The 472,537-nt window shown below is 41.3% G+C and overlaps 14 protein-coding genes and 2 pseudogenes across 22 annotated transcripts; 9 read left to right on the top strand and 7 right to left on the bottom strand.

The window, feature by feature from the left end:
• Positions 1–9,017: 9,017 nt before the first annotated feature.
• On the top strand, positions 9,018–10,236 carry LOC113157798. The gene is made up of 2 exons (XM_026353420.1): positions 9,018–9,632; positions 9,720–10,236. Exons 1-2 carry the CDS (start codon positions 9,018–9,020, stop codon positions 9,954–9,956), a joined length of 852 nt encoding a protein of 283 aa, XP_026209205.1. The 3' UTR covers positions 9,957–10,236.
• A 38,125-nt stretch (positions 10,237–48,361) lies between these two features.
• On the top strand, positions 48,362–53,506 carry LOC113157797. Its single transcript, XM_026353419.1, has 3 exons — positions 48,362–49,096; positions 49,187–49,284; positions 53,308–53,506. The coding sequence occupies exons 1-3, from the start codon at positions 48,362–48,364 to the stop codon at positions 53,504–53,506; spliced, it is 1,032 nt and encodes a 343-aa protein (XP_026209204.1).
• Positions 53,507–63,248: 9,742 nt separating this feature from the next.
• On the bottom strand, positions 63,249–68,279 carry ankrd46b (ankyrin repeat domain 46b). The gene is made up of 4 exons (XM_026353576.1): positions 68,159–68,279; positions 66,220–66,562; positions 64,373–64,531; positions 63,249–63,776 (listed from the first exon to the last, which is right to left on the bottom strand). The coding sequence occupies exons 2-4, from the start codon at positions 66,528–66,530 to the stop codon at positions 63,560–63,562; spliced, it is 687 nt and encodes a 228-aa protein (XP_026209361.1). The 5' UTR covers positions 66,531–66,562; positions 68,159–68,279; the 3' UTR covers positions 63,249–63,559.
• Positions 68,280–69,053: 774 nt separating this feature from the next.
• Positions 69,054–155,682, bottom strand: col4a6 (collagen, type IV, alpha 6). 4 transcript variants are annotated; one of them, XM_026352476.1, is made up of 49 exons: positions 155,599–155,682; positions 155,306–155,470; positions 155,098–155,143; positions 107,838–107,915; positions 95,788–95,922; positions 95,574–95,618; positions 95,070–95,189; positions 94,878–94,940; positions 93,798–93,833; positions 93,498–93,560; positions 93,307–93,342; positions 93,162–93,203; positions 90,392–90,475; positions 88,379–88,432; positions 88,179–88,241; positions 87,919–87,963; positions 87,435–87,488; positions 86,819–86,882; positions 86,375–86,476; positions 85,777–85,929; positions 85,316–85,351; positions 83,767–83,850; positions 83,464–83,621; positions 83,096–83,278; positions 82,822–83,005; positions 80,142–80,213; positions 79,880–79,987; positions 79,187–79,405; positions 78,841–78,999; positions 78,442–78,450; positions 76,408–76,578; positions 76,189–76,332; positions 75,895–76,017; positions 75,572–75,753; positions 75,376–75,439; positions 75,213–75,287; positions 75,005–75,112; positions 74,810–74,917; positions 74,650–74,721; positions 74,309–74,428; positions 74,060–74,176; positions 73,734–73,895; positions 73,533–73,631; positions 73,284–73,430; positions 72,898–73,014; positions 72,614–72,805; positions 72,081–72,252; positions 71,871–71,985; positions 69,054–71,274 (listed from the first exon to the last, which is right to left on the bottom strand). In XM_026352476.1, exons 2-49 carry the CDS (start codon positions 155,314–155,316, stop codon positions 71,014–71,016), a joined length of 5,055 nt encoding a protein of 1,684 aa, XP_026208261.1. In that variant the 5' UTR covers positions 155,317–155,470; positions 155,599–155,682; the 3' UTR covers positions 69,054–71,013. The 4 variants fall into 4 exon arrangements, with proteins under 4 accessions (XP_026208261.1, XP_026208259.1, XP_026208262.1 ...); XM_026352474.1 differs by lacking the exon at positions 90,392–90,475 and adding an exon at positions 89,055–89,147; XM_026352477.1 differs by lacking the exons at positions 78,442–78,450; positions 90,392–90,475 and adding an exon at positions 89,055–89,147.
• Positions 155,683–156,759: 1,077 nt separating this feature from the next.
• Positions 156,760–197,267, top strand: LOC113157634 (collagen, type IV, alpha 5 (Alport syndrome)). Of its 2 annotated transcripts, XM_026353223.1 has the most exons (51): positions 156,760–157,195; positions 172,680–172,736; positions 172,962–173,051; positions 173,291–173,335; positions 173,708–173,752; positions 173,844–173,906; positions 174,141–174,194; positions 174,291–174,317; positions 175,076–175,156; positions 175,530–175,592; positions 175,683–175,718; positions 175,885–175,926; positions 176,032–176,124; positions 176,468–176,521; positions 176,685–176,741; positions 176,947–176,991; positions 177,141–177,194; positions 177,293–177,334; positions 177,789–177,882; positions 178,000–178,284; positions 178,513–178,602; positions 178,800–178,870; positions 179,273–179,464; positions 179,554–179,722; positions 180,394–180,486; positions 180,578–180,682; positions 180,896–180,993; positions 181,078–181,228; positions 181,340–181,453; positions 183,580–183,747; positions 184,619–184,708; positions 184,970–185,113; positions 185,267–185,365; positions 185,464–185,553; positions 185,846–185,985; positions 186,081–186,207; positions 186,470–186,649; positions 186,746–186,796; positions 187,091–187,276; positions 189,105–189,113; positions 190,747–190,755; positions 191,881–192,014; positions 192,167–192,239; positions 192,358–192,429; positions 192,559–192,687; positions 192,959–193,057; positions 194,408–194,620; positions 194,722–194,899; positions 195,001–195,115; positions 195,208–195,380; positions 195,666–197,267. In XM_026353223.1, exons 1-51 carry the CDS (start codon positions 157,115–157,117, stop codon positions 195,745–195,747), a joined length of 5,052 nt encoding a protein of 1,683 aa, XP_026209008.1. In that variant the 5' UTR covers positions 156,760–157,114; the 3' UTR covers positions 195,748–197,267. The 2 variants fall into 2 exon arrangements, with proteins under 2 accessions (XP_026209008.1, XP_026209009.1); XM_026353224.1 differs by lacking the exons at positions 189,105–189,113; positions 190,747–190,755 and having other exon boundaries at positions 156,761–157,195.
• A 1,801-nt stretch (positions 197,268–199,068) lies between these two features.
• On the top strand, positions 199,069–213,929 carry LOC113157636 (tripartite motif-containing protein 16-like). The gene is made up of 2 exons (XM_026353226.2): positions 199,069–201,461; positions 213,834–213,929. Exon 1 carries the CDS (start codon positions 199,157–199,159, stop codon positions 200,711–200,713), a length of 1,557 nt encoding a protein of 518 aa, XP_026209011.2. The 5' UTR covers positions 199,069–199,156; the 3' UTR covers positions 200,714–201,461; positions 213,834–213,929.
• On the top strand, positions 203,766–209,066 carry LOC113157796 (annotated as a pseudogene).
• LOC113157635 (E3 ubiquitin/ISG15 ligase TRIM25-like) lies at positions 211,474–213,929 on the top strand. Its single transcript, XM_026353225.1, has one exon. The coding sequence runs from the start codon at positions 211,498–211,500 to the stop codon at positions 213,079–213,081; it is 1,584 nt and encodes a 527-aa protein (XP_026209010.1). The 5' UTR covers positions 211,474–211,497; the 3' UTR covers positions 213,082–213,929.
• A 4,380-nt stretch (positions 213,930–218,309) lies between these two features.
• Positions 218,310–222,999, top strand: LOC113157795 (annotated as a pseudogene).
• A 2,161-nt stretch (positions 223,000–225,160) lies between these two features.
• LOC113157794 (E3 ubiquitin/ISG15 ligase TRIM25-like) lies at positions 225,161–230,288 on the top strand. The gene is given in 3 exon segments (XM_026353418.1): positions 225,161–226,849; positions 228,080–228,170; positions 228,172–230,288. Coding segments are annotated over 3 exon segments (3,234 nt in total). The 5' UTR covers positions 225,161–225,189; the 3' UTR covers positions 229,655–230,288.
• Positions 230,289–231,944: 1,656 nt separating this feature from the next.
• LOC113157686 (insulin receptor substrate 2-B) lies at positions 231,945–255,425 on the bottom strand. 2 transcript variants are annotated; one of them, XM_026353286.1, is made up of 2 exons: positions 250,688–255,425; positions 231,945–232,312 (listed from the first exon to the last, which is right to left on the bottom strand). In XM_026353286.1, the coding sequence occupies exons 1-2, from the start codon at positions 254,877–254,879 to the stop codon at positions 232,212–232,214; spliced, it is 4,293 nt and encodes a 1,430-aa protein (XP_026209071.1). In that variant the 5' UTR covers positions 254,880–255,425; the 3' UTR covers positions 231,945–232,211. The 2 variants fall into 2 exon arrangements, with proteins under 2 accessions (XP_026209071.1, XP_026209072.1); XM_026353287.1 differs by lacking the exon at positions 231,945–232,312 and adding an exon at positions 239,853–240,525.
• Positions 255,426–260,885: 5,460 nt separating this feature from the next.
• Positions 260,886–270,370, bottom strand: gc2 (guanylyl cyclase 2). The gene is made up of 23 exons (XM_026353417.1): positions 269,876–270,370; positions 269,640–269,768; positions 269,332–269,511; positions 269,109–269,226; positions 268,677–268,978; positions 268,439–268,570; positions 268,120–268,223; positions 267,223–267,341; positions 266,968–267,052; positions 266,743–266,839; positions 266,346–266,468; positions 265,990–266,070; positions 265,701–265,877; positions 265,419–265,575; positions 265,148–265,297; positions 264,907–265,055; positions 264,465–264,628; positions 264,179–264,371; positions 263,907–264,081; positions 263,697–263,795; positions 263,514–263,608; positions 263,348–263,433; positions 260,886–261,030 (listed from the first exon to the last, which is right to left on the bottom strand). The coding sequence occupies exons 1-23, from the start codon at positions 270,368–270,370 to the stop codon at positions 260,886–260,888; spliced, it is 3,555 nt and encodes a 1,184-aa protein (XP_026209202.1).
• A 6,575-nt stretch (positions 270,371–276,945) lies between these two features.
• On the bottom strand, positions 276,946–285,845 carry rasl11a (RAS-like, family 11, member A). The gene is made up of 8 exons (XM_026353524.1): positions 285,147–285,845; positions 283,286–283,342; positions 283,015–283,097; positions 281,129–281,169; positions 280,908–281,037; positions 280,510–280,585; positions 280,129–280,205; positions 276,946–279,553 (listed from the first exon to the last, which is right to left on the bottom strand). Exons 1-8 carry the CDS (start codon positions 285,304–285,306, stop codon positions 279,407–279,409), a joined length of 771 nt encoding a protein of 256 aa, XP_026209309.1. The 5' UTR covers positions 285,307–285,845; the 3' UTR covers positions 276,946–279,406.
• Positions 285,846–288,236: 2,391 nt separating this feature from the next.
• usp12b (ubiquitin specific peptidase 12b) lies at positions 288,237–304,487 on the top strand. Its single transcript, XM_026352654.1, has 10 exons — positions 288,237–288,385; positions 291,870–291,950; positions 292,236–292,319; positions 293,707–293,836; positions 294,475–294,740; positions 295,433–295,509; positions 295,672–295,755; positions 297,032–297,229; positions 298,059–298,137; positions 300,184–304,487. The coding sequence occupies exons 1-10, from the start codon at positions 288,338–288,340 to the stop codon at positions 300,283–300,285; spliced, it is 1,149 nt and encodes a 382-aa protein (XP_026208439.1). The 5' UTR covers positions 288,237–288,337; the 3' UTR covers positions 300,286–304,487.
• A 492-nt stretch (positions 304,488–304,979) lies between these two features.
• Positions 304,980–354,774, bottom strand: arhgap36 (Rho GTPase activating protein 36). Of its 2 annotated transcripts, none has more exons than XM_026352652.1 (12): positions 354,506–354,774; positions 329,962–330,118; positions 322,199–322,267; positions 314,709–315,022; positions 310,888–311,104; positions 310,683–310,738; positions 310,187–310,337; positions 309,803–309,951; positions 309,144–309,314; positions 308,935–309,023; positions 308,622–308,848; positions 304,980–308,114 (listed from the first exon to the last, which is right to left on the bottom strand). In XM_026352652.1, exons 1-12 carry the CDS (start codon positions 354,602–354,604, stop codon positions 307,816–307,818), a joined length of 1,998 nt encoding a protein of 665 aa, XP_026208437.1. In that variant the 5' UTR covers positions 354,605–354,774; the 3' UTR covers positions 304,980–307,815. The 2 variants fall into 2 exon arrangements, with proteins under 2 accessions (XP_026208437.1, XP_026208438.1); XM_026352653.1 differs by lacking the exon at positions 354,506–354,774 and adding an exon at positions 335,291–335,472.
• Positions 354,775–358,449: 3,675 nt separating this feature from the next.
• Positions 358,450–465,831, bottom strand: nhsl2 (NHS-like 2). 3 transcript variants are annotated; one of them, XM_026353064.1, is made up of 10 exons: positions 465,300–465,831; positions 393,447–393,659; positions 379,173–379,315; positions 375,360–375,609; positions 368,250–368,447; positions 366,787–367,891; positions 365,467–366,625; positions 364,946–365,255; positions 364,253–364,367; positions 358,450–363,659 (listed from the first exon to the last, which is right to left on the bottom strand). In XM_026353064.1, the coding sequence occupies exons 1-10, from the start codon at positions 465,598–465,600 to the stop codon at positions 363,320–363,322; spliced, it is 4,134 nt and encodes a 1,377-aa protein (XP_026208849.1). In that variant the 5' UTR covers positions 465,601–465,831; the 3' UTR covers positions 358,450–363,319. The 3 variants fall into 3 exon arrangements, with proteins under 3 accessions (XP_026208849.1, XP_026208850.1, XP_026208851.1); XM_026353065.1 differs by lacking the exon at positions 465,300–465,831 and adding an exon at positions 410,964–411,211; XM_026353066.1 differs by lacking the exons at positions 393,447–393,659; positions 465,300–465,831 and adding an exon at positions 379,963–379,987.
• Between the last annotated feature and the right edge of the window lie 6,706 nt (positions 465,832–472,537).

The raw sequence follows: 472,537 nt of genomic DNA, 5'->3' as shown, positions 1-472,537 counted from the left end.
CATCTGTGGGCTGCAGCAACTGGATCAATGCGATTAAGGGTCTTTCTCACGCTTCTTCTTCTTGGTACAACAATCCCCTGAGCATGGAGGTATGCTCTCATCATCTGAAAGAAGTCAAGACAATTAAGATAAAGTACATTTTGCATTTTTTAGGATACATATAAAAGTTGCGATAAATGGATTATGCTTTAGTTTTATTACTTCTGAGCCTGATCTTGAAAACTGGGTGTGGAGTCTCCTGGTGTGCTCCTCTAGGTCAGCATCAGCAATAGGAGTGAATCTGGTTGAAACCAAAATGTGAAAGGACTTCAATTTTTTCTGCATGTATGAGCAAGAACAGCCCGACATTCCTGCCATGGCTCTCACTGTAAAACCTTGAGCAAAGAGGAACTTAATTTGATTCTTTGTAATATCAAGGGAAAGTCTCCCTCGTCTTCCTGAAATATGAAAAACGATGAAGGAATATTTATGAACCTCATTATTAATCTGAGTTCTTAAAGTTCTTAATCAGCTTACATCAGGCGTGGGCAAACTAAGGCCCGGGGGCCACATGCGGCCTGTTAAACTTTTTTATCCGGCCCGCCGAACTACAAAATTTAATAAATAAACTTTGTAAATGTTTTATTTTACCTTGGCCCGCTCTACATAAATTGACTGTTGAGGTTCCGGGTTCTCCACGTTTGCTTTTTGCTCCCTCAGCACTTCTGCCAAGATGAGCGGACCTAAGAAAAGGAAAGTAGACCGATCGACTGCTGTCTGCCTGATATGTCAGGAAACTGTGGCGGTTTTTAAAGAATATAATATTAGCCGTCACTTCACCACAAAGCACGCTAATTATGGTAGCAAGCTATCACCAAAATAAGATAAGATAAAGCTTTATTGTCATTGTACAGTCACACTTGGTACAACAGTAAAACGAAATTGCGAACTGTCCCACATTGGTGCAAAGAGAGAGAAGAAAACAACAACAACATAATAATAATAATAATAATAATAATAATAATAATAATAATAAAACAGCTTACAAATGATGAGCTGGCTGACAAGTGAGATCAACAGCACTGTTCCCACTGAAAGTAAAGGTTTCTCCGTTGTATTATGTGAAAAATGCATTATATAGTTATTAGGTCAACGAGCATTAGGCCTATGTGTTACATGTCTTTTCTGTCAAGGAGAGCGCATAAGTGGTGCGAAAATGAAAGCAGGTTCTTAAAATAAACAGCAAAAAGTAACTTTTTATTTATTTAATTTTCAGCGTTTTAAGACTAATTTCAATAAATAGCTAAATACTCTGAATTAAAAGGCAGATCTTTTGTTGTAATGGCACAGAAAGACGGTTTGACAAAAACCTGCTCGACCCTGTACCTCTCCATGTGCCAAAGCACATATCTATGATTAGGATGAGTTCTCCAGCTAAATAACCGCCCACACTTCTTATTGTCAAGTCATTAAACACCAAACGATGTTAAAGAAGCACACGGACATGGAGATAAAATGTTATTTGCAGTTTTGCGGCACAAGCTGATTGATTATTAAAAAGCAGTAGCGACAGGATCTTTATCATGTTGAGGATAATATACATGAACGAATCCAAAACAGCTGATCGTCATTTTTACTAAATAAATAAATATAAACAAAAGCCCAAAACAGTAAACCAAACAAAAAAAAACTGCATAAATGTATGTGCATTTTACAATTTAGATTTAGGTTTATAATTAGAATTTAACGTTTAAGATTCATATTTAGGATTTAGGCGTTTAAAATTATTGCAGCAAATCTACTTAAAATGTGTCTTCAATTTTCTAAATGTGGTAAAACTTTACAGTTCATGTCCTTTAGTCACAGTCACACACTGTGGAGACAGGGTTCATAAAGCCTCATATCATATGACGATGTTGTCTACCTTGAAATTATAGTCTGATCAGGTTTTTGCTAAGGTAAGAATAATAATAAAACGTAGCCGTGTAATATATTACACTGATACATGGATAAAGAACATTTGTGGCCTAAAAAATAGATCAATCCAGCTTCAAGTCTACAGGCCCAGTAGCTACTGTATATCAGGCCGAGTCTACAGGCCGACTGTAATTATCTTTGAAGAGTTAAACGGTGGATTAACTCCTGGTAAAATATAAAATACTTAACCTGCTCCTACTGTGTCAAGGCCAATTCTGAATTTGTTCACACATCAGAGATTTTGTGCTTTAAATGACTGCGTTTCCCAAAGAAACGAAGCTATATTTACAAATCCGACAGTCTGAGGTCATTATGACAATGTCATGAACAGACTTTTAATAGAAACGAAAATGGATGTTCAATCTGAAATCAACATCCAATACTGTGGCAAGACAGCACAGCGCTGTTACAGAATAGAATATATATATATACCTATATATATATATATATATATATATATATATATATATATATATATATATATATATATGTCGTATATATATATATATATACGACATATCATTTATTGTCGCAGCATATCGGGGTACAACGAAACTCTACGTACACTGCGCAGCGATCGGTCATAAACGGAAGAACAATAGACTTGTACGATAGAGTGGGGTCAGGTACACTGTAAGAAATATTTGTAGAAATTAGGGTAAAAAACTGTTAAATAGCAACAGTATGTTACTGTTAAATGCAAAACAATATATCACCGTAATAGATAAACTTTATTACTGTTAATCAAGAAACAGTATGTAACTTTACTTTTTACTGTGATAATATGTAGAAAACACGTTTTTACTGTTAAAACATAAAATCTAGCTAAAATTAATGGGAAAATACCGTAAGGCCACAATCAAGTAAATACTGTAAAATTAATCGCATTATTTGGTTTAAATTACAGATTTTGCTGACGTAACATTTCCTTCTTTCTACAGAAAGATGTTAAAAATGTGTATTTATGTTGATTTTTAAATAAAAATATATGTTGTATGTTACTGTTATGTACTGTTATTAATTGTCATTTTATGTTATGCACTTGTAAAGCTTTAATGTGTAATGGAAAACACATGATTAATACACTTCTTGAAGAAATTAAAGTGGAACTCAGAAAAAAGTGCCAAATATCTCATGTATCAAGATTCTGGAAAGGTTTGTCCTAATTATGTTGTTACTGGTTTAGCTGTTGACCTTGTTGACCTCTGACCGGCTCTAATGTAGCTACAGCACAAACTGGAAATATAATAAATAAGATTTGAAATGCGGCCCACACTGGGATCAGCCTCCATACTGCTGATGAGCACCGCGGTTCTTCTGTGGAGATCAGTCTCCTAAATGTTACCCTGGAGGAGCAATTTGTGGAGGTAAGTTTGAGGTTTAAAATAACGTTTCGTTAATTTGACTGTAAAAGTTACGCTTATTGTAATTGACATTAAAGTGGCGTGTTCCCTAAAACGTTATTTAGTTAACGGTAGCGGCTAGCTAACCTTAATGCTAATCTTACAAGTTAACTTGCTAGCTAATAGTTGTTTTAGATATATTTGTGTTAAACATTAATGTGTTTAGCTAGCTAGCTAAGTGTACAACAAAATGTGTAGTTGTCATTTCTGTGACAAGTTGCTTACAACATTGAAGTACCTTAAGTAAGTGTAAGTCCTTCACAGCAGACTTCATCATAATGAACCACATTGTTTATTTAAGTGTCGAGCTGGTTGCAACCAGACATTTTGTAGATATGGAGCATTTATAGGTCACATTTAATGGAGGCGCAATGTATCTGCTCTTGTTAATGTTAGTGTTACTGTTGGGACGCAGTAGCGCAGTACCTGTGTGAAAATGTATAAGAGCTAAAAGCTCACTGAAAGGAGCAGATTGTAGAAGGACGAGCAGTGAACTGTACATTAACAGGATGTACTAATGTTTTCAAGGTCAGATCTTCCTTTACTGGCCACATGTCACGAGAACATAGAGATTTCTCTAGAAATCTCTTTTAAGGTAAGTAAGCTGCATTTATATTTAACATGTTAAAATGTTGTTTAGTTGAGTCTTAATTATCCGTACTCAGTACCTTGTGTAACAAGTTGTTTTCTGGCTGCAGTGAGGATCATAACAGTCCAGAACGTAAACATGATGGACAACTTGAGTCTTAAAGCCAAACTGGTGCAAACATCTGCTCATTGTTCCAGTTTCAGAACACCCTTCCATGTCTGTTTTCCATCATGTCAACGCCAGTGATGTCAAGGCAAATTAAGTAAGCTGTGGTATAATTTAGCATAGCAAACAATATGTAAATGCAAGCACAATTTAAATTTTACGCAGTTTATGTTCCTCAAGAAAACATCCTCATCGTACACATAAGAAACGAGCAGTCTGGAATGTGACTGTGGATTTTCTGACTGCTTCAGTGAATGTATCATTGTATTCAGGTGGCTGTTGATGGCTTAGTGATAAATATGTTAGTGTCTGTGTTTCACCCTGATACTGTTGATTAAAATATGACCTGTAAAACTACATATCAGATATCTGTGTTTAGGTGTTATGCTATGTTTCAATGTAACATTTGCTTTGTTTGTGTTTTCTAGCTGCAGAGAGATCATGCCAGTCCACGTCATCCTTGTGTCAGTCTTATTAGCAGCTCTTCTTCTCATTCCTGTGTTTTGGGAAACATATTGTTTTGTCAGTCGCCTTGGAGATATACTTTCCAGTAGAATTCCGGCTGAACTGGTGCCAACATCTCCAGTTTCATTCCGCATGGACCTCAGCAAACAGCTTGTACCCTTCTCCTCCACCCTGGTCCTGGTAGTGGAGCACACATAAAACAGTGTGTGTGTGTCGCTGTAGACAGATTCTCTCCCCTCAGTGAGATAACTTCACTCCTTCTGCTCACAGCAGAGAGCGGCAATGGCTGGATCACAGAGCTTCTTTGTACTCATCCTCCTCTTTTCGTTTTTCGATCTTAATTTAGGAAAATATGCAGAGGTGATTTTAGGAGACCCGTTTACTTTTCCACAGGATGCGTGTAAGACGGAGAGACTGGTTAGGAGACTGGGACTGAACATCAACAGGTCGGTGGCTGGTGGCAGAAACGGTATGTGGACACCGGATGATTATTACAGGGACAGAGTTCATTTTAAGTAGATTTACAGCAATAATTTTAAACTGTGTAATATCTAAATGCTACAGCTAAATCCTGAATACACATATGAATCTTAAACGTTAAATCCTAATTCTACATCCTAAATATACTAATATATTTACTAAATACTAAACATAGCTTAATGAGCTCCTCAGCTGAAAATTGTCTTACTATATGAATCACGGGTCAAAGAGGGAGAAGAGGTCAAACTGATGTGTCACTACGACTGTCCAGGTAAAGACGTGAAGTCTGTGAAGTGGACAAAAGATAGAAAACTGGTGCTTGAGCATAATTTCACCGGGACGAGATCCAAGGAGGAGAAAGTATCTGTGTCACCTAATGGCTTTAAAGAAGGAGACCTGTCCCTGACGATGAGGGGGGCTCAGGAGGAGGATGCTGGGGATTATATCTGCTCTGTCCACACTGGTGAAGGACAAAATGGAAAAGATGAATCTGTTACTGCTGTGAGAGTCACAGTGATCAACAGGAGCGTGGATCAAACTACAGACTCCACAGAGCAGCCTGTGAGTTACTACCTGTATAGAAACACTCAGCTTCACTGTGGAACAGCTTCTAACATGAACATTTGTCACCTCACATAGTAACTTTAAGTTTCCCTTTGTCTTTTTTTCTGTCTTCTCTCCTCTGTAGCTGACCCCTGACGCTCCTACAGACAAACAAATGGAGAATTGGCTCGTTGTCCTCATCACAGCAGCGGTGATGTTGTTGGTGTTGGCTCCTGTATTTACTCTGTTTGGCTGGTGGCTGAAATCTCACCACTCCAGCGTCTCATCTGATCCTGGATCAGAGGATCAAGGAGTCACTAAACATTTGAACTGTACAGAGCTTCCAGTTCAGGGTAATGGATGTCTACCATCAACTAGTCCTCATGCAGACTCCAGCGTCTGAAGACATCTATAGACTAATGTTCACATCCTGGACATTTCACACCAAACTAACAGGAACAATTAATTAAATAGAACAAATATAAAACTAATATGATCCCATACATGGTCTGACCTGCTGGCTGTTTATGAACTTGTATTCTTGTTTGCACTGTATCCAGTATTTAAACTATAAATAATAAAACTATTTACTCTGACCTGCTCCTTACTGTCTGTGAGTCTGTTTCTAATTATAATAATAATAACCACACCCCACAGGCTGAAGACCCTGGGCATGGAAATCTGTCACCCACAAGTCTGCAGGATTGTTTTTACTTATATACTAAGATGACTTTTAGATTTGACAGGCCAGCCCTACATGTAGGCTTTTTGCATCTATTCTTGGACACATTATGTGCACATTAACATTCCTAATAATTAGCATGAAAAAACATCAACTTTAAATCCAATGTCGCATTTAAATGGTGTGAGGTTAGCTTCACATTGTCATATTAAAACGGTGTTGATGTGTCATGTATGTATGTTTCTTATAGCTGGTGTCAATCACCTTCACAGTGGATCAAACATTAAAAAGTAACTACACTTAACACGACTTTCATGTTGAAAAACAAAATGAAGCTAGTTGTACTGTGACTCATGTATATCCCTCTTTCTCCCAATAATCAATGAGCCTAACAAGAGAAACTTTCTGCATGAGTGCTGTGCAAACAGTTAGGACAACAGCTTTTTGAATGGAGCACCATAAGACTGGATGGTGTCTGGAAAATGAGTCATGGCAACTGGACTTCAGTCTCACTGAAGACTGAAGAAGCTACTTGGATGAGGAGCGAAACGATTCAACCTAAATAAAGGAAATCCAGTTTCCATGACTCATCTTCCAGAAAACTTTACCTGGAATGTGATTAATAAACATTTTCCGAATATAAAAATGTATGTAGCCCACATATAAAGCATTAGCCATGTGAAATGATAGGAAAACATGTTAGAGGCATGAACATGAAATACTTCTGAAAAGACAAACTTACTGTTTCTTATCATGAACTCAGTGCCTCCTGGTCTCTTTCTTTACACATAAAGGTTGTTTTCAGATGCATGATTCAAGGGTTACTTCTAACGTGTCTCCATGACATCAACTTGATTTGGATCAATGAAAACAATCAAGTTGGGAAAACTTGGAACAGCTGTATTTACTCGGGTCACCTTTGTCTAATATTAAAATTAATTTGATGATCTGAATCAAACAATCTGCATACTTTTTCACAGTACTGTTATCTTACACTGAAATTAAACACTACAATAAAACGAATCTCCTGAATCATCTAATGTCTGTTTAAGATAGATGTGTTTTTTAACCCGCAAGTTTGTCAAGACAAACATGGAGGAAAAGCAAAAAAACAAAAAAACATGCACTATTTACACAATGAATGGGAAGAAGAGGTTTTTTTTTTACTACAGTGAAGTGCTTTTGTCTCATTTGTGGGGCAAGTAGGAAATGATAGATGTCCCGCTGGGGAAAGTACCATGTGACGAGTCAGTGAACAGCAAAGGTAGACACCTAGAGAACATTTCTCTACAGAAGAAGGACCTTCGAAGCCCCTGAAGACGAGCCTGGCTACCAGAGCTGCAGGTTTTGTGCACCTATTGAGCCACACCTACCTCTTGAGAGAAAAGGAGAGCTCAGGAGTGTATTTGTTAGTCACGCAAATACATACACACAATCCCACCCAACAGCTAATAAAGACTCCCCCACCTCATCCACTCCTGCATCTTGCCAACACTAGGCTGCATCTTCCCACGTAAACAAAAGTTTCCCCCAGAAACTGTTGACAGAAAGAAAACCAGATATTTTTCCCAACACAGGACAAATTTCAGAACAGCTTCATCTACAGAGCCTTCAGTATTGTGAAAGAACCTTTTGTTCACTGGGATCTATAACTACAGCCAGTGTAGTGCCCAGTTTTTCCATAACACACCATGGTAAAAAACACAAGAGGCTTAATGAAGCCACAGACCTTCCACAGGACACACAAACACTGCTGCATTGTTCTGTAGTGTGAGAAGGAACTGCAGCAATACACCACTGAAACCTATCGCCAAGGATGTAAGATGCCACAGACATCACGTCAGCGCTATGTTACTGTGTGTGAAAGAAGATGACAAATAAGTCAATAAACATTCTGGCCCGCGACTTCGTCCCAGTTTTTAATTTTGGCCCACTGTGAATTTGAGTAACCACAGTAAACAGTTAGAAACCAACTTGTCCTATCCTTTTTCATGTGTTCTCTTAAATAAACATCATCATGTTGACCGCATCCTGTCAAGGATCGGGGTGGTACCTCTGCATGTGCCAAAGCACATGTGCCAGATCTTTGTCATGTTGGGGAAAATATCCATGAACGAATCCAAACAGCTGGTCGTCATTTTTACTAAATAAATATAAACAAAAGCCCAAAACAGTAAAAAAAAAAAAAAAAGAAAAAAAGAAAGAGCTGAACTGCATAAATGTGCATTTTAGGATTAATATTTAGGTTTATATTTAGGATTCACATTGAACTATATTTAGTATATATATATATACCCTAACCCTAACCTGTATATATGTATATATGTATATATAGGATGTGTGATTAGAATTAGGATTTAACGTTTTAGATTCATATGTGTATTTAGGATTGAGCTGTAGCATTTAGATATTAGACCGAGTCTAAAGACCGACTGAAATTATCTTTGAAAAGACGATACCTGAAAACTAGAGTTTGCAATAAACAGGTTAACACAATACGAGATCCTGATGGAAAATTATTTTACATTGAAGCTTTTCTCTTAGTTGTTTTGGATGATGTATGGTTATAATGATAGATAAAGAGGGTAATACAATCTTTAAATAATATGTTTACTGCAGCCTGTTTGTCTATCGCGGATTGAAACAACAGTTTTTGCCATGTTTGCTGTGGTTTTAAATAATCTTCAGTGGGTGTAGTGGTTGTGCTGCTGGGAACTCTCCAAATAAATTTATGATGTCCATCAAATTCTTCAAACTGATTCATGTGAATGATGACAGAGAGCTCATCGTGGCTCGTCGTGTCGATGGCACTTGGAAAACACCAACATCCTCCAGTTCTGGGTTGAATTACACAGACCGGGTTGAACATCAGTCCTCTTCCTCTCTCGTCTTAAGTCGTCTAAACTACAACGATAACGGATTGTACGAGTTCCTCTGCAGTGATAAAGTTGTTGATCGTATCCAGCTGGACATTGTGTTTCTCATACCGGTTCCTGTGACTTTGGGGGACACAGCCACACTTTGGTGCCATTTCATGACTGCAGGTGGATCAGATGTGAAGTTTGTCTCCTGGGAAAAAGGAGGACAGCAGGTGGTGAGAGCGGACCTCTGGTCTGGGAATGTGACTTATGGACCAGGATTTGAGACTAATGTGTCTGTACCATCAGACTGGGTCTCACAGGGAGACTTGACGCTGACTATAAGTCGGGTTCAGCAGCAGGACCAGGGTGATTACTACTGCTACACTCATGATAAAGAGGGAGAGAAGAGGCCTGGAAATCCAGGTCCTGTGAGGTTGACAGTGAACCAGAGACTCTCTGCTCAGACCAGCACTCCGCATCCTGTGTGTGTAAGTTTGCCTCCATCCTGCAAAAACTTAAACTGTGATATCTGTATAACTGTAAACTGAATTGTTTGGTTTCTTGTTTGTTTGTAGCTGACACAGACTGATGAAGACAGAGGAATGGCTGCTTGGCTCGTAATCATCATAACACTCGTGATATCTGTGGTTGTTGGAGCTCTCTGCTTTGGTCTTGGCTGGTGGACTAAACCTCAAAGATCAGATGTCTCATCTGGATCCGGTCCAAGTTCTGACACAGCCGTAAACCTAACACTTCTCACTGAAACAGTCCCTACTGATGCTCAGGTTAAGGGAAATAGCTCTAGAGGATGACTTCAGTAGTAATGTACATATCACTAGCTATTAATTATCGTATTAAACTATAACATCGTGCTTATTCCAGCTTTCTTTGCACCATCATGTTGTTTTTTTCTTAATAAACCATATTGACTTTAGGCCTCGCTCACGCTCACCCTGTCTACCCTTGTAACCTACTTGTAAATCGCTTCGGCCTAAAGCTTCTGCTAAATGTAAATCTCCACCATCCTGTAATTTCCTAACAATAAACCAGATGTTATTATTTTTTATATTATTTTATGTTTTTGTGTTTTAATGGTAAAAGAGTATATTTATATATTAGTATATTTAGGATGTAGAATTAGAATTTAACGTTTAAGATTCATATGAGTATTCAGGATTTAGCTGTAGCATTTAGATATTACACATTTTAAAATAATTGATGTAAATCTAGTTAAAATGTGTCAATTTTCTTAATGAGGTAATACATTACAGTTCATGTCCTATAGTCACAGTCACACGGTTCAATAAGCCTCATATTATATGACGATGTTGTCTACCTTTAAATTATAGTCTGATCGGGTTTTTACAAAGGTAAGAATATTAATAAAACGTAGCTGTGTACAATATTACACTGAGACATGGATAAAGAACATTTGTGGCCTAAAAACTAGATCAATCCATCTTCAAGTCTACAGGCCCTGTACTGTATATCAGACCGAGTCTGTACTGTAATTATTATTATATTATGTATAATTACTTAACCTGCTTCTACTGTGTCAGGGTCAATTCTGAATTTGTCAAAACGTTCACACATCAGAGATTTTGTGTTTTAAATAAATGCATTTCTTAAAGAAAAGAAGCTACATTTACAAATCCGACAGTCTGAGGAAGTGTTAGACAGCACAGACTATCACATTAAGACAAGAGGTTCATGAACAGACTTTTAATAGAAAAGAAAAACGATTTTCACGGTGCAGCACCACCCTCCGACTCCGACCAGGCATCTGAACCCGAAACACCACCTCCGAGAGCAGATCCACCACCTCCCCCGGCCCCTGCCGGTGGCTGCAGAGCTTTGGTGAGATCCCCCTCTTTCTCACCGTGCAATACACCCACACTTTGTCTCCAGGTGCAAATGTGCGCCCCTGGCAGCGAGCGTCATACGCTCTTTTCTGTTTGACCCCAGCGTCCTTCTGTGCGCGTCGGGTCAAATCATGCAACAGTCTGAGTCTCTCTCTCAGGCGCCTGTAATAGTCCATCTCCGGGCCGCCAGCCATCTCCAGTTCTGGCGGCGATCCAAAGACCAAGTTGACTGGGGTGCGGAGCTCTCTGCCAAACATCAGTGCAGCAGGTGTGCACTGGCTGGACTCCCGTACAGCAGTCCGGTATGACCAGAGGACCAGGGGCAGCTGCTGATCCCAATCTCGCTGGTGATGGCTGGACAAGATGGCAAGCTGGGTGGCCAGGGTGCCGTTGAAACGCTCCACCAGCTCGTCGCTCTGTGGGTGAAGTGGAGTGGTCCGCCTTTTCCTCACTCCCATCCTCTGGCACACCTCACTAAACAGCCGGCTCTCGAAGTTACGTCCCTGGTCACTGTGGAGCTCCGCAGGAACCCCAAACCTGGTGAACATCTCGTCCACCAGTTTCTGTGCTGATGTGATGGCGCTCTGGTCCGGCACCACATACGCCTCTGGCGTGCAATAATCCATTGCAACAAGGACATAGCGATTACCGGACTCTGTGAGGGGAAACGGCCCTAAAATGTCCATCCCGACCCTCTCCATCGGGGCTCCCACCAGGTACTGCTGCAGTGGACCCCTGGAGCGCTGACAGGGTGCTTTCTGGGCGGTGCAGGTGTCACAGCATTGGACATGGAGCTCCACATCCTGACGACAGCCAGGCCAGTAGAACCTCTGCATCAGACGGCGAATCGTTTTGGTGTTGCCGTAGTGACCAGCTCCTGCCGTTCCATGGACCAGTTGGAGGACCTGGGGCTGCAGGGAACGAGGAACCAGAAGCTGCAGCCTGTCCGACCCCTGGTCTGGCGCTCGCCACCTTCCCTACAGCACGCTGTCTTGAAGCTCCAAGTTGCCCCAATGGGAGTGGAGGACCTCAGGCTCCTCTGCAGACACTGCTGGCCAGTCTGGACGCTGAGCTTCCACCCAGCCCCTCACCATTAACAGCACAGGATCGGCCCCCTGGTGATGGTGTAACTGTTCCCCAGTGAACAGCTGCTCTGCCTCTGAGCTGCGGACTCCTAGGCTGGCCGTGGCTGCCTCGGTCCTCGCTCCCGCTCCTCCTGACGCTGGCAGTGACGACACTCCTCTGCAGCGCAAGGTCGCCTGGAGAGGGCATCGGCGTTGCTGTGCTGTGGCCCCGGCTGATGTTGGATCTGGAAGTCATACTCCTGCAACACCTCCAGCCACCTGGCCACCTGACCCTCAGGCTGCCGGAAATTGAGCAGGCATGGTCAGTGCCTCAAGTGAACCAGTTGCCAAGCAGGTAGGGTCTGTAGTGCCGCACAGCCAGAACCACGGCCAGCAACTCCCGCCTGGTCACACAGTAGTTGCTCTCTGCTCGGTTCAGACTGCAGCTGTAGAAAGCCACCGCTCTCTCACCTGCCTCTCCCCCCTGGGAGAGGACGGCTCCGACCCCCACATTGCTGGCATCGGTGTGGAGGATGAAGGGCTGCTGGGGATCGGGGAGAGCCAGGACCGGAGCGACAACGAAGGCTGACTTCAAATGCAGGAAGGCAGTGGTGCAGGCGCTGGACCACTCGAACCACTTGCCCTTCTCTGTCAGCCGATGCAGCGGGCTGGCGATAGTGGCGAAGCCCGGGACAAACCTCCGGTAAATACCGTGGCTGGATCTGTGGATACTGTGGACACCCCGTGTGCGCTGATCATGTGCCCCAGGAACGCCTCTTTCTGGCCAGCAGATTGCACTTTGCCGGGTTCAGCCGAAGCCCAGCCTGATGGATGACAGTGAAAACCTCCCGCAGGTTTGCAAGCGCAAACCTGGCCAGCAGATTGCACTTTCCAGTCCACAGAGCCGCCAGCCACCCCCTTTCTTCCTCACCATCACCACCGGGGCCGCCCAGGGTCTGTCCGACGGCTGGACGATGCCGTTCGCGGCCATGGCGGTGATCAGCTCCGGTGATCAGCTCCGCTGCCGCTTGGCGTTTTGAGAGAGGCAGCCGGTGGGGTCGCAGGCGGATGGGCTGGGCCTCACCATGAAGTTCGTGTAAACTCAGCTCCTCCCGGGCGGCGGCAGGAAATGAGGGGTAGCCCCGCCGCGAATACAGTTGCAGATCGGCGGCGAATGTCCCCAGACTGTCCCCCTCACTATGGCGACGAGCCTGCTCTGTCGAGGTCCGCTGTCCGGTGCGACATCAATTAGCACCTGCAGAGCGGGACCCTCCAGAGCCAGGACCAGCTGTGTCGCCGTGTCTTTGCCGCTCCACCCACCGTGCAGCGCGGCGAGCTGGACTTGAGCGAGGTAGGGCTCCAGGGGAGTCAGCCCGTTGAACCTCGGGAGTTTGACCGGTGTTCGGTGCAGCGCTGTCAGGGACTGTCTCTGTTTGTGATGGTTGTTCACCACTGTGTGCTTTGCTCGTTTTATGTAGATGAATCCTGGGGACGCTGGAGCCGTCGGGTCGGTCTGGATCGCGGCAGCCCCGCGTTGGTCTCCCCCGCCTCAGTCTATCCAGAAGCAGGCTGCTTTCCAGCACAGCTCGCTCCAGCTCCCGCAGTTCTTCTTCCATGGTCTTCTCTTGCTCTTTACCGGTCTAACAAGACAGGTTGAATATCCCACTTCTGACACCAATGTGACGAGCCTCAGAGTGAACAACTCTTTTTATTTTTATAATCAAAGAACAGACAGTGACAGCAGGTCTTATTGTAGTATTCAGTCACCCTGGAATCACTGAATCTCCCGCCTCTTTCTCCCGGGTCCCCTCATTCCTCTCCCCCCGGAAGTACACCTAACGTCCCTCAACTATGTACACTACAAAATAAAAGCACCAATCAAAAGAACCACACAACACATAACAACAGGAACTGGAACTGCAGCATCAAACACCAAAAGAACAATGTGCCCCACCTCTGGGTCGCTACAATATCATTTAATGGAGGGTACAACGAAACTCTATGTACACTGATCGGTCACAATAAGAAGAATAATAGACTTTTACAATGGAGTGTGGTGTGTGTGTCATATAAAGCTTCATAGACTCAATATGTTTTTCTTATAGCTGGTGGAAAACACCTTCACAGTGGCTGTTCGCAGTCAAATGTATGTGGGTGTGGGACTATTACAGGGACAGAGTTCATCACGAGTCCAGCGTCTGAACACATCATTTCTCTACAAAAGAACAGCTTTTGACACGGACGCGCAGAGGTTTGTGGAGACTAAAGGACCAATGGAAAAGCTGGTTTCGCGCTGTGACCGACAGACACACAGGTTTATTTCACAGTGCGATGCATTACAACTGCATCATTCACCAGCAAGTGATTTGTGCAAAAGTGATTAGTTTGGATCATGTAATGTTATTGGACTGTGGCTGGCGTGATAAGCTCACATGCAGGAAACGACTTTACCACAAGACAAAGTTGAAGTGTCAAATTATCCCCCACATTACAGTGAACTGGTGAACTACATGCAATGTCAAGCTTCCCACAAACAGACATTTGAAAAGAAAGAAGATAACACACCGTTAAACTCCTACAAACATGTGTTTGTCCATAAAGTGGAACGATTGCTCTAATGCTAAAATGCTCTAATCTTGATCCTCTTAAAAATGTACTAATGTCATTAGTAAAAATAAAAGTTTACAGAGACGTCATATTTAACTTTCTATAGTAGACGCACTCACCGCCTGCTGTACCCACCATGTGAGTGAAATCCTTTGCCAGTGGTTTACCACTTTACTTTGATACTGCAGTTCACTGGTGGTCACATTGTTAGTCTACAGCACATGTAACCACAGCGTCTGTTGACTCATCCACTCTCACATTAAAACGATCAAGGGCTGCATCTCATCATGAGAGCAAAACTTTCTTCGGAAACTTTGGCCAAAAAAGGTTTGGTAGTCAGTATTGTTTCTCAGCCTTCCAGGACAAATTTCAGTACTGCTGTATCAACAGAGCCTTCAGTATTGTTATAGAGTCCGTTCACCTCCTTCTCTAACAACACAGACACAGGTCGGTTATTTAAAAAGGACGTTTATTGCTTTCCGTCTCCAATTATTTGTAGGCCCTATTTGTAGTATTTGGGAACAGTGAGTATTACGCAGTGCATTAGACGTTTACACAGCACCTAGAATGTACAAAGGAAAAATAGACACACTTTAAATATATTAAACAAAGTACATAAACAAATATGTCATGAAAAGAGCTCCATAAATCATTGAGTCTCTTTGACTGTGTGGCTTTGGCACCTTCAACTCTGAGTACAATACAGCAGAGTCTGAGCAGCAGATAGAGATATTCAGCAGATTCAGAAGACAACAACTATGTTCACAGATTAGTCAGTGTGTCAGTGAACCTCTCCACCTTCCTCTCTCCTCTAAGTTACACACTTATACATGTAGGCTAGAGCACATGCTAAAATACCACCCCCTGGTCCCGCTCCTCCTCCTCCTCCTCCTCCTTCTCCTCGGGGAGTGGAGCGCAGATAAAACAGTGTGTGTGTTACTGTACACAGCTTCTCTCCTCTCAGTGAGATAACTTCACTCCTCCTGCTCACAGCAGACAGCGGCAATGGCTGGATCACAGAGCTTCTTTGAACTCTTCCTCCTCTTTTCGATTTTCGATCTTAATTTAGGAAAATATGCGGAGGTGATTTTAGGAGACCCGTTTACTTTTCCACAGGATGCGTGTAAGATGGAGAGCAGACTGGTTAAGATACTGGGACAGGACATCACCAGGCTGGTGGCTGTCGGCAGAAACGGTACGTGGACACCGGCTGATTATTACAGAGACAGAGTTAATCAAGACTCCTCCGTCACCTTCAGTCGCACAGTTTTCACAGACACTGGTACGTACGAACTGACCTGTGACGACGACGATAAGTTCACTGTTATTCAGCTGAAGATTGTCCCACTGTATGAACCATGGGTCAAAGAGGGAGAAGAGGTCAAACTGATGTGTCACTACGACTGTCCAGGTAAAGACGTGAAGTCTGTGAAGTGGACAAAAGATGGAAAACTGGTGCTTGAGCATAATTTCACCTCCGATGAAAACAAGTATGGGACGAGATCCAAGGAGGAGAAAGTATCTGTGTCACCTAATGGCTTTAAAGAAGGAGACCTGTCCCTGACGATGAGGGGGGCTCAGGAGGAGGATGCTGGGGATTATATCTGCTCTGTGCACACTGGTGAAGGACAAAATGGAAATGATGAATCTGTTACTGCTGTGAGAGTCACAGTGATCAACAGGAGCGTGGATCAAACTACAGACTCCACAGAGCAGCCTGTGAGTGACTACCTGTATAGAAACACTCAGCTTCACTGTGGAACAGCTTCTAACATGAACATTTGTCACCTCACATAGTAACTTTAAGTTTCCCTTTGTCTTTTTTTCTGTCTTCTCTCCTCTGCAGATGAAACCTGACGCTCCTACAGACAAACAAATGGAGACTTGGTTCGTTGTCCTCATCACAGCAGCGGTGATGTTGTTGGTGTTGGCTCCTGTATTTACTCTGTTTGGCTGGTGGCTGAAATCTCATCTGATCCCGGATCAGAGGATCAAGAGGTCACTAAACTGTACTGTACTGTACAGAACCTCCAGTTCAGAGTAATGGATGTCTACCATCAACTAGTCCTCATGCAGACTCCAGAGTCTGAACACATCTATAGACTAATGTTCACATCCTGAACATTTCACACCAAACAAACAGGAACAATTAATTCAATAGAACAAATATAAAACTAATATGATCCCATACATGGTCTGACCTGCTGCCTGTTTATGAATTTGTATTCTTGTTTTCACTGTATCCAGTATTTAAACTATAAATAATAAAACTTACTAATAAATTTACTCTGACCTGCTCCTTACTGTCTGTGAGCTCACATCCATTCAGCAGTAACCACACCCGACAGGCTGCAGACCCTGGGCAGAGGAATCTGTCCCAAGTCTGCAGGATTGTTTTCACTTATTTACTAAGATGCCTTTTAGATTTGACAGGCCAGCTCTACATGTAGACTCTTTCCATCTATTCTTATGGACACATTATGTGCATATTAACATTCCTACCGCCGAAAATAATTAACACGGAAAAAAAAGAAAGAAAATCAAGACAAATAACTTTGATCAGTTTTCAAAGAGCTCTCGAAAGAACAACACAAGCTATTATAAGTGAAAGAGTGGAACAATTCAAACATGATTCATGGGATTACGAACAGCCTAAAGTGCAAACAAGCAACAGCAGCCTACACCTAGAGACAGTCCTCCCAACACCACCCGACTCTCTCCCTCCTCCACTGCCAATGCTCTGCCCACAAGCTCTTCCTCCTGCCCATGTATGGGCATCTATTACCTCTAGCAGCGCAGGCCTTTTCAGCCTGTCTCTGAAATGAACCTCATCAAGAAAAAACTGAGAACGCTTACATATACACAACTACAAGACTGACTGAGAGTTGCAGTCATTAGTACAAATGATAGTGATGTTAATCAAATAGTTTTCTATCTTACATAACAGAACATTTGTGACAAAGTTCATGATTTGTTTAAAATTGTTATAAAGGTTGTAAATAGTTCAGATGGGACATGATTTGAAGTTGTTACATATGATGAGTTCCTAATAATGTGATAATTTGCACATAAATGTATTTTAACAAAGTGATACAAATGTGCTCATTCATACCAAACTGTCAAAGATATTTTCTTTTTCAATAATCAGTCATGTGATAAAAGTGACCATTAAATGTTCAATAGAATAATAGAAATAAAGGTTTTGTTGAAACATGTGGTTCCTACCACAGTAAATATTTGTCAGTGACTCCTGTGAAGAATTAACAGACAGTTTATCAACATGAGTATGTATTAATAATAGTATTTTAAGTAAACAGTGACAACATTTACATCTTAGAAACTATAACAGACAAAGAAAGTATGAAGTGTCATGTAATGTTCTGGGCGTCGACCGTACAAAAGATCACACTGGTCTATAGTGTTTGTCCAGCTTTTGATCCAGCACAGGAACCTAGAAGGTTTACAGAGACGTCATATTTAAATTTATGCTCACTGCACATTTAACCACGTTAACTAATCTGTGTCTCAACTTCACACAGAGAGTGATTTCAGAGGAAATGACAGATTATAACGGCTTTATCTTTCTCAACCCACACTCCTGACAAAGTTGTTTATCTAGTCTAGTCTACAGTATTTATCTGCTGTACACACTTTATTGTGATATTAATGCAAGTAACAAATGTCCCATTAGCACTGTGCACTGACCTCATGGGCTGGTATGAAAACTAAAGAGATTGCTGTCTTTTAATTTCAGTAAAACTAGACTCGGCTTCAGCAGTCCAGTTAAAGTTCAGGTCAGTAGAGTCTTTAAGTTTGGCACGTAATGGTTCATAAACCCCTTATGATGAAAATGAAATCAAGGACTGTTACATCGCCCGGATCGGCGTCACCGGGACCCCACCCTGGAGCCAGGCCCGGGGTTGGGGTACGTAGGCGAGCGCTTGGTGGCCGGGATCTTTCTCACGGGACCCGGCTGGGCTCAGCCCGAAGGAGCGACGTGGGACCGACTTCCTGTAGGCCCACCACCCGCAGGAAGGAGCATAGGGGGCCGGTGCAGTGTGGATTGGGTGGCAGCCGTGGGGAGGTGCCTCGACGACCCAATCCCTGGACAAGGAACCTGGTGATTGGGACATGGAATGTCACCTCACTGGGTGGAAAGGAGCCTGAACTTGTGTTGGAGGTTGAGCGGTACCGGCTAGAGATAGTCGGGCTCACTTCCACACATAGTCTGGGCTCTGGAACACAACTCCTTGAGAGAGGTTGGACTCTCTTCTACTCTGGAGTTGCCCATGGTGAGAGGCGGCGGGCAGGTGTGGGCTTGCTTATAGCCCCCCAGCTCAGCTGCCATGTGTTGGAGTTTTCCCCAGTGGACGAGAGAGTTGTTTCCCTGCGCCTTCGGGTAGGGGATAGGTCTCTCACCGTTGTTTGTGCCTACGGGCCAAATAGCGGTGTAGAGTACCTGGCTTTCATAGGGTCTCTGGAAGGGGTACTGGAAGGTGCTCCGACTGGGGACTCTGTCGTCCTACTGGGGGATTTCAACGCCCTGAAGGGGCGTGATTGGGAGGAACGGCCTCCCTGATCTGAACCCGAGTGGTGTTTTGTTATTGGACTTCTGTGCTAGTCACAGCTTGTCCATAACGAACACCATGTTCAAGCATAAGGGTGTCCATCAGTACACGTGGCACCAGGACACCCTAGGTCGGAGGTCTATGATCGACTTTGTGGTTGTGTCATCTGACCTCCAACCATATGTCTTGGACACTCGGGTGAAGAGAGGGGCTGAGCTGTCAACTGATCACTACCTGGTGGTGAGTTGGATCCGATGGCGGAGGAGGGAGCTGGATAGACCTGGCAGACCCAAACGTGAGGGTCTGTTGGGAACGTCTGGTGGAACCCTCTGTCAGAGAGGTCTTCAACTCCCACCTCCGGGAGAGCTACAATCAGGTCCCGAGGGAGCCTGGAGACATTGAGTCCGAGTGGACCATGTTTTCCACCTCCATTGTCAATGCGGTTGTTCGGAGCTGTGGCCGTAGGGTCTCTGGTGCCTGTCGTGGCGGCAATCCCCGAACCCGGTGGTGGACACCGGAAGTAAGGGAAGCCGTCAAGCTGAAGAAGGAGTCTTATCAGGCCTGGTTGGCCTGTGGGACTCCTGATGCAGCTGATGGGTATCGGCAGGCCAAACGTGCCGCAGCCCGCGCGGTCGCAGAGGCAAAAACTCGGACCTGGGAAAAGTTCGGCGAGGCCATGGAGGAGGACTATCGGTCTGCCTCAAGGAAATTCTGGCAAACCGTCCGGCGCCTCAGAAGGGGAAAGCAGTTTCCTGCCAATACTGTTTACAGTGGAGGTGGGGAGTTGCTGACTTCGACTGGGGACGTTGTAGGACGGTGGAAGGAATACTTTGAGGATCTCCTCAACCCCGTCGACACGCCTTCTGTTGAGGAAGCAGAGGCTGGGGACTCGGAGGTTGATTCGTCCATTTCCCTGGGCGAAGTCACCGAGGTAGTCAGTAAGCTCCTCGGTGGCAAGGCACCAGGGGTAGATGAAATTCGCCCCGAGTACCTTAAGTCTCTGGATGTTGTACGGCTGTCTTGGTTGACACGCCTTTGCAGCATCGCGTGGAGATCGGGGACAGTACCTCTGGACTGGCAGACCGGGGTGGTGGTTCCTCTTTTTAAAAAGGGGGACCGGAGAGTGTGTTCCAACTATAGGGGGATCACACTCCTCAGCCTCCCTGGGAAAGTCTATTCCAGAGTGCTGGAGAGGAGAGTTAGGCCGCTAGTCGAACCTCGGATCCAGGAGGAACAATGCAGTTTTCGTCCTGGCCGTGGAACACTGGACCAGCTCCATACTCTCGCTAGGGTGCTCGAGGGTTCATGGGAGTTCGCCCATCCAGTCTACATGTGTTTTGTAGACTTGGAGAAGGCGTTTGACCGTGTCCCTCGTGGCATCCTGTGGGGGGTACTCCGGGAATACGGGATTCGGGACCCTTTGTTAAGGGCCATTCGGTCCTTGTATGACCGGAGTAGGAGCTTGGTTCGCATTGCCGGTAGTAAGTCAGACTTGTTCCCGGTGCATGTTGGACTCTGACAGGGCTGCCCTTTGTCACCGATTCTGTTCATTATTTTTATGGACAGGATTTCTAGGCGCAGCCAGGGGCCGGAGGGAATCCGGTTTGGGAATCACAGGATTTCATCTCTGCTTTTTCCAGATGATGTTGTCCTGTTGGCCTCATCAGACCGGGACCTCCAGCATGCACTGGGGCAGTTTGCAGCCGAGTGTGAAGGGGCTGGGATGAGAATCAGCACCTCCAAGTCCGAGGCCATGGTTCTCAAACGGAAAAAGGTGGCTTGCACCCTCCAGGTTGGGGGGAGATCCTCCCTCAAGTGGAGGAGTTTAAGTATCTTGGGGTCTTGTTCACGAGTGAGGGAAAAAGGGAGCGTGAGATTGACAGACGGATTGGTGCATCGGCAGCAGTAATGCGGTTGGTGTACCGGTCCGTCGTGGTGAAAAAGGAGCTGAGCCGAAAGGCAAAGCTCTCGATTTACCGGTCAGTCTACGTTCCTACCCTCACCTATGGTCATGAGCTTTGGGTCATGACCGAAAGGACAAGGTCGCGGATACAAGCGGCCGAAATGAGTTTCCTCCATAGAGTGGCTGGGCGCACCCTTAGAGATAGGGTGAGGAGCTCAGTCACCCGGGAGGAGCTCGGAGTAGAGCCGCTGCTCCTCTGCATCGAGAGGGGCCAGTTGAGGTGGCTTGGGCATCTGTTTCGGATGCCCCCGGGAAGCCCCGTAGGGGAGGTTTTCCGGTCCTGTCCCACCGGGAGTAGGCCCTGGGGAAGACCCAGGACACGTTGGAGGCCTGGGAACGCCTTGGTGTCCCCCCGGAAGAGCTGGAGGAGGTGTCTAGGGAGAGGGAAGTCTGGGCATCTCTGCTTAAGCTGCTCCCCCCGCGACCCGGCCCCGGATAAGCGGATGAGAATGGAATGGAATGGTTCAACAACAGTAGCAAAGTTAGGAATAAACTTACTGTACCAGGATGCAAGACCAATGAAAGATCTCAGGGATCCTGGATCATGTGGGGCAGGTGCATGAGCCACTGCACTGACTCGTTCTTTGTCTGGGTGGAGGCCCTCCTTGGATATTGTGTCCTAAGAAAGACAGTGAACTCTAATTGAACTTACATTTATGGATGTTCAGCTTAAGACCCGCATCATTTAAGGCATGCAGCACTCTCTGTAGGTTGACATCGTGATCTTGCTGGGTGGTGCCATAACATATGATGTTATGAGTGACAGCAGCGTTGCCATGGAGAGTTTTCTTCTGTGCTGCTGCCTCGTCTCTATGAAGCTCAGGCGGACATTCGTCCCAGCGCTGCGTTGACAACGTTTTTTTTTCTAAGTTGCTGCCCAGGGGGACATTATACACATGTGTACGTATATGAATGTATATAAATATATATAAATATATATAAATATAGAACATACTGAGGGTCTCAACTGCTTCGTCCCTCAACCCAAATGTTTCTAGCAGCAAGGAGTAGACAACGGAAGCCATGTTCAGAAGAAGGTTAAAGGTTAATGAACTGTTAATACAGACATTTTTTAGAGAAATCAGATTATTATTATTATTACTTCCATTATTATTATTGTTATTGTTGTCATCGTCGTTGTTTTCATTGTTATTATTATTTTATTTATTTATTACTAATTTATGTTTTTATTAATTCCTAATTAGCTATTTTTTTTCATCTTATTTTGTGTTAAAAAATAAAAATACAGATATTTGAGAAGATGCGGCCCAGGCTCTGCCTCCAGCGGCCCCCGGGTTGCTGATCTAAATCCTAAAATCCACATACGTTTATGCAGTTCAGCCTTTTTTTGGGGGGGGGAGGGGGGCTTTTGTACATATTTATATTTATATGTCGTTTTCTGTTTCTTTCATACACAGTAACAGTGTTGGGAAGAATATCTGGTTTTCTTTTTGTCAACAGTTTCTGGGGGAAACTTTTGTTTCCATGGGAAGATGCAGCCTAGTGTTGGCATGATGCAGGAGTGGATGAGGTGGGGGAATATTTATTAGCTGTTGGGTGTGGTTGTGTGTGTGTATTTGTGTGACTAACAAATACACTCCTGAGCTCTCTCAAGAGGTGGGTGTGGCTCAATAGGTAGAACAGATGTCTTCCAATCATATGCTCCCACGTCACATGCCAAAGTGTTTTTGGGCAAGATACTGAACCCCAAGCTGCTCTTAGTGAGTCAGATCAGTGCCATCGGTGTCTGTGTGTGTGAATAGATGAATGTGATGGAGTGTAAAAGTAGGTAGGATGGAAGAAAAGCGCTATATAAGTGCAGGTCACTTTAGTGGGGAAATCAATTATTTCGTTTAGTTTAGCACACTGGAAGCACCACTAACTGCATCTTCATGTAAACATTAAAAATCAGCTACATAAACCAGTTGTTATAGTTTTTCTGTGCATTATTCTTGTAGTGGAGGCAATTTAAAGTAATACACGTTGTAAATAAAAATATTTATATAAAAAAAAACTAGAGCTGTGAGATCATTGAAACGGGATAAAAAAGTATTTACAATATTTTCTTTAAGGTTCTGTGGAGAGCCACCAGAGACCAGCTCAAAGGACCAGATCTGTCCCAGAACGGGACGGATAAACGCAGGGCCAACAAACAGGACCAGACCCGTGCTGAGAGACACGGACAACCAGGGGTGGGGAGGTGTCAGGAAGGAGGAGGGCAGAGCCTCCAGCTGGGGCCTCAGCTCAGGTGAACCACAGGCAGCTTCAGCAGGTAGTCCCCAAACATGGCTGCTGGGACTGAGACATGATGTCACGCCACCCAGAACGAAGCGAAACAAAGTGTGAGTCATTTTCAGTGATTTGTATAGTGGTTTACAGCAGGGCTGTGGTTTTTCACTGTTCCTGTGACAGGTCCAGCTCTGACAACATGACAATAGTAGTAACTAAGACTGCAAATCAAAATGTCTCAAAACTCATGCAGTAATACAAAATCTTTTCAACACCTTCTGGGTATACAGAGAATTTCATGTCATGGAGACAGATGTGAAGTAACCTTTGACTCATGTGTCTAAAAATAACCTTTTTGGGCAAAGACAGAGAGTGAGAGCAGAATTTCAGGACCAAAACACGACACACTGACCCACAGAAAGAAAAGGCTGAACTCTTTGTATCACAGGTTTTAATGTTACAATGCATCAAAGTGACTGTATGTTTCCCCATCACTTCTCACAGCTAATGCTTAACATGCCAACACACAGCAGGATAAATACAATTGTTTATAACTTCTGGAATAAAACTTCAGGTTTAAATTCACAAAAACAGAATGAAACACGTGCAGAATAGCCGAAAAGATCAAATGTGTGTGAAGCCTTCAGCAGTGAACCAAAGACAAGCTTCAATAAAACACACCACACATTGAATATTAATTTTAAATTCATATTTAATTCCATGGGAAAAGACAGTTTCCCTCCACCTCTGACCTTTTGCTAAGGACAGAGTCAATATCTACTCACACATGCGCCTCTGTGTTGAGCTGAGCAACAAGTCTGAGGAACTGAAAATGCTTTAAAACACTAACCATCATAATCAAACAGCCCACAAAAACAAATACTGCAGTTTTCCTCCATAGATGTTGTAACATCAGTCTATTATTAGTGCAGTAGTTTAGTTAAATTGAATAGTAATATGCTAATGTGGTGATCTCAGGGTGTTCATGTTTAGACAGCTGTTGTCAGAACTGTTACCATATTACTCATGCAAACAGTTTGTAGTAGAAATAATACTCACAGGTTTTTGGGTCTAAAGGCCAAAGATCAGTTTAGGAGTAATTGTCTGCAAACTGAAATTCTGCTGGATCCAAGTTACATCACAGATGTAACAGGGTTTTTTTTACACTTTTATGCTTGAGATTATTTGGGAAATCAGCTTGAATTCATACAGGAAGGTGTATGATGGTATGATATCTGTCGTCAGTAGAAAACCAGAGAACAGGGAAACTCTGCACACAACATGTGAATGTGTCTGAGACCCTGAGCCTCAGACAGTTCTGCAGAAACAGATACAAATACATGGAAGAGTGTTGCATTCATACTTTATGAACAAACATGTTTGTAGGAGTTTAACATCCCTTTTTCTTTTCAAATATCTGTTAGTGGGAAGCTTAGCATTGCTCTGTTTCCAGTGAACTGTAACCTACAGTGTAATTTGATATTACAGCTCTCAGTCAGTCTTGTAGCTGTGTATGAGTAAGCGTTTTCTGTTTTTTTCTTGATGAGGTTCATTTCAGAAACATTCACAGACAGGCTGAACCAAAAACTTAGAACACAATTTTATAGCCCCCATACACTCACCCTGCCCCCCCCCCCCACACACACACACGCTGGCATTTCCCACTTGCCCCACAAATGAGACAAAAGCTCTTCACTGTAGTAAAAAACAACTCATTCATTGTTAAAATAGTAATTTTTTTGCTTTTCCTCCATGTTTGTCTTGACAAACTTGCGGGTTAAAAAAACGCATCTATCTTTAACAGACATTAGATGATTCAAGGGATTCATTTTATTGTAGTGTTTAATTTCAGTGTAAGATAAAATTACTGTGAAAAAGTATGCAGATTGTTTTTTTATTATGAGGAAGATGAGTCATGGAAACTGGATTTTCTTTATTTAGGTTGAATCGTTTCGCTCCTCATCCAAGTAGTTTCTTCGGTCTTCAGTGAGACTGAAGTCAAGTTGCCATGACTCATTTTCCAGACACCATCCAGATGTCAGGTCTTATGGTGCTCATGTTCAAAAAGCTGTTGTCCTAACTGTTTGCACAGCACTCAGAAAGTTTCTCTTGTTAGGCTCATTGATTATTGGGAGGAAGAGGGAGAGACATGAGTCACAGTACAACTAGCTTAATTTAGTTTTTCAACACAAAAGTCGTGTTAAGTGTAGTTACTTTTTAATGTTTGATCCTCTGTGAAGGTGATTGACACCAGCCATAAGAAACATACATACATAACACATGAACACCGTTTTAATATGACAGTGTGAAACTAACCTCACACTATTTAAATGTGACATTGGATTTAAAGTTGATGTTTTTTTCTTGTAAATTATTTCGGCGGTAGGAATGTTAATGTGCACACAATGTGTCCAAGAATTGAGGCAAAGAGTGTACATGTAGGGCTGGCCTGTCAAATCTAAAAGGCACATAGTAAATGATTAAAATTCCTCTGCCCGGGGTCTGCAGCCTGTGTTAATAATGTGGTTATTGCGAAATCATTGCTCACAGACAGTAAGGAGCAGGTCAGAGTAAAGAGTTTTATCACATGAGTTTAAATACTGGATACAGTGCAAGAATACAAATTCATAAACAGGCAGAAGGTCAGATATTTGTTCTATTACATTAATTGTTCCTGTTTGTTTGGTGTGAAATGTTCAGGATGTGAACATTAGTCTATAGATGTGTTCAGACTCTGGACTCTGCATGAGGACTAGTTGATGGTAGACATCCATTACCCTGAACTGGAGGCTCTGTGTCAAGGGACGTCTTGATATCCAGGAAGAGACGAGACGCTGGAGCGGCGAGATTTCAGCCACCAGCCAAACAGAGTAAATACAGGAGCCAAGACCAACAACATCAGTGCTGCTGTGATGAGGACAACGAGCCAAGTCTCCATTTGTTTCTCTTTAGGAGCGTCAGGGTTCAGCTACAGAGGAGAGAAGACAGAAAAAAAGACAAAGGGAAACTTAAGTTACTATGTGAGGTGACAAATGTTCATGTTAGAAGCTGTTCCACAGTGAAGCTGAGTGTTTCTATACAGGTAGTAACTCACAGGCTGCTCTGTGGAGTCTGTAGTATGATCCACGCTCCTGTTGATCACTGTGACTCTCACAGCAGTAACAGATTCATCTTTTCCATTTTGTCCTTCACCAGTGTGGACAGAGCAGATATAATCCCCAGCATCCTCCTCCTGAGCCCCCCTCATCGTCAGGGACAGGTCTCCTTCTTTAAAGCCATTAGGTGACACAGATACTTTCCCCTCCTTGGATCTCGTCCCATACTTGTTTTCATCGGAGGTGAAATTATGCTCAAGCACCAGTTTTCCATCTTTTGTCCACTTCACAGACTTCACGTCTTTACCTGGACAGTCGTAGTGACACATCAGTTTGACCTCTTCTCCCTCTTTGACGCATGTTTCATACAGTGGGACAATCACATCTCGTCACAGGTCAGTTCGTACGTACCAGTGTCTATGAAAACTGTGTGACTGAAGGTGACGGAGGAGTCTTCATGAACTCTGTCCCTGTAATAATCATCATCAGCCGGTGTCCACATACCGTTTCTGAGAACAGCCACCAGCCTGGTGATGTCCTGTCCCAGTATCTTAACTAGTCTCTCCGTCTTACACTCATCCTGTGGAAAAGTAAACGGGTCTCCTAAAATCACCTCCGCATATTTTCCTAAATTAAGATCGAAAATCGAAAAGAGAAGGATGAGTTCAAAGAAGCTCTGTGATGCAGCCATTACTGTGTGCTGTGTGCAGTTATCTCACTCAGAGGAGAGAGGCTGTCGACAGCGACACACACACTGTTTTATCTGCGCTCCACTCCCTGAGGAGCAGCAGGAGGAGGAGGAGGAGGAGGAGGAGGGCTCTGTTGGCTGAGGTCCACACGGAGTGACAATGTCATTGCCTAGTTCTTGTCTTCTTGCAGGGACGGGGTGGGACCTTGTGTTTTACTGTAAAACGTGCTGAACATGTGTCAGTGGTGTCAGGGTGTCTACTCAATCCCTACATTGCTACTTATAGTTCATCACCAGAACCTATTTCATTTGAATTCAATCCCACTGCAACATGCTGGAAAACGACTCATGCTACAGTACACAGACTATAACTGAACGCTCATGGAGTCAGGTTACACTGTAAAGGAAAAACATACCAACTTACATTCTTTGGGTTCCATTGTGCAGTAAATGAGGAGGTTTAACTTAAGACAACACAATGCTACTTTCACATTTTTATTACTTTCCCTCACTTGATGTCAATACTGAACACATCAACATCGTTTTAACATGACAATGTGAAGCTAACCTCAAACCATTTCAATATAACATGTGGATTTAGGGTTAATGTTTCACATAATTCCTCTGCTACGATCTTTTTCCTGCTCCTTGTTTCCACACAGCTGCTCTTCTCTGCAGAATGACCTTAACTCACATTGGGGTTAAATCAGGACACGTTCACTGCCTGAGAAGTCAAAGCCTTGACGTCACTGTCAGTGTTTTCTGTGTCTACATCGTGGTTTACAGCACCACTTTTTTCTGATATATGCTAAACTGCTTCTTCTTCTTAAAGTAAATCACATGTTTATATGTTCATATTTGAAATCTAAAATCTGAACCTGTAATGTAAAACTCATGTTGCTGTTGTTGTTGTTATTATTAATTATCAGTCAACAAGTTTGTAAAGACAAACACGGATATTTTCACAATGAATAGGAAGAAAAGGAAAAGTGCTGAGCAAGTGGCCTAATGTGGAGAGATATTTCGGAACATGACAGCACAAACACAAACACACACAGCAGCCGTTTTTCACAGTGTTGGTGACAAAGTCACAAAGTCAACTGAAGCAAATGAAGCTTCAATTAAAGCTGCACATTTTCAGATGAAGAACAAGAAGGCCTTTTACTCTGCAGATCTTGAAAGGAGCAATGATGATTATTGCACTGACGTGTTTAACCTCTTGAGCTCCGAGCTCTAATTTAATATGCATTTTTTATATCTCTTTGCTATTTGGGCTTATTTGAACCTGATAAGTATAAAAACTAAGCATCATTGTTTCACAAACAGTTTCAGGAAGACATCATACGCCTACAACAACAAATTATAACACATTCAAAACATTTAGCATTAAAATCTAGCAATGTCCTTTTCTTTACACACCTATTTGTGAAAGGCTGTGTAACAGTTGCGATCAGCTTGCACGCACAAGAACCCAAAATGTGATGTACATGCATGTGTACGCCAGGTCCTAAGAGGTCACAGATGAAAAGAACGGTCCCGGTGTCATCTCCACTCTCTCCACATGTCCAGCTGGGGGTAAGTACCATGGTTAGACGAGAACTTGACGGAGCAGCTGGATCCAGGGAGACGAGTCAGTGAACAGCAACAGCAGCCTACCTCAGGCAAGTAAAACTGGTAAAACCAGTCAGGATATGAACATTTTTGTGTTAGACAAAGTATTTGTATTGTTCAAATAAACTCATTAGCCGCTAGGTTCTGCTGGCTAATGGAGGCCTATAGTGGCAGGAAAAAGTATGTGAACCCTTTGGAATTACGTGGAGTTTTCCATGAATTGGTCATAAAATGTGCTCCGATCTTCATCTAACTCACAACAGTACAAAAACACAGTCTGCTGAAAATAATAGCACACAAACATTATATGTTTTCATGTTTTTATTGAACATAACATGTAAACATTCACAGTGCAGGGTGGAAAAAGTATGTGAACCCCTAGCCTAATGACTTCTCCAAGAGCTAATTGGAGCCAGGAGTGAGCCAACCTTGAATCCAATCAGTGTGATGATATTGGATGTGTTGCTGTCCTGCCCTTTAAAAACACACACCAGTTTTGGGTTTACTGGTTTCAAGAAGCACTGTCTGATGTGAACCATGCCTCGCAGAAAAGAGCTCTCAGAAGACCTACGATGAAGAATTGTTGACTTGCATGAAGCTGGAAAGGGTTACAAAAGTATCTCCAAAAGCCTTGATGTTCATGTGTCCATGGTAAAACAGACTGTCTACAAATGGAGAAAGTTCAGCACTGTTGGTCGTCCTGTAAAGATGACTGCAATAGCACAGCGCAGAATGCTGAATGAGGTAAAGAAGAATCGTAGAGTGTCAGCTAAAGGCTTACAGGAATCTCTGGCACATGCAATAAGTTCATCAAGACATTTTACAGGAAAACGTGCCAAAGATGGGTCAACAAGTTATTAAGTCCAAAGGTTCACATACTTTTTCCAATCTGCACTGTGATACATGCTATGTTCAATAAAAACATGAAAACATATAATGTTTGTGTACTATTATTTTCAGCAGACTGTGTTTTTGTATTGTTGTGAGTTAGATGAAGATCGGAGCACATTTTATGACCAATTCATGCAAAACTCCACTTAATTCCAAAGGGTTCACATACTTTTTCTTGCCACTGTACAAGCTAAGTGACTGTTACATGTATAGCAGCTACTGTAACTCCGGTAAGACATGTAACAACGCTTTTATGTGTCAGAATTGTTATATGTGATGTAAAAATGGTTAGAGTAGATGTGTTTGTTGTGAATTTGGTGAAGAAAAGGAAACGTGACAGCTGTGTTTTATGTTTATATATATATATTTTATTGTAGTATTGTATTTTATTTAAAAGCTATTGAAGGTTGAAGTAAACTTTTGGACTCTGTGATAATTGTTCTGCAGCCTGTTTTTTTTTTTTTTTTTTTAGGGACAATTCTTCTGCTGTCGTGGAGCTGAAGTCTTCTCATCATCACTCTAAGGCCATGGTAGGAACCAAATTAAAGGAAACTCACTTGGAGGGAAATTCACCCTTTCATTCTATTTTTTCCATTTGATATCTCTGATATAATTTTGGCGTGGTCTTTTTACTCTCTTTGTACAGTTGCCAGTCTCCTTACCGAACCTAGTACTTGATAATTCGTCACTGATGTCAGCAACCACAAACTCTTGGCTCAGCACCCAGCTGGAAATTGTGTTTCTCATACCGGTTCCTGTGACGGTGGGTTATCAACTGACTGTTATTCCAGCTTTCTTTGCACGATTATGTTTTTTTTTTTTTTTTTTTCTTACTAGACCATATTGACTTGCCTTTGTTTATCTCAATGTCCACCATCGTGTAATTTCCTAACAATAAACCAGATGTTTTTATCTGATTATTTGTTCATGTTTTATGTTTTTGTGTTTGAATGCTGAAAGATTTTAAGATGTTGTGGAGCAGAGATCCAGAAGATCACAGACATTCTCCCAATACTGTGTTTCGGCCTTTGTGCCAGATATTTCTTTATGTTTAGGACGAGTTCTCCAAGTAAATAACTTCTTACTGTCACATCATTAAACACCAAATGATGTTAAAGAAGCACATGGACATGGAGATGAAATGTTATTTGTATTTTTGAGGTACAAGCTGATTATGGAAAAAGCGGTAGAGACAGGATCTTTGTCATGTTGGGGATAATATACATGAACGAATCCAAAACAGCTGATCGTCATTTTTACTAAAGAAATAAAAAAAATAAAATAAAATATATATAAAAACAAAACAATAGAATCAAAAATCCAAACAAACAAAAAATTGGAGCTGAACTGCATAAATGTATGTGCATTTAAGGATTTAAGTTTAATATTTAGGATTCACATTAAGATATATTTAGTATTTAGTATATATATTAGTATATTTAGGATTTAGAATTAGGATTGAATGTTTAAGATTCATGTGTATTTCGGTTCATTATTTCATGTCCTACAGTCACACGGTTCATAAAGCCTCATATCACATAACGATGTTGTCTATCTTTGAATTATAGTCTGATCTGGTTTTTGCTAAGGTGAGAATATGAATAAAACGTAGCTGTGAACAATATTACACTGATACAGAACATTTGTGGCCTAAAAACTAGATCAATCCATCTTCAAGTCTACAGGCCCTGTACTGTATATCAGACAGAGTCTACAGGCCCTGTACTGTATTTCAGACCGAGTCTACAGGCCCTGTACTGTATTTCAGACAGAGTCTACAGGCCCAGCACTGTATATCAGACAGAGTCTACAGGCCCAGCACTGTATTTCAGACCGAGTCTACAGGCCCAGCACTGTATTTCAGACCGAGTCTACAGGCCCAGCACTGTATATCAGACAGAGTCTACAGGCCCAGCACTGTATTTCAGACCGAGTCTACAGGCCCTGTACTGTATTTCAGACAGAGTCTACAGACCCAGCACTGTATTTCAGACCGAGTCTACAGGCCCTGTACTGTATTTCAGACAGAGTCTACAGGCCCAGCACTGTATTTCAGACCGAGTCTACAGGCCCAGCACTGTATTTCAGACCGAGTCTACAGGCCCTGTACTGTATTTCAGACCGAGTCTACAGGCCCTGTACTGTATTTCAGACAGAGTCTACAGGCCCTGTACTGTATATCAGACCGAGTCTACAGGCCCAGAGTCTACAGGCCCAGTACTGTATTTCAGACCGAGTCTACAGGCCCAGCACTGTATTTCAGACCGAGTCTACAGGCCCAGCACTGTATTTCAGAGTCTCATTGACTAAATACTTATACAGATCCAGCTACAGGCTGAAGAAGAAGTAGTTTGGTAGATATCAGAAAAAGAGTGGTGCTGTAAACCACGATGTAGACACAGGCAACACTTGACAATGACGTCAAGGCTTTGACTTCTCAGGCAGTGAACGCGTCCTGATTTGACCCCGATGTGAGTGAAGGTCATTCTGCAGAGATGAGGAGCTGTGTGGAAACAAGGAGCAGAAAAAAGATGATGTTAGAGGAATGATGTAAAACATTAACCTTAAATCCAATATCACATTTAAATGGTTTGAGCTTCACATTGTCATGTTCATGTGTGTTGAAAAACAACATTAAGTTAATTGTACTGTGACTCATGTCTCTCCCTCCTCTCCCTCATTGGGCCCCACTTCCTGTGTCAAATCGACCAAACCTTCGCACAAACGGTGCAAACGTGGGACAGTTGTATTTCCTATCCCTGAGTCATGTTTTTAGAAGCAGCGTGAACTGAGATCTCAATTTAGTGTTACAATACTAAATAATATAGTCATGATCTCTGCCTGCCCCTGTTTACTACTTCTCTCTCTGCCTCTGCTCACATAGACCCACACCAATATTCACCTGACCACACCCCAGCTGATCTACTTCCTTTTACACCCACACTCACACAGACACAACTCTCTGGATTATCTCTTGCCATCTCTCCTCTGCAGCCCCAGCTTGCATGACCAAGTTTGTCAAGACAAACATGGATATTTTCACAATGAATGGGAAGAAGAGTTCTTATTTACGGCAGTGAAGGAAAAGCGCTGAGCAAGCGGCCTAATGTGAGAGACATTTCAGAACATGACAGAAAAGCTTGCTCTCAGCCAGTTTACGCTGCTCTCAGCGTGCTTGCGCTGGCTTTCAGCCCTGCTCCTAGCCGTCCTCCTCAGCCCTGCTTTCTTCTCCCCTGGAACATCTGGACTTCTGCCATCAAGCTGTGGTTTTCTGTTGTGCTTTGATTTCTTGTTTTGTTACTTTGTTCCTGCCACATTGGTACTATAAAAATTATATATTATATATTATATATAAATTAGAATTTACTTCAAATGTGTTATTGTACACAGACAATCAGCAAATGACATCTTAAAACAAATACATGGTTTACATGGACAGTAAGATAAAAATGAATATACAACAGAACAAGTAATGACCGTTAATCTGCAGCCGTTATCCTACAGTCTATAAGCATTAAGTTAAATACATGTGTCAAAAGATTTTAAAAAGTTTAGCTTCTTTCCATTTGCTCAGTCCTGGAATTCTAGTCTCAGTTGCTTTCCTTGTACAATAAAGGTTATTATCAGACACATGAGAATTATTTGCCTAAGTTCAAACATAAGCTTAGTTAACTGAACTCAACCTATATAACAACATTTTTCTACATGTTCCTTCCACCCACCAGTCAGGAATGATTCGTCTATGCACAAACCACAGTACTGAAACATGTTTGCTTACTTCCTGACTTTTTTATTTATTTTTGCATTTTGCACACCTAAATGATTCAATAAAATCTAATTTTTATATTACACAAAAACAAAATTGAGTTTTAAAATGGTGACCTCATGGGAAAAATGTCTCCAAACCTGCTTGGCCTCAAGTAATAGCCCCCACTTGCTAAACCACCCAGAACGAAGTGGTGCCTTTGTAGCTGTAGAGTTGAGGTGTGAGTCATTTTCAGTGATTTGTATAGTGGTTTACAGCAGGGCTGTGGCTTTTTACTGGGTCTGTGACAGGTCCAGATGAAGCTTTGACAACATGACAATAGTAGTAACTAAGACTGCAAATTAAAATGTGGGGGTTAAAGTGTTTAATGAACACACTTTTGTGTTGGTGTGTTTTAATGAATTATTGTCTCTGAATTATATTATAAATGAATATAATTTGAGGGAACGTGTCTCCAGTGAGACTGAAGTCCAGCTGCCATGACTCATTTTCCAGACACCATCCAGTCTTATGGTGCTCCATTCAAAAAGCTGTTGTCCTAACTGTTGGCACAGCACTCATGCAGACAGTTTCTCTTGTTAGGCTCATTGATTATTGGGAGGAAGAGGGAGAGACAACTAGCTTCATTTTGTTTTTCAACACAAAAGTGTTCTTTTTAATGTTTAATGCACTGTGAAGGTGATTGACACCAGCTATAAGAAACATACATACATGACACATCAACACAATTTGAACATGACAACGTGAAACTAACCTCACACTATTTAAATGTGACATTGGATTTAAAGTTGATGTTTTTTTCAGGCAAATAATTTTGGCGGTAGGAATGTTAATGTGCACACAATGTGTCCAAGAATAGATGCAAAGAGTCTACATGTAGGGCTGGCCTGTCAAATCTAAAAGGCATCTTAGTAAATGATTAAAATTCCTCTGCCCAGGGTCTACAGCCTGTCAGCGGGTGTGGTTATTGCTGAACGGATGTGGGCTCACAGACAGTAAGGAGCAGGTCAGAGTAAAGAGTTTTATCACATCAGTTTAAATACTGGATACAGTGCAAACAAGAATACAAATTCATAAAAAGGCAGCAGGTTAGACCATGTGTGGAATCATATTAGTTTAATATTTGCTCTATTTCATTAATTGTTCCTTTTTGTTTGGTGTGAAATGTTCAGGATGTGAACATTAGTCTATAGATGTGTTCAGACTCTGGAGTCTGCATGAGGACTAGTTGATGGTAGACATCCATTACTCTGAACTGGAAGCTCTGTGTCCCTTTTGTCCTTCAGCAGCAGTGTGGACAGAGCAGATATAATCCCCAGCATCCTCCTCCTGAGCCCCCCTCATCGTCAGGGACAGGTCTCCTTCTTTAAAGCCATTAGGTGACACAGACACTTTCCCCTCCTTGGATCTCGTCCCATACTTTTCATCCTTTTCATCGGAGGTGAAATTGTGCTGACGCACAGTTTTTCCATCTTTTGTCCACTTCACAGACTTCACGTCTTTACCTGGACAGTTGTAGTTACACATCAGTTTGACCTCTTCTCCCTCTTTGACGCATGATTCAGACAGTGGGACAATCTTCAGCTGAATAACAGTGAACTTATCGTCGTCGTCACAGGTCAGCTCGTACGTACCAGTGTCGGTGAAAACTGTGCGACTGAAGGTGACGGAGGAGTCTTCATGAACTCTGTCTCTGTAATAATCATCATCCGGTGTCCACATACCGTCTCTGCCAACAGCCACCGACCTGGTGATGTGCTGATCCCAGTATATTAACCAGTGTCTGTGTCTCTCTGGCATATATCAGAAAAAGAGTGGTGCTGTAAACCACGCTGTAGACACAGGCAACACTTGACAATGACGTCAAGGCTTTGACTTCTCAGGCAGTGAACGCGTCCTGATTTGACCCCAACCTGAGTGACAGTCATTCAGCAGAGAAGAAGAGTTGTATGGAAACAAGGAGCAGGAAAAAGATCATAGCAGAGGAATTATGTAAAACATTAACCTTAAATCCAATGTCACATTGAAATGGTTTGAGGTTAGCTTCATATTGTCATGTACATGTGTTCTATACTGTATGTCAAGTTGATAAACAACATTAAGCTAGTTGTACTGTGACTTATGTGTCCACCCCCGCACCCCCCTCCCTTGTAGGGCCCCACTTCCTGTGTCAAATCGACCAAACCTTCGCACAAACGGTGCAAACTTGGGACAGTTGTATTTCCTAACCCTGTGTCATGTTTTTAGAAGCAGCTTGAACTGAGATCTCAATTTAGTGTCACAATACTAAATAATATAGTCATGATCTCTGCCTGCTCCTGGTTACTACTTCTCTCTCTGCCTCTGCTCACATAGACCCACACCAATATTCACCTGACCACACCCCAGCTGATCTACTTCCTTCTACACCCACACTCACACAGACACAACTCTCTGGATTATCTCTTTCCATCTCTCCTCTGCAGCCCCAGCTTGCATGACCAAGTTTGTCAAGACAAACATGGATATTTTCACATTGAATGGGAAGAAGAGTTCTTATTTACAGCAGTGAAGGAATAGTGCTGAGCAAGCGGCCTAATGTGGAGAGACCTTTCAGAACATGACAGAAAAGCTTGCTCTCAGCCAGCTTGCGCTTGCTTTCGGCCCTGCTCTTAGCCGTCCTCCTCAGCCCTGTTTTCTTCCCCCCTGGATCATCTGGACTTCTGCCATCAAGCTGTGGTTTTCTGTTGTGCTTTGATTTCTTGTTTTGTTACTTTATTTCCTGCCACATTGGTACTTTTATGTTGTTACTTTGTCTTAGTGTTTTGTAGTGTCTGTTGTTGCTGTTTTCTGTTAATAAATCTTGTTTCAGTTCACACCTCCTTCGTCCCTTTCCCTTAATTTGTGACAAAAGTTAAAATGAACACACAGTGACACACCAATAGTCCACTTGATGATAATAATCATACATAGACATGATTTTATTCATCTTCCACATTAAATTAGAATTTACTTCAAATGTGTTATTGTACACAGACAATCAGCAAATGACATCTTAAAACAAATGGTTTACATGGATAGTAAGATAAAAATGAATATACAACAGAATAAGTAATGACCGTTAATCTGCAGCCGTTTGTCACAAATCTGGGGTCGGACTCCATAGCCAGAGAAGAGACTCAAAACAAATATATGAAATAGAAGGACTTTATTAACAATGCCGTGCAAGGGGATGGCAGATACGGGGGTCCGACAAGGCAGTCGCCGGTGGGAACAGCGCTGGGTCGGCAGTAAATGCGGTTGGACGGTGTGGTAGCAGACGCCCAGGGGCAGTGTGGCCTGGCAGGGCAAGCGGGGAGCGCTTGTGGTGCAACCCCCAAGATGGCGGCCAACTTCCGGTGCGACCTCAAAGATGGCGGACCACTTCCGGTGCGACCTCCAAAATGCCGGACGGCGGGAGAGCACGTGGCGCTGCAGAGGCTGCGGAGAGAAACTGGCGAGAGAATAACGTCAGCAGTGGCACACATCAGAGTCGCAAGGGCAGACCAGAAATCAGGTGTCCAGGGGCAGTCCAGATCATACACAGTTCACCAGGGGCTAGGGCAGAGCAGCTGAGGTCAACACACAGTCCAGGTCATACACAGAAACCAACCCAAAAGAGTCCAAAATCCAAAACCGTAAGCAATCCGGGTCATACACAGCAAGCCAACAGAAGGAAAATCCAAAAACCACAACCGAGAACAGTCCAGGTCAAAACCAGGAATGGGTCAGAACAGGCGAGCAAAACTCACGTAACTCAAGGAGCAGGCAGCGTCAGGGTCAGGTCAGGCAGATTTGGCAACAGGTAGACGAAAACAGAGAAATGCTGGATAGTGAGTATTCACAATAAGGTGTGAGACTATCTGGCAAGGGTAGCCAGCAGACAGACCTGCTTAAATAGGCAGAAAGGAAGCACATGTGAAGTGGCTGGCCAATCAGTGTGCAGGAGCAAGGAGGAGGAGCCAACAACATGGAGGGCAGATAGGTAGACCCGTGACAGTACCCCCCCCGCCAGGGCCGACTCACGGCGGCCCACCAGGCTGGTCAGGGTGGGTACGATGAAACTGCGCAATGAGGTCAGGATCCAGAATGAAGCGGGAAGGAACCCAGGACCGTAGCCCTCCCAGTCCACCAAGTACTGCAGACCCCGACCCCGGCGGCGGGAACGGACGAGGCGCCGCACCGTGAAGGCAGGGCCACCAGCAATGAGCCGGGCGGGAGGAGGGGGCCCGGAGGCGGGCACGAGGTCACTCACAACCTCTGGCTTCAACCGGGAAACATGAAAGGTTGGGTGGATGCGAAGTGGTCTGGGGAGGCGCAGACGGACTGCCACCGGGTTGATCACCTTGGTGATGGGAAAAGGTCCAATGAACCTGGGAGCCAGTTTGCGATTGTCCACTCGCAATGGAATGTCGGAGGAGGAAAGCCACACCCGCTGACCGACTCTGTAAGGAGGAGCAGGCCGACGTCGTCGATTGGCCCGTGTCTCATAGGTGCGGACAGTTTGGACAAGCGCTGCACGGGCCCTCCTCCAGGCCAGGTGACAACGTCGAACAGACGCTTGTGCAGATGGGACAGTCGACTCCTTATCCTGGACCTCAAACAAGGGTGGTTGGTAACCATATACCACCTGAAACGGCGTCAACACAGTAGCTGAAGAAGGCAGTGAGTTATGGGCATACTCCACCCAGACCACCTTCGACGACCAAGATGTCGGATCCCGGGAGCACAGAAGGCGTAGGCCAGTCTCCAGCTCTTGGTTAAGACGCTCTGTCTGCCCGTTGGACTGAGGATGAAACCCGGATGAGAGACTGACCGAGATGCCCAGGAGGCGACAGAACTCCGTCCAGAAATGAGCAGTGAACTGGGGACCCCTATCTGACACGATGTCCCGGGGTAACCCGTGGATGCGGAAAACATGATGGAGAAGCAGGTCTGCCGTCTCCTTGGCTGATGGGAGTTTGGGTAATGGAATGAAGTGGACCATCTTAGAGAAGCGGTCCACGACGGTCAGGATGGTGGTCATGCCCTGGGAAAGAGGAAGTCCCGTAACGAAATCCACTGAGATATGTGACCAGGGCCGCTTGGGGATGGAGAGTGGATGAAGATGGCCTGCAGGGGCTTGGTGAGACGGTTTGGCTCTAGCGCAGACAGAGCAGGCAGAGATGAAAGTCCTGACATCCGCTGCTAGAGTAGGCCACCAGAACCGACGTCGGACCACGAAGAGGGTGCGGGCTGCCCCGGGATGACAGAACAGATGGGAGGAATGGCACCAGTCCAGGACCCTTGAACGCAGGTTGTCAGGGACATACAGTTTACCAGGTGGACAAGCACATGGTGATGGTGCATGTGAACCCAGTACCTCTTTTTCGATGTCTATGAGTGTGATACCAAGGCGGGAGACAGGTGGGAGAATGAAATCCGGTGGGTCCGGGCTGTCCGGGGGTTCGAACTGGCGTGAAAGTGCATCAGCCTTGACGTTGCGGTTTCCTGGAAGGTATGAAAGGGAGAAGTTGAACCTATTAAAGAACAGGGCCCACCTGGCTTGCCGAGCATTGAGTCGTTGGGCAGTCCGCAGGTATTCCAAGTTCTTATGATCTGTCCAAACGAGGAATGGCTGATCAGTGCCCTCTAACCAGTGGCGCCATTCCTCCAGTGCCAATTTTATGGCAAGGAGCTCCCGGTCTCCGATACTGTAATTGCGCTCGGCTGGGGTCATGCGTCTGGAAAAGAAAGCACAAGGGTGCATTTTACTATCATCTTTGGACCTCTGTGAAAGCACTGCTCCCACTCCCTGGTCCGAGGCGTCAACCTCCACCACGAATTGGCGGTCCGGATCAGGGAGGACCAGGATAGGAGCTGACGAGAATCGGACCTTCAGGAGGTCGAAAGCTTGTTGGGCTTCTGGAGTCCAGGAAAACCGGGTCTTGACGGAGGTCAGGGCATGGAGAGGGCTGGCGATCTGGCTGTAATTGCGGATAAACTTTCTGTAGAAGTTAGCAAATCCCAGAAACCGTTGGAGGGCCTTGCGGGACTCAGGAACAGGCCAATCCTCTACTGCCTGTATTTTAGCTGGGTCCATACGAATCTGTCCTGGAGACACGACAAATCCTAAGAAGGAGACAGTCTGGGCATGGAACTGACATTTCTCGGCTTTGACATATAGATAATTCTGTAACAGACGTTGCAATACCTGCCGCACGTGTTCCACATGCTCTGTTTCCGTCTTGGAGAAGATAAGAATGTCATCTAGGTAAACAAACACAAACCTATTCAACATGTCTCCCAAAACATCATTAACCAGGTTTTGGAACACGGCGGGGGCGTTGGTGAGTCCGAATGGCATGACCAGATATTCGTAGTGTCCAGACGGAGTGTTGAAGGCGGTTTTCCATTCGTCCCCCTCCCTCATTCTGACCAGGTGATATGCGTTGCGAAGATCAAGCTTCGTGAAAATGGTTGCATCCTGCAAGAGCTCAAAAGCAGAGGAAATGAGGGGCAGGGGGTAGCGGTTTTTAATGGTGATGTCATTCAAACCTCTGAAATCGATGCAGGGGCGGAGGCCTCCGTCTTTCTTCCCTACAAAGAAGAATCCCGCTCCCGCTGGGGAGGACGATGGTCGGATCAGTCCCGCCGCCAGTGCCTCATCCAAGTATTTCTGCATGGCAAGACGTTCAGGACCCGAGAGAGAAAACAGGCGTCCTCTGGGAGGTGCAGTGCCTGGAAGAAGGTCAATGGCACAATCATAAGGTCGATGTGGTGGAAGCGAGGTGGCTTTGACCTTATTGAACACCTCCTTGAGGTCCAAATATACGGCCGGGACGGCAGAGAGATCGGGGAATTCCTCCACCTGCTCTGATGGCCATGACCCGGACTGCGCTGCTTGGAGACAGGTAGTGGAACAGGTAGGACTCCAACCTAGAATCCTGCCCGATGTCCAATCCACATGGGGGTTATGATGTTTCAACCATGTGGCACCTGAAATTAAAGGTAGGTCTGGAGAGTGAATAACATGAAAAGAAATGTTCTCGTGGTGATTGTCTATGGTCAGTTGAACAGAATCTGTGAGAGTGAAACAAGGGTGCATAATGTGACCGTCAAGAGCCTTTACCTGTATAGGCCGAGGAAGGGGATGGAGCTGCAGGCCAAGGTTCGTAGCCAGCTGCTGGTCCATGAATTCGGAGTCTGCTCCTGAATCAATGAAGGCTGGGATGCTAAGGAGCCGACCTGGAACTCCCAGCTGGACCTTGGTGAGTGGACGGGCCCCGGAGGAATGGTTCAGGGTGCGGCTCAGCAGCGCCCCCCGGCCGGCTGCTGAGCCCTGGCTTTTACTGGGCAAGAGGCAACACGATGTGAGGAACCCCCGCAGTAGAGACACAGATTATTCTGCATGCGTCGTTGTCGCTCTGCCACACTGAGCCGGGTCCGCCCCACCTGCATCGGTTCTGGTGTGGCAAGCTCAGATGAGGGAGAGGAGGAGACAGGGACTGGACTACGGGAGACGGCAGCATGAGAGTATGAACGAGGAGGAGGAGGATGGGTCTGCAGGCGCTCCCGTACTCGCTCACTGATCCTACGGTCAATGCGTATGGCCAGATCTACCAAACCATCTAACCGTTCAGGGAGCTCCCGAGCCGCCAACTCATCCTTTATTTTTTCGGTTAATCCTTTGTAGAACATAGTAAACAGGGCAGAGTCATTCCAATCGCATAATGCTGCAAGGGTTCTGAATTCAATAGAGAATTCCGCCACTGACCTGGAGCCCTGCTTGATCTCGGATAATTTGATGGCAGCCTCTTTATCTGGTTTGGTTGGGTCAAAGATCTTGGTCAATTCCTCAGAGAAGCTCTTGAAGGAGGAGCAGCAGGCTGATGCTCTGCTCCACTCGGCTGTTGCCCAGGCCCTGGCAGGTCCTGTCAGCAAAGAAATCACAAACCCCACCTTGGCTTGTTCTGAAATGAAAACCGATGGTTGAAAACTGAAATAGATGTCGCATTGGGTGAGGAAGGGTCTACAGTTCTCCGGGTCACCATTGTAAGGGGGCGGTTTGCTCAGTGCTATCTCCCGAGGCAGAGACAAGGGAGAGAAAGCTGGTGCAGGAGCCGAGGGTGCCTGTGCCTCACGGGACGCAAGTGTGCGATAATTCTCGCCCAAACCCTGAATAGCGGTGGATAGGGTCTCTAGACGGGTTCCAATGTCGGCTAGGGCGCCCTCTACCTGTCCCTTCCAGGCCTGGTCTCTGGCGGAGTCCGTCTTGTGGCCAGATAGTTCTGTCACAAATCTGGGGTCGGACTCCATAGCCAGAGAAGAGACTCAAAACAAATATATGAAATAGAAGGACTTTATTAACAATGCCGTGCAAGGGGATGGCAGATACGGGGGTCCGACAAGGCAGTCGCCGGTGGGAACAGCACTGGGTCGGCAGTAAATGCGGTTGGACGGTGTGGTAGCAGACGCCCAGGGGCAGTGTGGCCTGGCAGGGCAAGCGGGGAGCGCTTGTGGTGCAACCCCCAAGATGGCGGCCAACTTCCGGTGCGACCTCAAAGATGGCGGACCACTTCCGGTGCGACCTCCAAAATGCCGGACGGCGGGAGAGCACGTGGCGCTGCAGAGGCTGCGGAGAGAAACTGGCGAGAGAATAACGTCAGCAGTGGCACACATCAGAGTCGCAAGGGCAGACCAGAAATCAGGTGTCCAGGGGCAGTCCAGATCATACACAGTTCACCAGGGGCTAGGGCAGAGCAGCTGAGGTCAACACACAGTCCAGGTCATACACAGAAACCAAATCAGCCTCATAGACTAAATGCCTATTTCACCATTTACAAACATAAACCTACAACACAATCTGTCAATGCACACTGATATGGACACACTGATGTCTTTGTGAGTCATTCTGCAGAGTGGCTGTGTCAAAACAAGGAGCAGGAAAGTGATCATGGCAAGGGGATTTTTGTAAAACGTTTTAGAGGCATGAACATGAAATACCTCTGATAGGACAAACAGTTTTGTGTTTCCTGGCCTTCTGGTCTCTTTCTTTACACATAAAGGTTGTTATAAGGAAAACTTGGAACAGCTGTATTTACTCGGGTCATCTTTGTGTAATATTAAAATTAGTTTGATGATCTGAATAAAACAATCTGCAAACTTGTCACAGTACTGTTATCTTACATTGATATTAAACACTACAATGAAATTAATCCTCTGAATCATCTAATGTCTGTTAAAGATAGATGCATTTTTTTGTGTGGAGGCAGCAGTGCGTACGAGAGAGAAAGAGAGAGAGAGAGAGAGAGAGAAAGAGAGAGAGAGAGAGAGAGAGAGAGAGATAGTGGCAGCTGTAAAATTGTCTTTTTCAATTATCAGTCATGTGATAAATGTGACCTTCAAATGTTAAACAGGTTAATATAAATAAAGGTTTTGTTGAAATAAGTTTCCTACCACACTCCTGTGGGTTAAGGTTATAAACACGTATGTATTAATAAGTATGTATGTATTATATTAGTATTTTAAGTAAACAATAACAACATTTACATCTTGGAAACTACAACAGACAAAGAAAGTATGAAGTGTCATGTAATGTTCTGGGCGTCGACCGTACAAAAGATCACACTGGTCTGTAGTGTTTGTCCAGCTTTTTGATCCAGAGCCCAGCAGGTTTACAGAGACGCCATATTTAACATGCTCACTGCACATTTAACCTGGTCTGGTATGAAAGAGATTGCTGTCAACGATGTTTATTGCACTGACGTGTTTAAAGATGAAAAGAACGGTCCTGGTGTCATCTTCACTCTCTCCACATGTCCAGATGGGGGTAAGTACCATGGTTAGACGAGAACTTGATGGAGCAGCTGGATCCAGTGAGACGAGTCAGTGAACAGAAACAGCAGCTCATGGTTTTTATTCGAGTGGACTTGGGGATAATTTCTCTACAAAAGAACAGCTTTTGACACGGACGCGCAGAGGTTTGTGGAGACTAAAGGACCAATGCAAAAGCTGGTTTCCCGCTGTGACCGACAGACACTCTGGGTTTATTTCACAGTGCAATGCATTACAACTGCATCATTCACCAGCAAGTGATTTGTGCAAAAGTGATCGGTTTGGATCATGTGATGTTATCTGACTGTGGCTGGCGTGATAAGCTCACATGCAGGAAACGACTTTACCACAAGACAAAGTTGAAGTGTCAAATTATCCCCCACATTACAGTGAACTGGTGAACTACATGCAATGTCAAGCTTCCCACAAACAGACATTTGAAAAGAAAGAAGATAACACACCGTTAAACTCCTACAAACATGCGTTTGTTCATAAAGTGGAACGATTGCTCTAATGCTAAAATGCTCTAATCTTGATCCTCTTAAAAAAGGAACTAATGTCATTAGGGCAAATGAAAGTTTACAGAGACGTCATATTTAACTTTCTATAGTAGACGCACTCCCCGCCTGCTGTACCCACCATTGGATACTGCAGTTCATTGGTAGTCACATTGTTAGTGTACAGCACATGTACCCGCAGCATCTGTGGACTCATCCACTCTATTTAAAAAGGAAGTTTAGTGCTTTCCGTCTTCAATTCTTCAGTCACACAGTGAGAACTGTATTTGGGAACAGTGAGTATTACGCAGTACATTAGTAGTTTACACAGCACCTAGAATGTACGAAGGAAAAATAGACACACTTTAAATATATTAAACAAAGTACATAAACAAATATGTCATGAAAAGAGCTCCTTAAATCATTGAGTCTCTTTGACTGTGTGGCTTTGGCACCTTCAACTCTGAGTACAATACAGCAGAGTCTGAGCAGCAGATAGAGATATTCAGCAGATTCAGAAGACAACAACTATGTTCACAGATTAGTCAGTGTGTCAGTGAACCTCTCCACCTTCCTCTCTCCTCTGAGTTACACACTTATACATGTAGGCTAGAGCACATGCTAAAATACAACAAGTGATTTTTGCCGCAAGGATAAAAATAGCTCAGACTCCTCCTAGTGTCGACATCCTCTCTCCTCTCAGTGAGATAACTTCACTCCTCCTGCTCACAGCAAACAGCGACAATGAATGGATCACAGAGCTTCTTTGTACTCATCCTCCTCTTTTCGATTTTCGATCTTAATTTAGGAAAATATGCGGAGGTGATTTTAGGAGACCCGTTTACTTTTCCACAGGATGCGTGTAAGACGGAGAGACTGGTTAAGACACTGGGACAGGACATCACCAGGTCGGTGGCTGTCGGCAGAAACGGTATGTGGACACCGGCTGATTATTACAGAGACAGAGTTCATCAAGACTCCTCCGTCACCTTCAGTCGCACAGTTTTCACCGACACTGGTACGTACGAACTGACCTGTGGGAATAATCTAACAATTATTCAGCTGAAGATTGTCCCACTGTATGAACCATGGGTCAAAGAGGGAGAAGAGGTCAAACTGATGTGTCACTACGACTGTCCAGGTAAAGACGTGAAGTCTGTGAAGTGGACAAAAGATGGAAAACTGGTGCTTGAACACAATTTCACCTCCGATGAAAACAAGTATGGGACGAGATCCAAGGAGGAGAAAGTATCTGTGTCACCTAATGGCTTTAAAGAAGGAGACCTGTCCCTGACGATGAGGGGGGCTCAGGAGGAGGATGCTGGGGATTATATCTGCTCTGTCCACACTGGTGAAGGACAAAATGGAAAAGATGAATCTGTTACTGCTGTTAGAGTCACAGTGATCAACAGGAGCGTGGATCATACTACAGACTCCACAGAGCAGCCTGTGAGTTACTACCTGTATAGAAACACTCAGCTTCACTGTGGAACAGCTTCTAACATGAACATTTGTCACCTCACATAGTAACTTTAAGTTTCCCTTTGTCTTCTCTCCTCTGCAGCTGAACCCTGACGCTCCTAAAGAGAAACAAATGGAGACTTGGCTCGTTGTCCTCATCACAGCAGCGGTGATGTTGTTGGTGTTGGCTCCTGTATTTACTGTGTTTGGCTGGTGGCTGAAATCTCGCCGCTCCAGCGTCTCATCTGATCCTGGATCAGAGGATCAAGAGGTCACTAAACATTTGAACTGTACAGAGCTTCCAGTTCAGGGTAATGGATGTTTACCATCAACTAGTCCTCATGCAGACTCCAGAGTCTGAACACATCTATAGACTAATGTTCACATCCTGAACATTTCACACCAAACTAACAGGAACAATTAATGAAATAGAACAAATATCTGACCTGTTGCCTGTTTATGAATTTGTATTCTTGTTTGCACTGTATCCAGTATTTAAACTATAAATAATAAAACTATTTACTATAACCTGCTCCTTACTGTCTGTGAGTCCACATCCATTCAGCAATAACTACACCTGACAGGCTGTAGACCCTGGGCAGAGGAATTTTAATCATTTACTAAGATGCCTTTTAGATTTGACAGGCCAGCCCTACATCTAGACTCTTTGCATCTCTTCTTAAAAGAGAAGTGAAATTGTCTTCCTTTTTTTGTTTCAGCCTGTCTGTGAAATAGAAAACGCCTACTCATACACAACCACAAGACTGACTGAGAGTCATTAGTAAGCTACGAATGATAGTGATGGGAATCAAATAGTTTTTAATCTTACATAACAGAACATTTGTGACAGAGTTCATGATTTGTTTAAAATTGTTAGAAAGATTGTGAATAGTACAGATCGGACATGATTAGAAGTCGTGACCTATGACGAGTTCCTAATAATGTTATTTGCCCATAAATGTATTTTAACAAAAGGTTACAAATGTGCTCATTCATACCAAACTGTGAAACAGATTAATAGAAATAAAGGTTTTGTTGAAAATGGTTCCTACCACAGTAAATATTTGTCAATGACTCCAGTGAGGAATTAACAGACAGGTTATCAACATGTATGTATTAATATGTATTAATAATAGTATTATAACAATAACATTTACATCTTGGAAACTATAACAGACAAAGAAAGTATGAAGTGTCATGTAATGTTCTGGGCATCGACCGTACAAAAGATCACACTGGTCTATAGTGTTTGTCCCGCTTTTTGATCCAGCACAGGAACCTAGAAGGTTCACAGAGACGTCATATTTAACATGCTCACTGCACATGTAACTACATTAACTAATCTGTGTCTCAACTTCACACAGGAGAGTGATTACAGGGGAAATGACACAGATTATCAGCTATAACAGCTTTATCTTTCTCAGCCCATACTCCTGACAAAGTAGTTTATCTAGTCTAGTCTACAGTATTTATCTGATGTACACACTTTACTGTGATATTAATGGAAGTAACAAATGTCCCATTAGCACTGTGCACTGACCTCATGGGCTGGTATGAAAACTAAAGCGATTGCTGTCAACTTTAGGAAGAAACATGCAAAGTCAGTCATGTTGTGCAGTGCCCTGGTAGCCAAATGGCTGCAGCACATGACACGTGACGGCAGTGTCGACGGTTTGAGTCTGGCTACATGGGAAAGGAAATACCTTAGAAAAGACAGTACAGAGTTTTTAGGTAATTGTTAATCACAAAAATACACACACACACACACACACACACACACACACACACACACACACACACACACACACACACACACACACACAGCAAACAGCAAATAAAGAGAACCAGAAGGCTAGTACAGCACAGGCATCTTTAGAAAAGGATAAAGTTAAAATGAGGTTGTCCACTTCTATTTCTGTTCAGGCAATTCACGCCTCCTATCATGCTAAAAGGCTGAAGAGGTGGACATGAAACACAAACACACACACACACACACACACACACACACACACACACACACACACACACACACACACACACACACACACACACACACACACAGATGTTAAAAAGGTTTCTAAGTTTCTTTCTTTCTCTGTCATTTGTGTTTCACTGCTCTGGATATATTTGTATTTTTATTTTAGAATTCCAGTTTTAAGAACTAGAGGATTCACTCCTAGTAAATCTCTATTAATGCTGCTGAATTAAAGTCAAATCAGAAAAACAAAACAAAACAATGACACATCATAGACATTACGGGTGATTTAATGCTTAAAATGATTCATTTTAAAAACACACGGCTTGACTGACTGACTTTTTTTACATTCGATATCTCGGATATAAATTTCAATACTTAAATGAATGCAACTCAGTGAGACCGTTAAAGGAATAAATCAACAAGGATTAAGAAACATAAAAAAAGAACAGTAAGAACTCACAACTGAATATTTAGGTTGACCTGACAACAATTTTATTTATCTACGTTGTGTTGATTATTTTTTTATCACTGTGTTAATCTTCTGATCATTTTGGTTATACTCATCATTTTGTTTGAACATCTAATTTCTTGTGAGTGATCTAAAGGACGTTTTTGTTGGTCTTTATCACTTTTGTTATTAATGTTACATTTTCTAAATACATTCCTTTTTCCATTTTTATAAGTGTGTATGTGTGAAATTCTAGTGGGATGGAGGTGTTTTTACTCTCTGTGTACAGTTGCCAGTCTCCTTATCGAACCTAGTACTTGATAATTCGTCGCTGATGTCAGCAACCACAAACTCATTGCTCCCCCACAGCCCCGTGCAGCACCCGTTTCCGCCTTTAACTCTGTTGCCGTGGGGGTCCACCCCTCCGTGAGTGGATCCACAGAGAGAAAGTTTCAGTGACAGGGTGTAGCTCAATGGGTGGCGTGAGTGTTCCCTCCCTGCCTCACTCCGCAGGAGTTTCTCTGCAGTGGCCCGGGCGGTGCGCGGCGAGACATCCCCGTTCATCAGAGCGGAAACCGGCACGCTCACACTTTGTGTCTAATCAAAGCCAAAGTCCTTTGACGCTTCAAGACTCGGTCTTTTGTCAGGATCAGCGATGGCACAGACACTGATTCAGTGTGTCTTGTTTGCAGCTCTTCTTCTTATTCCTCACTGTGTTTTTGGGATGTTTGTCGCTTTTGGAACAAACTTTACGTTTTCATCGATTAAAACCTGCGCGGACAGTGAAGAATTCAAACTGATTCATGTGAATGATGACAGAGAGCTCATCGTGGCTCGTCGTGTTGATGGCACTTGGAAAACACCAACATCCTCCAGTCTTAGGTTGAATTACACAGACCGGGTTGAACATCAGTCCTCTTCGTCTCTCGTCTTAAGTCGTCTGAACTACAACGATAACGGATTGTACGAGTTCCTCTGCAGTGATAAAGTTGTTGATCGTACCCAGTTGGACATTGTGTTTCTCATACCGGTTCCTGTGACTTTGGGGGACACAGCCACACTTTGGTGCCATTTCATGACTGCAGGTGGATCAGATGTGAAGTTTGTCTCCTGGGAAAAAGGAGGACAGCAGGTGGTGAGAGCGGACCTCTGGTCTGGGAATGTGACTTATGGACCAGGATTTGAGACTAATGTGTCTGTACCATCAGACTGGGTCTCACAGGGAGACTTGACGCTGACTATAAGTCGGGTTCAGCAGCAGGACCAGGGTGATTACTACTGCTACACTCATGATAAAGACAGAGAGAAGAGGCCTGGACATCCAGGTCCTGTGAGGTTGACAGTGAACCAGAGACTCTCTGCTCAGACCAGCACTCCGCATCCTGTGTGTGTAAGTTTGCCTCCATCCTGCAAAAGATTAAACTGTGATATCACAAAGAACTCAGTTGTTTGGTTTCTTGTTTGTTTGTATCCGACACAGACTGATGAAGACAGAGGAATGGCTGCTTGGCTCGTAATCATCATAACACTCGTGATATCTGTGGTTGTTGGAGCTCTCTGCTTTGGTCTCTACTGCTGGTGGACTAAATCTGGTAGATCAGATGTCTCATCTGGATCAAGTACAAGTTCTGACACAGCCGTAAAGATACCACTTTCCACTAAGACAGGCCGTACTGATGCTCAGGTTAATGGAAATAGCTCTAGAGGATGACTTCAGTAGTAATGTATATATCACCAGCTATTAATTATCTTATTACACTTTAACATCATTATTATATTCCAGCTTTCTTTGCACCATCATGTTGTTTTTTTCTTAATAAACCATATTGACTTTAGGCCTCGCTCACGCTCACCCTGTCTACCCTTGTAACCTACTTGTAAATCGCTTCGGCCTAAAGCTTCTGCTAAATGTAAATCTCCACCATCCTGTAATTTCCTAACAATAAACCAGATGTTATAGTTAGATGTTTTAATGGTGAAAGAGTATATTTATATATTAGTATATTTAGGATGTAGAATTAGAATTTAACGTTTAAGATTCATATGTGGATTTAGCTGTATAATTTAGATATTACGCAGTTTAAAATTATTGCTGTAAATCTAGTTAAAATGATGTTGTCTACCTTTAAATTATAGTCTGATCGGGTTTTTACAAAGGTAAGAATATTAATAAAACGTAGCCGTGTACAATATTGCACTGATACATGGATAAAGAACATTTGTGGCCTAAAAACTAGATCAATCCATCTTCAAGTCTACAGGCCCTGTACTGTATATCAGGTCGAGTCTGTACTGTAATTATTATTATATCATGTATAATTACTTAACCTGCTTCTACTGTGTCAGGGTTAATTCTGAATTTGTCAAAACGTTCACACATCAGAGATTTTGTGTTTTAAATAAATGCGTTTCCTAAAGAAACGAAGCTAAATACTCGCAAATCCGACAGTCTGAGGATGTTAGACAGCTCGGACTATCACATTATGACAAGAGGTTCATGAACAGAGTTTTAATGGAAAAGAAATGGATGTTCAATCGGAAATCAACATCCAAACTGTGGTTAGGGTTCAGTGCAGCACAGCGCTGTTACAGAATACAATATATATATATATAACATATAATTTATTGGGGGTACAACGAAACTCTATGTACACTGATCGGTCATAATAGGAAGAATAACAGACTTGTACAATGAAGTGGGGTCAGGTTTATCATATAAAGCCTCATAGACTAAATACTTATACAGACCCAGCTACAGGCTGAAGAAGAAGCAGTTTAGCAGATATCAGAAAAAGGAATTATGTAAAACATCAACTTTAAACCCCACTTCATATTAAAATGGTTTGATGTTAGCTTCAGATTGTCCTGTTCATGTGTTCTGTATGTAAGTTGAAAAACAACATTAAGTAAATTGTACTGTGACTCGTGACAAATAATAACAGTATATGTAAACATATATTCATATATTTCAAATTCTACATAAATACCATATTTGTAACATCTCATTTCGGTAGAAAGAAGGAAATGTTTTTGTTGAATGGTGAAAGGTTTGAAACCGTAGATTTCAATGTAGGCTATACGTCAACAAAATCTGTAATTTAAACCAAATAATACGATTAATTTTACGGTATTTCCTTGCTTGTGGCCTTACAGTATACAGTATTTTGCATTCATTTTAGCTACATTTTTACGTTTTAACAGTAAAACTGTGTTTTCTACATACTTGATGAACAGTAATGTGATATATTGTTTTGCATTTAACTGTAATGTGATATATTGTTTTGCATTGAACAGTAATGTGATATATTGTTTTGCATTTAACAGTAATGTGATATATTGTTTTGCATTTAACAGTAATGTGATATATTGTTTTGCATTTAACAGTAATGTGATATATTGTTTTGCATTTAACAGTAGTGTGATATATTGTTTTGCATTTAACAGTAGTGAGATATATTGTTTTGCATTTAACAGTAGTGTGATATATTGTTTTGCATTTAACAGTAGTGTGATATATTGTTTTGCATTTAACAGTAGTGTGATATATTGTTTTGCATTTAACAGTAATGTGATATATTGTTTTGCATTTAACAGTAATGTGATATATTGTTTTGCATTTAACAGTAATGTGATATATTGTTTTGCATTTAACAGTAATGTGATATATTGTTTTGCATTTAACAGTAGTGTGATATATTGTTTTGCATTTAACAGTAATGTTCTCTTACTATTCAACTGTTTTTACCGTCATTTCTAGTGCGGCCCTCGAGTTTCATGTTTGACACTTTACAGTGTTGGTGCGGAGCTGAACGAACCAACCAATCACGGTGGAGTATATGGCTCTCAGGGGCGGGACATCGGCCGGGCTTAATCCAATCAGAGAAAGATTTCTCGATGAGTGACAGCAGCGTTGCCAAGGAGCGTTTTCTTCCGTGCAGCTGCGGCCTCGTCTCTATTAAGTCCCAGCGCTGCGTTCACAGCACTTCAAAAAAAGTTTTAGTATATAAATATATATAAATATATATAAATATATATGAATATATATATAAATATATATAAATATATATGAATATATATAAATATATATTAATATATATGAATATATATAATATATATGAATATATATAAATATATATAAATATATATAAATATATAACCATACTGAGGGTCTCAACTGTTTCCTCCCTCAACCCAAATGTTTCTAGCAGCAAGGAGTAGACAACAGAAGCCATGTTCAGAAGAAGGTTAAAGATTAAAGAACTGTTTATACAGAAATTTAAATTAAATATATCAGATATGGAACCACAAATAATCGCTTACTAGAGAAATCTGATTGTTATGATTATTATTGTTACTTTCATTATTTTCATTGTTATTAATAGAAGATTAAAAAAGATTTCTGTTTTTGTTAATTCCTAATTTGCTTATTTTATCTTATTTTGTTTTAAAAAATAAAAATAAACATATTTGAGATGATGCGGCCCAGCCCCACCCAGGCTCTGCCTCCAGCGGGCCCCCGGTTGCTGATCTAAATCCTAAAATCCACATACATTTATGAAGTTCAACCTTCTCTTTTTTTGTTTTTGTTTTTTTTTTTTGTTTGTTTTTTTTTGGGGGGGGGGGGGGCTTTGTATATATTTATATTTATATTTGATATAAATATCATATAATATACATTTATATACATACATATGTGTCCTCAGGGACTCAGTGAATGTCTGTGGCTACATGATGCCTTTTTGCATGGTGTGTTATGGAAAAACCGGGCAATGCTACACGGACACTTGTCAAACTTATGTAAACATATGTTGATTACATTTGTAAACATATGTAAACATATGTAATCAACAACAAATAACATCACATACATTGCAGTTACAGAAGTTACAGGACTTGTAACTCTTTCCCTATACTGAAGGCTCTGTAGATGCAGCTGTTCTGAAATACTGTGTGTCCTGAGATGTTAAAACCAGAATATCTGGTTTTCTTTGCTGTCAACAGTTTTTGGGGGAAACTTTTGTTTCCGTGGGAAGATGCAGCCTATGGCATGATTCAAGGGTGGATGAGGTGGGGGAGTATTTATTAGCTGTTGGGTGTGGTTGTGTGTGTGTATTTGTGTGACTAACAAATACACTCCTGAGCTCTCTCAAGAGGTGGGTGTGGTTCAATAGGTAGAACAGATGTCTTCCAATCATATTTTGCCATGTCACATGCCAAAGTGTTTTTGGGCAAGATACCGAACTGAAGTTGCTCTTAGTGAGTCAGATCAGTGCCATCGGTGTGTGTGAGTGAATAGATGAATGTGATGGTGTCAAAGTACCAGAAGGTAGAAAAGTGTTATATAAGTGCAGGTCACTTTAGTGGGGAAACCAATTATTTCGTTTAGTTTAGCACACTGGAAGCACCACTAACTGCATCTTCATGTAAACATTAAAAATCAGCTACATAAACCAGCTGTTATTGTTTTTCTGTGCATTATTCTTGTAGAGGATGCAATTTAAAGTAATACACGTTGTAAATAAAAATATTTATATAGCAAATAACTAGAGCTGTGAGATCATTGAAAGGGGATAAAAAAGTATTTACAATATTTTCTTTAAGGTTCTGTGGAGAGCCACCAGAGACCAGCTCAAAGGACCAGATCTGTCCCAGTCCCAGAGGTAAATGCAGCGTCCCTTTAAGGAAGCGGAAAACCAACAAGCGGGACCAGACCCGTGCTGAGAGACACGGACAACCAGGGCTGGGGAGGTGTCAGGAAGGAGGAGGGCAGAGCCTCCAGCTGGGGCCTCAGCTCAGGTGAACCACAGGCAGCTTCAGCAGGTAGTCCCCAAACATGGCTGCTGGGACTGAGACATGACGTCACGCCACCCAGAACGAAGCGAAACAAAGTGTGAGTCATTTTCAGTGATTTGTATGATGGTTTACACCAGGGCTGTGGTTTTTCACTGTTCCTGTGACAGGTCCACATGAAGCTGTGACAACATGACAATAGTAGTAACTAAGACTGCAAATCAAAATGTCTCAAAACTCATGCAGTAATACAAAATGTTTTCAACACCTTCTGGGTATACAGAGAATCTCATGTCATGGAGACAGATGTGAAGTAACCTTTGACCCAAACTTTTTGGGTAAAGACAGAGAGTGAGAGCAGAATTTCACTAGAACCAGAAGATATGAGCACATCACCCCTGTCTTATCTACACTTCATTGGCTCCCTGTGAAACTTCGCATTGATTTTAAAATACTACTTTTGACATTTAAAGCATTAAAAGGTCTTGCGCCGCAGTATCTAAGTGAACTGCTAGTGTCTTATGATCCACCACGCCTACTTCGATCAAAGGATGCTGGCTGCCTGTCAGTACCTCGTATCATAAAACTACAGCTGGGGGCAGAGCTTTTTCTTACAAAGCCCCAAAGTTATGGAATAGCCTTCCAAATAGGGTTCGGGACTCAGACACAGTCTCAGTGTTTAAGTCTAGGCTGAAAACCTATTTATTTAGTCAAGCATTTTGTAAATAGATCTGGGAAGGACTCATGGACGTAGAGCATTATGGTGAACTGGTATGTTTATGCTCATCAGGGACAATCTCATTTCATGATTCATACACATTCACTGTTCATGTACTGTTCTTTGGTTGTAAAGCTGCTTTGTGACAATGTCAATTGTAAAAAGCGCTCTACAAATAAAATTGAATTGAATTAAATCGAATTTCAGGACCAAAACACGACACACTGACCCACAGAAAGAACAGGCTAAACTGGTTGTATCACAGGTTTTAATGTTACAATGCATCAAACTGGCTGTATGTTCCCCCATCACTTCTCACAGCTAATGCTTAACATGCCAACACACAGCAGGATAAATACAATTGTTTATAACTTCTGGAATAAAACTTCAGCTTTAATTTCACAAAAACAGAATGAAACACGTGAAGAATAGCCGAAAAGATCAAATGTGTGTGAAGCCTTCAGCAGTGAACCAAAGACAAGCTTCAATAAAACACACCACACATTGAATATTAATTTTAAATTCATATTTAATTCTATGGGAAAAGACAGTTTCCGTTGACCTCTGACCCTTTGCTAAGGACAGAGTCAATATCTACTCACACATGCGCCTCTGTGTTGAGTTGAGCAACAAGTCTGAGGAACTGAAAATGCTTTAAAACACTAACCATCATAATCAAACAGCCCACAAAAACAAATACTGCAGTTTTCCTCCATAGGTGTCGTAACATCAGTCTATTATTAGTGCAGTAGTTTAGTTAAATTGAATTGATTGAGTAGAATAGTAATATGCTAATGTGATGATCTCTGTTCATGTTTAGACAGCTGTTGTCAGAACTGTCACCATATGACTCATGCAAACAGTTTGTAGAAGAAATAATACTCACAGGTTTTTGGGTCTAAAGGCCAAAGATCAGTTTAGGAGTAACTGTCCGCAAACTGAAATTCTGCTGGATCCAAGTTACATCACAGATGTAACAGGGGTTTTTTACACTTCTATGCTTGAGATTATTTGAAATCACAGCTTGGTGTATGATGGTATGATATCTGTCATTAGTAGAAAACCAGAGAACAAGGAAACTCAACTACACACCTTCTCCACAACATGTGAATGTGTCTGAGACCCCGAGCCTCAGACAGGTCTGCAGAAACAGATACAAATACATGGAAGCGCATTGCAAACATGTTTGTAGGAGTTTAACATCCCTTTTTCTTTTCTATCTGTTAGTGGGAAGCTTAGCATTGCTCTGTTTCCCAGTGAACTGTAATCTACAGTGTAATTTGATATTACAGCTCTCAGTCAGTCTTGTAGTTGTGTATGAGTAAGCATTTTTTTTCTTGATTAGGTTCATTTCAGAAAACATTTACAGACAGGCTGAACAAAAAATAGAACACAATTTTATAGCGCCCACACTCACACACACACGCCTTTGTACTTTTCTGTACCCACAAGGCACCAAACGTTTGATGCACTCTTTATGGGCTTTGAGGTGGAGGTCAGCTTGCAACGTTAATATTTCTGTCTCCACCTGTGCAGCATCCGAGCTGAGTGTACTTAATTGTTCAGCAATGCATGTAATGTGATCAAAGTCATAAAACCTGCAGCTCTGGCAGCCAGGCTCATCTTCAGGTGCATTAGTGTCAAAAGTCCTTCTTTGAGATGTGGTCTACCTTTGCTGTTCACTGACTCGTCACATGGCATGGTACTTTCCCCAGCTGGACATCTATCATTTCCTACTTGCCCCACAAATGAGACAAAAGCACTTCACTGTAGTAAAATAAAAAACTCTTCTTCCCATTCATTGTGTAAATAGTGGGTGGTTTTTTGTTTTTTTGTTTTGTTTTTTTTTTGCTTTTCCTCAATGTTTGTCTTGACAAACTTGAGGGTTAAAAAAATGCATCTATCTTTAACAGACATTAGATGATTCAGAAGATTCATATAATTGTCGTGTTTAATTTTAGTGTAAGATAACAGTACTGTGAAAATTATGCAGATTGTTTTTTTATTATCAGGAAGATGAGTCATGGAAACTGGATTTCCTTTATTTAGGTTGAATCGTTTCGCTCCTCATCCGAGTAGCTTCTTCAGTCTTCAGTGAGACTGAAGTCCAGCTGCCATGATTAATTTTCCAGACACCATCCAGTCTTATGGTGCTCCATTCAAAAAGCTGTTGTCCTAACTGTTGGCACAGCACTCATGCAGACAGTTTCTCTTGTTAGGCTCATTGATTATTGGGAGGAAGAGGGAGAGACAACTAGCTTAATTTTGTTTTTCAACACAAAAGTCGTGTTAAGTGTAGTTACTTTTTAATGTTTGACCGACTGTGAAGGTGATTGACACCAGCTATAAGAAACATACATACATGACACATCAACACCGTTTTAATATGACAGTGTGACACTAACCTCACACTATTTAAATGTCACATTGGATTTAAAGTTGATGTTTTTTTCTTGTAAATTATTTCGGCGGTAGGAATGTTAATGTGCACACAATGTGTCCAAGAAAAGAGGCAAAGAGCCTACACGTAGGGCTGGCCTGTCAAATCTAAAAGGCACATAGTAAATTATTAAAATTCCTCTGGAGCAGGTCAGAGTAAATAGTTTTATTAGATCAGTTTAAATACTGGAAACAGTGCAAAAAAGAATACAAATTCATAAACAGGCAGCAGGTCAGATATTTGTTCTATTTCATTAATTGTTCCTGTTTGTTTGGTGTGAAATGTTCAGGATGTGAACATTAGTCTATAGATGTCTTCAGACTCTGGAGTCTGCATGAGGACTAGTTGATGGTAGACATCCATTACCCTGAACTGGAAGCTCTGTGTCCAAATGTCCAGGGACGTCTTGATATCCAGGAAGAGTTGAGACACTGGAGCGGCGAGATTTCAGCCACCAGCCAAACAGAGTAAATACAGGAGCCAACACCAACAACATCAGTGCTGCTGTGATGAGGACAACGAGCCAAGTCTCCATTTGTTTCTCTGTAGGAGCGTCAGGGTTCAGCTACAGAGGAGAGAAGACAGAAAAAAGGACAAAGGGAAACTTAAAGTTACTATGTGAGGTGACAAATGTTCATGTTAGAAGCTGTTCCACAGTGAAGCTGAGTGTTTCTATACAGGTAGTAACTCACAGGCTGCTCTGTGGAGTCTGTAGTTTGATCCACGCTCCTGTTGATCACTGTGACTCTCACAGCAGTAACAGATTCATCTTTTCCATTTTGTCCTTCACCAGTGTGGACAGAGCAGATATAATCCCCAGCATCCTCCTCCTGAGCCCCCCTCATCGTCAGGGACAGGTCTCCTTCTTCAAAGCCATTAGGTGACACAGATACTTTCCCCTCCTTGGATCTCGTCCCATACTTGTTTTCATCGGAGGTGAAATTATGCTCAAGCACCAGTTTTCCATCTTTTGTCCACTTCACAGACTTCACGTCTTTACCTGGACAGTCGTAGTGACACATCAGTTTGACCTTTTCTCCCTCTTTGACCCATGGATCAAACAGTGGGACAATCTTCAGCTGAATAACAGTGAACTTATCGTCGTCGTCACAGGTCAGCTCGTACGTACCAGTGTCGGTGAAAACTGTGCGACTGAAGGTGACGGAGGAGTCTTCATGAACTCTGTCTCTGTAATAATCATCATCAGCCGGTGTCCACGTACCGTTTCTGCCAACAGCCACCAGCCTGTTGATGTCCTTTCCCAGTATCTTAACCAGTCTGCTCTCCGTCTTACACGCATCCTGTGGAAAAGTAAACGGGTCTCCTAAAATCACCTCCGCATATTTTCCTAAATTAAGATCGAAAATCGAAAAGAGGAGGAAGAGTTCAAAGAAGCTCTGTGATGCATTCATTGCCGCTGTTTGGTGTGAGCAGGAGGAGTGAAGTTATCTCACTGAGAGGAGAGAATCTGTGTACAGTAACATACACACTGTTTTATCTGCGCTCCACTCCTGGAGGAGGAGGAGGAGGAGGAGGAGGAGGAGGAGGATAGTCCTGTTGTCTGAGGTCTGCCTTGCGGGGTGACAATGGCAAGTTCTTGCAGAAACGGGGTGGGGACCTTGTATCCTGACGTGTCAGTGGTGTCAGGATTTCCACTTAATCCCTACATTGCTACTTATATTTGATCACCAGCACCTGTTTCTTGTGTCTCTAACACAAGTAAATCCCACTGCAACATGCTCATCCTGCTCAGCTCTGCTAGAAAACGACTCATATGCTACAGTACACAGACTACAATTGACCATTCATGGAGTCAGGTTAAACTGTAAAGGAAAAACATACTGACTTACACTCTTTGGTTTCCATTGTGCAGTAAATGAGGAGGTTTAACTTAATGCTACTTTCACATTTTCATTACTTTCTCTTACTTGATGTCAATACTGAACACATCAACACAATTTGAACATGACAATGTGAAGCTAACCTCAAACCATTTCAATGTAACATGTGGATTGAAAGTTGATGTTTGACATCATACAGTCGATTTCTAATTGATCCTTTTTCTTTTCTATTTAAAGTCTGTTCATGAACATCTTGTCATGATGTGATGGTCTGTGCTGTCTAACACAGCACACTGGTGCTGCTGCTGTTGTTGTGCTGCTGGGAACTCTCCAAATAAAAGCATTTAAGCTGATATCCATCAAATCACTGTTTGTTTGTCAGTCACACCTTTTGGGTGATGTGTAAATCCAAACAAACGGTGGCGCTAACTCTCTTTTAAACAAACATCAACATTGGCACTGAGTGTCTGTTCAGACCTCAGCTGGTATCCCCTGTAATATGTTGTTGACGTTAATAGCTTCGTCCACACTGCGCTGTGTACAACAGACCGGCTTGATCCAGAGTCATTTCACTTTGTGCGGCCTCGCTCCATGATCAGGATCAACGATGGCACCAGTACTGATTCAGTGTGTCTCTCCCTCCTCTCCCTCATTAGGCCCCACTTCCTGTGTCAAATCGACCAAACCTTTGCACAAACGGTGCAAACTTGGAACAGTTGCATTTCCTAACCCTGAGTCATGTTTTTAGAAGCAGCGTGAACTGAGATCTCAATTTAGTGTTACAATACTAAATAATATAGTCATGATCTCTGCCTGCTCCTGCCCCTGTTTACTACTTCTCTCTCTGCCTCTGCTCACATAGACCCACACCAATATTCACCTGACCACACCCCAGCTGATCTACTTCCTTTTACACCCACACTCTGGATTATCTCCCCATCTCTCCTCTGCAGCCCCAGCTTGCATAACCAAGTTTGTCAAGAGAAACTATATATTTTCACAATGAATGGGAAGAAGAGTTGTTTTTTACGGCTCTCTTATTAACTAATCATTAGCACTGTGCTCTGACCTCATAATCTGGTATGAAAACTAAAGAGATTGCTGTCAACTTGCTGAAACATGCAAACAGAAGTCAGTCAGTCATGTTCTGCAGTGCCCTGGTAGCCAGATGGCTGCAGCACATGACATGTAACCGCAGTGTCAACGGTTTGAGTCTGGCTAGATGCCAGGTAATACCTTAGAAAGAGCAGAGAGCACAGACGTCTGCAACAATCTCTAAGACAGGACAAAGCCAGTTTGGCTGAATCATGCCTTACTTTGTATCCCACTTAGCATCCCATACTAGTTTCCCTGAGGGAAGAGAGCCACTTTGAGCAGGTCACAATGTGTTTTCCACTTCAACAGTCTCTAGGACTTTAGATACCTGCACAGTGTTGAAACACTAAAACCATCCTCATTCTCCCATGATGTTAATACTCCACCAGGGTTCTTAACCCAAGAGAGAAATAAAAGCAGATTAAATGAGACAAAGTCAGCACCATTGTGTGTTCTGTCTTCTTGGAAGGCATGATTAAGTCTTATTTCATGAATATGAGATTCTGTTCTCATAACTATAACTTAGTGTCTGACTTAATATCTCACAATCATGAGATTTGGATCTCACAATAAAGCAGCTAGCTCCAGAAGACCTCTTTATGCTTAGCCTGCCTGTCTTTGTACCTTTTATGTCTGATAAATATAAATGTAATAATGAGATACTAAGACATAAGTATGAGATCAGGTCTCCATTTTTTTCCCTGGTGAATGCAATGCGCTCCATAGTCCTTCCCTACTTTTGCATTTGTTTGCATCTAAAAGACCAAACCTGGCATGAAGAACTGATTTATGTCCTCAGCAGAAAGCCAGAGGATGCACGCACACACACACACACACACACACACACACACACTACATGCACTAAAGGGATTTCAACCACACACGCGTTGTTGGTTGCAGTCCTTTTGGATGAATAAGCACTCCATATAAGGAGTGGAAGCTTGTCATTTTATTACAGTAAAGCTGGGCTGAATTAGGACTTCGGTGTTCTAGCTACAAGAATATAAGAGAACATCACAGACTCTTGTCTTGTCTTGTACATATATATCAGTGCTTTGTAATGTATTAATTTTAGGCAAATTAATAACACAACAATAGAAAATATAAAAAAAAACTCTTAGTTACAATAGTTACACTTCGTATCTGTTTCTGCAGACCTGTCTGAGGCTCATTGAAGCTGATTTCCCAAATGATTTCAAGCATAAAAGTATAAAAAACACCTGTTACATCTGTGCTGTAACTTGGATCCAGCAGAATTTCAGTTTGCAGACAGTTAGTCCTAAGCTGATCTTTGGCCTTTAGACCCAAAAACCTGTGAGTATTATTTCTACTACAAACTGAGACTCTGTCAGCGAATTCTTCGCTGCACTAGACCACAAACACTATATTGCTCATCTTGTGTTTTTTCTTGGAGTCCAGTCTTTGGGGTGAACTAATTTCTAAGTGTGTTGGTCCCTGGTGAATTTGACGTGGTGTCAGGTGTCATCCACAAATCTGAACCAGTGGGTCGGTGTCAGACGTTGAGAGCTTTCTTCTCCACTTCTTCCATATATAAGTTGGCTACAATGGGTGACACTGGGAAAACCATGGCACAGCCATGTTTCTGTTTGTAGAAGTCACCTCTGTACGTGAAGTAGGTGGTGTTGAGGCAAAGAGATCTGGTCTGGGCTGAGCTTGCTTCTGGTGCTGAGGGACCTGTCTTCTTCCGGTCTTCTCTTCACTGATGTTAAGGCGTCCATAGTGGGAATGCTGGTGATGAGGGAAGTCAGAGAATACCATGGTTTCATCAGTATCCAGTTTCAGGTCCCTGACCTCCACAGCAAACTCTTCTGAATTGTAGATGTGGTGGTCTGTGTGTCCAACTAGTGGAGTTGATACTGTGACTAGGTATTTGGCAATGTTGTACGTCACCGAGTTAATGCTGCTGACTATGGGTCTGAGAGGGGCTCCTTCCTTTGTGTATCTTGGGAAGGCCATAAAGGTAAGCAGTGGCTTCCCCAGGATACAACCTGTAATAGGTGTTTCAGGCAGTTTATCGCCTTCTTTGTTGTTTGTAGTTGCTGGTGGGGTCTCTTTTTTTCATATGTGTGCTTGTCATCCAGAAGTGAAAGAAGAATGGCAAGAATGTCAGACTTTGTCTCTCCTTGCCTTTGCAGTGCTGGGACATCTGTGCTTTCTAGCATGTATCACAAAAAAGGTTTTTTATACACGTGAATCAAAGTTTACTTCACATCTGTCTCCATGACATGAACTTGTGCACAAATCCTCTGTATACCCAGAAGGTGTTGAAAACGTTGTATTACTGCATGGAGACACAACATGGCGTGTCACATTTGTAGTTGCAGTCTTAGTTACTACTATTGTCATGTTGTCATAGCTTCATCTAGACCTGTCACAGGAACAGTGAAAAACCACGGTGTAAAGACTCATTACTGCTGATGTTCACTGTAAATAATGGTTGATGGTTTAGCTTCAGAACAAGTCAGAGAATCCAGTTAAAAAATTTAAACATAATACAAAAATAAAATACAGAGCTCAAGTTTCTACAGTTTAGAAAACTGGATTCAGGTAGTTATTAATAAATGTCAAAAACCAGGAGTAAATCAATGCTGATTGCTCTTGCTCTCATCGTGCTTGCGCTGTGGAGAAATTAAAAGTTGTGACAGTTTCGGCCTGGCATCCAGCCAGCTTTGGATTCTCACCAGTTCTTCCTTTCCCTCTGGACTCCGCACCCCAGGCAATTCTGCTTGCGCTTTCTCTCAGCGTGAGAGCTTGCTCTCAAGCTCTCAGCGTGCTTGCACTTGCTCTCGGCCTGTTTGCGCTTGCTTTCGGCCCTCCTCCTAGCCATCCTCCCCAGCCCTGTTTTCTTCCCCCCTGGCTCATCTGGACTTTGCTGTCTGTTGTTGCTGTTTTCTGTTAATAAATGTTGTTTCAGTTCACACCTCCTTCCTCCTTAATTTGTGACAAAAGTTAAAATGAACACACAGTGACACACCAATAGTCCACTTGATGATAATAATCATACATAGACATGATTTTATTCATCTTCCACATTAAATTAGAATTTACTTCAAATGTGTTATTGTACACAGACAATCAGCAAATGACATCTTAAAACAAATACATGGTTTACAGGGACAGTAAGATAAAAATGAATATACAACAGAATAAGTAATGACCGTTAATCTGCAGCCGTTATCCTACAGTCTATAAGCATTTTAGATGACGTAGATCTGAATGCAACAAAGCTGCATGCTTCAGCAGGAATGTCTTGATGAACTGATGGAAACATGATGCTTTCTCTCACAAGGCACACAGTCAAGGTGCTTTTCTAATCCAACCAGCACATAAGCAGGTGATTCAGCATTCAGATACGCGAGTACGGTTTTCACTAAACGACAAATGCAGGTTTTTCACAACAAAAGAGGTTAAAGACAACAAGGGCACGATATCTTAACAAAACAGTATAATAAAGATTAATACAGGAGAATGTTTGATAAATAACACAATGCAGAAACAAAATGAGAAAACTAGGAGAATAAAAGATACAAAACATTGGCAATGTACAGCATGTAACAGAGCAGAACGTGTGAATTAAAGTGTCGTACAGGGAAATGCCATCGTGTAATAAACAAAACAAGAGTGATAGAGTGTTTTCTCTATCTGAGTCACGTTTTTAGAAGCAGCTTGAACTGAGATCTCAATTTAAAGGGATTATGATATGAAACACTAATATATGTTCGTAGTATGAGTCACTGAATCTTCTTAGTCACCACAGTCACCTCAAACTTGGAAGTTGTTTTCTAAATTGAGAATGTGCGCTTTGTTCTTTTGGATCACTGCTTTTTAGAAATACATTTTAGGCTGCAAACAAACAAAAAACAACATTTTTGTTCTGCATCAACAGCCAAAAACTAAACTTCACTTGGTTATTTTATGACCTCCTCACTCTCTTGTCTCCACCTTCCCTCAGTGCACCAGCTCTAGCTGGCTGCTGGAGAAAGGCAGGACTCCGCTGACATAGTATGCGATGCCCAGGGAGAGGAGAGCGATGACCACCAGCAGCAGCAGGACTCTCCAGAAGCCCAGGTCCTCCACAAACTCCTGCCAGGTGGTCCTGAAGCTGGACAGGACGCCCTCACTGTTCTGCAGGTTGGGGTTGAGTAAGGAGTGGCTCTCCATCGCACTGGGACAGACAGAGGACAAAACTGATGAGGGGACCAGCAGATCTGGGCTGTTGCTGCTTCGCATTTAGTCAAAGTAGATACATTGAGCGATATAACAGATAAACCCTCCATGCAAATTGAATAAAGCAAACAATTACAGAAATTAAAGAGGAAGATCAGATTTTACTTGTTACTGTCATCAGTGATTCTTGGATAAAGACTGTTGTGGTCTTCTACTAACACCTGAATCTACGAGCTGTGGTGCAGTATGTCACAAGTACTCTGGGTTCTTGTGCTGGATCCAAAAGCTGAACAAACACTATAGACCAGTGATCTTTTGTAACGACTTGATTAAAAAGAACCAGAGATACTGTCTACTTCATTCAATTTGCATGGATGAAGCAAACATCCATGCAAAAATGACATACTGCAGTGCCCCTGGTTACAGGGGAACTGCACAAGTAACCATGTGTAACCACATGGTTACTTGTGCAGTATGTCACTTCCCCTGGTTACAGGGGAAATGACATACTGTGACAGCTCTAACTGCTTCATCTTTCTCAGCTGTGTTTACCACTCCCTTTGCTCTCAATTTACTTCTCCTGCCTCTGCTTACCTCTCACTGTCGGCCATCTGCATGGTCTCCAGTTTGGAGTGGGGTCCTCTGTTGAAGCCTTTCACCTCCTGCTCCTCCAGTCCCTCCAGGAGACGAATGGCATCTTTGTTGACGCCGCGTCTCTTTGCCAGCACCAGTGGAGTTGATCCGTTGTGGTTGCTATGAAAGTGGGTGAAATCCTTTATTGTCAGTGGTTATACTTTACTGTGATACCGCAGTCCTCTGGTAATGGTTACAGCACATGCCATGTTACCACAGCGTCTGTGGTTTGACTCTGGCTGCATGTCTTACCCTCTCTCTTCTCTTATGGTTCATGTCTGCCTGCTTACTCATATTCTCATATGATTTTCTACCTAACTGGCACTCAAAGCGCTTTTACACTGCATCATATGCATCCATTTGCACACACAAGCACACACACACTCACAGCAGAGTTGCTATGCTCTGCTGGCAACTTGCCCTGGTTGCGAAATTGTGATTGAGCCACGCCCACCCCTTAAGAACAAAAGAGAGCTTACTAGCAGACTCCCCTAACTCATCCACCCTTGCATCATGCCATCATCTTCCCATAAGAACAAAAGTTTCCGCCGGAAACTGTTGGCAGAAAAGATCACCAGGAATTATTTCCCGACCCTTCAGTACAGCCGCATCAACAGAGCCTTCAGTATTGTGATAGTCTCCACTTACACCTCCTTTAACTTCCCTAAAGAACACAGACTATAAATGGAAATAGGTGTGCAATGTATCTGATGTTATTTTATGATTTGCACTAAAAGTGCTGCTTCATTTAAATCTACTAATCTGGATATGAATTCTTTACTGTGGTTTACTGTTTGTATGGTTTTCTATTTTTGTCATGTTGTTCTGCTGTGCACCACGTGTGTATATTTTAAATGGCAATAAAAGTGAACTAGAACTTGACAGCATGCTTGCTTATAGTTTGGATCCATGTTTTCTGTGGATCACAGGTGTGATTTATGTTTACTCTGTGTAAATACAGCACAGTTAACTGTATAACAATGAAGTCTTAATGCTTTTATCATCTAGTCTGCACATGAATTTGGTCTGGGTGTGTTTTCTGAACACCATTTCACATCTAAAAGTTATGTCTAATCAATACATAAAAAAATTACATATTATTTCATCTATTGATAAGAAAGGTTTGTTCACTGGGATCTATAACTACAGTTGTATGTAAAGGTTTGACAAGTGTCAGTGTAGTATTGCCCAGTTTTACATCAATTCCTTGTGTTCAGTATTTGTTAATACTCTTGGGTATGAACACTACTAAATTAATTAGTTAGTTAGGTTCTTTTCTAAATAAACAGAAATGCAGGTTCTACTACATGCTTAACAACAGATCTGCAGTTTGTGCTTCTCTGTGATTTAAGAATCAACTTGTACACAGTTATATGGTCAGTCGTCTACATTGGTATGTCAGGAGAGCTTCAAAATCTGAAAATATTAACGAGCACAAGAAGAAACTGATCGAACAGATTATGTGTCCAGAAATGAGCAAGCGGACAGCTTAAGCAAAAATAATAAATAAAGCCCCTGGAACAAGCTTGATGTGTAGCATTAGAACCTTACAGGACTAGTTTCCAGTCTGCATTAGCAGCTGGGCAAAAAACCTCCCTCGACACTCCTGGGACCTGCTGTCCTGCTCTCTGTGTTTCATTCAATACATTAAATTCCTGTTACAGCTGTTGCCAAAAAAGTCACACATCTGACCATCCTTCCATCGCTTTTAGAGCTACTACAAAAGTTGAATGAGCTGGAGCAACAGTATAAAGGCTTGGATATGTAAGAATATGACCACTACCACCTGAACACATGACATTTCTTACCAGATATCAATCTTTAGCCCGTTGGACACAAGGAACTGTATAGTATCCACATGGCCACACAGATGCAGCGCCGTATTTCCTTGATAATCTGTCGCCAACAGATCGGCCCCAAACTTGTGTAGAAGGCGACATATGTCCACATTCCCTCGGGCAGCAGCTAAGTGCAGGCCAGTGCGGCCCCGGTTGTCACGGATGTTCGGGTCACATCCTGTCTCCAGGAGCCTCTTGGCAAAGGGCAGGTCTCCATCAATGCAGGCCTGCAGCAGAGGCACGTTGGTCTGCGACGAGTCGTTGATGAAGACATAGGACATGTCCGAGTGGGTGTCAGAAAATTCCAGTGTACCTGCATTAGAGATCAAATGCCAAAATCAAGAAAATTTATTTTTTCCTCATCAATGTACACACAGCACCCCATATTTATATATATGGACAGAAAAACACAGAATTGTTGACATTTTTGCAAACTACTTATGCATAATACCAAAACCACAGCGATTAATCTCCTGTTACAACAGTTTCCACTCCTCAGGATTTTACTATTCTGTTTATTTGTATTCAGCTACAAGTGCATTAGTGAGTTAATTCATGTTGGGCGATAAGGACTTATGATGATCCAAGAATTAAACTAATTAAAGAGTTTAAAGATTTAAAGACTTTAACTAACTAGATGTGCAACTAACAGGCACTTATCATTATTGATTAGTCTGAGAATGACCTTTATAACCTAAACTGTAAAATGTCACAAAGGTGTAAAATAGCTGTTAAAGATTTGCCAAAGTGTGTGGTAAAAATGTAATAGCTTGTTTAATCAGACCATCAGCTTAAAATACATCATTAGATATGACAAAGAAAAGCATAAATAATTATGGAAGCTTAAACCAGAGAATATCTGGCATCTTAGGAAACTGGCTAATTGTTGCAGGTATTTAACGAAAACACCTGAACACAACAAACTGCAGAGGTGAAACACCTGAACACAACAAACTGCAGAGTTAAAACACCTGAACACAACAAACTGCAGAGGTGAAACACCTGAACACAACAAACTGCAGAGGTGAAACACCTGAACACAACAAACTGCAGAGGTGAAACACCTGAACACAACAAACTGCAGAGGTGAAACACCTGAACACAACAAACTGCAGAGTTAAAACACCTGAACACAACAAACTGCAGAGGTGAAACACCTGAACACAACAAACTGCAGAGGTGAAACACCTGCACTAAACTTTACATGTTGAAAACATTTTACGATCCACAAGAGAAATGCGGCTTATTGCTACCTAGTAAGCAAATTATGAAGACACTTTATAATGATAAGTCAGTTTACTTTACTTGTTAGTAATCTCACATTGACTGATTTTCTGTTTTAATGTATTCACGTTGACCAATTAGTTATTTAACTAGTTATTTCGATTACTTGAACATGTTAATAACAAACATTAGCTACCTGTGAACATTAGTACCCTGCAAACAGCTCCCTAAAATGTAGTTTATTTTCAGATAATGTTATTTAAAGTCATTATTTTACACTAACGATACTGTAACGTTGTAGATTTGTGATGAAATACAACGAGCTATGCTGTGCAATACTTATCTACTGTTAGCTGACCGTAGATTGCACGGCTAACTCTAGCATTGACCATTAGCTGTAATAAGGCAGAACCATCTACTCATTTAACGCTATATCCCAGACATTTATCTTCGAGGGAACATCCGACTATTTCCATGCAGAGATTTCACAGCCTTTGCCAAAATAAAACGTCAGCTAGCTGCTGCTGATAACTAACAAGCTAGTGAAGCTAATGTTAGCTTGCAAGCTAGGTTAACGTTTTACACACAGAAACAAATCAATACAGCCTTTAACAATTGTAGCAAGATGCACATCAAGCAGACACAAAATGTAGACGCTTCTGTATCTCCCAAATATATTACTAACCTGTTTATTTGGTCCAAATCAGCAGAAAAAAACACAAGTCGCTTTCCTTCCAGCTACGCAAGCTAGCAGTGTTGTTGTTTTGCTAGTTGTCTTTTACTGTGGTTACAGACGTCAGGCTTCTATCGCCACCTACTGGTGAAACACCGGAAACACGACACGAAACACAGTCACACCTGTTGATATAAACTATTTTAATATTATTATTCTGAATCAAATAACTTTGGTCTAGACATAAAAAAGATTGAGTTGCTGTGTATCATTTTAATTAAAAAAAAAAACCTAAAATATAAACTACAAAGACACATTTTACTTTAATTTATAAATAATTTTCTTACATTAATGCAATTAATTTAGCTTTTTTATTAATTATCTTCCTCCAGGAGATATTAATGTACATAAATCCATATTATATAGGAAACTATCCTATTGCAAATTTAGGTTTTTCTTCCCCAAATCATATTTTAAAAAAAGTTTACCTTGTCTTGTATCTGACTTCTTTTGTTTGTTCTAATAAAATTACAACTCATGTACTGCCTATCTCATACACTGCACCTCACATGCCTAGTTAACTGTTCGAGGTTAAAAATGTTAATATCTCCAGATCCAAAAACGTATTTACATTTTACATGACAGCTACTGTGTTGTACAACGACAATATATATAAACAAAATCAGTGTCAAGTTACAAGGTGTTAATGTGTTTAATTTGGTTTACAAGTCACACAGAATCCTGATGGTCAAACATTAACTTGACACTACACATAACAGAACACATGTAATGACCCCACTGGAGGTTGCATATAACAACATTTGCAACATCTGCTCCTTTCATGGAAATACTTTATTCACCCTTGAATCCACTGCAGTCGTACAGAACAATTACACATGATGCTTCCTCATTTCTCAGTTACTTATACTTTATTTCAAAGTGTATGAGCACAGAAATACATAATGTTGTAACAGACATGTCATTAGCAGATTCTGTCATAGAGTCTCTTTGAGGAAAAACTGAGTTTCATTTCTGTTACTCCAGGCACTTATAGGTTGTTACTGGGTGAAACATTTCAAGTTGGTTTTGAAAATGGGGTGAAGCTAAAAAGCTTTGTCTGTTAAATCATAAGTGATGGATATATTTTTCATATAAAACATCTGAAGGGCTTATTTTTTTCATAATGTTTAATGTACACATCATCATCTTCCCATTCCCTCTGATCTCAGTAAATAACACCAAGGGATAGTATCACGATGTAAGCAAAAATAATTACAATCTAGATTACAAAACAACAAATGCAGACAAAATACGTGAATAAAAGAAAAACAGAAGAAGTGAAGTGTGATAAAGTCAGGGCAACCAGCAGAGAGACAGAGCTATGTGCTAGACATAGTGGTCATAGTGGTTACAAGTCTCCCAGCAGTTTTCACTGTCCGACGATAAAATCGCAAGAGGAGAAAGTGACTGATGTTGTCCAGTTTCACTCAGGTGAGAACTTTAATAGAACAAACTGAAATCTGCACATTTAGCCGACACAATCTTACAAATCTACATTTAAAGTCAGACACTTTGACCTCTTTCTTACTCAAGGACAGTGAAATGACACAGAGTGGAAAAAGCAAATGAGAATGAGGTGATGAGCTAACGGAATAAAAAACCTTTACTACCACACTTTACTGGAAAAATACAGGAAGCACTATGTACAACAATAATTAACAAATTTATATAAGAGAGCTTGCGTTTTGTTTTCTGCTGCAGATTTAGTGTGAATAAAGGGTTTGATGTGATTAAAAAAAAAACACTAGTTTGGTCTTAAGATAACGATAAAAACATGTAAAAGTGAAGACGTAGAAGAAATTTGCCCCTATTACTTTTTCATTGCTGTAACACACGAGTTCACATCAGTGCAATATAAATGAACGAGTGGCCTCGTTCAAGTCATTCATTACTGGCTGTTGCTTTTAGTAATTTTGAGGAAAGTGCTGGTGTTAAAAGACTGTACTGGTTGTTTGGCATGTTTTTGCTCTACATTACATTATAACGTACTTTAGTCTTCACGAGCGGATGGCGTTCGCTCGTACAACCTTAGGAGAAATACTGTCCAGGGTTCAATAAAAAATTAAGCACAGATTACAAAACTATTAGCCAGGGGTTTGCAGTGTGACCAGCCATGGGGACAGCTTTTAACATAAGCTCATCTGTAACATTAGTGCCGTTACAGTGGTTGTAGTAGTCAGGGAAACACATCAGAGGCAAAGTTTACTGGTTGAACCGGGGTCAGGTGAGGACACCGTCTGCTGCAGTTAGATCAGTTCACAAAAGAATGAAAAACACTTGAAATTCAACTTTCAGTCATACCAGTATCTGGCTTCTTTTGTCTGACTGACTTATCTAAAGCAAGACGCCCACCGTGACGTGTAAACGGTGCAGTGCGGCGCAGTGCCGGCCAAAGGGGGCGGCGGCACTGCCCGAGGTAGCCGACAATGATTCAAGCTCAAATCGGATCGAGGCAACAGACACGAAATAAACACAAAGAACATAAACAATAGCACCATTGTCAGTGATAATGTAGAGAAGAGTCATCGCACTGGAGCTCTTCTGTTTGCATGTCCTACCTCCAACTCTTCTGTTTATTCCTAAATGGATTTTAAAAAGCTTTGAAAAGGTTGTTTGACTCAATTCTCAAACTGAAGCAGCCTCGTTTTCAGTCAGTCATGTGTTTTTGTGTTTTTTTTTTTAAACATTTTCTAGTAAATCTTCTCATCCTCCATCATCAACTCCTTTTTTCTCCTTGGAGTGTCAGTGTAGCACCTCCAGATGTTTCCCTCCCTTCATCCCTCCACATCTCCATCCTTCACCTCCTACTACAAGACCTTGCTGCAGACTTGGCAGCGGCTGACTCTGGAAAACTGCTGGCCTCCCTTCAGGGTCTCCTGCGATGGTGAATGGACAAACTCCTGCCTGGGATCCACAGTGGTGAGCCAGAAGCTGTACTTATTGGCAAAGTAGTGGCAGGTGCCCTTGGCCCCGCTGCACTCGATGAACGGCGTTGCACGGAAATCCTCCAGACAGGAGCCAGGAGACACCAGGGACTGACCGCCACCCTCAGCGCCAGCTGCTGTGTGCTGTGATGGAGAGCAGAAGACATTTTACTTAGTGCTGAAAGAAAAACTACAACCCTTCTAATATAATTTTCTATTTATTGTGGAGACTTTCTAAAGAGGAGAGTGACAGGGTTTATGCACCTTTATTACATGTATATACCACAATTGTCCACCTGTATATATTAAGATAGCATTTGGAGCATATTTCTAGTAATTAATAGTCAGCATTTTATATACTGTATGTTATTTACCAATACCAAACCAATATTCCCTCTCTTCACCGAGAAAAATATAACTGTTTAGCTGCCAAATGCTTCACTATTCGCCATCTACTTGCCAGCTGTGCCCCTCTGCATTTTGCAAAATACAAGTAATAACCACATTATTATTAGTCATCAGTGTAATGTAGTTAATCACAGGACAGGTAGCTGTTGTTTTACTTACGGAGATACAATATTTATAGATTATTTAACTGGTAAAACTTAAATAAGGCCAAAATGCCAAAAACGATCTTATCACGTGAATTTCTGCTGCATTTTTTTGATTTGTATAAATGTCAGCTTAATATCTTGGGTTTTGGAGACTGCAGAAAAAAAAAGTAAAAATATATGACCTACCATAAGGAACGAGTATCCTATCCAGAGACTTCTCCAGCCAGGGGGGCAGGTGGGTATGGATGTGTCCTGACTGTGGACCGCCACAGCCTGAGATGGAGCCTCACACACTGAACACCTGGATTAGATAAAAGGAATACATAATTATTGAGCAACTTATTACAACTAATGAGACAAGTTGGACAGAGATCAGAAATGAAGTTGTTACATTACCTGCTGATATAAGGTCGTATCTGCTGCTCGGCCACAGGCATCATGGGTATGGGTGCAGTTGTGGAGAGCCAGTAGGATTTGTCGTTGCGGCTGGCGTAATAGCAGATCTCGTTGGGGGAGCAGTAGAGGAACGGGATGGTACTGAACCTGGGGAGGCAAGACCCTGGCTGACCTGGAGGGACAAGAGACATGTTATCAGCTATTTTTACCATATCAGCTGCATTAGTCTAACACATTAACACATCCTCAAATGTCTCTGGACAGGAATATAGTCCACTTAAATAAGAGAATCCAGCAAATCTTCCAAGTGGGTTTTTGTGTGTTATACAGAGAATTAACTACTAACTCTCTAGAAATCACATAGATGAAACTATGAAAAGTCTGAAGGTCAAAAAGCCACTAACACAGATTCTAATATTTACCAGACATTTGACCTTTATTTATTATCAACAGAGACGACAGGACAGGTCTCGCTGGTCATTGATCCACTCTGTACCACTGTCATCAGTATTATCAAATGTGTGTTTTCATACCGAGGTCCTGATTGTGCGCCTTGTCCTGTCCCTCCACGTACAGCAGACTGTATCCATCCCACAGTTTGGCCATGCCCAGAGGACACATGGGCACCTGGGCGTTCTGGCTGTGCTTTACAAGAGTGTAGCCAATGCTCGAACTCCGGCCGACACCGCCGGGGATGCCGGGGAGACCAACTCCACCAGGACGACCTGAGGAAGGAGTTTAATTCTGAGCTCAGATCGACAGATCAAATCAGCAATAAACCAAATGCTGATAATAAATACATCAACAGAATAATGACCTTGCTCTCCAGTTGCTCCAGGGAGACCGGGGGACCCGGCATCACCAACAGGTCCAGGAAAACCAGGAAGTCCAGCCCTGCCCAGTTTACCCGTAGAACCAGCACGACCTTTGGGACCTGTAGCAGTATTTGACGCAGGAGTGATAGAAGGACAAGCAGATATAATTGTTTACGAACCAATGTGTCTAGAACTAACCAGATCATGGTTCACACTATAGTGAACGGAAATCCATTATTAAGAGTTTATATGATACTTATAAATGTTAAATCAGGGCTAGGTGGTTCTAAAATAGGTTTATAGTTAGATTTGAAGACTAAAGAAAAGACAAAACAGCTGTGCTGGATGATAAACCTCTTCAGAAAAACTGGACTTCTCTGCTACTCACCTGGACGACCGGGGAGTCCTGGCTGACCAGGTTCTCCGGGGAAACCGTTGGAGCCTTTTTCACCCATAGGTCCTCGGTCTCCAAGGTTTTGCGGTGGCGGTGGTGGAGATATTATGACTCCAGGGATCCCCTTAGCACCAGGACGCCCTGTGAAGGAGGGGATGCAGGAAAAATACAAGATGAACGTGTGAACGTGTCGTAGATGAAAGAGCGAAGACATTCTACCTGGAAGGACTAAACTCCTCATACCTTGAGGTCCCTTGGGTCCTTTGTTTCCATAGTAACCAGGGCCACCCGGATAACCCTTTAAACCAGGAACTCCACTGAAACCAGCCTCACCTTGTGCTCCTGAAAAGTAAAAAAATGTTTTCCCGTTATGTATTTTAATAACTAAGAAACAAAAACACTTGGTATATTCTTGGTTTTTCACGTCACATTTTTGAGCTTCACCTCTTAAACCGGGGCGGCCGGGGAGTCCAGGGCCTGCAGGCACTCCTGCTTCTCCTTTCCTGCCGGGAGAACCAGGGAAGCCAGGAAGCCCAGAGTCACCTCTGTCTCCCTGAGCTGTACCTGGGCCAGGTGGTCCTGGAGGACCTGGTGGACCTTGGGTACCTGGAGAACACATGAGATACATGTAAGGATTAAAATCAAGAGAGAAGAAGAAGTGGTCAAAATAAACAGGGTCAAGATAAGGAAAGGATCACGCACTGCCTAGAGAGAAAAGAAGGGAATGAAAAGAAGCAAAACAGAAAACTGGATTGAGGAAATGTGTTCACCATAAACTCCATCCAGTCCAGGGTATCCAGGATCTCCCAGAGGCCCAGGAATATTCGACTTCCCATTCTCACCAGGAAGTCCAGGCAGACCAGGGAACCCTGGACGTCCAGGATCACCTGACACACAAACCAAAACAAACCAGCGAGGATTATTATAGAGAAGTTGAAATGTGTAGACAGCTTTCGAATGACACATTGTCTCAACTCTTCTTGAAACCCGCATAATAAATGATTTCTTAGAAGTCTCACCTTGTTCTCCTCGTGCTCCCTTCTGCCCAGGGAAGCCTGGAACCCCTGGGTAGGAGAAGCCTCTCTCTCCTTTCAACCCTGGAATACCAGGAGCGCCGGGTAATCCCGGTGCAGCTCCACCTGGACGCAACACAACGTTCAAAACAGCAGTTAATCTCCAACATCTGTAACTGCAGCGGTTAGAGGAGGTTTTTCCACGCTCTCTCAGTTTGTTCTACGATACGTGTTTCATTCAGATTTGTTGACTGTGCAGATCATAGCATGAACGCAGCTAGGTGTGAAAATACGTATCACCAAAAACATGTATCTGATGTGTGTAATGTGTGTAACGGGGTCCTTGCCTGTAGCTCCTGGCTGGCCTTTTGGTCCTGGAAGCCCGTTAAGCCCATGCAAACCTGGGGATCCAGGCAAACCTGTGAAAGCACAACAGAGAGAGATCATGAGTTAATGTGTTGCCTTTGGAAACAGAAAATGAAAGTACATTAGTGGTTTATCTTTCACCTTTGACTCCAGGACCTCCAAACCCTCCAGGCAGACCGGGAGACCCATCCTCTCCTCTTATTCCAGGAAAGCCAGACTGACCTTTTGGTCCAGGGAAACCAGGGGAGCCTGCATAGTGGATGAGATAAATATGTTAATATCTGACAGTGGTTTCATGCTGAAAGTCATCAGCTTGTCTTCGCAGCGCTTTCCCACCCATTATTCCAGGCCGTCCTCCTTCACCAGGAGCCCCCTTTGCTCCAGGATAACCTGGGTTTCCGGGAAAGCCATTGTCACCGGGGGGGCCATTGATTGCACGTCCACCTGACAAGAGACAGTTATTGAAACAGATGTTTTTATTTACAGATGTTTTAGTTGCAACTATGCAGATGTTTTTACCATAACCAAGCAGGACGAGTCTTACCAGGGAAGCCTGGATCTCCTGGCAGACCTTTAGCTCCTGAAGCTCCGGGAATACCATAACTATCTCCAGGTTGACCTGAGAAGCCAAACACGCGAGTCAATGGATGTTTTAAATTATTAATATTTGATTTTTTTGGTCTGTATTTCCCAATGTTTACGCTCACCTTTGGCACCAGGTCGACCAGATTCTCCAAGGATGCCAGGGAAACCAGGAACGCCATCATCGCCCTGGAAAGAAAGCCATATGGTTTAAATTTCAGCATGTATTTTTAAGCTGAATTTTCAAACATTAAAGTAATCTTACAACTTTAACCGCACCGTTTGAACCTGACACATGTTTGCACTTGAATGTTTTCTTACCCTTGCTCCAGACATGCCGGGGAATCCCATGATTCCAGCTTCTCCCTTTGGTCCTGGGAAACCTGGACGTCCTGGCTGCCCGGGAAACCCAAGCTGCCCCTGTTGTCCTTTAATCTGCCCAGCAAAACCAGGAAGACCAGGCAGACCTGGATTACCAGGCAGACCTGGCTGACCTTTGTCACCTGAAATCAGATAGAAAGTGTTGTTTACAGGTGCAGCATGGAGGGAAATGATGAGGTTATTACACAACACAACACACATGTCAGAAACAACAAATCCATCACTGTTAAATAAAAGAAAAACAAACAAAGATGTGGCGTTACCTCTAGGCCCAGTGAAGCCAGAAAAGCCACTGCTTCCAGGATTTCCACGTTCACCTTTTACAAGTGATTCTACTGGAATAAAAGGAGCAGGCGGGCCACGAAGACCAGGAGGACCTCTCTCACCTACAGAAATAAAACGTCATTGATGTTTATTTGACTAATTGTCTGTAGATGTCTTTACTTCACTGGTTTTAGATCATGTGGCTCCTTATGACTCCTAAAGCAGCAGTCAGTCTGTCTTCAGTCATTCTGAACTGATGATTATTGTCCTCATTCCTCTTCTGGGCTCTTTACCTTTATGTCCAGGGTTTCCTGGTCCACCACGAAATCCATCTCTTCCAGGCCCTCCTGGCAGTCCTTTCACTCCAGGAAACCCTGGACCACCAGGGCGCCCAGGTATTCCAGGAAAACCCGTCAGTCCCGGGAAACCTCTCTCACCTGTGGAAGGAGACAGAAATAAGAGTACCGTTGCCACTACGGGGAGATTTTTCCTGGAGATGGGCTCCAGCCTACCTTTGCTTCCTGGTATTCCTGGAAATCCGTCTCTACTTCCTAGTCCTGGAGGTCCAGGGGGTCCTCTTGACCCTTGTGACCCAGGGCTGCCAGGCTGCCCTGGGGCTCCTTTCATCCCAGCTGGGCCTGGGAAACCTGGGTCTCCTCTTTCTCCCTTTCTACCAGGGAAACCTAACAATGGATGGATGGTGATGGGATAGATAATGAAGGACAAAGGAAAGACGAAGACAGGTTTACTCAGACAAGGAATATTGTACATGTTAAACGTAAATAATGGAAAAAGAATGACATACTCTATGTACAATTTATTAATATGAATATTAACAGTTTTTTTTTAAAGATGAACAACATCAAGAAGACTTCACTTAATGCCATAAAAATAAGCAGCCATAATAAACAAACTTACCTCCATCACAAAATCTATAAAATCAATTAACTGGTTATTTTCATTCTGAATACAAACGGCAGCACACACAGTTTAATAAAAACACACATCTTCCATTTGATTATTTCATCACCTTGGTTTGCTGCAATTGCACTTGCACTGAACAGAGGCAAGCACGATGTGGCTCATTTGACGCACACGTTTTAAAGATTTTAAACATGTAAACATCGGCACTAGATCAAATCTGTAATTAGACATTAATATTATATTAAAATATATCATCAAGTGCAATTCCAGACTGAATTAGTGAGGTTTCAAACCTAAAGTTTGCATACTAACCACTACTAGTTTACATTCTAAGAGAACCCATTTTCAGCACATCTGTGCTGCAACGTTAGCACCAGGTTATGGTAATTAGTAAATCTGCCACTAATCTAGGACAATGCACGGATGTGCTGAAAATAAAAGATTCTTTTAAGAGTGTAGCAAAGCCTCTAGACCCGATGCAGGGGCGACAATGTTTAATAGCGTTTGCACACAAATTGAGTTGCGATTAGATGTGAATATACTGTTATACTCATTTAACTATGAGGATTAGTTCTGGCTGCAAAAACCAAATCAACCACCGCTAGGCCCATTTCTTAATGTTGTGTTTCTTTTGAGTCTCACAACTAAAATGTCCATCTTAAACCACTCACCCTTCAAAAGCAACTGAAGGAATCTTTGCGTGTGGTGAGATAAGCTAAGCGTTCCTTCCAGTGCCGTAGCTGTATGTGCTCTCTGAAGTAAATCCAAAATTACACAAAACTGTGTGATGAAGCATTGTGACCACAAAAAAAACAAAGAGGAAACTGTGTTTTTGTCCATACCAGGGTTAGAAAATGAATTGTTATGAGTCAGTGCAGTTCTGGTGGACTATTGTTAACCTCTGAAGCCCTAAACTAATGTTTGAAAATGCAGCTTAAAAATAAACCAGGCTGAAAACACCATTATGTATATGTATAACATGTGTTTCAAGCTGTAGTATAAAGAAATGAACCCAAACTAATGGCAGACTGGAAGGAAGCAAATCCAAACTAATTTAAGTAATATTCTGTTTAAAAAAACAATGATAAGAGTGACAGATAAATATGCTAGAAAACATGTTCTGGATTCACAGACTTTACAGTGAGTAGAAACTCTAAATTAAGCCCTAATTTAACAGTAAAGTAAATAAAAGTATCAGATAAAAGTATCTGAAGTGAACATTTCTTAACATCCATGGAAAAGTGACTGTTGAAGTTAAATGGTTACTAGTTGATCCTGTTAATTCAAAGGTGATGTTAAAGCATCATTTACCCTAAGAACAAGTTAGGCTACTCATTAACTGGTATTGGCATCTTAAAAAAACAAAACACCCGATTTCTTCAGTTGTTGTACTCTCACACCCCCACATTGACTACCTGACAATAACTGGATTATGCAGATGGACATTTGTTGATGTACAGATGAGAAATTGTCAGTAGGCAGGCACCTCGAGGCCGCTAGCAAAGCACTTGGTCTAATGCATGAATGGCACGAGGATGAAGGGATGGAAGCAAAGGATGGAGTGGATGGGTGAGGGAGGGAGGGAGGGAGGGAGGGATGAGAGATGGCAGAGAGTGTCTCACCTTGGCAGCCTAGAGTGAACGACCCAACATCAAGAAGAAAAGGATGGAGGGATGAGAGGATGGATGGGGGTGATGTGGTGGTGTGGAGAAAGGAGGGAGAAGAGAAGGAAAAACACGACAAGGAGGAGAAGAGGAGAAATACAGTGAAAAAGAGAGGGATGAACCAACACAGGTAAAAGTGAAGGGACCAGCGGTGAAAGGATTTCTCCAAGATTTAGTTGAAGAGTCTGTTTTTCTTCTTGAATTATAAATAAAAATAGAAGAGACTAATTAAAAACATACACCACTTAAATATGGAACATGGAGAGAAAAAACTTCTAAAAACCTACAAAATTCAACTGAAGTCTGGTCAGCCAGGTTGTGAAACACAGCCATGGTTGCACATTTGTGTTTTCTCACCTGGAGGTCCCCTCAGTCCGCTCTCACCAGGAATTCCAGGCTGTCCGCGAGTGGAGCCAGTCGGCTCCCCTGGATATCCCGGAAGGCCGGGAAAACCGGGAAGACCGTTAACTCCGCTCTCTCCCTTCAGTCCAGGAACACCGGAAAGTCCGTCAGAACCTGACAAAAGAAAAAAAAAGGAAGAGAAGTTCCTCGATTTATTCATTTATATATTTCTACAATATACATTTGGCTTTAGGCCAGAATGTAGATTTTCACCAGCACTCAACAGTATTGGGACATTATTTATATTTGTGTCGCTTTTTTGTTTCTGAATCTACTTTTAGTTTATAACAAAGTGAGTCACCAGGTGCTCCAGGTGCTCCAGGTGTCCCGGGATAGCCCTTGTCTCCAATGGGTCCTGGAAAACCGTCAAATCCTGGTGGTCCAGCTGTGGCTCCCAGTACCTCTCCGGGCTGGCCTTTAGCTCCAGGAAATCCTGGAATACCATCCTTGCCCCTGGGTCCATCAAAACTCTGTCCTGGGATACCTGGAACTCCAGGTTCTCCTCTAGGTCCAGTGAAACCTGCATGGAAGACGAGTGGAGGGAACAGTACAGGTGATTAAGGAGAATGAAGTCAGGTCACTTCGCTGGTCAGGTACAGATAATATAATGTACTGACAGTGATCCACAAAAGGATCCATTCATTTTTAACTTTCTTCCTTCGGTTATCCAGATGATGTCATCTGAATGAGCAAGAAGGAGTCAAAGATTAATATAAGGATGGAAGAAATAAGTTATATAGTAATACCATTCAAATAAATGTACTCACCAAACCAGAACCATAAATAGGAAGTGGAGAAAGAAGTGCACATGTGTAAAAATAATAGTTAAGTAGACATCTTCACTCACATTATATGTGTACATAAAGCAGCATTTCTATGTTTAGACGTTGAAGTATGTGCAGTATATACAATTATTAATTAAATATACAGTTATACAGTTATTGCATAGAGATTAAGATAAGCAGTAACAGATTAATTTCTCAGTGACGTTTACCTTGTGGTCCAGGTTGTCCCCCAAAACCGGGGTCTCCTCTCTCTCCTTTGGCACCGTCACGCCCTGAACGTCCAGGCTCTCCTGGGAAACCTGGCTGACCTTTAGGGCCTGACAGGTGTCGACAGGTGGGACTTTAGTCATGAGTATAATTTCATTTTGCTATAAAGACACTCACCGGAATCAATCAGTGCATCAATCTTGAAACGTGCAAATAGTCAGGAAAAGAAAATAATAACACAGCAAAACCTCTGTTGAATTTTACCTGGTGTTCCTGGGCGACCAGCGGGTCCAGGCTCTGCATCCTCACCGGATATGGTGCATGGGAGCAGTTGGCCTGGTAGCATTCACATATAAGTTAGTGGTCGGCAATTTACATGCTCTTTAAAACACACGTACACAGACATGGACAAACAATGGTACCAGTAACGACTTTTATAGTTTGTTTCTAAATGTTTATTGACTTGATTGTCTGTCGCCTCCATTCATGCCATCACTGCTTTCACATTAGAGACCTTTGTTCAGGTTCATCTGAGTTTCATTATTAGAATTACTGTGTGTTGTAGGTTGAACGTCGTTAGTAGGAAATTCATCAAATTAATGGACAGTTTAAAAAATTGAAAGGGTTTTGTCAATTCAGTGTTGGGTTTATGTCTAAGGATCAGTCCCAACAGTTCCATCACTTCTACTGGCTCCCTTCTTCCTCAACCCTCACTGGTAAAAAAAAAAAAAAGCTTTTAGCAGAGGCAGGGCTTTAAAAACATGCACCAGGTTTCAGCAGCTTTGATTAGAGGGAGATGTTTGGAACAATTTGAGGCTAGTTAAAGACTGGACGGAAGATTTACACGACTCAAGAAGGTGGTGTTGCTCTAAATTATCATTCAGATAGACGTGAAAATCCACTGTCAGTCAGTGAGACTGATGTATTTCCCACAACTACCTGCTTTGAGGAAATCCTTGCAAGTTATTATTATATATTTATATGTTAAAAGTATTGAAAGCTCTTCTAAAAAGAGACCCCTAACTACTTAGGAGTTTTATTTGTGGATATTCATTCCATTGCCATTAATAAGGACAACATCTGGGCTGCCAGATTGTAAAAATCTCTTTGACTTGGTCACGTAAATCTAATCTAATCTGGCCAACATGTCTTAGATTATTAAGCTTTTTTATTATGTTTTAATGCGTCTCCATATGACCAGTGCATCGTTGAATGTTACATAGTTATAACATCCTATTTTATTTGTTTACACTGTGAACACACAGGAACAATGTAGACAGTAGACTGCAACATCTGATTAACTGAATGAAGCTGGTCAAACCACTGCTGGGCCCTCTGTAGTTTCATATGACACTATCTGTTAAGTTATGAGTAAGTTACATTTCCTGCTCCACTGCTTCTGTAAGCAGCCTTTTTTTTTTTTCATGGGATATTTTTGGCATCCAGGTGTTGCTGAAATGCCTGAAACTAGGACCACAGATCCTCTCTCCCGTCACTAGTTACGCTCTCTGGTGGACGAAAAAGTTAGTTACCCACCCGTTCCCTCTCCGACGTCATTAACCCCTCCACAGCTGTTTTCACCTGGACAGATACACATGCACAAGGAAGGTTAGAGAAATAAGGGGATGGATGGACGGAGGGAGAGAGAGAGAGGGAGAGAGAGAGGGAGGGAGATGAGTAGAAGATGGCAGCATACAAAGCCAAGTCAGGGTCATTTTCATGCACCAATAGAGCACATAAATGATTTCTCATCAAACAGATGTCAGCAAATCAGTTCAATTCAATTAATTCAATTAATTCAAGGCTCATTCAGTTAAGGCAAAAGCATATTAAAAATGTTTGCTTCAATGAAAAAATGCTCCACAAATAGGTTATTCCCCTTAATAAGAGCAGAGAGAACATGACATGAACATGGCAGCAATGAACCAAATTCACTCTGCTGCTGTGTCATTCTCTCTCAGCTCCAGTGACAATAACCTTCATATTAGCAGCAAAATGAATCAGTAGTTTAGCTTCAGCACTGTGCTTCGAGAGTCATACTGAAGGTGAGTGGCTTTGGGTCATTTAGTCTCCGAGAGGAAGAACGGAATGACATCGTCAGGAAACTGCTGGTATGGTGTTGGTGTGCTTTTGAATCCAGATGCCCCCGGATCACAGTTAATTGATTAAACCAGCCTAAAGTTGCTTTATTTTAAAAAGTGGCTCCTACACTTTTTTGGGAGCCACAGTTTGTTGGGGGAGTTGTCATGCAGTGGAATGTGCAAAGCTAAAAAATCTAAATCAAACTAATATTTAGAAATATGTGTGCAGACACCAGCGCACACGGGAAGAAACAAAACCCCTCACACCAGCATTTTCCCTTCAAAAGACCAAACCAAACCCAGGTTTTTGGAATAATTCACAGCTTGGTGAATTCTGATGGCCTCCCCTCCTCTGGGACTAAAGAAGCACATTAGTTGTTGTGCAAACAGCATTAAATTCTCATCAATCAACCCCTTAAAAATGAAAGCAGTTCATGGGTTATAGATTGTTTGCAGGAGAAGAGTATAAGCACATTAATGGTGACCATTAATTATGTAGTTAACCATTCGCTGCTGCAGCCGAGGCTTGAAGGGAGCCATGTTGTCCCTTCAGGCCCTGGAGAGTTGACTGATTCAGTGAGGCAGATGAACCAGGAACTGTTTGTCCCCTAGAAACGCCTGATAATGGTTTAAGGTGTTAGGATGACGTTGCTATAGTTACAAGAGCATGTGGAGGATGGAATGTATGGTGAGATGAAATGGAGATGGATGTGTAGTCATGGGCACACACACACACAAACACACACACACACACACACACACACACACACACACACACACACACACACACACACACACACACACACACACATCTTTTCCCTCCTTTCCATTTGCTTCTCATGTTCCTCTGTGGCTTCACTCACCTCTTGGTCCAGGTAAACCTGGTGGACCTGGTAACCCATGTATACCGGGATCTCCAGGCTCTCCGGGAAAGCCAGGAGTTCCCATGTAGCCAATACCGGGCTCGCCAGGGGTACCCGGACGACCTTTAGCCCCTGGGAACCCTGGAAAACCTTTCTCTCCGACTGCACCAAAGCCAGCGTCGCCCTGCAGAGAAAAGAAGAGGAAGGGAGGAGAAGTTGTTTTAAAATCCTTTTCTGTATATGGAGAACATGAAAACCTTTGTACTCTACTTACGGGTGGTCCAGGGGATCCAGGGAAGCCTGGAAATCCATCTCTGCCAGGTTTTCCAGTTTCACCAGTAGCTCCTCTTAGTCCAGGTGCTCCACGGTCTCCTTTCGATCCCGAAACCTGGTTGGGGTAGTACGGTTCCCCTTTCTGTCCCTTACGACCAAATACACCTGTTTCACCAGGTCGACCCTGAAGGAGAAAAATGGCACGTGTGTCCTTGCTCCAGAACCTTCCATTCAGTTTCGTTGTTGATTAAATTACACTACAACACAGTTGTCAACTACAGCAGCCAAAACCTTCATGAGGCCTGTCAACAACAACAAAAAACAAAAAATCCATCTTCATCTCCAAAGTAGAGTTAAGGTCCTACTTACCGTAGGTCCTGGAACACCATTAAAGCCGGGTGCACCGGGGTCACCAGCCACACCCTTTCCTCCACTTAAGCCGGGGCTGCCATAGGGTCCTCTGGGTCCAGGTAACCCAGGCAGCCCTGAGGGGTATCCTCCTTCGCAGCCACAGTCCCCGGAATCACCTGGAAAAAATGGGAAAAGAAACATAAAGCAAGACAGATGAGAAATGAGTGAGAGTTAAGCTAAACTAACTTTGTTAGTTTATTGTGTCATTTCATGCACACACAAAGGTTTACTCTGTGTGTCTGTGTGTGTGTGTGTGTGTACCTCTGAAACCTTTCTGTCCTTTGTAACCTGGCAATCCTCTGGAGCCAGGAGGCCCATCCACTCCATCGTAAACATCCAGCGGATCTTCAGTTAAAAGGGTAAATTTACAAAGTTAAAATGATAAAGTTAAAAAATTAAAACTGTAAATTTGCCACAAAGTCGCGCAGATGAAGATACAAAGTGAGATTTTTAGATTCCAGATTGCTTCATTTATAGCTGAATTGCACTTGCCGACGTAGGCCCTAGTAAACTAGATGAATACTGTACCTGTGACGTTCCTGTCTTGGAGGAACTCATATTTTATAGCATGTTGTCTCACCTAAATATTTATGTAATTTAAACAGGAATAACTTAAATCAGCACAGTGCAAGTACAGCTTGTGAAATCAGGGTTAGTTTGCTCTGTTTTGTTCTTCAGATTTCACAGAAGATTTGAGCTGCGGCAAGATGACAGATGCTTGTAATTTATTTTAAAGCACTGAAGTGTTTGCTACATAGTAAAATATAGAATAGCACTGTATTAAGCATAAATTCAGTGATTTTACATCGACTATACTGGCGTTGAGCTACTGGCCTAAGCAGCATGCATAGTGTTTTGCAGTTTGGCACCTACACAAACAAAGGAAAAGAAACTGTTCGTCTGATGAAATGTAACATCACCTCTGTCTTATTGTCAATCTGCAAGAAATTTAATCGGATTGTTGTTGTTTTATTTTCTTTCTGTTTGTGTCTATTTGTGCTTTTTTTCCTTATTTTCATTTAATGTGCTTGTGCCAACAAAATAAAAGTACACAAAAGTACTTCAGTGTAAGTACTTGTCTGAAAAAGTACTCCACTACAATTAGGAGAACAAATTCTTTACTCAAGGTGAAGTATGAGGTACATGCTAAAATGTATTTTAAGTAAGAGGATGACTGTGCATTTCCCTGTGTTGTGCAGATTTGTTCCACAGGTTTCTGCAGAAAACATTCATGTAAAGCTTATTTCATGTTCATGTTCTCTGTTAAAAAAATATACGGTTTGGTTAGTAGCAATGAAAATAGTTGTCTTAAAAATCTGTGTCTGCAAAGTAACTATAAATAGAAACATCAAAAGTACAGTATATCCCTCTGAATTGTAGTGGAGTATGTATAAGAACCTCACATTTGTACTTAAGTACAGTACTTATGTGAATGTACTTAATTAGTTTCAATCCCTGGAAATCAAATAAAAAAATAAAAAGATAAAATAAAAACATCTGTTGCAAACTGCTGCCAAGCTTTAGCGTCCATGTAAAATCAGTGAATTTTGTTCACAGCTGGCGACACCTTGCGCCCAAAGACAGGAAAAGCAGCTTGGAGGGGAGAGAACCTCTCATCCAAGTCTGAAGCTGGGAGCCTCTCCTCAGCTGTACTTACCACCACACCCTGCACCGAGTACAACGTGGGAAAAAAAAAAGCACTTTGGCAGCTGAAGGTTTGTTGTTATGAATTTAGTTTTTTGGGGGGCTCAATATTACCATGGCAACCATAGCAATACGACTGCCTTTAGGATATCGGTCTTTAACTGACCTGGGGGAGGATAGTCGACGCAGGGATCAGTCAGCCCTTGGAGGACAGTAAAGTCAGTCAGCCATTATGTTCTAACGCTTCTGTCTTGTCTTGTGCTCTTACAGATGAACAAGCTTTCGATTTACTAAATCATTTTGTGCCAACCACAGCTCAGTGCCACAGTGATTGCATATGTAGATATTGATTATATGTACAAACAAAATAATATTTAACTTTTATCAGCCTTTCATACAAAGAATTTGCTGTACCCAGAACAAAGAAACTGAAACTATGTAAACTGTTAAAATTCATAATACATCTAAAGAAGAATCTTCATGTTTTATTTATTGCACTTAAACGTCCTTTGTTTGCTTCATTAGCCCAGTTCTTATCTCTTCAAGAAGCCAAACCAATGTTTATCACAACAGTCTTCAAAGTCTGTGAAGAAGCAGAAGGTTTTAGTCAGTTTTGTGTGAACATACTGCTAGGGCCTGGAGGTCCTGGAGGGCCGACGGGTCCAGGGAATCCAGGGGAGCCTGGGATTCCTTCATTGCCATAGCTTGGTATGCCCATGTTGCCTTTCTCACCCTTTGGCCCTGGCACACCAGGGAAACCAGGACTACCTGGACGTCCACCTTTGGGACAGAAGAGAAAATTGACAGATATATTAAATTAATATTTCATTGCAAAAAAATCAACCTTTGACCAACTCATGCCTTTGGAGTGAATTTTTGCAGCAGATGTGGAAGATTTTAGCCACAAGTACAGGATGTGTACATTCAGGAGTCCCTATTAATACAGTTGGAGTTGGGACCTCTGAAGACTTTTGTACTGAAGCTAAGTTAAATACATCTGGATAAGTAGCTCTACACTTCTTAAAGTGCTGTATTTCTACATCTTCACTCTTAACGTCTTTACACAAAAGAAGACGCATGGGTGTTGGTATAAGCTGTTAGCCCAAAGTCAAATAATGAGTAATGTAACACATTATTGTTGCAGCTGAGTACTGAGTAATGTGATGTCATTTTTTCAGTAGTAGAGTAGATGAGTAGTTTACAAAACATGTTTTAAGTTCCTCACCAGTTAGTGTTCCTGGAAGGCCCGGTGGTCCTGGAAACCCTAAAAATCCCTGTTCACCTGGAGTTCCAGGGAGGCCACTGAGACCTAGGTCGCCTGGTGGTCCTGCAGCCAAGCATAGAAAAGAACAGAAGAAGTGGACACATATTGAACGTATGTGGCGTCTTCTTTTCATGGGCACGGCTCAATAAAGAGCCATGTCTGTACTGTCTGGCACTTTCTGGCCTGACAGTAACATTAATGCTCTTCCCCATTACACTAGAAAGTATAGAACTGTTAATAATGGCTGAGTCTGGGCACGTGGCTCTACTTGTTAATGTTAGTAAAAAATAACAACCAGAGGGCCAAATTCCTGAATGGGCAGGTCTGGCCACCTGGGTCTTGGCCTGGACACAGTCACAGATTAGGCAGTTAGTTTAAAGATAAATGTAAGCATTGGTGTCTTACCTTGAGGACCAATTACATTAACAACTGAAGCAGGGCCTGGGAGTCCAGGGTCTCCTTGGTCTCCCTAATACACACACACACACACACACACACACACAGAACAACAGAGTTTTAATCTGTCCTCTGGTGTGACAAACTCATGCAGAGCTAAAATAATATACATTACTTTGACATTTGGGAAACATACCGCTCTCAACAATAGATACTGTATAGAGGCTGCTGGCAGCAGTCTGATGACATAACAATACTTTAACTTACAACAACTTAAACAGGAAACAAGGGGAACTAATATTTCAGACTCAATCAGAGAATCAATCTCTGCTCCTTAGTGGGTAACTAAAGCTGGTACCACCTGCTGGTGAAACGTGGGTATTGCACCAAAGTTTATGAGATTCCCTCCTAGAATCAGGACATAGGATGGACACCAGCCAAAGATTTATAATTAGCCAATGGTTCTAGTGTGTTTCCTAATAAAGGGATATCAGATAGAGAGGAACTATGGAGTAGTATATAGTAAAAAGTCAGATTTGGGGATTTACTACTGCCCTAAAATTCAAGATTCAAGATTAGAAAAATAGACAATTTACATAAAGACACAATCACACACTCCCTTTACCTTGCGTCCTATGTATCCTGGTTGCCCGGGGAAACCCACATTACCTTTCTGCCCCTGTGTTAGGAAAAAACTTAAATTTACTGTACAAACCACTGGTACAACATATACCGTTTTGCTGCACTACAGGGAATCTGGAATTACTGGGCACATATTAGAAGTATATATGATGTAATAAGTACAAGCGTGTCAGTATAAAATATAATGACATGAAGAAATGGGGGATGAAGTCTTCTCATCCATCTAGTTTCTGAATCTATTCTAGATTATAATTTGACACCTGTGTAACCAGGTAAGAAATATAGAGTAGTGTGTATTTATTGTTGTTGTAGTTGTAATCTAACGTTTATAGGGCTTGCATCTGTTATATGATTTAAATGGACACAGAAAAGAAATACGTATTTTCTCTGGATATGGTGCAACATAAAGTCCAGTACAGTAGCAGCCCATATACAGTAGTATATAGTTCCAGTACTACAAAGCCTACCGTTTCTCCTGGAGCACCAGGAGGTCCGTTAAAACCAGGAGGACCCTTTTTGGTGGAATTGCAGAAAGAATCCACCACAGAGGAAGAGAAAAGGGAAAGATGACAGATGTATTTAATCACCAATAAACACTGTTAAAAAGCAAATTTCACTGTGGAAGACGTTTAAAAAACAAATGAGCAGAATTTTGGAAAATCATTTTTGTTCTCGTGTCTCGACATTTTATGAAAGCACAAGAATAAAGTCAGCCTTTAGCTCTTACTCTTGCCCCGGGGTATCCAGGAATGCCCTTTTCTCCAGTTTCACCCTGATAGCCAAAAGGCCCCTGTAAATAAGAGAAGAAAAATGTTTCTTAAACCACAACGTCTCTCGATTGCTCCAACAAAGTATCATCAAGACTTCCTTTTCTTCCTGTCTTACTGAACGTAGTGAAGTAGTTTATGTAGAAAACAAAAAACTTACAGGCAAGCCAGGGTAGCCAGTGAATCCTCTGACTCCCTTTGGGCCTGGTTCACCCTTTGAGAAGGAGACAGAACAAAGCAGAACTTGACAAATGTCTCATTTTGCAATGAGCCGTATTGTAATTTCACTTGATTTCTTAATTTTCTCGTTTTATGTTTTCATATTAAAACTTACCTTTTATTTATAATCTTACAATAAAAACTGTCCCGCCACTATTTAGTTTTAACGTAACGCTGGTTACGTATACGTATAACCCGAATCTGGGACAAGCGAACAAGCTGAATTTATCCATGAAGGGCGGCCCAACAGCATCAGTGCTGTTCAAGCCCCAGTGAGGACGCATCGTGTTGGGTTTGGGACATGGTGGATTATCCCCATTATTTCTGGTTCGATGGTGCAAGCATCAAGGGTGCTTTTTTTTTAACGCTCACACTCTCCACTCTGTCCAATCCTACAGCACATTTCACTAGTGTGTACTTTACATATTCATAATTTACTTCAGAGACCTATAAATCTGTAGATACCGTTGATTTAACACAAATTTCCTTCTTTCTGTTTGAGCTGATTAACGGGATGAGCAGAGTATAAACCAATTCTTAAAGTTATGTACCGCCCTTGACATCCTGCCTGGTATTTGAAGTGTCGTCTATGAGAGGAACTGCATTTTCCAACCAACCTGTATTCCTTTGTCTCCTTTGGTAAAACCCACAAACTCCACAACGCCATTGATCATTGGCTGGCCAGGGTCACCGGGCAAGCCCACGTCGCCCTGGATGCCATAACCAAGGAAAAGAGAGCTCTTGATACTGAGTGGATACGGGGTGAACGTGGCACAGGGAGTTTTGGGGCGATGAGGAACAGACAGAAGGGGACTGCTGACTGGAGGATGGACTCAGTGTGGGCTGTAGAACGGAGAGTGAGGAGCTTTTTTGGGGTGATAGTGAGAGGCTGGTCTTTCTGGTTCGAATTGCTAAGCTTATTAGAGTTCAACAATCACTGAAGACACAAATGAGCTCATAGTTTTACTACAATGGGAAGCGCTGAAAATATCCACAGGTTTAGCAAACAAGGAACCAGATCAGAACTGTTTGCTGCAAAACCTTCAGCTGCACTTGAGAAACTTCATCTACTGAAGCAGAACATGAGAAGAGTTAAGACATTTTCAAAGGTCAAGAATGAACCTTTAGGCTCAACAGTCTGATCCGCGCTTCCTTCTTTGTCTGAGTTTTTCTAATGTCAAGTAATGAGAAGGCCAAATTTTAAAAAATCAAGTTAAGTCAATCAAGTTATCGAGTCAATTTCCCTCTATAAACAAACCTAAACACACTTTTTACACATTTTAACTTCATATACAGAACATAATCTGAAATTGGCATTGCATGTTGTTACAGTAAGCTACACCATATTAGCATCACTTTGAGCATCAATAACTAAATCCTGTTTATTACTTCTACTATTTTAAGCTTCTGTTTCTATGTCAGCATCTCACTTTCAGTATCACTGGAAGCTTTTGGATCAGGACTGAATTCAAAAGAAACGTATCTGTGTTGAACCATGTTTGCCTGTGCATTTTTAATTGTTTTTATGTAAGAATAAAGACGTACTTTAATCATCCATAAGTCCAAAGGTAAATGTTTCATTGTGGTGTTGAAAATGGTAATTCATTAGGTGGGACTGGTTCTGCCTTCAGTGACTGCAGGATTAATCCTCCCTGGCTAGTTTTTAAAGTCAAGACCAACTTCTCCACCTCTCTCCAAACCACCTCCTCCTTCAACGCCACACTTTCCAAAGCCGACACGTCTTCCTCTCTGTGGCGGTAAACTTTGCTGCAATCACTGCTCCTCTTCCTCTTTTAAGCTTTAGTTTCAAACAGCAGCCTTCTACCCGCTGTGTTGTTGGGCGTCTTTCTTTTGTTTAACACTTTTGCTATTAAACCCCACCACAGCCATGTGAGTGCGTTGTGTGTGTGGAAGTGCTATAACCTCTGCTCCTTTCCTTCCTTTGCTGTGTTACCTTATCTCCTTTGTAGATAGTGAGAGTTTCTGCGCCACTTAGCGACCCATCGACCCCACTGGGTCCTGGAAGACCCACGTCGCCCTGGAGTCCGAAATACACACGTTACACCATTAGCCAATCAGGATGGGCAGACAGAGAGAGGGGTGGAGGTAGTTGTGAGGGTAGGAGAGAAAATTAAAAGAGGGAGGAATTGGAAAAGACAAAAAAAAAAAATAGCAAAAGGTGGAAGAAAAACAAAAAGTCAATCCCAGCAAATTATTCACTTTCACCAGAGTTTTACTACATCTCTATGTGATGTGGTTAAAAGCTCTGAGGTAAGTGAGTAAGTGGACTGTACATAAGATTCTTCATCATTTGGCTTTGGCTGCCTACGAGGTTAATAAATGAACCAAGGTCACGGAAAGATGAGACGCAGAAGAGAAAACTGAAGAACCAACTCAAAAACAAGAAGAGAACAGTAAAAGAGTGTAAAAATGAGAAATGTGAGAAGTGAGGAGTGAAATGAAGATAGAAAGATGAGGAATACTTTGAATCAGGTTTTAAAAGATTAAAATAAATAGAAGGGGAAATCTGTTTTTGCACAGTTTTAATTGAACCCTACCCACACCTACGCCTACCCTACCTCTACCTCCAAAAACGTATTTCAACAGGTTAACAGTGAATCCAACCTCTTCCACATTCACTACAACCCTGCATCTGTCTGAGTTCAGCGTGGGTTCAGCGCATGAGGAGGATTAGCAAGGACTGTTAGCACTTGTGTGTGATTGCACAGATGAGATGGGTGTGTAGATGGAGGAGTGAGGAGTGAAGGAGTGAAATACAAATCCCAGAGTTCACTACAGGGCCAAATGGGATCAGGTGAGGGAAGTGTAGTGCAACGTGGGGAATAGGAGCCAGTGATTCCAGCAACCAGTTACAGTCCACAGATCATCCTCCAGAGTGACAGCTCAGACACTTGAATAACAATGCCCATTTATTTACTGTCTTGATTTATTTAGGGTTTTTGTATCAGTCAAATTTTTTTTTTCAACTTGTCAAATAAATCTCTGAGCTCTCATTCAGCAGTGAGGAAACCAAGGTTGTGATGCCGCTGCACAAGTCACAAACCAGATTTTAGGGTCAACTTCAAAGCTGACGTTCACATTCTGATGTTGATTTGTGTTAGTGTCGCTGGCAGCACAGATCATACGAAAGAACAAATCAGACTGAATCAAGTCGTGGTTAATGTGTTTTTTTTTTTATCATACAGGAAACAAATGCAACATACAATTCAGTAGGTACGTCAGTCAGGGGATGGAGAAAGGACTGAGAGGAGGATGGAGGGATGCAGGGGTGGGCGGGGTTAGGAAAGGAACAAGGGTAACTTATTGTATGTTGGACGGAAGAAGAGCAGGTTGTCAAGCCACCACCAAAATGTCAGCATGCACAGTATCATCTCTGACCAATGCAGTTTAGAAACACACATTCAAGCAGCATGCACATCAATGCATCCATATGCATACATATACTGAGCTAGCCTGTAGCTGCATACCATCCACAACATCTAACTTTAAAATAAACCAAGTACTCCAAATAAACTTTCAAAAGCTTGGACACACTTTCTACTTCAGTGCTTTTCCTTACTTTTTGTTATTTTCTACATTGTACATTAATACTGAAGACAGCAGTGATCACAGAACAAATATGGAATTATTTTGTCAACGAAAATGTGTTGAATATGTTTTATATTTCATTATTGTGCTATATTTGAGAATGTCCAGCTACATTTGGCTTTGGCACACTTGCCTGGAATGGTTTTCAGTTCATCTACTGTCTTGTCAAGAGTTCTGTGATATTTTTTGCCTTCTTCATGTGCTTTAGACCATCAGTTGTCTTGTACACAGGAAGAGTACAGCAGTCCACAGTGGGGTTGCTTTGCTGGTGACACTGCTGGCGGCTTAATTAGAATAATTGAGGGCACATTAAACCCACATGGCTCCCACAGCATTTTACAGCGACATGCCATCTGGTTTTAACTTCAAGTGGGACCATCATCTGTTTTCCAACAGGAAACTGACTCCACTTATACATTTAGGTTATATAAGAGCGATTAGTCTAAGAAGAAGAGCGATGGAGTGCATCAGCTGCATCAGATGACCTAACCTCCACAACCGCCTGATTCAGAAGGTTAAGGATGAGTTGGACAGTTTTGTTTACTACATAATTCCATAATTTCAGTGTTTTCAGCATCAATGTACAATGTTAATAATAATAAAAACACAAAAAAAATCACTGAAGTAGAAGGTGAGTCCAAATGTTTTCACTGGTAGTGTACCACAACAAAGTTATCTTGTTTTCATGCATCAGTGGACAGGCACAGAGAGCTACTGTCCCTGTGGACTCCCCACCTGCTGAGGCCTGAAGGATTTGGAAATTTAAACGTTATGTTGTGGATTTCATGCTGCTGTGGTATCTGAATCCATCTCCATCTACATTCTGAGATGACATTATGAACATATACAAATATCCTATCCTGAGTCTCTCAACAGTTTGTTTCTTTCCATCATCATCAGCGTAATTTCTCAAGATAAAAAAGTGTGTGTGGCTGATATTTCTGCTAGTTGAGCAGGCAAACAGCCACCACACTTTCCAAAGGACCTGTTCATTTATTGTAGTTTAAGACACAATTTGATGATTTGACCACTTCTCATTTCTGATTTTTACTGAGCTGAACTACTATACAGTACATCTAGAGGTTTACATGACCTCTTCAGCTAATGGTGCATACCTTGTCTCCTTTCTCTCCTTCATATCCATCACTATGGGTGCCCTAGAGAGAACAGGGGTTAACACAGTGCACAAAAACAAGACAGTTTAACCACTGTTTAATTTATTATAATAGAACATAATTCACTCTGTATTATTTCACCTACCATTGGTCCTGGGGGACCAGGGGGACCAGGTGGGCCCTAAAGAGAAATGAATAAGACTCAGTTTGACAAACAACAGAATCTGAAAGAATATGCTCTCATTTTTTACAATGAAAGATAACTAAGTATTTTAGAATATTAACTGTATTACAGCAACTGCTGAAGAGGAGAAATAGATGAATTAGTATACATACAGGGTATCCTTCAGGACCTCTTGGACCAGGAAAACCGATTGGACCATCAGGACCTATAATACCCTGCAGAAACAAAACACAACCCGGTCAGAATGTCCATGTTATCTCTCCATTTCAGTCAAGTTATGGCAAATGTATTGCTAGCCTTCAGTTATGTATATGAGGATGCAAAAAGGTGCAATAAGACATTCAGTCTTTCCTTAAGGTCATAGTTTTCCTTTCATTTCTACATGTGTACAGTGTAGTGAATCACACATCTTATAATTAACATGACGTGAGCAGAAATAGTAAAAATCTTACAGATGGACCCACCGCACCTGGAAAACCTCGGTCGCCCTAAATAAGGGAAAACGAAACATTAAAGAATATGAAGTAATAAGCTCTCAACATCTCAAACAACATCTTATTAGAAGCTTTTTAAAAATGTGAGTCAAATGTTGTATAATACATATTCCTTTGTTAACAATTTGTTTGTTTTGAGTCGTTGTGTTGCTGCATGATTCACTGTGTGTGGAGCATCAGTTCACGGATGGATACTACATTACTGCTACATTTTCCTGTAGAATCTGTTTACACAACTCACAATTGATAACTCCATCACTGATAACATGCCATCCTGGTCCAGGGGGTGCATTGCAGGCCCAAATAATGACACTGTCACCACCATTTTTCAGAGATAAGGTAGAAAGAACTACCGTCTGGTTTCACAGCAAAGTGCAGATGGGCAGTAATGTTCTTTTTGGAGAGCAGTGGCTTCTTCTCTGCCAGGCACATTAGTGTTGTTCAACAGTGGATTGACTGGCATTAGTCACTGGAAGAGAGGCCTTTCACTTCCTACATGTTACCTGGAGGTTCCTTGTGACCTCCCAGATTATCACTCACCTGCTGTTGGAGTGATCTCTGTTGGTCGACCACTCCTGTGGAGAGTCCAAACTCTATAGAAACGCTCTCCAGCCTGGTGAGCATCACTAACTCTGTCTTTAAGAGGAATCGCCTAAATTTGGAGCCACGACACACGTACAAACCTGTGCTGTGAGGATCAGACTTTGATAGCAAGACAACACGTGCCTCTATTTTCCCCTTCAAATGAACTGATAATCCTACATGTTCACATGCAGTGCTTTGGATGGTAACAGAGATCACTCTGACCTGTGTTTACAGTCGTATGAAACTCTAACAGACTTCGTACAAACTAGCTCTGCTGATTGATGAATGTAAAACCAGCTCTGTCTAAATTTATTCATGTCGCACTTGAAAAAACACTTTTAATCTGATCTGATATCAGAGTCTAAAAAGAAAGAAAGACATAAGCCACAGTACAGTAGGCTTAAAGGAAAAGAAAGCAAGATCTGTATATGCGAGTTCATCTGAATTTCTCACCGTGAGGTCAATCTGTGGGATGTATCGAACTTCACCTTTCTGACCTTTTGGCCCAGCAGACCCCTGTTGGAGGAAAGAAGGCGACTGTTATTTCTCTGTCTGTCAAAAGCTGTGATATTAACTCTAAAATGTATATAATAACAGAAAACATCCAAAATGCATGCACCGAAGAAACAGAAAGTTATTTCTTACAGTAAATCCAGGAAGTCCTGGTGATCCCGTCCCAAAGCCAGGCATTCCAGGATCCCCGCTGACCCCTTTGCAACCGTCCAGTCCTGGTAATCCTCTGCCACCCTCCAGACCAGGGTGACCCTACCAAGAGAAACCAGAATGGTGAAGTCTTCAAGAACACACAGTCATAATGGCACTGTGAGGATTACTTTTTATTGTAACGTGGACTTTGGTAGCAAACCTATTAGCTAGATGGGTTTAAATCACATTACCATCCAGTTCAGTCTGATCAATCATAAATAGACAAAGTAATACTCAACGATTCTATGTCTGAGGAGATCCAGGGTCACAAGATGGAAAAATAGGATGAGGTAAAAATGTTCAGGGATAAAACTGAGCAGTAAAATCACCACATGATGGCAGTGATGAGAACCTACTTCAGGGCAAGTGGGAAAGTAGCGTTTACATTCTGTGTGTGTGTTTTTGATTACATATTGTGTGTAGTTGTGCGTCTACTTTACTTACAGGCACTCCATCAGTTCCTGGAAACCCCGGCACTCCCATTGGCCCCTGTATCATGAACAAATGAATAACGTTAACTTAAAATGTCAGTAAATAGCTACACCTGGTGGTGGAAGCATGTCAGTGCAGTAGAAAGAGAAGTGAAGCAGATTACTGTCAGGGTGATGTTTTACTGTAAAAACAATATTTGAACCATGTGAGCATCTGTCAAACCCACTTTGTCTCCTTTGGGACCAGAAGGTCCTTTAAGTCCAATGTGGCCCTTCTCTCCTTTAGGCCCATGTGGGCCCAGCTTCCCTCGTGGCCCTTCAGGTCCACTCTGACCAACTTCACCCAGAGCCCCCGGGCGACCCTGAGAGATAGAAGAAGAGAGAAAACATGGTCACTTTGATGGCGGAGAAAAAAAAAAAATGACCTAAAGAGAAAACATGACCTTTATGACAGTTCAGAGGCTGTAAAATGAAAATATGAATGAACATTCATGTAAATCAATGCATCAGTCGTATGTTTATTAGAAAAGTGGAAACTCCATCTCTGATTTCTTTCATAAATAAAACTTTACAGTCACTTTTGATCACATTAAGTCCAGTTGAAGACTCTTATGTAATCAAGGTTATTAACTTGATTGGTCTGCCTCTTTCCTACATGTACTGTAAGAGCTACTACAGCCTTACATCACCAGCGGAAATCCAAGTTCAGGGCTTACTGGTTGTTCCCCTGCTTTTGAAGTGTTAGCTCCTCAACTCTGGAACTCTCTCCTATTGGGCTTAAAAAAGCCTTTACAAAGGATTTCCACCTGCCTAGACTTGCTTCTGTTTACACTTTTGGTTACGCTTACGCAGGCCAGACGCTTGCTTGTGACTTTACGTCTATATCATCCTTTCTCTCCTTTCATCAACATCTACAATTACACTCTGCCGTCTGCTTGATGCAGGAGTTTTAATTTGGGAAAGTCTTGCAAAAAAAAAAGAAAAAAGAAAGAAAGAAAGAAAGAAAAAAGTCGAGCGAAGCCTCGTCTTTGTGTTACGGATTTGACCAGTGTGTTTACATGAGATGTGAACAAGTTGGGGCGGAAAACCCGACTATGTTTTTCTTTCCTTAAAGAGGGATATTAACACGTGAGCGTGCTCCACAATCAAAAAAACCCACAGGAATGGTGAAGTGCTTTATGTGGGCATGCAGCAGCACGTGGACCTAGACGGTGGTCTAGAGGAACAAACTGCCACGGTAGGCTATGAATTAAAGGACTGAAATGTATTTCATGTTTAAAGGATAACACCTTTGTGATATTTAAGAGCAAAAAAAAAAAAAAGAGGCGTTTAAGGAACCCAAAATCCAGTTTGAGACCTTCACCCCTTTTATTGATGTACGTATGGTGTATGTGACAGACTGCACTACTCAAGCTCAACCACATGATGACAGTACATCAGCACAGACACAACAACAACAGGTGGGTTAGTGCTGCTTTAAAGGTGAGTGAATGAACACACCAGATGAATATCTCTTGTACGAGGCAGGACTCCTTTGCATGAATGTAGACACACATTCAACTGCTGACAACCTGCCATTACCTCATATCTTAGGCAATTGAACCCATAAGAACGGCCTGTGGCAAATAAGGTAACACAGGCCAGGACATTGTTTTGTTTTTTTGTTAAAAATTTGTTTCTTTTTAATTTACACCTTGCACAGCATGCAACCTGGAGAACTTGATGTCTTGTTGTGCTGGACAGTTTAGCTTTCTCATGTGGCGTATGTGTTTTTACCCACGTGTAATTAGGGTGTCATATACTTGTCTTGATTGGGAGTCACCAACACTTTAAGAAACGTGGTCCACGTGGTCAATTTGGTTTGTTTCATATCCCACACAATTTTCCTTTTAGTAGAAATGGCTCTGGGTTCTTATGGGTTAACACAGTTAGGAGAGAGAAGAGAAGAATGGAGGGAGGGTTTAGAGTGAAAGTCTGAAAATTCACAACATAAATAGTAACTTTTCATTACCACCCTGCAGTAAAATATGGTCATAAATTAATTTACTTCAAGAAGTCACGCAGACAAATGAAATGAATGTAATACTTATTATTATAGATTATTTATAGAGCTACAGTTCACGTTCATGCTTGCCTGCAGTAGGATGCCGTGGTGCACCTTAACACTGATTTCCTTAAAGGAGATTAAAGGACATTTACAATAGTCACATATACAGACGTTACATTACGCCATTAAACACTCCTCCTTTCCTTCTTTTTTGACTGCAGTGCTGTTTAAAAGTTGAATTTTGTGTTGAATTTGGAGGATTAGCTTTGTTAAGGTGTTTAAAATAATTTGATTTGATTTGTTAAGTGCAAATGACCAGAAGCCAGAAAACCTAATTTACAATGGAGACTTGATAACTTTAATTGTGGGCTTTTGTGAGGAAGTTACTGTAAAGAAGTGACTGTACTGTAAATAATAAGGATTTTTTTCATATAAAAGCTATTTGATACCAAAGAAGCTTTACATCTTTAGATATCGGGTGCGACAGCGTGTAGAAGGAAACGTAACCATGTTTTTGACTGCAGTGATGCCACAGAGTCAAAAGTCATTTTATTGCACTTGGCTTTTAAAGTGGCAATGATCCTGGATTAGCCTTGACCACACCACACTGCAGCTCTGTTTCCAGCCCACATGGCCTAAGGGCAGGTAGGTAATAGTAATGACAGGGCTGTGCCAGGTAAAGGCAACCTGCCAGAGCTGTCTGGCTCACACTCACACCTGGTTTCACCCAGGGAAAATATGCAGAGGTCCCACAGGGATCACATCCTCCAATATCCTCTCACCTTCCTTCTTTCTCATTCTGCATCACTCTTTCTTAGATTACTACAGAGCAGTGCAAATATCTAAACAGTTTTCCTGCTTTGATGGATCAGCTTAATGTGAGAAAGTCTGTACATCAGCTGAAACTCTGTAGAAGTTGGGTGATGCTACAGGACAATGACCCAAAACACAGGAAGGTTTCAGAAAAGCTAAATCCATCTTTTGGAGTGGCCAAGTCAGAGCCCAGACCTCAACCCAATAGAGGTGCTATGGAACGACTTGGAGGGGGTCAACCATTTATTAATTCTAAGAGTTCACATACTTTTTCCACTGGCACGCTGAGGTTTTTATGGTTGTTCAATAAAGACATGAAAGATCAGAATGTTTTCATGTTATTATTTTAGGGACATTTTATTTGTTAATCTTTTTGACTTAGATGAAGATCAGGACACATTTTATGACAAATTAATGCAAATTCAAAATTCTTTTCCACTGTAAGTCCTTTTATCTCTGGTTTGGTCTCGACCACCAAATATCCTTCTCTCTACATGTTGTCTGCTTCACTTTGTTCACCAGCTAGTCACTAACATCGTCTCTGTGCCATCTGTGACTGGGCAGTGTTTTCCAGACAAGGTTGTACTAGCGTTGACACTTGTTGATACAAACACTAACCTAAAAGAGACTTAAAAAGACTTGGATGTACTCTGCTTTTCATTCACATGGAGACAAATTTGATCAGCAATCTATGCCCCATGCCAGTATTTCCCCAAGTCCTGATGCCGTCTCACTACAAACAACATTGCCAATTGGCATCCCTGTCTGTTTTAATGCCAGCTTGTCGGGTCTCCGCCCGGCTCTTCCAGACCTTCCATCCTCATCACTTTCCAGCAGACTGGTCAGTTTGTAGGCTCAAATCCCCTTCAGCACAAAAGGCACAATGAAGCCTATTCTGGGTCGCTAAGCTCTCTGGACTTACTGCTCCCATCAGGCCTACCTCACTTCCTGATAGAGGAGAGTGCTTGGACAGACAGATTCTAGCCGCCGTGTGCGTGTGTTTGTGCGCAAACGATGTGTGTGTATTGTTTCTGAATGCACACGCGTGTACGTGGACGCGCACACACCCTCGGGCTCTCTGAGGGTTTATGGGGATGCATTGTTCTGAGGGCCGGGTGTGCTGGGGTGGAAGATTTTTGCTGTCACACCGCATGCTCACTCGGAGAAGGTGATGGGAGCAAAGTGGACGGAGAGGCTGCAAATGTAGGGTCTTTGGGTTTGATCAGCAAGGCAGTCTGATAACCCAATTACAGTTTGCAAACACACACATGATTCGGCAGAACCTCAAATGACCTTGACAAAACGGCAGAGCTAGAACCCGGGACTTTTGACGCTGTTACAGATGAAACAAGTGAAAACACTAACTAAAAAGTCAGCAGCTCTAACAGCGATCAGCTGGAGAACAAGGGAAATCCTCACTAGATGGGAATGTTTAGGTTGTCCTGTCCTGTCCCCTTCGGCGACCAGACTGCAAACCCAAACACCTTTGTTTATCTCAGACATGTTTGTCCTGCTCAGGATGAGTGATATACACAGAGTTTGGCTTTTTAGGTTTAGGCAATTGTAAATACATTGAAATAAAGACATACAAATTCAAAAATAGTTGGTATATTGGACAAGGTTTTGGCCATCAAGTGTTGGACTGTGACCTTTGTCTACTTCTAAACATTAAAGTTTATACTTTAACTATTCCTGGAGTCAGGCTTTTTTTTTTTTTTTTGGTAGATAACTGTCCAAAACTGTCTAAACCCATCAGCTGAAAACACAAGGACTGTATCACAAATGTCAAACCGAATAACATAATATGCTTATCAGTAGTTGAAAGCAGCAGTGTCTCCCTGCTTTTCACTCTTCCACAGACTGTTTATCCTGCCTTCATGCTCCCTCAGACTGATTCCCACCCCTCCTCTGTACCTCTGATTCATCTGTTTGTGCTGATGACCACCATTAAACAAACAACCTGTTCTCTCTTTTCATCCAGGTGCTTTCCCCTCCAATAAAAGCCCCAGTAGAAGGCAGCAGGCCCTTCAGTGATGATGTCATAAAGCTGTGGTGTTTTATCAGCTGCCATACATACAGAAACGGCACAAGGAGATGATGGGTGGATTCAGACCACCTCCCTCGACAGATATCCTTGAGTTTTTTGTTTTGTCAACATAATATATCTTAACAAGTTATCAACAAGGATTAAAAAGTTGTCATAAACAAGGTTCCTACAAAAAGTGATCGCGTGGATCTGTGTTTCGTGCCTTCAGTAAAATACACAGGCTTTCTACCCCACAGTGATAGACACCACGTAAATTGTGTAATTGAGGTGAAAACGTTAGACATGTGTCCACCTCTGAAATTAGCCTGAGGCGATGACAACCTCACAGAGCAAAAAGCAGGTGGAACTGGCATGTAGTGCTCGTTTCAACCTTTAAAGGTTTAAAGGGAAAAAAACGGTTGAGAAAACCCTCCTCAGCAGAGGATCTTCAGAGTTTTGTTCTTTTTTACCATGCTACCATTAAGGTGGGGCCATCACGTAAAGTACAACAACTGCAAAGGTGAAAAGTCCAGGCCTGCTATTAAACTATGTGTTTTTTCACGCTGGTATGATGGTAGACTCATCACCTATAGAGCAAAGAGAGCATCATCAAGAGAGATCATTATAGGGCAGTGACAGTGAGAACAATATGAAAACAGCTGTGGTAATAAAAAATGTCAAAAAAAAGATTTTCACCATTAATTACATTGCTTCACATTTTTTGGATTGGATTGGATTTTAATTTAGATTCATTTTCACAAGCTCCTCTTCTTTAGAACTTGAAAATTGTCGAGAACTTAATTCTGGACTGAATTAGAAGACTGTTTGTGAAACCCCACGGAAATCATACCTATTCAGCCTAACATCGAACCTACTTGACTGAATTTGAACATGATTTCTAGTTTTCTGCCCATGAATCCCAGCACCAGCATCCTAAATTCAAACTGAGAAGACTGAAGATCATTTTCACTTATGTGCTGGCATAAAAATACAATTTTAAATCTCAGCTCAGAATAAAATCCAAGTTTCTGATGAACTTCAGTCTAAAGTGTTTATATTATCTGTCAAAATGTCTTCTGTGTTGAACCATGGTGAAGTGTGACATATGACAAACATGTTTCAGATTTAATTCAGATATATAAAATAAACATAAGTCAAAGTAAGTCAAGGTAGTTTTAGGTAGTACTTTTTCCTGAGACTGCATTTGGTGTGTGAGCAGGAACCTTATGATTCTGCTTCACTTTTCTGTTTAGGTGAAGGGAAGGGACATGGCCACATTTTCCTGTCCGCATGACAAAAGAAAAAAAAATGGCTCCATCCAGCTGTGTTTAGATAGGTAGGGGATTGAGATTCCTGCAGTGTTTGTTAATACTAATGTGCATATTTTCTGTATCAGTGTGTGTCTGCATCAGCAGCGTGGGACTCTCCTCCTCTGCTCATCTCCTCTCTCCACTCTTTTCAAAACAAAAGTCCAGCGATAGAAAATACAGCAGAGAGTTTCTTTCCCCTCAGAGGCCCCTGTACTCCCAACAGATACAATCAGACGCTCACCCATCCTGCAAATGAGGCCCACGTATAAACACACACACATATATATATATATATATATATATATATATATATATATATATATATATATATATATATATATATATATATATATATATATACATTCTTAAGTATTTTTGTTCAGTTTGAAAGTGAAGGGCATTTACACGGCTAAGAGTCTTTGACTTGACTGAGAAGAAAAGAAAAAAAGAAGTCACGTATGACAGATTTGATTTATGGGAACTATGCATGTGTATGTGTGAATGTCGTGAGTGGAAATGCCATAAATAACTGTGCCCTCATCATCCCATCAAAACACAAGAGCCTATAAAATCACTAATTACCAGTTGTGCACATTCCTGTACATGTACATCTTTGTGTAAATCCTAAGATATACTGAACCTACATGATTGAAACAAACACTGTGCCAACTGGAACTGCATTCTGCAATGAAAAGATCTTTGTGTAGCTCAGTGTAGGTTTTAAATAAGAGCAATTACTCATATAAATGTTTTATGGCATGAGATTCATCCACAATGTGTATGAATAGTGAAATATACAAAGCTAAAATATCTGGATTTTGTCGATCACTTACTTTCTTTTTCTGTGTCTTTGAACAGCAGATGGACTCTGTTGTGGGGACATATTAGTCACTATTTAGTTCACTATGACTTAGCAACACACTGGTTAAAGCTACATAAACTATAAGGAACCTTAAATTCACACTGACTTAAAATATACCTAACATCTCAAACTGATATAAACTGACCAAATCTTTTATTTTCTACAGCAGTAAATAAGCCAATCTGTAGCAGACAGTAGCATCGTATAATGTATTTTTACACATGAGTTCCTGAAGGTGCCATGTGAGGGCAGTAGTACGCACTGGAAATGAAGGACAGATGATCTCGCAACAGGTCTTCAATTCAACAGATCCACCTTTAGTTTGACTGTTAGTTTTAACTTTACCTTTAAATATGACAAAAAATAATATCAACATAGCAAATAAGTAAAGAGCTGAGAGTGATGAGAGCAGACGAACAGACAGAAGGTTCAGAAAAAGGTAAAGATAATGTCGGACAAAGCTGCTTCACAACACACACACACACACTTGTCTCTGTCTCTCATTGAGCCTGTGATCCTGTGACCGCTGACAGTGTGGCCTGCCCTGGCCTTTGTGTTGGTTGTGACCTTTAACCTTTCCTTGACTCGACTCTGTGTCTGTTGGGGACATGGGACTACAAATGTCAGGTGCGTGTGTATTTAAGAGGAGTTCAAAGCTAAGCAGCACCTTTCGGGTCAAACTGCAAGACAAAGAGATGGGCTTTTGCTTGTCAAGACATTTTGGACAATAGGAGATAAAATGTCTGCTCTAACGCAAGTGTGTAAGTGTGTGTGTGTGTGAAGTCTAAACAAAGCCCAGCACCTTTTATAGACTGCTGGTCTCCGAAGGAGGCAGAGCCTGATAAAATGCCACACTGGGGCCCAGGAGTGTGTGTTTGTGTTGTGTTGAGAAACGTTTGGATGACAGGACACTACAGATAACACTGTCCTGTACATTAGTGTGGTTTGTAGGTACATGGTCGTGCACGCCGCGCACATACATGCCCACATTTGGGATGGGCTCACTCTGCAAAACCCAGACAAGCTGAATAATCACAAGCGCAGCAGACGAGAGAACGCATGAAGAGAGAGAGAACGAGAGGATGGAGGTATGTAGGAAAACAAGGAGAGACAGAAGACAGATCAAAATCATCAGTAATGGCTGTCTTGGGATCATGGTACAGATTATCTCTGCCCGATCAGGAACACTCTGTGTGTGTGTGTGAGAAAACATGTGTTCCTATCTGACTGATTTCCCTTTTTTGTTCTCTCCTCTAAGATTTGTAAGACTAAAGGATGAGGTCGGTCAATGTCTGTCAGTCTCCAGCCTGGATTAGGATATTTTGTCTGTGCTTTAGACTTCTGTAGTCCCAAAAAAACACACATCACTCTACTAGATGACATGTTTCTTTAATACAAAAGGTGTCGCCTGGCTACATGTTGCCACAAACGTCCAGAATGACCGTAAAACAAAGACAATTAAGGTTGGAGACAGACATTTAACAGTGCATAGTCATTGTTGGTTGGTGATGATACTAAAAATGAGATGAAAACATCTTTTGTTTAATAAGTTTAAAATGGTCCTTTAAATTCATCAGCAAAACAAATCATGTCCTTCCTCTTCTGCCTCTCTCTTACTGATACAGTCACTTGTTTGTAATTGTCCCTATTGTATTTCTCTTTTATAGTTTTGTCTTGTTAGGCTCAAAATGACGATAAGTCGTCTCTTGTGGTCACTTGATCTTTCTCTTCCAACTTCCTCTCTCTTTCTGTTCCTGTGCAGATGTTGTTTCTCCCTCTACCTGCTGCAGGGTTAAAGGAATTCAAAGATAGAGGTGGTCTTTCACTGAGGGGCCCCGTGGAGGGGGGTGGGGGGTTTCATCCCTCGTTCCTTATCTTGCAACTCTGCTGAAACACACATCCACTATCACTTTAAAAGGGGTGGACACTGCAGTCTCTCTTTTCATCCTTTATTGCTGCTCCCCCTTTGTTGTCTACTTCCCTCTGTGTCTGTCTCTCCTTCCCACACACACACACACACACACACACTGCTGCTAATGGCTTTGTGTCAACATTGTATAATTTGCTGGAGCAGGTACCTCTCATTATAATTAACATTTAACCAAAACCATCATCTTTCCCTAACCTGAAAAGTGGTTTTGTTGCCTGAAGCTAACCCCAGATGAGAGTCAGGATGAGAACTCCAGCCTCCGGTGGGACAGATGTCCTCTCTGAATGATTCTGCTAAAACAGCAGCATTTTGTTCATTCATAAAACAAATGTCGCCTCTAAACATATCGCCACCAATGATTACTGTCACCACAATGTATGTTCCTAACATATAAATATCATGTGTTAAGTGATTGGAACAATGATCAGATAAGCAAATTTACTCCAGCAGGACACTGAAAATGTTGAGCCGACCTCTTTGGCAGCTTTTCAAGAGGAAGTAGTGTTTCTCTGTGTGTCTCTGTTTCCGATTGACACAGGTGGAGGTCTGACAAAATTAAATAAAACACACACTTCCTGACCCTGACACACTAACCTGTCATCCGTAAAACGGAGCTTTGACCCTCAGGGTTTAACCAGTAGGAGAGGATGTTATTGGGCCTAATGGATTCAATATGACAGATATTAAAGCCAGCAAAGACTAAAGTAAAGAGTCTCAAGACTTTAAGTCCAAGTAAAACTAAAGCCCTCTGGCTAATAATAATGACAGCAAACTAAAACCAACCCACACCATCTGGATCGTGTCTTGGTTGTGTTTGTGTAGGTGCTGAACTATCACTAAGGGGAGCAGGGTCTTACTGAGGCATTAATGGATTCAAAGGCTGTAGAAGATAAGAAAATGAGATAAAGAAGCTTCTGCATCCCTCTGATACCGTCATTAACACATTATTGGTCCATTTTAAAAAGTGTTTCAGGAGTTAATTACTGGATGTTTGTCTTCATGCCACATTTTTTCGCTGAAGTAAACATCTATAACTTATATGATAATGTGCTGGTGAGCTAGTCCTGCTCTGTGATCAGTGTTGTGTCGTGTCCTCAAGACACAAGAGCTACTGGCTTTTCTGAGTATGAGCCAAAACATCTGGACTTCTATTACTCTCAGTTAAGGTTCATAAGGTACTTGCTACTTTGACCATTAGTTTTACTTTATTGGTAAATGGACCAATACCAGTTCGAAATCTACGCTAACAAACCAGGGGTTTCACAGACTACAGACCTCTATGTGTGCACGTTAAATATAAATCATACTATAAGCTTAGCTCAGCATGGAGACTAAAGAAGGTAATACAGCAGGAGGCCCATATAGAGGTAGGTGGTATTATTGAGCTATGTCATTTACTTACAGGTACCTGGGAGTAATGTGGTGCTCGTCACTATTATTTACTTAAAGTGGCGTACGATAAGTGGCAGTAAGTGTAGGCTTCTGTGTCAGACAGTAATTGTTGTTTGGATACAGGCAGAAATAGACCAAGTGTGACAGTGTGGGGCTACAGTTAGTCTGGATTTAGTCAGAGGCGAACGCACAAAGAGGTTTCAGCTCGGGTTTGGGTCTTCACAGCTTTTTGTCATTTTATCAGGAAAATGTAATTGACAGAGACAAGGGGGTTATTAGTATAAGAAAGAGTGGCCAAAAATGACAGCATTCAAGGGCGTAATTTGCACAGGGAGTGGGGAGGACATGTATAGGTACCCCTCATTTTTTAAACTACTACCCACTGTCCCACACTGCCTTATCTATCACTTCAGTCACAACCTGACTGAAGTCTAGCATTGTATTTTTCAAAATACTGAATTAAATGATGTTTAACACTGCTCCCACATCCAAAAAACAAACACCAACCCTTAAACAATGTCTTATTTATATTATTATTTACATTTATTTTACAATAATATATATATATATATATATATATATATATATATATATATATATATATATATATAATTTTGTAAAATAAATGTACATTTTCTTTTTTTTTTTTAAGATGAGTAAGCTCTGTTGACATTTTTATCAGCTCCTCTCTTTTAGATTTGGCTGTCAGTAGCATCTGCATTTTTAAACATCACATTTTTATTTACACATGGAAACCCTTCCACTTCCATGTTCACAGCCTTCGTCTCTCTGACCTGATAATGCTGAAACATTTCTTGAGGCTTGTTGATGTAGAGGAATTTAGATGAAGTTAGGAGGTTTATAACATAACCAAAAAGCGTTTCTCATAACTGACACTCAAAAAGCTCAGCTGCTGTTTGTAACTATTGAACGGTAAACACCTCACAGACAGAAAGCATGAGCAAAAACCTACCAACCTACCTAAAGTGTATTTATTGCACACAGTATATATTAGTAATGTGCAGTCATACATTGACGAGCATTCATCTGCCAACATTGGTTTTGCATATCACTGATAACAGAAGTGATGTTAATTTCACAACAGCGATGACAAGAAAATGAGTTAATCGCCTGAAGACACGCACTGTGTTGTGTTTACATGCATCTGAGTGTTATTACCTACAATGCAGCCTATAGATAAGGGCTGCTGAAACATGCACTACACAAGCTCTGATGAATGTCAAATAGAGATAATGTCTGTGGGTTTGAATGTGAAGAGGTAAATTAAAATAGGAGCCCCACAGTCAAAGGCTTGTTGCCAAATAATAAAAGTATGTTTTGTATGAAAACTGGGGGCGAATGCCTCCTTGTACTTTACCACCAAACATATATGTGATATACATTTGTCGTGTGCGGCATTTCAAGAATAAAAATGGAAACTGATATGTGCAGAGATGTGTGTGGATTCGTTTTCAAGCTGTCTTGTGTAATTTGCCCCTGTTTTAAATCATGGTGGACAGTTGTTCTGGCGAGACGCGTCTCAAGTTGGACACTTTGGCCTCTTTATTAGACTCATGGCTGCTGCCTTCAGATGCCGGAGAGATTTAATGAACTAAGGTGTTCAGAATACAGCAGTTGTGGACCACATAATGTGTCAGAACCAGTAAAATTAACTGAACTTAATAGGCTGGTTTGGCAACTAGCAAATAAAGAAAAGTAGATTTCTGTGTGAGAAGGAATGGAAAGTAGAAAATCTTATTCTGTATAATGAATTGTAAAGACAACTGCAATTATAAACATGCAAATGGTGATGTGCAGTGATTATAGAGCTCAAGGAAACATAGCGTGGGATTTTACAAGAGCCAAGGCAGCTCTGAACACATGACACATGACTCACCCTGCTGCCCTTCTCAGGGTTGCACCTGCATCCTCCGCTGCAATCCAAGCCAGCGCATGGTTCATCAAATTTGGCACCCTGCAGAAAATAAACAGAGAATGAGATTAGGACAAATGCACGGGAAGTACATGTGACAAGTGGAAGACATTTGACAGCCAAGGTGTGTCACTGCTTTTTGGGCAAAACCAATTCACTGCTTCTTAAAATCTCTTAATGAACGAAAGAAAACAAGCAACCGTAGACAGAGAGAGTGAGAGAGGGCACTGCATCAGACGTACACAGTGAAACTCAGGTAACAACACAATGAGTCATGTGGAGTTGAATCAAAAAGAGTTGCAACAGTGAGACATGGAGAGAAGCACAGGGATTTAAACGGGGATTTGGGAAAGGCTTAGATCCAGTCAAAGCTGATTCTAGGTGTGACTGATAAATGGGCAGGACTTTTGAATGAGCAAATCTAATTACATATCCAAACATAACATGTACTATCTGGTTCTTCAGCTTATAAATAATGAAACGTGAGCTTCTGAAAACCTCTGCACCACATGCTGGGTGTCTGGGAGGCTGATGGACCACATCATGAGCAGTGTACCAGTGTGCTGTTTATCTTTTGTGTATTTCTGTGCTTATAGATGTTAAATGTGTGAATCTAACTGTTTAAATGCGTGCACTTCATTCGCCCTTCATGACTTATACTGAAAATTAATTTGCATGCTTGAGTACCTGTGCGTGAAAATATGAGCGGGTGTGTCATATGAGTCCATTTGATTTGGGGGTCTCTGTGGGGTCAAACTCAAAGGTCACAGCTGGTATTTCAATGTGATTAGTGGATGAAAGGTTGCTGGTGGGGAAGGGAAAGACGGACGGGAGGCGGACAAAAGGGTGTTGACTGGACCACATATGACCACAGTGTGTGAGTGTTCATATCTACTTTAATTGAGGTCAAGGATCCTCTAGGACCCTTGTAAGTAATCATCACCTATAGTCTACTGGGCCTGGGAAAGACTGGTATCCCATGTGAAGGCATCTGAGAAATGTTGAGTTAGAAGCACAGTATGAATATAAGCTAATCATTCTCAAATTCATTATCATCATTATTAAATTTAGTATATATATTGTTATTGAAGATGCTCTTCATTCTCTAATTTTGAGCTACACTGATCACTTTTTATCAAAAAGGGTGTTGACTGGATTTTAATACTGAAATTACTTTTCACATGAAATTTAACAGGCACGTGCAGAAAGAGGGACTCTGGGGGCCTCTATTACTCAAAGGTGCCCCTCTCAACAATAATTAACCCTGTGGGGTCTTAGTCAGCCTTTTCTTAATACTGTGTTGTCTCAGCTCCTGTGACATATTTCTAAGTTAATGGGAAAAGAGTAATTGTATCATTTTAAAGGTTTTACCGTTTGTCCTTTCTCTGTTGACCTCTTTACCATCTTGCCAACTAATGGCAACTTGGAATCAAAGCAAGATGTGATTTGACAATGTGTGCATAAAGGAGGAAAAACTAACTTGCCACACTCATCCTGGTTGACATTGCCAGTAGCTTCAACACATCTGTATTGTATATTCATATTACAGCAAGTGACAAGTTTCTATTTCATGCTAAAAACAAGAGACACAACAACTGCAACACAAGATGCTCTGATGGTTTTCACTTTCAACGCTGGACAAAAGACACACAGTTCAGGCTTTTCAATTTCAGAGGGACTCAAAAAAGGGATGCTTCTACCAGTCAAGAGATTACTAGTACTACATCTATGCCATCTATCCACAAAAGCTGCAGACAAAGAAATCTGGTGGAGAAAGGAAAGAGAGGAAAACACACAAGGAGAAAGAGAGCTTGGCACAGAGCAAAGAGATAGACAGAGAGAGAGAAAGAGAAGGAGGGGAAAGGTCAGTGGTGCTGCTACTGCTTCCCTCTGATCTCCTCGACTCCTCTAATCACAATGACAGAAAGAGGGCAAGAGAGGGAGAACGTGAGCAGGGAAACAGTGAAATTTGGACTAATGGAGAGAGCAAGAAAGGGAGAGCGAGCGGGGTAGGAAAAGGGCGAAAGAAATGGAGGAAGACCAAAAAAAGGGGGAGTGACTCGAATTAAACCTTTGGCAAAGAGGCTAAAGTGACAAGAAGCTAAAAATAGAAGTGATTTGGAGCATTAAGGGTACAAACAAAGGAACATCAAAAGACATGATGCATTAGTTCTAGATCCGTTGCTTGTAGTTTAAAGGATTTTTAAGCAAAAAGATGATTTAAACGTTAGAAGTCTCTGAATATAACATGTTACTCTCGTGTAGAAACAGGAATTTTTCCTCGGGTATCATCCGATGTGCAGGCTGATTTAAACTGAAACTACTTATTGTTCCGGGATATAATTGAGCCTCCACCTGAGCAGAGTGAAAAATGTGTTTGGGCAGTGATCAACACTTTGCTCTGTCCCCACCCAGAGTTAAAAGTGAATGATGATGTGGGAAAACAGATGCCAAGCCAGCGCCCGGGGGAGACTGTTCAACATCAGATGATGCAAAATAAGGAATTATTATTATTATTACTATTATTATTATTATTATTATTATTACTATTATTATTATTATTATTATTATCATCATTATTAACACAGGCACAGGGAGCAGGATATATATATCTGCATATAGATTTATAAATACAGGTGATGCTGTAAATTCAATTTGATACCTGTGAGAACGTGGACAACTCAAGTCTGTAATCCTGAACCTAAACCCAAAGTTTTCATCTTGCAGCCTTCCTACAAAAATGTATCAGGTAAATAAAACTGTGTGACGTGACTTTTAAACTCTGATCCAGCTAAGAACATATAATACATAAATAGGAGAACTTAGGAGTCCTGTCCTTTATGGGGAAGCTAACCACATCTCTTTGTATCTACCAAAACACTTCACAGCCAGTCTGTCAACAGAGACAAAACAGATATTAATCTGTTTACCCTGACAAAATGCTGGTAAAACAGCAAACAACCTACAAAACAGTGAGCTAGCAGAGCAATACACTAATTTAGAAATCACTAAGGTATTTACTAAACTTCAAACTGTAATCCCTACTAATTATACGATTTATTATCATATTACTGTATTACATTACATTTTCCTATGTATTGTGTTGGCAGCCAGTTGTTTTGTCATTCGGTTGAGCTGACTGTACTAAGCTTAAGTTCAAGGAATGTAAACCCTGGTGCATGCATGGACATACTGGAGGAACGTACATCACCCACACAATGCTCCTAATTAGCAAACTTTCCCAGATACGACACGATGGAACAGGCATGTTCCCAGTTGCCTGGATAAATTCTACAATGTGTTCACATACATTATTCCTTTTTTCTGTTCTGTCATCCTGGCATTACACAGCTATGCGTCTTTCAGCTATAGGTAATGTTCACCCATCAATCTTCACTGTTTGCTCATACTTTTACTGCTCAAACACCTTTATGTATGTACGCCTAACTGAAACGTTTAAAAGCCGTCGATAATACCCATCTGCTTTAACCTCCTGCAGTATATACACCTGACGGTGGCAGCTCGTGGGTATCGGCTGACGTCTGGACTTGCCCGTCCATTCCTATAGGGTCTGCTGATGTTATCCGGATGAAGGTTGAGTCTAGGGTTACGCAGAATATGGTATACAGAATATGGCACTTCCTGAGCTTTAAGCTGACACAACAGAGCGTGACGAGATAAGAGAGACGGTTTGTTTAAAAAAAAAAAAAAAAAGAGAGAGAGATAAAGTCTAGCACGCTTCATACTACAGATATACAGATATTATATGTTGTGGTTTAACATGGTGGCAGTGGTTTGGTTGATGGACAGAGAGGCATGCTGGTGGTATTGAAGGAATAAATGAGGCAGGAAAATGAACAGTAACTCTTCACACTCCTCTTGTGTCATTTTGATGTAAAGAAATTAACATTTGTGGTTGATGAACCACAGTTTCTGCTGCATGCATCTGTCTTTTTAGTAAAATGTAGTATGAATAGTTTGGTAAATGTACTTCCAGCCCATACTGTAACATGACGTTTCAAAAACTATGCTTTGCAAGACCCTGTTTATTCCATCGCCCGTCAGTCAGAACGTGATCGCACTGCAACCACCAATGGGAGTGCAGACTTTACTGTCTGTCAAACTGTACAATACACACCAGTGAGCACGCTGATTATTTAAAGGGGGAGCTGCTGTCAGTTCTTAACAACAAAACGTGCTTAAGATCCAGTGAGTGACAGCGAGAACATGAAAAAAAAGGAGAAGAATGTGGAAATACTGTTGAACCTCGAAGACTCTCTTTACTTTTCACCTGAACCTGAACCTGACTCAATCATTACCTGACTCCTGAATCAAAGACGAATGGGATGAGAGGCCGTGACGGCTTCTGCAAATAAAGACATGGGGGAAAAAAAATAAAAGGTGGAGATAAGAAGAGTATGAAAAGGAATCACTTCCCTCTCTGTAATGTCCTTCTCTTCTTATCTTTCTTCCCTCCCATTTTTCTTCACCACATCTCTCTGTTTTGTCTTCTCCTCTTCCTCCCTCCAACCTCTTCCTCCTTCATTTATCATATTCCTTCACTCTTTTCTCTCTCTGGTCCATCTGTGACCTTGACATCCACCACAGGAGACCAACCAGCTGTGTTTGGGACCTCCAACATTTCTCGTTTACTTCTGTTTATTCCGCGCTGCGTGTGTGAATCCATGTGTGAGCTGTATGTGAATAAGCAGACAAACGTGGGATTGTAGGTGCAAGGGAAAAATGAGTAGGTTTGAACGCATTTGAATCCCTGTGTCTGTGTGTGTGTGTGTGTGTGTGTGTGTGTTAACATATTTAAGCCCGCGTGCATGCTTTGTGTACTTGTACACAAGCTCACGTGTATATGGGTTTGTTGTCCCTCAAGTGGACCACCCAGCTGGACTGAGGTCATCTATAACTTAACCCGAGAAGACAAAAATTAGTGACGCAAGAACTGTCCCAGTCAGGATGTTGCACATGGCAAGCTGACATGGTCCATGCCTGTAAATGTAAATACAGTGATAAACAACTGTTTATCAAGGGCCGGAAACATACGCCTCAGACAGGGGACTTTCCTTTCATGTTCAGTTCTCACTGATGTATGTCGTGGATATTTGGAAACTCATATAAGCAGACGGTAAACTCTATAATGGAAACTTTTGCCAAGCTCTGATCCTTGTTAAGACTGTGTTAACGTTGTGAAACTTTTTAATGTGACGGACTCTAAATCCAGAAGTGCTGCATTATGTCGCATTCCCGTCGGGGTCAGAGGGGAGTAAGATTTAAGAAGCTAAGCGCCTTCCAAGAGCCATATCTGCCCTGACACAGAGAACAGACGAATCCTTGACACGCAAACACAGCATGAAACTTAAATCAGACTTTGCAAACCTGGAAAACTAAAGTTAATATGTAACACTGTCAATCATTTACATTATATTTTTGTTTAAATATCAGTTGGAGGCAATAACAGGTAAATCAGTGTGTGTGTGTGTGTACAGTATAATTTCTTTTTACTTAAGTAAATCTATCAATAGTATAGTATTTACTGTGTAAGTGAGAAAGGGAATTGTACTAGTTCATACTTGTACTCCACTACCTTTCAGAGGGACATATCGTACTTTTTAGTCCTCATTGAATCACTTTAGTCACTAGTTACTCTTCAGATTCAAATTTGTAATATAAAAAACAATCAACAAATCAATGATGTTTGACTGCAAAGGAAGTTACAAAGCAACGTGTCATATAGTTAAAATTTAAAGGCTTAAGGTACAAACATTATTACTACAATGTACTAGAAGTGCCATATGTAAGAGTACTAATTATATACAAAGTGTCAGAGTGATATCAATAAATTCAATTATCGATCCATTAACAAGCATGAGTATTTTAAATATTGTGCTATTTCAGAGAGGTTCGTTTTAGCTGCAGTCTATGACTCTTATGAGAAATAAATGTAGTGGGATAGAAGTAATTCCAAATGGTAATCCAAATGACAGACAGACACGAACATGAAGATCTCTTTCTCTTCCCTCTGGCTAAGGATAGTGCCGTCATGATGCAATACAAATGCTGCTATTAGGTCTGGATTATGACTCTACCTGCCTTTCTCACCTCGCTCTCTGTGTTTGTTTGTTTTTTCTCCACAGGTAAAGACTTAGTTTAATTTAGTAATATTATTATGTCTTTTTCAAGGTCAACATATCTCAGGCAGATACACAGCACAGAAGCTAAGTCAAGTGCTTTTGCTAATGCCACTAATACGGGTTTATGTGGTGTATCCTCAGGTCCCATGCCTGGTATTTCAGCCCTGCTCGGTTCACTGAGTACATACGTGTGTGTAGAAACAACTGAGCTAGTGAAAGGAGAATTAATCTGCAATGCCAGAACGCACTGAATCTGTGATACTTTCTGCACAATGGATGAGCACCCGCCACCACTTGTTGGCAGTGTTTTCATGTCCAGAACCCTCGAAAGTGGATAAATCTGGAAAAATCTACAATTCACTTGAGCAATAACATCACCACTCCGGCTTTTACTGGACATTTCTTCGACTTCTCCACATCCTTGACATTAACTTGAGTTTGCTGTTTCCCTGACAACTGACACCATCACCAGTCACCAGTATGACCTCACAGGAGGAGGTTCCCTGAGATGACTTCTCTTAATGTTCCAAGTTTAGATTCACAACTCGGCCCCCTTCTCATATTAACGCCGCCGTCCATCAGCCGCATCATCAAAATGTGAGCTTCCGTTGTGGGTCCTGTTTCTCTGTCGCCTTCTCTCCAGGCGAGTCTCTAAGCAGTGTATCATTTTTAAAGTTCATATGGTCAACAAGTGTTACAGTCGTGTGCTTGGTATTAGAACAAATGTGTTTTTTAAATCTGAATTAAGCAGAAATATATGATACAAGCTCGAGTACAGAAACATGACTATCACATAATTCTTTCAGTCATTGATGCAGCAACGAAATGTCTTTTGTAGCTCTTCTCTTGGCTTTAAAAGCTTTTTCCGTTGTTTCATTCACCTTGTTGGCTGCCAAAAGAAATGATTTATAATGTAATAAATTAGCATTTCATGTGAAAATATATATGTCGGTCAAGGTGTTAATTTATCTGGGCATCCTCCACCTTTCAACAAAGGCAAACTTTAAATGAACCTGTGCAGCGCAGCGTGCAGATAGATTCTTGCTAATGGCAAAACTGGCAAAAGTAACCAACAACCGTCAGCTTCATGCCAGACTAATGATGACAGCAATAAAAAGAGCTCTGAGATGTGTGTAACATAAATGTAGCCTTGATACAAACAGAGAGAACAGCAGAGTTGGTTCAGAGCCAAAGCAAACTGTAAGTCTTTGTCTGGACAGGATAAAGATGAGTAAGAACAATGAAATCAACAGAGCAAATGAAGCGTACAACATTTAGAAGAAATTTACACACTGATGGCCAATGTGAGCTGAAAAGAAGGACGCATTGGCACATAGAAATGGTGGAAATGGAGAGATCAGTGGTTGCTTAAGTTTCAGTGACTGCCTCAGAGCAAGGCCCCTGTAAAAAACTCTTTGTTGTTCTACGTATTTTTAGCTGATATTTAGTTATTTTGCATCTTTGTGCTCATTATGGTCAAACTCTTAAGCTTAACTCAGACAATCTGGCTAAAAGTCGGGCAAATATGTTGATATCCCACTTGACATCCCGCTTGTGTTTCAGCCTCTGGGTTTGCTTACGTCCTGCTACTACGCTCACTGTTCAACATGTGTTTATTTCAGTGAAGGATTATTACTCTAATAAATCACTTCCTCTTTCAAGTGTTGATAGAACAAACTTTACATCTGAGCACAAAATGTTTAGACAGTTTGACAAATTATTTAGTGCAAGGCAGTATTTACTATAGACTGAGTGCAGGGGAGTTTTATTAGCCCACAAAGGAGAGGGTATGATTTAATTTCAGCAGATCCAACAAGACACATGATGCTAAAAATAATATTTACACTGCACATTCACATTGTAACACAAGGATCATAGGGGGGGGGGGGGGGGGGCATGAAGTTGGTAATGCAAAACGTTTGAAGCACTTGTAATGTTATTATTTTCCTATATTTATGGGATATACAACATAAAAAACATCCACCCATCTCTGGTAAAGATTACAGATTTCTAGTGATGGATAAAATGCTAGAAACATTACAAAATAATGGTGTTTAATATAAGAAAGCTGTAAAACTTCAACATTTAGTTCATTATTTGATCAGTTGATCAGCAGCTATTTTGATAATCAGTCACTTCTTAAGATTATCTGTTTTTTTGTTACTTCAATGTGACGATTTGCTGCTTTTGCTTTTGTTCCTGTGTTAATATCTGAAACTTAAGGACTGATAAGATACAGTATATTTTTTTGATATGCATTTAGAGTTGCCTGTTAAAAACGTTGCTTTGTAACAATTACTTTTTCAGGTTATTTGTGAAATAATTGTAAACTATTGAATGTAGATTACAATCAATTTCAGGACACACACTCAGGGACTCGCGCAAAGTGACAGTACCCACCCCTCTTTATAAGTGCTGTGATAATCACTGCTTTGAAGTACACTAAATGCCCTGCGCCTGGAGGGGCGTGAGGCACTTCTGAAGAGGGTAGGGGAGATAAATGCAGGGATGAAAAAAAGATAATAGGAGAGAAAATTAAACTGAATTAGCAACAGTTGGAAAAGGTGGAGGGAAGGTTTGCAGTGGATATGAGGTGAAAAGAGGGTGTAATGATGGACAGGTGGGAGTGATGGTGTGAGAAAGGAGAAGGAGGGGGAGGAGAAAGAGTGGAGGGACCGCTGAATGATGAAAATACCCTGAAATAAGATCCACCTGTGTGATTTTGGTTTTGTACCTCTGAGGGATATGTGCAAAAAGCACTGGGGGCAGGGTGTGTGTGTGTGTGTGTTTTGTCTATGCACCACAATGGCAATTACAACTTGTATACTAGAGGTCTGAAACTTGAGACACACCTAATGTCCATCACAAGAGCAAAGAAACTTGTCACATAGCTCCGTTCTTAACAAAAAGAGGCCTGTGGACACACACACACACACACACACATACACACACAGAAAGTGCAGCGTAGTTTAAGGTTTCATCCAAACAACAAGTGTAAACTGATCAGTAGGTCCCAAAAGTGAAAGGAGAAATGCCTCCTAACACCGCAGTGTGTGTGTGTGTGTGTGTGTACATATACAGGTATATATGTACTGTTTGTCTGTGTATGTCACAGTAGCTACAGGCAGTGTCAGGACGACAGTGTGTTAAAGATCACTGAGGATGATCCTCATGACCTTATCACCAGTTTGAAGTTGGGGACCATAGGGTAACGTCACTTCTATGTGAACTGGTAAATACTGTATGTTGCATGTTACATGTGAGCCTTCCACTACTGTTGAGTAACATATATCCTTTAAAATCCTATGTCATCAGAGTTACCCTGAACCACTACCATGTCAGAAATCACTGTAGCTCACACAGACAACCAAACTCCTTTTTTCATGAGACTTTATAAAAATGATGCTCTTAAAAAGCTTCACAGGCATCGAGCCAGTGAGCACCTCACATCCCCTCACTGTATCCCAACACCGTGCCAAACAGCGCCGGGCACTCGCATATCCTGCTGCCAAAAGGCTGCTGACAATCAGGGCTTATTTTTAGCAACAGATATTTCACTAACAAAGGTGGGACTTCTCTATTTTGCTTTTTTTTTGTGTGAATAGAGGGATGGTGGCAATGTGGGCACAAGTTTCAGTTGAGTGTGTGTGTGTTTCCTCAGCAGCAGCAGTTGTAGATGCATGGACAGATTGATGTAGTGTGTATTTTCATGTATTTAAAGAGCACCTAATGCATGTTTGGGTGCATGTGACGTCCCTCATTTCTGCTGAATTCCACACCTGAAGTAAAGACACACACACTCTGATCTGACAGTGGAGCCACTAACAGATGTTCAGACTTTTTTGACATTTATCACTTTTACCCTCTTTTTCTCTCCTGCTGTAGTTTAATTACTTTTCTGCCTCTACTGAAATACTTAGGTCACAATAAAGCTGCCCACTGGATGAAGGTGGAGAGTTTAAAGCAGGAACAAACTAGTACCTACACAGGATATCTTCCCGAAATTTGACCTCTGACAAACTTCGGTTTTTCCCTCTCTGGTTTTTATCTCTGCCCATCCCCTCCATCAATCCAATAATTTCCTCTGACCTCGCCTTCTTTAATTCTTCAGTGAGTCAGGACAGGTTGGCAAAACAAAACTAACCACAATCCTGATTAACCTTTTAGTTGTGGCTGAAGAGCATCCATCCAGCAGACAGCTCAGCACAAGTGTTACTCTGCCATCAAATTTATTATTTCTGAATTTTAGGCAGTGATGCCTGCAGACAAAATTTTTTTTCTGATGAGCCATTCTCATTAAATCCTTCAGCTGTGTCTACATCTTGCTTTCCCTGGCTTTGGGTTATAGAAGTTGAAGTGACTGTGCAAACACTTACACACCACATTAATAATAGAGCAGAAACCGCAGTCTGCTGGTGTGGCCACTGTTGGTTCTATAGCATGATATATCAGACATATATCCAAACACAAAAGTTGAACAGGAAGTGTTGATACACCCCTATTAGTGCTATAAAGGGTTCTGGTTGCATGTCTGCGTGTATGTGATGCCAAATCCCAACAGATGCCCCCTCTGGTTTTACTGACGTTTTTACTTTTACCCGCCTGATTAACTACCGGCAGCCTCAGTCCATCGAGTCGCTTTTTTTATGACTAATTCAGCGAGAAAAAGTCTGTTATGGTCACACCTGTGTCACGTGATACCTGAAATAATCGTTGGTGTTTGTTTTAACCTGCGTGGAGGCCCAGACGGGTGGGGAGTGTGTCATAGAAACATCACAGATGTTGCTATTGTTCTCTATTATCCCAACAAGTTTCATATTTGCTGCTCCAGTCACTTGAAATAGCTTGCTGAGGAAAATTAAAGTTGTTTAAGCTTATACACTGTGATAAAGTAAACTCTATGTATGATTCATTTTCTACTTGTCTCAACTGACTTTAGCTTCTTAACGAGAACTGTTGTGTAACCTCCCCTGTTCTTTGGTTATTTAAACCTGGATGGTTGGACTGCATAGTCAAAACCTGCTACTATCTCAATGGAATTTAACTAGTTAAATAAAGGTGAAATAAATAAAGCACAGGAAGGTTTGCCTTTTTCCTTCACCCTCTACAAAAAGGTTAGACATAAGGGTCAGTTTCCAATCAGCTGGTGGGGATTCAGTTTCTTGCTCAAAGACACATGGTGGAAGCTGACTGACAACTGGCCTGAATTTCGATCACCGTGATGAATGTAACTTATTTTCCTGCCTTTTTGCCCAATTTAACAGTATGTGCATGCTCTACATGATATTTATTAGTAGCATATCAGCACTGCTTCAGTCTTCATTGGGTGATGTCAGTCTTTTCTTACGCATAAAATTCATTGAGTTGCATGTAAAAATGCTAGAAAAATTGATTTTCTAGCATTTCTGCAACAAAAGCAGCAACTGTTTCTATGAATTTGCACTTTTTTGAACGTGACTCTACTTTGAAGGCTCGAGTGACTCCTCTGATGTGATGAGAGCTGTAGTGTTAACAAATGCTGTGCTCCAGCACAGCACGATGTCCTTAAATGGACAGGACATGTAAGGTGAGTGTGACAATTTCTGTACACTCTCTCTAAACTCTCAGAATATATTAAAATAGTAAACGTGCATTTAAAGTCTTCTGAGTTCTGAGTGAATCTTCTCAACTTCTCTATGGTTCAAGGACACCTTAGAGCTCAGGGAAATCCCCATACATGGTAAAGAGCAGCTAAAGGCTCAAAATAAGCCGTAGGATACAATAGACAGAGACAAAGGCAAAGTGAAGCTGCTTCCACGTGTCATCAATTTGGCCAACATGTTCATAAACCTCTAGACTGTTCATAAACTAGAGAGCGGCTAAAGCAAAAACTGTTTCTTCAGTCTGTGTGGTATTTTTTTAAATTAGTTTTTAGTCTCAGAAGCCGTTGAGTTATATTTAGAAGAATATCTAAATATTTTAAAGTGTAACAACCCTTCCCTTTTAAACAGTTAGAGGATGTTTCTGGCAGCTTGAAAGAGGCTCCACAGGTGTCACTGAAATGGATAAAAGTGTCGAATGTAAAATGGCATCTTTGCTTCTGTGGAGCATTTCTAAGTGAAGTAAAGTAAAGACTTGAAATAAGCTCCAAGATATAGCAAAGAAATATAAATATACATTTTTATAACCAAAAAACTGAAGAAAAAATTCTGAACTATATTCACCTAGCTTAGCATTAAATCTGGAAACAGAGGGAAAATCCTAGCCATGTTCCCATGTGGGAATTCTGACTCTGACGACCCCCACTGTGCCAGACATTAAAATCCAAGGTGGATGTCGCAGTGAAATCTGTAGTAATGCAGTCATATACACAGCAGAGAGGAGCTATACATGGAAAATGCCTTCAGTGCTTGTAATGCTTTTACAAATAAAGACTGCCAAGTGGAAAAAGGGACATGACGTGTGTGGGATTCTCTGGAAAAACACTGAAACAAATGAAGAGACAGAAAAACACAGACACACAGTGTAACCAGGGTTCAGGTATGTCAACATATAAGTAGCCTGTTGGGGGGAAAGAAACTCCCAGCTATGCTATAAACACGCACCCCCCCCCTGTACTTTTTACGCCTCTAGCCTATCAGCTTTTCATCGGTTTCTTAAAGCAGTGTGGTGATGGTGAGGTTAAAATATCACCCCCGACACACCTTCTTTTGTGATTTCTTTTTCCCCTAAACATGCAGTCAGGTGTGCATTTCACTGCACAGCTGCACACACATCTAGGTTTGTGTGACTGCATGCATCTATGTGAATGCATTTGTGTGTTATTGTGTGTGTGAGAAACTGAGACGGGAGGGGGGGTTGGGGGAGGCCAGGGTCGGTGGAAGAACAACAGCGTTACATACAGACCATTAGACTTTGATGGGAACCAGTAAAATACAGCCTGAAGCAGTGAAAGCAGACAGAACGGAGAGTGAGGGAGAAGAAAAGCTCCGACTGAGGAATGCTGCTGTCGCTGAAGGACAAACCAGAGAGGCAAGTCAATAGTTTATAGATGACTCCTCTGGACCTAGCTGAGCTTTACGTTTTTTTATCTCCCTTGAAGGTCTCTCTACTAAATCACACACTTCAGAGATTACCGGATGTTAAGACATGCACACGCACGCACACACACACACACAAGTAGACATAAAATAACGAGCGAGAGAGAGAGAGAGACAGCTCTTTCTCTAGTGATGGGATCCTATAGCAACATGCACACGTGAATCAACAGGCATGAAGAAGCAGCTCTTCAGGTAAATTTAACAGAAGCTGAGGATGTGGTTAACAACGATGAAAGTAAAGCACTGTAGGTGACATTGTTGAAGGCGGCGCAGCTCCTTCCTGTGGCTCACACTTTAAGGTGGTGAGACTGGCAAAGGGAAAGGAAGTCACGGATTAAAGAACTAATGCAAAATCGGGCTAACATAAGCAAACACCTTAAGCTTTTGCAAGCACATCTCTCTTACTGGGTTTACAGTTCATCAAATAAAGTACGGGGAAGGTTAGTGTTCGAATTTGGCCAGATCTGGATTTGTTCATAATACTGAAAGTGTTTTTATTTATTTAGAGTTCCCTTAAATTCCACCTACTCTGTTACACTTTAGAACTAAACTGTCTTTGTAAATTTCAGTGTTGAATCTTTAGTTAGGCTTTAGTTTATTTCAGATTTATTTCAGTTTTGCACCCATTTTCTTCAAAGGAAACTTTTAGTGCATCTAACTTCTGGACGACACTGCTATACATCAGTGAAACCACAGGTATTTTATTTTGGCACAAAACTGCTTAATGCATGTTAAGTCAGAATTAAATGCTACTTCATGTCTTATTTTGTAGCAGAACTCTTGTTGTTCAACTGTAACAAAAAACACATGTATGTTAGAACAGGAAGGAAACTGCTTTATGTGTTTTCAGAGTAAAACTCCTCTTTGTGCATCTTATTTTGGAAAGAAATTGCTTTGTGTGTACAATGCCAGAAAGGTACTCTTCTTTGCAGTTTATATTTATTGTGCAATAGAGTTTTAAATTAAAGTGATGAAGAAAAAAAAAACATACATCATCCTGCAGGTTCCATGAATATTTTTTGCATGCTACAACAGAGCTGCGGTACCCTCAGCGGCCTCTAACACAGGTATGAAACAGAAACAGTGGGGAAATATCTCTGGTACCTGGAGGCTAGACTGTGTTGACATACTTTTATTATTAACCAAACATCAATCTGGATACCATAGACAACGATTCGCCTGCAGTAACGTTGGACTAGGGGGATGAAACGTTTTTCATCAAAAAGAGGTTGCAAGGTTTGGCATGTTGAAGCAAAATGAGCGTTTGACTAAATCTACTTGTACCAGTAGACAAACACAATGTATGCTTGCACGCAATGTGAACACATACAGTGTGAATGTAGAGGTTGTCCCTCAGAGATGTTATAAAACTTACATTTAAGCCTGTACGTCCATGCTGTGGTTCACAGAAACCACAATCAACATTGTAAGTAAAGAAGAAGGCTCCTTCATGTCACTTTGCACTGAACACCAGATAGTGACGAATAAATGTGCTTCACAGAGCGAACCTGTCTGGTCTTTCTTTACATGACCAAGATTTACCATCATCCCCTTTTGGTATCTAGGTGCACTGCAGTGTGAGTGGCAAGTATTCCTTTCACATATAATGTGTAATTTAACTGTGTCCAGTGTCCGTGGTGCCAGTCCAGGCTGTGTTTCGCAATAAACATCACACCACATACTGCGTCTCAGTCTGCAGTATTCTTGCGATGGGCACAAGAATGTGCTAAGGAATATGTAGGATACTTGGCTAAAATGGAAACACTGCCCTTCAATTGGAGACCAAACGAGATCCTCAAACATGTGGAGTGAGGTGTCAGTGTATGGCTGCATTGGGAGCATTTCCTCCTGGGTCATGTCAAATGCATGTATATATACTGACTGGCCACTTTATTAGGTACACCTATGTAAACTGTATCTAATGCAATTCTGTTTTTACAAGATTATAATAACTCTGTTTTTACTGACACTGTCAGAAAGGTGATAATTCTACTTTAGGTAATAAGTCGTAAGTCGTTCCCTCATGGGAATTGGGTTGCCTAAGCATGACAAATATCTCTTAATATAAGGCACTACGGTTGTAACAAAAAGTTTCATTAGTTCAAAGGTTTCCTGAAGCTATAATTAGATTGTCAACATATTTGTGAATGTAATTATTATAATTACATAGATGGTTTCTACTTAGGATTAATGTTGCTTTGTTGTTGAAAGATAAGACAGGAAGTCACCAAGAAGAGAGAAACAGCAACTGAAGATATTATGACACTGACCGCAGTTTTAGTTAAGACACATCAGTTATTATAGATATCCAGTTATAGCTATTTTACTTCAATTTTAATTTCGTATAGCATTTTCTAAACAGAAATATAATACATACATCACAGTACTTTTCTTTAAGTGTTTCAGTACAATTTTACAGTACCTTTATTCGAGTTTCTGCAAACCTCTGTGTGTTTTCTTTAGCATTTTCTAAAGTTTACATCTGAAGTTACTTTTAAGTAAATATACACATAAAATCCGTCCATATAATATGATGCAATGTTATAAATGACACTAGTCACAAACACAGTAAGCTGATCAAACTTACTTTGTATCAACTACAACACAAGTATTGTTTGTTAATGCATTAACTTTAGAGCATAATAACTGTTGCCATTTCTTATAGGCCTACTTTTAGTGATTTATACATGTATTATTACCTCAGAATATGGCTAACTTTGCAAGCTAAACCTAACATCTTATGATATCCTGCTCCACTAACACTTGCAGTATTAGTTGCAGTAACTCAGTGCAGTATTATCTGGAATGTAACTCGAGCAGGGAGACTCAAAATTGGTTGCCACTCCCAAAAGAGCACTCTAATGCTCTTTTGGGACAATGCCATCTGATTTTATGCTTTCAGCTTTTTATTTAAGCTGCTTATTAAAGGTTAGCAGCAAATTTGGATCCCAGGGTGTGAACCACATCATAAGGGATTTATTAAGATCTAACATACATTTGGAGGCCAGGTTTAACGGGTGCCTTATTTGGTTGGTTGGAGGACTTTCAGGGTTTTGTGTCTTATCCCAATGTGATTTCTAAATTGTGATTTTCTACCCTAAATTTAAATGTAGAAGACATTTCTTTTAAAGACTAAATTCAAAAAGAAACCTGTGCCAAAACCATGTCAGTGCATATTTGCACATACAATGTTAACATCAACACTAATACAGAATGTAAGCATAGAAATTAAATTATGGTGAAAGACCTTGATGGATGGTGTGGAAAGAGTTAAACATATCACAAATTAATCACACTTGATTACACAAGTTAGAAAGAGGATAGTTTGACTGTCTTGTCTTATGACTGCAGAGCTACTAGTGTTCCTCTGCTGTTTTGGTTTTGTTGTTTATGTTTTCTTTGATCAAAATGTTCCACCTGTATTCACTCAACATATCAGATAAAGAGATTGAATTCACGATTCAGTGTCTTTATCTGATTTGTTATATGACATGTGATTTACTTTCACTCTCATCCCTCTGCATCCAAAAACAAATACTTGTCAGCTCTTCACAGTTACCTATGTGTAATCTTGGTAAAACTTATTTGACGGAATACTCTGTATATGACAGTAAAGCATAAGAGTTAATAATTATGAATAAATGCTTAAAAGATTTGAAATGGGAAACATTATGTACTTATATCGGTTTAAATACAGCAAATAAATTCCATTGAATTTCCTCTAGCTTTGAGTGGTGACATTTAAAATTTTATGAGTCTGGATGAAACTCAGCCAAGGTGAGCGCACATGAAGCACTTGTGCAGCAGCTTGGGAACCTGTATAAACTGAAAACAAGCTCAGCATATTGACTACCTAACGTCTCAATAGGCAAGCTTGAGAATGAAGAAGGAAGCATTTTTTGCTAAAAAGTATAAATAAAATACACACAAATTTGCACTTCATACATTATTCACTAACATATTTGTATTTTTATTTATTTACTTATTTATTAATAAGACTAAATCAGATACATGGATCAGAAAGCACCAGAGTACTAATTAAATTAGAAAATATTTATTCACTATATAACCCTAACCCTCCCAAAACATTATCCTAAATGAACAAAAACCATCAGACACGATAAAAACCACAACCTTAAAAAAATTAGAAGATAAAACAAAAATAAAAAGGTGAATTATAACAAAGCAGTGGAAAAAACAAATGGTCCAAAAATAGATCCTTGAGGTACTCCATAGTGCAAAAAGGCAGCCATCTCAACCCCAACCTCTACTGAACAGATAGTTTCCTCCTCTGAGGGGGCACAAGAAGATGAATGGAGATGGTACAAAGACAAATGAAGGGACCCAGCCAGTGAAGGACAGCTCCAGACCAGGTGCCTCTCAGGTGTACCACTTCTTCTACACTGTATTTAAAATGACTGATTAGAACAGCTGCACTGCAGTGCCCAGACACATTTTATCTCTTCCAGCAATCATTGTGTCTCACAGCCCAGCATTAGCACATCTGGACAGTGACAGAAAAAAATTATGCAGCACTCATGAGAGTGTGTGAGGGAGACTCAGACAAAGATGAGATGATAAAACGACAGGAGGGAACTGAGAGAGAAAAAAGAAAAGGTGTGTCCGTGTTTATGAATGTCAATGCACCTCTGCTACAATGTGTAATATTAAAAAACAGTGTCATATGGAAACAGCTATTCATGCCTTCATCGTCTAACCTGCTGCCACATACAAATATTGTAAGTGCATGTATACATTCATACAGTGTTTTCTGTCTCTCTGTAAGAGCACCAAAGAAAGACAAAGACAAACATAGCTGTCCCTCACCACTATGCAAGTGTGTGTATTTGTATGTGTGCTTGTCCATCTCTGTCTCTCAGCAGGCGAGTATCTAGTCCACATGGCTGATTTTAATGACCTGTTTTTTAAAACGAAGTAGAGTTACTTTCCTTCCTTCTCTCACACCCTCCATCTCTTGCTGTCTGTTTTCCTGTGACAACAGTCAGTCTGGGGTTTGAACTGAACTCACTTGCAGTCTTACAAGCAAAGAAAAGGGTAGTACTGAACTCGTTTTGTTTGAAAAATATCAAACTTATGGGTTGCAACCAATTTCCAGACTCTTTCAATTTCATGTTCTGTCCAACATGGACAAGAAGACAAGAGAAATGGATGGAAAATCTACAATTCATTGACATAGTGACAAAGTGATATGCTGAAGAAGACTATGTGATAAGACTGAAAGCTCCAGAACGGCAGCCGGATCAAATGAACACTGAGGGGAATTTGCTTTGATAAGTACAAGTTAAAGTCAAAGTTCTTGTACCACCACACTAGTCTCCTCCTAGTCGTTTACTCCCATTCTCTTTCCTTCTCCTACTCTCTCCCTCCCTTTCATCCCTTCCTGTGACTCCATGACCCCAGAACAGAGGAGGGACTTGAATAGGAAGGGAGGACAGAGACAGAGGAGGAATGAAAGCAGGGAGAAGTGGGCTTCAGTGGAGTGGATCAGAGTGGATCATGGAGGTCAGGAATGTCATGTTGCCTTCTGCAGGGGGTCAGGATCACTGGGCTTAATGATCTGTGGGGACCTCATATAGGAACTCACCAATTCCAAATCTGATAATCCAGAATTCAGTGGGACAATGAAGGTGGTCTGAAATGACACTTATCTGGAAAAGGGGCCTAGAAATCTAAAGATTCCTGCGATTCTGTCGTTTGGCACAGACGTAACTTTTAAGTAAGGACTGCTGGTCTTATGTGAGGTTCACCAAAGCCAACACAATAAAAAAAGCACCAACTTTTAGTCAAAATTTAGATTTAGTCTTTTGTTGACTAGCCAGCTATTCTTTATTCCAAATAATCTATTATTATTGCATAAAATATTGTAAAACACATTATTTCTTGTGTCTCAGGCACTTTATACTGATAGAAACTTTCTCAATTAGACTTTTGAATACAAAATGTACGAGCCCAGCCTGAACTGTGTTTTAGTTTAGCTAAGACACTGTAAAAACGCTGGTTGAACCAAGATCACCATCCCCTAATTTAACTAAGTATAGTAGTTTCAGTTAGCAAAACTTAACCAAACCTTATGATTTTATTATGACCTAAATAAACAGTTTTGAGCAAAACTATTAAAAAAAAAAAAGTGTTATTTTTTATGTTTTGGGTTATTGACCCTAATAATTGTTATTTTATAGATGCATTTTTAAAAATCTGATAAATCATTCAAGTCATATATCAAGTAAAAATACAGTTAGTTACAAAAACACTATGATTATCGGTCACTGACAGAAAGTGCCAAAATAGTGAACACTGATTCACACTCTTTCCGGAAAACTTTACTGTTACCAAAAATAAAACAAAATGTGCCAGACAAACTTAGCAACCAACAATTTATCAACAACATGTACTTCGCTACCAGGAATTTCCAATGAAATGTCAATCGTTGTGATTGCGATCTTTACCGATGAGTGAAAGAAAGACGACAGGTTGTTAGTCAGAGTGTCTCTGGCTTCCTAATTCGTGCCAATGTCTACACATGTGATGTGATGTGAAGCAAACTACAACAGGTAGCAGAGACAAAGACCTGAAGAGTGGACAGACGGTGGATCATTTCCTGTCTGGCTGGTCACGACATTTCTTTATGCAGGTGTGTTTGTGTGTTTGCTTTAATGTTATATCTTTAAAAGTGGCAATTTAGGACATATACAGTAAATTTCCTGTCTGGTTATGCACATGTGCTTCATGTTCCATCCTACTGAAGCAAGAATGTTTTCATTTGTTTTGTTTGTTTTTTCTTTCCATGTCCACTGCAGTTGTTGTGTATATAAGCATCTTCAGTGATGGTTTACATGCATGCATACCAGGTCTGGGTCAGCATCGACAAATACCTTTTATGGTTTGTTTTACTTTTTTCTAGCTGTACATGTGGCAAAGCAAAGCCAAGACGGTGAACTCCAGCTGTGTTTAAAAAAACCTGAGATGATATTTGCAAACACTGTTCGACTATTAGGATTTCAGTGCACTACAGCCCTAAACATCCCTGATGGGGTGCTGCATGGACAAGTTGCATTTGGTGCAGCACCTGCCCCCAAATACTTCCATTTACAGTTCAGCACCATTGCAATTCAGTAATGCCATTTGTATATCTAAGTATCAGTGATGCAGATTTAAAGAAAAATGCATGTGCTTAGGTGGAAATGTATGACAGAATGCAATGTAGTGTGCAACAATCATGACAGATCACAGGTTTTATTTACTATTTCCTTAACCACAGCCTGAACAGATCTGTGCAAATTCTTCGTGACGACAGGAGCTCCTCTAACAAACAAAATATAAACCACAACTTCAAAATGGTATGAGTTAAAACAAGCTAGAACAAGTGCACGAGGAGTATAGTGATGCCTTTCATACTGAACTTGAACCAGCTCTAAAAAGGTAAGGGACATCTCAGAGAATTATGAACACACCACAGTACCAAGCATACAGTAACAGTGAAGGGAAACGATGAAACAGGACTACAAAAAACAAGAATGGTTGAGGCACAGGACTACAAAAAACAAGAATGGTTGAGGCAAAAGAAACACAACTTAGTGAAAAAACACCAAGAGTTCATCACAGGTGGTTTCTGCTGACTGGTTGTTAAAAGTCGAAATCCACTGACTTTACATCAGAAACAATGGCACCAAACACTAACATCTAACTGCAATTCCAACCACCCTTGACTTGAATTGTGGTGAAATACTGCAAAAGCAGTGATCAAATAGGTTTTCCAAAAAGCTGAATAAGTAACCTCATTCAAACCCATTTCATGCTTACATACACCTACACACAGTGTCTCGCTTTCTTTTTAAATGCCTCTGTAGTTATGTGTGCTCTTTGGCTCCTGTGTGCGATATCTGTTGAAATCATCAAGATCTTCATGATCAAGACATGTGCACAAACACAAGGACTGTGACCAGATCAAATCAGTGTCGTTAGATGAAAGGTGTTGAACACGCCAGTACATCTGCACACCCTGCAGGCCAAAGATTGAGGCTCCAGATAGTTCAGGTGAGAAGGAGAAGAAGGGACTGGGAGAAGCATGAAAGTTAGAAAGACACAGATAGAAACCCATGAAGGATTTTCTTTACTTCTTTAGTTTGTTTGGAACAGGGGAGGGAAGATGCAATGAAGGAGAGAAAACTAATACAGGGGGTGGCGGTGAGATACAAGGAGGTGAGTAAGTTACTATTGATTGGCCACGACTTGTATCAGTATCAGACTAATACCAGTAAATGTATCTCCCTATATTTCCCATTAGGTTCTGTTGTGAATTTCCCCACTGCTTCATTTCTCTTTGACATCCTCCCACTTGATCCTCAATTTAAAGTTGGCCCTTTCATCCTCCTGTCAGAGGCATTTGCCCTCTGAATGCAACTCAACACAAACAGATGAGAAAAGAAAGAAAGAGAGTGAGAGAGACCGGGAGAAAGACAGACAGGCAGACAGACAGCGGGGGAGGAAAAGAGAGACAGAAAGAGAAGAGAGAGGGCGGGGAGCTGATCAGCATCGCCTCTGTAATTTACGGCTTTTCACAGTGATGCAAAAAAGTCAATAAATTGAATGGATGTGAGGCTATTGGTTCGCTAGCCCATGAATCCACAAACACACACACACAAAGTAAAATAAAAAAAATGGAATTCAAACACTAATAAAAAAAGGAAATCAGCACACTGCAGTCACCTCTGTGTGTGTTTGAATGTGAGGATCAGTCCATGACCTTTGCAGACAACGACACCGAGCAGCCCTCGACACAACGCTGACAGATATACAACCGTGTGTTTATATTGCTTTTGTTGTTTCCACACCCGCATTAACGCTGCGGCTCTCTCCCATAGTTTCAGCCTCTGTTTCCTGGTTCTCCTCCGTCACCTCTTCACTCTCTCTCTCTCTCTCTCTCTGCTTTTTTAAAATTGTTTTTTTTTTCATCCCAGCTCTTTTTTTTTTTAATCCTTGAAATTTTCTTGTTCTAATCAAGTCGACAGGACTTGTTGCAAAGAAGACGACGTCCCTTTGATATAAGTGAAAGCGTTTTCAGTGTGTGTGTGTGTGTGTGTGAGAGAGAGTGTGTTTGTGAATGTGAACGCAACAAAGCTAGGTCACTTGATGAAGGCCTTGTGGGAGCAGAGGCTGACCTTTGACCCAGTGGGCAGCTGTGCTCCAGACATATGTCCATCCACAAGAAATGGGCATTTATATACAAAACCTCTGCATTATCTCAATCTTGGCAAATATGTCTTCATCACATCATTACATTAATAATAATCGTTTCCTGCCATTTATTTGATTGTCCAAGTTTACATAAAATTTAGGTTTGAAGCTTTTGGAAAGACCGTTACAGGTTATTTATGTGTTTTAACTTCCGTTAGATTATTTTCTCTTCTCTGCATTTTAGGGTTTTCAACTTAAAAAGCATTGTTTGTTTTTTAACTTAAAATAACTCACATTTAAAAACTAGGTTGACATCTTGGAGATTATGATTCTTAGTCCTTCATTTGTACTTAATTTGACTCAAAATTGTTAATTTACAATTTTATAAAAACGTTTAATAATGTTTTCTTGAAAATTTCCAGTCAAAATATATTGATTTTATATATTAATACATGTTTAAAAAGACACACACACACAAACCATGGTGTGTAAAAGTAGCTGAGTATCAGCTCATAACAGAGGGGCAGAAAACCCTGTCAAACCCCCTCTAACCACGACAGCAGGCCTTTTGAATGGTAATGCTATTCTCTCCTTAGCTATGGTAAAAACGCCACATCACAATGCACTGCTCATCTTCTCCACCACAGTCTGCTCAGCAGGGGGTCTCACACACACACACACACACACACACACACACACACACACACACACACACACACACACACACACACACTCAGAAGGGGATGGTGGGATTGTGGCTGCAGGACCAGTAGGCATGTCGACACAAACAAAGTGAGATAGACTGTAACCTGCTGCAGATTTTTAGTGGACCTAAGGCCACACACACACACACACACACACACACACACACACACACATAAATACATTGTCTTTCACACACCCTTTGAGCTTTTAAACAGAGCCGTCCCCAGACACCACTTTGCTCCATGTGAGGGGCTTAAGGGGCCCCTGGGGAACAGTTAAAACCCGGTGACTTTGTAGGTCAGACACCTGCTGATGGCTGGTTAGTGAGCACACTACTCCACTTAAACTAAACCTGTTGTAAGGCAGACACTGGCAACTACTACTGTATATAATACGTAAGGGTAAATACAATAAGACGAATGAAACAAAATACAGAAAAAGGGCAAAAAGGTCAAATACATTTTTTCCTAGTAATATTCTTAATGTGCAGAAGTCGGTTGAAGTCAGACTCACAGATCATGGCAGGCAGCAGCTTAGAGAAATTTTCTTCTCGTTTATTGTCTCATTTATTGTGTTTTTAATGATGGCCGCTACCTGAAGCGCCGGGCAGCACATGGCGGAGCGTAGCAGAGCAATGAGAAGCAGAGGGGGTCTCATTTTAGTTTATGGGGGCCACATGCTGATGCTAGCTTAACGTGCATCTTGTAAACGAAGAAGAGATTCATGTTTAAAATCTGTCCTGGACCTGTTCAGCCAGGTTAGGTCCAATCTGAAGACAAGGAAACGGGACAGTTATAATAATAATAAATAATAATTGAAAAAATGCAAAGATGATGCTATCATTAGACTGTAATGTTCATGAAAGCAGGAGCGTTCTATTAGCCTAGCTAGGATAAAGTCTGAGCAATCATTTATTGTCAAGCTCAGGCTAAAATGACTCACCACCTCACATTTCTTCTCCTTTTCTTATCCAAAATTAGCTGTCGGCGATTAAGGTCACAAAGCGAGATAAAGCTGTATACAAGAGACAGCTCTAAAGTTGGGGTAACGTTTCAGTAGCTAGGCTGCTTTAGCATTAGCCATCCAGATCGTGTTTCAGGTACGTGTTACACTGGCCTACCTTCAGGTTGGTGGCTGCATGAATGGAGGTATTGTAGGTGGAGGGGAGGCCTGATAATTGAGAGGGTTTTACTGAATGAGGCAGAAAAGAGTTAATTGGCCCCTTTCTTCAAAGAGCATGCTGTGTATGACCTAGCAGGTGTCAGATTGCTTTAAGTCTTCGCAGTTTTTAATCGGCACTCCCTTTAAAGAGCTTCATGAAGCCGGCTTCATATCTGTTGAGGGAAAAATCAGCTTGATAAAAAGAAGGTAGGGGCCAGTTATTCTTTACTTCATTTTAATGTCCCAACTAAATAACAGCCCTGATAAACCACCAAACTGAAAATAATCAGTGTTTGAAAGCTGTCAAACATCGATGTTTGCTACTGTAAAATAAGCAGCGCAGCTGTTTTTGTTCTTTTAGCTGAGGTTGAAAGTAATGGAGGGACCCCCCTCATGCGCAGGGATGAAATAAACTGGGAACCAGCAGCGTCGCAGCAGAGAAGTCTCTGAGAGGGTCTGATGTCTTAACAGCTAAGCTCATTGATTTAAGAGGATACACCAGGGCCACCCAGGAGGAAGGAAGACACTGTGTGTGTGTGTGTGTGTGTGTGTGTGTGTGTGTAGGATGAGGTGAGGAAATGATCTATAAATCATTTATAATGGTGATAAGGAAGCCCATGGTGTGCAGCATGTTTCACTCTATCTCATCACTAATCCCACTTCATTTATCTTGCCTTAGCATGTGAAGGCTCCCCGACACAAACATACACACGAGAGCACTTACTGTGAGATGGTGCCAGTTCTTAAATGAATCTAATTGATCTTTTACAAACACATTACACTATTAATGCATGACCAATAAAGATTACTTTGCATATTACATAGCCAGAAATGTTAATGGTATCTGTCAGCTCCAGACTGGGGAACTGAGGAACCAGCTGATGCAAGCTTATAGAATTGTGCTTTTACAAAGTTCAGCCCAACTTTCAATCAAGAAGGCAACGGTGGTCATGTACATATCTGGGTAGGCTGTGGAGAAACTATGGGTGGAACAGCAAAGTTGACTATGGTGCAAGAACAATTTGAGATGTTCTGTGGACTGTGGATCCTCGTGGGGTCACAGCGAAATAGTTCAAGTTAACCAGTCTGAGACAGAAAAAGAATCACATGGCTCGAGAAAAACAAACAAAAAACATGACAATCTTTATTGCGTCTAATTAAGCACAGATGAAAATTGCATCAGGTCTGCCAAATCTTTGCAGCCATTTTGTGCTGCATATTTCAGACAATCCAGTGCCAGTGACTTAGTGATCCACTGCTCTTACATGACAGATCCCAGCAGCTTTGTGTACTAATTAATTTAAATAGAAAAAGCTTAGGTTTAAACATCCAGATTTTGTTGGCTGGATTCCAAGTTCCACAGAAGGAGTAGGTGTATCATAGGTTGGCATAAATTGAGAAATGTTGCTGAAATCAGTAACGATGCCACACTTAAACACCTCCAGCAAAAAGAGACAATAAATCAGTTAGGGGTTTGAGTTCTGGGGAAGCATGAGTCTCTGTTGCCGTGCAAATAGTCATCCTCCCTGCCGGGTAAACACTTCAATTTCCAAAAACCCAGGCATATGCATGCCAGGGAAATGTCAGTGTGTTTTTCTGCCAATTTATAGATAGATACATCCCCAGCAATGAGTTATGATCCAGAATTTAGTGCATTTAAGGTCACATATTTAGATTTTCTCCCTCACACACACACATACACACTGCTGATTTCTCACAGCTTTCTTCGATAGTGTGTGAGAAGTGTCACCCACAGGACAGGTCACCCAAAACAGATTGTGGGCTGCTTGTATAAATCGCTCTTTGACAAAATAATGTCCATGAAAAATGACTAATCAGGGGCTGATTGTGACAGGCCATGTGCACATCACACAAGTCAGATATCACTGCTCTGGCAGAATTTGAGTTGTCCCAGATTGGACATAAACTACATCCAGGACCACAAAAGTGGCCCAGATCTAATTTGGTTCGTTCTCACAACCTTAAAACACTGAGATCTGCGTCATTTGGGGCAAGAAGATTAGCTTTGGGCCACTTCAGCTTGTAATGTACTGAACACACCCAGAGATACACTCATCCACATGTTTTTGGATTAAAACACAGGCACACATGCAGACCACAGACCTGCTGCAGCACGTTACCTGCTGGACTTCACATTCCAGACATTCGGTATCTTGAGGCTAAACTAGAGAAAAACAGAGCTGTAGGGCTTATCATCACAAATCAGGTGTTCTGAGGAATGAAGAGAACAAATGAAAGGAGATGCAGAGATGATGGAGATAAGAAGGGGATGAATTTGAACAGCGTTTATAAATGCTTGCATTCCTCTGAAGGGACTAAGGACCAGCATCAATGTAAAAGTTAAAGCATAATTACAATTGGCAGAAGTAAATCAATGGCAAACATTAAAATTTTTGCCAAAACTATTTGCGAGAACTGTAGGTCGGTGACAAGCTGACGGTCAACCAACATTCAAGGTGGAGCCGTTAGGGCTGTCAGCCGTTATCTGTCACTTTTGTTATTGTAGTGTTTAAATTCATCACACTGAATCAGTGGCGATCTCTGCACTCTGATATGAGAATATTTTATAACAACAACGACCATCTGGAAGGAAAGATCTGAAACTCCTGTGTTCATTACCAATTAATCCAAAGTGCTATTCAGCTGACATTCAGGGTAAGAGGCAGAAGAAGAGCAGGGCTATTAAAAAGAGTAAGTTATTATGACGAGGGACATCAGTTTACCAGCCACCACTAACACAGCAGCTGCTTGTTTTCAAAGTACCGTGTCCCTCCCACCACCACAGCCACCATCACCTCCATCTCTTCTCACCCCAACAGGCAAACCAGCATGCAACACCAGAGGAATTCAGCAAATCTCTGATCATCACCCATCACTCAACTGTGTGTCATTTGTCTGGAGGTTCGCAAACAATCAGAGGTAGGGAGCTGTCAATTCCAATCTATCAGAGGGGTCGATTGCACCCCGGAGGGCATCCTTGGGTATTTAAACAAGCACTGACTGACAAGTGGGGATCAGCGTGTTGTGTAGATTATCATCTGACACATGAGCGTGCCTCCAAGCAGTAGCTGGTTGAGAACAGACATAAAACCAGATCTGAAAGGGGCCTGAAAAGGTGAAATAAATACGTAAAAGAGGTCAACAATTTCTTAAAGAACCAGTGTTGTTTCTACATGAATCCCCTTTGCAGCCCACAATAAAGCTGATTTATCTTTTTCTTCCCCCAAAGCGATCAAGACGGTGAGGACATTTCTCTTTTTCTTATTCTGTGTCAGGCATGGCAACTGCAGAAACCCTCCAGTGCTTTTCCAAATACACTGTAACGTTATCTGTACAGCTGGCCGAGCTGTTCCTGAGGGAGGCAAGCTGAGACACACAAACACACACACACACACACACACACGCACAAACACACACATACAAATGCACTCATGCACTGTCCATGACCACAGGACCCTCAACCACACACTAAGTTCTTGTGGTCTTATGTCAAGTAGGACAGGAGGATAAAAAATAGGGCGAGAAACCAGATACTGGATTCAAACTTCCTTCATTACATGTGGGTGACAAATGGATGTAACAACTTTGAAGAGATTAAACGTGACTCTAAACACATACACGTCAAATCGTAAGCTTCTGTATGTGTATTTATTAAATTAATTCTACTTTATCTTGATTCAGATCACTTGGCATTACAAGAAAGAAAGTCATGAAGTGAACACCAAACCTGAAGATGGATGAATCTGTGTGCTTGAAATATTTGAATCACCTTCGAGGAATAGGTCCCTGGTCTCACAGTTCAACACGCTCTCCTAGCACAGCATGCCAGATGGAGTAGAGGGACATCAAATGGCAGGTGCTGATAGGATCGGAGCAGGGATGCAGATTGCATAAACATGATAAACACACACACTTACACACACAAGCTCAAGGAAGCAGCTATTTTAACTAAAGCAAAGTCCCCACTGGTTGTAATTGCTGCTCTCTGTTTAAAATAACCAAGGTGGAGTGATGTCCAGCTCCAGGGAGAGTGTCAGATTATTGGAGTATCTGACTCATCCAGAGACAGACGATGGGGAGGATAAAAATATTAATTTGAGAAACATATTTATCTTACGTTTCTGTTTAGAGAAGGTGACTCAGTGGCAGCAAATCCCACACTGACAGCAACAGAAGAGAGCGCAGACGACCTGTTTTGCAGTTTTATGACTCGTGAAATCTATTTTGCGCTGCCGTGTAAAATAAACTAAACGACAGCCTCAGGGAATATATAGAGTAAAGGCGAGTGGTGTGTTTCTTGACCTGAAAGTTTGGCACTCAAAGCAAAGTCAAGTCATGAGGCTGCTTCTGCATGACAGGATGATCAAAATCTGTTTTAATGAGCTTGTGCTGCAGCCAGGATGACACATTCAGTCGCTGCTACCCAACACAGAGAAGAGTGGACTAATACTGTAATACTCTAATACTGTACGCTATAAAGGACAGCAGTCCATTTCAGTCACAGACACTGACACAGACTCTCGTTCTCTTCCTCAACTGACCGCCCTGACGTTAACCTCCTCCCCTGCATCCCATTCTTCTTCATAATCTTCCGTTTCTTCGTTCCCTTCTTTCACCCCTGCCTCTCCCTCCTCCTCCTCCATGCTCCTCCTGAGAAATTCCTGTCTCGGGTCGTTTGCAGCCTCTGAATGAAGTTACAAGACACTGTAAAGGCAGCGTGTTTACATCCAAATAGAAAGGGTGAAATTCATTCACATCTTTTGTTGACAGTGAAAAGGCACGGCTATGCCCGCCTAAAAGCACCAGGTTGGGGCATGGATGAAAAGCTGAGGAATGCAGTCGGTGTGTTTGTAATCTAAAGGCCACATCAATCTGCACCTTGTGCTCTAGTTTAAAATGACAACCTAGGATGGATGAAGGAAGAAGTGAAAGGAGGGATGAGAGGGAAAGTACACTACATGAGGCAAACATGAAGAATCATGTGTGAAGAGAACCAAGCCTGCTGTTTACCTGAACTCCCCCAGTGTCCTCCTCAAGCTCACGCAGCCTTCCCTTTTGTCCTGCTCACATTCCTCCTGTCACGAACTGGGTACAGCTGTTAGCTCTCCTTCTTTTCCACCCCCTGCATTCAGTTTGAGTACCGTTTGAGTGTTAGTTCGACTTGACTTGTTGCATACAGTAAGAGAAATGTGGGATTCGGTCTTAGTCTGAGACATTTTAACATATGGACAGATGAAGAGGGGATCAAACTATCAAGCCTAATGACTTAGGGCATTACCAATAAGACAACATCACTAGGATAATAAGATTACATTTTCATTTCACTTTGTTTCAACACATTATACGTTCATAGAAATACAAAAATATCTATGAACTTACAGTAACTCTCTCCGCAGGTTTATGTCTGGTGACTGCTTTATGTATTAAATCATCACTGCAGCCAACAACTGGCCTCAGTCCCACTTTATTTGTACACCGCTGTTTACAAAACCCTCCATCCGCACATGCTTAACAGCCTTCCACAGACGTAAAGCTCCACAACACTGTAAACCTCAGGTAAACTTACAGTATATACAAACCATTTGTCCGCTCAGCCGCTCTCTCTGCTTTGTGTTATCTTTAATGGAGTCTCTGAGACAGCCGTAGTCAGTTTCCTACAAACCTCCTAAACATGTCTAAACTGAAGACAGGACCACCAACATTACTCACTAGCAGCAAATCAGCTGAGATGACTGATATATGTCTGTGTTTATACGTACTGTATGTCAGTAAATGCATTCTTTTGGACATATCCTCCTCTTCTCTGTGCTCTCATTTCCTGACTCTTAGCACTGTGGGATATTCAAAGAAGATGCCAATGACGTCTTCTTATAGAAAATTATTCTATAATTATACTATAACTATTTTTGCTTTATTACAAAAGGACCTTGGAAATGATAAAGAAGCATCCATTATGCCCATGAATCCATAATCATCTTACTGTGTGACACACACACACACACACACACAGGATGTGTGCTGGAAGGTTTGCTGGGTGGTGCGAAGGCTGCACATGAAAAGCCACAGCAATGTCACAGCAGCTTGTCAAGGAGGAGGACCACCGAGTGACAGAGAGACACTGACAGAGAACAGACAGAGAGAGAGGGTAGACGTGCTTCACTGTATGCTGCGGTGTGTGTGTGTCTACGTGCATGCATGTGCGCTCTGCAGACAGCTGGTGGGTATCCCTCAAACGCCTCTGCTTGTTCATCTTATGATGGTCAGCGGTTGTCATAGCAACCATGTACACAGAGCTGAGGTGACGTTCGGCTAAGAGGACCTCGGAGAGAAGACGAATTCAGCACAAGTCAAACACAGACGCAGAGTTTTCGAGGCGACTCAAACCAATTATTAAAGTAGCAGGAACAGTTCATTACAGCCGCAGGAGCTCTAATCTGAACACTTTTTTGTCAAATGCAGAATCTTTTTCCCCACTCGTAATACCCTGTTAAACAGACAAATCCCTTTTTGTTCAAACCGGCCCCAAACACATGATACACACAGTCCATTTGTAGTCCTCTGGGTGCTCTCGCTCGCACTCGCGCACACGTTGTGCCAAGAAGCCATCAAGCAGGTATGCGGAACAGGCCGTTATTCAGGAGCAACAGATATTAAACAGCAGAAGGTAGAGTGACAGACAATCAGACAGCCAGACAGATGATACAGGGGAAGATACATTTTCATCTCTCTCCCTCACACACACACAAATAGCGAATCAGCCTCTGAGCACACCCTGAGCTGTGATCCGTTTAATCCACAGAGATATTTCTCATTTGTCTCAGTGAGTTAGCCGTTGACCACTGTGTAATTTATGACATGAGACGGCTGCTGCAGCCAGAAGGACACCGTGTTTTCATGAAACAAGAGGCAGGAGGCATAGAACAGAAGCTTTACGTGACCAACTGGACAGACTACAGTAAAATATGAAGCTATAGAGGTAATAGAAACTGACAGATGTGAGATTAGCCATGAAGCAATGACTATAATGACTTAATCACTGATGCATATGTGCTCATGGAAAATAGCAAAGCTCTATGCTGTTCAGTTCAGACATGTATTCATCTGCAAACAAGATTTTGATTGCAACTTTAAAGAAAAGTCAGTTTCAATTTTGCGTCCAAGGTCAAGAATAAACTAAGTTGAGCTCAGATTTTCAGCCGAAGGTCCAGAAAAAGCACCGATGTGTGGTGGGTTTGAACATCTGCAGGTTTTTGACAACTGAGCAACTGCTGCATCTGCTGCTGAAGATCATGGGACACAGTCAAAAGCCAGGAAATAAATCAAATAAAAGACATGCACTGTCATCTGAAGGCCTTAACGGCTGCAACACATGACACTGTATAAACATACACTTAATTCAACAATATTCACGACATTAATCATTAACAGAACTACTCATTAGCTTCAGCCCAGCAGTCAAGTTGGAGCAAAGCAGGCTCGAGTAATACTTTAACCAATCCAGTCTATGGAAACCACATATCAACATACAGTACATAGACCTGACTACATTTAAACATGCACAACTGAACACAAGTGTTGAAAATTAACTTTCAAGTAAAAATTAACTATTCCTCTGGGAAATGTCCTGCCTCTCTCTCAGACTTTATTTCTAATACCTCTCTAGTGTTTCATATACTGTAGGTTTTGTAGGTTTAATACACAATCTAATTTATAGTTTATAGTTCCATCAGAGAAACAATACAAAGAATAGCAGAGTTTACTGAAGCCCCATAGTTTCACAGATGTTAGATACTATAGTATGCATACTTTATAGTAACAGCCCAATGCTTTGTTTGTATGGCTGTACAAGAATGGGGCGTATGTTTCAGTTTGGTAATGGAGACTGGTAAATGAGGGGGAGGATAAACAAGAGGAATCAGATGAAAAATTAACTTGTTTTTTAAACCACGTACATGTTTTCAAAGGCAAAAGCAGCCTGCATGTAGCCTATCTGGGCATTTTACCAACCAAGTGAAAAGTGAAAAAACAATCCAAAAGATACTATCATGATAATAAGGTGATGATTTTATCCTTGTGGCTTTAGTGGTGCAATGCTTCAACCATGCAGATTTTTTTTCAGTCTTGTGGTTTCAGTTAAAGACATAATGTGCATTTCCTGAATTAGTGTGGTCTGAGTGATGCACTTCAGTAGCTGCTAGCCATCCTAGCATGACTGCAGCCACATGATTATCACATAATGTGCAAATTTATACCCACTCTGTGATGCCATGTTCACAAAGCAGAACACCTAAGACTGTGGATAGAAACTGCAAACAAATCCCTGTTATTTCGCATTTTCGGGCAGTTTGGGTTTCTTCACTCCGTATGGTCATGCCATCGTGAAAATATTCTCAAACTGGAATATTCAGATGAGATGAAGATGAAAAAAGTGCCATTGTCTTGATGTAAGTGCAGTAGATCACCTTTAAAAACAAGACATCATCAAGAACAGTAAGAACATTCTCTGAAAAAGTGAAACTGCAATGAAAACACAGATGGCGGACGTCTTCGGCATGCTGCAGACGAGTATGTCCAAGCTCTTCCACAGCTGGCAGCCGTCAAGGTTTCACACACCACAGGAGTCCTGCCTGAACAGGCCGCCTGCTGTCGGCCCCTTGACTCCCTCTTCACCACAGGAAACCACCACTCTGCTGTGGAGCATGGGGTAATGGGAGAAAGGTCCCATACAATCACACATGGGGACACATGGACACATTCTGGATCATGTTAAGTGTCCTGCTGAGGAGCCATAACAGCTTAGCTGTCATCACAGCAAGGTACAAAACGTCTTAAAGATGACAAATGCATGTATGTATTTATTGATATTGAAACATTATTGTACATTACTGAACTAATATTGACCTGCTCCAGCCCCACTGGGAGATAATTACAGAGACAAAGATTAAAGTTTGCCGTCCAGATGGGAGACATTTTGGGTTTAGCCGAATTGAAATAACACAGGATAACGGCTTGAGATGCCACATGGAGGGTTCAGAGCTTCACAAAATCAAGGTCGAGATGCAGGAATCTCCTTGATCCCGAGCAAACTGACGCCGATTGGTCAAACACAACACTCAATGATACCGCGCCTTCTACATATCAGTTATTGACACATTAGTACTAGAACAAAGAAGAACAAGGACGAGCTGTGTTGTCAAAACAACACAAAACCCCTTTAAAATGTTGTCTCTGCATGACTACTTTACAGCATCCATTCAGACGTCATAGTCACGCAACAGTACACCACAGAGGCCAAAAATGTGGGTCAAAGTTTTTGTTTTGTCATGTAGAAATAAATCTGCATCTCACAAAATCTGTTATCAAACCAGCTTGCTTAATCTTCACAGTTGAAGGGAATGTGCAGCAGGAACTGACTCCTTGCTTCTCACCGCCTTTTGGTAAAAAAGGGCAAAAACTGATAAGATATTTCTATTCTTTTTTTAAAAGGTGTCTCTGTCAGTCTTCTAGAGTTGTAGACTAAAGAGAAGATATTCAAAACCATTTGTTTTTCTTCATTCAGAAATTAGAGGTTCATTGAACTTGGTTAGTTAAACAACACCGGGCCACCAATCGCCTGCCACAAAAATCTTGACCGTGAGTCCATCGGTGACACATCCACCTGCTTGAATTAATTACCCATGAAGCACTGCATGTCAGCGAGGCCCACTTGCCTGTGGAGTTCACAAAAAGAAAAACATCCTTCCCTGTTTCCTCTCTCTGTCTGTACTTACATTTTTTTGCTGTCCTCGCTCTGTCTGAGAGAACAAGCCTTTGAAGACAAGACTAACAGAGGGACATACAGAAACCCTATAAACGAACACAACACACAGAAAATAAAGGACACTCCCCGCCAACCACCGGCAGCACCCCTCGCTTTTCCCTCTCTCTGCACATTTTCAAGTGGCTGGTATGAACACACAGCAGCGAGCAGAACCTGTTTGAACATATGAAACATTTAACACAGCCCTCTAAAAAAAATTTACCTCCCACTTAAATTCAGAATTAAAACAATTAAAAAACACGAGCAACAACTAACGTTGCACTTATGGCAAAACAGACTCTTTCAGCTGAGGCCACCTACAGTGCATCATCTGTGCTTCAATCTCTCAAATAACCATTAGCTGACTTTCAGATGTTAAACTGCAGTAACCTTCTCAAACTCGCACTGACACTCAATACACACACTAGCCCTACATTATAAACACTTAATAAACACTGTGTGATGAGCTGTATGGAAACTGAAAAGTTAAACAAAGGGTAAAGAGTTGAGGCCATGAGTGCTGATTTACTTCATGTCCATTAGGTAATGTACAGAAAGCAGTAACGTCGGCCCTCTTGAGTGTTGAGGTGTAAACAGTGACGTAAAAAGGCAGCACGGGAAAGTCTGTTACGGAGAAGAAGGGCAGAGCATCACTTTAATTTGGTTGTAAATAGCAGCTGAGTTATGGTGGAGAGGCCCAGGCCGCACTCATTCCCTTTATCTACTCAAACTCTTTCCCTCTAAATCCCCAAACCTGCCCATGAACCGCTTCCTCTGTTTATCTAAATCCATGTATCAAAACATCTAGTGTGCTTTTGATGGCCATTAGCTGAACCCACCCTGGATGGATGGAAACCACATCAGGGTCCCATATCAGGGTTACACAGAGGTTACCTCAAGGCAGCATCATCATGGAAAATTGGGGTTGTGCATTCGGACATGTTAAGAGTACAAGGTATTTTCAACGAGACTTAGCTACAGGCAAAATTCCAACAACCACCGACTGTAATCAACGGCACAACACCAGAGGGACATCCAGGACTCAAGCTATGGACGTTGCAGCCGAGTGGTATGTGTGGTACTCTAGTACCAGATACCTCTATTATTGTGATTTTCATCTGACGCTGTTTCTAGACCTCCAGCTAAAGGTCACTCCATGACTATTACTTAGGGTCTGCACAGAGTCCCTCCAGGTGGATCACTTAAACAGTCTAAGCAGCAGAAGTTGACCTTACTTTTACTTTTATCTTGAGGTCAACCGTGGTCACTTTAACCATTTCAATTGGTCGTATCTGGCACAGGCATCACGTTTTCAGCCTCAGCTTCACATCTGGACAATAGTTCATCGTCCAAAGAGCGCACGTTAGTCCAAAAAAAAAAAAGACTGATGGCAGAAAATCACGGTGGTCAAACAAGAATGTTGGGTAATTGTGGCCTTTTGTTCACAAAATAATGGCCCCTTGAACTGCCACTTTCAGTAATTGGGTAAAAGAAGGTTTTTCAACTGCTGGACACCTCAATTTGTAATAACACTTAAAGAAAATGACCTAAATCCATATGGATTTGTTACTCTACCACTGTACTGTTCACTGCCTGTCAGTCACTTCCTATTAAGTACAAAAAACCCAGAGATGACTCCAGCATCTTCATCTCCATCAGTCATATTTGCCCTTATCAGCTACAACCCAAAGAAAACACACTTCCAACTCACTAATCGGATAAAACTTTGACATCGGATAAGGTCGCGACTGGCTGTTTGCCTTTATGACAAGTTGTGTGTACAATACTCCTCCAGCTCCCACTGTGACTCCTCACAGCTATGTTGTGGGTATTGTAGTCATTTAAAACTAGGGCTTTTTTTTTTTCTTTCTCTGCTGCTGGAGAGAATTCACCCATGAAATATATAGAAATGTGGAGAGACGCAAGTGTCTATGAGAAGTCTGAGCTGTACAGTTAGTGGATACTGAATAATAAGTACAACAGCTGGGGTGTGTAGTCACAAAGACAATTTGTGACTTACAGTAAGCATGAGGACTTTAAAACGGGCCAGTTATCAATGCTAGATATTTTGTAAGCCTTTAGTTTGTATTATGCTATTACAGACTTGACAAGTTTACATGTCTAGTATTGCATGTGACGATATCTACAGTAAATTTGCTTTGTGTTTCTCTTTTCTTTATCCTTTCTGACGTATTGAAGTGCTTCTTTTGTGTACGTCTTCATTTATTTAGTCCATTGTTAGTCACTGATACTGTGTCTTTTTGTTGAATAAATTCACAATGAACTTCTAAGCATGAAATGCGTCCTGGGCTTTATGAATTATACTGTGCACAAAATTGATTCAACAATAATTCAACAGAGACCATCTGAATGAAAAAAGCCACAGAGTCACGGAGTTCAACTGAGAATAGGAGGGAGAGGGAGGAGGGAGGTGAAGAGGAAAAGACTGAAAGAAAAGGTGAGGAGAGGCAAGAAGAGGTGCAGACAGGTGTGTGACCTCTTCAAGGAGATGGAGGGCAGAGGGGGTGGAGGGAGCGGGGGTCTAGAGGGAGGAGCAGGGATAGTAGCTATGGTGATGACAAGGAATGTTCATGTCACCCCTGGCAACGGTTCATTAGCTATTAGCCCTCACAGGCTGATGGGTCCTAAGCCCAGACCTGTCCCCTCGCTGTCCGTCACAGATTCCAAGGATCCGAACGTGACCTGGAACGCCGGTGGGATCAGGAGCGCCGGAGCATTCCTGAGGGAAAACGCTCGCCCGTAGGTTGCACCAAGCAAATTAGGGCTGAATGTCTAGGAAGAGGCTTCGAGGTGCTGTAACACAAAGAGTCCTAGCAACAGCTTCTCGGTTACGCTTCATAAAACCTCTCTTTTTACATGTCAGAAATCAGAGTCGGAATAATAAAATAAAAGAACGTATTTGTATTAAATAACAAATAACCCTTTTAACCCGTTGTTAAAATTGTTAACAGTTGCACCTTTAAGTTCAACTAGGTTTTGAGGAACTGTTTGAAGGTCAGCAAGGTCTTTAGGAGATTTTCTTTACTATAGGAGCAGAGATTGTTTTGAAATATGCACTTAATAAGCTTATACTGTGTACAAAATATGACAAATACCTGCTCATTCTGTACAGGGGCTGAAAGGGTAAATGTGCTGTATGTAAAAGTTATCACCCCTTACTGGTGTCATTGTGTGAAGTGTTGCAGGTATGACAAAACAAACATGGAATTGTTAAACTCCAGTTCACCTCGAGTTTACAAAAAAGAGTAGACGTTTCAATCGATAAGGCGTTTTTTCTACGATTTTGCAATGAGAGCAGGCTAAAAGCTGGTGCCACTCAAACCTCCACCCTACAGAAACAAAAAGCAAAGAAGAACCTTCAGGTCTCAGTTTAACAGTGGTTCATAGCTCAAGCTTATCAAGTGTGTGCATGTGTGCGTACCTCTGTGTCATTCAGTGTTTTAAGGGGGATTGAAGACCTTTAAGTTGAAACAGTGGGCACCCGAGCCATGAATCTCTCAGCAACGTCAAATAGTTAATATTGTTAAAAAGATTTGCAACTAGCTCTGTTAAGTGAAGCACTCTCTCAATCAGATAATGACAGAAATCATATAATAAATCAGATATTAAAACATGCTGCATGTTGTGCTTAATGCCATTCACATTTCGTGCACTGTCAGTAACATTTAACACGATTAATTTAATGATGTTAAAATGAGAAATCTGTGAAATGCCGATCAAATCACAAGCTGTCAATCAAGCCTGCAGCTGAAAATCACATAAATGGGAACATGCTCAAACAAGGTACTGCATCAGCCTGAAGTGCACATACCTACGGGCTGATGTAAGGGCTCACCAACCGCAACAGGCTGACAAGATATATACTGTTAAAGGGGCAATAAATGTCTTTTCAGTTACCTAATTGACCTTCTCTGTATCTATTTCTATGGCGTTCTCACTACACTGTCCGGAGCTCAATTCACTCTCTCTAACTTATACAGTACTGTAGTCACAAAGAAATAACTAATGAAATTAGATTTGTATGACTGCATTTAAAAGTGACATGGGAGAGAAGAGTATAATAACATTCATACACTGTTACGTGTTGAAAATTGGTGTAATTCACCTGCAAGCATAAATCATTTATACTCAAACTTCATTTATTTGTTACTATTATTATTGGAATCGTTTTCTGTCTACCTCACATGCTAGCACACTGACCATTCACAGACATAATCAGCTACTTCCACTTGACCTGCCCTCCACCACCACCACCTCCACCACCACACACACTCACATGCAGGCAGCTGAAGTGGCTCTATGGCCAGCTAGTGAGGGAGCGAGCGTGCTATTTTAGGCAGAAGAGGAGCTGGCTAAATAAATAAATGGGGCAACTGCACTGACTGTTGACAAACACAGAGAGCCCAGTTACAGGACAGCTTCAGCTTCCAGGACGAAAAAACTTTGATTACAGAGAAGTGAGAGATATTTGAAGTTGTTCTAATGCAAATCAGAAAAGATTAAAAAGGGAAAATCGTCCATGAGGAGCGGCCACGTTTTATAGCAGAGGTCAGCACAACGGTCATCTGTTCCCCCTCATTAGTGGAAATATGGGACGACAACAAGCAACAGCAACAGGGAACAAAGCCAGAGGAATAGCTGAGGCCCTTGACTCCAGAAATGAATGGAGTTCAAGCTACTGTAGGAGCACGATGCTCAGTATGAAGCTGAAGGTGGCAGGTAGCTGCAAAGACTTCAGTCACGAGCTCTACAACACTACACTAGTCCTAAGGAAGGTAGCCAAGCTTTGGTAAGATATTTAGTTGTAAAAAAAAAAGTGTGAATTTATTAAATGTAAAACAAATTTTTATACCCAAAAGAGTCAAATGTGAAAATGATTATCTTAAATGGGACATCCTGATATAAAATATTTGAAAGTTGCAATACAAACTGTCCACGGTTAAATTAAAACTTACTTAAAAGACTTGAACAATTAGATATGATCTGTTAACGTAGCTGATTACCTAATAAAACCAAAGCTCTTTGAGCAGGTAGATCAGTCGATGATTCGGAAAGGCCCTACACAGAAATACATACCAACAGCTCTGTTTTCAGCAGTTTTCTGTGAGGCAAGCTTTACACCAACAGATATCACTTTCTTACAGTCACTCACTCAGGTATGAGGTATGAGAAACTTGGGTCAAGGCATTGACCTTAGACTGTTTAATGAACACGTGCCAGAGGACAGAGTGACTCCCTAAAAGTGGCCACTACTCCCTCGTAAACAAGTGTCTGTATTGCTCTGGGAGTGAAGAAGCCTGAAGCCTGTGTGACATACCCGAACAGGACACAAATGTTCAGTGATGAGGTCCCGTGGTTTTCTTGATAAGGGCTAGATGACAAAATGCACTAAAACACAAACCAACTTACTGCTGGTGCTTTGCAGAGAAAATCTGAAGACTCCTGTCAGAGATGATAAAACGCACAAGGAGGGTTTCACCTGTAGGACATGGGTGATAATGTCACACCAAGCTACAAAGCACAATAAATTACACAGGACTGATGTGGTATTTCCCTTCTGGATAGGCCTTGAAGACAAATTGGGAAGTCTTTTCGATTTATGGCTGTGGACAAATCAACGGATTGACAAAGACAAAAAAAAGCCTCGTCTTTCGCTTGATCACCACAGTAGTATCTTAAACCTCACATAAAACTAAAAGTCATCTGATGTCTGATTACAAAATGTCAAAACTGAAGGCGTGTTTCCAGAGGAGCATGATGGCATTATTAAACTATTTGCAGCAGAAACGACTTCTCTTTGATCCATTTCAATCCACGTTGGCTCTATCTTTCCATTACTGAACATAATCACAAAAAGAGCAGCACACATCGCTTTGCGGTGCAATAAAAAGGGCAATAAAAACAATAATTAACACAAAGAAAAGCCAGCAGATTTGAAAAATGGATAAGCTTGATAAAGACGTCAGCCTTCATAGACAAGTCTGTTCGTCCACAATAAGCTTTGCCACTTCCAGAGCCAGAGGCTGTGTTTTCCTCTAAGCTTGTGGCATCATTAACTTTGGCAGCTGCTTCGATGAGGGCATGACAACGCAGGAAGCGAGACAAACATAAACTAGCCCGCATCAGTGGCAAAAGATTTCATTCAGACTGTACCCAATATACAAAAATGACATCAGGACGGAGCTGCTGGGATCGCCTGGCAAAGGGCAGGAGTGAGAGATGAGTGTGAGACAAAGAGCTGGAAAAACAGAGTGGAGGGATCTGTAATTACAGGGACGGGCAGAGACACACTGAGGCAGTAATAGCACACAATAGCTGACACATCTGATGCGCCAATGATAGTGTTGCTATCACAGCGGAACATTAGCGTGCTGCAGCCAGGGTTTACCTCGCCACAGATACAGTAACCACGAATACAAGGACCGAGGAGGGGGAATCTACCCTGAAGTCAACCAGCAAAATACAAAAACAAACATGGCCGCCATAGCTTGGTCAATGAATGAGACTTTGAAGCAGAAATTCCAAATAGTCGTTATTAAGAAAACTTATACTAAACATCTTTAAGGTGTTAATTGAACCAAACCAGCAATAGAGGATGTCACCTGGGGCTTTATGAAGTTGTAATTGGAGAAAGAAAGTTTGTTTTTTATTTTATATAGGGCTCTATATATTATTTATATGTATATACAGTACATGCTATATATAATATACTGTTAAAATACACAACTACCTTAAATGAATAAGACAGATCTGATGCACCATGTGAAAATGCTCACTGTTACTGTATTGTCACATGTTTTCATCCATGTCCACTTCAACTGAAATGAAAAACTGTGTGAACTAAGACCTTTAGGCAAACTTGTCCACACAATGAAGAGAGTTACCACCGCCATGCTAAAGATAAAGTTAAACAGGGTATTAGGGCTGTGCGCACACATTTGTTTTGGTTTGGTTTACATTAGCTGCCTGCCAGACACAGCAGACTGCTCCAAAGTGGGTAAACATCTGCACCTGCACCTTTACTCCCCACAACAATGACATGAATATATGAGTGTGTACGTACAGTATGTAATTAACGCTTCGATTAAAGAACATCAATGATAGTTAGAAAGCCACTCCACACACACAGGTCGTCCCCTAGAGGGGCGGCTTTCTAGACCACCACCACAGTAAACCTACAAACAAAAGAAGAAGTGTTCCCACCGGCACAGGCATGCATATGATAATTGCAGTTACGGGAAAAATGTTTTACGTAAAGGACGGATGTTAGAGTCTAATGCCAAAGTAATAATGTTGCAGGGCAAATTATGGTGCATCAAAGCAAAGCAGGAATTGAATGTGTCAGGCTGCGTGACTTCTAAACAAACTGAAAGTCCTTGAGGCAGTTCAGCCATGTCTTCAACATGAAAAATAAAAGGTTTCTGTGAAACCTGGTCTGTGGGACCTCTCTCACATTGCATACATGTCAATATATTGGTTGTTCCAATTAAAACAATATTAGTGCAGCTTGAAGTTGCCACATTTGTACAAAAACAAACAGACATGAACGACTTTTTGGAATAAATAGGGGCCATGTCCGGGCGTGACACGAAAAGTAAAGAGTGGAGCAACAAGTGGGGAGTGTTAAAAGGCCAAAATACACAATCGAGAAGAGGAAGAATGAAATAACAGGTAGACGGGGGGAGAGAATCCAACAAGTAGGGAATAGATTAGAGGTCTTATCTTTCTAAAGTGCAAACAGCCCTGAGGGGAGTGATGGCATTAAGGAGAAAGGACGAGGCATGTCGAACACGCTAAGACAGCACTCCCACGAGCATCCAGCCAGCCAAATACTGCCCAACCTCAGCTCCTTAAAAAACAAGCCTAGAGGCCTTCACAAACACGACCCGGGGGGGCTGCAGATAGAGCTCTGCCATGTTCTTCCTCTCCGCTCTCTTCTTTCCACTTCCCCCCTGCTCTTTTTCTGTCTTCAGAGCGTCTTTCTCAAGAGGCAGCAGAAAAACAAAAGAGAAAGTGCAATAAGCAAATCTGAAGAGGTGGCGACAGAACGTTAACCCGCCGCCACAGTCGTGAGCCCCCGCTGCCTTTGTGCTCGGACGACCCCTGACCTCTCGAGTTCACTGTGACCAATCAAGGGAGAAACTGACTCTCTGTGAAAGTGACTGTGGCAAGATTTGGCAGATGGAAGCGGGTGATGTGGTAACATGTAACTGTAAACGTGCTTTTTTCTTCTGTTTTCCTCTTTGTTGCCACAACCTTTTCACTGACTCCTCCATCACGACACAAACCATTTTCAAAGCTTGGCAAAAACAAGGCAGTTTCACTTTGCACTAGTGCTAAACAGCTGTCAAAGTGCATAAATCCCTGAGTCTGAAATACATAAAAAAAAAGTCGTACAAACAAAGGAAAGCAGTGAATAATTCACAGCCAAGTCGTTTTATCAGATTGATTAATGGGAAGGAGCAGAATTCCTGCCTTCACCTGTTAAGACAACAAACCAGCAATCGAAGATGGATGAGATCGAGGTGGTTCAGGAGACAAAGAACACTGACACTGACACCAAGTAAAGAGTCAACAGCGCAGATCAAGAAAAGCAACGGGCAGACCAGTGGGCAGCTGTTTGTCCACAGTTACACCACATTTTAATTAGTAACGAATCATCAACAGAGTTACAGATATGACACATGATGAGGGTCACTGTCCTTCATGAGCATAGTTTTATTTTGCAAAGGAACATTTTTACAAACTCAAAGTTCAACTAGTAATTTGGAAATGCCACTCTGGGCTCGACAAAAGTTAATGTTTTCTATTAAAGAATTTCGCTTTAGCTGAAGTTGGGGAATGGTGAAAGATTTACTCTAAATCTGGGGAGGTGCAGCGAGATTCTGCTCAGATTTTAGTGAAAGTTCAGTCATTGTCATGTCTCTTTCTGTATATGTGACATTTGGTAACACAAAGTGTCAGTGTGTTCAGATTAACTTTATCTGTGTGTACTAAAGTGGCAATAAATAGCTCAAAAGCCAGTGTGTCCTCTTATGAGGTTTTAGTGAGGGTGTTTCCCAAAGGAAAATCAAGTAGAAGGCGTCTTTCATCCCACCTGCACTGGTTAATCGGAGCCAATATAGAGGTATATGTTTTATGAGGATGGGGGAACATGCTCCACTGCATGCGATCGCCACACAGGGAGCGAGCCATCAGAGGAACCTGCTATGTGTGGTCTATATATTTCTTAATGCACTTCATGACGAAGTGCGTTGGCTTCTCTCGGAGTTTTTTTGGCAAGAGAGGAGGCAAGAATGAGAAAATGTGTGCACAGAGAGACGGGGAAGTGAGTGAGAGACTATGAGATTTGTGCAGAAATGTTAAAACGATGCGGAGGACAGAGCCGCCTCCATCCTGACTCCACTGGCCCACAGATCGAGACAGAGCAGAATGACCCAGTCACATCAAACACGCGCTCTTCCTCCGTCTCTGGATTTACCAGGCGGCTCTTTATCTATCACATTTCAAAACAACATCAGACTGGACTAATCTCATCCTGACCCAAATCAGCAGCGTTCATTCTTGATTTTAGGCAAAAGCCTCTGTGGAACGTAAACTACAGTACCGTTACATCGCTTCCTGCTCCCACATGCCGACACTTAAAACCAAAACAAACTTTTTTCTTCTCTGAGACCAAAGTCATACATCATGTTTAATTCGTCTTGATGGGTTCCTCTAAACCTTTCTTATTCAGCATCGGCACCTGGCACCTTCTTGTTCATTCACACAGCAAATATTTCGAATAATAACCCTTAATTATTCTAAACATGAGTGATGTAATCAATTGAAAGTGGAAATGTATGCATGTTCAACAGAAACCACCAATCAACCTGTCATGAATTCCTGCTCTGTGGACGCAGTGAGGGGCAAAAGTGAGAAGCTAGGGGTGTGATTGGGCTAACGATCAGGTGAGGGAGGAGAAGGGAAAGGAAAAGGGGGAGGTGGGAGTGGAGGGCCCCTCAGTTGAGCCGGGGAGGGTCTAGACTCGAGTGACTACAAATCAATCGGTGATCAGTGGCTTCACTTAGCGTCTCTGGAATGTTTTAGCCTGTAGCAGGGAGGGTGACAAGTCCTGCCAAGCTCTGGAGGAATTCAGTGGAGGGGGGCAGGAATGGACGGAAGAGAGGGGAAAATGTCTGAGGATGGGAAATGGGAAATTACCAAGGCCGGGTTTCAATACTTTATCACATTTATAGCCACAACTTTAAATCAATTCGCAGAAAAATCAACGATTCGTAACATTTAAATACAAATACAACAATATGTAAAACACTGTTGTGAACACCTGAATTTCTAATGGTGCAACAAACTAAGATCATACAACATGTTAAAGAATGTAATGATTTTTCTTTCTCCCCAGCTTCGGACTCCTTTTCTCCTCCCTGTCATGTCTCCTGACCATTCTTCCTCACCCCCGTGTGATGTTTTCTCTGTGCCAACAGCTGTGTCGGCCCTCACAGACACTTTGAAGAAGCCACCACCAGTTTCAATCTGAGCGCGTTCACTGGAAACATTATTCGGAATTATTCCACTTGCTTTTTGACTCGGTAGTCAAAACCACCAAGGTACGAAATAAGCTTGCTGTCATTTGCAATGACATGAAAAAATTCTAGGCAGTCCAAACGGATATATGAATTTCCATGTTTTTTTTATTTAACATGGCTGATTGGTGAATGTTCCTCCAGCTTGTACTTTGCAGAGTCAGTTTAGCTCGACTGACCAAACCTTCACTGAAGAATAATGACTCTCTCCGTGAACACGATGCTAACATGCTACGCTAGTCCTGGCCAAAAACCAAAGTTTCAATATGCGAAGGAAACGGTACACAATAGCTAACAGACATGAAAGTTAGAGCCTAACTAGTACAGGCAACTATCAAATTAGTTAAAAAATGACCATCCTCCTAAATATAATGTCTCCTTCAAACGGCTTATTCGCTGAAGCAGCATTTATATTTGGAATAATCTTTATGGCGCTTTTTGAACATATTTTCAAAATAGTGAGTGACAATGATTTGCAGCCCCTCCAGTATTTACACACGGTAACTGAAGTTCATTCATATTTTAATGGTATGTGACAGTGTTTATATTACCAAGTAATGTCCACTTAGGAGACGACCTGGACTTAAGTTTGAACCCTCAGATATTCACTACAGCTACTGAGTCAAGTAGGTGACAAAATAATCCCAAACTTGACAGTTTAGTCACATAACACTAACCCTAAGGTTGACCTGTCAGGATATGCAGTATAGGCTGACCCAGGATATATGTCAATGTCCGGATATGTAGCACCTTTAAAAGTTGCTCCATCTTATGCTCACTACAATGTGGTGACTTTTTCATCTACCACTAAACTACAGTGTGTTTATGTGTCGTCGTATCTGCCGACACTGATGATAAAGACGTGTCCTCTGCTGCCGGTGAGCAGCAGCGCAGACAGTAAACTTCACATTTTGATTGAACCAAAGCCGCACAGACAAACTTCAGGCTACTTCGGACCACTGCAGCGACTCATAAAGACACGGTTACCACGGTTATGAAAGCCCAGGCCACCCCATGAACTCATCTGTCACTCAACACACACACACACACACACACACACACACACAACAGAAAACAACAGGGAGGTGGGAAGTGGGTGGAAGAGTCAATTCAAAGTCAATGCAGCTCCATCAGTCCTATTAAGAGGCAGGAAGCTTTTGGCTGTTGATTCCTTTTCATTTCAGTCAGCATCTCTGGTTCTAATACCTTTGATAAAACAAGAAGCTCATAACATAATGTAAGATTACGGTCAGCTCTGAGCAACTTATGTTGAAAATAATTACATGTCACTATCAAACGGTTCCATTTTGGAGGTCGTATTGGTTGTAGAACTACACTGACCCCTTTACTCACGAGTTAATCTGCTCCTCGCCATCACAGATGACCAGCTTGTGTCTCAGTGAGGCATACTTTTAACTTCTATCCATATTTTCTAGTAGATTTGATCGATGATCTACTCCAGAGATACACCTAATGAGATGATGACGAAGCACATACAACAAAGTGCACAACGGGAGCTTTTCCAGATAAACACTGACACACTGACAGACAGATGATAGAAAGCAGCGAAAGTGAACTTTGTGGTGGTTTCTGCAGAATTTAGAATAAATGAGAGCAATTGATAAAAGCAACAACAAGAAGCTACTAATATGACATTTATGGAAACTGGAGGGAAAACTCTACATGCCTTCAAAAGATTATGTTGATGGATTAAAGTTCTGCGCAGTGGGATCAGCAAACCCAACCTTGCATGTGTTCTTCCTATGCAGCAGCAGGGAGTCTTGAATAGGAGTGGCTTGTAAAAGGCACTATAATCTGCTTCCTCTAAATATTCATCGGCCGGGTGGAGTTTGAATTTCAAATGACTGAGCGGGCTCACTCACTATGAACTGCTTATTTTAATCCCTCAGGCTACATATAAAGGCAGGCTTCAATTTTTATTTGGTAGAAAACTTTTCACATAGTCTGGAGAATATTTGCTGCAGGAGTTTAACACTCAATCTGCCTGTCACTTTAATCTCTTATAAAATGGTAAGAAGGTTGTATTTAAAACACTGACTATCGTGTTACTGTTTTGCAGAGTGACAAAAAGATATCAGAGATGTGTTGCTTTATGGAGGCCAAGTTAAAGACACCCACACCGTGACGCATGGCATGAAACAGACCTGTGCAGAAACCAGGGTCTCCGCTGTGTAAGTCACTCTAGAAACACTCAGTCGTGTTTCATTTATGCAACAACCGGCTGCTAATGTTTCTGTGCGTCCTAAAATTACGCGTCCCCCCCCCCACCTCCCCCACCCCCGAGTTTGGTCGTATTGGCTCAGCTGCTGATTCATGTGTCTATTTACGTGCAACCGATTCATTAAAAAAAAAAAAAAAAAAAAAAGCATCTTCTCCAGCAACTACACAGTGTAAAAGCCACGTCCTGCCCGGTGCTTCACAGGTCGTGTCTGCGCTCTCACTAAACCAAGCGCAGATCCACCTGAAGCTGCGCAACAGTAAACAAATGGGACTTACTGCGTGCGTAGATCTCACCGCCAAGGCGACTGCTATCACCCCGATCCTGCCAGGGGAAAATGAACCTTTTCGTTAGTTCGTTTGCTCCCGTGATTATCTGGCAGGTGAAGTGCTGCCGAGCTGGGCTCATGTAGTTTACGGCCGCGTGCAAAGCCGAGAACTAACACTGGATAAGTTATTGTGCTTTTAAAAAGGAAATTATGCTCACAGGAATTTCATGTTGATCCGACCGGCAGAGGGGGGGAACCGCAGGTCCAGACTCGATCCCCGTGTCTTCACAGGCAAGGCACTTCAAACGCGCTCATCGACTGCTCCAAAAACCCAGAGACAGGGAGAACGAGATAAAGTAGTCCCACCGCCAAACACAAACCCGCTTCACACACACACACAGAGAGAGAGAGAGAGAGAGAGAGAGAGAAAGAGAGTCCCGAACATTAAACCTCACAGAAATCATACCTTCAAGTTGATTTAATTCAGAAAATCAACACTTGGCCAACTCACCAAAGTTGCAGCGGTGCGGTCGCTGCTGCGCTCTCCGAGCTGTTGCGCTTCAGACTCAGCAGCGCACCACTGCAGCAGGAGGAGGGGCCAACACATGGAGTGTGCCTCCATACCTTTGGCCATAAGAGCTTAAACACGCGCAGCCACCGTAACCTCTTCAAAACGCTTCTCCCAGCTAAGGAGACTCCAAGTCACCCTGTGTGTACAAGTAAAAGAAAATAAAGAAACGACTCTGCGAACCTGTTACTACTGAAGTGTATGATGCTGTTTGAAGTTTGAAGACAACGAAATATATCTCCCAAGTGTTGGTTTCCCATTTAATTGTTGGAGGTTCAAGTGGCCTTATGCTTTTATTTAAACTTCAGAGGCGATATCCTATCTAAGGTATTTATAGTTTGGGGTCAAATTTAAATATAACATCCATTTTCAGTCTCTCACATTAAGTAGCTAACTGTGGAGTACCACATGGATCTATCACTGGACACTTATTGTTATCGATTGTTATCATGAAAGAATGCACAACTTATGTCTACTATATTCCCAAATGATAACACAAACAGCAGCAATAGAAGCTAAAAGCAGTCTTAAAACCTAAGTAACCTAAGTGTTCTGATCTGGTTTGTCAATAAAAATTATAAAAGCTCCAAATTATAAGAGCTAAACCTGTGAACATGTCCCATGATCATTGACTTCCAAATAATAGATACTATAAAGTCACCTGCATCTAACAGTCTGTGTTAAAAGTAATCTTGAATTTTTTATTTAAAAATGTAAAAAAAAAAAAAAATGCAACTGAGATGTCAGCAGCCTGATCTACTTTATTTTAAAATGACTTCACTTTCACCATTCTGCCAGCAGCATCACACTGTCAGGAGTCAAACATAGGTATTTGACCTTTAATTATCTGGCAGCAATACAACGTGTCCCGGCGGATAGAAAATACCAAATAAAAGGTTTAATGTAAAACTTTTGTGCAGCCTCAGGCGCTGGGCAGGGATCACATAGACAGGAGGCAGCAGATATCAATCCGCCCTTACGAGAGTCTCACATGGTTGAACGGCAGCGTTTTTTTTAATTGAAAATACATTATAAAGAAGGAGAGGAGAGACTCTGTAAAGAGACATATCGACCATCTGCTCGGGACCAAATGCTAACGTGCAAGTCTCCCAGAAGCTTCAGTTTCAGTGTGTCATGGTGTAGGTGCAAGTGGGTGGTATCACTGCGTCTGGGTGTGGAAGTAGATCCGGCGTGGGCAGGTTCGCGAGTCGAGGAGTTAGAGGAGTGAGAGGGGGACAGCAGAGGCGCACGGTGCCAGAGCCTGGACCACTAGGAGCCTGTGCGAGCGGAGTAGACGCGTATTTCCCATTAATTCTGTTCAGGTGCAGGAGTCAGCAGGGCTTTGACATGCCAGTAGCGAGCCGCACACTTTGTCAGTGTTAACACAGGCGGATTTTTGTTTTATCCCCCCCACCCACCCCCACCACCACCACCCGCCTTCCGCGCAACCTCCCCTAAGATGCAGAAAGACTTGAAGAACCTCGCCGTGCCGCTGCTCTTCCTCGTCCTGTGCGTCGCGGTGCAGCGATCCGACTCAGCGGTAAGTGCCTTTCGATTTGTCTTTGCAGTGATTTGATGCCCCCCCCCCCCCCCCCCCCCCCACTTCCCGCAAGACAACCGCACCAAGAAGCGGAGAGACCCGCTGCTGTGACCCGGCCGGCGCCGGGACACCACCGGCTCTCCCAGACAAGCCCGACTAGAGTTTATAAATAGGCTCCTTTAGAACAAGTGCTTCTCCTTCTGCTCTAATAATAAATCTCGCGTCGGTTTCCGCTTTGTTGCCGTGGAAATAATAATAATAGCCTTATAATTAAGACAAGTGTGTACCCTCGAGCGCAGCTTTTACGGCACTTTTTAACGACGGGAACCCGTGAGCACCTTCAGGAGCTCCGCTTTGTAGTTTCATGAAAGCTCGGAGGGAGCTGCTGTCCCGTTCTCCGTGCGTCACGTTGCTTCTTCGCTGAGCCCTCAGCCCTGCAACAGGAGGCGACCTGTGGCCACATACCAACCACGGCGCGCTTTTGCCTCCCCGCCTTGTAGCGTTTATCTGTTGGAAGTTGGTTGGTGTTGATGTGAAAGTGTGGGAGAGCTCGGCGGCGCTGGTTCCTCCATCACACAGATTGTCTTGGGACCGAAACGTGGACTGCTCCGTCAGTGATAACACGGTGTGCTCGTCTTATGAGTCATGCTGTGCGTAATTTGGCCTGGTAACATGATAATGAAAGCGTCTGAAGGAGAGAAACTGTGTTTTTTGTTTTTTTTTTTTTGTCTGCGTGTGTCCAGGTGGATCTCCCCTGCAGGTGTGCTTCTTGTTGACTGTGAGCATACTGAGGCAGAATGAAGTGTGGCTGAATAAAACCGCTCGTTATTGGGTGATTGCGCACAGGACAGCAGCACCATGACCTAAATTGTTCTAGTATCATACAACGTGGCATCAAGGGGCTATTTCTCTGTGCAGTTGAGATGAATTTAGCAGCAGAGGCTCATGAGGCGTGCGTGTGTGTGTGTGTGTGTGTGTGTGTGTGTGTGTGTGTGTGTGTGTGTGCCAGTGTTTGCGCACGCGTTCTCCGCTCTGCATTTGGTTCAAATCAGTGGATCCTGATTCTCATCAGCTGCAACATCTTTGACATCCCCAGTGTGACGCCGAGTCCAAACCGTCAATCAGTGGATGTGTCTCAGTGCGTCTTCTCCTGTTGATCTCCTCACATGCATCCATCTGAATATTCAGGCTTCGTTAATAATTCATGAGCTCTTGCTGACAGACATGGTCCCGCCCCCCCACACGAGGCGTGTCCAATCAGGCCTGCACGCTGCAGGTCATTAGGTTTATGGTATGGGATGAGTCTGGAGGTAGATTTTTTTTTGCTCAGCACAGGCAACTTTTTTGTCTTGTAGTTCAGCCACATCACGGAACATATCCATGTAACTCCTGCAATTCTAACTTTTCTAGGCCATGACAATACAATAAAATAACTTTAACTTGGTTTAGGGAGGCGGAAGCAGCTGAACATCTGATGTCAGAGGCCCTGCACCTCCATGCTGGTGCCATATTAAATAATGATAAATGATGAATACACAAAGCTGCAAAGTTATCTGACCACCAATGATGGACTAATGTTATTGTAGAATGCTTCATATACATTTTTGTATACTTCATATACATGTCTTAATGTTACTGTGTAAACACTGACACTCTACAACATGGATACTCTGCATAAGGGTTAAATATGGTCTCTTAGGGCATTATCTGTATGCATGCAAGTACTTAAATATGTCAGAGTGACATTGAAGAAAGAAAAAAAAAACGTGCATGCTGCGTGTCCTCATCTGCAAGGCTGCTATATAAAAGAAAATATGTATGAAGAGGTGATAAGAACATGTAGCCTATCACCTAAGGACATCTTAGTGGCTGTTTTGTTGCCATGGGGATTAAAATAAAAGAAGGTGGTGGTGTGCGTGTGTGTGTGTGTGGGGGGGGGGGTTGTCTTTTTTTTTAGTGGCCTGGAATGTGACTGACCCCACCCTCATGGACAGTGGGAGGATGAGGAGAGTCCATCGTTGGCCTGCAGGAGTTTGCGTTTTAATCTCATGTTATGGCCGCTGCTCAGGCCGTGAGACGCAGGTGGAAATCAGTGGAAAGGGCTAGTGAGTCGACCCTGAGTTCAGATTGTTTGGTTAAAAACAAGGAGATAGGGATGAAGGGATGATGCAGAGAGCTGTTTGTTTCTCTCCCACACACCTTTTACCTCATTCTTGGTATTCCTCATTATCCGTGTCTGTCCTCTCACTGAGGAGGTTGAGCCCCCTAGTGGAGTCTGTGTGCAAAAGCCAAAGCTGTTCTCCGGAATTCAACCTGCTTTTATCATCCTCGTTCTCCGAAACCCAATTTATGCAACTTGTTTGTAAAACGTCTCCTTTTATTTAGTTGTAGGCTAATAGAAAACAACTTGCATCTATAAATCTCTTTAAGCTGCAGGTACATGGTTTTCCCAGGGCAGTGAGAACAATGAGAGCAAGACTAAAAGGGCACAGAAATTCAAACACACACACACACAAAGAGAGAGAGTAACTTTCAATCTATTTCAGTTGTTTAATCATAAACTTTCCATAAGGTGGTGTGTGTGTGTGTGAGCGTGTGCAGGATTAATCCTCGGCCTGATATGCATCTCCACTCAGCCAGGTGAGGGAGTTCAGCGGTAACGTATACCTGGAGGTTTTCCTTTGAAGTCGTCATGCCGCACAACCACAATCAAACACACACACACACACACACATCCACCCACATCCTTGTGGTGGATTCCCTCACCTTTCCACGTGACCCATACCCCAGGTGGAGGTTGTGGTGGAGAATCTGTCTGCCGTGTGTGTGCTGAGAGAGTTCAGCTAGCCATAACATCCTCAGATGCTGTGTAGAGATAAGCGTGTGACGTTTGCTAAATCTGCAGTGCTGTACCTTCCAGTGAGAAAGCTTTCTGCTTTCTCTTGTCTTTTGACTCGTTTCTTTCCTCTCCATCCATCTACTATGTGTGCTCTCTTTTCTTCAATGTAGAGAAACTCACAGGACAAGAAATCCCATCTGTATAATGCAAGACACACGGACGAGTCAGCAGTTTTAGACATGACCCAATTTGGAATCACTGTTATGAGCCAGATGTTCAGTAAATAAAAAATAACATCCTAATCTCCACAGTGTTCCTTACAACTACGGCGATGGGATAATTGTCCCCTGAGTTTGTCTTCTCAGGGCTTCACACAGGCTACATATCACTTCTGTCAAACCTCTTCAACTGAGCATGTTTAAAGTCAAACAAGTATAGCATCATTGACAGGAGGGGAAAAACATTTGGGTTATAGAGCATAGTAGAAGGTGCTATTTTTAGCACCTAGAAAATGAAGGGGGGAAAATGACCAGTAATCCAAGGACCTTTCAGTTATTACACCACACTATCCTAAAGTATTTAAAGCCACACTGGGATTTATGTGACAGTAGTGTATCTGTAAATAAAACAAAAAAGCATTTCTTTTCTACCCATCTGTCTCCTGTGTCTCAAATTCCATCTTTATCTCACCTGCTCTGAGAGGAGGACTCCGTAAACAGGGAGCGGTGCGTGGAACAGTTTTCAAGAGACACACATGAGCACAAGCGAGGACGTTACTGCATATCCTCCACCTCTGTGTTCTGATACACGGTAGAAAGGATGGTGTGTGCTTCCTGGTAGACGCCTTGGTGTCAATGAGCTGAGGATGCCATTTGGATTAACAGGTGGACAAAAGTCAATGAGAACTAACACCAAATATTTAGACAGCTAATTACCCTTATCCAACACATACCCTCCTCCTCTCTTTCTCTTCATTTACTTTCTCCCTCTGTCTCTCTGTTTACTGCTAGAAGATGCAAAATTGAGTAGAAATAGCAACTAGTACTGCAGTAATAGTTGTAGTAAGTTTAAAGCAGTGAGGGTTCACTTTAAGTAACAACAGTACCAGGAGCTCATGTGGAATAAGTTGCAGCACTTGTGTTAGTATTATTAGGCTCCTAATTCCATTAGCAGTGCACTAGTCCCAGTTAGTTTCTATAGTACCAGTTTAATGAACAGTGCAGTACTTTATTGACCAAATAAACGCACTAATACACAGAAATCAAACACTTTAGAGTTGTAAATCTTTCTTTATTCCTCTCTCCTAGTGTGTGTTACTTACACCCACACCCCACATTTTCACCCCTCCGTCCTTCCTCCCTCCCCGTTGTTTCATTTAGCACTAAGAGCAGAATAAACAAAGTGTGTTTGTTCGAGACTTCTTTATTTACTCCATCCCTAAATGTTTGGTCTGAGGCTTTAAAGCTCACCCATGTCTCCCCCCTCCACCTATTTTAAATTTCTTTCTGACCCAGAGTAACGACTCATGTCAGACCCGTGTTATTCATAGCTCCCCTCATGACACCAGCAGCACTGAGCTTTAACTCGTCTGAGTGCTTCACGTGAGAGAGTTAAAGTCCTTGAAATCTCACGTTGGGTTATAAGAGCCTCTGATCCCTGATGGTTAGACTGCAGTCACTTAAAGGTGCGATTAAACCAGAGCTCTGTGTGGATTTGCACTGACTTTGGTTACAGACTAACTTGGTTGGAGTCTAAATATTAAATCCCTGTTTTCACGTTTCTTAACTAGGATTCCTTTAAACTCAAACACGGCACGGTTAGATAGTGTATTAAACTTCATGTAATTTAGATGACTTGCGATATTTCCAGATGACATCATCTGGAGCATGAAGTTTTTCTTTTTCTAAACATGTTAAAAAATGCTTCACATTGGAAACAACAAACACAGGTAGTCCAACAAGTCCAACATGAGCAAGCACTAGAGAAAAGAGGAGAAACTCCCCCTAGAGGAAGAAACCTCCAGCAGGCTCAAGTTATTTGGCCATCTGCCTCGACCGGTTGGAGTGAGGGAAACAATAAACATTAAAACAATAAACAAAATGTACAACAGGTGAGTGTGGGACAGAAGTTGTAGTGTTACCTTCACTTGTCAGTGTTAGAGTTTTCTGGAACCGTTCTGCTGCTTCAGTTTACTTCACTAGGAACAATGAGCACATCTTGTGTTTTATCCTCATTTCTGCCATACTGTGGAACAACCTCTGGTCCACCCCTTCGTTATGTCACTGATGACTCCCTCCGCGCTTCTTTAATCTCATTCTAACAACTCCACATTGTCCAAACTCTTGTTCTAGTAACGGGAAATACTGAAAACAACATTTCTCTACAAGGGATGTGAAATGTTCTACTAAACAACTGAATCAGCTCTTTGTTAGATATGTCAAGCTGGATGTAAGCTGCAGCCACTAGAGCGTCTGTATCTCAGCATCTGTTTTATCTTGTTCTTCTTCCTTGACTCTTATTGTACAGAAAGGTTCTTTTTTCAATCTTTTGGATCTTACAGAGTGTTTTGTTTTCCCAGAGGCCGACACCAGAGAGATATGTCTGTCTTCATCTTTGCCACTGGATGGTTTTCACACATTTGCTTGTCTGGCACTCTGTGTTCTTTGTGTTTTTGGCAAGCTGTTGTGTTGTGTTCACATGTTAATGGGAAAGTCAGACGTCTGGAAGTTTGACATAAAGCACCAGATGATTTGTCAGATCATTTAAACCGAACACTAACAAGGAACAAATCGATAAATTATCGTGAAACATTGATGGAGGTTTGCATTTTTTGCAACGTAGAGATTGACTTATCATAGTATATAAGTGTTTACTGAAGTCCTGCATACGTTGTTAACTTTTATATCACCTGCTTTTGAACTTGGATAGCATGATAGTTTTTCCTGTGAACGCCTTTCTTAGATTTTGTTTGTGTGTGTGTGGCTGTGAGTCAGTGGGCCACCTGACAAGTCCACCTACACAGAGCAGTCATGCTGTCCTCTTTAAGTCCCTCTTTTTCTCTCTTCCCTTGTTTTTTCTGGCCTCTTTTACTAAAAGTACCTAATCTGTTTCTCCCAGTTTTTCTCAGGCAACGGGAAATTTGCAGCTTGAAGGAAACACAGAGCTCTGCTCGGGGACAAAGTGGAATGAGACGAGCAACAAACTAAGCGAAACAAAACAATAAATTCAACTGAAGAAGAATCAGAGCAAAGATATAAAGAATACAAGGGATATAAGGCTGAAATACATCACTTCTCTCCTCTGAGCTGGAACATTTATTGTTTTGCATTCTTTCTTTTAAAAGAGAACGAGAGAGAGAGAGAAAGAGAGAGATGTGAAACAGGCAGAGGATTTTAATCTGTCTGAGATCAGCAAGGGATCTTGATCTACAGATGTCTGCTTCTTCTTCTTCTTCCCTGCTTAAAATACAAGTACTGAGTATATAGTTGTTTTCCACCTTCCCTGACAGCACTATGGACTAGTTAAGCACGACCGTGAGCTGACTCATGCTTCTTTGTTCAGCTCCTGTTCATTATTATTATTTGTTTTGTGTCCACTGCCTGTCTCCTGTTACTGTAATTCTGATTACTGATCAAAAGTAATTCTGATCTTTCATGTCAAAACCTCATAGTGATAGTGGAAAAAGTATGTGAACTCTTGGAATTAATGACTGGTTGATTCCCCCCTTGGCAGCAATAACCAGGCACTTCCTGTAGCTGTAGATCAGACCTGCACATCGTTCAGGAGGATTTTTAGCCCATTCTTCCTGCAGAACTGCTTTAGCTCTGTCATGTTCTTTGGATGTCTCGTGTGTTTTTGTTCAAGTTGTTGTAACAGCAACTCTGTTGGGTTGTAGTAGTTCAATGTTTTACCTACTGTAGACTTATGAACACAGATTAACCAGTTCCAATGATGCCTTTGGCTGTCACTCTGGGTTGTTTCTTTACCTCATTAATGAGTGTTCAATGTGCACTTGGGGTTATTTTGACTGGCCGCATACTTTTTGGTAGAGTAGCCACAGTGTAGATTGTTTGCCTGGTGAGTTTCTGAAGTTCTTGACATCCCTTTGTAACCCTTTCCAGCTTTATGTAAATCAACAATTGTTGACCATAGATCGTCTGCAGGCTTCGTTTGGCGAGACATGGCTCACACCTCCAAACAAATTTTCTTAACCGATGCTAACGCCTGACTCCAATAACCTTTTTTAAGGTAATTATTCAGAGGGTTCACATACTTCTTCCTGTCACACTGTGAGGTTTTTATAATGTAAAGAAATATAAATATTTATACAAAATTTTTTGGTTTATATATATATAATGATGTAATATTGATTTGTAGATAAACAGGAAGCAGAAGGAGGAAAAGGCCGTGGTGACTTGTGAAAAAGCTGTTTTGGCTGCTATAGAAATAGAGATGTTGTGTGCATCTTAACCACTCAGCCACTAGGACACATCGTGCAGCTTAACAGTCTAGATCCATCACTTCCTTACGGTGGATTTATATGCTCAGTAGGAACAGAACTACTGATGTATTGAATGACAGCGATGTCGACAAATTGGTCTGCTTTTAGTCCTTAAAGAGCTCCATTAAATCAGCCTCCACCATTCCTTTGCACCTTATCTGTCTGTCCATCTCACGTGAGCCGCCAACACCATGTTTGGCCAAGAGAGGCTGATGGGGAGGTCGATAACACACAAACACACACACAATCATAGTGCCACTCACACAGATTTGTGTACTTAACATGTTTGTGGCTGCCTATTGATGAGTGAAAAAAGCCATCCGAGCTTTTCAGAGAGGCAGAAATCTGTTTTGACTGCTTCTCTTCATGCATTTGAGCTCACATTCACACATAGACACACACTCACACACACACTGCTGACTTGACCTGGCGTGGGAGGGCGTCTGGTTCTCTCTTCTTCCCCCCTCCTTTTCTCTCTCCCGTGTTCCCTCACCATTTGCAGTGCTGCCTCTTCCATTCTGGTCACCTGTTTCTTTCATCATTTCACTGAGGAGGAAACAGGGCTTCCCTAACAACCACAGGGGAACAAGCGTGGGCCAGTGGCATGTATGTGTGTGTGTTTGTGTATTTTGGAGCATGGTTGCTGTTTCTTTACCTATTTTAGATTATACAGTTAGCACGGTACATTTAGTGTACAGACAGCTGTTCTAAATCTTTGGTCTGCTCCCGTATTGCCACCATCATTCCTCGCCATGTTGGTATGTTTACACTCGGACGTCCTGAGTCTTTCTCTCTGGATCAAACCTTTAAAGTAATGTGATGGTGTTGGACTGAATGTACATGTACATATGAAGTACATAATATGATTACTTTACTTTTCTTACTGCCCCCAGCTTCGTTAGGAGCTCCAAATCCTGTCTCCACTCAGGTTGTGTTTTAATACATTTCTATATTAAAGCAGTTTATGAGAACCCACCCTGTCTCAGTTTGATCCATAGTGAAGATAAAGTAAAAGTTCATTTCCTCTTATTTCTTTCTCTTTTCATCTCCGTCTTTCCATTTCTTTTCTTATTCTGTTTCTTTTTGACTCTCCTTTCTTTCCACCGCCTCTCTCCTGCTTCATTAGATCAGAGTCAGGTCAAACCCTAATAACTTGTACAGTACATGCAGTAGTCACAAATACTGTTTGTACTTTACACTAAGCTGTACACCGCTGTGTGTGTTGGTGTGTGTGTACGTAGGCAGGGCCTGGTCTTAGTTAATCCCAGGTCAGTGTGCTGGCTGGTATGTGGCTAAGCCTTTAGCCTTTAGCATGCATTTGGGGGATAAGGTTCAGCAGCACTGAGCAAGGTGCATGTTTTCGATGTGTGTGTGTGTGTGTGTGTGTGTGTGTGTGTGTGTGTGTGTGTGTGTGCGTGTGTGTGTGTGTGTGTGTGTGCACGTGTGTGTGTGCGTGGGGTTATGGTGTTTGTTGGAGCATTTTTCGAGCAGCTTGATTTTATTTAGTCATCCATTATTTGTTTGTGAGATCATTTTCTCTCTCCTATATCTAGTTTTAGATCTTCAGATGTGTGTTTTGTTTGCTGACATAAATTTCGCCCATGTTTCCTCACCACTTGTTTTCCTCTCTTTCAGTAGTAGTGTCGGCTCTGATATTTTCTGTTGCTTTGCTCATCTGCAAAGCAACAGGAAATATCCGACGTAAATTAAGATAATGTCATTTAAATTCCTATCTCAAGGTTGAGGTGCTTCCTCTGGAAATCGTCCTTTGCTTTCTCTTTCTCATTGGAAAACAAAACAACAACCAGACAGTGAAGTTGTTCTGTGGCAGAGAGATGCGTTTGTTGTCATTAGAAGTTGGTAAAGTCAGGATATTTAAGAGAGGCAGGCCGAGGACCTGCTGTGACCTGCCTGTTCCCAAGATCAGATGAGACACCGGGACTGGAGAAGCAAGAGGGAGCATGTCTCAATCAACTGCAGCTAAAATCACAGGCAGCTACTAAAATGCAAATGTTGCTCAGTCACAAACTAAACAGAATCACAGCCGGATACATGCCCAACAATTAAACAATTTCCCTCTGGCATTAATAAAAGTTTTTCAAATCTTGAATCTACATGTCCTTGAACCCTGACTTTACTAAATAGTACTGCAACATGTGGATATCATTGAGTTTTTAATGCAGGGACATGTGTTTGGGATGTTGAATGGAAGCTGTTTTGCGCTTTCTTGGTACATTTTTCATTTATACAACAGTATTTCTGAAGGCAGGTCTACCATGTGGCTGAGATGCTTCATGCAGATTGTGTTTTTAATCCTTTACCTTTAAGACCGGTTCCACTGGTGTTACCGCCCTCATGTGGTAAATACCTGGAATTACAGCTGGGGAAGTTCTGGTGTCCAAATACTTTTGAACACCACATTTTCACATATTTGAGTTTCCAGCAGAACCCTCAGTCCTAGACCAGATAAATCTCAAAGCACCTGAGCAGGCAGAGGACTCTGCTAATCGTTCTTCACATCACAAACACAGTCATGTCGAGTCTAAATGCAAAACAACGTACACAGTAGAGCGGCCATGTGTTCCCCTCCTCTCTGAATCTCAGATACAGTATCAGGACGTCCCGTGCTATCTTGTTTTGTCTACAGCAGAGGCTCCTGGGTAAATATTAAGGTTAGACTGCTGCTCATCCAAACACTGATTCGCCTCCTGTAAGGCAGGTTTCGGTGCTTAGTAGCCCGCGGAAGTACGGAGCAGTTTGCTTGAAGGTTTATACAGGTGGAGACGTCTGATATGTTTAAAGGTAAATAGGGTCGTTTATTTTCTCATGATTTGTTTGAAATGATGTTGTTGAGATGAATCCTCTCATAGCTGTTCTTCCTTCAAATCCTGCAAGTGAGGGGTTTCTAAAGACACACGATCCATTTGTTTCACCTCATGCTGTGACCGCTGGACTGAAACACTCAGCACAGTTCATGATCATATGAAACAAACGTTCTTTGTTTAACTCCAAGTGAGAGAGGACTATACGTTTGTCTGCTTTTGGATGTGTCACCTCTTTGACCCTGAATGCATCGTTGCCATGATGATATTAACATTGTGATTTAAAGCATATTCAGAAAATGAGGGGGGTACACTCTCCTTCTTCTCCTCACCTACTTACTCTCTTTATTTTACTTCCTCTTTACTTTCCCTTCTCTCTGCTGTCATTCTTCTTAGTTAACTTTTCACTGCTGTCACCCGTGCTCCCTCCCTCTCTCCTCCTGCTACCTGCGTTCACTCAGTCTATCCCCGGGCTGCACATATCCAGGTATTCAACTGGCAAGCTCCGCCACTCCCCTATCTAATTTCTTGTTGCCTGTAGCTACGCTGCACAATGCCAAGTGGTGATGTATGTGGAGTGCTGCAGAGAGGCTTAGATACAGGGCATGTTTGAACCTGTGTTTGGCAGGACTGGGCCAGGTTGGGCAGGGCTTGGCTAGACGGTGGGTTGTCCCATCGCCTGGGGGAAGGAATTCAAGTCCCTCGAGCTTACAAGATCCACGTGAGGGCATTGTCTGGTACAAACACTGAGAGAAAGAGATTCAAACAGCTCTGTAGATGTACAAAAAGTGAGCAGAAAGGAAGTTTATATGAAACTGTAAAATGGTTTAGTATTTACAGAAGCACTCTAAGCGTTGTTTTTGGTCTCTTGTGAAGATGGAAATTTTCTAATTCTGGGACGGAACAGATGCAGAACATCAGTGAGAGAAATGCACAATGTGTGATTTGACTTGTGTATATATTCACCTCCACATGTGGATGGGAAAGTTTGAAGACTGCCAAACAACAGAAAATTGGCTTCACGGTTAAACTGTGGAAAAAGTTTAATGACCAGCGTGAAGCCCTGTAACAGAAAGGACCCAGGTTGACTTCCTGCAGCTGTCGCATGTCCTGAAGTAAGACTCGAGCCTCCATCTGTTCACAAGTTGCAAGATGAAAAGTGAAATGAAAGGCATGTAGAGGATGAGATTGTGTATTTACAGGTGTAGTAAGAGTTAGTAAAAAGAGGTACGTCACAGATCCAGACACATCAGCTGCTGGATCAACTTTTGCCTGTTTACATTGTTTCAAAAGCATCAAATGTGCATCACAGGGGAGGAAGAACGTCCTAATTTAGGCACGTCTTCAGCTTCAGAATGATCAGGACGTCCTGTCTGATTCCAGCCCTTAAATTGATTAGATGATTTTATTAAAATAAGCATTTCCTGTGTGAATAGAGGAAATAAGAGCGGAGAGTAACTGTGTTACTGAAGCAAACAGTGTATCGTACAAGCCTAAATAGATCTGGATGGGGTGCAGAGATGTTGGTCATCATTTTCTCTCTCTGCGGGTATCTGTGATGTGGAGGTGACAGGGGTCAGTGTTCATTAAACCAAATGAAAGAAAAGCGTGTGGCACAGTGGTTGTATGTGTGTGTGTGTGTGTGTGTGTGTGTGTGTGTGTGTGTGTGTGTGTGAGGTGTGGGCTCATCAGTCAGGGGGGTCTGGCTCGTTCAAAATGACAGACAAACAGATATTTAACACAACTAACTCTCTTCTTTACCACATACATCCAGAACTGGCTATGTGTTAGAATATGGTTATGTGTGTGACGTGTGTGACCCCAGAGTGCATCTGTGTGTGTGTGTGTGTGTGTGTGTGTGTGTGTGTGTGTGTGTGTGTGTGTGGTTTTTGTAGTTTTTGCTCACGGCTGAGCTGCGATCAGTGTTGAAAAACAAGAGTACAATCAGGGGGTTTCACAACCGTGTGTTTGTGTGTATTAATGCTGTTCAAAAGGAGGAAATACTTCATAGGCTGTTTACAGATGTGCACTGTTTCCATGCTGTATAGGTGTGTGTGTGTGTGTTATCCAGGGCAGGGCAGTGTGTATAGGTGTCTAATCATCAGTCTTTGATGAGCGGGGGAATTCCAGTCTCGCCAGTCTAATCCCCGGGTGCATGCCTTCCGCTTGCTCCCCCTCCTTCTCCTCCTCTTCCTCCACCTCCTCCTCAACTCACCCATCCTCACCTGGATCACTTCTCCATCACTGTGCAAACGCCCCTTTCCTTTTTGTTATTAATGCAGTTTGTTTTTGCAAAACCTGGAACAAACAGGAATTAAAGGTTAAGAATCAGGCGTGATTGTGTTATATCCACCTTTAGTACAGATACACTGCAGGATTTTACGATTAAATGTTGTAATGTAGTAGCTTTTTGTTGTAACTCACCTTCTCTCAGGCTGCTCTGTATGTCTCTTTCTGTCTTTTAGATAGACAGTTTAATTTATCATAACTGTAACATGCACATAATCATCTAAAGCGCTAAAAATGCAATGTAGTAGTCATAATTACAGTTGTATTAGCATTGTGTTGCTTTTTGTGTTTTAAACAAGCACAGTAACATTTTCTGTCTTACACTAAAGCCATGCCCTTTAGCTATACATACTGAATACTATTACTACAGTATGTGAAACATTTTGCTACTTGATGCGTTTGTGACTTATTAATTAGCTACAATAGATTTATTATAAACATGTCAAACATGACGGTGCACGTCATGTTTTGTAGTAGCAAGACAATGTTGGAACTAAAAATGTAATATAAGATTGCTTCAGATGAGCCAAACGTGAAACACATGATTGCGCTAACCGCTAATTATGTCTCAACATTTTTCACATTTAATTAGAAAAAGTTTCACAAACATCATTCAGCCACAGACTCAGCACCACCCGGTGGAAAGATGAGAGATCTGCATAATTGTAGTATTATTTCTTGGAAGCAGTTTGCGCATTTCACGTACAAACAATATTACATCAGTCATACACTCTACAGAGTGTCAGATTTTACAGGCTGATCAGTGGACCACCTGCTTGTTTTCACACTCACAGCAGTTTATTAAACAGTGGTCACTACTTTCTTCTGTCCTGCCTGTAACTGCCATGTGTCCAGGCTGCTAGTGAGCATCTGCGAGTGTTCGAATGCCTTAAAAGAGCGACGGAGCTCTGTTGTCTTTTTCTAGATAAACGCAGGTCGAGCGGGCGAAAAGAGGACGAGGAGCAGAGAGGACAGGAGTGAAAGTAAAAGAGAGAAAGAGAGACGGAGAGAAGTGTGTGAGCTGCAGGCCTGGGCGTGGGAGAGCAGACTGCATTGAGCTGAAGCAGACCAGAGACTAATCTGGAGATCCATGGCTTAGAAAAACACCTCCACACATCCACACACGCACACACTTGACTAACCCATGAGCAAGTGTACTCAGGCATGTGTGTGTGTGTGTGTGTGTGTGTGTGTGTGTGTGTGTGTGTGTGTGTGTGTGTGTGTGTCTCTGTCGATAACCCCTTCACCCTCATATTGGGCATTTACTGCCATCCTCTGACAAACTGTGGATATTTAAAAAAAAAAAAAACAAACATCAATAACGATAACATGTTAATATGAGGAATCAGACCGTCGACCCTAACTGTGACCAGAGCTTTGCTTTAGGCCTCTGAGCCTTGCAGGAAGTCAGATAAGCCACTGGATACAGCGCTGTGGCTGGCAGCTGTTTATCAGAACGCAGATCTGCACGGTGACAGAGGATCTTAACAACCTGTCAGTCTGTGGTTAACACCTGGTTTATAACAGCAGCCGCACACGCACACACACACACACTCAGGAATGTTAAATGTCATATATAAATATATACATATGTACACACTCTCTATTAAGATGGTGTGTGCAAACACAAGCCATGTGCAGTACTAAATCATGGTGATGATGTCAACACTGTACATTGAGCTTTCGCCTTTTTTTTTTTTTTTTTGAATTAATCCTTCAGTCTAAAAGATTTCAGAATATAACGTCAAAGTTTCAGTGTGATGTTTTTAAATTGCTTAATTGCAGCGTGTTTGTGGTCGGTCTCGTCTGATGTTGACCCTTCTTTCCCGGGTCATAGAGAGTTTTATGACGTTGTCAGCGAGAGTGCAGAGAGGCCTGCAGGGAAGCTGGTACTGTAACTGTAAAGTGCTGAAAGACACATGGAGACACGTCCTGTGGATCTGAGAGAGTCTCTGTGTCCAGGTACTGCTGCTGGATATGATTTGGTGATCGGCTGCTTTTACCTCCGACTGTCTTTAAAGTCGTAGAAGTGTCACTGTTTTTTGTTTAAAAAAGTTGTTTCAAGTCCAGTTGACTTGATGAACCGTGCCACATGTGTTGATGTTGTTGTTGTTGTTGTTGTTGTTGTTGTTGTTGTTTTTCATTGATCACCACACTGTGCACATTAGCCATGAAAACCATCAACCCAGCATATCACAGCACAGCTTTTACAGACACAGAAGAATGCTGACTTGCCCGCCCGTCTGTGTGTTCTCTCTCTCTGTGCGCTCTGTGCCTCTCTGCCTTTCTCACAACCTGGCTGCCTGGCATGCGTGCAGTCGATGCCCGTCTGGCATTCACTGTGTCAACAGGCATGGGGAAAGTTAATCAGCAGATTGGCACTCCCACTCCCTCCATCCTTCTCTCCCCTTTTTTTTTCCTTCAACCAGCTTCTCCACTGTGTTCTCACGCTTCCCTCTTAAAATTGAAATCAGTCGAGCTAACTGGTTATCTCTGTTGACAACTGAAGCATTTTTAAGAGATACTTTTGTTTTATTTTAGATTTAAAAAAAAATAAAACTTGTTGTTTGGTCCTCGGTGACCTTAACAAGCATAAACAAACCTACACAACCGACACTTTACCTCTATGGGAAGAAAAGCATTTTGCAGCATGCATGAGTGCAGCAACACAATGACTGAGAGCCCTCTAGTGGTTTGTGTTCATACAATGTGCGTCAAATTATGATGCTCAAAGTTCTCAGGAGGCCGCAGCAGTATGTTCGGGCACAAATGTAGCTTTATTTTCCGTTGGGTAGTTTGCACAATGTGTTTTTCATGTGAGAAAGGGAACAACATGATGCAGTTTTACTGACTACACAAATTGTTATGGGAGCATTTTGCCTTTACTTTGAATAACACGGACAGGAAAGTAGGGATGGGGATGAGAAACAAGGAGAAGCAACTGGTTGGACTCCAACAACCTGATAAAAAGGTCAAATAACACAAAACGTTGCAGCAAACGCGCTCATGTGTCTTTTGCACGTTCTTCAACAGGCTTGCCACGGATGTGTGGGATCCAAATGCGACTGCAGTGGAGTAAAAGGAGCCAAGGTAGAAAAAAATGACACACACGCACACACACACACACACACACACACAATGTGTCTTTTTCAGTTTGAGGCAACACACAAACACATCGTGCACAAGACCCATTAAAAACATTTGGGCTTGATAATTGTGCATGAGCTCAGATAATATTAATGAAACATATAAATGTTAGCGCCCACGGCACATGACCACTACTCTGACTTTCTGTGTCTTTGTCCTTATGTGCAGGGCGAGCGGGGTTTCCCAGGGCTCACTGGACCGCCAGGAATCCCTGGGTTCCCGGGACCCGAAGGGCCAATTGGACCCAGAGGAGAGAAGGTGAGTTTAGGGTCTAATGTTGGATGTTAGATGTGTGTGTGTGTGTGTGTCAGTGTCAGTCACTACTCAAACAAAGACTCTAATCGAAGCAAGGTCTCCTTCATCGAGTGAAAAAATCTGAGAGGTATTTTGAGTCGGATTTCAAGGTTTCACTGCTACAGTATTTACTCTCTTAGTCAAAGATAACTGACTGTAGCTAAACCCAGTTGATGTTATCTTTGTGTCATTCTTCCTCACAGGGTAGCGATGGTCCTGAGGGTCCAGGTGGTCCAAAAGGAATAAGAGTAAGTTTTTCACTTTAGTCTTTTTACTTGTTTTTGAGATATTCTCTTGCAAAAAAGCTATTTTTGCTTCACTTTACACTAAGAACCTCTCTCTTACCAGGTTTACAATAGTTGTTGGGCTTTTTCTTTTATTTAAATTCTGGCATTAAAACAGCACAACTTAAGTTTAGTTGTGTTTGTTTGTCCGTCCTGTTGATTCGAACCATTAAGGCCCCTCTGCATTGAGTGATGCTGAGTTGTAATACCCTCCTCTGACCAGCAGGTGTCCACATTTCACTTTATCTCGAGCACAGTCAGCTGGGTTCTCTCTGCTTGACATGCTTTTTACTTTAAACACAAAGTTATGACTTTTAATATTTCTCCTTGTAACAGGGGCCTCCTGGATTGCCAGGATTTCCAGGAACACCAGGACTTCCAGTGAGTTTTCCTTGATCTCATATTCGCTTAGAGTTTGTGACTTTGACAAAATGAGCATGTTTGATGTAACTTCCTATTAACTGTTTCCCAGGGTCTGCCAGGACAGGACGGACCTCCAGGCCCGAGAGGAGTACCAGGTTGCAACGGGACAAAGGTATTATGTGATGAGATTTTTTAATTTTTTTTGAAAGTACAAAAAAAGCACTGCGAAGGAAACCTTTATGGGTTTAGGGTGACAAAAAATAAAATAAAATAAAATGAACACAAGGTCCAATTACTAGCTTTTTGTTGTCATCTTCTTGTTGTCAAACTATTTTTCCAAAGTCTGGAAACAACTTTGCAATCTGAACTTTTATGGGCTGTGTTTCCTGCTTCTTCTTCCTCCCAGGGTGACAGGGGATTCCCAGGAAGTCCAGGAATCCCCGGACTTCAAGGAATACCTGTGAGTTACTGTGATGAAGTTGATTCTCTGACTTTTCAACACATTCATAATTTCTCTCTTCCTTTAAACTTGTTCCTTCTCTTTTTTACTTCGTAGGGTCCACCTGGTCTGCCAGGACTAAAGGTAAGTGTGATACTGAAAGGAGAAGAGTCACAGTGCTCTGTGCGCTGATCCTTCAGCGTTTTCACCTATAAATATTATTTTCTCATGCAGAGGAATAACAAGCACAAACATTAAAGCTGATTTCATCTTCAGTATGCAGAATTACCAGCTGCTTTAGTACTGGATTAACCTTTTTTAGCTCAGAACTACGTGAACGTGATTTCTTGACATCTTCCTCACTCTTCTGTTAACTTTGTTGCAGATGTTAGGGTGGCATGTTAGCTTGACCTGACTTACTTCACAGAGTTTGGTTAAATCATATAATTGACATCCAGCACTTAGTAATTAATAAGTATAATTAATAGTAGAAATAAAAAACAATCAAACTAATAAATCTGAATTAATAAAAATGTGTCTAGGTGGTCCTGATTGTAAAACCTAATACTGCAGTTAATAGAAAACAGTGCACTGGTTTTATTTAAGTGCTCTTCTTTATTCTGTTGTGATAATGAAAACGTTTTTTATAATCAGTGTCTGTATCATAGGCAGTTCTTAAGTTAAAAGGGTGTGTGTTTGTAACCTGTATGAAGGGTCTGTACTACTGGTGAAAAAATTTACTATAGGTAAGTTGGTGAATGCCACCAATTGTCTTGAATCGCTCATACATGGGAGTTGAGAACAAATCTGTTCATAGGATTGTTTTTTTGTTTGTTTTTTCTTTGTATTAGGTCTATTGTTGTAGTAACAATTTCTTCTGATTGTGTTTCCTTCTTCTACAGGGAGAACCCGGTGATGTGATCTCCTCTGCTATTCATGGACAGAAAGGAGCAGTGGGATTGCCTGGATTGCCAGGAGTTCCTGTGAGTTTAGAGACACCCATCCAGACATAGTTGTGATTTGCATTTCCACAGCAAATCTGGCAAGATCAAGAAAATTAGCCTGCTGACATGATTGTACACGCAACAGGTTTTTAAAAATTCTGGGTTTGCCAGATAAGGATGTTGAGTGACGTTCAGTGATCCAGATCCCATCCCAGTAGTTCCTGGACCTTTAGCAAGCTTACAGCTTAGGAGGCTCAAAAGGTTCCTGGTCCGAGGCTAAAGATCATCTGGGGATAAATGGCCTTTTACTGAGAAGCTGGAACAAGCAGAATCAAAATATACATGAGATCCTGATAATGCACAATAAATGTGAACCTTAAAGCTGAAATCAATCATTGTATTCATGTCGCAGGGCTCTCCTGGACCTCCCGGTTTGCATGGTCCAATTGGCCCTCCAGGACCCAGAGGTTATGAGGTAAAGGACAGCTGCTGCAAAACATCACATGACTGCAGAGAATTTTTTTTTTATTTCAACTGAATTTTTTTTACATTTTTTTCATTCCAGGGTCGTCCAGGTCCTCCTGGTCCTCCTGGACCGAAGGTGAGTTAAAACACAGATGAGTCAATTTTGTTAAATGAGAACGTTAGAAGAGACAAAAACTCACCACGGCTTTCCTACACATTAATTCTCTTCATGATGTAGACAGTATATCAGTCTCTCCACGAAGGTGTGAGTGACACAACATCTCTCTGCTTTTCTTTAACAGGGAAACATGGGTTTGAACTTTCAAGGACCCAAAGGAGAAAAGGTACTGTCAGAGTTGTTACCACAAAAAACCCGATGATGATTCGCCTTTCTGTGTGTTTGTTGAAATTCCGTATGCTATTTTGTGCATTTCTGGGTGGGATGACAGGGTGACCCAGGTTTGCCAGGGCCTCCTGGTCCTCCTGGACAAGTTGGGGAACAGAAGAGGCCACCTGTGACTGAGATTCAGAGAGGAGACAAGGTAATGCTACCAATCCTTTTATAATCATGCCCTTGTGGAGTTAGACTTGCAGGAATCTCACCACTAGGGTTAAGCAATGAGTCCTGTAAAGTAGTTTAGGCTGCAACTTTCACTTCAGCCACTTGATGCCAGCAGACGTCCTGTTATGATTTTCATGTTTTAGTATGAAGTAGGTAACGCACTGTAGTAGATATGAACGTCCATCATCCCATGTTGAGTATTTCTAATGTTAAAAGTGCATTTATCACAACAGCAACCTGTACAGATGAGACATACTTATATTACTGGAAGAATTGTTTAGGTAAAACTTTAAAGTTTTTGGTTTTGCATGTTTTACATCAAGGGTGACCCAGGGCCTCCCGGCCCCCAAGGTGATCCAGGCCTTCCAGGACCTCCTGTGAGTATCAGTTACCACATTCAGCTGTTGTTTAAAATGGAACAGAAAATTGATCCATATAAATCAAACGTGCTCCATGTCATAGAACGTTCATCGGTGAACTATAGAAGAACCTCTTCACTTCATAGCCTCATTATTTACATCTTTCTTATTGTGATTGCAGGGTCCATCTGGCGGCCAGAAAGGAGCGAAGGGTGAACCAGGAGATGCCGGCAAGCGAGTAAGTATACCGTATCCCCCAAGCAACACCCAACCCCTTACTCTTAAAACAGATTTAATTCTAAAGGCCTTACAATGCTTCAGAGTAGCACCTGCCAACATCAGAGTTAAGGGGAAGGTGTTCACCTTCAAACCTGTCTCTCTCTCAGACTTCAGTCATTTTGACTTAAGCACAAACGATGAGCTCCACCTTCTTCTTTTTACAGGGCAAACCAGGCAAAGATGGTGACCCTGGTCTTCCAGGCTTTCCTGTAAGTTCTGCAAACAAACAAAACACTTGAAACAAGTTCAACCCTTTGTTATGTTAAAATGTTAAAAATATGTAATTTCACCCTTTAAAAAGTCTCAAATAAACATGTCTAAATCTGTTTTTCTTTCTTTTCTCGCTTATTACTATCAGGGAATCAAAGGAGAGCAGGGCTTGCCAGGTCTTCCAGGCAGAGATGGAGAGCAAGTAGGTTTTCTACAAGTAACAAATAAAAAATAATCATCATATCATAAGGTGATGCCATAGTTGTTGTATTAACACCCCTGCCACCTCTTTCTTTTTAGGGTCCAAAAGGAAATACTGGATTGCCTGGTCCACCAGGAATTGTGTGTATTCTTCTTCTTCTAAATCCACATATATGTTTTGACAGTGTTTTGAGGATGCAGAAATTATTTTACATTAGATGCATTTGTCTAATTTCTTTTCTTTTTTCTTTTCATAAAGTTTCATAATGACCTGAGTGAAATTGCAAAGACTCAAGCATTATTAAGTGCTCATGCTCCAACAGTGGAGTACTGACAGCTCCACAAAAAAATCTACTTGACCGTAAAAATGTAAAAAAAAAAAAAAAAAATGACTATAAAGACTATAAATCTATATATATATTAATATACAGTGTGTGGCTGCACTGACCACTGGAGGGGGACATTTCTATATATAGCTGCTCATTTTCTTTTTTAATATAGGAAATAACTTTTTCATTTAATTAATTCATTCATTTCTCATCTCATTATTATTTTAGTTAGTACATTGAAAATGTCAAACTTCTGAATTAATCAGGTGATTGGCGAGCAGAATGGAGGTCGGGTCGGGCCTAAAGGTGAACCTGGGTTATCTGGCTCACCTGGACTAAAAGGAGAAAGAGGACCACCAGGTAAGACACCAGACACACTCACAGAGACTCCAACATCCAAACTCATAATGAAGTAGGTGTTTCACTGTAAGTAGAAGTACCACTTTTTTAATAAATTCATCCTCCTGTCTTCTTCAGGTTTAACAGGACCTCCTGGATCACCAGGACTTCCTGCCATTGGTGGTTCTGGTGTGCCTGGAAATCCAGGTTTGCCTGGAGAGAGAGGTCAGAAGGGAGACACTGGTGTTCCGGGGATCTCTTTGCCAGGTGCCCCAGGACGTCAAGGGACTCCTGGTATCCAGGGTCCACCAGGGCCTCCTGGACCTCCAGGACAATCTACTGGACAAACGTGCATCCCTGGAGAGCCTGGGCGTCCTGGCGTGCCAGGAGACAGAGGTTTCCCAGGAGAAAGCGGCCAGAAAGGTGAGCAAATACAGACATTGCTATTCATTCACAGATTTGTATGCTGCACCTAACTGTACATTAATGGAGAATAAGAACAGTAAGGTAAGAATAAATATTCATAACACTTCCTGTCAGCCAAAACAATCGATGACCAGAAACAAAAGGACGATTATTATAAGGTGGCCCACCCTTATGTGCACATCTGTCCACAGAAACTACTGACATTAATGTTTATTGCTGTTTTAGGTGAGAAGGGCGACACCTGCGTAAACTGCATTGGAGGCATCTCTCAGATTCCCGGACCCCAAGGACCCCCAGGACCACCTGGATTCCCTGGTAAGTCATAAACATGCACTTGTGTTGTTTGTGGCACGGTGGTACTTAATTAGTACAGTTGGCTGTTGGGATTACTAGTTTAATTGGTATTTATTATTGGCTACTTGAATTTCCTCAGTACTACATAAGGATTTTATCTTTTTCTCTTTATGTGTCACACTAATAACTGTTTCTGCTGGATGCTTGATGGCCATCAGGAATTCCTGGCGCCCAAGGTATCAAAGGAGACAGAGGATTCCCAGGAACTCCTGGTACCCTTGGCCTCCCAGTGAGTAGTTTTTTACTTTGTAGTTCCTTAACGAACACCTACAGCACTGAACATCTGCTCCAATTAAAGAATTGTAAGAGAACCGCTTCGAAAGTATCATTTACTGGTAAATGGATTTTAAAGAATTACAACCCCAATGTGATTGGTCTTTTATGTGTATACTACACTTCTACACTGGCACTCTTTCATTCACAACAAGGAGACAATCACTTGTCTCCATGTCTCATTAGTAGACGTTTTAAATTCTTGAATATTATTATTTGTTATCTGCCTCACAAATCCTTCCATTAATTGCTTAGCTCTGAGTTTAATTTAATTCTCATGCCAATTGGCCAAATCTAACCTCAAACTAAGATTCTACCAGCCTACCAAACTAAATTGCTTTCTTCTTACACTTTTCAGGGTGCCCCTGGTCCCCAAGGTGCGCCAGGACTCACTGGAGAAAAAGGAGACCCAGGTGAAGCCTTTACAGTCAGTAGTATTAAGGGCGAAAGGGGTGATACTGGCTTCCCTGGACCACCTGGCCTGCCCGGCCTAGACGGTAGACCTGGTCGTGATGGACAACCTGGACCTCCTGGGCCCAAAGGAATTCCTGTAGGTACCTTTCACTGAGTTTGTCAGTTGTTCATATGGATCCGTTACTTCATGGTTCACTTCACAGCTAATGTGACTTTGTTTGACAGGGCTCTCTGCTGGTGAAAGGAGAACGAGGACTCCCTGGCGATCCAGGTGCCCAAGGCATTCCAGGGGACAGGGGTCCACCAGGTGCCCCTGGCTTTGGACCTCAGGGGCCTCCAGGAGCGAAGGGTATCCAGGGCGTGTCAGGAAGACCTGGAGCTCCTGGAACACCCGGTAAGAAGACTATTGTAGTTCTAAACTGCTAATTCCCTGCTCTCCCTGGGCTGGGGCAGTGTTATGCTCAAGACACTGAAGCAGAGAGGACAGGTCATTCGGTTCTTGAGTTATTGCCAATATCTGACTATTTCTTCTAATTCATCTTACTAATCAACATATTGTTTGACCATATATCACAATAGTATCACTAAGTGAATGTATATTCTTTTAAAGCCTATTTATAGTTGTTTATCTACTTATCTATTCAGCTGGAACTGTCTAATATTGTTAAGTCAGACAATATATTTTAAAATATTATAAAGGTGCATTTAAGCTGTATTGTTATGTTACAGTAGCCTAAACCTTCGATCACATGAAATTCTGAAAGCATTGTTTCTTTTTCTTCAGTTTTAAAAGATGACTAATATAATTTTTTAAAATAAAAGCCCTTATACAAATAATATGGCTGAGGAAAAAATATAAAATATATTAGTATTTTATTTACTCTAAAGTCTCACTAAATCATTTTATGGATAACATTATCTCTCTGTCTGAAGCTTTACCTTCAATTCACTCGCTGAAACCATCCAATTACCAACCAATTCATGGAATTAAATACCATTTTATTACCCTTAAAACTCACTTTCCAATTCTCTTACCCTTTTCCTGTTTTTTCTTCCACTGCACAGGTCCCAAAGGTGAACCAGGCACGACGATTGCAGAGAAAGGCTTACCAGGACCTAGAGGACAGGATGGTGAACCTGGACTGCCTGGTGTACCAGGTACACCGTTATTTTACATTAGATGACTAGCTTGTTTTAAAGAGTTAAGTAGCTACTATCTGATTGGCTTTTTGTTATTTTCGGTTGTCAGGGAACTCAGGTCAACCCGGACAACCTGGGTTTCCTGGTTTACCAGGAGCAAAGGGTGAACCTGGACTCCCGGGCATCGGACTCCCAGGACCCCCAGGAGTAAAAGGTAAGAATACCAGTGAACACTCATCCTCTTCTTCTACCTTCCCTTGGACTCTCTAGTTCCTCCTGCAACCTCATCATCCTTTTCCTTGCGCATTTTTGTCGTCATGCTTCACAAACTGCTACCACCTACACTGTAGCTCTTATTTTTATACCACAGCATCTTCTCTCTTCTCCTTTTGCCTCTGGTTGCCTCTGACTGTTTTTTCTTCTCCAGGAATCCAAGGTATCCCTGGTCAGTCAGGAACTCCTGGAGCACCAGGCAGACCAGGAGTTGATGGACGCCCTGGCCAGCCGGGACTTCCTGGACCCAAGGTACATTGACAGATACACAGACAAATAAGGCACTCTACTAACTAAGGCACTCTAACTAATAATCAATACCTGTGCTTGTGACAGGGTGAACCTGGCTTTGGACTTCCTGGTCCACCTGGTTTACCTGGAGCACCTGGAGCTAAAGGCTTCCCTGGACCAAAGGGAGATCCTGGTTTTCCTGGTACCCCTGGCACACCGGGACGATCTGGATTAGATGGCATTCCAGGACCGAAAGGTAATCTCCAATTGTAGATTTGATCTGTCTAAAGGGACATGTGCATGAAGTTATCAAAACCACCTGACAGGACACCAAGCTCACACTCACTTTCCTTCCTCCCTGTATAAGGCAACTCTGGTTTACCTGGTATACCTGGCCCCCGTGGCCCTCCTGGACCCTCTACTACAGGCTCAATAGGACCCCCAGGCCCCCCTGGACCTCCAGGCCAGATGGGATTACCAGGTAAAATACATAAGGTTGGATTAGGTAGTAGGTTCCCACATAGATTTTTTGATGTAGGTACTGTGTGCGCAAGCTACTATTTTAGGTGGCAGTTCATTGGAAAAATATTGTGGACAAAAAAACAAAATCTGTGTATTTTCACAGTAAATTATAGTAGATTGTAATTTTTCTTTGCTTTGATTAAATCTGACACATGCACAGTGAGGCTATTTCTTTACAACTGATTTATACAAAGCATGTTTGTAGAACAAGTCATATTTTTTGTAACATTGTTTTTCATTGTGTACTCTATTCGTGCATGTCATTACTTTGTGTGTTAACAATTTTGTTAGCATGTTTGGTATGTGAAAGTCACCCATTTTAAGGGTTTTGGGCTTGTAAGGGTGTGTGAGTGTCCTTTCGGTACGGTTGGTTCATTACTGTAAAACTCATTTGCACTGGAGCACCAGATGTAATGTGAGTTTGTTTCGTTGATTCACAAGCACAGGCATCATTGTGGGTTTGTTGGTGATTAAGGTGTGTGGACAGATTGAATGCCTTTCAGTGTTTGTGTATAAGTGGTTACCACGCCACTGGGCCACTGGATGGCAATCGTAGCCTGATCACATTTTGTCCTCACTTTTATATGAGTGCCACCTCTCGGCCCTTTGTTTTTAAATTACTGTCACATTGTCACTTTTCTTGGCTGCATCACAGTTCTTTGCACAGCTTTGCTATCACAGAACAATACACATCAGGGCTCGCCACTTTAATGTCACTCAAGTCGATGTCTTTGCGAGCACACCAATCATTTACTAACCTCTGTTCACCAATATGTGCATCAACCTGACCACTTCAACTTTCTGCTGTTCTTCCATTCCAAAACATGCAAACTAAAATTAATCAATTAAAAATAATCAAGTGCTTATTGCGTGACACATACATTTTAGTGACACAAATGTCCCTTCAAAAACCAGCTTCATATAGATGTTTTAATGCATTTATGCATTATACTGTCTTCTTCTCATCTCATCTTCGGCTTAATTCAACGCGCCATCCTCTGCGCTTTGAAACACGCCCCTCCCTTACCTGCGATGCTCTGATGCCAAGGCGAGAAAGGTATTGTAACTCTATATTGGTGCTGGTTGGTACCATTATGTGGTAGATGCACACGGCATTGTAAGATTATACAGTAAATCTAGGATTTAACCCCATTTACTCATGTTCACGTAACACAAGTTGTAAATGTCGGTATAAAGAACAGAACTTATAGTTCTTTAACAAATTTGCACATGCAAAACTTTAGGTAACGGCTGTTCTGTATTAATCCGCACGTACAAGCTGATTTCCATACAGAAATACCTCCTACATTCTAAATATGAATAACTATTATAAACCACATTCCTGTGATACTTCTATTCCTACCCTCATTTGTTTAGAGTTACTTGTTGTGGGCAAAAGCAGTACAATAAAATACAGCACATCAGCACACATTATGGATGCTGCATGTTATTTATGGACATAAATTAAGTACAGTATACTTTTCATGTGTACCTGTTTTGTTGCTGGAGATTGTAGTTTGCATTGTGTTTATTAGGGTTTGTACTGTGCCCACATATCTTTGGTGCAATACAGATTACAATGAATAGTAGTGAGGGACGTGGTGTGTGAATCCTTGTGAGATTCATGCCATGCAGATGTGCCTTCTTTGCCTCATGCCTGTTGTCAGCAAGTTATAGTAAAGTATAGTTATTCAAACTATGCTCTGTTGTCAGTAGATGAGAACCTAAGATCAACACAATAACAAATAAAGGTGAAATTAAGACATCAATGCATCATTTACTGTACTGAAGTGATATTGTTTTCCAAATGGAAATGGAAATGCAGCAATTATAGTTTACAGCATACCCTTTATTACATGCTCAACAGTAAAGCTGTTTTCCACCGGGAATGTGTTGGTATGTCTAGTCAAGAAAGGTTCTAAATGTTTGTATAGCAGAAATTGATTAAGGGTATTAATTGATAAAATTTATGTGCAGAAATGGCTGAAAGCTTGTGTAACTGTACATGGAGTTCATAAATGAAGCCCCTGGAGTCCAAAAACATTTCTATAGCCAGACAATAAAATCTTAATGTCACCATTACAGGATTCACTGGACCAAATGGAGAAAAAGGAGACCCTGGCCCACCGGGTCTTGACATCCCAGGTCTGCCAGGCGACAGAGGAGCTCCTGGCTTCCCAGGTGCCCCGGGACCAGTTGGACCTTCAGGACCTCCTGGAAGACCAGGAGCAGATGGCCTGCCTGGACTGCCAGGTAAAACAATGAAACTAGAAAACAAACAAAAAAAAACACCATTAAACATTAAACTTGGCATGACTGCATTGACACAACTAACTTGAAGGGACTGGTTACCAAGTGATTATTAAGTGAGAATAAAAGTAATAGACTGTTATAATATCCTCAGCTAGTGTTTCATTTATTGTTTTTTAAAACCTAAACCCGTATTCCTGAGGTGAGGCTTTGTCCTGATATTCTAATCCAAATAGCTATAATCAACATATCTCATTCACATGTGTGGTTCACACCGAGACACAGTAGATACATTGGAAATTTCTATTTCTACAATTATTTCTCTCACTAACTAATCAAACAGTTAATCTGTTTTAACTTGTTGAAACTAACTGCTACAAGTCATTTTAAGCCCATTATATGTTTTGCCTGAGAGGCTGAGGGTAACTATCTGGGAGTAATGTCTGAATGTTTCCAGAATCCTGAATAATAAGTAGCTTTACTCTTCTTGTTCTGTCAACATTGCATGAATGTAAAATTTGTGGTGCTGTCAAAGCCTCATAGGGGCTGTTTTTTTGCTTGGATGCTAACAAACAACTGGCAACAAAACCGTTTCATCTTTGCAAAAATGGTTTAGGTGCTTCATTTGAATAAATAATAAAAAAAAAACATTTAGATGATAATATGGACCAAAAACATCAGCGATGCCTTCAGAGAATGAGTAATAATCTACCATATAAAAGCTTTTAGAACAGATATAACTTCTGCTACCTCTTGTGTCTCTTTCTATGTATAACTGTGTAAATATATCTGATATTTACTATCAAATGTGTTTGCATACCTTGTTTTAGTTCTGCTCTAACTTTGTTCCTTTCTAATGTCTGACTGGATGCAGGTCAGAAAGGAGATATGGGTTCCATGGGAACTCCAGGACCTGTTGGAGGTCCAGGAAGCCCTGGAGCCCCTGGCCCTGCTGGACTTAAGGGTATTCACACAAAAATGCACAAACCCTACCTCACTCATTACAAGTGCATAAAGCACTAATTGTATGCATAATAGTAGAGTGTGACCGATAAATTTTTCAATATATAGATATTAGCTGAAACTAACTAACTGTAAATACATGAAACAGAAAACTGAAATACATGAATACCACATTTGTGTTTTGTTTATCAACCATACCATGTTAAAATGTGTTACATGTTTTGTTGGAACTTTGTATTTACCAACCTAACTTTTCCCCCAGGTGAACCTGGATACCCAGGTAGGGATGGTGCACTTGGTCCTCCTGGGGATAAAGGAGAGATGGGGGAACAAGGTATCCCAGGACCTCCAGGAATTGGACACCCACAGTCTCTAAAGGGAGCCAAAGGAGATCCAGGTCTTCCAGGTACAACTAAATACTAACCCTTAAAGGGTTCTGATAATATTAAGTTAAACTTCTAATCCCATGATATAACAACAGATTTAATAAATAGGTTAACATGTTCGATTACTTGTTACTGGATTATTATTATTATGTTTGCATGTGTGTCTTCTACAGGTGTAACAGGTCCTCCAGGTCAGAAAGGCATCGCCGGTCTCAGTGGTGATCCTGGACTGCCAGGATTGGATGGACGCCCTGGACTCCCCGGCTCACCAGGTGTGGGTTTACCTCCCAGCTGACACACTCATGAATCCAGAAATAAACACAAACTCATGACGACGAGTTCTCAAGCACTCTTTTACGTTCTGTTGCAGGTCCCAAGGGTGATCCCGGCGTTCCTGGAGGCCCAGGTGCTCCTGGTGCTCCAGGACTAAAGGGTAGCATGGGAGAAATGGGATTTCCAGGTGAGTTTGAATCACCTAGCTCTTTTTTGAGCTCCTTTTTGAGCTGTTGCCACATTTCTTCCGACATGAGGCTTTAACAATGAAATACTTCTAAGCAGTTCATATTTTAATATTATACATTGGGAAATATTTTGATTGTCTAGATTGGTTCTGGGATGACTCAACAATAACTAACAATGTTTCAATATAATTTTAGACAATAACTGAGTAATGGACCACAAATGATTAGATGGTCAGTCTGTGCTCATTAGTTACTAACACAACACCGAATGCTGCTGTGATCACATCACAGGACCATCAGGGCAGAAAGGCATACCAGGTCAACCAGGACAGCCAGGATCCCCAGGTTCACCAGGAATACCTGGTTTCCCTGGATCTAAAGGTGAACCAGGTTCTGCCGGACAAGGACCACCCGGACAACCTGGACCCAAGGTACAAGCCACAAACTCTTAAGCTTCCTAGTTCAGAAAAAAACTTTGAAACTTTAAACTGCAAATTTAGGGTTATTTCTTTTATGTCTCTCATAGGGTGAACCAGGCCAGCCAGGATTCCCAGGAAGTCCAGGACTCAAGGGAAATGCAGGTCCACCTGGTCTCCTAGGTTTACCAGGAGTACCAGGTTCTAAAGGTGACCCTGGCCTCCCAGGATTTCAAGGTAAATTTGAAGCATGACCACATCAGATTTAGTAACTCAGTTGAACTATTATGCAGTTGATGTTGTCTTATGATGGCTTTGTAACACTTTTATTCAGAGTTTAACATAAGCAATCAGAGCAAACCTCACTTTTTAAAAATGGTCTTATTTTTCAGTACTAAACCTCTACATATTCAGATGTGGTGCTGCCAGCTAAACCAAACACTAAGCTAAAGCAACATAGACTAATGGTTTGTCCATCTTTTCAATGTTTTTCTGGCAGGTCCTCCTGGTATACCTGGTCCTAAGGGTCTTGATGGTAGTTCTGGCGCCCCAGGTCTCACCGGAGCCCCTGGCAGACCAGGAGAGCCTGGTAGACCAGGGCCACCTGGGTTGCCAGGAGAGAAAGGCCAGGCAGGTCGTGATGGCATTCCAGGACCAGCTGGAATCAAAGGAGAGCTGGGTAAGTCACTTCTCATATTGCTCAGAAGGAATTCTTACTGATACTGTACTGCAAGTTTTAATTTTGATTGATGGTTCCAAATAATTTCTTCTCTAGGTCTTCCCGGTTATGGTATTCCTGGTCCTGCTGGGCTGCCAGGGTTGCCAGGTGATATACCACTATCAGCAATAGCAGACACACACACACACACACACACACACAATATTTTATACACATTTGTGATTTTCATCAAAACTGGCACAAACATCCACTTAGATCCAGGGATGAACTGATGTGACTGTGACGTAGTCAGTGTTGCTTCCGTTAAGCTTCCATGTAAACTGCACCTTAACTGTTGGTGGAAGCTTAAAACTTCAATTCTAGTTGCCTCTTATGAAACTGTCAGTCATTATATTTATTATATATGTTAGAATCTCTTCTGTAATTCTTATTTTCTATTAGGTTCTAAGGGAGATCCCGGTCTTCCCGGTCCATCTGGTAGTCCTGGTTTCCCTGGCTCTAAAGGAGATGCTGGCTACCCTGGCGTCCCTGGTCCTTCAGGCAGCATCGGCCCTCCTGGGCCTCCAGGACTGGCTCTACAAGGCCCTAAAGGATTCCAAGGACCACCTGGACCACCTGGAAGAGCGGGTAAAGCACTTAGATGTAATATTTGTCACGAAATGTGCTGCAAGAAATTGCTGCCTGGTTTCCTGAGTTTGTAACAGGTAATATTAGATGAGGGCAATCACAGAAGTCTTTCAGTATTAACTTAAAGTTAAGTTCAACGGGTGCACCACATAAAACTAAGATTTGACTAGCATGTGTAGTAACTCAAAAACTACACATTGTTCCAACAGTTCCTGGCATCATTTACTATGAAGGCAGGAAAGCCAGTGAGCAAGTGACCTTTAGTCTAATGTCACTGATATGAGACTCATATTGTTGTTATTTTAATGTTATGGGTTTAAAATCTAAAGAAAAATACAGTATAGTTGTAGTTATATATTAAAAACATGGAAAAATTAACAGCATAATCCTGTGCAGTTCTGAATTTACAGTAGAAAGAGATGCAAACTAAAACCAAAGGGCACTGATGAACACTGGATATTGTGACTTCATCTAATTCAGAGTCATATATAATTTTTCCTACATCTTCTTCTAAGCATTGAAAACCAGGCAGTAAATAGCAGCAACAGCACTTTAAATGTGAATGCTTTCATCTCCATGTCAATTTGATTTGCATGGGACATTGTTGCACCAATCACTATCACTGGTGTAAGAGTCATGTTGCTGTTTGAGCACCAACACACCTGTCCAGTCGATGTCAAGAGCACTGAGCATGGATGATAAAAGTTTGTGGTGCCGCGCACACTTCTCCACCTTCCCATTCCTTCTCACCAGGAAATGCTGGAGTGTTCCTCACACCTCAATCATTGTTTGTTGATGGGATTTGACCACACTCTCAATCAGAGCATGAGTTTTTGCCATATTTTTGTCCATGTCACAAGTTTATTTTCTTTTATCCACCAATCGATCTTTCCTAAGTCTCCTCACTCCCTGTCTTTTTCTCTTGATTCATACTCGGGGAAGCTGTAATCTATGATCTCTCCACAGCTGTGAAGTTCTGAATATGTGTGTGTGAATGCCTGTCTTCTCTTCTTGCCATTGTGACTGGTGTGCATCCAAGTGTCGGTGGTCCTGTCAGATTATTTTGAAGAAATGTTGGTGTGAAACAGCTGAGCAAGAGACAAACTCGAAAACTCTCAACTGCATCTTAAAGGTTGAGTCTGCTCAATAAATCAATCAATTTATTGTTGGTTTTGGTCTTTTTGTGGCAATCTGTATAGTTTATTGGATTTAATCAGCCTGACAGATACACATACCCTACCTGCTACTATAACCAACCAACAAGGTCTAGTTGAGAGTATTGTGGGTTTGTGTCTGACTTTGCTGTCTTTAATGTGTTTAGTCTCCACCAATCAGTCATATGCATGGACACTGTTTGTCCCAATACACACACACACACAGTTAAACATACACATTGAGAAAAAGCTTAACACTGTGCTGGAAAGCGTGAACAACTCTGATGCACACCTCAGGTTTATGTACTATTTCCTGTTTGATAAAGATGCAATGCACAGGCTCTGTATAAATAATATTAACATATAACATAACATTGCTGAAAATTAAAATCATGTATCTGCAAAATGTCAGTTTACTTTTTAGCACAAAAATAGTGCAGGTATTACTAATAAAAAGAATGAAAATCAACACAAACACAAAATAATGACAGTAAATCAGCAGTGACCACACACCAGCACTGTGTCAGGCTACAGAACTGTTGTTCGGGGTGTCAGAGTTACAAGATGAAAATGATGCTATGACATTTTGCCTCTTGTTTCCTGTGGCTTGGTCCCACCCACTGCGGTGTGGCCCCGCCTCTTGGCGCGATGACTCGTGTATCCGGCCGTCGCAGGTCCCACAGGTCAGGTCAACGGCGTCCAGACGTCTACTGCACGTTCCTTAAAACAACACTGACCGAGTTTAACTTCACTCTCTGATCTGCTGGGAACATGTTTCACCTAAAACCTGTTGGGAAATCAATGCATTTATTTTTTTTTTTATTTCTGACCTTTTAATTTCTTTCTAACAACTGTCTTCTTTCACCTTTCATGCACACCGATGATAGGGTAATGCACTTTTAACAAGTAAGCGACTTTTTTAGATTTTTTTCTTTGTCATAATCAAAACAAAAACAAAACAAAACAAAAACACAAACTGCACCTTAGATTTTAAAATTCACAGTAATTCTCTGGCCCAATCAGCATGTCACTTTTATCTTATGTGAATACTTATAAATGCATTCTGTACAGTATGTACACAAAAACACTCATGTAACACTCACTCATATATAACTAACTCACCTGAAACATAAAATCATAGTTTGTAGTATGACCCACATACTGTAATCCCAACTCTGTTGACTGTTACTGAGATGTAGTTGTTTGTGTGTAAGCTCAATATAGGTATAGTATATTGCAAACATGCTCAGCATAGATTAAAGGCTTAATGTTCAGATCCTTAAATAAAGTGTTATTAAGCCCTGATGGGGGGTCACATGGTAGAAAAAGCTGTAGCCATGCTAGCAGTGGTGTGTGTCCTGATTTTAAAAGCGTACAGTATGTATTAAGATAAACTGGATTCTGGATTGACATCTAATCTATACCTATCAAAGTCTTCTCATACTCAACATTGTTGTCAGGAAAATGCAACACATCCACATTTTCATGTTTTGGGGCCTTTAAAACTTACTCTTTAGCTACAAGGAACTGTAAAATAAAATATTATACAACTCCTCTAGATTTACCAACTGTTACAACTTCACCTTTTTCAATGACCGTCTATGGAAAAAGTGTTTTTTGGGTCAGCGTATGTCACAAAATGAATGTGGAAGTTGCAGTTGGAAGTTGGCTTAGCTGCTAAAACAAATTATGCTAAAATAACTTTATAGCCTGGAGTTGTTCATCAGGTCTTGGCTCTAAGAAACAGCATGAGAAAGATACATGTCCAAGACATATTAACCTCAGGTTTCCAGTTTAGGAAAAGTTAGGGGCTCACCAACGTCAGTGGATTCAGACTATAAATGTTCTCAAAGTTTAAATATATCCTAATTAATTGTGCACAAAGTATTTATTAAAGTATAAATATTTATTTTACTACCGTGTGACCTCCCAGGTCTAGTTGACCAATACATTTTGAAACATTTTTGAACACCAGCAGCAAACTTGAAGCAAATTTCAAGATTGTTGGGTGATAGAGCAAAAAGCTCAAATGGTTTTACATTACATGAATGCTCCTGTCATTTCTACTCAAACAAGATTAACGAACGAAAGAAAAAAGAAGGAAAAAAAAAACAGGATAAGCGGTGTGTACTTCTTTGTTGAGTAACCTTTTTGTTTAATAGCTCACTCCAGCTACTTAAAGCCAAATGATCTCAGTTGCTGTTTAGTCTGACTGTGTTTCTGTACTAATGTGTGCATCTGTCTAAACCTCCTCTTCTTTTTTGCCTCATGCCGTCAACCCGGCTACACTTTACCTGGGAATTCTGGGAACCGTAGGTCCTCCAGGTTAGACTTCTGTGGTTTGATGGTTTTGATACATGCTGTGGTACATGCTCTTTGATGGGATATGAAGGGGAAATGAAGGAAGACATTTAACTATGTTTGAATGTGTCTCGTGCAGGGTCGGGGTCAGTTCACTTCAAATGCTTTCAGATAAAAATATGAAATATGTAAAACTGAAATAACGTGTGATGTGATTAGATTTTCAGGCCAAGAATTTGGGTCTACGAATTTCATTAACTGTAAACTTATATTATTTGAAGATGAATTCATCCCAGCCCTGATCTTTAACATAATACATTTGTTAATTTTGTGGTATCTTATTGTGAGAGTGTGTGAAAATGATTAATGAGTCACCTTATGTTGACTGCTAAACCATCACAACCGCAGTTTTGTTTTGACCCTATTTTTACCCCACAGAACAGACATGATGTTTCTCTCAGGACTGCTCATAATCACATAAACATACACATACACAGAATTGTGAACATACTCTATTCACACGCACAGTTGTTTGATTGATGTAAAGGAACATCTTTAAATTCAGTTTATAATGTAGTTTATAAATAATACTAGCAAATGAAATATATTTGTTTACATCTGCTCCTTCTACATTTTTGAAGATTTGTGAAAATGAAAAGCCACACATTTGGTAATGAAACTCCATTTTGTTTTGCAAAGGTTTAAAGCAATGAAAAAAATCTGTACTGGATACCTAGACAATATAGAAATGTTCCTTTGTGTGATGTTATTTTATAGGAGTATAGTAAGATTATGTTTGGGATTTATAATCAGGTTACTCAGGTTTATTTCAGTCTGTTCTTAGTATCTTTGTTCTATCTTTTGCAAAAACCAGTGTTTGGTTCAGTTCTGTCTCCATTTACACAGCAAGAGTAGAGTTTACCACGTTTTTCAGTTATTAAACAAATTTTCAACCCGTAGATGGCAACTCTTTTTAATAGAACTGTTTTTATGGTTGGAAATACAAAAAAAATTTTTGATTGATAAATGGAAATAAGAATGATCCTTGATGAGAATATACTGAACTGAAACATGAATATTCAACATTTATTTGTTATTTCCCTATTATACTGTACCTAACTTTTGAATCTCTGACATGTAAATCTAAAGGTCCACCTGGCCCAGAGGGTGCTCGTGGGCCCCCAGGAAGTGGTGGCATTAAAGGAGAGAAGGGTATTCCTGGTGCCCCTGGTCAACCAGGCCTCCCAGGACAGAAGGGAGATATTGGTGTTCCAGGATTTCCAGTAAGATCAATTAGTTAAATTAGTTTTTTTTCTTCACATTCTTCCTCTTCATTCTTGAATTTAATTAAGTAAACATTAAGAATTAAGATGTTAGGATGGTCAGAGGGAGTATCTCAGCTGGGGTCTAAATGTCTGAACCTCCTTTGTACCAGGGTTCCTCCGGTCTTCCTGGTCCCTCTGGTGCAAAGGGAGACATTGGTCTTCCTGGCGTTCCTGGATTCCCTGGTTAGTCTACAATACTGTTACAGAGTTGTTTTCTCTTTCTGTTATCCAAAATGTATTTTGATCTTGTTTTTCATCATAAGCAAATCCCAAACATCTGTTTTGTTTGTATTATTGCCAGGGCCGAAGGGAGATGCAGGACCTCCAGGTAGCAGTGGTCCTCCTGGAGATCCTGGAGACCCCGGATTGACTGGTGGGTGACAACATTTACTTTCTCAGTTAAAGTAACAAAACAAAAACAACAACAACAACAAAAATGTAAGTGTTCTTTAGTTTTGTGTCTTTCAAACTAATTATTTCTGCTTTAACATTTGACCTTTAGGCCCTCCTGGTGACCCAGGTATACCTCCAGCCCCCATTGTGGTGAAGGGAGAGAGAGGACCACCTGGTCCTCAAGGTCTGACTGGTTCTCGGGGAACACCTGGTCCTCCTGGACGTGAAGGACTCACAGGTTGGTGAATGTGAACTCTTTGAAGGGACCTGATGACGTTTGCTGAATAGTTTTAGTAAAAGCTAAGAAAATATGTGTACAGATTTTTTACTACTGTAATTATCACAATGACAGACAACTGACACAACTGACCTGACTGAATCCATGAATCAACATTTGTCAAATGCAGATAAAGCTGTATATTTAGGATATTTGTTCATTTCGAATTGGACAGCTAAAAAAGTTATTTAAAGTGATCATACCATCGCTCTCTTCTTTCACTGCTCACCAGGTCAACCTGGTGACCCTGGAGATCCTGGTTCAGATGGTCCTCCTGGATTCAGTGGCCAACCAGGCCGAAAGGGAGACATCGGACCTTCTGGTCAACCTGGTAAGTTAACTCATCCATCATAAAGGGCATCATAGCTCAGCTGGCTCAATAACAGAAGCAGCTTTTATGTGGTGATGGACTGATTTTACTGCTGAGTTTACTGTTTTTTTTTTATCTAGTCTAAAGGTCATCATTAGTCTAAACTGTCCATCCATGCATCCATCCACCTACTTCCACTTTTTCGGGGCCAGGTCACAAGGGGCAGAAGCCCCCCTCCAGCTCTTCTGGGAAAAGACCCATGTGTTCCTAGGCCAGTTGAGAGGCATAGTCCCTCCAACATGTCCTGGGTCTTCCATGGGGCCTTCTCCTGGTGTGACATGTCTGGAACGCATCCGAAACAGATGCCCAAACCACCTCAGTTGGCTCCTCTTTCTGTGAAGGAACAGTGACTTTACCCTAAGCTCCTACCTAGTGACCAAGCTCCTAACCCTATCTCTAAGGGTTTGCCCAGCCACTATGCAGAGGAAACTAATTTCCACTGCTTGTATCCAGGACCTGTCTGTCAGTCTTACGTTCCATTCTTCCCTCACTTGTGAACAAGATCCCAAGATGCTTAAACTCCTTCACTTGAGACAGGATCTCTCCTCCAACCTGGGGATAGCAAGCCACCTTTTTCTGATTGAGAACCATGGCCTTGGAAGTGCTGCAAACCACCCCAGAACACATTGAAGGTTTGGCATGATTAAGCCAACATGACAACATGATCTGCAACATCAACATTCAGAGAATTAAGCCACTTCCGAATCTCATCCACCGCTGGTGCCTTGCCACTGAGGAGCTTATTGACTACATTAGTGACTTCAGCCCTTTGATGGACAAACCAACCTCTGAGTCCTTAGTCTCTGCTTCCTCTACAGAAGGGGTGTCAGCAGGTTTGAGGAGACCCTCTAAATATTTCTTCCACTGTCCAATAGTGTCCCCAGTTGGGGACAGCAGCTCCCCACATCCACTTTAAACAGTGTTGGCAGAACATTGCTTTCCTCTGCTGAGGTGCCAAACAATATGCAAGAATTCTTCAAGGCTGACTCATAGTCCTCAATGGCCTCACCCGAGTGTCCAAGACATAGGGTTTGAGGTCGAATAGCATGATCACAAAGTTGATAACTTGTGCTGGAGGCTCAACCTCCAGTAGCTCCTAGGGTCATTCGGGCACACAAACTCCTCCACCTGCAGGTGGTAGTTCGAGGAGTGGTAGTCTCAAGTAATCAGTTCTAAAATAGAGACATAATGAGATTGTGATTAATTTGTTTGTCAGCAGCATTTAGAAGAGCAGAGCAGAGATGGTCTCCCCTCCCATATCAAAGCGGCTTCTCATTTCTAATATACCATATGCCTTACTTTTTAACTCAGGTCAGCGTGGCTATCCTGGTCCTCCTGGTTCAGATGGTCCACAGGGTCCTCCTGGACTTCCAGGACCAGTCTCTGCAGCCCATGGATTCCTCATCACTCGACACAGCCAGAATGTGGACGTTCCTACCTGTCCTGATGGAACTAACGTCATCTACAGTGGATATTCCCTGCTGTATGTGCAGGGCAATGAGAGGGCCCATGGACAGGATCTTGGTATGAAGAATCTTTAATATGTTTTTTATTAAAACAAAGGAAGTTGTTTTAAACCTAAAAGGCTTTATCCTAAAGAAAATCTTACTTTCTTTATCCTTTAGGCACGGCCGGCAGTTGCCTACGCAGATTCAGCACTATGCCCTTTATGTTCTGCAACATTAACAACGTCTGCAACTTTGCCTCCCGCAATGACTACTCCTACTGGCTGTCCACGCCTGAGTCCATGCCCATGTCCATGGCTCCCATCACTGGAGAGGGTATCAAGCCATACATCAGCAGGTAGGGATGGGTGGAAGGACAAAGACAAAGAGGAAAGAGTGGTAATGAAGTTGTTTGTGGGCTGATGTGTGGTGTTCACACTTCTGTATGTGTGTGTCCAGGTGCGCAGTGTGTGAAGCTCCAGCCATGGTGATTGCAGTCCACAGTCAGACCATCCAGATTCCTGATTGCCCTGTGAATTGGGAATCTCTGTGGATAGGATACTCCTTCATGATGGTACTAGCGTAATATTGTTTACCCCTATATTTTACCATGACTATCACATAAACATCACAACTGAATACACCTGTGTTTCCTGTTCTTCCCAGCACACCAGCGCAGGTGCAGAGGGCTCTGGTCAGGCGTTGGCCTCCCCCGGCTCATGCTTGGAGGAGTTCCGCAGCGCTCCCTTCATAGAGTGCCATGGCAGGGGGACGTGTAACTACTATGGCAATTCATACAGCTTCTGGCTGGCCACTGTAGAAACTTCTGAGATGTTCAGGTATGGATACATGTGCCAGCAGGGAGGTTTAGCTGTTGCAAAGACTGCTGTGTTTTATAGTCCCTACCAGACAAACTGTAATGAAGAACGTGTTTATAAATATTTGTATTTCAATGTATTGTTATAGTTAATGGATGATCTATGCTAATATTCTAATATGATCTGCAAGCTAACCTGCTTTTTTTTCTAGTTGAGCAGCGATTATAAAATTTAGAGGACTAACACTGACTACTTCTTCTATAGTTCCTTCTCAATGTCCTAACCACCATTATTTTACTCTTACAGTAAACCCCAGTCGGAGACTTTGAAGGCGGGTAACTTACGTGCGCGTGTCAGCCGCTGTGTGGTCTGCATGAAGAAAACGTAACGGAATAAGGCAATGAGCACATCCACCGTTGCCAAGGATGCCTGATCAGAAGAGATGACTGGATGATGGGGGACAAGTAGGGGGCAGCGGTGTTTGCTGCGACTGACGTTGTGGCAACGAGGTGGAATTCCAATGGTGCATTGTCTTCCGAGAAAAAAAAAAAACACTACGACAAAAACAATGGTACTACTGTGCAACACAGCTTAAAACTGATGTAAATAAATGTTATGTTTAGTCTTTGTTTTTCTTAAAGAGTACCTCAAAACAAAAGCAGAAAATTATTCACTAAATGGTGCTATGATGGATGTGTGACAACAAAAGTGCATTTTCATCCTTTTCCCTTCTTTCTCAAAAGGATTTCCTTTCTCTTCAAAATAATTACTTTTGACATTGGTGCAACAAAAATGTGATACTGTACATCCCTATCTAGAGAGAAATGCTCTTTTTGTTTTGTTTTGTTTTTTGGCCTTATTGATGAGGAGTGGATGGTTACCAAATCTGCACTTTGACTTTGGAACATCCAAAATGAGAGATGCACTGACGATGAGCTTTCCTTAGTGAGACTGACTATTTTTTTAATTAGTTCTTCATCCATGCTTTTTCTCTGTCATTTCCCTGTCATTTTACATTACCTGTGCTGGTACTAACACAGCTTAGCACCCGCCTCCTAACCATCAGCCTACACCTTTTTCTTACTATTTTTTGTAAGTAATAAAATGTGTATATTGTGTAAAACACCTTTTGTTTTTAGTGTATTAGCTCCTGAATCGGTGCCACCTCTTTGTTATAAAACTGTTTTCCAGGTTCTTTCCGGAGCTTTTTAGCTCTCACATACACTTGCATGCACATACACACACACTTATTCACTTCATTGCTTGCTGACACACATCTACTCAGATATTGTATAAAGTAAGGCTTTTATGAATGAAACAGTATTTTATATATAATGAATATATATTTGAAAAAGAGAATAAAAATTTATATAACATTATTCGGCTGTGGGGAGGTTGTTCACTGTTTTCAACCACAAAAAGGTCATGCATTTCACAGAAAAACAAAACTAACTACTGATCACAGATACCACTATTTTCGCAGCTGTATAGGATGTTAAAAACGGCAATCAGTAGCAATCAATAAATATCAAACTGAAATAGACAGGATTTGCTTTTACATAGTCTAAAGATTGAGGAATGTTACAGAAACTTGTGCTAAGTTCATCTTAAATCTTGCCTCCATGTCTAGAAAACCGCAACATTTCTTGAGTGTATTCAACATTTCTAGATGCCCCAGGCAAAACCTTCATATCCACTTTCTCTGGCTTGAACTTTTGTCCAGAGTTCATTAAAGTGTTCACACTCAACCCTGTTGATACACAGGTTGAAGTGTCTGTACATTTAAATCAGGTGTATTGGTCCCTGATGTACTGTAAGTCTACACAAAAAAATATGTTCCTGTGATTTTATTGTTATTTTTATTTTTTCAAAACTGTTCATAAACTGCTTTTATGAATTCTACTTTTGTCAAACTGGGGTGCGATTGAAAATGTGTATTAATTTGTTTTTATTTCTTTTTTGTTTTGTTTTTATGTTATGTTATCCAGAAGTTGTTATAAACTTTTAAAACTGAAATAAATACTATGTCTAAAGAGTTGAAATGTATGATTGCTGAATTTCAGGCAGCACATTAGTGTTATAAGATTATAAAAGAGTCACAGATGAAGTCTGAAAAAGGACGCCCGATCTTAAGAAATGATGATCATGTCAAGCTTTATACATGGCGGTTAGTGGGTCACGTTTCCCATGTAAACAAAAAGGAACATAAGAGTAAAAGAGCAGTAAATGTAATGACACTGTGTTAAAGTTGGCAGTTGGGGAAAGACCAAACAAAGCAGTTAAAAGGTTTGATTGAATAGTTTATGAGGGACTGGTTCTGTGTTACTGCACCAAAATTCTATTGCAGGGTTCCCTTCTTTCAGGTTTCCTCGTATCTTTCTAGAATATCTGAAAGGTAATTTAGCCCACAATCACTTGAGGATCTAAGGGTGCCTGCACAACAAATTTATGAATGCATGAAATGTATTGATATTCTCAACTGCGTCATTTTTAATGCTAAATATGTCATTTGATAAGCTTGGTGATTATCTCTAAGCTGTTTCAGGCATCTAGAATGTACAACGTGGAAGTGTTGTTTTGCAGCAGTACACACAGCAGTGAGAGCAGCTTACCAGGTATTTTATTTAACATTTTATTCTGTGATTAACCCTTCACCAATTAATCCTCAAGTAAAATTAGACACATCATGTGAAAAAGGAAAAAATATAAAATGTCACTTAAGGAGTATAAATATTAAATAATTGCTAAAGTAGACCATCCTAATAAATCGCTATGAAATGGATGAGATGTTTCTCTCCTAACTAGGTTTGATAGCATTGAGATAAAGCTGGGCAGTAAAATATAGTTGTTTCTTGTTGTTGTCTTATCTTCGTTCAAATATTACATCTCTCCTGTGTAGTTTGGCACCTGAGGGAAGTACCTTTTGATTAATAGAGACTCAAGAATTGAACCTTGAGGTACACCATGTGTAATGGCAGACTGCTGAGATTCATTTTTTGGCACCAGGACATGACATGACTAAATCTAACTAAAAGCTGCAGCATATGATATATGTAATTCAGCAATCAGAGATTTTGACACAGAAAGAAGATTGTTGATATTAGTGGGAAGTGGATTTGATGGGAAGCAATGAACCAACTTCCCACCTGCCAATGATAACATGAAAGTATCTGAAAAGGTCAGAGCGTGGCAGATTGTATAACCTACTAAGCTGAATTAAACCTGCACATGTACCATTTGCAAACAGATTCTTGAGTGTGCCAAGTCCTCAATATGCCATGATAAAGAAAAACTGGTTTACTGATTTATTTTAGTCCCTTTCAGTTGACGTCCATCCATTATATGTACTGCTTATTCTATGACACACCCTGGACAGGTTGTTTGTCTATCACAGGGCTGACACATTTGGTAGCAAAAAACTGCAGATCAAAATTGCAAAAGCAAAGTAAGGTCTCTAATATGAAAACATGAACATTTTAGTTAGCTTAGAATTTGAATGTCTAGAGCAATATGATTTCTGCTGCTCTCCACTCGAAAATATTATTTAACAATAGCCTATATTTGGAAGGATGCTTACAAAGGATAATCTTTCTAAAACCTAGCCTTTTTCTGGAATGAAATAAAACCCGATGAGCTGCTTCTTCGTTCTCGCCGAAACTACTCCTTGACATTAACATTATCTGAGAGGTGAAATGGCACATCAGGGACATCAACTGGAGGAGGATAAATTCTGTTGTTCGATCTGTCTGGACCTACTAAAGGACCCTGTGACTATTCCCTGTGGACACAGCTACTGCATGAGCTGTATTAAAAGTCATTTTGATAAAGAAGATTGCAAGAAAACCTACAGCTGCCCTTGGTGCAGGGACACGTCAGTAGAAAGACCTGCTTTAGTTAAAAACACCATGTTAGCTGATTTGATGGAGGACATGCAGAAGACAGGAGCCTCAGCTGATCACTGCTATGCTGGACCTGGAGAAGTGGCCTGTGATGTCTGCACTGGGGAGAAACTGAAGGCTGTCAAGTCCTGTCTGCAGTGTCTGGTCTCTTACTGTCAACAGCACCTCCAGCCTCACTATAAATCTCCTGCCTTTCAAAATCACAAGCTGGTCGACCCTTCCAGGAAGCTTAAGGAGAACGTCTGCTCTCGTCACAATGAGGTGATGAAGATTTTCTGCCGTACTGATCAGAAGTGTATCTGTTACCTCTGCTCCATGGATGAACATAAAAACCACAAAACAGTCTCTGCTGAAGCAGAAAGGGCTGTCAGGCAGAAAGACCTGGAGGCCAGTCTGCAAAACAAACGTTGGAAAATTCAAATGAGAGAGGAAGAAATTAAAGTGCTCCAGCAGGAGGTGGAAGCCATCAAAGAGTCTGCTGACAAAGCAGTGAAGGACAGCGAGGCGATTGTCACTGAGCTGGTCCGTGTCATCAAGGAAAAAGGCTCTGAGCTGAAGCAGCTGATCAAATCCCAACAGATAAATGAAGTAAGTAGAGTCAAAGGGCTTCAGAAGAAGCTGGAAGAGGAGATCTTTGAGCTGAAGAAGAAAGAGGCTAAACTGAAGCAGCTCTCATGCACAGAGGACCACACTGAATTTCTACTTAATTACTCCTTGCGGTCAGAACTCAGTCGAGCAAAGTCTTCAACCATCAAAACGCGTCCTCTGAGGTACTTTGAAGATGTGCTAGCAGCTGCGTCAGAGGCCAGAGATAAACTACAGGACATACTGAATAAGGAATGGAACAAAGTGTCACTAATAGTGAGAGCAGTGGATGTTCTACTGCCACATGAAGAGCCCAAGACTAGAGAGGAGATTTTAAAATATTCATGTCAAATCACCCTCGATCCGTTTACAGCTCACAGGATGTTGGCTCTATCTGATGGGGACACGACAGTGTCAGAAAAAAACCCATCTGTACAATATTCTAACCCAGAGAGATTCACCTCTGTGCATCAGGTCCTGAGTAGAGAGAGTCTGACTGGACCTCGTTACTGGGAGGTGGAGTGGAGCGGCAAAGGAATATCAGTGGCAGTGGCATACAAGGATAGTAACACAGTGGAAAACAGTGGATTTGGATACAATAACAAGTCCTGGGCTTTAGAGTGTTACAAAAAATATTATATGTTTCGACATAATAATGTTACCACCGACATCTCAGGCCCTTGTTGTTCCAGGATAGGGGTGTACGTGGATCACAGGGCTGGGACTCTGGGCTTCTACAGCGTTGATAAGACCATGACTCTTCTCCACAAAGTCCAGACCACATTCACTGAGCCGCTCTATGCTGGGGTCTGGGTTTGGTGGGGTTACTTTGGGGCTACGTCTAGTGCTAAGTTTAGTGAGATCAAGTAGGAAGTTGTTATTAAACAGGCAACTGATGATCATCTACTGTGTTTGAAATGTGTAAATGTGTTTCTATCTTAGTTTCTTGTTTTTCTGATGCTGGACTTTTCTGGTGTCAGGGTAGTGGTAGTGTTTTTTAAAGGTAGTTGTCATATCAGATTAAAATAATCCTGAACGCAGTTTGATTTGTTAATCCTGGATTATGTTATTTTGTGTTTGAGTTTTAAACAAGGCCAAAATATTTGAGGCACAGTGTTGATCATAAAATTGCAGGTACATGTGGTAGAAGCATGAGACACCATCCAAGTGTGCACTGGGGTAATAATTTAATGTACATAAATCTAATTTTACATGTGTTGCTTAATTTGACTATTTGCTGTGTTTCATTTTCGTTTTACATGATGTTGTGACTGGTGTCACCTTCATTACCATTGTACCAGATATTTCCAACAAATGTGTTTAGACCATGAATGATGTTTCTAAATTCCTGGTGAGGTTCTTTTTACTGTTTTATGAAAGGTGAGCAGTTCATTTGCTTTATGATGTTAGAAATTATAGAAATATCCTGTAAAGTAAAATCAATTGCAAATGAAAAAAGTAAGTGAGTGTTATAGATGCTGTTTTAATACATGTTAGTCTTTAGATCAAATTAAATTAGCACTTTAGAATCATTTTATAATCAATATGCTCCTCATTATTTAACTGTCTGAATGTTCTAGTCTTCATTTTAGACTTTATATCTTTTTGTTCACAGTAGGTGATGTCAATTTATGGATTGATAGGTTTTTAATTTGTGCAGAAAATAAATTCCTGTCTTAGACCTAATCCAATTATCTGCAAGAAGACCATTAATAAAGATAATAAAGAATAAAGATAACCACTATTTCTCGCTCATATTTCTTTTATATTATTTATTAAATGAACATTTATCCATATAAAAGTTCATGAACACCACCTGGTGGAGTGTCCTGCAAGCTGCACTTTGCACTTTAAGCCGGTTTCCTCCCATGACCTTATTTGAGCTACTACAAACTGTCTCTAAAATGAAACCATCTTCCAGCCCAGTTGATGTCATCCCAACTAAGTTCTTAATCTCGATCATTGATTCGCTTGCTCCCTCTCCCCTGATTATTTTAAATACGTCTCTGTCCACTGGGATTGTGCCAGATTATTTTAAAATTGCATGTGTGCAACCTCTTTTGAGAAAACCTGGTCTAGATCCCTCATCCCCCGAAAACTACAGACTGATCTCCAAACTACCCTTCATATCAAAGATTTTAGTACGTGTCTAAACACTTATTTCTAGCTGCAGACAACTATAACATCTTTGACGAATTGGAATCTGGTTTTTGCAAACACCACAGCACAGAGACCGCCCTACTGAAGGTAGCTAATTACATTCTGTTGGCCTCTGACGCTGGTGATGTGCTCTATTCTTGTCCTCCTTGATCTTAGTGCTGCTTTTGATACAGTAGACCACCAAATTTTGTTAGACCGGCTAAAGCACTGGGCTGGACTGGTTCTCTTCATACCTGTCCAACAGATCGTTTTGTGTTACCGTTAATAACTAAACGTCGTCTTTTTCTCCTGTAAAGTACGGAGTCCCACAAGGTTCAGTGCTGGGGCCAATCTTGTTCTCTTTGTATATGCTCCCTTTGGAACATATTATTCGTAAACACAGTGTTTCTTTTCATTGCTATGCTGATGAAACTCAGCTGTACTGTCCCTTTAAGATATCAGACCACGGGGGACTGAGTTCCTTACATGAGTGTATAAATGAGATAAAAAACTGGATGGCTCAAAATTTCCTGCAGCTGAATTCTGACAAAACAGAAATAGTTGTCATCAGTCCACAACGTGTAGCCAAACACATTCTGCCCTGCACAGATTCTCTCTTAGATAATTCTAAGCCCACTGCAAAAAGTCTTGGTGTTTGGTTTGATAGTAAACTTAACTTTGAGCTTCATGTCACAAAGCTTGTCCAGGCATGTTTTTATCATCTTAGAAATATCTCCAAAATACGTTCAATTCTTTCATTTCATGACACTGAAGTAATCTTACATGCATTTTTTCCTCACGCCTTGACTATTGCAACAGTCTGTTCACCTGTCTCAGGCAGAAATCTATTAATCGGCTCCAGATTGTTCAGAATTTAGCTGCAAGACTCTTAACTAGAAAAAGAAAATACGATCACATCACTCCTGTATTAGCTTCCTTACACTGGCTGCCAGTATGTTTTAGGATTGATTTTAAGATTTTATTAATAACTTTTAAAGCTCTGCATGGCCTTTCCCCCAGCTATTTATCCCAGCTTTTAAAGCCTTATGAGCCTGCACGTAGCCTGAGATCCTCTGGTAGAAATCTTCTGTATGTCCCCGATGTCAGAATGACTACTAGAGGTGACAGAGCCTTTTCAGTTAGAGCCCCCAAACTCTGGAACAGCTTACCCGAGCATATAAGATCAGCTGACTCAGTAACATCTTTTAAAACTCTCCTTAAAACATACCTCTACCGGCGAGCCTTTTGCGATCTTCTGTAAGCTAAAACAAATTTGTCCTTGGGAAGACTCTCCATTATATTACAATGTCTTTATGTTGGAACTGGTCTTCCCAAGGACCGATGTGGTAGTTGTTTGTATTATTGTTTTGTTTGTATATTGTTTCCTGCTCCCCAACCGGTCAAGGCAGATGGCCGTTTAACTTGAGCCTGGATCTGCTGGAGGTTTCTTCCCCTAGGGGGAGTTTTTCCTCTCCACTGTTTGCATAGTGCTTTCTCAAGTTGATCTTGTTGGGCTACATGTGTTTCTTGTCTGTCTTGTGAAGCACTTTGTAACATATGTTTAGAAAGTGCTCTATGAATAAATTTATTATTATTATTACTGGGTTAAGCTTTTTTGGTTACACCCATTCAGTTTCACTCAGCTACAGCCACCACTCCTTTTACTAGCTAAACCTCATGTTTTCCCAGGTCAAAGTTCAATCAGACTGATCTTTGTACAAAGTGAATGAGTAGGGCTGATATCCAAACACATGCCAGTGTGATCATCTGGTTTCACATACGCATGCGTAGTGTGAGAGCTGACGATCCCTGTGGGCACAGCTACTGCATGAGCTGTATTAAAGCTTCTGGGGTGAGAAGGATCAGGACGAAACCCACAGCTGCCTTCATTGCAGACTGACTTTCACACCGAGGCTGGAGGAGGAGCTGAAGAAGACAGGAGCCTCAGCTGATCACTGCTATGTATCTGTTACCTCTGCTCCAGCAGAGAATCCAGAGCAGGGAGAAAGACTTGAAGGTGCTCCAGCAGGAGGTGGAGGCCATCAACGACTGTGCTGATAAAACTGTGAGGGACAGCGAGGCGGTTTCTTGTCAAGGTGTTGGATATGTACGTGTGGCAGCTGTCCAACCATAATTTCCACAAGGGGATCATTCAGTATGTCAATAAAGGTCTCCTTTTTAGTTTTTCAGGTATTTGGTCATTAACCAAACTAGTTGACATTGTCAACATTTGACCTGTTGTTGGAGAAAAATTCATCTTCATCCCGAGGAAATAAATGAATGTATCAAATTATCGGAATCCTTCCAATAGTTGTGAAGACAATAAGACAAAAATGATGCATGTCCAAGAAATATTAACCTCAGGTTTCCATTTGAGGAAAAGTTAGGGGCTCACCAACAGACATTTAACTATATTTGAATGTGTCTCGTGCAGGGTCGGGGTCAGTTCACTTCAAATGCTCTCAGATAAAATCATGATCATATGTAAAACAGAAATAATGTGTGATGTGAATAGATTTTCAGGCCAAGAATTTGGGTCCATGAATTACTATAACTGTAAACTTATATTATTTGAAGATGAATTCATCCCAGCCCTGATATTTAACATAATATATTTGTTAATATTGTTGTTTGTTATTGTGAGAGTGAGTGAAAATGGTTAATGAGTCCCCTTATGTTGACTGCTAAAATCATGACAACCGCAGTTTTGTTTTGACCCTATATTTACCCCACAGAACAGGATGTTTCTCTCAGGACTGATCATAATCACATAAACATACACATACACAGAATTGTGAACATACTGTTTTCACACTTAGTCCAATTGTTTTACTGTTGAAAGGAACATCTTTAAATTGAGAGTTTATAATGTAGTTTATAAATAATACTAGCAAATGAAATATATTTGTTTACATCTGCTCCATTTTTTTTTACATTTTTGAAGATTTGTGAAAATGAAAAGCCACACATTTGGTAATGAAACTCCATTTTGTGTTGCAAAGGTTTAAACCTCAGAAGAAAAATCTGTACTGGATACCTAGACAATATAGAAATGTTCCTTTGTGTGATGTTATTTTATCAGAGTATAATAAGCTCATGTTTGGGATTTATAATCAGGTTACTCTGTTTATTTCGGTCTGTTCTGTATATTTGTTCTATCTTTGTTGCAATAACCAGTGTTTGGTTCAGTTCGGTCTTCATTTTGACAGCGAGAGTAGAGTTTACTCCTTTTTTTCGTTATTAAACTAAATTTCGACATGACAAGAACATCAACCCGTAGATGGCAACTCTTTTCAATAGAACTGTTTTTATGGTTGAAAATACAAAAAAAATTTTTGATTGATAAATGGAAATAAGAATGATCCTTGATGAGAATATACTGAACTGAACATAGTATTGAACATTTATTTGTTATTTCTCTATTATACTGTACCTAACTTTTGAATCTCTGACATGCACATCTAAAGGTCCACCTGGCCCAGAGGGTGCTCGTGGGCCCCCCGGAAGTGGTGGCATTAAAGGAGAGAAGGGTATTCCTGGTGCCCCCGGCCAGCCAGGCCTCCCAGGACAGAAGGGAGATATTGGTGTTTCCAGTAAGATCAATTAGTTAAATTATTTTTTTTTCTTAAACATTCTTCCTCTTCATTCTTGAATTTAGCAAACATTAAGAATTAAGATGTTAGGATGGTCAGAAGGAGTAAATATCAGCTGGGATCTAACTGTCTGAACCTCCTTTGTACCAGGGTTCCTCCGGTCTTCCTGGTCCCTCTGGTGCAAAGGGAGACATTGGTCTTCCTGGCGTTCCTGGATTCCCTGGTTAGTCTACATTACTGTTACAGAGTTGTTTTCTCTTTCTGTTATCCAAAATGTATTTTGATCTTGTTTTTCATCATAAGAAAATCCCAAACATCTGTTTTGTTTGTATTATTGCCAGGGTTGAAGGGAAATGCAGGACCTCCAGGTGGCAGTGGTCCTCCTGGAGATCCTGGAGACCCCGGATTGACTGGTGGGTGACAACATTTACTTTCTCAGTTAAAGTAACAAAACAAAAACAACAACAACAACAAAAACGTAAGAGTTCCTTAGTTTTGTGTCTTTCAAACTGATTATTTCTGCTTTAACATTTGACCTTTAGGCCCTCCTGGTGACCCAGGTATACCTCCAGCTCCCATTGTGGTGAAGGGAGAGAGATGACCACCTGGTCCTCAAGGTCTGACTGGTTCTCGGGGAACACCTGGTCCTCCTGGACGTGAAGGACTCACAGGTTGGTGAATGTGAACTCTTTGAAGGGACCTGATGACGTTTGCTGAATAGTTTTAGTAAAAGCTAAGAAAATATGTGTACAGATTTTTTACTACTGTAATTATCACAATGACAGACAACTGACACAACTGACCTGACTGAATCCATGAATCAACATTTGTCAAATGCAGATAAAGCTGCATATTTAGGATATTTTTACATTTCGAATTGGACGGCTAAAAAAGTTATTTAAAGTGATCATACCATCACTCTCTTCTTTCACTGCTCACCAGGTCAACCTGGTGACCCTGGAGATCCTGGTTCAGATGGTCCTCCTGGATTCAGTGGCCAACCAGGCCGAAAGGGAGACATCAGACCGTCTGGTCAACCTGGTAAGTTAACTCATCCATCATCATCAAGGGCATCATAGCTCAGCTGGCTCAATAACAGAAGCAGCTTTTATGTGGTGATGGACTGATTTTACTGCTGATTTTACTGTTTTTTTTAATCTAGTCTAAAGGTCATCACTAGTCTAAACTGTCCATCCATGCATCCATCCATCTACTTCCACTTTTTCGGGGCCAAGTCACAAGGGGCAGAAGCCCCCCTCCAGCTCTTCTGGGAAAAGACCCATGTGTTCCTAGGCCAGTTGAGAGGCATAGTCCCTCCAACATGTTCTGGGTCTTCTATGGGGCCTTCTCCTGGTGTGACATGTCTGGAACGCATCCGAAACAGATGCCCAAACCACCTCAGTTGGCTCCTCTTTCTGTGACTTTACCCTAAGTTCCTACCTAGTGACCAAGCTCCTAACCCTATCTCTAAGGGTATGCCCAGCCACTATGCAGAGGAAACTAATTCCACTGCTTGTAGCCAGGACCTGTCTGTCAGTCTTACGCTCCATTCTTCCCTCACTTGTGAACAAGACCCCAAACTCCTTCACTTGAGACAGGATCTCTCGTCCAACCTGGGGATAGCAAGCTACCTTTTTCTGGTTGAGAACCATGGCCTTGGACTTGGAAGTGCCACCCCAGAACACATTGAAGGTCTTGGCATGCTGAAGCCAACATGACAATAATCTGCAACATCAACATTCAGAGAATTAAGGTACTTAGGGCGAATCTCATCCGCCGCTGGTGCCTTGCCATTGAGGAGCTTACTGACTACCTTAGTGACTTCAGCCCTTTGATGGACAAACCAACCTCTGAGTCCTTAGTCTCTGCTTCCTCTACAGAAGGGGTGTCAGCAGCGTTGAGGAGATCCTCTAAATATTTCTTCCACGGTCCAATAGTGTCCCCAGTCCTGTCTGATAGTCCTCAATGGCCTCATCGATTAATTTTAAAAATGAGAATGTGATTAATTTATTTGTCAGCAGCATTTTGGAAATAATCTCCCCCCCATATCAAAGTGGCTTCTCATTTGTAATATACTGCATGCCTTCCTGTTTAACTCAGGTCAGCGTGGCTATCCTGGTCCTCCTGGTTCAGAGGGTCCACAGGGTCCTCCTGGACTTCCAGGACCAGTCTCTGCAGCCCATGGATTCCTCATCACTCGACACAGCCAGAATGTGGACGTTCCTACCTGTCCTGATGGAACTAACGTCATCTACAGTGGATATTCCCTGCTGTATGTGCAGGGCAATGAGAGGGCCCATGTACAGGATCTTGGTATGAAGGATCTTTGTTTTAATATGTTCCTACCAGGAAGTTGTATTAAACCTAAAAGACTTCAGGCTTTTTCCTAAAGAAAATCTTACTTTCTTTATCCTTTAGGCACGGCCAGCAGTTGCCTACGCAGATTCAGCACTATGCCCTTTATTTTCTGCAACATTAACAACGTCTGCAACTTTGCCTCCCGCAATGACTACTCCTACTGGCTGTCCACGCCTGAGTCCATGCCCATGTCCATGGCTCCCATCACTGGAGAGGGCATCAAGCCATACATCAGCAGGTAGGGATGGGAGGAAGGACAAAGACAAAGAGGAAAGAGTGGTAATGAAGTTGTTCATGGGCTGATGTGTGGTGTTCACACTTCTGTATGTGTGTGTCCAGGTGCGCAGTGTGTGAAGCTCCAGCCATGGTGATTGCAGTCCACAGTCAGACCATCCAGATTCCTGATTGCCCTGTGAATTGGGAATCTCTGTGGATAGGATACTCCTTCATGATGGTACTAACGTAATATTGTTTACCCCTATATTTTACCATGACTATCACATAAACATCACAACTGAATACACCTGTGTTTCCTGTTCTTCCCAGCACACCAGTGCAGGTGCAGAGGGCTCTGGACAGGCGTTGGCCTCCCCCAGCTAATGCTTGGAGGAGTTCTGCAGCGCTCCCTTCATAGAGTGCCATGGCAGGGGGACGTGTAACTACTATGGCAATTCATATAGCTTCTGGCTGGCCACTGTAGAATCTTCTGAGATGTTCAGGTATAGATACATGTGCCAGCAGGGAGGTTATAGTCCTCGATAGATACTGTGTGATGAAGAACCTGTTTATAAATGTTTGTATTTCAATGTATTGTTATAGTTAATGGATTATCTATGCTAATATTCTAATATGATCTGCAAGCTAACCTGCTTCTTTTTGTAGTTGAGCAGCGATTATAACATTTAGAGGACTTACACTGACTACTACTTCTATAGTTCCTTCTCACTGTCCTAACCACCATTATTTTACTCTTACAGTAAACCCCAGTCGGAGACTTCGCTGTGGAGACAGCCGCTGTGTGGTCTGCATGAAGAAAACGTAACGGAATAAGGCAATGAGCACATCCACCGTTGCCAAGGATGCCTGATCAGAAGAGATGACTGGATGATGGCGGCAAGTAGGGGGCAGCGACTGATATTGTGGCGACGAGGTGGAATTCCTATGGTGCATTGTCTTCAGAGAAAAAAAAAAACACTACGACAAAAGCAATGGTACTACTGTGCAACACAGCTTAAAACTATTTAACCATACCATCCATCATATACATTTCAGAAAGTGCCTTTTTTATTCTGGGGTTAACCCCTCACCCTGAAATCCCTAAAGTGAAAAAGTAAAAATATAAAATGTTATCGTTAAGTAGAATAAATATTAAATTATTTCTAAAGTAGAATATCCTAGTAAATCACTATGAAATGGATGAGATGTTTCTCTCCTAACTAGGTTTAATAGCATTGAGATAAAGCTGAGCAGTAAAATGTAGTTGTTTCTTGTTGTTGTCTTATCTTCGTTCAAATAGAGGAAATATAGCATCTTAGCATCTCCTCAGTAAGTATATATGAACTAAGTTAATGGTTAAAAGAAAATCAGGGTGCTTCTGCAAATATAGTTATTATATCCCTTATACCCCTCCTCTGCATTAGGCACCTGAGGGAAGTACATGTAGTACATGTTGATTAAATAGATGTTACACCACATGTAATGGCAGACTGCTGAGCACATTGTATAATATACTGTGTTAAACCTGCACATGTACCATTTGCAAACAGATCCTTAAGTGTGTCCTCGATATGCATCGATAAAGAAAAACTGGTTTAGTCTATGACACACCCTGAACAGCTTGTCTGTATATCACAGCTGACATATTTGGAATGCTCAATGCTTCCTGCAGACTGTAAAGGTCTTAGGTAGGCTGTAGCAGATTGCAAAATTGCAAAAGGAAAATAAAATCTCTAATATGTAAACCAAATCATTTTAGTTAGCTTACATGCACATGATTTCTGTTGCTCTCCATAAAAATATTATTTAACAAGAGAAAGGTGCTTACAAAGGATAGTCTTTTTCAAACCACTCCTTTTTCTGGAATGAAATATAACCCAATGAGCTGCTTCTTTGTTCTCAGTGAAACTACTCCTTGACATTCAAATGATCTGAAAGGTGAAATGGCACACCAGGAAACCAGTTTGATCTGTTTGGATCTATCTAAGGACCCAAGGAGCTGTATTAAAAGTTATTTTGATGAAAAATATTGCAAGAAAACCTACAGCTATCCATGGTGCAGATACACATCAATACAAAGGCCTCCTTTTTTTAAAAGTTATTCAGTCATTTAGTTATTTTTTCAAAACTGCTTTTATGAATTCTATCTTTGTCCAACTAGGTTGTGATTGAAAATGTGTATTCATTTGTTTTTATTTCTTTTTTGTTTTGTTTTTATGTTATCCAGAAGTTGTTATAAACTTTTAAAACTGAAATTAATACTATGTCTAAAGAGTTGTGTTTAGAAAATGTATGATTGCAGAATTTCAGGCAGAATGTTAATCTAAGGGGTTATAGAAGAGTCACAAATAAAGTCTGAAAAATAAATGTTTTCTTTCCTCTTTTATCAGGGTCACCATTTCTAGCTTTTTGCATGGCAGTCTTTACTGTACTTTAATAGCATTTAAATGAGCATTAAAATATAGTCGTTTCTCATTGTTGTCCTATCTTCGTTCAAGTAGAAGAAATTTAGCATCTTAGTATCTACTCAGTATGTATATATGAACTAAGTTAATGGTTAAAAGAAAATCAAGGTGTCATCTGCACACATAGTTCCCCTGATAGTATCCCTTATATCCCTATTATATCCCTCCTCTGCAGTATGGCACCTGAGGAAAGTAAATATAGTACATGTAGATTAATAGAGACTCAAGAATTGAACCTTGAGGTACACCATGTGTAATGGGAGACTGCTGAGATTAATTTTTTGGCACCAGGACATAACATGACTAAATCTAACTAAAAACTGCAGCGTATGATATATGCAATTCAGCTGTAATTCAAGTAGTGGGGATTTCATCAGTATTTACAGCAAAGAATCAAATACAGTGGTATATTTATGGGAGATTTTGACACAGAAAGAAGATTGTTGATTTTAGTGGGAAGTGGATTTGATGGGAAGCGATGAACAAACTTCCCACCTGCCAACGATTACATGAAAGTATCTGAAATGGTCAGAGCAGATTGACAGATTGTATAACCTACTAAGCTGAGTTAAACCTGCACTTGTACCATTTGCAAACAGATTCTTGTGTGTGTTCTTGATATGCCTTGATAAGTAGCAGATTGCAAAATTGCAAAAGGAAAATAAAATCTCTAATATAAAAACCTAATCATTTTAGTTAGCTTACATCCACATGATTTCTGCTGCTCTCCACTGGAAAATATTATTTTAACAACAAAAAGTTGCTTACAAAGGATAGTCTTTCTCAAGCCACTCCTTTTTCTGGAATGAAATATGACCCGATGAGCCACATCTTCAGTCTCAGTGAAACTACTCCTTGACATTCACATTATCTGAGTGGTAAAATGGCACATCAAGGACACCAGTTGAAGCAAGGGAAATTCTGTTGTTCGATCTGTCTGGATCTACTGAAGGACCCTGTAACTATTCCCTGTGGACACAGCTACTGCATGAGCTGTATTAAAAGCTATTTTGATGAGGAAGATTGCAAGAAAACCTACACGTGCCCTTTGTGCAGACATATGTCAGTACAAAGGCCTGCTTTAGTTAAAAACACCATGTTAGCTAATTTGTTGGAGGACATCAAGAAGACAGGAGCCTCAGCTGATGACCGCTATGCTGGACCTGGAGAAGTGGCCTGTGATAAAACTCATAAATCTCCTGCCTTTAAAAATCACAAGCTGGTCGACCCTACCAGGAAGCTTAAGGAGAACGTCTGCTCTCGTCACAATGAGGTGATGAAGATTTTCTGCCGCACTGATCAGACATGTATCTGTTACCTCTGCTCCATGGATGAACATAAAAACCACAAAACAGTCTCTGCTGAAGCAGAAAGGGCTGTCAGGCAGAAAGACTTGAAGGCCAGTCTGCAAAACAAACGTCAGAAAATTCAAATGAGAGAGGAAGAAATTAAAGTGCTCCAGCGGGAGGTGGAAGCCATCAAAGAGTCTGCTGATAAAGCAGTGAAGGACAGCGAGACGATTGTCACTGAGCTGGTCCGTGTCATCAAGGAAAAAGGCTCTGAGCTGAACCAGCTGATCAAATCCCAACAGGTAAATGAAGTGAGTCGAGTCAAAGGGCTTCAGAAGAAGCTGGAAGAGGAGATCTCTGAGCTGAAGCAGAAAGAGGCTGAACTGAAGGAGCTCTCATGCACAGAGGACCACACTGAATTTCTACTTAATTACTACTCGCAGTCAGAACTCAGTGAAGCAGACTCTTCATACATCAAAATGCGTCCTCTGAAGTACTTTGAAGATGGGATAGCAGCTGCGTCACAGGCCAGAGATAAACTACAGGACATACTGAATAAGGAATGGAACAAAGTGTCACTAACAGTGAGAGCGGTGGATGTTCTACTGCCACATGAAGAGCCCAAGATCAAAGAGGAGTTTTTAAAATATTCATGTCAAATCACCCTCGATTCATTTACAGCTCATGGGATGTTGGCTCTATCTGACGGGGACACGACAGTGTCAGAAAAAAACCCATCTGTACAATATTCTAACCCAGAGAGATTCACCTCTGTGCATCAGGTCCTGAGTAGAGAGAGTCTGACTGGACCTCATTACTGGGAGGTGGAGTGGAGCGGCAAAGGAGTATCAATAGCAGTGGCATACAAGGACCGTAACAGAGTAGATAACAGTGGATTTGGATACAATAACAAGTCCTGGGCTTTAGAGTGTTACAAAAAATATTACAAGTTCAGACATAATAACGTTACCACCGACATCTCAGGCCCTTGTTCTTCCAGGATAGGGGTGTACGTGGATCACAGGGCTGGGACTCTGGGCTTCTACAGCGTTGCTGGGACCAGGACTCCTCTCCTCCAAGTCAAGACCACATTCACTGAGCCGCTCTATGCTGGGGTCTGGGTTTGGTTGGGTTACTTTGGGGTTACATCTAGTGCTAGGTTTATTGAGCTCAGGTAGAAAGTTGGGATTAAACAGGCAACTGATGATCATCTACTGTGTTTGAAATGTGTAAACTGAGCATGTTTCTATCTTAGTTTCATGTTTTTCTGATGCTGGACTCGTGTCAGGGCCCTGTTCTTTAAAGGTAGTTGTCAGATCAGATTAAAATAATCCTGAACGCAGTTTGATTTGTTAATCCTGGATTATGTTATTTTGTGTTTGAGTTTTAAACAAGGCCAAAATATTTGAGGCACAGTCTTGATCATAAAATTGCAGGTACATAGGGTTGAAGCATTAGACACCATCCAAGCGTGCACTGGGGTAATAGTTTAATGTACATAAATCTAATTTTACATGTGTTGCTTCATTTGACTATTTGCTGTGCTTTATTTTCGTTTTACATGATGTTGTGACTGGTGTCACCTTCATTACCATTGTACCAGATATTTCCAACAAATGTGTTTAGACCATAAATTATGTTTCTAAATTACTGGTGAGGTTCTTTTTTTACTGTTTTATGAAAGGTGAGCAGTTCATTTGCTTTATGATGTTAGAAATTACAGAAATATCCTAAAAAGTGAAATCAATTGCAATGGAAAAAGTAAGTGAGTGTTATAGATGCTGTTTTAATACATGTTAGTCTTTAGATTAAATACATCTACATGTTATTATCACTTAAGAATCATGTGACTGTCTGAATGTCCTAGTCTTCATTTTAGACTTTATATCTTTTTGTTCACAGTAGGTGATGTCAATATATGGATTGATAGGTTTTTAATTTGTGCAGAAAATAAATTCCTGTCTTAGACCTGATCCAGTTAACTGCAAAGAAGATCATTAATAAAGATAATAAAGAATAAAGATAACCACTATTTCTTGCTCATATTTCTTTTATATTACAAGGCAAATTAACATTTATCCATATAAAAATACATGAACACCACCTGGTGGAGTGTCCTGCAAGCTGCACATTTAGAGAATGCACTTTAAGCCGGTTTCCTTCCATGACCTTATTTGAGCTACTACAAACTGTCTCTAAAATGAAACCATCTTCCAGCCCAGTTGATGTCATCCCAACTAAGTTCTTAATCTCGATCATTGATTCGCTTGCTCCCTCTCTCCTGATTATTTTAAATACCTCTCTGTCCACTGGGATTGTGCCAGATTATTTTAAAATTGCATGTGTGCAACCTCTTTTGAAAAAACCTGGTCTAGATCCCTCATCCCCCGAAAACTACAGACCGATCTCCAAACTACCCTTCATATCAAAGATTTTTAAAAAGTATGTGTCTAAACACTTATTTCTAGCTGCAGACAACTATAACATCTTTGACGAATTGGAATCTAGTTTTCGCAAACACCACAGCACAGAGACCGCCCTACTGAAGGTAACTAATTACATTCTGTTGGCCTCTGACGCTGGTGATGTGCTCTATTCTTGTCCTCCTTGATCTTAGTGCTGCTTTTGATACAGTAGACCACCAAATTTTGTTAGACCGGCTAAAGCACTGGGCTGGACTGGTTCTCTTCATACCTGTCCAACAGATCGTTTTGTGTTACCGTTAATAACTACACGTCGTCTTTTTCTCCTGTAAAGTATGGAGTCCCACAAGGTTCAGTGCTGGGGCCAATCTTGTTCTCTTTGTATATGCTCCCTTTGGGACATATTATTCGTAAACACAGTGTTTCTTTTCATTGCTATGATGATGACACTCAGCTGTACTGTCCCTTTAAGATGTCAGACCACGGGGGACTGAGTTCCTTACATGAGTGTATAAATGAGATAAAAAACTGGATGGCTCAAAATTTCCTGCAGCTGAATTCTGACAAAACAGAAATAATTGTTATCAGTCCACAACGTGTAGCCAAACACATTCTGCCCTGCACAGATTCTCTCTTAGATAATTCTAAGCCCACTGCAAAAAGTCTTGGTGTTTGGTTTGATAGTAAACTTAACTTCGAGCATCATGTCAAAAAGCTTGTCCAGGCATGTTTTTATCATCTTAGCAATATCTCCAAAATACGTTCAATTCTTTCATTTCATGACACTGAAGTAATCTTACATGCATTTTTTCCTCACACCTTGACTATTGCAACAGTCTGTTCACCTGTCTCAGGCAGAAATCTATTAATCGGCTCCAGATTTTTCAGAATTTAGCTTCAAGACTCTTAACTAGAAAAAGAAAATACGATCACATCACTCCTGTATAAGCTTCCTTACACTGGCTGCCAGTATGTTTTAGGATTGATTTTAAGATTTTATTAATAACTTTTAAAGCTCTGCATGGCCTTTCCCCCAGCTATTTATCCCAGCTTTTAAAGCCTTATGAGCCTGCACGTAGCCTGAGATCCTTTGGTAGAAATCTTCTGTATGTCCCCTGATGTCAGAATGACTACTAGAGGTGACAGAGCCTTTTCAGTTAGAGCCCCCAAACTCTGGAACAGCTTACCCGAAATAAGATCAGCTGACTCAGTAACATCTTTTAAAACTCTCCTTAAAACATACCTCTACCGGCGAGCCTTTTGCGATCTTCTGTAAGCTAAAACAAATCTGTCCTTGGGAAGACTCTCCCTTAGATTACAATGTCTTTACGTTGGAACTGGTCTTCCCAAGGACCGATGTGGTAGTTGTTTGTATTATTGTTTTGTTTGTATATTGTTTCCTGCACCCCAACCGGTCAAGGCAGATGGCCGTTTAACTTGAGCCTGGTTCTGCTGGAGGTTTCTTCCCCTAGGGGGAGTTTTTCCTCTCCACTGTTTGCATAGTGCTTGCTCAAGTTGATCTTGTTGGGCTACATGTGTTTTTTGTCTGTCTTGTGAAGCACTTTGTAACATATGTTTAGAAAGTGCTCTATGAATAAATTTATTATTATTATTACTGGGTTAAGCTTTTTTGGTTACACCCATTCAGTTTCACTCAGCTACAGCCACCACTCCTTTTACTAGCTAAACCTCATGCTTTCCCAGGTCAAAATAAATTTCCATTGTTATGCAGATGATACCCAGCTATATTTATCTATGAAACCAGGAGAAACGAATCAATTAGTCAAACTTCAGGAATGCTTAAAAGACATAAAGACCTGGATGTCCTCCAATTTCCTTCTCCTAAATCCAGACAAGACAGAGGTTATACTGTTTGGGCCTAAAAATCTCAGAGACACTATGTCTAAACACATTCTCACCATTGATGACTTAGTTCTGGCCTCAAGTAATACTGTAAGAAACCTCGGAGTTATCTTTGACTAGGATATCTCCTTCACTTCATACATCAAAGAAATCTCTAGAACTGCCTTTTTTCACCTAAGAAACATTGCTAAAATTAGGAGCATCCTGTCCCAAAGTGATGCTGAAAAACTAGTCCATGCATTTGTTACTTCCAGACTGGACTATTGTAATTCCTTATTAATGGGATGTCCCAATAACTCATTAAAGAGCCTCCAGTTAATCCAAAATGCTGCAGCCAGAGTTCTGACTGGAATTAGCAAGAGAGATCATATTTCTCCAACGTTAGCTTCTCTCCATTGGCTCCCTGTTAAATCCAGAATTGAATTTAAAATTCTTCTCCTAACTTATAAATCCCTTAATAATCAGGCTCCATCTTATCTTAAAGACCTCATAGTTCCTTATCTTCCAAGCAGAACTCTCCGTTCTCAGACTGCAGGTTTATTTGTGGTTCCTAGAGTTTCTAAATGTAGAATGGGAGGCAGAGCCTTTAGCTATCAAGCCCCTCTCCTGTGGAACCAGCTCCCAGTTCAGGTTCGGGAGGCAGACACCCTCTCCACATTTAAGACTAGACTTAAAACTTTCCTTTTTTATAAAGTTTATAGTTAGAGATGGATCAGGTGACTCTGAACCATCTCTTAGTTATGCTGATATAGCTTAATCTGCTGGGGGACCTCTACTGATAAACTGAGCTCCTCTCCTCTCTCCTTTCTCCTGTATCAATGCAAATGCCACCATTGCATGTCAGTAACTTTGTGTCTTCTCTCTCTTTTAGTTGTGTTTCCTCCTCTCTGTCTCCCTCTCTCTGTACTTTTCTGCAGGTATCCTCGGCCTGGAGCTGTACATCTCCAGAATCCAGTTCATCTGCCCGATGTTTCTTGATGCTTGTTGTTGTCTTTATTGCCTGCTGTTCTTTTCTCTCTTCTCTTTCCACTCACCCCAACCGGTCGAGGCAGATGGCCGCACACTATGAGCCTGGTTCTGCTGGAGGTTTCTTCCTCTAAAGGGAGTTTTTCCTCTCCACTGTTGCCTAAAGCTTGCTCAAATGGGATTGTTGGGTTTTCTCTATAATTTTTTGTATAAATATTTTCTGTAAGGTCTTAAATCTTACACTGTAAAGTGCCTTGAGATAACTTCTGTTGTAAATTGGCGCTATACAAATAAAATTGAATTGAATTGAATTGAATTATTGCCAGTGCCGAAGGGAGATGCAGGACCTCCAGGTGGCAGTGGTCCTCCTGGAGATCCTGGAGACCCCGGATTGACTGGTGGGTGACAACATTTACTTTCTCAGTTAAAGTAACAAAACAAAAACAACAACAACAACAAAAACGTAAGAGTTCCTTAGTTTTGTTTCTATCAAACCGGTTATTTCTGCTTTACCATTTGACCTTTAGGCCCTCCTGGCGACCCAGGTATACCTCTAGCTCCCGTCGTGGTGAAGAGAGTACGGTCCTCAAGGTCTCACTGGGGTTCGGGGATCACCTGGTCCTCCTGGATGTGAAGGACTCACAGGTTGGTGAATGTGAACTCTTTAAGGGGACCTGATGATGTTTGCTGGAGAGTTTTAGTAAAAGCTGAGAAAATATGTGTACAGATTGTCATAAAATGTTATTTTACTACTGTAATTATCACAAAGACAGACAACTGATAAAAGAGGAAGCACTGTCTTAAAAATATTGTAGTCTGCTCTGAGTCCATAAATCAACATTTGTCAAATATTTAAGATATTTTTACATTTCAAATTGGACAGTTAAAAAAGTGATCATACAATCGCTCTTTTCTTTCACTGCTCACCAGCTCTGTTTGAATTTTTTTGTCTAGTCTAATTGTATTATTACTCTAAACTGTCCATCCATGCATTCATCCATCTACTTTCAATTATCCGGGGCCAGGTCACAAGGGGCAAAAGCCTAAGCAGAGATGCGCAGACTAGACACCTTCTCCAGCTCTTCTGGGAAATTACCAATGTGTTCCTAGACTATTTCAGAGATGTAGTCCCTCCGATGTGTCCTGGGTCTTCCATGGGGCCTCCTCCTGGTGGGACATGTCTGGAACGCGTCCTCTTTCTGTGAAGCAGTGAATTTACCCTAAGCTCCTACCTGGTGACCAAGCTCCTAACCCTATCTCTAAGGGTTTGCCCAGGAACATAGATTTACTGGTAAATCGAGAGCTTTGCCTTTTAGCTCAGCTCCTTCACCGCAACACACTTGTACGTCCACTGCTTTGATGTTGCAGATGCATCGATCTGTCTGTCAGTGTCACGCACCAACTAACCTTGATGAAGGTTAGGGTTAGGGCAAGCCACCTTTTTCTGGTTGAGGTGTCCAACTTCCTCCGCCACAACCATGATTAGTTGACAGCTCAACCCCTCTCTTTACCAGAGTGTCAAAGACATAGGGCTGGAGGTCGAATAGCACAATCAAAAAGTTGATTGTGAACCTCCAACCTAGGATGTCCTGGTACCTAGTGCACTGATGGACATCCTTATGCATGAATAGGGTGTTTGTTATGGTCAAGGAGTGAATAGCCCGTAGGCACAAACAACAGTGAGAGATCTATTCCCTACCCGACGGCGGAGGGAAGCAACTCTGTTGTCCATTGAAAAAATTTTCACACAACTGCCATCATATCTACAATGCACCAGTCCTTCATGCCCTTTCCTTGATGGGCCTACAAGAAGGCAGTCTCACGCAGCTTCTTCTCCACTTCTTCACCAGGATTGGCCAGTGATGCCCCCTGACGCATGTCTTGGTGAAGTAGTGGCCATTGATTTAACTCTACCACGTGTGAACTGCCCTTGTTCTGGCCTGTTACATAGGATCTGTTCTGCGTTGGGAGACCCTATCAAGGGCTTTAAATTCCCGGCCACATAACTCCTAGGGTAATTCGGGCACACAAACTCGTCCACCACTATTAGGTGGCAGTTCGAGGAGGGGTAGTCTCAAGTAATCAGTTCTAAACTAGGAGCATAATAAGAATGCTATTAATGTGTCAGCAGCATTTTGGAGATAATCTCCCTCCCATATCAAAGTGGCTTCTCATTTGTAATATACTGCATGCCTTCCTGTTTAACTCAGGTCAGCGTGGCTATCCTGGTCCTCCTGGTTCAGAGGGTCCACAGGGTCCTCCTGGACTTCCAGGACCAGTCTCTGCAGCCCATGGATTCCTCATCACTCGACACAGCCAGAATGTGGACGTTCCTACATGTCCTGATGGAACTAACATCATCTATAGTGGATATTCCCTGCTGTATGTGCAATGAGAGGGCACATGTACAGGATCTTGGTATGAAGGATCTTTGTTTTAATATGTTCCTACCAGGAAGTTGTATTAAACCTAAAAGACTTCAGGCTTTTTCCTAAAGAAAATCTTACTTTCTTTATCCTTTAGGCACGGCCGGCAGTTGCCTACGCACATTCAGCACTATGCCCTTTATGCTCTGCAACATTAACAACGTCTGCATCTTGCCTCCCGCAATGACTACTCCTACTGGCTGTCCACGCCTGAGTCCATGCCCATGTCCATGGCTCCCAACACTGGAGAGGGCATCAAGCCATACATCAGCAGGTACGGATGGAGGAAGGGAAGACAAAGAGGAAAGAGTGGTAATGAAGTTGTTTGTGGGCTGATGTGTGTTGTTTACACTTCTGTATGTGTGTGTCCAGGTGCGCAGTGTGTGAAGCTCCAGCCATGGTGATTGCAGTCCACAGTCAGACCATCCAGATTCCTGATTGCCCTGTGAATTGGGAATCTCTGTGGATAGGATACTCCTTCATGATGGTACCAACCCACACCATTTATTTATTAAATGCATTTTACCATGACTATTTTGAATAGTTTCCAGCCCAGTTGATGTCATCCCAACTAAGTTCTTAATCTCGATCATTGATTCGCTTGCTCCCTCTCTCCTGAATATTTTCAATACTTCTCTGTCCACTGGGATTGTGCCAGATTATTTTAAAATTGCATCTGTGCAACCTCTTTTGAAAAAACCTGGTCTAGATCCCTCATCCCCCGAAAACTACAGACCAATCTCCAAACTACCCTTCATATCAAAGATTTTAGAAAAGTACGTGTCTAAACACTTATTTCTAGCCGCAGAAAACTATAACATCTTTGACGAATTGCAATCTGGTTTTCGCAAACACCACAGCACAGAGACCGCCCTACTGAAGGTAACCAATGACATTCTGTTGGCTTCTGATGCTGGTTTGTGCTCTATTCTTGTCCTCCTCGATCTTAGTGCTGCTTTTGATACAGTAGACCACCAAATTTTGTTAGACCGGCTAAAGCACTGGGCTGGAATAGAAGGCACTGCACTGGACTGGTTCTCCTCATACCTGTCCAACAGATCGTTTTGTGTTACAGTTAATAACTACAAGTCATCTTTTTCTCCTGTAAAGTACGGAGTCCCACAAGGTTCAGTGCTGGGGCCAATCTTGTTCTCTTTGTATATGCTCCCTTTGGGACATATTATTCGCAAACATGGTGTTTCTTTTCATTGCTATGCTGATGACACTCAGCTGTACTGTCCCTTTAAGATATCAGACCACGGGGGACTGAGTTCCTTACATGAGTGTATAAATGAGATAAAAAACTGGATGGCTCAAAATTTCCTGCAGCTGAATTCTGACAAAACAGAAATAGTTGTTATCAGTCCACAGCGTGTAGCCAGACACATTCTGCCCTGCACAGATTCTCTCTTAGCTAATTCTAAGCCCACTGCAAAAAGTCTTGGTGTTTGGTTTGATAGTAAACTTAACTTCGAGCATCATGTCAAAAAGCTTGTCCAGGCATGTTTTTATCATCTTAGAAATATCTCCAAAATACGTTCAATTCTTTCTTTTCATGACACTGAAGTAATCTTACACGCATTTATTTCCTCACGCCTTGACTATTGCAACAGTCTGTTCACCTGTCTCAGCCAGAAATCTATTAATCGGCTCCAGATTGTTCAGAATTCAGCTGCAAGACTCTTAACTAGAAAAAGAAAATATGATCACATCACTCCTGTATTAGCTTCCTTACACTGGCTGCCAGTATTTTTTAGGATTGATTTTAAGATTTTATTAATAACTTTTAAAGCTCTGCATGGCCTTTCCCCCAGCTATTTATCCCAGCTTTTAAAGCCTTATGAGCCTGCACGTAGCCTGAGATCCTCTGGTAGAAATCTTCTGTATGTCCCCAATGTCAGAATGACTACTAGAGGTGACAGAGCCTTTTCAGTTAGAGCCCCTAAACTCTGGAACAGCTTACCCGAGGATATAAGATCAGCTGACTCAGTAACATCTTTTAAAACTCTCCTTAAAACATACCTCTACCAGCGAGCCTTTTGCGATCTTCTGTAAGCTAAAACAAATCTGTCCTTGGGAAGACTCTCCATTAGATTACAATGTCTTTACGTTGGAACTGGTCTCCCCAAGGACCGATGTGGTAGTTGTTTGTATTATTGTTTTGTTTGTATAGCTGTTTCCTGCTCCCCAACCGGTCGAGGCAGATGGCCGTTTAACTTGAGCCTGGTTCTGCTGGAGGTTTCTTCCCCCAGGGGGAGTTTTTCCTCTCCACTGTTTGCCCAGTGCTTGCTCAAGTTGATCTTGTTGGGCTACATGTGTTTCTTGTCTGTCTTGTGAAGCACTTTGTAACATATGTTTAGAAAAGTGCTCTATAAATACATTTATTATTATTATTATTATTATTATGACTATCACATAACCATCACAACTGAATACACCTGTGTTTCCTGTACTTCCCAGCACACCAGCGCAGGTGCAGAGGCCTCTTGGGCTCTTGGCCACCACCGGCTCATGCTTGGAGGAGTTCCGCAGCGCTCCCTTCATAGAGTGCCATGGCAGGGGGACGTGTAACTACTATGGCAATTCATATAGCTTCTGGCTGGCCACTGTAGAATCTTCTGAGATGTTCAGGTATGGATACATGTGCCAGCAGGGAGGTTATAGTCCTCGATAGATACTGTGTGATGAAGAACCTGTTTATGTTTGTATTTCAATGTATTGTTATAGTTAATGGATGATCAATGCTAATATTCTAATATGATCTGCAAGCTAACCTGCTTTTTTTTCTAGTTGAGCAGCGATTATAAAATTTAGAGGACTAACACTGACTACTACTTCTATAGTTCCTTCTCACTGTCCTAACCACCATTATTTTACTCTTACAGTAAACCCCAGTCGGAGACTTCGCTGTGGAGACAGCCGCTGTGTGGTCTGCATGAAGAAAACGTAACGGAATAAGGCAATGAGCACATCCACCGTTGCCAAGGATGCCTGATCAGAGGAGATGACTGGATGATGGGGGACAAGTAGGGGGCAGCGGTGTTTGCTGCCACTGATGTGGTGGCAACGAGGTGGAATTCCTATGGTGCATTGTCTTCTGAGAAAAAAAAAAAACACTACGACAAAAACAATGGTACTACTGTGCAACACAGCTTAAAACTATTTAACCATACCATCCATCAATAGTTGTAAGTGGGTCACGTTTCCCATGTAAACAAAAAGGAACATAAGAGTAAAAGAGCAGTAAATGTAATGACACTGTGTTAAAGTTGGGGAAAGACCAAACAAAGCAGTTAAAAGGTGTGATTGAATAGTTTATGAGGGACTGGTTCTGTGTTACTGCACCAAAATTCTATTGCAGGTTTCTCTTCTTTCAGGTTTCCTCGTATCTTTCTAGAATATCTGAAAGGTAATTTAGCCCACAATCACTTGAGGATCTAAGTGCCTGCACAAGAAATTGATGAATGCATAAGTATTAATACATAGTATTGATATTCTCAACTGCGTCATTATAATTCTAAATATGTAATTTGATAAGCTTGGTGATTATTTCTAAGCTGTTTCAGGCATCTAGAATGTACGACAACAAGGTGGTGTTCAGCAGCAGTACACACAGCACTGAGAGCAGCTTACCAGGTATTTTATTTAACATATACATTTCAGAAAGTGCCTTTTTTATTCTGGGGTTAACCCCTCACCCTGAAATCCCTGAAGTGAAAAAGTAAAAATATAAAATGTTATCCTTAAGTAGAATAAATATTAAATTATTTCTAAAGTAGAATATCCTAGTAAATCACTATGAAATGGATGAGATGTTTCTCTCCTAACTAGGTTTAATAGCATTGAGATAAAGCTGAGCAGTAAAATGTAGTTGTTTCTTGTTGTTGTCTTATCTTTGTTCAAATAGAGGAAATATAGCATCTTAGCATCTCCTCAGTAAGTATATATGAACTAAGTTAATGGTTAAAAGAAAATCAGGGTGCTTCTGCAAATATAGTTATTATATCCCTTATACCCCTCCTCTGCATTAGGCACCTGAGGGAAGTACATGTAGTACAAGTTGATTAAATAGATGTTACACCACATGTAATGGCAGACTGCTGAGCACATTGTATAATATACTGTGTTAAACCTGCACATGTACCATTTGCAAACAGATCCTTAAGTGTGTCCTCGATATGCCTTGATAAAGAAAAACTGGTTTAGTCTATGACACACCCTGAACAGCTTGTCTGTATATCACAGCTGACATATTTGGAATGCTCAATGCTTCCTGCAGACTGTAAAGGTCTTTTCTCAAATCCGATGAGCCACTTCTTTGTTCTCAGTGAAACTACTCCTTGACATTCAAATGATCTGAAAGGTAAAATGGCACACCAGGAAACCAGTTTGATCTGTTTGGATCTACTTAAGGAACCAAGGAACTGTATTAAAAGTCATTTTGATGAAGAAGATTGCAAGAAAACCTACAGCTATCCTTGGTGCAGATACACATCAATACAAAGGCCTCCTTTCGTAAAAGTTATTCAGTCATTAAGTTATTTTTTCAAAACTGCTTTATGAATTCTACTTTTGACAAACTGGGGTGTGATTAAATATGTGTATCAATTTGTTTTTTGTGTTGTTTTGGTTTTTATTTTTATGTTATTAAGAAGTTGTTATAAACTTTTAAGACTGAAATAAATACTTTGTCTAAAGAGTTGTGTTCAGAAAATGCATGATTGCAGAATTTCAGGCTGAATGTTAGTCTAAGGGGTTATAGGAGAGTCACAGATAAAGTCTGAAAAAGGACGCCTGATCTTAAGAAATGTTTTCTTCCATCTTTTACTAGGACCATCATTTTTGCATGACTGCCATGCTTTTTGCATGGCAGTCTTTACTGTACTTTAATATCATTTAAATAAGCAGTAAAATATGGTAGTTTCTCATTGTTGTCTTATCTTTGCTCAAGTAGAAGAAATTTAGCATCTTAGCACCTACTCAGTAAGTATATATGAACTAAGTTAATGGTTAAAAGAAAATCAAGGTGTCATCTGCACATATAGTTATTATATCCCTTATATCCCTGTTATGGCACCTGAGGGAAGTACATATAGTACATGTTGATTAATGGAGACTCAAGAATTGAACCTTGAGGTACACCACATGTAATGGCAGACTGCTGAGTGTCATTTATTGGCACCAGGACATAACATGACTAAATCTAACTAAAAACTGCAGCCTATGATATATGCAATTCAGCAGAAATTCGAGCAGTGGTGCTTTGATCAGTATTTACAGCAAAAACTCAAATACAGTGGTATATCTATGGGAGATTTTGACACAGAAAGAAGATTGTTGATATTAGTGGGAAGTGGATTTGATGGGAAGCGATGAACCAACTTCCCACCTGCCAATGATTACATGTATATATAAAGGTCAGAGCATGGCAGATTGTATAACCTACTCTCCACTCGAAAATATTATCTAACAACAAAAAATTGCTTACAAAGGATAGTCTTTCTCAAACCACTCCTTTTTCTGGAATGAAATATAACCGGAACGCTTGAGACGCTTCTTCATTCTCAGTGAAACTACTCCTTGACATTCACATTATCTGAGAGCTGAAATGGCACATAAAGGACACCAGTTGGAGCAAGGGAAATTCTGTTGTTCGATCTGTCTGGATCTACTAAAGGACCCTGTGACTATTCCCTGTGGACACAGCTACTGCATGAGATGTATTAAAAGTCATTTTGATGAAGAAGATTGCAAGAAAACCTACAGCTGTCCTTGGTGCAGACATACGTCAGTAGAAAGACCTGCTTTAGTGAAAAACACCACGTTAGCTGATTTGTTGGAGGACATGCAGAAGACAGGAGCCTCAGCTGACCACTGCTATGCTGGACCTGGAGAAGTGGCCTGTGATTTCTGCACAGGGAAAAAACGGAAGGCTGTCAAGTCCTGTCTGCAGTGTCTGGTCTCTTACTGTGAACAGCACCTCCAGCCTCACTATAAATCTCCTGCCTTTCAAAATCACAAGCTGGTCGACCCTACCAGGAAACTTCAGGAGAACGTCTGCTCTCATCACAATGAGGTGATGAAGATTTTCTGCCGCACTGATCAGAAGTGTATCTGTTACCTCTGCTCCATGGATGAACACAAAAACCACAAAACAGTCTCTGCTGAAGCAGAAAGGGCTGTCAGGCAGAAAGACCTGGAGGCCAGTCTGCAAAACAAACGTCAGAAAATTCAAATGAGAGAGGAAGAAATTAAAGTGCTCCAGCAGGAGGTGGAAGCCATCAGAGAGTCTGCTGATAAAGCAGTGAAGGACAGCGAGACGATTGTCACTGAGCTGGTCTGTGTCATCAAGGAAAAAGGCTCTGAGCTGAAGCAGCTGATCAAATCCCAACAGATAAATGAAGTAAGTCGAGTCAAAGGGCTTCAGAAGAAGCTGGAAGAGGAGATCTCTGAGCTGAAGCAGAAAGAGGCTAAACTGAAGCAGCTCTCATGCACAGTGGACCACACTGAATTTCTACTCAATTACTCCTTGCGGTCAGAACTCAGTCGAGCAAAGTCTTCAACCATCAAAACGCGTCCTCTGAAGTACTTTGAAGATGGGATAGCAGCTGCGTCACAGGCCAGAGATAAACTACAGGACATACTGAATAAGGAATGGAACAAAGTGTCACTAACAGTGAGAGCGGTGGATGTTCTACTGCCACATGAAGAGCCCAAGATCAAAGAGGAGTTTTTAAAATATTCATGTCAAATCACCCTCGATCCGTTTACAGCTCACAGGAAGTTGGCTCTATCTGACGGGGACACGACAGTGTCAGAAAAAAACCCATCTGTAGAATATTCTAACCCAGAGAGATTCACCTCTGTGCATCAGGTCCTGAGTAGAGAGAGTCTGACTGGACCTCGTTACTGGGAGGTGGAGTGGAGCGGCAAAGGAGTATCAGTAGCAGTGGCATACAAGGATAGTAACACAGTGGAAAACAGTGGATTTGGATACAATAAAAAGTCCTGGGCTTTAGAGTGTTACAAAAAACATTACAAGTTTCGACATAATGATGTTACCACCGACATCTCAGGCCCTTGTTCTTCCAGGATAGGGGTGTACGTGGATCACAGGGCTGGGACTCTGGGCTTCTACAGCGTTGCTGGGACCATGACTCTTCTCCACAAAGTCCAGACCACATTCACTGAGCCGCTCTATGCTGGGGTCTGGGTTTGGTTGGGTTACTTTGGGGTTACGTCTAGTGCTAGGTTTATTGAGATCAAGTAGGAAGTTGTTATTAAACAGGCAACTGATGATCATCTACTGTGTTTGAAATGTGTAAACTGAGCATGTTTCTATCTTAGTTTCTTGTTTCTCTGATGCTGGACTTTTCTGGTGTCAGGGCCCTGTTCTTTAAAGGTAGTCCTAATTAAGACTAACATGTATCTCTCATATCAGATTACAATAATCCTAAACACAGTTTGATTTGTTAATCCTGGTTTTAAACAAGGCCAAAATATTTGAGGCACAGTGTTGATCATAAAATTGCAGGTACATGTGGTAGAAGCATTAGACACCATCCAAGCGTGCACTGGGGTAATAGTTTAATGTACATAAATCAAATTTTACATGTGTTGCTTCATTTGACTATTTGCTGTGTTTCATTTTCGTTTTACATGATGTTGTGACTGGTGTCACCTTCATTACCATTGTACCAGATATTTCCAACAAATGTGTTTAGACCATAAATTATGTTTCTAAATTACTGGTGAGGTTCTTTTTTTACTGTTTTATGAAAAGTGAGCAGTTCATTTGCTTTATGATGTTAGAAATTACAGAAATATCCTAAAAAGTGAAATCAATTGCAAATGAAAAAAGTAAGTGAGTGTTATAGATGCTGTTTTAATACATGTTAGTCTTTAGATAAAATTAAATTAGCACTTTAGAATCATTTTATAATCAATATGCTCTCCCCATTATTTAACTGTCTGAATGTTCTAGTCTTCATTTTAGACTTTATATCTTTTTGTTCACAGTAGGTGATGTCAATATATGGATTGATAGGTTTTTAATTTGTGCAGAAAATAAATTCCTGTCTTAGACCTGATCCAGTTAACTGCAAAGAAGATCATTAATAAAGATAATAAAGAATAAAGATAACCACTATTTCTCTGTCATATTTCTTTTATATTACAAGGCAAATGAACATTTATCCATATAACAATACATTAACACCACCTGGTGGAGTTTCCTCCAAGATGCACTGTGTTAAGCTTTTTTGGTTACACCCATTCAGTTTCACTCAGCTACAGCCACCACTCCTTTTACTAGCTAAACCTCATGTTTTCCCAGGTCAAAGTTCGATCAGACTGATCTTTGTACAAAGTGAATGAGGAGGGCTGATATCCAAACACATGCAAGTGTGATCACCTGGTTTCACATACGCATGCGTAGTGTGAGAGCTGACGATTCACATGAGGGCAGCATTTATCAGGAAGTGAAACTGTCTGAAAAGGGAAAATGGCACATAAGCTCGACAGGCAAAAATTCTGTTGTTCGATCTGTCTGGATCTACTGAAGGACCCTGTGACTATTCCCTGTGGGAACCCACAGCTGCCCTCAGTGCAGACTGACTTTCACACCGAGGCCCGTCCTAGTGAAAAGCACCGTGTTAGCAGAGCTGGAGGAGGAGCTGAAGAAGACAGGAGCCTCAGCTGATCACTGCTATGCTGGACCTGGAGAAGTGGCCTGTGATGTCTGCACTGAGAGAAAGCAGAAGGCTGTCAAGTCCTGTCTGCAGTGTCTGGTCTCTTACTGTGAACAGCACCTCCAGCCTCACTATAAATCACCTGCCTTTCAAAATCACAAGCTGGTCGACCCTACCAGGAAACTTCAGGAGAACGTCTGCTCTCGTCACAATGAGGTGATGAAGATTTTCTGCCGCACTGATCAGACGTGTATCTGTTACCTCTGCTCCATGGATGAACACAAAAACCACAAAACAGTCTCTGCTGCTACAGAAATGTCCGAAAGGCAAAAAGAGCTCGGTGCGAGTCGGCAAATAATCCAGCAGAGAATCCAGAGCAGGGAGAAAGACTTGAAGGTGCTCCAGCAGGAGGTGGAGGCCATCAACGACTGTGCTGATAACGCCGTGAGGGACAGCGAGGAGATCATCAATCAAGCGAAGCAGCAGATCAGATCTCGTCAGAAAACTGAAGTGAGTCGGGTCAAAGAGGTTCAGGAGAAGCTGGAGCAGGAGGTCGCTGAGCTGAAGAGGAAAGACACTGGACTGCAGCAGCTCTCACACGTAGAGGACTACACCCAGTTTCTCCACGAGTACCCCCTGGTGTCTCGACTTCCTGAAACAACCCACTCACCCAGCATCGAAGTTCATCCACTGCCGTACTTTGAGGATGTGACAGCAGCTGTGTCCGAGGCCAGAGGTAAACTACAGGACGTTCTTACTGAAGAGTGGAGCAAGATCTCATTGACGGAGACCAGTGTAGATGTTCTAATGCATCAACAAGAGCCTGAGACCAGAGAGGATTTCTTAAAATATGCACAACAATTCACACTGGACCATAATACAGCAAGCTACGGGTTCGACATTTCAAAACATCAAGTGAGACTGTATAATCGTCTCTCACCTAAAATTCACCCAGATGCGTTTAATAGCTGGCCACAGGTTTTGTGCAGTGAGACTCTGACTGGACGGTGTTACTGGGAGGTGGAGTGGAAAGGAGACATATTTGTAGCAGTGGCATACAAGAACATTAGCAGAACAGGACACGAGAGTGCGTTTGGAAACAATAACAAGTCTTGGGCATTACATTGTTCAGACCAACGTTATAATAATTATTATGAATTTAGACATAATAACATCAGGACTTCCATCTCGGGCCCAGTGTCCTCCACAGTAGGAGTGTACCTGGATCACAGAGCTGGTGTTTTGTCCTTCTACAGCGTCTCTGACACCATGACTCTCCTCCACAGACTCCAGACCACATTCACTCAGCCGCTCTGTCCAGGGTTTGGTGTTTTTCACGGCAGTTCTGATTATGCTTATGCTTTACTCAAAACCACAACTTAAGATGAAAATGATGGAGAATAAGATAAGAAACATTTGATATAATGACTTATTTACACCAAGACAGATTTTTCAGTCGTTTCTGTCAGAAATAAGTTCACACACATATATAAAATAAAATGAATAATAGGAGGGATTAAACCAGTATTTTCCAACCTTTTGGCTTTTGATCCCTTGCAAAAAGTGCTGTGTTTGAGGCTTCCTGTCATGTTTAAAATGCAAGATTTCTGCCCAATAGTTCACAAAAAAAGTAAAGATTAGAGAAATTAATACACGAGTCAAAATACTCACTCTAATTGTCTTGTGACCTTTTGGAATTAGGACACATGTAGATATATTCAAGTTATGGCTGTAAATAGTTTTTGAACTAGATAAATAATTTGTTTTTACTACCTTTTCTTTAGCTAATTCCATGCTTCCTGTATTTCTTCTGTTAGTTGTAGACAGCCTTTGTATCCACTGTACTTATTCACTAGTTAATAGTTGTTCATGTTAATCTGGTTGATCGCACTTTGTCAAAGTGTTACAGCGTAGGGGAGATTTAAAGACCTTCACATACACAGTGATGAAAGTAGTTTTTTATTTGACTGACTTGAGTTCCTGTGTTGTAAACTCAATAAATTCTATAATGAAAAAAAAATGTCTTCATTGACTTTAATCATCCACTGTCTGTACATGTACATGATCATTTAACAGCAAAATTGAAATCATTATATTTTCAAACACATGATCTGTTTCTCTCAGCTTCTTATCTTATCTCAATAATAAAGTTAAGCTTTTTGGAACTTTTTATAGAAATTAGCCTTAAAAAGCACTAGTAAATGCTAAATAAGGTCAATAACCTTAATTTTCCACCAGCCAAATGTAAACTCTCACCAACGTTTGCTGTTTGATTTAGGCGTGTGAGAGAGAAACAGAGGGAAACTGGTGTTTCTGAGGCCACAGTATTTTCAATTGTGTGAAAATGCTGACCTCTGGCCATGCTCAAGTGTATTATTCAGAGTTGGGCACTGATCTCAAATCCCACATTTGAAAGAAAGCCGCAGAGGTCTCGAAGTGTGGTTAATGACCAGCAGATGGCAGCATTACAACACAGAGTCACAGGTGATGGGAAGATGTAAGATCTCAAAACATCTGAGCCACCGAGAAAAACATTTTACACGTCTGTGCAGAAGAGGGAGATACAGAAAATAATCAGCAAATGTCTTAACGACACAATTGTGAAGCCAAAAAATTAACTGAATGCAGAACAGTAGTATTGTTTGTTTATTACATGATTGCATTTTACTGTTTTACATACACCTCTCTGCCCAGTGTGCATTAGGTAACTTTTTATAAATTGGTCAGATTTTGTACAGGTAAACATATATTTATAGGTTCATATAAAATAAAGACAATTACAGTATAAAAAAAACAAACAAAAAAACATGGACGCTTTCTTCTTCGCTTTTTCTCTGTGTGGTGCCTTCACCTACTGTTTCGGTTTCTTAAGCCGTTTGCGGCTACAGGCTTTATCAACTAATCTTCTTTCCAAGTCGTACTGGCCGAGCCAAAAGAGACAAGGAGGTGAGCTGAACGTGTCTATCCAGGCCTGTTGTCTCAGTTCACTAAGCTGTTTTAGAGCCACCACCGCCTGCTGGCTCCTGGAAACACATGCTGATCTTTTGTCTTAGTGTGTTTCCCCCGACTTCCTCTCTGTAAGGTAAGTTTAGTGATGCACAATCAAACACAAGGGTGTCCGATGGTGAAATGTTTCTACCTGGCCTCCATCCGAACAACAAAGATGATTTACTTGAACCAGTGTGAACAAAACCAAACAAACACATCGCATTGACTTCGTTCCACCAAGCTGATGAAGCCCCTGTCCAAAGAGATCACACATGGTTTACTGTGAAGTTGAGTTCCTCAATCACATCAGATTGGAGAAACTCTATAGTGATGATGTCAGTCTATAAGACATTAATCAATCAAACATGAATCGTGGACAATGTGAAGTGACGTCAGCAGCTCTGGAAAAAGACTGAAAGTTATGAAGAGAAGCTTGACGTGGAGCCGTGCCGTCACTGCCACCATCTCCAACATGACCTCAATGTCCATGTAGCTATTATTCTCCTCAAGTGTTGACAGCACTTGAGCGGAAACCACGTCTGTGCATAATATCTGGAAGCTGAGTCAACTGAAACTGGACTTCCTTTTTGTTAGGTCGAAACGTTTCACTACTCATCCCAAGTAGCTTCTTCAGTCTGTGCATAATGTGCTGTAAAATGTTTTCTTACATAAAGAGGATGTCATGACGGTAACCTCGTGGGCTCAAAGTGAATCATGGATCATTTCAGACACAGCTTTTCTTATCTTATGTGCTGATACTTGTTTGTTAATTGTACTTAATCTAGAATACAGACAGACCTATTTAAAGTGGAGCAGGACTTTGGCAAGTGTTGAGTGTCAGCCATTATGTTGCAGGGGGCAGGTACTTCTGCTTCCAATACACATTGGATTAAAAAGCCGTCTGTGGAGGATCCATGGAAAGCCCTCTGTCTGTTACCTAAATAGGAACTTTCTATGTGGGGAGGAGGCGGAGAAGAGACGTCACTCCTGCAGACGGTGGACTCTCTTGTAGATGGATGCTGCTGTTGAGCGTCAACGAGGTCAGGCCACCCGCTGCATGAGATAGAAATAAGATGCGGTTAGGTGAAACTCTGACGCACCCGGGGTTGGCGGGGCAGGGAGGGGGGGGATTCCAGAGACTTTAGATATACTCACTGATGAAGATGCTTAAAGCTGCACCAATAGTTCAGAAGCCACGTACATCAGATCCACTCCATAAACTGGCCAAGAGGACTAGGATTGCCCCACGTCATGCACGCACACACAAGTGCCCTCAAACACACACACAAACACACACACACACACATCAACGCACATTTGTGTGTGTTGTTATGAAACCCTAGCACCAGTCTACGTCCCCAGTGGGCCCACTGGTAGTCAGTAATCAGTAATGAAACTCTAGCAGGTCACATGTTGGTGATGACATGCCCCCCGCCTGGTGCACTGGCTGGGCACCTCATCCTCCACATACGCACATTATCACACACTTGAGTACATCGTCATGTCTCTCAGTACCACAAGTTCTATCAGCAGGTATGTCAGGCAGCAGGGAGGAGCCGGCCACGCTCTCCTAGGCCACAGGAGTTCACTGGGTATCTAGGACTTTATTTGTAGAGGTCGTGATAGAGAGCTTCCCGTAACCCAAAGGTCATGGTTTCATTCTTTGTAATAGCTAAACCTGCTCCATCAACTCCTGAACCTTTGACAGCACGCTCAGTGAATGATATGAATGAGTGTATGTCAGCCTCGTACAATTACGTGATGTAACTCATCCTCCTGCGGCTGTATTGGGAGAGCTAAGCTGTGCACGGCTATGGCTACGCATGTGGCCCTGAGGTCATATCTTCAATACAGGGGGTTTTAGGAAGGTTTACCTGCCTTATTTACAGTTTTCAAAGTTTTTTTAGTGTCACCCAGACGTGTTTATAGTTAATTATAAATAATTATAACTAGACTGATTAGATCTCAACTCAAGTAGAAGTATGGCAGAGTAAATTGGCACTTACTTTACACAATGCCACCACAATCAGTAATAAACCTAAACAATCTGCTGTACCTTAGGCAAGACCTACTTACGCTTGTCCTGCCTACCCTCACTTTGGATAAAAGTGTCTCCCAAATGACTAAATGTCAATGTAAATTAATCAGTCAATTCATTCAATGTACAGTATAAGTAATAACAATGAAATGTAAACAAAATTGACCCAGACTCACGTCTTTGTGAAATATGTGGTTCATAAGGAGACGGTTTCGTGTCCATTTGACCTTTGTGTATGCTCAGCAGTGAATCCAAAAAGCCTGATATTTCTCCAAAGTCCTGTTAGCCAGAGATAATCATTTTAGACGATCAGGCTGTTGCTGAATTTTGTGGTCAGCATCATGAACTGTGGAGCTCCTACAGAAAGCTAATTACTTGAGGGGGATGGGGGTGGTGGTGGGGGGGATTCCCAGCACAAATGAACGTTTAAGCTGTTGTCTTGCCAAAGTGTAATTCACACTGGTTTGGCAGCGCGTTTTTAAATAACAAAAACAGAGCTAGCAGCTTGGTTTTGTCTTGTTGTACTGAGCCTTTGTCTTGCATTTACCTTCATTTGCATCTCAAAGGCAAATGAGAGTAAGTAACAGTGACGGTCTTTACATGTTGGTGACTCTAGTTCATCTGAGCCAAAGGGCTCTGGGTGATGCATCAAAGGGCCTGAATGTGCCCCGGTCTAAATCTGCAGCTTCTTATTGCAGCCGTTTTGAACTACTGACGTCCTTTCCCTTTCCCATCAGCTGATGACAATCAGCAGTGTGATGTTAGCAGGACTCGTGTGTATCTGCTAAATCCACAGCTGCATAATCCAGATGACACAGATTAGTTGAGTTTTGAGTCTTAAAACCTTAAGAAGATTTTTCTCTAAACTTTAACACTGATTGTTGCACATTTAGCCATAAAAATTAAATATTATAGACAAATAGCTGCAAGATCAAAACAAGTTTAAATGGAATTGTACTGCGGTTTCTGTCATGTCATGACTCCAGTGACTCACAACACGTTGAACCAGTCTTTTAGATTTTTTTGACTTAAGAAAAAAGACATTCTGAACCGAAATTGGCTCCGTGTGTAATTGTGTTTGATCGTAATAATCACTTTAAAGTCAGTGGTTAACAATGTTGCAAATTCCCATAAGGCAGCCCAAATTTTTTACATCAAATAAACTCTGTGTAGTTGTTTATTTATTGACTGGCAAAAAGAAACCAGACAAACAAACTTGGACACCAGCCTGCTGCATGTGGTGGATCATAACTCACATCTCAGCTGACAGGCCTCTCATGACCAATGTGGACTTTGGGTTGTTTTGATAGTTGGACTTTGGGATGCAGCACTGAGCTGGATAAACACTGTGTGTGTGTGTGTGTGTGTGTGTGTGTGTGTGTGTGTGTGTGTGTGTGTGTCAGTGCCTGAAAACCTGTCATCTGTAAAAAAAGAAAGGAAGAAAAAAAAAAGCTTGTTTTCTGATTAACAGGTTTCAAAGGCCAAAGGGAAATGAAACTACAATAAAATACAAGCATGATTGTCACTGCACAACCACACGCCTGTAAACATGAGGTTTCAGGAAGGTTAAGGTGTGTGTGTGTGTGTGTGTGTGTGCTCCTTCGTTCATTCATAAAGCAATCTGAAGGGTAATTAGTTATACCCACTACTCAATTAAAGTGAAAGATCAGTGTTTAAAACTGGCCACTTAAACAATCCCATCACAGAGGTGTAAAATATCTCCATGTGACACGAGTTGATCAGGAAAAATTGCTCTTCTCTCATTGGCCAGAAGGATGAGCCTCGCTCATCTCTACACTGCTGCGAGTGCTTCTTCAATGACTGTGGATCACAGGGAGCCTCAATGGCACCTCTTCAAATCATCTTTGGAGCTTATTTCTATAAAATATATCTTGCACGGAGCAGATTTATATGAGTCAGACGGTGCAAAATGTAATGTAGACAAGGTCTTATAGTAAACCTGTATTGGAGCCTGTTCACTGAAGGTATATTCAAGTTATCAAAGACAAACAAAGCATATATCCTAATGTGAATATTTACTTTTTTACTATCCCAATAGTCTCGTAATTTTAGGATTTGAACACTTATATAACTTAAGTTAAGTTACTGAAACTGTTATTAGTAACTTGAAGAGCATAAACTGGGTGTTATTAGAAAAACATTAGGATTTATCCCCATTCTTCTTACTGACATCACCACACGCTTAGTGCTTGGTGTGGACATGATCAGTGAAGCGGAGTTATCAGGCAAATATTCTCAACATATATATATATATATTAAAAAAACCTCTTCTCTTATATAAATTACAAGCTCCTCCAGGTATTGAGGTCATTTGAGGTCAATCCAAGCTTCTCTTGACCATTTCATAAAGACTTGCAGGCAGTGTGTTAGGCAAACAGCCACTTTCGCACTCTCACACACACAAAGATTAACATTGCTGCTGCTTTTCCACCAGATCCCTTGTCTTCGATGACGTCAGAACTCCCAGGCTTAGCTGATTGTCTCGTTCACCTTAAGAACACCTCGACTGTTGTGTAATGTTAGTGTGGCAAACACTGCGAAGAAAAAAACACAGCTGAGGCCACGGCGCTTACATGAACACATTTTTATTGCAATAGCTCTATCGAAAGCAAAAAAGTTTTGATAAATATAAACACTATGCCGATGCTCAAATCGCCTCTGAGTACCCCTCCTGCCCCCCTTTTCCCTCCGAGAGGAAAAACGAGAGAACAAATAAAAAATAGAAAGGGAAATAAAACAAACAAACAAAAAAAAAAAACAGAGGGGTGGGGGGCACCTTGCGAGGCGCCAATCATAACATGAAAAAAGCGACAACTTGAATTTTCCGTATTTACAGAAGGAGGATTTCCATTTCCACCAGATTTCTCCTGTTTTTTTTTTCATCTTTTTTTGTAAATAGGACATAACGTCGCTGGAAAATAATGCACATACGAAGGATACACACCTCCACAGTATTTTTTTTAACCCTCTCTCTCTCTTTCTCTCTCTCTCTCTCTCGTAAAGCTAATAAACAACAGCATTCAAGTGGGAAAGTAAGAACACAGGTAGCAGGGTAGAGTTGAAATCCTCCGATGTTTCGGAAAGATCCAGGAGGAAAAAATACAAAATAAAAACAAAAATCAGCCCTGCGCCTGATAGCAGGGCACTGAACATCATCTTCATGGTTGCCATCAATAGCATTTCCAACTGTTAACTGTACTACACAGCAGCAAATAAACTGTAATATAGATAGAAAAAAATAAACATTAGGCAGCGGTTGTAACCCATTTCTTTTATACAAATAACTGCAAAATGCCTATGTATTCTTAAAAAAAATACTACTGTATCACTTTGTTTTCAGAGAAACAAGGTTGCCCAGATACAACAAAACAACCAAAAATATGATGATTATTTTCCCTCTGTAAACTAGAATACAAAAGAAATCAAAAGATTTGAGGAAAAAGGAAACAAGTTTGCATAATGATGCAGTACCCTAAGTCTTCTCTGCGAGGATTATATATGTGTATATATTACGTAGTTCTCGGTTCTGAGTTTTCAACATCTGAATGGGTAACGTTGAGGACAGTTCTGAGGTTGAAGTGTTGCCAAAAATAAACACAGATTCTCTGTAGGTTAATTCAGGTACGACAAAGATTTTCAAAAGGTTCGGGGGGAGGGGGTTTAACATGAGGGCGTACAGACATAATGACACATATGCATTTTTGAGTAATGATTGAAATAAATTAAGGGGGATTCTTCCAGAAATCCTCCCCAAAATCTAGCTCTACCATTTTTTTTGGCGACAGCGCTTAAAAAAAAAAAAATGACGACAAAGAAACGAAATACAAGAAACTAAAGCAACACGTCGCTGTAGCATAGTACAAAAAGAACATTTCCCAAACATAACCAACATGTTTTGGGTCACTGCAGCCTAAATGTTCTTGTATTCAATGATTTGTTCATTCAAAGAGGAAGAGGGGACACGTGAGAATACCTCAAATTGTTCTGAATGTACATATATGACACGTCACAGCTTGAAATGTTTCAACAGCATTGTGTGGATTTTCACTTTTGGAAACGAGGACGGGCAGCTCAGATTTCCTGACTCTCCACTGGGCAAAAAGGCAGAAAACAGGAGGTTTGCTCTGTGATGATGTTCTGGAAATTAGCTTTAAGCAGAGGAAAGTTTCAGTGATTGGTTTAAGGTTCAGTCTTCACCCATCAAATAAATGCAACATTTGACACACTCTGACTTACTTGCAATGATGCTGTAAACTACACCCATCTGGTAATGCACTCTAATGAAAACCAACAAGGCTGGATTAACAGCAAGTTAATCCATAAACAGTTGCCAAGTTTTAACCATTTAAGTCATTTATCATGCAAAAACGCAAACCGATCTCCATTATCAGCTTTGCAAAACTTTACGTTTCGCTATTTGTTTATGACATTTAGGTTACAGCTTACAAAAAAAAAAAAAAGAAGGAGAAAATCACTTTCAATGAGACTCTGAGTGAAACCTTTAAGACCCAGATGTCAAGTAAAGATCATTTCCATTCTTTAGCACCTGCACTGAAATGATCAAAACACACTTTAAGTTGATCTGTAACACATTCGCATAACAGTTTATATGTTCTAAGAATAAAAAAGGGTCTATTTCCAGTTAGGAAAGTTGTTTTTAGTTGTTCATTTTCATTTCAATCCATTTTCCATAAAGTCGATGTTAGCTTAAACTGCTTTCTGTTGAACATGGAGTACCAGATGAATCGAGTTCACTGCATCTGTGCAATTCAGAGAGCATTGAGCAAGCTGTCAATCACAGCCACAAGGCCTTTGCTTGGAGATTATCCTGTCCAGAAACACTGACAACTATTTGGAGACACCTCTGCATCATTCCTCCCTCCCTGCTCAGCATCTCAGTTGTGCGGGAAGGACGACAATAACGCGTCCCACTCAAAAGCGCAGCGAGAGTGACAGGCCTTCATCTGTCCAAACAAATTTAAAAAAAAAAAAAAAAAAAAAGAAAGAAAAAAGAGTGGGATGCTTAGAGAATAAAGAAAAAAAAAACACGGTAAAGATAGAATTAGATGTTTGAATACTGAACAAAATAACTGAAATTCTGTGGGCTACGTTAGCTGTCAGTCGTCGGGTGTCAGCACATTTCTCTCTATCAAACCAGTTGTGTGGGTTAATAGTCATGGGAGGGTGGCGCACATACAAATGCTAAATACGGGCGTATCAGTGTGTAGAGTGTGAGAGAGAAGAGGCAGCAAGCTCTGGCTAAAAACGTGATTGATGTGTGTGTGCATGAGGTTGTAACAGGGCAAGTATGTCCAGCACGCTGCACCTGGAGCTGAAGCTCAGGTTACTGGAAACCTCTTTACGTCACCCAGTGCCAATGACGAACACCCCAGCATGCATATGTGTGTGTGTGTGTGTGTGTGTGTGAAAAATCCCGGACGTCATCAGGAGCCGCTAACAAAGACCTGAAACGAGGGCACAGAGGAGGTACCGCTGCCTAAATAGGGCTGCTTGACAACTTTGTGTGTGCGTGCCATGAGAGCAGGCAAAAGAGACGCCACGTGATGCGTCTTCATGATGTACTGGTGTGTGTGCATACACGCCACTGCCTCCAAAGTACAGTATACGGTTCACTTGCAGAGATTCTGATGTGTGTGCATTGCGCCGGCGTTTGCATCTCAGTGTCAGCGTCTGTACTTTGTGCTTTTACCTTTCACAGCATTGTGTGTGTGTGTGTGTGTGTGTGTGTGTGTGTGAGCGTGTGCATATGTCTGTGTTTGTGTAGGCTCCGCTCTCCCTCGCTAACCTGTACTGTGCTACGGACAGTATGAGGTAAAACTGAAAAAAAAAAAAAGGAGTAAAACAAACCAAACACCTGCTTCGGCTTACTAAACAGTTTTGTGTGCAAAAAACTGAATACGTTGAGTCGAGCAGAGGCAGCAGGGCAGAAAAACCCAACGAGATGCTTTCAACACTTCTAAATGTGTTTTTTTTATATGTTGGGAAAGATTGTTACTCAGTCCCGCAGAATGTTTTTGTCCTGATTGTACAACCCTAAGCCAACAGCTACTGATAGTAGCTTCATATTTAGCGCGTGCATACGAGAGGGGTTTTAATGCAACTCTTTCATGCATCTTTCTCCTGCCCTGCTGAGTACCATCATGAAAGCAAACAAAGACATGTAACTGGAATAATTGTACCTATTTCAAGAAATAAATAATATGTGCTACAGAATATGAGGAGAGTAATGCTTTAAGGTGCTTTCGCATTGCGTTAGTACACTGTGATAAACCCATTCAGGTGCAGTACCGTAGCTCTTTTTCCCAGCGGTATTTGGAAGTGTCCCACTGAAGCAGCGGTTGCTGTTGCATTGCTGAGGTGTGAGCACCGTGTGAAATGATAATCCAGGGGATGCTGGTGCTCTGCTGTACCCGATGTGGAAAAGTATGGTAACAAGCATGGTACTTATGCAATGCCACTTGTTGACTCTGAAACTAAAATGGATCCAGCCACGAGCTCATTTATGTCATTCAAAAAAAAAAAAAAAAAAAAAAAAGAAAGAAAATTATAAATTTTGTATCACATCTTTGTCCACATGTAATAACTGTACGGTACTGTGTTGAGGATGGATTATACATGGGGTAAAAAATGAATAATAAAAGATAAAAATTAATAATTAAGTACAACGTAAAAGTCTGTACCATAATGCCTTTGCTTAACACTCCAGCCTCCCTTTTTTTTGTAAATACGCTACGGAGAAGCAGAACCGTCTGATAATAAAGGTGATCTGTGATTCTGTTGATGCCCCTTCAGTCAAGTTCACTGACCACTGTCTGGTGAAGAAGTCTCTTGAAATATAGGGAAGAAGCAGCGCACAGTGGCAGCATCGATTGTGAGAAGTGGGGAAAATGATCAAAAAAACAAAAGAACAATAGCAACAGGACAAGCTATGCGTGTAAAACACAAGAAAAATAAAAGATGAAATATGCTCAAAAAAACAAAACAAAAAAAAAGACGCAAGCATATTTGTCATCTGTTGTTGATGTTGTTTTCTGCGTCCTGAAGGGAGCGGCTTCTCAGTCTTGGGGAAGGTCAGAGGTCATCAGTGAGAGGGAGGTCAAAGGTCACAGGCAGAGTCAAGTGCCCGCAGCAAAGAGGAGGACGAGGAGGACGAGGAGGGGGCCCCTCAGCCGTCACACTGCTCAGTCTGAGGGAGAAAATTACAGAGAAAGAGACACGGAAGGATTCTTAGTTAGTAAGCCACCCTCCAACACATGCAACAAACAGTACACGACTTACTCACGTAGATGTTGACGCGCTAGTGTGAACGTGCATTTAGCAATACATTTAGAGCACATTAGTTCAATTTGTTTTGTGAATATAGACCTTCTTGTTGATCTACACTAAAATACTTGGGATAAAAGCCAGCGTTGGAGGATAATTCTTACCTGCTGATGATCTGACCCTCATCTTTGACCTAATATGACCTAAAGTTTCTGTCGTCAGTTATTCTCCGTCTTAAGCAGCTACTCTTATTGTAACAAATAGTTCTCTGGTATCTTTTAAGCAAAAAAAAAAGTGCTAAATAAAACAGTGTACAGTTTAGTGTTTAAACTGTGGTGGTTAGTTGCTTACGTATCTGCCTATACCCATAAAGTATCTTTGGGTTGCAAGGAATCAATTAAATAAAGGAAAATTAACCAATGGATTAATTGATACTGAAAATAATCACAAGCCGAGTTGTAAAAAAGAGAAACATTCGTAAAAGTTACAGCAACTGTGACCAATGGAATAAAAATGTTGTTGTATTAGCCTGATGTGACCTCTCCGCACACACACACACATACACTGAAACTGGAATGTGGCTGGTTCACTGACAGTGGTTTTGGACTGACAATATTAGTTGTTTTTGGACATTTTGACGCTTGGTGGTGCTGACTAATTTTAACTGGAATCTGTCCAGGTTTGGGCTCAGCCGTCCAAACACTGCTGTAGAGGGATGAAACCATTGCTTCTTCATATTTTGGGAATTTTTCTAAAGTGGGCCAGGGGAACTGTGAAACCTTTTCAAAGCTTAATTGAAAATTACCAGCAACCCCCAAACACACTGCTAAATGAATCTGTCTACTGTTGACCGCTAAGGCACAAACACAATCCTTTTTACTAAGAGGTTACTTAACACAGGAATCATATTTAAGGGGGTGAGATTATGGAATCAAGCCACAGAATCCCTGGCGGCAACAAATGCTTATAATCACAGTAAAATTGAGTGTGTTTTGGCTTTTGTACAACAGTTACTGAGTTATGTTGATTTTTGTGAAAGCTTTTCAAAGAAGGAGCACAGATGTAAGACATCTCTGACCAAGCAGGCGGCCTGGCTCAAACTATGCTTTGTATATATTATAAAAAAAATCTGTTTGTCTGGTAAATAAGTGAGCGTGGCCAGTGAACTTTGGATTCAGCTTGCTTCCAGCAGACACACACACGCACACACAAAGTTTGTTTCCTGCCCTGCTATCATGGCTGGGCTCGGGCTGTCAGGTCTGCTGTTTTGGAGCAGCCCAGCGGCCCCGAATGACCCTGCCTATGGCCGCCGTCCAGCTGGGTTATTCCACTGAGAGCGAGGCTTTGTCTGACACAACAATGAGAGCAGCACGCCACAATACAGATGCTTTGACAGGGGGCACTGCTGGAATGCTGCTCCTCTGTTTGTTAGCCACGGGGATGGAGGGATGGATGAACAAACGGACAGATAGAAAGAGAGGAGTACGCGGAGGAGAGGAGTAATGGCGCGGGGACTCAACACAGCCCAAGCACAATCTGGTCCAAGCAAATTATAGCCAAAAACAAAAAAAGAGAGAGAGAAAAGAAAAGCACATCAACCACTGGACATCTGCTACAAACACTCAGAGTAAACTTGCTGTGCAGAACTCAACAGACAGTAACATGGGTATCACATTATTTGGACACCTTGAATGACCACAAACTCCGACAGACATTAACTAAATAAAGACGGAAAGGCCACAACCTGGACATTGACACCAGGGGACACAAAGTTGGCAACACAGAGAAAACAAACTAATATCTGCCAACAACAAGAGGCAGACACAGAGACAACACTTCCTGCTAGGAGTGAAACTCTCCATTAATCAGATATTAAAATGGCAGAAACAAACCCAAATGTAATAAATGTACCATAATGTTAAAACAGTAGTGTAACATATTTGAGAAGCTGGAAACTTGATTGCTGTTTTACTATTTTATTTGAAAATTGACTCGGTTAGTAAGACAGGTGCAGATAGATTGTCTGACTCCTGTAGCTCTGCTTCCTGCTACACTGCAGCAGGGATAAACACAAAAGAACTATCAAATAATACTCAAATAACAAGAGGCAATGATACAAAAAGAGAGAAAAGTTACTGAAAGAGTCTAGAAACATTGCTGAAAGCATAGTTAAAGGAGCAGTGGCTACACTACCTGAACATGTCAGACGAGGGAAGCTATAAAGAGAACAAGATTTCAGATGAGGCAGGTAGTGAAAATCCTACAGTGAGTGACTACAAACTGAACTGAACTTCGTGGCAACAGGCACTGAAGTTTCAAGCTGAAGATTGGGCGTCACTGAAGCCTTCAACAGGACAATGATCCCAAGCAAGTCCATCAAGGTTTGGTTGAAGAAGAAATCTACAATTTACAATACGGGTTAATACATTTATGACAACTGTATAATATATTAGTCATTATAGTGGATGTAAACTAACAATTGCACACAATCTTCAAATGACTATCCAAGTCATGTAAAAGCACAAAAAAAAGGAAGCAATTCTCACAACTGTAGTTCTGAGAGAACTGGTTTAGAAAACTAACCCTGAGTCAAAACAGCTGGCAATTAATATTATTATTAATATTGTTCAATTGAAGAATCAACAGTTGTTTCAGCTCTACAGTGATGTGTTTGTATAGAGTTGTCTAATAGTGTATATAGAGGGTCGCCAACCAGTCCAGCACCGCTTAGTGTGATTGCGAAGAGACAGTTTCCATCTGCCTTTGTTTCATATTAAATCTTCCTATTTCTAAACCACACAGAGGCTTTTATTGTGAAGCAGCTTCAAGAAATGCACTGTATTAAAAAAAAAAAGAAAGAAGAAAAGCTGGCTCAGACTCTTGGCTTTGTTCATTACAAGCATGCATACTTTAAAGTCTGCATACAATAAGAGAATGTATTGGCCTTTTCACTGCAAGTTTTTAAGCAAATACGTTTTAGATGTTGTTGGCGAGGGGAGAAGAAGAATGAGATGTAGATCGAACGGAAAGTTGTGGACGTCTCTCTCTTACTACAGTATAGTTTGTGTGTACCAGCACAATGTATGTATGTTTTAGAGTATTCAATGTTGAACAGGTTATTCAGTGCAGTAATACCCAGCCCAGTTTATTTTTCTTACATTCAGAATGATTATACTTACATTGTAAACAACAAGCTTTGGCATTCCTCTGCTTAATTATAGTCAAGACAATAAAGGAAACTTGAATTTGAATTTATGTGTGAGAGACACAGAGAGAGGAAAGTCTGAGGTCTCTGAGTTTCTCTGCAGTTCAGGCGTGGACTTTGATCAAAACAACACTCTTAAGACACAAGCCTGACTGACCTGACCTGAACTGAACTGACACACACACACACACACACACACACACACACACACACAAACACTCCCCATAAAATCACCAAACACCTGCATTAGCTAACAGCTTGTTGTGCGGTTGCGACACAGGCAGGTGTTCACAGCTGTGACTGTCTCTTTCTCTTGTTCCCTCTGCCCTCCCCAACCTGCCGCCAGCCTCTCCCTCTCTGTCCCTGAACCCCATTCTCTCAGCTGGGACAACAGATGAAAGGCATCATGGGAGTGAACAGCGAGCGTAACGTGTTGACCTGACACGGACTGGCGTGACAGCTGGGGTAACAGCCTTTTAAGTGCAGATCAGGGGGACCAAAGAGGACAGGAACTCGACTGGACACTTGAATCCGCATCCGCAAACAACTCGGTCATTTCAGATTCTGGATTTAAGTTTTTCAAAAATACGATTTTTTGCCTCTAATGGCGCTCTACTTTGTAAAAGCTCCCAATCCCTGACACAAATGAATAGAAATGCTTTGCTGTTTTTATTTATTAATTGTGAGGCCAAAATGAATAATGAACAAAGTCACTAATGATGAAAGTAACATCAACTGTATGCTAATTATTTGCTAATTCAGGCAGTTTTCATTTGGTAGCCCATCATTGTCTAAACTTTCTTTTCCCATGTCACTGTCGGATATGGCAAAGCTTATGAGCTATATAAAAAACCGCTGAAATCTGCTCTTTGACCCAGATTCAATTGTAATGCAAGAGCCAAGGACACTTACAGAGATTTTGTACCTAAAATGAGATAGAACATTGTGTTGAGCTGGAGTTTTTTGTGTGTGTGTTTGCTTTTACAGTCACTCACTCTCCAGAAAAACGTGATATTTGAATGACTGACCAATAACCAGGCTCTAATGTGGAGGATGTACAGATACTTAACATTATAACTACATCACCTGCCCCGATGTCATCAAGACTGGAATGATTAACACAACAAGATGACATTTTTAGTGGGTTATTTGACTCATGTTTGCCTGAGGTTAACACGGTGACGTAATCATGATGTTAAAGGGGTCAATAGGGAAGGCAGAGACACATACACATACATGTAGTGTACTCCCAAAGTGATAACTGTGGAAAGCACATTGAAAATCTGTGAAGTTGCCCTTTAATCATCTGTGAGCTTTAAAATACTTTGATCAAATTCTGACCTGACAGTGGCACTAGATTAAAGGTGTGTGACCACCAAAACCCATTCATAATGATCTACTGCAGACAATGGCTTCAAAAGCCCATCACTGAAATTGGAGGCAACTGTATTTTTGACTGAAATGAAGACATGGGAATAAAACAAAATTTCAAACAAAGGGAAGCAGAAAGATGTAAGATTGAAACAGAAATGTGCAAAGGTGCCCAGATGCTTGGAGATGACTGCAGTCAACAAAATGTCTGACGCACACAGCATACGTTTGTACACACATTCAGACTTTGTCTAATAAAGTTATCTAACGCCACATTCCAGTAAGTCCCGGGCTACTCTAGTAAAACCCTGCTTTATCATTACCGCGTGTTTGAGAGAGGCTGCAGGAGACAGACAAAAAGCTCTCTCTACAAAAAGTACAGAGAGGGAGAGAAAGCAAGAGAAACATGCAGGAAGAAGAAATGAGAGGTGATTGAGTAATGCTCAGGACCACCTATGAAATCTACACTTAGAGTAACTCAAAACTTGTGGAACAGTGAGACCACATAGCTGACAGTGTTTAGGTCCATTCATTACTCATGAGACAACATTTCCCTTTGAGTAAGCACTGCAGGACGTTACACACACACACACACACACACACACACACACACACACAGAGCTCAATCACAGCCTGTGGCTTTATTTAATTTACATGACTTGACAAAATCTCAGGTTCATTAATAGTTATTAAATGCTCCAAGACCCGGTTTCCAGCTCTGCAGACTATTTTCTCTGAAAACAGTATCCAATCTCCAAAAGTTCTGTTTTATTCAATCAACGATTTTGAACCCAACATATTGAGTTTATATTGAGAAAATAGAAAACTGCCTCAAATTATTAAGTGATTATCGAAATAATTGGTCGCAGGGTAATTCTTTTGATGCACAATCTAATGGAAAGTCAAGTTGAATTTATCAGAGAAGCTACCAAATAACCCAAACTTCTTTAAAAAGTTGGAACCTGAAATCCCCTTAAATTCTTTAATACCCCAAAACTTAACTGACCAATGGAAACCATTCTGGCGCCAACATGCCTAGGGTTAGGGGTTCAATTCCTTGTTTAGCTCAACTAACACTCACAGGTTTACAGATTCCCAAGCTTCTCTCTGCAGGCCACCCATGCTGAAAGCACATCCGCCATGTCAGTGCTTTAAATTAAGGTGCTCATCAAACACTGTGCGTTATTTTAAGATTATTTATCTGCAAAATGTACGCTAAACTGGGCATCGCAGGAAAAACTGCAACCTCTGGGCAGCTCACAGAGATCCACAAATACTCTCTGGCGACAGTCAGAATGGCTGCTCAAAATGAAAATTGCTCTGTGTGCGTCCATGATGGTTAATAATTCTAACATCTGTCGGCAAGCATATCTGGCTATTTAAGAGAGTGAACTACACACACGCACAAAGTGAAAAAGGGGGGTCCTGTTACGAGCAACGCATGCCGTGGACCGCCCCATAAATTCATGTCACTCTGAAAATAGACTTGTAAATATAGAAGGGCCTGGTCGTGGAGGTGGGAGCTAGAGAGGAAAGGGCACCCTCGTACCATCTTCGCTCTCAGCCTGATAACCCTGCCTCACACTCTGCCTAACCCTTTACCACCTCATATCCACTTGGCCGGGTCACAAGGAAAGAGAGCGGGAGAAAAGGGCAGGTTCCCACCACTGTCACTTGCATGTAAAAAACCTCTTCACTACACTGGTTGACTCCACAACTTCCTCTGCTGACCCAGCTTAACCTTCTCCAATCCTATACCCACCTGACCTAATGAGAGTCGAGGTGGCCCACCTTCTTTCACACCCTCCTGCTGTTGCTATGCTATATACATGAATCAAAATGGTCATGAAAAAGTTTTCAGATTGGTCAAGACAATTGTGCTCAAGAGCCAAACATTTTCACCAGCAGTGTTTAGATCACTCAGAGAAATCTCTTCAATGATCTCAAAGCAAAACATGTCTGCGAGTGTGAGGAAAGTTTATTAAGGTGCTGTGGTGCAGACGCAAGCAGGTCTCAATTTGTGCAAAGAGATGGAAAACACACACACATAAAAGCAGACAACAATGTGCGAGTCACTGGCTTGTCACTGCTTTTGAGATAAGAAAAGCACACAGCAGAAACGTGCCTCTACATAAAGACGTGGTGCCCGTCCAAATGATTACTCACAGTTTCTTAGCTGCTGTTGCTAAAGCATAAAAACATAGAAATACCTAAATTGAAGCACTTTGTTTTCCCTCTTACAGCTCAGCAGCATGTATAAATGTAGAAAAACAGATTTGTGTGGCATTTCTTCTTCATAAATGACATTCAATTCAATATTGTTGACCACCTTTAATTTTCCAATTGACTTATCAATGTATCAAGTTAATGTTTCAGCCACCAACTACAAAAATCCTAGTTAAATTTCCATAAAGAAATCAGATACACAGTCAAAGGTAAATACCATTCATGGGTGGCTGCAAATGGACATTTCAGTAAAGTACAGTATAGGGAATGCTATAAAGCCTGGTCCAAACATAGCACCTCATGTGATCAGAATATGAAAAGTACAGCTCTTAAATATCTTTCCATAAACAACATAAAATAAAAAAAACTTCTCAAACCGCTTTTGAAAAACTAAATAATAAAATTGGAGCAACAGCCTGTTATGTAATCACCTTATTAATGGGGTCTCAATGGTTTGTGCAACGTTAGCACCAGCAAAACAAGCATCTTCATTCACCTGATATTTAACCTACACAGCTGGAGAATCAATGATGCAAAACAGTTTTGCTCTCACAAACAGTATATAAAAGATAGATACAGCTAATTAACAAACGCAACATTTTGAGCTAATAGTTAGTAATAGTAAGAGTTAGTCAAGATAGGAAATTAATCTGCAGCTATTTTTAAGCAAAAATCACCTTGTTCCAGCCTTTTTAAATGTAGGGGATTTATTCAAACTATACAAAGTTTTTTAGGTTGTGGACTGCTGTTAATTACAAAGGCACTGTTGTACTTCTTGCAAATGACAGACGATACAATTAACAGATTAATCACAGGCATTAATCTAATGAAAACACTGGCTGCAGTCCTACAACCTCACCTAGCATTTCCAAGGTGAAACATGAGCTTTGCTGTCATGCATTATCTCTAAGTATTTATAGCATTTCTTCATACAGTATATGCTCCTTGTTTTTGTTTTGTTTTTTTTCAATTTTAGGAGGAGAGATTCTTTCTAACTTGATGTAAACATGCCTAATGTTTTATTTAATATTAATAACAACATTTCATACACAAACTTTCATTGTCAGTTGGACAGAAAGCTAGTCTCCCGCTCCCTCTCTGCTCTGGATCAATGATCCAGGTGTGCCTGTATCAGTTCAACACCGCAGCTGAGAGGAAGCGCATTCCTGAGTGATGATGATGCTGCTGCGTTTCCTCTCAGCCCCGCTGTGTGCCTTGACATGCCGCCGCCGCAATTACAGCGCTGCATCAAAGGCTGCCTGCCATGACTCAGCGCTCACAAACAAACACACCTACCTAGATGCAGAGCAAGGACTGTAAACACGCACGTAACATGGCACAGACCAAGACCGATCATGGTTCTATATTAAAAGAGCGCGTGTGAGTGCAGGCAAGGATTACCATTTCTGAATGTTTGCTTGAACTGTGTGAACCAACACAGAGACATACGTATGCTAAATGAACCTGCTGGCAGCAACTGAGAACAAAAGTACACACAGACAGATGGACAAACACAAACAATAGGATGTGCTAGAGCGCTTTGAGTGTCAGTTGATCTCCTGTGCTCACGAGCACACATTCAGCACTGTAGATGCAATGCAACACACATACACACACAAGCTCTTTCATCTCCGTCCAGCACCACGATAAACAAATGAGTCAGTCGGCGCTCACAGTGAAGCCTGACTCACGCTCCTGCAGACACACAGAGGGGAAATAAGAGAGAAAGCATTCGGGGAAGAAGTGATGGGGGGAGAGGAGAGATTATAAGAGAGGGCGGGTGGGTGAAAGAGACACGGAGGTGATCAAAGAGGAAGTGAAAGACTGAAATGGAGTCAAAACATCCTCTTGATCTATGTACTTGCTGTCTGCAACACCAGCTACAGACCTAACCTCAGCACTATCACTCCGTTTTCACTCACACACATTTGCTCTCGTCTTCCTGCTGACCATGCCTCAGCATCAGCATGGCACAACACAGCGTTTTACATACAGACAACATAGGAAGCAGATATGAAGGTATCTTCAGTGGTTTCAGCTGCACAAATGTGAAGACTTCCTGCTCTTCTTTGTCACATATGATGGTTAATTTAATATTTTTTTTGACCATTGCTCATACAAAACACAAAAATCTAGGCAGTCACCTTTTAACTAATTATAACAAGCATTTTTCCACTGTTGGCATACACGAAATAATCTATTGATAAAAATGAGAGTAATTCATGATATAAATAATGCAAAAATATAAATATTAATGTGTTTCCAGGATTTGTATTATGAATCTTTTTGTGCCTTACAATTGCTGGACAAAAAAAATAAGTAACTATCTTTAGTAACTGTTACTACTAAGCACGGCACCAACAATCCAGTTTAATTAACACCTCCAACTGTCTCAACAACGTGAACACTATGAGCTTCACTAAACTGGCGCGCTGTAAGGTGTGTCGTGTTTTGCCATCATACTAACTGCTCCTGCTGGCACTGCATTCCTCCATGTTTTGTATAAATAAATATATTTTTCAAAGATGTAGCAAAGTGTTTCGAGTGACAGCCTTACAGCAGACAAAAGGGTTTAAACACACAAACACCCACACATTAGTACACTGTGAATGCAGTACATGCTGACACAAAGAAAACGGTGGCACATGCACCGACAGGCTCAGGGAGACGCCTCCAGCTACAAAGACAGGAAGGCAGGGCCTTTTTTGGGTGATTCAGTCCACACTTGTCCTCAGATAAACCTCCGTTCATTCAGCGAGCTAATCGTCTACCCGTCTGCTGGCTCAAAACACACACACAGACCTCAAGATGAACCGCGTATTGGTGCCACTTCCTGTAGCAGCACTGTTATAGCCTAGACTTCAGCTCCCTGGACAGATGCCTTCAAAGACAACGACTGCCTGCTCAAAGCTCCTGAACGCAGACTTGTCAAGATCACAGAGACTTGGTTCAAAATAGATCCACTAGAGAAGCTGCCAATTGATATAATGTGACTAATAATAGCATACAGCACTTTAGGATTATTTTGGATTTCACTGAGGAAAAAATATCCCTGACACTTTTTTCTCTTTTTCTCATACATGAAAGCTCATTCTCGTGCATACACACAAAGAAAGAAACTATATTTTTCTTTATGCTGGCTGGATGCTCTGGCTGTGTAATTTTCCTGCCAAATATGATTATGAAAGTAGAAAAGAGCTTTTAAACAATGGCTGTCTGAGCAGGCGAACCGAGTTATCCCAACCTGACACAAATATGCAGACATATGCTTGTACTGACTCACCCTTGGTTGCTGTGGTGACTCCATCAGATTTGGTGAAGTCTATACTGGCATACGCTCCATTCTCTGGCAGGGGCACTGTCCCCACCACTGCCGCTGAGCTTCCGCTGCTGCTACCAGCTCCTGATGTCATGGCTCCCGTGTCACTCCCGTCCTCCCTCAGCTCCAAGGCAATATAGTTCAGGCCATTCTGGTAGCCCACAGACATGTTCCTGCACATTCTACCTGCTCCAGCACCCGAGGAGGAGGATGCTGAGGTCCCGGTGGCCGTGCCCATCTCCATTGCCCTTGATGGAGCATGGTGAGTTGACGAGTCCCCGAGACCCTCCACAGACATCCACACACTGTCGAAAGATGCTGAGCTGGCCCATCTGGAAGCCTGACCCTCTGTTAGGTAGGAGCCATTGAGGGCTGCAGGGTTAGCCAGCGTGGGGTGGGTGGCTGAGGATGAGGAGCCATGTCCTCCACCAGAGGGAGTTGAATTAGAGGAGGAGGTGGAAGAGAATGTCTCTGAGCTATGTCTCCGCCTGCCTTGGGGGTCAGCTCGAACCACCTTAGGCTCCAGTTGGTGCGTTTGTGCCCTACCTGGGCTCAACGGGGGGATAGGGGGTGAAATGGAGGAGGTGGAGGCAGAGGGAGTGTGGCCATAATGTCCCTCAATCACACAGAGGTGCTGCAGCATGGCTGTGGGGCTCGTTTGCATTTTTTCACCTCTGCTCAGGTTAAATGTCATGTCCGCGTAGTCATCCCCCCTTGACCTCCAGTGACCTCCAGCGGGAACTCCAGAGGATGCCCCAGAACTGCTTGCCAGGGGTCTGATATAGCTGGGCGGGTTCCATGGAGCGACAAGGCTGGGCCTGGGTGACTGGTTCTTAGCCAGACATCCAGCACTGTCCTGCTGGTCTGCCCCCACCTCGACACTCATATAGTCCTGGTGAGTTTGGGGCTGGGGAGGGGAGCGACGGAGGTCACTGGAATCCAGGGAAGGTGCTTCGTCTTGGGCAGAGAGAGTGTAAGCAGGGGACTGTTGTTGGTCAGGGTAGTGATCACCAAACTCAATATTAATATACTCTCCAGGACTGGAAGGCCTTTCAGAAGAGCCGCCAGTGGCGGGAACTGAGGTTGAGGTGCCTGCTGATGCTGTTGAGGGCTCACTAATCCGACCATGGAAACTTCTGCCTAAAGGAAGCCGATTTGGCCTCACAATGCGTCGGTCAGCCAATGCGGCAGTTGTGTGGTGAGCCCCATAAGGCGGTGGTGGGTGTGAGGGAGTGGAGGTGCTACTTCCTCCTCCACCCCTCTTCTCTGGTGTTGATGTCGAAGCTGTGGCAACTGATGAACAGACTGGCTTGGCAGGAGAACTCATAGGAACATACTCCCCATACTCTTTCTCGTCCCTCTCTCTGCTGGGGGCTTTATATGAGCGAGGGAGGGAGAAATAAGGACTGTAAGATTTGGGGGTGCCTTCAGGTGTGCCAGGTGTGTAATATCCACTGCTCCCTTCATTTAACAGCTTATGCCCCCCACTGCTGCTGTACGACATGTCCATATATTCCCCATTCTCAGGTCTCTCTGCTATGCTTTCACTCCTACTGGCACCAGCTATGCTAGAGCTACTGTGAGGGCTGGGGGAGGCTTGTACTGGGGAGGGGGAGGTGCCGCTGCTACCTGGGAGCATCATCATGTAACCATGGGAGTCTGTAGAGGATTGTGACTGGAGGTGGGAGTACTGGTGGGCTGAACGGGAACCTAAAGCTGGACTGTGAAACTGGGGGGAGTGGGAAACGTGATGGGAGTACGAGCTGGGTTGCATAGGCATGTAGTCCGGGGGAGTGTCCCGTGGCGAAGCAGCCACGCCACACATCATGGGCATGTAGCCACTGTCTTCCTTGGCAGATGAAGAGGAGAGAGGTGGGCGTTCTCCCCCGGCCTCAGTCCGAGATAGCGTCGAGGGACGGCTCTGCTGGCTGTGCTCAGAGCAGGAACTGTAGTCAGAGCGGAGAGAGGAAGAAGAGGAGGACGGCCCGCCACGCAGCAACCCACTGCCAAATGGTAACACTACATCTGTCCCTTCATCCAAAGAGAAGTTGGTCTGGGTCATTTTCTGGTAGACTGCCACCCCAGAGCCACCAGTTGCACCACCAGTAGGTCTGGAGAAAGAGTGCGTCCTCCTCCTCAGTGACGACGAAGAAAAGCGTTCATCCTCTGTTGTTGACGTGCTCTCATCTCGTGGCGTGTCAGCTCCACTGTTGTTTCCAGAGCCCCCACTTGTGCCAAACACCTCCCGGTTCCAGCCCATGGCCATGTAGTCGTTTAAACAGTTCTCTTCTCTGATTGGTGGCGTGTTGCCCAGTGAGTCTGGTGTATTACTTCGCACCCGAAAATACCGGAAATCACCAGGGCTGGAGCCATATTCATCTGAAGAGTTGAAGCCACCATCAGATGGAGAGCCACATATTGAGGCGCTCGATGGGCGAGTGAGCGTGTCAGAGACAGAGCCGTGGCCACTGCTGGAGGAGACACTCACAGGACTGGTCGTGGAGGGGAAGTGAGAGACTGGAAGCGAGGCAGAGCGGGCATGGTAGGTGGATGATGACCCTGGGATGGATCTGACGTAGCGTCCACCTCCAGTGCTTGTCCCAGCATTCCCAGTGGCAACGCCGCTCCCGCTGCCGCCACTGCCACCTTCCTGACGACCATGCTGAGCACGTGCAGAGTTAAGATGAACCAGGCTTCCTGTGGCAGAGCGGAACGGCCGGTTCATCGTCCCCTCGCCCTCGCTGGATGTGCGGAAGCGATAACCACTAGCCCTGGAGCTTTTACTTGAAGGCGGCGTACCAACTACGGACTCCGTTCTCGACCGCCGCTGCAGCCCAGTTTGGCTGGGTGGCAGGTTGCCCAGGTGGCGCCTTGTCGTGATAAATGGCATGGGGTTGGAGCCTGATGACTGGCTTTTGCTCCTCGGCCGAAACTCTGCAAAGGCTTTCAGGGCTTTCATTGTCTCCAGGATGGTCTCGTGCATGTTTTGAGCCACAACAGAATCATCCACCTGCATCCATATCTCCCCGGGCCCAATAGAGGATGAGCGACCAACCTCAATAAAAAAGAAGCTTTCTGAATGTCCACAACGTCTGATATTCATCAGCTGGAGGTTAACACAGGGGGTTTTAGAGTTCAACTTAACGAGGTGAATAGTTTTAGTTGAGAGGCATAACCGGTAAACACCTGTGAGGTTTTTAGTTTGACCCAGTCCTTTAGGTTTCACATTCACCTGCCACACCTCTTTGAACACAGTACCAGGGGTGACCGTACCATATCCATCATCTAAATCATCCGAATCCAAGTGCCCTTTCTTGCCCTCACTCATCAACTCACTGACAGCTACGTACCAGTCCTCTTGCTCCTGCTCGTTTTCAGCCACAATAGCAAAGTACTCGTCCTTAGTGTAAAGGGCGATGAGGTGCTTGTTTTTGGAATCCGCCCTTTTGTTCACCGTGAAGCACTGGTAGAGGTAAATAACCCTTTTCGGGGGAGAAGGAGCCACCGCTCCGCCGCTGGCGGCGGCCGCGGCAGCGGAGCGCAGGCTGTTCCTGAATTTCTTCTCGCTGTCGTAGTACTCCAGGCGGCTCGGCCCGAGGTGGCTGGCAGCCCGCAGCACGAAAAACCTCTTGTGTCCGTGTTTCTGCTTTCTCAGGTAGCCACATTTCCGTATATCATCCACAACGTCCGAGGTATTGGCGACGTTTACAGCCGCGTACACGTTGCCGCTGCCAGCGGCGGAGGAGGAGGAGGAGGAGGACGCGGCGGGGTCCTCGGCGGTGTGTACCTGGCTGAGAGACGAGGAGGACGCTTTCCTGCCCGGGGACTCTGCGACGTTTTCCCCGGAAAGGTGCTGCTGCGGAGCCAGCTGATAGTGAGGGGGCTGCTGTTGATCCTTTGGCGGGTGGTGATGGCTTAGGTGGTGATGGTGGAGGTGGCTGGAGGGCGGTAAATGTTGATGAAAACGAGAGCCGCCGCCTCCTCCTCCTCCGCCGCCGCCGCCGCCGCCGATATTAATTAACGGGGAAGGGGGTTCCCCGACTGAGCCGTCTCCGTTCGCGGCGGTGGTCGCAGTTTTCGCCCCCATGTCCCTCTGCTGAGTCTCCACCATCAACATCGCTGCCTTTCCTTCTTGGTAATTCGTGAAATTTGCCATCAGAGAACACAATCAAAGGTCACTTTACTAGCAAGCTAATCCGAGTGGACCTAGACCCCATTCTTGTTTTGGGAGACGAGCTCCCGGGTCCGGCTAGGCCAGCTAACGTTGACTCAAACGGCTCAGATTTGCAATCCTCACGTACCGGCTTTGTTTCTCCGCCAAGAAGACCAGTCCCTTCGCCCTTTTAGCAGCGAGGCAGATATTCCAATGCAAGATTTCTTTTCACCAAGCGAAGCCTGCCGCGGGCAACATGACCACGTCCAGCGGTATTTTTTAATCGGGAGGATCCGGCTAGCTCGGTTAGCAACCCGCTCCCTTCTCCTCCTGTACACATCTCTACGGGCCAGAGCACAAACAACACATGACCCTCTGCGTCACCGACCCGACGGGAGGAGCAACGACGCAAACGCGGGCTCTGATTGGCCCGTCATTTTGATGGACACACGGTGACAGGCACACCGACCAATCGCTACAGGGAATTGGTTCGTTTGCGTCAATAGCTCTGACCAATCGCGTCGCAGAGAGTTTTACTGAAGTTAAAAGTAGGCGGTGACTGTTTGGGGCTTATCTGGAGTCTGGTGGGTTTTGATTTCTCTGACTCCAGTAAAAAGAGTCACAAGTTCAACACATGCACTCAAAGTATTATGACATGTATGTAGATATAGTCAGGAAATGTGCTTAAAGGATAGGTCATTTATCTATATGTTTGTTGACTATTTCTAACACTACAACAAAAAAATATGTCTTAGTAATATTACTATTTTCAGTTCAGCTCCTAAGGGTCAAAGCGACCATCGGCGTTTAGATGATGAGCACAGTTTGCAGGAAAATATCCCCATGGCTGTTGTATCTCACTTTTGTGTGATACATATATCACTGTTACTTTTTCATTGGGAAATGCTGTGTTTTAGTTGCCATCTGTAGGTACAAGCCAGTTTAACATACAAAATAGATAGAGCAGAGCAACGTTGCTCTGTGTGTTGTCACTGACAATGCTTGGGTTAACATTACAACTTTGAAATCTTTATTCAAATAGCAAAGCATTGTTCTTCACAAATGATTAATGAATCATTTAAAAGTAATATTTTCAATTTAACATCTTACTACTTCTTCTACTATTGCTATAAGTGCGTTTTCTGTATCTCATCAGTTTTGTGAATGTGTTGTGTGTAAAACCTATTTTTGCAAAGGAACAGAAGAAATGTGTGCTACTAAATGAATACACCACAAAGCTGTAAGTCTGTTGGCCATCTGTTCATTAAACACTTTATCTTGTATTCTGTCCTGCCTTTTAACAAGTGAATATTACCATCCCTTTACTTCCTGTGTCCAGCTGCAGATAAAAAGGTTATTAGATTGTTTGCCCACATACTGAGCACACTAAGTAGTTTTAACAGCTCCCCAAATGGTGGACCTCTTGCCTGCAGGGCATGGGGTTCACTAAAACACACTGCTGCTTCAGTAATGTGAGAAACCACTGATGAGCTTGGTTACTGGTCAACCGCAGTTTCAGCGTGGGTCAAGTCAGCGTGGGTGACCTCACACGGCCTGCATCAACTGTGCCTAGAGCTATAAGCGAACCCAGTTTGGCACGTGATGAAATCAGAGCATATTGAGCTTTGCAAATAAAATGCCACATGTGACATTTACAGTGTACAGTATGTTTTTATCCTTTTTTTTTTTTTTTACTTCAGTGCAGCTACATGTTGCAGTAAACGTTAAATAAGAGAGCATGCATGTTTTCCATGGGAACCTGGACAGAGTAATGGAGGAGCACTCCTCAGTCTGCCCAGGGGAGGTATCTGTGATCTTCCACGTTGTGGAGAATGCCACGCTTGGCTTTCCAAGCCTCTACTACACTCCGCATGCAACAATTTGCTGGATCCTTTTATCCCAAACACCTTTCAGTGTCATGAGTAGGATCATGTGTAGTGCAGCTGGTCCCAGTGGGATCCATACCCTTCAACCGGGCAGAGCTGGTGCCATGTTTTACTGATGACTGCTGAGGACCACCTGTCTGTGTGTGCCTCGAAATCTGTCGCTGTAAATGAGACAGGCCTAAAGAATAATTTCCAGTAATTGCACTAACGCTTTACATGCAAATGTGTTTTCTGGCTGCTGCATTTTGTGAGTATTGTGAAGCCTTTAATTCTATTACACAAGCAGATAGGGTCTTTACAATTGTTAGGGATAGTTTGAATGTCCACTTTTCTCCACACTTAAACACAGGATATACACCATTCAATAGGGATTAAACGTTGAGATTGAAAGCTTGTTCATGTGTTATCTTAGCTGCTAAACGGACTGTGCATTGAGTTTGGGTGCAACTGCTCTTTCCATGAGTCAACTTTCTGCTTTCAATCTTGAAAGCAAATGAATCTTTGTAAATTCTGAACATTTACTGCCCAGGACATGTTTAGCCTTGCCCAGAATTAAGATGAAAACTGCTGAAAGGGACCTTTAGAGGAGCTCGCCAAAGCTCAAAAACTCTCACACTAATGGTTTAACGTGGTGGTTGATTCTCTATTTCATGTTGACTGCATACTTTACTCAACTAAATTTTGGAAAAAAAATACCAATGCAAATACTAAGGTCCACTACAGCACATGTATTCAAGTTATGTAGGAAGAATTACCAAAATCTGGTTATGTTCTTAATCTAAATGTTCCATCTGGTTATCAGGCGAAGTAGATTACAGATTCAGACTAAATTCATGCACCACGTGTAATGACCGTATCAGTTTGGTGCATTTGCTCACATTCACTTTTAGTGTCACTGAAAAGAAAAACAGAAAATCTGTCGGTGATTAGCATACTAGCTAAGAACATATGACAAAAGTAAGAAAAAAAAGCTTTATTACAGTGCTTTCCCAGCTTTTGTGCTAAGCTATTAACTGGGTAAAAAGGTGTTTTTGCCTCTGAACCTTCTTGTATTAGCTTGTTTCCCTCCTGCAGCCTTTCACCCTTTAAACCTCTTGTTACAAAGAAAAGAAGAAAAAAAAAAAAGCGGACAGCATTGTGACGGCCAGCCTCTGATTTCTCACAATGACGTCTTGCTACCATTCGAGCCATTGAGCAACTCAACTCTTCCCTGGGGGAATATCAGCTGCTTTTCAAGGGAAGCCTAGTTCTGCTGACTTCCAGGTGGCACAAGAGCAGCCAAACCCATCAAATCCATGAAAGCACCTCAACACTTCAACCTCCCATCTGCTAACTCTGGTGCTGTAATCTGAACTTGTGTAGCCCTCAACCTTTTGCACAGTTTCTTCTCATTTCGAATTTTAATAAGTTCTGCAGAAATCTGACTGTTTCTCCAAAAGTTCTTCAGATTCCCACATTGTGTTGATATGGGTCAGCCGCCAGAGTAACACTCCCTTTCATTAGGTTAAAATGTGATATGTGTTTCTCCATTTCCCAGGGATTTCCTGAGAATAAGGACACAGTATGTAGCCAAGTAGCTGCAGACCATACAGTAAGTGTGCATGGAGGATAGGTGTGTCGTTGCATGTGCGTATGTGTGTGTGCGTCATTAGCCACTGTGCATGCTCAACGATGCAAATTATTGTTCTCGCATCAGCCATTTATTTGGTTGGTGTGCGCCTGTGCTTTGGATCCAGCTGTCTGGATGTGCAGACAAACAGAAGGAGGGGGTTTAGATACTCTAGTAAGGATTGACTGTTGTTGCAGATCTCAACAAAATATTACTTTGATATTATAAAGTGGGAGACAAAATATGGCACCTGCAACTCTCTTTACTGCTATTGTAAGTTTGGTTTTGGAAATAGAAATTGCAATTTGGTCATTTCTTCGGTAATTACTTCACATCTTTATTACAAATATAATTTTCTTATTGATTTCTCGTGTTGCCAGTCTCTAGATTGCCAGTTACCATGACACAGCGCCCTCTGCTGGTCAGCTGCCACCCTTACAACAACTCCTCTGCTGCTATTGTACTTGCAACAAAGGAGCAGAGCCAACAAAGCTGAAGCACACACACAGGAAACACAAAGGAAAGCATGCTTCCCTTTGTTACACACTCAGTCTGTTATTTCAGAATAAGCACAGTTGCTACAGTGCTGCTGCTGCTGCTGTTGACACTGCAGTTTAAACAGACGCACAGTTTATTTACCCAACTAGGTGCACGTTGAAAACAATGAATCCTACTTGCAGTATACTGTAAGAAATATTTAAGAAGTTGTAATCGGTGCATTTTAGTTTATTTTTACTTTGCATATAATTATTATATTTAACCTTTTCCTCTATATTGGGGTTATTATGCTGAAAAGCTAATTTTTTTTTTAATTTGTCACAATGTTTAAAATTTACCACAAATCTAACCAAGCATTGCTTATATTTTGTTTGTATAGGTTCTTGTGCCTGTTGTTGTTGAGTTTTGGGAGGCCTAACTTGAGAGCTTGTATATCCTCATGAAATGTCCTACCTGTTTTTGAAAGAAGGCTTTTTGTTCTTTTTCTCTTAGATAATAAAATTAAATTCACTAAATTATAAAGGCAGATCTGGGTAAGGAAATGTGTAAGAGCCAGTCTTAGGTGTGAATCCACAAGAGAAGTAGCGTTTGGGCATCCATACCATGGTAAATAAATCAAGTTCATACCAGAGACCATGCATGTATTTTGCAATGTAATAACATTTTAAAGGAAAAAACAGGAAACAAAAAAAAAAACAAACAAAAAAACTGCTTGTTTAATATTAAAAGGCTGGAGTGCTGTATTATTCTCCTGTGTGTATACAGTATAGTCTGTATGCCATTTAACTGAACATGCATCATTTATTAAGCAGCAATTCCAAGCTGAGAATCAGGGTACATATGAATACAACTTTGCAACCCTATGAAAAATATTTAAACTAAACTGAAGAGTGAAGTCAGTTTATGGATTTAAAACAAACCACAACACACACACACACACACACACACACACACACACACACACACACACACACACACACACACACACACACACACACACACACACACAGTGGATCAGTAGGGATAATCCTTTAGAGCTTTCTGGATGCAATCTGTGGCTTCAACACACTCAATCTATGCTCGGTTGGATCACTAGAGGGCGCTGTTAGTTTGTTTAAAAGACAGTGTTTCCATCAAGCTGGAAAGTTGCAGGATCAGTGATCTCAGGGGTAACTCCTTAGATTCAGAGTCAATCACAGGCCATCGCACCGAATTCATGCTCCAAAGAATTTATTGCAGCTTTGTTTAGAAAATAACTTAAACCCTAAAATACAGACCTGACTAAATAGTCCTACTTTTTCTTGCCCTGTTTGTTCTAATCTTGGCCAAAGTCACAAATTTATTAAAACATTATAGTATAAATACTGTCTGTGTCCTAAATGGGGGCGAATATGTATGAGGAGAAAAACTGTTAGGAAAAAAAAAAACTGATTCAGATAATGACTTGATCAAAGACTACAAGTCAACAAGTCAAGTCAACCATGAAATGTATGTACTGCTAGCCTGTCTCCACCCTGTAAATACAGGTACAGGGTGGAGAATGAAGAGAAGCAGGTGGAAGCCGAACATCCCTGCTGTACTTCCTTGGTATTTACTCTCCTTTTCTTCTTCTTGTGTTGACTCCTTTCCAATTTCCTCCTCCTCTTCCAGTTACGGGGAAGTGAAGGAGGAAGTACTGAGCGAGAGATTAACTGAGTTCTTCTGTTGCTGATGGGCAGTTTCTGTAGATCCCTGCTCTGCTGAGTCATCGTTTGACGGCTTCATCTCCTCCACCCAAGCTGTTAATACACACACAGCAACTGCTGTTCATCTCAACTCACACTGCCACTAGTCTCGGTATCCTCCTGGGGACATTTCTTCAGCAGATGATCACTGGCAAAGACTTTTGTAGAAAGGTGTCAGAGTGACCTTTATTGAAATGAACCTGTGTCCTTGTTTGGTCCCTTTCTGCTAAGGTTTAAAGGTCATAGGTCAGTTTTAGATCTACAGTAGTACTGAAGCTCTACTAAATGTCAGTCAGTGGTGTGACATCATGACATTGTGTTCCTCGCAGGGCGCGTAGAGCTGAGTCACGACGCGGACGTGGGAGATCTTCTTCACCGCCTTGTGAAACACCTGCTTGATGTTCTTTGACTCGTTGGTGGAGATGCTGATTCGCGGGCTGAGAGAAAAAGAAAGAATCGGGGGGGAGAAAGATGGAGGAAAGGCGGACAGAACATTAATGCACGATGGGAAAGGAATACCGCGCATCTCACAAAAATAATAATTCATTATTCACTTTAGTGTGTAAAGTTAGCACAGAAGATCGATAGCACTCCTGAGTGTGTGTTGAGTGTGAGGGTGTAGCTAGTGAGTTTAGCATAGGCTTCTGACTGCAAACAAACTGAAACAGCAAATCTGTCCAAAGTTACAAATTACAACTATCAGTGCTAACTGTGGACATACAGGTCCTGATCTGTAATTGCAGCACACAACTCCCTCTACTCTCTTCTTTGAAGGCATCATTTTGAACAAAGCTATAGCTTTGTCAAGCTAGCTGCTTTCCTTTGTTTGCAGTCTCTGTGCTAAGCTAAATTAAGCTAAGCTAAACCCCTCATGGCTCCAACTTCCTAAATCAAGGTATACTAACTAAATGTTTAACATAAACCCGGTCTTGTTCACATTTGAGACTGTTGAGATGAATAGATGCAACCATCTGAAACTGAATCATTATATTCTGTTTCTATCTGCTTTCAGATTTTTTTGTCATTTTTTGTTACGGCACATATTGAAAAGTTACCAGCTGTCAAATTTGCTTTAAGAAGATAATCTGTTTACATCCACGTTGTTGCTACTGTATTAATGTAAGAATGTAGTTTACAGTTTTCATTTTGGTGTGTTCATTGTTACGCAGTTGTTCTATGTTCTGTGTTATACTGTCGTCCACGACAAATGACATTTTGCTTCCTGCACGTATGTCATAGAAGAAACCTGAACCTGAAGATCACTGACACTGAAATGTTGCATTTTAATGATGCAACAAAGTATATTCAGTATTTTTCATGCAGACCGGTTGCACCTGTTCAGCCATACATTTTAAGGAAGCACCCCATAAACATCATGTACTGTATTTAGAGTTTTCACTTAAGCCCAGATCAGTGTCTGCACGTCGCTACTGTTGGATAAAAAGTTCACTTTGTTTTTAGACTGCATGTCAAAAATCCTTGAATGGTGGTAAAAGACACAGTGTCCCTCCATATGACCCATGACCTCTGAATGCAGACACATTTAGTTTTGGTGGTATATTCAGGACTCAGCTTTAAATTTTCATGGACAATTGATGTGACTTTTTAAGAAAAAGAGACTTGTAAAGTAGAAGAACTGAGTTTTGTCTGTGATCAACAATTCAACTGTTCAAAATGATGTTTTCTCCCACTAATCCCACATCCCTCACTGGAACTGCCTCCAGATGTTGCTGTGTTTCATTTGCATTCACTTGGATCTTGAAAAGAAACATGACCCACAATCAACAAGAAACACAACAGTTCTACTCAAGCATAAAAGATACAGCTAGCTACATGCTGCGAAATAATTTTATTTTGAAATTTGATCTACTGCCACTACATAGACGTAGGTCTAGATTTCTATTTCATTAAGGTTGAGGCTAAGATTTCAACCTAATGTTTGAATGAGTCACATTCAAGATGCAACTTAATGCAAACAAAGCTGCAGTAACACCTTAAGACAGTTCATGCTAGCAAGTCCCCAAAGGACTAGTCCCTTTGCCAACAAAGCCAGTAATGTTATACATTTTTTATAATGCATAACATTACCTCAGTTTTTCTTCTTTGCAAGTTGTTCCTGTTGCTGTTTCTCGGCTTTCCGTTTCTTGTACTGGGCTATCTCGGCCATCTGCAGCCCATGGGCCATTTGCCTGTTGGAACGAAGTGCAAAGCATAAACACAACACACACACACACACACACACACACACACACAGACCACACACATATACTGGAGTCCTGCAATGGCTCGGCCACTTGTTCCAAAGGACAGATTAGCCTAGTGCGAATTTAGAGTCATGGAAGAAGCACAGCGGATTGTTATGAATGGAGGCAGAAGAAATGCTCACTTACTCCCTGTAGTCTGTTTCGTCTGTTAGTCATTCCTGACATACCCAAGGATTTACAGAAGTCACATGGTGGCATTCAGAGTAGGTAGAGAGGATGTAATTTTGAATGTATTCACCACTGGAACATCTACTGTACAATGGCTGCATGCGAGGACCAGTGTGATAGTGACTTGTCTTTAATTTTAAAACAAGTATATACAGTAATTGTTGTTCGACAAGTCTGGGAAATATTTTAGGCTACAGTGAGCAAACATAGGCAGCAAAGGCCAGTAAAGGACAGAGCAAGGTGTACAAAATCAAAGGAAACAAAGAGGATGCAGCAAAAAGGGGTGAAACAAAGCAGGAGGAGAACAGACAGTTGCTCCTACCCCGATTTGAGTTCTGGAGGAACAGGCAGAGGTTTGGTAAAACCGTCTCTCCCAACAAGCCAGTAGGTTTCTTCTATGCCTTTACCCTGAAAAAAGGAAACAGAGACACTGAGAGACGGTGTTTTGTCTTCTTTTAATCATGCTGTTCAAACCTTGAGAGCTGTACCCTGACTTCAGTCCTGCCTCTCAATTCGAGCTTGTAGCCGAGATTTAAGTGGTGCAGGACCTTCACTGTGCTTTGGTGGACATGGATCCTGTAGGCTGCAGAAAAGGTTATCAGTATAGCTGATAACTAATGAATTTTCCATCTATCTCATTTCAGTCCTAGTTTTATACATCTGTAACTCACGCATCCCGCTGGACTCCATACGAGAGGCAGTGTTCACTGTGTCTCCAAACAGACAGTAGCGAGGCATGGTGAGACCCACCACGCCTGCTACACATGAACCTACAACACCGGCCAAATACACACACATACGCATTTTCCTTCCTTATTCTTACAATTTCATCATTTCTATTTCCTGTTGAGTTGCATCAGTTAAACTCCATGATCTCTCACCTGTGTGCAGTCCTATGCGTATCCTGACAGGAACATCAGGCATGTGCCTCATTTTGAAGGTACCCACAGCACTCAGGATGTCGAGGGACATGTTAGCAATTTCTGCAGCATGGCGGTTGCCGTTAGGGACAGGAACACCTGACGCCACCATGTAAGCATCCCCAATCGTCTCCACCTACAGTTGGACATAACAGAACGACACAAACACAATCTGATGGTTGGGACCAGAGTTCCAGCAGAACTGAGTAAAAATAGTGACTTGAACACAACACCTTGTAGACATCATGGTTTCCTATAATGGCGTCAAACAGCGTGTAGAGGTCGTTGAGGAGGTCGACAACGTCTATGGGTTCGCTGTTGGCTGAGATGGTGGTGAAGCCAACAATGTCACTGAAATATAGTGAGACGTTGTCAAAATACTCTGGTTCGACCACACCGCCCACCTTCAAAGCCTCTGCCACAGATCTGGGGAAAGAAAAATTAATGTAGCAAAATATTGAGATGACAGTTAAACAACTGACGGGTTTCCATGCACAACAAATGACAGACATGACTTACGGAGGCAGCATCTGAGTTAGCAGCTTCTCTGTCTTCTGTTTCTCGATTTCCAGCTCCTCTGTTCGCTCTCTGATCAGCTCCTCCAGGTTGGATGAGTACTGCTCCAGCATCCTCAACATGGAGTCTATGATATTGGTCTTCTTCCCTTTGTTGATATTTTTAAACTGAGAGGAGAGGAGGGTAACTTACAGAATACATTGAATAATTCCTTATAAGCCCAAACTATACTGAACAGAAACAACAGACCATCACTGGTTACACAATTAAAAGTGACTTTGGCAAACTAATACATCAGTTACACCAGATATTTTGTCACATTTGACATGAACTTATGATATCAGAGCGTTGACTTCATTCTAGCGAAAGAGCTGAATAATGTGTATTCCACGATGACTGTTTTTAATCAACATTGACAGTTAACCGGATAGTTCAACCAGCCTACCTGGTCGAAGATCTCATCAAAGCTGGGTCTCTTGTCTGGCTGTTCAGTCCAGCACTGTTTCATCAGCTGGATGCACTCTAACGGAGCATAATCTGGACTGACCAGTGGGCGACACAGAGGAGGAGGCTTACGGAGCTTCTCTACTATGTCTGAAATAGTCAACAGAGAAACATCAGCTGTTCTGATCAGAAGCCGACTGTCCCAAATGATCAGGTTTGAACCAGTTGTTGTCATACAGTACCTGCAGCAGACAGGTCCAGCATGCAGAATGGAGGTCCTCTGATCACCACTTCCTGCATTATGATGGCAAAACTGTACACGTCACCATGTTGAGTCCCGTGGAGCCCCAGGTGCCCACTCCTCAAGATCTCTGGAGCCGTCCACAGCAACTCTGGAACACAGTGAAATGCAGTAGTTTGCTTCTTCAGCGACAAGTTGTACAAAATATTTGCATGAGAATGAATATTCCTGCCAAAAACAACCCAGGATCAAAACCTGCGCTGTTCCCTCACCATCTGCAGGAGGTTCGATATAGGGGAACCTCTGAGCCTCCAGAACCTCATTGTAGCCATAGTCTGTGACCTTCAGGACAAAGCGCCCATCCACCACACAGTTTCGGGACTTCAGACGAGTGTGACACACTCCTCGGTGGTGGAGGTACTTCATACCCTTAAAGAAAACACATTAGTTTGTTTCTCCCCTCATCCTCTGCATAGTGTAGAATAACATAGGAGGTAAAAGCAACATTCCAACCCATGTATCTTGAAATGATATACAGACTCATTTACATTCACCTTAATGAGATCCAGTAGCAGAGAGGACTTAAACATCCAGTCAAGCTTGACGTCTTCATTCAGCAGCAGGTCCTCCAAGCTGCCTCTGGAGCAGAACTCCGTCACAATGGCAAACACACCGCAGTCATGAAAGAAGCCCAGGAAGGGGTTGACGTTCTCATGACGCATGTCCTTCATCTGCAGACAGAAAATGTTTGGTTTGACTTTCATGCTTGACTTTAAAAAAAAAAAAAATAAAAAAATGTCAATTGATTCTTTTTTCCACCTAAACTCCTGCTTGTTCACCCACCAGTTCAAACACGTCACTGGTTTTTGGGTTAATGCTGCTAAATGTGCCATTAGGAAGTCTCTTCAGCCAGGCCCAGTCCCCCTGTAGAAATATATTTTAAAAACATGCCACTATGAAAAGAAGCTCCTACTAAATCAGACTGCTTGCCTCACAGTTTTCATTTTTTACCTAAGTTGAAGAATAAAGATGGAGAAAATGCACCCAAAGCCCTACTACACATCAGGACAAAGGTTCAGAGGAGATCAAACATCAGTTTACTCTATAGCCAGCCAGAATGCAATATATTTCACAATTTAAAAAACTGGAAAGGATGTTGTGATTGCACCATGCACAATGTGTCACACTGACTGTCTTGCCTCATAAATGACGACATTGGAGTTCTCATACGTGGCTGGGGACTGAGTGGAGACTGGCGAGGTGATGCTGCGTTCTGATATGCTTTTCATGCCACTGGCCCTGCTGTCGTCTAGACTCAGCTTCTGTTCAGGATGTGAAACAGTAGGTTTGATTTCTTGTGGTGAAATAAAAATAGTAGTTAGAAGTAAAAATGACAGTTAGCTTTGCCACTGTGTTTAGAGGTTTGTGCCCTAAATGTTGAAGAATGACTTCTAATGCAACATCTCCTTCCAATATATTACAGATTAAAGCAAGAAAGAAGTTTAATGGTATAAAGAAAATGCAAGAATTTTTAAGACAATAACTTAAGACAATAACTTTAAGTACATACCAAGCCACCCAGAAATTGTGACTGACCTTGTTGCTTAGTGATGGGTTTATAAATGTGACATCAGCTAGGGTCAGCAAAATCTTGTTTGGACCTCGGACTAGTCGAATTTGATTGACGCGCCGCCTAGGCAACAAGAGAAAAAGAAGAGCAGCAGTAAGTGATTCCTGACAAACTAACAGATTTAGAAATAATTTAGTCTATGATCTTCCAGGTCAAACAACACGACTCATGACCTCTTTCAGACTTTGTACCTAACGCAGTAAATCAGAGCCACCACACAAACAGAGAAGGAGATTGCCCCAAGGAACATGATGATGGTCGAGAACAAATCCACACCTGGAACAGAACAGATGTTTAACCTGAAATATCATAGAGCCTTTTAAGATAAGAAAATAAAACAACAAGAGCACATATTAGGTTCATCAGTCTGCTAGTTCAAGGCTTCATGACATCCACAGAAAACCAATCAATGCATATCTTTTTATGAGCGTGTGTGTGTTCCTCACCCCCTGAACAGATGACCCCAGGAGTAAACCAGCAGGAGGAGTCTTTCCTTGGCCCATAGTAGTGAGGGAAGTGGATATCTCGACCCAAGAAGCGAACCATACCGGCCTCTATATCAATGCTAACATTGATAAATTCAAGTTACTTAATTAAGTTATTTATTACATTTTCTTTGAGTGTGCAGGACAAATGAATATGTAACCTAAAAACATGATGCAGTTTAAAATAGCAACAAGTTGCTTGGAGCCAAACAAACCTCAAACAGCCTCAAACAAAACAAACCAGTGTTTTTTTTTTTTTGATTATTCATCACCTTCACTCACACAGGCATGGGATCTCTTCTTCTCAGTCATTTCTAAATTACTCAAACATGGCATCTCTGAAATGTGGACACGCTTGCTGTTGAAACTGAGTCAAATTGTGCAACCATTTGTGTGTTATGTATTTTGATGAAAGAAAACAGGGGAATGCATAGTGTTTTAATAGTTAACTTTTGAATCCCTCCCTTATCCAGTGCAATTTATTTTTTAACTTGTTAATCTCCACAAACAATAACTTGTAATGCTTTCCACCTCATGTTACCTCGAACAGCATCACCTTCACTCACACACGTGTATACGCGAGTGAAGGTGCTACGTCTACGACGTGCAGACGTAGCGACGTAACGCTTTTCAAAATAAAATTTCAAAATAAAAGTTAAAAATAAAAGTTAAAAAAAAAGTTTAATTTATGGTGTTTATGATTGGCCTCACGCGGGCCGGACAGGGACGTACAAAGGGCCGGATGTGGCCCGCGGGCCTTAATTTGCCCAGGTCTGAATAACACCCTCTAACTCCACTGAACACCACATCATTTACAGTACTGCACCTTCTTATAAGGAAACATTAGTCTTGATGAACCTGTATGTTGGCTTCAATTCCCAAGACAGTCCATCTGTGTCTAGAATAAGATAGTTCAGAAGAGTTGATCCAGAGCTGTTGGTTTTGATTGGGTGACTGAAACCCTGCAATGTAAATAAGTGGTGTAGTTGGAACTGTCCTTAAAAAATGATTTATAATTTATAATGCAGACATTTGTTTGTTATTTGTAGCATTAAGGTCACATATTATTGAACATAGGATTAAAATATACAATGTCCTACTTGATCACATGATTTCCATTTGCAATATTGCTATTTACAAAATTGCAGTGTTATTCATTTCACAGCTCTCATGGTACCTGGAAGGCCAGGTTGCGTGTGTGTCCTGCCAGGTTTCCTCCAGACATCCACTCCCCAGACTGTCGGACACGGCGCACTGTGTGAGCCATGAGGAGGACAGAGTTGTAGATGGTGCCGAACAGAGGAGATACCTACAGGACACATGCACAGAGATCAGCTCCACCTGAGGACAAGACTCGCTAATGCCTCTTCAAATTAAAAGCGCACTTTTTAAAACTATTTAGCCCCTAGCTTCACCTGCTGTGGTTTCAGTGTCTTTGCTACCTCTCCTTTCTCCATGGCCTCTCTGTAGGCCTCATAAAATGAAGTGTGGGGGGAGTCAATGGTAACAGTCAGCACAGCATCGTAGGCCCTCAACAGTTTGCTGTTGCTCTTCAGAGCTGGGTAGGTCACATTGTGGTAGGGCAAGCTGTAGAGCAGGGTGTCGTACGGCACAAAGACCAGGGAGCCATCAATCATTTGCATGTCGTAGGCCGTCTCCAAGAGCAGCTGCTGGACTTTGCCCCCGATCAGTGCTGAGTGCATGCAGAGGATCACAACTAGGAAAAAAATTATACTGTGCTTCAGTAAGAAACATATATGTCATAAATATATCTAATAATACTAAAAGACCCACAGTAGATCAAGTTTCTCGAATGAGTAGTTATCATCTGATGAGTCAGTACTGACTTCGTATTTCTCTCATCTTGCGGACCTTAGCCAGAGTTCGTCTGATGCCGTGTGGTGTGTGCTCCATAAAACTGACCAGTCTGACTGGCAAACCATGGCTTCTCAGGGAGTCAGCCACCTGGGCGAGACAGACACAACATCCATTCATCTGGACCTAGCCACCTTCTAGAAACCAAATACACATTTTTCTCCAGAATCTCTAATGTGAAAACAAAGATTAAACCTTGGTGGCTGTCTCCATCCAGATGTCATCTGAAGAAGAAATTATGCCAATGTGGGCCCACCTGAAGTAATTCATGAGGCTGAACAGTACCCAGGTGGGCCTCACCATGGAGTGGGCAAAGGTTGGGTGATTCCGAATATCATCCAACTCATAGCCAACACAACCCCAAGGAAACAATGCCTAAGGGAAGATGAGAGGAAAGACGAAATAGACACACTAAAGCAATACTTTTTTATAGCATTAATGTAGACATATGTGGCTAGTGTAAGTAGCCTCATAAATACCATTCCCACTGAAAGATCACTTACTTTGTTCCAGCCTTTGCTCAGCATTGAAGCAGCGTCACAGTAACCGGGGTTGGTGGGTCCAATGTACCCCGAGGCTTTAGTGTGGAAACCCACAAACGCCTCCAGTGCCCTCGACGTCTCACATGGCTCCTTTAAAGGTGACAGTTACTCAGTCAGTCAAGGCTTCACTTAATTAATGAACCGACTAGCCTAGAACTGCACCATGCTCACACCTACACCTACATCCAACTGTGTACCTGCAGCACAGCATAGTCAAATGTTGCAGCGTAGGACAGTGAGGGGTCCTTGTTGATGCGGTTGACAGCAAGCTGTGCTGCCACACTGGGAAGGGCCTTGGCAAAGAGAGGATCACACCCCCAGGGTCCCACCACTCCAATGCGAAACCAGGCGGCCTCTGCTGGATTGGGCAGTAAACAAAGAGATGCCAGAAAAGCCAGGAAGAACCTCTGAAGGCCACTGATGGGTGTATGTGGAGGAGGAGGAGAGGAGTGGGATGGAGGTGAGGGAGAGAGTGGAGGAGAAGATTGGGTTACAGCAGGGGAAAGAGAAGAGAGAACAGAAGAAATTGAAGACTGAAGTTGAAATAGAAAGAAACGATTCGTGGGATACAAGGTCAGAGAAAAGTGAGGATGAAGAGAGGTGGACAAGGATGGCTCATTGTTGGGAGTTTTGTCTGGTTTCTCCTTCCATATTTCACATAAAGAGGTGAAGACCCCGTGCTGCCGACGCATCTTAAGGTTCACAGGCTCCAGAAATTACAAGAACGAGGTGGAAAAGGAACTGATATGGAAGGTGCTGCTTCCCTGAAAATGAAGGATTCGGACAAAAGTAAGTGAATTAATCTTGGTGTTGATAAAAGATAGCAAGCCTAGTACAGCTACAGGTATAAAGCTTTAATTAAAGTCGCTTCTGACTGTGACTGTGATGTGTCTGTAACAGGTTATGAGTAATTAAAGGCCCGTAACAAGAGCTGAAAGTGTCAATTGTTTTTAATTCAGGATGTTGTATTATCCTCATTCTGAAGAAATACATATTCATATGCATAATACATATGTCTGCAAGTTGCATAATACGAAAAAAACTTAATATTCAATATACAATATTCAATACTCAGGTATTATTTTTCAGCATGGTGCATGCTGAAAATATTTATATCTACTAAATGTGACACATAAACAAAACATTCTTGCCTTGCTCCGCTTAAATTCTGCTTTTTATTACATTTATTTATTAAGGTTTCCTACCAGGCATTGATGAAATGAAGGGGTCTTGCTTCTCTCCAAGGCAAATCTTCTGCTCCAAAGCATCACAGTGATGAATAGCTACATCACTTCTCCAGTTGTTTACTTCCAAAAGGCCAGAAAGTTTGACAGATCTAGTAATTTCTGTTGAGGTTCGCGAGACAATACATACATAAAACACAGATGAGGAAGCTGGTGGAGTTCTAGGTGAAAGCTTACATGTGCCACCTGTCCTGTCAGATTAATCAAATCCAATCAGGCCCTTTGTAGCTGTAAGCTGCACTGGCTTAGCTGAAGTGAAAATGATGATGATGATGATTAGCCTTGGCATTGTATTTATTATTATTTGTTTTTAAGCTTGGTGTAACACAACGTTCTGTGCACGTTTGACCTTCTAGTTTCGCCCTATCAGTCATGCAGACATGTTTGGATGTGGAAAAAATTCTGTGAATCCATTTGTGGCTTGTTCAATCACTTTATTTAATAGTTTGTACCTAGTTTACTGGACATTATAGCGACTCATATACATTATTCTTGTTTTTTTTTTTTGTTTTTTTTTGTCTTGATTTACGATTCTGCAGGGTATTTAACCAATATGCTACTACCAGCTCTAATGGTGTTGTCCTTTAGCTGACCTTGACCTCTCATCTCCCAGTGAGGGGCAGACATGTATGGAAAGTAATATTATATATTACTATTAAATATATATTTACAGCACTAACCTTTGGGATCAATGTGGCGTGTAGTCTGTGGAGCTGCTTTGTACATATAAATAACTAAAAGTGTAACTCATTTATAATTTGCAATAGAGTTAAAATTATGCTACAGTAGTTATATTACTGTGTGTCTACACATTTGTTTTCTTTTAGTGTTCAAATTTATATTTAAAAATCATTTTTTCTACATTACATTACTACAGCTGTCCCCTATAAAAATGAACAAAAACTGTTGGACAAAAAATTACACATAAAAGCTGACATTACACATAAAAGCTAGAGGGCAGCACGACACAAAAAACACCATAAGTTTCTGCAATCAGTGGTCTGTGTGTGTGTGTGTGTAGCTTTCTAGAAATAAAACAGATGTTTCCTCTTGAATCTGCATGGGGCCAATAAATGAATGAGATTTTGCCCGCCCCTCTCCCGCTGGGTCGTGCTCCTTCAGTGTTTGGGGTGATAGCTAATTATAAAACGTTACACAATGTGGCAGAACAAACTGTTCATGTCCACAGAGTGAACGTCACTGTTCTGGCCTTTTCACGGATTTCAGTTGGCTTTTTAATAATCGGTCTGACTCTGTCCGGGAGACATTACTGAGTTTCTCTGATTCAAAGAGACAATGTCAAAAACAAAGTGAAGATTTAAGGAACAAAGTAAAGACATAAAAATATAGAGGTTATTAGAGAGAGTGTGTGTGTGTGTGTGTGTGTGTGTGTGTGTGTGTGTGTGTGTGTGTGTGTGTGTGTGTGTGTGTGTGTGTGTGTGTGAGCCTCACTCTACCAACAGTATCTCAAAACCAAGACAAATCAGTCCAGATGTGAAGCTCTGACTTGCCAGATGAACCCTCTGACTCTGTTACACTGACTCCGGCACACATTTAAATACAAGCTGCTTCAGCTTCCTCTGAAACAAGCCCTTCACTTTTTACACTTTTTCCAGAATACCGTTTGAGGTGGTGTAGTCTACAGGTATACGCATGAAATAGAAAGTGTTTCTTATAAAGGCTTCACAGGCAGAAGGTTTGAGAGACACTTCCCTGGATCATCAGCACTGTAGAGACAGAAGCGTGTGCAAATAGCATGAAAATATTTAAGCTGCCATTTTTACATTACTTTTATACACAGCTGGAGGTGGTTGTAGTTCTTACTGTCTGCTGCAGAGTTCACCCACAGGTTACTGTGCTCCCCTTATATCCAGGTGTTGACAGTCTCTGCCATAACCAACTCTTTGAATCGATCACATGCTCTTTCTTTTCTGAACGGCGCTTAGATTTGTGAAACAGCCACTTGTCGGTCGCTGATGGAGGGCCCCTCATTCTCAAGACTGACTGGCACCACGGCGTGCAGACACAGAGAGGGTGGAGGGGGTGGATGGGACATGACAGGCCCCAAAACGGGATGAAACAGGTTTTTTACATTCCACCAGTGGTAATGGCAGCACGAAGGGCTCTCAGGTGACATTACTCTCCCTCTGGCGGTCATTTTGGAATTCCACAGCTCTTTAAGATATTAGCGGCTGCGAAAAGACGACGTGGGCTGATGACTGTGGGTTCAAAAGCGACTACTACTCTAAGTTTGAGGAGTTTATGTTTTCCTTATCAAGAACTGCATAGTTAGGGTTAGGCATAACTAATATCTACAGGGAAGTGGAAATGATTACAGATGATGAAAAATGACAAAAAATGGAAAGCAAACCACAATATTCTGTGATTTCTATGGTGTAATATTTAGTGATGACTGTCAAATGAAAAAAGGCTTTTCAATTTTCAGGTCAGTCGGCTGTGAGTGTGTGCGAATAGATGAATGAGAAGCTGTGTAAAAACACCAATAAGGTGGAAAAACCCCAGACCGGACCATTTAATCCATCAGCATCCACGAACAACAAGACATCAAAACATCAAAACAACAAAGCATTATGTTTTGAAGGGTTACGTACTCAAGTTTGTGTGTGCATGAAATTAATTTAGACATTGAAACTACTGACAGACATTCAGAAACTGTTAGCTAGTTCAGCGTAAATAAGTAAAACCAGGTTAACACAACAGAGGAAAATGCTCAATGTCTGTTTAACAATAGCTTTTCCTCACTTCCTTAAGAGATATATATTGTATTAAATTGCATTCAGTTTCACATTGAAGTGTGCTGAAATATTCATTCATTGCCTTTTTTTTCCACTTCACTTCTCACCTCAGTCACTCTACACATTCCCCTTATCTGATGAAGTCTGCAATTTGACCAAACATCAAAGGAGGGACAATGAAAACTCAGAAATGCAGAGAAGCACAGCAACGTGAATGATGAGGTTTTTAAAAAATGACCCTGCCGCTCAGAAACCACCACACGCTGTCCTAATTTAACTATCAGAGGTCACAACACGAAACCTCTGCAGCACAAATTCAAGCTCTGTCAATGAAAACGACTCCAGCGTCGGTGCTGTGATCTTCGGAGGCGATGCTTCTCAAAGAATTTCCTCTTTCCTGTTGGATGGGTTTGTGATGTTGATAAAGAAGCAAGCATGACTTCTCTCCGCACTCCCACCTTTGCCTGCTTATCTTGGAGACAGAGACAGAGAGAGGCGGCGTCGTAATTCTAACAACCTCACTGGAAAGGGCAAATCTATTAGTGGTAAACTCCCATACCAGAAGAAAAACACACAATAAGCACAAACAATCTCTCTGAAGTGACGGACTTATAAAACTGTCTTTTGCTGAATAAACGCTAACTATGTTGAAGATCTGACTGTACGCAGCAGTAATGAAATCAGAAACCCAAGTGGTATACTGACACCCTACATGGTGGAACAATTACTGTCTGGGAAGATATGTAAAATAAAAAAAACAGTCCTAATACTGACTCTCTGTAGGAAGAGGGGAAGGGTGACAAAAGGGCAGGCAATGAGAAAGGAAGTGGGAGTAAATGGGTTGCCCACTGGGGGCCTTTGGTGCCTTAAATAGATACTGTTTATTCTTTAACTCTATGTTTTCAGCTGTTTAGACAGAAGACGAGACAGAGGCCCAGCTGTAAAGATTAAACATGGAGGTAAAGGAAGGAAGCAGCTGAATACGGTATATGACAGACGTCTGAAGAAAGTGCTGTGGGTATGTGTAGCGGCTGAAATGACTTCAAATCTGTTTCACATAATTGCTTCAAGTTTGAGGCAGATTATCGCATTTAGCCTGTCACAGAGGAATCCAGCTTCTGTCGGAGATTAAATTCAGTTTCTGTTAAATGGGACGTTTCCCCAGCTACCCAGCATGTTCTGTTTATTTAAGATGCAAGATTCAAGATTCAAAAAACTTTATTAATCCCAGTAGAAAATAGTTTTGCCTCGTTACAGTTGCTCTCAACACAGACGAAAAGGAACCACGACCAGAAAAGATCCACATCAACACAAATACAGAATAACGAATATGTGAGATGGATGAAAATAAGTTAATAATTATAGTCCATAGACAAGAAATTGTCAGTTCCCCCTCCTCTTACTGAGGGGGGAGGAATTGTAAAGACTGATGGCAGTGAGGGTGTCCAGAGAACAAACAAACAAACAAACAAACAAACAAAAGTCCCTACTGCTCTGTACATTTACCCAACAAGACGCTTTTATGGCAAAGTTGGAAATACACAGCATGACAAATGAAGCAGGATGTCGGTGTAGATGGCTGGGCTCATAAAGTACAAAGCAAAGGTGCGTACAACTCAGTTAGCTCCATGTGCTGATACCTGTCCACTAAATGGATCTTGTCCCGAAACTGTTTTACCAACTGCTGTTTTGAAGGTATCGAACTCCATTTACCGCTGAAGTGTATGATCAAAACATTCAGGGCTCTTAATGCCTTAATGTTAACCTGAGAGAAGAGAGTCGCTCTTTCTGTAACTGTCATACAGGGAAACCAAATTGGACAATCTTAGTGCAAATCCATCTGCTACCGACGAACAGTTGATTCATTAAGTGACTTAAGTCTGGTGTGGGTTCAAGTACCAAGTTTAAAGTCTGCAGCTCTTATAGTGTCGCTGCAATTTGTTTATTTGATCTTCTGAAAGTATTATTTAAAAAAAGAAATCTATGTTGCTTTGCAGATTAGAATGATCGAGCTTTGATCTTCTTGATCTTTATCACCATAAAACAGTGCAGGCCCTCCACAGCCACGTTTAGCTGTTGCTCACAACACAGTGTTATTGTGCTGGGGAGGTTAATATTTTGTCTTCTGCCGAAGGATTTGCTGAAAGCCGACATGTCCATTTGTTTTATGTATGGACAAATACGCTGATGATCTTCCTTTTTGTGTTCTTCTGTCTCGCTTTTATCTTCCTGACTGTCTCCTTTCAGCTCCTGTCGTCTCCTCCCTTCTCCCTCCCCGTCTCTGTCTAATGTTTGTTGTTTCACCCTCTCTTCTTTTCCAGTGTTTATTTATTTCACATTTCTTTTACTGCATATAGATCGTCTCGCAACCTCTCCCCTCTCCCTTTCTGTCTCCGTTTCGCGCTCTCTTTCTGGGTCAGGGGATCTCGACTTAATGCCGAACAGGCCCTTAACTTCCTGCTGCCTGTTACAGATAACAAGACGAGCCATTAAAACACACACACACACACACACATGCACACACAGCTGGTTTATGTTCTCATCACTGCTGCTGTTGAGGAAGTGATTTAACAAAGTGGTCACCAGTATAGGGATGACTGTATACAGTGGCCCTGAGAGCTTTGAAAGAAAAAAAAACAGAGAAACCACAACCAAATATAGAAATGCAAACAGCACAGGAGACAAACAAAAATGTTTCCGCCGCACACTAGAAAGTGATGGACATGGCTGGCACGCTGCTGTGGTGACTGAAGAAGAAAGTGACTATGTATGGTGCTGGAAAATGAACTATGCATGTTTTCTATTTGTTTATTTTTACTTTGTGAGGGCATTTCTGTAGTTTCAGGGATGTTTGTGTGAAGATGCTTTCTTTATTTGCTTGCATTCTGCCTCTATTACTTATGTTTACCACATCGGTCTTTAATTTTTGACAAGAGCAATCACTGATGACCACCTTATCTTTTGTCCTCATTGTCTGCATTCCTCACAAACAAAGAAAACTTTTAATCTCACACTAAATGCAGTGAAGGCCATTTTAAAAAAAAAAGGATGAACGACTTCCATATGCTACTGGTTTACTAACTTGCAGTACATACTGTTGTACAGTATGTGTGTGTGTTTCTGTTGACCTCGGCCATTTGTATAGTGTGTATATACAGTACATACCAGCATTGCTGTCTACTGTATTGGTGTCCTATTCTATGGAAAGATACTCTCAGACTAACTTAAAGAGGTCTGAAAATAATAAAAAATGAAAATAACACCCAGTTCCGATGAACGATGTATTGTTCCCACCTGATAAAACAACAATACACAGAGAACAACAGTACCCTGGACTCAATGACAGTTTCTGATCCTACACCATCCATTTACAACTATACCATTTGATTTGTCTCTTCTTCCCTCTGAGCACATCCTCAGCTAAGTATCGTGTTGTGAATGGTGTGAGACTCTCCATCACTGTGGACAAGTTGATCCAACTGTGTGACACTGTTGGGTTTGATAATACTACAAGACTCAACATTTAGTAACATTATTAATGTTACACTTTCTCTCTACCGCTTTACTTTTTACTGTTCAAGTCTGCTCCTTTCCTTCTTACCGAAAAAGGATGAAAATAGTAGTGACCTAAATCAGGCCTCATAAAAGACACATTAACTCTTCATCTATCAAACAAACTCACATTTAATGTCCATGTTCGAGCAGCTTGCTGGCTTCACGAAAAAAGGGAGTAACTTATCATTCATGTGACGGTATGAACCCTTGTTCCAGTGGCACACAGGAAGGAGGTCCTTAAGAGAAACATGGTGTGTGTTTGGAAAATGAAGATAGGGACTGAATGAGAAAACTGCTCCTGAAGTAGCTGGAAATGAAGAGAAAGTCTCAAATTTTCTCCATCTTTTGCACACAGACACAAGACAACTGGCTTTATCTCATCTTTTTTCCAGACTCTGATGGAGCCCTGCTGCTCTTAAAGGTCAAAGGGTAAAGGTCACAGGTTGGGGTCAGCAGACAATTTTGAAAAGTGTGTGTGGAAGAGACAGACAGTGAGGGGTAGAGTGGTAGTTTAGTCTTCGAGGATGAAATTGCAGATGCGGAGGAATTTGTCTTTAGAGGGGAATTTAGTGTGTGTGTGTCCACAAGAGAAGAGGCCATGAGAACAGGAGAAAACACACACACACGCAGTTTTTCATACATATACCAATTCCCAGACAGCACCATGACATCATTTCTATTGTTTCATTCAGATTTTTGGACTTCGACCCATAAATACAAACAGTCAGAACTGGACAGTCTTACTCTATTTCCTGTAACTGTTTGAGTTCAACACAATGTTTTCCGCTTAGAAATCCCATCGTGTTGGGAAGAAAATGCCTAAAAACCCTGTTTTAGTAACAATAATGAAAATGCATTTAGGTGTAAATACTGAGCAGACTGTAAACCATTAGTGCAGTTTGGACTCTTTGGGCTGAGCTATAGTGGAAATGTTTATTTTGTCACAGATACAAGCACATGGGGCCTTGTAAATGAGAGTCACATGGATTCTAAATATGCTGTGTATGGGACAGAGTTTTGGTTTTCTGCCATCCTGCCAGATATTTCATTGGTGAGTATGTGTGTTTAAAACAAGCCTCATTACAGCTCCTGTAGCTTTAAAAAAGCATAAATGGACTCTGGTGTTCATACCAGCTGAATGTGGAAGTCTATGACTGCCAGAGGTAAGACGACCATTGTCCTGACCTATTTGCTAAATTTGTCAGCTTTATAATCCTTGACATTAACAGATTTCACAGAAGAGGCATGGGAGAACCCGATTTAAGCCAGGACAAGATATTTGAGATTGAGATTCCTCACCATAATGGCAGTTTATACCATCCACATAAAAATAGAAAATACACTTAAAATTTCAAGTAATATTTTAGTCCGATCGCATTTTATTACAGGCAGTTATTGACTTCCATAAAAAACACACTTTGTTTTCTTATGACAGGCTTCCCATCCGGCTGTCAGATGTCAACATTTGTCTTTGCATAAATGGCCTTTGGGTCATTTCCTGTTTTAGCTCAGACTAGTTCCTTATTAAAACAGATGAAACCTCACATTTCATTTATTTAGTATCAACAAATAAAAAAAAAAAAGGTTCTCACAGGGATTAACAACCCTGAACCCTAAAACCACAATAAATGAAAGTGTAACAGGTTGAGGGTGAAGTAAGACATAATGTCATTCATGCAACAGAACATCAGATCCATTTTCTATTGAACCGTCTTGTAAATTATTCTTTAATAATTTAATGGATTCAATTTACTTTCTTCACGATGTATAAAGAAAGATTTTTCAGCTGAACAAAACTGAACATGAATTGTCCTAACGTCGGTGGGGTTTTCCTGACACTCACTGTGGTTCAAGTTGTGTTTTTTGGCACAATACAAACTGTTCAGTTTGCAGTTTTTGACACGTTCATGTACAGCAGCATCCTTGTTGAGCCCAGAACGGGGCCGTATTGACCGTGAAGAATTTATTGACCTTCGTCCAAAACACAGACAAGTGCCTAAGTGCCATGAAGCTCCATGTGATCTCTGTCTTTATCCATCCATCTAGTGACGACTGCTTCTGTCCATTTTCTGCTATCCATCATATAAAGACTAGAACCTTTTCATTTCCATGGAAGCTCTTCTTCTTTTTGCCATTTGTCTGGCTGCATGTCGCTCGTGGTCCCATACTGAGATCAGATGGTGGTGGCTGCCTTGACTTTGGAGGAGAGGACCTGTCTGAACCTTCTCTTCAGCTCCTGCATGTTTGGTGATTTGGGTCTGGCCAGGTGAAGGCCTCCTCTCCTCTTCTCTCCGTTCCCTCCTCCCAGAGCTCGGCTCACCTGGACAACAGAGAACAAAGTGACTCAACACAAGTCAAATGAGCAGGTCAAATTCAGCCCCAGGTTAGGTTAAATTATTACTAATATAATTATATTATTATTATTATCATTAGCTTCTGAAATAATAAAAATAAAGAAATCTTAAAAGTAAAAGATCAAATGTTCAACAAAAAAATCAATTATTCAAATCAGTCTTTCCAAAATAGAAGTTCTGGTCTACCCATTACTCAGAGAGACCTTCCACAAAGCACAGTATCAGCCTGCTAGGAATCAGGGAACCACATCTGCTGAATCCCTCAGGCATGCAGATTTACATTGTACATCATCCCCATCTTCCTGAATATATTACCAAACATTCATGCAGGCAGCTGTCAAATCTTGACTGCTGCAGTGCCCTGCTAACAGAACTACCAGTGCACTGCACCATCACACATCTCCAGGTGATCCAACACAACTGATTTTCGATTTGGATTTATTAGCTTGGATTCTGCAGGCAAACACAGAGCTGACGACATCTTTGCTAATTCTTATCAGGCAAACTGCGAAACCAATAAACAACAGCAACAAAGTCCCACCTCCTGACAGAGGTGTAGGAAGGCGGTGTGGACCCCCTCGTGGTTCTCTCTGGCCGAGGCCTCAAAGTAAACTCCTCCTGTGAGCAGAGGCAGTGTTCAGGTCAGGACCGCTCTTATCTTCCAGATAACACTCAGCATTCTTCATTCATTAGACAGCTTGCAGGGTATGTTCACAGGAGCAGGCAGAGAACTATATGCTTTCATTTTTCTTTTTACAGCTGTTATGCAGTAATAGCTCGGTGTGCTCTAATCAACATTTACCAAACAAGGTGGCTGCTGTGGGTTGGGGAACTCTGTCACTTAAAGCATTTCTCTGCTCGAGACAAAATGGCTGAATTTGGCATGTGATTAGAGGAAAACAGGTGGAAGAAGGTGCCCCACCTAATGACGCTGCTAATGCCTCGCCTTCGTCTGCAGGCACTTGTCGGGCTCGCAGCAGGTCGCTCTTGTTTCCAACCTGCAGCAGATTACAGATTACAGGATTGATTAGATTATAGGTATTGGGGTTAGTAGGTGACTGTTTGGTCTGATCCTGATAGAAGTGAAAGACTTCGGTACCGCTAAATCTTCACACTCATGATCCGAGTAGCATTTCAACTGGAATATTAAACGTTAAACATTTTTATGGGACAACTTGTCTAAACCTGTTAAAAAGCAGTATAATATGAGAGCTTTAAGAAACATGTCCCCAAGCGTCATGTCATGTTCAAGACGCCCCTGATTCATCAGATACATTTAAAATTATAAATTTAACAGTAACACTTAGAGACAGGACTGACCAGTATGATAGGTATGTTTCCAGAGGGGTGTATACGTCGAACATGTTGGTAGAGAGGCTGGATGGTTCGGTAGCTGTTGTGGTCTGTGATGGAGAAAACCAGCACATAACCGTCTGCCCAGTAGATTGACCTGGAAGTCAAGGTAATACTGTATAAGCACAGGTACATTAAGTACAAGTACATTAAGTGAATTCATTTTCAAGCAACTTAATAAATCCGACCTGTTGATCTGTTCCTGGCAGTACAGGCCTTCAGCGTCATCCTGCAAAAACAGACAGACAGTGTAAAAAGTCCATAGTGAGTTACAAGTGTCCATCACAATTTGTCCTGGACAGTGTCATCTTAACATTAGTCAAGTCGTTTTAGTTACCTAAACATGACGGAGTTACTGCTGGAGTGTATTTGTACTGTATGACAACCAGGGATGTCATATAAGCAAAATAACTCTCCACAGTCCCTTCAGTGCTCCCTGTAGAGCAGCTTCAAGTGACTGGTGCAGGTGGTGCTTTGACTAAAAAAGGCACATCGCCAAGACAAACAGCAGTTTACGGACACACACCAGCTGTTTCAGACTTTGAACTTAGGACTCCACACCCACAGGACCACCCAGCTGTCAGCTCACTGACAATTACACTTAAAGTTGGGGAATTCCTTATTCTCGCTTCGTCCACATGATTACCAAGCAAAACACATGTTCTGTAATCACGAGTTGAAGGTGAGTTCAGTTTTATTTCTGGGATCACGCCAGCCACCAGAGTTAATGATGCAGTGTTTAACAATACTTCTCCACCTCTCTGATCTGCACACATGACCTCCATGCATAAATCATTTCCCTCTAATCTCTAGGAAAGAAGTCACCATCACCCTCTATCCTGTCAGGAGGGACTTCCTCACCCTCGCTTATCTTTCTCAGTGAAGGAAATGAGCCGCTCTGAAGCCTGGTTTTGTAAACACACGGCTGGTATTGAACAGGGTAAGCTGTGGGGCACCTTGCTCTCATTATACAGATCATGAACGAGGAGATGCTGCTAAGTTCACTTCCTCTTACTTCAAATACTTTCTGAAAATCGCTTTAAGATGAAACTGGGAGTTATCTTTTATTGCCTTTGGGGACATTGTTTTAACTCTGAGATATAAAGCAGCAGTGGCATCAGGAGCGGAGAGAGATGCCGCTACTTCTTTGAACTTTTGAACCCAGGTCGACAATTAAAGAGGTGAATACAACAAAAACTTGATTATTGTAACTGCAAACACTTGCATGCATGTATTTTATGGTGTTATTCGATCGGCGTATCAAATTGAAAAACATTAAAAAAATATTGTTTTGGTTTTGTATCACTAGCGAGTGAGTTATTAAGAAAGTAGAGAGTCAGAGCGAGGCCAGGTGAAAAACTGTGTCAGAGTTGGTGAACTACTTTAGCACCTGTTAGCTGACCTGCTAACTGTCATTGAGTTTAGACAGGCTACAGTATGTAAGTTTTTCCAGTAATAAACGTATTATACTGAGAAGTGTTGTGAAGACTCACTGAACAGCACTGTCTTCTAAACTTCTACAGATTTTTGAGCGATGGCCTGACATCTTCCAGTTCTGGGAAATGATGTGTCCCCTGACCATCGGTCTGAATAATTTAAAAGATTTTAAAAATATTTGGCAGTATTGCAAACGATTAAAGCACAATGGGCGGAGTGTGCTCTCTAATATCCGAGCCAGACTAGTTTCAGGCCTTATTAGCTGAGACCACGACGGTTTACTGCCACTGTGACCCGTCTCCTGCCAAGCTCTTCTACTTCCTTGTCCTGAGGTTAAACAACAACATGCACTAAGGGGAACAAAATTTGCACTCAGCCTTATTTTTTCAGGGAATATACGTTTTGGCACATTTGTCATTTGCTTACATGCATATTAAGAACAGTGGAAACGAATGCATTTTCAACCCATATTGCAGCACATAACATATTTACAAACTGAAGCAAAATCCACATCCAGCTAGATTTGACAGGGTTTTCACATTTCTACTCAGCTTGTTATTCATATTTCACATGAAGACTCTGGCTTGGAAACATGAAATGGAAACATGGCTGCTGTCTCTCTGTGTCAATGAGTTACCTGGAGAGCGACACAGGGAGTATCCTGGATCTGAAGCGATACTTCCTCCCCATCCAGCGTGACCTTTCTGGAGTAGAGCGCTCCTGGGGAGAACGAAAGAGACGGGTGGAAGGATGAATGAGTGGAAGGATGAATGGATCAGTAGTGGACTTTCTCCAGAGCAGATGACTTTTGCAATAGGAAATCAGTCAGTGAGTCTTTTTTTTTTTTTTTTTTTTTTTTGCTGCTTGATAGTTCTTCTCTTATAACAGACAAATGGATGGAAACTCACCGGTGTTTGCTTCATAATCCCCAATGAACCGCTTGGTGAGAAATCTGACAATCAGAGCTGAAAAGAACAAAGAAAGCTATGAGTTGGTATGAGCGTGGTTTTAATAGCTGCACTATAGTGATTTGAAATCTGCACTGTTTGATTTTAACCTCAAAATTAATTGACCCTGCTGAAATCTACTGACCTATATAAAACTAAAATGCTTGCTTGTTACTGGACTATCCCTGGTCTCTGACAGATCACTTTTTTATTTTCAACACTTTGACAGATGAGGGATGAGCTAAACAAACATGCCCAGAGATTTAACTGAGAAAATGATTCACCAGTATTTAGAATCTGACGCAATCCACCTCCATGCGTCATGTCTTATTGGCAAATGACTGTCTCATCTATCACTTGGGTTTTTTTTTTGGATTCTGAGCATTGTTTTTCCAACTCTTTCACATTTTTGTCAGTGCAGTTTTATGCACAGCAGTTAGCTGAAGGAAGTGCCCTTTTCTTCTTTCATAACAGCTTTTATTAAATGCCTCCAGTCTGGTAAATGCCCTGTGATGAGTAATCTGGGCTTAAGACACACCATTCCTACTAACAGAGGAAATCTGTTGTTCCTGCTGGGACTCGTGAGCTTCAGTTGGACTGTGGTGGTGATTTATTCATGCAGGCGTGTCCTCAGTTGCTATGCACAGACTTTTACAACTCCCTGAGCTTTATTAGAACTTGTAAATCCCCCACTTACCACCAATCTGACAAATTAGCCACTTGTAGAGAGCTAAACACTTAATGATGTGTTTAGTCTATCTTGCACAACACTGGCAGCTACCATTATGCTTCATGACCCCAGGGCTTCTTTTTGCTGTCTTTTCTATACATAAGTACAGACTAAACCTTTAAGAATCAGACTACCTATATATTTTTTTTACTTTGTTGTATGTGTTGTCTAGATAAGTAGTTTTCACTATTTTTGTACAGCTAGTGGCCTTTTCCCCAAATTTCAAAACAGGAATATAAGATATTAATCTTAATGTTTCTGATGGTTATAATTAACTGTCCTAAGTAACTAATTACATGTATTAAAGTAGCCTACTTCAGTGTACTTTTGAAATACTTGTGCATTTGATAGATATATTAAAATGTTGTAGGGAAATATTGTACTCCAATACATTTTGTGGCATAGTTACTTTTCAAATCAAGATCGGACATACAAAGTCTATGATCTTGTTATAAAAATGAATGTTTTAAAAATAAATAAATATATGCCCAAATGTATAAATTTGTTCAAATTTGCTTCACAGAAATCTGCCACAATAGTACACACACAATAACATTATACTGTTAATAACAAAGAATATCATGCCTAATATTCATACTACTCTGAAGGAGATACATTTGAATAGAAAAGAAAATGATACTGTACATAGCTACATATTATTTATATTACTTTACTTCTGCTCATGTAAATTGTTAAATGCAGCACTTTCACTTGTGATAAAGTGTTTTTATAATATATATATATATATATTAAAAGTTTTATAAAAAGTTACACCACATTTAAAATGACAAGGCGAACTGTCGCCCCCTACCGTCCGGGATGGCTGATTTATCACCAGCCTACTTGCTGTATCACCTGAAACACACAGCTTCATTTCTACCTCTCTCCGGGATAATACAACTCTCTCACTTGGTGTGATGATCGGTTTATTCTGTGTTTATTACCGAGCTGAGCTGCGCCTCCACTGACACACTCTCCCATTTTATCCTAACGACGCAATAAATCAGTGTAATCAGCCCCTGTGCAAAAACATTTCCCCCTTTTTTTTTTTATTTTTAGATTGTAATAATCGCTCCATCTTTCCATCCATACCTGTTTTCCCGACGTTGCTCGCTCCCAGCACCACGATCTTCACCGTCTTGTTGGGCACACAGTCCAGCAGTGGATACTCCGGTATGGGGACCAGCAAAAAGTTGCCAGTTCCGCTGCTGTTCATGGTTCCCGGTGCAGGGTCAGTGGCAGTCAGCCGCATTTAGCTCCCCTCTGCCCTCAGATCAGCCCGGCTCTGTGTGGGAAAAACAACACTGGCCAGCGGCAAACTCCTCCGCCCCGAGGAGGAAAGATCACCCCGATGTTCCCATAATGTTCCTGCGGGGGAAAGCGTCGATCTGCTGAAGGATCTTTTAGTTCACTCTCCGCTATGAAGCTGCCTGAAATTCACTGGACCAGTAAAGCTCAGTGAGATCCTGAACTCCCAGAAGTATCTCAGATCCAGTTCAGAGTTTTCTCCGTGGGTCTTTCAGCGATGAGAAGTTTGATGAGGCCTTTTTTTTTTTTTTTTACTCATTTAAAACACTGCTCATAAGTAATGATTAAATAAAACACACACACACACACACACACATTCCGCTGCGCACCGACTCCAAAGGCTTCTGACTGCGGACAGAGCGCAGAGACGCGCAGGGAGGGAGGGAATGAAGCCCGGGACCATCCCCACTAATGTTCCCATGAGACCTGGCTAAACTCTCTTTCCCACTCTTTGCTGCCTCAACTCAGACTTCATCAAACTTCTGGGGTCTAGTAAACAAGGAAAATGTGGGTTTTTGATAATAAGACAGTTCGTTTACAGTTTCTCCTCAGTGTCTGTTGTATGGAAGCCTACACATGCAAGACAAAAAAATAATAATGAGGACATTTTAGATGAACTAATACTGGATCAAAATCATAACAATAATTCTTTGATTCAGATATGTAATTATGTTTATTATCATGATGGAACAAAGTCTCAAAGTCACAGTTAGAAGAAGCCAAACTAATGCGATGACATTTTTAAATTATTTTTTAATTATACATTTTTAGTGTGTAAGCAGAAAATTGAGATGATTGTAGTAAAAAATTTTCGAAAGGCTACAAGCGTATTATTATGATGTAATAATTCTCACACATTTGACTAGATGTCAATTGTGACTTCTTTCTGAAACATAATCTCAAATGTCTCCTGACTTTGATTTAATTGTTGCGTAAGTTTCAGCCTTTCTGCTTCTACTCTATTAAAATATTTCACACAGTCAACATTTATTACCTTGGATGAGGAAGAAGAAAATCATAAAACACGTTTATCACCAGAATCCACACTAAAAAGATAAGGGAGGGATTCAAAAGTTAACTATTAAAACACTATGCATTCCCCTGTTTTCTTTCATCAAAATACATAACACACAAATGGTTGCACAATTTGACTCAGTTTCAACAGCAAGCGTGTCCACATTTCAGAGATGCCATGTTTGAGTAATTTAGAAATGACTGAGAAGAAGAGATCCCATGCCATTCGTGGCTCAAAGCACCGCCCGCCCATGTAAGCCCCGTCCGAACAATCGAGCGAACCTAAGTCCTCGGCGACGCTGGACGACAGGAAGTTGTGTCAAGTTAGACACATGTACAGCGAGCAATACCGGAACCTGTGCTGCTTTCTATACGAAGTGAAATAATGAACCCCACACTATGGGATGACCTGTCTTTATTTTTTATTTTTATTTGAACGCGCTCTTTAACAATTCCATATTCAGGTTTTATTCTCTTAAGAATCAATTCAGTTTTATTTGTATAGCGCCAAATAACAACAGAAGTCATCTTAAAGTACGTTACAGCGTGTACGATGTAAAGACCTTACAAATTTAACCGTATAATAAATTATATAAAACAACAACAACAACAAATGAATGAAGACTCACCAACCAATCAGAAGGCAGCGCTGACTGACCAATGGCGTTAGCCGTTCCTTTGTGGCTGAGCGGTAATTTAGACCTGCTCTTTCAGCACCGACCGCCAAAGTCAAGGGCTTCAGGTAAGTGTTTTTGTTTGTTTCTTTGTTTTTACGAAGGTTTTCTTACAAAACTGTAATGTTCCCGTTTTTTGATCAGCGTGGGGCCAGCGAAGTATGATCATTCATGCCAACTGTTATATGACAGCTAGCCTAATGCTAACTGCGCTAACTAGTTTCTGTGTTGTTCATTTCTCCAAATTAAATACACACAGCAATATATCGTTCTGTTTAATAATATGATTGGCTATCTAAACAATTTAGCATTGTTTCTGGCATTAATTAAGTTTTTTTAATCTTGAAAGTTATTTCAATTATGTTGCTACTTATGTTGTCAGTTAAGCTAACATGAAAGTAGGAAGCTGCTAGGTTAGCTACCTGTCAGCTAGCTAACATGTGTAACCTGGTTAGAGGTCAGGTGGAAAAGAGCATCATGTTCCAGCTGTTGTGTTCAGGGGGCAAGCGGACGACCTTAATTCATCATTAAAAAGGAGAAATGACATTCATGGATAGACACCTAGTTGCTATGATTTAAAGAAAGAGATCTCATGGCCTAGAGGCCTAACTGTCACCTGATCTCAGATCTGATTGGTTCAGGTCACAGATCACTAACAGGACGTTTTACAGAAACATTTCCTCTTTTATTTACTTAGAAATGTTTTGATTTCATTAGAGTTTTAACTGTGAAGTTCAAATCTTTTACAAAATAAATGTTGTGATCTATCATTATTTTAGTCTCAAACTGGGCAATTTAGTGGCAGATTTCTTTTAGGTTACTAAAGCACCCTCTGCACTAGAGCCGGCTCTTGGCATAAGCCATTATTGTTTTACATTTATAGTTTAATGACTCACACGATGTCTGCGTTTCGTTATAATTTATACCCATTTCATGTGAAATATTTGGAAGTCCAACCAGAAACACACCATCTCCTGCAAAGCTTTTTTAGAGTACAAAATATAATTTTATCTGACCTCTCGGGATATCAATATTTGTTGCTTGCAGCACAAACAGCAGATTTGATGCTGCAGGAAAAGCTAGAAAGTGTCTGTCCCCCCCCGCTCTCTGTTTGTGTGTTCTCGAAAGAGCTTTTCATTTTGAAATTCCTACCGGAAGTGCTTGTTGCCGCCCTGTGTGACTTGACAGCGCTCACAGACAGGGGCAGGAGGCTCTGCCGGAGCTCTGCAGCCGCATCGGCTCTCCTAATTTCAGCATCGGGGTTCGGTCCAACATGGCGGCTTACGGATGGAAATACTGATGACAGTCCGAAAGATCGCCTCGATTTGTACGATGGTAAGGAGCAGAGAGTCGGCTGTATCGCTGCTATTCGTGCTCTGCGGGTCTGTCCGGTGCCTTGGCTAGTGAGCCAGGACGCTAAGCTAGCTTCTGTGCTAGCATGTTTGCTAACCTCTGAGGACAACATGAGAATAACACACAGGGTTTTCCAGAAACTTGTACAGCTTAGCCTGTCAACAGTAGCTCACTAGCTTCTCGGATGTTGTAGTTTAGTACAATAACATGCTAACATTATACACATATTAAGCGTATGTGTTTATAAACCAACTTTGGTTTGCTTGCCTGTTTGTTTATGCGAAAAGGGCAGGGTTGACCCACGGGCGAAAACTGGCTAGCTTAGCCTGCTAGCCAAGCGGCAGCTCCAGCGTCTGTTTTGGACTGGGGTGTTTGAACATTTTATTTTGCTCAGAGTTCTTCCAGGTCAAAATCCCAGATCGGGTTCTTATTATAATCACAACTATTTTGACAGTAGCTGTAAAGTTACTCATATATAGGTTGGAGTTGTGATCTGTACGGTCAGCATATGTAAACAAGCTGACATTACTGTCTCCTAATGTCTAAACTAATGGAGAAAATCAGCATTTCCTGTCATGGGATACACCCTGAATATTTCCTCTGGAGATCACACTTGGCTATTGATCGGGTTTTGGTTCTCAAAATTTGCAGCTCTTCCACTTCGGTAGACTCTTCTAGTGTTGTGTTTTGGTGTGGGAGAAAATAAAATGTTTGGTGGATCTTTACAATTTAAATGTTTGTCTGTGTATAAGCCTCTTTACACAAACATGAACTGGAGTGCCTTGCTCAAGGACACTTCAGTTGGAAAAAGGCTTGCTAACAGTGTGCTACCATTGGTAAACAACATCCTTCTTGGCAAATTGTTATAGAGAGGTTGTTGTTAAAAATACCAGACACTGTAATTCAGTTTCATTTTATCACATTTTAATGTGACAGCTCTGTGTGTTTTACGGTGCAGTTAAATCACAGAGGCAGATAGGGAAGCTTAAAGCCAGGAGATTAACTTCTGACTGTAACTTGTCCTGTTTCTACCCGCTGCACCTTTCAGAGCTGACAGCCGGTTAGGCAGATGCCACAGAGATGTCCGATGCAGCCTTTTTAATTTGCTGGTTGCTGCTGGTGGTCTGAGGGATTCTGCGTGTGAGCTCTGACACAGTGCGTCTGGTACCAGACACAAAACCATGTAACTAATTTCAGTGTGAAGGCCGTTGTCATTTACCAGCACCTACTATACAAATACTAACAAGGCTAAATATTAGCTGTTGCTGGCATATTTGTTCAGACTGTTTGCTACTTTGGCAGCCTACCAGTTGCTGCCTGGAAGGTATTTGTGTGTGTGTGTGTGTGTGTGTATGTGTGTCTGTCTGCTTTTTTTTCCATTAGTAGGGCTGCTCCAACCAGGGCTGGGCAGTACTGATAAGAAACACCATAGTATTGGTTTAATGGCAACGTGCTGGGGATGGTATTGATGTTTTTCAAGAAGAAAACTGTAGGAAGTCATCATAAGACACGTGGAATAATGACCAAAATGGTAAAGATGTTTGTTCATCATTTGTCTGAGGGCAGTCTGGAGGAGAACAAATTATGTAAGCTACAGTATATCACAATAGGACATTAATTAAACTATTAGATATATTATGCAAATATATGACTTAAAGAGGGCTGCACATAAAACAAACAAAAGTTTTTGGTGCATTGGAATTTTTATATAAGCTAACAACCATTATTGCACTGATAATCTTATTTACTTTTTTTTTTTAATACAGTTGTGTTTATGTAAAAAAAAGTTTATCCAGAAAATAAAAAAGGAAAGTGTTGACATAATACTAATACTAAGTAAGGTGTCAATAAGAAAATACTGTAGTATTTGTAGCAAAACTTACATCTTGTCTGCACTAGTATTATTTTATATTATCCATATACTGTGAAATGAGTCAGTTTAGTTTTTTTTTTTTTTTTTTAAAACAACATTTCAAATCATGATTTTTTTACTAGAACTATGCTCCATAATTTGTGCTAATGGGGTAAAGTGTTCAAAGCCTCCTGTGACACAGACTTAGCGAGCAGTGCTGGCCGTAGTGCAGATAAATTTCTATTTAAATGTTTTTGAGTGAGGCTCCACCACCTAACCAATTAGGTAAGGTCAAAGCCTGTGCGTTACACCCCAATGGAAAGGGTGCCCTGCGTGTATGTATGGTGGGCAACAGGTTATGGTACACAGCATTAGTATTTGACTTCCTTGGGTGGTATGATTCTGAGTCTTATGCTACAGCTAGCTTGACTTCCACAAGCTGCACCATGTGGCTTTAATTCATATTGATGTTGCTGATGAAACAATGATTCAGCATTGTCGTTGTAGTAGCTCTGCTGGAGCTTGAGTCACGTCACATGATCTTCCTAAATAGATTTCCTGTTTGTTGTCAGTCTCACATGACTGACAACATTTAACACGGATGCAGTTAAAATACTTGACTTATTTAGCTGAATATAAAAGAGCATTAATAGACGAGCATTAATAGATGTTTGATTTATTTTGTATAGTTCTGTCAGCCTGTTGACAGTTCCTTTTAAGATTTAGGGTAACACAGCAAATTATACTTTTTTCTAGACTGATGATTAATAAACATAGTGCAATCACAAAACAGAGCAGTCACTTAGCCGTGCTGTTTCTAATCTAGTTTCCACTGAAGTTGGTGTCGTTTTTCACATTTTTCAAGCCGCCCTGCGCAACCAGCAGAGCTCGCTTCACTTTCATTTCCATCAGTTCAGGAAACAGAGTAATTTTGTCACGCCACACCAGAGCTGAAAACACAAATTAATTAAAGCACGCATTTGCAGGGCCTAGTCATTAAATCCTTTGCCACAGATTTTACCCTCTCTCCTCACTCACTTTGTTTACAACCCTGCGCCATCCACATTTGTTAGCTAAATAACATCAGCCTGGCCGTGGTCTGCTCTCCTCTTGTTGACTTTACACAGACTGCAGTGTGAGGATGAGTAACACCAGTCTGGCTCCACTTATATAGTCATTCATCCCTGATGGGGAAGCTGCATCATCGTTAACATCACCATTGTCATCATCAATGTCTCATTGTTTCTGTTTCTCTGTCTCCTCTGTCAGAGCTAGCATAAAAAACATTTTGGCCACTTAAGGTCTGACGTAAAAAATTACACTTCTTTTAAAAATCATTGTACAGAATATTAAATATATTTAAACAAGTAATGAGACTGCCGCTGAGCAGAGAAAATCAGAGGACATGAAGTGGGAAACGCAGCTGCAACAAACAGATGGCTGACCATCCAGCAGAGCAGAGAGAAAATGGAGCAGGAAAAACAGAAAACAATGAAGAGGAAACCATGACAAAGCATTGCTTCTTATGCATAGTTGTACGCAAAGGAAAAGTGTTTCAAACAACAGAGAAGAAGCCCAGTGTTTGAATGTATGTGTTTCTTTCATCTTTTCTAGGGCACCAATGCCTCTGCCTTGGAAAAGGAGATTGGACCGGAACAGTTTCCCGTTAATGAACACTACTTTGGATTAGTCAATGTAAGTCACAAGATGCACATCCTGTCGTTCTGTCGCCCCATACTTGGAGTGAAAAGCACTTTTTGCATATGTTCAGTGTACCCACTTGCTGATTACAGCCTTAGGCTGTAATGGTCAAACGTGTGAATATTCAGACTTGTGTCCAGCCCTATTCCTCCAACACGGCTGCCTCTCTACTGGTATAAGAAGAAGAAAATGTATTTTTAACTGCAAACATATCTCACAAATACACCCTCTACTCACCCCTTTGTTCCTGTTTCTCCTTGTCTCTGTTTTTTTTTCTAGTTTGGCAACACCTGCTACTGTAACTCAGTGCTGCAGGCTCTGTATTTCTGTCGACCGTTCAGAGAGAAGGTGTTGGCGTACAAGGTAAGTGTTGAGTGAAACACTATTGCAGCATCAGCTAGCAGTATTCCTTTCCACAGGTTTGCACAGTGTACTGGTTGGTCATACTAAAAGAATGTACTTAGATGCCCAAAAATACCATAATAGTCCTACTGTAAGGTTTAGGTTTAGGTTTTCATGACAGCAGATGCTGTCCTTTAAAGGAATAGAGTACTGGTGCTCGTGTTACAGAATGATCCTGTTAATGAGTGTTGCATTGTGGGTTGTTTGTAGCTTTGTTGTTGCTGGATGAGCTCGTTTCCTCATGTCCATTCTTAGTGTGTCTTCCAGACTTCGAATTGAATTGAGAAACCTTTTTAATAATGGACTTCATACTTCATGCTAGAGCTGTTAGTTGGTGCATGAATCTGTGTTTAAAAAGACAAAGTGCAGTATAGAACAAAACATTATTCATAGCCAATGTGACCAGTGTCAGAACGGGCAGATCGGACTGTGTGCACATATCTCCTGTCGTCATCATTCAGTGTCATCTCGTCACAGTCTGATAAAAATAAACATAGAGCAACAAGGGACAGAGGTGATCGGAGAGATGAGGAAGTGTCAGAATTGTTAGTCTTGTAGAAGACTTATGTAGAAGCTTCTGTTCAAGCTAAACTTGTTTAGGAGCTGGATACATCTTTCAAACGTGAAGGTCAACCATCAACATAAAAGACTGAATGTGAGAGAAAGAATTCATCATTAGAGCCTTTAATGTGAACACGGTCTTCAGTGCCTAACCACAACCCTCAACAGGGGGATTAAAAATGAGAGCACATCCTGACATCTTTACCACTGAAACTGACCACAACCAAATAACCTATCAAGCATCCAAGAATTACTGGTGTCTCTACATCTGATGATTAAGAAGTCAAAATCTGAAAAAATGCTTAACTGTCAGAGAGAGACTTTAAAACTTGACCCTGAATAAGAGAGTGAAAAATTTGCTGCACTTGAAAACAGAGGCGGCGGGGGGTTTACTGTGTGTATGTGTATCTTGTGGAAACATTCCCAGAAGAATTAGCCTGATAAAGTCTTTTTTCAATAGATTATCTTATTTTATTTTTAGTCTAGTATCATTAAAGAGCCTATTCAAGCCTCTTTAAATAGTTAACTTCTTCAGTTACCCAACACCCGGATAAAGAGCCAATCATACATTTCATAGGTCATCAATATCACACTGTGTGTATGTGTTGAAGCTCTTTCCACTTCACTCACATAGATTAGAAAAGTGTCAAGGTTCAACCTGACTGAATGTCGTATCACGTGCTCTCTGTATTTTTGCATGTCAGAGAAATGATTACCAGGCCCTGGTATCTGGGTTGTTGAAGTCTTCATATGGTGACAGGTGCGTCTTCCTGCTCCTTCTCTCCAGGTGCAGCCGCGTCGTAAGGAGTCCCTCCTCACCTGTCTGGCCGACCTATTCAACAGCATTGCCACACAGAAGAAGAAAGTCGGAGTCATTCCACCGAAGAAATTCATCTCACGACTGAGAAAGGAGAATGGTAATGACACAAAGTGTTTTTTTTTTTTTTTTTTTTTTTTTTTTATGTTAAGTGTTTTGACTTCACTTCTCTGCTACAGTACGTGCAGCTGTCGCTTCTGTCAGAAACTTAAACACTTCCTGTATTTTTCTCAGGGAAACATTTGTCCAGCACCAGGTGTTTGGAAATGTACAGTTCTTTTATAAGTTATTTGTTGAAACCAGCTTCCTCTCACTGTGGCCCGATGCAGCTGAGATAAATGATTGGCAAAGGAGAGATGAGGAAGAAGAAGAATAAAGCGGCAGGGGACGGAGTCATCTCAGATGAGAAATTCATCTCACAGCTGAAGAAATAAAATTGTCAGCCGAATCCTGGAGCGGAAAGCGGATGAATAAGAAGAGACAGTCTTAATTGGCTCCGTTTCTTCTTGCCAACTTGTGCTGATGATGTTTACTTTCTGTTCTCTCTTTATCCGACCCTTCTTCCTTCCCCATCTGTTTCTGTCTTTTTTTTTTTTTTTAATCCTTGTCCGTATTCCTCTTTCCACTTCTCTATATGCTTTAGTGTTTGTCACCATGGTATTTCTCTCTTATATTTGATGTATATACCATTTGTTATGTAACACAATATGTTTTGTATCTCTGTCTTTCTCCTCTCAGAGCTGTTTGACAACTACATGCAGCAGGATGCTCACGAATTCCTCAACTACCTCCTCAACACCATCGCAGACCTTCTCCAGGAGGAGAAGAGCCAGGAGCGACAGCAGAACGGAAAACTGGTGCAGAATGGGGGTGGAGGAGGAGGAGGAGGAGGAAGTGAGGCAGGAGGAGAAGGAGAAGGGGGAAAGGAGACACAACAGACCTGGGTCCACGAGATCTTCCAGGGAACCCTGACCAATGAGACGCGCTGCCTCAACTGTGAAGCTGTAAGTGTCAGTAGTCTGTGGGTACTGCAAGCAGTGTGTTTAGTGCACACTGTTGACATTTGGGTTCAAGACCAAAAGATGAATGTGAGGTGAAAGTCAAGAATTTCAGCTTTTATTTCCTGGTGTTTTACATCTGTATTAAAGAGGCCATATTTCTCTGAAGATCTACTGAAATACTTTTGGGTGGTTTTCAGTTCCAAAAACTGCTAATGCCATAAACAGTGACTTTACAACTAAAAAAAAAACAAGTAATAAACAATATAGAACATGGCACCTTTTGAGTCAGAACATCCAAATTTAAAGAGAGCAAAGTAAATGTGCGACTGACAGATGTTTGCTGTTACCCAAGTGCGACTCACTGTTCAAACCATAAATAGCTCTAAATGACAACTGGTGTGTAAGTTTTGGTTTTACCTGTAAATGAAGAATTTTTTGTTAAAATGGAGAAGTCATCATGGAGACCAGAGAGCTATTAAGAGGAAAAAAAACAGTCAGAGGCATTGCACAAACACTGACTATAGAAAATACACCAATTTGTATATTGATGTATAGAAAAAGAAAGAAACCACTGGTGTACTAAACCTCAATATTTACATTTAAATGATAATATATAAATCTTAACTATGTGCTTTTTGCATTTTTAAAATCTTTCATCTCTTTTAAAGAAAACAATCCACTGACTTGTGTTGCAGGTGAGCAGTAAAGACGAGGACTTCCTGGACCTGTCGGTGGATGTGGAGCAGAACACCTCCATCACACACTGTCTCAGGTACACTGTGCTCTTAAGCGTGAAGGTTGAAAAGTGTAAATGTACTTATTTAATATGGAGAGCCATGAGGGAGGAAAAAGTATAATTTTAAGCGAGTATTCTAGTCTTGTGGACTCCTGATGGATTGCATTAGTAAATGTTTGTGCGTGTCTTTTTTTATAGGGGCTTCAGCAACACAGAGACATTATGTAGTGAGTACAAGTACTACTGCGAGCAGTGTCGCAGCAAACAGGAAGCCCAGAAAAGGTGGGTGAGACTAGCCGCTTTTGATTTCCTGCCATACACATTTAGCATCTGACTCTTCTTCTTTGTTTCTTTTGTTTTTGAATAGAGGTGTTTATGGCTTCTTCTTCTGTTACGGGACTGATTACAACTCGATACCAGTGTTTTGTTTTTCAAACCGTGTTACAACAGAAACACATTTTTGTCAGATACATGTAACGTGCATTTTGTGCTGTGTGTAGGATTAATGAAATGTCTGTGAAAAGACAATGGCCTCACAAATGGTGCTGAGCTGCTACAAGATGACAGCAGCGTAACACTAGCTAACAATGGTCGAAGCTTTAAGTTACACAGTAAAGTCATACCACAGCTATAGGCTGCTGTAGCAAGTGGACAGAGCTGACACCGTATTGGGCGTGTAGTGGTGACTTTAGGCCAGTCTGTGTTAAAGTCTTCCTGTTCACATTATTTTGTGTTTTTGTTTTCAGGTTTATCACATGGAACGTTTAAAATAGTTGCATATGCTTGAGGTGTCATGAGTTTGTTTGCAGCTATATGCAGAGCACGACTTAACACACGTTTACAGTCATGGTTTGTTTAATTAAAAAGAACCCTCAAAACCACATCTGACGCTTCTATAGCACCTATTCAAGACCTTCCTGTTAGATTCTGAGAAGTTCATTGTGGTTGTTTCAAGTCGATCTGGGCCACGATGTCTATTATTAACCACTGCACAGTGATGTCACAACCACCAGACGTAGCTCGTCTTCAGTTTAACATGGCTAACGCTGATACGCTGTCCGTCCAATGCATCTGCTCACGAGTACGACTGCACATATTTTTTCCACATACCATCCACTGTGGTTGAGCTCCTGCTAAGTGCACCAAGTAACATCCATTATCTGTAAAGAGCCGTGCTGTCACCGACGACTGCACCTCACATTAACACTGTGTGAAATGCTGTGAGAGTGCTAGCCAAGGTTTCGGCCAAATGAGGAGGAGCACAAAGCATCTAAAAATGCACTTCTTGTTCCTGGTGGGGGGGGTAATGGTGTCAATGTGGAAACCTTTTAGCCAACTGAGATTTTGATGAAGCAAACAGCCCTCCTGGTGTTTCTCCACTGACCTTGTATAAGCCACACTCTTTATCTTGTCTTTCATTTTTTTTATTCAGCTTGGGATTTAAAATCTTCTTTACTTACAAAAACAAAAACTTGTTGTTGAGAGTGTTGGGAGTAGGTTTCCTGTTATGCATTCAGGTTATCGCTCAGTGCTCTTAAAAACCTCACTCTCCCATCAGGATGAGGGTAAAGAAGCTGCCGATGATTCTCGCCCTACACCTGAAGCGCTTTAAATACATGGACCAGCTGCACCGCTACACCAAACTGTCCTATCGCGTCGTCTTCCCCCTGGAGCTCCGCCTCTTCAACACATCTGGGGATGCCACCAACCCCGACCGCATGTACGACCTGGTGGCTGTCGTCGTACACTGTGGCAGGTGGGTAGTATCATGACTGAAGGTACACAACAACACTACCAGAAAATCTGGCCGTCGTCCATTCTCTAGTTTTCACAGCTGCAGCATCTATAGGCGTTTGTTTCAGCTGTTTAAAATGTGAATGACAAGTTTTTGGAATTCTGTGATCTATAATTCCCCAAATTAATCAAGTTTTCTAATGTTGAAAATTCAGAACGTCATCAAAATGTCATCTGCTGATGTCAACTAAAGAAGATAAAAGTCAATCAGCTAATAATTTGGTACTTTATAAAGAAAGCATCAAAACAAACAAACAGAATGTATGAAATTAAAACGATGGACATAGAAATAGTAATCAGAATAAAACTAACTAGATAAAAACATTAGCTTCATCTCAGAGGGTGTAAAGTATGTTCCTAAAGTGGCTTGCAATGGTTTTCCTCTCAGCATATTCTTGAGACAACGGGGACCAGAGTCCAAGTAAATATTGTCAAAACTAAGGATTCCCGCTGCCCTAATGATTGACAGCAACACCTCAAAGCTGAATTCAGCTCAGGACATTTGGGCGTGATGAGTCTGATGTGTATACGGACATCATAAGTCATCAGATCATCTTCAACTTGGAGATGAGTTTGGTAAAGTCTGCCATTGGTGTGTTCTCTAGGTAGATAAAAATGATGCAGAATGAAAACTCTAAGGTGCAGTTTGTTGATGTGAGCATGTTACTTCCAGAAACTCAGTTTTCACAAACTGGAAATCATTTTATTTGCAAATATAAATGCCTCTCCCCTCTTTACCACAGTCACTTTTGAGATTGATTATTCACTTTTCCCCCTACTCTGCACTTTAGTGGTCCCAACCGCGGACACTACATCACCATCGTGAAGAGCCACGGCTTCTGGCTGCTCTTCGATGACGACATTGTAGAGGTAAGAAATACCGTCTCATTCTCTGATTCTCTACTGTGTTTCTCTAAAAACATTTCTCTTTCATTTGAACATAAAGTAGATGCGTTCACATTTAGAATACAACTATTGAAGAATCTCCACATAAATGTTGTTAAAAAGCAAGTTGTCCACATACAGAGATACATGTCTCCTGACTGTGAATTGTTTTAGCTTAAATATGGACTTAAATCATTTAACATTGTCGAGGTACTCTATAACCATTCCAAAGATCCCATCTCATCCTGACCAGACAGGAATTCCAAATAGCCGTCCCTCCAGACTTGGTTTAGATCCTGGTGCGTTGAGTATGTTGTGTGTGTGTGTGTGTGTGTGAGAGTGTGTGTGTGTGCGTGTAGTTCTTCTGACGTGCCGACCTAGATACCTCGACATATTAATGAGGAGTTAAAGTGGGGTTTAGTGATTAGAATCCCATTAGTGAAACAGAGGGCTGGATAGAAATATCCACGGGAGAAACAAAATACAACAGTGCTGCTGTTTTTGCTCAAGCCCTCGTTCTTCTCCTACAAGCAAGTGATGCTGTTGTGACGACTAAACTTTTTTCAATATTTCTAACTTTAGATAAGATTAACATCTTGGTTGTCATGAAATTGCTGCTTTGCTGAACCCCTGCTGCTTCTGCTACGAAACCATCTGCCTTTCACTCTTTGATGCCATGACAAGAGAAAACATGGCAGCCTTCACAGAAGCAGTGCGGTCTGACATCTTTCAAACATGTGTGATAGCGCTCAGCCGCTGTTGAGCAGTTTCCCCCCCCTCTCAGCACGCTGCCATCCACACTGTAGGTGGCATGACAGCCGTCACAGATGCAACAGCTCAATGACAGTGCTGATAATGTGATGATTAATACATCAGTGCGGGGGGGGGGGGGGTCTATCCCTGGCCGAAAGCATGATGTAGCTCTTCAGTCACGGGCAGTCAAGCACACAGAGCCTCAGCGTGATGCTGTGGCCAAGTAACCTTTCAGCTGGTTACTTTACTTACTGGGAGCCAAGGAGAATGGACACCGCAGCAATCAAGCTGCAGTTAACTGGTTGTGTAGTCATGATGGTTTCTGTGAGTTTCTGTTCACAGATGTTTAATAGCAATAAATGAGAAACCAGTGGACGTCTGCAATAGTAGAAACACACATGTAACTGTCTGATGCGTCTGGTTGGTCCATTTAAACATCAAGTCCAGACACTGTAGGCATTTCTTTACAATTAAGAAGGTTTATTTTACTTGAAATCTCCCTGGCAGTGGGTGAAGTCACTCTGCTGTTCGAATACAGAGGAAACTGCTCCATCACAGTCTTAGAGAACTGATGTTTAACCCTGTGGATTTTTCCACTATGGTGGGAAAGAAGCCCACTGGAACATCTGGTCCAGCAGACAGAAGCTGCCAGAGTTCGGTAACACTCTGCTGACTTTGCAGAGCTGCAGTTATGTTTTTTGTAGATCTTCTCGCCCAGTCTGCCTCGATTCTCATTTCTTTTTATATTGTTTTCTTTATTATAAGTTAAATATTATAAGACATATTATTAAAAGCCTCTTTTGCCTGTGTATCGCTGCTGTTTGGGGTTTTCCACCTGGATCTGAAACGATTTACAGAGTACACTTGCAATGCAATTTGTTCTCAGCCCCACACTCTCCCCTTACAGACAGAAAACAGAAGTTGGTCGACATACTGGATTTAAAGTGGTAGCAAATGAACAGCAAAGCCACAGTGGAATGGCTGCAACAGCGAAACAATGAATTTAATGCATCAATGTTCAGATATCGTCACTCAGTTTCCTCCTCTCTGCTCTGTTAGTACAGAACAGGAAATGGCATTTTTGCTTTTCTTATTCTTCAACATTCTTCCACAAACCTTATCTGACAACCTGTGCTACACCTGAACGTACTGGTCAGAAGTGATGGATGTAATATTGGCGACTCTTAAAAGCATTGTTTAGTTGTCATAAATCTGTCCTTTCACTGCAGAGCGTTATGAGCATGTCTGACGTTCAACGTCTGTCTCCTTTTCTTACAGAAAATAGACGCACAGGCGATTGAGGAGTTCTACGGCCTGACATCGGACATTTCCAAGAACTCTGAGTCAGGATACATCTTGTTCTACCAGTCCAGAGACTGAACCAGCCAGTGGTAAATCCCCAGTGGACTGTCACTCAACAGAGGGGGAGGGCTTATGGCTGCCACCAGCTCTGCCCAGTGCGCTCACATACGTATCCAGGCTTTATTCCCAGTAGGCGGAGCTTTGCACTGGAACGCCACGCGGGTCTGTAGAGACGTGTGCAGGTGGAATGGCAGCCTCCTGGATTACGAGCTTTTGAACCCTCTGAGTCCACACTGCAACGAGCACCTTAAATAACAAGACGGCTGAATCTGTAACACTCACTCTGCACTGTGGCATCAGCTGGGAACACTGAGTAACACCAATCCAAGAGGCTGACATCACGCGTAAAGCGGTGCTCACTGGAGGTAAAAAGCAGTTTGGGAGTGTCGACGTGATGCAGTCAGCGTTTTCAGAAGACGCGTCGCAGGTTGCTGATCCTCACTGTCACAGTTGCCTTCAACGGCTTCACAGTCTTCTTTAGCAGTTTGTATGTGCATAACAGCGTGCTAAATGGACTTTCCACAGTGACAGTAAAGCTTTCCTTAGCTTTACGCTAACACACACATGCGTTCATCTTAAAAAAAACACAAAAAACACCCACTTTTTTTTTTTTTCTCTGGAGACAGAGAAATGTCTGCTAATATCAAAACAAACCACTGACACTACCTTTAGCAGTTGAGTAGCGTGAACCTGTACTTGGAGGACGAGGCGGTGATGCAGTTGATAGTTTGCAGTGTTTGTACCATGAAGTGGTGCTAGAAGCATTTAGTGTTCTAAGTTATAGCAGCGTGAGATGAAAACCAGCTACTGGAGAGGTGTCAATGAAGTTTTTACTCAAGATGAAATGAATTTATCTTTGTTTTGAATATTGGAGAATGAATGCATTAGTGTTTATGATATGTATGGTTACGTTTAACCATTCAGTGTTTTGTTACTTCAACGTGAGGTTTTGCCTGATTGTTCTCTTCACTTTCTATAAGCAGAGACATTTTATATGTGTGTTTTACTGTGAACTGCAGTAATCATCCTGAAGCAGAGAACACGGCAATGTTTGGAAGTGCAGGACCAAAAAAACGCAGTTCACCTAAAATATTTGTTATTTTAAGGCAGGAAAATGGTAAAAACTGAAATGGATGAGCCTTCCAAAAAAAAAAAAGGCTTTTAAAAGGCTTGTTGGTGAAGCAGCAAAAGTGGATGGTGAAAGATCTGGTTTTCAAGTCAGCGGTGTGTCGCGGTGTGTCGCGCTATTACAGGTCATTTGATGGAGAAATGAAACGAAGTGCGGCCAGGTGGGACAGCAGCTCAAGCTAACGTTTTCTAAGCAGGAGTTTCGTGGTTTTCACAGCGAGCACAGTCTCTGCTCAAAGGTTTGTGTTGTTTTCAACACGTTTGACTTTAAAAAGTCAGAATGTGCACATTTGTGACTATTTTTTTATGAATTCTTTTTGACACAAGAAGAAAAATCGTTTTTCTTTCCTTTCTGACATCTGATCTGCCACACTACATGAAACCTGCCTGAATGTTGTGTTTTCTTTTTTTGGAGTTCCTTATTGAAGCTTTATTTATGGACAGTGAACTAGCACCTCTGTATAGATACCGTGCTGCAGCTGGTTCGATACATAAGAACTGCCACCAGTCATGAGCTGGCAAACTTCTTCTGTGGCTTAAGTGTTTCTCCTGCAGCTGCAGCTCTGGCAGGCATTCAGACCTTTACATAACATGTTTTTCACTCCAGAATCTTAAATTGGAGCCCTTGCTGATGCTGAGTGATGCTAACAGTCTGTAAATCACCCACCGTTGGTCAGCGACGTGGTATATTCAATGCAGTAAGGCTGTCTCTGCCTGTGTTCTTCTCAGCAGTTTTAAAACGGCCTCCTCTCCTCCGAATCTCTAAAAATCGAATGTAGCACAATAGGAAATGATTCAGCGTGGTGACAACGCCTGCTTTAACGCTGAGTCATGCTGTTGGTGGAAGTACTCGTGCAGTAATGCTGCTTGTCTGAGCTATAATTGACAATAAGTGCTCGGCCTAAAAATCTGCCATTAAACCTCTGAGCTATTAAACTTGGTGTATTTGCATCATACTGGATTAATGGACAAAAGTCAGCCGAGTGGACGATGAAGAAAAAATTTCAATAGATTGTATATCCTGTGATTTAAAAAGGTTATTTGATGCTTTCAGTAAGATTTTACAGCGCTCAGCTGAGGAGCCATTTTATAGCTTCTACTTGTTTTCTCTAGATTGATCCAGCAACAAATGTGCTAGTCCGATGTTTTATCCAGGTTTGTTTTACACGGCGGAGCTCGTGATGCTCCGCCTAACCCTGCTGTCTCAGATCAACAGGGACGCTCACTGTGTCACTCCCTTTGCAGCAGATGGAAAGTGAATGGAAACATGCTCTTAGTAACCTTTAAGGTGTTTATATTCTTCAGTAGTTGAGTGGCCTGGGCAATGGGTCAAGTATTACCTGAATGTTAAAGTGTACAGTAAAATACAAATATGCCGCTGCTCGACCTGTAAAACACATTTTGGATTCGGGTGCACGTCGGTTCTCTGAAGTTGCTTTCTCTCCTTTTCTGACCAGTGCCGTCATAATACGTGTTATGGTCCTGAAGTACCCCCCCACTGAACTCTGAGCACTTTAAAGATACATTACACAAGAGTACAGACTTATAGGCAGCATCCTTAGTGACCTATATTACTTTTGCTTCCACATAGTCCACGTCCGTCTTCACTTATCTATTACATCTAGTTCAAACATCAGAATCACACGACAGTAGTACAAACAGGTTTTAGTTGAAGTGCCTAATTTTCATGGCTCTTCAGAGGGAGCGTTTGGTTCCTAGTTTACTTCTGGTTCTACAGTTCCTGTGACTGGGAACTTGGTCTAAAAGCTCCCATTCCACCACAGGCACGTCATATTAATGACCATGTATAGTTTTCAACCCCTAGTGGAAGTAATGAGCACGTTGCTGCTGAGCAACACTCCAGTTGGTGAGCGAAAAAGAAATTATCATCTTTGTAGTAACTGCAGTATTACAGAGACTTTTGATATTGTTAGTGAATATTGTTTTAGTGTAAAACCTGCCTACCCTCTGTAGTACTGGATCCACCAATGTTGACTAACCCAGCTATAAAAATCTGCTAATGAAAACCACAGTACAAGTTCTTCAAAGTCTTATTTCCAGTTTCCTAAACAGCGTAAATGACAGTAGAGGGAAGCGGCTTCAGATGACGCGGCCCGAACACTTCAATTCATTCACTGGATCGAGACTTCAGGGTCAACGGTTTTATTTTCTTTTCCTGTCTGTGCTGCTCATAAACTCAACTAATCTACATGAAACTCAAACGTTGTGTGATGCTTTTTTGGATTCACCTGTTCTTCGTTCCCATCACATCTGCGAGTGTCCGATCGTAAATGACTTGAATTGCTGGTTACATCCAGGCACCAACGCAATCTGTGGACTTTTATTTTAGTTGTATTAGAAATGAACAAAAAGAAGCACAACAAGCATCGTTTGGGAGCTCCGAGTCCACAGATTCAGTTTGGAGCTGGTTATCAGTCTGTCTTTTAATGTAATGCAGTTTCATGGAGATCATCTGTCCCTAAAATTGTAATGTGTTGGTTGAATGGCTGACATTTTTGGCTTGACAAAGCTTTGGAAAACCATGTAGAAATAAGGCTCTTTAAAAATTTAAATACTATTAATATTATGAATGTCTATGTTAACTTTTTTTTTTTTTTTTAGATGTTTCACTTGTTGTTGTTTTTTTTTGATATTTTACTAATTTTACTGGTCTACCATTGTTGTGTAGGAAGACCTGGATATTTGAGGATTTGGGAGGATGTAATAAGAGATGTTGACATGTACATAAATACAGATTTTATTATTGGAATATAAATAATTGCTTGCTTGAAATAATCAGCAGATCTATATCAAAAATGTTAGCGGCCATTATATCTCGGAAGTACTGTTATTCCGAAATGCGCTGTTCCATCCATTTGGCATCCCAGGCAGCATAAACGGCTCCAAGTAAATTTGCCCATGTAATCTGACGGATGTCACTGTAACACACAGAAAACTAATGTTCACTTATTTTGAAGAAAATTAGAAGTTCTCCGATCAAGAAACTGCTGTGCAGAAGGTAACTGACTGAAAACTGTCACGTGTATCACTGTGTTAAAAGGAAAAATCCACTTTAAAGTACATGAAACTAACTCTTGGTGTTTCCTGTCTTTCTCTCTTGGCTTGTGTTAAAATGGGATATTAAGCAGTGACCTTCACAGCAAACACGTGCTGAGGAGAGGCTGCTAATGCTAACGTGGCTAGTGCTCATCATCTCATCATAGAAGCAGAAAAGCAGAAGACTCCGTAGAGCAGATGTTGAGTTCAGATACTTTTAGCCTCTCATACCAACACACAACCAGACAAAACTCACTGTGATAAATTCTTACTCCACTGTCTCATCGTTTCACTTTTCCAGAGCACCATGTTATTAGGTCTCTGTTTCAAGAATCACACAGCAGCACAACCCGTTAGAAGCGATAAAACTAGATTAAGTCAAACTCTGTGCTTTAAACTCCCATCTATAATAATAATAATAATAATAATAATAATAATACATTTTATTTAAAGCGCCTTTCAAAATACTCAAGGACACTGTACAATCAACAATAAATCATAATAATAATAATAATAATAATACTATAGACTATATAGACTGGACAGTCCCAGTGTCGAGCTTCCAGGTTTAAAAATGTTCTGCACCTGTTGCATTAACATACTTTATATAGTCTCTCTGTGATAACCAATAAATCATCCAGGCTGAGATCATGGCTGATCCCAGCTTATTGCACATTGTTCATTTAATATAGGCTGTGTAGTGAGTCACACAAGAAGTAATACAATACGAACCTGTAGCACAGAAATGGAAAAAAGTTCATTTAAGGACGTTTAGAAGAAGCGATGCTGTAGCATAAATTACCACCAGACGTGACTACATGTAGTAAATGAAAGGCTGCTCATCCTGTTAAGGGTCACAGCAGCTTCTGCCCTAACACAAGAAGAAATCCAGCTGCTGGGTATCTGTCACTGAGAAAACCCAGCACAACCCACATCAACGGGTGGATTAGCACAGATTCTTCTACACTTTAGTTACAAACACAAGTGGACGACGGAGTGTGTTGAGTGTGTTTGTGAGGCTGCTGCTGTCTCCAGTTCATTCTGACCACATGTAGATGCCACAAAAGAAGAAATGTTAATTGAAGAATCTCTGACCCGAGCTCTGAGACGTAAGAGAACACCTGAAAAATAGACGAAACAAATTAAGCAAACATCTTCATTAATTCAACAACAAAAGGAGAAGACTCAACCACACACACACACACACACACACACACGAACAGGCTGGAAGAAGAGAGCTGGACTTGCTGTGTGCTTGTTGAACTCGCAGTCTGGCTCAAGTCTGTCCGCAGTATGGTGGAGGAATAATATTTAGCTTCACTTTTAAGAGTCAAACAAAATAGAATATAATAAAATAAGAAGTGCTCAGAGCTAATTTACAACATACATTATAAATCATCTGTGGACGGTTGTGGACTCATGCTGAGGTAGTCGTGGTCTGACTGAATCAGGACATTGAAAGTCCAAACAAACTGTGCGGTGTGAGATCATCGTCTTCCCCTGGGGGATTTTTTTGTTTGTCTTCTGACTCACGTTGTTCTGGTTCGGCTGCCAAAGGTTCAGACTGTTTCAGATCTCTGCACTGACTCTTCATTTCCAGAACATTTAGACAACAATCAACGACACAGGAGCAGTTTGACATTTAATCTGCGGCAGGTAGGGGGGGTGGTACATTCTCCAGTTTAGGTCTCGACACGCTTTGATTGGATTGGATGATATAGAAAAAAATAGTGACAGACAAAAAGACAAAACACAAGTTTCCTCTACATGGAATCCAATAAAAAGAGGATAGATTCACGTGCAGAGGTGAAGGACAGACTCTGTACAACTTCTGTGCTTGTGGTGAAGACATACAGTGTCGGGAAAATCTCTGTACAACAACAGCAAACATCATGACGCTTTACTCTGAAGAGGGAAAGAAACAATCTATGTACAGTTTCTACGTGTTTGACACTATTTCCAAACCTAATACGTTTTTGTTGTTGCGTTGCACAAACTGCAGGTGGTAACAAAGTGAGCTGATGTGGTAGATGTCGCCCTCTTGTGGTTAGAGTACACTAACGCTGCTCCAAACATCAAGTTTACATTGGTCTCTTTTCATTTCTATCTTGGTACAGACCAGGGTTTCCATATTCTCCACTAAAAGTAATAATTCCTCTGAAGACATAATTCTGCATATACTACTGCATCAGGGCAACTTCACATCATTGTTTTCAGCTCAGCTGCTCTTTTTACAGCTGCATCAGGGTGAGACCTCTTTGGTTTTGGACTGTTGTTGCTGACATTTTGGAGACGAGGCAACTGTTCCGAAAACAAAAAATCAATAACTGAGTTGATGGTTAAAGTAACTCGGGGGCAGACATGCTTTACACTCACACACGCTTCCTAGTAAGCAGTTAAAACCCTGTTTTGCAGGTCAGAAGATGTCTTGATTGGCTCTTTGGGGTCTAGTTTATATTTGTGAACTGCATTTTAATAGTTATATGAGTATATGCTGTAATATACATAATAGTACACAACTACGTGCTGAGATATAGTTATTGCTGTAAATGCTGTTGGACTGTTTTGAGCTGCAAACAACCGTTTACTTGGCTGAACACAAATGTCAAACTAATGTGATCCGATGTTTTCAGATCCTGTTGGACAGATGAACTTCAGGTTACTTTTGCAGTGAATGTTGCTTATTGCAAGTTATATGAAAACAACAAAAGCCAAAGGGAGTCTGGTGTGGGATACGTAACTGTAGAAAAAGGGTTAGTAGAACACATGCAGCTACAGTTCTAGGTAGTAAAGATGAGGGTCGTGTGTGTAAAATAATGAATACTTCATTTGTACTTTATATACATTGCCGTTATTACTGCGTCCACTTCCACTTTCTCAGACACAGTCTCAGTCCCTTTTCCTTCATATGTCCGTGTCTCTTCAACGTGAATCCAAACAGTGTTCAGAAAATGTTTTTGCAACATTTACTTGATTTCCCCTCTTTGTTCGTTAGTTTTCTTTTCGCCTTCTTTGCACCAACTACACATTCATGCACATGCTACATTCAAGAGGTGCCAAAAAAGTAGGAATTTCCAATTTCCAACGAGGATCATCTGCAGAAGGTTGTTCCCATAAAGTTAATGTTGAAACATTTTTCAAAACTGGGTCGTCTGATGTGATTATGACCCTGGGAGCATGTTAGTGGGGCAGAGTATTGACTCCACCATGCTCATAACCTTAACGTTTGATTGTTGATTCAACAGATGTGTGTGTAAATGTAACAGGACTGATTTTTCTTTTTGTTTCTTTTACCTCTGACATCACCTTCGACACTCTGACACACACTCTTTCCCTTCATTTTCCTCTTCTTCTCGCTCTTCATCATACCACTGTCTCTGAGCTTGACCCTTTCCCTGTGAAGAAGTCCCAGAAGTTAGCAGCAGGTGACGGTTTGCTCTCCTCCTGTGGCGTCTGCCTCACCCAGATGCTGCTCTCAGTCGACCCCGTCAGGCTGGAGCAGCTGCCGCCGGCACTCAGGGTGAGGCTCAACGCGGAACCAAGCGCGCCTCTCCGAGTGTCAGGGGAGGTGGTGGACGAGGAGGACTGTGCCAGACTGAGCAGGTTGTGGTGGGAGTGGAACTGACGCATGTGGCGGATGGATTTACCGGGAGAGACCTCACCTGAAGGAGGAACAAAGCACAGGACACTGTTCGAATCTGCATGTGGGTATAATTTTCACCTCGTTTAACGCAGCCTGAACCACGAAGAAGGAAAGATGATGGAAGGACTTTTGACCTGGCACAGCTAGGTGGTGCTGTTGTTCCATTTATCATTGTGACACAAATTGAAAAACAGGACCATCTTTGTCGGGGGTTTGATCCACGCTACTAAACACACATTTAGAGACTGAATGGAATAAAATGCAGCTTTTACTTAACAATACATATAAATGCCAGATCAGCAATATTATACACTGACAGTCTTACTGTCAGACAGTACTTGGTTTTCTAATTTAGTATTTTTTTAAGTTAATGTTTTAAGTCTTTTCCAACTATCTGGTGAGTTGAGTTCACAATGGAGCCGGATTCTCCTGCTCTGTAGTGCAATGCCACAGATTTCCATTCAAATCATACCTTCAGTCTCTCAGAATTTAAATAGCAAAACTGATAAAACAGATAAAACAGTACCGTATCTCGTCTCCTGCCGCTTCCTGGTCTGGTTCAGTTTGAGCACATTGAGGAACACCTCACTGGTCAGGCTTCCCTCACCTCCGCTCCCATCGGGTGGGAACAGAGGGGAGGGGGGCTCTAGTGGGGACAGACTCCCACTGGAAGCCCCCACAGAGTCCAGAGACGTTCCTGTGTCCCGGCGACCCCCCGACTCATTGCTGCTCTCCACTCTCAGATGACTGCCGCTGCAGAACAGACAGTTCGTTTTAGAGCTGGTTAAGAATTTGAACTTAGCCGTGATTTAAGTTTTGAGAGTGGTTATTTCAGTTACCTGAGTTTCCTACGCAGCAGATAGTCGATGATGTCTGGATCGGTCTGGATGAGACTCATCAGGACCTCCTGCTGCAGGTCTGCAGAAACCTGGAGAGACGCACATCCAGAGCATTAGCTCAAACATAACCATATAAACCTGTTGAGTTTTGGGTGGATTTAATTGTTTACATACAGAAAAACTAAAACTAAACTAAAACATATTTGTACCACGAAGAGCTTCCTGTAGTTCTGTATGAGCACGAGGGTGATGTTGATGATCGCTGTGCTGTCCTCGATCCCCATTGCGTGAGGACTCACGTCACCGCCTCCTTCCCTCTGCAGCAGGTTGGGCCCAAAGATCACAGCCAGGTTAGCAGCAGTCATCTTGTTCCCTGGGATCTGGAGGAAAGAGGAGAGGAGCGACGTGCGGATTGGAGGATGAAACAAAGGAAGAAAATCTGAGAACTTACTTTTTTAAGGGAAAGTAAAGCAAGATGTGAAATGAGTTTGAAGCTATTGAAGTGTACAAATCCACTGTTGATCCATTTAGTGTTTTTAAGTCATGTCATAGGATGAAAAATTCATTTGAGTTATAATTAGTTATTTTATTTTGTAAAAATTATTATATAAGTTCCTTTTAAAATCCTTTTCTTTAATGTCCTATTATTCTTATTTTCTATTATTCTTATTTTCTATTATTCTTATTTCCTATACTCAGAGGCTTACTACCAAAAGGCTCATCAATAGTTCAATAGTTTCAGAATATAAATGAAAAATTGTGAAATTGTGAGTCTTTAGGACTTAACCCCTAACAATCTATTTGTTCAACTGTCCTCAAACTTAACTCCTGACGGCACCGTTATAACGTCATCATAACATTTCAATACCTCCTCGTCGTTGGTTCCTATGCTGTCCTGTGCAAAGCTCTGCACGGTGTGCAGCAGGGTGAGGAGCCGCAGTAAGGTGTCACAGTTACAGGGAGGGAGCAGGTAGAGGAGGTGCTGGAGATACTGGAGCTGGTCTGCTCCTCTCAGCACTGCAGGGACAGAGGAGGAGAATTGAGTCTGTAAGACTTTACTAATCAATATACACACCAACACACACACAACATCTGCAAAAGATGCAGCTCTCATATCACCTGGAGCTCCGTTTTCAACATCCTTTAGTTCCTAGTTTTATTTTTCCAAAGATGATTTTTACTCAATCAATGCGACTTTAAAGGGCTTTTTGTTCTATGTGCAAATGGTGTGTATTGAAGTGTGTGTGCGTACAGTTGGCATGAAGGAATGCTGGATAGAGCTCTCTGGGTAGCAGAGGGTCAGGCATGTCCCTCAGGAACTCTTTGAGAAGAGCTGCCACGTCGTGGACGCTGTGCTCCTCGTCCAGCTGGACGTCCACACCCATGTCAAAGTCCTCCCGTAACTGAGAAGCATGTGCGCGCACACACACACACACACATAAAAACATAAAGAAAATCCAAACAGAGAGGAAAAAAATCTGCACATGAAAACACACACTAAGTTCAACTAAAGGCCTCTTGTCCCCAGGGGACAGGTTTTCTCAATAACAGGATTTCACACATCATTAGTTTGAAGATTATATTTAGTAGCAGAGTCCAGTAGAGACCGACAGGAAACACAAGTCAGTGAATCAGGGGAAAAGAACTAAAGTCCCCCAGTTTTAATATTGGTAGTAATAGTCCACTGGACTGTCAGTGTCAGTATGAGCAGCATGTGTTGAAGTAACAAAAAATGGATGTGTCCTCACCTGTCTCACTCTTTTCTTTGAGCTCCCAACCCGGAAAATGCCCACAGTCTGTAAACCTGGGGCACAAAATAGTCCATCATATAATCTCAGTAGCATCTAGTATACTTAATGTACTTTCTCTGCATTTGTACGGACACTAGTAAATAGTATGAAAGACAACATGTCTTAATTAAACCCAGAAACGGAAACCAAACCTGTAACTCACCGTAGTTCTCGATGTGACTGCAGCACCTCTCCAGCACCCGGGGCACCTGCCTGTAGATGGGGTTCAGGCTGAGCTTGGTCTGAGTCCTACCCTCCGTTGAGCGGCCACCCGGTGACTTCTTCAGCTCTAGCTCAGCCGGGTGTGAGAGCTGCAGAGCCTCCAAGAGGCGAGACTGACTTTCTACAAGGTCGGAGATGGAATCGACTGACAAACCACCCTGCAGGGGGCAGAGAGGACTGATATCACAGACTGTACATAGATGTACATCTCCTAATTTTGTATGCTGATGTTGACTGCAAAGCATGCTGGATAAAACTCCACTAGCTTATAATGCCATGTTTAGTGACAATGCCAAAAAATGAGCGACAAAGCGTGCTGAGTTAATTATTATCATGTGTATTATGTTTCCGTTAAATGCCATTAAATTTTTAAATGTCAGTCGGTCTCATCCTCAGAAATCCAGTTTGGGCTCCACCTTTCAGCGTTTTTTTTGCTTAAAAGCCTGAGGCCAGATGTGTTTCTCATTAGTGTTAAGAGTAAAAACATGTGGGTCGTAATCATGAAACAACCAAAGGCTACAAAAGACGTAAACCACAGTGTCTGGGATTCAACAATTAGCTTGATGTGAAGAATTTTCCCTCAGGAACTGAACAAAGCATCAGTTTTACAAAAAGTAAAAAATTTTTTAATAGTTTCTAATTTATAAAGAAACATCTTCAACATGTTTATTGTGTTTTATGTAGCACACAGCAAACACAGATACAGTGAAATATATCTGTTGTTTGTTCGTGTTGACCCAGTGAATATCATCTAGCACTGTGTTTATGTAGATTTCTATATCTGAATCAAATAGCATAGAACAGACTTTACTGTCATTGAGCAACAAGAGGTACAACAACATTATTCCTTATTGTCTTAACTATAACTCATTTATTGACAATAAAGAATAAACTACAGTTCAGAAATGGGCTGTGGCTCAGTAAAAACAGGTAAAGTGGTTGGATGTTAAACTCCACTTGCAGGTGATGCTGATTCATTGAGGCTGTGATGATGAAGGATGGGGGCAGGGTGAAACCTTTAACTGGCTATGAAAGACTTCAAGACGGATTTGAAACACAGACAAAGCAAAGGGGGAAAAGAAAAAAGGAAAAATGACAGCGGCATCAAGCCAACAGGAAGGAGAGAATAAAATGAAATGCACAGAGACGAGCGCTGACATCAGAAAATGGAAAGTACATCCTGAGATGGATGGCAGGAGGAGAGGCTGGCCGAGCAGGGGAGTCCATTTTTAATCACTCATCCAGACAGGCCCATCCAATAAATATTTGAGGAGGTGAAACAGATACCACTGAAATATAAATCATTTGTCTGTGATTTGCAAATAGCTTCTGGAGGAACGTGAAGTATCTGAGAAATTTTCAACAGCAACCAAAACATACGATATCACTGAGAGGGCGTAGGTTTGAACTCTTATAGAAATATGTTACCATGATAGAAATATATGAATAGTGCAGTGCTCATAGTGAGTCTGTAGTCTGGACACAGTTTAGGGAACCTGAAAACCCTCCACAAATCTTGAGTCTAGCAGGGGAGGTCTGGCTGCTTTACCGCTCTAATATGACTTCAGTAAATACTTTCTTCTCTTCCGATATTCATCTTGCTCCAGCCATTAATTTCAACCCTTAACTCCTACTGTGTATCCTACTCTGTCACTGCACGGGACATGACGCAGTGACAACACCACACTGTTGCCTCATCTGTCAAGCTGAAGATCTGCAGTGGTGTGTGTGTGTGTGTGTGTGTCATCAGATATGTAAACAGTGAGCTGCTCCAGTCCAGACAGATGTAAGACCGTGAGTCATAGAACCATTTAGTTTGAGAAAATGGTGGGAAAAAGTTGTCTTTATACTGATCAGTTCTACCAGCCGGTTCAGCTCCGTTGCCACAGTTAGTGATCACAACATCCTTCAAGATAAATGACTATAAGATTATTTTTACCTGTTATTGTAATCTAAAGCAGTTTCTGTGCAACAAAATATGGAGACTTTTATCATCATTTATCATTTTATTATCTAGTTTGGCTACTTTTCATCAAACTTTTCAGAGGTTAGGAATCCAGTACAAGTCCTTATATGTCTTTTGTACAGTCTGTAGCACAGATAGTAGTGTGGGTCGGCCGCTAAGTTTAAGGCTGAAGTGTTTTTTGAGTTTAAAGTTATTTTTGGTGTTACTTTTCTTTATTTTATACATCTGTACGTTCTAATCCTAAACCAATGTTACGTTTAGAACTAACAAGCTGAATCTCCAGAGCTACACACAGCACAGGGCACACACCAGATGCTGGTCTGAACAGGCCCTTAGGGTTTAAATTATGAGTTAGTTACTAAACTTTACCATGTGCCAGAAATCACTGACCACCCAAAGTGAGAATTTGTTCAAGGTGACCCCACATTTAGCTCGTCTAACATAAAAACATCTAATTACTCTTTGTTTTTAAACTGGATTCTCTACATTTGCTAAATATGTGCGTTAAATGCTCAGACCGCCAAATAAACAACCTGATAGCCTTGTTGAATACTTACAGCTAGACTGTGTAATTCCAGTAAACAAACCATTTTTCATGTTGCTGAACCAGTGTTGATTACGGTCATGGTGAATGTTTTTGGTTAATTACAAGTCAGCTGTTCTTCAACAAAAAAACAATACAGTTTTGTTTTATGTGACACGTGTCCTGCATTTTAATGTCTCTGGTTAGAGCCTGTTGTTTTAAAAAATGCTCCATCAATACATGTGATTTAAGCTGATTTATAATATTAACATCAATTTTGCAAATAATGTGAAAGTGAAATCAATTCTAACAAAAAAATAAATGCATTAAATTGCATTGAGGGATTGATTTTGAGTCTCATGCTACCATCCAACAATTAGATGTGGGGTAAAACAGGTGGGAGGAGTGTCCGCCATGTAGCCTGACAGGTATAGAATGACTCACAGTTTCTTATAAAGTGTAATAACTGTGAACACAGTGTAAAATGTGAAACAAGATGAACATATCAGCATTTTTCTTCTATGGATTATGGATGCTGGACACTAAAAAGAGTATGTTCACACGTTTTCAAGGCTGAAATCAAACTCTGGCACGGCTGTATGTTCAGTGTTTAACCCAGTGACTGATTCTTATGAGCTATCCTTGATGGCTGGTTCAGGTTGATCGCTGACCACTGTGGCTATAATGATACTCATTACAGGCTCAACCTAACAACTGTTTCTAGATCAGCTGGGAGAGAATGACAGGGTGTGAAGACCTGGTGCAGAGAACGTATACAGACACAGAAAAAGCAAACACAAATGGCACCAACACAGCATTTTTTTGTACAAACTTACAACCATGGAAACACATGGAGGAGCTGGTTAAGAAAAAGTCGATTTGTGATTCATATTGGATTAAATGTACAACTCATGTTTCTAATATAGTACATTTACTACAAAATGTTTTACACCACTTTGTATCACATGAAAGCTAAGCACAACATATGATATGATAAGCTTATTATATGGCATAAGTATAATGCCTTATTAATATGCAGTTGGTGAAGGAGTAATCTTAGTGAAGGATTTGAGTCATTTTTGATATGAAGTTGAATGAGACTGTACATGAAGAGTTTATGAGAACTGAGAAAGTGCAACAAACGTTTCGTTATACACTTTGTTTTCCTATATTAACTTTCTTGCTTTTATACTAGGACTCTTATCATAAACCACACCTGCTTCTGTATTGGTTAAGTTAGATCACCTCTAACTGAAAAACAAAGATATCTCACCCTCCTCTGTCCTCTGCCGGTGTTATCTAGAAACGTGGGCGACAGCGGTTTGTTCTGGGACTCAGGAATGGGTGCCGGTGCCACCGAGTTTGCAGATGGAGAGCAAGGACCTCCTCCTGTAATTGACGAAGAGCTGACCAGCGGCTTGTTCCCATAGAAGAACTGCCGTTTCTCCGCCCTGAAGCGCAGGATGCTGGCTTCCAGGTCCAGGCAGTCGCGCCTGCTCTCCTTCAGGGCGTCCTGTCGCCTCTTGTAGGCCCGGTCGTTAGCGATGACCTGGGAGAGAGGGATGCTGAACGCCTTGGGGGCTGATTCTAAGGAAGAAAGGGAAAGAAAAGCAGGAAAATTGGTTATTTTGTGTTTTCTTGTTAACTACAAAAAGAATAGAAGCAACAATTATGAGCCAAGTGTTCAAGAAGTGTAAAAAAGAGTTAGAACTGCAAAGAGCCGTCTGCCTAAATTCACAGCATCGTGGCCTGAATGTCAAATAAATGTGTATCAATCAAGTTTAATTTGACAGTCCAGAGAGTCATGACTGCAAACATTTGTAATCCTCGAAAGGATGATTCATGCTGGGAACATATCCATGTATTTGGTTTAATAAATTCTTTCCATGATGTTTTTCACACCCACGTTGAATCGATCTAATGAGCAATCATTCTCAGTATATATCCACAGGAGGCAAGGCGTTCATCCTGTACCACTAGCTAGCTCAGGCTCTGTGCTTAACTTGGCAACAACATCTAAATTGAAAGGAAAACTATGGTAGAAGATGATGGAAAATGCGTCAGGCAAATTTATTTGACGTCCTTTTTAAGTGTTAAATATTGCCTAAATGTTCCAATATCACATCTGCCACATTTTCTTTGTCCTCACTTAAATCTTCTTGCAGACATTTAGGAGCAGAGCAACGTTTCAATAATTCTTAAGAGTCTTGAAAAGTGGTTGGACTTAGAATGAGCACTTCTTTTCCTACAAAAACTGATTTTGCAAATAAATTCACTTTGTCAGATACAATGATGCTGTAAATCAGCAGTTGGAGCAGAACTGGAGCCCTGAGCGAGTCTTGTATTTACAGAACAAATTCCTCTTTATTGATACCATCTGATCTCCAGCTGAGTTCTTTTTACTCCTATGAAATGAAATGCCCTAAATCTATCGTGGTGCATTTGCTGATCGTTTTATGTACCTCATTGCACTGCAGCACCGTACAGGTAGTGGTTTTTGTTTTTCATCCAATGTCATGATGTCTGCATATTCATTATTTAAGTGACCACCAAGACTCGAGACCAGAACAAAGTGAGAACTCATATTCGCTCAAATTCTTTTTATTTCATATACAAAAAAAATGTGGTTCCAGTTTCTTTCTCCTGACATGTGGGATATATATCCTCAGTTAGTGTGAGTGAGTATATGCAGGCTGCATCCAAACACTACAATCAGTGCAGTCAAGGCAGGCCTGTAGTGATAGCTCTGCCTTATTGGTCCTTCTCCTCACTATTTTGATCACAGACTTTGCAGATTTTAGTTTCTGTCTGTAAGACAGACCAGACAGTGATCAGAGAGTCCCAGAGCTGTACTGGGAATAGAGAAATAGTTGTTTATTTACCCCTTGTGAGTCATTTATTGTGTGTCTATGTTTTGGCAGCTCGTAGCTGAGATTTGCTCTGTAAAAGTCTGCTAAAATAATTCAGGGGGAGTCTGGAGTTTATGTTTCATTATCACAGGCCTCAGGTGGGAGTAAACACACATGAAAAGATGTCTCATGCAGAATAAAAAGGTTTACAGTCTATGATTAGAGTTTCTACGTTTGGACGTTTTCTTTAACACTGTGACAACTTCTTTAATGTAGAAGCAGATTCTCCAATCAGCAGGTCTTCTCTTATTAAATCGTTGCAAAGTATGGAACAACTGTACTTAAAGAGATTTCAGAGTATTCTCTTTATTTAAGCATCACATATGTTCTCTGTCTCGTTAACTTGTGAACACAGTGATCACACAGCTCTTCACACAGAGATTAGAGGTTAGGTAGACAAGCAGTGTAAGAATAGACAGAGTGGATGTACAGAACAGGTAAGTGAGAGATAAATAAGTAATCCTGTTAGAGCAGCCATAGCCACAAACCAGACACTCTCAGACTGATACAAGCTTACTGCAGCATCAGTGATACAGAGACTGTGGGAGAACGCAACATGAGTGAGGTCGTCGCAGACATTTCTTGATCAGAACTGCTTATCCTTTGCTCAACATCTACATCACATGATCACAAAACTTGAAGACACACTCCAAACTGGCTCAACGGCACCAGTTAGATCTAGTTAGTTAGAGAGGTGAATTAATGGCATTAAGCTAAAAACAAAAACAAACAATAAAACAGTGGATTAAACATTGACAAAGCTGTGCAAGGCGCAGATGTTTTTGTATGCGAGAAAACGGAGCATTAGTTTAGTAATTGTAATTTCTTATATAATTATTATTATTTTTAAACAGATTTATATATATGGTATTTTATGTTATTTAAGAAACATCAATAGTTAGGAATAAATCACAAAACTACTAAATTATAGTTTAATAAAGTTCAACATTGGTCTGTGATTGGTCTTTACTGTGAAAAAAAGTGATGCTTCATTTCCGTATTTTTTACGTCACTAAACAACAACTGCTTCCTATAATGTTTGCATTTAATATAAATTGTGCACTAAACATTTAACCAGTGTGAGAGGACAAGAAGTTAAGATAATGGATGGATGGATGATAACTTATAGTGATACTGGGCCGATATACAAACATGGTCTCCTCTGTTTTCCTCCAACCTTAGCTGTGTTTTATTTTTGCAAATTATTTTCTACTTAACAAGAAGGAATATCCACCTGTTCAGCCATCTTTGTTTGTGCTTTGTTGACGTACTCAGAGTAAACCCTTTGTAACCCATAAGCCTCTTACATTGTGTAGGTTGCTGTTTAAAGGCATTAGCTGAACTCATGTCCAATAAGAAAGCTGCTGTTAATTGTGCTGCAAAGCACAGGTGAGCGTGTCCTGCATGACTGTGCTGTACGTCGTATTAAAGACCAAACAATGTGATTTTCTATAACAAATATTATATATATATAATAACAATTATAATTCATCGGTTTATTCATTGAGGTGGGAGCACACCTGAAGACTAGCTAAGACTTTCAAAGACTGGAGTGTTCACACTTGCAGATTATTTCCACCACACACCAACTGTACAGCTGATCATGAATGTGATTTGGTCATGTCTATATTGAATATACTCATAATAAAAAGTTTTCTGTGGATATTTTTTTCTTTTCTCCAAAGGGAAGTCAGTGATCTGCAACAGTACATGATCTTTGTTAAAGCACTTTTCATCTGTGAGTATGTTTACGGTCTCGAACCCTGACAGTTCTTATGAATAATGAATAATGAATGAATTTCAGTCCCTTCATAAGAATCTCACATGAATCTGTCCAATGACTAACACATCCCACCAAGTGCAAAGTAAAGTGCTTCCTCTTCGGGACCTAAAATACACAAGAATACACTGAAGTTATAAACAGCAGTGACACATCTTTCACATGATACTGGAATCACTGAGCTGATGAACTGGACTGCATCTATACTTACTCACATTAAAAGACTCAAACTGCTGTTTGACTGAAAACACATGGACAACCATCACACGCATGTTCAAAGTCACACCTTAGTCCGACAGCCAAAACAGACTGGCAAAATGCCCCACAAAGCCTTAAAGATACGGGATTGGCTCAGCTTTAAATAACTGCGGTTGTGTGAGGAGTTTATTCAGTACCTACACAGCAACGTAAGCACCATTCATAGATCATGGTCAACGAAGAGAAAACATCGACATTGCAATTTATCGTTTTCCCTCTGATAAAATCTTTTAAACCAAATCTCACACAATCTTTACTCATATCAACAGCCAAAGGTACATTTAGGAGCGGAAAATCAAGGGTTTGTGGCCATACCTCCCTTTTATTGCACAGTAGAATTGTAATTCTCTTTCTTAAAACATTTGATCTCCAGTCATCTGTTTTCACTTCTGCTGCTTGAATTGAGCTTGACCTGAGCAACCCTCATCCACGTGTGCCTCCGTCAGAAGTCAGGCTCACAGATAAGCTCTTTGGCAGGTGCCTTCTTGGCCTTTTGCCAGTTAGCATTAGCTTGTAGCCACAGCTAAGAGCCACTGCTTGACAAAAGGCTCCGGTGAGCAGCTGATGATTGATGTGCACATCTTTCAACACAACAGCTCAGAAATCAATTCTCAAAATGTAACTTAGCTTTAACTAAAACTGTGAAGATCAATTCAATTAGTCAGATAATGGCCCTTTATTACATTTTTTTATTAACATAATGAAGATATATATTATTTGTCATATCACACAAGTCACAAATATATTCAGTGACATGTAATGCAATGTAATTTAATAATTTCTGGTTGAGTTGTTTGATATGTCTCCATTAAACCATATCGTTCTTGGTACTAAGCAGCCCCAAGAACCAAACCATTTAAACTAAGTCAAATACATTATTCATATATTGATATTTTTATATGGTTAACTTATATATCTTTACTTTTGTATGTTTTGATTTTACAGTGTTTTCATTTGGGAGGCAAATAAACAGCCCTATATCAACTTTTATCTCTCATTTGGGAAACAGTCTACCTATAATTAACATGTCCTGCGTTTCTTAGTTATTTTAATTTTAATTTTAAAAATTACAAATTATATCTTCAATACATTTTAGGACGACTGAAATGACAGAAGCCCCCCTATAAGGGTCTAGATCTGCCTCTTCTGCACATGTTCCTGGGAAATCCTAACACACAAAAATCAGAACAGGAAATTAGAATCTGTGCCTGGCAAACTGAAATTAGAAACACAGGTGATCTAGACGATATTTGTTATCAGCTAGTGCTATTGTATTTTTTGATTGTTTAAATATTGTCTGCTTGTGCTGTAACTCTTTAGGGAATTTCCTCTTTGGGTGACTGCACTCATGATTGAGTAACGATTTTGTATCTACGCCAGTGGCTGTTTGCATATTTCCACTTTATTTTGAGTAAACACATTTTATAACAGCAACTGTTTTTCTTAAGCACACTTGAGCAGGATGGACACTTTGTGTTGAAACACATTTTCTCTCATTACACTGTGTAACCTGGCACAGGAATGTTTCAAATAAACATAGTCCATGCCAACAAGAACGGGCTTTATCCATTGATAAATGCCACCTGCTAATGTCTCTTATGTATTGTTTGATCACTAAGTCTGTCCTGACGTCTGCTGGCAAGCTCACCAATGCTGCTCTCTGCCTACTTAAATTAGGCCACATTTGCTGGCATCAAATACCGACTACGACAGTAGTCAGCTGCTAGTACTCGGGGGGTGTGCTTGTTTCAAAGTAAATAGTAGGGGATTTAGCTGCTTTGGCGGCTTGAAAGTGTTGGACAACACTTGTGAGCGTCAAGACAGCCAGGCTAATAGGAAGTTAAGACAAGTCTGATGTATGTGTTTCCCTTATAATCTCTATATAACACAAGAAAAAAGGTAGATTGATATTTTTCTGTGTCTTTAGTCTTTGCCAGTACACTGATTTAGGCCATTAAATATTAAGAAAACTTTTTTTTCAACCAAAATGATTATCTTAATGGTAGCATGGAAAACGAAATTACATTTTCATAAACTATATAAATTTTACATTAAATTAGTTATGTTATTGTTAAATTAAAAAGGTCCTGCTTACTAGTATTTACACTACAGTTGAATGCATCAGGGGTAAGATGTCACTGCCTGGTGTGGGATACGGGTTATGAGTTGTGTTGAAAGTAGGAATTATGTCTCCTTGGTATTTTTTAATTCAGGTTATAGCCCTGCATGCAAACACCTCGAAACAACTTTAACTTAACAACTGTGAATACTTATTTTTCCTGACATGTAGCAGTCAGTATGTTCTCAATTTTACTTTTACCCTTTAACTAGCAAGCCACCTCAGGACACCTCCTGTGTTAACAGTAAAACAAACACTAAAACTCAGACAGGAAGACAGCTGTATGTGTCTAGTTAAAGCGTTATTGTTTAGGACTTTTACTACTTTCCTTCCTCAGTATTTCTGTTCATCAGGTCATTGTGGGTTTCTGAGAGACTAAAAGAGATATATTTAGATTCCGTTAGCACTCAATTTTATTTTTCTTTCAGCTGGATGATAAAACTGGTCCTCCAGGACGTCAGGCTTAGTGAATTAACTGTCCTCTGAATGAATCCCAGGCAAATGTGTAAAACACATAAAGAGATTTTAGGAAGCTTAGTATTTGAAGGTCTCTTAGACTCTGATGGGTAATTTGTGAATCCAGGGAAAGACCTGTCACATAAACTCAGCTTTGCTCCAGATCATCTCATGAACAAAGCCAACTCTAAAAAAAAAAGTCAAATGTATTGCTGCAATAAACTCTATGAGTGTCCTGTGTCCTAAATCAAAAATTACAACTATCGGATTAATCTGACAATAAAAATCTCAGATGAGAGATGATTTCTTAGACTGAAAATACTTTGTTTGGTCTGTTCACATATTCAGTCATCTTATAAATACACTGTTTTATTAATTTATTTATGAAAAGCTGAAAAACTTACTACTTTACCCACAGGAACTCTAAACATACTACAGTTATCACTTTGTAATCCCACTACATGTAAGTTGCTACCTGCTGCACAGTCATGTCTTCAATAGTATGGGAGAGAGGCAGCAGGACTTCTGCCAGGTCCCAATGTTCTGCGTTTTGATTGGCAGGGTTAGCTTCAGCTAAATCTCTGTGTGAGAGAGGCTGGAGGCAGGATTTACAGACCTGCACAGACATCCTGGGAATGTGTGTGTTGTGTGTTTTGGCTCGTATCTTGCCCTGCTGTGATAATCACCTGAGAATAGAGAACATCCCTTTATGAGAAGTTGGGGCCACTGGCAGATGATCAACCACATGGATTACAGAGTGAGATGGGGAGGAGGGAGGCAAAGAAAGCAAAAGGAGTTATCTATTATCTTATCTCATCTTTAAGGGTACATGTTTTTGCATGTGTGTGGTGACATTTTGTATTAATTCAGTTATAAAATCTGGAAAGAAGAAGAAACAGTGAGGCATAGCCTTGACTCAGTGAATGCTCCGTGAGTCAGTCTGCAGCCCTGGGACACTTGTGCTTTATAAACACAGTATTTCAAGTATGTAAGACCATTAGTGGTAAAAGCCACTGGACGTCAGCATCAGTGGAGATGATTCAATGGACAGAGAGGACATTGTGCTTGATGATAATATTTAATGTAGTAAACAGTGCGTGTGTGCGGGTGTGAAACAGAGGCCACATAGGAAATCACACAAATATTCACATGTGAACGTAGTTTATCAAAGGAGGCAAACTGTGGTTACAGATGGTATTGTGTTTAACCACATTTGATTTGTGTCTGTGTGATGAACTCACCTCGCTCTTTCTTTTCTTTTGAAAAGGAGTCAAACTTCCTGCGCAGGGATTTTCTCCGTTTGTGTATTTCTGTGAAAAACAATGAAACAGTCTCAGTCAGAATAAAACGATTAGTGGTGCTTTAGCTTGAACAATGAAGACTGCTGTATTTGGTCTGTGATGTCTGTCTTCAATTTATTCTGTTACGTCAGTGTACACCTCTCAACTAACGAAGGGTCACTACACAGAAACTATTCTTACATCAAACAAAGCTCCAAATTCATTTAATAAACTCAATCATCTCTTCTAACTCTCTAGTACACACACAGATAATTCAAACCACCCTCAATGCAACCTTTTTCCCTTTCCTCTCTCTTTCCCTTATTACTTAGTTCCTACTAAGTGCTTGCACCTTTTGCTCACTTCTAAGAATAAACCTCTTCAATGGACGAGACCTTGGTGTTTGTTTGAATAGCCCCTTTACTTAAAATCCGGCTGCCCCAGACATGAAAGGTGAAGGGATATTGTGTGTGAGTGTAAGGATGTATGTGTATCAGAAAAACCTAGACAGAAAGTTAAATAATGTATCAGGGATGGACCAAAATCCAACTGCACTTTAAAATTCTATCCAAATTATTTACATTTCCAGATATGTATATATTGAGTTTAATGTATCACAGATGATTAGTTAGGTATCCAGACCTCAACCCTACATTATGAAGTGCATTATAATAGTTTGAACACAATCACATAACAGGTTGTTAATGATCAATCCAAAAGTCCAAAGTCACAATGTATAAGCAGGTGGTGCCTTGGACTCCAGTGGGGAACATGTTTAAAATGCCCACCACGTTGCCTTGTCAGTAAACTAGAAAGTAAACTTACATTATTGACCTTATGAATGCTCATTTTTAGGTTTTTCCTGTTTCTTTGTTTTTGTCTTCTAACTTTGAAATGGTAGTGCTGCCTTTGTTAAATTCCTGCTTTGCTAACTATTAGATTTGACTGGTTCACATTACAAATGTTTAAAGTTGTAAAGACAAGTCTACATTTCTAGTGATAGATCATATGACCTGACAACCCTGTATCTGCCACAGATATCAGATGAAAATTTTAAAAACTTTGGTTTACTTGTAAGTCGCTTTGGATAAAAATAAACATAAATAAACTGAAAATGCAGCTTTTTACTTAGCAATGTAACACATGACATATTTTTATCAATAATATAATGCAGAAGAATTTATTCCTCTAATAGTAATAACCCCATGTTACAGAAAAATTAGTGTGCAATAATAATACATTTTGAAACATTGTGATTGTCCACTCAGACAACTTATTTATAATTATATGGCATTATTAGCACACATTTAAAACAACTATGAACACATTTTGACCATCATAGTTGTGACAGCAGCACAGCTGATCCTGGTGCTGTGTGGGAGATTACTGGTGTAACCACTATGTAAACAGCAGTGGATGTTTGTCAGACTGTTTTAAGTCTTCTTACAACCGTGGTAATCCTTCACACTGTCCATTAGATTGTATAACTAGTGAAATATCTGCTAAAGTTGTGCTTAAAATGGTCACAAGCAGGAGATGTAAATTTACACACCATGACTCACAGCCGCTTCTAGTGCAGCCAGGAAGTTGAAAAAGAAAATAACATAGTTTCTAATAACAAAAAGTTTTAGAGCAATTCCTTGTTGCTGAAACACATCAGACAGTTGGCGTTTATGCTTAAATGGAGAAACATGATGGAGGAGAGAATTTTGTTTTCAACACCAAAGATGGGAAAAATAGAAAATAATTCTCCAGTGTAGCTCATTTTACTCTTGTGTTACAGGTGGTGTCACTGTTAATTATTGATAAACCTCTGCCTTCCTGCTTTATATTTAAAATTCAATGCATCTATGCAAATAATTTTTCTTTCAACATAGCCCACTTTCGGAATCAAGAAATCCTGAGATCTAACATATCAAACCCATAGTGGTATAATATTATACAGTGAAACTATAAACAAGTACATTTATTTTCAGTTTTAAAACATAACCATTGCTGGCATTTTGTGCATTTCCTTTTTCTTATTTGGTTTCCTAATTCCTGTGCATAAAGATAGAAAGATATTTTCATCCCAGTAACACTGGGTTTTTACAGCAGTAAATCAATGTTTACATGCTAGAGATTATTACTGGGCACTTGCTCTTTTAGCAGCAGTTCCCTGTGTCTGTTTTTATGCTGCGCTTACTTAGGTCTTGTATTTTTACGAGCTCTACATCCTCCCCCTGAGACTAGGTTTATGTGAAGAAGCCATTGTTTAGGTTAGTACAGCTGCTGTTTAGAAATCACTAATTCAAGGTTGGGTATTTTCCCTATTAAGGACAGAGTGGAGTTCCCTACATGGCAAAGTGTGCCATCTCAAGTATGTGTTAGGGTAGAATATACTAAAGGTGGAAGTTCTTCTCTTTTTTTCACCCTTCAAAAAATATACATAATTTAAAAATGCAAGAAAAAGAAAGAACCAAGTGTGATTGTGTCAATGTAAATGTGTGTGTATGCAGTTGTATGTGTGTGTCATCGGGATAAAGGGGTCAAATTCCCATGACTGCAGGAAATTAAAGTTTCCAAACATATCGCCCCTTCCACCACACGTCACCTCTAGCTAAGTCTGATCTTCAACAGGCAAGTGTGTGTGTGAAAACACATGGATGACTACATAATGCACATTCACAAAGAGCTTAGGTGATAAACCAAGACAATACCAAGAAAATGGTAGAAAGTGTTTTTTCCTACAGCACTGCATCCTACAGCATAACGTTTTTGTGACATTTCTGGCTGATAAATTTGGGGCTATAAAGTGTGTTAATATATCTTATTTAAAGTAACAGGTTGCAATTAGACACAAAAGTGACCCAAAATAATATCAAGGAAAGAATCATCAGATCAAGTTAGAGACATAAAAAGAACTAAAACCAATGCAATGGCCATTTGTAATTGTTTTGTGTCTCTTTTCAGTCCCACATACACAGGAGGGGTTGGAGGTCATGACTGTATCCAGGGGCGCATTTTCTCATAATCTGTTCATGATTTACAGTTGTCTTAAAAAAGGTTTTACAGTTTACTAGTTCTGTTTTTAAAGTAAACCTACCTGAAATTTAACTTTTGATTTGTTTAGGCCCCATAGGTCATAGTTTTAGAATAGCTTGATTATTGTAAGGTACACTGTACATCTGTCATAATGTGGTGGGTTTTATGTTATGTAGTTGGTCAACTAATTTTTTTGTATATCTTGGACCAGAGCACTGTGGAAAATGGCCCCTTAAGAGTTTCCTTAGGGTAGAAGCAAACAACAGAGGAAATGAGAGCAGAAAACTCAAGGCAGGAAGATGGAACAACTGGAAAGACTGAAGGGATTAGAGACCAAATCAGAAAAATACAAAAAAAGAAAAAAGAAATAAGATTTGAATAAGGACAAGTTAGTTTGGAGTCCCTGTAGAGCAGCTTCGGAGAATGGGGCATGAGAATGAACTCTTGACCACACCGAATAAGAGCAAATCTGTCTCCCAACTCCTGACACATTTCACAAACAATTCACTGCCAATAACTAACAAACACACTTATACACACATACACCACCATGAACATGAAGCCACACGTGTATATAGATCTAAACACCAATATATACAGTGCCTGTACAAATAAACATCTAGATTAACAAACAATTGTATGGCTTGTATTTCTTAATGAGCAGAAGTGTCAAATAGACAAAAAGGAGAAGATGGAACAGAGGAGAAAATGAGAGATAAAAAGAACAACAGACTGAAAGAAGTAGAAAGGGAACATGTCTTAGACACACAAAGAAGAAGAAACTGAAAGAAGAGAAAAATCAACAAAAACCAAAAGGTCTGGAGAGATTTCACCCGAGGGAAGGAACCGAAGGGCAATATTCCCACACTAGCTTAAATAGAGCTCATTCATCTGTAAGCAAGAATTTTAGCCAGTATAGATCATACATTTAGATTTGCATAGGTAACTAGTCCATGTCATACTGGCAGTGTATAGCATGCCACTTTGGAAGGAAGTACTAGTTCCCACTATCTCCCCCAGGGTGCACCATCCAGCGTAGATGCCCGACCTCCCAGGATCCACCCACGAACATGATAGTTTGGTACCACTATTGGTAATTATGTAAGGTTTTTGTTTGCGAAAAATTTGTGTTTGCTCTTTGTAATTCAGTTCATCACATCTGTTTCCACTACTGCTGATCACCCAACAACTTCACTTCTATGATGGAAACAAGTTTGACAAACACTACATTTTCTCTTTCTCTTTGGGTTTACGTGGGCTGGAAGTATTTTCGGGGGTGAAGTTTGGGTAAGAGAAGCTGGTGTTTACAAATCACTATTTCAAGGCGGTCTCTTTTTTAGTAAAAAACAACATTCCCTTCATCAACTTGTAGTGAAAGTCAGGAGACATAACACATGGAGTGACAAAGTCTGCATATAGAGGAGTTTGGGTTGGATGAGTGGGTTGATAAGACTTAGGACTTTGACATGTCAAATGTACTATTGTTATCATGAGAACAAAGGGGTGTGTCACCTGTCTCAATGGCTGTCATTACTGAATGGTTAATGCCACACTTTTGTGAAACTCCTTGAAAAAAGTCTTGACTTTAAGCATTCCTCTTTATTTATTTCAAATTCAGTGTGATGGTGTACAGAGGACTGCCAAAAAAACTATCAGTGTTCCAATATTTACAAACCTGACTATTATTAATGGCGGTTTACGGTGCCAGATAAGGACCATTCTAAATCATGTAGACCCACAAAACAGTTAACAGGAAGGAATCAATTTAAATTTTCCCATGAGTCATTGTTTAAATTTAACCACGACCTGATGGGAAAAGAACATAAATGTATCCCCAAAATTAAAACAATTCGGGAAAAGAGGAAGATTTCCCTGAAAGTGAGCAGACTAGAGACAAGTGGAGTCTCACAGGATGTACAGTATGTTGGCCCTGTATCCCTAAAGATAGTATTAACTGACATGTATTTACTTAGGACTTCAGTTTTGTCTTAATAACTGTAATATTTTACATTGTGAGAACATCTGTTCTTACAAAAGTAAAAGAGTCCAAAGATTTATCAATCAATTTATCACAAAGGTCAAATCAGGAGTATCAAACCATTTCGAAATTTTTAATTTTCTTAAAAGTTTTAGAGTAGCTAAGTACTTGGGAGATGGCTCAGGTTCAAAACCATAAGGACTCTTCCTAGTGTTGGATGAGCAACCTGACGAGAAGGACAGTGCTCAATAGTCAATTTAACAGAGCTTTAAAAGTCCTCTGCAGAGCTGCCTGCTATGAAGACGACTATCTAAGTAACAATCCATCATATTCAGTTATGGTAGAGTGGCTAGATGGACGACACAGCCCACTTAGAGATTTCCAAACAGCATTTAGAGGATTCTGAGAGCATGAGGACAAAATTTCTGTGGTCTGATCAACCAAACTTGTTGGGCAGAGCTCCAAGCACTGTCAAGTCTTGTGAGCACTAGCCTGGTTAATACCTTCCCTACAACAAAGCATATAGGGGCTCGTGCTATTGAACGCTGTCTCAGCAGCACGGACAAGGAGACTGAATTCAAATAAGGATGATGGTAGACAGATACAGAAAATGTCCTGAGTAAACCTGCTGTAAAGGGAATGTGACCTGAGACTGGGGTTACAGTTAAACTTTAAGCATGACAATAATCCAAAGCATACAGCCAAGCCAGAGCTGGACAGCCTTCAGGACACAAGTCTCTGATTGTCCTTGAGTGTCCCAACTAATGCCTACACTTACACCCTATAGAACATTTGTGGAGAGTTAATCAATGGCAGTTCAAGACGCTCCCCACTTTGCCATTAGAGAGAAATTAGTCGAGATCGATGGGCAAGAATTACAGTTGTATCAGACTGTAGAACCAGAAGCAATTCTGTATTAAAGGACGAGGCCAATATTTTTTGTAACTGTCAACAAAACACATAAAATGACTAGAACTCACTGTAATGTCTGTGAATCCAGAACCTGATTTTAGTTCATGTGTTTGTGTCTCCAGTGTTGTTCAAAAACTATTAAAAATACATCAGTGAGCCACACTGCTGCGCTGGGTGATCTGTTACTTTCACACAGAAACGTTTTAAAGAGAGTTTCAAAGGCTCAGAACGATCATGACTTTTTACACTTTATGAAACGGAAAGCCACAAGAAAAAGTCAAGTGACCAACTGTTCATTGGGAACAGTAAGTAAACTGCTCCTGAATCAGCAAACTGGTCAAAGTTGAAGAGGTCAGGGTTAAAGATTCCTGAGAGAGAACAACACTAAGAGAGAGAGTTGAGTCTGAGAAAATCAGCTTACATACCAATTGGTCTCATAGGAGAGAGGCAGATCCTACACACACACTTCTACAATCAGCTGTGTTTATTTCTTATCAGCCTCTACCCTCTGTGATCTCCCTGACCTCAGCAACTCTCCAGCCCCAATAAACACAAGAGAAAACCTCCCAGTCTGTAGCCTGTGAGGTGTTTGAAAGATTTATGGTTTATTACAGAAACAATTCAGTTTTAATCGCTGGATTTTGTACTTTAGTGGTCAAATAGATACGATTTCAAAGCAGGGAACTGCTCACTGACAACAAGAACAATGGACGACCAAGTAAACATCAGCAAAGGGCAGCAAAGTGTTTATGTGTGTCCAGCTGTTATCAGAGATGAATCAAGCATACAGTTCTGATGAAAGCATGTTGATTTTGAATAGACGCCTGTAAAATAAGTTGATATTCATTAGCTGAAACTTTGTGTTTAACCTTAAAAGTTTAAGACCATCACTGGAAATTGAGTGTTGCAAGGTAAAGTGGATCCTGTCCAAAGATATGACGCCAGGTGCTGCCATGATTACATGACAAATTTGGATAATTATGATTTTGAATTTTGACAAAGCGAAGATGATCCTGATATTTGTATTTGGATGAAATGAAATGGAGCTTCACTGTGAAGTTTTCTGACTAAGTAAAGGGTCTTTTTTTGTCCAAACTAGGAAAAACAACAGCATTGGCTGTTTGTTTAAGTAGCTTAAATGGGCCTTTCTTTGGGTTCCACTGCAAAATACTTCGTTCTAACAGTTGCCAACAGGCTCCATATTCTTTAAGGGGAGGATGGGCCCCCAGTACCCTCATGTGACAAATGTTAAACACCAAACTCTATCATAACAATGGTTTCGACCAAACAAATTATGCAGCATCCTCGGCATCTTTTGCTGTGTTCTTATTATAACTAGCAACTTTGGATGACTCACATCTGTGCAGAATGTTATCTTTGACCAAACAAAGAGTTGAATGTGCTCATCCTCAGTGTCCTGCTTCACACTCATTCCTTAGATTTGCAAACAGACTATTGTGGCTCCCATGGTTGTTGGAGAGTTGCCCTCATTCAAGGGCAATTCAACCTAAGTTTATAAGGGAGGAGGGTTCACTCAATCAAATCTACTTTACTGGCGCCAGATTGACCATGTTATCCTGAACTTGCTTCACAACAAACTCAATCCACTGAAAGTCCATTGTGAAGTAGCCCCAAGCACCAAGAAACATGACTATACAATCAAAATGCTTCATCATCCATTTAAATATTTGACGTTTTGGCATTAAAAGCAATTAAATCATGGAGGCTGTTAATATGGCATTGAAAACAGTTTCAATCAAGTAGAAGAAACACAATGTATTCAACTGGCTTAATCATCTTTTTCTCATACCTCTGGGGATGCTAACCTTGAAGTCCAGGTCCCTCTCCTCTAGGTGGTACAAGGCAACTTCCTGTAACCTGGCTCGCTCCAGCTCTGAAAGACTCTGGATGGGCACGGGCTGCAACCGCACACTTTGACCCAACATGGTTGCCCACGTGTGGTCCCCCTGTCAAGAGGGAGAGAGGGAGGTTAGTGATGACTGAGAAAAAATGTAGGGCTTAAAGGTAAATTGAGGACTGTGATCATTAATAACAATCTCCAGTTATTCTTTGATCTATTACAATACATCCTCTGCTCCCTCTGTCAATTTAAACAGTTCGTAAGAAATGAAAGTCTGTAGTGGCTGTAATCAGTGAACATTGTCAACCGACCATCAAATCTAAAAGCTAAACAAGGAAATCCCTCAAAGGCAAAAATATAGAAATATGACACAAACATGCAGCTCTGCCCCTACTTTCATTTCACTCTTTACCAAGACATCATGGTGAAAGCTACAACAACAACAAGGAGGTTGTGTGTCTGGTGAAGGCATGGTAAGTACCATGGAATAAAATGGCTCTCAGAAAGGTCAAAATCAAACGATCCTTTTCCCTTTTTGGTGTTAAGAAATGTCCCATATTTTGTTCATTTGCTTCTATTACTTTACCCTGTATTTTTTTCTATGGCAGAAAACCAGCAGTGGTTAGTCATGTTATCCAGTTTTGCTGTTCAGCTTTCTTTATATTGTAATTTATTCTTAGCTCACCTATTCATTGCAGTTTCCTTTTGTGATGTGCTCACTATTTGTTTATTGTCCTGGAGATTTCTCTACAATGAATGCTAATTTTAGTTTCTCTCCCCAGCTGTAACTTTACCTTTGGAATTGCACATATTTACTTGTGTTTTACTTGTCATAGTGAGTCCAACTCATCATCTGGAAACAGTTGTATAATAATTCTATGGTCCTGAAGGGGCTTTGTCAAATCTGAGAAAATCAGGTTTATATCAGCTTTGGCTTGTTGACTACATATGTATAGCAGATAGCTTGTTACAAACTGTGAGCATCTATATTTTTCAGGCATGGAGAGTCTTTGAAACAACATCAAACTGCATTCAGAGACTTGCAGGATCTATTATTGTCTACTGTCACAAGACAGGACATCTCTGTCTCTGCAGCAACTTTTTATTTTTAAAAATGCCTAAATCTTTCCTTCGTACGGCACTTTAACTGAGCCCAAGTGTTTAATTTCAGACACAGTCATAAATAAAGTTACAAAGTAATAAAAGCAATATACGATAAAAACACTAAACGTATTAATGTTTATTGACACACATACACCCCCATGCTCCATTGTTCTCTTCAAGGATGTGGGATCTTGTGAAATCCATTCATCAATGAAACAATTGCTGCCACGCAACACACTAACAAATAAATGGACAACTTAATGTTCATTACAACATTTAAAATATTCCCTACACAGTTTGATGTGTACTATTTAATGGTGCACTAGCGGTTTCTGTGGTATGGAATAGATGTTTTCAAAGTGACTGCACTTTAAGAAATACTTTTTGAATGGGATACATTTATCCAAACAGTAGAAATGCTTAGATAGGTTTAAGTCCAGCTAATAACTTTAGGATCCTGTATGTTGGAGCTAAGCCATGGACAACAGCCTAGTTTGACCGCAATTACTGCAATGATCCAGTTTCCTCATGGACATCACTATTTTAATCTTCATGTCTTTAAACCCGGAGTTTATTTTTTGTGCTGCTGCAGCCGTGCACAATGTGCCTGAGGGTTCAAATGAAACTACAGTTGAAATCGAAAGTTTACGCTCAACCATGGCGGACACTTAAGTCAATATAAGACTTTACATTATTTATTTGAAATTGTTTTTTCTGTGACACCTAATTTAAATTTAACAACCCATAAAGTCGTATTTTACAGTGTCTCAGAAGGTTTTTTCGATGTCAACATTGTGAGCTGCAAACTTTAGTTGAGCTTAAAGCTGCCTTACAGTCCATTGCAATGTAAAACTAGCTTGACTCTAGACAGTGACACTGGTGTCTCTTCAACTTACAGTTCATGGCAGACCAGTTTAGGTCTTCTTCCAGATCTGATGATCTTGGAATCAGCAGCAGTTTAGAAATTGCAGAAAATTCCTAACTTGTATATATCTACCATCCTTCTACCATCCTTCTCAGATCTGCCCTAAGCTCCTTGGATTCTCCTATTGTACCACGTGTTGGTCAATCCAATGAGTGCTGTCAAACTAACCGTTGTCATGTTGGCACAGCGAAGGTACCAGTTTTAGTAAGTCATTATCACTAACACGAAGTCAGGAAGACAGATTGGGTTTGGAAAACTAAAAGACATTTTTGGAACCTTAAGGACCACTTAAATAATAATCTAAATGGGTGTATGTGTACTTCTGTGGTTCAATTATCCACTGTGGTGAAAACCTAACTTGAATTATTGAATTAGTTTTCTTTTATTATTCATTCTGTCTCTATTGTTACAACCATTTAAACTTTTGCGTGCAACTGTGCAACATTTCTCACTAGTCGGAGGACTGTGCATCCACTCATTAAATGTACTGTTTACCACAATGAATTTCATTGCGACTGTACTGCAAACACAACAGTAAGTAAGTGGGAGACAATATTAAAAATAGAAAGACACAGAGATTGTGCCCATGAGAGACTAACTAGAGGTGGCTTGTTTGATGGAGGGATTCAACAACTACTATTGGGAACTGAAACCCAGTTCCATATTAAAACCAAATCCAAATGGAAAGTACCTGGTACCCATAGAAAATACTCAACTTTGGGTTCTACTTTTCGGTTCCAAAACATGGAAGCAATGCTGCACGTGTCATTTGTTTAGATATGAGGCAGAAAGCGTGTATTGATAAGCAAAATGGAATTGGAGATAGGATTGATATAGAATTCTAGCAATACCAAGCTCAAGGAACAACCACAAGTAAACAAGACCCAAAGACAAACCTTCACTACCCAGACAAAACTGTGTTTTTAATTTTTGTGAAATAAAATTGTACTTAATACAGAACCAACTCTTATGCCTGAATTTCTTAAATTTTTTAAACTTCCATAGTTACTTTGGTTTTGTAAAGCTGCTTTGCGACAATGTCAACTGTAAAAAGCGCTTTACAAATAAAATTGAATTGAATTGAATTGAATTGAATTAAATTGCCCATGGGTGTAAACGTTTGTCTGTCCGGACTTCTCCTGTCCAGACTGTACCCCACCACTCGCCCAATGACAGCTGGATAGGCTCTAGCACTCCCACGACTCTCATAGAAGACAAGCGGTTAAAATAATAGTGGATTATGTATTATGTATGACACAGTTGCTACAAATATGGAATCTTGAATAAAGAATATTTTACTGTCAGTGAAGAAGCAGATGATAAATACTGTCAGACAATGGAGACAGGTACTCAAAAAAGTGACATTTTATGATATTGGAGGTTAAAGCATATGTTAAAAATATTGTTGTGCAAGAATTCTGCATTATGTTCTATAATAACGTATTTCAAGGTTCACTGTCAGAGTTTAGACTTTGCAATGCAGGCTTCTGGTTCCACCAGGCCTAAATTACTAGTTTAGTGACATCATTTGGATAACTTTCTCAGACATGACAAACACAGACACACACAGAAATTATACACGTTGTCATGTGTATAAGCTACTAACCTCTCTATGATATATGTCAGTACCTAGAGAGAACCTAAAAAAAGCTTGCATGCACATCATAAATTCAAAGTATATATATTTCTTTTATGTAACATTTTTTTTGTTTTCTTCCTTTCACACTATGGAGACATAAATAATGTATTTAATTCCTGGTGTGGCTCCAAGATTCTTTCTAATGAGAGAACATTATCTGCACATTATTCAGATCCACACTGCATTTTAATTATGTTAATCAGGAACAGTGTCTAGCCTCATTAGGATGCTCTCGAAAACACATCACAACTGAGCCAAATGCATCAATATACAAACCTACTTACTCGTTCACGCTAACAGTGATGAGAAAGAACACACACGCACACAGAAACACACAAATAAAACAGACAGACAGCAATAATAGGTCTCTTGCCAGTGCTAAAGACTCCAGGATGTGAAAAAACAGCTCTTGCATCGACGCAGCAGCCCTATTGTGTCAGTTCTGACTAAACTGGCACTGTACCACACACACACACACATCCAGACAGTTCAGCGTCTCTGCCTGTCTATGTCTGGAATTCAAAGTTAGGTCAGTAGGCGAATACTAATAGAAGTGGATTAGTGGGATGATGCCAACTGCTTGTTTATGTATGGTGGTGTGTATGTGTGTGTGTGTGTGTTTGCATAAGTTTAAAGTCATGTTGGTTGCCTTCTCTCAGAACAATGCTTTGTGTGAGGCCCCATCTAACCTGTAAACATTTTTTTAACTGCATCTTTGACAGAATATCTGCTATTTTAAGTGTGTACAATGTGAGATGTTTGCAGGAAAGCTTGACCTAATTTGAGATTACTTAAGGTAAACATGTTTACTATGCTGTAAAAAGTGAATTAACGATGTTTCCAAAGTTGTGCACATGGCTGATTTTAGCTAACAAAGCTCCCAGGAGTCCACAAGTTATATAAAGGCAACAGATGTGAGTATTAACTTTATAGAACCAACAATCAATACATGAGATCCTAAACAGCATTTAACATAGTCTATCAGTGGTGGAAAATAGCTAGTAATATACATAACTATATTTACTTAAGGGTTTAGGGTTTTAAGATATGAAGGTATTTCTTCTTCAGTATTTCCAGTTCCTACTACTTTATAGTTCAATCTCACCAACTTTTAAAATTCAATTTACTCTACTACATTTATGTAATGAATACACTGGATTAGTCAAACAAAATATGATCTAAGACTAGAGATAAGATGCAAAGGTGCAAAATTCACCAGCTACCCAGCATAATGTAAACTAATAAATACAAAAACGAGATCATCAAATTAGGTGGTGGTTAAAATAGGCTCCATGTTTACTAGCTGCAATACAAACCCTGACCCTAACCCCACCACATGGATGCATCAATAATTATAATGCGATTATATAATATTCACTGATGTAAAGTGAGACAGAAGACACAAAGAGTACTTTACTTTTGATAATTACTGTTAAGTATTTTTAACTAATACTTGTGTGCTGCCAATTATTACAAATGCAGGACTTTAACTTGTAACGGTCTACTCTGTGGTAATGCCACTTTTACTTATATTTTTACTAAGTAAATGATACATCACTGCAGTCTAGCGCACGCACAAACACAAACCCACACATACAAACAGTCTGTACCTGTATTGGGGTGTTACCTCCTCTCAATTAAAATCCCCTGCAGAGTCTGTGAAGATTTCTACAGACTTCGGTAAGAGACACAAATGGATCACAACAGTGAGCTGAAGCATACGTGAAGCGGATGGTAGCAAGTAAGAAGTGAACAAGCGAGACAGAAACACAGTGTGTGTGAGAGAGAGGGACAGAGAGAGAGAGGAAGGGCTAGAGGGGGGGCTGAGAAGTAAGTTCTACTAAGAGAAGAGGAGGAGCGCCCCATACTGACTTGACTTCTGAGAACATAAACATAGAAGAGAGGGGAGGAGAAAAAGGATGCAGTAAGGGTGGGTGGGGTGGGAGATGTGGGTGATTCGGTACAGCTAGAAACAAGGGGGAAATAAGAAGTAAAGAGACTGTGGGGGAGGACTGACTGAGAAGAGGTAGGAAAATGGAAAAGAAAGAGTTAGAATAGGAAGACAGCAAGAGTTCAAACACAAGAAAATGAAGTATGAATACAGAGAAAGAAATAAAAATGAAGTATTGAATAGATATAGAGGTAGAGAAGGAAATGGGGGAGACAGTGTGAGCAAATATGTAAAAAGAAGAGAGAGAGAGAAAGGAAGCAGCTAAAGTACAAGAGAAAAGGAGGTAGGATCAAAAGGATGGCAGTTAGGAAGTGAGAAAATAAAGTAAGGAGTTTGCAAATGACAAAAGGAGGTAAAGCAAAGAATAAAGATAGGACAGGGTAGTAAACATGAAGGTGATGTGGGAAAGAAGATAAGAGGGCTGCAGGAAGCAAGAAAATAAAGTTAATACATGATATAAGCAGGTGAGAAGGGAGGGTAGAAGCAAGTAGAAAGTGAGAAAATGAGTTAGGGAAGTAGAGAAGGAAGAAAGAAGAAAGAAAAGCAACATGTTAGCTAGGTAACATATTAAAGAGATCGGGGAAAAGAAAAACATGTTTTACAGGGAATAATGAGGAGAACTGAAAGGTAAACAGAGAGAGAGGGTACGAGGTAGAACAGGAGGGACAAGTGGTAGATGGAAGTGTGGAAAAGGAGATTAAGAAATTAAAAGCAAAGAGAGGTACAGAAGGAAGTTAAAGAGGAAAACCAGATAGTGATCGGAGAAAGAATGGGAAAGAGAGGTTGACAGAAGGAAGAGCAGGAGATTAAGAGGAAATGAACGACAGAATCGAAGAGGAGAGACAGAGAGGTGAGTGGGAGGAGGATTAAAATGACTGGATAAAAGGTCTATAAAAGGACAGACAGGAGAGCGGCACAGAGGGTGGCAGGCGAGTGGAGGACACATAAGACAGTTGTGGGAAAAATGTTTAATTTAAGGAAGAGAAGACCTGATGGGAGAAAGAAGAGCAAGAAGAAGAGGGGGAGGAGTCCACAAGCTAAGCTCTGCCTCAGGAACATTTCTCTACCTCTATTTTAAGTAATCTCATCTGAATGTAGAGCTACTATCAGGACTCTCCAGCACTCTGACCCAGAATGTGACTCCCTACTAAACCTGATGTTAATAAAATTAACAACTGTATTTCAACTAAATTAAAATCAAATCAAATTTAAAATGAAAAGCAAGCCTCTGACCACAGGCATTTCTAAAGGATTAATATAATAATGTGAGGAAATGAGGATGTTCAGACGTATAATTGGACCAGCTGTTAGCTCAGTTGGTAGAGCAGTCGTCTGATTTAGTGGTTCGACTCCTGGCTCCTCCTGGCTATATGTCGAGGTGTCCTTGGATATGACACCGAAACCCCACAGCAGCGCCATCATCTACTGCAGCTGTTCAAAACAACAATTTCCCCAAGGTGACCAATAAAGTAAAGTATTTTATCAGTACTCAGTCAAATTTGGATTACGGATGTTTGCTTGTTGGTTAATTGATTAATTGACAAAATGCTGCTAGAAAATTGCAGCTAGCTGTTTGGTGTATGTTTCATATGGTTGTGCAGAGGCCAGTGTCGAAACAAGCCAACAAATTGTGCGTCAGCACTCCAGCTGTGGGGCCCAGAATAACCACAGCTGAAATGCATGAGACTGCAACCTTCTGATCTCCTGGGTGAACCCCACAGAGTTTGAATTTTGAGGTCCTGAATATGCAATAAAAGGTAGGCAATAATGTAGTCAACGCCACTAACATGGAGAGTGAGGACTAAACAAACCAAATGCATTTAACTCAACAGTTTTGTCGCTGCTCTCGAACTGAACTGAACTTGTACATGACAGATCACTTGGACTCAGGTGAACACATTTGTCAGTATTTATAATATGTTGTATAGGGAAATGTGTCTGAAAGTAACATTTTGAAATGTGATGTTGACCATCACTAAAAAACACAAGGAAGAGCACTTTTTTGTGTGTTTCTGCTGTTGCATATTGTAGAAATTTGCTTATTACAGTAGAAATGATCTCGAACTTTGACCTCTGGCCTGTCTTTTTCCATTCATCTCATGGATATCAAGCACCTGTTGGTGTGTCTGTGTTGCGTGTGTCAGCTTATTCCCTGTCTCCTCTTCCGGCTTCTCACTCATTTGTTATCCTTCTCCACTGTACATTTCCAGGTGAAAGGTCATGGGTTACATCATATGGTTGTAAATGTCATGTGCTCAAAGTAGTGTGCTGACTCTAGATTGTTTAAAAACAGGATGGATGATGAACAGATGATACACCCACAGTAACACACTCTGATGAGCCAGGATATCCACATCAGGACAGCATGTTAAACTTTATTGACTGTAGTGCCACCTACAGTCCAAACTATTTACATGACACATGACCATTAACTACACAAATGCAGCAAATTACTGTGCCACTGTTGCAACATTTAAATTTCAAATGAAATAAAATGGATGCACTTAATAGTTGTTAATTATTACGTTGTAGACATAAAGTGTCAAATACAGTATGTCAATAATGCATCAGGTATAATTGAATTCTGACTTATGGCAGCTTCAGAAGATAATATCTATTATCAATTTTTGGATTTAATGATGATGATGATCTCATAACTTCTAACTCTTGATGGAAATGTCTAATTATTAAGCTGCTAAATGCTCTACTATGTTCATCAGCTAAGTCGAACAAGCATGGACTCAATCTGGACAGTTTTTGAATAGACTAAAGGAAACTACAAAATAAAGTACACAACACAGTCACTTCACTGTTGCCCTTACTGACTCAAGTCCACCTTTTTCGGTTTACAGCAGCAGTAAAATAACTGACTTACAAGCTGTCATGAAATTAACATGAGTAGACTTAATCTTAATAGGTTTCAGCCTTCTAGACAGATTAAAAAAAGAGTGACATTTTAGTTTGCAGTTTGCACCAGCTTTTGACAGCATGTGTGCAGAAGCGTGAAATCATCGTCACTGCACACACACTCACACTTGCAGTGATATTTATAGAAGCACCTGGGGTGTGAATAGTGAATATAAAGTTACTTGATATAAAGTTATCTGCAGCAGTGGGTTGTGGATCATTATTGATGATATGTCACTGACCATCCAGCCAAGTACTATGTATGATCAAGTCTGTCAAAACTCTAGTTACTCTTGTTTATTTTAATTATTTCAGCATAGTCTTTCATTTTGGCCAACAGAAAGTCTGGGGATATCATTTTATTACTATCAGCAGCCAGGTCCAAGTATACAATTAATATCTGGTTTCCTGTTATTCTTCAGACAACAGTGACTTCAAGGTGAGGAGCATTACTCACTCACCTTTGTTTTATTGCTGCAGATGGATTAGACTGAATAGGTCACAGAGTCCTGCTCAGACAGTCATAACACGGGTTACAGAAGAAAGTTATGAGATAAAGAGTTACTGACTTCTTAATCACTTCTTCTTAGTCAGATTGGGTAAGTCATAATCATATCACTACATTTACCATGAAATAGAGGCGGTATTACCACAGAGCAATTCAAAGACCAGCAGCTGTTCTTATAGGATCAGTAAAAATGTCTGTTGGTTTTTTACACAGTCCGGCACGCTGTACGTGATGACAAAAGGATTTGGTTTAAAAAAAAAAAAAAGATTATAATCAAGGAGACCGTAATTAAAAAGAACTGGAAAAGAAGGGTCATGGTGAGGGCACCATAATAACAACATCAAGCCATGTTTGGAAGTGGGTAGATGAAAGCCATGTTGGGATGTGGGCACTGTAGAGGGATTCCTGTACAGGAAATACAAAGGAAACATGGAAAATACCAACAAGGGCTTTGGATTAACAAAAATGCATTAAAGCAAGTGGCTTACTACATTTCCCAGAATGCCTTTTGACAGCTGTTCTTAAATAAGCTTAAAACGTGAACCACGCTTTCGCCCATCTGTCATCTCTGGAAAGTACCACATTTATCCACTCCTAATCGTCAACAAGTTGCCTGCTGCTTGTGTAACAACTCTACAGTAAGTCACAAGAAGTGCCGTTTTGAACTGATAACATTGACTTTGAATGAGGCCACGGCAAATCTTCTTAAAACCAAGAAAACTGCTCACAGCAAAGTTAAGTAAGCACAGCATGGATTTGAACACCATGCCTTTAGAGAGGTTTTTGTAATGTCTTGTCCTGTCTTTTTTTTAATAGTAATTAAATCCTATAATAAATAAAGCTAGAATTACCAACAGTAAAATGTGAGGAGGTCTACAACACAGATAGATTAGTTACATAAAAGATAATAACTATCTCTATCATTATATAATGATAGATGATAATGATAATATAATCTTTTCTGGTTTATGTTATTTATGACCACATATCTCATAAATTTGTACTCAAACAAGGAGTTTATGGAACATAAAAGATCAATAGTGAAGAAGTGGATTATACTGTATCAGTGGCTTGAGTTACTGTGGATGTTTACAGTGACTTCTTGGAGCCACCTTACAAGCCTAAGGCCACATTTACATTACAGCCAGGAGCGATGACAATCTTTCCATAAGAGCTTTCCTCAAGTGCACCTCAGTGTCAATACTCCCCGATTCAGGCTTGCAAAGCCCCAAAGCAACGCGGATAAACTGCTCTCAGGCTTTCAGTCAGTGTCATAAACACCCTGCCATGTGAGCTGAGGTCTGGAACGATCCTCCAGCTTCAGAAATCAGTAAATCAAGCAGACACTGACGTTTGTGGTGAACCATCAGAAGATTCATCATGACGCTTAAGCACAGACATGCACACATTTGCAGATGGGTGTTTACCTAAGGAGGGACATATGTGAACAGGCAGAACAACTTATGGAGACTGGCAGGAAACACACAGCCAAGAGTCTTTTGACTGGATTTCTAACTCACTTCATACAAAATAAACAAAAAGATAAAGCAAGTGAGAGAGAAGGAGGAAAAAAAAACATTGGAAAAACCCTCTTCCATGTTCCAATAGTTTTTTTTTCTGCTCCTTGCTTTAAATTGACATAGAGACTAAACACTCAAAGGGCTAAGAAGTGGGAATTCTGTGGTTTTCCTGTCATCATTCAATAAAGGTCTTTCCAGGACAGTGGTAAGCTTTTCATACACATGCACAAACGTACAGGAATGCATGCAGAAATCACATACACACCTCTGCAAAATCTGCAAAAGTGCTTTTATTGGCAGGGTTTGTCTGAGCGCCTGTGTCATTCATCCACAAACACATGCATGCACATGTTAAGATCACGCAAAGATGTTATCCAGCCTTTTCAGAAGAGAGAATGATTAGCATCAGTTCAGCTACTGCTTTACCACTTCCCCAGTTTGACTTGCTTGTAAAACTGCTCTTATCACTTAACTTTCACATTTACTGTCAAAAGAGCACAATATAATCCTGTCCAAAAAAAAAAAAAGTCACACACTCTAATATTTAACTAGATCACCTTTAGCTTCGATTACAGCACACATTCACCATGGCATCATTTCAACAAGCTTCTGCGATGTCACAACATTTATTCTCGTCCAGAGTTGCATTCATGTTTTGCCAAGATCTTGTATTGATGATAGGAGAGTCGGACCGCTGAACAAAGTATTCGCCAACACATCCCAAAGATTCTCAATGGGGTTAAGGTCTGGACTCTGTGGTGAACAATCCATGTGTGAAAATGATGTGTCATGCTCCCTGAACCACTCTTTCACTATTTGAGCCTGATATGGAATATGCCCGTGACAGTAGGGAAGAAAAAATCCCCTGATGGAATAACCTGGTCATTCAGTATATTCAGGTAGTCAGCTGACCTCATTCTTTAGGGTACATAATGTTGCTGAACCTTGATCTGACCAACTGCAGCAGCCCCAGATCATAGCACTGCCCCCACAGTCTTGTACAGTAGGCACTAGACACGATGGGTGCATCACTTCACCCGCCTCTCTTCTTACCCTGATGCATCCCATCACTCAACAGGATAAATCTGGACTCATGGAAGTGTATAACAGGTTGCTGATGAATCAAAAATTACCAAATCAATTTTCTACTTCTTAAACAATCTCAAACTACCCTATGTAGAAACAAATACTCAATTCTAAGTAAATGTTACTTCTTAAAAAAGTAAAAATAAACATTACCAGTAAAATGTCCGCCAGTATTATGTGTACTAAAAGCATGGTCCTTTCCACTGTCGCCTATTGCTTGCTCAAGGGGGATTTTTGGGTTCTCTCTTTTTGGGTTTATAAAGTTAATTTCTTATTTTGTGAAGTCCCTTGAGATAATTCTGTTGTAATTTGGCGCTATATAAATAAACTTAGATTGAAAATGATCAACCGAAACAAATCATGGAAAAGGGATGGGGAAATATTTTAAAAACTTAGTTGAATCCTGTGTTATTCATTTTTTAAACAAATCTAATGAAACTAATTTGTTTCTAGGGAAAATGTAATACTTTAAAAACACAACCACATTCCATAGTTTCAAATTATCATATTATCCTAAGCCAGCAAGGACACTCCTTTTTTTATACTGTCACTCATGAGCCATTGCATTTCTCTTACTTATAAAGTACAGTTAGGTAGCTTTTGGACAATGACAGCGTTTTTATGATATAGCCTTTATACTGTACATTACCAGAATTACCTAGAACTCATGTTCATTCTATGCAAATACTTCAGAACTTAACTGTGTATAAAGTGTTGGCAACACAGGAAAAAGTTAATACCTTTATCATACAATAATCGCTAAAAGGTTAAGTATATTTTATGCATATCCAAGAAAAAAACAAGAAACTGTTAGAGAAGCTATAGCATGCCACAGTTCTTGTCAGGCCACTAAACAGGAAGATGCATCATCAGTGTGAATTCTGAGACAAAACCCTGCAAAAACAGGCCTAATTTCAGGAAGAAGACCTGAAATCCACCAGAAATCTTCCTGAAAAGGGGAGAAGTGCTGGGAAAACTTGTTGACACAATGTCTCTCTGACACAGTGGACAAGTTATACGCACTGATCATGGACCAGAATGGGACATGGATGAAGATCTCAGATCTTAGTCCTGATTCACTGTAACTAGACGGGATTTTTAAGTTGGGTGGGTTGAACAGCAGGGATGTCCCGATACAATTTTTTTCCTGACTGAGTAAAAGTACAAGTTTTTTACATTTGAGCACTTGCCGATACTGAGTATTGACAGGAGTACTTCATAATTTTGCAGTGGTAGTATTTTTATCATAAAAACTACAAGTATCAGATAAATGCAATCAGTTCATTCACAGAAATCAGGTGCTCTCTCTGACTGACTAATTAAAATAGGAGGCTGTTGCTCACACCCAAAAATTTACATAAAACTCAATAGGTAAACAAGCATGGCACTGCCCAGTTCAGTTCAGTTAAAGAAGCAACAACGGACAACTCTGCAGACAGAACAACAAACTTAACAAAATCACTGAAAGACGCTGAAAGAGGCAGAAAAGAATCCAGTTAGTTCAGGTACTAATGAGTTTCTGGAACGCAGTACAAAACTGCTACTTACTCCGGTCCTTCAATCCCACTGGGATATATTAAAGAACAATGCCGACAAATCATCTGCCTGCATTTATTCCAATCCTCTGCATCATCTTCTCTCACATTAACTAACTTTGTGTCCTTTCTCATTATATTCACGGATCTCGTCTTTGGTCTTCCTCTAGAAAGTTGAATGGAAAAGCAGAAGAAGTCTGACAACCACTCCATCTGGGCCGCTGCACTGAAACAATTGGGTTAAACACAGGCCACACGGCCAAACTAGTAGAGCAGTTTCTTAAAACTGAGAACACTGAAATAATGAAATGGCCAGCCCAGAGTCCTGATCCAAACCCAATAGAAAATCTCTGAAGAAATCCTTGGCGACAAACATTGTTCTAGTAGCATGGTGTAGCCACAATAAAAAAATCCTTCAAATGTTGAGCAATGAAGATGATATTATTTTTAAATAAATAAAGTGTTCACAAATTGTCAAATCACACTCCTTTCACTGTACATTATATCATTCACCTGTTAGGGGCAATGCTGCACACAAAACCTGTTTTATCACACTGACTGTGATAAAAAGGACGTGGATCATTTTGCTCTCTGAGACATATCTGATCTTGCAACAAGATTAAATGCAGTACTCACAAAGGTTCTGCAGCAACAACTCAGTTAGACCCACTGACACAACAGTATGGCGAATTCTACTCATGGTAGCTGATGATCACATATCTACTGACAACTGCACTCAAAAATAACATTTATTGTTATTAGAATTTCAACTTGTCAAGTAATTCAGAACAAATGATTATTTTACTCTCCGCAGTGAAGAGTGAACCTGGAGCTGGAAGGACCTACAGTTTGCTGGTTATGTAACTCCAAGCACGACTTAGGGGAGATTACAGGCTGTTTATGAGGACACCCTGAAGAGACTGGCACTCACTCACAAACCGCTTCTCTAGCCACATAAATGCACTGACATAGACGAGTGCACACACCAGATGCACAGAAACCTTGAAGGCAACACAAGAAAAGAAACAGACTGGAGAGAATTGATTAATAAGGGGCTAAAACAAGTGCTACTTTCGTGTCTGTCAGCAGCAGTGGCAGCTGGTCAATAACCATGTTCTGAGCCCCACAAGCAATAAACCTTCATTTCGGATCTGCAAACTCGATATATTATTTTTTTTTATTTCAGCAATATAATATTACAACAACAGTGCTCATGTACGTAAAAGCTGGATTCCTTACTAGATAAAAAAAAGAGATGATTTGCAATGCAGCTGGAAATGATTTTCCAAGAATTCGCACTAAAAGTGCTCAAAACTCAAAAAAGTGATCCCACCAGTTACATTCCCAAAGTAATCAAAAGGTTTTGCAAAGGCAAAGTGAATACAGTCTAGTTTGTTGTAGATGAAGGTTCAGAATTTCAGCTTTTTTACCTGTGAATACTGAATTTGTTAATTAAAAGTAGATCTCTTAATTAATACAACAGAGCTGTCTATGGGAGAAAACCAAGCCAAATTAAAAGGGCAGACAATATATGATGCATTGTACCAAAACTGTTCATAGCCAGTAAAACTATTTAAATTGTCTTGAAAAAGAAAGAAACCACTGGTGTAATGGACAACTTACTGTACACAGAATGAGTCGCCCATACAAAGCAACAACAGTTGATGACAACATTACCACACACATTATTCATCCCTCCTCCACAGAGCAGGGATGAAGGTATCACCATCCACAATTCAATCAACTTCATGAGCAGAAATACAGATGCCATACACAAGATGTAAAACCCTCATCAGCAGTAAGAATCGGAAAGCCAGGTCAGAATTAGCAAGAAAAAGTACAGTCAATCTACAAAAGTCCTGAAAAATACTTAGAGATTGATGACGTCCACCAAAAGGATGAAAAGACCAAAATGTGGAAAAAAGAAGGGATCTGCTCATGATCCAAACCACAAGCTCATCTGTGAAGCATGGTAGATGTAATATCGTGGCTTGGGTTTTTATGGTTGCATCTGGAACAGGCTCACTAATCTTGACTGATAATATATGTCATGATTGTAACAGCAGCATTTCAGAGGTGTACAGAAACATTTTGTCTGCACGTTCCAAAACATGTCGCCAACTCACCAAAGGACATCATCTAATGGAAAAAGTGGAATATTTTAGATTTTCCAAGTTAATCACCAGATTAATTCACCCAGGTGAATATTTAACCTGCTGGAGAGGAGACTGGCACAAACAACAACTAAAGGAGGCAGAGGTAAAACCCTGGAAAAGCAAATCAAAAGAAAAAGCAAACAATATGATGATGCCAATCGGACACAGTCACATTATATCTTAAATGTTTTTCACTTGCGTCTGTGCTATGTGCACAATGACATCTATGAAATCATAGAAAAGCTGAAGTTGAGTTGAGGGCAGCAGTAGCTCAGGTGGTAGAGCAGTCATCTACAAACCGCAGGGTTAGTGGTTTGATTGGCTACTTGTTGAGTTGTCCTGGGACAAGACACAAAATTCTGTAGTAGCGTAGATACAGTACGCGCTGTCTGGCAGCTGTCCACCATAAATTCCCCAAGGCGATCAATAAAGTATGTCAAGAGGTTAAATGTGGATAAAATGAAGAATGATATATTATTTTGACACTGTCTGCGATCATTAAGTTAGTTTTACATTGGAAATCCAAGACTAAATTTGATCATTTGTTTATATTTCTTTTTTATTTAAAAGATAATGCTGGGAAATCCAGCACAACTGTGTATCGTATTCCTCGGTGCCATACAGCTCCATTGTGAGCCTCACTGTGACCTTATTTTGACAGGCTCTCACATACAGAACATCATCATACTGCCAGCAGGAAGGCACCAAATGTGTTTTAATTCTGCCACTGAAAATCATCGCAAACATCTGCTTCCATTTGAACCTGTTTACTAAAAACTATATTGGTAAGTTGTTTAAGAAATTACACAACTTGTTTTACAGATTTACAACTTTGTTAGGCGCAAATGGGCCCTGGGGCTGAGTTAAAAAAAACATAACAAAGTACCAAGACACTGAATAGGTCAGTCTTCTCATTCAATTTGTTGACAATAGAAATTATATAGAATTACACTATTGCTATCCTCTCAACAGTTAAGTCCCATTGACGTCAAAATTGTCTTTTGAAAAGGAAACCTGGTCATGATAGACAGAAAGCATATTGTATCAAACTTATTTACCATTTGATTAACAGTCTTTAAAGTCAGCCAGTTGTCAATCTCACGTTATCTAGAGTAGTAAACATGAAAGCTTTCTTTATCATTTCTGTGCAGGCGGCAGAGACCCACCACAAATACATATCTATAGGGGTTTGAATAATTGATGTTATTGCAAAATGTGACGTAGCCAGGATGAGGGGAGACTAAACAGAAATGAAAAGTCAGGACTAGAAATACAGAGCAGTGATGAGTTAATGGTCATAAATTTCCCAAACCTCAGGAGAAAAGCAAAAGTTCTCCTGTCAAGCAACACTGAAATTTATTGATGGTATTTTAGGGAGTTTCAAACTGCATTTATCGATTCACTATCATACAATCTCTTCAGTGTTTTGCTGCTCTAAATAAAATTCTTGGTTTATTTATTATATCATTTGTAGATGTGTAGCTGATCCAATTCAGCTATTAAAGACAACATTGTGGTTAGAAATATACTCACTATACTCCTCTAAGTGTTTTTGTGTCTCTGAGACAGTAGAAAACCTGAGATGGACTGGAGGTGACACAGGAGATGAGATGGAGGATGTGGTGGGATTAGTTCCTAATTCAGCAGACAAGCTCCAGGCCCTGGGGTCAGAAACAAATATGCTTTCCCTGAACAGGTCACAACCTCATGTTCTTTCTCAAGTTTCATTCCTGAAATCATCCCCTAAATCTTTAGCATTTCCACCCCACCCATTTCATGCCGCCATTACCTTTATCTTCCCTTCTTTTTCTTTCATGACATGTGGTGCTCATTATTAACAGAAGCATCCAAAGCATTAGGCAACGTCTTCATCAGCAGCTCCAGCGGGAGAAAGGACTGCACACAAACACATAACTCTACACAGACTGCATTTAAATATGAGCAGCATAAAGTACAAACCACACGATCATCATCGTATATTTTAGCAACGACGTCACATAGCAGCAGTATTTCAGGCAAATTTAAAAGAAATGCTATAAAGTGCGCAGTGATATATTTGCCTGATGAATTTAGTGACTCAGGATTAACACTTGGTCCATAAAACACAACTGGCTGAAAACAGAAAGTGATTGATAATGATAGGAATAAAGAGGGAACAAAAGAGTGGAGCTTCTGAGGCTAAATGCAGAACTGAGATGTTATAAATTATTTTCAAATTTAAATTTTTTTAAAGATTTTTTTTCTTTTACTTTTAACCATCTATTTAACCTGCTTTTTTGCACAATAATACTTGTTTTGCTGTTTAATTCAGTCTTCTATGAAGCTAAGCACAGTAATTACATGTTAAATTACTGATTAACATAAATGTGAAGGTAGGGTACGTGTGAAGTAGGGTTGTGAAAATACACAGCTCATGAGATGAAAAGATACACAATATTAGGTTCACTAGAACAAGACGGGAAATTTGACTGAAAGACACACAACACACGCAAAACGATGCAGGTGCATACTGAAATGACTGCAGTAAAATGCAGCGATTTCTAAGCACTGTAAAAGGTTTTATCACAAACTGAACTGGCTGGCTTCTCTCCTGTATGATATCACATGACTTTCTTCAGACTTTATAACTGTGCATGAACTGTAAACAAGCCTCTAACTTCTAAATGAAGCTGCGTGTGACCTTCTTACTGAAATCCTTTTTTACAAATTAAACATAAAAAACTGTTAAAAAACAAAAATAAATAATAAGTATTTGTTAGTCTTTATTTTTGAATGCAACCATGATCAAAGTAGTACTCTCCTGGTGCCCAATTTTTCTTCTAGTATGACACAGAGATAAGAGACCGTTAAGAATACACAGGCCAGCTTAGTCTACATTTTCTGGCAGCAGTGGAGACCTTTGGACAGTAACTAAGTCTCCTGTCAAGACACTGCATTTGCGTGGTCAAGCAGGTACTAGTTAAAGTGCACATTTGATAAGATAATTATGGTAATCACTTTGAAACAACTAAGAGGAGCTGTTGGATTTACTGGTGTTTTTACATAGTGGTTGTGTTAGCCATGGTGAATGGCACTACTTTCTTACAATACTTACATACTGTTTATATCTATTATTTCCACTGGGTACCCAAAATGCTGCACACAATGATTTCTATTTCTATCCTCTATGCTAATTTCATACTAGCTGCTGCTCTGCTTCCGTTCTGTACTGATATATCTAGACCGTTTTTCACCTCAACAAGAAATTAATAAATTACAAGTTAAGCGAGTTCTGAGCACATTATCAGTGATCAGTGCATTGTTAGTTTTCTATCTGACCTGATCCTGACTTGCTCTGACATTATGCATGCAGAGCAAATGATAACCCCATTCTAGGCTTATAACGTTTAGAGGTTTTCAGCCCTCTATGAAAATGTGACATGTATACAGTAACTTGCAAAGGTGTTCAACACACCTAACTAACTAATTTAGTTACTAACTAATTTTACTGGAAAACATTCACTACATTAATATATGTATAATATATATAATATATATATATATATATATATATATATATATATATATATATAATACCAATAAATCTGAGAAAACATACTACCGTGTTGAACCACAGAGCATCACTTTTTACTTTACAGAGGTAAAACTACTCAGCCAATGCACATTAGAATAAGTTCACTTTCTTTTGAACCACTTGCATCAGATGTAAGCTGCCTTGTCCTTATCACTGTAATCTTAACTATCTGACCACCTTCTCACCTGCGTTTTTCTTTCATTTCACCATCCTGCTCTCCATCCCTATGCTCCTCTCTCTTTCTTTGTGCTGTCAAACAAAAGGCAACACAACAATCAGACAGAGAGTTTATAATGGGATAAGAGATCCACAATACAATGTATAATATGGACCTATGGAATTTTACAAACTATTACTTACTTGTGGTTTTAATCTACTTCCTAAACCTCTCTATTATTTTCTTTTTGATGTATATCTATACCTGTAACTGGACGAGAGGCGGGACTTGTGGCAGAGCACTGAAGTTACCTGTGTTGTTTTCACCAAGCATCATGTTTTAAAGAATAATGTCTATTAAACCTGTAATGAGGACATTTGAACCTGTTATTTATTTTATGTCTAAAACATGAATGTTCGCAAAATCTAACGTTAACTCATACAACATAGGCCTAATAGTAATAACTGTATAATTAACCTCGGGGCATGATGGGAAACGTGTGGCACCTTATCTAGCAGCTGATTGGTTCAGGTGTTGGATCAGAAACGCTTTTTGTTTTGTTTACTTTGAAATGTTTTTTAATTTTGAGTTTTCACAATGAAGACATTTTATAAGCAATAAAAGCTTTGACTTATCAGAAAGGCTGAACACATTTAGCTTTTAGTACAGATCACAGAGCTCTAATTCTATAATTTAACTCATCACCTCATATGAGATCTTGTCAGAGCTGAACAGAACACCTTTAAAATGTTTACCAGACCAACTGGTTCTCCAGACAAACTTAAAACTGTGGGGTAAAGTTTGTCATCTCTGTCTTTTCCTTTTATATTCATTACAGTAGATTGAGACAGGAAACATGCTCAGATAGTTGTCAGTTTCCTCCTCCCTTATCACGCTGGTCTTTTTCTGAACAATTATCCAATTAAATCACGAAAGTAGTTTCGATGTCGAGGCTCTGAGGCATGTGTCATTTCCACTCAAAGACTGCAACATTAAAAACCTATTAGTTCTTTATATAGAAAGTAGTTCCAGTAATAAGTAAGTAGCATTAGATTAATTTCGATTGCAGAGTTGCTCACCCTCTGACGAAAGGTCAACTCACGTCTGTAAACTTTTGTCTTTATTCATAACAGCAATCACAACATGACTCATAACTAGAAAAATCAAGCAGTCTTTACCTCGTCAGCAACAGCAGAAAAAAAACCCATCACCCACTTAAGCTACAGTCCTGCATGGGGTTCAGAGGTCAAATCCAAAGCTTCAAGTCCACAAATATGATCCAAGATACTAGATATTTAATGGTGCTTTGCCACTACATGGAGCCAAATAATGTTCTAGATTCCGTTTCCCAAATCAAAACGAGAGGCAAGAAATGTAATTGAGGCGTACAAGCCGCTCACGACAGAGCCAGCAGTGGAGCGAGAGAGATGACAGATGGGCAGATGCAGAAATAATAGTTTGAGAAAAAAGTGATGCAGCTGTCTGGTAACGTCTGAGTGGAAGGAAAGAGAGAGAGAGATGGAGTGCTAAAAATGTGCTATTAACTTTAAGATTGAGCTGGACTTGGTTTCGTTGGTCATGGCCAAGTGGTGTTCCAAGCAGATGGCAGAGCCTCTCAATCTGAGCCGTAAAGAAATGATAACGTCACACTTGTACACACACAAACACACACACACACACACACTCACAGGCAGTTTCTATTGCACAAACACATATATCATGCCTCTGCACTCACTCACTCTACAACATTGCCAAATTAGAGCATTTCAAAACTCTCTAAATAGGAAAAATCCATTCAAATATCATACTTGTTATCATGGAAAAAAACCCATTCCAGAACATAAACTAAAATTATGTTATTGAACCTTTATTTGATTTGTTTTTATTCAATTGATAAAAGTTTAAAATATCAGATTTTCAGTGACCATTATATTTTCTAAAATTTAATTAATTGCTAAATTTAATGAAGCAAATTTAATGCTTGCAACACACTCAAAAAAAACTGGACATGAGTCATATTTACCACTGTTACTTGACCTTTCTTTTCAATTAGACTTTTTACAAATCGTGTCTAGGTGGTAAATTGTTGTTCACTTTTATTTTTGACAACTCTCAGTCAATTGTCAATGTGTTTTGTAGTTCTCTCCGGGATATTAAACAAAGGGAGGGTCTCTCTGTTTACTCTGAGTAAGTCTACCTTCCCTGCACTTCACGACATTGCAATTCACCACTGAAAGTAGAAGTCACAGAAGACAGGAATCTCATCAGTTGATTGATAAATGGTCGTTTTAGCAGTCTCAAAATGTTCACCGTATTAAATCCCTGGATAAAATATTAGATAAGCATAAGAACATACAATTTTAGTGCTTTCTTAAAGATTTTTAGCCACTTTGTAGCCTCAGAGCAACCTTTACCTAACTCGAACCACCTCTTTAGAGCATTATTTAAACTTATATTGAAAATTTGAAAGTAAACTACAGAGTGTTACCTTTCAAGAAACCCGACAAATGAATTTAATCCTTAGGGTTCAAGAACAGGAACTGACATTTTTGAACTGATTGTAACTGAGGATACGAATAGTTGCAGATTTGCAAGTGGAATATTTTCCCCTTTTTGCTTGATACAAGACTTGAGCTGCTCAGCAGTCTGTTGTTGTTGCCATCGCTCTTTGTGACGTGCCACACATTTTTATCAAGAGAACAATGTGGACTACAGGCAAGAAAACTGAAACCAACTGAAACGTGAACTCGTCTGACCACATAACATTTTTCCATTGTCTTTGGTCCATCTCACATCATGAGCTCAGACCTGGAGAACTCGGCAGAGTTTCTGCACAGAATTGATATACGGCTTCCTCAGTAATAGAGTTTCAGGCAATATTTCCTGATGCAACAGTGGTTTTCCAAAAAACCTTTGCATGACGGTTTCATATTGCATAAGATGGTCAGTGAAAACACTTAAAATCTTGTCTTTGTACTTTTTCCAGGTAAATATAAGTTCAAGCTAACTGTTTTTATTGCATTTTAGTTCAAATGTTGAAATGGGAGTTGTATTGCAGTACACATTTTACAAAACAGAAGCAAATAACCTGTGCTGAGATTTTTCCAGGTTGGATAATTTGATCTTATATCTGGAATTTTTCAGTGATCACCAGAAAATATCAGCAGTAAAATGTTTTCCAAGACCTGTTTTTAAGTCTTTTGGGAGCCATGTCAAGCCTCAAGACATTAATAGTGACAGTGAAGTATCACATCTTCATACACACATTAAGTTTAGGCATAGATTTGCAAGTTTCACAGTTCTTTGCCCGATGATTCATAAGTGTCAACTGGTTAAGCAAAAACTGAAATTGGGGAAACAACATTTGAGTCCTTTTTATTAAAAATGGAAAAAACGTTGTTTGACTTAAGAACAACATTTTGACAGCCCTCACCTGCACAGCTCCTCCGTGCAGTAGTGGAAAAACATATCTAAATGCATTGTAACAGGTTTATAGTAACCACAACCACTTAAAACCAGAGCTCTGGTCTCAGCATGCTGAGGCGAATGTAACTAAGCTCTTCTTAATGAAAATACAGAGGATGGTTAAAGCTAACACAGACTCACGTCTGTCCTGCATACAGTGTGCAAGATTCATACAATACAGAGTTTGTAAGAAGTCAGAATGTCATACAGCGTGTGAGTCCTACTTCAATCTCATAACACAGATCACACATGACAAATGTTGCAACGCTGAGTAACCTTTGAGCTGCCTTGAACACAATGCCCTTTGTTGCCTTACATAAACCCACGCTTGCTGTACACACACAAATACTGTAAAGTTTGAAATGGAACAACCATACTCAAACACAGAGCAGCTCATAAAAGTGTTATATTTCTTTGTAATGTGGCACCGACATGCTGCAATGCTCGGATACAGTACTTAACACAGATCTGTCTGCTCCTGTTTCAATTGCCTGAGGTGACAGGTACAACCAGTGTGCAAAATGTTCTCTACAGTATGTCTGCCTATCCCCGTAGACAAAAAAGAAATGAATAAACAACATTTGAACATATGCAGAATGGACTGGAACTGACCTGCAATTATACTGAAATATAAGACTCATGAAATGATGTGTACGCTGGTCAAATATGTGCTGCACTTCTGCTGGACCATACAGGAAAATGATTAGGGCATATAAAGAGGAACTAACTAAACAATGAAAATAAAAACTAAACTAAATCCACAGTGGCACGTGCAGTTCGGACAGGCAGAAGCACTTCACATCACCTGGTCACTGTGAATCCAACATTGACTCTTATTTTAGCTCGTGGGGAAACAGGACATGCTGCACCTCAACACCTCTCTCTGTAACTAGGTCCTGCACTTCCTCACAGGAAGATCACAGCGAGTCCACATTGGTACCAGAACGCCGACAGCGAGCACGGGCGACCGCCAGGGTTGTGGGCTCAGTGTCATTACTGCTCACCGAGCAAAACCCGGATCCGGTTCGAATCGCATCATCGCTCTGATGGTACAGCAGTGGTGGGCCTCAACAGCAAAAACAACCCCCTGACCACTGATGGCTCCTCTGTGGACAGAGTCAACACAACTGAACAGAGTAGTGGGGCAGCACTTGCCACGTCTTCCTTTCTTAGTAATGTAAGCAGAAGTAATCCTTATTTTGTGTTTTGAGGAAAAGGGGAACACAGCCACTGTTTTCTACCTTCGCCTGTGGCTGTTTCTTCCCTTTCCTCTTGCTTTTTAGAATTAACATGTTATTTTCTTCCACAATTGGTGGACAGATAGGCACCGAGCCGAGGAACAAATGACTGTGTTACTGGGTTTTTGGTTTTTTTTTTTTTTTTGGTTTTCTGGGATTTCTGCCATCAAATGCTGATTATTTTTAACCGCAACTATGAAACCAACAGAGGTGGGGCATTGATTCTCAATCCAAACAGGGATGTTTACAATAATCACAGTTCAAATAAGAAGTGATCTGACCCTGTGATTTTACAGGGATTATGTTGGAACTGTATTCATAAGACCTAAGAGTTACTGAGGAATAAGTCCAGCAAACGCAGCTGGTTGACAGTGCAATAAAAGTATAGATGATAAAAGAGTACAGATAACATGTGGCCTATAAGTAATTATTAGGATCGAGCTGCTCTGTCATCTTTAACTTTATCACTTCTTCACCATACTCTAACAAAAACCTAAAAGCCACACATATTCACTAAAGTCCACCAGCTGTATTGCAAAGCATCAGATTTTTTTTCACATTCAAATCATTATTTCTTAGACATGTTTCCACCCTGTCAGCAGATTTCACGTGAAAATAAGAGAACAGGAGGTGTCCTTTTTGCAGGACAAGAAGCTCCGAGCTACAGTAAAACATGCACATGTTGACACACACACACACACAAACACACTGAGCCATGTGTTACCCACCACGTAGAAGAAATGCATGTCTAGTCGCACAGGTTGATCTCCTCTGTGCACAGGCTGAAGTGTGGATGTGAACGGCGTTGGTCTATCCAGCAGAAGCATGAGTCAGGGCTGCGTGTGCGTGTGTGTGTGTGCGTGTGTGTGGCCCTTCCTCAGCCTCACAGTAATAGTCACGAATAGTCACAATGTTTAAAAAATGTTCCTCGTCTCTAGCTTTTACTCCTCCTCCTCCTCCTCCTTCTGCTCCTTCTTCTCTTTCTACAGTAGTGCTGCTGTTTACTATCTTCTGTCCTGCACTTGACATTACTCCTCCCCCTCTGTTCTCCCCCCTCTTCCTCCTCCCCTCATCACTTCAGCCCTTCGTCCCTCCCTTTTTCTGTTTTGGTTCCACTTCCTCTCATTTTTTCCCCTTCCTTTGCAATTTAATCTTTTCTTTTCCCCTCCCTTTGCTTCATGAAGCTGATCTGTATTTTTCTTCACTGTGACAATTTGAGTTCATTTTCTCTATCGCCGTCTCCCTTAATGTTTGTTTTATGAATATTTGTAACATGAAACCCGTTTGATGTGTTGATGGTAGATTTCTGTCAGTTCTTCCTGTGTTAGCCACGGCCCTGTGTGTGTGTGTGTGTGTCATAGATAACGTGACGTGTTCCCCACTGTCAGAAACAGGAAGAGTGAAGCTTGGTAGTTCTGACCTGATGAGCGAGCCTTCCCCTCTGTGTGTGTGTGTGTTTGTGTGTGTGTGGAGGGCAAAAACAGTGTGAACCGAGCTGTAACAGTAATAAAACAGCTTCTGATACACAGACAAAGCTTATACAGTCGCTTATCTGTCTTTCTACAGTTGAGGACAGTCATTAACATATATCCTCACAACTAAATGTCTACACTAATTCTACCTTAACCTGAAAACCATATTGAAACCCTTTAAAAACCATTTCAAGCTGTGAGGGTGTCGTGTCCTCACAAAATTGTTTATGACGTGACTTTTTAGTTTCTTTAAAACTACTGACACTTTTTTTTTGTCAAATTTTTATTACTAATACTATTTTTTTTTTCTGAAAACTCCAATGTCACTCATTGTTTTTATTCTGAAAGATGAACTTGAAGCTGAAAAGCCCGTTACAGCACGATGACCTCCACTGCTTTAACTTCCTGCCTTTCTATAGCAATGTAGAAGTGCACACACATTCAGTATGTTGTTACATCATAGCATACACTGGACCACATTTAGCATCACTGACCGCAGAGAACGAACGATAAACAGCTGCTCAATTCTCAACAGTTTGTTTTCTGCAGATGAAAATACACACTTTTGTGAAGGATGAACGCTTATTAAAAGTGTCCTTTCGAAATGAATTAACTTGTTAGGAAAGCAATCCAAAACCACCAGCATCACTTTCAGCAGTCAGTCTTTCAAAAACACACCAAGAACTGTTTGTGTCTGAGGTTGTGTTGCAATGCTAGTGCTTTAAGGTTTTACCAATATGGACAAACTATGTTAAATGAAGAGAAAGAAATATATACTGTACTATACTATACTATACTATACTATAAATAATAGTTCTTTCTTGGGGTATTTGTGTTTTTCCAAAAATTCTCCAGAAGCTGCACATAAAAACCCACTAGATGGTAGTAGAGCCCAACTGCAACTTAGTTAAAGAACCAGCACTCAGGTGAGCTCTTTCCAGTACTTCACTAAAACCACATTCACACGATAATCGACATTCTTATCTTAAGTTATTGATTCACACAAACTTTTAAAATTGAAAACCTGCTTCAATGAGTTGTGGTGACATAATAATTTTGGATTTTAAAACCAAGTGGAATTTGTGTGTCATTTAAAACTCACATTAATTGGAACTTACTAACTTGATTTATTTAACTGATTGTTAAGTGTGTAAACATAATTGAAGCTATTACTATTTAAAAGTTCATTTTAAATTTTAGCAGACACTTTTATCCAAAGCAACTTACAAGTCAGTACAAGTTACAAGAGTAGGCAGGGTAAGCGTGAGGAGGTCTTGCCTAAGGACCCCTGCTGGAGGTAGACCACAGCTGGGATTTGAACCCCATTCTGCCACATGGGAGGCAGTGATGTTACCACTAGACTAACCAGCTGCTAATTGTAGTAACTTTATATGCAGGAGCACCCAACTTAAAACTGTGTTTATTCTAGTATTGTATGTAGTAAATAGAAATGCATTTAAGTCTAGCAGAAAATTGCCTCATGAGTGGCCTCATAGTCCACTCATTACTCAGTGGACTATGGTGGTTCAACTTATTTTCCAGAGATCTTGTCATAACTTAAAAAGGTTGATGCAAACTGTGGATTTTATTCTTTAAATGTTAGTTTTTAGAATAAGGAGAGGGAAATTCTGTGAGCCGACACATTTTAGTGCAATATCGGCTTTTCTTCCTAACTTCAAAGGGTCATGTGAGGTTTAGGTTTTAGGATTAAGATGGGGATTAGGTTTAGTGTAAATTAGGTTAGGTAATTAACTCTCGTGGTTATGCAGGGTTAGGGGCTAGAAAATATAGCGTGACAATGGGTGTCCTTACAACTGAAGAAGGACAAGAATATGTGTGTAAATAAGAAGGCTGCAGTTAATGGAGAGGGCATCATCACAGAGCTGGAACATGAAACACACAGAAGCAGCCTTGATGGCCCAACCGGCACCAACACACAAACACACAAACACACAAACACACACACACACGACTCTCACCAGACTGTTACTGGTAATTACACAAGTTTGCTTTTAGAGCAAAAGCTGACTCGCTGCGTCTTGGAGGTGAGCATGACTAATTAGAAAAACAACTGTCTTTCCCGGAGCCACAACAGCATGCACATTTCCTAATGGAAACACAGACTCAGCCCGGGAGGTGAACCTGCACACTAACTGATGCTGATCTGTATTTAAAGATTAAAGGAACATTTCACCCACATCTCCTCCCAGAACACCATCAGTCCTAAGCATATTCACATACTGTGTATATACACAGTACATATATATATATATATATATATATATATATATATATATATATATATATATATATATATATATATATATATATATATATAATATAAAAGTATTTTTCTTTGTGGTTTACATTTTAATCAATACCCAATGCACAGCAAAAAAAAACGTCTGTAGGTTGTAAGTCTTCTAAGATTCAAGTAGACCGCATAAACAATGACCAGCGCAGTTTGACCAAACAATCCTCAGCCCCATGTTTTATTTGTTCAGAAAGGACAAAGGTACGTCAGAAAGTAGGAGTATGTGAACAGTCCTGTCCCATTGAGCTGGGCAAGTCCTCTTAGCTAGATTTAGATGATAAATATAGTATCTATTATTGTTTGCACACATCATTTTGAATAGTAAGGCTGTAATGGCTTTGCACCAGCTGGACTTCACTACCCAGAAATCCTGAAAGGCGATGTCAGTAAAACATCTTTTATGCCAATGCCAATCCTTGATTGTGTGTGAAAAGAAAACACACCATCATAGAAAGAAATAAAGTGCTTACAGCTCATGTTCTTTACTGATGGTAACGGGAAACCAGAGGAAATCCACATTTTCAAATTTTGTCTAAATGTCTAATGTGTAATAAAAATAAGGAATATTACAAACAGCTACATCTGCTTCCTATTATATAAAAAAACAGATATTTTTCTTTTATAAATGTGCTTCTGCTACATGAACACAACTTAGTTAAACATGTAAATAATGATTACTGTTTGGATCAACGGCTTTTAGTCCCAATCTCAAGCTTCACTGTGTAGACGGAAACATCCAATTAACAGAAGTGTGTTTGCCTCTTCAGGGAATCTCTTTAATAGTGAAAGTAACCTCGAAGACGTGCGGGGCAGACGGCACAAACAAACAATCAGGAAGCAAACAAACAAAACATTCTGTTTTTTTTTTTTTTTTAAGCAAGAAAATAATTTATTTATAATGACAGAATAATTTCATCGCATTGGCACTGCATAGCTGCAGAGGGCAGCGTTTGTGTGTGACGCCACCTTGCAGCTACTGATCACACCATTGGATGGGGTAGGGAAACAGAGGTTATTCAATACATACATGGAATATTCCTTTAAATATGTTTTTTTTTTTTTCAACGAGAAATAACAAAAATAGAACAATTCCAATAACTCTATCTGTCTCTCTTTCTCTTAGTCTCTAATTATTATCTCTGCGTCTTTATAAGCTACTTACTTCCCCCCAACACTGGGGTTAAAACTGGGTTTGGGTGGTTTGTTTTCCTTCACTTGGAAGTGGCAGGAGGGTTTTTGTGATATGATGCTTTAAAGTACCCCCCGAAGTGTCCAAATACACTAAACCGTATCCCTTGTATACTCCCTGGCCCAAATCTGCAGCCACTACTTCTCTGTCTGTGACCCTTTCACGCCGCTTCACTCTCTCATTAGCGTTCTCACTGTAGTAGCACTGTTACAAATTACTGGAAACACAGTTCACACAAGCTTTATTTAGCTTATTCAGATAAACTGTGATCCTTTTGTTGGCTTCCACCTTAACGTCGAACTTCTCCACGCCGGCTTCTATTTGTGTCTCTTAGCAACAGGTTGCTATTTGGCCGCTGTGTATCTCCAGAGACCCACTCTGAAGTGAAATAGAATTAATTAAGCAGCAGCGCTCTCTCCTTTCTTGCTTCGCCATACCTTTTATCACTAAGTAAGGAAGTGAGAGAGCGAGCGAGAGGGCAGGAGAAGCTCTTAACGTGATTACTGCTTTAAGTCACGCGGCGGTGACAAAGAAGGGAGAGAGGCGGTGAAGGAAGATGATGGAACATGTATAAATGTCAGCGTGGTAATCCGCACATTCAGAGGAATCAGACCTCTGCTCCTGAACCCTCATCTTCCCTCTTTCCCCTCTTCCATACTTGTCCTCCTAAAGAAGAGATAGTGGATTAAATATTGCAAATATATAGCTCCCACCTTACTTTATAGAAAGGTGATTTTCAATATAATATATTGTCAATATACTTCAAATTTTAGTTTTACAGAAACTTCTTTGAGGCTGAGCTGCTCTGTTGGCAGAAATAAAATCACTGGTTGTTAAAACATCTATGGGTGGAGCTAAGCAGCCATATTCTCCTTGTGCAGGGGGAGATAATAATGTAAAGGGCTTAGACATATATATATAGAGGGATAATGAACTGCACTGCTCCCATTGTTAAACACATTTGTTGTTAATTGAGTTTCAGAAGAACCTAAAAAGTGAAATTAAAAATATGGCACCAAGTTGGCAGAAACCTTCTTTGGCTGTGCTCACTGGTGATTATTTCTGCCTCTGGAGCTGCTCAGTGTCTGAGAAATATTTGTAACAACTTCCAAAAAAAGAAAACTGGACGTACAAACGGAACAGCAGCGTTTTTTGTTTCTAGTGTACCCATAAGTTTCTTTGTATGTCTGTACTCTTCTGTACTTCCTTGTTAAACAATGCTGAACCAAATTTAAAGACATCTGCCATCCAACACAAACGCACCTTTCACACTCAGGTATATCTGCATATGATTGCAGATTTGGGCAACTTACTGTTTGGTAAAGACATAAAATGATCATTGATGCATCATTATCAACAGTAGATTTCCAGTAGATTTTCCTTCCTGTTTCAACTTAAATGGAACAGCTCCCTTTTAACAACTTTGTCGTGATTTTGGCCCAGTTTAGCACAAGTTGCCTTTGTGTGTGGGTGTGTATACTATCAAGGCAGCTGAAAAAAAATAAAAATAATAATAATAAAAAAGCACAGTAGGCAACACGCCCATAATTCAGTATACAAGGCAAACAAACACAGAGTTTTATAGGTTTATCTTTTTTCATTCACTAAATATTTAAAACAAGCGTCACTTGACTAGTCATAAATGGTGATAATTTATGCTTTGTCTTTTTTTCAGGATGGTGGAATACCTGAAGGACTGTTGTAGAGAAGAGAGATGTGTGCAAGTTTTTTTTTTTCTAACTCTTCTGTTTAGGTGTGGTTCCGCTTTTTCCATCCACTAGGGGGAGCTCTGACTCAATAGCACCGAAGGGATAGTTTGCCAACTTGGAGTCACAGGATGAAATGTTCCATCCTCCTTCAACGTAGTCCGTCCATGTAGAGGATAAGCCAGGTGTTTAGAGCTGAACCACTGTTAATCCAAAGGTGTCACACCGACCACACAGTGATCCCGAGCTCAGTGTTGGTCCAGGTTTAAAGACCACAGGGCGTTTCCTTTACAGTCCAAAAGTCAAGGTCCCTTAAGCAAAAACCCATTCGAACCCTGCCTGTTTCTGTGTTTGTGCACAGATCGCATCCATTTATTCATTCATTCATCCGTGTTAAACCAATGCAACGTCGATACTCAAAACGAAGTTAAAGAAAAAGTATAAAAACTAAAGAAAGAATGTTTTTGCATTTACACACTAAGCACAGCATGTTTTCTTAACAGTCATTCATTGACATTCATCCGGTGTCGTGTCGTCTGCTGAGCTCAGATGCATAGACTGAATGCAGAGAGGAGGAGAAAGGGAGCAAAAAGAGATGGGAGAGCAGGGAGAAGGTTCACAGAATATGGGGGAGGTTTGCGGAGGGAGGAGAGGATGGAGAGAGGGTTAACGGAAAGGAAGGGTGATAGTGACAGTGAGACAATGCGAGTGGAAAAAACAGAGCGAGGTGGCAGCGTACAGGGGAAGAAAGAGATGATGCTGTATGTGGTGAGAGAGCCAGATGGCGTCTGTGATCCAGCGGTGATAAAAGGAGGAGGAGAAGAGCAAGCGGTGAGTAGGAGCAGGAGGAGGGCACAGACCGACACCTCGCTTCTGAGACGATATGTGAAAATGTGCTCAGAGGATGGCAAAGCAAACAAACTATTCTGCACTGTAACTCTGGAACAGTGCAGACAGACAGACCTGTCTCCCCACTAGAGCTGTAGGGGCTAATGTCACCAGACTCCCTCACTGTGGAATCCCAGAACGCCTTTGCCTCTGTAATCCTGTGGTTCCTGAATCCAGAGTCCTTTCGCTTTCGAGAGTTCCCTTTGTGTCCCGGGAGTCTTTGTGGTTCCATAATGTGAGAACAGCTTAGGTCAAACTAATTCTATCCCCAGAAAGGTGCAGGTGGGGGTACGAGTGATCATGCACACAAATGCAACACATCCACACACACATACAAATATGCACATATAGTGAGGACACACACACACACACAATGCCAAACACATAAACAGGCACTCTCTTTCTCCTCTCTCAATTTCTCACTTTGTTCATGACACTTCCCTCTGCGCACACACACACACACACACACATACAGCACACGCACACATACGCACCGCTCGATCCCCTCTGGTCTGTTTGTAGATTTTAACAGTCCTTTGGTCCTATCACTAGAGACCAAAATTAATAAAAACCCTGTTTAGTAACCAGGCCTGCTTCATACTCTCTGTACAGAAACTCCACAGGCATGGTTTCATCTGTGCACACACGCACATGAACACACACATACACCTGTGTAGACAGGTCTGTTCTGTTTATCTTCCATCTTTAATGTCTGTGTGTGTTTGAGTGTGTGTTTTCCCTCCATGGCGTGGGCAGTTTGTAGTCCAAGCAGTTTGTTGCTCTGTACACTATTTTTAGTCTTTTCGTCCGCAAATAATATTTGTTGATTGATGCGTTACATTTATCTTTGTACATGATACATACAGTACAATCCAGTTAAACATGTACAGTATATGGCCATCTAGCATGTGTAAAAAAACATACAGTCTAAGCAGAAACAAAACAAAAGAAAAACACAATCTAAACAAAGACTGAAAAAATAACAATTGATGAGTCTTGAAAAAACAAAACGTATCAATGCAAAGGCTGCACTGTGTAAACCACCTCCGACGCCAAAGAAAAAGAAAAGTGCTTGCATTCAAAAATGCAGTCCAATTTTCGAGTGCCTCTGTGGAATGTTTTGTGAAGGTCCAAGTTTGTGTTTATAGCATGAAAATCTGTTTCATGCTCGTACTTTATCTTTGGTGGCAAAAAGCCCCCATCTGCTCAAATCTGAATATTCTGTCTTTAGACAGTGACAGTGCTCATGCTTGCTATGGTGTTACTCCAACACAGAGGAAAGACAGAGCTGTGATGCCCAAGCTTCTAGGCATATGTACTTTCTCAGGTGCCAATACGTTACCCTTCAGCTGTTGTATAACTTCAGATGTTGGTGCTGTAGCATTATTGGCTGGGTTTTGGTTGAATCGCAGATATATCATTTGAAAGTGTCACATCTTCTGTGTCTTACTCCATTTCTTTCTTTAGTTTGATAACCGATCTTCTGTGGTCACAAATTGGTATAACTGGTTACAAATTCAGATGCAGTAACCATTGTTGTCATCAGGAACTCTTAATAATGCGATCCAGAAAGAGGCCAGGAGTAAAGACATCCACGAATATATCCTCACATTCCCAGCGCCTGCTCCAGTATACGTCAATCCATTTGGCTGCCACACTGACAAAATGACTTCAAAGCACCCAGCTATTCAACGAAAATATAGAGAGAACAAAACATTGATCTCTACAGATTCCTCACCTAGAGGGACCGGTTTGACAGGGACGAATACTACTCCAACCTTGGGAGGGACCATTTTGTCCAAAAATGTACTCCAATTTGATTGGACAGTGCAAATGGACAGTCAGTAGTTGGAGTGATCCAGTTGGATGAGTTAGTAATGGGGCCCCATCAGTGGGTGGCACATTGTAGAATTGATTAGTAGCTTTGTCAGCAGCAAACGGACATGGTTAATATCCACTGACGATACTTCGGTTCATTGATCATTGGTTTTACCGTTCCCAGATGCTGCCTCTCCTTCGTCGGCAGCTGTTGACGCGGTGGTTGAAAACTCTGTGACCCTTCGTGCCAGAGGGTTTGTGCTTTTGAGAAGCTCCATTGCAGAGACTCTGGCTCCTCCGCTGGAAGACTTGCTGCCTTTTTTCTGAAGCAGGGCCATGAAGTTCTCATTGCGGGAGCTCGACCTCTGACTGCTGCCTAAGGTCAGGTTTCGGATGTCACTACCACTAGTGTTGTGCTTTACCGGTGACACAAGGCTCTGACGGCTACCAAAAGAGTCAGACGGCTCTTTGCGACCTAGAACCTTCCGCTTGGACCTAATCGAAGAGAAAAGAAAAGAGTGTTGGCAGAGGCAGAGAATGGGAAAATAAATTTGCATTTGCAAATGTATTCCTCAAGCCAGATGATCCACAGGCTGACATCTGTCCTGTTAAAGGATGAAATACTAAAACGTGTGACTTCAGAAGGGATTCCATCCTTTCTTGTACGAGATGAAAACACTGACTCCTGTTCTTCCTCCTCCCCTCCTTACCCTTTCTTCACTGCCTTTCAAGCTATTTTCAGTATCATACAAGGTAAAATCAAGAACACTTGTTGCTTAGAGACTAGCTTTGCTGTGTTTCTGTGTGTGTTTCCATCCATGTGTGTCTTTATATGTGAGAGAGACAGATTCAGATGAAAGGACAAAATAACATCAACTAGTTGTGCAGTAGCCCGCTGTATATGTAGCTGTTCTGTCTGTGTTATAATGAACCAGCAGGCCAGCTCGGTGTTGGCTGAGACCATTTGTACTCACAAAACAGATGAGGAAGTTGCACTTTTTAACCTTTACAACAGCCTTTTTAAAAAGACATATACTGTTACATCATTGTCTGTAATTACCATAACAGATGTGCATCTGAATTCATACCTGTGTATAATAGTGAACAGGTCTTCTGTGGTGTGTGTTGTAGGTGTGTTGGCCAACAAGTCATCGTCTGTTTCCTCTGCGATGTGGAGGACCGTATTCTCATTGGCTGAGTCATCTGAACAAAAAGGGCAAATCATATTAAAATATAAGATTATAATAGATTTGTAATAATTACATTTATTGGGTACATACATTGGACAGTGCTTCCTGGTTCTTGTACCAAAATCAATATTCATAATAGTTATGTACATCCACAATGTGACACAATCATCCTGATCCAGAATCAGGTAATAATGAGAAAATAATGATAAATGCCATGTTCATCGTTATAAACAGTGGGAACCACTTTCTTTTGATTTGGTCCAATCTTAGAGCAATTTGGTTTGATTTGCTTCCAAGCTTAAAAAAATACGCTCTAGCAGAATCAGGAGGTTATGCATCAAGCGCAGCAGGGAAGGATCCTAATCAAATGTAAATGTAGCCGATCTGACCAACCCATCATTAAACACATGAATACTGTATAAAACTGTGACAAAAAGGTTAAGAGTTCTACAAGCGTCTGTCAACAGAAGACTCCAATCTGATCAGAGCCAGGGCATGTACACATTAGATCTATAAATTTCATGGGTTAAAATAAAAAATCTCTAACATGGTAAGTTAAGTCACCTCTTGACAAAACCTCTCTAAACCCACCTGTTCCCATACTAGTGCTGGCCATCTTCCTTTCAAGCTCTGTGAGGGAAGAATCCTGCAGAGATGATTGAAGTGAAGACTCTTTCGAACTGTCCTCGTCTGTTCCCAAGTGATTTTCATCTTCTTCTGGCATATCTGGAACACTGGCAGCAATGGGAATATCTTCAGGTGGGAATGCTCCTATGGGAGACTGCAGACCTACGGGGCTGTCGGTCTGCGGTGTCTGACGGTCTGTGCTGCCGTTAGTAGAGGAGTGGACTGAAGTGGGAAGGAGCAGGACATTTGGTTTCTTGGGTACTGGAGGTGGAACCTGGATAACGAATATATGGGTTTAGAACATCAAATCAGTGCAGCAATAGTTCTGCAATCTAAGTACAGGTGCTAAAAAATCTCCACAATTAAAAGTTACAGCTTGTTTAAATTGCTGTTGATTGTTTAAGTGGAAAACCAGAGGGACATACACCCACAAGAACCTCTGTAAAGCACTTTTAATTGCCTCTATGTTCTAAAGGCTTCCTCACCTTGGGTTTCTTTTTGTCTGACAGGTCTGCCAGACAGGAGATTGTCATCCTTGAGGGAAGAGTTTTGCTCTTGTCCTGAAGTTCTGGGGCCTCCTGGTTACTGCAAGGAGAAGGGAGAGAGCCACCATCCTCAGGGCCAAGATGGATCTCTAGGTCAGCATCAAATTCAGGCTCCAATACTGGGTCTTCCAGGAGGGGCTGGGGGTCTGGAACAGGGGGGAGATCAAAGAGGGACTGGGAATGAGGGAGGAAGGGGTGATCATAGGCAGTTTGTGCAGTGGTGGTTGAATTTGAATCTGGGTGGACAGAAGAACTTGTTTGTGGTGGAGGTTTTTTAGGTTTGGGTTTTTTCATGACTTTGTAAATGTTGCCCAGAGGCACAGGCCGGTCCACGGGCGAGGCTGGAGGTGAGTCTAGGGCCGAGGAAGAAGTGGAAGACAGGGAAGGACACTTAAGAAGGAGATTTATTGGGCGTTTGGGCAGGGGGGGTTTCAAAGCAACTGGTGGTTTGGGTTTTGGTAGAGTAGGTGGAGGGCTGGGGTCCTCGCCTAGGTCTCGGCCATGTTGTTCTTCTTCGATGGTGTCCGATGCTCCATCAGGACAGTCCTCCAGGTCACCACGAGAGACAGAGCGAAGGCGAACAGTCTGCAGCTCATTCTGTGTAACCACAGGCAATGCCTGTGAAGAACTGGGGCTGATTTTTCCAGGTTTTGCTGCTGTGGAGGTGTCAGAATGCCGTCTGCTGGCCTTTTGCTTTGGCTTGATTGATGACAGCTCCAGGTGTGCATTCCCAGGCATCTCAAAGGATAATCTAGACCTTGCAGCTGGGTCCTTGGGTGATGGTAATGATGATTTTCTCTCTGGTATCTTTGGGCGCATCTTGCACCCTATTGCCCCAACTGTCCCGTGACCTGCTACTTGACTGAGTGGAACAGTTGGGGTGGGGGTTTCTGACTGGCTGGAATAGCCACTCGATGGGGACATAAGTCCTGGGGGCTTGAATGGTGAGGATGCCTTGACGTCAGTTTCCGTGGAAAGCTGTGAGGGTGAGGTGGCTCTGGAGGTGGAAGGAGAGTCAAGAAGGGACTCCGAGCTGCCTCTCACTTTCATACATTCAATCACTGTGGTACCTGTTGCTGTGCTGGAGCCTGACAGAGACCTGCATAGAACAGAAGAGAAAAGAGGGAAACTCAATCATTTCTAGTCTTTACTTTATAAACTTCAACAAATGCTTCCAATCCAATACTAAATACAGTAAGTACCAATACTGGTGAACACACACAAAAAAATGATTATAAAAAGTATAGTTTTATTTTCAACCTGTAGGGATCATTCTTCCACTCTCCCAGTTGCCAGTGAGTAGGAAAGGTCAGCTCTGTTTCTCCCTCCCTCTCTGGTGCCTGAATTTCCAGGCTAGGGGGTCCGTCAGTGCTTCCATGGCCCAGCTCCCTCTCAACAGCACTGGGCTTAGAGGAGCGGGATGAGCTGGGCAGCAAAAAATCAGGCTGGAAGTCTGGGAAATGGTCTCTGGGGATGTGCAGACTTTTAGGCCGGCCATCCCGGTATAGGCCGCCTTCATGGTGGATCCTTCCCTCGGCTTCTCCAAGGTTCTTCATTAGAGAGACGCTCCTCACAGGAGGTGGAGGCTTGCGCTTAGATTTTTTAAGTGAAATGGAGCGTGAGCGTAACCGCAAACGGCCTTCAGTGCTGTAGTCTGAAGCTGTGATGGAGATTGTATCTGTAGTACTGGCGCTATCATCAGAGCTCCCTCTGGGATAGAGGAGGGCATAGTTCTCTCCTAAACCCAGGAAGTTGTGATGCTGTTGGTGGTGGTCTGTTATTGCCATAGCATTCCCATTCCCTGTAGACATGATGTTCCCATCTGGCTGGCCTACAACACCTTCTGTAAAGCAGAAGGAACCCGAATCTGTAGGTGTAGAAAGAGAGCGCTCCCTGAACTTGAAGGCATTCTGTGCTGCTATGGAACGTGCCGATCTTTCCCTTCCCCTTCCTGAATCCACAGCTCCCCCCCTTCCTCCCCTCCCTTCATCTGCTGCAGCCCCTTCCGTCTCGCTCCGCTTCCCCATCATTGCCATCCCTGGTCTGCTATTCCCTCCTCTCCCAGAAGAGTCTGTCACGGACGTGAACGAACTGGAGTGTGAGCTCACAGACTGTCCCGAGCTCACCAACATCACCCCATCTTGTGACCCTGTTCCTGCATTACCGAGAATGCTGTGCTGTTTCGGTGGGACTGCCGGGCCTTTGTTCGTGTTGTAATTGTAAGGCTCATTCCACGCTCCGGGAGAGAAGGTGGAGCCCTTGGGTCCGTTCCAGGAAGCAGAGGGTGTGTTTGAGCACAGCAGCCCAGAGTGGTCCATAGTGCTTAGATGAAGTTGGTCTGGGGCACGTTGCTCCAAAGTGTTATCTGTCAGATAGAAAGAAAGGAAGGAGAATTAATCCAATTAAACTAATGATCATCAACATTTGTATCTCGATCTTCAATTATATACAATTTTCTCTTTTTAGAAGACAAATTATTAGTAAGTGTCTGTGGAGATTCTCAGTTATTCAGGTGCTGTTCAGTGGCAATGTGACCTGCTTGAAGTTCTTAAAGACGTCACATCTCTGAAGAAGAAACTCTAGAACAGAAAAAAGCCTTTGAAGCAGGTCCATTTGCCACTGAACAGCGCCTCTTAGATGTTCGATGTAACTCACAGTAACTCACAGAAGGGTAAAAGCTTCCCTTAATGGTCTCACACACACACACACACACACACACACACCTGCAGGTGAGGTTGTATCAAGGTCAGAGTGTGTCTTCCTCAGGGGGAGGTTCTGGTGGGGAGTGTCAGTGACAGGTTCCAGGGACCGCGGCTGGTAGGGGAAGAGGTCCCCTGGTGAGGGGGTTGGGGACGGTGAGTGTTGGAGGAGGTCAACGCCGTGGAATTTCCCTCCTCTTCCTCCTCCTCCTCCTCCTTCACCTGGAAGAATTACAAGGAGAGAGAGAGAGAGAGGTCAGCGAGAGGAAGGGACTTGAAACACAACTCAATAAAACGCTACATCCAATCATACTAAGGTTATGACTCCTGACAGAGAAACATGGCATTTTGCCAGCATCACCGGATTTTTGCAACATTTTGAATTCAATACACTTTGCGGTAATTACCCAGCTAGTTTTAATCATTGTTACAGAAGTCACATTGTGTTAAGGAAAGACCACAAATAACATTGGCAGAACAGTTTCACCAGCATTGACCAATTGTTTCCAGTTGTTGTTTCAATTGCTGCATTACTACTTCTGTAAAAAGCTACTGTTCTGCAAAAGCTGCATTTCCTACAGATTTTTCCTCAATGAAGCACAACAAGGAAATGGAGAGAGGATGTCCCTTAAGCTGTATTAAGCTGCTATATCGGTACCATACACCAGGGATTTTCAAGTTAACTACAAACTGCTTTCGTAAAGCAGGAATGACCATCATCTTCTTTAACTCAGGTCTGATTTGTACTCTTAAACTGATGGATTGTGATGTTATTATTATTGAATGTGAGCATACTCTATGCATTTTACTTGCGCTACACGTGCATTGTAATTTCAAGACATTCAATCTTGTTTAAATCAACAGGTTTTGTCAAGAGACAAAAAGCAGCAACTAACTGAAAGTTGCTGTTCACCAGAGCGGAAAAAGTGGATGTGTTGAAGTTGGCAAAGATGACAAAGTATGTTAAACAGATGCATCTACATCCTTTAACAGCCTTATGTCACCATAAACCTCCATGTTTACATTTTCTGCTGTCACATTTTAATCCTGAGTGACTTACAGCAGATGCTGCGGGGAAACCTCCTGTTCTGTTGTGCTTCCTGTCCTTCTGATGTCTTGTCTGAGAAAACAGTAATGCAATGAGTCATCTGAGGGAGTAGGTACCTATTTTACCTCAATGACACACTGTGCATTCTCTGCACAACTCAGCCAGGCTTCTATTAAACTATCAGCCTTGTTTTTATCATGACATATCAGAGGCAGTCTGCTGATGAAACATATCTACTCTACAAAATGATGCAATCCAGGCATGTTCTGTCTTCAAACTGTGCTGGCGTCACACAACCACCGCCAAAACAAGCGGAGTTATAAAAAGACAGTCGAGTAGCGGGATAAAGTATTTATTGTACAAGCACTGACACTGATGTGTGTCAGTAAACACTCAAATTACAGCGTTCCTGCTTTTTGTTTTCTCACAAATCAAGCATTGTGCTGTCAGACTCAGTAGACGCCCGTTTTGCAGACTGTAAACCAATGTGACGATGAAAGGAAAACATAACCATAAAGTCCCACGAAGTCCCCACTTTAGACAGTCGACATCTATCTGTCTGCTTTTCTGTGTTCTCGTCTTTTTGTTTGTCTAGTTGTTTCCTCTCAGTGGGCTTCATAGTCGAGAATGACTCCGTCCTGCTTCCAATTTGTCTCCAGTTGTGTTCCTGTTGCTTCAATGTGTATGAATTATACATCCAAGCACCGAACAGAACACAAGCGTTCAAGCTATCCATGAGTCCAAACAGCAACCTAATAGCAGACAGATGAGGCATGATGTGAGATAGCCTACACACAAACAAGTACACAGACATAACAACAAATCCTGCTGAAAGATTCGGTTTTTAGCCGTATTTTTTCCCTGACACATAATGTTTGACAAACTAAATGTTGAGTTTTGTTCTAGAGAAAGTGCCAGCTTGTTTTCTCCATTATACATAAACACTATAGTGTATATTTTAGACCTAATAATAATTAAAGCACAAGACACACAACTGCCTTGTCAAGAGAAACATAAAAATATATCAGTCCAGTATATAATTTTTTAATTGTCAAGGTTACGTATGAATATTAATCAACTGCAGTGTCATGACACTCCAGCAAGTGACGAGTTTAGGCACAAAATTAATTCTGGGTGCCAGAAATCTAATTTCCTGGGTAGATTATCATTAAATCCTTGATATAACTGTGAATCCATCAACCCTGGATGAGATACCGTGGCCATTTCATGGTATTAGAGAGAGTGAATGCTTACTGTTGCTTTAACATTTGGTGACCTTGTCACCTTTCTGACAATTTTTCCACCTGTGTTCATCTTTCAGTGTAGCTCATTTCCCAAGTGCCACTTAAAGGCCTTTTCCCTCCCTGTGCATTAGAAAATGCACAAGTGTTTGGACAGAAACATCTACAGCTATCCAGTAGAGACTAGTGAGCTATGACTCAGCCATTGAGCGTGACTAAATTTGACCTCCTATGTGGCTGTCATGCATTCACCCACTTCCTACTGGTCTGTTGTTGCCTTTAATCCTGATTTCACTCATAAGGCCATTTGCTTTCAGAACATTGTCCTCATGTCGCTTTGTGTTGCCCCTGCAGATGCTGTATAAATACAGACTATTTCAACTATCAGCAGCCTTCACAAGACAAGGTGATGATTCGTTCATTATGTTTCTTCACTATGGTGTTGGCTTTCCTGCTTTTCTGCCTGCTGTGAGAGTTCAGGCAGGTGGGTGGATGGACTACAGCCCCTGTCCTTGTAACATGTTTAGATCTTCACCGGCGTCCAAACACTAATAGAGTTTACTGTTTGCTGCTCCGATGTGGCCTTCACACACTCATACACACAGAGGTCGATGGAGAGGAGGTACTAACTACTTTTCTTATACTTATGAAGAGTCAATCATCTGTTGCCTATAATTCGTTTTTTTTTCTGAGCAGATTCACAAATATTTGACAAAATCTGCAAAACAAGCAAGTGCAGAAACGTGCACATACACTGGTTAAGGGGTAAAACCGCAAAGCTCACACTGTCTCCATTACTGTCAGATCTTGTTGTGTGGTTATGCTTAGCAAACTCAATCCAGCCTCCCCCGTGCCTTTGAAGGGTTCAACTTGAATAAGGTTTTATTGACAGAATTCAGCTTCAATCAAAGGTTAACGGTTAATGTAAGACCGCATTTGAGATGAAGCCCCTTAAGCTGCCAAGATACATGCTTAGCGTCATGGCCATCCCCTGGGAGCGTTGGTTGTACACTGTTCATCAGAAATGAACGCAATGTTTCTTAGACCTGTAATTACCAACAGTTTTGGATCATCATAAAATAACCTGGAGAGAAACTTTGGATGAAGATCACTCGAGGTCAGAATTTCAGGTTTGAGTTAGAACCAGTTAGAAATTGCTGCCAAGTGATGAATTCAACTTGTTACAAACAATAAGATTCACTGCAGTTCTGAAAAGTTTCCTGTCAATTTTGCACTAACCTGAGAGGATTAGACTGTCTGCAGCTTAGCGGCATTGAGGTCTGTCTAGCTCTCTGCTAAACTCCACATTCTCAAGCTGTCCGTCTTTTTCACAGATTCTCTGCACGCGCCATTCAGAAGTGCATTTAAATGAATGACTCATTTACTGTCTTTTTTTCTTTGCCTTAAATTGTACCATTATTTATTTATTTATTTTGTGATAAAATAAAAAATATTTTGGGCCCAATAAAAACACGATGCCTGAAAAAGAATTCCAATACCACAAGTTGCTTTGCTTTCAGTTTTCTCCTATAAAGTTTTATACATTCATAAAAAGTACAGTGAGAAATACACCGGGGAGTGAAATGTAATTACTCAGTTGTTAAGTAAACATCAGAACTACTTTACTATAATTCCTATTCAAAGTGACTAAAATGTCCCTAGAATCAGATCAAGAGGACTGAAATACATTTCTGAAAAGCACACCATACATACAGATTGATACATTTCTTACCCTGTCTGCCTCTCAGCCTGCTCTGCATTCACATGTCCACTGCCTACAGCATTTCAGTCATTCATGAAAATTGCCGGAGCAAGATGTGCAGGGATGGAGAGACTGAGGAAAGGAGGGTGAGGTAGGAAAGTGGGAGGAGGAAGCTGTGACAAAATGTTCTCTCATTACCCTTCATTCATTATTCTTTCACCCAGTATCCCTCCACACCTCCATCATCTCCTCCACCTCTCCACTATTCTTTCCTTCCTGGCTTTAGTGTCACTCTATTTTCCTTCTCTGCTGCTCTGTTTTTTTTTTTTAGGGAGGATAGGAAGAGTGGCGAGTTACCATGGCAACAGCAAGCTGGCTACAAGCTACCTGTTCTCTGGTTTACAGAGAAAGCAAGAGAGAGATGGAGAGAACGAGATGGGTAGATGAGAGATGCTGAATAAGTCCGGTGATACTGTGCATTTGTCTTATTTAGTAGAACGCCTGAAGGTCAATTGTGTATTCATGCACAGCTGAAAATAGTCCCTAGTAAATTTGTTTTTATTTGTGTGTTGGTCATGTTTGCTGAAAACGACAGCGCTCAGGAAATGATGAATTAATTAAGAAGCATTTTGCGAAACTGTAAATGTATATGTGTGAGTTACATTTGCAGTAGGAACCAACAGGTATCAGTGCCACAGAAGGGTCGGGGAAGTCAAAAAGAGTTTCTTGCCTTTTTAAGGAATTTGCTGGCAATAAGAAAAAATATGGAATAATGTCGGTCTTATCCTCAAAACTTTCTCTCTCTATCTCTCTCTCTCTTTCTGTTAATGCTTTCCTTCACCCTCTTAGTAGCTACCTCTTTCTCTCTGAAGAAAGTGAATACCCACCAAGTACAACGCCACAGGCATGCATCATTATACCTGACCTTCTACTCCTCTACACAGGGCTGTAGAGGAGTAGAAGAGGGTGAGAGACAGAGGGAGAGAGAGAGGGAGAGAGAGAGAGAGAGAGTGAGAGAGAGAGAGAGAGAGAGAGAGAGAGAGAGAGAGAGAGAGAGAGAGGGAGAGAGGGCAGCAGGAACGAAAGAGACAGAGAGATATTTAACTATAGATGGATATGCATGAGGAGAAGGGGGCAGAGGCACCCAGTGACGAAGCAGTTGCTATGCCAAAAACCAGGAGGACCACACACACACACACACACACACACACACACACACACACACACACACGCACACACACACGCAAATGCACACAAAGTAAACAAGGAGGAGGCTTGGTTGAGACGAGTCGAAGCAGGAGTGTCAGAACGATGTTGCTGAGGATGACCACAGCATACTAACAGCCCTGACAGCACACACACACACACACACACACACACACATGTACACTCACACATACAACAGCAATGCACACAAACAGTGCTGACTGCCAGAGATGGGCGATAGAGATAGCGACTGTGATCGTAAGAAGAAAATGTTCTTGATGTCAAATCTTGTTTCTGCAGCATTTTCCCCTGTTAAAGCTCAAACATGTGTCAAGTGCAAGAATCCATGTGTGTGTGTGTATAGAAAATGCTGCATGTCTACATTAGTCAGCGTAATCTGTGAGTTATGACATCTGGCATGAATATGCAAACACTGCCTCTTATCACACTGTAAGCATACATGTACATGAAATCTGATGTCGTAGCAAAGTTGATTAGATCTACAGTATGTCACACAGCTTGACTTGCAATAAGCGGATAAGTTGCAGCACTGTGAGTGGCCACGCGGCACCATATCCAGCTCTCTGTACCATAGCTTGAGAGAGTTAATATTTGCTAATTAGCACAATTGTAAAGCACAGGTCAGTCTTCTAATTATGTGTTTCTGACCTGATGATGAAACTACATCGAACCAAAGTTACATGTCCTCATAAGGATCATGTGAATGGCTGTAAGACGTTTCACTATGATACATCCAACATCTGTTGAGACATGTTAGTTCAAAGTGATGAACCTAACAATTTAAAAATAATAATTTCTTTTTTCCCTGAAAGTTTGTCCTTGAAAGTCACCTGTGTTTTCTTTTCTATTACATCTAAAGTTATGAAGCAGCTCAGCAGGTCTAAAATTATACTGACGTAATCACCAAAGAGATAACATTTCACACATTTATTTGGAATTTCCCTGCAGTCTTATTCCCATGGCTCTCATCTTTACAAGTGTCACAGGAAAACCCAGCTCCCCTGAGAACAACACAGAATGTCATTGGAGAAAAAGAAGCGTTCCCAGCATGCTGTGCACAGAACAATATTTTTGTTTTGTTTTAATTTTACAACATTAATAGCAGCAATCCAGTGATAATAAGATTCTGTTTAACCACATACTGTACCTTTCAAATTACTCCCTCCAGTTTTTTTCAAGTCAGACATCCAGAGCCGTCTAACAGATGTCAAACACTGATTATTTTTTATTGGGAATTCATCTCGAAGGTTAATCAATATAACTGTATTCTATTTGTCACTGAGATTTCATATTCAGGCCATAAATTCTAATAAGACCAAGTTACGCTCGAAGGTAACTGGTTGCAGCTGACAAGCAACTCACCTTCCCCACTGACAGCCCACTGTAATGATCAACTACCGACTACGACTGACGCTCAAATAACAACATTTATTTAATGTCCAACTACATAAAAACACTTATATTTTTGCTAAGTGACTATATACTAACACTACCAACAAAACAGAGTGTGTATTTGGATAATCACCACTCTCCATAGGCTGGATGCCTGTCACGTCTGTCACATGTCACATGCCAGTCCAAAACCTTCTAAGGCAAGATCTGGGAAATACACGGACTTTGTCCAGACTTTCTGATGCAGTCATGCTGCTAAAACTGAACACATTCTGGACTTCACAGGGAGAAACAGCATCTAATGCCACTTCAGGGATTTTAAATCTGCTGCATATGACCTCAAAAAGGCATTTTTACATCAGCAAGTTATGAACAAGCCCATTACAGATATTATAGAGAACAGTGAGGTTACATCCTTCATGCTCCTGTGTTCAGGTTCGTTGGTATTTTTCACGCAACCATGGAATCAATTTTGGAAGCAATTATAAACAAAAATGCTACCCCACCAGAAACTGGTACCGTACCTGTTATGTCGAGTGGTATGAAGTGAGCCGGTGTGCGTCTCCCGAGATGCCAGCGGGGTTTCTCTGCGACTGGTGGTGCGGCGGTGGCAGATGTGGGAGTGCTGCTGCAGCTGTTGTTGCTACTCCAGCCCAGTGGGGGGCGATCTGAGCCACAGGGGGATGGGGACGGAGAGGGGGATGGGTCGGTCACTGACCTCAGTCCAAACACAGAGGAGGTGGTTTCATCTTCGTAGAGCTGTTTGGAGGCCGGCTAAAAGAAGAACAAAAGGAAAGAACAACTTGTGTTAGTTGAAAAGTCTGAATCAATGGGACCAAAAATAAGTTTAAGAGCATTATTATCTAAATATAACTCCAAATGTGAGTTATATTTTTTGTTCAGACGAACATAGTTTGGTCTCTGGGAGTAAAATCCTTTTTTTAACTGCTTACCGTCTGTTGGAACAAAGTTAATGAGGGAATTGAGAACGAACCAAAATACACTCCTCCACAAGTTAAATCAGACATCAGATGTGGTCATTGGTAATTACTAATATTTAAATATTAATATTACAATATTGAATAGTAATGTTTTGAAATAGAGCTCTAACAGGGGGGAATTAGCTTTAATGTACTCTAATACAGAAAATCTAATTGTTCCATCCATCATCCCAAACGCTTTTCCTGTGAAGGGTCGCAGTAGTGCTGGAGGCAATCCCAGCTGTCACTGGGTGAGAGGTGTGGTCCACCCAGTCTATCGCAGGGCTGACAACAACCAGTCATGCTTATGGGCAACTTAAAGTCGCCAGTTAAACGAGCTGCTAAAATACAGGTCAAATACAGTGCTAACCACTACACGACCGTGCTGCACAAAAAAACTAAGTTTGTGTATTTACACAAGGACATTTAATGAGGTTAAAGAGAATAAACCTGGTAAAAATGGAAATTGGTTTAAATGAATGTCTTCTTGCTCCTGAAGTATACAGTTGTTTGGGGCATTGATGCAGAAATCACACTTTTTGTTGTGCATTTCATCCATCTCAATGCAACTTGACATCTCCATGATCCTAATTTTCTCTCAGTGACATTTCCGTTCAAATTCAATTCTCTACGGTCCTCTCTACGATGCCTTTAACTTCTTTCAAAGTTCTTGTTTCTTTAAACCTAGACTATTACAGTTAACACGTGGACTGGAAAAAAATAAAATTCAATTAAAGCAAAAATCAATACAACTGAAGATCTGCAGGAGGCGAAACAGCCAGTGGAGGTCATTTGCAGGCCTTCAGCAAAATAAAATGTTTTGTCCGGTGCCCATAAGAGGAAGGAATAGAAACGTAGATAATAAGTGAAGAGTGGATGTAAGAGACACTAATGTTAAAAAATTAAACAGTGTACTGCCTTGTAGCTACACACTGTACATACGAATAGAACATACAAATGAAATAGTCAAATGAGAAATATGTCAGTGATTATTTATCGTTTTAAAGCTGTTATGGGGCTGAGGAAAACACAGCAAAGAGAGAAAAGAGGAAGTGGAGAGAAACGGCAGAATTACAAGAAATTCCTGTTCATATTTTATTAGTTGACAGGGACAGAGCCCAGTACAACCTTCAGAGCCAAAGAGCCCTTTAGCAAGGCACTAAAATCCAGACTGCCACAGGGGCTGCTGCAATGCAGGAGACACTCCAGTATAACCCCCCTGATGAAACACACATGAGAAACAAGTGTGTGTATGTGTGGAAATTCAAGTCACTGCAATCTCATGGTGCACTGCCAAATTCTAGTTCAAATTAGCCCAAACAGAGAGAGAGGCATTAACTTAACAGAACTGTTTAACAGCTTGCTGAAGGAACGGTGCCTCAATATGCAGGAAATGTGCAGCCATGTTGCAGTAAAATCACAGTGGGAGTCCATCAAGCTGCTATAACACTGCAGTTCAAGGAAATAGCTATTAGCAGCCGAAGCAGAGTAGAGAAAGAGTGGAAACAGAAAAGAACTGGATGCAGAAAACCAGTGTTTTGTATACTGTGTTCAGTTTGGATCATTTTAGGTACTTCACAACATATACAAATACGTGCATAAAACTTCAGTTTATATCCTCTATTACTTCAAACAAAATAATGTTTTTATGTGCAGGAGCTATGAAAAAGCACTGAAGTCATTTGCTAGTCGGATTTCTTATCAAGTATTAATTATATTTCCATCTGCAAGACACTAAATCGTTTGGCATTTTGTTTATGGAAACCTGCTGGGAGTGTGAAAAGGATGATGACTAATTCTGACTAATCTGAACGAGGGGGTGGGATATACTGTACAAGAGTTTTTGGATAATTCAGTTCCAGTCTTTTATGCAAAAAAGCACGATAACAAAAGCAATGAGGCATTTTCTCACAACACAAATTTTAGCTGAAACAGTAATGATGACACTGAAACAGCAATCTGTTCGCTACAGAGGAAAGGAATAATGTCACTGCATTGTGTTACTGATTAAAGACTGAAGACACAGTACCCTCTGAATAACGCAGACGCCAACAGTAAACAATCCTGCCATAAATAACGTTGTTGTCTGGAGGAAATAACGTGAACCGAACAGGAAATCAATAAGGAGGCTTCCATCCAAACTGAGTAGTACACTGTAGGTGAACGGGAGCATTAGCGTTGTTAGCATGCAGAGGGAATGTGAGCGTGAAAAGCTTTGCTCACTCTATGTGTGTGTGAGGCGTTCAGGGACCACACGGAGAGTAGGTCAGTTTGAAAGCGCTCGGAGCTGACTGGCCCCCAGTCCCCCAGCCAACAAACCAGGCTTCTTATGGAAATGGGGGTTTCTGGGGTGAGATGTCTCAGAAATTAACATAAATAGATTTTTCTTAATATATGTGAACTGAATGTGTCTGTAGGTGGCGGAGCACAAATATTCACACGTCAACTTCATCTTGCAGACCTAGTTTTTAAGTAAATAAATGCGCTTTAACACAAAATAAATACAATACCACTCTAGTACAAAGCCAGCTCTAGCTGGGGCCCTGGACTTGTCATTTACTGGAAGCCTTGGAAGCCACAAACACCAGAAGTTGGCTTCCGCATTGTGCTTAAATCATACCATCGCCTAGTGATGTTGGGAGTTGCTTATGAATCAGGTTTCCCACAAACTAGACGGCTGAGAGTTTTCATTCAAGTTAAATTAAATTAAATTAGCTTCAATGAAAACAGTGGACACTGATCTGTAGATGTGGATTGATTAATTCAAATTTCAACCCCAGATATCTGAAATGGTCACCTACCACTAGGGAAAAACATTGATATTGAGACTTTGAATGAAGCTACCCTTTAAATGACGGGGAAAGTTTATACAACAACAAAAAAATTCAGACCTCTACAGGCAAAATAAACCGGCAGTAGTAGTAGTAGTAAAATAAGGGCAGTGAGGGCAGCAGTGGTGGAACAGAGTGAGTTAACGTGAGTACAGTGAAAATGTGACGTGTGGTCTCTTCCTGTTCAGAGAGAAAAGTGGAAAAGATAAGTGAGGCTGACATTGTTTGTGTGTGTGTAGGTGCAGAAAGTCAGCTTTGAGATGTAGAAGTAAATTACAAGCGATGGACAACTGTGTGTTTCTGCATGTGAAAAAATAGAGACGTGTAAATTATTTGCGTGTACTTACTAAGAAAAGTGTGGCTTCAAATAGCAAATGAAACATGAATGTGTGTGTGTTTGTTTACAAAAGAGATGACACTTGGTGTGAGGGAGCCTTCTGATTAAATAAGAAAGGTGTAAACATGGCTGCGAATGTGTGTGTGCTTCTCTACGCGTTCGTGTGTGTGTGTGTGCTTCTGTGTTTACCAGGAATATGAAGTCAGGTCTCTTGTTGTTGAGGGAGATGGGCGACCGGCTGAGCGAGGTGGACGTGTCGTCGGAGCTCTGCGAGGACGGATGCCGGAAAGTCTGACCGGTCAGCTTGGTGTCGTACAACTGCTCCTCAAAGTCTGTACGCAGACACACACACACACAGCACCAGCACACAAACAAACAGGAGATAAAAAGATCTATATTAGTGTCAACATCCTGCAGCACAAAATACAAAAAAACTGTGCACACAACAAGAGAAGTGCCCGGACACATACACACAACCTAACCTCACACACACCAGATATCCCATTTGCATGACCGAGAGCGGAGATCTAGTGCGACTGCTGCTTTGCATCCCACTGCAGATTCCCTCCTGTGTCTCCTAGTGCAACGTCTGATCTGGAACCTTAACTTCTGCCTCTTGTGAGCTCCAGCACTTTCTCTCCTTCAACTTTCTCTACTTTTCTTTCTGTGTCTCCTTTCTCACTCCCTCCATCTCAGAGTTACTTGGTCTCAGTCTTCTTCTCGATTTCTCACTGTTTCTCCCTGTCTGGAAGCTTACACCGCTCTCCCTCAGGCCATTGTAAACAGATTCCTAACCCCCACCCCCCACTTTTTTATCCCGCTGCACGTGCGCACACACACACCGACCACACAACCCGTCACAATCCCTCAGCCAATCCTTTCCCCCAAAACACACTCTCTACCCACTCCCCACTCTACTCATCCCTAAAGCCCTCTAAAACACACACACACAACCAAACACACACACACACACACTCACTCAGCGCCATCCTGCTGACAGCTTTGGTGAAACAGCAGTGTCAGTGAGGTATAGAGTTGGTTGAACTTGCTCTCATGGACAATATGGATTCCTGGCTTGTGGTGTATGGTTGCCTAGTGACACAACACATCCCCACCGACAGAAGAGGGGTTAACAATGAGGAAATGAAGTCAGAACTAGTCTTTAACAAGCACCACAACTAAAAATGAAATGTGCTAGATTTTTACCATGTTTATTAACACAATGAAAATCTCTTTTTGTCTTCCCACATAAACTCATTAATAATAAAAGCCATGGATTACACTTTGAATATTAGTTGTATGAGATGAATCAGAAGATGTTCTGTAACTCTCTGAGAGAAATTGCTTTGTGCTATTTGTATAAATTTGAATTCAGTTTTGTTTTAACAGAAACACCAATAATATGTTTATGCCCATTATGTGTAATGTGAAAGGAATCACCTGTAGTGATGAGCCCACAGAAACTTATCACTCGACTCTGCAGCTTTATAGTATCTTTTGGCTCATTGTTAGTTGGTTTTATGGCCCGCAACCTTATTACTTTGCACTCTCAAAGTTACTAGTGTTTCCAGCCACAGCAGCCAGGTCTAGTCAGTCAAAACTAAAAGTTAGCAACAAGTGAAAAAAAAGACAGACCTAGAGAATTATCACTCCTGAATGCTAATGTTGCTCTGTATGTGTTAAGTTATAGCTTGTTCCGCTGCCTCCAAGAGAGCAGCACAACATACAGTATCCATCTTGTAAAGTAGATAATAGATGCTATCTACTTTTAAGCTCCATGAGCTGTACCGGCCTTAAGACTCGGCAACACATTCAGACACGTAGGTAGTTTACGGAAAGTTTGGCAGGTGTCAGATTTAAGCGAGTGCAGGCGACGTGGGAGTGTTTTGGAGTCATGAATATAGAGCGATGAATAGAAATTAATATACAGAAACAACAAAGTACAAAAAAGATAATGATGTGTTTTTATATGAAGGTAGGCAGTCCATCCACCCACACGTTTTGTGCAGTTTTTAATGGCGTTTGGGATCATTGGTGTTGACATCTCTCCTCTGATAAACTAAAAAGTGCCAGCAGCGGTAAAATGAGCATCACTCGTTCTAACTGCAGTTATGCCTCTAAACTTCAGAGAAAACACAGGACGGATTTTTGCATGGATGAAGGCGAAGTACTAATGCGTGTCAGTTTTCATTTTCAGCTCAAACGATGCCTTTTGGAAGTTAGGTTGAAAGTCTTTAATAAACCTAAATGTAGTAGACCTAGAGATGAAAATCTTCAACTAAAGTGAACCTCTGATAATGATCAACCACAGCAACAAGGTGGAGACTGCTCCTTGTTCTATTTCCCTAGAGTGATACTGAAAACACATTTTGTTTTCTTCTACTTCTGGTGGGAGGTATAACCAACCAGTCATGGCATCTGACTACAACAACCTGCCCTCGCTCAGAAAAAAACCAAACTGGTTGGAATGAATGCTTCCCAGTCAGCATCATGTCTGCTTTAGAGACGTCAACACTTAGTGGGACGCTGCTAAATCACGTTGTCAGTGCATGCATTGATTATACTTATTTTACTTATTATTTAAACCCTTTATAACCTTCATAAAGCATTGAATGGGTTTAAATAAACTATAATAATAGTAACATAATAAGGTTGCAAGAACCACATGAGCTGATTGGTTGTGACACCTGCTTAGTGTTTACTGTCCTCCACTTGTTCGGTCTTTTATTTCATTTATTAACAGTATATCATTTTTACGACTGTGAACTTGCTGATTATTATATTATTGCTTCAATGCTGCCTTTGTAATTATTAATGACTTATTAACTTTATTGTTGGTTAAATTACATGTAGCTTAGCATGAAGACTTTGAAACTAGGGGGAAACACGAGTCGGGGTCTGTGTGGATGCAACAAAATCGGCCTATCAGCACCTGCTAATATCACTGTGATAATAAAACTCCATCACATAGTCCCACAAACAGACGTTTCAATAGACAGTTTCATTAAGCTGCTCACTACAGCCTCGCATTTCTCATGAGAAGATGGGATCCATCTTCTCAACTATCAACACTGGATTTAATTCACAAATATTTTGTCTCATCTACAGTTTGTATGAGGAGCTTCAGTGTGATGTACTCACAGTCTCTCTTTGAAACTGAGCTCCTGTTTTCAATTAAAGACTGCACATGAATATTAATGCTGACATAATATAGTGAGGACTTGTTTGTTCAACGCATTTGCCAGTTCCTCAGGAAGCTGTTAGCCGTTTCACTTCGTAAGCACTTGGTTTAAGAAGACATGTCCCTGGATATTTGCATTCATAGAGTCATAATACACAAGCATGGTTTGTGATAGAAAACTGTCTATTTTGCAGTGTTAAAAATAATTGATTAAAAACTCCCTGCATGCAAAAACAGCAGGATCAGCCAGATACGGTAGTAAACAGAGAGCAGAAGCCAAAACTCGTCTTATCCAGACTGCAACAGCCCAGAGATGTGAGGCATCAGCAAGAGTCTGAAGACTGAGAAAGAAGATGTATAGGAGGAATGGAAGAAGTGACGAAGACGAGGACAACGAGAAGAAGAGGCACAGGTGGGTGAGGAGGAGTCAAAGATGTAGGTATAAAAAAGGAAGCAAAAGAAAACGTTTAGTGCAGCAAAGAAAGAAAACAAGGACAGGGCTCGTAACAGGGATGATGAGGAAGAATTAAAAACAAATGAGGACGATAAAAAAGTATCAGGGGAAAAAAGAAATCAAGAAGCTAAATTGGATAAAGACACAAGAAACACATTACATGAAAGAAGAGTTAGCAAGGCAAAGAGGGACAAACTGCACAGACAACATCAAGAAGGGAAACAAAAAATGAACAGAGGAAGAAGAAATCATTAAAGCAGTACATGTCAAAAACGAAGCGCTGTAGGTGGAGACGAGGCAGCTAGAGGAGAAATGTTGGAGAAAAGGGATGCAAGAAACGGACATCAAGCTAAGAAGTGACTAAAAAAGACAAAGTGGGTGGAGAAAAGAAGAGGATGGAGGAGTAGGAGGAAGGGAATTTACACAACATAATGCTGATGAGAGCCAATCTGTTGAAACTAACAGCACCAACAGGGGAGGAGAGTTGGCTCAGGACTGAAAGGTGGGAGACTGCAAGATAAAAATAAGAATTCAGCATGACTGAATAATCACACCTCCAAAGTGGCTGAGGCCAGTAGCGGATTTTATGGGGGCCCGCACTTACTAAAGGGGGCCCTTAAGCAACAAACTGCAAAGCTACAAACTACAGCCATCATTTGTCTGGATTTTACTGGATTACGTTTTCTATTATCATAACTAAATATATAAATAACTAAATATGTTGATACTGAATGAAGCAATAAAACGTTCCCACACAAACATCCACTTTGCCTTACTACAGTGTTGCTTTTTAATGATTGTGTGTAGGCATCACAGCACTTGATTAAAGTTAGAGAAAGCCTGTGGTCTGGCTTTATAAAGAACATCTATTTTACTGTGTATGTGTTTATTTGCCTTTAAACAAAACCCCAATCTTCCTCTAACCTTAAGTGTTTTAGTTGTCTAAGAAAAAAAAAACTATAATGTTTTTAGTGAACTTTGTAGTAAATATTTAAATAAAATGTTTTCTTAATTTCACTCTTACTATACTATTTTTAGAAATGACATGCTAGATTGTGGTACACATTACACATTAGCATAATTAATTCAGTAATATCACACGGAATAACTTAAAAGCTGCTGTGCCGCTTAAACTTAAATTAAATATTTAAGTATATATACAGTACTTTACATTGCTGTATTATTATAATGCAGAATTGCACATTTTACTTACATAATCTTCCCAAATCTCAGCTTCCTGCCTTGACACCTTGCTAGCAAACCTTTATAGTTAACAGCTTGGTAACAGTCATTGCAGCCTGTGCACTAAGCAGCAGAACTAGAGTCCAACAGGCAGAAACACTACGGCGGACAGACGGTGGAGGTAAACAGTTGTAGATCCATGCTCAGATAGTGACCAGGCTCCACTGTGCTCAGCTCAGCCACATGACTGCAGGGTACTGTGGAGTGAAAATAAAGAAGGGGGAGGAAGGATGCTATTGGTGTGCCTGGTGTAAAGGTATGCTGGTCACTCCTACTAATGCGCGCACACACACACACACACAAACACACACAGCAGTTAAAGATACCCCAACCCCCTCCCCTACTCAGACAAGCAGGCCAAGCACTCATGCATCACTAACCTGTATAGTGTGTGTGTGTGTGTGTGTGTGTGTGTGTTATTTGTCACATTGTGGGGCCTAAAACCTGTTTACACACTCACAGAGGACTCGCCTTCCCCATGAGGAGGTGTAAATCATTAAATCTCAGCGTCACAATGTGGTTTAAGGTTATGGTTTAGGGTTCGAGCGCTGGTTATGGTTAGGGTTTGGATAACTCTCCCTAAAATGAATGTAAGTCAATGTAAAGTCACTTTGGGTCATAAAAACAAACTTGTGTGTTTATGTAGTTATATAAATATGTGTGTGTGTGTGTGTGTGTGTGTGTACAGTGTAGAGACAAACCCAACCATTCTTCACAATATGCACCCCATGTCAAATTTGGGTCACCCTTTCTGCTCCTCTCCAGGGCGACAAAGGGGGAAGACAGAAACTTACAATACCCCTCGTTCAACACAGCCGGGGGATTTGTTTGTCTGCGGGCACTGTGTGCACACGGATGTGTGAGCATTTACATGCAGCAATATTCATGTCGTGTCCTTGTGATTTCACAGGCACAATCGATCAATCCATTACGAGGAAAGGGGCGGGTGTTTGTTACAGTGTGTGTACCGTAAAAAGATGGTTGTGACCTAGAAGGACATACTTGGCGGTTAGCGGCCTAGTTTATGTTGGTCATGAGAAACCACAAAGAGGACTCTGATCCAATTATCGGGCTCCTTCTGGGCAGGCACAAACTTTGGTCATAATTATTGTCAATTACCAGTATTTACAGAGGACTGTCTGATTTTTTTTTTTTTTTTTTTTGTAAACTGCACAGTGTGGATTTCTAAGGAGGTAAAGTACTTCTGTAGTGCATACATAGTTTCACGCTTACAGTACGTTGGTGATTTGAATATCCAGTTCCCAACATTACATGAACCTTACATCTTGATATCAACCCTTAAATTGCCAAGATATAAAAGTTTTCTTTTTCTCTTTCTTTGATTTATTAGTTTCAATTTCCACCTGGTTCGGTCCCAAGTAATTGGTGTATCATTATAGAGGCGTCAACATAAGAGCATTAATACAAACAAAACAAATCAGAAAAACAATTTTTGAGTAAAGTTGTAATGATTCTTCAAATTCGCAGTTCAGTTTATACCTCAGTTTTTGTTTTGTTTTTGTTTTTGGGGGGTGGAGGGATAGGAGATGTCCAAAAATAATCTACACTCGCTGAATGCAGCATATGAGCACTACAGTTGACAGCTGAAACTAGGTCTTCCATACAGGGACAGTGATACTTTCTTATTGTAAATCCCATCCACAAAGGCATGTGAGTGGTCCACTTACGACAAGAAATATTAGATTTCCGGGATTATATCAAATTTGCAAGCATTAGGGAGCCACTATTAATATGCAGGAGACTCCGGCAAACACTGAAGATAGATGCACTGCCAGAGCCTACAGTAAAATGAATCTCTTGTTCTGGCCTGAAACAAACCCTGGAAACCGAATTGAACTGCCAATCCAAGGTCATTTGATCCGATCCACACTAAGCTACAGTTTCAACCTGTCTGTGGTTCAATCGTGGCCTAAATCTATTACACCTGGTTGCAAAACTCATGCTGGAAGCAAAGAAGGGCACCATTGTGTCCATCCAGGACAAACACAGCATACAAGGTAGCAAGTTCGCAAAACCCTAAAATCAAGACTAACTCTCCGTGATGATATACTAGAATATACAGTACATGTAAGCAAAGTAGCACAAATAGACTTCTTCCACACTAGAATAATGTAGCCAGATCTCCCTGCCACATGTGGGCCACCAGCACTGAGGTTTGTTCTGTGTATCATAAACAGTATAATGAAGATAGTATTGTTTCAAATATGCTCACAATAGGCATCATTATTAATAACAGTCTGGAAAAATAGTCATTCACAGCCACATTATATTATTCTCTGTCACAGCTTCCACCGGGGCAGTTGTGCTTGGCTCAAGGACACTCGGGGAGCCCACAGCCATCAAGCTTTTTGACAGCTGAATCTACAGAATCAAACTGGTGACTTTCCAGTAATGAGGCTGCTACTTTTACCTTAAGGCGACTGTCAGCTTAGTCCTGTGTTTTAATCAGCACCAGGTTAATTTGAGGTTTTGGCAGGATGGATAAAATGCGGATGCCACTGAATTGCAGCGTTTAAGTGAGTCACACTTCTGCCTGTATTTAAAAAAAAAAAGTTTGCTAAAATGCCCCTAAGGACAGTAACAAGAGTTTGTCTCGACTGATTCACAGCAATGTCACTCCAACGATTAGCTCTAAAGAGATAGAGAATTGGAAAAAGGCAAAGAGAGCTGGTCAATGTGGTTCTTTTTTTCTGAAGAGAAAGGCAGTATTTTCTGGTTTAGATGCAAACAGACAACCAGGCTATAAAAGGTCACTCAATAATAAAAGTTGAAAATATCTCTAAATCCTCTAAAAAGGGCTCTCTTCACTGTCAAAGGTACTGCTCCAAGCTGTTTTTCAGTTTGACAACAAGGACTTGTTTAAGCCGTCTGTGTTCCTGTCCAAAAATGCTAAAAGCCTGCTTTAATTTAATGCTACATAAACAAATAATTTGCATAAACTAATTGTAGTAGGCATTTAAATCAACATGTACAGCACAGTCATTTAGAATCAGTTGGGGACTGAAGAGCTGACTACATTTTTACAGTCCATTTAAATCAACAAATGAAGAAACTGGATGATAGCAATGGTTTAGGGTACTGACCTCGTTCTGAACCCCAGTTAGTCAGTCACTTAAAGGCAATTAGTTTTCTGGAGATGAGGTCACATTTTCAAAATATTTTACATGTTATTGAATTTGGTTTCTCCAACTACTTGACGAATGCTGCACTTGTAGAAAGTAAAGTGTCTTAACAACTGCAAAACCTTATCAGCCACATCTTGGCAAACGCTAAGTCAGTTGTTCTCTGACACACCTAAAGGGCAACTGTGACATTTTAAAGTTCATTTGGTCATATCACATCATTGTTTGTGGTGACAGAAGCATTGGCACTTTAAGTGCTGGGGAAAGTTCAGCTATGTGAGATAAGATACGGTAAGATAAAATATAGTTTAGCGACCCACGGATAATAAAGGCTGCAATTAATATTATGAAGGAGAAATCATGTGATGAGGTCTACATCTGGTGTAGAGTCTTAAATAAAACTAAAGAACTGAAAACAGAGCAGACAGTTGAAGCTTATCTGAATCACTACCTGCACTAAAGATAGCACCTTTTGTTTGAACCCACCCATTTTTCATGTGAGCGAAAGTATTACAACATTTGAATGACATGTGTCTTTTGTTGCTCAGCTGTGTCCTATTACATTGATTATTCCAACAATAAATAGAACTGAATGTCTACGCTCAGTTTCAAATTTAGGTTTTGCCTGTTCAGACTGCATTTATAGTTAAGAGGTGAAACCAACATGAAAACCAGAGAGCTGTCTATCGGTGAACAAAAGCAATTGTGAAGATGAGAGAAGATGAAAAATCAATCAGAGCCATTGCACAAACATTGGCCATAGCCAGTACAACCATTAGGAATTTAATGAAAAAAAAACACTGTTGGACTAAGATAACAGATGTTAAACAAGTAGAATAAAGAAAACAACAGCAGTTAATGACAGAGCTGTAAAGAAAGACCCTAAAACAACTGTTGTGTTCTTGTGACATCAGCAACAACCTCCAGAGGGCAGGAGTGAAGGTTTCACAATCTACTGTTCAAGAAGACTTGTAGAAGAACAAAAATATAGAAGCTAGACCAGAAGATGCAAACCACTCATTAGCAAGACGAAGAGGAAAGCCAGGCTGGGATTTGCCAAAAGGTACAAAAAATTAGGTTATTAAGTTTTATAGACTAACGATACAAAGATGTACCTTTACCAAAATCATGGAAAGACTGAAGTTTGGAGAAAGAGAGGATCTGTTTCTCATCCCAAACATACAAGCTCTTCTGTGGAACACAGTGGAGGTAATGTCATTGCTTGGGCCGCATGGCTTCTTCTGGGACAGGCTCATTAATCTGCATTGATGATATAACACATGATGGCAACAGCAAAATGAACTCAAAAGTCTAGGGAAACATTTTTTCTGCCAAAAAGATAGACTGGCCAAGTCAGTTTCCAGACTCCAACCCTATAGAGCAGCACTTTACCGGCTAAATAGGAGACTAAAGGGAGTAACCCCCAAACAAACAACAACTAAAAGGGGCTGCAGTGAAAGCCTGGAAAAACATCACAAAAGAAAAATGCTAAAGTTAGGTGATGTCAATGGGTCACAGGCTTGATGCAGTTAAGTATTAAGTCTTATTCACTTTAACCTATTTTGAGTCTACATTTTCCAGTTTCCTTTAGTTCACATGAAAAATGGGTGGTTTCAAGCAGAATGCCCTATCTTGTAAGCTGTGTGAAAATGATACGCTGAAACATTGATCTTTTGTATGGTATTCGTTTTAGGGCAGCAGCTGCTGGCTGGTTTGTGTTGGTTTGTCAATGTATTCACTGCTGCTCCTTTTGGTGTAATTCTTTAAGGCAAAAGTGATTTTTAGATCACTGTGTATCACATGATTAATGTGGGAGGTGCAGTAACACAGTCTGGACATTAAATTGTTTCACTAACCCAGCGCTGATTCTCAGTTCTTGGCGCATAGATGTTTGGGAGTAAATCTCTACAGCCAGCTTCCACAATGTTGTAGAAAGTCAGAAGAGTGGAAGCTATTATAATGCAGATGGAATTGGATCAAGATGTGCAATGGTAATACAGGTGTCATACCTGGATGTCTACAAGTCTGTGCCTAAAGTACCTTTAACAGGCTTCTCACTTTCAAACAAGTGTAGTTGCAGAAGATAACCCACACACATTCACATACTCTTATCTCAGGCCCTCTGGCTACAGTGTGACCTGCAGTAGTTCAGATGGCAGTTAAGAGCTGTTGTCCAACACTGAGTCTTTGCTGATCGAATGCTCTGAAGTGGATTTGAGCAAGCTCTTATCCTCATTTATTCCGTGACTAGATGGATTAGGTTGTTCCTATTTAGTAGTCACAATGATACATACAGAGGTATGAATACATTTTATAAAACATATTCCAAATACTTTAATCAAGTCTCAAAACCTGATAGAAGTGCACATGTATATAACAATATACTGTATGTATCATTGTTTGCAGATTACTACAAGTTTACAAGGTGACATCATTTCTCACAGCTTTTTCACACTGTCTGGAGAATCCAAACCCACTAAATCAAAGCTGCACCAGGTCCTCATGGGGCCCTAATTGGTCTCCAAGTTCTACAAAAGGCCTTCAACAGTAGAACTATGCATTATGTAGTTACTATGGCTAAAGGCAAACATGACAAAATACTGAATCTGGAATAGGGACAAAAGAGTGAAATACATCGTCAGTACAATCCAACCACAAGACTACACTTGTCAGATATGTGTGAATTCATACAAAGCTTGGTTCGATGTACTTACAGTACAGACAATGTTACTGAAATAAGGGTGTTGAGGAGGTGGTTAAGAATGACGATGTTAGTGTTGCTTAATGGGTTGTTGCAAATGTACTGTGCAAGTATGTACAAATAGCCAATCTGGCTATAATGGATGACACTATCTAAATTTTAAACAAAATGTTCACTGTTAATATGAAGGAAAAATATGGATGTTTTCACTGTTGATTAACGACGTGCAGAAAAAATACACAATGTAAACCTGAATGCTGCAAATCTTGCCAAGAAAAACATTATTTCCATCTGCAGAGCAGGGAAAAACCTTTCATAAATATGCAGGGTCGAGTGCAGAGGAGAAGCAAAGTCAGATAGGAGCAGAGGGAAAAAAGTGATGTGCAAATCTTTCTGTTGTCAACCTGAACAGAATACAATGTATTGCCCTTCAGTGGAATACAACACTGAGCTTTAAATGTACAATATATTTCTGCCATGGAGCAGTGTACGAATACTTTAATATACTAACAAAACACAAAAAAACAAAAAACATCTTTTTTTTTTAAAAAATAAAATAGAGAATAAGCAATGATGATTCATAAAAATGCAGCACTAGCATAGCTGAAGTGTCCGGCTATGGCAGAACTAACACTGATGTAAACCCTCAATTGTAGAGTTGCCCTATTACATATAAGTAAATAAATAAAACAGAATTTCTTCAGTTCACAGCAGAGGACATCATCAAGCTTGGCAGATGAAGAATAAGTTTAAGGTAGTAATAATAATAACGAAAAAATATATGAAAAGTATCACTTAGTAAAATATAAGAGTTCATCATATCGTATTATGTTACATTCTGTCTCGTATCATATCAAATTGTACATTTTAAAGACGTTAGCGTTTGTTAGCTCGTTAGCATTCTGAGTCCATCCACCAGAACTTACTGTGTTTTCTAATGAGAGCTAGAGTTCAGCTATAAGTTTTAGTGTGGATGTCATCTTTTCTCAGCAACTCAAATAGTTTGTGGAGGAAAAGGGAAAATTCAAGTTAATAGTTCAGATTGGTTGGACAGGTTATTAGCCAAAAACAAAACTAAATGATTAATATGATGATAAAAACATTTTGTATAAAGATACAAAGTGTTTCTTCTCTACAGGAAAGGAAGAAGGACCCGTCCTGTTCAGTAGTATTTTTCAAAGAGCATTTTAGAATAAGCATGACACTGCTGAAACTATGATTTGATCTTTTGAATTTAACCCTATTTCACAAAGCCTTCTTAATAATAATAATTACTGGCATTTAGTATTTTGCTAATTAAAACAATTTGTACTACATGAGCCTGTAATGACCTTGTACAAAACCACATTTATCTGCAAACTGAGATGGAAACTTACATGAGCCACTGTTTGGGATTTTATCAAATCTCATAAATATTAGAAATTAAACTTTTCTTGTCAAGAAAACCAACAGCATGTGCCACTTGTTCATTGTCTGAATACGATGTAAATCTACTGTATGTTTACCTGTTAAGGCCCCTAGTGAAGACAATGAGTGGTCAGACCTATGGTTAGAAAAGTGACTCACTAAATTAGCTCACTGAAGTAAATGTGCCCACAATCAGTATTAAAAGACGCACAAAGCAAACTGTGATATGAAATCCCAGTATGTTAATCATCCTACAGCTGCGATGATGGGAGAGGAACACTGGCTGGATTTCACTGTTGACTACTTAACAGCAACAGTGAAATAAATCTCACACAAATCTCGCCGCTGTGGGAAGTTGAATCTCAGCTGAAAACGTAGAGGATCCATCTAACACCAGAGGACGACAGCCAGCTTCATAAATATGAAGGGCAGAGTGTTGAGGAGCGGGAAAGAATATGAATATTTTACTCCGCTAAGACCAGTGGGAGACTGATGGTGAGGATGGCCAGAGAGAGCGTACAGCTGGTTGCTTCCGTGTTATATAAGACACCCAAACAGATGGACACGCGCAACACAAATGGACACTGCTATACAAACTGAAAACACACACACCACACACACGCACATGGACATACTGCTCAATGAATAGGAAGCACAAACACAGGCCACAGTAAACAGACAAACACAAAGAGGCGAAAATGAACACAGACGACAGGAAAAAGATGAATGGCCACACACGCACAAACACACACATACGCACTCGGTCTGTTGTCCACCCACGACTGTGCTCATCCATCTTATTTTCATCATACACAAGATGCCAGTCTGTCACAGACAATAACCAGCTTAATACACACATAAAGACACGCACACGCAGCATAAAGACGTGACAGTGGAGGAAAAGGGAAAAGAGACAGAAAGAGATGTAGGAGGTGACGCCGTGCTGTAAGTTATAGCTGCTTGTGTGCACTTCTGTACTGCTGCATGCTGTTGGTCTTGATCAACAAGTGATAAAGTGATTTATATGAATTAATGTTCAAAGCCGTCACGAAAAAATAAAAAGCAGCAATAAATCGAATCTACTGACAAGTGTTGACGGAGTAGCCAAAGCCGCCACTGCTTTACCAAATGCTTCAATTACACAGACCACGTAGACGCGCTGTCACTCTGGCCTCGTTCTTTCAACGCCCACAAGAGCGCCTATTGTGTATCACCCACAGTCGTAAATAGTAAATAACATGTGCACTATTTACTGAAGACTTTTTTTAACAATTACATTATTTCACCAGTAGTTTAAAAATGATATTGCTGGTTGGTGTTGGTCAAAGAAGCATTAGGAGACTGACTGTCTGGTTTTGGTCTTTCTATGGAATTTGTTGACGTATGAAAGCCGTAGAAAAACTTTGAATATATAACATAACTCCAAAATCAATAAAACTAAATAAATATACACAAACATAAAAAATGTTTTATGATTCATTTGATCATTCATTCACCGCCTATGCTTAAGGAGATTGTCCAAGGTTGTCCTGCTGCCACTCAACTCCCACCTTGTTCATTCAGCTAAAAACCAACACTGATTGTTTTAGTGGAAAGGACGGGCAAAGGGCGAGACAGCATGAGTCACAGAGAGAGAGAGAGAGAGAGAGAGAGAGAAGCCACTGGCAGACAAGAAAACGGAGAGAAGCAGTTGTACCTGAGAACAAATGGAAAGCCTCATTCCCCTGAGTACTAATATGTATACACACACACACAAACACACACACACCACAGAGCAGCGTCCTCTGTAAATGAGAAGCTAACATGAACTAAAACGTAAACATGAACGCACACACAAAATGCAGAAACACAACATTTCCACAAACCCAATCCCATCAATCAGCCAACAGCAACAGCAAATCAGTGATACTACCTTAAATAACAACACTGCAAGGTGAATCCAACACACCATCCAACACAGCAGTGTTCCTACCAGCTTACATGCAAACACGGAAACACACACACACACACACACCCTACAGTACAATATAAACACAAGGTAGCAAGGGAAATCTAACACACACACACCCTCTCACAGAGCATATCTGCATGATAACACACACACACACTGAAGGTGGCAAACACACCCATGTCAATGCAGTTTAACACTGCACACGCATGTAAACACTTTCCCACCCACCTCCACTTCTCCCTCCACACCTTTCCCACCTACTCAATCCACAGGACTCTCTCTCTCTCACCCACCCACACACACACACCCCGACACACACACACACACACACACACACGCTCGCTCAATCCATCCTCCCTTCTCTTCCTCTTCGTCCATCCTTACCTTGCAGCAGGCTCTGGAGGTTGAGCTGCGCCTGCTGGTGCAGCTCCTCGACACACTCCGGCCTGCTCCACGAGCCGAACACGTTCACGCTCTGTTGCCATGGAGACCTGAAGTGGGCCGCACCGCCGCTGCTGCTGTGGTTGCCGTCGCCGTAGCTGCTGCTGCTGCTGCTGCCGCCGCGCCTGCCGCTCTCCGCCTCTAGACCACTGGTGGCTGGAGAAAAAGAGAGGAGAGGGAGGAGGGAAAATGTTGAGAGGAAGTGATGGATGGAGGGAGAGAGCAGGGAGTGGAGAGGGAGGGATGGAGAGGGGAGGGAGGAAGTGAAGTAAGGAGGGAAATAATAACATTGAGCGTGAGGTGGGAAAAAATAGAAAAGGGAAAGGGAGGAAGAAGGGGAAGAGGTGAATGACAGGGATGAGAAATGAAGGTAGATGGGGACAACAGGGGAGGGGAGTAAGAAAGAGAAAGAAAAAGTACAGACAGAGGAGGAGAGAAAGAAAACAACACACGTAAATAAAAATGTATGAATTTGCATAACTAATACCCAGAGACATAGATTACATAACGCAGTGTGTTGTCAGGGAGAACAAGGACCAAGGAAGGAAAGAGGGATAGAGGGGGAAAGAAAGAAAGGGATTAGGTAGAAAACAAGGGAGGGACGACTGAGAAGAGAGGCAGAGAGCGGATTTGGAAGGCAGTAGGAGAGAGGGAGCACTTAATTAGGAGGGAAAAGTAGTGGGAGGAAGATAGAGGGACTGTCACGAGAGGAGGGGGAGAAGGAGGGATTAGGGCAGGGAGGTATGAGAGAAGAAACAGACAAAGAGGGATTGTGGCATCAGGGAGAGAAAGAAGAACAAAAGTGGGAGGAGGAGGGAAAGAGGGATGACATTTAAAGGGAGGAGAACGGAGGAATGAAGGCAGAGAAGGAGGGAGTTTGTGTGATTTGAGAAAAAAGCGAAGGAGGAGAAAGACTGAGAAAAAGGGAGGGAAATGTCGGCTCGTGTCATGATCAAGCAGCCCAACACAAACAGACAATCAAATCAAATCACACGACGGCCATTCAGCTTCGACATGAATGAGGCATCGCCTGGAATCATAGCTGATGAAATCATTTGACACATGCAGCAGCTGATAAAACATGACTAACAAGCACAGGAAATCCCAAATGTGACAGTCGCCACTGTCCAACTGAGCAGTCAGGCTTTAAAATGAGACTCCCAAAGTTTCAGAAGGAGAGCAGATAGTGAAATCTCTCCGACTGTGACGGGTTAGAGGGAGTCCAGTCACGTAAAGACGGCGATCAGCATTAACACAGATGAGTATTTGTCCATTACCTACAGTACGTCAGCAGGTAATTCTATGGTAACATTTACGCAATCCACTCACCAAACTCAATGTTGATAAAAGACAATTCTGCACAGATTAGCTCAAATAGTGTAATCAGTGCATCTTGGGTTCACCTGGTTAACCAGGTTTAATTTAGAAAAAATATATGTGTCAACCGGTATAGACTGAATTTCCAGTAGCAACAGCTTCTTGAGACGGGAGGTGATCTCAGGGCATCAAAGTGTAAAGTGTGACACAGCCAAACACCACAAGAAATCATGGCTGCCACTCGAGTAAGTCATACAACAATCTGCACTCAATCATCGAAGGATTTACTTGCAGATATCAATGAGAACATTACACTTCTGCAGTGTCAACCTACGACATGACTCTTCACAGCTTTACTTCAGCCTTTCTACAGTTGTTTAATAATACGTCATAACTGGCGATATGGTATGTGTCCCTATCAGTGTTCCCAAGCAAGACATTCATGCACAAACAAAACGCTAAATAGAAATTTCAACTCCAACAAGTGTGTGGGAAGCATCTCTCAGGACATAGTGCAGAATATCTATGAGAATATCTATTTCTTGGTTTTGTAAAAAAGTGGTGTCAATTTAAAGAACACTCAGTTCCCTGCAGACCTACACAGACATACAGACGGTTATTCTGCAGCGAATCCACTGGCACTATCACGCCATGTTTGCTCTGAAGCGGCCGTCTCTTCTCACATAACCTCGCCGTACTGCATGGAATCACAATTTCACCATCCCGGGCTACCGGCTTCATCTTCTTAAGCTGCTTTCGCACAATCAGCTCCCACCGAAGAGAGCGACTCTTTATGATACAGAAGTGCACGTCAGTTAGCATCAGCCGCAGAGAGGAGAACAAAGGCAATCATGCATGATTTATGACAGAGTGTAGAATAGACATATATTCTCAACGTGGAGCCCTTTCTGCATTGTTCGTTTGAAGTCTTAAATGCATTAACTTTGAGTAAGTCTACCACTCTGTGCTTTTTGCATTGTTTCATTCTAACACTAAGCTGTGTTTGCCGGATATGCATGGTACTGTGGGTCTTACTGCAAGCTAAACATCCAACAGTAGGAAGCACAAGTTTAGTTTGAAGGTGAAGCCTCGTGCAGCTCATTCATCTTTCAGTCTGCAGTGTTTAAGCTGGGACCTTTGCACCTACTGTATTCCATGTGATATAAGTTGGTTCGTTAAAAGTACCGTATGCAAGTTGGAATTAAACTTGACTGTATGCACTTGCATTGTGTCGTGATAAAAAATTAGTCGTATCGTGACGTTGATGCTATAGTGGAGTGATGATGTTGCAATGTGAGCACGTCACGTGTTCTTACTGCTGCACAATGGGATACACAATTTAACAGTGTACTGTTAGGAAAAGCAGGCAACAAATACCCTTTTAAGTACCTGCTCAAGTAAAAGTACTGAAGTACAACCTCTAAATGTCACTTCAGGTACACAAGTAAAAGTACTCCACTAAAAAAAGCTAAATAGGTCTAGTGTGGATTTGTGCGACAAATTCTTAATGGTGAAAATCATGACGAAGATGAGTTCTTACCTACAGATTGTGCAACAAAAACAGCAGACGGCAAAGGCGGAGCTGATTTTAACCTACTTATGTGGAGTTTAGGCGACTGTGTCTGAGTGTATATCAGAGAATTATATAATCCGTGCTCAAGTCACACAAACCTCAGGTGTTTCTGAATGTGGCACAATTTACTGTGTATACAAGATCCGGAGGGAGAAAGAGACTTAGCTACCTTAGTTGCCATTATACCTTGGAGACATCCCTGTTACTGTGACTGTGCTCAGGATTTTTTCACTGCACATCAAGGCCGAACAGATTCGTCATCTGTCTAACAAGGTTTTTCACAGACTGGAAGCCTCGCAGGATTCAGGTTCAACGCACACGCACCACTGCTGCCGTGCAATGGTGCATCATGTAGTGCCATTAGAACCAACAAGAATAGGCAACGAGCTGGATAGATCCACATGTCAAGAGCATTTGGTAAAACTAAATAGTGGCCTCACGGTGGATTGTAGAGTTCGCTGTATTAGTTCCTACTACTACAAACTACAAACAGTGAATTTCTCCTCATCTGCTGTGACAGACACAGGACACAAAGGGGAAGACAACCTGCCACCTGATCCCACACCATAAAAAACAACCTGTCATTAGTCCACAAAAGAAGACAACCTGTCACCTCAGAAGAAAAAAATTCTAAGTAGTGTCCATGATGTGTCAATCACAGACCGAGTTCTGAGGACATGTGTGTTTCTTGGGAAGAAAAGAACACAGATGCACAACGGTATCAAGCTTCACTGCACCACTAAAAGCAAGAGTAGACTTCAGGACAAGAAAAGTGGGGTTAAAAATAATAGAAATTATTGGTTAAACGTTTCAAAAAAGTTTGTTCTTTCCAATTAGACACAACAAAAATAAGGACAACAGCCTGGTTAACCTTTTGAATTATGATATGTTATCAACCATGTTAACAACATGCATCTATCTGTTAGATTCCTGTTCTATCTTACTCATGTTATCATGTGATTTCTGACAACATGGCCACCTGGGAATATTTTTATAATGTGCATTAATCTAAAATCAAAATTTGTGAAAATATTTAAATAGTTTGTACTTCAACCAACCTCCTAACATTCTGAGAATATTAGTGAACCTCTGGTTGATCAAACTGTAGCAACAGATTAAATCTATATTAAAGTCATGAAGAATAAAATTAAAGTAACTATTTGCTGTTTTTAAAACAGGCTGTGTTTGATAGTGACCTGAGGAATTGTCTGACCAGATTTCAAACCTGTGAGCTGACAAATACAAGAGACAGAAGAGTCTTTGGAGGAGACTTGTTTCCTTTGAGCTTAAGAATTAATTCTTGATTAAAGGTTGAACAGCAGCCGAGCACACACAGGCTCACATATACACAAAGCGTACTTAGTCACTCTTTTTGCTTCCTCCCTTATGTAACCACAGTGACATGAAAAGGAAGGAAGATTGGATGGAGGAGAGACAGAAGCCGCTGGGCATCACTGGGCAGATTTAGGAAAAAAGAAAAACTCCACATTGCTATTGAGAAAAGGGAAAAGGTGGTTATGGACAGACATGCAGTGCAGTGATAGGATGATCCAGTCTTCAGTGTTCAGAGAATAAAAAAAGTTCACAGGGTGAAGCTCCACAGGGTGAAGCTATTACTATTCACAACAACTAGATCTGAATGGCTGCTCTCGGTTTTATTCTTAGGTTTTACTTGTGAGAACCTGTGAATTTGTTGTTAAAAAAGGATAAATCAACATGAAAACAAGTGAGCTGTCTAGTGACAGTAATGTAAACACACACATGTAAAGGAGTGAGTAGGAGTGGGAATACAGGTAAAGTGGTACAGGTACAGGTATATGGAGGCAAACTCCTCATCAGCAGTGACAATCAGAAATCAACTTTGGACTTGGAAAAGTTTTACACGTGGTGTGACGAGGTGTTCAGATCTGTGTCAGATCACACAGCGATTACTATATTATCCGCAAAATACTATGACGGCAATATTTGGAGATGAGCAGTAGTCAAACCTGACAGCAACTTTGCAGAATACGCGACCGGGTGACTCAAGTGCAAAAGGATGAACATGAATCATTACTAGTGTCAGTGACAAACTTTGCCCGGGTGAGAGAGTGTACTCACTGACCCCTTCTATTATTTGCCCTGACCAACTGGGAGAGGCAGACTAATGAAGACAGAGAGGTGAGAGAGGACTGAAACTTACTTCCAGCTGACACACAGAAAACACCAGAGTGATATGTTCCCCAGCCGCTGTTGCAACAGAGAGAAAGGGACATTGCATGTGAACGCACGCATACGTTATCCTCATGAGCTCACAGATGTAGAAAACTTCTCTACTGACACACACACACATCTTTAAGCACCTACAGACAAATGCAGAGAAAAAAAAAGTTTCACAACACTCCTACAACATACTGACACATTCACAAACACAGACATGCATTAGGAAGGTGTTGTGTGGGGTTATTTGTCTCCAAGGCGCATTACTAATTCATTCCTCTCCGTGTGCGTTGGAGTGTCAGCAGGGACGACACAGATTTAGACAAGCTGTTATCACCCGGACACACACTCATTTTCTCATGCACACACACACACATTTTTGTATGGCAGTCAGAGTGAGGACACTCATTGATATAATGCATTTCCTAGCCCTCTACTGTCACGTAGGCCATGTCAATCTATACTGTTTAAATTTTTAATTTATCATATGTACTGCATTGCTCTAAACTTTACCCTAACTCTAAGCAGGGCTAATTCTAACCTGAACCCTAAAACCAAGTCTTTACCTCGAAATTGCTCTTTAAACACCCTTCTCACTGTGAGGACCGGCTAAAATTACCTCACTTTGTAAAATATGTCCTCAGTCCAATGGCTGGTTAAAAATTCATGCTGGTCCTCACAATAATAGCCAGACAAACACACACACACACACACACACGGTGAGTGGGTAAACACAAGCTATCCATTGCACATTTTAATATCATTTTAACACCCACACACTTGCATAGACTTTCTCTACGAATCCTAAATACACATCTGTGCATCCTTCACACACTTGTGTGGAAATGTAGTGTAGTTGATGACCTTGGAGTTTGTGCTGTGCACCAAGTACAGACCTGTGTGTGTGTGTTTCTGTGCACTGCATTAGTGTGTGTGTCTATTTGTATTTGTGAATGACATGCTTGTGAGCCACTGTCAGCATTGGCCTGGCGCTCAGTACACTCATTTATGTCTGCTTTAAGTAACACTGTCACTGCACATTGAGAAGCCTGGTGCATGTGATTGCGCAATATGTGTCTGTGTTTGCCTGGTTAATAAAAGCGGCGCAGTAAACCAGCTACACTGAGAGCCAAACTGAACATTAGTTGTCCTTGTGGGTGTCATTATCAAAATGAAGCTGCCTTTCTGAGCAGACATTATCCATACGGAGTGTCTTTGTTATCAGAGTATTAAAACTCCAGATCTTATGGCAGTGTGAAAATACAGGAAACAGCTAATGATGATATTAATACTGCAGGTTTAAGAAAGACTGGGTGTTAAACAGCAATACAAATTGCACTAAAAAGTGATTATTGCAGATTTGAAGGTATTTTATGTTTGGCCTTCTTTGACTAGTGAGGTTAGCAAGGATCCAAATCAGTGGGATTAAAGTCAATTTAAAGTCAAACTTGAGGCAGAATGAGTGACACCAAAATAGCACGCTGCGACCTGCCAATCCCAGCCTGAGTCACAGCGTTAAGATGTTTAAAGCTGTACCATTTACCACTTTTCACGACTTGACCATGCCAATGAGGCCCACTCACCCCTGATGGCTAAACGAGCAATTAGCTGGGCGTGAATCAGAGGTGCTGCGGCAGAAAAGGTACACAGGAAGCCGGGGGTTACTTCCTGCTGAGATGGACCGGCGATGACGCACGGTGAGTCAAGACATGACAAATGCTGACGAGAACGCCAGATTAGATTTGTGATGCATATTGGCGAGAGGATGCAGTATTTACATTTTCTCACTAAGACCACATTTACACATGAAAATCTGGATCTGAATACATTATGTGTAAAATGACATCTTATTATTAGACAGTGATTAGTCCAGTGATACATTTAGTCCAGTACTTGTGTTTGATTCATGGTCTGGTCCTGTATTTACTGGTGTTTAGACCTGACTTTGTATCTGTTAGTTTGGCTGTTGTCATTGTTTTATTCCTGCTTGATATTGACTGGTGTTGTTTATCTTTGTCTTGCTTGCTCTTCTAATATTTTTATCACTCTTGTTACAAATACTACTCTGCCTCACATCCCACCCTTTTTCCACCACTGCTATTAACACAGGGATACTACAAACAGGAGCGCATACTTGGACTTTTACTTCTGGCTTTGGGGAAATAATTTAGTTTCCTCTCGGTTTTACCAGGTACCTGTGCATGTGGAGGATACATAATGTGACTAAAAATGTTAAAGGCAAGGACCTACCTCACTCCTCTTTCTGCCTTAATGGATGTGAAATTACACATTCACACATGACTGACTCTTGAAAGAGCATAGAGTGAAATGAATTTGAGTCTACGGATCACCAAAGCCTTATAATTTTTTTATTTTATGGGCATTTCACCTGAGTGTCTATTAACCTTTAAAAATGCAGGAACTGTGAGACATTTCTTATATGACGAAAACAGTGCAAAAACTGTGTAGGAGCCAGTGAAATTATTATGGCTATTATAGGTGTCCTGCAGTGGCAGATAACAATAGCCGAGATTTTTAAGGAAGCTTTAGCCAAACAATTAATGTGCCCATCGGTCTGAACACAGGCTCGAGTAACAAGTCAGATTCAGTCTTAGTGGCTAAAATTGAGTGTGTGCATGTCTTGACATGTTACACGTCTAACTCACTTAGAACATCTGAGTGCATGTGTGGCTATGAGTGTGCATGTGCAGCCTGGGTATGCTGCAGTCCATGGCCTTTGCATAGCTCAGTGCTGACCCCTGCAGGACAACCAGATATATAACACAGAGAAAAAGCTACTTAAATTCTATTCTGGTTTCCACATATCTTGATTTTCATCTTCTGCAAACTCTATAAAAAAATAGCACAACGACTTCACTTGGATGTGTTTTCTTCTTAATAGTAATAAGTCACTGATTTAAATGATGGGATTTGTTTCGTTTTTAAGGGCCTAATTGCAAACACATTGCAACACACACTCAGGACATTTTAAGAAGTGGTGATTCAACACCAGATGTTTTCACCAACACAAAATACAAAAGTTTCTGGAAAATGATTAAGCATGAACAAAACACAACATAAAAATGAATGCATGAAATATGTATTTAAAGATAAGCCGTAGTATACTTCAAATATTTGTCACCAAAGAGACCAAAGTAACTATAAAGGGAACAAAAATAGTCTGTGTAAAACAAATTAAAAACATATCACTTAGTTACACTAATGCATTCGCTTGAACTCACGCACTGCAGGTAGTTTTGATCATACACGCAGCCTTTGTAAGCATAAAATACGTATTAAAATGCGGACAATAGCCCCACCAGACATGGACTATTTCCTAAAAACTAAGTGTAACTGTACAGTTGTATCAAACTGAAGCAAAAAAGAACTACAGTGAGACCTGGCTGTCTGCAGTGATTAGACTGTGGAAGTAATTTATAGTGACATAAGCCACATTTCATCCTCACCCTCCCTCCTTTCACTCTTTTATGCTCCCACTTCCACTTTCTCTAAAAATCACTCTCCTCTTTTCTTCTTCTCTCTTGTCATGTCTCGCCTGATTTCCTCCCTTATTTTCTAAAACACACAGTTCTTCCCTCTTACTCTCTCTCTCTCTCTCTCTCTCTCTTTTATTCCCCGTTATCACTCGATTATTCCTCAGAGCTTTCCAACCTCTACCTCTTTCTTTCCTCTGTCATATCTCCTTCATTACACATAGCATTACACAAAATGGGGGACAAGTGAGAGGGTGGAGTAATGGAACTGAGTGTAATGAGGAGGTATGTGTGTGTTTGTACAGTACTGTGTCTGTGTGGCAAATAAGCTGAGCTGAGCTGTGCAGAAGAAAACAGGCAGCACGTATAGTGTTCATTCTGTATGTGTGAATGCATACACACGTCTATTTATGTGAGTGTGCACGTGTGTTATTCATGTGTGAAGTCTTCATACCCAAAAAGACACTTACTGCAAGTACTGGTTTCATCCTCTCTGCTCGATAAGCAAGTCTTTCCTGGGTGGGTGTGTTTGTGTGTGTGTGTGTGTGTTAGTCTGGCCCCTAATTGAAGAGCTGGATGCATTCGTCCATGTTTGCTAACAGGAACAAAGATCCAATTTTATGCTAATTACGGATGCAGAGATTTGCGTCACTTTGATTGTGACGGTTCGTCGGACAAGGATATAGTTAACGTGACTCACTACTGGAAACACACACACACACGCCGTCTCCAAAAACCATCACATGAAGATAATGTTTTTATATTTGGAATTAATATTTTCAATACATGCTCTTATTGTGCTACGGTTGCCATGGATACAGCCAAATCAGCCTGGCAGGGAAACCGCATAGACACATGTGATCTGCACACACACACACACACACACAGACATAAGCATGAATGACTAAGCTTTTCAGTCACTGCACTTCACACATTTGTGTCTGTGAGCGTGTGTTATATGGGATTAGCGTTTGGCTTTTTCTAGGCCTGTATTAACTAGGTTATGTAAAAATTGTAATAGCTGATTTGTAATATTTTGTGGCAGAAGTAAATTGACCCTTATATCCTATTACATTCATTCCAACAAAACACCAAAGAGCCAGTGTTTCACACAGAAAAGCATCAACACCATCACTAACGTCTGGTGGTATTCGTGACATGGTGAACCTTTCCAATAGATTAATTCTTTAATGAGAAAATACATTTTTGGAGCCCTTAATTAAAATCTGTGGCCAACTAACTCACATGCATCATTTAATAAAAGCACCTGCCGAACATACAGACACCGTCTACAATATAAAATGTATTACAGGATAATAGCACATATGAGTCAGCTGTTTCTCAGCTCCCTGACCTTACTTAAAAAATAGCCCTCTGATCAGAGCCGCTGATGCACACAGAATTGCTGAGTCCAGCTGATAAAAACTTTACATTTGCTTTTACCTCCCCCCCTTATTATGACCCATTCCATTTCACTAACCAGTGATGGAGCTCATGCAATGTTATCTTCTTCTCATCATTAAGTCATGCAGCTCTTATTACTAATGTAGCTTTGAATGAATTGCAAACACCTTTCACACTCTCAAAGTCGATGATGATGTGGAACAAAAGTTCCCCACATTAAGGCAAGAAGCAATATCACTTTTACATTACTTGTTTGCTGTTGCTATAGAAACTCACGATGTAAGATCAGATAGTATATACAGTACCATGTCTTTATTACTGCATATTTAATGCATATTAGAATTATCATTAACCATGTGTATCCAGCACAGCCCTGCTTTACACATATCTGTGCATCCTAATATAGAAGTTAACATCACATACAATAAAATAACAGACGGTGATGCAATTGCTACGAGTCCCTGCAGAAACAGACAGCTATCACAAGTTACAGGGCCTGCGAGTCAAAAGTCCACAACTACCGTTCCCTTGAGCAAGGCATGAGGGAACTTATTTAATAGATGCAGTCAAACTGTTCCCAAGAGGTAAAAAGTCGAACTGTATAAATCCAAAGCAGTGCATTTCACATAATGCATAATGTCCCTGCATAATTAGCAGTTAAAGCTGCAGTCGGCTACAGTAAACAAATACATACTGGGTAAATTTGCTGACATGGCGGGAAACACAAGGTAAAATATCTAAATACCCACAGTGATCTAATACGCATTACTGCCAATGAATGAGTCATAGTCATTAAAAATATAGTGCTGAGCTTCAATCAGCTCTAAGATCCATCTAAAAGAGGATGATTTCAGACAGTCAGACCTCCAAGTTAAAAAGCTGCTTCCCAAAACAGGATTCCTGATCTTTGATGTCATTTATTTTCTGGAGCCACACCGCTGGCAGCGCACGAGCATCTGACTTTGTGTTATTTGAGCTTCCCGACCCAAATATGCGCTTTATTTTAATTTGTACGTGTCTCCAAACTACAAAATCCCTTTAGATCCCCTTAAAACGCTCCTTCAGTGATAAACTCTAATCATCCACTCAAAATGAGGTCAGCAGCAGACCGCCTCGCAGTTACTCGGTGCGTTCAGACCGTTTAAAGGTGGCGTGGAGCGTTTAACATCAATGAATTAGTAACACATTTACACTGAGGCACTGTGATGATAACCACAGAGAAGACCTGCAGCCTTTAGACATTTAAAGAGGTCAGATATGATTGGACATCTGCAGGAATGCTTTAGTTTATTTTTTGGTTGATTTTAGCAGATTGCACCTAGATGAACTGTGAATGATATTAAAATGTCTTTCTGTTTCTAGCTGAAAGGTTTTCTGGAGTTTTACTGAAGTGTCCCACGCAGTTAGCTCTAGTCAGAGATCAGGTTTATTCAGGAGCCACTCTGATTGGTTTATTTACTATTCAGTTTTGCAAATCAGTGCATGAGAAGAAAAACGGAAGAGCAAGGCCTGACGTGTTCTCGATTAGAAGCAGCTGTAAGCCGTCTTTATAAAATAATGAGCAAAAGCCAATTTGTTTATGGTTTTATGTCCACAGTCCCAGGCCTTCTGCTTTCCCTTATTGAATGATGAATACAGACTACCCCCACCTGCTGGTATGAGGAGCCATTTCCACTCACGCAAGCACAAAACGTACATTGTAGCTGGCAGTTGGTGTCAGCCTGGTCTGTCAGCCTGGTTCTCACTCAGACGTCTCTGTAACTTCTACACTATTAACTCACGTCCAGTTATGATGGACTGTGTGTCACCTTTTCCACTGCAACTGTAAATTCAGTTACCAAGCACACTGCGCGCACACACACACGCACACACAGTCACTGATCATTTATCACAGTGATTGATAACACACACGAACTGCAGATTTTACTGGGCTGGACCTGCATCTGACTCAGCAGCTTCTGCCAGAGGTCAGGAAGTTTATGCATGCGCACGTGAGAAACAGAGGGAGAGTTTGTATATCTGTGTATATGTCCCTCTACTGGTCCCAGAGGAAAAGACTGCAGCAAACATACAGGAAGTGATATCACAGGTCCTCCAAGGTCAATGGCTCTACCCCTTTGTCTCTGCAGCACTGCCCTAATCATTCTCTCTCTCTCACATGCACACACACACACACATGCACAGTTTCTTTGCCAAGGTCTTTCCCCATGGCCTTTGACCCCATCTGCAAAGGTTAGTGCACACCCGTCCTGCTGCAGTCCATCAATCTTCCTTTATCACTTCACCTCACTCACACACACAGGTTTGTCCTGCTATGGTTGAGCACACTCACTGGCATTTCCAAGCATCTCACCCCAAACATTACCCTTACACCCCTACCTCCACCTAATGTCAACCTTAATTCTAACCCTAAAACCAGGTCTTCACAATGCAGACATGTTCTCACAAGTATGGTACTCAACTAACATTTGTCCACACATCCATAGAAACACACACACACACTGTATAATACACTGGGAGAACATATCAATGCCCCACCGCTGTGTACAGTACATTGGGGCACAGATGGTCCAAGGTGTACTGTACACACACACACACACACACACACACACATTCACACTCTGAACAGCTGTCAGCACTAATCCAAGTGGAAAACATCAGCAACACTCACCCAGCTGCACAAAGTTTCAAAATAAAAGCTGAAAAAAAGACATAAAAGGAGGCAGAAATACAGCAGTGAGAATTCACTGAGGAGTTACACGACGGCAGGATGAAGTAAATCCTGTTTCCCACGGATCCAGTTTCTCCTAAATGCAACAAGATATGACAAGGAAACACTTAACGCAGCGGACAGTCTCAGCACATAACAAGCAGCCTGACAAGGCATACAGTAGTAGCTCGCTTTTTTAAGACAACCACAATACACGGTGTTGCTTTAACATTTCATGCTGAACAACACTTGTGGTGTTTTTAATATTTTATGCTGCAAACTGCAACAACTGGCAGCGAGGACTCCTCGCACTGCTTTAACAGGAAGAGACGTACTGTGCTTTTATTTTTGCTACAAACTGTCATCCTGCTCCTGCTGCAGTATTTAATTTCAAGAAAAGAATAATTTAAGACTCTATAAAGCTTTTTGTGTCACTCTCAGAGGTGTAGAGTAGAGCTGCTGTTTGTTTTCTTCGTAAGATCAACAGTGGAAGTGTTTACACTATGAATACGTCTGTGTTTAGTTTGAGTTTTGACTTTTCATAAACTTCCTAACAGGTTAGTGATAAAGTGGTTGATTTTTTTTTTTGCATTGAAACTATAGCAAACAGCTAGAAAACAGATGTGGACACTCATTAACTCATACTTACAAGCAATATAAATATGAATATATATCGAGCAGTCAAGATCTCGCTTCAAAAACCAAACTTAAAGAAGGTTTAAAGCTGCATCATGGATCGAATGCATCCTTTTAGAGGTTGCTCATAGTAACCAGAGGTTTAGGGCCAACAATGCAGCTCTTGGCTCGCCTGTATGTTTGCACTTCATTTGAGGAAACGTATGTCTATAGACCACTATAAGATACAAAGGTGTCACAGAGAGACGTATTTACTGTAGTCGCCATTCAGATGTGTTGCAATAACTGTGTTGTTATTGTAGCTCCAGATCCTGGGTTGTTGGTACGTGGCCCACTTTGACAGTCAGCCTCATCTGTCAGAACGCACTACAATCCCCAGAGGCACCTTATCACCAGCTGCCGGGCCCTCAGATTTGTTTTGGCACTAATTCCTGTAGTTCCAGTCTGCTTTGATAAAGTTAACCTCGTCTGACAGCAAACTACAAGTCCCACAGGCACCTAGTGACCGATTAGGGCTCCCGCCGTGTTACTCATATTCACAACACTATTCATAAAAAATGTGTTTTCTTTGCATCTGGCCTCTCATTTATTTCCACACTGTGTCACTGTACGTGTCGGTCTGGACTTCTTATGGGTTGATGTTGCACAGTCCACCTCCCATTACACCACTGACTAACACACACACACACACACACATGCTGGACCTGGAGCTCTGTGCTGTCTCAGTCAGATTACTTCCAGGAGCCATTGTCTCAGAGGAGAATTTGACAGGAAACAGCACTCCATCTATTTCCTGTGCCCTTGCTGTTTCGACAGACAGACAGGTCTAATAAACACAAGCAGCATGGATGAAACCCAATGCCCCGTGAAGATCTGACGAGGCTGTAACAGAACAATCTTGTTAACGGCCCTTCAGATATAAATTTGGCATCACACAAGTAAATGAATGACATGAAGCCTCCTTAACATGATTAGTTCAGACCAGAGCACTGATAAGGTCAAATGTATGTTTCAACTGGAAAATGTCCCACTCAGCACATTTCTTGGTCAATAATGTAGAGTCGGATTTTAAGGATTAATGTTTGTTCATGTTATACCTTATTTACATAAATATTTGAACTTTAACATACTAACATATATACAATAAAGAGAATATACTAGATATTTCAAGATATAAGATTTTCAAGTTAAGAAGTGGTAAAATCAGCTAAGCTAATTTGCCATGTGAGAAAAAAGCACATGTATAAATTTATTTTGTATATTAAAGGAATAGTGCATTTTTGCCAGCTATGCTCATTCTTTCTGGTGCAGGGAGCTAAATGGCACATACTAATCATGGAAGCATAATAAAAGCATCCTTACTTTCCTTTATTTTATCTGTACACAACAAAGTTATTCTTTAAAAAAGAGATCATTTGTGGTTTTAATCCGTGACAGAAGTACTGATGTTCAAACTGTGTGTGAAAAGCAGGAGTCTACTCTTTAATCGATGATGAAAAAGAGGCTGTTTGACTAAACACTTAGAAGACTTGGTTGGTTTAGTCGAGGTGAAACACACACACACACAGGCAGATTCCCTGTCTTATACACAAGCTGACATGGAGTCAGAATACTCCAGGGAAAGGCCCAAATCATCATCTACACGCTCGAATTTAGATTCACAAACACAGTCGAGCATGTAAACATTACAGGGATCATTACATCAGCAGAATCTAAATGCACAAATATCAAGTTTGTGTGAAAAAGAAAGAGGGGACGTATGGGCTCTTAGGACTTTTTACCTGCAGCAGAAAATGTATTGCACCCAGCTTTCATCCACCTTGTTAACTCTGAACAAATCACCTGCTCTTTCTCCCCATTGTTTCTTCCGTAACCTTAAACTGAAGCTTTGTTCCCCCCACCGCCCTCTTTCATTCATCCTCTTTGAGTCACTCTATCAATCTATGATTCAGTCGTTCTCAGAGGTTTGTTTAAACTCAAATAAAACCAAGAAGTTATCTGGAAGCTGAGTCACGGCAACTGGACTTTCTTCTTGTTAGTTTGAAAGGTTTCACTACTCATCCGAGTAGCTTCTTTAGTCTTCAGCTACTGAAACGTTTTCGTCTAACATGAAGGAAGTCCAGTTGTCATGACTTCCAGACAAGGCCGTAAATGTGTCCTTGCGATTCCTACAGCACGGGAAAGTATCAAACTGGTATCTAACAGATATCTGTGACCTCTGTGCACAATGTTTGCAGAAATACATTCCCAAAATATTCCATTGGGTGTACGACATGTCAAACCAGAAAAGACCCAGGACTTGATTGAAAACTGGGAATATGTTGTGTATTTTTACATGTATTTAAAATAGAAAATAGTTTTTTCTAACAAAAGTAAAATAAAGTTTACAAATTGTACTGGCATGATTTCATTAATAAAAGACCAGACTCCGACTGAATATTTAATAAATTCAATCTTAGATTCAACTTCATTCCTTATGTGATGTTTGTGTAAATACACACAAAGGTTTATTTTAGCATGCAAATAAAGTTTCATTATTATATTAATACACTGACACCACAGGAGAAATGAGTAATCAATAAGCCTTTGCTGGATTTCTCGGGGTCCATTTAGTAAACAATTATTCAGTAGGCACTAGGTGCATCTACAAATGATAGATACAAGAGAGAAAATTAACATTTCATCATCAGTGACAATCATCAAAGCAGGTCTCAAACTGTGACATGGGATCTTAAAAATCTAATCATCCACTCTAAAACTTGCCTCCAAAGTTTGAAACAACATTATTATCATTATTTTCAGTCTTCTCCCTGTCCCTCGATCTATCAAACATTACAGCGAGGTCAATGTGACAACTGAGGCGTCACATTTAGCAACGCATCTGCATAAAAATTCAATGAGACTTCATTTCTTTTCCTGTCATTTTCATATTAAATTGGACAACAAGGGGAGGGAGCGAGAGTAAGGGAGATAATGTGAGTGCACTATTGTGTTTTTGTGGATCATGTTCACAGTAACCATGTGAAATACTGTATGTGTGAGTGTGTGTGTGTGCCATGTTTCATGCATTGCTTTATTTTCCATACTGCAGTATAAAATGGTGGAAAGAACAACCTCATCCCCTCAGCGTCTATATTTATGTGTGTGTGTGTGTGTGTGTGTGTGTGTGTGTGTGTGTGTGTGTGTGTGTGTGTGTGGGTGTGTGTGTGTGTGTTGGATATTTTAATAATCACTCCATTGGAAACCATTGTAACTGAGCACCAAACCACACTGTGACCAAGCCAGAGTCGAAATGCACTTTCAGCAACAAAGCCAAACCAATATATGTGTGAGTGCATGTGTGTGTGTATAAGGCAACACACACGCACACACCCACACACAAATGACCTCAGCTGACCTTGTGGCACCTTAGCAGCCAAGTGTAAAGGCGTTTTGAGGTGGAAGAGACGAGCAACACTTCAACATACAAAGAGCCTTTCAGAGGTAGTGACACACATGAACACACACTAAGCTCTGTCTCATGTAAGCATGCCCCAATCTGCAAAAAAGAACCCAAGCATGACCATATCTTTATTGCCCTTTTAATATTTCACTCAGTTCATACATCATGTTGCTTCGGTGAAAAGAATAACACTGTGAATCTCCCAAATGTTAAGCTGCCGGAGGGGCAATGAAAAGGAAAACTGTAGTCTAAGTGATTAATTTAAGATGTATACAGCTGCTAATGGAGTTTCTCTCCAAAACAAGAAGTAAAGCATGCAACATAGCAAATCCTCTGCTTTTCTAACAACCTTTGAAATTCTGCAACTTATGAAAGAAATTAAATGTCTCATCCTAGACCTCAAAACACACACACATAGATTAACAACAAGGGCTTCTGCATGGTCCAAAAGCATGCATGTAAGGCAGCAGCTAAAACATAGAAATGATGCAAATATAAACACACACTACATGGTCACGCTACCCTCATTAATGTCAAGTGTAACATTCCTGAGCTGCTCCTTATCGTGAGAAGAAGCTGCTCCTTGTTGCTCTACCACTCTGCCCCCTTCTCCCATTCCACTAAACCTTGAGTCCTTCACTGCCACCACAAACTAACCGTACTGTATGTTGTGAGCGTCTCTTACCTGCCCTGGCCCAGAAAACTTCCATGTCTTTATTCCTGAACTCTCTCCGGCACAGAAACTACCCCTCATATGGAAGCACAGCGCAGAAAGTGGAGAGGGAAAGAGGAGGCGAAGAAGAAGGAGGAGAGGCCAGCTGCCTACTGAGGTAAACCCAGTGACTCATTCAGACTGTGGCCACCAGCCTGTCAACAGGCAAAACTGAGACAGGGGGAAAGAAACGGAGGGAGAAGGGGAAAAGAAAGAATAGAAAGCAAGAAAGACCAAAACAGTGCAGGGAAAGCATGTTTTCCCTCATGGTGGGACAGGAGAGAAAGGGAGGAAACTGATGAAGCCTGGTGTTACCCACCCCTTTCTTTTTTCCTCTCCCCTCCTAACATTTCCTCTTCCCCTCTCTCCCTTCTCTGCCCTCCAGCTCTCACCTTAAAGGAATCTACAGAGTTTTCAAGAAAAAAGACGCGTGGTAAATGGACCATAAAGCATGAGAACAAAAGACCACAGAGACATCCAAGAATCCTCTGTAGATATCTAATACACACAGTCCACTAGCCCTACAAGTTACACCCATACAGTACGGGGCAGTTGTGCAGCTTGCATTTTACAGTACGTCCAGTGCCAACCTCTCTATGTCAGTGCAGGAAACAGTGGGCTCTAATGGCAGACCACAGTTTGTTGGTTAATCCAACCAATCAAACTCGTTTTTAACTGTAACTGATCTTGTTATAACCTTGGAACCAGTTTCAGTCTGAATCTGTTATCCACACTTTCAAAACAAATTAAGTTAAAAACTTTATTTTAGAATATATTTGAGTGTTTTTGGTGAAACCAAATCTAATTGTGCATCAGCAGACATAGTTGTCATGACAACCCTCCGGTGAGTGTCATGTCCAACGAATGGAAATATAAAATATAAAATAAAATAATGTTTTCATTACATGAATAGGGAAATGCTCATGTACATCCTTATTAAAGTGTAATATCTATTTTATAGTCACGCTTAGGTACTCACAGAACTTGGTTAGGGTTAGGGAAAGTTCATTGTCTGGTTTAATTTAAAAGACAAGGCAAGTGTCTAGTTCATTTTAACCAAAACCACGACCTTCACCAAAATGCTTTTGTTGCCTAAACCACACCATGAACGGCAACTCAGCTAACATTAATATACTAAGTGATTCACTCATTAAAAAATGTCTTTTACAATAATCCAGCCAACGATGTTCACCACCTTTATGCACACCAGTAACAAAGTACCGAAATGCTAAATACTACTAATGTCCAGACCATACAGTAACGTCTAGATGCAGATCTAGATTCTTTGCTCTCTGCTCTCTCACGTCTATTGTCGGTGCAGGCTGCCCCCTTTCCTTCCTCTTCTCAACAGTTACTTCCTGAGAACACTGGAGGTGAGAAGAGCGACCGACAGCACTCGCATGTTTTGTTTATGCATCCATACAGTATGTGGACACGTGTAGGTACTGAAGCTTTGAGTTTATCTGCTCTTACCTCAGTGCACTTTCATTTAGTTAATTTAATTTAGAAAATGTACCTGAAATGAAAATATGAAATCCAAAGTTAGAAAAACACTACTGAAATCTGTAACTTTTGCGTGACTCACAGCAGATGCGTCAAACTGATAAAAAGTTTCATCCAGATTCATTTTCGATTCAGTTCATCCATGAGTCCAAGTGGGAGTTTGTGCCAAATGTAATGAAATTTATTCCAGTTGATTGAGATTTTGAGATACAGCACTGACAAAAATGGTACGTACATGAGGTTATAGTGACCACGACCTTTGACCAGAAAAATCTAATCAAATGAGTCGTGGACATTTGCACCAGATTTGAAGAAATTCCCTCAAGGTATTCCCGAGATATCAAGTTCTCCATAAAGGGACAGATGGACTGGCGAACCAAGAACTTCATGTCTGACAGAGAACAAGAAGTCAAAGGGCACAAAGTCGTTTTGCTATTCAGGCTGCAAGCTGTGACATTGGAATTATCTCGAGGGTTATGTTGTTGAAAATTAGCATGGCCAAGTAAAAAGTTATGGCTAAGTAAGTTTTCTTCTATGTACAAACTGAAAACTATTTCTCCACCCGGCACTGAAACAGCTCAGTGTGAGCAAGCAAACTACCCGGCCGCTGACTGAAGACAGAAATGTTGCACTTTAGTCTGAAAGCTGAATTTTATTTACTGAACGTCTTCTAGTGGAAAGTTTGTGGTTTGTTGCACCTGTAATCAAACCCAACGACACGGCATACAAGCTACACCTACCTAAATACCCTCAGTAATAGCACAGCCAGTGAAAGGATCATTTCACCTGGTGTAACTCTACACACTGTCTGAAGTCAAAGACAGTGTGTGGATACTTTCTATCCCCTCTGATCACATCGTGTACCAATGTAAACTGCAAAATCACTGACAGGTGATATTAATATCTGACATGTGGAAGTGTTTGAGAAGCTGGCCTGGGACTGTGACGGTGCTGAGTGTGCACATCTCCACCACAAAGAGCGCGAATGATTAATGTTCTCCTCCCTTTTGAATACAACAGCTGAGGTTCCTCTCAGCAAGGCACTAAACTCCTGACAGGGCCAGCAAAGCTGCTTAGTCACCATTAAGACTGCGGCTGCACTTAGTGGAACTGGATTTAAAGCACAGCGATGCTGAATAACAACAGTTCTGGGAAAGAGAGACAGTAAACTGTAGAAAAGAGCACAAAGGGAGGAAATATGCTATTGCTATGCTATAGTCTGTGACTCAGCATTAATGTTCACGCTGCTCTGCACGTTTATTTCCACTGAATAAGCCTGAAGTGGTTCAGAATGATGATAAAGAAAACTTATCTAATGCAGGGACCTTGTGGCCTCTATGTACCACTGTAAAACTAAATGACAGATCCTAACCTTTGAACGTTTACTTGCAGGCAGCCATGAGAGTATGAACTAAACTTGTTGGGTCATGATCAGAGAAAGGTTTCTAACTCCAGTTGAAAATCTATTGGAGCTCATTCTGCTTCTGTTTTTGTTGTTGGTTTGTTTGTTTGTTTCATGGTGAATTGTTGTGCTTTCCCAAACATGATCTTAAGACACTAAATGAAGACAGCGGTTTAATTAAACATTTTTCTTGGACCAGCTGACCTCCAAGCACTATTTCACTTCGCACCTAAAGATGCTGCACAAAGCGTTTTAAAAGCAGCATCTGCTCTTAATTGTCTCCATCCTCCTTTGTAGCAGCACATTGTTAATTCTGATGAGCAAAAAGGGGGACAAACTCTTGTAACAGCCTATAATACGGCAACATCTTCATTTCAGGGGAGATATGCAGGGCTGGAGTCAAGAAAATGTCCAAGTGAGACACAACAGCTAGTTCTTAGATGCCAAAATGTTCCAGTATTTTGCACAGTTGTGAGAAATAAATAAAGTACTGGAAGACTTTAAAACCTATTATGAAGTACTCTAAAATACTTTGAAGCATTTGTCCCAGTCTGCAGGACAGGCCGAGAGATGAGCACATCCCAACATGTTACACAGACTCTGCTGTTAATCAATGGACGAACCAGTAAATGCAGCCACACACACACACACACACACTAATACACACGTGTGCTTGTTGGTCACTGGCAGGACGCCGACCGGCATTTAATTGGGCTGCTTAAACACCTGTACGGTTACCATGGCAACAGCAGCCTCGGCAACACGCTCTCCCAGGCCCTAATTCCCGTCTCCTCACGTCCCTCCTCTTTTCCTTCCTTGCTCCTTCTTCTCCTACTACTTCTTCTGTCCGCCATCTCTCGCTCTCCACACCTGCTCGTTCTTTCATCTCCCTCTCCTATCATGCCTCTGATCTCTCAATCGCTTTCTCTAAACCCTCCTCCTCTCCTCCATCCAATTATCTCTACACACACTCCTTCTCCTTCCCTCCCTCGCTCTGTCCGCCTCTCTCGCTCTCATGCTGCAGGGTGCTGGCTGTGCTGAAAATGACATCATCTATCTGGAAATATATGAATGAACATGTTCAGTGTGTGAGTGTGTGTGAGTGTGTGTGTGCGCATGTGTTTTGGCATGAACGAGTGAATGAAAACCAAACAAATAACAAGGACAGGGAAAGAAGTGAATTTTATTTTTTATGTTGCGTTTCTGAGCATGAAAACTGGAACAAAGAAGAACGTTATCGGCTGAACACTGGAATGGTTGCATAGCAGCAGCAGAAGAGACCAAAGCATCACTAACAGAGCCATATAGAAAAACAGTCATTTTAGTGGGTATTTTTAGGACCACGTGTGTTTAACTCGAGCAACAGTGAATAATGAATATGAAGCTGGAACGTGAAGAGAGGGAATGGGAGGCGAAGGAAGGAGAGTAAGCAACAGAGCAAGGAAAGAAAGTTATGGTAGAATTTAATAAAATAGGGAACAAGGGAAAGATAAGAACCAAAATAAGAGGGGCGTGGGGGCACTATATCACATTAAGCATCATGGGACCCTAAATTCCTGCCGTGACTTGGCCGAGAGAAGGCTGATTTCGCATGGATCCTGTCCAATCAGCGCGAGACAGATTAGAGCGGAGGGACAGAAACCGTGCTGCAGATACATTTGTGGCTTCACAAATGTGAACAACCACGGAGCCCAAGCTGTCACATCATGATACACACACGATAAGTGAGAAACAACTCTTACAAAGGAGGCCGTTACATTGTTTGCCCGTCGTATATCTGTTTTTGGTTGTTTTTGGACTCTTTGGGATCATTGTGTGACTTTTTCCAGTTTAGCTGGTTTTAACATATAACATATTATCCATCTTGAACACGTGTGAGCCTGGGCCATGCTCAGCTGTCTCCCCCTTTTGCTGCATTATAGCAATGCCTCAATGCCACACAGAGATGGTAATTGTTATTCACAGAAGCCACAAGCTGTCCTCGCAGGTAAACGTCAATTTTAAGGTGTAACTGGCAAATACTGCTGTTTAAATGCGAGCGCAGTCTCCTTCATGAGAAATGCACTTCATCCTTCACCCATTAAGCATCAATTACGTCTCCTGTCCCCCAGCGTATCATCACATCAGTAATCACAGTAAATTACAGTGTCTGGTATATGATGCAGCACCTGGCGACAGTAACAGGGATAAATGGGCTTCAGATGCTGATTAAAGTCAAGGTCAAACGTATCAGGAAGCGGCTTGTACTGATTATTGCACCACAGCAGGTGCGTAGAGGCTGGTCGGCAGCCCGTGTTAAAGCTCACATACATACTGCAAAAGCAAATCCACAGACACACATTTTTCTCAGGGGGAATGAGCCCATAGCATGTGTGGATGGACAACGAGAGTGAGCATATGGGTGTGTTTACTCTCCCGTGCACTGTGTGCACTGTGGAGCTCTGCCGCCTGACATAAACACTTCGCTTGTGTGATTTTAAAGCAACATCCTCCCCGTCCTTCGTCTTGCCTGCCTCGTCTGTCATTCTTCTTCAGCTCTCCAAAAAATCACTCATATGCCTGTTTTCGCATTTCCCCTCATTTTCTTTCTTCCTTTCCTCTTGTTCCTCCTCCCTCTTCTTCTTCTTCTCCTCTCTCTTTCTGCTTCCCCCTTATCTCGCTTCCTGCTGCCCACTCTCTCTATCCTTCTCGTCCACTTCCTTCTGTATCGTCCAACAAGGAAGCAAGTAAGAGGGACAGATTTACAAGGGCTGTCATCTCCGCTTCCCTCTCATTCCCCTTCCCCTTTCTCTCTCCCACTTTTTCACACACACACACACACACACACACACACACACACACACTATGTCCAGCTCGCTCGCTCTCTCAGTCACCCTCAGTGATAAGTAGGCAGCCCACTAGTAATCCCATTGAGCCGTGCAGGACGTGGCAGTGCAGCCAAGCAATCAAACACTCCATCACACACAAACACATGCATGCACGAGATTGCAGCATGTGCAATGTAGGACCCTAGTATTTGCACACACACTTTCAGCTCAGTAGCACTAAGCCAAAAAGTGTATACAGCACACACACACACACACACTCAGGCCAGTTACACAGCAAGAGGGAAAAGACCAATTGACCTAGTTCACTCAAACCCAGGCTAAGGGGAAGATGACAGGATGAATGGAAGGGTGAGAAAAAGGATTCATGAAAATAAACCTCCAGAATCTGAGACTGTTGGATGAGTCCATAAAAAAACCTGGATATATTCCCAGACATAGAGATGAAGCATAAAGCTCGACAGCATGTGTGTAAAACATATGACAAAAAAGACACATGGATGAATAGAGCGGTTGAAAAGGTGGATGAATAGACACATAAAACATTGTGAATGGAGTTCGGGGAAAACTGAACAATACAGGGATGGAGGAATGGATTAGATTAGATTTGATACTTAGGTCAATACATTGATATCGATGTGAGTGAATTGATGAAATAAGATTTGGATAGTGAAGAAACGAGGAAAGCATGGACACAAACACTTCAGTGTGAAACATTTTAAATAGATAAAATAGGTGTTTGCTAAGACATGAGTGTAGAGAATGAATGGATTAAGAGAAGCCTGGTGAAAAAAGGGATGATCAGTGGTCGCAACAATGGATTGGAAAGACAGCACTAGAGAGATAGATGGAGGCAAGGCAGGGTGAAAAGAGGGATAAATGGACATGGATAGAACATGTGCTGGATGGATCATAGACAGATGAATGAATGGAGACTTGTCATGTGCATGTGTGTGTGTGTGTGTGTGTGTGTGTGTAGTAGCAATGTGGGCATGAATCAATGGGTTGATGGAGGGGTGACCAAAGGGATGCATGGATGTGAAACACCTTACTGTGACGGTGGAGAGACGCAAAAATTGAAAAAATTAACGTTTGCAAAATCAATACTAGATAGATGGAGTCCGAACAGCTTTGATGTGAACGTGAGTGTGTGTGAGGGACCTGAGGTGAACAAATCAGTGCACAGAGGGAAGGATGAGAAGACTGACGGACAGATGACACAATGCAATAAAAAGCAATAGATAGAAAGATAAAGTACCTGTTGCTGATTTGGGTCTGTGTCTTCCTTTGGGCCGCCGTTGGGAATTGCCCATACTATTCTTCCTGTCCCAAAACATCACCGCCTCATTCCACCAACACACACACGCGCGCTGACTGACTGACTGACTGACTGACTGACTGAGAGAGGCTGAGGATGTGTATGCGTCTCGTGTGTTAAAGCATGTGAGTGTGCAAGACGAGCAACAACCGAGAAGTGTGTGTGTGAAAGAAGGAGGACGGAGCGTCACAGCATCACCGAAGCCGACTGCATCCCGGAGCGTGTGCCTGCATGTGTGCGTGCGTACGTACGTGCGTGCGTCTGTGTGTGAAGCTCGGCATGTGATTGCGGATGATGGTGAAACGAGAGAGAGAAAGTGACAGAAGGTGGGAAAGAGAGGAAGAAGAGTGTGTGTGTGTGTGTCCTACGCTATGTGTGTGTGAGAGCTGCACTGTGGTACGTGAGCTGTTGACAAAGCAGGCTGTGTGCTGGTGTGGGAATATAAGGAAGAACGCGTGTGTGTGTGTGAGAGAGAGGAGGACGGAGAGTGTGTGCACATCTTAAAACATTTCAATGAAAGGTTTGGCTGTTGCCCGTGAGCATGTGTGTGTGTGTGTCTGTGTGTGTGTGTGTGTGTGTGAGAGTGATGAAGAGAGAGAGAGAGAGAGGGAGAGAGAGAGAGAGCATTCGTGTTGATTAGCTTCCAACCAGTCACATGCAGCCGCTGCTGTTCAATTCATAAAGAGTCAGGCGGTAATCAGCCAATCAGAAGCCAAAGATCGAGAGAGGGAGAGCAAGTTAGAAACAGAGAGAGAGAGAGAGAGAGAGAGAGAGAGAGATGGACTGAAGGAGGCAGAGCAAGAAATAAGAAATCAGTAAAAAGAGGAGGGGTTGCCACAGAGAAGAAAAGCGATAGATTGGCCGACTATCAGCTATGTGACTAGAAAACCGAGGAGGAACATGGTCCAAAGTACGTGGACACGCCCACCTGGACACATCTGCACACGTACTTCTGCAGAGTGGAGCTAGACCGCTTAGTTTGAAATAACAAAATGCATTAACTAATCAGTAAATGAATTTAATAAGTTCATGGGTTTGGAAACCACAAATTCAAACGATCTGGAGACTAAATCCTGCACATTTTCATTTTCAAACAATGCTACAAAAACCTACAAATTAATGATCGAATGAATGCAAATACTCTTCATGATCTTAGTTTTCGGATCTTTGTTGTGTACAACACAAATATATGCAAAATATTTCCACTAGAGAAATCAGGGTAAATACTAATTACTCTTGTTTTCTCTAAGCAAACGTAACCCCCCTTTCTAAATTCATAGACGTTTTACATCCTTATAACTGGTAATATCAGGTTATCTGTTTATTATGGACAGGGTAACATGCAGCTCAGTTGGTAGAGCAGTCGTCTATAGACCTCAGGGTTCCTTCTGGCTATGTATTCATCAAACACTTAGATGAAGTAAAGGTTAGATTTATATCTTGAAAATATGTTGGTTTCTATTTGAGGACTTTTGAGTGGACGAACTTGACTGGTCTGCACAAACTCCTGACCCCATCCAGCGGCGTAGGCCACGCCATATCGTGGGAGGCAGTAACGTCATGGCTGAACTGCAGCAAACCCCTGAAGGCTGATTTTAAATTTGGTTGAAAACCCTGAAACCAGAAGACTGGAGGCTGTTAAAGAAGCAGATCGATGCCTACGGTTTGGGAATGACATGTTCAGCAATTACATACGGGCATCGTGTTTGTGTGCCGTCATACTTTTGACCACATGTTGTAACTGCAAAGACAGAGAGAGAGAGAGAGAGAGAGAGAGAGAGAGAGAAACAAAGGGTCAAGGAAAGACCGAAGAAGAAGAGCAAGGAATGAGAAGGCAGAAAAAAAGAGAGAAATGCATTCTGACAGACAAAGAAATGAATAAATGAAGAGGGTGAGACTGGATGGGTTCAGACGGACAGAGAGAAATTGAAAGTGAAGTGAGAGGCACAGGGAATGAGATTGAGAGGGTGAACGAGAGAGACAGAGAGAGAGAGAGAGAAATGGGGAGAATACACAATGAGGGGGAAGAGAGGCCGGCGAAGGATTTCTACCTCCTCTAGCACTCAATTCCTCTTTTTATTCTTCCTATCCTCCCTTAGCCTCTAGTTTTTCATTCTCCTCTTCCCTCCATTTGTCCATTCAACATATGTAGTAAACCACAGGTGACGCATTAACACACACACACACACACACACACACACATAGCTGTTTCATGCATTGCTGAATTCTGATCTAATACATGAAATAACCAACAGCTGTAGAAGTTAGTCAAGGTCACACAGACACACACACACACACACACACACACACACACACACACACACTGCAATTCAGCCACAATCTTTTCCTTACCTTAACCATGTGCTGATTGTCTAAACACAATAATTTAAAAAATGTGTGTGGGTGTAATAAAGTGATAGATAAACTATGTTCAGTATAACTGCATTTGGAACTCGCCATTTATGTTAATTATCAACATACAGTATCTTAATCCTGTTGTAATTACGTTAGATGTCCACAAGCATAGGCGACTGTAGTTGTTCAACTTAATAAATATACTTATTTAAACGCAGCATGAGCTAAATTTACCTTCCTCATTTTTGTCTGTAGCACTCATGAAAAGCTTTACACAACCTTAACACACACACACACACTCACAAGCTGACCCTGAGCACCACACACACGCAGCCTTTAAGTCATTTCCATTTGGCAGTACACGGCTAGTAAAGAGCACTGCGGGCCAGTCTTGTCCTCTTTCCTTCCTCCTCCTGTCTTCTTCTTTCATATCCCCAAACTCTTCAGCTCCTCCTGCCCGTCCATCTTTCAGTCTATCCTTATTTACATGCACCTGTCTCTTCCTAGTATTTTTGGAATTATATATTTTCTCAGTTTACCTCAGTTTTGTTTCATTCAATGTGCCCAAATCTAAAGGGTTTAAACATGTTACAATACAACAGGACATTATAGACACAACACACAGGGTCTTCCTGTGTCCTTGCATTGATCTGTTAGCATGAGAGTGAACCACCTTCCATCATAAATCTTCCTCCTCCTCCTCCTCCTCCTCCTCCTCTTTCTCTGGCCATGCTCTGCTCTGTCACCTCTCCTCTTTCTCCTCATTTTCACTGCTGCATCTCACAACTGAGCGATAAGCTGCTGAGTGCCCTGCTCTAAAATATAAAGAAAAAGAAATCAAACCCACATTTGACCCAATGTGTATTCAACTTAGCAGCAAATCTGAAAAAAAGCGTCTTTATTTAGACACAAGATCATCTTTTACCTCTTTATAGAATCACTTTAGGCGAGTCAACATAAAGAGGCCTCAAGAAAATACTGTTAATATTGTTAGTTACTTCTTGTTAGTTACTTAGGATACAATAATAAACTGTTATTGCAAATAGCTGCACAAAATTGAAGAATGTTTAATTTGTAGAGATGGCCTGAAATGGCATTTAAAAAAATCCTAATTAAGCGCAACTGCAGTTGTTTGTCTGCTAATACACTGACAAGATCCCATATGAGGAAATGAAGATGAGCTTCACGGGCACTGTGACTTCCATCGGTTTGTTTTTTGTTTTTTTTTCCAGAGAAACCGGAATAGACTCTGCTCTGTGGTTTCATTGGGATGTTTACTTGAAGGCTTCTGCCAAAAGCTATGAGAGCAGCCTGAGCAGTGAAACTGTGAAAAATGACTTCACAGCTCATCTCCTTCCCCCAAAGATGCATTTTTAGTATTTTCCACTTGAATAGCATCGTCATGGTTTTAGGGCCGTGTCTTGTAGGATGTAGGATGTCTGTTTCTCTGCTCTTCACTGGAAGGTAATAGAGTTACTGACTGACCTGTAGAAAAACAGGATGTTCGCCCAACCTTTGAGGCCCCACACATCAGGACTGCAACTGCACCTCTTATACACGTGCAAGTTCCCAGATCTGAACCAACAACCCAAAGCAAAAGATATTTAATTTCTTTTGTAAATCAAGTAAAGCACATGCTGATGTTTGAGAACTACCATCAGCTAATCCTTCAGCTGTATCCTCATCACCATCATATAATATATTTTACATTACAGGCCCTGACCCAAAGATGCACCTTTAAACTCTCTGAGACACAGAGAGCAGTTTTAAATAACAGTGTCAGTGTGATAACTGTATAATACTAACATTATGAGGCTGAGCAAATGTGGTGCGTATACTATAAAAGGTATGTGAATTACCATGTGGTGTACAGCATCATCGTCATTATAAAAGTGGCCTCAACGTGGACTAGTGTACAGACAAAAGAGCCGCCTTGCCTGAGGACTCTTCACAGTTACTGTCCCAGTTCTGACTTGTTTTCATGCTTTTCCTTTAGTGTGGGAAACAGCTCTTTGGCATCTCCCTATTACAAATATTCCTAAACCATCACTAATCCAGGTTCATCTCTGGGCCTCCCACGACGATCGCATTTAGCTTTTGCCTATATTCGATCCTGCCGCTTATGGAGCAGCGTGGAGGCCTGGAGGAGGAGGGGGGGGGGACAGAACGCTGTTAGGGAGCGAGCTGTTCCCTTTCTTGCTGATTTGCCATTTTGCCAGCCATTTCTCAGAACATCTCGTTAAGTCGACGGCATCGATTTCACACAGGCGGCTACGTCTTGTCAGCTATCACCGTGAATAACAGGGACGTTTGTTCTCCTTCTCCCTGTTTTAGGTTCTGTCTTATGCTGACAACTCGTTTTATCACACACTCTGTTCTTTCTTTGAACCACTTTGTCTTCTTTTTTTTTTTATTATTTCAGCTTCTCCCTGCTTGTACCCACTTATTTCTCTATCTCCTCCTCGCACTCTGTGTCTGTCCTAAAAAAGCCAGACAAGGTGGGAAGATTTTCACACTCCCGCTCGTTTCTTTTCTTTCTGTCTGTCACCCTCTTTCTCTGTCATGTTCACGTGACACTGACCACAAGATCTATCTTCCTTCAGTTCCGCGCACAAGTTCATGTCAGGATGATAACAAGTCTGACTGCCCAAATCTCACTCAAGCACCCATAATATTTACTGTCCACCTATCTCCTTTTAGAACCGTGACAGGACCTTGAATCTACATGCCAAGCCAGACCGTCATAACAAGCTTGTGGTTGCTTTGCCAAACAAAAGATCTACCTCCTTTTCTTGCCCTCTAACAACGGCACTCAAGGTTTGTTTACCTCTGTTAAAGTGTGTTCAGCAGGTTATTCCCTAGAAAAATGACACCAAAAAGGATTTACCTGTTAGTCCAGTTCAAACACGTGAGAGGGAGGTGCGTTCCAGTACTGGGTCTTTATTCAAATATCTGCTGCACAGATGTAGAAACAAAGTGTAAAAACATGTTTAACTTGCCTTAGGTTCCCAGGAACTTGCAAACACACCTTAGCATGCTCTATCGATTCAGCTGTCATGCACCCAAACATCATTCTTCTTTTCCAGCTGCAGAAAACCTCAACACACCTGTGAGGCATGTTGAGGTTTTTCTTACGTAATGCTTTTTCTCCCTGCACGTATTGGAGTATTAAAGATTGCACATGGAAACAATCCATGGAAACCCACCTAGAAATCATCCAAAACACCAATTACTTTTCTTCTTCTTAGGACCATGAGTTAATCCAGATTTGGATTTGATTTCTGCCCTTAATTTGGAGCCAGTTAAAGCAAAGAGGACTCTTTACTTATTCCAGCCTTGCTTGAGATTTAAGACCAGTTTATTTCAGAAATAACTCCTCCTCTCGCCCGATGACGGCTGGGATAGTCTCCAGCATTCCCGCGACCCTTCAGATTAAGACTTAAGAAAAGTGGCACAGTGACGTTTTTCTGTGCATCCTGCAAAATACTGTAGCAGGATAAGTTGGTGACCTGCTGTAGCTGGGAAGTTAATTCGAACATGAGGATGGTGTATTTCACTTTGACCATGTTTTGAGGATTGACAACACACAAAATGCTGCATTTAGGAAATCTCTGAGCTTTTTGAACCTGCATGTTACCAAAGTTATATCTAACACATAAGCAAGATAACTACCTAATGAACTTAACACAGTCAACATCACAAGTCTTTAAAGCGCACGGCTCAACAGAAATTTGAGCATCTGGATTTACACGACAAGATTAAGAAGAAACTCAAGCTTCTGGACCTGGTTGTGTATTTTTGTCAACTGGTGTTTATACAGTCAATCATTATATTTATCAAATATTTTGTATCTGCGCTTAAGCTTAGCTACTAATCACCAAAAACGTACATAAAGCACACCCACATTTTGTACTGAAAAGGGTCAGTCACGTGATGCTTAATCAAACTCCCTTAGTGAGGTAGCTGACACATTATCTTCTTTATTCAGGTGACATGAAGACCATTTGACCCAGTTAAGATGACTCTTGTAAAGTTTACTGTACTTCAACCTGTGCATGAGAAACAACCTGCAACAATCTATAAAGTCACTATAAAGCTATAAAGCCCCAATCATCACCATTCAGTCAGTGAAGTCTATAACACTTTAGCCTCAATGCAACAAACAGGACACAAAGTGAAAGACGCTGCATGCATGAACACACACACGCAATTATAAAGACACAGATTATCAGTTACTGTACCTGACAGTGGGTCAAACAGCAGGTTTGCACTGTAAGTTTGTTTTGTGATGATTGCAACAAGTCAATTCTGAGTCCATCTGGGTCCAAGTGAGCATGAATCACTATGAAAGAGAAAAAGGGAGGGAGGATATATAGAGGGGAGGGGTGGAGAGAGAGAGAGAGAGAGAGAGGGAGGGATGGATGGATTTGGGGGCAGAGAAACAAACTGAAAGAGAATGAGGTAAAGGCAAAAAGGCAGAGAGGTGGCGCAACACTGATGGCGAGTTATGGACTCCAAAACAAGTTTACCACTCTGCACAGAATGCAAGACATGAGGGAAATAGAAAGAAAGGGGGAGGAGAGACAGAGAAGCACAGAGGAGGAGAAAATATGAGGAAAGGAAACAGGAAGTAGACACAAATATAGACATACAAATACACACACACACACACAAAAACACATTGTGACCACTCCAACTGAGCAGACATCTGGCCCACAGTGGATTATGGGTAATTAAGTGCTTTTTAATGAATCCCGCTGAGCGAGGGCCCTGACAGGACGAACACTGATTACACACTGATGCACAAAAATGTGTGTGTGTGTGTGTGTGTGTGTGTGTGTTTGTGTTTAGCTGAGGGTGGGCATGTGCGTTCATGGCCCCGAGAGAGAAAACCAGAGGAATAATTGAGATTATACTGTGATCCACAGCAGGGACGGCCCTTCACACACACACACATGCAAGCAGATCTACACAGATTAGCTAATTTGCCAACCACTTGAATTTGGTGTGTGTGTGTGTGTGTGTGTGTACAGCAGTTGTGTGACTTTCATTCTTCATCCTGCAGGTTTGACTCTACTTAATGACTTTAATACTTTATTTTAACTTGATAACAATAAAGTCTCGTCATGTAAGGAACGAGCAGCTGTGCGCATTCAAGTGATGCCCGTTCGTGTGTGTGTGTGTGAGTGAGTTTGTATGTGTGTGCACAACTTAATCCACCAGATTCTCAGCCGTGTGCATTTGTCCACTGACCTAAGGCCAAATATTGAAGATGCTATCGACCTGAACTGAACAACACATGGACTGAAGTCATAATAGATGGATAAACTGAGGGGCAGAGGACCTGAGCAATATTTACACTGTGTGCGCGTGTCTGTGTGTGTGTGCAACATGGGTCAGGAACAAACCCATAAGGACTATTCTGATTGGGATTGTGGTTTTTAAACAAGCATCCTGGAAATCTAATTACCCAGTAAAACAGTAATTAACTATTATTAAACTGGATAAAAACTGGTGCTAAGCCTCACTTGTTTGAAACGGTCCTTTAAAATACTGTGTTCCAGCTGTGTTTGGCCCGAGGTTTCCCACAAATAATGATGAACACTAATCACTAATATAATGAGAGTGACACATCAAAGACAAAAACAGCGTAGATGGGTGGAAAAACATTAATGCAGACGTTTCCATACATGATATAAGCTCAATAAATGAGGAGAGTAGGGTCTTTGAAGCGATCGTGTCCTATCTTTCACACAACCATCACTTTAAGTAAGACACACCTGGACAGCTTACACGTCACTGATTGACTGGAAGGGGCACACACCTGACCCCTGAGCAGACCATGGACAACACTGAGCGACCGGTCGGTAAGGACTGGAGGTTCTTGCAATAGACCTGCAAATCCTGTGAGAGCGTGCTCTCGTGCCAAATCAAACACAGATGGCGACTGGCATCCATGCTGTGAGGATCCCACTGCAGCAGGGACCCTGCGTAGAAACCTAAGGGATCATCCACACACTGTAGGACTAACTTAAACCCGCCTTCTTAAACAAGGTCCAAGAGTGGAGAAAATCTTTTTTATTAATTTTGGGGCTTTGCATTTTGTTTGGGCTTTATATTTGGGTTAAAAAGGAGAGTGTCTGTTTTTGGAAGTGTGACTGTGCTCTCACAGTTTGCCAGGTTGTGAATCAGCACATCTTTCTGTGTGAGTGTCTGCACTCAGTTTAAAATCAAGATAAGTTATGATGTCTGGGTTTGTGAGTGGAGATGGGTGGAGCTCCTGTGGATCTATGTTATTTATTGTTATTAATTTGTCCAAATACCATTGCTTGGCACTCACTGTGATTCAGTGTCTCTTGTATGGTTTCCTTTCTTTCTGCATAAGGATGAACGTTAATGTTAACAATTTAAAGCCTAACATGGTTAGACTTTACTTTTTATTAGACAGACAAAGTTTAGAATGATTAGTTATTGATATACTGTGGCACATACTGAATTACTGGATTAAACACTGAGTAACATTTAGTGGACACGTTATACCTGTAATATGCTGCTGAGATTACGTTGAGTCCTTCAACCTGTGCTCACAGTGGTCACTCATTACCTCAATGCCAACATCTTTCTCTTTATCTACTTATCTCTGCCAGGGAGTCAACTCCTGTTACCTGCATTCTTAAGCTTGAATTAATCCATGCATGTAAGCAAGTGTGCTTTAATACACGTTCACGTGACTGTCATCGTGCATCGTAGTGGGCTGTTAATCTGCTAATTCTTCCCCCACAGAGCCAGAATACTATTAGGAGCTTAATAGGAAAATGTGGGAGGCATTAAAAATGTTAGTGTTCCTCTGTTCACCACACTGTGAACCTGATCAGTCCTTATTATCCTTTCTAATGTGATACATGCATTATGGAAGTCAAGAGCTGTAGCTGACCAAAAGCTGAACAGCTCTAAATCAACAGTGCTGATTTACTAGTTCTCTCTTGACCTTACTGTCTGACCCCGCACTGAAGTGAAGAAACCTATGTTATATGACCTGGCTTTAAGCACAATTAGTATGATAAGACATCATTATAAAAGCATTTAACAGAGCATGAGGACTTGTGGCAATACGTTGGGATAGTTGGGTTAACTTTCCCACGCCCAGAAAAGAGCAAAACTCAGCAGCTTTAGTCGATACACTGAAATATTTCTGATGAATACAGTTGTGTGTTTGATATCGGAGACGACTGGCCATAAAAGGGAAGAACAGCTGTATGCATTCAAGCAATGTGTGTGTGTCCACAGACCAGAATATTCCCAGGCTTTTCCATTTGCTCAGCTGTCCATGGCCAAATGCAGGAGACAACACTATTAGATTAAATATGTAACGATGGCAACAAAAGGCCAGCATGAAAAACTAGTGTCACTAAAAAAGCTGGAAAAATGAAAGCGAACATGTTACATTGTCCCCAGAGAAAGACACACCTTCAGGATAACACCTGTTGCAACAGTGTGAGCGATGCTGGTGACCTATTCTACTACTTACAGGTAAACAAATGTAAAAAAGTTCTGCAACGGTAGAAAGAGTTACATAAGTAAATATAAAATTCACTTTTCTTTGGTGATTTTAGGAAAGTTTAAACCTTTTTCCTGCAGAAAATAGGAATAAAACCCTTCAATTATTACTAGAAGAAAGAAAATCAGCTGTGGTGTGATAAAGTGGGGTTACATAAGGAAATGTCTGGCTCGGAAACCCAATCTACAGTAGTTATATAACTCTGGTTTGGGACAGATGATGCGGTCATGATGATGGTATATGTGTGGGTTGGGGGGGGACCACATGGGGCAGGGGAAGTTTTGAGTACCATTCCAATCTCTCTCCACCCCTCCCTTATGTTCTTCCACACTTTCCTCTTTCCCCTGTCTTTACCTCCTTCTCATCCTCTTCTCATCTACCATCCTCCTAACATTCATACTAGCTGCTGCTCACGCTTTTTTCTCTCTCGACGTGTTTAATCATGCACCCATCGTCTGTGTCAGGCTGCCACGCCAGAGTCCACATCGGCAGGAAAGAAAAAATAAAAGGGAAAGGAGAGAGGACCGAAGAGGGTAGACATACTGAGGAAACAAAGAAAGAAAATGATAATAAAGCAGAAGGGATGTAGCAGGAAAAAGAGAAGAGATTGTGGCAGCTTGGGAATAAACAAGACAGTAGAACTGTGCACACCGCTATAACTTTAGAAAGGTAATATCTCTTTTTCTGTTTTTGGTGTTCAATTCACACTGCTCCCTCGTCTACCTAAAGCTTTAACACCTTGGAGGCAACACTGATGCAACAGCAGCACACTACATGTCAACACAGCGAGGCAGCTGATGAGCTTTGTTTGCCTTCACGCCGTGTTACACAGGATTCAGATGCAGTATAACAGATACGCTATAACTCAGCTTAGAGGCCCTTACAGTCGCTGCGGTTTTTCAGTAAACATCTGAAAGTGATTTTTGTCTTCCTCTCAGGCCGTCTGTGGTTTCAGTTCAATACGCAATGAAAATCAACGTGTAACGATTTTCCAAGCAAGCAAAATTATTAAGGGAGCACCGCAGCAAATCAGTAATGCAACTTTTAGTTTGAGCCAAGTTCACATTTTTGGATCATCAAGTCACCTCCTACAAATACCTGGTGATGTGTGCATGTATATGCATACAGATAACATCAGCGTCTGTCAGCAGCAGATTTATTTTGTATAGAGATTGAGGTCAGTTGGAGCAAACAGACAATAATACAGATTATAATACAGACTGTTATGCAACAGTAGAGCTCTGCTTGGTGTTACTGTCATCCTGGTCATGACAGATTGCTACCAATACGCTCAAAGGCTGTAGGGCAGATGCTGGATCTCTATCTGATTTAAAAAAATAAAAATAAAAAAAAAACAATGGTGGCTTCAGCTGGTATATCAAATGTCTTGTGTTTTTTTTTTTTGTTTGTTTGTTTTGCATAGTCCACAGACACACAAGCACAAACACTCCACATTCCTCCTCCTTCCGCTCCACATTGTTGCCGAGGGAGGATTAGGTCGACCCAGTGTTTTGGTATTTAGTTCTGCTCTATTATGCTCTTTAATTTCATTTGCCTCCTGCAGTCTGAGTACACAGTCCCTTAATCAAACAATAATCAGTGTTTTTGGTTGGTGGTTAAACATTTAGCTCGCCTCAGAGCCAAGAAATAATACAAATAGATCAGGAAAGCGCTGAAATTCATTCCAACATGCTTTGAGGGCAAATCTGTGGCAGCGTCTGTACCAGGTCACTTTTGTTTATTTAAGGGATTTTGTTACAAAATGAACCGAGCAACACGAAGATTCATGCCAAATAAATTATAAATATGGAATAACATGGTCTTGACTATGTGCTTGGCAAAATTAAAATACTAATCATCTGAATTCTGTAGAAATGCAGAACAACAGATTTCAGGGGATGATTTTTAATTATCCAGAAATCAAATGAAGACTTGAACTGAATCCTAGACATGGTTTACCTTAAGCTATGGCATGAAAAGATCATTTTAGGGTTAACGGCATTTCACATTGGAATAACTGGACTTTCACGAGGGAGATAAAGCACATTCAAGGAAACCTCGAGCCCTTTACTGCAGCTGCAGGCTGACACTGGAATGCAGGATTTACAGAAAGTCTTTATTTGTCAGTATATATTTTAACAACACTGAATCTGAAGGAAAGCTGTATTTTATTACCAAATCTAATGTTCTCAATATTAGATCATCAGCACTATTTAATTTAGGATTCTGGATCATCCGGACCAAGCTTTGAAAAATTAATGATTTCTGTTGGCTAAAGATTATTAGCTTGGCTTCAGTATAAGAATTTAAAACTACAAAACGTAAATTAAATACCCAAACTGAAGCTCAGTGTTCACCAAATATTGTTTGCCACATTATTTAAGACATAAAATTGTCACTAAAACGTCACTGTCAATCCAGCAGCAACATTAGCACATGTTTTAATCACTGTGTGACACAGCTGTGCTTCTGCAAATAGTTTAAAGCATTTAGCTTTAATAGGAAGTCTGACCAAGAGGTTTTGTCATTAATAATAACAAAAGAACCCATGAGTCCGACAGAACATGAAGGAAAAAGGATCTTCTAAGAGGAAACAAACTGAAGTCCGTGCTTGGGATGTGTTGATGTAGGAGTCATGAGAAAGTGAAACATAAAATGACCCAAGTCCACAATTGTGGTGGACATGAACTACCAGCAGCAGCTTCACGTAGTTAGAAGCCACTATTGTCCAAACCAGCAGCCATAAGCCATTGCACTTGCTATATCAAATATCAAATAAACTAAATAACCAACTGTATATCTTTTCTTTTACTTACAATATTTTCCCGACAGCTTCTTGTATATACAATACAAAAGCCCTTTGCGGACTCCTCAATATTCATATACTTTCATGTAAACACTCTGACAGCTCGGTTGGTCAGGGAGGGGGAGCATACACTGATCTACTGTCCGCTCTGCCAAAGCTGCTCGGCTCTCACACATTCCTCCAGACCAGAGAAAATTGGCTAATCCCTCAGGAGCTGATAACCTAATGCTGCTGGACACGCTGTGGTCAGACACCAGGGACAAAAGTTCTCAGCTGAACTCTGGAACTAAATGAGATGAAGACTTCCAAAACATGTGCGATTATACGACATCCATTTTCTACATGTTTTTAAAAATGTACATCTATGCTGTTTTGTATTTCCTGTATACATATGATATGATGTACTGTACATACAGTACATACAAAGGTATGATTCAAGGGAATTCAATTTTTGGAGGCTCATAAATAATTGGAATGAAAATAACACAATTATGAACAAAAGGATTGTATGTAATACTTGGATGAAAATCCTTTGCAACCAATGTCACCTTAAAGTCTGGAACCCCTGGACAGGGACGTTTCTTCCCTCGAGATTCTTTGCCTTGTGGGTCTTTCTGCCTTCAGTCTTCTCCTCAGTAAGTGAAAAGCTGCTCTATTAGGTTGTAATCAGATGACTTTTGTTGTATGTTTTGGGTCATTTTCCAGCAGAGTATAGCCCACACACTTCAAAATTCATCTTGATACTTTTATCAGAAGTCAGGTCATCAGTAAACAGCAGTGACACGGTTCCATTGGTAGTAATGCATTCCCAAGCCATTACACTGCCTCCACCATGTTTGACAGATCATGTTGTGTGCTTTGGATCATAAGCAGTTCAAAGTCCAAAGAATCTTATTCCAGGACTGGTCAGGCGTTTTCTGCCAAAGTCTAATCATCATCTATTGACTGTAGATTTTGACAGGAGCACTCCCACCTCCTCAACAGTGTTCTTGACTTGACTAGATGTTCTTAAAGGTTCTTCTTCACCACAGACAAAATTCTGCGATCATCCACTTTAGACAACGAACTGTTGACTTGGCCACCTCCAATGTCTTTACTGTGTATCTCGTGGGTTTATTTCGGTTTTTTTTTTCAGCATAATGACGCCCCCCTTCACCTCATTGGACCTCATGTTGAGAGTTCCAGTAAACAGTTGCACCTCCAGTTCCTCCTGTTAGATTAACCATGGAGTAATGATGAATAGGCCACCATGCAACTTCTTGTCAGACATGTTTCCATTATTCATAGTCCCCCAAAATATGTGCGCATGTGTTTATGAGAATAGCTGTAGTTCTTGAAAGGTTCACGCCAGCTTTTGTCAAACTTGTTGAATTTATATCTGAAAGTCATGTCATCCATCAGATCTTGAGTGTTTAATTTCAAATTCAGTGTGGTGGTGTACAAAGGACAAATGCCAAACATCTTATCACCAGTCCACAGTTTATAGATCTGTATATAAGCAAAAAGTGAAAAATGTCTGCTTTTAACAGATCTTCGGAGTCTTAGTTAAATGTCTCACCCAAGTACTTCAGAGGTTATGAACACTTTGGTAACCTTGCAACTAAATAAAGAAACTGCTGCAAGGAAAGCTGTGGGATAATTAGTGATTGTCAAAGTGTATGAAGGAGCGTGTGTGTGTTACAGACATAAATGCTGGTACAAGTCTAAGAGTAATTTTCTGTTTCAATGGAGGTTTCCATTGGGGAAAAATAAGTTTAGTCAGGGATGAAGCTTAATCCATGGCTGTGAAATTGGCCCCTAATCTCTTTGGGAGGTACTGATGGGACACAAATCTACACTTAAATAACAAAATGCCTTCAAGAACCAAAAAATGAAAGAATGGAGCGACCTGGAGAACCAGCAGGCTAAATCGCACTCTATGCACAAGTGACATTATAATTATATGTTCAACATGTGACTTTTATCACAGGTTAACCGACCATAGAAAGTATCATCAAAGGACTACAGGAGTGTGGCATCCAGAAACCCACAAATGAAGCTGAAGGTGACATAAAAACTGCAAATACCAAAGTGTTTGAACAAATATTTCCAGTGGAAAAACACAATTTGCTTTTGTATAATTTACACTGAAGTACAAAGCGAACTTCTGTATTAAATGTTCAGTGACTTTCATATGTCTTGTTCTTACAAAAGGTATAAATTCACAACAACTCATGCTGGGGCTTTACTACAACCACAATATCCTGTATATTTGTCTCTTTTCAAAGCTTTAAGTTCATACTCACATTACTGTATATGACAAAGAACTTGCCAAGTCTTGTGTTTAGGTCTAAAGAGGACAATGCAATATTGTACATAAGACACTATTTATTTATTAACCCTTTCCTTTTCAGCTAGATGAAAGTGACAACATGTTTATTATAATTTGAGCAGAGCTGAGAGTGAGACAATCACTACTGCGGCCACCAGAGCATCTACAACCTCAACTGAAGCTGTTTTGCCCAGTATGTTCGTTAGGTCCTGGTGTATTTCTCACACATTATATCTGTCGACACCTACATCTATCAGCATATGTTATGATGTTATTCCTTCTGCATCACTCTCCCTGAATGTGTTCTGCTCAGTGTATCTAGTGATTCTGATCAGATGGGTTTTCTCCAACACAGAGATTTTTTTTAAACCAAAAAGACCAAACAGTTTCCTGAACTTTGAAACTACTTGCAGAGACAGGGAAATCTGAAACTGTTCTCCCATAGGAATCCTGTTTTAGCTCCAAACAGCAGTCTTTTCACATAAGGACACTGTGAAAAACATACACACAGTGAGTTCCACACGTAATGTTGTACAACACAAACAATAGACAATCAGACAATGCTCAGTTATACAACCTTAGAGGCTCCAAGTTCAATTTTAATATCTACAAAATGTTGAAGACAAAGAGACTACGACACAGAAAGCTGTTGAACCAGCACAGCAGTTATTGAGGTTATTGTTCACCTTGTAAGACCTGATCTCAGATGCTGCTCAAAACGAAATGTTGCACAAACAAGCACCTGAGAAACAGAACCTGCTACACTTCCACATCAATACATCTAGACCGTAGACCTAGTCTGAGCTTTACTTACCAAATCCAATTCCTGCCCTGGCCCGATACCAGTGTGACCCATCCCCAATCTAAATCTGATTTTAATACCAGCCTGAACTAGAGTCCTAGCCTGATCTTTTCCTGACCCAAGATCACCCCAAACCAGTTCATTTGTCAGACAAAACTGACCAAACTCATGAATCCTGCCCAAATACCTTCTGAACCTCATCCCAGCTTGACCCAAACCCACCATGAACGGATTCCTAGCGAGACAAAAGCCCAACTTCATCAGGTCCTGGCCCACACAATGACATATAAGAAAACACGAGGAGTTGTTGGACCCAGTGTCACATCTCAAATGAGATGGGTGATTCCAGGTATTAGCTCGGTAACTTTGAGGCACAATACCTGTCATATTGAAGACCATCTTGGCCCCAGATCCAAGCAGGATTAGTCCTGTGACAAGGTGTGATAAACTAAAGTTGACACATTAGTGTAGTATTCACCTTACATGCCTTTGCAGCTCACAGGTAGAGTCAGCAGATGTTCATGATTCACATTAGTGACGAAACAGGGATAGACAGGTAGCTAGATGGACAGCAAGAGAGAGAGAGAGGGCTGTGATGCTAAAATATACCTCCCCCAGCTACCTCCCCTCACCCACTTTCCCCTTCCACATACCTGAGTGCAGTTCAACTCGGTCGTCTTCCACACAAATGCAAACAAACAAAGAAATGCCGCAGAGAAAGAGAGGGACAGTAAATGCGTCTTATCCTTCAGACAGCAAATGGAGAGAAGAGGAAGGGAGAGGAGGATGAGTGTTGGGGTGGGAGGGGAGTGACAGATTGACTCTGTGTGTGTGTGTGTGTGTGTGTGTGTGTGTGTCCCTCTTTCTCTTCTGCATGGCTAACTCAAGCCAGACCTTTTCTGTTCCCAGGAGGGCCAGTGGGGTCTGAAGAAGAAGAAGAAGGGTGCTGCCCTGATCTTTCTATCTCTCTCTGTCTCTGCACTCATATGTTGCTCTGCCATCACTTCACCTCCTCTCCCTCCCCGGCTGTCACTCTATCCCGCTCCCCGCTCGCTCTCTCACATGTATCCTCACAGAGCTCCTCTCTGACATTATAAAAAAAAAAAACAGCTACTGTCATTTATGTCTGTCGCTCTCGCCTTCTCAAACCGAAACAGATCAAATGACGTCTTGCCGGCGTGACAGCAAAGAGCCTAGAGTAGTACAGAGCATCAACATAGCCTAGTTTTCCCCAGCTCCTTCATTTCTCCCCCTTATAAACTGGGATTTTCTATTTAATTTACACTGTGTATCACTTTTAACTTTTTAATGATAATGAGCCTAATTTGGGTCATAGTTTTAAATTCTCTGTTGCACGTTGCCCTGTTTATCATCTTGTTCTATGAGCACACCAAAGCTATTATTGCTTCCTCTCTGCTTATTGAACTCAAACTAATCATTGCAATCAGAGCAACATTTCCATATAAAGTGGTTTAGACTCTCGCGTTGAATTGTTGTCTGGTTACAATTCTCAATGTTCATCTGCCCGCTTGTGCTTCTTGCTGCATGCAGTGTTTTTGTAGTGCAACTGTCTTATAGATCTCAGATTTATTTGTTATTGCAAGATTACACCTGGCAGAAATGATGCCCAAAACTTACAGTAGAAATTATTCTTTGAACAGTATACTGATCCTATCTGAGCCTTAAACACAGAGGATTTGTTGACATGATGATCTCTGACTTTGTTACAACGGCAATTTATTCAGGGTCTGTATTATCAGATATTCTAAATTATCTTCATTAGATTCTTCTTTCTTCTCTCAGCAGCAGTCTCTCTTCACTTCCTCTCGGCTCTGTTTCTGTCCTATCTCACTGCTCCTTCTGTGTTTCTCACCTTTTTCCCTCAGCCTCTCTCCCTTTGTTTTGCTCTCACTTCCACACACAAACGATGTACAGTATGTTCAGATGCATTATCACCCTCAGCAGACAAACACACACAGCCACAAAGCTGAGGAAAATAATGACTTCCCCTGTGCCTTTGTCTCTTTTAATCTTTTACTCTCATCTTTCTTTGTCCCTGCTCTCTTCATCACGTCCTTCAACTAATTACATATCTTTTTCATGTGAGTTTGTTGGGCCCTGCGAACATATACTATGACCTTTGACTATTTACATGTACTTTAATGAGCTTTAAACTCATCAATAGTTAAAAAAATGTAATCTTCTCATCTGCTCTCTAGTAAACCATAACATATGTAGGCTATGAATATGTCGAAGATTCAGTTCTTCACGAAAAGTACATTTTACATTTTACTATATCTAAAAACGAGACTTTCCAAACTAAAAGCACAATCTACATGTGTCTTTATGTGAAACCTGAAAATGTTTGTTTTGTAGGGTTTGTTATGATATACATACATTGTTGATTGTATTCTATTGATTAAAGCATCAAAAGAATTAAAATTTGTATCTTGGCATTAGAAAGGCCCCTTCTACATAGATTCTTAGCAAAATTGTGAAAACGGAAGCTGTGATGGTCCATTTTCTTCCAATGTGCTTGTCTCTCTCTGTTTTTCCTATCTTTCTGTCTCTGCACCCTGTCTTTTTTTGTGATAGCGAGTCCCCACAGCCAGGGTCATTGGCTGGTCATTGACTAGATTATCCACCTAGTTCAATAACCTGATGTATTGGGCTCTCTGTATTCTTTACAGCACTTGTGCCACATGAGCCATTTCCAAACATCATTGAGAGTGGATTAGGGAAGTTGGAGGTGATGGAGGAAAGAAGCTAGTAAGAGAAAAGGGGGGGAAAGCTGGAGAGAAAGAAGGCTCCCACTCTCAAATCCTATCCAAACTCAGAGTTGATTGAGCTGCCCTCGACTAAAATGGAGAATCTTCAGCACCCTTTCGTCTCGTGCATCCTAACATGCACATGAACCTAGACAGTAACCGAACACAGCTGCCTTATTCACTTTTGCAGAAAGCACATGATGCATGTGGAGAAATGCAGATGAAGGATTAGGAGGCTGATGAAAGAGGCATTTACTGTTACTATGTTCACATGGTCAGTGACAGATGGCACATGACAAATTGTAAGCGCGCCAATATATAGGAGGGTCCCATGCGATATTTCACAGCCAGCATCATGAAAAGCAGCTATTTCATATCCAGCCCATCATTGAAAATGCAATGCAACCACTGTCACCATCTATCCCTTTGCTAACGCCTCTCGTGTGACAAAATCGAGCCCTGCCCTCACTTTCCCCGGCAAACACTGGGTCTGGAGAAAATGAGATCTGACACGTTTAAGCAGAAACAGATGAGAATTAGAGGGAGAGGGGCCTGAAGGGGAGGGGACACGAATTAAAACGCCATTACAGCAGCTTCTGAATACACGTTGGGTTCAGACGTGACCAGAGGCGAGGAACAACACAGAGATGAAGACAGAAACACAATCTTTTAAACATATGATTACAGCAATTTTGTTTCCATTTATAGGACAAACTTACTGATGTCATGTCACTGTGCCTCTCTGTGGCCTTCTTTAAACCCTGTTAGCGCTGTTTCTTTTTTGTTTTCTCCTTACACTTTCACATGCTCCTACAAAACTGATGAACGTGAATGTGTCGCGTATGCACGGAGAGACCGACGCGAACTTGGAGCAAGAGCAGAAAGAAGGAAGGAACGGATCCAAATGAAGGTTTGAAAGAATAATGGCTCTCTGTTTGGATTAATGGCCTCACATGCAGAAAGAGAGAGAGCTGCTGATGAGCCCAGCTGATAAGTGAAATTCAGTAATGCCAGTGTAACGCAGCGGCCTCCAGGTTCGGCCTGACTGATCCAGTCCTGGTCCTGCAGCACCGCCATTAACCTAAAACTATCCTCTGCACTGATATTGATAGATGATCCAATTTTCTGCTTTTCTATCTGTGTTTGACTCACTGCCAGGTAAATATACTGCTGTTCCTGCATCCCTCTCTCCCTCTCTCTCTCTCTCGTTTTGTCCACTCAGCCTTGCCTTTCCTTCCTCACGCGCTCACTTTCTGATGTCTTGTTGTGCTTATCCCTGCTGAAACAATTAGTCAAGTAAAAAAGACGGAGCAGTTGTGAGAATTTCCTGCTTTTCAGTGTTGATATAATTTTACACAAAATAGCCATGAGCCATTTCACCACACCAGACTTTTGAATACACTGGGCTCTTCTAGCTTGTTTTCCCATTTTTGTTCCATTAATTCAACAAATACAATAATGAATGAACGCCTCACACTTCATGGCTTTCTCTGCCTCCTCCTTGCTCCCACATCTTCCCATCTTTCTAATTTCTTATACTCTGCCATCTTCCAAGTTATTTTCTCTACTCTCATTCCCTCCAGCGACATTTCTCATTCTAGGTTTTCATAACTCCACTTAATATCTTTTATTTTACTCTATTTCATTTTCATTTCTCCTTGTGGTCTCCCCTCCTTGCTGGGAGTCTCTCACACTCTAATCCCCGCTCTCTCTCTCTCTCTCTCCCTCTTTTCCTCTCTTTCGGCCACGGCTGAGACTCACTCTCTCCTTCATCATTATCCCCTTCTTCACTGTAAACACTTCTGCTGCCTGGAGGACACACATACACGCACTCAGTAAGGAAACTACATATGAACACACACATACTCTGCCCAGGAAGCCATCAGTGACTCACGGCCTACAAACACACATCAACACACACACACAGACTCCTGACTGTGTGAGTGTGGTTCGGTCTAAAGCTCCATCCCTCAGCAGATAATGAAGCCAGAGTGAGGCCACACTGTAATCCCTAAAAGGAGTGGAAAGAACGGAGGAGACCAGCTCCTCGTATCTATTTATCTGGTTGTTTTTTTTAGTCTCTCGGTTTCTGTCCTTCATATTGCCTGGAAATGCTCCTGCTTCTTTTCTGGTCTCATAAACAGGTGGACACTAAGAAATATTATTAATTATTAGGGCAGATTATTACTTACTGGACTCAAAGTGATAGTGTCAGTGCCAGTCTGAGTCTCCACTAACTCAGAGAGAAAACTGAACCCTTCACCCTGATGCAGCATTCAGCAAATCAATCATCAAGTCATTTCCTACAGAGCTGAGAGATGGAGGGAAAACTCAGCCAGGGGGAGTTTGGCTGAAAAAAGCCGGACACAGCTGAATTCTTCACGGTCGGTGCCTGTCAGCAACTCACCGATTTGAAAGTTTATGACTGATCCTGCCCAGTGACTAACAGGTCATCTGCTGTTCTCATCTATTCAGCTCACCATGACTCCTCGCCCTGTGCAGTAACGTCCGTTTGACAGGATGCAGTTTCAGGTAAAAGATTAATAAAATCCAGTAGCTCCACAAATTCACAAAACAATTTTATATATAAGAATACTGTAATTTAACATTATTTAACATAATGCCAAGTGCTATCCCAGTCAGAGGAGTAGGACTGACTGCAGAGCGGGACTCAACAGGTGAAACACTGCAAGGTCACATGAACAATGCCCCCATTCATGAAAATAACCCTGAAAAGCAATGAAAAATAAGGTCATTTGTAGTTCGGGTATCTTGTTCCTACATGTACTGTGCTGTGAATGTGAAGAAGTAATGGTAAACCCTAACTCACCAACTCATGACCTGTTGTTCTCCTTCAGGATGGAAATGATTTTTCTATTCAACTAAACATATTTTTATCTGCGCTTCTTGTCTCCTAATCTGTCCATGACTGCAGATTAACTCAATCTACCATTTGTGACTGAAGAAGAAGAAGAGCTTTAAAGTGAGAGGCTTAAAACATGATGTGATGTGATGACTGTTCACAGTTCTGTGTTTAACATCAAACCATAAAAAAACTACGACATATTCTCAGGTAGTGAGACTCTTCATCTGTAGCCGCAGCTACGGCAGCCACTGTGAGTCAAAAAGGCAAATGAACCCATAACCCTCGTAGCACAGCCTTCGGTCTTCAGCCCCTGTTGTTTCAGACTCTGCGTGGAAACACAACCAGATTTAACAACATATATCACACGCTGAGGTGAGAGCTGCCCTCAGACTGCACAGTAGGCAGAGAGCAGAAAAGAGCGGCAGAGGGAAAAGGAGGGCGACTGGAGCGTGGTGGTGACATCAGATGTAAACACACACACACACACACACACATCTAGTGGTAAAGTGACAGGCTTACACCAATAACTGAACTGTACTTCCACCTAGCGGCCATGATGAGAACTGACTCTTTACTTAACACAAAATACACATGGACACACATGAATTACTGTATTTGTTTATTTGTAGAAGAAATCATTGATAACGAGCTGCAGGAACTAATAATGATGATGATAGAAACACATGGAAAGAAAAAAGCTCTGACAGAACAAGAGTTTTTCAATAACGTAATAAAACGTACACAAGAAAATTACATGTCCCAGTAAAAATATGAATCTTTAAAACTATAGTATCTTGTACTTCCATTAGACTCCATCTGCTGTTGTTTATCAAAGTAAAGTAACATTTTCTCGCCTCGTTTGCATCTCCTGCTGGATGAAGTGGTTCCTTGACACATACAGTCAGAGGCGAAGCGGTTCAGCACATTGTCGAATCAAAAAGAATAATAGAGATGAAGACTGACTCTGCAGCCAAAAAACACACTGCAGCTTCACCTTTCTGAACTACATTTAACCCAGTTCTGTGTGAGTGTGAGAGGCAGAGCTCCCTCACCTGGTCCAAACCTAAACAAATCTATTTTAAGGACATAAACTCATTAATTAGATTCTTCAGTCTACTGTACTGACGGCAGGCCCAGCCAGCAGCGGTGAAACTAACTCATCAATCAATATAATATATTATTTGGGGAAAACAGAAACCATGAGATGTGCAACACTGGATGACGCTCACGCTGAGTATATAAAAGCTCATTTCCCGGATCTATTTCCTGATCAGCACTGCTCTTGTTGAAATCGACACCATGCACACACACACACACACACACACACACACACACACACGCGCACAGTGCAGCATTGTTAAATCACCCACATCATTTTCTCTGCTTCATGCCAACACTGCTCTGCCTGGAGATTCATGATCTGAGCTAAAAATACTTTCAAACAATGCACGCAGTAGCAATCCCACACTTTAAGGACATTAGTAAAATATGGAGAACCTGTCGAAGTTTTAAAACTTACAGACGAGAAAGCACTTGGTGGTTATTTGAACTGAATCGGACGATCACTAGGAACCAACAGCAGGAGAAAGGTACCAACAACAAGTATCTTCAGACTTGTTTAATGCTCTACCCGTCCATAAAAGGCTCTAAAGTGTTCACAGTCACATTAGTGGACCTTCACGTGTGTTGACCCCTCAATATGATGCAGTTCAGAGAAGGCAGAGAGTGGAAGGAGAGTGTGTGGAACAGAGAAGAAGGTAAAGAGGAGGAAACAGTAGATACAGTAGACAGTTTACATTTTTGTTGGTACACTACTCCACGGTGCACTAGTGCGGATTGGACGTTTCTCAATTGAAAGTCGGTTTTTAAATGCTCATGATTTTTGCTTTTTGTCACTTTAGCATTTGAGAATCTGTTCCTGGTGGTTATCGGCTTTATATTTGTTTCAGTCGTGTAATTATTACCGAGTGGGCCGAGTACATGCAGATCCTCTGTGTAAAGTGGCTAAATACATTAATATTTCTGTTTTGAAACTCTCAGACAAAATGACCAGATAGACAGATAGAAGATGAGGAGAGATGAGGATATGGCTGAGCTGTTATTGCTTCATGTGTTGTGGGTTGTTTTTTCGTTTTCAAGTCCAAGCGCCAACTTTTTTAGAAAGACTTGTACAGTAAAATCCCCCTGAGGTTCCATAACTTCCCACCACTACCTGGTAAAATGTGTTGTCAGGCAAAAGAGACCGAACTCAACCAATCACAAATGTGCATTTTTGGCTGACGCTGCTTGGCAACAGATTTTAGCCAAAATAAGAGAGCCGCTAGAGACGGAGAACAACTTGAACACTGCTCAAAAAGATCTACAAACACTTTTTATTTTTCAAATCATGAATGTGTTATGTATGTTTATAATACTAGTTTCCATCTGCTAACGCACATAATGATTATGTTGAACTGCAGGTCACCACATATCATTTTATTCATATTCATATTCTTATATTTTTAGGTAACTGCAAACACTTAAATGTTAAAAGTTAAGTAAAATTTGGGTTACAACATATAAAATCAGAGCTGACTTTCCATTATACACAAAATTTTATTGTACATTTTTCATTCCGTTAACTTGCCGACTTTTTTTTAGGATAACTTATTACAGTAAGAAATAAATGACAGGAATTGGAAGATATTGTGTCGGTTTTCTTTATATGTCCATAAGCTTTCTATAAACAGTAATATGAATTTATATAAAACATGGTGCAGGTGGATTTAATGTTGTGATTGATTGGTGTTTGACTTCTGTGCAGTATGAGCACATATTCACAGGCAGGTTTATCTCCAGCTCATAGCTATCAGAGCTGAAGGCAAAGAGAGACCAGGTTATTACTATTTTGTGGCCCCGTTTCCCAGGTTCCTTGCCGCTATAGTCTTCTTAAACATAAAGACGCCCTCTCTCTAGTTCACGCTGCAGCTGGACGAAGCAACGGATGACACAAAGAGAGATAGAGAGACGTACACTTTAAATCATTTGCATGTGAAATAGCCTGGCACACAGATCAAAAAACTAGAGCTGGAAGGAGGCAAGCACACACACACACACACACACACACACACACAGAATCCCATCAGTGTGTGGTGACAGCAGCAGCCCTGTGTGAGCAGAGAAGCATGTGAGGCTGATTACAGAATATTTACTGCTGAGTCGGTCTAGACAGAAAGAGAAACTGAGGTGTGACGGAGACTGGACTAGATGCATGGAGGAATAAAGAAAAAACAGAAATTCAGTGGGGTCAGGTTCAAGTTCTGCTCAGTCTAATTGGGTCTCATTTTACGTTGCTGGGTCTCGGGCCTGTGTCAAAGACTCAAATGGACCTACAAGGACCCAAAACGGTGCGGTGTCAACTGCTGATGACGGTTTTTGAACAGTTAATTTATTCCCATTGGAGTTAAGTTGTTTTTTCTGGACCCGTGCAAACCTCTTACAGACAGAAGATGAGCCAAACCTACAGTGTCCATCAGATGTCATGTCACTGTAGAGTAGAGCCACATCGAGAAGCAACATGTCTGATAATGAGGTTACTTTACATAGCTATATATTTAGAAATAGAATGTATGTGGTTAGCCTATGTAGTATGTAAAAATATAGTTTATAGCTTTTATGAAGTATAGTAAATATTATATTATTAAATAAATGGCTATTTGTTAGCATTTGGTTTGGTTTGTCTCTTCTTCGCTACTGTAGAAACACTGCAGCCCAACGTGGCAGCCTCTATGACAAGGGACATGCTCCCTGAAGTGAAATGAAAACATAATGATGAACACTATATTCCATTTCTGCAAATTTTAAATCTTACACAGTGCACATTTAATAAAAACCTATTGCACGATTTACTTCAAAATCATTTCTAGGAGACAGAGTTGCTACAGGTTTTGTAGACTGTGGGTTTTCATTGAGTTTGGGTTACTGTTCACAGAGATCCCTGTATAAACCACCTGATTGGATGAATAAACAATGAAGCTGTTTCAAATATTAGATGTTGAACAACTTTCACAGTGAGAAGAATTTAACGGGAATCACATGGCACAAACACTTTCTTACAAGCACTTACGTACAGTAAAACTCCCGCAGGCTAATAGGAAGGAAGTTAACTTCGCTCAATATAAAGTCTGGAAGCAGGGGGAAACAGCTAGTCCACAGTATCTCTATCTGAAATGCAAAATATTCCTACCAGCACCTAAACGTTCAGTCCATTTTACTGTTATCTTGCTATTTGATGGTCAGTAATTGCATGTTATTATGATCATAGTTTTGGCTCAGCTGGGCGCCTGCACTGCTCTACCAACCAGTAGATTAGTAGGTTTGTTATCATCAATATCTGTGGTAAATTGGTTTCATCTAGGAGAGCAAAAGTAAATCTGACTAAATCAACTTAAAAAAAAGCCCCACCGTCCACATATGGAGGTCAAGGTGGGTCACTGGGAGACCAACCATATGACGTTGAAATGAGAGACACTAGTTTGTACCAACAGCCATGACAACAGCGCACGTCAGCACATGATAACCACTGATAATTAGAGCTGGGAACCACTAAGTCATACGTAAATATGGGAACTGACAACAGGCCGGTAAACAGTTTGATAACAGTCCAATCAGGTCAAAATGAAAAGACGCATTGTGTTATCCAAGCAGCCCGGTCGAACTATCACCTCATGTTTCTGTACATCGCTGCTGTTTTTTCATCTCAGCAAGACAGTAAATGTCCCAAACCTCAGGTTTTTCAGATGAAATAAAAGTGTTTCTCCTTCAGTTTTTTTCTCCACAGTCACAGTTATCACATATATCCATTTCTATACTCTCTACCCTCCTCTTTTCCTCATTTGTTCCACTTATCATGTGCCTTTTGTGTCTTTTCGCTTATCATCTTTCTTGCCTTCTGTCCCTTCTCCCGGTCCCTCTCTGTCCGCCTATTACAAACTGGTTTCTGTCATCAGTCGACAATCTGCAGAATGAGACTGAGGGGAGGGAGCCAGGGAAGACGGGCGAAATGAGGCGGGATCAGAGAGAAAAAAGAGCGGAAAAGAGGAAGCTGTGACAGAGGAAGACAAACACAAGGAGAGTGACAGTTTTAAAGAACAAGACAAATCTGACAGCTGAAAAGAGAAAGAGGCCTTGATGAAAAAGAAATTGTGCCTGAGGGGCAGACGAGGAAATCTCGCTTCAGAAAACAGCAAAGCAGACGTACAGTAACTCTCTCTGCAGCAAATGCTGCATGCATAGACTAATCTGCTCTGACGCAAACCCACGAGGTCTTTAATTAAGACACTTCCTGTCCAAGAAATGCCAGGGTAAACAGCCCCACCATCAAATAAAAACTGATCAGATAGTAATATCGGGACAAAACGTAAACTGCTCGTCGACAGGAAACACTTCTTCACACATGTTGCATAAAATAAAAACAAAAACTAGTCCCGCTTGTCATATAAAGAGAACTAGAGAAAAAGTGCTATGTCAGCGTCCTGTAACGTCTAAAGCTAATTCTCATGGTGACGAAAGAGAGAATAAAACTACGAAACACCTCTAAACAGAACAAACCGCTGAAAGCTTTTTAGTAAAGTCATTTTCTCTGAGTAAATGAGGCAAATACATTCAAGTACAGCTGCCTGGGGTGAACGGGAGGCTATGAAATTAACTAAATCTGCTGAATCACATAAAACCCAGCTGAGGGAAACACTTTAATTAACACAGAAGTGTTTCTCCCTCTGCTGAACAACAGAGTGGAGATGAGACTGTCGCTATCTGGGCCAGCAGCTGCCTGCAGGCTGGAGACTCTCACTGAGGTGCGCTTCAGCAAGGCATTTACAGTTACATCTAACGCAACGTATGTACGCCTTCGTATTTAGTCTTGAAAGGTGGCGGTAGATTCGGAGTTGGTGAACGGTATAGAAAACAAGTTGAGTTGAGTGTGTGTTTAACAGTGGACGTATTGAATGTAGCCTGAAAGTGGTTGTATCATGACTAAATTCAGTTCGACATTGTTTCACTTGGTGTGTGATAGCGAGTTGTGATGGGAAGGATTTGGCTCGTCCAGTGTAGTATAAACCAGGAGCCTAAGTGAGGTGTGTTTATCCTGTATTCATTCATTCAGTGTGACGGAGAGGTGTTTGTAGTAAGCATGTTTGCAGTGGAGAAGACTCCTGAGCCTCCACACAGGTGGCCATTCAAACTTTAGTATCTCTACTGCCTGCAGATGGTATCTCGAGGGCTTGTGTAGCACTAAGTTTACTTTCTTGTACATTATTGAGGAAGTGTAAATCATACAGCGTAGCTCCAGGCACAGCGATGGCTGCTGTATGCATTGGCTCTGCTGCTGTAACCTCCTAATATACCAAACTATAATTATCCTCTCACTCAAAAAGCAATGCACGTTTTCTCACCGTCATGCTAGAGGCTTGCAGTCGAGCAGTTAGCACATAAACACCAAGTACAAAAAGCTCTGTCTATAGCTCTGTGATCATGGTACTGTATGTTCCATATTGTTTATCTGAGATTTTCCTCTGAGGAGATGGATCTCTCTTTTTTTATGCCTGAAAAGTGTCAAATTAGAAAAGTATTTATATCTTTAGACCAACAATGGAAAATATTTTAAAAATTAACTCCTCAGAAAATACCGTCATAAAATAAATACAATGAAATGTTCTTCAAACCTCACATGTGATGCAAAAGAAAAAGAGTCTTTTAATGTCAGCGCTGTTTGTTATAAATCCCATCATTTCTCTTTTTCTTCTCCCATCTGCTGTCAGGTTTCTGCTTTTACGGTTGAATAAACTTTTCTGTTTGTGTCAAAACCGACTTAGTGGATAAATCAAGTCCAATAGCGCTAATTGGAGGATGTGTACGAGTCTCTGTGTGTTTGAGTGTAAAGTCCCAGGAGGTGCGGTATTTCTCTACAAAGCAGCAGTTCCACCGCTGTCACATGACAAGAGGGAAGTTAATGAGGAAGAGAGAGCGAAAGGAACTCGAGGATCAGCCTAGAGTAGACAACCCACCTTCCAAACTGACTTTCATTCTCTCATATTTCAGTGTTTGGAGAAAAATGAAATCCGTGAAACACAATGTGACTCTCTGATAGCACAACAGTCTGGCAACAGTTGAAATGTCACGCCGGTTTCCTTCTACTACACTGCCTCCAGCTCCGGACCCCCCAGGCTGAGTGTGAGTATGTGAACAAGGCAGTGAGACTTCCTTTATCCTTCCTTTAATGAACCTATTTGGATGAGACACGATGCAAAATGCCTGAAAACAACGGGCAGGTGTTTCAGTCAAAGTAATCATTCTTCCAGTTTGTGGGAGGCCCATTGTGCCGACACATTCCAAAGTTTAGCTGGAGCTTACGCGACGTTTCGGTTGTCTGATTTGGTAAAATCAACGTGTTGTCTTCCAGTTAAATCCTTTTTTGGACAAAAATCCCTCTTTCTGGAGGGATAGCCCCTCCACCTACAGCTCAGCATGTAATCACGCAGAAAAGGAATTTTGTACTACAAAGAACTTCATTTGATGGATTCAGATGACTACAGCATCATACTATCATCAAAATTTGGATTTACATTTCCACGCCATCATAACAACAAACTAAGACAACTTTATTTGGTGGACGTTGAACTTGGCCTCCACTGGGGTCATTCTTGGCCTTACAAAAGCATAATGGCACAAAATCATGTGAGAACATGTTGTTTCCTCTTTTCCTTTCTTCCATTCAGCCTCTCCAACAACAGAATTTCCAAAAGACGTGGACAAATAAGCTCATTTAAAACTTCTGGGCACATTTAAATGTCAGCCTGTGAGAAGACAGCGTCTTTGGGAGCCGCTCCAGTCAGACACACAAAAGATCCAACAGAGAGACAGATGGAGAGTTGATGAGTCAGGCTCATCTCCGTTTTTATTCTCCAAATCCTTCAGGAAAATTCCTTCAAGGCAACAAACATTTCTAGGTAGATTTTAAACTGTCTAGGAAAAGTTTTTCTGAGTGAGACCAATGTGAGTCTGGTTGCAAAGCAGACCTTCCTTTAGCCCGAGGCTGGTTGGCATGAACAAACGCCAGCTTATTGTATTTTACAGACTTTATGTCCTCCTAAAACATCAGAAGCTATAAGCTACATGTTCTTTCTCAAAAAGGACAGAACAGAAGAATAAAAAAATTAGGCTCCAAAAAACTAGCTCAGGAACTCAAGATCGAACCAGCTAGAGATTTTAAAACTGTTGTTTAACTACAATCAGACTCTTTATCTTGTTTCGGCAAACGCAGATGCGCACATGTCACACTAAACTTTCAAGCTGAAGTGACTGAACTGAATTATGACTTAGGGAATCAGTAGCTTGTAGCAGAGAAGATCCCCTGTGATGCACAGTAGGTAAAATCCTGGTTAAAGGCCACAAAAGGTCCTGAAACCCTCATTATGTAATTAACTGTGTTGCATATGGTTGACTGCAAAACCATTAACCGCTTATTTGCCAATTATATCCACCTGATATTATCCAATTACCAAATTTAATTAACCGCCGACTGAAATTATTCAGTTTATACTAAACTAATGAGAGTCTAAATGCCTGATGTGTGTTTGAACGTAAACTGAGGATAATACTTCTCCTATTTAAATGACAAATTTACCATCCATTGTCAAAACTGAACAAAATCAACTGAATCAACAAAACTGCACGTACAGTTATATGTGAACTTTCAGTAACCTGGTTGCGTAAGCGCTTTTAAAAGCTGTGATAGACAGTAACTCACTGGAAAAGACGGTTGGAAAACGGCCTTCATTTTGTTTGCACTAATAAATGTTGCTGCGCACAAGCTGCAATCACTGATCAGACTTTCAGTCATGTCTTTCTTCAATATCATTATTGCAAATGTGCTTCAAATATCATGATATAATCTTAAGGTTGCTGACTCCCTGTTCTACTGTATATCTGCCCAGTGACTCCTGAATACTGTCTGACTTTCTTAGATTTAATAAAAACTGCTATAAAATGTTTTATGAAGAACAAAATGCATGTTTGTGATCATGCATCAAGTATTCAGTATTGTTATTCATATAATAACAATCTAAAATCTGGACACGTCGCCCGTCTACATTTAGAGATACACAACCATTCACACCTATGAGCAATTTAGAGTCACCAATTAAAGGCGGAGCGCCCACGCACACGGGGAGAACATGCAAACTCAACACGGAAACTCAACTGGTCAACCCGTGGAAATGAAAACCTAAATATACGAAACCACAAAAACAACTCACATTTACAGGTCAATCCACACTGACTGTGCTAAAGAGTATCAGTGCACTGCTGCCAGGCTGTTTGTAGCCTGCATGTTTTATTAAATGACGTCTGAATAAAAGCTAACCACACGTTGTGTGTGTCTGACAACAACCACACACAACAAACCACCAGTAAAACCAGACACACTGTTCGATGCACTTGGTAGATGGAAACACGTTTAATAAGAACAACAGATGTTTCCTGGCAAAATGAATCAAACCAGCATTCGTGAGTGTGTGTGTGTGATTGTGTCACCGCTGTGGGCTGCAGAGATCAGCGGAGGCTTGTGGTTTGCGTAATGTGTCCACACAGATTTGTTCCTAGTTTGAACACGAGTCCTCCTCAGCTGCCTTAAAACTCATTTGTTTGGAATGAGTCAAACATCCACATATGAGAAACATCTGTTTGTCTTGGCTCCACGTGCAAAGTTTACAGTATAACCAGCCTCGCAGCATTGTTTTTGCATCGACTTTATCTTCTACTCTCTGAATCACATAGTTTATACATAAAAGGTGCGTTCCTGTCAAATGATTCATTTCACAGATTCTCATGTGCCAGCATTAGCCACGGCTGGAGGCATTATGTGTTTGAGTTGTCTGTCCATCCCATTCTCGTGAAACGCCTTCAGGGAATTTCTCCTAATGTCCACTTGGAGTCGAGGATGAACTGACTACATCTTGGTGATCAAGATGTGACCTCATGCATGTCCAATTCTTGTGAACACTATATCTCAGATACACAGGTCTGAGTCCAGACTGACAATATAAGTCTGCACAGGCGTGCTCAGCCCAACTTTTCTAACTTAAGTAATTACATGGTATTCAGCCATTGTGATAGCCAATGAAATGCATGCATGCATTCCTACATTACATTAAGTAACTTGTGCAGATACACGTACTCGTGAACCCGCCCACCTCTTGTGTATGGATCTACTACTACTACTACTAACATAACATTTCTGGTAATTGTGTAAAATATCAGGCTGGAAATTCTAAAATGATGTATTTCAACATGTGTCATTGTCTCAGCTGCATTACTGTTTACTGCTGCCTTGGCACAGAGCAGCCATATTCACTTTAACTAAAAGAAACTGTAGTGTACAAGACATTTATGATTAAAGAATAAGTAGACAACAATAACTCTTTGATAGTTTGAGCAATACCAACATTTGTAGTACTTCAAAAATGACTGGGTGCAGGGGCTGCACTGTCCTCACTTTGGAAAAAAAAGTCCTCGGTCCAATGGTTAAAAATTCATGCTGGTGCTCACAACAATAGCCACACACACACACACACACACACACACAAAGCAACATATTGACGCGCTGATCAGTCACTTGACAACACACTTGAGATGAGAAGACGGATGCGTTAAATTGAAGATGACACAGAAAACATGCATCAAACTGGGCACGTGCCGCGGATGGACACGCACACTCACACACACACCTACTCTACCTTTAAGGAAATGCACTCTGAAGGAGGTGTCCATCTTCCCCTCATCCTCATCGTCCACTGCTCTCCCCCGTGTTGGTGATCGCCGCCTTTTCCAACGCATCCCACTGTACTCTCTCTATATAATGCTGTGTTAATGTTTGGACTGCACACTCTCCTGTCTGTCCCCCTGTTCATCCTCTCGCTTCACTCCTCTGTTCTCCTCCTTTTGCCTTCTTGCTTGCGATGTCCTCCCTCCTTCTCTCCTCACCCCTTTTGGTTACACTTTGTCTCCCTCACTCTCACTGCCCCTCTTTCTCTCTCTCACGTGGTCTCCATCTAGCAACAGAACAAGCAACAGTGACAGTTCACATGATTATCCAGTCCCACACTGTGTCTGTCTGTGTGTCTGTCTGTGTGTGTGTGTGTTATCTTTCCACATATCTGCAGGCAACACCTAATTATAAATGTCACACTAATGTGGTAATCTTACATTAGTTTGCAACATTTCTTTACTGTACAAGTATAAATATTTACAATAATAGGTGTGTGTGTGTGTGTGTGTGCCCCGTTTTGCTCATTCGCCACGCTGCAGTTAGTCGTTGCTGCGTCAGCCCTGCCCACACCAATACACACACACACACATGCATGCACAAAAGTGTGTGTACAGCACAGATAAATACATAAAAACAACAGCTGATCTTTATGGTAACACACATGTCATTAACCGTTACAGACCTGATAGCGAGTATAGTTTGTAAACGTGACTCCAGTTTATCTTATCACACCTTACAACATGCACATAGCTCACCACTTTTCAGTCCAAAACCGACTGTTGCAAGTGGATGGTCTTTATTTCTTTGGGATGTGAGGCTACAGTTGAAGTTACATGCATTCTGCTCCTTGAGCAAGTGGCTCCACTCCGCTCACATCCTCTGGTTAACTCAATATGTAGGTATCATAACAACAAATAAAAAATAAAAAATTTGAATGGATTTAGACATACTGTCCCCTCAAACAGTGTTGGAACAGCTAGGGAAATTTGTTTGGATTTTAGGTCAAAAGATAAATATGAGATTAAAGTTCAGAATTCCAGCTTTTATTTTCTGATTTTTTACAAATAGACACATTAAGTAATAAAGAACAGAGCACTTCCTGTATCAGATCAGCATCATTTTAAGTCAGCTAAAGCACTGAAACTGTTTTTAAGTAAATAAACTTTGGTTGGATGTTCATCATTGACATCAACTAATTGTTGGTTTCTCCTTGCTAATATTGTTTTCTAGGCTTTTGCTGCAGCCTCTTTCATTTGTGGTAGGTTTCTCTCCTCAACCTCCTCTTTAAGAAGTGTTTAGTTTCGAACATGTGTCTGATCCCAGCGAAAACCTTTCAGCACTGTGGTTCCAAGATGGTGGAACAACCTGCCACCAACCTGCTCAGCCGCCTCATTCTTAATTTTCAAAAACAGCTGAAATCAAATATTTGCTTTGTTCCTCACTTGTAAGTCGTGTTGGCTAAAAGCGTCTGCATAATAACTAAATCTAAATGTATGTGTAAATGTCTCTAGTTACTACAGACATTATAAAAAAGTACATATGTCGACTACAGCTGCCTTTTATCCTGTTATCTTTTAAGAGGACTTAATTATAAAGGTAGGAAGTTTACAAATTGCATCATAGCCTGAAACTGTATTCAGAGATTTTAAAACGCTTTCAAGTGAAAATTTCCACCATATAATCAGACGCAGAGTGAGAGTTGTTGACACTTAGGCAGGAGGGTTTGCAGGGTAATGAAACAGGTAAATAAGCTGTGTGAGTGTGTGACAGGGCAGAGTGCCCACTTCACACAGTGCACTAATGAACAAAGGGCAGATAGAGGACATGCACAAACACAGGTATGTGGGCAAACACAGCCACACACATGAGGGCTAATAAGCTGCACAAGCAACTAAAGAGAAATCACTTCATACCAATAATGCAATTTGAAGCTCATAAAGCACAATTACAGAGGAGAAGCCTGTTAAGAAAAGATTTTGAAAAATCCATCTGAAACTGATGGACACTTGAGTTGTTGTAACCATAGAAACCTCTTGTCTCTGTTGATGGACTGTCAGAGGAGATTTTTGGAACGAGATATAATTGATGCTTTTTGTGTGTTTGTTTATTTTCATTTTTTTTGTTTTTGATTTTTTAGGGGTTATGGTCAAAACACAGACAGCCTGTACGCTCCCTGAACACCTCACAACATGGATAACCTACACTCGTCACATTCCCTTAATATAGCACATCAGATGTCCACTTAGCAAAGAGATGTAAGTCCCCCTGATATATAGACACAATGTGAGTTTCTTAAAGAAAGCCTACATATGAAGGAAAGTGAAATGTCTCAGCTGTGTATGTTGTCCGAGTGATGGAGAGGTGTACTCCATGGTACACTTCTACACCACATCAATTTTGGGTGTAGGTACAGGTGCAACAAACCACACCCACAGATCAGTTAAGCACATTTAACGTAGGTTAATGTTTGGAGATGCTCTTAATACTACTGTCTAAGGAGGAAATGTATAAAGTAAAAAGAAGTGGTCCAAGCACAGAGCCACGTGGAACCCCATAACTAATTTTTGTATGCATGTAAGCCTGTAAGCCTCATCATTAACATGAACAAATTGGAAACTATCTGATAGATAAGATGTAAACCAACCTGGAGCAGTCCATTTGATCCCAGTGACATGTTCCTGTTCGTGTAATACAATGTTGTAATTTATTTTGTGGATTGAAGCACAGAGATCTAACAGTATGGAGAGAAGACTGTTCATCTGTTGGTGAATTTCACTGTGTGATGTTTCTGTACTATGATGTATGTATGAACTTTAAATCCTGGCTGGAAATCTAGAAAATAATGGTGGTAGTGGTTCATTCAGCAAATGGTGGTGACAAATATGAATTATGTTGGGTAATCATTTTTACCTATTACTTCAAAGTTCAGTAACAGGGTTTATAATGTTGTTGCAAGCTGACGTTGAGAAATGTTAAATGTCATATTCTTCACTTGCTATAATAAGATTCACTATTGACTATGGTGTAGATAACACTGACAGTTTATGAGAAACTGACATCGGTTAACAGAAACAACAACGCACTAGAGTTTAGTCGCAAAATAGCAATTCAGACTACACATGACTCATTAATGACACCAAACAACAGGGTAAAAGCAGGGTGTCAACAGAAGGCATAGCAGGTCTGAGTTGTTTACCAACACACACACACACACACACACTGTTTATTCACACTATGTCCAAACCGCAGAGCCTCATGCCTGCCAGGTAGTGGGTTGCATGCACACAACAACACACACACATTCAAGCAGAACTCATCAGGGTGTCCGAGTCCATGTGTTCAGTGTGAGAACTGTGTGTTCTGCTGTTAAGTCCTTCCTCTACTAAAGGCCACTAGTCCAGCTTCCTTATTACAAAAAGCCTGCCAATAAATACTTTTCCACCAACAGCCCTGAATGCGTCCAGGTCTCGTCTCCGCCTCCACCTCCACCTCCACCTCCACCTCCACCTGTCTTTATCGGCTCTCATCCTAAGTCTGTCCGATCCAAAACTGGACTCCTCAGTCACTTTAAAACCTCACACAGTCACACATTAGACGATGTCACTATTGAACGGAGGTAACGAAGAGGTTTGCTTCTGGACATGAATTGTTGTGTCACTTTAAATAAATACGGTAATAATAATAATAAAAATAATAAAATAATGCATCAAATATGATAAATACAAATAAGAAGAAGTTACAGATAATGTCACAAAAACAAAACAAAACAAATGAATTTCACCAAATTTGACATTAAAATGTGCAAAAACCTCTCAAATGTTAATATTCTAAGGGGTTAAGTAAATTAATTCAGCTTTTCAAACTTGCAGTCTTGCAATTTGTGCTTATTTTGCTGAATGTTTTTATGCAACAACATGCTGCTTTTGTCTGGTGTCCTGTTTCCTTTAGTATGATTGTGCCTTTTCCTTGTTCGTATGTCTATTACTACCTTCTCATCACTCACACACACACACACACACACACACACACACACAGACAGACACACACTCCTCCCTGTCTGTCATCTGGAAGTGATTGTGTCCACGGTTACAGCATGCCTTAGACGACATAAAGAGTCCTAGTGTTGACAGCAAGCCTTTTGTCTGTTACAGCACTGAGTGGAAAGCTCTGCACAGAATCACGATGCTGAAGCCTCACACTGCCTCACTACATGCACACACCATGCTGTTATATCAGTTATTGTTCCATCAGTCACTTGCCCACACTGGAAATTTTACATACAGACAATACTTTTACTTTAATCCATAATTCTTTTCAGTAAATGTTTCATAAAATCTTCACAGAAACGATTCACTTTGAATCCACCATGCAAATTTTTGGTCACTCTTGGAAAAATCTCGATAACAATCTGAACGTCACACACACACACATTAACATAACATGTTTATTTACACATTTAGCACATACAAACAATTTGGAGTTGTGATTGTTTCCACCTGATGATGGTCTAGTTTTATTGTGGACTTTAAAATGCCCACACTGTAGCGATTTCTTCTTCCATCTACATCTAGTCAGTTACTGCCACCTACCAAATAAACCACGAGATATCTCGCTCACTAAGCATTCAACTCGCCTCTACACTGTTGAAGATCAGTCAGTCCATATTCCCTGCTAACAACAAAACTTTCACCTTGTTCACAATTGGGCAACCTTTGAAAAAGTTAAACTCATAACACTAGTACACTAAAACAACGTTCAGTTCCAGTGGCAGACCTGCCAATTCTAGTGCTCTATGGTAAATGCCAATCGAGCAGTGAGCACAGGGCCCCCAGGTCACCCTCATGAAGTCTGTTTCTGATTGTTTGGTTAGAGATATTCACACCAGTGGCCTGCTGGAGGTCATTTTGTTTGGCTCATCTTATTCCTCCTTACACAAAGGAGCAGATACCAGTCCTGTCGATGGGTTAAGGACTTTCTACGGCCCGGTTCAGCTCTTCTAGAGTGACTGTCTGTCTCCTGGAATCTTCTCTGCGCTCTTGAGACTGTGCTGGGAGACACAGAAAAAACCTTCTGACAATTGTACATATTGATGTGCCATCCTGGAGGAGTTGGACTGCCTGTTCAACCTCTGGAGGGTCCAGGTATCACCTCATGCTACTAGTAGAGGAAGCAGCTGGTTAGTGTAGTGGTAAGATCACTGCCAGCCATGTGGGAGACTGAGGTTTGAATCCCAGCCGTGGCTAAATAACTAAAAGTAAATGTGAACCTAATCACATGCAAGACTAAAAAAAGATGAGGAGGGGAAAAATGTCAGGGGCTTCCAGCTGTCTCATTGTGGTCCCTCTAGTTCACCTGTTGTTAATTTCATTAACGTCAAAGCAGCTGAAACTGATCAACAACCCCCTCTGATACTAAACTGACCAGATTAACATCCCAGAAGTTCAACTGACTTGATTAAAAAGTGTTCCTTTAATATATTTGAGATATCAGATCAGATCAGATCAGATCAAATCAACTGCTCTGGAGCAGAAACACAAAATAAGGCTTGTTTTTAGACAAGTATGTTTTTGTTTACGCTGATTTACACAAATGCAAAGTTCTAAATCAAGACAACAGATTTTGTTGTGTTTGTGTGAGACACAGTTCATTAAGATCAAGTACTCTAAGTATACACACACACACATACACACACACACACACACACACATACACTCCCCAGATCCTCAGATCCCCTTTCCTCCTCGCTCCTCTCTTCCCTCTGAGATAGGAATCTGCTCTCTAGGAGATAATATAAACACTGTCCTCATGCCTCATGTTAGCACTACAGAGAAAGACGAGAGACGGAGAGAGAAGGACAGTGTGTGTGTGTGTGTGTGTGTGTGTGCGCGCAGAAATCATGACATACACACATAGATAAAACATCTGTAGGAAACTCGCTGGACTCAGAGAGAGTGGGAGAATACAGTACTGCACACTGAGCCGCTGCTGTTATTCAATCTCCTGGACTCCTGTGGTATTTATTATTTTTCACAGGATGGAGACATTGGAGGGTTTTGGAATCTTTGTGGCAATCTGTCCCTCACTTTCCCCCGCTGCCGCTCCGCAGAAATACAATCACATTTAGCTTTCTTTTAAATTCACAGCGTCTACAACGCTTTTGAGGTTTTTCACAGAAAGATACATCACAACAGGGCTCGTGAGAGAATAAAAGGAGGCTCTGACTAGAAAATAAAGTTGGATCAAAGCAGCTTTTATTGTTGAGACTTCTGGGTCACGCAGTAAAAATACAAGTAGCAGCCAGATGGAAAGTAATTACTGTAATTACTCAAATGAGATGTTTGTTCCTTACCTACAGGCTGATATTAGCTTAGAAGGTAATTCTGTTTACCTCCAGCTCTCAACCACTCATACGTTTCTAACTTCACTGAACCACGTGCTAAAATCAAAAACTAAAGTGTCTGTCCTGATGTTTTTTATTCTCCTGACAAAATGAAACAAAAAATCTAATTGTTAAATAATGTATCTGTCTCCTAAGCAGTCTCTTCTCTTTTTTGATCTTTTCATCCTTCACTAATTTCTTTTTATCCCCTTCTTCTCGGTTGTTACTTGTTACTCATTGTCATCTTCATCGCTAGTTTTGTCACTCTCTCTCTCTCACTTACACTCCTTCTGACCCTCCTGCTCCTCCCATCCTCCGATTCCTACTCAAACTGTATGCGTTCATTTTCCCAGACAGCTCTCCCCATGGGAAGACTGGAAGACTATAAGCTCAGCAAAGTCTGCGTGTGTGTGTGTGTGTCTGTCTACTCTTTTAACGCCGTTTGACGAATCGGTGGTGATATTAGAAAAAGTCCATGCAGTTAGCAGCAACTCGAGGAGACAGGACATTTAACAGACCCACAGGTTACACTGGTTGTATTTCATGGTGGCCTACAACAGTACAGTTCCTCTAGGTGGTTGCCATGACGACATGTATGAACAAAAGAAAAGTTTTATTCCTTTGGCTGCAAGAAGTGTGAACGTTTAGGTTGGTACCAACATTGTGAGGACTTTTTGCTTTTTAAGAGAGGCTGCGATGGACACGTTAGGGTGGGAGGCTATGGAATGCATTGTGTTTGTTCATGTGTGTCCTCACAACTATAGAAAGACCAACATGTAAACGTGTGTTTCTCAACGGGAAAAGGGCCGGGCTCTCGGCCAAGACAGGAAGTTGTTAGTAGGTTTCCTTCTCTGCTCTTCTACCTGAATCTTAGGTTTGTTTTGTTCATTCATTTTTACACACACACACACACACACACACACACACTCGTTTATATTCCCTTTGTGGGTAACTAATGGCCATGCTGACCACAGAAACCACTAAGAGGCCCACGGCTCCACCTTCAGCCAATCATAGCTTTACTATCTAATCATAATCAGAGAGAGAGAATTGAGCATGTGCAGGTCACAAATACACAGCAGAAAAATGTCTTGAAAATGATTTATTTTCATGGTTTGGGAATTAACGCTGAGCCGTACATCTTCAGCCAGCCTAACACACGAGACAGCGATGACACAGTGAAAACAATAAAGTGATGTGCAGCTGATGAGCACTTCACCAACAGAGACGACTTCTCCCGCAGGCGCTCACACTCTTCGTGTTGTTGTAAGAAGCACAGGGATGTCATTTGACTACAGTGAGATAAGGCATGTCAATATTTGATGTTCCTTAAGTTCAGCACACTTTGGTTTGGTTTCTTTTCAGACGCGAGATGCATGACATTGCTGGCTTCAATAATGTCCACTAAATAAATTGAATTTCAAACATATATCACATATCTGAGAGGGGTCTAGTGTCTCAGTATGATTAACTAAAGGTAATGGCTGACAAGGAAGGACCCACCTCTTATGGATTATATATTTTTTTATATTTCCATTTGTTAGCAAAAGGTTTTTCAGAGTCTATGAATGATTATGTTGTATAATCAGACATTAGTTTGACAGTCATATTAGTGTTTTTTTAACTGCATCTCATTGGGTGTTATCGTTTTCTAAATCTTGTGTCAGAGATAAGTGAGTTGCTGCTTTTGTGATCAGGATTCCTGCTTGTTACCCATCCATAAGCTCAGGAAGCATTTTCTTCAGCAGAACAGAAACTGTGGCCAAAAGAAGAAAAGAAAGTTACTGATATACATTTAAAAGTAGGCAGAGTTTTAAGTTTTTACAACCTCCTTGTTTCAGGAAGACGTGATTATTATGATTATTAATAATTCCACCTGTCTTTTACATCTCTGCAAATGAGATTCACTTCTGGCGATTTGGCAGCTCTGAATATTAAATTTCCCTAAAATCTAAATCAGATAAATAAAAAATAAAAGTCTTTCTCCTGCAGTGTGCCGGAGTGGTGGCGGGAAGTTTCTGTGCAGCGCTGCAGCTCTCTGAATCACTGCCTGTAGGAAGGGAGATGGTGGGGGAGGAGGAGGAGAAGTGAATGTTTTGACAGTGAAAAGATGTTCAGTCCATGGCCTGCATCTTGGATAAAAACCAGAGAGATGGCGGATCATGTTCAAAATGAAAGCCGAGGTGTCCACATTCACTGCCAGCGATCAGAACCTTAACGCATGTCTTTAAAAATCAGCTCAAAACAAGTTTCCAAGGTTATTTTTAGGATGATTCTTCTGCCGAAATTCGCTGTTTGTCAGAAGCCTGCAGAAAAGTGTCGGAGGATGGAGAAGGAACGGAAAAGAAGTAAGAAAGAAGAGAAGGGGAATTACAGAGGGGCCAGCAGGGAGGAATATTGAGTCATGAGGTTGACATCCACCCGTGGGAACGAGGACAGAGAGAGGGAGGAGGGGAATTAGAAAAAGAAAGGAAGCCCCCTCTCATCCTCTCATCAACATTGTGCTTTTCGTAACAGGCTTCAGAAATAAATCAGTAGGTTAGAATGAAAGATCGCCACCATTAGTGCCTGCAGAGAGAAAGTCTATCAGTGGGTGATGTTCAACGCATTCCAGCAGTGTGCTGCTCCAGCTGGGTGTGAGCTCGATTTTTAGGCTGGAGTGCAAAGTCAACACTTACTGCTGCACTGCAACTAGTTCCATGCTGCAAAACCTTGTTACAGAGTTAATGCTGCACAACGTTCAGGTAGAATGGGGAAACATAACCCCAGCTAACTTACTGCTAATGAAAAATAAAAGGCCTACAACAAACTGTTTTGTTAAAATGACATATGATGTATCTTTTTTTGAACCAGCTAACATTTGATGTAACAAGGTTTTGTGAATAAAAAGCACGTAACAAAATAAAAATCAGGATGATAGACGGTGCAGGAATTGACCCCTGTCATCCTGAAGTTGTGCAATGACAGATTTCTCCTGGTGGATTATGGCTGATGAACACTGATGACAAATGGCAGCTCTACAACACACAGCCTTGATTTGTCCTTCAAAGTGCAACTTCACATTTAAGACCTAAACAAACTATTTCTTAAATGCTCTTCTTACAACCGCGCAACAAAGGCATTTATTACTGCATCAGACTGTTGCGACACATGTTCCTGTCTGATGACGTGTTTGAGTGTTTGCAGTTCCACTCAGTGCATTTGTTCTTTCTGCTTTCACACTCGATGGCTACAACAACAACAACAGTCGACCAGTCAACAATTAATAAAACTAATAAAATCAAAGTAAAATTGCTTTCGAGCTGACTTGTGGTTTGTGTGATAATGTTTTTGTTATTTGCAGTCTGATATATTTTCCCCCACATTATGCAAACTAAATTTTGATTTGGGTAAGTGACTCTTTCTATAATCGCTGCGTGGTCATTACTTAAGAAGAGGCTGCACTGCTTTGTGAAAACATGTTGCACATGAGGCCTCACTCTAATGATGTCATAGCAGGCACGTTGCCTTTTCACAGCTGAGGGAAAACGCCTGCTGCGATGGTTGGGATGTTGTCCAGAAATGTGTGAAATGCGCCTAAATAATTCCAAACCGCACAGAGCAGCCGTCTCCGTTGTGTCGATCCTCACAGGTTGGTCTTTTAAAATAAACTCAGCAGCTACAACAAACAGCTTCGCCTTCCCTCAACTGGGACCATCAAACCAAGCAGGGAACATTCTGTTACAGCAAACTGTAAAATCAGTTCAGGGCAAATGAAGAATGTGGTTTCCTAAGTTGGAAAAAGGCACCAAAAGAAAAAGAAACTTTGGTTTCCTTTGGCATTCTTAGGATACTCCTGCACCGCCTAGGGTCAAAAGCAGGCAACAGAAAACAGCAGGAAATAAAGCCAGTGTACGATACAGATAGCTGCAGAGGGCAAAACCCTCGAGCGTGGGCCCTTTCGAGCGACAACTTCCAGTGGAAAGAGAACACACACACACACACACACGTTCTCCTGCTATCGAGCTCCAAAATGACAGCTGACATCCTCTTCCTCTGTATCAGTTTGACTCTTCCCCCCTCCGGCCCAGGTGGAGAGCTGCAAACCCTTTGGACGCTTCAGCGTCTCGGGGCTCTGGAAGCGGCTCAGGAGGTCCGACTCCCGCACAAACTCTAAACTTGGATGGAAAAAAATCCCCTCACGCAGCCCTGGAACATGTGTTTCAGCGCGGCCTTGCTTATGTAACTCCGACTGACTTTCACTTTTTTTTGGCAGGTGGAGGGGGGGATTGTCAGCCCTTGTTATTGGAGGAAAAGCACAAAGCCACAGACTTTTTTTTTTTGTACTAGAATGAGGGAAAAGTGTGTAAGTTTTTCTCATCCTTACACATTTAAACAGCCTAATCTAACCAAACCTTAACCACAGTGGTTGATATGGATCCATTTTGATTTATCCAGTCATTTCACAGGAAACCATAACTAGGGACAGCAAGTCCTTTCCACCTGACGCCTCTCCAAGCAGCAAGCAGTGAGATAAACCATTCAGACTTTCAATGGTAAAGTATGTTTTTAGCTATTTCAGAAAAGAAAAGCCATAAATAAATAGACTGTAGAGAATGGGTTACTAAAGGTCTCCTTATATAAATATAAATCAAACTGAAATCATTGTTTCGCAAATGATTAAAGTGTAGGGATCATTTGCACGTGAGAGAGTTTAAATGTTATAAGTTATATAACATTACAAAGTGTACATTTTGAAATATTTATATGTAGGAAGCTAGGAAGGTTGAAGAGACTTTCCGTTGCCTCAAGGCAACAATATGCAGTAGACGGCTGAGCAACAGCAATCAAAGTGTGGGAACTGGGTTTTAGAGGAAAGTGGTTGAAAATACTAAACGTCTGAGCTTTTTGCATCACTAAAGAAGGAAACCCCAAATGTTCAGTCCTTGTTTTTCTTAGAGATCAATGTTTTCCATCTTTCCTGAAACAGTAGGAGGCCAGAGAGAGACAGAGAGAGAGGATGATGATGAGAGATGAAGGCCCAGGCCGGCTCTATTGATTATTTAGCTGCGTGCTGCTGCCCACCTCTTAGTGATACAGCAAGAGCCCACACAGGATTTTATAAAAGTAGAGGGAGTGAAGTAAAGTGAGGATCTTCACAGCTCACACAGATGAGCATTCAAATGCTTCTTTTCTCTCTCTCCTTCACACACACACACACACACACGAGTTCACTCCTAGAAAAGTAAACTAAAGGGCGAGTTGCATTTTGTTTTATCTTTCTTCTTCTCCTCTTTCCAACTCTACATCTGGTCTTTGTTTAGAGGGACTTTCTCTCTTATCATAGTGTACGTGCACACATAAACACAAACACACACACACACGCACGCACGCACACTGCTGACAGCCTCGTAAACTCATGTTCACAGTTGGCTTACTTTATTCATTCGCTCGCTCTTGAGCTGTAATGCAAACAAAGGGAAAGCTACAGTATGTGCAATAAGTTCTTGTTCACAGTCGTGCAGATTAAAGCAAATGTCCCATCATGCACCTGAGCTGGATGGTAAATTCACGGGTAGCTCTGTGTCCTGGTCACACTGATCATACTAATGTGTAAAAGCATCATTACACATTTCAAACTAAACCTATGAGATTAACAGATCAGATGCAGACGAGCATCACTGGACACAGGCCTAGTGGTGGTTTTGACAGGGGGTTTTTTTTTTCAATTGCTAACAAACATTGATCAATACTGAAACTACTTTTTCCAAACTCTTCACACAGTCTGCACTACAAAGATGCATTTGAGCTAAACAGTTCATCTCACCTCCAAACGTCTCTCTCTCGCCAACAAAACACATCACACATGTCTCAAAAGAGGCTCATTCCTCCACAACACTGGCAACAAGTGTCCCTCAGGAACCAAACACTGACACTGAGTACCCTGAACTACGAAACACTAACAACAGAGAGCGTTCCGTTAAAGACATCGGTCTTTATCTTTAGTGTGAACGTCTTTTTCAGAATATATTTGCACTTTATCATGTATTCTGTTGTTGACGTTTGGCTGCACCCTTCAGCCATGACTGACCACATGGTCAGTAACTGTGGCCCTTATCTCGCCAGAGGTGACAGCTCTCGCTCTTCCTCTCTTTCGTCTTCCTTCTTCTCCCTGACACTCTCCTCTCTCTACCAACCTGTTCTCTTTGATCCATATTTGCAAAAAAAGGAAAAAAGGTCAATCACAGGTCACCTGGTTAGGTTTTCAGCTGCAGACTGCGCACATAGCAATGTTGTTGATATTATTTTCTATAGATTTCAATGTGGCTGCAGCAGAAATGCACTTTTTTTGTGTCTTCTCTCGCTTGTAATTGTGTTTCCAGTTACTTTCTTTTTTTGTAGTTTTCTGTTCTTCTCTCTCCTCTGTCCACTCACCCCAACCAGTAGAGGCAGATGACCGCCCGCCCTGAGCCTGGATGTGCTGTTGTGTTTCTTCTATTAAAGGGAGTTGTTCCTCTCCACTGTGTCTGAGTGCTGCTCAAGTGGGATTGCTGGGTTCTCTATATAATTCTATATACAGGTTTATTCTGAGATTACCTTTGTTGTGGTTTTGTGTTATATAAATAAACCGAATTTAACTTAATTGAATTCTGTTTTTAATGGGGTTTTAACTGATTGGAACAAAGTATGTTGGCATTTGAAAAATGTGCTGTAAAAGTAAGGTGTTGTGTAGGGGATGGTCTCTGACTGAGAAAGGAGGTCATGAATGTTTTGTAACTGTGGTCACTGAATGCATTTTGTGTAAAAGCAATGTAAAGTGTTGTTGGCAATTGAAAAAAGCTGTACATACTACTGAAGAGTCCTAATTTGTACTGTAGGCTGGCAATTTCATAATGATTGTTATTTTGGGACTTCAGGATCCTTTAAAGTTTGTAAGAATTTATCTTCTGTGGACACACACTGGTGAAACCAACCCAACCAGTCAACAAGGCTTTGAAAGTACTCTGTACTATCTGCTCCAAATCTTTGCGCTGGTTTCTCCATCTGAGGACCAAGTACTTCAGCTAAGTTCAGTTGTAAATATTTGATTTGATTTGGGGAATCTGAGGCAAGCAGGCTGCAACAGAACTAAATCAGCCAGACTGATGTATCAGCCAACACACTGCATCTTATGGGTGTGTGTAAGTTACGAGACGCTGCAGAACAGAAAGGCCACACTAGGTTTGAGATCATTTAGAGCTGTGCTCTAAAACAAAGCTGACCTGTGAGCTCACGCTAAACAAAATGACTATGGCTGATAAATGCAAATATCTATTTCAATATCAAATTCTTTTTTCATTTCACCATTAATAACTTCTTGACTTAACAAAAGCAGAAAATGTAATAATAACAAAAAGAGTAGATACATAAGTAAATCCTTTACAATGACCAGTCTAATCTTCTAACAGGACAAAACTGAATCTAAGAATTTCACCTGAAAATGCTTCAAATAATCAGAATGTGTTCAAACTTAAACTTTTCCTCCAGCCCTGTTTTAGACATTCATCGTTTCTTCGTATTCTTATAAAAACCTATGAATATACAAACCTCTTTAATATCAAGCTGTAACTAGCAGACACTACATGCCTCTAATGCACATATCAAACACAGTATGTGCACATACTCACAGTTTAAGCTGTGAAGGTTTCATATCACACTTGTGCAATCTGCATACTGGACCGAGACGGTTTTTATTTTAGACATAAAGATTTAAAGTGAGCTTCAACAGCCTTATAGTGTCACAGTCTTTGACTTCCAAGTGCATCCTGAAGAACGGCATCATCTCACACGCTGACACAGATGTTTACAGATACTTTCCAAAACTGATGATAATGTCATCAGGAGTTGGAGCAGTGAATGAGGGGACAACGTGACAGAGGAACACAACTAAAACACGTACAGTAGGTCTGCACTTCCACAAAGTTCACATTCCACTCTCCACACACACAATGTGCTGCCTTCAGGCACACCTTGTAAACCTGCACATCCAAGAATGACACTCAGAGAGTCACAGGTCAGACAATGTGTAAGACTGGGCTGATCCTCCCTGTTGTCCAACTTAGTTTGTTAGTTAGTTTGTTTGTTTTACAGTTTGTATCTGTAAAACAAACTCATTCTTGACACAAACCCATCTAACAATATTACTTTGGCATGACTTCACATGTCTACATGCCCTTCATCCACTTCCATTTGTCATTACGCACGGTTTCATGTGAACTCACTCTTTATGGATCATCCTCTAGTCCATTTCTTCTAGACATTTCCTGCACCACCTGAACGCGGGACCTCTTCTCTGTGCCAGCTCACAATAACAAACCACCCGACAAACAAAAACCTGTCACTTACTCACAACCTGAGGAAGCCTTTGAGATGCACCATGCACAGTGCAGCGACGTCCTCTCTCTGTTTGCAGTCCTGGTGAGTCATGACCAAAAACCACTAACAGACCCTGAAGTCTCTCCAAAAGCAATAATTCAAGCCCTGCTGGACGAAGTTTGACATCACTGACTTGACTACTAGGCTCGTTCAACTCTCCTGCAGCACTTGCAAGCTGTTTTAAAGTGACACCGTGTGTGTTTTTAATTCCCTCTTACTTCTCGGCGGAGGCTTGCTGACCAGCTCTGCGACGTGCCTCTGCAGCCGGACCACTCTGCCCTCCAGCGCGCCAGACCGGTGGCAGATGGACACCAGCTCTCCCTCCAGCTCCTCCAGGATGCTCACCGAGTGCCGGGATAGATCCGAGAGCTGCCGGAGCACCGAGCACAGGGTGAAGCTGCACACGTCCACCAGGTCCCCGAAAACCTCCGCGCGCCGCGGCGGACGCGCCTCCAGCAGCCTCCTGCCGTCGGGCTTGCACACATCTTTGGGAAGTATAGTCCGCTTGCAAAAAGGCATGATTTGTTCCACTCACCAAAAACAAAACAAAAAAAACAACAACAAACTCCGCAGACAGTCAAGTTATATTCCTGTGGTCCTTCTCCCTCCGCCTGGCGCGCAGACGCATGCTCTGGATCCTCCGGGAGGAAAAACCCCGCTGCTGCTGGAGACGCTCGGAGCGAGTTGCGCGTCGTGCGCCCTCATTGTTTTTGACTGCGAGCGAGATTTTCTCTTCTTCTTTTTTTTTCCAGCATAGAGGCTCAGCTGCTGTGGGGACTGGTGTCAAACTACTGTGAGTGTAGCGCACACACACATCCGCTTTACACTTTCAAAATCAAAGCCGAAATGAACGTCATTCGCTAGTGGGATGGTAAAGTCGGAGTGGATTTAATATGTGGTTAATCAACTTGGTACCGCTACTAAAGGATGTAACTTGTCACTTTAGCCCCTTTAGCCTCAGTAAAACAACATAAACAAATAAGATTTAGAGAAGGTAAACTTAATGTAATGGTAACACAACCTAAGCCCTGTTTTGTTATATGTTTTGAATGCGTTTTTAAAATGTCATTTTTCTGACTTGTACTTTCACGTTTTTATTTAAGGATTCCTCTGTTTTATATAATGTAAACCGTGCTCTGATGCACTGGACACCGATGTGCCTCCTAGTTGTGCTCTTATTTTGAAGATCCTCATCCCAGCCTCGGATCTTATTTTGGCAGGCTTGGCGCGGCGACACAGGGCGCAACAGCCTGGTGTTTCCCGATGAGGAACCCTGCCTGGAGGAGGGAGAGCACAAAAGTAGAGATGGAGAGGTGAAGAGGAAGAAGAAGGGGTAAGACTGGGGATGGATGAGTCCTTCATGCCACAGATGCGCGTAACAGTGCGCGCCCACCTGTGTATAAGCGTGTGCATGTGTGGGTGGGTGAAAGACAAAGTTGAGTGGATGCTGCCGTCCACAAACGCTGTTGTACTTTTCGTTTGGGCCTCAGCTTCATCTCAGTCAGAGTCATCGTGATGCTGCAGCGTGTTTCCATATTTCCCTGTGCTTCCACCTCTGCGCCAGCAGTTTGTGTTTGTGTCTCTCCTGTTTCAACAAGACAACACTCCTGCACACACAGCCAGGTCCAAAAAGAAGATAGTTTTGTTTCCACTTGAGTGCAGAAGAACTTGGTTGCACAGGGGGCCCATGACCTTAACTCCATCCGACGCCTTTGGGAGGAAGTGGAACTGTGAGTGTGAGCCAGGTCCCAGCATCAGCGTTGGACATTACTAATGCTCTAGTGGCTCAGTGAGAGCAAATCCCCACAACCAGGTTCACACATCTGGTTAGAAAACAAGACAGCGGAAGAGTGGATCCTGTTGTACAGAACTTGGAGATGTTCATGTGTCGTTTCTTTTTCATTTAATTTAATTCTATTTTTATTATTATTATAAAAGAAAGAGGCAGAGAAATACCTCACAACACTCAACATGTCAGTGGAGGCCTGGTGTTGTAAAAGTAGGTCTGCAAATGAGTAGAACTAGGTGACCCAAGAAAGCATGGAGCACTGTACTGTAGACTCTCTCTCCTCCCCAAACAATGATGCTCAATATGGGACCTCGGCCTATAACCTACATAAGATCCATAAGGGTACAGCCGTGCTTAGTCGACCATGACGACTATTTCAGTTTTAAGCTCAAACTGTTGGGTTTGTTCTCTACATCTTCCTCCATTCATATTTTACAGGACATATACACTTTTTCTTATTCATTTATCACATACAGAAACAGGATTTTCTCTATTTCTAAATGTCTCCAGGTGAACATCGTTGTCAAATGTCAGTTCATGAAATCAAATCAATAGTGCATCACTCTGAGTTGCTCCTGATGCTCTATCTCTTCTGCTGTGCAAGTGATTCAGTGGCTATTGACCATGTTAGAGAGTCGGCCTTGAAAAACTATCAACTGTGTAGCTTCAGTAAATGGATTTCACGAGTCTGGAGGGGTATCGTGTGTGGAAACTCACTACAGCAGCTTTACTTCTAATCCAAGTCAATGTGGAGCTGAGAAGAGTTGGTGAAACACAGTAGTGAGGCGCACGATCAGAACAAGTTACTCATCAGCTGCATAACATAGTGAGAAGATCATCTTTAGGTTTCACCACAGGCTGCTCTCGTTTGTTAAAGGAGGTTCCTGTTTTCCTTTTTTTTCCCTAGGCCGTGAACACATCACCGCCCTGAGCCAAATCTCTCTGGTGAACCGACATTACCACCTTCTCAGAGTGGTTCATTATCCTCCCCACAAAGAGACAACAAGTGCACAGGCGTCTATGGTACGTCTATGACAGATCACATCTCTGTGGGAGCCTCTCGGCTCATGACGTGGCCCCCTGGACTACGAGGAGAAGGGTGGAGAAGCTCTACCCCCCCAACAGCCGGAGCTGTTTGACTCTTCTTGCTTCACAACTGTGTTCCCCAGCCAGCTGCTCTCATCCTCGGCTGTAAATCTCACGATTAGTCCTCTGTTCACCTCCTCTCATGAGTAATGACACATTTTTAATTCCAAAATGAGATTTAAAGAACTCAATACTTTCTCTGTTAATTTAATCGTTTAATTTTGTTTTCCGTTGTTGTGCCAAAACCTCTGACTCACTTACTGTGTCCATGCACGACATATTCATTATTTAACATTAATCAGCCATAATTATATATTACATAGGCCATCAACCGGTTACATGTGCACCACCATAGGCTTGTTTATCGTAGGCTAATCTTTTATTGACTGTATCTCCGACGTCAGATGAGTTAGTTTTCTAATAAAGTTTGCGACAATGATGCATCAATGAAACCTTCACCAGCCCCACAAAAGTATTGTTCAGCATCATTTTTATCTGCCGCAGCTGTAGTTTTAGGCAGGCTTGTATGGGTTATGTTCAGGGATGTATGTGTTTCTGTTATACCTGTCCAATAGGTGTGTATGAGCATTCACGCCCACACCAATGGGCAGGTTGACTAATTAACCTAACATCCATGTCTTTGGAGGTGGGAGGAAGCCGGAGTATCCAGAGAGAACCCACGCAGGCACAGGGAGAACATGTGCCGCCCCCAGTACACTGCACTAGATAGTAAATAGGAAGTGATTGTGGACACAGCCATTGTGGCACTTATCACCCGCTTCTCTACAACATTTTTCCCGGGCTTTCCACTTTCTCTGGAGCCCTGTGAAAATCCTCGTCTCTCTTCTTGAGGCCAGTGAATGTACCCCCTCTGCTTCCTCCTCCCCAAAAAAAAAGCACATCTGGTCCTCAGAGCACTCCCCGGGCCCCCTTTAGCAACCCCTCCCAGACGTGAACTTGGCCTACCTAAATGTTTTTGTTCATGCAGTCTGTGTCTGTCTTATGGAGTGGGGGATGGAGAGAGGGAAACGCGAAGGAATTTCAACATAAACTGCCTTTTATTGACACAACTGAAACACCAACGGGAGAAATTTATGAGAGACGGAGGACTGAATGTGTGTGTGTGGGTGTGTGTGTGTGTGTGTGTGGGTGTGTGTCCGTGCACATGTAAGAATGTGATGTGTATAAACTGCTCAGTGCAAAAGAATGGAGTGAAGAAGCAGATGGGAGTGGCAACATTACCTCATACAGGCCTCACTCCAACCTCATATCAGTCCCCGTCGCTTGGCCAATCAGTTGCCATGCCAACCAGAGGTGTCAGTCAATTAACGAACCAGTTAGTCATCAAAACGAACAGATGACTTTTAACTGAGTTAGTTAAAACCCCGCCTGTGGCCTGACCCCCGACTGTCAACGAGCCAGTCGGCCAATCAGCTGACAGTCAGTCAGTCAGTCACATGGAAGCAATTGATTAGAAACAGCTGTCCTCACCCAGCAGCTCTCCCTGCCTCCCCCTCCTCCTCAGATGACTGAGTTCATTGTTTCAGCAGCTCGGCCCACTTTGCTGTTGCGCACGGAGCAGGCTCCAAATTCACCTCCACTGTCCACTCCTGCCCCCTTCTCCCTGTCTGACGGTTACTTCAGTCTTTTTCCATTCTGCCGTCCCATCAAGCGTTTGGCTGATGCTCCCAGTCCGTCCCTGGGCTCAGGACCCCTGCGAGGGTCCCGATGCAAACCTGAGGGGTCAGAGTAACAGTATCAGTTTAGAAAAATAAACTGTTTAATCACATAGACCTGATTTTGAAGACGATATCTTTAATACAGCATTTCTCTTTGCACTGTCCAACTAGTCCTGCGACCTGGTCAACCATACGTTAGATTCTGTTTGTCTGAACTGGTGGAGACGCATTAGACATGTACAGTGTTTGTTGAATCTCCCTAACGTGTCACTCCGCGCAGCCTTTCTGCTCTGTAAAATTATTTACCATATTATGTTTCCACCCTTTGAGTGGATGTTTTCCTCCATATTTCATCTGCAGCTCACATTTGTTTTGCTTTTTCAACCATCCAGCTCGACACACTTCAAAGCCGCTGTGCACTGTGTGTGTGTGTGTGTGTGTGTGAATCAAATGTGATTGTTGCTCTGTTCACAAGAGGATGCAGAGCAGGACTGGAGCAAAGCATGTGTCTGGCGAGTCTCATATTTCAAATGTTCAAAGCGTGAGTTTGTTTACGTGTGTGTGTTTACAACAACTGGTCCCAGGCCTATAAAAACGGGGACAACGCTGCCGCTCTTCATTTGTTCTTCGTTATTAAATACAAACCCTAATAAGGTTTCAAATCTGCGATTTCGTTTTGTTGCATTTCCTCACGTACAAGTGTATTAACACAGCAGCCTCGAGTCCTGTAAAGGTCAAAGTTCACCGTCACACAATTGGACTCAAACAATCTGGTTTCAGTGTGTGAATCATTAAAGATCACTGATCTGTTAAAACAGCTTATACTGGTGTAACTTTGCATGTTTCTATGAGTTATGAAACTATTGTTCTGCACATAGATGGCTGAGGGAAGAAAGAACCATCTCTAAAATAAAATACAGGCCACTTAGTGAACACGTGAGCAGTTCAGCCAGATAACCAATTCACTACCCCAATAATCCCTTATTGCAGAGTGCAGAAATCCTGTCAATAACAGTACGTTAGAGTTTGCAACAAAATGAATAACCTAATCTCCATTTAATCTCTATCTCCTGTTGTGCTGCTTACACTTCAATATGCACTAAAAAAATCAAGCCAACATTGGTATTTTAGCGTACTAACTAAACATACGACATGTACACATCAACATGCAGGACTCCATTTCACATCTCTAAATAAATAGTGCAATGAAAATGTTGATATTACACACTACACAATCGACAATGGATGATGAACTACTGTTGCACAATGTGAGACAACAGAACAAAACATGACTTAAATTAAGTTTTATTTGAAGAGTGGTGGTGAAAAAGTTTCCAACAGGTGCAGCCACTGTTTCCTCCTTTTTTTTTTTTTTGAAATACATCAGCGTGTCCTCGCACACTGTCCTTACTCCTCCCTGCCAAGGATGATGGATTACGGTACTGCTCGGTGTGTCAGAGAGCAGACGGTCATGAGAGTGAGCCGTGCCCCTCTACACACGGCGACACGCGCGTGCCCCTGCTGTGTGCTTCGTTATGGTATGTGTCGTGCTGCAGAGGCTGCGCTGGAAATGGAAATCACGAGTGCATTGTTGATCTCTTGCTCTCACACACACACACACAGGCAGTAGCACACCGACACACCGAGCTGACTGCGTGTGCTTGGCCAGGTTTCTGCAGTGCGGAGCAGGCTGTATCCCAGCAGTCACCATATGGACTGGTACTGAAGTCAGAACATGAGAGGAGGAGGAGGAATGGATGGAGAGAGAGGTGGGATCCGGAGAGGACGGAGGGATGAAATAAAAGACAGAGGGAGAAAGTGAGGTGGGAATTGGTAGGAACCACTGAGATGAAGGAAGGAAATGGGAATAAGTATAGGTGGTGTGAAGTGTGGAGGGAGGGAGAGCTGGGAAGATGAGGCGGGGATGGATGCAAAGAAGGATGGAAGGAGGATGAAATGCGAAAGATATTTTGGGACTTGTGAAAGCTGTAAAAAAAAAAAAAAAAAAAAGATGGCTGTGAGAAAAGAGGAGGTAGGAAGCAGAAATAAACTAGTGAGGAAGGAAAGAGGAGTGAAGGAAGCAAGGATTGGAGGTAGGATATAAAGGTGAGGCAGAAGGAGATTGACAAAAGAGGATAACCACTCTCTAAGGGAGGAAAGAAGGAGGTGAGGAAGGCTAAATAGAGGATGGATAGAATTGTTTGAAAGACTGGATGAGCCCGTCCTCACTGTGGAGGGAGCGGCAGTACCGACAGATGGACGTGCAGAGAGGATGGAGGGATTAGGATGGAGGGAGCGTGGATGGGCTGGCTCCAGGTGGACGATGGAGGGACTGACGGAGGAGCAGAGATGAAGAAGCTGAAGGTGCAAAAGTTTAAAAAAGTGCAAGTGTGTAAAATGTGACTTAAAAAACAAAACACTCACAAAAGTTAAAATCTGAGATGTTTCTATCAAAATAAAGCTAAAATTACTAAATCATTTAAACGGACACACACGAGCTTCATGCTGGCTAGAAACGAAACGGTTTCATGAACCTAAATACAGGTCAGGAAGGTTCAGATGGTGACCTCACCAAAGACGTGAACACATCCATCTCAAAACCGGGTACTTTACACCATGAAACTGTAGAAGCGGGCTTCACCAAGTCAGACTTTCAATTTAATGATAGATAAATGATGAATCATAAGATTACCATCAGCTGAGAGCCAAAATGTGACTTTGCACCTTCTCCCTTTAAGATTTACTCCGTAGTACTTTTTTAAACCACTGTTCACAAAAGTTTAAGTTAGATGTACTTAAGAAAACTCATGTCCATGTACTCAGTACTTAAGTTACAACTTGAATTTGCAGCCGTACTTGTAGCATAGTACTTTTTTTTTTTTTAGTTAATTGTACTTTTATT

Source organism: Anabas testudineus, chromosome 18, assembly GCF_900324465.2.
Source record: "Anabas testudineus chromosome 18, fAnaTes1.2, whole genome shotgun sequence".
Taxonomy (NCBI): Eukaryota; Metazoa; Chordata; class Actinopteri; order Anabantiformes; family Anabantidae; genus Anabas; species Anabas testudineus.
The sequence above is the reverse complement of the archived record's forward strand: the minus strand, read 5'-3'. Positions and strand labels throughout refer to the sequence as shown.

Coding starts and splice junctions, on each gene's coding strand:
- nhsl2 (XM_026353064.1), bottom strand. CDS start 465,600: ATGCCTTTTTGCAAGCGGACTATACTTCCCAAAGATGTGTGCAAGCCC. Junction 375,610..379,172: donor GACCTGACTTCATATTCCTG/GTAAACACAGAA, acceptor TTCTTCTTTTAG/CCGGCCTCCAAACAGCTCTA. Junction 366,626..366,786: donor TGGAAGAATGATCCCTACAG/GTTGAAAATAAA, acceptor TGTTCTATGCAG/GTCTCTGTCAGGCTCCAGCA.
- gc2 (XM_026353417.1), bottom strand. CDS start 270,370: ATGCGTCGGCAGCACGGGGTCTTCACCTCTTTATGTGAAATATGGAAG. Junction 269,227..269,331: donor GGATGGAGACAGCCACCAAG/GTTTAATCTTTG, acceptor TGTCTCGCCCAG/GTGGCTGACTCCCTGAGAAG. Junction 265,576..265,700: donor TGCTACTGGATCTCATTAAG/GTGAATGTAAAT, acceptor GTTTTCTTTAAG/GGTATGAAGTACCTCCACCA.
- arhgap36 (XM_026352652.1), bottom strand. CDS start 354,604: ATGCTTCTGCTGGATAGACCAACGCCGTTCACATCCACACTTCAGCCT. Junction 330,119..354,505: donor ACATGCATTTCTTCTACGTG/GTGGGTAACACA, acceptor CCCTCTTGACAG/GGGGACCACACGTGGGCAAC. Junction 308,849..308,934: donor CTGCTGCGTAGGAAACTCAG/GTAACTGAAATA, acceptor TCTGTTCTGCAG/CGGCAGTCATCTGAGAGTGG.
- LOC113157798 (XM_026353420.1), top strand. CDS start 9,018: ATGTCCATCAAATTCTTCAAACTGATTCATGTGAATGATGACAGAGAG. Junction 9,633..9,719: donor GCACTCCGCATCCTGTGTGT/GTAAGTTTGCCT, acceptor GTTTGTTTGTAG/CTGACACAGACTGATGAAGA.
- usp12b (XM_026352654.1), top strand. CDS start 288,338: ATGGAAATACTGATGACAGTCCGAAAGATCGCCTCGATTTGTACGATG. Junction 293,837..294,474: donor ACGACTGAGAAAGGAGAATG/GTAATGACACAA, acceptor TTCTCCTCTCAG/AGCTGTTTGACAACTACATG. Junction 298,138..300,183: donor TCGATGACGACATTGTAGAG/GTAAGAAATACC, acceptor CTTTTCTTACAG/AAAATAGACGCACAGGCGAT.
- col4a6 (XM_026352474.1), bottom strand. Junction 86,883..87,434: donor CAGGATACATAGGACGCAAG/GTAAAGGGAGTG, acceptor TGTGTGTATTAG/GGAGACCAAGGAGACCCTGG. Junction 73,896..74,059: donor TGGACTGGATGGAGTTTATG/GTGAACACATTT, acceptor TGTGTTCTCCAG/GTACCCAAGGTCCACCAGGT.
- LOC113157635 (XM_026353225.1), top strand. CDS start 211,498: ATGGCACATCAAGGACACCAGTTGAAGCAAGGGAAATTCTGTTGTTCG.
- LOC113157636 (XM_026353226.2), top strand. CDS start 199,157: ATGAGCTGTATTAAAAGTCATTTTGATAAAGAAGATTGCAAGAAAACC.
- LOC113157797 (XM_026353419.1), top strand. CDS start 48,362: ATGGCACAGACACTGATTCAGTGTGTCTTGTTTGCAGCTCTTCTTCTT. Junction 49,097..49,186: donor GCACTCCGCATCCTGTGTGT/GTAAGTTTGCCT, acceptor TATCCGACACAG/ACTGATGAAGACAGAGGAAT. Junction 49,285..53,307: donor TGCTTTGGTCTCTACTGCTG/GTGGACTAAATC, acceptor ATTTTCTTTAAG/GTTCTGTGGAGAGCCACCAG.
- LOC113157686 (XM_026353286.1), bottom strand. CDS start 254,879: ATGGCAAATTTCACGAATTACCAAGAAGGAAAGGCAGCGATGTTGATG. Junction 232,313..250,687: donor AGTCACCACAGCAACCAAGG/GTGAGTCAGTAC, acceptor TATCTCATGCAG/CGGGTGGCCTGACCTCGTTG.
- ankrd46b (XM_026353576.1), bottom strand. CDS start 66,530: ATGTCCTATGTCTTCATCAACGACTCGTCGCAGACCAACGTGCCTCTG. Junction 64,532..66,219: donor GGGCTAAAGATTGATATCTG/GTAAGAAATGTC, acceptor CCACTTTCATAG/CAACCACAACGGATCAACTC. Junction 63,777..64,372: donor CAGATGGCCGACAGTGAGAG/GTAAGCAGAGGC, acceptor TGTCTGTCCCAG/TGCGATGGAGAGCCACTCCT.
- LOC113157634 (XM_026353223.1), top strand. CDS start 157,115: ATGCAGAAAGACTTGAAGAACCTCGCCGTGCCGCTGCTCTTCCTCGTC. Junction 185,366..185,463: donor TGGACTCCCCGGCTCACCAG/GTGTGGGTTTAC, acceptor GTTCTGTTGCAG/GTCCCAAGGGTGATCCCGGC. Junction 186,208..186,469: donor TGGCCTCCCAGGATTTCAAG/GTAAATTTGAAG, acceptor TTTTTCTGGCAG/GTCCTCCTGGTATACCTGGT.
- rasl11a (XM_026353524.1), bottom strand. CDS start 285,306: ATGCGGCTGACTGCCACTGACCCTGCACCGGGAACCATGAACAGCAGC. Junction 283,343..285,146: donor GAGCAACGTCGGGAAAACAG/GTATGGATGGAA, acceptor TGTTCTTTTCAG/CTCTGATTGTCAGATTTCTC. Junction 280,586..280,907: donor GAAACATACCTATCATACTG/GTCAGTCCTGTC, acceptor AATCTGCTGCAG/GTTGGAAACAAGAGCGACCT.